Source organism: Talpa occidentalis, unplaced genomic scaffold (genome assembly GCF_014898055.3).
Source record: "Talpa occidentalis isolate TD23 unplaced genomic scaffold, MPIMG_talOcc4v2.1 talOcc4.6, whole genome shotgun sequence".
Lineage (NCBI taxonomy): Eukaryota > Metazoa > Chordata > Mammalia > Eulipotyphla > Talpidae > Talpa > Talpa occidentalis.
In genome coordinates this window covers 7,264,341-7,773,658 of record NW_023604972.1, presented here as the reverse complement: position 1 = coordinate 7,773,658, position 509,318 = coordinate 7,264,341, and the positions used below count along the sequence as shown (strand labels likewise).

Sequence of the window (509,318 nt, the reverse complement as noted above, 5' to 3'; positions counted from 1 at the left end):
AGAAGGCAGTGGATTCTGAGAACAAGATGTCAGTCTCACAAAGGACTGCAGTGAAGGAAAGTCCCAAAATGACTGCTGTGCCACGTAAGTAGGGTGGGGATTTCAGGAAGTCAGTCTCTGGGCAGTGTAGAGAAACATTTGAGCACTTGGAAAAATGTAGAAAGGAGTGAGAAAAATGTTGGGACAATAGGTAAAAAGAAAAAAGTATGTGGGAAAATAACTAGGTTAATGATAAAATGAGGAAATTAATAAAAGTACAGCAAATAACACATTTTTGAATCAGCATCACTATATCACAAAAATAAATCTGAAATTTTATTCCTTAAAATTAATTATTTTCATGTAAATTTAACATTCAGGTTTCACAGGTTTGACATGAAAAATGTAGTTTCAAATGTAATATTTTCAGCAAATAGATTGTTTCTTCAGGGATCATACTTTGCAATTGCAATAGATGCTGAACTTCAGTAAGATGTGCCCTTTTGTTCATTGTATTCACTAGATAGGAATATCATTCAATAACTTGTTTTGTAAAAATAACTCAATTTTTTTTTTACAAAAATAGTGCATAGTCTATAGCAGTAATTTCAACAAGCTTCTCATTTAAATTTTAGCCACTATAGACTCACTAGCATAAAGAATCATCTACTTCTTCAAAAATAAAACTCAACTCATATTGTGTTTCATCTTCCATGCTATTTTTGTTATTAAGATATGGTTATATTTGGTGACATGTCCATAATATTCCTCTATAATGCTTCATTTTTTTTTTCTGAGAGTTACTATTGAGGCTTTGCCTTTATGTTTTGTTGATATATATATATTATGTAATCTCAGAATCAATTTTGATTTGATTGCAAATGATTGTGCATGGTGATACTTTTTTTACTGTTATCAAATCTATTGAGTCAACTATACCAGGCCAATTGATCTGTCTGTCCTTTCTGTCCTTTTTTTTTTTTTAAGTAAGGGATAAACGTATCTACAGTAAAATACAAAAAGTACATTCACTAATTTTAAGTGTACATGATGGTTTTTCAGATAGGTATACACCCATATCAAGTTTTATACACTAAGCTTAGAGTATACTAGTACCTGTCCCTAGTTTATACCTCCCTCAAAATAACAACTTTTATTTTTTTCCCCACTCTTCTAAAGGTCAGTTTGTTTTTACTTGTTCTCAACTTCATGTGAATGGGATCCTACAGTTTGTAGTGTTTTGTGCTTGACTTCTTTCATCAGTGTAATTATCTGTGATTTATCCAGGATATCTGCGTGTACTGAGAGCTCATTTTTTATTGCTGTAGACTGTTCCACCATGTGAATATGCTGTAATTCATTTGTAATTCAGTTTATCTGTTGATCGTATTTGAGTTCTTTAGAAGCCATTTATTATTTACTGTTTATTGAGGTAATGTTTCTTATAATACTATTATATATATATTCATACATATATGAATGGTTAGGGATAAAGGTTCACACCTCTGCAAATGTATGTTATCATACCATACCCACTACCAAGCCCCCAAAATCCTTCACTGTAGTCCATTGGACCCTCTCCTGCCTTTGCTCCCACTCTCCCCTCTGGTATACTGCCTCTGTTCTACAGCCAGATTTCAAAGGTTCATTTGTTTTGTTTTTGTGTGTTCCTTTACTTTGTTTTTTTTTTTTTAAATTAGAAGCCATAGTTCTAGCTTTCACATTTAAGTATGCAATTCACCTCAAATTAGCTACATGTATAATATTAGGTAGTATAGAAATTTTCTTTATTAAAGTATTCCTATTACTACTGACATTTTGAAATTTGAAATACTGAAAACAGTATTTTAGGTATCTCATTTTTATCTAGTACTTGCTCCTTTTTTTCATACTCTTTACAGCCTTTATTTTTTCCAGATCATAAGTGATTTATAGATGTCTTTAATACATATCTTTGGGGTTTGTCCTTTTCATGAGATATGAGGTAACAAAGTTGACAATCTGTTTTGGGGTTGTCCTCAAAAGACTTAAGAATTCCCAAATTGGACTTTTCCCTGAGTATAGCCCAACACAAACTTAAATGCATCTCTAGCAGTTAGTGCCTTTTAAAGACAAGTACTTTTGAGCACTTTTAGTCCATGACATATATTTGCATTATTATGGTATCAAGTGTTTACTGTTGGATCTGATGAAAATAAGGCTAAGAAACATGGCAAACATGTGGTACAGGAAAGCCATTCCCTTCCTTACTCACTGCGTGAAATGAGTCAGAAGACTGTGCTGCTTTGTATGCTCATATAGGAACAGACTCAGTTGAACCAGTGACTAGAAACAGGTGGAAGGGTGACTTCACTTCTGAATATTCTACCATGAGAAAAATGAAGAGTTTACCTGTTTCAAAATATACTTTTAGAAAATGCAGGATTTTATGGTGAGCTTATGAGAATTGATGGGTATCAGGGAAGATAAAACTTTACTGAATTTTAACACAAAGCATTTTATTCCTACATGTCATGTTTCGTGGTATTATGATAACATACTGTCATCTCAGCACAAATTTTGCTGTTTTCTGACAAAGGGTTTTGTTTTTATTTGCCTCCTGTGGAAGTGAAATAGAAGACCCATACCAGGCTACCTTTGCTGAAACTGGTACTAGTTAATGTGTTTGTCAGGATTATAATAAAAGCACAGCACCCATTTAAGCTATGTGTTCTTTTATTGCATTCTTCACTTGAAAAGGGATATTTGGCAGAAAACTAGCTCTTAAAAATAAAATAAGACCAACGCTATGCAGAAATGCAGAGCCGTAAAAGCATATTTTAGGGACATACAAACTGAAAGATGAGCAGAAGTGAGTCAGGCAACATAATGAAAATAGCCTTCTAGGTAAAGGGGTGAAGTGAAATGCTCAAGAATGGCCTTTGTTTTTTGATGCATAGAAGTGTATTAACAAAAGTAACAATAGATTTACTTATGCTACTTAGCTGATTGGGAGGAAAAATTACTAAGCATAAAAAAAAGCACCTTCATAAATTTCCTATTGAATAAAATCACCTAAGGCAGCACAGAGATTATCAGTGTGGTGAAGGACCTGTTGAGACAACTGTTTAAGTCATCTGGAAAGACAGAAGTCTGGATTCCATCCTCTGTATATGAGCATAAATCCCAGCTAGATCAAAAGTAAACATTAAAAAAAAAAGAAGGCCTGAAAGTGCTAGGAGAAACTAATTTTGGATGAGCAAGGACTTTCTAAACATGGCGCAAAAACTAAGAAATATAAAAGATCAATAGATTTGCTTAAATAAGTTCAAAATGTTTATAGAGCAGAAGAAATTTAAAATAAGTTACCAGCTGGGGAATTCCATCTGCCATGTAGATGGTCAACAAAATGCTAAAAGACCCTGCAAAGAGGGCCTCCCCGGTGGCGCAGCGGTTGAACACTGGGCTGCGAAGCTGCAAGCGGCCTCTGCAGCACCGGTTCGATCCCCGGCTGCTCTCCAGCCACCGGGGGAGGGTCCCACATGGCGCGCAGACCTCTCCTGCCGCCCGCTGCTCTCCTCTCCTCAGCAGTGTACTTCAGTCCTTCTGCTTGCTCTGCTGCCGGCTCTGGCTCTGGCGAATTCTCTCACCCTCCCGCGCTTCTGACTGTACCCAGTGCTTGTATAAATAAATAATAAATAAATCTTTAAAAAAAAAAAAAAAGACCCTGCAAAGAAAGACCTCCTATTTGAGAAGAAAGAAGCCAGACAAAAACAATACACAGAACGTGTCATGCCAATGATGAATCAGTTCATGGAAAGGTGTTCGAACAGCTCTATTCATCAGCAAACAAACATTTCGCCTATTAAATTGGAAGATATCTGAAGATAAATGGCAGCTAGTTTGGACAAGGGTATGGAAAAAACATCTTTGTGTATTATTAACAAGTATAAATTGGTGTAACTTCTGAAAAACAATAAAAACTTGCCTCCTCTTTGAAACTGGCTTATTCTAGGATGTATTGCCATGAAATAAATGTGCATCGGTGCAAAGATTCTTGTGCCATGTTGTGTAGGAAATAATCCTAACACAGTGGTCACCTCCAAACACAGTATCGAACAGGCTGTCCCAAATGTCATGGACAGAAAACTTCACGCACAAATTAAGGTGATCAAATTGCACGGCTTATTGGATCACTTTCAAATACAAGTCAGTTAAAAAGTATGAAAGCGTTTAAGACATTTGGAATAGGGTGCCAGGGAGGTGCTGAATCTTATGCTGTCATTGCAGTTGTCCTGTCTGCTGCTTCAGTCTCTTCTGATGGTGCCGTCATGAGGCTCACAGTTGAAACAGAGAAAGGGAGCTCAGTACATGCTTGCTTTGTCAGAGGTGTGCAGCCTGCTTAATGACCTCCTGAGAGCCATGTTTGTTTATGTGTCTGTGGAAGAGCATGCATGTGGCTAGGATGAATGGCATTTTAAGGAAGCTGTTGCTGTTTTTGTAAAGGTGGCATCATCTTTATCTTACAACCTGGCCTTTATATCTTTTTTGTTGTAACACTCTTGTATGTTCACTGTTTTAACACATTCCATCCTCTCTTTATCATGTCTTACTATTTGTATACTATCTGCTCTAACACAGCTAAGAAGTCTATCCCATGAGCTATTTATTTACCCATTTTAGCATGAGTTTCATATATCCTTTGTTTTTTCCCATCCTCCAAAATACAGTATGTATGAGAATATGTATATTCTCATAATACAGCAAATATAAATATGAAACATTTTGTTTAAAATATAAAAAGATAATATTTTGGTCGAGGGTAGGATATATTGTTAATGAATATAATGGAATACAGGCTGTTAAGAATGGAAAATTCGGGGCCTCCACAGTGGTGCAGCGAGTTGAGCGCAGCGCTGTGAGGCTGTCCTCAGCCTCTGCAGTGCGGGTTCGATTCCCCGCTGGCCAGGGAGATACCCGCATGGCACAGCAGACTGTCTCGCCCACTGCTCCCCTCAGCACTACTTTCGATCCATCTGCCTATTCTGCTCCCTGCTCTGTCTCTGGTGAAATAAATAAATCTTTAAAAAAAAATGGAAAATTTGATTTATATTGACAAAGGAAAGGAAGATGTCCATTTTATATTGAGTGAATAAGATTCAAAAATCTTATAGTATCCCACTTATGTTTTTAAAATTTACATGATACTTTCCAGTTGTGTGCAGAGAGATGTGTAGAAGGATCTTCTCCAAAATAATAGTGATTTTCTCTGAGTATGGGACTTGAGTGGTTTTTGCTTTCTTTTCTTTTTTTTAAGATTTATTTATTTTTATACAAGAACCAGGGTACAGGCCAGATGTGCAGGAGGGTGAGAGGATTCACCAGAGACTAAGAGGGGAAGAGAGCAGGCAGACTGATGAAATACACTGCTGAGGGGAGCAGCAGGCGAGACAGGAGAGGTCTGTTTTGCCATGTGGGATTCTCACCTGCTGGCCAGGATCGAACCCACGGTGCAGAGGCTGCAGACAGCTTCACAGTGTGGTGCCCAACTGCCTGTGCCACCAGGGAAGCCTGGTTTTTACTTTCTTATACTTACTTTTATTATTATTTCAACTGTGATGTGGGGGAGGACAATCCTACAGGAAGCTTGTATTTTTATAAAAATGCAAAGGAAACAAAATCAAGAAAAGTTTTCAAAAATTCAAATAGCCAGCATTGTGCTTTGGAGAGAATAGCCTTTGAAGTCAAATAGACCCAGATCCACTTGCCAGCTATAAAAATTTGGGTACTTTGCCCCCCTTAGCTTCATTTCCCTAGTCTGTGGAATGAGGGTCATAAGGACCTTTGTGGAGGTGAGAACATTTGAAAGGGCTTAGCATAGCACCAACAACATCTCAGTGGTCTACTAAATGTTCTTCCACCCCTGGAAACCATACATTGCTTAATCCTCCCCTGTCCATTGTTTCATTCCTGATAGCTTGAAAGGAACTGTAATTCAGAGAATTCCGGCACCTGCCCAGGTCAGCTGGTGGGACCTTATTAAATGCAGTAACTGTTGTCCCACAAACTCTGATAAGGGAATCTGACTTTCCCACTGTCTTCCATTAAAAGTTGACAGTATAATATATCTTGCTGGAAAATTTTATGGCCTCTGGGCCTAATAAAATCATATTTAAATCACTGGAAGTTGGGGGTAGACTGCAGCGTTAGGAAACGTTGGTGTCTGTGTGATCTAGAGCACTGGTTCTCAATCCTGTTCATATCCAGTCTCCCCTTGTTTATAATGTTCATGCAGCTATCTTGAAATTCATAAAGAATTTTTAAAAATTCATGCATGCATTTTAAAAACCAGTGTAATTTCTTGATGGTAATAGAAGAAATGAAAGAAATAAATGTATTTCAGGAGGGAGATGCTCTGGTCAAATGGGCTGTGTGACATAAGGTGATAGATGTGTGCGTGTGGACTCATCCTGACGTGGCAGTCACAAAAGTGCTGTGTGGACAACCAGACAGCATGAGTATAACCCACTGATGAGATGATTTTTTAAAATGGTGAACAACTTTTGGTAGTTTTGCACCAAGAGCCTAATTTCCCCCAGTTTGCATGGTAACTCCTGTAAAGTTTAGTCTGTATTAAGATCCTGCAGAAAATGTAATTAAGCAGTTTGGCATTGGGGGGGGGTGGTGTTTAAAATGTGGACCAAAGGTTTAGTCTGGGGAGCTTAGAGAAGAGTCCAGAATCTCCATCAGTCTCCTTGCAGTGACTCTGAGGCAGGCATCTGTTTTCTACATGAATGGGGGAGGGGTAATTGTGCTGAAGATGACAAACCAGGCCCCCACACACCCAGGCTGGCCATTCCTATGTAGTGTCATGTACTGAGGCAGATGTAAGGAACTTAGCATAGGATATCTGTTTCAGACACAACTCTATAATGTTTAAGTTGCACAACAAGATACAACTTTTCTAGATTTATTTCTCATCTATGAATATGGGTATTGTTGCCCACAGTGTGGAGGGTTGGGGCTGTGGTTTCTGAGATCTTTGAAGCTTTCTTGCTTTGTTTATCAGGGTTAAAACTTGCTACAAGGCAGTTGTAGAATGAAGTATATCAACATGCAAATTGCTTATTATGATAATGCTGCTATTCACGATTTAGGAAAAGCTGATCCATATGGTCACTTAGGCCGAAGGCCACTGTCTGAAACCAGAGAGAACAAACCACAAAGAAATCTGGCTGGCTAACCTCTTCACTCACCAAACTAAAAGATAAGCCGGTAACCCTAAAACTGGCCCGGATTCTGGCTCCAGACTCCGCGGTTATCAGGAGTGTGAACACGGACACGTCGCTTCACGGGGCTCGGTTTGCTGAGACTTCGGTTCCATCTGGTCCAGCGCCCCCTTCCCACGCCCGCCCATCCTTTCTATGACTTTCTCTGCGCCTCCCCTGCTCGCTGCACGGCACGTTTCTCGCTCTCTGGCCCCAGATTCCGTCTCCAGCCCCTCAGCCTTCACTCCTTCCTATTGTTCGGCGTCTCCCGCAATCCTCCCGCAACGTCCCGGCTCCTCCCCAAGATGGGAGAAAGTGGGGGCGTGGGGGGGTTCCCATTTGCAGTCCGGGCGAGGGTGCATGCTAGATGCCCCGAACCCCGGCACCCTCTGGCGTCCCAGCGACTGGCGCTCACCCCAGGCTGCGCTCTGGGATCCCGCCCTTCACCCCCGCCCTCGGGGCCCCGCTTGAGGCGCGGACTTAGCGCGAGGGACAAGGTGCCAGGTTCCCGGCCACTGGTTCCCCCGAGCCAATAGCCAGGGGCCGCTCCCCAGGCGCGCACGCCGGCGGCCCAGGCCCGAGGAAGGCTGCCCGGCCTCCTCGGCCTGGGATGCCCACCGCGGGCGGGGTCGGTCGCCGCGGAGCCCGGAGCCTGGCGCCTCCCACGTGTCCGAGAGCGCCGCGCCCGGCCGGCGCGAAGCTGTCCACGGCCGGCGCTCCCCGCGCGAGCTCTCCGGTGGCCGGCGACACCGCACGCGCGGGGCGCGGCGCGCAGGGCCCGGGAGGCACGTGCGAGCGGCGGGCGCCTCGCCGCAGGGTGCGGGTGCCCGCGGAGCGCGGGCGGCGGGAGGCGCCCCGGCCGGGCAGGGGCCGCGCGGCGGTGCGGACGGGGGACTGCAGTGCCCGAGACGGCCCCGCGCGCGCACGCACGTGCCCCGCGGGCGGCGCGGACCCCGGCGAGAGCCCTGGAGGGCTGCGCGCGTTCCGCGATGGCTTCTGCCCTCAACAGCAAGATCCACGCGCCCGGGACTTGCCCGGGCTCCAAAGCCGATGCCCGCGGCGGCGCGGACTGGAGAACCGACTGCGATCCCGAGATGCACGTGAAAATGTGCAAGAAGATCGCCCAGCTCACCAAGGTAGGAGGAAGGGCGAGGGCTGCGCGCCGGCCAGCTGGGCGCCCGGGGCTGCCCAGGGAGCGCGGGCGTGCCTGGGGAGGCCCAGACCGAATCCCGGCAGAAACTTTGAGGCCAGCCTGGAAGGTCGCCGCCCTCAGACGTGGTGACTTGACCTTCCGGAGGCACCTGCCCAGAGAGGGGGCCAGGAGCCTGCCCAGGAAACTCCTGCAGCCTGCGCTGCGCAGGTGGCCGGGGTGGCCGGGGCTCCCACGGTGGGAATGTGGGGGGACCAGGATCGGTGATGGGGTGTGCGCGCGCGTGTGTGCGCGCGTGTGTGTGCGTGTGCGTGTGTCTTTGCTGGCTGTGCTCAAGTGATCGTGCCTGGAATGTTTTGATTTCATTCATCGCTGTAGGGCGGTCATGTGGGCTCTGTTTAAACACTTGATTCATTTATTCGTTCAACAAATATTTGAGCGGTTCGTTGAGTGCCAGCGGCTTGCGTGGCACCGTACTAGACCTGGAAGGCAGCCCAGGGGACTTACTATCAAATTGCATGTGGATGTATGTAGGAGTTTAAACCTGGAAAAGCACCATTCACTATTTGATTATGGAATTACGAAGGCCCTGGGGAGGTCAGCCAGCTTCTCCCTACCCTCATTCCAGCGCATAGATTGAATCTCCCCAGACCAGCGAGAAAATGCCCCCCACGCCCTCTGTCAACCCTCTGCCACTTCCCCTTCGTGGGCCTTGTCCATGAAAACAGCACCCCTCCCTCTCTGTCCTGTATACACCTCCCCAATGGGTGAATTTAGCTGTTTGCCTTGGGATTTCCTTTTGCTCTGGAGATAAACTTCTGTCACCACACCTGCTGTCATGGAAGGTCAGATGCAGGCTCTGTCCTATAGTGCTTGGGACAAATCATCTTCCTCACTACCCAGCCCCTCCCCCCAACCAGGACCACAGGCAGTTTCCCCCTGACTGTTTTGCCAGAAGGAAGAAGCATAGAGGGCTGAAATTGCCCTTCCTATGAACTTCTTTTTCTTTGTCTAGGAACCTATCTCCAGTAGTCTCTTGAGTCAAGGATAGGGAAAAAAGGGGAATTGGGGATACCCTTTGGAGGGTGTGGCATGCGGGACTGGCATCACTGAGCTAATCGACATTCATGGAGTGACACCCATCCAAAAAGGTACCCATTCAAGGTGCTGAGCACAGTATAAAGGCATCTTCTCTACCTGCAAAGAATCTAAAATACTTTTGGAGACATGGGGTTTGAAATATGCAGACAAACCCAAAAGACACTGCTGTGTAATCTAAATTGGGTGTTTTAAATTATGAAATAAAATAGAAATAGAAGCAAAGGAAGGCATTCTGGGCAGGTTCTTATGGAAGGGACAAACCTTGAATTCAGTTTGAATGTATGGAGTGCCTACTATGTGCCAATTGCGGTGCTCAATCTTGATGGCACAAAACTGAATAAGACGTGGCCATGCACCCTGTGAAGTGACAAACCCAGTGACAGCTCATCTCCTTAAATGTGGTAAGTGGTCCACTCGTTCATCTTCATGACATACCTCTAATAGGCCAAGCATTGAAGATATGTGGTAGTGAAGAAAGCAGGTATGATCTGAAGCACGGTAGGAGTTTTCTCAAAGCATATTCTGCATTGGAAATCACAATTAATTCTTACGTGGTGCTCTCTTTACCATGTTCCATGCTAGTTGCTGAAATTAGGCATTTTTGAGATTGATAAACCACCTTTCTTTTGGCTTTTGCATGACATATTTTTCATCTCTTTGTGTTTAATCTTTGCTAAGGTTTTGTTTTTTGTTTCTCTGACAGGTGAATGTAATCCTTGTGTATTTATTGTGAATACTAATACATTTCGGCCTTTTTTTTTCAATCCCATTTTATATTTTTTCATTTGCTACCATTATTCATTCTTTTTCTTCCTGCTTGCCTCCTATTAGATTAGCAAAATGATCAATGTTTCTTCATTTTCCACTGCTGGCTTGAAAGCTTTAGGCTTTATTTCTGTTCTTCTCAAAATTGTCTTTTATTTTGACACATGCTTTTTTATGACATAATTTGTCTAAGAAAGTTATCATGTAATTCTTTAACCCTACACACTTCGCACACTCTACCCATTTAACAGCTCCTGGCCCCATCTTATCATTATGTGCAGTCTTTTTTTTTAAATCACTTCTGTAGTCAAAAATTTAAGTTTACTGACATTTCTTTAATTCTGCTACTATTTTTTCCCATGAATCCAGAGTCTTCCTATTGGGTTTGTTTTCCTTCTAGCTTAAGTTCATCCTTTAATGATTATTTCTGTAGGGCTCTTGGTGGTAGAGGGAATTCTGTGTGTCTCTGTAGTTGAAAATGTCTTTATTTGGTCTTCGCTGTTGGGTGATCACTTAATTGGTTATAAATTTCTAGTGGACAGCCTCATCATGTTACAGGATGACAGTACTCCACTGACTGCTGACACTAATTGTTGCTGGTACAAATTCTACCAATCTCATCATACTAGATAATCTGCCTTGAGAGCATTTCAGATTTAGATTTGTTTATCTTTGATATTCATCAGAGCCCTCCAGTTGTTTGTATACTTTCTATGGAGAACTCATACTCTCTTTCATTCTGGAAAATTGTCAGTGATTTTTCCCTTCATTCTGCCATGGCCTGCATCCTTTTCTTAAACAGACTTCCATACCCTAAATGTTATTAAAAATGTTTTTTTACCCTCTGAATTACATCTGAGTGATTTCTTTAATCTGTCTTTTTATTTGCCTGTCCTCTAAAGAGTTTATCAGTCCCAGCTATTAAGTTTTAGAATTTCAGTAGTTTTATATTTAATTCAAAAATTGCAGTTATTCTTTCCTTTCTGTCTGACTTTGAGAATTTAATTTTTACAGTTTGATTGAAGTAGAAATTATATGTCATAAATTACACCTGTTTTAAGAATACAAATCAATACTTTTTGGTAAAGTTATAAAGCTGCCAAGCCACTAAGTATAATCATAGAACATTTCCACCAACCCAAAAATATTCACCCTTCATGTCCATTTACAGCCCACCCCACTCTGGGTTGCCATTAATCTTTTTGTCTCTATAAGTTTGTCTTTTCTGGACATTTCATACCAGTGAGATACTATAATATGTGCAATTTCCATCTACCTTTTTTTCACTTAGTTGTTAAATCTTAGCATGATATTTTTACGTTTTTTCATGTTGCAACATGTATCATTCCTTCATCCCTTTTTATTGACAAGTAGTATCCCATTGTGTGGATGTGGCACATTCTGCTTCTCTGTTCAGCAGTTGATAAACACTTGGTCTATTTCCACTTAGGAGCTATTATGAATAATGTGCTACATTACGTTCTTGTGCAAGTCTTTGTATGGACACAAAGTTTCATTACTCTTGGGTAGATACCTAGGCATGGAATTGCTAGGTTGTGTGGTAAATTTATGTTTAACTTTTTAAGAAACTGCCAAACCACTTTCCAAAGTCACCACACCATCTTACATTGTCCAGAAAATCTAGTTACACCCCCAGGCACCTGCTTCTCAAACCACAGAGACGGATGTTTTTTTCCTTCCTCCACCATGGGTGCACTTTCCGATCTGTCCTCTTGCTGTTTCCTCTCCAACATGTCTTCATCTCTGAAGTTGAATCCTACTTATCGTCTTTCAAGTCTCACATCCCCCAAGAAAAGCCTTTGAAGAGCTTCTATTATTAATCATGTATTAATTGTGCATTAGTTATTATTCATCTTTCTGCTTTTCCCATGTGAGGGGGAATGTATGTATTAGTTGATGAGGCTGAGAGTAAGAACTGGGTCTACAGAGCTTCTCTTGTTCCTTCCTTGCTTCTGGCTCAGGGAGTGACTGAGCACACACTCGACTATAGATTTTGCAGGGTGCAGTGCTGTGAGGAACAGCTTCTTGACCCAGCCTTGTGACCAGGTGGGTAAATACTGGGGAATCCAGCTTGCCAGGGGGTATAAGCATATTCTCCAGTGTTACTCTTATTGGTAACATAGTATTTTGGTATCAAAAAAAGTTTGACACCTTGATTTTATATTCCTATTACTTCAGTGGAGAGGAAGGATTTTTTTTCTTATTAGACTTGCCTAAGACCCAATACAAAGAATTTAGGATAAGTCCAATATTGAGACTTTGGTGAGGTGTTATGGTAACAAATATTTCCATCATTTGAGAGAGTATCTTTAGCTGCAAGTGGATAAGCTTTGAGTGGAAGTGAAATGTTTATCTGTAGATCCTTCCCTCCTACTGTGAACATATTGCAAAATTTCCTGAGAAAGCTTCCCACTCTGGTCTGGTCTAGCAGGCAAAAAGATACAGCGATTTTCACAGACTTAAGAATAAACTTCATCTTGTTGCTTATACAGGAATTCTGCTGCCTTGATGTACAGCCAGTCTTTTCATACCCAGTGATGAAAAGGAGCCAGATAAAGAACATCTAACAATGGGTACCTAGATTTTGCATCTCTGCAGCACATTCTTTATAAAGGAGGGAGGTAAACCCTGCTTGGTCTTCCTCCAGCATCAGCCTCTCTTTAGGACAGGACAGCTTAGAACTGGAAGCCTCTCCTGTCAAGAATGATTACATTCTTAATGCCAGTGATTCACCATTCCTACCTGTGTAAACTAAATCCAAACTTGTGTTTATTGGAAAGCTCTCATGTTTATGCTAATAAGTACAGGTGCAAATGAAATAGGGTTCCAAAGTGAAGAGGCTAGGAGAGCTCACAAAGTTTGGGGATGGACCTGGACTACTCTTCCTGCTGCTTCTGACATGGCTAGTATCAGCTGACATGCCATCCACTCCAAGGGACCAACTTTCCTTATCTGTAGTTGGAAAAAATACCTTTGTTGTCCTTGGTGATTTGTTGTGACTTTTCCATGGCTTAAGGAATGTAAGTTTAAGCCTGGGCAGGGCAGAGCAAAAGCTTGTCAGATGTCAGTTTCCCACCCCCTGATGAACTGGAGGAGCTGGAGGGAGTGCAGAGGGACAGGACCGCTGTCCAGTTGTCAAAACCAGCCTCATGGAGCAGAGCCAGGCCTCCTCCGGGGCCAGGAAGCCAGGCCAGGATCCTAAGGCAGGAGGGGCGGGGCCTGTCCCTTGGGCGTCCTCAGGAACAGGCTGCCACTTGAGCCCTGTGTTTTCGTGGCTTGAAGGTATGGACATTTTATTGCACCCTCTGACTCCCTGAGTGTCTCCAAAAATATCCTGCTTGCCGGAGCTTGTCTGGGGACAGACGTTTATGCAGTCATATACCAATTTGTTTTAGGATTCTGGATTTGAAACTGCAGATCTGTTTTAACAAGCCCGCTCTGTTAGCATTGTTTTAATTTAATGATGCAATTCATGGTGTAAAAGAGGGCCATCTCCAAAAATCCTTTTTGTCATTAAAAATGTTGGAAGTGCACTGTAAGTTGGGTGTCTTTGAGCCCTCCTAAGATGCCTCCTCTGGCGTAATCATTCCAGTGTCTGCCACTGTCCTTTGCCCCTAATCTTCCTCCAAGCCTTTCTCCACACAGCAGCCTCAGTGAACTTCAACCCGAATTAAACCTCCATCCTCTGCTCATGGGAACCTATAAGGTGGCAGCCACTTTGGTAAACAGTCTGGCAGTTCCTCCAGCAGCAAACAGAGTCATCATAGGACACATCAGCCCAAGAGGGGTGACGCAGACTCCCCCACAAACATTAGCACTCAGTGTGCATAGCCATGTGATTCAGAAAAGCTAAAAACTACAAACACACTAAACGTCCCTCAGTTGAGGACTCGATCAATGAAGTATGATCCAATGCACAATGGGAGGCGGTGGTTAAGGGGTGAGGGGGGCTTTTGGAGGAGAGGAAAGTATAGAAATATTAAAAAGTCAATTATAGTGATGATTAGACAATTCTGTGGGCATGCTGAACACCATGGATACACTTATATGATTTAAGTGTGCAAATTGTATGATATGAGAATTAAATGTCTATAAACTTGTTAACAGTAAAACAAATAAACCAAATTGGGCCTTTCCTTATTTCAATCCAGTTCTGAAGCGAATCTTGGTGACTTTACCCCCTAAAGAAATTATCAACCCAGCTCCATTTCTATCTCCACCTTAGTCCAAGCCACCTCATCCCTGGCCCCTTAGCTGCTGCTGTGGCCTCCTTGTGGTCCACCCTTGGCCCCTGTCACAGTGGCCAGAAGTGTCTTTTAACAGATAAGCCAGAGCTTGTCATTCTCCTGTTTGTGAGCCACGACTGGCTTCCCATTTCACCTGGAATAAAATGTGTTCACCTAGAGTAAGTGCTTTGTCAAGGTCACTTGAGGTTGAGCTTGGAAGAGCCTGGTGGAGTAATGAAATGAGCAATAAATGGCTTTGCGAAGGAGGGCACCGCTGGTTAACCGCAAGGCTTCGTTTTTGCTGAGCAGATACACAGAGTTAGGACTAGAGCTGAAGTGCTCCAGGCAGTACAGGAAAGATTCATCTTCCCACAGCAGTTTTCCTGTTTCTCCTTGTGTTGCCTTCAGTTTCCCTAACAAGTAAGGACCCCTCAGGCTTGCAGGGGTGGCCAAGGCAGCAGGCTTAGTTTCCCCTTGCCTCTGGTCTGGATTTGCACTCTACTGAAGACGTCATGATGATGAGGAACACCCAGGCATTTGTAGGTGATTGAAGTGTAAGGAGCATGCTCTGCGGAGGCTGGGGGTGGGTGAGCTCTTGACATTCCCAAGGCCAGGTTTGTCTAGATCACCATTTTAGTAAAGGCAAACCAGTTCCACGAAAGCAAAGAAGAACCTGTTTCTGACTTTTGTTCTCTCCTGCAGGGCTTCTGCCCTTGAGCAGCATGCCCCTCAAACATCTGCTTTTCCTTGTGCTTGCAAACTCACTAATGGCATTTTCCCAGCGACCCAGAAATAGAAAATTACATTAAAAGGCTTATCATTAAACACAATACAGGTCTTTATGTGGAAGAAGGATGGCCTCTGAATAAGAGTCCATTAGGGCTGCAGGCCTGGAAAAAATGGGTCAGCTTTCTTTTAAGAGAGAAATTAATCCAGCAAGCAAGAGCCAGCAATACTGCCGACATTCATCCTGCAAAGCTTTTCCTCTTCAGGTTGCCAAAGTGCTTCTGTCCAGACTTGCTATTCCTGTCCTCAGCCCCCTGGAGCAAGGCCTATTTGTCCGGAGCAAGCCTATCAAATTATCTGGAGACAGCCTAAATAAATAGAAGGGAGCAGATTAAAAGTGAGTATAGGGCTGTGTGTGTGCAGTTGGGTGTGTGTGCGCACATGTTCAGTCTGAAGATGATCTATCCCAGGCCTCAGGAAAGAAGAGCTACACTCTTCCCTTTGGTGAATTCTTGTGTCATTTTCACAGACATGGCTCATAGCAGGGCCCATGAGATGTTGTCCCCCAAAAAGACCGATACAGAGAAGCTTGTTTCCAGTGTAGGAGGTGAGTGCTCAGAAGGACTGTCCAGTGTCCAGTCTCCTCGTTGTGAGTGACCCCACACACTGGTGCCCAGGGCATGGTGGGCTTTTGGTAGCTGTGCTTGGCAGTCAAGGGAAGAACCAGCACTGAGCCACTGTCCCCCTGGGAAGAGGACATTCCCACATGGAAGATGTAAGGAGTGTGTAAGGCGTTCAAGGAAGGAGCTGTCTTACAGGCAATATGTTGTACAGTTGTGTCAGTTTGGATGTTTGCACTATCGTTCAGCAAATACTCAGTCCTGTCCCCCAGATGATGCCATGTACAGAGACGACTTCCTCATCCCGTTCAAGGCGGGCTTCCCCTGAGACTTGCTCCAGTGTGTGCAGGGTAAGCTGTGAACCTGGGCAGAGGCCCTCGATGTGCTTGTGCCATGTGGCGGCCCTGAGGGAAGCATGTGCCAAGCGCCCCTGCCCCCAGCCTGGCCTAAAGGGAGCATGAGAACTGAACTCACAGTCTGAGCCCAGCCAAGACTGAAACCTGAAATCTGAAATGTCAGCAGATGCACTCAGCTCAGTTCGGCCTAGAACAGCTCAACCACAGTTCACCTCATGCGAATAATTGCTTCTTGTCCTAAGACACTAGGCTCTGGGGTGGTTGCTCTGCATCCTTCCTGTGGGCTGTCCTTGTCTGAAACAGTCAAGCTGGAGCTGATGAAGGATAGCTGGGTTGAAGAGTCCATTTTAGCAAGTATCACTCAGAGGAGAAAGTCTTTTTGTTCATCTACTCATCTATTTGGTGTGAGCTGATTCTGGTCCGGGTTCTTCAGCTCACTAGAGGAGATAGGTCGAGATCCTTGTGGAATAGGTGTCCTAGTAGGTTTCCAGGGAGAATATGCTGAGTGAGAGAGGAAAGCTGTTGACAGCAAACCTTGGGGATTGCCAGCCTGTGAAAGAGAGCCCGAGAAAGAGCTTCAGAGAGGTCCATGGGCACAGGTGAAGGTGGCCATCAGGAGAGCTCCCAAGAGGGAGTGTTGACATGTGGTGGGGTGTGAAAAGAGGGAAGGTGATCACTGTCACCGGTCACTGGTGGCCTGGGTGTCTTATAGGGATGGCTCTCCTGGGTGAGGAGAGCCCAGTACAGAGAGTTGGATGTTGGCATCTGTTTGAGTCAGCCCAGGCTGCCATAACAAAATACCATAGACAGAGGCCCTCGAACAATACCAGTTCATTTCCTCCCAGTTCTGGAGTTTGGGGGTGGTGGGGTGGGGGGTGGGGAGGGGGACAATATCAAGGTGTTGGCTGGCTTGGTTGTGGTCAGGGCCTATTCCTGGCTTGCAGACAGTGTCCTCTCCCTGTGTCCTCACTGGGCCTTTCTGCTGTAACATGTGGAAAGATCCCTAGAGTTTCTACTGCTTATTTGTTTTCACCTACTCTCACACTGTCATTTATTTTATCAAGACCACACTGATGAACACAGCATGGCCAGGTCTTTGCTCTTTACGCAACGTTGCAGTGAACATGAGCTGTGTGGAGATTTCTGGACCTATAAACATAGAGCTTCCATATGATCCAGCAATTCCACTCCTAGGTATTTACCCAAAGGACACAGAAACAGTAATTCCAAAGGGCACCTGCACGCCTATGTTTATAGCAGCACTCTTTACAATAGCTAACCTATGGAAACAACCCAGATGCCCAAAAATAGATGACTGGATCAAGAAGATGTGGTGCATATACACCATGGAATATTACTAAGCATTCAAAAAAGATAAACACATGCAGTTTGCAGCAACATGGATGGAGCTGGAAGGGATCATGCTCAGCCAAATAAGCCAGAAAGAAAAAGAAAAATACCGGATGGTCTCACTCATAGCAGGAATTTAGAAAACCTAAATAAGAGACCAGGAAAAAGACTAATCAATGCAAAGTAATAATCAAAATCAACAAGCAACTATAAACAAGAGACACACTATGGGGCGGGGCGGGGGAGGGGGAGGAATTAAGGAGGGACAGGGAGGGGAAGAACTAGAGTCAAAATAAGGGGGGGTGCAATTGTATGGGGAATATAACCAAAATGAAAATGTATACATTGTAGTACAAAGATGAAAAATGTTGTAAAAATTACATAAAATAAAATATTTAAAAAAAAATTTCTCCTGCTTATTTGGCAATGGATATCCAAATCAACTAGAATTGATTAATTTTTTCTGACCTGGTAGATGGAAGTGATATATAGATATATTTTTTAATGTGTCAGGTTGCTTTTTACTTAATCATGCTTCACAGAAAGTATAACAAGGCAATAGCTAACAACTGCTGAAAGCTAACTTTTAATGTCTTCCTCTCCTTATAAAGGCGCAATCCTATTGGATCAGGGACCCTCCCTATGACCTCAGTTGACCTTAGCGACCTCCTAAGGGCCTCCTAAAGGGGTTCAGGGCTTCAACATAAATGTGGGGAGGGGCACCAATTCAGTCCACAACAGCATCAGAAGACCGGGTTCTGGTTCCAGCCTTACTACTTGCCTAGGTCTCCCTTGGAACTGCCCCCGTGAACTCACAGGGGTTCCCACTGCACTCAAGTCAGATTTCCTTCCAATCTGGAGGAACAGGAGAGGATGCCTACTCAGACTCATACTACCCCAAGGAAAAATAAACTGAATTTAAAATGCATTGTCTTTCTGCCTGGGGGATGTTCTCAATTCCTGATCCTCCTTTTCCCAGTTATCTTGTATTCCCATTTGTATTAAGCTTATTTGACTGTCTTACCTATTAAATCAGGTTAACTATCTAAGAGAGAGAGAAATTGAAATCAAACAGCGCCATGGGTGTGCCAGGCCCGGCTGCTGTGGGAAGGACTAGTGTGCAGAAAACCCCGGGCAGCATGTGGCTGTCACTCAAGCTGTCTCCCGCTGAGTGCCATCAAACAACCTCCCAGAATCTTATTTATCACCCCTTATACCTCGCCATGGGAGCACCCTCACTTACGCAATAAAAATGACATGTCACCCTTCAGCTGATGCTTCCGCACGCACTAGGGGTCAAAACTATCTCTTCCTCTCACTTTGGAAAAATTGCACCTGTCATATTTCTGAAACAGATACAAAAGCATGGACCCTGGAAAAACCCAGGTGTCTAAATTATCTTCACGGCAACAGACAGCATCTTGGCTGTGGCTACAGGGAGATAGGCACTTAGCTTCTGGGTTGGTTGATTCTAGGATGCAGGAGCCCAAGCTGAAAACAATCATGTGAAATATTATCCAATTGCACTGCCATTCGTTGCCAGGATTGGATGAGTGGTCAATGGTGGCAAAACTGATACTGCGATTTATCGTGAGATTGCTGCCACTGAAAACATAGACGCCGAGTCCCTTTTAAGTGGCTTGTTTTTGAAAACAATTTATAATTACATTAGTAGTGACAAAAGGAGCCAATTTTAGCACCTTACTACACTCCTTGTGCTAGAAGTGACCTGGAGATAATTTAGTCTTTCCCCCAGTTTGCAAACTGGAGGTGAGCAGAACCCAAAGGCTTCTGTGAGGTCACAAGCTGGTTCATAGCAGGGCAGGGCTCTTTGGGAGGGAGAAAGAGGCCATTAATTTTGATTTCAGTGTGAGGTTGGAGATATTCTGAGCCACCCAAGTCAAAATATCATGGAGACAGTTGGCCATTTTTAATGGTTTTTTTAAGAGTGAGGTCAGAGTTTGACTTACAGATTTGAGCCACTGTCATTTGAGCATCTATAAATTTCTGCATCTAGATTATTTATTATAAATAAACTGGGGCTTATTTCTTCTTCTTTTTTATTGAGGCAGCATTAATTTACAATACTTTAGAGATTCCAAGATTGTATTTTCTCACCGCATCACCACCAAATGTCATTCATCCTCCACCACCAACCTTCTACCCATTTGCTCCTCCTCTGTCCCTCTGGTAACCACCATTCTGTTGTCCGTGTCTAAAGGTTTGTTTTTGTTTCCTTTATAGTCCACAAAAGAGTGAAACCAAACAGTATTTGTCTTTTTCCTTCTGACATTTCATTGAACAGAATTCCCTCAAAGTCCATCCATGTTGTTGCAAGTGGCAAGATTTCATCTTTTTTATGGCTGAGTAGTACTCCATTGTGTATGTGTATCAATTCTGCTTAATCCATTCCTCTGTTGTTGGGCACTTGAGCTATTTCCATACTTGGCTATTGTGAGAAGTGCTGCAGTGAACATGGGGGTGCTTATGTATTTTTGAGTTAGTGTTTTCATATTCTTCAGCGAATACACAGAGGTGGGATTACTGGATCATATAGTAGTTCTATCTTTCATTTTTTGAGAAACCACCGTACTTTTTTTCCCTAATGGCTGCACCAGGGTGAGTGTTGTTGATCATCTCACTCACACATATTTCAAGTATGTGCTGCAGAGGCTGGAAAGCTTAAAATCATATTTCTCAGAATTCCTTGCAGCTGAATTTTCTTTTTTTTTAAGATTTTTTTATTTATTCATACAAGAGCTGGGGTACAGGCCAGAGATGTGGAGGGTGAGAGGATTCACCAGAGATAGAGCAGGGAACAGAACAGGCAGACTGACCGAAATACACTGCAGAGGGGGGCAGTGGGTGAGTCAGGAGAGATCTGCTGCGCCATGTGGGTCACCTCACCTCCTTGGCAGGGGAGCAAACTCATGCTGCAGAGGCTGCAGATAGCTTCATAGGTTGAGTCTCAACCTCTTGCACCACCAGGGAGGCGCCTGAATTTTATTTTTTGTGTGTGTGTGTGTAGAAGAACTGGGGTATAGGCCAGAGGTGGGGGTGGGGAGTGAAAGGATTCACCCAAGACAGAGTGGGGAGCAGAACAGGCAGATTTACTGGAACACACTGCTAAGGCGAACAGTGGGTGAAATAGGAGAGGTCTGCTGTACTATATGTGGGTTAGCTCCCTGGCCGGGGATCAACTCAGGCTGTGGCAGTGATAACGCTGAGACTTAACTCCTAGGCCAGCAGAGAGGCCCTGAATTTCCTTCTTTAAAAAAATTGTGGCATAATTGATTTTTGCATGTGGTTCATTTGGGTTAAACCAATTAGGAGCTCTCAAGCAAGATATTTGTTGTAACAACTTTTTGCTGTGAAAATGTTTAAGCACGTATAACATTAGAGAGAATCTTGAAATGTATTCCCCTTGTTCTGCCTCAAAAATGATCAATGTATGCTAATCTTATTTCAGTTAGAGCCATAGCTACTTCCTGCATCTGGATTATTTTAAAGCAATCTCAGAAGTGCTCAAATATTTCAGAGTGTATGCTGAAAGATAAGTATTATTTTATAGCATGTCCATAATAGCATTATCACACTGAAAAAAATGCACAGTAAATCCTTAACACCACGAAATAGCTGGTCCGTGTTCATATTTAACCCAGGTTTTCTTCCAGTACTCATAATGTTTTGTACTTTTGTCACGTAATGTTTTTACAATTTTCTCTTCAAATGAGGATGTAATTAAGGGTTTATATATTGCAATTGGTTGATAGGTCTTTTAAGTTCCCTTAATCTGTAGTGTTATATAAACACACACACACATATAAACACACACACACGCACACACATCTTTACCAGTTTAAGAAACTGGGGTATTTGTCCTGTGGTTTCGATTGGATTCTGCTGATTGCCCCCTTACAATGCTTTTTAACATGTTCCTCTGTCATCGTATTTCCTATGAGTTGGTAGTTTTGTCTAGAAGACTGCACCAATTCAGACTCAATCATTTGGTAAGAAAATGTCCTAGGAAGTGTTGTGAAGTTCCATTAGGAGGTGCATACTGGCTGGCTGATTTCCTCTTTTTGCGGTATTAATAATTTATAAATTCTATTATTTCATCTTGGTGTCACAGTTAAAATTCTACTAAGAAAAACTATTCATCACTGATCTTGTTTTCTGGTGGTACAGTTCACAGTGGAAAAGCAAAACAAATGCTTACTATATATCTTGATTATCTACATTAAAAAATTAAGGTTTTTTTCCCCTGACACCCCCCAGAGATGACCAATGTGCTTTTTTTTTTTTTTGGGAGGAGCACATCACTATAAATTTATGGATTTAATATGTTTCAATCCATTGCCAGTATTGTTCATATTGATGTGCATCTTTGATATTCAAGTGTTGGCTCCATGGTCCTTTGAAATGACCCCTATAACCTTTGACAGCTTCTCTCCTTTTTCCTTCCTTGCTATAAGAAAATATTTTAGGGCCATCTTCAACCCTTCCTGCTGCAAATCTGGGATCAGCCATTGACCCAAGCAGCCTTATTTCTTATTAGTAGGAAATGGTGTTTGGAGACACTGCTTGCCGAGGGTATCGATTGAGATGAGATTGTTCATCCTTCCCCTTTTTCAGCAGCTTATTTTTTAATAATCAGGAAAGCTAGTGAATTATATATTTTAATCCTAGTCAATTTTTAAAGACTTGCAGAGTGACAACCTCTCTCAGCAACCCATTCCAGCATTTAATAATCTTTTTTTTGCTGAATTACTTGATTGTGGAAATTATTCACAATAGCAGAACTGATCTAAGTAAGAATGTGGAAAAATGGCCTTATAGATATTCGAAAAGTAGTGTATCACCTTTCAGTACATTTTACTTTTTCATTTGAGTAAAAAATACGTACTGAGAGTTTTAAGACTGCTTTCATAAAAACCTGGTCTTAGAAGCTATTTATTCCTGAAACATGTTCAAGATAATTTTTATGCTAATACAGGTTTAGGAATAACTTGACATGACTCCTGACAGATTAGGAGACAAATGGATTCTGATGGGCATGGAGGGGACCATGTGGAGTATAGGGGATCCACAGGGGGAGCCCCAATGTGGTGAGAAGGGGAGGATAAAATGGTAGGAGGAAGCTGCACCAAAAGCTCAGCTATCAAATTGAAGGGGCATCTCAGTATTGCTAACTGAAGCCCATACAAGCAAGATAGAACCCTGTGAGCAGAGGAAGAAATCGCTGCTACTTTCAGGGACAAAGCTGAGGTTAGGAGAGGAATTCAGGTGTCACTGCAGGCACACCCCAGTGGAAACAGCTGCATTGCTTTCATCTCATTGTCTTTCATCTTAACAAGGACAGTTTTCTTGCATTCAGTATAAGCCAAGTTTTTGGTTTTTTGTTCCCCCTCTCAGTAATGACGGTTGATTTGTGAGTACAGCCATTTATCAATTTGGGAATTCGTTATCATTCTTATTTACATACCTGTCTTGTAGAAAATATTTTTCTCTTTTTCTTTAAATAACATTTGCAAATTTGGTGTAGCAAACTGTTGGGACACCTGGCTGTCCTCCTGAGGTCTAATTTTGGGGTGCTTGTCTACCACACAGCCCATGAAATGGAGCCACACCTAATAAGAGTTTTGGCTTGCTGAGATCTCCACAGTTTCCTTCCACTTTAAGAACACGGCTCTGTGAACAGAGCAACGAACCGAAGGATTGTTGTTATTCTTGTGTTCATCTACCAAGTTTCCCCCACCATCATCTGTAACATTCACTCGCCCAGCCAGCCACCCTTTCCAGGACTTTTCCCATCATTCAGCCTCTTTAACTGAAAGATAAAATGACATTTATGAATAGTTGTCAAGTGTATTATCCTATGTCTTCTACATCTGTGATCGATGCTGACTGGCTACTCTGGGAGTCAAGGTTCATGGGATTAAAATAAGACCATAGGAAGTAAATCAACAATTTTTTTTTTTTTTTACTTTTGCTATAGTGAACTTTTATTTTTTTTTTTATTATTTGCTGTCAGCATTCTTTTTTTTTTAAATAATAAATTTTATTTTATATTCCCCCATACAATTGCAAACGCCCCATTCTGACCCCAATCCCTCCCCTCCCGGCCCCCACCCCCCAAAAAGTGTCTCTGGTTCATAGTTTTTTGTTGATTTTGATTTTCACTTTCTTATAGTTATTCATTTTCCTGGTCCCTTATTTAAGTTTTCTAGATTCCTGCTATGAGTGAGACCATCCGGTATTTTTCTTTTTCTTTCTGGCTTATTTCGCTGAGCATGATCCCTTCCAGCGCCATCCATGTTGCTGCAAATTGCCTGTGTTTATCTTTTTTGAATGCTGAGTAATATTCCATGGTGTATATGTACCACATCTTCTTGATCCAGTCATCTATTTTTGGGCATTTGGGTTGTTTCCAAAGCTTAGCTATTGTAAACAGTGCTGCTATAAACATAGGGGTGCAGGTGCTCTTTGGAATGGATGTTTCTGTGCCCTTTGGGTAAATACCTAGGAGTGGAATTGCTGGATCATATGGAAGCTCTATGTTTAGTAGGTCCAGAAATCTCCACACAGCTCTCCATAGTGGTTGGACCAGTTTGCACTCCCACCAACAGTGTAGAAGAGTTCCTTTTTCTCCACAACCTCGCCAACATTTGCTGTTGCTAGTTTTTTTAATATGTGCCATTCTCACTGGTGTAAGATGGTATCTCATGGTAGTTTTGTAAATCAACAATTTTTACCAACAGACTTATAAAGATTAAGGAAGCAGAAACACAGTCATGGTGAAGTTGTGGTGAAGCAACAGGATTTAAGCTGGAGACCATCTGCAATGGTCCCTCTGTCCTCAAAAGCAGTTTGACAATATGATGGCTCTTAAACATGGTCATGTACCTTCCTTCTCTTCTGAGAATCCATCCTAAGGGAACAATCTGAAATATGAAAAGAGCACTAATGCAAACCTTTATTCTAAGCAGCATTATTTGTAGGAAAACATTGGAAATAACTTGAACTTCCAACAATAAGTATATGTAGTAATAAAATATGATTGCAGTACATGATGAAATTTTATGTCTACATTAACCATTTATGTAGATATTTATGAAGAAAAAACCACTTCTAATGGCAAATATAAAAGTGAGAAAATGAAATTGAATACATACCATGAACACAATTTTTTAAATAAATACCTTAAAATATTTACATATAAAAGCAACGTGGCAGGAAGCAGACCAGAATGCTGATGTGTCTGTTTCTTCATACTTGTGCGGATACAGGTGATATTATTCGTCTTTTGATGTTTTGTAAGATACGTAATCATGCTTATTTAAGCTCAATATGTTCACGACAACAAATGCAGAATCTATCATTTATGCTGACCTTTCAATTTTTAGATGTGTTTCTGTTGAGGCTTCTTTCTTTTCTCATCTCTTGCTTCCTGTTTTCTTACCTTAGGGGAACCTGAATTAGAGTCCATATTATGTATAAGTCTTATAGATGCACATCAAATGCACATGGACCCCCTAAAATTATAGGATATATGTACTCTCTTTTTAAATAAAGGACATTTTGGCCTCCCTGGTGGCGCAGGGATTAAAGTCTCAGTGCTATCAAGCTGTCACCATTCACTATGGTAAGAGTTGGATTCCCAGCCAGGGAGCTGACACACATGGCGCAGGAGACCTCTCCCGTCTCACCTGCTGCTCCCCTCAGCAGTGTATTTCAGTAGATCTGCCTTTTCTGTTCCCCACTCTGTCTCTGGTGAATCCTCATCTCCCTCAACTCTGGCCTACACCCCAGCTCTTGTATGCATAAATAAATAAAAATAAATCTTTAAAAAATAATAAAATAAAATACAGGACATTTTAATTAGGAGAAGTTTTTTAAACTGTGGTTCTTTTGATTTATTTTTTACTTTGATAATGTATTACTTTTACAATGAAAATAAAATGATTTTTAAAATATTCCCTGAGCCATAAATATCTATATGAGTTTCATGCATGTGTACATAATATTCATTTTGTGCTTGCTTTGTGGTGTGGTCTGTTGAATATATACACATTGGTTTAGGATTCATCAGCCATTTCTCATGAGCACCTGTGTTGTGCCTGGCACTGTGCAAGGTACAGCTTCTGAAGGGGACACTTTCTGAGTAATGCATGGCTCAATGGTTTAGCAAATATTCATCAGGTGTGTTGTTGTGCCAGTGTCATAGGGTGTAATTACACGAGCCGAGATGGCACAGCTGCTGCACACAGACGCTGTCGCCTATTGGGACCATTATCGTCGATGCAGTCTGCCTGAAACTTCTTTAACCATGACTCTAGAGAAGAGAGCAAGACATCAGCACTTTTTATGACTTAGGAGTAGGTTCTGCTACATGGAGCAGAAAAATCCAAACAAATTAGAAGTTTTTCCTGTAGTGCATAAAAGAGGACCAGAGGCACACGGTTGCAGGTTGGTTTGGAAGCCAGGCAAGCTGTAGACCTCATCCTCAGGACAACTGTCGGAGAGGAGAGGGGTGAAAATGGGGCTTTCCCTCCCATTTAAGGAAACTTCCAGGAAGCCCACCTAATGCTCTTGCTAACCCATCATGAAGTAGATCTTAGCCATGTAGCCACAACCAGCTGCAAGAGAGTCTGGAAGAGAAAGTATGTTAGTAGGCTACCTGCTAAAACTTGAGATTCTTGGAATAAACTAAGCAGGACACCAGTGGTGCACTGGTTAGCCACCAGTGCCACGCCAAAGAGGGGACTCCAGGTACAGAGAGGATGCAAAGATCATCACTGTTCCAGCCACCAGGAGTGGGGGGTCTAAGCCCTTCTGCCCCCTGTGTCTTGGTTTTGAAGTCATCAAGGAAAACGCAGTGCACTGCATGGGACACTTCACCCACGATGAGAAGAGGAAGAGCGGTGAGCTTGTCCCCACCACTAGTGAGGGAATGCCCAGCTGCCCGTAGAGGGAAGTTGTGCAGCTGAAGGACTCCTCCCCACCCTGCAGTGTCTGAAATGCTGGAAGCTGGCGCTGTGCCTGAGGGCTGATCAGAGGCTGATCAGAGCAAAGGCACACACATTATGCCAGGGAACGCTATTCCCACACCAGGCCGTAGACCCCATACAGCCTGTGGGCTCTTGGGCTCTACGTAAGAAAGTGTTTAGGACCAAAGCTGTATATTTTTTTAAGTACCCCCCCTCCCCACCAACATCCTCTATACCACATTGGCCCTTCCTTCCCCTCCCCCTTCCTCTTTAACTCAGAAACCTTACCTTGTTTATGAGTGTCTGCCAGGTTATAATTATTTTGCTTTGTCACTTCATCTGTTATGAATCCCTGTTTTACTCATCTATATGAAAACATCCCGTATTTGTCTTTGTCATTCTTACTTTAGTACACATCATTCTCTCCAATTCCCGCCATTTTGCTGTAAATGGTGACATTGCATGGCTCCTTAGAGCTGAACAGTATGAATGTACTACATCTTCTTGACCCAGTCCTCTGTTGTTGGGCAATTGACTTGCTTCTCTGTCTTAGCTATTGCAAATAATGCTGCAATAAACATCACCGAGCATTGAATTTTTGAGTCGATGGTTTCATGTTCTTCAGATCAATGCCAAGGCCAATCTAATGTAACTGGATTTGAGGTCAAAAGATTCTGCTTGTGAGTTTGCCTTTCCCAACACAAATAGGCATCTCCACCTCAGTCCATGGTATGGTGTGTTAAGGGGACCAACAAGGCATGGGTAGATATTATGGGGGAGCAGAGAGGGATGGGATAAATTTCCCCTAACCTCTTTAAGAAAAAAAAAAGGAAGTAGATTAAAAAAAAAATCACATCTCTTTCCAGATCTTCACACAGGAAGAAAGAACTTGTAGAGGGTAGCTAAGGGGAGAGGGCTTGCAATTTCTCTGTCTGGAGGGAGGACTTCCGTGCACTGTGGTCAAGGAAGGGAGGTAGGAATAGGGCAGAGACACACCAGGAAATCAACAGAGGGAAGAAGCCACCCTCCCCAGGTGGGCCAAATGGTGTGACTACTTGAGGGCTAGTTCTGCCCAGGAAGTTCAGCCTGCCTGCCTTAACCCAGCGGATGGCGTCTTAGGCTCGGGACTCTGTGTTACAATAGAGAGAATTAAGATTTTAAAGTCAGACACATTTGGGTTCATGGCACAGTAGCATATCAATATTATATAAGTACAAAAACGAAGTCAGCCATGGTTGGGAAGATGTGGCAAAGATGGCCCAAGGGCCATAAATGGATCATTCCGTTTTGCTAAGGTGTGGTTTAGACAAGAGTATCTAGCTTGAATCATACTATTTATCTGAGGATAGGGCAGAACATGCAATAAGTGGATTAAAAAATGTTTCAAGAGATTTCCCTGCCACCCCCACCCTCCACAACAACAGAGGAAATGAAGTTCCATTTGGAATGGGGGAGCCAATGTATTTCTTCTGTGTTGTGAGGTTTGCCTTGCAAAGCTATGTTGTAAAAATGTGAACATTCATTGTTTTGTTGCCTATATGGAACAAATGGGTGTGCATGTCTATCTAGATGGGCACACGGCACCTGCTTTCAGAATTTAAGTTGGGAAAATCATCATCTAAGTAGGTGAACCCAAAGAACTGCTAGTTCTGCTTTTGAGTTCGTACGACTTCCCTGGTGTGCTGGTGATAAAGTTGGATGCTCCCAACTTTTTACTTTTCTGTTAAAATAGTTCTGTTAAATATTACCTGTAAGTGGTGTTCAGATTTCTTTTTCTTTTTTATTAAGGTATAATTGACATATAACATATTAGTTTCAGCTGCACAACATAGTAACTCGATATGTGTAGATTTTTTTCTTAGAATTTTATTTATTTTTTAATTTTTTAATTTTATATATATTTTATATCATTCATTCTTCATTTTTGTACAATGTATGCATTTTCCTCTTGGTTTATAGTCCCAGAAATTCCCACCACCCATTCACCAGTGAACCATCACCATGGTCCCTTGTGCGCTTCCCACCCCTGTTTTGATCCTACTCCTTTCTTTTTTTGATACTGCTTTTATTCACAAAAGACATCCCACTCGCTCACATGAATATCTGCTGACCGGCTGGCTGAGGAAGGGGGCTACCCTTTGCTTTGCTTTCCAAAAAGCTGTATACAAGACATTCAACATTTGAAGGACAAAATGGTCCCTTCCTAGGTGCCCCGTGTTATGTAGCGGTGACACGCCCTAGCAGGCAGGCAGGTGTGTGAGTGTGGGAGGAGGAGCTCTAATTAAGAGCCTTCCACAGGTTCCGCCCTCGCCCTCCAGTCTAAATTGCTTGGGGAGACATTTGGGTTTTCAGTTGCTCAGAAGCTTATGCCTGGCGGCTCCATGCCATGTGCAACCAGGTGCCTAGCAACAGCTCTCTGGTGGGTGATGGGGAGATTTAATTAGCGTCTTGGACTCCATCAAGAAATCCATTTGGAGCCCATTTGCTTGCAGGAGTCCAGCCTTATTCAAGACCTGTTCAGTCCATTTCCATAAAGGAAGGGGCGGCAGCTACCGTGCCTCTGCCCTCCCACGTGTCTCAGCACTCCAATTTAGGACTTCCTTCTTAGATGGAGCTACTCCCCTATTCTGACTTGGTGTCAGGAAGGTTGGGCTGCCTTCTGCACACAAGGGGGTGACTAGGGCAGTGGTGTTGGCCTGTGCCTGCTCTGGCATTCCAGGATTGATTCTTCCAGAGTGGGGTGGTGTGGGGTAGATGAAGATGGTCAGGCATTTACTCCGCTGGCCTTTGTGGCTACCACCTGCGGCCTTGATTGTGCCAGTGCAGGAAGCGCTTGGAAACGTGGGCTTGGGGCACACACACCTGATTGTGGACACCTGGAGTATGGTGTGGGCACACATATGTGCATGCCTGGGCCTGGAGACTGAGGCTATAAGGGTGGCATCACACAGAGAACGGCTATGACAGCAGAAGGGCTATGACAGGACACGAGCGACGGCTGAGAGAGAAAGCGAGCACGAGAGAAGGCCAGAGACAGCCCAAAGAGAAAAGCATACAGATTTGTGGCCTCCTGGCCCCCAGCCCTCTGCCTGCCCTGCACCTGGTTGCCGCACTACAGTTGGCATAGAATGATCATTAAAGCCTGAAAAAGCCACTGAGGACTCTGGACTCTCCTTTACCTGTCTGCTCGAATTGAGAGAGAACCTGCCCCGTGCCTGCTATTTTGGCACAACAGGTGGCCTGGACACCCCCTCAGTCATGGAAGCTGGTGAGTCCCTGCAGCCTCATGCTCGGCCAGCGGCCCTGCCACTCACCCTTGCTGGTAGCTGTGGAGCCCTTCTCTGCTCTAGCTCCAGCCTATGCCCCTCCCTAAGCTCATCTTCTGCCTCCTGCAGTCCCCTCGCTGCCCCCTTCTATCAGGACTTCAAAGCTTATAGGAAAAGAATAGAGAGGGTGATAGGGTTCTGCGGAGAAGGATCTAGTAGGATAGACAGATGAAAGATTTCTTATAAGGAATTAGCTCACGCGATTGTCCTACAATCTGTGGTCTGTAAACTGGAGACCCATGAGAGCTGGGGGTGAAAATCCTAGTCCTAGTCTGGAGAGATATTTCATTCATTCAACAAATTTGAGTGCTGAGGCCCAGTGGAACTCATGCCCTACTCCTCTGAGGATAGAAAATGCTGTCTCAGCTCAACGCTCAAAGAGAGTACATTCTCCCTGGCCAGGCCTTTTGTTCTGTTCAGTTTTTAATGGATTGTGTGAAACCCACCCACGTTGGGGCAGGCAATCTGTTCCACTCAGCCTACCAGTTGCAGTGTTACTCTTATCCAGAAATAGTTTAACAGACACACCCAGAATAATGTTTAACCACATATTCAGGCACCCATAGCCCAGTCAAATTGACAAAGAGTTGTATTCCCCATTACTCTAGAGAGGCAGAATCTTAGAAGAAAATCTTCCTGCCTGACACATGAACCACAGTTCCCCCAAAGTATGCATCCATCTTATTTCAGAGTCTGAGTTCTCAAGCAATTGAATGTTAAAAATGCAGATCCTGGCCTCCCCTGAGACCTGTGACGGGGTGATCTCTGGGGTAAGGCGAGGGAGTCTGCAAGATCGCCATGTGCCGTGTAAACAAGATAAAGCCCAAACTCCTTAACACAGCTGCCAAACACTGTCTGACCTCTGCCTACTTGGCCAGTGCTGGGTCATGCTGCCTGCCCCTTCCTGGCCACACCCCTCCCCTGGCTCTGGCCAGGAGGACTCCCTTAGATGTCCCCTTGTAGTCTACTTTATTCCATGCTCTGCTATTTCCTGCTCCTCATACTCTCCCCCATCTGTATTCTCCTCCCCTTTCTGTCTACCTAGCTGACTTTGCTCATCTTTCCAAACCCAACTTAAGTATCCTTTGTCCTTTGATGCTTTTTGTAGGGGGCAGGACTAGGGCACGGTGCAGGTTTTCTGATCCCATGCAGACCGGGTAAAGGAGGAGTCAGAGTCCTCAGTAGTTTTGCAGGTGTTTTATTTGGGGGTTCACCAGGCATATGGCAGGTAGGGGTGCAGGCCTCCCAGCCCCCAGCAAGTCTTCACTCTATCTGGGCTCTCTAGCGTTCGTTCTGCTGCTTCTCGGCTTCTCTTTCGGGTTCTGCTGCTGCTGGCTGGGACTGCTGGCGTCCCCCCGTGACACCGCCCCTAAAAAGCACAGTCCTAACTCAGCTGAATCCCATCCACCCATGCCCACACCCTATTCCAGGCGCCCGCCATCAGGCATGCATTCAGGACAAGGATCCATCATCTATCCTGATGGCGGAAGGGCAGAAAAGCCCGACATTTTCCTTACCCTACACTTTTCTGTTAGGATAAAAAGATATTTCAGTCATTCAAATATTCCCAGAGTCCTTTCCACATGTCAGGCACTATTCTGGGCTCTATTATAGATATAACTGATAAAAAAAAAAAAACCTACCTGCATATAGCTCAAAATACAAATAAGCAAAAAGCTCTCCATGTTAATGTTAAATTTATAACATGTCAGATAAAAGCGACATGGAGAAACACAGGCAGGGAAAGATATGGCCACAACAAGGATTTCTGGGTAATCAGGGAAGTTCATTAGTGAAAGAATGACCACCTGTTTTGGTGGCTAAGGCTGAAAGCATGATTGGAGAAGGCTCAGGGGAGGAGAGATGAGAAATTAGTGGCAATGGATATAAACACAGTGCTTGAGGAATTTGCAATAAAGGAGTATAGAAATTGGAGGTGAGATCAAAAGAAGGTTTTTATTAATGATAAAAATTAAAGTACATTGAAATGTTGATGAAGTTGATCCAATAATGATGAGGCAGGAAAGAAAAGGGATGAACAATGAGTTCATTCCCTCCCTTGTGCTTTTCTTTATGCCTGGCATAAAGAAAAGACTTCTAGCAAAGCACATTAAATACCCATAAATGTATTAATGTTGGCATACTCGCCTCTCTCTCTCTGTATTAGTTAGGCTTTCCTGCAATAGTGCTGTATAACAAACAACTCTCAAACCTCAGTGGCCTGCAGGGACAGTGGTTCATTTCTTTTTTTTTTTAATTTTTATTTTTTTATAATAAATTTTATTTTTATATTCCCCATACAATTTCAACCCCCCCATTTTGACCCCAATCCCTCCCCTCCCTCCACCCACCCCCCCCAAAAGTGTCTCTGAGGTTGGCTGCTCTCTGCTGGGCTTGGATGAGCCAGGCTAACTCCAGGGGTTGGGCTGGGGTCCACATATCTCTCATTCTAGCACCTGAGGTTACCCTGCATGTTCTTTTTCATTGTAGATGATGAAAGCACAATAGGGCAAGTCTAACACATGGACGCATGTATGGCCTCTGTTTGTAACAAGTCCACTCACATGCCATTGGCCATAGCAAGTCACACACCTATGCCTAAAAGGGAAGAAGAGTTAATGCTGTGCATAGATGAGGAGGTACACAGCGAGGAAGGGAAAATAATATGGACAAATAATGTGACCTGCCACATTCTGCTGGCCCTTCAACAGAATGATCTTATTTGTTTGATTTTTCCTGTGCCTAACACTGCAGTAAATGCTGCAAAAATAACTGAATGAATGTTGCCAGCTGCTTTTTTTTTTTTTAAACAAAACTCATAGTTCTATGTCTTTTAATTTTGGATCTGGAAGGATTTGGGCTTCATTCCCTGCATCTGTGCTTTTTTTAGCATTATTTTTTAACATTATTTTAGCATAATCTTATAGGCAATAATATTAATAATGGTAAAAATAATAACAGATGGCATTTCCTAAGTGTTTGTGCCAGGAATATTGTTCAGGGTTTTAGGTTCATGATGTCATTTTTCTCTCCAAACAAATCTATGTGGTAATTACTGCTCTCTCCATGCCAGACATTAGGTGACTGAGAATCAGAGAGGCTCAATAACTTACCCAAGGTCACACAGCTAGAAAGAGGTGGAGCTACAATTTAAATCCAGGCCAGCAGGGTCTGGTGCCTCTTCTAAACAGCATACTGTAGCATCCCTACATGACCCAATGTCAGTTTTTCCGTCTGTAAGATAGGTGTGAACTCCACTTTGTTGTTAGGCAAATTGTGATTTTCAAGTAATTGAAAAATAGTATACAAATCACCTGGTCCAGTGAAGTTATACCCTGGGCACTCAACAAGTATTACTTTTTTCCTTTCCCATTTCACTTCTGATTCCTGCTCCTAGACTTGATGCAAACTTTCCTCTGAATCTGATCTGATGCTCATAATGCATTAATTATAGATTTGTTATACCTACAATAATCAACCTCAACAACCCTAACAGGCCCCCTGCTGAAATTTTCTCCAAAGTCAAACCATTAGCAGTGGATCTCTAAAGCTCTTGGGAAGACTTCGAACTTGGTCATATTTCATTTGGCTGTGAATTATTCATGTCCCTTGATGGTTTCTGAAGTCAGCCTCCTCCCAAGGAGGTGGATTTATAAATGAGGCTTGGGCCAGTCACTCTGATGTGTCTGTTTAGTAGGTGACAAGCAAAAGAAAGCAAGTGTCAATCAGTGGTAGGAGGTGTTGCCAAGTGCGCGCCAAGACACGAAACCCAGAAGACGGTGGGTCTGCTCAAAATTTCAGCAATTTCAGACACGGGGGAAGGAGAACAGACTGTGTCTCCAAAAACAAGGGATGTGTCCTTTTGATGGAATAGGCTGAGAGGAGAGAAGGAAGAAAAAGCTAATGAAGACCCCTTAAGTGCCAGACACCCAAGAGATGTGATCCTATTTAATCCTCAAAAGAACAAAAGCTGGGTTGTTTGTCTTTCTTTTTTTTTTTTTACAGAAAAACAAGGTTGCAAGAAGTATAATAATTGAATAACTTTTTTTTTTTAAGATTTATTTATTTATTTATTTATTTATTTATTTATTTATTTATTTATTTATTTATTTATACAAGCACTGGGTACAGTCAGAAGTGTGGAGGGTAAGAGAACTCACCAGAGCCAGAGCAGGGAACAGAATAGGCAGACTGATGAAATACACTGCTGAGGGGAGCAGTGGGTGTGGCAGGAGAGGTCTGTCATGCCATGTCGGACCCTCGCGGGCAGCCAGGGATCGAACCGGCACTGCAGAGGCTGCGGGCAGCTTCGCAGCCCAGCGCTCAACCGCTGCGCCACCAGGGGAGGCCCTGAACAACTTTTAAAAGAGAAGATTTGGAAAGTGTATTGCTCAAACAATTAGGTTTGTCTGCGAGTGACAGAATTAGGTTTGTCTGGCTGGCATGGCCTTCCACCTTGCCGGAGACCTGGGTCCTCTGATCTCTTGTCCTGCCACCCCAAAGTTAGCTTGGGGCTAATTTCACCCAATTAATTTTGTCCAAAATAGAACTCTGATTTTCTTCCAAAGACCTGTCTGCTTACAGATTTTCCCATTCAGTGAACATTTTCCTGTTGCTCAGGCCAGAATATCATTTTGATTCCTCAGCTACCCACCATGCTCCTGCCTTCCTTCACTCTCTTCTTCACAGGGCAACACGTGTCCCTGTCTTGTTCCTGAAGTGATGGAGAAATATTCAGTCTTTCACCTGTAATGTGCTGTTGTCCCCAGATGCCCTTGATCCGTTTGAGGAAGTTCCCTTCTCTGTCCAGTGTGGTGCATGTTTTTTTCACGGAGTGTTGGATTTCGTCAACTGCTTCTCCTGTGTCTTCGGAGACAATCGTGTGGCTTTTGTCCTTGATTCTAGTCATGTGGTCTGTTACAATGACTGATGTTCAGGTGTTAAGTCAACGTTGCATGCCTGGAGTAAATCCTACTCTGTCATGGTGTAAAATCCTATTACTATAGAGCTGAATTCTATTTTCAAGCTTTTTACTGTTTTAAATTTTTGCATCCCCAAGTGTTCTTTCTAAATAAGTTAGAGCGTTAAGCACTGACTGGGTTTCCAAGGCACTCTAGGGATCCCGGCCAGGAATGCTATCTCAGATACCCTCCCCGGGGCTTTACACAGTATCACCACCTCGCTCTGCTCACACCACTTCCTTGCTCCCTTACTGGTGTGTCCTGGGGGCAATTTCTAGTACCTCACTTCACACAAATATTCTCAGGTGCCGTTTGTGGGGATCAGCGTGGTCACCACCGTGGAGGAGAAACCTCTCTGGTCCGGTTGCCCTCACCCACACCCACTCTCCTCGCACTGACTGAGCTCTGTGCATTTCCTTGCAGGTGATTTATGCACTGAACACCCGCCAGGACGAGGCCGAGGCCAGCATGGAGGCCCTGAGGGAGGCCCACCAGGAGGAGCTCCAGATGGCCGTGGCAGAGACCCAGGCCCGGCTCCTGCAGGAACAGGGCCGTGCAGATGAGGAGGCCCTGCGGGAGCGCATCCAGGCCCTGGAGAGCGCCTTGGAGCTGCAGAAGAGGCTCACCCAGGAGGCACTCGCCCAGTCAGCCTCATGCAGGCTGGAGACCAAAGAAAGGGAGCTGAGGGTGGAGGCCGAGCATGCGGAGCGGGTTTTGACCCTCTCCAAGGAGATGCTGGAGCTCAAAGCCGACTACGAGAAGAGGCTCCGCCACCTGACTAGCCATGAGGCGCCCCAGTGGGGCCGGCTCTCCCAGGAGAGCCCTGATCCAAAGGGAGAGCCGGGCCGCGGCCCCGAGATGCGGGAGGTCCTGCTGGAGGTGGAGCGACTGCGGGCCGAGAACCAGCAGCTGAGCAAGGACTACGCCAGGAAGGCCGAGGAGCTGCAGGCCAACTACGAGAGGGAGAACGAGGCCATCCGGCAGGCCATGCAGCGGTCTGTGAGCGAGGCCCTGTGGCAGTGGCAGGAGAAGGAGACCGACCTCCGCAAGAACTTCCAGGTGCAGGAGTCGGCCCTGCAGGCCCAGGTCAGGAAGCTGGAAGGTGACCTGGAGCACAGAGGGCGCAAGATAAGTGACCTGAAAAAGTACGCCCAGAAGCTGAAGGAAAGAATTCAGGTAAAGCAAGATCTCCTACCTTTCTTTCCTTTTAAACTGATTTTCTTCTTTGAGGTCATTGATGTTGGTTTACAGCACTGTGTAGATGATTCAGAAGTCCAGGTTCACACATCTTCAGATGTTTATTACCTCACCACACCCACCAGCAAGGTACCCATAGTCTTCCTCATTTGGGGCACTAACCTGGTCCCTTGTCGTGAACACCTTATTATGTGTCGGGCACTGTCTGAAACACTTCCTTCTGCCAAAGCAAATGTTTTTATCCCCACTGTGTTCAACTACATTCAGCAATTATTTCTGAAAACCAGCTGTGTAGGCAGGAACCCTGGTGAGTTGGGCGTGGAAAGCTTAGACACTTACAGTTTACAGATGACAAGACAGGATGAAACTGAGAGGCATGAGAACCTGCCTAGCTGGACTCGCAGCTATGTTTTTGAATTCAATTCAACCGCTTTCTAAAGCCCCTGCCCATTCTGTATTAACTTGCCTGTGTTAGAATGCCTGGGAGTATGTGGCGAGTCAGACCATTAACCCATCAGTTATGTGATCCCACAGGCCCACAAAGCCCCATCTCTAAAAGTAGCAGCAGCTGATATCTCTCATGCTCCCTGAGCATTTTTTCTGAACCAGGCATTTTATTCGTTTCATCTTCACTAGAGAAAGGTTAAATAACTTGCCCAAGGTCACACAGCCCATCACAGCATGAGGAAGGCTTTAATGTACATCTCGCCATGGAGTTCTAGAGAAACGGGGTTATGCTGTGCAAGTCCCCACCTTTCAGATCTGAAGTCTGTGCACTTGGGAAGTCTGTTCAGAACTGAAACTGGAGAAACAAGTCACTTCCTGTCTGTTTAGGACCTGGATGTGCAACTCAAGGAGGCTCGGCAGGAGAACTCGGAGTTGAAAAGCACTGCCAAAAAACTTGGGGAGAAGCTGGCAGTGGCCAAGGACAGACTGATGCTGCAGGAGTGTCACGTAATGCAGAAAACTGGTGAGATGCCCTGTCTCTGGCTTCTTACAGAGGAAAAGGTGGCTTCTAGGTGGACAGCGGAGTGGAGGGCTTGCTGCTGTCCACCATCCCCCAACCACAAGGGCAGAGTAGGAGGCTTGGGATGTTAGATTTGACCTGCCTGTTGGGCGAGTCCAATGCCTGCAGGACCCAGGTAGCTGCCACAGGCCAGATCTGTGAAGGCATGATACACAGGACGTCTTGCCCTCAAAGACTTTGCCCCCATGCTGGCCACAGCACCTAACGTTCTCAGCACCTGCTTCTCCCCCACACTCAGATAGCACTTTGTTCTTTTTTTTGTGTAGTACTAACTATTGAGAAGGTGGCATCTTTTAAACACCATAATTTCAAATAAATATCCAGCATCATATTTAATTATGGAACCCTAGAGGCACTCCCATGAAAGTCAGAAATAAAATAGAGAAGTGTGCCTGAGTATGACTATTAAACATAGCTCAGAAAATGCTTAACCAAGTCATTTTATTTATTTCCTTATTATTTCCCTTGACATAATGTTAGTAACACTGCATATGATTTGGGTATAGTTTCACACCTCTTCAGAGGTATATTACCACAGCACGATCACCAGCGAAGCCCCGATAATCTTTGACTACAGTCCATAGGGCACCTTCCTTCCTTGTTCCCAGCCCCTACTCTGCCCCTCTGGTAATCTCAAGTCTGCAGTCAAATTTATAGTGTTTGTTTCATTTTGGTTTTGTCTGTTCCTTTGATTTATTTTTTATGTTCCACACATGAATGAAATCATCTGTTATTTGTCTTTCTCCTCAGTCATTTCACTTATGATAACCCCCTACAGGTCCACCCATGTTGTCAAAGATGGCAAAATTTCATCTTTTTATAGCTGTGTAGTATTCCTTTGTGTATCTATACTACATCTGCTTAATCCAGTCATTCATTGATATATTCTTTTAACAACATTTCGTAGTAACACTAGTGGACCTTCCCTATAATTTTGTGGCATAGATGTTGCCAGAATCACCTCACTGGTGAAGCAATGAGGCTGACAAAGGTTGAGTGGCTAGCTTAAGGCCAGCCAAGCAACTAGTTGGTGAGAGAGCCAGTATTTGCATCTGAGAACATCTGATTTTAAAGTGTCCTCTAGGAGGCTCCCTTATTGGAAAGTTCTTGAATACCTACAGTGTGACCAGCTTGATATTGGGAGGTACAACGTGGACTTATGCCTCCAGGAACCTCATGGGACAGTGACCTTATAGCCCAGGGCACACTTTGTCATCATAGATGTGAACCAGGTAGCAGGGACTGAAGCATTCAGAAAAGTAGAAATCACTATGGGATGGAAAAGTGTGGAGAAGAGAGGTTGTAGTTGAAACCAAAAGTGTGTGGAGGGTGTAGAGCACTGGTCTCAGAAGTAGGACATGAGTATCTCAGGGAATAAGGGAAGAAAATGAGCAGTTCTAGTTATATTCATTTTTTGTCTTATCCTTTAAATTCCTATCATATTTCCTATTGAATGTGTACATGTCAAGGGACATGTTCAATATTTTTAGAATACAGAAAGGTTATATTTGAAGATTGGAAGGAAGAGAAGTTCAGCTATTTAAAATCAGGTCATTACTGGAGCAAAGATGGGCACCTTGACCATGCTTGAACACCTGTGGGAGCAAGATTACATGGAAAGGTGGTGGGTAAAATAGTGGAATTGCAAAATAGGGACCAAATTGCGGGAAGCCGCAGACACCAGGCAAAGGCCAAGGGCCTTCCAAATGATGTTGGAGCTTATGCTTGCAGATAACATGAAGACGGAGCTCATTTCCGAGAATAAAGTCCTGGGAGAAGGAAATGACTTGGAAGCTGGTAGTCTTCATCCTCAGCAGGATCAGACCTTTCCCAAGGAGTGTCCATGCATGAAAGGAGGCACAGAAACACAGGTAGTGTCTGACCCAGCCCTGGGGTGGAGAAGTCACGGGGGGCTTTCCTGGAAAGAGCTTCAGGTGGAGACCAATCCCCAAGCAGATGGATCGACTTGGAACCTGCAGGTCCCACGCTTTCAGGGGTGGATATGCAGGAGTGAAGTTTTAGCCAACACCCTGCCAACTTCACATCATTTGAAACTAGGGGGCTGAGACTATAGCAGAATGTTCCCATCTTTTTGTCGCTGGCTCCTGGAAAATTGGAAACTTGCTTAGAATCTCCCCGCCCCCACCCCGCCCCCAATATGTTTCCAGTCCAAACAAAGCATTCTTTACAGACCTCTCTGGTATGGGTTGAAATAGCTGATCCTGTAACGATGAATACATGTCTCCAAAGAGCCCTTTCTCCATCCTGGCTCAAGTGAAGTCTTCCATGAATATCAAATATACAGTCTTGTAAATGTTATCATAATTTGTGATCCGTGTAGCAAAATCAGGTTATAAACACTAAAACGTAAACTTTGTACCAAAAAGAATGGTGATTCTCTGCTCCTCACCTCCCCCCACCCCAGCAGTTTTCAAGGTCCGTTTTCTTTTTGTAGACCCAAAAAGAGGCAAGTGTCGAGAAGGAATATATGAAGCAACAATATGAAGAAGATCTTCGCAAAATCAAAATCCAGACAGAGGAGGAGAAGAAACATCTCAAAGAGCAGCTAGTGAAGCGCCTGGAAGACTTGGTCAAGAAACACACGGTGGAAATGAAATCGGTTCGCTCCTCGGTAGAGGCTGAAAGGAAAAAGCTGCAGAAGGTGAGAAGCCCCTTTGCGGGGCACTGCTGGGTTTCATTTTCCTTCCTCCACCCCCTTCCTTTTGTCTTTTATTCTCCTTTCCTTTCTCAAGCTCTGAGTGTGCTCCTGCTGGGTATAGATATCAGCTGGTTCACTGACCAGGAGGAGTTCAGGTCTTTGTGGGGGAAACCAGGACTCCTAAGACAGTTGTGAGTCATTAAGGCCGGGAGTCATTGATGCGGGTGGAATTGTGTCATGGCATCATTTAACGTAGGGAAATTCAACACTTTCTGGATTCAGATCCCAGTGCAGCCGCCCTCAGCTTGGTGGCCACAGCCAGGCCTTTAACCTGGGCAGTGCAGTGGGGAATTCCGTGGGCCTCAGCCTCCTCACTTATAACACCCCTGGCATCTGTGAGCCCAGGACCTGCTGCCACCACCACCCTGGGCCCTCCTCATTGCCTCCAGAACTGCACTATTGTGGTAGCTACTAGACACATGGTTATTTACATTTACTTTAATTGCAATTAGATAAAATTTAACTGTAAACCAATGGTAAATCAATTAAAAATTATTTTAAAAGAAATTAAATAAAACTGGAAGTTCAGCTCCTCAGTGGACCTAGCCACATTTCAAGTGTTCCATAGCCTTGTATGTGGCTAGTGGCTACCAGCTTGGATAACACAGTGCTGAGTGTGCATAGCACAGTGCTCCGTTATATTATAGAACATGTTTCTCGACATGGAAAGTTTCCTTGGTGAGCACTTCTCTGGAATGATTGGCTCTGCTGCCCCTGGAGACTGCATTTGGCAGTCTGACTTGTTTGTACTTTTTACTAGATTTTGATTCGAAATCTGGGGTGGATGCATCTGAGTGGTGAGGCTTTGGTCACATGGCCATGCCCGAATTGCAAGGGAGTGTGGGAAGATCAGTCTGACATTTTCAGGCTCCTGGTGGAGGAAGGTGCGCTGAGGTAGCAGATGGACGATCTTCCAATTTTGTAAGCAGAACAGTGAGGAGCAACCCAGTCAATGGATGGACTTGACCATAGAAGGTGGAGCTTTCCGAGTCCCACTCCCTGAAGGGAGGGGCTGATGGCTAAAAGGGACAGAGCTGCGTTTGGATTTCTTCTGATGAAAGCTGACAACCTCTTATGTGTTTTCTTCTGTGTGTAATGTGACGTTTTGTTCTCTGAATGCTTTCTTTATCACTGATTTTTACAATTTGATTACGATATGCCACAATGCAATTTTCTTTGTCTTTCTGCTTGGAATTCATTAGAATTCTTGGTTCTGTGGTTTTATAGTTTTTATCCAGTTTGGAAATTTAAATCCATCCTCTCTCCTGCCACCCCCTCTTCTATGTTTTTCCACAACATTCTATTTTCAGCCTCTTGTCGCTGTGTTTCAGTTTGAGTAGTTCTGTTGCTGTGTCTTCAAGTGCACTCATTGTTTTCATCATCCAGTCTTATAAGTCCCATTTTTTTCATTTCCAATATCATAATTTTCAGCTTTACAAATTCCATTTGATGCTCAATGCAGTTTCCCTTCCTCATCTCATTATGTTACATTTTCCTTGAAATTTTTGTGCATATTTTTAAAAGATTTATCTTTATTTATTTATGCATACAAGAACTGGGGTGTAGGCCAGAAGTGCAAAGGGGTGAGAGAACTCACCAGAGACAGAGTGGGGAACAGAACAGGCAGATCTACTGAAATACACTGCTGAGGGAAGCAGCGGGGAGACAGGAGAGGTCTGCTGCACCATGTGGTTCAGCTCGCTGGCTGGGGATGGAGCTCATGCTGCAGTGGCTGGTCATAGCTTGATAGTGCTGAAACTTCAACCCTTGCGCCACCAGGGAGGCCCTGATATTTCTAATTGCTCTTTTACCAGTCTCATCTCCTCTCATTTTAGGATATTTTTCTGTTGACTGGTTCTCTCCAGGCTATGAGTCACATTTTTTGATTAGATGCTGGGCATTACGATGTTAATTTATTGAAAGTCTAGGTGGTGTTATTATTATCCTGTTATGAGTGCTGAATTTGGTTTTGGCAAGCAATTAAATTACTTGAAGCCAGCTTCATCCTTTCTAGTCTTTTTATGGTGGTAAAATGTAAATAGCATAAAAGTCTTCTCCAGACTTATTTTTGAGCTTGGTTAGAATGAGTTTTGAAGAGCACTTGCTCTTGTGCCACTGTAGTCCTGGTACCCAAAGGTCACCCCTCATGGAGTCTAACAGCCCATGTATTGAGTGCTTTTGGAGCTAGTTTCTCTGAGGGACATGTTAGGCTTTGTGCCGGTTGAATCATTTGCTGCATCATGAATTTTACCATAAATACATTCCAAATAGCAATGTTTCTTCTTGAAAAAGTTAATGTGTTTTCCTTTAAAACACCACTGAAATCTCTATTTGGTGATTTTCTGTGGTTGCTCATTTGTTCTTCCTGTCACAGTGGGTCATTCTGTGTCTTTTCTTAAATTAACTGTAACTGTGAACAACCTAGACACGGAAGCATAAGACAGGTGTGGGTCCTGCTTTCACACTTGCCTTTGGTGTTCCTTCATGTGAAATGGATGCAATAAAGCCTTTTTCCCTGACTTAAGTGAGAATAAAGTTCATGAAATTACTTTGAATTCTATAAATTAATGCCCCATGGAATGCCCCTTAGGTATAGGATTTATATATTTGAAAGCATCCGTCTCCTTCTTTAGCCTCATGTTCTTCGAGGTTTTTTTCCTCTTGCATTAGAAGAATAAGAACTTCCTGTTGAATCCTCAAGGGTACTGTGGACTTAGCTGGACTTAGGCATGCTTCCTTCTAGTCTGTGTTCTCCAGGTGACCCAGAATTATGTTTTCTGACAGTAAGCCACATTATTTTGTACCTAAAGGGAGTCTCCCTACTGCCAAACTTACTGATGAAATATGTTATTTCCATCTGTGGGGAAATTATTGCCCTGTAGCTCCTTTGTCAAGGAAACAGCTAAAGCTGTGATTGATTATATGAACCCTAGTAAATTAGGCTGTGTGGAATCAGAAATAGTTCTTGCTTTATGTTAAAAATAATTCTTGCAGGGGAATTTCCACTGCATTGTTTCAGTGAACATGTCTTGGCAGAGGTAGTGAGTGTCTGTATCAGGAAGCAAGTTAAGCAAAACCTTTGTTCAATAAGTGGCTCAGTAAATGAGAAGCTAATTAATGAAGTAAAAATATCAGGATATTTGCTGAGGGTATGGTTGTGTTTCTAATGGCTGTTTAAGTTATTTATACTTGTTTGGAACAAAAGGGTGGTTTATGTATCATCTATAGAAATGAACTCCACAGATCAACCAACCCTCATAGACACTATGTGCTAAGTGTCAAGGTCATGTGGTCCTGACGATCTAATCACTTTTCTTTTCTTCCCATTTAAATGGCTGACCCTAAAGGAAAATGCTAATGGCCACCCCAGGGCCCCTGACCTGGACTGGACTTGGCTCCACAGATAGTGTAAAAATGTCATCCAGGTGATCAATGGTTATGTCTTTGGGGATGCCGAAGTCAGAAACCCAAGAATCGCACGTGACTTCTCTCTTACCCCTTGCATTCAATCAGTTATCAAGGCCATTGATTCTTCTGCAGTGGCCCTGACATGTCTCCTCTTTCCTCTTTCCTCAGAGGTACCACATTGACCCAGGCACCCACCATTTCTTGATCGACTGTATGGTGATCTTGTGACTGGTCTCATATCATCCATTTCCTCGCTTGACCTAATTCTTTCTCCATTCCAGACAATCTTCTGAAAACTCAACCTTAGTTTCAAACTCTCCAAAGAGCCCCTCTCATCTTCACAATGTACTTCAAATTCATTAGTGTGGTTTATAAGACCTTATATGGTCAGAGCCTGTTCGTGTCTCCTGCCTACCCCCCACCTCTCCCCTAATGGCCCTTCAGCCTTTAGTGAAGGACTATGCAGGAAGCAGCCCCATCACTTTAACTAGAGTAAGGATGCTGTTGAGAGAATCACAGGAGAAGTGTAGTTCTCCTTTTAATGTTTTCCTGTGTTTGAGAATGTAGTTGACTTTTGACTTACGGGACACTGAGAACTTCTGCAGTAATGAATTGTCTCCTTTTTCTTTTGATACTACAAAAGAAGTCAGGAGCTCCCCTTCTGCCCCCCATCATAAATCAGACACCCTGGTGTGAATTTAACTTGTTTCCTTTTGACTTTCTACATCTCAGTTATATTCTCTTACAGTATTTTATGACTCTTTGAAGCTCCTTTGAAACTCTTGGGGAGTGAGACAGGAGTTGAGAGGTCAGTGTCCTGCCATGTGGCTGACTCTTCCTTTGTCACTTAGGAGGTGGAAGCACAGTTGGAGGAAGTGAAGAAGAAATCAGAAAATGAAATAAAACAGCTGGAAGAAGAGAAATCAGCCCTAAATGTGAAACTTCAGAATTCTCTGCTTGAGGTAGGTTCCGACTAAATACAATGCTTAGGAGAGGTGGCTCTGGGCCCTGGCAGCTTCTGATCTGCTGTGATGCCTGGCTCTTGGGACACTGCCCTGACCTGGTCACAGCTAGCATCCTGAGATGAGGGAAAAGGACTTTGGCTCGACAGGAAGGGGGGCTTCTCGGGGGGGCACAGATTTAGCGGCAAGTAGCAGAGCCTGGTTTCTAGAAATTTATAAAAGAGAGCCTGCTGATGTTGATTGTGGTGCTAATTGATATTGGTCCTGGTAAACCTGCGATTCCCGCTCTCTTTCTTGCTTTGATTTTTATTTCTTTGAGTAATAGCCCAAGTAATTTACCTTTTATTATTGACATAACATTGCGTTGTAGCATATGAGTTTCAGAAGTTCATTGTTGAAAATCAGCACGTGTACGTACATTCAGGTCACCACTCAGAGTCCAGCTCTGCCCTTCACAACCTTGTCCTGATGGCCCCCTCCCCATGCCCTTCCCCTCTCTTAGGTCCCCTTCTGTCCTTCTTCCTTCCCCTTGAGTCCTTACTGAACTTAAGATACTGTCTAAGCAGTTTACATGTATTAACTCTTTTCCTTTACGTATTCTATCTCTGCTTTACAAATGAGAAACTTGAGGCACAGAGAAGGTAATTACCTCCTCAAGGTCACACAGGTAACAAGTAGCAGATCTGGGATTCAAACCCAGGTAATAGGACTTTAACCATTCCCACCTCTAAGCCCCCACTAATACCCACTGGGGTACAGTTTACTACTCATTGGTGAACCAGCATCATTCAGAACCTGAGTGTTTACAGTTGGCAAAGCACGACCCAGAGGCTGACCTTGGACCAAGTGCCTCAGATCTGCTCTTCATCCTCCACTTCTTCCCAGTAATGGTGTCATTATTGAGCCACCCGCTTACCACAGCCAGGAATGGAAGAATCACCCTGACCATATCCGCCTCCCCTGCTCTCCCGTGTTCACCGCAAGTCCCTGCCCTGCCCACCAATACATTCTGTCTGTTGTGAAATCTGGTGGGTCCTGACACCTAAACCTCTCTGCCCGCCCACCCCCCTCCTTGTTACACCATTGCTTTGGTCAAGACAATAGGAATGATTCTCCTGGACTTTTAAAAGGTTGTTTATTGATATTACATAAACGACCACACAGGACTCACTCGAATATTTCATAAGCCTTAGCAAGATGCAGTAAAAGGAGTGCCATAATCCTTAGATACTTCTTCCTCCAATATTCATCATGTCAAATAGAAAGCACATTCTGATGGCCTCGCTATTCTGTGAAATCTAAAGTCTTGCAAGAGCCTTCCTTGTCCTTTATCTCCTGCCTCCACATTCTCCCCAGGCCAGCTAATTCCAGAACTACCATTCTGAAACCAAGTCTGCTCCAGGCTCTACTCCTCCCTAAAATCTTGGATCTACTCATGATTCACAATGTGGCTCAATCTGACCCCCCAGAACTTCCCCCCTGGACTCTGCCCCGTTCTGTCCACTGCTTCATGCTGGGCTCCCCTCCCCGACATGGAACCACTTCCAGCACATCTGCTAGTCCTGTTGTCTGGAGTGTTCTTTCTTGCCTTTGCCTCTGACCGACTCCTAGTCACCCTTCAAAACCCTTAAGGCTTCCCTGGACTTCCCTGAGCTGAGCTGATTGCTGAAAATTCTTTGCAGTAGTGCCTTACAGGGGTTAATACCATAGAACGCTGAAATCGGTGCCTGGCACATTCATGTTGCTCTTATCATAGTGTCTGTACTCACCTGAATGTCGCTATGGTTACCATCATCTGTCTCCCCACTACCTCCAACATGAGCTTCTTGAAGGCAGGGACCGTCTTTTATTATCTTACTACCCACCCCCCACTGCACCCTTCCCTCTTCCTTCCCACCTAGCCTGGTACCTGAGAAAACCAGGTTTTTACAAAGATTTCTCAACAATGTCTCCATTACCCTTATGGTTATTGGCATTGTTCTTTTCAGAGTCGAAGGCAAGGAAGTTTGTCTGTTTAACTGATGCTCTATAATTAGTTGACTGATGGTCACCATCCTCAGTAAGGCATTACAAGTTAATAGTTCTCCTAGCCTCCCTTCTCTCATATTATCTATGAGATTATTCTTAAATATTTAATTCTTAAATATTGTCTCTTTTTAAACAACTAACTTAAAAAAAAAAAAAAAGGAAACAGAACGGGCTTCCAGGGATGGTAGGAAACCAGCAGATGCCACCCTCCAGAGCTCGTGTCAATACCTGCATGTAAATAATTGAAGGGGAGTGTAACCCTGCCCGGTGTCGCCTTGTGCAGCGACCAAGCAAACAGCTAATTAGAAATGGCCTAAGTGGGTTTGGAGTTTGTCTCAGGAGGCGCTCTCCCCAGAACTAATTGACTCAGGAGAATGAGTCCCCAGGTTGGTGACCACAGCCTTTATTTCATGCTTAGTGGTTCTTTTCTTCTCTTTCAGGTTTTAAGGCTGGAAGAATTTATCCAGCAAAATAAGGCACACTCCCCAGGAGGCAAGGAAAGACCCCAGGAACCAGACCGCCAATGCTGCAGTGTGTTAGAGACCCAGGTAACCCCTGGCTTCTTTCTGCATTGATTAAGGGAAATTTCTTTTCTCTCTTTCAGCACTTTGGTGTCTCCAATGGCATTAATGAGCTCTTTTATTACCCCCTTCAGAGCTGCCAAATGCCTGGGGAAAAAAATCCACATGTGCAAAAACCGTAAAGAAAATAGTTCTGAGTAAGTTATCCCTGTGGCCTGAAAAAGAACAAGGCTGTGTCTCGTCCACTCTGAGAGCAAACGTGGCTGGCAAATAAAGGGGCTCTCAGCTAAAGAGGGCCCCCCTCCTCCCGCTGACCTCTGCAGCCCTAACATCAGTTACTCTCAACCTAGCCCGCCCCAGGACACTGCCCCAAAGGAGGCTGCCCCGGCACAGAAGCTCATCCCATTTGTCCTAGGATTGCTATCATGAGTGCGTGCCCTGAACCTCAGAAATGTATCGTCTCCCAGTTTGGAGGCTGGAAGCCAAAGTCAAGGTGTTGGCAGATTGGGCCCCTCTGTAGGCTCTGAGGGAGAAACTGTTTCCTGCCTCTCTTCTAACTCCCTGGGCCTGCTGGACTCCTTGGAGTTCTGTGCCTTAGAGAGAGGTACAGACCCTTCTGCACAGGGTTCCAGAAGGAAGCTTATGAGTATCAGTTCCATTTGCACATTATTCATTCATTCCACAGTAGTTTCTGGAGTCCCTCCATGTGCCCGCCTCTGAGTTAGATGCTAAAGAGAAAAAACATGCATTAAAAAAAATAGCTTATCAACAATGAGGACACTTAGCCACAGAGGTGAATGTCTGGTGCTGTTTTCTAGTATGCAGCTATCCTGCGCTTTATAGGTATAGATGGATCATTGAAATTAAGTTTTCTTTTCAAATAGATAATCCACATACATGGCACAGAATTCAAAAGGTAGATAAAGGTATGCAGCAAAAAGCATGCGCTCTCCCCAAGTTCCCTGTCTATAAGTTCTGTTTTGTCTTTTCTTGTACATCCTTTCAGAACTGCACCGTGCATATGCACACATAACCATGCATGTGTTTTGTTTTTTTTTTCCACGAATGATAACAAACTGTCTCCTGAACTCTGCTTTTCTTCAGTTTTTAGCTTGGAGATTGGAACACATCAGCACGCCTCCTTATCAACTTCATTTTTTAAAAAGGACCATCATCTGGTATTCTCTTGTGCAGAACAACTGTAATACACTTAACCTTTCCCTTCTCACCAATATTTAAATTGTTTCTAATTTTTCATTGTCATGATAATTCATCAGCAGGCAGCACTGTACAATGGAGTTCTGTCTCTGTCGTAGTTAAGCGAACCCGCCCATGAACTAGGTGACTGGGTTCTTACTGACAATCTTGGGCAAATGCTTTAAAGTCTCTTTGCTTGAACTTTCTCATCTGCAAAGTGGGGGTGATGCCACCCCCATCTCTGAGGGTTTTTGAGATGATTAAATGAATTAATATGTGCGTGGGTCTGAAACAGCACCCGGCACGTGAAATGCTCAATAGGGACTAACTTATGATTGTAGAATTTGCTGGACCCCAGGGCGTGCGTGTGTTTGACTTGGTTAGATATGCCACATTGCCTCTCCCTAAATTATCCCAAAGTCTAATCCCAAGGGCAGTAGCTGTGAATGCCAGTTTCTCCCAACTTTGCCAACACACTGAGTTACAAAACTTTCTGAGTATGGCCAATCAGAGAAAATTTATATTGCAGTTCAAATATTTTTCACAAATCAATTATGTGGCAGCCAAATGGGTCAAAGTTTTGCCAGCGCCCTAGAGACATGAGACCTAGAGAAGGCCCTGGGCTGGTCTGGGTGACGTGTGGGCAGCACACCCAGGGTGGTCTCGCCTGCAGCAGCACAGGATGCTGTGGGGGACAGAGGTGATGTGGAGGGTGTTTTGCTGGGCCTGGAGGATTCCATGGCTGATCTGGGGTTGGAAATAGGGACACTAGAACAGGGGGCTAAATGACAACTTCCTCAAAGATGATTTTGCTGAATCCCAGAGTCTAAAATGTATATTTGTTTAAGACTTAGGAGTTTTCCTTTAGGCCCTTAGCTGTTCTGACAAAGTGTGTCAGTGAGTCGAGAGAGCTATAAATAATAGCGCATATTGAGACTTCACTTTCCTGAACATGAAGAGAGGGCGTTGCCCAGGCTGGGTGGGGCTCCTTCCCCACCCACCAAAGTGAGCTAGGACTATAAGGAACCTTTTGTTCTGGCCTCTTCTATCCAGTGTCCTTGATTCTCTTAGATTAATAGTTTTATTCAGTGGTTTCCAGAAAGTCATTTCCGTTTTGGTTGTTCTGAAGGGAAACTATTTGCTGAAAGACTTGTCCAGTGCCTGTATCACGGTTACCTGGGAGCAGAGAAGGGGTTTCCACAGATTCCCTGCCTGCACCCCTTTCCGCAGAAAGAGGGGAGTCTTTTGTGGTGTTATTATTCAAATCATTTCACCCTGACAAGTGTTCGCGTCCTGTGACTGTACTGGACTCAAGTGGGGGACATATATCTAGGCCAGCAAGAGCCTGTTATGGCACATGCTATCCTGGTGGCAGAATGTTCTCAGACAGCCAATAAGTGAGTGGAGGTTTCTGCCCAAGGGAGCCCCGGAAGTCACAGAGCAGGCATCACCTGCCTGGATACTGAAAGTTGAACTTGACTTTACCAGGAAGGGGCGTGGCTGGGGAAGGAGTAGGGTAAAGGTCCCAGGGCAAAATCCCTGAGGCTGGTAGGAAGAAGGACCAGGGCTCCGAAGTGCTCCCAGCCCTGGAGGAGTCCCTGGCTCCTGGGGGTCCTGCATGGTTGGCTGGGCAGCATCACCCTGAACCAAGCCTGGAGGATCATCTGAATCCTGGGCATCCGCAGATGAATGGCCACTAAGTCCTCCAACAACCATGATGGCCCACGTATCCCCTGCCCCAGGGCAGCTGCCCCATCTCGTGTGATTTGAGGGGTCCGGTTCCATCTGACATTGAACAAGGCAGGCTGCCCTGGACATCCACATGTGGAGAGCTAAGAGTCAGGCTGAGATTTGTGGGAGCCCTGGAAGACAGCAGAGAGCAGGGAAGCAGCTCCTGTCTGGGGTGAGGACATAGATCCTGCCCCAGCTTTATGCCAGACCTGCCCGGGGAACCTCAGGCAAGTCTGAAACCTCTCTAAGATCAGATTCCCCGTTATTCCTGTGTGCCAAGAACTTAGTGCTTTACACAGCCCCACCACCCCACCAGCAAGTGTTATTATTATCCACCTTTTACACAATAGGGAAATAAGGCCCAGAGAGCAACAGCAGTGCCCACTCGCTGCACCATGATACTAAACTGCTTCCCTTCCCGTAGTAAAAGGGGAGTGGTAACCCCTACCCTCTGCACCCCAGAGACTTGTGATGAGTGGAAGAAAGCATATAAAGGCACGTTCCAAAATGAAGAGTCTATAAATGTAAGGTGACCTTACAGTATCTATTACAATAATCATTTCCCCAAAACCCCATTGCATTAGATGATCTATTTTGAGATGTAAATAATTCTACCTTTGAAAGATTGTCAAACATTGAACTTGAGAATGACTTTGAGTATTCCCTTCCAGGCAATTTCCTGGGTGTGTGTGTTCCTTTAAAATAGAAATAATCCAGAAGAAAGTCAATGCCTGGAAGACGAATGATGAAGACCTGATGTGAACACTGGTTTAAAATAACCGGCTGTTTGTTTGAAAGGAGCTGGGAAGACACTTTTGCCGCGGATGGTGACAGGAGAGCCCAACTATTTATTTTTCTGTGTACATGTTAAATCCAGGCTACATTAGCACTAGAGAATGTGGGCAGAGCCCACGCAGGTGCCTGCTGGGGAAGCCAAGAGTGTGAATTAGGGGTTGGTAACCAGTGAAAAAACACCCAGAGTGGCCCAGGATTGCTCCGGTGAGGAGCTCACTGAGTACCAAACACAACCAGAAAAGGCAGCACCAGGAGAGGCTACTTCACTGAAATTTAGAGGAGACAGCAGAATTTAAACAAGTGTGGGGGAACTTGAAGGTGCTCTTGAGGTCAACTGTTGATCTCCGAGGTCAAGTGCATTTGTGAAGTATTCAAATTGCATCCTTACTCCTTTTGAATGATGTCCTTTGATCCAAAACACCTCCACAAAGATGCAGAAGAGAGAGGCGAATGTTTAAGCCTTTTACATGATCTGGTGGGTCCCACTGCTGAGTCATAAGTTTGTTGAAATTAAGAACTATGTCCTGCTCATCTTCATCCTTCCAGCATCTGCCCTACCTGCACCCAGCAGAGGTTTGGCTCTTTTTCTATGAATTGATAGTACATTGCAACTGAGTAAAGGGAACAGTGGGCCCCACGTCAAGTCTTGGTGGTTAAAGCTTAAGTTCAGAACTTTCAAAATTAGCCATGGCTAGAGAGTGATTTAGCATGACACGGGTGTCCTTCTCCAATTACTTGTCATGCTCTGCTTTGGTTTCATCACCTTTAAAATAAGGGGGAGTATTCATTTCCTTTTTGGGGATGGTGTTCTGCTCCTGTCTCTAGTGTTCAAACAAGTGAAAAGCAACTAAAGGATTACTGAGTTCATCCTGCTGTTGATTTGGGAAACAGCATTCATTTCTTGGGTTGATTCTGAATGTGTGTTTTGCAGGTACTTTTCAGCAGCATGCTTGTACAACGTGGCTTTCACACACCCAGTTAGGTTTAGCTGCTGGAGCTGAACGTTGTGCCCACATGGCACAGCCAAGGGCCAATGTGGTCCCATGGAATGACCATGATGGGAATCAGTCCATCCAGCAGTCCAGCCTCCCTGTATCCATGTGACCTGGGACTAGTCACGACTTCTCCAATCTCAGATCCTCACGTGTACTAACACACCTCCCGGCTGCATGAAGTCATAGGGGTCCATGAGTTGTGTATGGAAATAGACAAATGTGATATGACTTGAGCTAGTGTGGTTATCTGGGTGTGTCAGCTTTCAAATTTTCTATTTTCTCCTATTTCTGGACTCCTGCCCAGGATGCCTTTAAATATAGCCGTGGTCGATAAGTTGGTCCAGAAATTACATCCTGCACATTCCCTTTCATGGTCTGCACAGTGGCTCAGAGTACATTTGAAATTCTTTTTCATCTCTATAATAACTGTCTGAGATTTTTGTTCATTATTCATGTTGCTGCAAGTTCCTTCTCCCTTTTCCTTGATCAGACTTACCAGTAGTTTGACATTTCTTTTCAAAAGTCAGCTTTCAGATCTGTGGATCAGATCTATATTTCTCTCTCATTAATTTTATCTTTCTTATCCCTTCCCTCTTACTTTGGGTTTCCTTTCTGATTTCTTTTCTAGGTTCTTGAATGTTTTCTAATTAATACACTTAAGACTTCGTATTTCCCTTCTAGGTGAATGTCTTTAACTGTACCCCAGCGTTTTGAAGTTTATTTTCCTTTTAAACCTATTTTCATGATGCTTCTTAACTTTATTTTTATGTAGAATAACAGTATTCTAGAATAGCATCATGCTGAACTGTGTTGAAATTTGCTTCGTGGTCTGCTGCGGGGTCAAGTTTTTTTGTTTTTTTGTTTGTTTGTTTTTAATGAACCCAATGCAATGGAGAAAAGGATATATTCTCAGTTTGGTCATTAAAAGTCATTATATTTTAATCCCAGTTCTATGATCTATTCACTGTATGGCCTTGGACAGGTTACATATTCTCTCCTGTCTCAGATTCATCATCTCTAAAATGGGAAGAAGGTCCTCACCTCATGGAATTCAAGGCTGACATACACTAAGCACCATGTAAATATCAGCAGAGATTTGCATTCTTTTTTAGCTTTTAAGTTTAACTCGTTAATCTTGTTATTCAAATCTTCCTATCCTAGCTCATTTTGTCCACTAGATGTATCAGTTTCTGAGAGGTGTATGTTAAAACTCCCTACTGTAGCTATAAATTTGCCCATTTCTTCCTACAGTCCCAAACACTTTGCTTGATGTTTTCAAGGTCTATTGTTAGATGCCTACAGCTTCATTATTAGAGCATTTTAGCAAATGATTCCTTTTACAAGACTGAATATCCATGTTGAGATTAGCCAGTTCATATACACTGTGATTACTGGTATCACTAGAATTATTTTTTTCAACCATATTTTGTGCTTTCTGTGTACCAAAATTTCTTTGTAACCAGTTTTCAAAATGAAAACTGGACCTATTTAACTTTATCATAATTTAGCTATTTATGCTGTAGTATTATGCTATTCTGATTTCTTGTTGCCCCACATTCACTGTGCAATCTCCCCTTATATGTAACAGGGATGTATTCATACCAGCTATTTCTCAAAGTTGTTTTGCTGAAACTATGACATTTGTTTCTGGGCTTCCCAGGAATTGGAGCTCTCTGACACATTTTTAATTGCCCCCCCCCCAAATACTTGAAAGTAGGGTAGGCAAAGAAAAGTTTTTGTTTTTTGTAAGTGCCAGGTCTTGCAACCATTTCGTGGAAAACCCAGGTTGCAAATGATCATTATTTAATGAGATTTACCAATAAACAAATCTGTACCTAACCTGTCTAATTACACTGTTTTCCATAGACAGTGGTTACCATGACAAGTAGAAAAATCTAAGTAAGAAAATCTTTCCCACCTTTATAACTCCGTGGGAAGAAGGATAACATGGACAATCCCAATCTGAAGAAAGTTCTGAAGTCTGGATATTGACTCATGGTGTCCATATTCTCCTCCCACAACACCTCCTTCCTTAACACTGCTAGTCATTCAGCAAGCTCCATGGGCTTTGACTGTATGTAGTGAGATGCAAAAGACTTGCCACCTGTAGGGGGTTATTATAATAATAATAGTAATAATAATATCAATTACACAACTTGACCAACGGCTGTTTGCTGGCACTATTCTCTGATTCCCATGCCAGGCCCTGGGAGCAGACACAACAAGGGCCCCTCTCTGTGGACTGTACATCATAGTGTGTCGTGGGTGGCTCAGCATCCAGACCCCTGCATGGGGTTGCTGATTGCTTGTCCCATTACCCAACACTCACTGATAGTGTATCCCGACACGAATCACTCGCTCTCCCCCTACTTTAATCTCATCATCTGTGCAGGATTCTCAGTTGACTGGAAAACAGGAAACAAAGACCAGGGTGATGGTCTCCTCAGGCGGGAACTGTGCAGGCACTGCGCCATCACAGCTCTCTCTGCCCCAGGCCTGTGAGCTGTGCACAGCAGTGGGTTGTGGGGGCCTCTTTCTCCTCCAGTCTGTGGTTCGGATAAGCCATGCATTGATTCGGTGACTGTACTGAACCTCATTTGCAACTCATGTTTGCAACTTTGTTTTTGTCTTAGGATCCATGCATGAAGCTGCGTAAACCTTCTGAGACCTTAGCCCGAGAAGAATGCCAAGAGAAGGTGGCCGCGGAAGGAGCCAGCAGTGACGAGGAGGAGAGGTACCGAAGGACGTGCCAACTGCTAAGTGTGCCAGCAACGAATGAGGGCTCAGATTTGGAAGGATCGCTCATTCTGTTCTCATGCATCCATCCCTGCCCCTTGCATCACGCACAGAGAGGAAGCAGGACATTTCTTATGTCTTTTGGTGCAGCAAGAAGCTTTAGATGAACTCTTGTTTAATTGTCACACCAACCCAGACAGGCTGTTTTATAAGTTCTTAATCTCAAACTGAAAAGTGTCAGTAGACTTGCCTGGGCTGGCCCAAAACCTCTGCTCTCTCCTCCTCTAAGTGTTCTTTAGCTAGGAGACCCGAGGGAGCTTTATCACCCAGGGGTCCTCTGTCCCTGTCACCAAGGAGTCTGTATTTGCTGGTGTAACCAACATTCTCAAAGTGCTAGTGATTTTGAGTTCACAAGGCAACTCCCTTTGTTTTTAGCAATGCCAAGCTCTGCTGTGCCCCTATGAGATTGGCTTCTGGCTGAGGTCAGGTGCTGTTGCGTGACCCCAAATTACAGGTGTACTTCAAGTCTATTCCACATTCCTTGTCATCATTCTGGGGCCAAGGCTGAAGAATTAACTCCTGTATAGGGCATGTTGTTGTCATGGTAAAGGAACGAGCTCATAGGGCCAACACCAATGCCTTTGAAGCCCACACTCAGGGTACACTCTCTGAGAAACAGAGAGGTTAAGTAACTTGCCCAGGGTCACAATGCAAGTAGAGCACAGAATTTGGATGATAATCGCTTTTTGCTGCATCTCAACTTCGGGCAGCTGTTCTTATGCGCAGAATGAAAGTCCACAGGTTTCTACCCTTACCGGGTCACTCAATCCTTTAATAATCATCACTAATAAGAACTGAACTTCTACTTCAGGCCATCATAGAGTAACTGGTACCAGACTCTCCCACTTTCTTTAGACAATTATGAAACTGGGCAAAATAGATTGGGAAACGTTTTTGAGTATGGGCCATTATGCAGAGACTATTTGAACTACACTATCAACTAATTTAACCTAATTGACAGAGACAATATGCTGAAAAACTGCAAAATTTTTTTTCTTTCAAGGCACATAGGACATCCACCAATGTAGACAATATAAAAAGCCACAGAACAAATGATGATCCATTTCAAAGATTGGAATATATTCCAAAATATATGCATTTTTCAGAGGATGTTCCTTGATAGCAAAGAATTAAAATAGAAATAATAACAGGAAGCTACCAAGAAAATCCTCAAATATTTGGAAATTATCAGTCTACATCTAAATACTAAACCATAAGACAAAAAATAAAATCACCATGGAAACAAACTATTTCAAATTTGATGATAATAAATATGTGACATATCAAAATTGGAGGGATAGGACTAAAGAAGGCAATTTATAACTTTAAATACTAGCATATAAAAATGTTCTAAGATCCATTATCCAGTCTCTGTAGAGGTGCCCACCCCATTCCTTTTTCTGTCACCCAGATAACCACTTACCACCCCAGTCTAAACCAATTGCTTTTGAACTTCTCAGCTGGTTCAAAAGTTCAGAGCTGAGTCCCCTCCCAAGACATTTGTCAGCATCTGTTGCACAGCACAGAAACTATTGGGACTTTAGACCAGCGTCATCTTGTTCCTGCTACACATGTAAAGGCCTATTAATAACCCTCCTATTTATACTTGGGGGCAGCCAGTGACAGTTATGAGCAAGCTTTGAAAGGTGCCAAGCACTGTATTCAAGAAAAGCATTATTGTTTCATTATTATTTTTTTCACATGCAGGAAGATTTACAAAATTAGATCAGAGAGACCTCTTTTTTGGAGCTCCCAAATAAGGAACTCTGAGCTCTCGATCTGACAGCACATCACTTATTAAGCTCCCACTGGAATAGCTCTCGGTAGTTCCACCTGCATCCTGATCTCATCCAAGTGCAGCAACACAGAGTTAGTATGTTGAGGGGGAAGTTTCTTGCCCTACCAACCGCCACTGAGCTCCTTTCTCTTGCCCAGCTATTTCGGTGGTGGTGTGTCCAGTCTAGGGTCCTATGTAATTGTGTCCTTTGTGTCTTCAAAGGAGCCAAGAGCCCCTCCAGGAGGGTGGTGAACGGCCACCTGCACAGGGCTCTGTGCTGGAGGAGAAGACACCAGAAAGCCAGTGTCTGCAGGAGGAATGGCAGAGCCAGAAAGCCCGACTGCAAGCCCAGGTAGCAGGCCCCTTGGTGGGAAGGTGCCCAAACGCAGCGGGAGCACCTGTGCCTTCCTCCTATCCCCCACCCCTTCCCTCCTCCCCCAAAACGCAGGGCCTGATTTACATCGAGCCAGGAAGGGCCTTCCGGGGCTGGCCAGGTGACACTCTTCTGTTTGTTCATTCATTCAACACCCGCTGCGCCTCAGGACCACCTGCGCTGACCCAGGAGCTCTTCCAAGTGCCTGGGCTACTCTAGTGAGCAAACCAGACTAAAGACCCCCATTGAAGTGCTTAAGTCTAACAGAGAAGGGGGGAACAGAGTGTGCATGCTAGAGAGAGAGGTGAGCAAAGCACGTAGTGCCTGAGATGACAAGGGCTTCAGAAAAGAAGATTCAGAGCAAGGTAAAGGGGCTGGAGGGGTCTGGTGATGGGAATAGTCTCATACTACATGGACTTGTGGGCCAAGGTTCGGCAAGAAAGCAAAAGCTTGAGCAAGCACCTGAAGGAGGCGAGCGAAGCCGCCAGATAGGTCTCTGGAAGGCCTTCTGCTGACCACTCTGGGACAGTTTGCGTCCCAGCCCATCTTCCTCTCTCAACTGGCATCAATGGCTCTAACTGAGAGCCCCCCACTCCCACCCATCCCAGGAGACCCACTGTCCCCAGTTCTTAGAGTTTACAGTTTCCATCCCCTTCAGAGTTACCACAGACAGAGGAGGCTCAGCTGGATTGAGGAGACATTCAGAGCATTCATTTATTTTTATTTTCTAAATTGTATTTTTTTTTTAAATAAGGGAATGTTGGTTTTCAACTCTGTATGTGATTTTGGGGTCTCTTCAGTTGTGTGTTACCACACCAGGCGCACCACTGGCCCCCTCCTCCTTCCCCACAATGCATTTATTTTTAAAGAGGAGGCCAGAGGGGCCGGCCTGACCTGAGGGCCCCGGCAGGTCTCGCAGATGCAGCAGGCCCTGGAGCAGTGCGCCAGCCACTACCAGAAGGATCTGCAGGAGCTCAGGGAGCTCTCAGAGCAGGAGAGGGAGACGCTGAGGTGCGAGCTCCAGGAGACCGTTCAGCAGAACCAGGCGGCCAAGGTGCAGCTGGAGGCCTCCCACCAGCGAGCCCTGCACCTGCTCGAGAAGGCCCAGCAGCAGGAGCTCAGGGTGAGGCCGTGCTTCTCAAGTCCACTCCCTATCGAGCACCAGCCATGCAGGTTTTCTAGTCCATCATCTCCAACCCCCACAAGAGCCCCACCAGGTCATAAGTAGCCATTTTTATCCATTATCATCCAAATGAGTAAAGAGGCTCTGGAGACCCAGTAACTTGCTCAGGGCCACCCGCAAGGACTCAGACAGGTTTGTTGGGCTTTTTGTGCTGCTGCTTCCGACCTGCCCTGGGGATGGTGTGGCCTCAGCTGTCTGCTCTGCCCCTGCGACCTCACTGACCTCCCAGCCCCAGGACTGCCTCCCCACAGCCTCTGGGGGGACCCTACCCACTCCAGCCTTCAGCCCTGTATGTTCTGACTATCAAAAGTTGGTAGTGGTGGCATTAATTATCCCTGCATCTTTCCTGTGTGACCTTGGGAAGGTGCATTCATTTCTCCCTGCCTCAACGTCCTCATCTGAAGAGTGGGACTCTATTTTCTGCGTTGGGGAAAATCCTGACTGTATTATTTCTCTATTGCTCCTGTAACAAATTACCCTGATGACATAACACAGCCCAGATATATGATCAGACAGACCTGGAGGCCAGAGTCCTGAAGCCAAGGCGTGGGAGGTGGCTTCGCCCTAAGGGCTCTAGGGGAGAATTGGCTTCTGGCCATTTCTGGCTGCTAGAGGCCACTCACACCCCTTGACTCCTGGTGCCTTCCTGCATATCAAAGTACTGGGGGCATCTGCTGTGCGTGCTTGACATATAACATTCCCTCTGTTAATGGATGTCGGAGTGAAAGAGGGACTGGGTGAAGGAGCATGTACATGAACCCAGGGCAGAGACTCAGGCCAGGACCCTCGTCAACCAGGGGCTGGAAAAATCCGTGGGTGCCCCCTCCCACCATTTCTGCCATGCTCTGCACACCAGGCCTGGACTCTTCACAGGCATTCCCCCTGCCTCTCTAGTCCTGGGTCAGATGTAAGACTCCTGCGTGTGTTAAAATGGGAGCCAGCCAGTCAGTGTCTGTCAGTCTGACTCTTGCTCTCTCTTTCCCCCACCTCCTCGCACCAAATTCCCCATAATTGGCAGGAAGTAGGTTTACATGACACAAAATATCTGCCGTGGTCAGGTCATCGCTGTCATGCCTAACGGGTGGGAGAGCATTCCCTGTAGCGGGATAAGCTCTCCACAGCGGAGAGGGTGTGCCCAACAGGGCCCCAGCACAGAGGAGGAGCTTGCCAGAGGGGCCAGGCCTCCCCTTCTGAGCCCTTTCTCTTGCCTCGGCCTCCACTCCTGCCCACAGGCCACAGAGGAACGCTTGAAGAAGGAATCCAGCCTCAGCCTGCAGATGCAGCACCAGGCGCATCAGCGGCAGCTCCAGGCCCTGGAGGAAAAGGCCCAGCAAGAGCTGCAGGGGGAGCTGGAGAGGATGCAAGCTCAGCAGGCTCTGCTGCTCGGTAGCCAGGGTAGCACGTAGGGGGGAGGGTTGAGGGAGGGGGGAGTCAGAAGGCTAGAGGCACACAGGCCAGTTGACTGCCCGGGCTCAGCCCCCAGCCAGCTGTGAGACTAGAGTGGGCATTTTCAGCCTCATTTACAGTTGCCACGATGGTCCCTATCTCCTCAGGCTTGTGTGGGTTTGATATTAAGTGTTACCCGCCCGGCACTGGTAACTGAGCCGAGTGACAGTAGCTCCAGTACTCACTGACTGGGTGACCTGGGGCAAGTTGCTTAACTGCTCTGTGCCTCAGCTCCTCGTCTGTAAATAATGGAAATCATCATGGCATCCACTTGTTAGGCTGTTATTAGATGAATATTTGGGAAGTGTTGAGAACAGAGCCAGGGTGCGGGGACAGCTCTGCAGTGTTCCCCGTGACTGCAGAATACCCCAGCATTGCATGGCTGCTGGAGGAGCCTTCTTCCATGCAGAGATCACCTCTCGCCCTCATTTTCTCCTTTACTTAACATCTTCCATTTTATTCTTAAGTGCAAGGCAAATGCCTGTCCTATTTTATGCTTAGTGTTAAAAAGCCATGTTGGTCTAATTGAGGCATATTCAGGCAGTGCTGCTCTTCAGAGAAGTCTGGGGAAAGGCAGTTGCTTGGCCTCCATGGAGGGTGGCTCTGCCTGCTGCCTGCCTGAGTTTCCGTTAGACAGTGTATCTTACTGACTGCTCATTTCTGGAGGAGTGATGTGGGGAGCAGTAAGGAGAGAGTTCCACAGATTGCCTGGTTAGCAGCCACCCTGGAAGGGAGGGGATCCCGTGGAAAATGCTAAAGTTAGCAGCATCTAAGGAAGACATGTTACATGACATAAGTCCCAGGCTGTGCCATGGATCCCAGGTACAAGACCCCTCACTTCAGATCAGACTGGACACCCCTGGTGATTCCAGCACCCCAGGGGACAGATGTCCTTGTCACCCCTTCCCTGGCCCCTGGGATCCCACAGCAGCCTGGTGTTTTTATGGACAGAACAATCAGGAGAGACCCTGGGGGCACAGTCCTAGGAAGCGGGGCTCTGTGGACTCTGTAATGGTGGCAAATCATAGGCTACGTGCAGATTTTCGAAAGTTGTGACAGAAAAATATCAAATTTACTAGCACTTAAAAATATTTCCATTTGAAAATTTATCAGCTCACTGGCGAGCATCTCCTCTATCAGAGGCTTCTATGGAAACAGCCTCCGAGGGGTCAGCACAGTTAGTGTTCAGCACCGACAGTCTTCATTAAAGTGTCCCACTGAGGCTTTTCCGACTCCACAATGACGTGCAAGTGTTCCGAGACGCTTAAAGCAGGCAGGCCAAGCTGCATGTTCAGTGGGTTAGGCGTATTCAGTGCCATTTTGGCTTACAATGGGATGGCGTGATGTGGCTATAACCCCATTATAAGCTGAGGAAGACCCGTCCATGGTATAGTTGTTACTGTCATCTTGAGTCTGGGGACCCTGATCTGAAGCTCCAGCCCACCCCAGAGACTGCCATCCTACAGGACACGTCAGCCTTGCCCCTGTCCCGACCTCCCGCCCTCTCGCTTCCAGAGTCCCTCCAGAAGGAGCTGTCAGAGCAGCGGGCAGCCTGCAGTGAGCACCAGAAAGACTTGGAGGCGCTGAGAGCTCTGGGCAGCTTGGGCAGGCGGCAGGCCACTGCCCCGTGTCCAGGGGACAGGGAGGACCACGCCATCACCGCAGAGGTCAGCACCCCTGTCTGCTACCTCCATGCCCACCAGAGCAGCCTCAGGGCTCTGGGCACTCCGTCCTTCCTGTCTGGAATTGGGGTGGGGGTCCCTTCTTCCACAGACCTGAGGACTAGAGGGTGAAGCCAGGGAGGGTGGGGTGCATGAGAGATTGGTCCGCCAGGCGCCAGGCCTCCCCTCCCCTGGCTGGAGGAAGCCCTGCGCCCTCTGGGAGGACCAGCAAGGCCTCCGTGGTTACCTGCACAGAGAAATGCCAGGGTGCAAGGGGGATGAGAGGTGAAAGGGCCCCCAAAGTGTGGGTGTCTGATATGGTCATGGCTGCAGGGAAGCGCTGCCCTCTGATACTGTTCTCCTCTCTGTACCCGAGACAGAGCGGGCGGTGGTAATCCCTCACTCCTGATAATCAGGGTGCCCTTAGGACCGCGCCTTCCTGCTCTTGCTCTCCAAATTATTCCTGTGTGTGCGCCCCGTATGCTGGAGGGAGCCCCTGGTCGTGCAACCCCAGGCAGGAAGCACGTGGCGGGGCCCGGGCCACCGAGGCGCCAGCGCAAAGGCCTGTCCTCCCCGCGCCCCCCCATGGCGGGCACCGGAGCGCGCTGTGGGCGCATCTGAGCCGCGGCCTGCTGAGCTTGGATTTTTGTGTTTCTAGCTGAACCGCTGGCATTCAAGCAAATTCCCCTTAGCCAGCTGCATTCGCGGGGTGCAGCTCAGCCCCGCGCTGGGCACTGTGGGGCTGGACACAGGAGGAGGCGGTTCCTTTTGGCCCAGCGGCCGGTCTCGTGAAGGACCCAGCACCGAAAGGGTCCCGCGCTCCTCGGTGCAAGGGGCTGCACGGAGGAGACGAGGTTCTGGGGTGTCAGGAAGACGGGACTTAAGGCTTCCCCCGAAGTGGCCGGCCAGGCCTCCCTCGGGAAGCAGGGGTGTCCTGTGGAGAGGACAACCCCCCAGAGAGGCGCGCCAGGGCGAAGGCGCCGCTGCGTGAAAACAGGGGCCGCGCTCGGCTGGCTTTGCCGGGAGCCTCAGCCCCGGCTCCCCGCGCCGCGGCGCTTCCTCGGGGCCACACCCGGCCGGCTCTCCGCGCAGGGGCTCGCGCGGCTCCCCAGGCTCCCCAAAAGCCTCTCGGGCGCACAGCAGCAGCCCTGATGCTGCTAAGCCGTCGTGGCCTCGGACAACATCTCGCCCCGGTACTTTCTTGCCAGGATGGGGACGGCCCGGGCCAGGCGGGGTCCCCGATGAGCGCGGCTGAGCAGGGGCGCAGCGAGGGCGGCGGCCTCGGGGAGGAGAACACGCAGCTCAAGGACGCGGTGCAGCGCCTGCGGGCGGAGCTGGACGCGCTGCAGCAGGGCGCGCTGCCGCCCGGCGACCCGCGCAGGTGGGTGTGCGCCACCCCCACCCGCGCCCCCATCTGCCTGCTCCTCTTCTGCCTGGGGCGGGCCTGAGGTCTAAAATTGGCCCCCACTGGGATCTTCCCAAGGAGAAGACTCCCCGCGCACTCCGGCTTTCCACGGGTGCCACCGTGGCGGGGGAGATCCCCAGGGCGCACGGGGTTCTCGGTTTCCAGGCTGCAGGGGAGCCGCCCTGCACAGTGGCGGGAATCCCAGCTCCCTGCAAACCAGGGCGTTTACAGCATTGGGCCTAACCAAACCAAAAGTATGCTGAAAACCTGTCTGCGCGAGGAATGCCATGGAATGTTCCAGGCAGTGCTACCCACTTTACTATCTGTGCGTTGGCCCTGATCTGGAGCTCACTCTCCCCCAGCCCCACCCCCCATCCAGGCTGCTGGCGGTTGCCTTCGGGTGGGGGCCATGAGGTGTGAGCGAGGGCTTAGCATGGCCCCTGACATGGAGCAGGCGCTGGTAAATGGTGGTGGGCACTCTTACCTGATGTGGGTTGGGCAGCCGGGTTTTGTCCTGAATTTGCCACCGACCCCGCCCCCACACCATCCTTTTGGCACGGGAAGGTTTATCACTACAAATTTAATTTCATTAAGGTATAGGACTTTTCAGGTTGTCTGTTTCTTCTTGAGGGAGCTTTAGTCATTTGTATCTTTCAAGGAATTTTCCCATTTCATCTCAGTGGTGGAGTGCCCAGCCCCCAGCATAGAGTTACACAAAGTGGATTAGACCCCAGTCTCGTCTGGAGCCCAACCTTGTGCCCACCTGGCCAAGGTGGAGCACCTCAAGTCAGTTACTGGCTCAGACAGGTCACTGGAACAAGGAGGGGCCCCTAACCATCTGGGGTTACAGCTCTCTCCAAGTGAGGAAAGCCATGGTCCTCTGCCAGGGGGCTGTAGTGACACAAATATGCGCATGTCCTTTCTGAGGGTGCCAGGCCCCTGACACTGGTTTGTGGGTCCCTGGTGTCCTACCTCTAGGTTAAGAAAAATGACAGCTGGTGGTTGCAGATAGATTGTTCTGAGCGAGGGTTAGCATGACTCGGTCTTGTGGTAACCCTATAGGGAGGCGCTGTTGTCACCTCCACTTAACAGATGAAGAAACTGGGCCAGGTGTAACTTACCTGAGGCCGCGCAGCTAGGAAGCCATGGAGGGGCCTGGCTGTAAGCATGTCTCTCTCACCCCCCACCCTGTGCCACCGGCTTTTCCACCCTGGACTGTCATCTCACCGCTCATAGAACCCGGCTTTTCAGTAGTTCTGACACAGATCCTGGTCTCCAGGGTCCCCATCTGCCCCAGGTGAGAGATTTTTCAGGGACCCCACCCCCCGCCCCGCAGAGCTGTTCTGCACTTCCAGAGGCTGCTCTTCATGTTCAAATTTACCCTCTGTGGAATGTGGGGTGGAAGGTGCTGAGAAAGGGTCCCACAAGCTAAATTTATCCTGAACCCTGCAACTCAGAGACCCAGGTCTACCTCCCATACGGTCCTGACCTCACATTCACCACTTCTCCCCACTCATAGCTCCCAAACTGCGTTACCCAGCAGATGGGGGAGCCCCAGTGCCCAAGATGTTCAGCTCCGAGAGCTGAACAAGCTGCTGTGCTTCTGTCCACCTGCAGGCCGCTGGAGGAGGACCAGCGGGCCCGGGAAGTGGAGCTGCTGCGTCAGGAGCACCGGAAGGAGATGCAGGCCATGGTGGCAGATTTCAGCACCGCTCAAGCCCGCCTCCAGGCCCGGCTGGCCGCCCTGGAAACCGAGTAAGTGGGGCCGGGCTGGAAGGAACTGGTGGTGCCATTTCATTAGAGCAACACACCATCCTAGTGCCCCCAGAGCCTCCAGTTTTAAAACCAGTCAGTGTTCCTGATGCCAAGAATCACCTGAGTCTCCAGGCAAACTGGGAGGCCAGCCTCTCAATAAGTCTGCATTGCCTTGTGTGCTGGGCAGTGGGAATCCAAGGGCTGAGCCCAGGCTCTTGGTTTGACTCTCACACTAGGAAGAAACCTGCAGGATCAGCTACTTTTTATGAGCATTTGCTCTATTCCAATAGGCATTGCCTCTTTTAATCTTCACTGCAGTCCTTCAAGGTGGAAATTATTATTCCCCTGACAGATAAAGAAATTGAGGGCCCAGCCTGCTTGTCTGCATGTGTGCATTTATTCACTCAACAAATTTTTATTGAGTGTCTACTCTGTGCCCTGCACTGTTTTAGGCTCTGGAGTTACAGCAGGGAGCCAAACACAGACGGTGTCCTCCTACAGCTCACAAAGTTTACACGCGGATTTAGAAATAAGCAAACAATAAGTGTTCGCCTTCAAATTAGCTGATGAAAGTGTTAGAAGAAAAACAGGACCTGTTTCTAGAGAGTGGCAAGAGTGGGCAAAGAGGCCTTTTCAAGAGGGTGTTTTTTTTTTTAATTAATTAATTTATTTATACAAGCACTGGGTACAGTCAGAAGCATGGGAGGGTGAGAGAATTCACCAGAGCCAGAGCCGGGAGCAGAACAGACTAACTGACGGAAGTACACTGCTGAGGGGAGCAGTGGGCGCTGCAGGAGAGGTCTACATGCCATGTGGGACCCTCACCCGGTGGCTGGGGATCAAACCGGTGTGCAGAGGCTACGGGTAGCTTCGCAGCCCAGCGCTCAACCACTGTGCCACCGGGAAAGCCCTTCAAGAGGGTGTTTAAGCCCAAGGAGGAGAGGGAAGGAGAAAGGCACCTGGAGGAACAGCATTCCTAGCAGACTGCACAGCACATGCAAAGGCCCTGGGGCCCACTTTACATGGCCAAGTAGCCAGAAGGCCCGTGTGGCGAGGGGAGTGAGTGAAAGGTGAGTGGCAGGATTTGAGCTTGGTGGGTTAGCTGGGAGGGATGACAGAGACCCTGCACTGTAGAGGAGGTAGTTTGGGTGTGTTCTGAGTGCAAGGGGCGCCAGTGCCAAGCTCTGAGCAGGAGTGACGTGGTCTGACCTGCCTTTTAACAGGGCCACTTCTGACTGCAGAGAAAAGAGATTGGGGCTTCAGGGAGGAGGTGAATGTAGGAATCCAGGTTCAGGCAGGTGAGGTCATTTGCCCTAAGTCAAACAGCACTAAGTGAATTTAAACCATTTGCATTCTTAAAAATGGCTTGCTACTGTCTACAGTACAAAGAAAATTATCCAAAATCTGGAGTAAAAGGTTTCCCTGGCTACCATTTAATGGGCATATATCACATACCACGTGTCAGGGACTGAACCCTCACAACCACCAAGTTTTATGCACATTTTAAAGAAGAGGAAACTGAGGGTCCCGGGTGAAATGCTATGTCCAAGGTCACATAGCTCAAAAAAAGCAGATAGGGTTAGAGCTCAAGTCAAGGACTACAAAACCATGGCCTCAATGGCATTCAGTGGGTCCTCTGCAGCCCTAGCTTTCCCTCTGCACCAGAGTGAGTTCTTGCTGGCTTCCTGGGGAAAAGGCCTGCGGGAAGCAGTTCCCCTGGGCCTCCACCTGAGGACTTACCATGCCATTTGCTGGAATGGCCAGCAGATGGCGCAAGAGCCCCGTGGGCCTTCTGGAAACCTGGGGGCTTTGGAAGGATGGTCACTTGAGCGACATCCTGCTTCGTGAGGCGCCTCTGAGCACAGCATCTGTGCTCAGAGCAGGCTCAGGCCGAGAGTTGGGGTCCTGGCTTTCCCCACAGCTCTGCAACCAGCTAACTCCAGGGGAGGCTCTGTGCAGGTGCAGTGTGCCTTGCTTTCCCCTCGGGTGAACAGAGAGGAGTAGCTGGCCAGGCTTTGCACGCCGCAGCGTCCCCTCTGCATCTTCTCCCTCCTCGCTGAGCAATGCAGCAAAGGGCTAACATCATGTCTGCTTGTGCTTGAAACAGACTGAAAGATTCCGGGGACAAGCCAGGGAGGGCGGTGTCCCGGCCGGAGGACGTGCAGCTCATAGGCCGCCTGCAGACCCTCTTGAAGGAGAGAGAGGAGATCATCAAGCAGCTCACGGTGAGGTGGTCCAGGCAGCAGGCAGAATCCTTGGGAGGGGCGTTCACCTTGCACCTGGAGAAAGTTTAACCCTGATGACCATAGAACTCCGTAGGAAAGATCCCTGGGATGTTTTCTGTTAAATCCAAAACAAAAACAAAAACCATGCTAAAAATATTTAACACAGGAAAATAGAAGGCTGAAAAGTCACACTCCCAACCCTGCAGCGTTTGCCCCCTGTTGCTGAAGGTGGTTATTGTTGTTATTATTTTGAAATTTGGGAAAATCCAGTTACTTGCCTGGTGTTTGAATTTAGGAAAATCAACCAAACCTATTATTTTTTACTCATCTTCCTTCTGTCAAAATGACCAGTTTTCCAGTTAGCAAAGCCACCTTCGAGTTCCCCAAAGAGAAAAGGTCTCACTCTCTGATTCTGTATCCGGCAGATTCCAATGTCCAGGGGTCCTGCCCAGGGGTCCTGTCCTGGGAAGGTGCCTCGCCCTATCAGTTCTGTCATTCCCACAGCCCGCTGCACCCTCATCTCACGGCTGCCTCCAACCTCAGTCTTTGCTTTAGACTCAAATGCAGCCTCCTTGTCTCCCCATCTTTTTACTCTTTCAGTGAGGGGCGGGCTCACTTGCTGAGGGGGCTGTTGTCACTGTGGTCATGGGGGTGGGGAGGTTGTTTTTTTAAAAGAATCATCTCTTTGAGATGGATATCAGTGCTTTTACAACAAAATTATAGGATAACTGGACTTTGCTTACCAGTATGTCAGGAGAGAAAACTGGAGAATGGCACATGCAATGAAGGTGCCAAGTAGCCAGGCCCTGGGGTTTGGGCTTTGCCCTTAACTTGAACAAAGACTCCTGGAGGCTCCTCTCTGATGCTGAGAGGACCTGGCTCTCTAACTTCTGAGTCGTTCCAAATAAGCCGGCCCCTTCCTTTTCCAGAGGACAGTAGGTGCCCCCATCGTCAGCGTGGGGGGAGCCTGATTCCCATGATCACGCACATTCCTGGGCCTCCCTCCGGCCTCTCCCTCCAGCCCGGGGCCATGAGCTCAGAGGCTTGTCTGGCTTTCTCAGGAGGAGAGGAGACTTCACTGTGCAGCCTTCCCCGGCGCCGTGTCCCACCGGAATCGCTCCTTCTCTTTCAATCCTCACCCGGGGTACCTGACCCCCTCCATGAAGGTAACCGTTCTGCTGGCTTCCCGCGCCTCCCTGCCCTGTTTTCCCACCAGGAGCTGCCGCAGCGGCGGGGCTTGGGCTGGTGTAAATTCCGAGGGGTGCCTGTTGGAAAGTCTGGGCCACAGAAATCACCGCAAGTATCGAACAGTGTTTCTATCTGACTAAGTGAACTATGTGTATTTTATTTTTTTTTGGGGGGGGGGTTTGTATTCCCAAATTTTCCATCAATAAGGGTGTCACTGTGAGTAACAGCTGGGGGGTGGGGAGGAGAGGGGCAAGAGCAGAAACCTCCCATTTCTTAACTTTATTTCCTTACTTATTTTTGGGATTTGTTATGGCTTGCATCCACATCTCTCATCTGCTAGCGCAAAATCCTACAAATGCTACAAGAAATTAGTACTTTTTTACACCTAACCTGACCTGGGCTGATGTGAGTTTTTCATGTGTAGCTTTTATATCTCCCTCTTACTGTGACAAAGTGCTTCATTCCAGAAATAGTAACGTATTTGAGGACAAGCCGACTCAGCTGGGATATTGTAACACCTTCTAAAATCTAAAAAAAAAAAAATTGAATTTACAAAGAAACCTCTGTCTCCACAAGTGTTTCGTTAGCAATTGGGAGCCTGTGCATTTTTCAGAAACGCAAAATAAATGAGAGGAACGCATGCTTTTACCAGCACTATGTCAATCGTTTTATTTATTTTATGAATAAAATTGCCCCCTCTCCCGGTCAGTTTTGGTTGGGAGGCCTCACTTGCTTTTTTTCTTTTCTGGTAAGAGTATGTTCTGTTATATAAGAAATTGTCCAAATGCCCTCCAAAGTGGCTCCACCATTTTGTGTCCCCACCAGCGGTGACTGAGCTCCTGTTGCTCCTCCTCTCGAGTTATTTGGGGTGTCAGCGTTTGGGGTTTGGCACTTGAATAGGTGTGTGGTGGTGTCTTGTTATGTTAACTTACATTTCCCTAATGACGTGATGTGGGGAATCTTTCCATGAGGCTGTTTGCCATCTGTAGCTCCCCTTGGTGAGATGTCTGTTCGGGTCTTTTGTCCAATTCTACTTTTTATTTATCTTTTTACTGTATGAATGCTTTGATGTTTCTATATATTGTCTCCAATCTCTTATAGCTTGTTAACTTATCTTTTACATCTCCTAAGGTGAAATGCCTGGTTGCATCTTTCTAGGAATTGAGGGAGCAATACCCATCTTACCCACTTCACAGGGTTGATGCAAGACTCAAGCTGTAGCCCTCTGAACATCTTTAGTGCTGGGCACATGCACACATACACATACACACGCGCCTGCGCACATGCACGCGCGCACACGCACACACCCCACTCACCAAGTCCCACCTCTAGAGTGATTCTGGAATGCTCTTTTCTGCCTGCACTTTCCTTAGCCTGAGTCTTGCAGTAATGCCTCTGTGGAGTGGCATTCACAGGCCTTTCTTGTATAACGCACAGAAAAAGAAGATGGAGGAGGTGCCCAGCCGGGTGGTGAGTGTGCCAAACCTGGCCTCCTATGCCAAGAACTTCCTGAGCGGTGACCTGAGCACAAGGATCAACGCTCCCCCCATAACCAAGTCACCCAGCCTGGACCCAGGCCCCAGCTGTGGCCGGCCGTACAAGCCCAGCCAGTCTCTCGATGTGAGAGCTGCCACAAGGTAGGGGCAGAAGCTGGGCTTCCTTTCCCCATATACTGGAGGGAAATTCAGATTTCATCTTGGCTTTTGTGCAGATACAAGAAGTTTCAACACAAGCCCTGCCTTGGACAAATTACAGTCTGTTTGAAAGGGAAGATTGTGTAAGAGAGGGAAATATGCCTTCTTTGAGAGAGGTATTCTTTCTGACACCCAATTATAGAAAGTCTTTTTTCCAGGGTGATGAGACCAGGGCCTCTTAGTGGACCACGTCAGTGTGGGTCACAGATGGACTCTCAGTACCTGTGACAGCCTGGGGTCTGGATTTAAATCCGCCTCCTTAGCTGTGTGACGTTGGGCAGCTCACGTGACCTCTCTGAGTCTGTTTCCTCACCTTTAAAATGAAAATAAGAGCCTCCCTGGTGGCACAGGGATTAAAGTCTCAGTACTGTCAAGCTATCCCCAGGCACTGTGGCATGAGTTTGATGCCCAGCCAGGGAGCTGACCCACATGGCTCAGCAGACCTCTCCTGTCTCCCTACTGCTCCTCTCAGCAGCGTATTTCAGCAGATCCGCCTGTACTGCTCCCTACTCTGTCTCTGGTGAGTCCTCTCCCCACCCCCATACCTCTGGCCTACACCCCAGTTCTTGTATGCATAAATAAGTAAAAAAAAAAAAATCTTTAAAAAATAATGAAATCAAATGAAGATAAAACACCACCTACCTCATCAGACTGAAACTAAAGAAATTAACTAATGGGATTTGATTAGCACGGGACCTAGCACAGCAGGGTTAGCATACTTCCACCAGCAAGGTCATTGCTATGGTTTATCATATCATCGCGGGATTGTCAGGCCTTTTACCCTGTGGGTCTGGTGGATCATGCGTGTGGTGAACTAAACCACCATATTTCTTCCAAAACCATCTCTGCACTCTTGTCTTCCAGAAGCATGTGCTTGTCCTCTGTTCATGCTCTCTCCTATCTAGTCTTCCTTGCAGAGCAGATTTTCAACTCTGGGCTGTGAGGTTTGCGTTTCAGAAAGGGTCTCTTTGAAAATGTTCCTTTTCCAATGGCCCCGCCTGCCCATGGTCACAGTGGGGATAGGTGGAGGGATGCAGGCCTTCCCAAGTGGAGTGGATGGGCCCTTTGCTTTACAGCTATGGAAACGGAGGCTTCGACCCCCCATGCACCTCCTCTGTTAACCAGCAAAGCCTCATTATTCCACATACCTGTTGAAAGCCGTGTCCCACCATTTCCTAGAAAGTTTCACAAATATAGAGACCACTCAGCCAGGCGTCTGCCATATGTTGTCGCCGTTTCTTCTTCTCAGCCTATCAGGCGAATGTCACAGCCTCAAGGAGAAGCTCAGTCAACTCAGATAATGTTTGAAGAAGCAAAAATCCCCATGCTGAGCTGCTGAACCATGCAATTCTTTTAGAGTTTATTGTTTAACTTGCACCTGAAACAAATAGTAAATGTTGCAAAATATGCCTTCCTCACTGGTCTTCCATGAAACAGTGGGTACCTTGTTTTCAAAACTGGAATTGGAAGTTCCCTCCAACCCCCACCCTTCATAGCAGGCGCACACTCAGGTCTCCTGAAGAGTAAAGGAGCCATTTTCTTTCCATGAAGAGATGGTTGTGTTTTGAGTTGTTTATGGAATGGTTTTCAAAACCATTTAAGAAATCTGCTTGTTTGCTTTTAGGCCACAAGATGGTGAAACAGCCCAATCTAAAGAAGGCCAGCAGAAACAGGGCTCGGCCCCTCAGGAGTGGTTCACCAAGTACTTTTCCTTCTAAACTCAACCTTGGGATACTTGTCCAAGAGGACATTTGAAGGAAATTTCTTCGAAAGCATCTGATTGAGGGAATGGACATAAAACACCAATCAACCAAATAACTTGCTTGTAGTGTGATTCATATGTGATGGCTAAAACAAGTTTCTGGTGCTAACATTTCATACTCTTTCATCGTGACAGAGTTCCTTAAGGAAAATTCTTGACATTAAGATAAGCCAGTGTTACCTGAAAGCACCCATGGGGAAGTGGTCATGTCACTGGGGGCCGATGCATTGTATTTCTAGTGTCTGTAAGGCTGTGTCCACTTTGTGAGATACCAGACTATGACTTCTTGGTCTTCCTTTAAAAGTGGTTTCATGTTTCCTTAGGATAATCATCTCCACTTGAAAAGTTGTTTCTGTGTAAATGATATAATTCCAAAATGTACATCTAACCTCAATAGGAAGATGAAAACAAAGTTCAAAGTAACCAGGAAAGGTTCGGTTCTGTTAATAACCGAGCCCTGCCCTGTCAAACATCTCAATTTCAGTGACTAGTTCAACTCGCTCAGCTGTGAAGGCTTCTAGACTAGCTGTTCTTTGGAGTCAAAGATCTACTAAACCTCTTACTCTGGGTGTGGACTGTTTCCTCTGTGTGGCATGGCCCAGTACGTCCTATAGACGCGCAGCAGGTGGCCGGAGCTGGAGATGCTGGAGGTGCTGGCTGCTGTCAGCTCACACCTGCCTGGCCGAGTGGCAGGCCCTGTGCTATTAAGACTCAATACAACTTTATCGGGCAAAATGTGTTCTCAATCCTTTGGTGCTGGCCCGGCAGGTGGCCCCTAAACAGTTTATTCTATGCACTGTCAAATCTCTGCTCTTTGAATAAAACCTCAAACAACTGGGCAATAAAGATGATCGTGACTTGTATTATTTTTCCATAGAAAGGTGAAATGAGTTGAAGACAGATCTTGGAATGAAAGTTCACATGAACTTCAATCATCTCATCTTCAAATAAAAAGTAGCTGTTTAAGACTTACATCACTCAAGAGAAATGCAGTCACAACTCAAGCTCACAATTTAAAGGTAAATTTACTGTTCAATCAAAACACGTGGCCTGAATAATTTTTTAAATGGAAATACTATCAGACACCTCACATGCCATAGTATTTTTCAACAGCAAATATTTTTGTAGTTGTCTCTTTTCAGGCCTAGGGGAGCTTTGCAGGATTGTTTTTAATAAGGTTATAAATCAGTAATTCTGCTTTTGTTCACTGAAACATCTCCCCCACACTGCAGCTCGCGATGACTAGCTATTTGAGGATTTGGTGGGCAGTGGGTTGCTTTCGAGGGTCTAAGAAAGTAGAGCTTCACTCAAGATGGACACACGCTAAAAGTGGGGCCAATTCTGAGCTGGAGTGGGGGGTCCTCAATAAATGTCGCCTAGGAGGTGGGCAGTCTAGAGGGAGAATGAAGTGGTGCCGGCCAACAGAAGGATGTGTAGTATTTGGGGGTGGCACAGTACTTTTTTCTGTGCTTAGAATTATGAAATGGTTTCACTTTGTCTTACTTTGCCATGGCTTCGGAGCACCTTTGTCCAAGGTTGGTATTTTGGGACTGTGCATTCAGCAGAATGACCTGGCTGGATGTCAGTGGCAGGTCTCCCCTCCCACTCGGGGGGAAACAGCTGTGTGACATAAATGGGCGAGGGGGCAAGAGTGCGGAGGCACGCTCAGACTACTGTGCAGGGCCATGGCTGCGAGGAGGCCAGGGCAGATCTGGGAAACAGGCTGAGACGAGATACTTGGAGAGTCTCAAGGCAGCAGACAGGAGCTCCGGGGCAGACTGCCCACTAGGCGACCCTGAGCTCCGCAGAAGTGGCCCCCCACATCCCACTGTGCAGTCACTTAGGAGGCCTCCATGGGAGCTGCTGTGTGGGAAGGTGGGAGCTTTGGGCCCTGCGCTCCTCACAGTGGTGCTCTGGAAGGGAGTCCCCTCCAGACACACAGACCCAAACCTGCAGGAATGTCAAGCTGGAGGTGGGCGAGAAGAAAAGGAAGGGAGCTGTATGGAGAGTAAGTTCAAGTAATGATGTGTCTTTTCCCTTTGGCCACAGCGCTGGGCTGAGTCACAGACTCAGGGTGGGCGGAGGGACAGACGGAGGGTGGAATGGCGCAGCTCCAGAGTGAATGTGGAGCAGGGCAGCGTCACAGCCCCAGCGCCGAGGGCCAGGCTGGATGTGGGAGATGAACTCCTGTGAGCTGCCGGGAATGAGCCTCTAGATAGATGGGTGATGGGGGGGGGGGGAGGGTGAAGTGACCCAAGGGGGTGTGAGTCCTAGAGGTGACCGTGCTGGACCCAGGACACTTGTGGAAAGCTCATGCTACCAGGGTAGGCACTTCAGCAGCTGAGCAGAAGGAAAAAAGCTGTCTGGCGGGTGCGGGGGCTTAGCACACCAGGAGTGGGAAGATCCTGGGGACCCAGCGGGTGGCCTCTCATTTTCTCAGTAAAGGTCCTGAGATGGCAGCTCAATGTTTTCTATGTTCATCAACCAGCGAGATGTCATTAAAAGGAAAAAGATTCTAACAGACAAGGTTGAAAAACTGCTATTTATTTGACAGAAAACTTGTGATTTTAATAAAGATATAGCAATAAATGACAAAGGCATTGATTCAAAATACTTTCACGAAGCACCAAATAGAGTAGTTCTGTCTTTTCACCAAGAAGCCCTTTATTAAAGACTGCCTGAAACTTAATCAGTTTTGGCTTTTAATCAAGAAATCTGAAGCTTCCTATCAAAGTTTCTAATTATCACATTATGATAACCAGGTTAACAACCCTGAAGTCATATAATTTGAATAAAAACAATTTTTAAGTTTGCTTAACCTGTACATGCTGACTATGGCGATTTGCTGCCCTCACGCTATGTACATACACAAATAGAAACGAGTGCTAAGTGTCCCACAGAAAAGGGTGCGGCCCCCATATCTGCAGTGGGGAATATTGCCTAATTCTCACGAGGGGCACACAGGCAGGGAGAACCAAGCAGGGTTGTAGAAGGGACAGGAAGTCTCAGTCCCGTGTTTTGGGGCTTGGCAGAGAGGGCACTGGAGGCTCAGGGAGCAGGCAGCACCCCTGCCATTCAGGAACATGAGAGGACATCAGTGTGTGTGTGAGGGGCCTTCGGGGCTGAAGACAAAGCGCGACACAGCAGTGCTGCCTGTCAGAAGACACGGGGGTGATGGCAGTGGGTACGGGGTATAATCTAAGAGACTAAGCAACAGGAAAAGGGAAACCCCAACTGGGGTGAGCCAGACACAAGAACGGCCTGTGTTTCCTGACAGAAGCTCAGGAAGAACCCATTGGCCTGCAGAGCCAACAGGCGAGTAAAATGCCCCCCCAACAAGCACTGTGTAGAGGTAAGTCACTGAGGGTCACCCTAAAGCCCACCCCCTGGATCAACACCAGCCAACAATAAGAACCTTCCCCGTGGAAAGTTCTGATCCCAAAAAAGCAAAATGAAAATGACAGAAGCAAACTCAGCAAGATCTGACCCCTTACTCTGCACCCCACGTCATGCTGTGAGAGCACTGTCTGCCTGTTACGTAAAAGGATTCATTACTGAAGAACGTGCCAAAATCCAGCCACTCCCACTACACTTGCCTCCCCCCGCAACAAAATAAATAAAACTTGTCCCAAAGTAAATAAACTTCCCCTAAACACAAATAAGCACCAACTCTTTAAGGATACTGCTGCACTATTCTACACTATTCTAATCCTCTTCTGACATATTTACAAGAGGTCCTCATTCGGAGAGCTCTGGAAGCACTACAAACACTGCTGCATTAGATTCCTCCTCTTGAGGTAGTTCAAAGTTCTGAAACAGCAAATTTATGTCTTTCCCCTATACCGAGGGACGCCATGAAAGGCCTTCAGCCACCATCCTCCGATTCTCTGATCAGATCAAACAAATTGTTTTCTCAGATCATACAACCGAATATAACAACTGGAAACACAAACAGAAATTAAAAGTCATACAAAAATTAAAAAAACTTAAAAGCAAACAAATCAAAATGCATAAAAAAGGAATTCCTAAGCACAACGCATGGAGTCTCAACTTTGCCAAAGATAAAAAAAGTACATGGTTTTACCGAAGCTACTACAGGAATCTTATAAAGTTCTCTAAAGATAACAGCTTATAAAAATAGGGGGAAAATTTCAGGGGAGCGTAAATCTAACACCCTCTGGCTAGGCTGCGCTCTCCCACAGGCCACGTCCACCAGAGGCGGGAGCAGCGGCAGGGCTGGCTCCTTGGCCGACTCTACAGGCCGGGGCCCCTCAGGACTCAGGTCTGCTTCATGGGCGCAGGGATGTTAGCAGACGCCTGCTCCAGGTAGGCCAGGGAGCCCTGTGGGATTTCCGTGGGCTTTTTGTGCTGCACGCTGAGGTCCTCCAGCACCTGCTGCCAGTGCCTCAGCTTCGTCAGGTGCTTCTGAACCAGCGCGTCCTTCCGCTGTAATTCATTCCTTAGCTCTGACACGTCCTAAAGATGGAAGCGATAGAGTCAGGGCAAACTCATGAAAAGAGAATACAGTTCCTGATTAGCTGTGAGCAGTAAGAAGCAAATGCAAAGCAGACTCAATTATAACCTCCCAGAGCCCTGTTCTCTGCTGGGCGCCACAATTCAAATAACCCAAATCAACTCTTCCAGAGGAAGGTGCCCTGACTGGGCTTCTATTTTTAATGACTTTTCTTTCATTAAGTAACACAAATTACAAAATGCAAAAGGGCCAAAGAGCAGCCAACAGGAAATGAGTCCCATTCCCACACCCCAGGGGCGGCTAAGACTCTACAACAGCGAGAATCTGGAATGTTAAGTCAATAGCCGTTTAAAAGAATCCACTACTACTATTACTTCAGATTTTGAGGAGTTAAAATCTCATCCTCAGGAGCCGTTTCACAAAAACCAGCATTAACATTCTTTATTAGAAGCTGGCTTTGAACACACCTATGTCGCTCAAGTATTTCTAATCAGGCCTGGAGTGACAGGATGACCTGGAAGAGCACCGTGTTCTTACCATTCTCGGCAGCTGGTATCAGTGAATAAAGAATATCTCTGATTAACGTATCAGTCTCCGGGGGTTGTCACTTCAGCAACTACCAGAAAACTGGCTCAGCGCAGTATTTCTCACAGAGTGTCACTTCCTTTCCCTCCTTCACAGGGAGGGGCAGGCCCTGCCCACCATGAAGCACCATTAAAACCTGGCAAACTCTCACCCTCCCAAACAACTCAGTCAACGAAATCCTGAGTAGAGTTTCATAGAGTCTGGGACAGCACATTTACTTTGATTCCTTGATAAATCTGACAGCGTGCTTCCCGGGCGTAAGGCACTGGCGACGGTTTCAGTTTAAACTTGCCTCCTCATCTCCATCGATGCCCTTCCAGCCTTTTCAAGCAGTAAGACTTTTAAATGAAAATCTCCCACAAAAGGCAGTGGATGAAACAAGTCGAGCAGAGCCGCGGTGGTGAAACCCTGCTTCCAACATTAACGCCCGAGCCGTAAACCCCGCCAGAACTACGGGGGAGGGGTGTCTCATTTAAAGCAGAGATGGAAACCTACAACATTTGCTCTTCCTGAAAGATGAGGAGGAAACCAAGTCCGTACCTCTTTGATAACTTGCTCTGGTTTTTGGACAGATAACTGCAATCTTTTTTGTAGGAAAAAACATTCTGTCTGTCGTGCAATATCCAGAAATTTCTGGATACACTGGTCAACACCTACCCAAAAAAAAAAAAAAAAAAAAATCAGATTGTTAGATTAAGAAAAACACTGCACACATCTAGCCCCTTGTAGGTGAACAGACCACATTTCCAAACAGCACTGTCGCGCACACACACCCCAGGCTTTGAATTCTGGGCCAAGCAATACTGACCCCCAACATCAGGTGTTGCCAACATTAAAAAGGAGTTCATTCACGTGTTTACCACATGAATGAGATACAAAAGCTCCAATACAACCCAGAGGCCAGGAGTCCTCCTGAAGACAACACAGAGGGCCAGAGGTTAGCATCGTGACACAGGGCATTTAAAATATGGGACAAAGCGATGAGACGCACTCATGATATCTGGAAAGAGAACTTGAGAGAAAAGGGGGGAACACAAAGACTTTTTTGTAATACTGTTCAAAAATTACTAAAAACTTACTTTGTTTTTTAAAACCAGTCTTCTTTGGAGCCATAGGAAAAACTATGAAGTGGTGGGTTCTGAGTGACCCAAGATGTCAATACATGGAACAAAGAACTGGAAGTACACAGAGATGATCTACATAAATCTCATGCCCCCAATGTTCTCTTGGATATAAGCAGGAATTAATTACATCTAGTATAAAATCACTCCTCAGGAACCTTGCGAATACAAGGACACTGTCTAAAAAAAGGAATTCTTACCAGTTCGAATTTCTTCCTGATCCGTGCCATTGACATAGTCCTGACTCACCAGAGAGGCAAAGCAAGCCTGTGTGATCAAAACATCACAAAAGGAAAAAAAAGTCATTCACAAGTCAACCCTTACTTCAGACTAAAGTAGTATCTTCAAGACACTCAATGAGTTGATAACAACTAGGTTTGCCCCTGAGATGTCATCATGCCAATGAACAAGCATGGTATGCCGGGTCTATAGGCCCCCGAAAGGAGAGCCAGCACCCCCACTGGCCGCTCTCCTACCACTTGCTTCCTTTCTACATGGGGCTGGGTCCCTGTTCCACTCGCCCCCTGTGATGCTCAAATGCCAATCATCACCCATTCAGGACTCAGGCATCCCCTTAGAGGCCATCCCCATCTACCTTTTTCATCATAGCACCCCTCCTGCTCTCTCTCCACCCCAACCCCAGGTTTAATGTTTTTCAGATGGCTAACTGACATCATTCCATTCGGTCAGTCCCTTATCCACTGGCCCCTACTAGCAGGTGGGGATTTTTGCCCTTATTGTTCACTGTACCCTAGTGTAGGAATATGCTTGGCACAAAGCAGGCACTCAATAAATACATGTTAGTGACTGGACAAGGCACAGGCAGGTCTAAAAGAAAGCTCCAGACACATAAGCCAATGTGTCAGGGAGTTCTCGGTACCTGCAACTTTCAGGAAATGCACAGACCAATGGCTGGGCAGTGGGGCCAGAAAAAAACCAAGTGGTGGCTGGGAGAACTGGGGTTGGATCTTAAGCTCCTGTGGCCAGAGTGAGAGGAGATGGGCCTGAGGCAGAGACCTGAACAGCAGGGCTGGGAGTAAACAGCATGGACTCATCCCAAGAGCCACAGGCCAGGACTTGTACCCACCGGCCTTCAGCAAGCACTCAAGCCTGAGAGCCACCTCCCTGCAAGCGGGAGGCCACCACCCTCATGCTTACCCACACCTTCCCTTTATGGTTTAAGCACCACCCCAAAGTCTCCCAGATACAACAGATTTCTCTGTCTTTTAAATCAGTTATCTCCAAACTTCTGAACGCACATTCCATCACTAGAAGTATTTCTGCAGCCTCAGTAACACATCCATTTACAAACCACATTCAGGTGCCACTCCCCGATTATATATAGTGTAAAACTTCTACGGCTAGGATTTAAAAAGTGGAAAAGATAACTCCAATTTTCGGTTAGAGACCACAGCAAGTCCACGCAGCAGTTATTTTTACCTCGCTTTTGTCTACTACCGCTCCCCATCTTCCTTCCACAGGGTAACTCCGTGGGCAGAACTCAGGAACTTGGGTCCTCCCTGCCTCCCGGGTCCCCAGTTTCCCCCTTCCTCAGCACCTACCACCTACAACTTTGAAATGTCCATTTCAACCCCAAGAATCCTACTACTTTAGGGCCGCTTAAGGGGACGCTCAGCGGAAAGGATTCGGGAAGAGGACACAGTGCCAGACACACGTGGGTGCGGGGCAGGGTGCCCAGGGGTGGCAGGGTGCCCTGGGGCCCGGGACAGCGGGCGGGGCAACAGGTGGGGGGGTATAACCGAGGGGCCAGAGATCGAGGCCAGGTGACTCCAGAAACATCAAGTTTACGCGTCTCCGGTAACTGACCCGCGTAGACTACCGGCCTCCCCCGTTTGCTGCAGAAACTAAAGCAAATGCTTTCTGTCCGATTAGCCCGACCGCCCCGCCCCGGGCAGCAGAGCGGAGCGCGAGCATCTCGGCCGGAGACAAACTGAGCATGCGCAGCCTGCGCTGCCGGAAGGCGGCCACCCCTCCCGTCTCATCTTACCTCGAAAGAGGACTCTAATTCGTCCACCAAGGTACTATTTGAAGTTCTCGGGACGCCTGGCGTGGCGTGAAGAAGGGAAGCCTGGCCCGGAAGTCCCGGCGGGGGCTGCGGAGGTCCCGGCGGCTGCCCCGAGAACATCCCGCCCAGCGGAGCCGCCATGACAGAAATGGCGCCCGAAGCGGCTCACTGCGCCTGCGCGGGTGGGGGGGGCGCGGCTGGCGCCTCGTCTCACGTGACTGAGCCGGTCACGTGACGCGCGGGCGCCGCGGAAACCGGGGGGCTTCTGCCTCAGTTTCCCGCTCTCCTGGCGCGCCGACGTCCAGGCTTTCCGGGCTGTTTTTCTTGAGAACGGAAGCTTTTGACCCAATTCGGTACAGTTGTGTGGAAGGGGAACCGGTAACCGCGGCGGAGCCGCTCTCGGGAGGCGGGACGCCCTGGGCTTCCCCTAAGCGTTTGGGGTGAACGTGGCCGAGACGCCTTCTCCGGGCTCGGTTGACGGCTCGTGGAGGGGGACACCCGTTTATTCCAGACGTTTAAGGGCTGACGGGGGCAGGTACGTGGAGAGAGCGGGCACACGCGGGCGGGGTTCACCCTGCATTCTCTGGGGAGACGTAAGTGCCAAAAACAACCAGCACAGCGGTGCGGGCTGGCATGCGGCTCCGCCACAGAGGAACTCGCGCCGCTCGTCTTAATAACTTGCTCTGCCGCTGCCTGTTTTTCTTTTCAGAAGCTAAATGCGCTTGTTCATTGTATTTAAGTTCACAGCTGTCAACCAGCATGAATTGAGCCCCCCTCCCCCCATGGCACAGGTGCTGTGTGATGATCTGGGGTTTATAGCCAACGCCATCTCTGCCCTCTTGGGGTTTTCTGTTGTTTTTATGGGAGAAAGACAGACACATAAATATGTATAACATCATGTAGCATCAGTGCTAGGGAGGAAAATGAAGACGGGTAGGAGAGGACTCGTGATGGACTTGGTAAAGGACAATCCCAAGAGATAAGGACAGGAGTGATGAGTGAAAACTGGGGAGACTTTCAACATAGAGGAGCCCCGAAGAAGAAAAAAACAGCCAGATCATTTGGGCCAGAATCAGTGAAGCAGGGCCTTTCTGTTGCCAGCCAGCTCTCAGATCCAAGGTGATCTTCCCAGCCTCCGTCTAAATTAGACCCACACTCCCAGGCATTTCAACCCCTTTTGGTTTTTTTTCCGCATAGTATTTACATATCTGCAGTTACTTTATTCCTTTGTTCTTTTCTTCATTGACTAAATGGCCTTATACATACGCCCTCTCATGTACCAGCTGAAATGCAAGCTCCGTGGTATCAGGACCTTCCCCTTCTCCTGTATTCCCAGCACTGTGCTTGGCATAAAATAGACCTAATAAATATTTGTTGATTGAATGAACAAAAATAGAATGTGAGGAGGGAAGGAACTCTATTCCAGCACTCTTCAAACTTGTTTGAGACTCAAGCAACTTTACACTCATAAAATGTTATGGAAAAAATCCAAATATTTTTGTTTTATGTGGGTTATGTTTGCGAAGTCTTACCCCTTAAAACGGAGTAGGTAAAATACTTACCTAAGTTAAAATGGAGAATTAGCTTAAAAATAATAAACCCAGTACATTACATATTTTAAGATATAAATGTTTCACAAAGTCAAAAATAAATTGTAAGAGTGCCATCTTTTTTGCAAATCCCTTTAATATCTGGATGATTATAAGACTGTTTCTCACGCCTACCCAACTACAAGTAAGTTGCCTGAGAACATGTCAGTAGCATATCCTGGATTCAATTCAGAATAGAGTACAGATAAGCTTTTGGATTTGCTGAAAACACATTTCCTCATTTACAAAAGAACACTGCTCAGAAAGATCAGTAATGACATAATGTATTATAGAGACTAATAGAGTGCCTGGCACAGAATGGGTGATGTGGAGAAAAAAACGGGAGTAACATGATATAATTTGTTTAAAAATGATTTCTCTACTGGTAAAGATAACGAGTCACCCAAGTAGAAGCAGCACCAGTAAGGCAGTAACTGAGTACATAAGGAGGGCGATCTTTTTGTAGTTTGGCACTGAAGAAGGGGACAGAGGTGGTGAAATGTGGTTGGATAAACCCCATCATTTACTTAGGAAAAAAGTCAACTGCTTGGGAATGTGTAGTGGCAACGGTTCTGACTTTTCTGAAGCAAGAGTTTGGGCTAACATTTCTATAGGATTGTGATAAAAGGGAAGAGCTTACAGTTCAAGGGCAGTGAAGCTGCGGCAGGCCAGGGGGCCAGCCATACAGTGTGGTGGGCTGCAGAGAAAGCGCCCCAAGGCAGTGATCAGGCCAGTGTTGTTTACAGGACAAAGCAGCAAGTGATAAGGGACCACTCAACCCTAGAGTGTAAATTCTTTAAGGCCAGGAGCTACGTCTTGTTTGCTTTGCTATTACAACCACTTCCTACAATGCCTGCCTCAGGCTTGGCCAGAAATAACTGTTTGCTGAATCAATAAATCCTTTACTCCCAATACTAACATTTCCCCTTTCTGTGAGCTTGCAGGCCATAAGGGCCTTTTCTGGACTTACTCCACTGCCATTTTAAAATCTCTAACTGCCGAACATTCCCAAGACTTCCTCTAGTTCATTTTCCATTCCAGTGTCTCCTTTCTCAGCCGCTCATTCAGTATTGACTCTCACCCGTGGTTTGGGTTCTGTGCTGTGAGCAGAGATATAGATGAGAGATGTGGTTCCTGCCCTCTTGCACAAGCAAAAGCTTATTTAAACAGTGGTTTCTTGTGCCCAAGGTGATGTGTGGGGTTGCAGAAGTTGGGAAGTTGGGTTTTGCAGATTATTCATCTGGGTTCTGACCGTTGTGCTACCTTCATCAAGTACAATAGCAATTTTTGTCTTTCAGTTTCAGGTTCCTTATCTCTACCGTGTCAGAAACTGTTTCCTGTATCCTGTTCTCTTCTCTCGGGTTGACAGAGGCCCCCAGCTATCTTAATCTGAATTTCCCCAAATCCTTGCAGTAACCATGGCTAACTCTGGCTGATGATATAAACACAAGTGTTAAATGGGGCTTCACTGAATGCTCTCCAAAGCGTGTTAACTGCAGCTGCATTCCTATTGCCCTGCTTTCTTCCCTCACCTTTGTAGATCGCAACCCCACCAGCCACGGTGAGGGAGTCTGGGTTTCTGATGCCGTGAGGCTTCCCTTGGACGTTTTATTGCCCACTTTGGCCACCCTATAACAGTGTTGAGTTCTGAATCACGGCTGCTTTGGATTTGCTTCTCTCCACAGCCAGGCCTATTCCTCGTGGATACAGAGGCAGATGCCACCGTCTGCCTGGGAGCGTGGGCCTGAGGGTCAGCCAAGGGCTTGTGTAGTACCTGGCAGCCAGAGACATGTGCAGTGACACTATCAAATTTCAACCCAATTAGATAAGCCCAAGAGTCCAGGGTTCTGCTGCGCCTTTGTTCCTCACATTCTAGAGAAAACAAGAGTTCTATTCTTTCATCTGTGAAAGGCCTTTGATAGAAAGCCTTCTATCAAATCCCTCCTTGGCCCTCTGAGTTACCCGGAAGAAGCCGAAATGTTTGTATTTTCCTCGCCAGCTGCCAGTTCCACCTGATTCCTTCTTTTCTGAGGAAGTAGCTTCTGAACTACCCAGGAGAACCAGTTTCACTCACTATTCCAGCTGCTTTGTTTTAACCCCAATAAAATGAATATGCATGGCAGTATTTATTTCCTCCCTGTATGCTAGTTTAGACACATATCCTTTTGGGTGTCAAATTATTAAAAACAACCCTAAAAAACAGCTTTTTCTGTCAAGTATTTTCAAAGTCTTAAAAAAGGCACAAAGCCTCTTCAGGGGTAATTTGACTCTCCTGATACAAAAGTAAAATGATAAGAAGAACTTTGTTCTCAATCTGCACAAATGGGATTTTGTTGATTATAGTCCCAGGTGAAGCAAGCAGTGTTTACCCTCTGCCAATCCCTTTTACGGTCTTGTTTCTTCTGTATTTCACATAAATCCCCTATCAAGTCACAGGAGGAAAGAAAACATTAGTGTAACTGAGGAGGCTGGGCTTGGAGGTGAACTGCCTGGGTTACAAGCTCTGCTCCCCACTTACTAGGTGGGGGATGTAGCTGACGTGTCACTAACCCTCTTTGCACCTCATTTTCCTGTAATGTGGGGAATGCTTAGCACATCTGGATATTATGAGATTTCAATCACTGCACTTAGTTTCTGGCAGAGGTGAGTGCACAGGAGTTGCACTGTTACTCAATCATGGAACCCCCAAAGTGATTATTAACACTGAGAAAACACCGGTGTCACCGAACCCTGATTTAATTACTTAGTTCACACAACACAGTCAAAAGAGACATGTTATACTAGTCACTGGATTTACAGTGATATGTAAGTAAATACCAAAGAGCAAGAAAAGTTGGATTTATTGTTTCTGAAATTACATAGTAACTTTGTTTTTCTCATGTTCTTAGCATCACAAACATGAAATAAAATTTTGTTCTTCAATTAAAAACATACTCTGAAAAGTGACTAGGTGGTTTTTTAAAAAATCAGTCATCCCATAGACTATCTTAAAAAGCTTTGCCAAGCAGGATATTAGCTTTACCTTTATAAATCTCTGCATAAAATGAAAAAAAAAAAAATCAAGGAATAAAAATGTCATTTTGTTCTACATTTTAAAATATCACCCTTCTTTGTTTCTTTTAAAAGATTTCATCCATTTAAAACTATTTTGAGGTTCAACTGTCCGATTTAAGACAGAAGGAAGGAATTTTCCAGCAACCGAGCTAAGCACTGTTCTGGCTGAGGCGCATCAGGAACTCCACCAGCGTCCTGGTAGGCCTGCCCGTCATGCCTTTCCGCAGATACGGGACCTCGTCCTTGTTGGTCATCACCCCAGCGATGTCTAAATGCGCCCACTTAGGGTGAGTCACAAATTCCTTCAGGAACGCTGCGGCTGTACATGCTCCTGCAGATCTGAAGAGAAAGGTTAAGCTTATTATTTAGCTGCAGGGAAATGTGCGCCTGACTTAGGAAGATCCCCCCCCATTCCTGCAGAGCAGGCTCTAAAGACCGAGAGCAAAAGTCAAGCTTTTGAGGCCTACTAAGAAGCTACATTGGAAATCATTCTCAGTGTATTTCTTTTCAGACATAGTTAGTTCAATATCACAGTTTTCTCTGTTACTTAAGTGTCATATCATCCATTTCTTTTCCTCACCATTTGCTTAGAACCACCTTAATTTTGAAAACATACAACATCTTGACAACCAGTTGGGAAATACCTTTAAAATTAAATTCATTAGAAATCAGTGCTCATAAGTACAACATCAAAAAGAAAATGGTTAAATCTTTTGTAAGAGGATAAAATTGAAAATGGTCATTTTGGCAACCAAATAGGATTATAAAAAGATGTACTGCTGCACTTACCTATACTTCCCTATGTTATTAACATCAGCAAGCTGGCAGTCTATAACCTGCCTGGTATAATGTTCAAAGAGAGGCATCCTCCAGACGCGGTCCCCTGTTTCAACGCTGGCCTAAAGCAGAAATAGGTACGATAGTTTTGAGATTGAACTAAATTCACAATCATTCACCCAGTGGTTCCTTCACCATCATTTACGGAACTTCTGCTGAGCACCAATGTAGTATCTGGGACCTTGACAGATAGCCTAGGTCCACAGGAAAACACCCACACACAGACTTTGTTTTTATACACCAGTCAAAGGTAACACCCAAAGTGAAAAGACCAGGAAGGAGCAGCAAAAGCAGCTGTTTTGAAACATGAGTAAACAGCAGGAGAATCAGCTGCGGCTGAAAGTGGATACCTGAAAGTGGACACTGAAGACTGGTTACTTAACTAATGCGCAGGCTCACGTCACTTTGACTTTTTTTAATGAGGTTTAAATTAAAATCAGAATGCTGTGGGTGCTCTGATAGAGGGAATGGGGTACGTGGCAGCCCAGCCTGCAGGAGACCATGGGGTCGGGAAGGTGGAGCACTCCCCAACTGTGAGATGTCAGAGGTGAAGGGGAGCAGTTTGGGGGGGGGAAGACGTTTAGGGCCTTAAACCATCGGTCTGCCTGGAGGCGGCCGCTTTCAGCCTCAGAAAATTCAAAGCACCCCGAATTGAGTTTACTGCATTTTCATTCAAAGACAAATCTATAACAACGTAAAAATCACATCAACACAGAAGTTAAAGAAATTCACTGTTCCAAGGCTAGAATGATGTAATCATCAATTCTTTGTGATTTGGGTCCTAGATATTATTCCTACCTCAAAGAGTTTTTCCCACAGCCAGGGTGAATTGGTGAAGACCCCGGTGGCAGCAGACCCCAAAGCTATGTCCATGGCACCTGCAAGACACAATCCCTCAGGTAAGGGTCAGGCTCTTCCGGCAGGCAGGCGAGTGGGCTGGTTCTCTGCCGCTTGCGGTGAAACTGTAGCTCCTAACCAGATCCTGCGTCTCCCTCATTTTCAAACAGTGATGGGCTGAGGAAATCTTTACTGTATATATTTAATATATTTCTGTGTTTCAAAATGTGAAAGTGGAAACTACCAGATACCTCATTTTTAATAATCTCATTTTTGGTATTTCCTTCCAGAATTTTTCTAATCTTTTTGAAAAAACAGAGAGGCATCAATTTACTAATATTTGTACACTGAAGCTTCTCTAATTTTTTGATATTTTTCATCGCATCTCAAAGTTTACACTGCAAGACTTTGATACCTTTTTTTAAAAAACATGTTCAAGAAATAACAAGTTTTGGTGAGGACGTGAGAAGCCCTTAGATGCTGTGGGAGGAAATGTACATTAGTGTGGTCACCATGGAAAACAATATGGATGTTCCTCAAAAAATTAAAAATAGAACTACCATGTGATTCAGCGATTCCGCTTCTGGATATTTATTAATATTCAGAGGAAACAAAAACACTAACTCAGAAATACACCTGCACCCTGGTGATCACTGTTTACAATAGCCGGGACACAGAAATCACCTAAATGCTCACTGATGGACAAATGGATAAAGTATGGGACACATATGCACACGTGCACACAGACACACCAAAGGAATACTATTCACTCACAAAAAAGGAGATCTTGCCATTTGTGACAACATGGATGAACCTGGAGGATGTTACGCTAGTGAATTAAGATAGACTAAGACAGACAACAATATGACCTTGCTTACAGTTGGGACCTAAAATGAACACGCAAAAACCAAACCAAACTTTTGGAGAAAACAGATTGGTGGATGCCAGATGTGGGGGCTGTGAGGTGGGCAAAATGGGTGAATTGGGGGGGTCAAAAGGTACAGACTCCCAGCTATAACAGAAGCCATGTAAGACGTGGGATGTCATAGATAGCATGAGACTCTACTTAGTAATACTGTGCTGTGTAACTGCTCTCTATAGTTACACGAGAGTAGATCTTAGCAGATCTATCACAAGAAAAGAATAATTTGTAGCTCAGTGTGAGGATTGGATGTCACCTAGACTTAGAGGTCATATATTATTACTGACCGTTGGTCATATGTCTGTATTATTGGTATGTATATATGTATATTATTGGTCATGTATATATTATTTCACAATATATACAAATATGGGAACATTGTATTTACACCTGGAAAAATAAAATGTTAATTATATCTCAGTTTTGAAAGGTCTGTTAAATCATATTTACTTGTTTCATTTTCATTTCCTCCTCCAACAAAGTTGTGTCCCATTGACTAATTTCTCTTTTAAGATGAGTTAACCTATCTTTTAAAATCATGTTAAAAAGCCAGATTTCCAGGTTCTCTAGAGCAGGCCTTCCCAAGGGTCAGCAATTCAGGGGGAGCAGGGTGGCCTGCTCTGGGTGCGGCCTGGCTCCGGCCGTTTCATTTGTTGAGTGCTTGACCCAGCTGAAGGTGCAAGGTCCGGGGCAGGGATCATGTCCAGTTCCTAGAGGTATGCAGTAGGCCCTTGAGCAATATTACTCTAGGGCCTATTTTCATTATAGATCATTTGCTTAAAGTTACAGTATCAAAAAACATCTCGATGATACGGAGTGGTATCACAGTACTACGGCACTCAGATGGAAAACTGGAGGAGGCACCACTCAAATGGAAATTCCGTACTTTTCACAAGGTGACACTTGCGACCTGCCACCCAAGGCTCATAAGCTCATCCCGCATCCTTCCCTGTGGCTTTGCACGAACTGCCTGTTAAAACCCAGAACCTAGTGCAGCACTACAGGCACTCTCTCTGCGGACCTGTGCTTTTAACAGTCCGTGTGCAATTCCCTATCCTTCCATCCAGGGGATTACAGTTAGCCATACAGGGTGGCACCCCATAGAATAACCCCCCACTCTCGCAGGTTTATGGATAAATTCTGCACATCCCTCAGATTTAAGCTTACAGCTGGCACTTCATTTTGTTAATGTCAGTTAATCTCATCGCCACACATGATGTCGCAGTGAGGACTGGCCCTTTCTATCACTTCACAGGAAGAACTTGTAAACAGTTGACAGGTTAGGACAAACGATGATTTCGAACTGGCGACCTGATCCCTGTGTGACGTCTGGACCCCTGGGGGGCTGTACGGGTTATTCGTTCCTTCAGATTTGTGCTCTGATTAGCTCTGAAAACTACGCTCCCTTCCTCCACCACCATCCGCCATCTGGTCTGCGGAATGGTCGTAAACACTCGACTGTGGACTATTTCAAATATACCCAAAAGCAAAGAGAGTAACAGGATGAACGCACATGTACCCCCCTCTACAGAGCCAAGGTTACTAACTGGTGGGCAAATCTGTTTCACTGACACCCCCATACCCAAGGGGTGATGTTGAAGCCAGTTGCAGAGCTTGTCACATGCAGCCTGACACCCACACCCTGACACACCCACAAGACGCGACAACCACCAGCCACGCTGCTGCCAGCCTTCCTGGCCCTTCTCCAGGACATCCAGGCCGGGACCCTTTCAGGGAACAAACACAATCTTATCGCCCGGGCTCACCTTCCCCCACTCTTCAGAAGCTTCCTGCTGCATTTGGCTCAAGACAGAACCCCAGAGAAACATGCCAAGGTCGGCTGGAACCTGGCGCCTGCCACCCTGTCACTCTTGGGAGTCCCTGCCAGGGCCCCAAGTGCCCGTCTCGCTCCTGTCCCCTGCTGCCCCCTCACTGGGGCGCCCCTCACCCCCTCCTTCCAGGGAGGCCACCTGTGCAGACTCAGCTCCAGTGACACTTTTCAGACCCCGCGCCCACAGCCGTGGAATCCTCCACTGTGCAAGCTCTCCGGGGCCCTGAGCCCTGCTGCTCCGCACTGGCCAGTGGCGCCACCTCTGCAGGCCCGGCCCCAGCACTCACTGGGCACTGCCGGATGCCAGGCCCTGGGACCTGTCACTGCTCTGTCCAGGACCCTCATACTTCCCTTTCCAAGTCAGTGGCTTCTTCCTGACTTATCACTTGCCTTCCAGACAGTCCCGTCGGCCCCACCAGAGTCTTGTTTTGGTGTTTATGTGTCGCACAGAAACCGCGAGCACCAACCTCAAACAAGACTCTATCTTCTCTGAAGAGAACGGAAGTGGCAGACGAAGTGTCCATGTGCTGCAGCGGGCACCCTGGTTTGAAAGATGACCCGGTGTCTAGGAAACCATCTGCACCTAACCGCGGGACGCGCAGGACGACGGGCAGCAGACACCCATGCGCCTCTGTCCTGAAGGGCTTCCAGAGCCATGACGCCGAGCGGCTGGCCTGTCAACATGACCAGACCTGCTCAGTCTCGAAGAAACGTCCAGGGAAGGTGCTGCTGTCCCCACTGCGACACCCCAAGTCACAACCACGCGTGCCTCTAGGAAAGCAGTCCCGTGGCTGAACGGCCGTGCCCCTCGCAAGCTGGTGACCCTGTAGGACAGGCCTACGCGGCGTCTGCCAGGCCAGGCACGTCTCCTGGCCGCCTCTCACTGCCTCACACAGCCCGCCTGCCCCCCTTCACAGAGGAGACAGCCAAGGCCTTGTTCAAAGCCACGTGCTATGAAGCAGCAGGATGAGTTTTCCAAGCAGGTTTTCTCTCTCCCACCCTCCCGCGGGCCGTGAATGAGCAGCAGCCTTGATCCTGAGGGCCCAGCCGCGGGCAGGCTCACCCTCAGCTTCGTGGGCGCGCCTTCCTACATGCTCAGTCTCCACGCCTGGGGAAAAAGGGGGTCGGGGCTGGGAGTCCTCATTCACAGAAGGGTGATCACCACCTGCCTCTCCATTGTCCCCCCAAACACCCGCCCCAGCACCTCTGTGCTCAGCTTCCAGTGATGACTCGACTGGAGACGAGATGATGGAGGCGCTGTGATCCGGCTTAGACGGAGCTCGGAAACGGGACTTCGCGAGCGAACCCGAGATCTATTGTCAGACGCACAAAAGGAAACACGAGCCCATTTCTGCAACAACGGAAGCTCACGTAACCAGGGAGGAATTAAGACCCGAGGATAAAAAATGATCAGATTTTTCATTTTTAAAAGCGGCAGAGAGAGAATGGAGGCCGAGAAAGAGCACTGTGGGTGGGAGGCGAGGCCCAGCGGGTGTGCAGGAAGGCCGAGCTGTTGGCAGCCCTGCGGGTGGCCCCTCACCTGACCGAGCCGGGGTCTGCCTTTCTTCCGCCCTCACCTGCCGCAGGTTTCCCAGAAACTCCCCCAACCTCACAAGTGTGAGAGGCAAAGAGCCGTGTCCCACATCGCTGATGCTCAGGGGGGTCAGGGGACTTGCCCAAGGCTGCCGAGCTGCCAGGCGGCACTGTGGGCGTCACCCCGGACTGGCCCCGCAGCTGACGCCAGTTCCCTGGGTCTTGCTCCACTGCCCCCACCCACCTCAAGTAAGGGCGAGAGAAAAGCTCAGGAGACCCAGTGGGCACCAGACACGTGATGCATGAAAGCCACTGCTCCGGGGACTCGCACCCACCTCAGGTCAGCCCCCAACAGCAAACCTCGCAGCCAACGCCTTTGCTCATTTCTAGCTGTGCCTCTGGTGGGCAGGTCTAACTCACTTGTTACTACCATTTTTAAAAGTTACAGCCTGGAATGTCTTCAAAGAAACCTCATACTCAAAACGGCTCACGAGCGCAGCACAGTCACTGGTGAAAGACGTCCGGATGGCAGGGAGCGAGCCAAACCCCAGCCAACAATGCCCGGGTTTGTGTGCCCCCCCACGCCCGCCCGCGCCTCTGTGCGGACAGAAGCAGGGCGAGCTGGTGCCCACCTGTCAGGGTGGCGGCGTTGATGATGAGCTTCGGGTTGAAGGTGTGCGCGTAACACAGCGCGTCGGCCAGGATGAGCCGCCCCTCGGCGTCGGTGTTGTCCACCTGCAGGGAGGAGCGACAGGAGGGTCACAGGAGGCGAGGGCCGTATGGGCACCAGCACCCACGCGCCGTGGAGGGTGGCAGCCACAGTGCAGTTCAGCAGGTGTCAGAGGATGCTGCTGCCCACCTGAAACCCACCATGGTCTAGACCATGTCACTTGGGGAAAAACATCAAAACTAAATGAAAGCGAAAAAGGAGTAGTGTGGCGTTTGACATCGCGTAACAAACACCTACTTATCCGGCCCCACCCTGAACTATGGGAACAGGTTCTCAGATTCCCGCCTCCTGCCTGTCACGAAGGGCGACTCCCACACACTGAGGCCACCGACACAGACACTGCTGGTCATGGGCCGGCTGTGGAAGGCGACGCTACGTGCGCACGGTTATACCTGAACTGGACTGGGAATAGGTTCAAACTGCAGAGCAAAAGATTTAAAGATCCCTGTACCAGGGCAGGTGCCAATGCTGATGATTTGGGGGCTGAAATAAATAGAAAATGTCTGGCCCATTTTACCAACAAGGGGAAATATTTCAAGGTTGCTGAGACCAAAGAGGCTACTTTAAGGAAGTCACAGCTAAGTGGTAGCCTGGACCTCCAGACGAGACCACTCACAGCTCTACAGCTGACACCCAAGCAGTGGCCCGGCCGACCGCGGTGGGCTGTGCATGCACCTGCCTCCGTGGAGAGCCACTGTCACCCCGGGAGTGCAGAGCCTACACTCAGGACAGGGTTTTCCACCTGATCCCTAGACAGGTGTACACAGAAGCTCTTCCTGCTTCTCCACCAAGCCCTGCAGGGCTGGCTGCAAGTTCATGGTGACTAGTGCATGGGATACAGGAAGGCGGAATAATCAGGTAGGAAAGGCATTTTTAAAATGCCCATGAAGAAAGAATTCTTGACTTTGCATGCAATTCAAGTTCCAATGAAACAGCGCCTCCCAGGGACGGGGTCCACCGGCACCCATTCGAGGGGGCTCCTTGAGGAGAGAGCAGGGCTGTGCCTCCCAGGACAAACCTGTATGGTCTTCCCATTCCTGGCTCTCACGACGTCCCCAGGCTTGTTGGCCTTACCGCTGGGCATATTTTCACAAAGAGGGGCCAAACCTTTGGAAAAGAAATGAAGGCATGAGGAACGGTCCAAATATACCACCCGGGACAGCCCAGCGGTGGCCCCCAGCAGTGGACGGTCTCAGACGCACTGCCCAGTAGCCTCCTTCCCAGCAGTGTGGTCTGATCCTATTGCTGCACCTCAGAGGTTCGGACATGGATCCAGATCGTGGAACCTCACATGATAGTCCTGGACCTCCAAAACTGTCAGTGTTATGGGGGCGTGGAAGGGGTGAGGGAAGGACAGGACTCCAGATTACAGGAAACTACAGAGACAGGGCAAGCGCATGCACATGGGATCCAGACTGGCTGCTGGACTTGAAAAATAGAAGTAAGTGTGTGTGTGCCTGAGCACACACATAAAATGACCATGCTTCCAGGTATTTGGGAGATTACTGTATCCATCCTTGGAAATGATAATGGAAATTTTATTACAATAGGATATCCCTGATATTTAGGAAACGGGCTAAAGTATTTGTATTGGGGGGACCTGTCATGAAGTCTGAAACTTATTTCCAAATAGTTCAGCAAAAAATGACTGTGAGGGCCTCCCCTGGTGGCGCAGCGGGTGAGCGCTGGGCTGCGAGGCTGCCCGCGGCCTCTGTAGCGCCAGTTAGTTCCCCAGCCACCGGCGAGGGTCCCACAAAAAAAAAAAAAAATGACTGTGAGTAAAGGGGTGAGGGGGAGTGTCAGGCAGACCTGCCCGCTAGTCTACCTGCCTGAGCAGCGGACGTGACAGGGGGCAAGAGCACTTAACCTCAGCCCAGCCCCCAAACGTGGCAACTGCCCAGCATTGTGTCTGACATCCTGTTCTCCACAGAGCAGAGCACTGCGTGCACTGAGTGTCCCTGCATCCCATACCCTACAGGGTGTCATGGCATTTCATCAGCACATCCCTCTGAGGCTGTCTCTAAAGGAGCCAGCACACCCCCACCCTGACGACTCAGCACTTTTCCTTGGAGCAAACCACACGCTTGCCAAGTGCTCTGGCTGTGAACCACTGATGGCAGAAGGGAAATAAGGCAATTCTAGTTGCAGCCCTGGATTGCAAAATACACAACTCCGTCAGTTCAGATAAGAAGGGGCTATGTCAGCTGGACAGCTTCTGCTTGACGACAAGTGACTTAAAACAATTTCTTGGTCTTTTTAGCTGAGAGGAAAACAGGCCTGTGGTCTCCGTTCTACCACTGGGATGGCTTCCAGGAGCTCCCAAGACACGCCCCCGCCCCTCACCTATGACGTTAATGGGCAGGTTGAGCTTGGCGGCGGACACAATGGCCGAGCATATGGTGGCAGCTCCTCCCATGTCGGCCCTCATGAGGTCCATGTTCGCAGCAGCCTTGATGGAGATGCCGCCGCTGGGGGAGAGGACGAGGCGCAGTGTTAATCACAGCAAATCTCCAGAACCTTGCTCTTACCTACATCAGGGGTTATGAGGGCACCACCCGCCTGGCTAAGAAAAATCAAATCTCTAAACGGAGAATGTGAAACACTTCCACATTGTGAAAGAGGATATCACAGGCTTCCTAAAAGACAAGGAATAAGTTTTTTTCCCTGAGTTCTCACTCACCACAAGAACACCGGATGACCAATGGTACCCAGAACTACAGATTATTCACTGGCTCCGAATAGGGAAAGAAATACACTCTCGGCCCAAGAAATCCAGGGGTAAGCCCAGAGGCAAAGAGAGCTGGTGCACGAGCCGTTCCTTCTATTCACTCGCCACATCTATCTCAAGGCCACGTCTGCTCTTCCCAGGACTACACAGATGACCTCTTGAACAAACACATTTAAAAAATGCTAAACATCATCAGCCATTAGAGAAATGCAAATGAACCCTTGAAGAGATGCCATTATATACTCGTGGGAGTGTTACAATTAGAAAGAGTGACAATAGCGAATGCTGGGCAGGGTGGAGAGCAACTGGAGGCCTTGCACGCTGGTGGTGGGGATAGAAAACGGTGCCACTCCTTCAGGAAAATCTGGTAGCTTATTAAAGTTAAATATGCAGTTACTGTATAACTTAGTCTCTTCTAGGTATTTACCCAAGAGGAAGATAAATCTGTGTCCACACAAAGACTTATAGATGCTCTTGGTTTAAAAAAAACAAAAGACCTCACTTGTTTTATCTAAGCTAGTTCTTGCGTCAGGTCATCCTTTGAAAGTCTCATGATACATCAGCATCCCTGAAACTAGAGTTCAGGAGCAAATGCCTCCTTCCAGAAAGACTGACCTGTCATTTTCCCCACTCAGCTTCACCTTGGTTGAACCAGAGATAGTTTCCAATTCTAAGGGATACTTGTGATTTTATAAGGCACATGGGGGCTAGGCAGGTCAGCTGTTCACAAAATAAAGTCATCTGAAGTAAGCAAAGGGGCGATCACAAGAGCCCTCCCGAGGGGAATCCTTAATATCCACATAGGAGAATGAAGGGTACAGGGTGGAAAGACTTCAGGACGTTTTAAAGACAGACTTCGTGTGACTTCTGACTGTCAGTTACGGGGCTCTGACCACAGTACTCAACCCTCGAGTCATGGTCATCAGCCCAGCCGCTCAGGGAGCTAGCGGATGCCAGAGGACCTGTGAGGCTCCAGTGCACAAGGAGTATTGTGGCAACTTAATACAGTTAAAAGTAATCTACGAGATTTGACCGAACACCAAGTTTTGGAAGCAAACTACACACCAGACAATACATGTGCCCACAAAGCATCACCAACTACAGAGCGCAGCGCTGCAAGGTACCTGTCAAAGGTGATCCCCTTCCCAACAAACACCAGGGGCGGCTCACTGGCGTTGGCGCTGCCTCGGTAGTGAATTTCCAGGAAGACTGGAGGCTCTTCGGATCCCTTGGCCACACTTAGGAACGACCCCATCTCCTGTTCCTCGATCCAAGACTTGGGCCTAGCGTGCAGAGGATGGGGCAGAAAGCAAATGCACTTTATTTCAAAATAACTGAGAAAGCAGCTCACATGTGAGTAAACAGTATTTACATACAAACTCTTTAAAATATGAATGTATGTTAGCAGTTCAATTATGCGCTATTTCCTTTCTGTGTTTCCTTGGACCCTTCAGTTCATTTCGAGCCTCCTTCCTCTATTAAAAGAGGTCAGTGATACCTCCATCAAAGGATGAGCTACAGAACCACCAAGAGAATGTGTGCCTGGAATAAAATACAGTGTCAGGAAATAGGCCAATAAGTAATTGTTACCTGATTTGCCCCCTGACCTATTCACATGCTTGCAAAGTTTTCAAGATGACACTAGCAAGGCTCTGAGATGGTAATAGGCAAGGAATCCCCTGCGATATTTTTGGTATTTCTAACGCATGCACGCACGCACGCACACACCCTACCCCCACCCCCCAGTCAGCCAACAAAGAAAACAGCCAACAACACTCCACTGGCTAGACTAACATATCCTATGATTTTGCCTTTTTAGAGCACTGGAATTCTATCTTCTCGGTGTGGCTATCCTGGTTCTCAGATTTCAGTTGCCGTGTGCGACGTCTTAAGTGGGAAAACCAGTCATTACTTAATAAACACGGGCTCAGTGGGGGTAGCACAAATGGGTGAGGTCCTCAGTGCCAACAGAAAACAGATGCTGCATCTTGTTCTCCTAGGCTGGGGGTCTTAGGGGCTTGGTATTGATTTCTCCCCACAGTAACTAGGCCAGGAGAGAAATCTGACAGATGCCCCAGCAATGACCAGGTCTGAGGGTCTCCTGCCCCCCGCTGCCGCCCAGGCACATGTGACATCTGTCAGCTGGGCTGAGCCATGGAGACTCGACCGCCGGCTTCACAGGGAAAAGGACATAAAGAGGAAGGTATGACGATTTAAAAAAAAAATCACTTCAAAAGAAGGCTAGTTGTGGAGTGTGGGTGTTTTTAATGACAACCTCAGTACCTGCTGTTTTCTTAAGGCCCTGCTCGTCTAAGCCCTGTCTGTGTCCCTGCCGCCCACCCACGCGAGAGGTGTGGTGTGGCTGCCTCGGCCCACAGGCGACACCCAGCCCGGCTGACCTGCTGGCCTCAGGCTCACGTCCCTCTGCTCCCACACAAGCCCTGCACTTTCCCAGCCGTCACTGCCTGTGCTCTGCACCCACTCTCACGTCTCTAAACTCAGCAAACTTCCAGATGCGGGACTCCACTCTGCCCCGACTCTCCCCCAGCTCTGCTCCGGGGCACTTCCCTGCCTGTTCTGCCACCATCCCTCTCTGCCCAGTTCCAGGTGCAGGCACGTAGCCAGCCGCACAGCCAGTATTTGTTGGTGACCCAAAGTAGCGCAGGTGTCTCCTCCCCCAAAAAACAAGCAAGGGTCTTTGTCAAGACACCTTTAAAGAAAGGACACGCTGCTGCAGATTCCCTACGTACTAATCATCCCCCAGATTCTACCAGCCTCTGCTGATTTAATTATAACCCCCAAATGCTCTGGCATGCCTTGCTTTTAGGGTGATAGGAGATGCCCACATGGGGGAACCTGAGGAACAGGCTTTTAGGTTCAACAGCCTTGCTGCCGACGGCCCCTCTGGGCAGCCTGGGGTACCAGCTGGTGTCCACTCAGGAACCCATAAGGTGGAAATTCTCACGCCCTGCCCAGTTAGGCATGCTGTGCTCTTCATGTGTGTCAAAGAGAGAAGACAGGAAGAACTGCCAAAAAACCCATGTCAGTTGCTCAAAAAGTTAAAGGGAATTACCCTTTGAGACAACAGCCCAACTCCTAGGTCACACCCGAGAGTGATGAGAACAGTGTCCACACACACACTTGTGTCCTGATTCCCACAGCAGCAAGAATGAACAGAGACAACCCACACGTCCCTCAGTGGACGGCAGGGGAGAGAGGGAAGGAGTGGGGCGCAGGAATCTCAGGGTAACAGAATGTTCTCGAACTGGCAGCGGGATGGGAGCCAGACGGCGTGAAGATACAGACATCACTGAGCTGCACTGACATGGGTACTGCAGTAGTCGTGCGTGCGCACACACAGGCATGCTGCATGTGACAGAACATGCCCGCGCAAGGCAAGGGGAGATGCGCATGGACAGAACCTTGAACTGAGCCTGTGTGGTCGCATGTGGACAACCTCGCCTCTCTGGTCTTGGGTCGCTCCTCTAAATAATGAGGAAGCTGGATTCTAGAACCTGGGGCTGCTCTGGCAGGTGTCACCTGCGCGGCTAGACCATCAGTCAGAATTACCTGACGTGCACCTCTGTCTTGCTACTAGCGCTTTTGAGATTCTTCTCGATAATTGCAGCAAACTTGGTTGGCGTCATCTCGTTGGCCGGAGTCTCCATCAGCTGGCGGGCCAAGTTCTGCCCAGAAGCAAAGAGGACGCCCTTCTGCCAGGCCTCCTGGTCCCCACTGGGGAGAAAGCACAAGGGAAAGTCAGACCAAGTCTCGAGACACTATGCTGGGCAGTGGGGTGGGCTTTTACCTCGTGAAAGATAAAAGGGGGGCTGCTGGGGGAAGCAGGGGCACGGAGGCGTTGCTGCATTCTGTGAATGGGACCCAGGGTAATGGCACCCAGAAGGAGCAATCCGGCTCGCTAGGCTGGGCGGGAGGAGACTCGGGCAAGCACACCCCTCAGAAGCCTCATCTGAGCGAAGGGTGGGACGGACAGATCTACTGCAGATGGCAGAGGCTTCCAGGGAAGAGCACGTTGGTTCTCTGGCACTGCATGAGCCACACAGCCCTGGGTTGGCCGGAGGGCCTCCGGGCTCTGCCTGGGTCGGGACTCTGCCTCTCAGCCTTCTGAGGGCAAGGAGCTGCTTGACAGGAAGAAGGCTGTGGTCAATGTCGCCACCCCATGTGGCCAGTGGCACACACGTGGGCAGCAAGAGCTGCGTGAAATGACAGTCAGGGTTTACCAGGAGCCCACCAGGCTGTCTCTGGGTCACAAAAGCCCGACGAAGCCGGGGTTATGACTACTAACAGATGAAACCAGAGACTTTATCACTTCACTGAGAGTGCCCCGCCTCTAAGTGGGGGAGCTGGAGCCAGATGGATGGGTAGCAGAGCTTCCTAGCCGCTGGCCATCAGGTGTGCCCAGCATCACACTGTGTGTCCAGACAGCAGGGACCTGTCTCCCAGCAGCCAGGTGGGGCTGGCCTATGGCCGGCGCTCACAACTTGCTGAAGGACAACTCGCCCAGCTAGACTCAGGGACCAGCCTGGTACCCTTCATCGGTGCCTCACTGGCCTTGAGCAGATGCTGGTTCCAGAGAACAAGGTCTGTGGGGACCTGCCTGCCATCTCCCTCCCACCCTTTCTTTGGGGAGCCAGCTTGGTTGGGATTCCTAGTCGTCAGCAAACACAGAGGGGTCTTGGGGGAAAGTCTTGGGGGAAGCAAGTACATGAAGCAAGCCAGGAGCAGAAGGTGGTTTTGTGGGGACAGTGATCATGCTCTTCAAACAGCTGGAGGAGTTGCAGACAAGCCAGGTGGCGAGGCCCCATGCAGAAAAGCAAGCTGCTCGTCTCCAGAAGGCCCTGTGGTCCCAATGCAGGGGACCACACCCCAATCTTGCTTTAGTGAGCTCACCTTCCATGGAGCTTGGCTGACACGGCCATCTTCTTTTTCTGCTTGAGATCGTCATATTCATAGAGGCCAAGCACCGCTCCCTCTGCAGCCGCCTGAGCATCGCCACATGGGTCCACCTCCACGGTCGAGAGCTCCAGGTCCTGCACCTGCCTGCACCCCGCTGCAAGGGCGAACACACCAGAAACACAGTCAGTCAGAGGTAGAGGGTTGGGTGGCTGCTAAGGGAAGTGGGCCCAAATCCCAGCCTGGCCAGCCGGACGCTTGACCTTTCTGAGCCTCCATGTCCTGCTGTGTAAACTAAGGGTGTGCACACACCTCCCAGGTAGAGGGGCGGAACTGGCTCAGCTCTGAGGAGCGTGGGCCCCAGTAGGGGGTGGCAATTACCAGTGTTACTTCTGAGACAAAGAATTTCCTGAAGAAGCCTCCCAATCCTCAAGCGCTTGCCAGATTAAAAACAACCAAGAAATTATACCTAAATTATCTCTAAGGAGCTGAGCACAGTCCATTATTAATACAGCATTTTATTAAGACTAGGTCAGCAAAACCTCCCCAATAAAAGTTATGAAATAATCACTCGACATGAAATTTAACGAGCATATTCAAGTTTTCCACAGGCCAAAGATCACTACGCTAATTATTGCTCCTATCACTCTCTATCACTGACTGGGCAGTTTTCCAAAGCATCTCTGACCACAGTCTCCGTGGCAAAGGCCTCTAGCTGCTCAGCTCTCAGGGGACTCAATTGACATCACCTCAACCTTCAAACCATCCAATGACAAAGCGGGCCAGGCATACACTCTGGTATCTAGTGACAGACAAGCACCCCTACCTTGTGTCCTCCTTCTCTGACTTGTAAATATGATGCCTCCATGTCATTTGAAAGTTGGGCAGCACCGGGATTTGCATTGCAAAAGGGCAGAAAAATCCACCTGCCAGAACTTTCTGGCAGAACAGAGCTCTAAGGTCAGTAATGCAAGAGTGAAGAAATGCTTCTGAGATCTCCGGACACACGTGAAAGAAAGGTCAGAACCCATATTCCTTACCTCTCCCTGTAAGGCAAGCTGAGGGTGGGAGGGCAAGGAGCTTGTTCTGGGTGCCTGATATCTGTGCGGTCGGGCGGTGGGCAGTGACGGGAGAGGACGGAAAAGGGCCGAAAGGTCACCTTAGAGTGGGTCCTGAAGAATCCTGACCCATATTAAACTTTAAGAGAGCAATCACCTGCTACCGCCACCCGGATGTTCTCTTTGCCTTCGTGCCAATTTTCCTGGTCGTCCACTCCAGCTTCCTTTTTGCCGAGGCCGACCACCACCACACTGGGGAAGTCCTGTTCCATAAACACACAAAATCACTCAGTTGATGTTTTTAAAGCATTCAGTGCCAGCTGGAAGTGGACATGGGCACTCGGGCACACAAGTATTCTAAGCTCAAGGCAGGCCAAAAGTCACTGTGATGTTTTGTTTTGTTCTGAAGCCCTAATCTTGGCAAAGTCTTAAACTTGTGTGATCAAAGGTAGAGTGAGGGTAATCCTGTAAACAACTCTCCCATGTAAGACGGGGCACACTGATGGCAGCACAGCAAAGCAGGCCTGTAGAGCCAGGAGATGCAGTGATGTCTGACAGCAATTTGCCTCTTTACAATCTTAAACAACCTTGTGGCTTAATGACTGGGTAATACAGTGAGTGATGACTGGACCCAGAATTTTCTGCACGACTATGCAGCACAGTACTTGGCATGTCACAGGGGCTCACTGAGGGGCTTGCCAAATAAACCTTATCTTCATCTCATACCTCATGCAGCCCATAAAAGGTCCGGGTTTTGCCAGCCTTCAGAGGTGGTCCAGATCTGAAACAAGAGGAAACAGTTGTTTTTAACAGTAAGTTTGAAAGAAACAAAAAGCAGATAAAACTAAATCAAAGAAACCCTAGAAATCTGAATGCAGACCTGAGGTTGGGGGAGGCGGGAGAGAGGGGAGGAAGTAAGGAAGGGGGGAGGTGGGCCAATGGGCTGTAGCGGAGGATTATGGGGACCAGGATGGTGGGGGTGGTGTGGTGACAGACATCTGAAGAAGTCAGCCTATACCCCTAAATCATGCGTAGTGTTATACACCAACTTACCTGAATTAAAAAAATGACACATCAAAAAAAAAACAAAAAAAAAACACCTGGGGAAAAAAACCCCAAAACCCACAAACCATAATTGGGCTTGCTCTGCTTCCTCGAGGGGAAATTCACTTCCCCTTACCATCATTATAATATAGGCTACCTGCCTCTGTGAACCTGCTGCATTTGTGTTTTGACCAAGATGCAGAACTGTCTCACAACAGATTTTCAGATGCTGCTGGTACTTCTAATTCTAGCTCAGGAACTCTTCCACAAATTTCCAGGGTAGATCGAATACAAATTTACTGGAAAGTGACACCATGGATGGTAATGTCTGGCCAGCTGAGCACTGGATGAAGGCTGACCTCAATCTCAGATCTTTCCAAAACATCAACCAAAGGGGCTGACTTGAGGGCAGTGTGCTCAGCTTGCAGTGTGGGGGCTGGTCCACAGATGGGGTGCTGAGCAAATGCCAAACAAACAGGGCTGCCCCAATGACAGCTGGGACCTGGATGCCGCGGTGCTGCAGCTGATAGTTATCGTGAGGAAGGCCAGGCTGTTCTGTACTCTAACACGGCTGCTTTTGCCTGAAGGACTTAATTAAGGCACTCGAGAAGGCTGTCTCCTTCCTGGTGAAGGACTGGTAATAAGAGGGGCTGCAAATTCTGTTATCCAGTGATTCCATAATTACTATCATTATTAGACTCTATTAGATTTGAATAGGGTAGCTACAATCCAAATAATATGTAGTTGCAGAAGCTTATGTTACCCATGAGGCCAGCAGTTCAACTCTGGGCTCTCCAAAGCTCCCCAACCTTCTCTAGACTCACTAATCGATGAATGGTGAGGATCTCAGACCCCACACAGATTTTCTAGATTGGAACCTGAGTGATTCTCAAGAACTATAAAATATGAGAACCCCCTGAAGCTGGCAGTGGAAGCAGCAGCACCCCCAAGCTTTCTGAACTAGTCCAGAGTCCACTGGAGTTTCAGGAGGTAGAGAAGCTGGTGGGAAGGCAAGAGGGTAGGCTGAGTATGGGGAGAAAGGCACTTGAACTGGAAGATGGGCTGGAGAAATCTGGTATTTTCCAGATCCCTCTGGTTCAGTCTCTCACAAAATGAGATTTGGTTGAAATGGCCGGACTTCTCGGAACTGGAGCCCCACCCACACAGAAACACAGGGGACCAAAGGGCATTCCACACGCATACTTTCACTTCCATTGAGAAGGTCCTGGCCCGTGCACTTCACACATTTTTATCTACCAACAATAAAGCAGAGAAAAACATTCTCTTTCAGGGCATTTGAAAAAGCTGGAACCCACAGGTGAATACTTACATGTTCAAAACCTGCCTCAGCTTCCCAGACACCAATTTATCAAAATTCTCTCCTGCGCTTGTAAACTGTGGCGCAGCATCTTCTTTTTCTTTGCTGTAGATTCCTAAAACAAGGCCCTGAGAACAAGTGGAAATGGTGATCATAATTAGACTAGGTCCTTCAGGGGTCCCCAAATTCCAGAAGGCTCAAACAATTCCATTTAAACCCTGCCCCCTCAGGTCCCCCCAAAGATAGAAGAACCAGTCAGAAAGGGAGCAGGTGCTGGGCCGTCAGGACACCCGCCCCCGGCCTGCAGCTTCAGACTCCTGCGGAAGCAAGTCTGCATCGCTGCCTGCGCTGGCCGCTCACCTCCCTCCCAAGAAAGGGCGTCCTTCACTTTCAAATAAAGAAGAGCAGAAAGCTGTCTTGTTTAAGGAAACAAATCCACCGGTAACCAGGGTAGAGCTGGAAGGGGTTCAGAGCATGCCGCTCCAAAACATATTCATCGCCTGGAGCTTCAGCCAAAGGAGAACAGGAGATGCAGGACCTCCCTCTCCCCCACGGCGGGACATGAAATGAATGTCCCAGGAGGAAGATGCGCTTCTCACCAGAGAGGCTGGAGTCGGCGCTGAAGTGAACCTGGACAAAGCTACCTACCGACACAGCCTCTATCTGTGAGTTTCCCCCACGTACTTCCTAGACAGCAGCCCCCCAACTCACTACCCCTAGTCGAGGCCCCTTTGTCTTGCCACATCCCGGCGACGGCTCATTCTGTCTCAGAAGGCATCTAAAAGGCTTCTCTGGGTCTTGGGTGCCCTTCCAACCCTTGGATTCCCTGAGGATTCCCACAGGCGCGGCCTTGCTGGGTCCACCTGTCTTGGCGGCCTGCAGGGCCAGGCCCAGCCACAGCACCTCGGGGCGCGGAGTTAGTCGTCCCTGCCCAGCCCGCCCGCCGCAAATCTCGGGGATCCCAGGCTGCCAGCCCAGGGGGGCCAGGGTGGCCCCTGCAGTGAGAATGAGGCGTCTGCCCCGCGGCCGGGGAGCAGAGGCGCAGGCCCGCGGGGGCGGGGTCCCCTGCGCCGGGGTCAGCACGGACCCCGGGATCGCCGCGGGCCCGGGCCCGGCCCTTAGACTTCAGGGGCGCTCTCTGCCTCGGGGCGACTCTGCCGGACGGAGAAGCACGCGCTCTCTCCCCTGGCGAAGGAAAGTGAAACCCGGGAGCAGCCGGATGCGGCCGCCCCGGCGCCGAGCGGGTTCCCGGGGGCCCGGCCCCGCGACGCCCCGGCTCCCCGCGCGGCTGCAGGGGGCCCGGGCGGGGCTGGTGCCCCGACCCCCCGAGGGCGCAGAGGGGCGCGCCGGGGCCGGCCGCCTCGCCGGGGGCCCGCCCTTCTGGAACGTTCCCAGCCGGGCCGGCCGCCTCTGGCCCCCGGTGACCCCGCCGTGCCCGGCCGCTCGAGGGGCGCAGAACCTCCTCAGCGCCCCGCGGGGCTCCGCGAAGCCTCCGGAGACTCCGACTTCTCGGGAACCCCCGGCTCCGCCCCGGGACCCGCGCGCCCCGCAGCCGGCGAGGGGGGACCCCTCTCCCGCGGGCGCCCCGGCCCGAGGCGCGACCCGGGGAGCGGGGGGACCTCGCGCGCCCCCGACCCCCGGCTGCGGCCCGCGGGAGCCCGAGGAGGGGCGGCCTGCCGGGGACCCCCGGGCCGGGCCCCCCACGGCGGGGAGCGCCGCGGCCGACCCCCACCCCGCGCAGAGGCGGGGACCCGCCGCCCCGACCGCCCCGGCCCCGGCGGCCCGGGGGAGCCGCGAACCCCACCTTCGTCATGTCGGCGGCGGCGCGACCCTGTCCCCCGAGAAGCCTCGAGCACAGACGCTGGACGGCGACTCGCGCGGCGGCCGGAAGAGGCGGCGGGAGCATCTTGTCAGCTCGGCCGGCGCCGCCCTCCCGCGAGCACGTGGCGCCTGCGGGGCGCGCCGGGGGCGGGGCTAGCGGGGGGCGCCGGGGGCGGGGCCAGCGGGGGCGCGCGCGCCGGGGCGGGGCTAGCGGGTGGTGGGCGCGCGCCCGGGAGGCGGGGCCAGTGCCGAGGATCCGGGTGGGCAGGCGCCGGGGGCGGGGTTTCTTGGTACGGGCCGGCGTGCGCGCAGACGTGCTCGGGCGCGGGCGAGCGAGCGTGCGCCTGGTGGGCGGGGCGGACGCTTGGGGGCGGGGCGCCAGCGCAGTGGGCAGCCCTAGGTTGGAGCTCCGGGGCGTGCCGGGCGCAGAGGGACGCTCTCATTGGAGAGGGCTGGGAAGGGGCGGAGTCCAGGTTAGAGGGGCGGGGAGGGGCGTGGCTCCAGGACCTGCGGGCGTCGGCACCGCGTCCTGTCTCCAGGGCCAGGCGGTCAAGGTCGCTGGACACGTGGCCTTAAGGTAGAGGTCAAACTGGGGCGTGAAGCCGCTGTCACTGAGTTATTTTTATTCCTGTCCGTATTTTGAATTTTTTGGGGTACCTTCCATCAGGAGCTTTACGACTAGTGCTCAATGTTTTATTATTTCTTATTTTAAAAAAGCGTTTAAAAATTTTGTTTTTTGGTTTGGATTATGGTTATGGTTCCATGCAGCTCTCAGAACCTGGGGAGCACAAGGAGGGATACCAGAACCATCTGTATTGTTGTACCAGAGTCTGATCCTAATTCTAGTGGGGCGGGAGGGGGGTGAGGGATGGAGGGGCGTGGGGATGCATGCAGGGCGCGCTGAAGCAAGTGTGTGTGCAACGCGTCCACTTGGGTGGGAGGCACAGGAGAGAATCTGCTGCACTGCAAGGGTGGACACTGCAGAGATACGGCTGTCCTCCCTTGAAGGCCGGGCGAGGTGGGCATGGTAGATGCACTTTGCCTTCCTCCTTCAGGTAGCTAAAACTATTTGCATCATAAGTTTGGAAAACCCACTAAAATTCTTCTGTATTGCCTTCAAATACAGAAATCTTTTCATTTTATAACTGCTTTCCAAGGAGCTCAGGCTGCCTTTTACACACTGAAAAATGCTAAACCTGTTCCCCTACCTGTGTGTGGAGGGGAGGACCCCTGAGCTCCAGAGGGAACCATGGCAGGGGTGTACGTTATACTTGTCACTACCCCTGTTCAGTGAGTCTGTTCCCTTCATTTCATTGTCCAGACAGTGATAACTCTCATCCCAACATACTCTCATTTACTTTTCTCTTTGTTTCCAGGACCACACCATTTACATTTTTATATGGCTAAGGGATAAGTGAGAAATTTCACAACCGCCAAATAATATTTGAATACTTGGAATGTAAAATTCAATCATCATTCAAAACATAAGTTTTGAAAATGCTTACTGTGTTTTTCTGTTAGAAACTGTGGGAGTAAGACATAACCTAGATATATCCAGCAAAATATGATTGTAAGGAGATTAGAATAGACGTTCTTACAGTTGTATTTGCGTGTGCTCAGGTTCCTCCTGCCTCCTTTGCTTGACCGAGACTTTAGTGTGATGTCATGTCCTCCAGAAAACATTTGCTGACACTGCTCATCTATGTTACGTGCCCTCCCTTTGTTTCCAAAGCAGTTGACATGCTAATTACCTGTATTCTCATTGTCCTTTCTGCCCACACATCCTTGGAGCCATGGCCTTCATCTAGATGTCCAGTGCTGTAGATTTAGAGTCTAGACTGTGGCTGATACATTTATAAGATGTTCATAAAATGTTTGAATGAATGCATGATCAAGGTCTAATGGATGCAGCATTGATAGTTAAAGAACATGATAGCACCCATTTGTGGCCTTCGGATAAAAGACAAAGACAGTAAAAGAGCTTGAAATGAGCCGTGGAATAAGGATATAGATGACTGAGGAGGAAACCAGGATGTGGCGTGTATGGGAGGGTATTGGCTTGGCTTGGCATAGAGGGATCAGGCCTGGCTAAAATAAAAGGTGGTTATAAAAGGGAATGACGCTGGATTAAAGAGGATCTTGAAAGACTGGGAGAGTTTATAATTGATGTGGGAATCCACATGGACTCAGTGATGTTTTCTCTAGAAGTTAGGGGAAGTAAAAGCTGTGTTTTAGTATGGTTAATAAAGATAGGACTCAAGGGTGGGGAAAGACTGAGCAGAGTAGGGAAAGTTGTGTTTCAATAGAAAACTGCGTTGTCTGGAGAGACTATGGAGAGAAGGGGAAATTTTCCTTCTATGCTTCTAGGTTCTTTGACTGGACTAATAATTAATATGACTTGAAACAGATTAATGGAGGTCAAGCAAATTTATTTGGGGACCCCACAGAGATATATGAGGTCCAAAGACTGTAGGTGAAAGAAAATGTATATGCTTACTTGAGCCAAGAAATGGGATAGAGGCCTGGGGCTTCAAAGGGGAGAAGACAATAGGAAGAGCAGATGCTCAATAATTAGTATTTTCCCCCTCATTTTGGACAAAACCTATCTAAATTCATCTTTATATTTAATAGAGAGGCAAAAGTTTCTTCTGAGTCTTCAGGTTGATTGCCTTTAGTTAAAAATAATCCATATGCCAAAGAGGCATCCTGGGGAGACCTGTTCTGAACCCTTCTTCATTCTTCCAGTCACTCACTTAACATATTTATTGAGCATCAACTAAGTGCCAAGCACTGTCCTAGGCACTTGGGATCTGTCAGTGAAGAAAAGAGACAAAGGTCCTTGCTTCTGTGTAGCTTATATTCTAGTGGGGGCAGGGGAGGCCAACAATAAGCAAAATGAATAAATTATCTAGTATATTACAAGATGATAAATGCTCTAAAATTAAAGAAAATTCAGAGCAGGGCAAAGGAAGTGGATGCAATCAGTGACGAATAGGTCATTGTGTTCAATAGTGCAGTCACAGTAGTCCTCATTGAGAAAATGACATTTATTTTTTTTTAAAAGAAGGCCCGTTTATTTTATTTTTTAAACATTTATTTATTTATTTATACAAGCACTGGGTACAGTCAGAAGCGCGGGAGGGTGAGAGAATTCACCAGAGCCAGAGCAGGGAGCAGAGCAGGCAGAAGGACCGAAGTACACTGCTGAGGGGAGCAGCAGGCGGCAGGAGAGGTCTGCGCGCCATGCGGGACCTTCTGCCGGTGGCTGGGGAGCAGCCGGGGATCGAACTGGCGCTGCAGAGGTTGAGGGCAGCTTCGCAACCCAGCGCTCAACCGCTGCGCCACCGGGGAGGCCCGAGAAAATGACATTTAAGCACAATCATGAAGGAGGTGAGGGTATGAGTCGTGCAGATATCAGGGTACAAAGCTTGCTGGAACAGAGAATAGCCAGTGCAAAGGCCCTGTGGCAAGAGTCTGCTAGCATATTTGAGGAACAGTGCAAAGGCCAGCATGGCTGGAATGGAGCAAGCAGGCATGAGAGCAGGTGATGAGATCACAGAAGGTGGTGGTGGGGGACAGGGACAGCTGGCCATATGGACCCACGGGCTACTTTAGGGCATATGACTTTTATTCTGAGTGTGTTGGGAGCCATTGGAGGATGTTGAGCGTATCTCCAATGATCTAACTCAGAAATATTGTTCTGACCTCTGGGGTAAAGGAGGTAAGATTGGATACAGAGAGACCGGTTAGTCCACTTGCAATAATGCAAGGAAGAGTTGATAATGGATCAGATTAGGGTCCTAGAGTGGTGGTGTTGAGAATTTGTCAGATCCTGAATATATATATTTTTAAAGATTTATTTATTTATGCATACAAGAATGGGGGTACAGGCCAGAGGTGCGGGTGGTGAGAGGATTCACCAGAGACAGAGTGGGGAGCAGAGCAGGCAGTCTGACTGAAATACACTGCTGAGGGGAGCAGCGGGCAAGACAGGAGAGGTCTGCTGTGCCATGTGGGTTACTTCCTGCCCGAGGATGGAATTTGTGCTGCAGTGGCTGCAGTTAGCTTCATAGGTTGCGTCTTAACCCCTTGCGCCACCAGGGAGGCCCCTGAATATATTTTTAAGATGAATTACCAGAACTTCTTTGTGGACTGGAGGTTGGGTGGGAGAGAAAAAGGGGTCAACTGTGACTCCAATCCATGGCCCATGAAGCTCCACAGGAGTTGCCATCAGTGAGGATGGGAATTAGGGTGCTATCAACTAGGGAATGAGGGTGGAGCAGGTTCACAGGAGTGTGAGACATCTGGCAGCACCCGGAGCACTGTTCACCCAGAGATAGGAGGAGGCTGAATCACCCACAGCAGGGCATGAGGTCACTGAGTCATTTCTAGACCACAAACAACCTGTTAAGAAACAAACAAGGAGCTGTCTTGCTTTGGCCTTTGTGTTGTAGCTGGGCTTGCATTCTGACTGATTTACACAGATAACGATGAACAAAGTTTTGCTCCTTGTTTGTCTTTGATTTCTCTGCTCTATTTCAAGCTAGTTGATTGTTTGACTCTTCTTATTGGTTCTCATTTTCACTTGGGTTTGCTTTTTGATTTTCTAAAGTGGATAAATTCTTGTGGGATATAGTGGAAGTCCAAATTCAGTTAATAAAGTAAATAAATGATGCCAAAGCATTAGTTTCCTTTGGGGTTGCTACAGGTTGAGAAACCATCAGAGGGACTGCTCTCATGGGGGGTGGAGTGGTCTACCCCCACCCTCCCTAAAGTGTGTACCTCTCTATTACAAACAAACAAAAAAATAGCCCACAGAAGAGGGAAGCATCATGAGAAATGTTGGGTTTTCATTTGAGGGTCTTATATAGTTTCATAAGAATAAGTCAATATATTTCACTGCATATAGAAATCAAGGTTGAGGGAATTGAAATTAATTGGTGTCATATTCCTGACTCTAGTTTGTTAGTGTTTTAGAGTCTTTTACCAGGTTGGGCTCCATAAATTTTGGTGCCCAGTGCAGAATGAAAGTGTGGACATCTTGTTCAAGAGTAAGAATTACAGGATGGTGATAACAGAGAAGTAAGTCTGGGGCCTGTATAAGTGTGGGATCCCAGATCGCCACGTGTCGCATGCCCAAGAACCTGGCCTTGGCCACTAGCAGAAATTGATGTGCTGAGTGCTTCCAGGATGGACAACCTCTGTAGGTTGCTCTGGCAGTTGGCCCCTGTGCTCAGCTTCATGACATTCCTGGTGAAAGTCACCAAAATCCAAGGATGCGGGAGCTTGAATACTGATTAAGGACTCAAGAGTTTCGTGAATGGACACAATGATGGAGACCCTTTCATTGTGTTTACCAAGAAGTAAATCCAATATCCAGAAGCTGCCTGTTGCTTCCGATCATTCCTCTGCGTTACTTTGACTAGGAAAACAGAGGGGCTGCAACCAACTTTAGCACAAGCCACGCTGACCCCTGGCTGGCGGGACAACACGCAGGCGCACTGGACAATTAGGATGACCCAGGGTGAGTTCTTGACTTCACAGGCTGACAATCCACTGCCTGTAACACACACCAGCAAATAAAACTGATAGGATTTTAGGAGCCATACATCATTTTAGTAGCTCTTACATCAGAAGAATAATTATAATGTGTATGCTACTTATAAAGCACACAATAAACAGTGAACCCAGTACTTAAATTAGAAATCACCAGTTCTGTGGAAGCTACCGATGCACTTCCTCTTCCTGTTCCATCCTGTTTTATAAAAGGGTGTTTATATTGGATGTAACTCTCTGTGATGTTATTCCCTTAATATTGTATTTCTAAGATGCACCTGCATTGTTCTGTGTCTGTCCATACAACACAATATATAATATTCCCCTTTGTGACTCTTAATATGTGACTCTAACATTGTATAACTCGATGGTAAATTATTTACCCAATCTCCCATCCGTGACATTTGGATTGCCTTTATTTTCTATTACAAGCAGTGGCACTGTGGGGGGAAAAAAAATTCAATATGTCTCTTGATTCACATGCTCAAAAATTCTTGTAGGAAGAATACTAGGGATAAAATTGATGGACTATCGGCCTGGCCACTTGCTGTCACCATGCAATCAAATGGACCTTTGGTGCAACAAAAGGCAAAAAATTATTTTAAATAACGAGGGAGGGGAAGAGCTAGCTGCAGGGCAGGAGAGGGAGGTCAGTTATAGACTGATTCTGGTAAAGAGATGCTGCAGCTATTGGGACCAGCAAGCCCTCCGTCTACTAAAGCAAGTTGGAATTTGCAGCAATTTCTGGAGTTGATAGGACAATTGCTTGGCTCTCCAGCAGAACAGTAATAAGGAGATAGAAATATTTCTGAAATAGGTAGCGAAAGGCACTTTAGTTCCTAGGGAATTAAATTGTTGGAAGCCAAAGTGACTGATTTAATGTTTGAGAAATTCAGTTATTCTGTAAAGTTTTTTTTCCCATTTAAATATGACATTTGGATTTATAATCTCACCATCAGCAGAGGGAATTTGAAAGTGAAAAGAAGCTGAAAGATTATATTGAACTGCTTATTTTCTCTTATCCTAGTGTGGAACATTCTCGATTTTTTTTTTAATAATTTGAGTTTTATCTTTGCTTTAGTCCAATAGGTCATTTTAGCTCAGCATAAATTTGGTGAAAATATTTTAGACATTTAAGAACTTAATCCCTAAGTATGACCCATGGCTAGTACAGTTTTTAGGTGTTAAAATCAATTTTGATTACTCTTTGAGACAGTTCAAGAGAGTTTGAAAGTTCAGCGTTTGTTACTGTTGTTTAAATCAATGCAGTTGCACTGGACATTTTAAATACTGAGTAAATTTATTGTTGTGTGAAGATCCGAGTTTAATGTGCTAAAATATTGCACATAAAACTTTGAAATTTATGTTTTAAGAAAATAGTCTGAGAAGACATATTCCAATTAGAATATCATGTGCAAATCATGACAAATTTATCTTTTGAATGAGCTAATTAAAAATGACTATATATTAAGACTCTACTATGAATAAATAGTAGCTGAAAAGTTGCTTAATGTAGATTTTTAAACACTGTCCTCATTTCCCACCTCCTTTTGGTCTGTGACTTTCTTATTTCTGCTATCAAAAATTTTAATTTCCTAGAGCTTATTCTTTTCTCATCACTGTGATGTTTAGTCATTTTTCTGTAGAGCTGAAAGGCACTTCCCCAGAAGTTTAATTCTGCGCTTTAATTGTCTCTGCTTCCTCCAGGTTCTTTTCTTTCTTTCTTTCTTTTTTTTTTTTTTTTTTTTTTTTGAGGCTGCTTGATGTTGGTGGATTTCCTCACATACCTGGTGATCTCTGGGAGTCTAATCATATTTAAAAATAAGGCACTAAGGGCTCAGGGGAGCTTCTTTGGGTTCAGCTAGTGGCCATCCACTGAGAGGCTTGGAAGATCTAGTCATTTTCCCTGGGACACCCCCGGCTGTCAAGGTCTGCCCTTTACCCCAGAGCAATCCATCCATTGCCCATCTGCCTTTCAGTAGCCTGACTGGTCATTTTGGGGGGAGAGAATCAGAAGGGTGTGTTGTGAATCTTGTAATCCAGTCTGTAGATTTTCACATAATTTCCCTATCTCGGGTAGATGCCTCCCCTGCATCCCTGTTTGACCTCCCCCGCAAATCTGGAACAGCCTCTGATTCAACCTGTTTTGAGATATAATCCAGTCTCCTGTGAAATAGGGGACGATGGATTTATGGCAGGATGGAGAACAGAACATGGAAAGGTTTCCTGAGATATTATTTTATGTTTCTGTTGATGTTCTTCATTTCCGTGCAATCTGGCCTCATGATTGCCCTGTCAATGAAGAATTAAGGGGATGATTCTTGGGCCTCCCTGATGGTGCAAGGGGTTAAGACGCAACCTATGAAGCTGTCCGCAGCCACTGCAGCACGAGTTCAATCCCTGGCCAAAGAGCTACCCACACGGCGCAGCAGACCTCTCCTGACTCGCCCACTGCTCCCCTCAGCAGTGTATTTCAGTCATTCTGCCTGTTCTGCTCCCCACTCTGCCTCTGGTGAGTCCTCTCACCCTCCACACCTTGGCCTGCACCCCAGCTCTTGTATGCATACAATAAATCTTTTTTTTTTTGAAAAAGAGGATGATTCTCAATGTAACTCCATCACAGACTGAATAATTCACTAGTCCTCAGACCACTAGGATGCATTTCGCTATCCATGTTTATTCAGTTAGTCAGCAAATAGTCACTGAGTGTCTACCCGTGTCAGGCACAGTTCTAGGTGCCACAAGACAGAGCAGTGAACCTGACAGGCAGGAGCCTCCTGTGTTACGTGAGCTGGTTTGCTTAATAGATATTTTGAGGAGCTACACCATGGCAGGAATGAGCGAGGCTCTGGAGATATAAGATAAATGAGAGACACAATCTGTCTTCACTCATCATGCAGGGATGAAGAAAGATGCCAAAGCAGTGCCCAGCATTGTGATGAGTAAGGGCCATGATGGAAAGTCCACGGTGCTCCAAGAACACAAAAAGAGACTCTCTGTGGGTAAGGAAATAAGAATAAGACACTTGTGGGTCAGGAAAGTTCTCCCAGTGAAGTGAATGTTCAGATCTGACCTCTGAGCATCTTACAGGAGAGGAGGTGGGTGAAGGGCTCATGAGAAGGCGAGAGGATGTGCTGGCCACTCAGAGCCCTGAAAGGTGGGAGCAGCTGCAGTGTAGACAGTGAGGGGAAGATATAGCTGGGTGGAAAGCAGGGTCCAGGGCTTGGAGGCTTTCGCTGAACACTGGGAGAGCGGATGGCAGCGCGTGTTACATGGTAACTGAAGGAACCAGAGAAGCAGAGAACTGCCAAGCCATTCAAGGTAGAGTCAGGATGACTTGCAGACTGGATTTGAAGAGTGAGAAAAAGTGGCATTTAAAGACGATTCTCCAGGGCCTCCCCGGTGGCGCAGCGGTTGAGCGCTGGGTTGCAAAGCTGCCCCCAGCCTCTGCGGTGCCGGTTCGATCCCCGGCTGCTCCCCGGCCACCGGAGGAGGGTCCCACATGGCGCGCAGACCTCTCCTGCCGCCCGCTGCTCCCCTCAGCAGTGTCCTTCGGTCCTTCTGCCTGCTCTGCTCCCCGCTCTGGCTCTGGTGAATTCTCTCACCCTCCTGCACTTCTGACTGTACCCAGTGCTTGTATAAACAAAACAAACAAACAAATAAATAAATAAATAAAACATGCCTCTATTAAAAAAAAAAAAAGTAAGTACTTAACTATTGAGGTTCTGTATATTTTCTATGGCAACACCCACAAACTCAGGTACCTAAGTAATTCCCAATTGTCAACTTTAAACTATCAATGGGGGGAAATTAAAACACACACACAGAGGAATGTGTCCCTTCTTTCTTTCCTCCCTCCCAGTAGATTCTGATTTCATTTTTAAAGCTCACCAACGAATTTTGACCATAAGCCAGGTTTTCAAGCTATTGAGATGATTCCCACTCAGCCATCCATCCATCCACCCACCCACCCGCGCCCCCGTCTATCTTGCTTTCTTTGTTTCAGAAAAGATTTAAGGTATTGACTTAATAAATACAGTCACTTAAGACACTAAGTAAATAAATCAATAAAAATATCAATTATAGTTTAATATTTATGTGCTTTCTCATAGTTTTATATTTGTCAGGCTTGTATTGTAATGATAATTTAAAATTTTACATTATATATTATATATAAAATAGTATTATATATTTTGTATCTTTAATAATGGTAATTTTATCAAACTTCTATAAGTGAACCAATATGGATAAAAAATAGACCCACTCAGGAGTGTCCTATATTTTATTTTATATTCAGTGATTTATCAGTTAACCAAAGGTCTGTATTTTCAGAACTCTCTGCTCCCCAAGAAGACTAGACAGAAAAGGTTTTATGACGATGGCTTATAGACTCTTGGTAAGATATAAGACCTTTAATGTTCTAGTAGTTTCTCATCCTGCCGCACTCCCTGAGAAATGATAGCCATAATATCTAGCCAGCAGTAACACAGAATGTAATAAGGGCTTTCCTGCTTCCGTTGGAAGTTGACATGGGAACTTAGCTACTAGAGTCATAGATGGAGCATGAGCTGGAGGAACCATTCCAGGTCCACTGTCCAACCAGCATCACACCCCAGGACACACCGTGGTTATTGCTGGTCGGGTGGTTCCGCCTAGTGGTGAACAGCAGCCATAACCACTTTGGGAAGTACTTCGTCTTCAAGTCTCCATGATTCCAGCTCCAAGTAGGACATCACGGATGACTTTGACTGCAGTTATTACAACCTATGCTTTTGTGATAATACCGTGTAATTTTAATGCTAAAACCATTAGCACATGATTTGAACAATCAAAGCAACAATATCGACAACAGTCGACTCGTTACCACTCTAATTTCTTTCAAATGAAACAACTTAGCTCTGATTTATAATACTCTTAGTGTTAGGAACTCTCACAGGGATGCATATGGTTGTTATAGTTGTAATTCAGACCCTATCACATTAGGCAGCCTTATGAGCCAATCTATTTCAGTTTCCAGAAATGGCAAATGGCCACTGTGGGGTTATAGCCTTTGGTGACAAAACAAAAAGCAAGGCTTTGGGGCATAGTTCACTACCAGATCCAAGATTTGGTCAGTGGTTCATGCCTAGAAAACAGTTTGTCAATTTGAGACTAATTGCTTTTGAACAGTGAGCTCAGCGATGTTTCTGAATCATTGTCTGCTGTCCCAGAAAAGGCAAATGTAATCATAATTTTTTATTAAAATGACCTGCCTTTATACCATTTTCAAAGGTGTTCGCATATACTGTGTTACCGTCATTTCACCCCTCAATAACTCGCTGAGATAGCCAGGGAAGGGATTATTATTCTTCCCCGCTCCCCCTTTCTTCACAGTTGAGGAAACTGAGGCTCAGAGACAGCACAGTCACACTGCCCCAGAAATGGGACGAGAGTCACGGATGTCTGCACTTTGTGACATGCCTCAGATTCACATCCATTATCAGCTGTGCATTTTCCTTTGGGCGTTGTGCCCACAGACTCTCAGATGTATGTAACTCACCCCCGACTGTCCCTCTGGATTTGTGTTACAGCTGGGGGCAGAGCTGTCACCGGGGCATCCAGTGAGAAATCTGGGAAGCCTCCTGGTACTTCTTCGTCTGTCTCCACTTGCAACCAGCGACTCTTGCAGATCTTTCTGGTGCTCCCCCCACATCTGGGCCACCCTTGCATTGTTTCCCGAGGGCTGCCATACAAAGAGACAGGGAGCTTACGCACCAGTTTTATGTCTCACGGTTCTAGAAGGTGGAAGTCTGAGATGGAGGGGGAGGTGGGCAGGGTGGGTTTCTTCTGAGGCCCGTCTCTGGGTGGTTGTCTTCTCCTTGTCTCCTTACATGGCCTTTCCTCTGTATCTGTCTCTTAAATCTCTTCTCAAAAGGACATTAGAGTATTGCTTTAGGACCCTCCTAATGATCTCATGTGAGATGAGTCACCTCTTTAAATACCCATCTCCAAATATCCTGGCTCTTGGAGGGGGGTCAGGATTTCAACAGCAGGAATTTCTGGGGGTGGTGGGGGGTTTCACAATTCAGTCCGTAACAACCCTGTTATGTTTCTGAGCTGCCTGAGAGCCGCCTACCTTCTGCTCTTCACCCGGCAACACGTTCCCATCTGTGTCCTCTGTTCCAATTCATTGTCCAAGGGACCCCAGTCTGGCCTGCAAGATCCCCTGCTTCTTCTTCTTCTGTCAAGCCGAGGTTGCTCACCAGACAAAGGAGATGCTCCTGGCCCTGGCCTCATTTTTCTCTGTGCTTCTGTATCTTGCACTTGACCCCACTGATGCCAGAACGCATTCTGGCCAGGCCTGCTGTTTCACGCCTCTGCCTTTGCCTAGGCTTGTGCCCTCACCCAACTATTGTCTCCCCTGCCGACCTCTTCTTCATTCTTCAAATGGCCAGTGAGTGGAAGCCTCTCCTGACTCCTGCGGGCTGGTCCCGTCTGGCCCCCAGAGCCGCCTGTGAGCCTGCGTGCATCTCAGGCCACGGTGAGACTGGGTCTAGGATGATTGACACCATTTGCTAAGGAAGTGATGGTCTAGGACTAATGCTGGGGACTCGTCACCCCAATAAGCACCTCCCCTGTACCTCAGGAGGAGTCTGCAGCCCCAGACCAGGTGGCTTTCACCATCTGGGGGAAGGTAATGCTTCTTTCAGTTTTACATAAACAACTCAATTTCTTACCATTTACATCTGGCCGTGTATGTACTTCTAGGTTTACCTGCATTTAACTGAGGGTGGCATTAACTTTACGGAGTTACCTTCCCTTTTTGTCACTCTTTTCACGTCTCCCAAAACAGATGCAGGCCCTGTCTCCAGGCCTAGGAGAGGATGGTGGCAGTGGGGAAGCCCAAGGGCCAGCCCATGGCTTTGTGGCACTCTGGGTACTAGGGTGAGTCAGGCCCGGTCAACCTGGTCAAGGCTTCCATCCAGGAAGCAGCTGGCTTGCATGGTTTAGCCAACTCCAGCTTCACAGGAGTAGTTCCTTTAACCCCATCTAATCTTTACAATATTATCGTACAAACACTCCCATTCTGGCAACTTTATCAGAAGCCTTACCCTCACTCCAGCATGTGATACTGTGAGTGATTTTATTTACAAGCCCCAACTCCACCCATGCAAAGCTGTGTCAGGAATCGACTTTGTCCATCCCCAAACTCATGTTTGAATCAAAGAGAGTGTTTGTGTTCCTGTTTCTGTTTGCAAACAGCCTCAACAATATCCTATTCATCTTTGTGGATTCAGCACCCAACGCTGGATGCATTGTAATGCTCCCCAAATGTCTACTGAAAATCAAGTTAAAATGGAATCATGGGAGGATAGGGCAGAGACATCCAAGTAGATATTGAAAATATTCAAGGAGAGAAGCTTTTGTTAACCGGGTAGGGAGTGGAGGTCAAAGTGTTACTGGCTGGCTTACTGCCGAGGTGCAAAGCAGAATATGATGATGCCAGGGTTTGAAAAGTTTCATTGCAATTTGATGGCAAGGACTCTGGAGATAAACTCACATCTGCCTCCTGTTGTTATTGGCACCGATTGTGTAAGCAGAATCTTCTTTAAGGCTGGCATGAGCTGGACATTACAGCAACTGGTGGGAATGTCTGAAATGTCAGGTCTGGAAATTTCCACTGTCAGGGATGTTGTGAGATCCCATATTAATACAGCCATTGAAGTTATAAAGGTGATACCACATGGAAGTAAAAAAAGATAGGGTGGATGTATTTTTTTAAAGATTTATTTTATTTATACAAGAACTGGGGTACAGGCCAGAGGTACAGGAGGGTGAGAGAATTCACCAGAGACAGAGCGGAAAACAGTACAGGTAGAAGGACCGAAATACACTGCTGAGGGGAGCAGCGGGCGAGACAGGAGAGGTCTGCCATGCCATGTGGGTATCTCCCTGGCCAGCTGGGAATCAAACCTGCACAGCAGAGGCTGCGGACAGCTTCACGGTGCTGCACTCAACCTGCTGCGCCACCAGACAGGATAGGGTGGATATTTTTATGTAAAAAAAAAAAGAATGAAAATAAGTACTTGATGTAATACATTGTGTGGGATGGGGACACAGCGATGGCAAACAGTTACTATGTTGGACTCTTGGGTTACAACATGGAATAACCTTGAAACATTAAAATAAATGAAAGAAACCAGCCCCAAAGGACTGCATGCTGTATAATTCCATTTATATGAAATAGCCTGAGCAGGTAAATCCACAAAACAGAAGGTAGATTAATGTTCCTTTGGCCTGGACTGGGAGGGTGAAGGGAGCTATGGATAATAGGTGTGCGTTTCCTTTTGGGGTAGTGGACATGTCCTAAATCGTGGTGATGAGTGCACCATCGTGTGGGTCCACCAAAAACCATTGAATCATACACTTAAAGTGACAGAAGTTTGTGATATATAAATTCATTCTCTGTAAGCTGTTTAAAGTGTTGGGGTTTGGGGGGAAGAGGATTCTTTTTTAGATTATCTTATTATATCACAATGTGATTCACTACATCATCTTTTCCAGAAATAATACAAAATTTACTGTCACTCAATAAAAATCTGGATTTTTATTACAAGAAAATCCCAGAGAATATGTTTCTGATAAAGTCTAGAATTAAAGACTTACAAAATTAAGTCAAGTCAGCTTTTCGTGAAGTGCTTGACAACGGAGGATGACATGTGACATGTGCTTGTTCTTTTAGCAAATACCACGTGCTCTGCTGATGCCATTTCTCTCTCCTGTTGATTTGTCAAGAATGAGGGTGGTAACTGGAGTTCCCAGGCCTTTGCAGGTGACCTGGAGCCACATTCTAATCTCATCGGGTAGTCACAGTCTTCCCAGCCCTCTCTGTAATCTCATACCTGTGCCCCCCGACAGCACGGGCTCGTCCTGGAACGCCCTGCTCCAGCCCTACTTCCTTCACCACTGGAAAAAGTCTGCTCATCTTTCAACGTGCAGATCCAATGTCAACTCCAGGACACTGTGTTTGGTACAGTATCCCATCCTGAAGAATTAATTTCTCCCCCAGTCCGGTACGCATTTATGATTAGAACATGTGATCACATTCCCTTGTGACTGCACAGCAAGCATCAGATCAGCAAAGTGGGCCCTTCCAGCCATGGGCCATCTGCCAGCGATGGGACACTAAAGGGTATGGCAGGGAGGTGTAAAATTCTGGTTCCAGACTTCCTTGATTTAATTGCTGACTTTGGCCGGACACCCAACCAATCTCAATGCTTTGGTTTCTTCAGCCATAAAACGGGAATAAATTACTCCTGACAATCTGGGTTTGAATCGAGGAATAAGTAAATATATGGAAAACTCTGAGAATTGCACGTAGGTACCACTTAAAAAAAAAAGGTAGTCGTTTTCATTCTTAGTGTCGGTGCTGTTGTCCGATTCCTTTGTTTTGTGGAAAGAGTAGGTGTTTCTGGAGGGCGGGGCATGATCACACCCTTCTTTGTATTCCCCCAACTAGTGCGGGGACTCGGCCAGCTTTTATAAACCTTGCTGGTAGTGTGCCTGCCTCAGGATACAAAGGCTGCTGATGTTAAACCTCATTCCAACCCTGCGAGGTCACTGTGACCCCCATTTTACAGAAGAGGGCCCTGAAAGGAGACAGGACGTGAACTGTCCGGTGTCACACACTGCTGGCAGGGGGCAGAGCCTCCAACTCCAAGGTCAGGGACCGGACGGGGCGGCAGGGATGCCAGGAATTCGGCACAGCTGACCCTCCTAGCCAGGACACCCTCCTTCCTCTGAACACTTCTTTTTTTTTTCCTGCCAAGAACATGGACATTCTGGAATATGAAACCTGCAAAACTCAAAACACTAGATCTGCATTCGTGTTGCAGAGCTGATTAAGGAAAGGGTGGGAGAAGACGAAGCCGTTTAATACAGGATGTCCTCGGCCGTGACCGTGGCCTCTTCTATTTTGGTGTGAATCTCCGGGAGGGGAATCTGACTGATGGCCACCACCACCAGGTTGGCGGCGTGGGCCGAGGCGCTGGCCACGCAGATCCAGAACGACTCTTCGTACTGCTCTTCCACCACCACCAGGCGGAAGAGCTTCTCCTGGAAGTTGGCGACCCGCTCGGTCAGGTCGTGCCACTTCACCGCGGCCACGAAGCTGGCGATGGCCAGAGCCACGGCGCCACCTGCAACCCAAAAGGCCAAACGCGCTCAGCTTCTGCTTGCAGCGCCGATGGCCGCACGCCAGTCGTGCCAAGTGGCGTTTCTCTGCTGCAGGCAGCCAGCTCTCGGCCGGTGTAACCGATTCTGGGGAAGACCCAGATGTTCATGTGCTTGCAAGAGCAGAAGGTGTGTGGGAGGAAGAATCAAGGTCCTCTGAGATCGGGGCTGACTCTCCATCCCTCTCAGGTACCCGCTTACCTCCTGCCGTGCTTTCCAGCCACTCAGGCCACATCCAATCTCTGGATATGTTAGGGTCTGTGTGTGGACCCCGAGGGCTCCCTGGGGCGACGTAAGATGCCCTCCCCGTGCAGACTGGCGGGGGCTCCATCTTACACTAGCCTCCATCCGTCCGTGTTTAAGGACAAGAAGGGAAGAGAAGAGAAGGAAGGTGGGAGAGGAGGAAAGGAGAGAAGGGGAAATTGGAAGATCCCCAGACGTCCGTGCTCCCCGCCTTTGCTGAGACTTTGGCTTCCTAGTTATCTCTCTCCTCCTGTCTCTGTCTCTGTGTCTCTCCCTCGCTCTCTCTCCTCTCCCCGTTCATCTTTCTGCTTCTCTGCAGCTTTACCATTTATGAAAATGATGAATCCTTTAAAAAGAATTAGAATAATAAAAATAATTACATCTTCACTGAAGAGAATGTGGACACCACAGAGAATCATGAAGATGAAAACAAATGTATTTTATCTCAACAGGAGAGAGACACGCCTGCAGCATTTTAGCGTCTTTCTTTACGTCCCGTGCTTTTGAGCAAAATTCGTCTCGCTGCTCTTGCTGTGTCAGACTTGCCTTTTCCCTCCCTCGGCCCTGCTTCCCTGGTGCCACAGGCTGACGCCGCGCCCTGTACATCGGGGCGGAACACTTTGTCCTGGCAACACCCCTAATGCAATTAAATTCCGAATGACATTTCTGGATACCAGATGGCTTCTGACTTCTCTGCAGCATAAGGCATGTGTGGACACCTTGTACGGCACCTTCCTGCTCCTCCCCCGCTCTCGCCTTCGCATAAACCCCTCCTGAATGGTGGCACTTAAGGAAGTCCCTATTTCTATGCCTTTTGATACTAACGTTTTGCAAAAATGCCTTTTTAAAATACGCTCCTCGGCGGAGTCTGCGTGGAGGAGCCGCCCTCCAAGGAAGGACGGCGACAGAGATGAGCATTGGGTTCAAAGGAGGATTCAGCGTTTTGCACCTGCCAGTCACTGTGACGACTCAAGCGGAGGGAAATATGGCCCCTGAGGTCTAGCTGCGGCTGAGGCACACGGGAGCAGTGATTCCAAGGAAGCCCACGGTCTGCAAACCTGGTACCTTTGTCATCACTGACTTGTGGCCATTACGTTCTATCACACAGTAGGGCAACACTACCTGCTCTGTACGTGATGGTCTGTAAGGTGAAGGCTCTGCGGGGGTGAGGGTGGAGGTGAAGCCTTGACTGTTTGACCTGGGTTTCCTGAGACAGCCCTCACTTGTTGGGATTTTGCTGTTTTCATTACAGATGATTTTTTAAGTACATAAAAACATGTGAATTAGTTCCTCTGCATCAATATTCACACACACACACACACACACACACACACACACCTGCTTCTATCTTGGAAGATAGGTCTTGGTCATAAATGACCCGGGGGTGAGGGGAAAGACCAGGGCTTCGTCTCGGTCGTACCTGGGTGGGAATCCCACCTCCACAGCTCATGGCTGTGTGACCTTGGGGGACCTTAGGACGTCTCTGAGCCTCAGGGGCTTCATCTGTAAACATGGGGCTAATTGGACCTCGTAGGGAGGTTGTGCAAATTAGATGAAGTCCCAGGTCCCTTCTCTTCTGTCAGGTGTGAAGGTCCCCACACCTGGCAGCAGCAGCTCCTCACCTCCTCCCTGCCCCATCTCCTCACCCCCAGGCCCTGTCTTCTTGCCTGAGCTGTCACCCTGTCCTCTCGGCCGCTCTCAGCCCTAAGCTGTTCAGACTCTTTAGCAACTTGATTATTTATTATGACAGAGTTTCTGCATCTTTTAGTAAAGAAGATATTTGGGCCCACCTAGAAACATTATACTCCTGGGGAAGGCCGACTGGGTAGGGGCTTTCTACTCTTCACCCCTTCTGCCCAGCGAGTCCATTACTCAGCCTGGTGGGGTGTGCACACGCATCCCCCTCCCGGCCCCTTCCTTACCTGCAAGGATGTTCCAGAGGCAGATGCCCCCGGGGCCGTTGACCGCCCTGTACGGGACCTGGATCATGTTGAGAATGGCAAAGCCCATGCTGACCAGAGCCAGGGCCAAGGCCAAGAAGAGGAGCAGCAGCGTGGTCACGTGCAGGCCTGCGTTGAGCTCCCTCACCAGGTGTGGGAAGACTGCAGAGAGGAGACAGCCCTAGTTAGCACCAGAGCTCCGTTCAAGTTCCTCAAGCCCATATGTGCTTCCCAGGAGGGTCTTCATGGGGGGGGGGTGAGAGCAAAGAGCAGTGGACTCCTGGTCCCCAGATTGCCTCTATCCCCCCATCAGGAGCCAGGATTCACAGCGCTGTTGGTTCCACCTGCTTTTCCATGCCATTCCCCTCTGGAGCCTTTGCCAGCTTACCAGTCTCCTTTTGTTCACAGGCCGGTGTCTTCCAAGCCTGAGAACTAGATCCTTTTCCTTTGAAGTGTCCTTTCCACTCAACAGTTTCCAGACGCTCCACGCTTACATCTTACTTCTGACTCAATTTACTTTCTTGTGTTTCCACTTATATTTATGTCTACATGATTATCTCATCAGCATCGGAAACTGTGCCCTGGCAAATGAGCTACTTCCTGAGGGATTTTTCTTTTAAGCCTCCTCTTCCCTTTGCGTCCTTTCTGCTGTAGGACCAAGCTCTTGGTCCCTTTTTATTCCAAGCCTGGGAGTTTGTCTCTTGGTTCATCGTCCCCTTTCTTGCCAATGCAGGACACACGACTAGCACAGTGATGCTCAGCAGACACCCCAATAGACAAGTCCCCTGTGTGAGCAGCGGGAGAAAGAGACTTTGCTAACATGCCCTGTGGGTGAGGGTGCAGGACAAGGCACTGTCAAGCCTTGGGGTGGGGGAGTGGATGTTAATTCATACGCCCTCTATCCAAGTTTCACTTCTAGGAGCAGCACTCCTGCATGTGCTTAAAGCTGTATCTATTGGGTATTCATTATAGTAGCAAAGTATGGGAGAAAGCCATATTATGAATCAATATGAGACTTTCAATAAATTAAGTGCAACCACATAATGAAAAATATATGAAGAACTAATCATATCCTCATATTGAGATGAACCCTTTCAGGTTTTGCTGGGGAAGTTGTCAATCATGAATTCCAGAAGGAGCAATGTGGGGTGGACAGTGGGAACTTGGGGGTCAGACTGACCTGGGCTGGGGGTCTGGCACTCAGGGCTTTGTGACCTTGGGCAAAGTTGCTTAACCCCTCTGAGCCTCAGTTTTCTCTTCCTGTCTGGCAGGGTGGTAGAGGGCTAGCCAATCACAGGTCACATGTCTGGCCTCTTGAAAATGAACTTAACTGTTACTCATGCATCTGATATTTTGAGCACCTACTATGTGTCAGACATTGTTCTCAGGGCTTGGGGCTCATTGGTGAATAGAACTGATGTGTGCCCTCAGTATGCTACCCACCAAGGGGGCAGAGACAGATTATAACTAATACGCATAGCAGATAAGTAAGGGCGTATGGAGCAGGCGGTTAGCATGTGCTGTCTTACCATGGGCTATTTTTATTGTCTCCCCTAAGCTCTGTTTTGCTTATTCAAGTCTTTGGAGTGTGGCTGCTCCTGATGGGGTCCATCCCTCCTGCAGGCTTTGCAACTTTGTTACTTGTCCTTGTTAATTACCCACAACTATTTAGGAAATTGTACCTTTTTCTGGCAGTTTTGAAACAGTCTCAAACTTCAGAAAAATCTCAAGGATGGTACAAAGGAATGTTTTTTCCTTGGGAGTCATCTGAGAGTAAATTTTCCCTTCATCCCGAGTATGTTAGGATCGAGTTCCTCTGAAAGGGACATCCTCTTGCCGGACGCAATGCAGCCACAAAGTCATTACCTGAACATGGTGCCGGATTGCCATCGCGTCCCAATGCCCTGTTCGGTTTCCCCCAATTACCTTAGTCACCGCCCACGTGACAAACAGAACCGCTTCAGAAACAAAGACTGCAGAGCGGGCTCATGGTCACCTTATAATATGGCCTTTACTTTATTTCTTTGTGTGTGTTCAGCTTTTTGTGTATGTTATTTTTAAAATGTATAATTTTTTATACATGTAACTTGTTTACAGCACTACATATGAGTTAGGAGAAGTTCACACCTCATCAGATGCTGTGCTTTTAATAGAGCTATTTTTCTAACATCACCCTGACCAGTTTAATTTCTTGGCACATATAAATATCTCTAGAGACTTTTATCCCCCCTGAATATACATATCAAATATTTTTCTTTCATGTATATAAACAATTCTCAATTGTATGATTATATTTGTCAACGGTGCAGCTTTCAGTCTTTATATACTTAAAAAGATCCTTAACCCAGCCAGGTTTCTGAAAACTCCACTTCTTAAATATAGACATCCAATAATGGATCCTTCATCCCCTTGCATTTGCATGATGCAGATTAATTATGATTTCACAGGACACTGTTCTCACCAGCCCCCTAATTGCTTGGTTCTAAGGGCTTGCAGATCATTGCTTTGTTTTTTATTCCCCAGAAGATCCTTCATCAACTGGGCTTGGATTCCTGCCTGGTGTTTGCTTGAAAAGCAGCTCAGAAGTGACATGAACTTGAGCCGCTCACGCTCCAGGACAGTGTCCAGCACCTGCCTAGGTCTGCCGGCAGAAGACGGCTTTGGACTGGGTGGTCTGCTCCCAGGGTCCGGGGGCAGAGCCCTTTGCTCTTCCTTAGCGGAGTGGCTTTCATATAAACAGCATCACCATGCTCCCTGCAGGCTCATTTCTGCAGGGGTCTGCACAGACACACCGCACTGGCTGAGGATGCCCGGTCCTGTGCTGGCTCCAAGGTCTGGCTCTGCTGTTTCCTGGCTGGGTGACCCCGGGCAAGGTAACCACTCCAAGCCTTAGTGTCATCGTCTGCAAAATGGGATCGTTCCTGACTTCTCTACACATCTGTTATGAGGCTTTAAAGAGACAAGCTGTATAAAGCACTTGCCAGAATGTCTGGCACAGGGAAGCGCTTGTTACTTTAATAGTTGTCAGTGAGAGGTAAACAACAAAGCAATACCATCCCTATTTCTAAGGTTTCTTTGGGACTTTACAGGAAAAAAGACTGCCTTGGCTCACTGTGGTCTTTGACATTATGCCCCAGATCGAAGCAGTGGAATTCCACATTTAGACGCAAGCACTCATACACACTGAACAAAAGTGTTTCAAGCAGCTTTCACGTCTCAAATATACTCACTCGAGAATTGGGACCGGCGGCCCCCGAGCCCACACTGTCGCACCTTACACCCTCGAAAGAGCCCGTAGTAAATGTCCCCAATGAATTTGACCAGCTCTGGGTCCGTGGCGTTGACTAGGTCCGCTCCAGTCTGACACAGGATCTTCCCGCTCAGCCAGTGGGGCACTGCCAGGGCAGTGATGAGCAGGACGAAGGAGGAGAAGCTCAGGAGGGATGCCAGCCCAAACCACGTCTTTTTGAGCCATCCACGCATCCTCGGGGCCACAGGTCATGCCCCAGGTATGTGGGCAGATGCGGGGATCCTTGACATCTTCTGGATGTACCGCACCCCTCTGCTCCAGGGCCAGCTCTTCCAAACCCACCCTTTCAGGATTTCCAGTGCAGCCCCTGGTCCCGCCTAGCACCTCCCCACGGTCTGTGTTTACTACAACCACATCCGGAAGTCTCTGCAGAGGCGGGCTTCACCTGCCTTGAGTGTTGGGAGTGTGTTACTGCGGGAAGTAACCCTATATCTCCCACTGGACTAATGTTTCAGCAGAGGGTTTAATTGTTCCTCCTTTCAAGTATGTAAATAACCCTGGTGTGGACCTCTTCACCATGAGAAGCCGTGAAGGCAGCTCAACAAGGTAGATCTGGCCATAAAGAGGCTCTAACCCGTTTCCAAAAACACATCTGGTAGAAGGAAAACAAAAATGGAATGATTAGCACTTGAGTATTATCAACAATGCACTGTATCACATGTCGATCTTGGATGCGGGCCTGGCCATTTCTTGCTCTTAAAATGTCATTGCTGCCATAATCCCCAGAACCGCTATAAATACCATGAAGTGACCTCTGTTTTCAAGGCTTCTAATTGAAATGTGTCAACGAGGTTTTATAATTCCTGGATTTATCACTGGATGAATCTGCTGTGGGTAAAATTACAACATGAGCTAATTTGTGGCGCTTGGGGTGGCCTGGACCCCAGTCCATTCCTCTCCCTCTACCTTTTGTGTCATCTGAGATGGGACAGAAAAGTGTTTTTCTAATGTGTGTGCAAATAATTATCAGACTGCTGGGGGATTTACCTCTTCTATTGGTGAAGATCTGTCTTTTTCTTTAATTTGTAAGCACTCAGACTGAAATATTCCCTGTTTTCTACCTTATTCCATGGCTTTTTAATTTTTGACTTTTACTCTATTAAAACCAGGGAGTATTTATTTATTTATTTATTTTAAAGATTGATTTATTTATACAAGAACGGAGTACAGGCCAGATGCGTGGGAGGGTGAGAGAATTCGCCAGAGACAGAGTGGGGAGCAGAACAGGCAGACGGACGGAAGACACTGCTGAGGGGAGCAGCGGGCACGACAGGAGAGGTCTGCTGCGCCATGTGGGAATCTCCCTGGCCGGCCAGGAATCGAACCCGCGCTGCAGAGGCTGCAGACAGCTTCACAGTGCGGCGCTCAACCGCCTGCACCACCAGGGAGGCCCAGACTTTTACTCTATCACTGAATGTTAATGTCACGTGAGGTAGCTTTGGGGAACAAAATTGGGCAGAGGAGGCACAGCAAAGCCTTAGTTGATGACGTGTTTTTCTGTAAATAGCAAAGTACAATGAACAGACTTAGAAGAGGACTTGGCACCTTGATAATCGATCAATGTTATCCTTACTTTAACATCAAGCTTGCTTTGAGAAGGCAGGATGTGTTATACCTGAGCCATATTTCTGCCCCAAATGATTGAGTTAGGCCAAACTTTGGTGTTGTAGGGGTTAAGCCCCGATTTCTAGAAAAATCCTATGAGGAGCAAATGATTCCTAACAAGTCCTTGTTGTGCTACGTGGAGGTGGGTGTGGTTAAGCAGATTTCTAATTATTAGAGCCCAGGGCTGAAATCACTCTAGTTCTGGGCAAGTGGCTTCTCTGGCCTCAGTTTCCTAATCTGTCCCAGGATTGTTGTGTCAAGTAGCACCTGGGAAACAGCACCTGCCGGTCACTTGGCACTGCGTATGGCACTCAGAGGGCACAGGATAAATGGTCTTCTCCCCATCCAGCCTTCTAGCAAGTCTGTTCATGAAGCTTAGGATAATAAAACATGCTGCAGGCTGCGTCCAGTTCAGTGGTGACGGCTGTCTGCGTGCCTTATCTGCCATGAGTTTATTGAGCAAACTCTGGTGTCTGATGTACACGGGGCTCTGTGATTGGGTGCCAGGCAACACAAAGATATGTGATAAGGGATCCTGCTGTTGGGAAGGGTACAATAATGGTAGGAGCCTGATTCTCAACCAAGGATGATTTTGCCCCCCATGGGACACTGGGCCACATTTGGGGATATTTTTGATTGTGATGACTGAAGGCACAGGGGCTGCTACTGGCATCTAAGAGGCAGGGACCAGAGATGCTGCAGGCGCCCTCCAAGGCTGGGACAGCTCTTCCCCCGCATCTCTGTACAAACATAAGGGGCACAGGCCCTACATCCGAGCTAATTACAAGAGAGAAAAATGCCAGACTCTGCCATCTGGAAGCTTAAATGTGAATTTGTGGACCTTTGGCCTTTGGACATTTGGTCTGATGAGGGCTCCCCTAGAAAGGCCCCAGAACAGCGTTTCAGGACTTTACATGGTTAAAATCGGGTGCCCACCAGGCCAGAGAGGTTATATTTTTTTCTTAGAAATCTCGCAATCATTTTCCATGGTATTTTTTTTTTTTTGGTTTGTTTTATGCATATATTTAAACATTTAAGATATAGTATGCTACAATTTTGGTATCACGGTTTTGGCAAGTTTTTATTTTCAAATAGGCCCTCAAATGTATATTTAAATATCCCCAACTTCCAAGTGGGAAGCATGGGGCGCTCACACTCTCTCATCGGCCCAGCGCGCTGCAATGGAAGCCCTGGGGAACTCAGCTGACCTCACTGCGCTCTTACTGGCGGCCACGCCGCTCCAGGCAGCAGTGTCTTAAACATCCTTTCCAAGGCTCTGACAGGAGGTGTTCCCAGGTGACCGGCGAGTAGACTTGGGTAACACAGCTGTTAGGGCACCCAGCTTGGGGGGTGGGGGCAGCAGCCACCGCGCCTCAGAGCGCAGCTGACCAAGAACAGAAGCGTCAAGCTCCTGTGGCCCCTCCGGGCGCAGGCCCCGCGCGCACCCGCTCCTCGCCCCTCCCCGCCCCAGCCCGCGGGGCGCCCCGCACCCCGCGCCCGGGCCTCTCCAGCCCCCGCCCCGCCCCGGGGGGTGGCCGCGCCGGCCGAGGGGGCCGCGCGCTAGGCGGCAGCAGCGGGCGCGGCGCGGCCCGGGGACGCGGCGGGTCCCTCTCGGCGGGGCGCGGGGCGGGGCGCGGGGCGGGCGCGGGGCGGGGCGGGGCGCGGGGCGGGGCGGGCGCGGGGCGGGGCGGGCGCGGGGCGGGCGCGGGGCGGGGCGGGGCGCGGGGCGGGGCGGGCGCGGGGCGGGGCGGGCGCGGGGCGGGGCGCGGGGCGGGCGCGGGGCGGGCGCGGGGCGGGCGCGGGGCGGGGCGGGGCGCGGGGCGCCCGGCGGGGTCGGGCAACGGGCTGGCTGGGGCGCGGGGCGGGCTGGGGCACCGGGTGGGCTGGGGCGCGGGGCGGGGCGGGGCGGGGCGGGGCGCGGGGGACGGGGCGGGGCGGGGCGCGGGGCGGGGCTGGTGCTGGGGCGCGGGCGCGGGCTGGGGCGCGGGCTGGGGCGCGGCGGAGCGGCATGGCGGCGGGCGCGGGCGAGGCGCGCCGGGTGCTGGTGTACGGCGGCCGGGGCGCGCTGGGCTCGCGCTGCGTGCAGGCGTTCCGGGCCCGCGACTGGGTAATCGCGGGCGGGCGCGGGGGGCATCGGGGCGCAGGGGGGCGAGGGGGCTGCAGGGAGCGGGGTGCCCGGGCTGCAGCCCCAGGCGCGCGCGGGTGCGGGGTCTCTGCGCAAGGAGGGGGTGCGGGGGGTGCCCCAGGGCCTCGCCGGCCGGGGTGTCCGGCGTGACTCGGGAGAACGTTCCCGAGGGCGAGGGCCGGGCGAGGAGAGGCGGGGTGGGACAGTGTGCACCCCGCAGGGGAGGTGGAGGTTGGGGGGCTGATCCGGTAACGGGGGGTGAACGGCCCCGCGTCGGGGTCGTGGCGTGGAGGTGACCCGGCTCGCGGGTACGGGCGCGGCGCCCTCCCTTTAGCCCGCGCTGGGCTTGGGATTTTGGAGGCGGGTCCCCGAAATGCGGGTGCCCCCTGCTTCCCGGGGACGGCCTCCGCGGCCTCCGCAGAGCCAGGGGTCTCCCCGGGGGTGCTGCGGGGTCTCGCCCGCGGGGAGCCGCGACCCGGCCGCCCGGCTGGACTCGGCCGGTGCTGGCTGGAGGCTCCGCCCCGCGCCTTCCTGAGGCACAGCCCGCGGGGGGCCCTGGGGGCTCCCCCGGCTCAGACGCCCCGCAGCAGCCCGAGCTGGGACGCCAGCGACCGGGCCACAGAGTCTCGGGACTCGGTTCTGGCTCGGAACGCGGCGTGGGGATTGTGCTTTCTAAACGCGTGGCCCCTCCTGCCGCCCACCTGCTTCAACCTGAGGAGTCGGGTTTAGGGGTTCGTCCTGGTGTGGCATGGATGGGGTGCAGCGGGACAGTGAGGGCCCAGGGCTAGGGCGCGCTGCGCCTACCTGCTCCTAGTTCCTCTTCCCGATCACCTTTCTAAAAAATCAAATTTTTTAGTTGAAGACACTCTGTTAGCAGCAGGTGAGTTCCAGGGGTGCCTCATTCTAGTCCCACGTCTGTACCCACTACAGTAAGCTCAGGCCGAGTCAGGCCTGCCCTTCGCCCTCCTGTGCCTGAGTTTATTTTTGCCAAATAACTTTAATGCAGTGGATCCTGTTGGTGTCTGCATTTTGTGGGCGAACAGGCTGTGCTTTGCCCTGGTGGAGGCACCCTCTAGGCTAGGGGGTGGTGCCACCTTTGTCTCGGTGCCCCCTGTGGCTGGTGATGGGTAGGAGAGCTCCTGAATGGATGCACTGTTCCTCAAGCTTGGGCTGGAGAGTGTAAACTGTAGGCCTTGGGTCCTGGTGTTTTGTGATTTCAAAGCCTTGCTTCCCCCCAGTTCATGCTCACACTGGCCCTGTGCATTGTCAACCCCCTTGGGGGGGTGGTGAGCGTCTGCTGATGTGGGGGTGAGTAGCCAGGACTCAAACCCAGGCTTCTCTGAGTTCTAAACCCGCAGTGCTCTAGGGCAGGGGTCCAAAAGCTGCAGGCCCCCTCCCTGGGTGGTGAGAATCCAGCCTCCCTCCAGTTTTGTACAACACAGGGGTAAGGATGGCCTTACATTTTTAAATGGTTGAAAAGAAATGCGTAGAATATTTGGCGACATGGGAAACATGCGGGAAATAAGTTGCTTTAGGCTTACCCACGACCCGGGGCTGCTCTCCTGCACTCGTAGGGTTGAATAGTGGCGACTGGGCCCGCAACCACTAAGGCTGAAATGTTTATTTCTGACGCTTTGCAGAAAGTCTGTAGACCCCGGCCCAAGAGGTCCCAGAAGTTCAGGGTTTGGTATTTTTTTCTTAATGTGTAAACAAATTGCTTTAAATTTTATTTTTATTTATGCATACAAGAACTGGGGTATAGGCCAGAGATGTGGGGGGTGAGAGGGTTCACCAGAGACAGAGTGGGGAGCAGAACAGGCAGACTGACTGAAGTACACTGCTGAGGGGAGCAGCGGGGAGACAGGAGAGGTCTGCTGCACCTTGTGGGTAGCCCCCTGGCCGGGGATTGAACTCAGGCCGCAGTGGCTGGCCATAGCTTGATAGTGCTGAGACTTTAACCCCTGCGCCACAAGGGAGGCCCTGTAAAAATTTTTTTTTTGGTGTTTCTCCCTTTTTTATTCACCACTGATGGGATTCGGTGAATAGGGCCCTTGGGTCCCCTCTGAGAAACATTTTGGCCGAGGGGACAAAATGTTTGCATAGACACGGGCAGGCAAAGGCTGCATTTTAAAAGGTCAGGTTCCTTAAAGAAGATGCGTGCATAGACACAGGCGGGCAGGTTTGGCACAGGAGCTGCGTTTTGCCAGAGCCACACGTGTTCTTACAGAATGTTCCTTTGGGGGAGTCCATTCCCTTGCGGAATTTTACCCCTTGAAGCTCTATCACTTCTGACGTCTGCTCGCTTTATCTGTAAGGACTGGTGTCTCTGCAGTGCCCGGCTGTTCCCCGTGTCCACGACCGGCTGCCTACTTAGCAGATTTAGTGACTCATTAATCATTTCTAGCCCCCACCCCCTCCAGTTTCTGGGGTAGTGCAGCCTCTCCTGAGTTTCCTAGTCTAACCTTCCATCACCACCACCCCTTCAGTCCTCTCGACCCTTTCTCCCTCACGCCTCCCTTTGTTTAAATTTTATATATTTGTTTGCATCGTTGTTCATTTTTGTGCAAAGTCCGCTTTCTCATCTCGGTTATAGTCCCCGTGAAATCCCCACCGCCCATTCCCCCGGGTCCCATCACCATAGTCCCGTGTGTTCTCCCCACCCCTATTTTGATCCCACTCCCTTCTCCCCCCCTGCAGAATGTCTCGGTTTATAGTTGCTCATTGATTTTGATTTTCACTTTATTATCATAACCGCCACCCCTTGGCCTCAGAACTCCCACCTCATGTATTAGTGCCTGCTGGTATCGGTCCGTATTTGCTTTGTCAAATGCAGATGTGCAGTATTTGGCTTTGTCGCTCTGTTTTACTACACATCACCACCCCCAATTCCCTCCTTGGCTGTAAATGCCACACTTCATCTTTCCTAATGGCTGGACGGTGTTTCACAGTGTAGACACATCTCCTTGATCCAGTTGCTTATCCACGGCCACTGAGATGCTGCCGTGTCCCAGTTCTTGTGAAAAGGGTTGCCATCAACTCTGCACAGGGACTGGTCATTAGAGGTTAGCGTGGAGAGTGAAGGGAGGTGATTGGGACCAACTGGGCTGGACTGGGGGCCAGTAGGGACTGGCTGGGCACACCCACCCTGCGAGCATGAGAGATCAGTCAGTTCTTTCTCTAGTGGGTTTCCATTTCTGTCTCTATTTCTCCCCTTTTTGGGAATGCATCTTTAAAGGTTTAACAACTTACTGTCTCTTGACCAAAATGTCTCTCCTCCGCTCCAGTGGGTGGCCAGCATTGACGTGGTGGAGAATGATGAGGCCAGTGCCAGCGTCGTCGTTAAAATGACAGACTCGTTTACGGAGCAGGCGGACCAGGTAATCGCAGCAAAGGCCCGGCGAGCGTGTGGGGGGCACATCCCTGAGACATCCGGGGCGCTGACCCAACTTGCGCCTGCTGGGATCTGGCTCTAGGCCACAGAGCATGACTTAAGAATGAAGCAGGGGGCAGCCGGGCACCCAGGGTGTTAGAACAGAAATAGGAAATGACTCAGGAGTGGGCGGCATCCCATCAGCTAGTAGGAAGGAGAATAGGAAAGGTTTCTGAAGGCAAGACAAGGAAGCCATAAGCAGAAAGTCAGGTGCGGGGAACCCACCTTTGGGACTGGAAGGGGTCTGCGGGGCAGGCTTCTCATGCTCCTGTGGGGGAGGGAGAGGATGACTTCATGGGTCAGAAAATTCCACACCCACCAGTTAAGGCTGCATTCCTGGGGCAGGTTGTAGTGGCAGCGATTAGGCAGTGTGTCTTGGACTTAGCACGAGCGATTCCATCTTGAGCCTGTTGTCTCTTTTCAACAAGGGTAAAAGGAAGATCCCAAAAAGAAAAGTCTGCGTTTGGTGAGATATTCAGGAGGAGAGGCCCAGGGAAGTCCAGGAACTTCTTAGAAGGAAAGCTTTGCTGCGGGGTGTAGGAAAAGGAAAGATTGGTTGCCACTGCCAAAGTCGTCTCCTTGAAGGAGTAACTTGAGGCCTCAGAAATTGCTGCAGAGAGAGGCCAGGGCTGAAATGTCACTTCTGGGAGGGAGGCAGGGCCTTAAGTCATGAAGACTGATTTTAATCAAGCAGTGAGGAGGCCTCTTCAGCAATTCTAGAAAAATAAGGAAAGGGTCTGGTCCACGGGCAGAATTGCCTGTCTCATCGAACCTTTATTTTAATAAGTTGTTAACAAAAGCACATGTATATATTTTCAGTGCTTAAAAGACATTTCAAGCCAACAGAAGCAGAGAAAAGTAAAGTGAACTCCCCGCTTTGTACTCAGGATTTACCAACATGTTGCCATTGACAATGTATTTTTTTATTGCTTTTTAAATTTTAATTTTAAAATTTTTCTTGGAGCTGCAGCTCAAGGGGCTCGGGGGTTGGGGAGAGAGTAGCACTGACTATCTCAGATTATGATCACGTCGTTTGTGAAGAAAGTCTGGAAAGACATAGACAGGAAGGGGGGCTGTGGGCCCTGCAGCGCTCACTGGTTATTTTTCATCTTTTCTTTATTCATTGTTTATTTCAGGACACTTAGGTCCCCACCCTTCAGCATGTTCACAAGAAGACTAGATTTAGATTGCTCGAGCAAAATCGCGGGGAAGGCAGTTGGCTTCACAGTCCAAAATGCTCATCCTGGAGCGGGGTGAATCCGATGGCCAGTGTTCATTGCCAGCTCTAGGCTGACTTCAAAGCGAGTGAAAAAACCGAGGTGCCTGTTTAGGGCTAACTGACCGTGTGCATTTCTGACCCTTGCCTTGAAGGTGACCGCGGAGGTGGGGAAGCTCCTGGGCGAGGAGAAGGTGGACGCCATCCTTTGTGTGGCCGGAGGATGGGCCGGTGGCAATGCCAAGTCCAAATGTGAGTCCTTTTCTGAGTTAATCATTCATTCCCGTCTGCTCTCTGCCCAGGTGGGAGGCCTGCCAGAGTCCCCGGGGCAGCTCTGTGAGGTGAGGACGAACAGCATCTCTTTTAACAGGCGAAGGGAAAACATCCCATAGAGGGAATAGGGAGGGGGCTGTGGGGTTTGGCGGGTGAAGAAGAGGCAGAAGGAAAGCAGCCATTGTTTCTGCCCCGATCGTCAGGCCTCAGGCCTGGGAGTTGGGGCATGGGGCACTGGAGAGGTACAAAGGAGGCACGCGTGAGTGTTTATGAAAGGGGGGGTTAAACAAACTTTTTAGAAAGTTCATTTTTCAATTTTATCAGGAATACTTCGCGCATACAGACAGGCCGATGAACAGTTCAGCGAACACCCCACACCCTCCAGCCAGCTCCGAAGTTACCATTTGCCATCCCTGCCTTCTCTCCCCTTTCCTGCCCGTCTGTACTGACCCTGTGTTTCTTGGTTAACCATTTGAAATGAACTTGATGCTTCATAATATTTCAGGGCATCTCTCCAGAGCATAACCCCATTCTGTGACACGATCGCCGTTTGGCGATGGTCGTACCTAAGAAAATGAACAGTAACTCCGTGGCAGTAGTATCCAGCCTGTATTTAAATAACCCCAGCTCAGTCCATACCTTTTACACTTTTTTCCCCCTGAACCTATACCAGTCAGGGTTCATGCACTGCATTTTATTGTTGTCTTTAGTCTCTTCCTCTAGATTATTTTTTTTCTTGCAAGGCTTGGTGAGTCCAGATTAATTTTTATGTTCACTATATACATTCTGAATTTGCCTTACTCTTTATTGTTTAACAGATTCTTTTTTTTTTTAATGATTTATTTATTTATACAAGAATTGGGGTATAGGCCAGATGCACGGGAGGGTGAGAGGATTCGCCAGAGACAGAGTAGGGAACAGAACAGGCAGACTGATGAAATACACTGCTGAGGGGACCAGTGGGCACAACAGGCGAGGTCTGCCATGCCATGTGGGACCCTCGCCAGCTGGCCGGGATTGAACCTGTGCTGCAGAGGCTGCAGACAGCTTCACAGTGTGGCAGTCAACTGCCTGCGCCACCAGGGGAGGCGCTTAACGGGTTCTTTTAACCCCAGTATTAAATTCACAGTAACTGGTAAATGCCAGTTGCTGTGAACTGGAATTTAGGATGGAGACTTCTTCCAGTCATGTTGACTCTGCAGGAGGTGGGAGTTCTCCCTGAGCCGGGGGCATCTTCTATCATATTGCACTGGGGCTCCCGCCGGGTCAGGTCCCTGCCCGTCTGGGGTGCTGGCTCCCTGGTGCTGGGTGAGGACGACTGCCCGCTCACTTCCATTGTGATGGTCCGTTTTTCTGTTTTCCGTTGTAAGTGATCCGTGGGCAGGTGCTCTGGCCTTGTGTGTGATCATTCTGTTCCCAAACACCTGGAGAACCCCAAATTCCCAAGACCTAATGGTTCTGAGCCTTTTGGATAACCTCTCCCAAGTCAGGTTACCCCTTGGGGGTTGGAACACAGTGGCTTTCTGTCATTCTATGCTGATCATCCAAAGAAATTGATTTTCTGAACCACAGTGAAACGTGATACTGATATTTGGTGGGGTGATCAGATTCGCTAACCCCTTTTGTGTGTCTGGGGGACAGAAGTGACAGGCGTGGATCCAACAAATTATTTCCTAGTCCTTTTTATCAGGGACAGGCAATGCCTTGCTTACCAGCTGCTGAAGACCCCCCGTCCTGTATCAGGAGGGCCTCTGTGGGTTCTGGGTGCAGCTTCGTTGGCTCTCCTCTGTCCGTTTGGGAGAACCTACCTAGACACCCACATTCTTTTCATAGACTGACTGCCCTTTGTAAACAGAACCTGAATTAAGAGCCAGTCCAGCATTGCCGTCAACCCCTCCTCGTTGGTTGGCTGAAATTTCACCAGTTTACAAGTGAGGGGCTGAGACTGGTGGTCACAGGGTCTGGATTCGAACCTGCATCTCCGCCACAAGCCATGGACTCTGGGCTCTTGGTACCAGAACTTGTAGATGAAGGACTGGGAGGGGGGCAGCCTCGCATCCTGGCTGGTGTCGGGCCTGCTCAGGGGCTGAGCTCGCCTTCGGGTTTTTGGCCGCCACATCGAGTCTGTGCCGCTTTCTTCTCAGCGCTCTTTAAGAACTGTGACCTGATGTGGAAGCAGAGCATGTGGACGTCCACCATCTCCAGCCACCTGGCCACCAAGCACCTCAAGGACGGAGGCCTCCTGACCTTGGCTGGGGCCAAGGCTGCCCTGGACGGGACTCCTGGTAAGCCCTCTCCCCGTCTGTGAAATGGGGTGCTCGCAGGGGGCACCTGCCTGGGAGGAGGCGGGCTGAGGAAGTCCCTCCCCTCAGTGGCGCTTTCCAGCTGGGTGAACTCTACTTCCTTGAAGGCCTGGATCTTTTCAGGGAGGGGCTGCTGGCCCCTCATTTGCTTGCCCTGAGCCATGTTGCTGTGCTGGTGTATTAGTCTGTGACTCACCAGGGGACAGTTGGTCGTAGATCTTAATTAATAAACATGTGTTATCTGTAAATTGTGTTCATATGTGCCAGGGAAGCAGCTGGCCCCGGAAAGAATGTGGGTATAGGATGAGAGGTCTGGGGTGGATGCTTCACCTGGTTGTGTGTGGTTTTGAGCCCATTTGATCTCTGGGACCTAATTTCTAACGCAGTTTCTGTAATGGTCAGTAGTGGCGTGAACAGCCCCTCGAAGGGCAGCTGTAGGCACTGGAGGCGTTGCCCGGTACGTGGTGCCCAGCACGTGGTAAGTCTTACAGTCTCCTGTTCCAGCCACGCGTGTTCTGGTCTAATCCTGGGTAGACGTCATAGTTCTCTTTTTCACTCGACAGCTAAGGAAACTAAAACTTAGAGATGTTAAGTAACTTACTGCTTATGCAGTTAGTAAGTTGCAAACTTATTTTTTGCCAAAGCCCTGATTAATTCCAAACCGTGTGCTTCTCCTGCCACATCACGCAGGCCCATTCTGCAGTTTTTGCTGCCTGCGTTCATTCGCTGGGGCAGCCGGAGCAGAGCGCCATGGGCTGGGGGCTTCAACCACCGAAATGTGTTTTCTCACCATCCTGGAGGCTGGGAGTGAGAGCAGGGTGTTGGCAGGGCTGGTTTCTTTCTGAGGCCTCTCTCCTGGGCTGGCTGGTGGCATCTACCCTGTATCTCCTTCCACGGCCTTCACTCTGTGTCCCAATCGTCTCTCCTTGTAAGGACACCAGTCGTATTGAATTAAGGCCACGCAGATGACCTCACATTAACTCTTTCACTTCTTCAAAAGCCCTGTCTCCCCACACAGGTCCAGCCTCAGGTACTTGTGGTTGGGACTTCAACATATAAATATGGGGGGGACCCAATTCGATCTATAGAATCCCCTGGGGGATAAGCCTGTGGGTGGGCGTGGGTATCTTCACAGGGAGGCAGGAAGTACCTACCATCGGTACCTTCTAAATGAAACTTTCCCTAAAAAATAACGGGAGCTTTTGGGGACCTCTTTTGTAAGTGGTAGAGACCTTGCACATCTTTTTGAATTTTAATGTAACTCACCAAACTGTGAGACACTTAGAAATTAACAATTTCTTGCCACTCGCTTTATACTTCTCAGCGCATTTGATCTTATAAGGCCGTGGCTATTACGATCATTAAGGCTGTGGAAATGAGAGCTGTTAGTTCTGCCAAGACCTGATTTTCATTAAAGATGACATCGAACAGTGGCACCAGGAGGGAAACAGAGAAATGAGTAACAGCATGACATTTGAAAAAGAAAAGCTGGCACTGCAGACTGATTTTTCTAAAGGACAAAACACTTGCCTCCTTCTCTTTGGTTTGTAAATATTTTCTTTGTGGCTTTGGATTGTGGTTAAGATTGCAGGCTCTGGCACCACGCAGGTTGGTCTTGTGGTTTTGCCACTTATGATGTGATATTTGGCAAGTTACTTAACATTTTTCTTTGTCATTTGTAAAATGGTGCTAAATAAGAGTACAGCTCTAGTCTAGTGGTTGTGACTTGTCAGCATCTTCATGGATGTAAATGATTTAGGAAGAAATGATAGAAAAGAATCTCCTTGGCTGTATTTGACCTGGTTTGGGTCATAGGGACATCCTCAATGCAACCTCTGGCTGGACTGAAAGGATGAACGTGTCCACCGCAGTGGACATTGACAAGATGAGCTCAGGAGAACTAAAAAATAAGGCCAGGAGGTGGTAGAAAATGACGGTGGCAAACAAACCCCAGAAGGGTTTTTTTAAGGAGGAAAAGGTCAGGTATAGGAGCTGTTTCTGCTAAATCAACTGAGAAAAGAATGTAAAATAAATGTTCATTTGATTTAGCAACATAATGATGACTTAGGAGCTTGGCAAAGAAGTTTTACTGTGTGGTGGGTCAGAGAAAAGAGCAGAGTACCCCAGTTAAAAACTAAAGGGGGAGTGGCAGATATACAGACTCGGGTGATCATCAGGAAGAAGTAGATACCTGGATGGTAATTTAAAAAAGATAGCGTAGGCCTCGACAGTGTGAGCTGTTACTGGGATTCACTCCAGGCTGACTTTGGTTCAGCCACTTTTACTGTAGATAACATTGTTCATATTTATTTATTTTTTTAAAGATTTATTTATTTATACACACAAGAGCTGGGGTATAGGCCAGAGGTGCAGAAGGGTGAGAGGATTCACCAGAGACAGAGTGGGGAGTAAAACAAGTAGATCTACTGAAATACACTGCTGAGGGGAGCAGCGGGCGAGACAGGAGAGGTCTGCTGCGCCATGTGGTTTGCTCCCTGCCGGGGGATCGAACTCGTGCTGCAGTGGCTGCGGACAGCCTCGTAGGTTGTGTCTTAATCCCTTGCACCACCAGGAAGGCCCATGTTTGTTCATCTTTAAACTCTTGGTTAATGTGCTAAACTTCCTAGAATCAGACATCTTCTAACTTGGCTTCCGACCCCAGAAAAACCTGAGGAAATCTGTGTGTGGTTTGATAGTAAATGAAGAACTGTAGGAACTATATGTTTGAAAGGTTAGATTGGCCTTCAAACCCAACCAGGGTTGTTCAAAAATGAAGTTTGCTTTTTAAAAATCTTTTTGGTTATGGTTAGACTAAATCTGTGGACGTGATTATATTGTCACTTTTTTTTTTAACCACTGTTTATTGAGACAAAGTTGGTTTACATGATTGAGTTTGTTTTAGGGGCTTAAAGGTTCAAACCTCTACACCCTGCCCAGAAATCCTCTGTCATGTTCCATGGAGACCCCCTGTGCACCAACACGTGACCTTCCAGGTGTTGGGGTTCAAGTTTTGCAGCCAGATGTCATGTCATGTTATTGGTTTGGTTTTTTTCCAACCCTGTGTTTTGTTTCTCTCTGTTGCTTGTGTGCAAGAAACCAAGAGATACTGACAATCCCGCCTCCCCTTCCCCTGGGTTCTGACTGCATCTGTAGGCGTCAACCAGACGACACACATTTTGTTTACCATTCAAGGATCGAGCCGTGTTTGGAAACCAGTCTGTCGCGGCGACATCAGTCATTTTATAATTGGGAGCAAAGTCTCGTTATCATTGTGAAATGCGGTTTCTTCTCTCCTGCACATGTTCCCCTTACCGACCCTGTGTGGGAATTTGCAGAGTGAAACCATCAGGGGTGCCGGTAGCTGTTGCGTCACAGATTCCCGCTGGCATGTTATGGTAATGTTGGGAGTGTGCCGGGTCGGGCTGGATGAATGAGACTCATATGCCGGCTTGTTGGATCTCGTGTCCCCGACGACCTCCTGGCCCCAATGACACGGAGCGGACACGGAGCGGACGGATGGCGAAATGTGCTTCTTGTGCATCTGGATGACATTCTGAGACCTTGACCCTCTTTTGTAACCTGTGGTTGCAGCGAAGCAACCTGATGATTGGTTCCTGGGCTGGGCTGTGACCCTCCACCTCCCCCGAGACCTTGGATGTGGCCGTTATACTTTAAACAGCTGTGTGTGGGGTTTTGCAGGAGGCTGCTGACCTCTGGGAGGAATGATCTTCTCTGGAGGCGAGGAGGTGTTTACAGCCATTGACCCTTCTTTGTGGCTGCGGCCTAATTGCAGGCACACCTGACCACTCAGTGAGTTTCCCATGTCAGTGGGGAGGCAGGCAGCGTGTGGACAGGTCAGGATGGTGCCCAGGCCGTGCTTTCAACACGCACCCTTCCCTCTGGTTCAGTTACCCTCCGCCAATTTGTAAGAAGGAAAAGCATAGCTAAAGGAATAGACTTCTTTTTTTTTCTATTCATTCATTCATTCATTCATTCATTCATACAAGCACTGGGTACAGTCAGAAGCATGGGAGGGTGAGAGAATTCACCAGAGCCAGAGGGGGAGCAGAGCAGGCAGACTGACAAAGTACACTGCTGAGGGGAGCAGCGGGCATGACAGGAGAGGACTGCCGCTCCATGTGGGACCCTCACCGGCGGCCGGGGATTGAACTGGCGCTGCAGAGGCTGTGGGCAGCTTTGCCGCCCAGCGCTCAGCCACTGCGCCACCAGGGGAGGCCCAGGAATAGACTTCTTTTTGAAGGCAGCTCACTCCGAGGGGCCAGGCTTAGTAGGTCAAGCCCTTGGTCCACTTGGTCACTTTCTCACCAGAGGTCCCCATAAAGGAGGTGCCCCATCACCCCTGATTCACAGGTGAGAAGACTGAGCCTTCCCAACACCTCGGGCCACTTGCGAAGGCCGCACGGCTCGTACGGGTGAGCGGGTTGGCTGGCAGGAGGACCTGATGGGTTGACTCAGTCCTGGGGTGCGTGTGAACACGGCGACCGCGCTAGGTCAAGGGCTCAACAGGTGCACTGGTGGAGTGATGGGGCAGCTGGGGGTGGGGGTGATTCCACCTGTGGGGGAGCCCTGTGGAGGGAGCTGATTCCAGCAGGGCCTGGGAAGGGAGGAATTTGATAAATAGAAATGGAGGGCAGGACCTGACAGCAATGCCTCGTTTTGTGTGTAAGCAATTTCATTCGTCGGTTCTTTCACTGGAAAACTGACCGGGGCGGAGTCAGCGGTCACGTGGAGTCCAAAGAAATGCAGGGGCTGGAGAGGGCCCTGCCTGCTCCGACCCCATCCCTTCAGCGCCCCGGACCCCAGGCCCAACCATGGTTGGGGCTTCTGCATGTCCTCCTGGGAGTTGTCTGTTCTCACGGGCGCCCACACTCACGGGCGCCCACACTCACGGCTCACTCACTTCGTCTCTGCGGCACCGCCCAGTAGGTCTGCATAGACTCCGCTGCAGGCTACTTAGCACCTGAGGCCGGTACCCGTGTGGGCTAGTGCCGGGTGCCAGGAGCAGGTGCACTTGAAACGTCACGTCCCTTCTTCCTCCCCATCGATGTCCGTCCTTCCCTCCCGCCCCGCCCCTGCCGTGGTGTCCTCCGGACACCCCAGTGGCGGCCGTGGTTGCTGACCAGCCCCCTCTTCCAGGGATGATCGGCTACGGCATGGCCAAGGGCGCCGTCCACCAGCTCTGCCAGAGCCTCGCGGGGAAGAACAGCGGCATGCCAGTCGGGGCCGCCGCCGTGGCCGTGCTTCCGTAAGTGGGGGGCTGCCCCGGGGACCCCACCTCTGCCCCGTCGCCCGGGGCCCGCGTCCCAGAGTCGCTCTCCACCTGGGACTCGGGTGTGCCCTCGCCGTGGTTTGGAAATTCTCTGAAGGCCGTGGAGGATCTGGATCCGGGTGGGGTGTTGGCTCGCTCTTGTCCTCCCATGCCTCCATCACCCCGTCCACCCCATCCGCCCCTCCCTCCAACACCCCACCCCTCCCTGCTCTGAATCCCATGGGTTTTACCATCTGTGGATCTGTTGTCTTTCCAGTCATCAGTAGAGTCAGGGTGGAAGGGGGGGCCTGGAGACGGGGCCCCGTTTCTTTTGTAACGAGGGGCTGACCGCTGTCAGCTGTGTCGGCGGGAGCTGCTTGGGTCTGGAGCACCCCCTGGGGAGGACCCCTGTCTCTTGCCGAGGGGACACACGCCAGGGGCCTGGGCTGTCAGTTCTTGCACGCTCTGTGCCCGGGTCCCGCAGCTCCTTGCACTGATGCCCGAGGCTTGCTGGTTCTCGGGAGAGTCCTCCTTCCCGAATTCTCCGTTCTCTCGCTGAGAGTTACAAGGTGTCATGGCAAACAGCCACAGAAGGAGAATGAAGCTTTTTCCTAGCGAAAGGAATATTATTATTACCCTCTCAAAATCCTGAGAAGTGGATCTGCCACCGCAGGAAGGATGTAGACAGCAAAGCTGGTACTTATAAAGAGACCATATTTGTAAAAACATGGATGTGACTCTTTCATCTCGTCCCTGTCTGCCTAACTGGGCATCACCAAGTGCCCATTGGGCAGGCTCAGTGGGGTCGTTGTAAATGTGGGCTCTGTCTGGCCTTGATCATCCCCCTGTGAGCTCCCTGGCGGGGCTCCCTGGGTACCGGGGGGTCTGTGCCTTTCCCGGGCCAGGGGGACAGGCAGCGGCCCTTATAAGCGGAGACATTCCTGACACAAGCTTGTCTCTCGTGTCCATCTCAGAGTCACCCTGGACACCCCTATGAACAGGAAGTCAATGCCCGAGGCCGATTTCAGCTCCTGGACGCCCCTGGAGTTCCTGGTGGAGTAAGTATTACTGTGATGCTGGTGACGGAGCCGCTTCAGCCCGTTCTCCTGGCTACCGGCCCTGTGGGCCAGTGTGGGGCCGGTGGAGGGGACCACGCCTCGGTGCCTATGCAGGTTGACGGTGCCCAATGAGTCCCGGCTTCCCCACATGCCAGCGCCCCACTTGAGCATGCTCGGCTGCCCCAGACCTTGGTTTTCCCATCTGTGTGGAGTCCACAGTCACTGTCAGGAGGCTCAAACATGTGCGGTGTGCCAGGCACTTGGCACAGAGGCCCATGCGAGAGCCCAGGAACCTCAGCTCCTGTCAGCATCGTTATCGCTGTGAAGGGAGCAGCTGGGGGAGGGAGTTACAGCTGCTGGAGGTGGGACATCCTCGCTTTCAGGCAGGAAGCGCCTGCGTTCCCGAAATTCCACCCATGTGAATGTGAGCGGCGTTGGGAAGTTCCCTGGAGAACATGTGGGCTTCCCCACTCTTGTGTTGGCCTGGAGCTCAGTTCCCCGCACCGCTCTGAGCACCCGCTGCGGCCCAGGGCTGGAATGTCCAGGTGATGGGCCAGTCTCAGGCCCATCCCTCCCCCAGCAGGTGGCGACCTCGGCCAGCTTGGCGGGCTGTCTGGGTGAGATGTTTGTGAAGTTTGGGGTGTACTGGCCTGAGGTTACTTTCTCTTTGGATCAAGCACTTGAGTAACACTTGAACTTAACAGTGCTAAGCACCATCCCAAGCACGTCATAGCCAGCTCTCAGGTGATGCTTTAACAGGACTGGGAGGAGCTGAATTCAGGGCGGGGAGCCTGGAGACAAGTGTCACAGCAGGACCCCACCCCTGACCAGCAGTGCAGCTGCAGAGCCTGAGGGCTGACCGTGCCGGTCACTGCGATCAGTGTTGGGGCCCGTGCTGAACACTGGATTGGCAGAAAAGAAAGAGAAGGACATTGTGGCTGTTGGAGCTGTGTTTGCATTTCTCATGTTCTCAGGGGGCCTTTGCAACGCTGCTTGTATTCACATGGTTCGGATGCCAGGAACAGACCAGTCCTGCCAACGACCCGTGAGAGTGTGGATCTAATTCCTGGGTTCTAGAAAGAATATTTGAGCTCACGTTTTGAACGAGTGCCCGGCCACAGCCCACAGAGGGTGGGTTGGGACAGTGTGCCTGTACCAGAAATCCTGCCCACGTGATTTGCGAATCACGTGACACATTGGCACAAGTTTGCTTTGAAACGTCTGTGAGCACGTGACCTTCTTGTCCATCGGTGGTTCAGATCATTTGTCTCACCCGCCAGAACTGCTGAGGCGGTGGATTGCCTGTGTAGGTGAACAGGCACCCACACCCCCCGCAGAGCTCTCCCTTGGGTCCTACCAGCACCCCCACAGAGGAGGTCAGGCCTTAGTACAGAGGGAGTTTGAGCAATGCCCGGACCGGTTTCCTGAGCTCGGATAACTTCCCTTGTTCACCCTCAGGGTCGGGACTGGAGTGACCTGACAGGTCAGCTCTGCTCTGGCAGACTCAGCGGGGCGCTAAGGAACATCCCAGGAGCTTGTGAGTGCTTCCCAGGAAGATTCCAGCTGGGGGTTCTCAGGCCTAGTCCCCCAGCGAGGAACGGCTCCCAGGCTGCAGGGCAGCGCCGAGTCCCAGCCCCTAGACCACCACGGGCTGGTGTCTCACGAAGCCGCAGCAGCAACTTCGCAGCCGCTCAGGGGAGCAAGCGAGAAGAGGCAAATTTGTTTAGAGAAAGAAAAAGTTTATTAAGGAGAAAAGGAACAGAAATAAAATGAGACTCTCAGGCTGGTGACCCAGGCCAGGGAGGCCAAGGAAGCCGTTGTGGGCCTGTGTCTAGGGGATTTAGATTTTACCTCCCCTGTCCAAGGTCTTATTTTCTCAAGTTTTACGGTTTTTGTTTAATCCTCCTGGACTTTCTGACCTCATCTCTGGAGTATGTTTTGATTAGCACTTCTTAGAATTTACTGTCCTTATCTCAGAACCCTATTTAACTCTCCCAAAGCCTCTGCCCGTACTTCCCTGGAGCTGCCTAATTAACCCTCACTTGCCCTGGGGCTCGGAAGGGCCTGTGTCCTCAGCTGTCAAGCATTAACCTGTGGCTTCAAGCCCTTGTTGCTGCCTGGAGAAGCTGCCCCTGACTCCCCCAAAACAGGCACAGTTGTTAGGGTCCCTGCTGCTGCACTTAACAGACTTGATTGAAAGTCTGTTTTTCTATCTTTTCCCACTGCTTGGCACACCCCTCGTGCTCTGTAAATGTTCACTTAAAAAGTGAATTTCTTCTCTCAAGTTTCGGGCATGGCGACGTACAGTAGAAAGTAGAAAGTACTCCGAACTCATCTATCTCAGAATTAACTAAAATCCTTTCAAAAATCAATTAGAATCATACCACACCGCATTCCAACAATGCAGCAACATGCAAAATGAAGCTGCGAGCTCCCTGAACCCTGACACTCAGGAATGAGAATGGGGGAGCATGTAAGCCGTGGGGAGCACATAAACCATTGGGACCTGCCTGGTGTCACAGCTGCCTCCATCTCGCTCAGCTCTTGAGGCTCTGTATGGCTATAGGTGTGTAACGGGGCAGGAATGACCACAGTGCAGGTTTTCTGATCCCATGCAGACCGGGTAAAGGAGGAGTCAGAGTCCTCAGTGGTTTTTTGCAGGTCTTTTATTGGGGTTCACCAGGCATATGGCAGGCAGGGGTGCTGGGGGGCCGGGAGGCTGGCAGGTCTCCCAGCCCCCAGCAAATCCTCACTATCTGGGCTCTCCGGCCTTCTCTCGGCTTCTGCTTCTCTTGCTTCTCTCTCGGCTTCTCTTTCGGCTTCTGCTGCCACTGGGTGATGGGGTGGCCTGGCGGGCTAGGTGGCCTCGTCACCTGCCTCTGGGCCTAGCCTCGTCCCTGTGCCGAGTCCACGTACCCCCTGCGGTTGCCAGCCAAGTTGGGGGGGGCTGTGTGGCTGGGCGTTTCTGGCCTGGAGAGCTGGAACTTTGCACATGACATACGGGGTTGTTCCTGCTACAACTGCCCCCCAGCCCTGTCGATCACTATGGTTGCTGCTGGCGTCCCCATGACGTCGCCCTTAAAAGTCCAGTCTCTCAGCCCAGGTGTACCCACTCCAGGTGCCCGCCACCAGGCATGCATTCAGGACCACAGGGTTCCCTCATCTATGCTGATGGCGGGAGGGCAGAAAAGCCTGATACCTTTTACCTTACCCTACAAGGTGTCATGACTTTTGGTTCCTTAAATGATAAGCTTTTGTTCTTTGTTCTAGAACTTTCCATGACTGGATCACACAGAAAAACCGGCCGAGCTCAGGAAGCCTAATCCAGGTGGTCACCACCGGTGGGAAGACCGAGCTTACCCCTGCATACTTTTAAAGCTTCATCTCAGTACTTTTGAGGGACCTGCCAGAAAAGTTGTTAATTTTCATGGGCGTGGCTGCATCCGGCTGTGTTTTCTGTCATCCTGCGTGTGGCACAGGTAGTTCCGTTGTTCTCTTACCCGGTGTGCATTTGCTTTCCTAGGACTGTGTGCAATGTTTATGTAAAGTAGAAACACCTGAGGGTGGGGGCCTGCAGGCCAGCCTGTGAATCTGTGTGGGCTCCCAAGCTCCGGGGACCCCTGGGCCGGCCCTTTCACACCCACGTCTTGTCGAATTGCTTTCGAGACTTTGTCCCTGACAGTGGCTGCCATCTCGGGCTATGGTGCCAGGGCATCTGGGGCCTGGCCTTATGTTTGAATGTTATATGTCACTGACGTAGTAGTTTTGCAGCCTCAGATTAAACTGCCTTAAAACTCCTTTTGTGGTGTATAAGCAACCCGCCCCCCCCCGGGCCCTGTGACCTGTCCCTCTTCTGCGCAGTTGCCAAGTGTCAAGAACACTACTTGTGATTATTTGGAGTTTTTCTTCCTAATAAACGCACTTCATTTATTGTGTTGTCTCGTGGTCTGCTGTGTTGCTGCATGGGGCATGCACACTCTGAGCTCACAGCAGCCAGCACTGGCCAAGCAGCGGCCCCTTCTAGAAGCCTGGGGTGCCTTCCTGGGCCCCACCCTGAGTTTTACGTCTTAATATTCCAAAGCCTCAGTATTAGTGGCCACTTTGGCTGCCACTTCCTACATGAACCATTTCAAGGATTTCTGCAAAGCGAACCCAGGTAAGGATCTGATGACTGTGTCTATCTGAGGTTTCCCACGCAGGGAAGAGAATCGAGAGGGTTGTTAGACTCTGTTTTAGTGACATCACATATCTCAGAGTTGATATTCTTCAAAGTAACCGATTTTTCTGGAGGCAGCAGTTCTACAACACCCTGTTTCTACAAAGCATTTTTTTCAGGGCGCAACCTCTTCACGGAACAGATCAGCTTCGTCCTGATTCTCGGCTTGTACCCCCTTGTTGGGATCAGGGCAAGAGGCACCTGCTGAATTGCTGGTTTTGGCTAACAACACCCTCCTGCACACTGGCTGGGGGGGACCCACTGCAGACACCTGGTGATGATGGGGAGGGCGCATTGGCCGCCCTTGGGGAGTGGGAGGTTCTTTGGAGGAGCCTGTGGGTAAACTTCATCTGATGCACTTCTCTGAGATGCACTGATGCATCTGCTTCTCCCAGGGCATCTCGTAAGACCAACCAGCTGCCCTTGTTCCCAAGCTGTGACCAGTCCAGGAACCCAGGGTAGACTTTGCTCTTTTTTCCAGCTTCACTTCCCCACCAACCCCCCAATCACTGTTCCCCCTAGATCACTTCTCAACCGAAAGGAAAATGTTAGCACGATGAACTTTTTTTTTCGTTTAAGGAGCTCCTGTTATGGGATTTTTATTTCTCTAGGCTTACTGAGATGCAATGCACATACCACACAATTCATTTAATTTAGTATAGTCACGGGACTGTGCCAACTTTTCAAGACACAGCTGTTTAAAAATCCCAGGCAACGGAAAGTTGAAGTGATGTGATGGGGCAGCTGGGCCATGCCCGGCCCTCCCCTGGCCCCCTATGGCCAGGGGAGCATCTCCATGGCCTGGAAGACGGGTTGGTGGGAGGGTTCTGCTTCTGCTTCTAGGGCTCTGTAGAAGAATATTGGGGTTGAGTCCACATCCCCCCCCCCCGAGTCAATTTCCACTGTAATAATTTGTCACTTAGAATTAAAATAAACACCACTCTGCACATCCTAGGGAGAGAGAGAAGAGGAAAACGTTTTGTGTTGGTAAAAGGAAGCACATCCTACTCAGCCAGATAAATCTGTCAGGACTCGGGGCCAGGGAGTATGGGTAGAAACCTAATGCAGTTCTAGAAAGTTCTTAGCACTGAGAGAGCCCTTGTGTGACCTGGAGAATATTCCTAAGTTAGGCAAGTCTTTTCTGATCGCTGCCTCAGTTTCCTGGATATACAATTTGCTCTGTTTTCAGGCGGAATTTCCTATTAATTTTTGCAAGTTATTTTACCTCTGGTAAAAGTAATTTGGAAATCTGAAGAATAAAAATTAAAATGTTCTGTATGCACAGTTTCCCCATCTCATCTTCCAAACTCTAGTCTCGAGAGCCACATGGAAGGGCTGGCAGTGTAGGAAGTCCCAGTCTCCTGGAAGCAGGAGAGGGGCAAACATCTGAGTCTGCACACCCTCCCTGGTGAGCGCGGCCTTGCAGCAGCTGGCTGTGGCTGCCAGTGTAGTGTCAGGGAAAGCTCAAGCGAGGAGTTCTTGGAAGGTCCACTTGGTGGCGCTGTCAGCGTGGTGGAAGGGCCCTGACTCAGCTGCTGGTCAGTGCTGCTTCAGTGATTTTAGAAAACGATGCTCTCAACCACGCCTGGCTCCTTCAAAACACAGATCCCACAGTGACAGCTGGACATCTTGCATCTGGATATTTAATGCACAACACGGTGACTGAGCACAAATACGTATCATACAGTTAAACGTGGCTAAGGGAGTCGACCTAAAGCATTCTCGCCACCAAAAAGAAATGATAGTGATGTGACTTTATAGGTGGAGTCAGGTTACAATATGCAAATGCATCAAAAGACACTTTATACACCCAAAATTTGACAATGTTACATATCAATTACATTTCAATCAAATCCCATAAAACCAAAACATGATGACTGCCTGTGTCACCCATGGGCCTGTAAATGTCACAGAAACACCCAAAGTCAGGATGTCCAGGATGTCCAGGATGTCACTTCAGTTCTCTTCTTCCTCCAACTTGAATTATTCATCAAAATTATCTAGGGGGCTTGTAAAAACTGGTTTCCTGGACCCACTACAATGCTGAACCAGCGGAGGGCCTGGTATTGCTTGTCTCTTGCTGTATAACAAATCACCCCAACCTAGTGGTTTAAAACAACCACTCTTACTATCTTTCATACTGTCTGTGGGGCAGGAATGTGGCTGTATCTGTCATTATGCTTTAGGGTCTCCCGTGAGCCTGTTGGATGTCAGTAGCTCTGAGGTAGAACACGAAGAGTTGACTGCTAGCAGCTAACAGGAGTTGGGGGCATATCCCTCTGTAAGACGCTTCTTGTTGGTAGTGGGTGTCATCATTGCACCGGTCTCACAGAGGAAGGGTGAGCTTAGCGAGGTTAGGTGACTTGCTCAGAGCCACACAGCTGGGGAGAAAAGTCAGGATTTTGAACTCAGGAGGGATTCCTGGCTTCTTAGCAGCTGCCTTATTGGCAACTGTGAGAGCATGTTATCACTGGAGCATGCGGTGTGAGCTGGGGAGTGCAGATTCTGGGGCATGAAGGATCTCTGTCCAGTGATTTTGATCTTACAGGCAATGGGAAACTTCTGGAAACTTAGAACATTTTCTCATCATGAGCCAAGGTCCCTTCTGTATATTGATAGTGTCGAGAATACAAGCAGCTTGAAGAATGTCCACAAGGGGGCAAGCGTTGGCAAGAGATGGCGCGCTGGTGTTGAAAAGCCAGGTGGAGCTTGTTCAATTTTCCTTTCAGGGGCCTCTGCTTGGTTCCCTGAGCAGATCTGCGATCGATGATAAGTCACCTCCAGCACTGGAGACTTGCTGCTATTCCTTTTGCCTTTTCCTCCCCCCTTGCCTGCCTGTCTCCTCTCCTCTCTGCATTCCTCTTGTTTACTTTCTTCCAGAAGTGGAAAGTTAGTTGCTTCGAGCACTATTTACTATAGCCAAGCTATGGAAACCACCCAAATGCCCAAAAATAGATGACTGGATCAGGAAGATGTGGTCCATGTACACCATGGAATATTACTCAGCAATCAAAAAAGAAAACTCATGCCATTGGCAGCAACATGGATGGAGCCGGAAGGGATCATGCTCAGCAAAATCAGCCAGAAAGAAAAAGAAAAATACCGGATGGTCTCACTCATAGCAGGAATATAGAAAACCTAAATAAGGGACCAGGAAAAAGACTAATTATAGTAAAGTAAAAATTAAAATCAATAAGCAACTATAAACTAGAGACACACTACAGGGTGGATCAAAATCAGAGGGGTGGGAATTGTGTGGGGACTATAACCAAGATGAAAATGCAAACATTGTGCAAATATTAAAAATGATGTAAAAATATATAAAATTAAAAAATAATAATAATAAAAATAGTTGCTTTGTAAAGAACACCAAGCTTGCAGCATCCTAGAGGTCGGGTTCACACACATACAACACACACTCACGCGCACCCCTGCCCAGTCCACGACCAAAAGACAAGCGCAGTTTCTCCATGTGTCTCTGCTCCATGCGCGTCCTCCAGGTCTTCCTTCTGGCTCCATTCTGCTTCCTCCTTCCTCAGTCTCCTCTGCAGCTTCTTCTCTCCCTGCTCAGCTCCACCCTCCTTTTGGGTGGGGCAGGAAACCTGGAACCTGCCCCTTTCCTGGGGACCCCCCTGTTACAGGAAGACTAAGGACCAGGGGTCTTGAGGTGACCATTCTAAGGCCAGCAAGGGGGAACCAAGCGTGGCTGATCGCCCATCCTGAGACATGGGGTGTCCAACCAGCTCTGCAAATCACAGTGTGTTGTTCGGGGAGACGGTCCTGGCTGCTCTCCAGACTGTTGTTGTCTCTAGACAGTGGTGGGTATCCATGAATGAAGGGTCCACAAATAAGGAAAATATTGAAAATCAATCAAAATATCAGTCACCTGTCTATATCTCAATCAATCAATCATCTATCTAAGCTTCCATCTACCATGTATCTATTAATCTTCCACCTATATATCCACCTATCTAGTCTTCCACCCATCATGTATCTATTTAATCTTTCATCTTTCTAATTTGTTGTCAATCATCCACATATCATCTGTCTATTTCTGGCAGAATTTCTCAGAGCCTCTAACTTATGCCTGGGGATTCTCCAAGAGGGGCCTGAAGTGGGCAGCTTTTCCCCAGGGGTCACCATCCAGGTGAAACTGTGGGGGCACCAGCAGGTCCAGGGTGAGCTGTGCGTGAATGCGTAAGCTAGGGAAGTTCTTGGGTGCTGTGTTCAGGAATTCCAAGAGGGGAAAGAGCATCCCTCATCACCAGTAATGGTCAAATTGAAAAGTATTCATGAAATGCTTACTCTGCTAACCACTTCCATCTATTAAGTACCTACTGTGTGCCAAGCATGATGCGAGATACCTTCTCATTCCATCTTTCGAGTCAACATGGATGGACAGATACAATCAGCCAGCTGGGAGGGCATTGTGGGCTGTCTCTAGAGAGGGCATCTTCACAAAGCATTGGGTGGCCAGATAAAGACTGGCCCTAGTCCTAACGGCAAGGACCAGCAACCAGCTGACCCCTCAAGCCGCCGAAACACCAGCGGTTATGGCAAGCAGGGTGTCATCCGTGTTCCACCCTGCTGGCCTGTGGCTCTTTTCAGAGTGCAGCCTTTCCCTGAAGGCCAATCTCCCCCTCAGTGCGGGAATCTGTGCCGTGTATATTGTCCTCTGCAAGCAAGCAGCCAGGTTAAATTCTAATGAAATGTTTCCATTGTTATTAGAAACATAACAGCTTAGTGTTGGCGTCAAATTGACATTTATCAGCAGACGTTGTTGGGGGCTGTCTAATACAACTGAATAACATCGCCCCAGAAGCCCGCCTTGACATTCGTTCAGGATGAAACGAAGAAAATTAATACGGTGAGGATGTAAATGAGGGTGGCAGCCCAAGAAAGGGACTGTGCTGTACCTGCTTCTTTCTCTGGGCGCCTCCACCCAGGCGCTGAGAGCAGAGGGGGCATGTCCTGGCCTGGAGCCGCAGTGCAATGGTGTGCCTGGCTGACAGTGTGGGGACAGGTGTTCTGTCTTAGGGTGCACAGCTTCCCTAAGCCGGACTCTGGGCAGGGAAGCCTAGAGCCTTTCCTGAGGGGCAGAGAGATCAACTCTGAACTCTCAAGGGAGAACAGGCACTTCCAAGAGGACGAGCTAATGGGGTTGTCCTCAGGATACAGCCGTCAGGGGGCGCACAAGGTGGCATGGGGTCAGGGCCTTTCCTGGCTACAGGTGGAGTCTCCCTTGCACCCTGCTTGCACTGCTGACTCAGTCGCTGCCTTCCAGGCTCTCAGATCCCTCAAGAATGGGGGGCACCCCTGTTGAATGTGCCTGTGAAGTGGACAGCAGAGTTCCAGATCTTTCCATTTCTATCCATGGGATCTTGGACCTGTGATATCACACCTGTCATTCTCAGGTACCTCATCTGTCCAAGGGGACCAGGGACACCCGCCTCATAGGCTCCAAGTGAGGATGGAATGAGGAGCCATGTTAGATCCAGCACGGCCCCCGCACCCACAGAGCTGCCTTCAGGGGCTGCCGGTCTCCTTTCTCCAGAAACTCCCCTCCTGGATGAAAGAACGACTTGGATTGGATCAGTGAGAAGAGGTATTGCCACTTGTCAGCATCCGGATGGACGTGGAGGGCATGATGCCGTGTGAAATCAGTCAGATGGAGAAGGACAAACACCAGATGATTTCACTCATAGGTGGACATAAAGAAAAAAAGCCACGAATAAACACAACAACCTGGAGACACAGAACAGCTTGGTGGTAAGAGGGAAGCAAAGAAGGGGCAGTGGGTGAAGTGGATAAAGGCGTGGTGGACGGAAACCAGACTTGGTGGAGCCCACGACGTGAGAATTCAGTCGCAGGTAATGAACTTCTGCTCGAGGCTGAGGACTAGCTGCGGCGGAATCATCTTTCCCATGACAAAAATATACAAGTTGGGAAAATTACAAAAATAGATTCTTGAAGGCACCCGTAGAGTAAGTGAAATGGTCAGGCTTTTACACCGCTGGCTTCTGTGGCTGCCACCTGCGGCCTTGAAGGCAGGAGGCGCTTGGGAGCGTGGGCCCGCGCGCCTGATGGTGGACACCTGGAGCAGGGTGGGGGCACGTCTAAGTGGGCACACGTGAGCCTGGAGGCCGAGGCTGTCATGGTGGCGTCACACAAAACGGCTGCAGCAGAGAGAGTTTCAAGGGGTTAAGACCTCGAGAGCATGCCGGAGAGAGCCCAAAGAGAACCAGGAAAGATTCGCCAGGGGCTGGGGGTTGCCAGCCTGCTGGTCACCTGCCCCTGCTGCCCTGTGCTTGCTGGCACTGCAGCATCAGAAAACAACCAGGGCGCCAGTGAATTTTGATGTATCCGATTTCTCGATCCAGGTAGCGGTTACTCAGATGCAGCCTTGTGCAGACTGATTGGGAGGTAAACTCACGAGCTTTTCTGTGCTCTGTTTTAGTCAGGACATTTGCAAGCAAGGCGGATGGCTGTTAGAAGGACGGAGTGTCACCCTGGAAGGAGTCTGTGAGTCCAGAGATCATCTGGACTTCCTTTTTTTGTTTTTAAATGCCCGCCTCTAACCCTGCGCCCCACACAATTGTATATACGCAGCAGATCTCTACGGAATCTCATTCAATGGCAGAGTCTGCTCTTTCCTGGTGTTTCTTGAAATTCTATCTCCTCTCCTTTGTTTTTCTTCCCAGAAACCACTGGAGTCTCAATTTCTTCCTCTATTGTTCATGGTAAGTTCATTATTTTGGCAGAAATTTTAATCTTACCTCTTGTCCCTGGGAGGCATCAGTAATCAGTTTGACTGTAAAGAGATGTAATTTCTCCAATGCTGTGATTAAAATGTCAAACTTGGGGTCTGGGTTTCCCCAACACAGCGGTGGACCCTGTGTGATGTGCTGAGGGCACAATGCCACTTTTTTTTTTGCACCTTTAGTTGTCTATTTTGCCCCAAAATATATTTACACTTTAAAAATATCAAAGTACTCTTCCATTATAACATTATATATGTTCAGGTGTCCACCGCTGAGAATCAGCAGGTGTGGGGACGATCAAGTTCACCACTAAGAGTCCAGGTCTGTACTTCCCACTATTGACCAGGGCCCTGATTCCCCCGACTCTACTTCCTTCCAGTAAATAGGAGTTGTTCTTATAGATCAAGCATTTATTTTAATTTTATCTAGTTCATCTGTTTGCTTTCTCTGTATACTACATGTGAATGAAACCATACCTTGTTCGTCTTTCTCCATCTCACCAGGGTGAGGTGGTATCCGCTGTGGTTTTGATGTGCATGTCTCTGATGACAAGTGTGATTTTTTCATGTGCCTGTTGGCCATTTATGTGTCTTTGGAGAAGTGCCTATTTTCCTCTTCTGCCCATTTTTGGGGAAGATTTATTTTGTGCATGCAAGAACTGGGGTACAGGCCAGAGGTGCAGGGGGGGCGAGAGGATTCACCAGAGACAGAGTGGGGAACAGAACAGGCAGATTGAATGAAATACACTGCTGAGGGGAGCAGTGGGGAGACAGGAGAGGTCTGCTGCGCCATGTGGGTAATTCCCTGGCTAGGGATCGAACTTCTGCTGCAGAGACTGCGGACAGCTTCACAGCACTGTGCTTAACCCCTTGTGCCACCAGGGAGCCCTCCTCTGCCCATTTTTTGATTGTGTTGTTTTCTTTCTGTTCAGTTGTGTAAGCTCTTTGTAGATTTTTGATATCAGTCCTTGTCATATGTATGGGGTGCAAATATTTTCTCCCATTCTGGGGGGGGGGGTCTCCTTCATTTTGGTCATTGTCAGTTTAACTGAGCAGAAGCTTCTCAGTTTGATGTGGTCCAGCTGTCTACATTCTCCTTTGCTTTCCTGATGCTGAGGACAAATCTGCAAAGGTATTCCTGAAGTTTATGTCATGGAGTGTTTTGCCTGTGCTTTCTGCTATGTAGTTTATGGTTTCAGGTCTTACATCTGTGTCTTTAGTCAATTTTGAGTTGATTTTTGGGTCCTCACCAATGTAAACCTTTAGAAAGGTTTAAAACAGGATAGTATTCCATGCTATCAGTAAGAGATCTTTAAGAGTCTACCAGGCAAATCATGCTGTCGTACATTGGGAGGATCTAGGGTTGAAGCAGGAGGTGAAGAGAGGAGAAGCAATGAATTTTGATAAGCTGCATCAGAATTGCTGTATAAAATAATGCCTGCTTATTTTTTTCTGGGTTTTAAATTAGTCTGGAAACCTTTCTGCATTCCAGTCTTCTCAGATAAACTCTGTTTTCTTTGCCTGTCTCAAAAGAGTCTCCCTGAAGATCAGTGTTTTCAAAATGCCTTGAGAATCACTAAGTGTCTGCGCCCAAACTACCTTTGCCAGCCAGGAACCAGAGCAGTAAGATGTCCAGTAGCCATTCTTCTCCTTCAAGTGCACAAATGTGTGCCAGTAGTTGTGTTACGGGGCAGGGAGAGGGGCACCCCAGAACTCCAAACTTGCCCACTCTAAATAGGTTCTGCCATCTGCTGCATCAAGACAAAACATACTCCAGTGCATAAGACCTTTTAAAAGAAAGGAACTTTAATACAATTAGTGTGCAATACAGAAAAGGGGAAGAACCAAGTTTCCAAATCAAGCACCCTAGGTTACCCATCCCCTCGTGGGTAAAAGTTCAGCCAAACAGGGTTGGCCCAAAGCAGGGCCACTGAGGCCTCAAAGCCTACTACAATTTTAAGGCACCTGCTGGTGGGGACCCATAGAAAAGGGTCAGAAATGTCCACACATGTCTGGATGGAAAAGAAAAATATCAAAAGCAAGATAAAAGCGGCCACTGTCACCTCCCCACGGGTCTCTCACCAACATCTGTGTCAACCAGTCCAGGACCAAAAACCAAGTGCAGCTTCTTCACATGTCTCTCTGCTCCACTTGCCTCCTCCAGGTCTCCTTCTGGCTCCATCCTGCTTCCTTCCTTCTCCAGTCTCTCTCCAGCTTCTTTTCCTCCCTGCTCAGCTCCACCCTCCCTCAGGTAGGGCAGGGAACCTGGAAACTCCCCTTTTCCTGGGGACCACCCTGTTACAGGGGGCTGACACATAAAGTCCTGTGCTCAGCTCTGGGGCCTGCAGGAGAGTGACTTGAACCCCCAGTTCAGCAGGAAAGCAACCTGCAGAGGTAACTGCAAGTTTCCCGGGGGGAGTAATTTAATAGGATCATTAAAAAAAAAAAGCCAGGGTCGTGAGGAGGACAATGCTCATCCTACTTGGGGAGAGGCTTGGGGAGACTATATGTTTGAGTTAGTACCTGAAAGTTGAGAAAGATCTTCCTGGTTTTCTGTGAGATGTGAGAAAAAGCCAGTGTTTGTTGGGCTACAATTCAAGAAGGTTAAAAACTAAGCCTCCACACCTTGCCCAGGAGGCAGGTTGGGGAGGCTGGAATAGATAAGGGAATTGACAAGGTTGCCATGGGGACAAGGTCCTAAGACCCACCACCAGCCCAGCTCCAGGAATGCAGCTGGGCCAGGACAAGTTTCTGTTGTCAGAGACCAGCACCCAAGACCAGACATCCCAGCAGGTACCTGGAGCAAACTGGTGCCCCAAGGTTAGAAGGCCTGCAGAAACAGCATAAAAGAGAACCTCAAATCCTTTGGTCAGAAACTTTTCCAGTCTCACCCACAGCTTCTCTTAGCAGTTTAATTGAATAAATCTGTCTTTTCTGTTCTCCACTCAGTCTCTGGTGAATTCTTTCACCCCCACGCCTCTGGCCTCACCCCGAGATACTACCCAGGACAGTGTTGTTATCTCCAGCCTTTCAGATTTTTATTTCTATGCTGTGGAAACACCAAATCAGGAACTGTGTAATTTGGGCGTTTTTAAAGCCTTTGTAACCAGAGATCTGGGCTAATGGGGAAATAGTTATAATGTTGTCACTGAGAGCAAGAACTTATTGATGTATTTTGCTAAATTGCTTTTATTAATGATTTATCAAACCTTTTTGCTTCCTGCACTAAAAAACAACAACAACAAAAAAAAAAACCCCAAAACTTGCTACAGAAATTAACCCACACATGCACACACCCAGTTCTTGGCCTCTGGCAGTCTTCCTAAACTGAGTGTGTTTTCCAGATGTGTTTGTTGATTTGCAAATTGGAGGATTCAACAACAATGGGTATGTTATCGGAGGGGGAGGGCTGGAGTCTGAGAACAAATCTTCCATGATACACAAAGATCAGGGTTTCTTAAACTGCGGTTGTAGAACTTTATTTTTGGAAATACAAATAACTGTAATAAAAGATTTTATGTGCTGTGTTTTTATTCAATGTGCCAGGTATCAATTGATTACCTCTCAGCTGCAAATTCACCCTTGGGTGCTGGCTTCATGATGGCACCTTAAGTCCTTCTCCTTATAGCAAGCATATTAAAAGCATATTAAGTGTTATCAGTAGAAGGCGCTGGAGGGAATTTGCAGCACTGGGGATTCAAGTGGGGGCCAGACTGTTGTTTCTTTTTACTTTTGATGCCCCCTTGCATGCCCCAGCTGCATGACCAGAGCATGCACTTCACATTTCTGGCCCAGCCTGGTAATCACATTTTGCTGGTCCTGTTTTTGTGCATTCAGACTTTGGACTGTCTGGACAGCCTCATTGCCCCTGAAAATTGTTGCAACCCACCCCCTCCCGCCAACTCAGTGGCTCTGGAGGGGTGTTTCCTCCTTACCTGGAGACTGGACCAGCTGTAGCCAGGAGAATCCAAGCATCTTTGAGGTGGTTCAAGGGATTGTGTCCATGCCTGTCCCCTGAACCCAGTCGGGGGAAGGGTGTGCTTCCTTGCCCCTAACTCATTCAAAGTTCTCTTTACATTTTTAAGCAGCAGGTTTTTAAAGAACATTGTTTGTTCAGCTCCATTTAGTTAGAATGTTGGTGAGAAAAAAAAGAACCGATTGCTGGTGGGGACCACTGTCTGTGTAGAGTTTGAACAAGTTCTTGTCATCTGCAGGGTTTTTCTCCCGCATCTTAAAGATGTGCACTTAGGTGTACTGGCATGTTTCAATTTTTTTTCAGCAGGAGTGTGAGTGTATGTGTGTGTTTGGTAGCTGTCCACCAAAGTTGTACTTTTGTTGTAGAGCAACCCCGATATTAATGAAACTGGTGGTGATATTTAATGGAAGAAGGCTACTCAAATTCAAGGCCGGAAGGAAACTGAAAGAACTCAGGCTAGGGATGAAACTGTATAGGCTCATGGTTGAGGCCATATTTGAGTCAAAACGCACCCACAAGGGCTGTATGCACAGGGAAAAAAACAGACTTTTCAGGACTAGAGACAAATATTATACTGCTAGTCCTGCGGAACTAGTGCGCTTATGGTGACCAACGCAAGGAATGTTACTTTGGGCTGGTCAACCGCGGGTGTAATGTGGAAACCATGCTGGGCGCCAAACTGTTGTAGAGCAACCCCGATACAAAACGGGGTGCCTGACTGTGGGTCCTCACCCGCGCGCTTAAAAGGACTTATCAATGCTCTGCTGCAGGCACACGTGAAAGGTTCATAAAAGGTTTATTTACAAGGGAAGGGGAAATGAGGACATGTACAGCTCTGGGAGAAAAGTGGGAGACAAAGTTTTAAGTGAGTCCTACCCGATCCGCCGATCAGGAATCCCAAAATGGCGCTCTCAGAGTTCGCCGCCAGCCAAGAGCGGTGAAGCCAGGAGGCGAGCGATCGCGAGCCAGAGAGAGAGCCCCAGGCCCACGTGTTTGGTTTTTTATATCCAACCTGGCTGCCCAACTCCACCCTCAGGTCCCAGCCACCCTCCCTTGGTGGTGATGGGATTTGTCTTTCCCAGAGTCTGGATGGCTTTAGTCTGGAGTGGGGGTGGAGTCCACAAAGCCTGTATGGGATTATCTTAGGACATCACTTCCCCCTAACAATTTCAGCTTGTATAACTCACCCTTCCAGTTGGGTGAGAAGCACATGCAGGAACAGAATTTTGACTTTAGCTCTTGGTTAAATTTCAAAGTCACCCTGCCATGATGACTATGCTGTCATACCCTTTTCTGACATAGAATAAACTACATCTCAACTTCAAGCACATCAAGCAGGAGGCTTGCAGAGGAGCAGAAGATCTTGCTACTTTTTCTGGTCTAGGGTGACTGTGGATTTGAATCTTTGATGCCTTTGTTTCTGCTGTGCATGTGGGTGCCAGGCGGAAGAACTGTGGCTTGTGGCACGGTCCAGGGAACCATGAGGCCTGTAGGTCAGGTATCTGCAGCACTTGGAGAAGATACATCTGTAACAGAACAATCTGAATGTTCTGGCTATACAAGCTTTGGGTGGGAAAATCTATGATTTATTTCATTATTAGGCAATACTTTTTTGCAGTGATATTTATTTTGACAGCATGAGTTAAAAAAATAAGGGGATGTTCAACGAAAAATTAGAGAATAGTTTCTACTTTTCAAAAATGTGGATGGTGAAATTAACTTGGAGGAGATACTTACTGACATTTGTCATCCCCTATGGGGGCCATGATGTGATCATTGAGCCCATGGAAACCGCCGACACAATCTTCTGGAGTCCCAGAACCGCCTTCAAATGTTAGTGGTTAGAAGATTGTGGCCAATAATGAAGTATTAATATGTGTAGCAGATGTGGGAGCTTTTGAGAATCACTCTGTGAAGCGTGACTCTTCATTTAGATCAAGTGACTGCTCCTCTAAATTAACTTTGCTTCTTTTCTGTACCAAGTTTTCTTGTGAGTATAAAAAGTAATATGATTGATGTTAATGTGTTGACTTCATTAAGAAGACTTTCTGTACAGTTAAATGGAGCTAGTTCATATATCCATGTCCTGAGATACTGCAAATAGAAAATTAGTTACTTTCTATAATGTTTTGCATTTTCTACCTTATTGTTAGAAAAAAAATAAGTTTGGAAATTCATCCCTTGGTAGGTGGAAATCTGATGTTATTGTAAAAAGTTCAACATAGAAGATAAAATTATTTTACTATAATCATACACACACAATTTTGGATTCAACACATTGTCAAGATAAAACAATATTTTAATATATTGTGAAAGCTATGGAGCAAAATTGTGGTTGGAATTGGTGGCCTTATACACACAGTTCACAAATGTATCCAAGTAAGTTGTGATATTCTATTAATTAAAATAGAGCTTTTCATGTCAAATTTTATACACTCTTTATAATATATATGTAGTTTGAATAATTGAGCTACATTTGTGTGTAAATTGAGCTACATTTGTGTGTGTGTGTGTGTGTGTGTGTGTGTGTGTGGTCATGCTGATGTTGAATTTAAAGAAGACCCTTCACCATGCCAGAACAAACTTTTTTCCCTAGCTGCCTGCTAATAATTAGATACTCAAATCTATGGATAAGAGTCAATCAAAGTTTTTACCAATTTCATATTTATTAAACACAAAATGCAATTGGGAAAAATAGTGCAGACTATTGTATGAAAACATTAAACATGATAAAACCATTAATTCTTTAGAAAATACTTTTGACATTGTGCTACAGACAGATATGGTTAAGAAATTGATTGAAGTACTTGCTATATGAGGAATAATTATCCTGTTTGTTATTTTTAATGTTTGGACAATCAGCATAAAGAAAATTCCCTCCTATTACTCTAATAATTGCGATAATTTTTTTTTTAGAAAAAAAGTATTTTGGAAGCATTTCTTGAATAGAATGATTTTACAGGCCTATCCACTTAACAAAACCATGTAAATACATATTTCAAATTATATTGTTATAAAAGTCTTTGACTCTGAAAAAATGCCTCAATTGAAGGAGTAAATTACACAGTCATTCTAGAGATGGAAGTGAGCAGTCTGAGTGGAAATCCACCAGCGGAGAGTTGGAGAGAGGGTCTCTCTCCCAAGCAGAAATTTAGAAGGTGGAATAGACATGGGGAGACAAATGCAGTGTACCCCAGTTCCAGATCGGATTCAGGCTCTCTGACTCAACCCCTGACGCTTCATTTCCATCCTCTTCCCTCTTTTAGGGTCCAATGTTCCCTTCCCCTGGCTCTCAGTTTGTCAACCTCTTAGGGCTGCTCCTCAGAGCACAGCTTCCTTTAAAGCTCTGACAGCAGCCAAGAGATTTCTTCTCTAAACATTTCTAAACGCCGAAACAAGCCTTCTCAATCCATGGCCAAACAAATCCACAACCTTAAATCATCATTCTCAGCAACATCAGTAAAAACGGAGCAGAGGCAGAAGCTTTCAAACAAAGCCTAAGGAAAAACAAGAGGAACTACTTAAAATATAACCCCACTTCTACCCTGTGGGGTTCCCCCCCTCCCCAGTAGGTTGTAGTTGCCAAAGCAAAGCAGTCACTCCATTAATTATAAAGTAAGAAAAAAAAGGGGTATTGATTTTAAGCAGTTCCATTCTACTTGTTCAGTATTAATTGAAAGTTATTCCTCTGATACCACTTAAAAGAAATCTTCTGAGGCACTATAGAAAATAATGCTTAAAATATTTATTCAAGGTTAACTGAATTCAGAATTGAGCTTCCATAAACAAGAGATTTAAAAATCTGAACTGGATTTAATGCAAGTGACAGAATGGCTTCGGAGTTCTCTTAGATTTCATGCTCAAGCGCTCATCCACTGATGTGCATGCTGTGGCGGGCGGTGGGGGACAGGGATTATATGTCTGAACAGTTCCAGGGTAAATGAGCTGCCCCCTTCCCAGAAATGCCCCCTGGTGACATCATCCACTCACTCACCAACTCCTGATCACAGGATCTTGGTAGGACCAATCTAGGTATAATATTATATATATATTATATATATATATAAAATTGGCTTGGTCTTTCTTGTTCCTAAATATATGCATATAAATATAAATATATAAAATATATTTATATATAAATATATATAAAATATAAATATATATAAAAACATAAATATATATGAATGATAACATTACATATCATATAGAACATACATATATACCTGCATATGTACCATGCCAGTATATATGTAGATGTAGGTGTAATAGCGCCATTGAGTTTGAACTGTGCAGATCTACTTATATGTGGGTCTGTTTTTCAATAAACTGCCTTGGCTTGCTTCTCCCGTCTCCCCTTCCACCTCTCCCCCACCACCCCCTGGCACCCCGAGACAGCAAGACCACCTTCTGTGCTTCCTCCTCCTCAGCCTCCTCAGGGTGAGGACCACAAAGACAATGGTGACCACTTCCGCTTAATGAACAGTGAATACGAAATATGTGTTCACTGTTTACATTGTCGCTAAGGCTCCTGGTCCACAGCAGGCTGTCAGTAGTGACATTTTGGGGAGTCAAGAGTTACGGACAGATTTTCGACTGCAAGGGTCATGCCCCCAAGACCTTTCAGGGTCTTGTTTGTACTCTGATCTGGGTGTAATAATATTTTTGGCTAATGCTTACATGACTCTGACTCTAGGGCTGTACTGCTCTGATGCTTAGGTAAATGAGCTCATTGAATCCTCGCTACGGCGCATAAGGAAGAACCACCCATCATCACCTCCACTCTTCAGAAGATGAAACTTAGATGTGAAGAAAGAAAAATAAGCTGCTCAAGGCAAGACATAAGGTAAGTGGCTCAGCCAAGATTTGGACCCCAGCAAGTTTGATTTAGGATCCATGCTCTTAGCTGTTACTTTTACTGTAGCGATTAAAAATCCATTTTCCACTCTTTGGTTATTATAAAATGGTTTCGTTGAAAATGTCTGCTCCCATACTCTAGAACAAGAACCTAATGGAGTCAGTAGAATGATTTTCTACAATAAATATGATGATGTGGACTTTCGATATTTATTATAAATTCCCTTTTCAAAGAATTACAAAGGATTGACAAAAGCCTTTATTCAGAAATGGCTAAATTTCTGCTCAGGTCGATTCTGGATTATGTTGTTTATGTTTTTTAGTGGAGTAAATATATTTAGGAATAAGAAAGATGGAGCCAAGATCCACCAGTCATTTCCTTACTCACAGAGTAAGTCTATCTGTGCCAACTTCGCAAGGCTGTTGTGAGTTAAAGGGGCTATCACTTTTGACCCTAGGCATGTTCTAAAATTTATTTTTTGTTGGAATTTAGTGCCCAACTTAGTGTCTTTTATATCACAGGGTTATAGTAAATATCAATTGAGTGATGGACGAAAGTGCTGGGAACATACTGGATTTTGCTGGCTCTGCAAACACTTCCATATCTTAACTTCTTAAAAAACCATGGTATGTCCCAATCAAATATTACAGTAGGTTGCAGCCAGGTGGCTGTTGAGATGCAGTTGTCATTGCCTGTAAGACTGTGAACTGGGCTGCTGTTCCGGGAACACTCAAGGTGTGAGTACATGTCCTGGTTGCTATTTGAAGACCTGCCTTTGATACCTTCCAGTAAGAGAAGCTTCTGCATTCAGACTTACAGAATGGGTGCAACAGTTTGTAACAACACCCACCCAGACATCAGCACAGCACTCTGGCCAGCAGTGCTAGATTATCAGTGCATGTGACGGCCCAGCGGCTGATCTCACATTATCCAGGTGGAATCAAAGTTGAGCAGAGTTGAACAGCTGAATGTAAGCACTTTACATAATACCTGGGTAACTTACTCCATGCACACTTTCTTTTTGTGTATGCAAAGAATGATGCACATGCTTCATGGGGTCTGGAATGTTCTTTCACATAAAAAGGTGAGTGAAAGAAGACATCACGGTGTAATGGGGTTTCCCTTTCTTAGTGTCTCATGCATTAAAGCCGCGTAAGATGGGGCGTCTTAGAGTGATGCCCAGTGAGACTTGTGAACATGGTGGTCTGGGCTTAGTAAATCAGAACCACTCACTACTATTTATCTAATCATTAGATTATGGATTTTGAGGCCAGATCCTAGAGAATGTATACTCTCTACGTATAGCACATTAGCATATTTTCCTGTCAGAAATTTAATTTTTCTTAAAAAATGTTTTTTTTTTTTTTTTTGCTGGGGTCTTAGAAGTCTGGCTCACCTCCTCCACATGAAGCTTGGGAGCTGCTTGGGAGCCTGCAGGGCAGCTTCGGTGGAGTGGCCTCCCCTCTGGGGTGGTTGTTCCTTCAATGTGCAGCTTTAGGAGGGAGGTACGTGGAGTGCTGAGGAGGGAGGAGACCCAGGTGAGGGATGTGACAAGCACACACCAACATTAAGCCAGGCTTTCTAAGGCATCTGCCAGCTTAACCCCTGTGACCACCTCGCGGAATAGGAACTCTCATTTTACAGAGGAGGCACAGAGAGTGTGTCCTCAGGGCTGAGCTCCAAACGGCCGCCATCTGGCTCCGCATCCTGTGGTCCAAGCCCACCCTTCTGCCTGTCTAGCCAGACAGTGGCCACTCAAGAGATAGTCCTTGTCATTGTCATTCATTGTCTGGAATCTCCCATTTATTATTTGGAAGTGATCGCACTGATCCAAGCCCCCATGGGCACCGTGATGAATAAAAAGATCTAAACGGAGCTTATGCACAGCTGGTCCCAATCTTACCTTGGATCTGGGCTAGGACAGCGCATGTGGCCATTTACATTTAGAGGGACTAAAATCAACTGCAGTTTCTCAACTGCCCTAGTTCTATCTCAAGGGCTCAGGGGCCACTTCCATCATCACAGAATGTTCTCTGGGATGGCGCTGGCTGAGGTTCTTACTGTTTCTCACCTGCCTTGCCCTCTCCCAAGTGACTTCCAGCTTGGCTGATGTGCCTTCTTGTTCATTCAGCAACTGTGTCGTGGGCAGCTCCGTGTACCAGACACCGGGGGAGGCACAGAGAGCAGAGTCGGACATGGGCCGCCTTCGTGGACTTCCTCCAGCCTCGAGAACATTCTTGCAGACCATACATGACTGACTTCCCCAGGACCTGCGTTAGCATATATCCAAGTTGTCCCTCTTCTTGGCAACCTCCAGGAGGTCCCCTTCCGGACAGTCACCTCTTTGCTCCTTAGCGCGGCACAAGATCCTCTAAGATCTGTTGCTGCTTCAACCTCCAGCCCCGCGCCTTCTCTCTTCCAGAACTCCTGGTTTGTGGAATGTGATCCTTCTTTCTGTGTTCTGGCTGGTTCTACAGGCTTGCTCTCCTGGACACTGAGAGCCTAGGTCGTGGTGTCATCTCCAGGGACCTCCCTGGCCATGCAGTGCCTCTTTGTCCTGGCTCACTGCACTCTACAGCTCAGTCTAGCAGGCACTAGCCCTTGCATGTTGGCTGGACTCCCCAACACACCTTTCTTCTCTGCTCTGTGGTCCCCTGTGCCAGCCAGTACTGTGGGGCTTTCCATGCTAACAGTTGGACCAATATTTGAATATCACGCTGCTGAACTCATGGGGGTCAAGGAACTGAAATCTCCTCTGTGAGAGGTCAGCTTTACAGAGGAGACAGTCCGCGGACCCACTGACAAGATAGAGGTGACACGCACAGTGGTAGCAGGAACACGAGGCAGGGGAGAAGAGCAGGGTTGGGAGGTTGCCTCAGTGGGGGCGAGCGCTCACAGAAGACCATCCAAACACTGTCTGTCCCATGAGACTTTCCATAGATGCATAAATAAATGCATAATTGCAGCCAACATTTGTGGAGCTCATGTTATGGGCCCAGCCCTGTGCTCGGTGGCTTAACATGCTGTCTATTTATTCTACACGACGAGCTGTGACGTGTGGGGGCTGAGTCCATTTTACACTTGAGGAAACTGAGGCTTACGTCACTTGCCTCAAGGGTTACTTGCCGTGACCCTCACTGATAAGGGCTGGAGCAGCAGTTGAATCCAGAACTCTCTGACTCTTAGGCTTAGTCTTCATCTCATCATGTCGAAGTCCTGCCCACTAGGAACGCACTAGGGTTTTGCAGAATGAGTGAGTTTCTCCCGTGGACGAGAGTGATGGGCATTCAAGGAAAAAGTGACAGTATTTTAGAGATGAGCCTCAGAGAGGTTCATTAATTCAGCCAAGGCCACACTGCAGGGATTGAGAGTCCCAGCAGACTTCAGAGCACTCATTAATGCCAAGGCTGGAGATGATGAGAAATGGAAAAAGTTGTCTTAAAAACTCCTTCTGCTCTCCCACTTGCTATGTAAAAATGAAAGGACTATTGATTGGCCGGGCGAGTGCACAGTTAGTAATGAGATTCCCTCGGAAAAGCCTTTAAAGTCTCCATAATTAATTTATTTGGGAGGCGAAACACACAGTGCACGTGAAATGAGTTCAAATTATCAGCAGGCCGCCTCAGGATCACCGCCCCAGGCTGCGCGGCCTGCGGTGGGGCGCCGGATGCAGGTCGACAGGCCGCCCCCCCATCGCCCTCGGAATCATATTCTCAGGATCAATTATTGATCAGGATCCGAGCCGCCCTTCCTTTCTCAGCCGCAGCAGCTCAGCTCTGCTCTGCTTCCTGCCCTCCTTCTGGTCCTGCGGGCTGAGGGTCAGGGTTGGGGGGCTATTAATCTCTCTGAATAGCACCCCCTTGTTCCATCTTGCTTCTGGAGTATATCTGGTGGAAACGTGATGGCAGGAAACCTCGCCTCGGCGGAACCCCTTATCACACGACAGGCTGACCTGGCTTAGAGATGGGGGCAAAGTCATCTCTGCTGATAAAGTCAGAACAGTGTCCTTGAGGGGGGAGTGTTGACGTGAGGGGTCTTTCTGGGGAGATGGGAATGTCTGCCTTGGTCTGGCCGGTTTGCTCCTAGTGCAGCTAAGGTTTGTGCTTTTGATTGTAAATTCTGCTTTAAAAATGACAGAGGAATTGAATGATGTGTTATGGCGTGTCTTGTTTTCTTCTAGAATAGAAAGGTCCATCATCATCATCATCATCATCATCATCATCATCATTAAAATAAGGCTGGTCCTGAACACATATTTTATACTGGCAATTATTCTGCTTTTTAATTAATTTTTTAAAATAAGATACACTTTTTTTGATGGATTTTGAATTTCTTTTTCTTATTGCGGTAACATTGGTTTCCAACACTGTGTGTAACTGGAGGGACTAGGGTCACACCTGCAGATGTGCCACGATGCCCACACCAGAGCACCCTAAGCCCTTGAGCACAGACCCTTGTGCTCCCTTCCCCCTTTGTCCCCATGGCACCCCCCCTCCCCCTCTAGGTTCCCCCATTCTACAGTTAAGACAAGATTTTTAAAGAGGAATTTTAGGTTTATGGCAGAATTGGGAGGAAAGTAGATGGGTTTTCCAGAAACTCCCCCACCCCAACTTGCCCCTTGAGAGGGGTGCTTTTGCTGTACCCCTCCTTTTGCTGCCCTACTCCTGATCCCCAGAGGGCACAGCTCACAGAGTGGGGTTCACCCTGGGTGCTGTCCAGTCTGTGGATGTGGACAAATGTGTGCAGACAGGTCTCCATCATCATGGTGTCCTCCAGAGCTTCCTTCACTGCCCCCTAAATTCTCTGTGCTCTGCCCATTTCATCACCCCCAATTCCAAGCATTTTTTAATGTCAGATCCTCATGAAATTCTATGATGTGGGTTTTATTATTAAACCCATTTCACTGACATCATGCAGAGAGAAAGGAAGCAGTGATGGCCAGAGCCAGGGCTCTGGGGACCCCCCTCTGTGGCTGGCCTGGGGCGCCAACAGGGTTTGGCTCTGTTGATTCTGCTTGTGCCAGGGGACAGTTAGCATCTCCTTGACTTCCAACAGCAGACAGTGGAGCTGGGTGTTGAAGGGAAGAGGACAGCTCCATCCCAGGGGGAACTGATTGAGGGGTTGGAGAGGTAGGGGTTCCGTGCCTCATAACCTCAAACACCATGCAGGTGGCAGGGCCTCCTGGGCCCCTGGGTTCAGGATACCCAGACCACAGCCTTGACCCAGTCCGGGCCAAGTCCAAGCCTGGAGGCCCGCAAGAGAGGGAGCAGAATTATCCAGCTTCCATGGGGCCACGCTGGTTGGACCAGTGGACTTTGCAAGAGCCTCTGTGAGGCAGTGAGGACCCAAGACTGCTCCCCAGTTCCCCTGCTACAGCTTTGAGCCCCCTATATGTCCAAGAGAGGGTACGCCCATCATCAAAAGCCTGGAATTAGGACCTTCATCCCCTCTGAGATGTAAAATACAAGCACATGTTATCTGAGCATCCCAGAGAAAGGAAGATGGGTTATGACTTTATAAAATATTTCCCCAAGTGCCGTCACTCATCTCGCCAACAACCTGGTGACAGAAGGATTTCTCATTTGGCAGGTAGAGAAGGAAAGCTTACCTGGTGGCTGTGATGGAGGCAGATTTGAAATCCAGGAGGCCTGATTATAAATCCAGTGCTGGCTTTCTTCTTCCTCTGTGTCAAGGGGGCAGACAATCACCCAAAGGTCCCGCAAGAAGCCACTGGGATACAGTGCTAACTCCAAGGCAGGTTATCACAAGCTCATGTAACAGAAAGGCTCAAGGACTGAGTTGAGAGGCTGGAATAAGGTGGTTGAGCGTAGAAATGTAAAGCACACAGTGGTAAGCGAGAGGACTGGGGTGGGTAGTTCCTGCATTTAGGGTCGGGTGTCAGTAGGGAGGATGAGACTCTCCAAACCCTGGTTCATGCAGAACTCTTATGTCCTGTCTCTTTTGCTTACCGGACTTCCCTGCTGATGGGGAGGTCGCCAGGACCAGAGATGAGGTTGAAGAAGGACCTTGACAAGGGTCAGTCCTATGTGCTTGCTCTGTCTGCAATCGCAGCACAATGGCAGCCCAGAGCTGTAACTCACCGATTACCAGAGCAGCCCCCGAGCATTGGCAGAGGACGCGTGAGACCAGAGTGGGAATCCCCAGGGGGCAGCTCACTGAAGACCTCATGAATATTGAGTGTCTCCTGTATCTGGAATGTATAACGATTATTTGGAAGCTCAGGAGCCACATGTGTATGTAGTGAGTCAAGTATTTGATAGCTCTTGGTCTTTCCGCCTCTGCCCATGTTCAGCCCACACGCTCTACTTACTTCACCTGTGCTAACACGTCTCCAGCTCAAAACTCACTCATTTGCGTTTACTTAATAAGCCTCATGAATTCTGCTGTCTCAAAGGCTCTTTTCTTCTGTACATAGTTTCATTTATTCAACTTGTTTGTGGATCTGATTTTCTCTTGAGCCATTGAATATCTTAAACAATAGAATAAACACATCCCAGAGGTGTGGGGAGTCCACAAGAGGCTTTGTGGATAAGTTGGGTCACTTTGGACAAATGGGTGCACAGAAGCAGTCAGATGCAAGGTGTGAGTGCCAAGCTTTGGAGTTGGACCTGGACCTGAACCCAAGTCACACACTTGACTGCTGGGGCAGGTTCCTATCCTGGTTGACCGTCAGTTAAAAAGGGCCTAACGCCACCTACCTTCTAGCATTATTTGAACATTTAATAAGAAACTGTATTAAGCACAAACCCTAGTACGCAGCAAATGCTCTGTAAGTGTTGTTTAAGATCTGGATGAAAGATTCTCCTCCCTATGCCTTGCTAATTCCACAATGACTTTCCCATACAGCTGGGTTCAGTTACTCAAGGTCATTCTCCCAATCAGAGAATGTGCTAGAAGGGTTTATATTTGCCTGCTGTGTCTTCACGGTGCACCAGGGTGGAGGCACAGGGGTTGAGGGACACACTTTACCTATTTGGGAGCAGGAAGAAGGCTCTGAAAAGGCTCCTTGGAGTAGCTGAGTTGAAATTTGTAGGGTGAGTGGGCATTAGCTAATTAAAGCTGGGAGGGGGAAGGTGGAAAGGACTTTTTCAGGCAGGAGCAGCAGGTTTGAAGGCAAGAGCAAGGTTGGGATCCACTGAGAACCTGGAGGGAATCCATGCTGATCCCAGGGACCGGGACCATGGATGAGTCTTCTGGCCTCATGGACTGCTTGTCTTGAACTTGTTTATCAAAGGGCCAAAGATGGATCTAGAGCTGGAAATATTCCATTTGCCATTGTTCCAGTATGAGAAGGAAGAACCGTAGTGAAATGAGGAAATGGATGAGGAGGTGTGAGAAATGCTTGTGAGCATGGGAAGTTAGCTTTTTTTTTTTTTTTTTTTAAATGTGTGAGATGGTTTTGGCCTCGATGCCAGGAAGGTGACAGGAACAGAGGCTCTGGGATGTCTCTTCCAGGACTTGTGCTTAATATGCATGAGGCTGAAATGACCGTGCGTTCTCAATACTGGCAGTGGAGGAATTTAAAAAGCAGCTTCTTTTTTTCTCCCCCAAGGGAGACTATAAAGGTGGAAGATTTAGCTTCAGTCAAATTCATTCTGATTTCTTCCTGTTGGAATATATCTTTGGCTCTCTGGTCAACTGCCATAGGAAGTGGCCTTGGGAGTAGAGGGTGGGGGTTATTTTAATGTAAATAGAAATTTAAAAAATCCTTCCAGGAAGCAGCCCTCCGACAAACTCTCTGACAGGTCTGAGATTTTATTGTATTAAGTGGTTCTTCCTGGGAAAAATGCAAGTGAGTCTGGCTACCTCTTACCCCTACAGAAGCTTTCTCCAGGAAGGGACACATGAAACTTCATTAGGGAAAGCAGAAGTCCCTGCATGAACTACTTTAATAAAGCTTTTATTCCATTAGCCATTTGCTAATTTAATAAAGATCGCATCTCCTCTGTGGCTGATACTCAGAAATCTGAGAAGTCAATTCCGGAAATGTTCAGCAGAGTTTAAAAGAAAACTGGAGCTGTACACCCCAATTTCTAGAGAGGGAGATGCCTGGCCCCAGTTCTGAAGGATAAGGCCACAGAGGCCAAGAGAACAACGGACTCAGAGAGATTGGCTTGGGCTGGCATCCTGACTTGACACTTTTGGGTTATGTGACTTTACCCTCCTGAGTCTTAGTTTCTTTATCTGTAAAATGGGTATAGCCAACACTCACTAACATTCACATTCTCGTGCAAACATCACCACTCTCCCATTCCAGAACTAACACTGTAGTCATTAAGCACTAGCTCCCCTCAACCAACTGCCAACCACCCTCTACTTTCTGTCTATGAATTTGACTATTCTAGATCTCAAAAAAGTGGAGCCAGACAATATTCCTTCTTTGTATCTGGCTTAATTCATTTAGCACAATGTTTTCAAGGCTCATCTATGTTGTGGTATGTTGTAGTATGGATCAGAACTGTCTTCCTTTTAAAGTAAAAATATTCATAGTAATTTTAATAATGTTCAATAATATTCATATATACACATGTGCGGATATATACATGTCACGTTTTGTTTTTGCATTTTTATTGATCACTGTATTGCTTCACCTTTTGGTTGTTATGAATCATGTTGCTGTGAGCATTGGTGTATAATATCTGTTTGAACCTTAACTTTCAATTCTCTCCAGCTTATACCCAGAAGTAGAAGAGCTGGATCATATTGTAATTCTGTTTTTTTTTTTTTTTTTTTTGTGATTCTGCTGTCAACTTATAATTTTTCACCTTTATTGCATTTCAGTATATGTTCTTTAAAATTTCATGTAATCCTATATACATGCCAATACTAACATTTAGAATGCAAATTTCTTTTTTTTTTTTAATAATAAATTTTATTTTTATATTCCCCCATACAATTGCAAACGCCCCATTCTGACCCCAATCCTTCCCCTCCCGCCCCCCACCCCCCAAAAAGTGTCTCTGGTTCATAGTTTTTTGTTGATTTTGATTTTCACTTTCTTATATTCATTTTCCTGGTCCCTTATTTAAGTTTTCTAGATTCCTGCTATGAGTGAGACCATCCGGTATTTTTCTTTTTCTTTTTGGCTTATTTCGCTGAGCATGATCCCTTCCAGCGCCATCCATGTTGCTGCAAACTGCATGTGTTTATCTTTTTTGAATGCTGAGTAATATTCCATGGTGTATATGTACCACATCTTCTTGATCCAGTCATCTATTTTTGGGCATTTGGGTTGTTTCTAAAGCTCAGCTATTGTAAACAGTGCTGCTATAAACATAGGGGTGCAGGTGCTCTTTGGAATTGATGTTTCTGTTTCCTTTGGGTAAATACCTAGGAGTGGAATTGCTGGATCATATGGAAGCTCTATGTTTAGTAGGTCCAGAAATCTCCACACAGCTCTCCATAGTGGTTGGACCAGTTTGCACTCCCACCAACAGTGCAGGAGAGTTCCTTTTTCTCCACACCCTCGCCAACATTTGTTGTTGCTAGTTTTTTTAATATGTGCCATTCTCACTGGTGTGAGATGGTATCTCATGGTAGTTTTGATTTGCATTTCCCTGATTACAAGTGATGTTGAACATTTTTTCATATGTCTGTTGGCCATTTGCATTTCCTCTTCAGAGAAGTTTCTTTTTAGCTCTTCTGCCCATTTTTTGACTGGATTATTTTCTTTGTTGTTGCTGAGTCTCATCAGCTCTTTGCAGATTTTTGTGATCAGTCCTTTATCATTAGTGTTGAGGACCATGTTCTCTCATCCCCCAGCTCTCTCCTTTAGCCATTGTCTGATTTACAGGTCATTTATATAGTTTTATTCTCCATGACAATGGTGCTGTTCTCCCTGTTATTTTGTGGTCACAGTGGGGCTAACTGGTCCTCCAGGTGGTGCCAGTAGTTTTGTTGGAACCCAGCGGCCTAAGGCCTCTTAATGGCAGCCACCTCTGAGCTGTTGAGCGAGAGATCAGCAGGGCCAGAGCAGAAGTGGCCTCTCTTCTTAACTGATGATCGAGAGCAATGATTTTTTCCCTAAGACATCTCCCCATTAGAGTGCTTAAGGAAGTTCAATTGCAACTACTTGCAATTCACTGATTGATTTGAAATTAATGAAAAAAATTGCTCAGTGCAGACATCCTCTATAAAGAGCGGGCAGTGGAGGAAACCATAGACTCTTGGACGACTGGATCTGGAAGGATCTTGGGGCTGCCATTTAGGTCAGTGTTGTTCAAACGTTTTTAGCTGTTGGATTTTTGAAACAACCTAGGTGCAGTCCATCTCATGACCAATCTTAAGAAATAAACAAAAATTTAAAAGGCCTTCTGCTTGAACTTATCTCCTGCTGAGAAACCCTCTATTGCTTCCACGTCTTCACACGGAGGTCCAGAGAATGGAACTGACGCCTTCAAAGTTGCCCAGCTTGTGACAGGGGTGTGAGGTCAGGCTCCTGTTTCCCAGGGAGATATGAGTCAGAGAGAAGGGAGAAGCATATTTTGCACAAGAGTTGAGGTATCATTAGCAGTAGTTGAGAAAAGCCAAGCCATTCATACAACATTAACAGGTATTTATTGAGCCCTGATTGGTTTCTATCCAATGACAACTTTGCTTAATAAAACTAAAAAATATTCTTGGTAAGTTGTCATGGGAAAACTTTGCCTTTCATTTCCTATATTGGTCAGGTTAAGATGAGTGATGTTGCACTAGTAAAACACTCCCAGGTCTCAGTTTATTTCTTAATAAATCAAATTTATTTCTTGCTCACACTAGTCCATTGAACTTGTGGACAACTTTCCAGAATAAAGAGTCACTGCTGTGGCGCCTCCAGCTCATGACGAAGCCTCTGATTCCCTTAAGCTCACCCCAGCAGGGGAGAGGACACTGGGTGGCGTGGGGGGGTGGTGTGCCTGCACTCAACATGTCAGTGCTGGCTTGTCACAGGAGCCCATCTACCTGCAGAGAGTAAAGACCCATAATCCTTTTATGCCTGGAAGAAGAAGCCTGGGTATGAGGCGCACTTGAACTCTTTCTCTCTCTCCCTTGTTCCTTCCCTCCCATGTGTCTTCAGCACTGGCTCAAGAGCTAGGCAATACGTCTTGAACATGACTCCCAGAGACTTCTGGGTAACTGAACTTTGTTTTAATTCCACAGCTCTCAATTCAAGAAAGTGCAACATCTGGACCAGTTTGCTTAAGCCAGGGAGGCTGAAGGTGATTAATAATGGTGCTGATGTTTGACACCACAGTCTGGTGCCATGTTCTCAATCATACTGTATTTTGCACAGAGTTAAGATGGATGAGGTGCACTGCTCCAGGTGCTGTGTTCTCCAGGAGACACCCAGAACAGCCCTCGGTGGAGGCAGGGACAGCTGAGCTACCAGCAAGTCAGACTTCCTTAGCAGTTGCTCAGCTTAGCAGGAATTCAAACTGCGTGGAAGAGCTCTCAGGAAACAGGATTCCTTTGTAAGGTTCGGTCTCCTGTGTATGGTTCCTACTCAGTTATGCATTTTTTTGTTGTTTTAAAGTGATCTCTTCTCAGATTGGTCTGGACTATTCTTCATCTGATAGAAGCGGATCTACCCCTCTATTGCTGGGATGCTTTCATTCCTGGAGGGTCTTCTGTGGACACCAAAGGAAGCAATAGCGGCCCAAACAATACTGCTCTAGATGCCTCAGTGGCTCTTCCGTCCATGGCTGGTCACCATTAGGTGGCACAGACATAAGGAACCCTGACACTTTACTTCTTTTTTAAGGAAAATGTTGGCAGAATAAAAAAAAAAAAAAGTTAAAGATAGAACTTCTGCAATCAGACCGAGGTTTCGGTTGTGGTTTGGCCACTCAGTGTGTGATTTTGGGGACACAGCTCTTTGAGCCTTGATTTTCTCTCTGATGAGTTAGGAAAAATAACAATTCTGATCTCTTAGAATAGCAGAGAGAATGCAGGGAATTGATGCATCAAATGCACTGAGCATAGCACATGGCGGTTAGTAAGTGCCCACTTCACCCTGGTTATCATTAATAAAACCTGCTGATGCAGTTCACACAGGAGATAGAAGTTGACCTGTGTAGTTGTTTAATAAAACCTGGGAAGATGAACCAGGAGTTAATACACAGCATTTATTCATCAGTTTGAATCTGTCAAAACCTGGGAGAAATCAAAATGGGATTTTCAGTGGTGATAAAAAGTTAGACAATGCTGTCCCATAACATAAAGCAGGTTACAAACCACATCCCACAGAGAATGTGGCTGCCAGGGGAGTTTGATGTGGATGACGTGTGTCTTGGATTAAACTTGAACTAGCTGTTAACAGTTAAGAAGCTCAAGATTTTGTATAAAAATTAGCACCTCCTTTTGGGCTTATATCAGGTCTGCTCTACTGTTTCACGCTACCTGCCTGGGGAAGGTAGAACAAAGGTAGACGTTCAAGCCTCATTCTGGGAGCCTGTGGGTATGTTACGAGCATGGCAAAGGGAAATTAAGTTGTAGAGGGATATTTTTTTAAAGATTTATTTATGCATATAAGAGCTGGGGTACAGGCCAGAGGTGGGGGCGGTGAGAGGATTCACCAGAGACAGAGTGGGGAGCAGAACAGCAGATTGACTGAAATGCACTGCTGAGGAGAGCAGCGGGGAGACAGGAGAGGTCTGCCGCACCATGTGGGTCACCTGGCTTGGGATCTAACTCCTTCTGCAGTAGCTGCAGATAGTTTCATAGTGCTGATGCTTAAGCCCTGGCTCCACCAGGGAGGCCACAAAGTTGTAAAGGGATTAAAGTTGCGATGCACCTGGCCTTAAAATACAACATTCCTCCTGGATCGTCTGGCTGGGTCCACGGTAGCCCCGATGGTCATTGTCAGCTTGGAGAGGGAGGTAGAGAGGAAAGTTGTGGGTATGGCAGAAGGACTGGAGATATGCAATGGTTCTGACTTCAAAGATGGAGTAAGAATTGGTAAAGGCATACAGGCTAAAAGCTGGAAAAAGAACAATGATCAGATTCTCTGTCCTTGGACTCCTGGAGAGGAAGGCAGCTGGACAAACACCTGGATTTGGGTGGGACTCATGACCTCCAGGACTGTGAGATGATACGTTGGTCTTCTTTCAAGTCATTAAGCTTGTGGTCACTCATTACAGCTGCAAAGAGAATGAATACACTGCTGAAACCCTACAGGGGAGAATTATTTTTGCCTGTTCTTAATCTTCATGTTTTGTACATAATTCTTTTGAGGGTTTTTGTAATCCTGGCAACGTCACAAAGCCTGAAAGAGTTACAGAAGCTTCTGGTTTCTCTCCTGGAAAACATCTGTCAATAGGAATAACCGCCATCTTCCATGTCAGGCAGATGCATCTGCATCTGTAAAGGACTTTCAACTACACCAGGGACCAGCACTTTCCATGTTAAAATATTAAGAGATAATAATTACCATGAGATGGATGTATTTCCCGCTGTTGGGATTTTAGTACTGGGTTTTCTTGTGGTTTGAAGGAGTTCAGCATTTGCACAGACAGTGCCTCAGTTGGGTGGCTAATTTCAGTTAGGAGGGCAAGACTCTGAGAAGGTATGGTCCCACATTTCCGTGTGTAAATGATCTTGGGCAGCCTTAGAAAGAACAGGCAGAAACAGAATGCTGTCCCAGAGACCCTGGAGCAAGGGGCAGGTGTCACTGAAGCAGGCACACTTGGGCCCCAGATGTGCCTTAGGAGTGGGAGGGATGTGAGCGCTGTGAGCAGAGCTGCAGCCAGAGCATCTTTGGAAGTTTAGGGAGAGGCCCTTCCTGGGGGGATGAATACCCAGCAGGCATGTGTCTGGGGAGGAGAATGGTGAGGGTTTCAGCACTGCCCTTCCCCTCCAGAAAGTCTTTGGGTAAATTGATGGAATGGACATGGTGGCCTGCCTGCTGGGGTTTGCAGAGGGCTGGAACAGAACCAAAAAGAGGAGGAAATTTGAAAGTACTGTCTGCCTAGCTGTGTGGGGGGTCTGCCTAGCTGCTCATGTCACTCTTGAGTCTCAGGCCTCAGACCCAGACTGGAATCTTCACCATTAACTGTCCAGCTCTCAGGCCTTTGAACTTCAACACTAACTTTTCAGCCTGCAGATCAAGGGGCTTCTCAGTCTCCATAATCACATATGCCAGACCCTTAAATAAATTTCTAGAGCATCCATCCATCCATCCATCCATCCATCCATCCATCCATCCATCCATCCATCCTATTGGTGTGGCTTCTCTGGTGAGCTCTCATACAGCAGGGGACGGTGGCTATGGTGGCTTAAGGAATGGAGAATGAATGTTTTCACTGCACATGTTGCTTAAGCTATAGGCTTGGGTTTAGTGAAAATGTCCTTAAAACATGCCTTAGAGCAGCGGTGGTGAGAATGACACTGATGGAAGTAAATCCCTCTGTGGGATGGTACTCTTGGTTTATACTTAAATCTAACCTTAAACTTGAAAAAATAGTGTTGTTGATGCCCTCTAAGAGTTAATGAAATTGTGACATACTCCACAATCTACCCTTCTGGATGTCCCATTCCATCTCCTGTTCTTGCGAGTTTGTGAGTTGTGTGTCCTCATCTCTTGTGGGATGGTGGTGAGCGGCCCTGGCCCTTGGAGAAGGGCAGATGGGAAGGTGGGGACAGATGGGCCTGACTCTGAACTTCTTCTCCATCTGCCCTCCATGGTGCCTTCTCACCACAAGCCCCTGCCTGGTAACTGAGTCTTAACACAGCAGTTCGGAGGATGGTAATGTTTAGAGAGTTCCTCTGAGCAGAGTCTCACTAAATAATTTCCTCCCTTTTGTTGCTAAGACTGAAAACTTGGACACACTGAGACCCTTCCAATACAGAACCTTCTACTCTCTATTGATTGCTACCAAATCCAGATGTTTAAAATTCACTCCCAAGTGTAACATTTGCCACTTCAAGGAATGTTGATAATTTGTTTTCTATTTCTAAAGCATGTGACTTTAAGACTCCTCTCTCTCCAGCATTTGCATTCTGCAACCAAACTTTTGTCGGACACAGTCCTATCCCTCCCTTCAGTGTGACAAATTTGGAATACATTTTTCTGGACACATATATACCCCAGCATGATCTCCCAGTGAAATCTTAAAGCCAGCTTGACTGAGGAGGCCGGCTTAGTAACTTGGAAATTGCTTGAGCGGTGGTTTTCCGAGGTTTATTACATAAGCCCAGGTTCAAGTGTGACTTGCTGGGAGGGAGTCAGGGGAAGATGCACACACAATGGCTACTTGAGCCGAGCCCCTGACCCATGTGTGCACCTGCCCTTCTTCTTCGTGGCTGGTAATTCACCAAGTAGAAGTAAGAAGATGTGGGTCTTGGTGCTGCCTAAACAAAACATAAGCAAAGAGAGGGAACGTCTGATAATAATTGCTTTTCTCAGAGGCAGAATTTACCTGAAGTCACTAGGCAGAGGGGTTTTTAGCTCCCAGAAAGGATGCTGTTGAAATGAGATTTGGAAAGTGAATCCACTGGCAGGGCTTAATGCATCGGATTTATGCAAGCTGTCAGCTTCTGAGCAATATAATTATTGTCATTTTTCTGCTTTGAGCTACTGCCTCTGGTTTCTGGGAATAGGGCTAAAATATTTCCCACTTGGTGACATTTATTATCACCCCACCTCATAGCAAGGCTCACATTTACTCTTCCATTCCCCCAACCTCCTCTGCATGCCACATTTAAAAAGAGACTCTCCCAGCCCTATTTCTAATTGTTAACACAATTAAGAATCAGGCCAAAAAGATTCATTTTTACAATAATGTACTGAGGTACATAGTCATGCCTTGGGCAGTTGAGAAATCGCCGGCAGTTCCAGATTCCAGTAAGCATCTGAGCTGAAACAAATGGGAGTCCTGGAGTGTGAGGTCTGCCTTGTGGTGGAGAGGTCTGTGGAGAGACCTGACGATGCTGTGATTCAGGAATTCATCAGGGTGAGGGGTGGATATTGACCTAAGAAGACTGATTTATTCAGATGAAGTTCTCATTTTCACACGTGTGTGCTCATATATGTGTGAGTATGCATCAAACCTCCCTCTCTGATCTTCTGTCCTGCTTTGACTCTGGTTCAGAATTGGTGGCTGGTTGGCATTTGTTTACTCTTTTTTAAACTACAAATTGAGGAGTCTTGATTTGGAGCGTGCGGGTGAATAACAGTTGGATCCCTTTCATCCCTCAGTGTTGGTCTTGATGGCCCTCTACCAGCATCACCATCCTCCTCAACATCATTATCATCATTGTCATCAACTTCATCATTCTGGTCCTCATCACCATCATTATAATCACTATCACTGTCACCATCATCATAGTGATTCTTCTTGTTACCAGCATCATCATCACAGAGACCTTCATCACCTTTGTTATCATCATCATCACCATCATCATCATTATAGTGTTCCTTGTCATCACCATAGTGCTCCTTGTTGTCATCATTATCACCATCACCATCATCATGGTGGCTCTTATCACCATCATTATCATCATCACCACCACCATCACCATCACAGTGTTCCTCATCACCATTATCATCATCACCCATCATCACCATTGTAGTGTTTCTTGTCATCATCATAGTGCTCCTTGTTGTCATCATCATCACCATCATCATCATCATGGTGGCCCTTATCACTATCATTATCATCATCACCATTGTCATCATCACAGTGGTCCTCAACACCATCATTATCATCATCACCATCACCATCATTATAGTGTTCCTTGTCATCATCATAGTGCTCCTTGTTGTCATCATCATCACCATCCCATCATCACAGTGGCCCTCAACACCATCATTATAATCATCACCACCATGAGAACATTCCTCACCATGATCATCATCAGGGTGTTCCTTATTATCATTATGCCCATTATTTATAACATTTTCAAGTCTTTTCTGTCTAATGCTTGTTAGATACTTTAAATGTATAATCTTTCTTAACTCTGACAATAACACTGCAAATTAGATATTATTCCCACTTGGAAGAGAGGCACCTACCTCTGGGAGTGAGGAAGCACCTTATAAGAGGTCACAAAGACATCAAGTGACTGGCCAGGGGATTTAAGCTTCTGTTTGAAACTGTTTGACATCAAAGCCTATATCCTCACTATCATACCATGATGCTCCTTCTCTTACAGACCTAACTAACCATTTTCCTAAATAGAAGTTTTGACATGCCCCACATCAATGGAATACGTAAAGTCAGATTAAAAAAAACAGACAAAATATTTGAAAGTAAACAGCTGAGAAGAAACAATGGGTCCCTCCCCCTCAGCTCATCACAAGTGTCGAGTGTTTAGTTTAATTAGGGCACTTGAAGCCAATGGAATTCAAATGTTTTAGAACTTGACCTTACTGTTTGGTTGTGCATTGTTTTTACCCTTTGCAGGTCCCCTGCAAGCCCCTTCAAATGATATGTTTGTGCTGACTTTTCCTTGTTTGCAGTGGAGCAGTCCCTTGCATAACAGTTTTATGCACAGTTTTATTTCTTCACTTCAAAGAAGAGAGAAGTGGGGGCGATTTTCAGCTCATTGGACTTCATAAGAATCAATGATCAGGAATATGAAAACTACCTTTAAAATTCAACAGTTAGGCAGGATTGATGAGCAGTAGAGCACTGGTGGGCAATGGGTATATTTGGGGGAGGGCTGGAAGCCTGGAGGATTGTGGAGGGAGGTTGACTCCATTGTAGGAAAAAAATATAATTTTTGTGGCTCATAAAATTTTTCTATGAGCTCTTTCCTGCTGAACTCTATCATTGTTTCCTGACAAATTCAGGAGGCTGGCCTGTGCTCATTCATTTACTTTATAACAGAAACTCTAGATTAAGGTATAAAGAAACAGTTGTTCTGGTGATAGGCTGAAAAGAGAAGGGGAGATTTGATCAGATATATGGTTGGGGAAACATGTGGACTGTCATTTGTCATGGTTTTAATTTTATTTTAAAAATTGCAAGGGAGGTGGGCGGAGCAACATGGCGGCGAGGAGACGCTGCGAGTAAGATCTCCCATTAAAAAAAGTTAATAGGGAGGAAAAGCGGCAGGTCCCAGTGAGAAGTGGGACACGGAAGATAAACAGACGACTCCAGCAAACTGCCCGAAGAAGAAAGTTGCCATAAAAGAGGACCAGAAGGGAGGGAAGCGCAGAACCCTGCTCCCCTCCCCCGCCCACAAAGTCGGCACTCTCCGACTGGCAGAGAGGAGGAAACAACAAACCAAAACGGCCAACAAGAAAAACGGACACAGCAAGCGGGACTGTGCGTGGAAAGGAACTATTGCAGCCACCACACCCCGTGAACGGGAGCTGAGGCGAACCCTGCAGGATCCGCCGCGGAGGTGAGCTCCAGGCGCCATTAAAGAGAGCCCCGCCCAGGAGGAGACCAGCCCCAGCACACAGCCCCGGCCGCCCGGCTGCTTGAAACTGACAGATGACTCCTGGAAGAACCAGAGGGGAACAGAGAAGCCCACCCAAGATGCCGGCCAGTCCCAACAACACAGTATCCCAACGCATACGGCAAATTAGAAAACAGACAGTAGGGAGGAGAAGAACCACACGCAACCTAGCAACTCTCCAGAGAAAAAGCACACCACAAAAAGAAAGCCAGCCCCCAGATTGCAAAGACAATAACTTGGAAGAATTTCTGAGCCTTCCAGAAAGAGAATTTAAAATTGCCGTGATTAAAAAACTGACAGAAGTCATAAAGGAAAACAATGATAAGGGAAAAATAATCAATGATCAGAAGAATGCAATTGAGTCCCTAGAGAGGGAAAACAATGGTCAGAAGAAAGAAATTGAGTCCCTAAAGAGGGAAGTAAAAGAAATGCAGGAGATCAAAGAATTAATGGAAGAACTAAAGAATTCTGGGAAAAGCAATGAAAGCAGAATAGATGAAATGGAAGAACGAATAAGTAATCTTGAAGACACAGAAATAAAAAGAACCAAAACAGAAAAGGAAAGAGAAGTACGAAGGAAAAAGAACGAAGAAAGACTTCGGGAACTATCTGACTCCATGAGGAAAGGAAATATAAGAGTTATAGGAATACCAGAAGGAGAGGAGAGAGATGTAGGAACAGAGAAAATATTCAAAGAGATAATTGAAGAGAACTTCCCAAATGTGAAGAAGGAGCTGAAAATTGATATACAAGAAGCAAGAAGAACACCAAACTTCCACGACGAAAGGAAAAATACAGCAAGACACATAATAGTAAAGCTCCCAAGAATCCAGGACAAGGAAAAAATAATGAAGCTGGCAAGAGGGAAGAAACAGATAACATTCAAAGGAAAACCAATCAGGCTGACATCAGACTTCTCCGAAGAAACACTACGGGCAAGGAGAGAGTGGAGGGACATAGTCAACAGACTCCAAGAAAACAGATGCCAACCAAGAATACTCTATCCCGCAAAGCTCTCCTTCCTCTTTGAAGAAAGAATATGGACCTTCCCAGACAAACAGAAACTCCGGAATTTCATTGCAACTAAACCCCCACTCCAAAAAATACTACAAGGAGTCCTAAAGCCAGAACCTCAGAGGGACGAATAACAATGAAAGAAGGCCAAAAAAAAAAAAAAAGTTATTAAAAGAATAAATAAATAAAATCAAAGGAAAGACAAACACAATGGCAAATACAGATGTTAACATATCAATATTAACTCTAAATGTAAATGGACTAAACTCTTCAATAAAAAGACACAGAGTGGCAGCCTGGATTAAGAAACAAAACCCAACCTTTTGCTGTCTCCAGGAAACACATTTAGCTACAAAAGATAAAAATAGGCTCAAAGTTAAAGGATGGAAAACAATCCTACAAGCAAATGGACCAAAAAAGAAAGCAGGAACAGCTATACTTATATCAGATAAAACAGATTTCAAACTCAAAAAGATAAAAAGAGACCCCAATGGTCACTACATTATGATCAAGGGGACAATACTTCAAGAAGAAATAACACTCATTAACATATACTCACCAAACGAAGGAGCACCAAAATATATCAGACAACTGTTGTCCTCTCTGAAAACAGACATCAGAGAAAACACATACGTAGTGGGAGACTTCAACACACCACTATCAACAATGGATAGATCAACAAGACAAAAAATAAGTAAAGAAACCAAAGCTCTAAATAAGGACCTAGAGCAATTAGGCTTAACAGACATCTATAGAACACTAAACCCCAAAAAAACGGAGTACACATTTTTCTCAAGCGCACACGGATCATTCTCCAGGATCGATCACATACTGGGGCACAAGACAAACATCAACAGATACACCAAGATTGAAATCATATCAACCATCTTTTCTGACCATGAAGGCATCAAACTAGAAATAAACCATAAAAAGAAGGCAAGGAACTTTCCTACCTCATGGAGATTAAAAACCACACTACTGGAAGACCATTGGACTAATGAGGAGATCAAAGAAGAAATTAAAAAATTTTTTGAATTGAACGACAAGGAGGACACTAATATCCTAAATGTATGGGATGCAGCAAAAGCAGTAATAAGAGGAAAATATATAGCAATAGAAGCTCACATCAAGAAACAAGAAAGAACGCAAAGAAACAACCTCATCTCGAAGCTCAAAGATCTAGAAAAAGAACAACAAAAAAACCCCAAAACCAGTAGAAGAAAAGAAATAATAAAAACCAAAGCAGAAATAAATGAAATTGAAACTAAAAAAACAATCCAAAAGATCAATGAAACCAAGAGCTGGTTTTTTGAAAAAATCAATAAAATAGACAAACCCCTAGCCAGGCTCACAAAGGAAAAAAGGGAGAAAGCACAAATAAACAGGATCATCAATGAAAGAGGAGAAATCACAACGGACACAGCAGAAATCAAAAGAATAATCAGTAACTACTATGAACAGTTATATGGAAACAAGTTTAACAATCTAGAGGAGATGGACAAATTCCTACAACTCTACAATCACCCAAAGCTAGATAAAGAAGAAATAGAACACCTAAACAGACCAATTACAATTAGCGAAATTGAAATGGTAATCAAAAACCTCCCCAAAAACAAAAGCCCAGGACCTGATGGATTTACAAATGAATTCTACCAAACATTCAGAGACGAATTAGTGCCTATCCTTCACAAACTCTTCCAAAAAATTGAGAAGGAAGGGACAATACCAAACACGTTTTATGAAGCCAACATTACACTAATACCAAAACCGAACAAGGACAACACAAAAAAGGAAAACTACAGGCCAATCTCCCTAATGAACACTGATGCAAAAATCCTCAATAAAATTTTAGCTATCAGAATCCAACAATGTATCCATAAGATAATTCACCACGACCAAGTTGGATTCATTCCAGGGGCACAAGGATGGTTTAACATCCGAAAATCAATCAACGTTATCCAACACATCAACAAAAAGAAATATAAAAACCATATGATAATATCAATAGATGCTGAGAAAGCTTTCGACAAAGTGCAACACCCATTCATGATAAAAGCCCTTGAAATTCTGGGGATACAAGGAACATACCTCAACATCATAAAGGCCATCTATGACAAGCCAACAGCCAGTATCATTCTCAATGGTGAAAAGCTGAAAGCAATTCCATTAAGATCTGGAACAAGACAAGGATGTCCACTCTCACCATTGCTTTTCAATATAATACTGGAAGTCCTAGCCAGGGCAATAAGACAAGAGAAAGACATCCAAGGAATCCAAATAGGAAAAGAAGAAGTCAAACTATCACTATTTGCAGACGATATGATATTATACATAGAGAACCCCAAAAACTCCACAGAAAAGCTAATTCAACTCATCAATCAGTTCAGTAAAGTGGCAGGATACAAAATCAACACGCAAAAGTCAGTAGCCTTCCTATACACAAACAATAAATCTGAAGAAGAAGAAATCAAAAAGACCATCCCTTTTGTTATTGAAACAAAAAAAATCAAATATTTGGGAATAAATCTAACAAAAGAGGTAAAGGACCTATACAAAGAAAACTATAAAACACTGTTAAAAGAAATAGAAGAAGACACAAAGAAATGGAGAGACATCCCCTGCTCATGGATTGGAAGAATAAACATTATTAAAATGGCCATCCTACCAAAAGCAATATACAGATTCAATGCTATTCCAATCAAAATTTCAATGTCATTCTTCAAAGAAATAGAACAATTATTGATGAAATTCATATGGAATCACCAAAAACCCCGAATAGCCAAAGCTCTCCTGAAAAAAAAAGAAGGGAATGGAGGCATCAGACTCCCAGACTTCAAACTATACTACAAAGCCATAATCATCAAAACTGCATGGTATTGGAACAAGAACAGACATACAGACCAATGGAATCGAATAGAAAATCCAGAAATAAACCCACAGATTTATGGTCAACTAATCTTTGACAAAGGAGCAAAGAATATGCATTGGAGCAAAGAAAGTTTGTTCAATAAATGGTGCTGGGAAAACTGGGTCGCTACATGCAAAAGAATGAAGCTTGACCACCACCTCACACCATACACAAAAATCAACTCAAAATGGATTAAAGAACTAGACATAAGACCTGAAACCATAAAATATATAGAAGGAAATATAGGCGAAACACTACGTGATTTGCACATCAAAGACATCTTTACAGACACATCACCCAAAGCAGTGATAGTGAAGGCAAAGATAAACAGCTGGGACTACATCAAATTAAAGAGCTTTTGCACAGCAAAAGAGACAATAACAAAAACAAAGAGAAACCCCACCAACTGGGAGAACATTTTTGCACCCAACACTAATGATAAAGGACTGATCACAAAAATCTGCAAAGAGCTGATGAGACTCAACAACAACAAAGAAAATAATCCAGTCAAAAAATGGGCAGAAGAGCTTAAAAGAAACTTCTCTGAAGAGGAAATGCAAATGGCCAACAGGCATATGAAAAAATGTTCAACATCACTTGTCATCAGGGAAATGCAAATCAAAACTACCATGAGATACCATCTTACACCAGTGAGAATGGCACATATTAAAAAAACTAGCAACAACAAATGTTGGCGAGGGTGTGGAGAAAAAGGAACTCTTCTGCACTGTTGGTGGGAGTGCAAACTGGTCCAACCACTGTGGAAAGCTGTATGGAGATTTCTGGACCTACTAAACATAGAGCTTCCATATGATCCAGCAATTCCACTCCTAGGTATTTACCCAAAGGACACAGAAACATCAATTCCAAAGAACACCTGCACCCCTATGTTTATAGCAGCACTGTTTACAATAGCTAAGCTTTGGAAACAACCCAAATGCCCAAAAGTAGATGACTGGATCAAGAAGATGTGGTACATATATACCATGGAATATTACTCAGCATTCAAAAAAGATAAACACATGCAATTTGCAGCAACATGGATGGCGCTGGAAGGGATCATGCTCAGCGAAATAAGCCAAAAAGAAAAAGAAAAATACCGGATGGTCTCACTCATAGCAGGAATCTAGAAAACTTAAATAAGGGACCAGGAAAATGAATAACTATAAGAAAGTGAAAATCAAAATCAACAAAAAACTATGAACCAGAGACACTTTTAGGGGGGCGGGGGTGGGAGGGGAGGGATTGGGGTCAGAATGGGGGGGCTGCAATTGTATGGGGAATATAACAATAAAATTTATTAAAAAAAAAAAATAAAATAAAAATTGCAAGGGAATACTATGCTTTCTCTTAAATATGGGAATCATTTTATCATAGGAGAGAGGATTTTAAAAAATCGAAGCTGGAACATGAGCTAGTGAGGGTCTCTTAGTTCTAGTGAAATCTGGGAAATATGTTTTCTAAACAAAGAGAGCTCTTTCCCCATCTACTAAATTGCCAGTTTATTATAAAAAGAATTAACTCAAGAACAGCCAGATGCCTGCAGGATATGCAATCAGAGGTCAAGGCCTGAGGAAGGTTCGCTGCTCCCCAAACCATCCTTTTGGGTTTTCAAGGAGGCTTCATTATACAGTAGATGATTGATGAAATCATTGCCTTTGACCATGGATTCACCTTCAGGCGCTTTCCCCTTCCTGGAGGTTGGGCAGCAGATTCTAAGTTCTAACCTCTGGATCGAAGGCTGGTTCTCCTGGCCATCAGTCCCCATCCTTAACTGTGCTCCGAAAGTCACCTCAGTCACACGACAAAAGACACCTTTGGATTCTCATCACTTAGGGAAAGCTTTAGGGTTTTAGGAGCTCTGTGCCAGGAACAGGGACAAAGACCAGGAAGACATTTCCTATTACACATCACAGTGTCACCTTAGGTATCACGGAGTGAATAGGGGAAGGAGTAGATAACACCCTGGGGGATTCCCACAGGTTATTTCAGCCCCCGTGGAATGTCCATGCACATCTGCCACCAGCTGGACGCTGTGCTCAATTTGCTCCATTGTTTGTGGAGGGTTGTTTCTATGCTGTGTGGTCTTTTCAAAGCTTAAAATGATCCAGAGCACTAAAAATCTCCTCAACAGCCCCAGAATGACTGGTGACCGGAAACCCGGGGACATGGAGGTCTGGAAAGATAGCTTGGACCAAGGCCAAGCTCTGCTTGGATGCTTGGGGCCTGGGGTCTGTGCAGCAGGTCTTGTGCAGTTCCATCTGCACAAGCGTCATGGCCCCTCAGGGCGCCTGGACTCCTGGAAGCTTCATGTGACTGCCCTTCCCCTTGGCTGGATCTTCCTCATCTTGGTCCCAGAAACTTTACATTCCCTGCTCATTCCTCTCAGGCAATTGCTGTCAGTTTACTGAAGTGATCGGGCCTCATTTTCCTCATGTCACCCAGCACCTAGCGCCGGGCCTGGCATATGGCGGCAGCTGGTAAATATTTGTTGAATTGTGTGTGAAATAATCAATTCCCCCCTTTACCTTCCTGAGACCTAAGTAACCATTATATCAGTCCACAAATATTTATTTAGCAGTGTATTAGTTCCCTTGGGTTGCCGTAGTGAAATACCACGAACTGAGTGACTCAAACAACAGAACTTTATTTTCTCGTAGTTCTGGGGGCTACAGATCCAAGAACAAAGTGAGAGCTGGTTTGGTTCCTTCTTAGGCCTTTCTTCCCGGCATGTGGGTGCTTCTGGCCGTCATGGTGGGTGAGGCCCTGTCCTCATGACCTCATTTTAACTTATCTCTTTAAAGGTCCTGTCTCCTAATGTCATGTTTGGAGGCATGGTGGTTTTGGGACTTCAATGTATGAACGTTGAGGGGATGCAATTCAGCCTATAACCAGCACCAGCTGTATGTCAGGGCCAGTGCACGCTCCAAAGGTAAAAAGAAAAAGTGATTTCCAAAACTCTTGATAGAAGCTATGGCATGAATGACTGAGCATTCAGGACCCACCAGGGCAGTCAGGAAGGATGCCCGTTGTCCATAGTTGGGGTACATGCCCTTGGGTACGCTGGCCTGGAGGTGGCCCAGGTACAACACTGCATCGTTACGGCTGAGCCTCGTGCCGCCTGGAGTCCAGTGGAAACTAAGGATGAAGCTGTGCCCTCCGGGTGGGGAGTGTCAGAGGCGGGCTCAGGCAGCTGGGGTATAATGGATGGCTCGACTTCTTGAGTTTGTGGGAAGGGCAGGGTAGGCAGTCACTCCCTGAGAAAATGCTTTCACCCGGGGCCTGTGTTTTCATCCCCAAGTCCTCTTACACTGGCACATCCCTGGAGGGATGGGATTTAAATCTTGTTTCTTCCTGCCCATAATTCCCTAAGACTCTTACCCCTTCTGTCTTCCTGCTGAAGACCCAGAGATAATACTGACATGATGAAACGCAGGGCTGTGCTATGGTTTGCAGAATGGTGTGGGATGTTGATAATGAAATGGAAATGTCTGCGTAGCAAAAGGTAGATGGAGGGAAGGGAAGGAGCACTGCAGGACTACAGTATTGCAGACTTAAGATACCGTCTGTTAGGAAGTATCAGGGGGAGCTTATTAATCCTAATAACCGCTAACACTTATTAGGCCTCTTCTCTGCAGCCCACCAACACTTAACAAGCACATGACGCATGTTGTGAGCTAGTCTAGACATTGGGAAGAGCAGCAAACAGCAGAGCAGGTGGCTTCTTTGGGTGTTTGCAATCGAGTGAGCTGATCTCTATCATGGCAGATGTTCTGGAACTGGCCAGGCCCTCTATGAGCACCAAGGCCCTCGTTCCTCCAGCTGGTGGCCAGGCCTGGCAGGTGCTGGCTCACAGGAATTGTCTACTGTAGGGTCCTGCCTTACTGTGGGTTATTCTCATTTTGAGGAACAGCCTGCCCCCAATGACTGATGAAGGATACAAAATACCAAACTTTTGCCTCAATTTCGAAGAACTCTGCAGGGCTGTCCCAGCTCCAGATCTCTCTGTGGGCTCAGCCGAGGCCTGTACTGTGACTTTATTGTTGTGCAATGCATCCCCTCATCCAGTCCTGGGCCCATCATCCCTACAACCACTGCTTTTGGCAGCACCCCAAAACACATTCTGTGCACAATCTCTCTCTTAGAGTCTTCAATGGTGTAGCGTAAATGAAGATGCTCAGGCTTTTACACCCCTGGCCTCTGTGGCTATCACCTGCAGTGTGGATGTTGCTAATGCAGGAGGTGCTTGGGAGCGTGGGCGTGGAGCACGCATGCCTGATGGTGGACACCTGGAGTATGGTGTGGGCGTGCTTAAGTGTGTGCTCCTTAGCCTGGAGGCTAAGGCTAAAAGGGCAGCGTTGCAGAGGAGGGCCATGGCGGAACAGCTATGGTGCAATGGCTGCGGCAGAGAACAGCAATGTGAAGATGAGTGGTGGCTGCCAGAGGCAGAGACCACGAGAGACCCCAAAAAGAAAGAGAAAAGTGTACAGATTCTCCCTGAGCTGGGAGACCTGCCAGCCTCCTGGACCCCCCACCGCCCTGCCTTGCCAGCCTGTGGGCTGGCCCCGCAATAATTGGTGTAGAAAGAGCATTAAAGCCCGAGAAAGCCACCGAGGGCACCCAGGACTCTCCTTTACCCACCTGCCTGAATTGTTGGAGAACCTGTCTGTGCTTGCTGCCACAGCAGATGGAATAACTGACCTTGGACATATATGGAAAAAAAAACCCAACCACAACTTAGAATTATACCCACTAACTTGCTCCCCATTAGCAAGTTAAGACTTGAGGAGGTTGAGTAACTTGCTTCAGATCAGAGCTAAAAGTGATGAAGTTGAACCTGGACCCTTTCTGACTATTACTCTTAAAAAAGGCACATACTTTTACAGACTGCTCTACCCTCTCCTGCAGGGGCCAAGGAGGCTGGCCCTTGAGGGCTGAGCATGACTTAGGTGAGCTGGGCTTTGCGGATGATTCCTTCCAGCTCCCAAGAGTTAACCTGGATGCACTCATGGCCTGGGTAAGAATCAAGTCATTTACTATTGATCCTAAAAAAACCACTGCTCTTTTTCCTTAAGCATCTCTGTAAATGTAGCCTATTGATTGCAGAGAGACAATCTAAGCCAATTTAAAAAAAAACTATGAAAATATGGATTTTGTTAAAAACTTGAATCTATAAACCCATTTTGATTTCCATTGTTGTGCTGTAGCTGGTGAGTCTCATCAAAAGAAACCAAATGTTAACACAGTGCAGGAAGATTGATATTATTCACATATTTTATCTACTTCAGGCTGAATTCTCTTACTAAACCACCGAGGGGTTCGTACATCCCATTGTGAGCGGGCGTGTGTGTGTGTGTGTGTGTGTGTGTGTGTGTGAGCGCGCGCGTGTGTGAATGCACGCATGCGTGCAGTCATTCAATAGTCAACAACATAATTTTCTATTTTCACTTGAGTTCACACTAAACCTGGCAGGTAAATTTTAATATCCCTGCTGCACAGGTGAGATGGAGATTTGGTGGGACGAAAATGCCCCAGGTCGCACAGTTAGAGAAAGGCTGGAAATCCAGGGCCTCTGCCTCCCACCTCCTAAGGGTGCTGGCCCCTGCTGAACAAGCACCTGCCAGCTAGTCTGAAATGCTAGCTGATGTCCATCCTGAGCCTGAGCCACAGACAGGAGTTTCTGCTCAGTTATCTCAACCGGAAAACCCAAACACCTGCCAATCTCACACCTTCCTGTTTGCATCTGTTTCCTCCTCCCTCTATCCCATACTCCATTTACCCTGATACCAAAATATTTATCAGACCTTGTTGCTATGTCCAGGTCATCATTGTCTGTCCCTAGACTGATATTGAATCGACTGTTCGCTGGTGGGTGTAGTGTTAGGTGTCCTTATCTCCCTCTGTATTCAAGGAGTCAGGTGTGGGGTCTGGACTCAGACTGCTTGGATTTGAAGAATTGTGTTTTTGCTGGAAACAGGCTGTGACTCTTTGAGCAAGTGATTAGCCTCCCTTGTCTCAAGTTCCTCATTTGTTAAATGGGGAAAATAATAGTAACAACCTTATTGGAATGGAGACAACCATGAAATACATATGTAATGTCCTTTGAGCAATGCCTGGGATACAGTCAGCACTCTAGAAATGCTGGAAATTTTTGTCATTCTTCTTCCTTTTGGACATTAGAGCAATCTTTCTAAATCATAAATCCAATCAGATTACTCTCCTGTTTATAAACCTCCAATGACTTCCAAATGTACAAAATAGGATTCCAAGCCTTTTTCTGAAGTTCAAAAATAGCTATTATCATTTATTGTATTTCTACTCTATGTTGCAGACAAGTCACATGTGCTTTGTCATTCTTTCAAAGATAGATGGAATTGCTGTTTTCCCTACAATGCTTTACCCTCTATGCAAGCCCATTTGCAAAGTGACATTTTGGTTCTGTGCCCTAAGAGGTAGAATCTGTTTCACAAAACGTCGTGTCAGAGAAGGCCTGGAGATTTGCTTTGGCGAATAGATTGTGGCAGAAGCCAAGGATAGCAGCTTAAGCCTTGATCTCTTGTGGTCAAACTTCCCCTCTCTTTCTTGGGGGGAATTGCCAATAGGTGATTAAGTCCCAGTTGACCGACCGGAGGATGAGAGATCCTGTGGTGCAGAAACAAACTGAGTCGGTGGCTGGCCATGGATATCGAGTGAGCACAGCCAAGACCACAGAAATGGCCAGCTGAGCTCAACCAGCAGGGACAACTTGCAGGCTCAGGGACTAAATAAATAAATAACTGTTGTTTTCAGTCACAGTGTGTTTTGCAGGGAAAGCTACCAGATAAAGGTAGTTCCAAATTTTTGCTATTACAATTATACTTCCTGGGTCACCATAGTCCACATAGCTTTATGTCAAGAGGTGAGCATTTCTGTAGGATGGATTTGATAGTGAGTCCAAGTGTACCATATCTTTCAATTTGTGTACCTGAAATTGCCAAGTTTTCACCAACAATTTTTTACCAATTCACTTATAATCTATGCGAATCCATTTTTTCCCCACATTATTGTGGGTGCTGTACTTTACAAATTAAAAAAATTTCCTATTCTAATGGCTGGAAAAATATCTCCCTTTTCTTTTTCTTTTCCAGATTATAAAACAAGCATATTCAATATATTCATGGGTCATTGTTATTTTTTCTATAGACTGTTTTTGTTTGTTTGGTTTAGTTTTTATGATCTACCTGGGAGTTTCTGAGTTGTGAATATAACCCAGATATATTTTTTGTGATTAATGAGACACTTAGAATTATTTTTATTTTATGTGTTCTTAGTTTTCTTTTTCTTTATTGAATTTATAATTTTTTTCCAGAATTTTCCCTTCTGTAGTTTGTTGCAACACACATATACTATTCATATTTTCCTAATAAGTCCTTCTAATTGTTTAAACATTTAAAAATCAATGTCTAGAATGATTTTCAATATGCTATACCTGACCCTTTGCTTATCTGAACTTACTGTAGGCCTGTGGTTCTCTATCCCCTGCATTTTCTGGAGCATTAATATTTCTGAAAAATAAACTATGGACCTATACAATGTTATCAAAATTTATTCTGTTAAATAAGACCATTAAAAAAAAAAAAACACCTTACCTGTAACCTGTCATCTCTCATTGCCACTATTTGAAAACAAATAGGTTATATGAAGGCCAGCAAACCAAGGAGGATAATGTGAAAAAAGTACTTCAAGTTGGCTTTATAGAAAGTGTTGTCCTTGTTCCTAGTTGATGATGGTTTTGTCAGACTCCATACAGCCTGATACTGAAACGAGGACTGAACTCTGCAAATCATTGACTCACAGGTGATTTTTTTCATCTGCATTTTCCCTCCTCCACTTCCCACATTTCTTGAATATTCCAAACGCTCTTCCTTCCTTTCTGCTTTTCTTCCTTTCCCTGCTCCCTCTCTGGTCCTTTTGGTTAATTCTTTTTCCCCCTATCTATGTATTTCCAAACATTTCTTCTCTCTTCCTGGAATGTCTCTCTCTGTGCTGCTACACAGAGGGGGCAGCTTAGGAGGGACAGATTTTTGAAGAATTTACATAATTCAAAATCAGCTTAATTAAAGATTAACTTTCTCCCAGGTCTGACAGAGAGTGATTTCTGATGGTGGGAATTTCTGTTTAGCAGCCTAAGTGGTGGTAGTATAAACACCATCTACAATTCACTTGGCCTCGGAGCACTGAATATAAACAATTCCTGATGAATTAAACAATGGTTTGGAAATGGCATAATTTTGAATTTTGTGCATAAATTGGGACTTTATTAATATTTTTATATCACATACTTTCAAATTAATTCAATGTTGTATAATATGCAATTGCCCTTCATTATCCTCCTTCTCTGATTTCTCATTAGTGCTTGATTAGATCTCTGATATAATTGTAATAGTTGCAACAGGAACCTTCAACTCATTCTCCCCAAGAGAACCAAGGCTGCTCTGATTGGCTGGCGCTGAGCCCTGGATTGGGTAAAGTCAATACTTAACCAGTGAGAGTACGTTTGGTGCCCAAGAGGGAGCATAACCTTATAGCCAGTTTTCCAAGAACAGCCCTGGTCAATTATTATGCATCAGCCACCTAGCGGTCACCCCCGCTCAGGACCCATGAGCTCTGCTCACACCTTTTCCAGGTGGCAACCTTCCCTACACAGGGTCACCTCCTCCTTTGGTTCTGCTTTGGTCCCTGTGCTTAAGAGGATGAATTAGGGTTCTTCCGCTCCCAAGGAACCTGCCAGCCTAAGATTCAGCACAAGAGATCTGTTGGCATCTTCAAAAACGTTGAGTCTGTTCATATATCCCCAACCAAGATCACTTAAGCTTGAGATGATAGCCATTTCCAGTTGCTGTCCCTTCTGTCAATGATACTGTGCTGTGTTTCCTCCTGCACTGTACTCTGCAAAGCGGGGGAGGGTGGCATTAGCATGGATTAGCCAATAGCCCCTTCTAAGGAGTTATCTCAGTCTCTGCTGGTTGGTCGGTCAGGGTCAGGTGAGGCAATTTAGCTCTTTCCCGCCCTCCCAGGTGATGTTCCAGGAACTCAGGGTTTGACTTATTTACAGGCAGGCTTGGAGGCGCGACATCTCTGTCTGATTAAATGAAACTGCTTCTCTGCTAAACTATTCCCTCCAAATAGACAAGTCTTCCTTCTGGCTAAATGAGATCTCTTCCTTACTGTATGTTAAGGATAGTTTTTTCTTCTCCACGTGCATTGAGCCCATCTAGCAAATGTCACTTATTATGCATTTTCTGGTACCTGGAGGCAGATGTCGTTACTCTCAAATTCTGTTTCTCTGGATTAAAAAGCGACATTATGTGTTCAGTATTTCCCCATTATGATTCTGTGATCCAACAATTGAATCATTTCATTTTTCCTGGGAACTTCTCCAGTTTATTCTTATCCCTCTTTAGATGTGGAGGCCAAAAATGCCAGCCAAGTGTTGGGAAGGATTCCTCACCGGCACGCCACTCCTTACCTCACAGCTCGGCTGCCATCTTCATCCCAGACCTGCCCCTGACACCTTGAGCCGGGTCTGGTGCTGGCAGGTCCCTAGCCCTTTGGTCGCCCTCGACCCGCTTGTATCTGTGGGTTTTCTTTGTTTCATTTATAGGCTAATATCTTCTACTTCAAGCCTATTTAGGTGCATTTTTTGATTTTGGGGTTTGTCAAATTCAAAGTCAACTTGAAAAATTATATTGTGGGATTTTAACAAGTCTGCCTTTATCTTCGTATGCTATGTTGATGCTACTACAGTGAAGATTTCTGTGGTCACGAAAGCTTTGTCAGACAGTGCTGGTCTGGAAGCTTTTCCAGTTTTTGAAGAATGGTTTGGTGGAGGAAAGCAGTCATTGGGAATTCTCAAATTAGACTGGAGTAGCTCTGATTCCAGAGCTAATGGACTTCAGAGAACTTATGTCTGTGTTTTCTTACTAAAAAAGTTCTGCCTTGATGCATTCTTAATAGATAATAGAGACTATGTTCCCCTACTTGTTAATTCAAGGCATACATATGTAAATTCAAGGCATACATCTACTAGGAGGTGGTTGTGACAATATTAAGCTTATATAATTAAAAATTAAAATCAAATTAAAAAAATGGGGTTTGCAGTGTTTCTGGTCTTATCCCAGCTATATTTTCAATAGAAATTTTGACTTTCTGAAAAGATCTTTCAGATCCAAATTTTCTTTCCTCCTTCCAATTCATTGAACCAGACTGATGATTGGGGGGCACTACAGCCCCCCCCAAAGTGAGCTTCCATTGTTTGCAGCTGTCTCCTTGGCCAGTTTCCTTCTCGCTGGTGTCTTATCTCTTCTTACTTTCATCTGGCCTCTCTCGGTGGGCTCCAGAGTGAACTGCTTTCACCCTAGGACTTGCATTATTAGACTCTTTATATCTGTTGTTTTCTCATTAGTTAAATATCCCTACCTTTTGTGTATATTTTTGAATGCCTATGCCTCCTTAATACAGTTCTAGGCACACATCATTTACACACAGTGCAGGTATGTGCTGTGCCCACCTGTTTCTTTAGTGATGAGGAATTGTAACAGGGTGGTCTCCAGGAAAGGAGGAGGTTCCCTGCCCCACCCAAGGAAGGGTGGAGCTGAGCAGGAAGAGGAGAAGCAGAGGAAGAGACGGAGGAAGGAAGCAGGATGGAGCAAGGTGACTTGGAGGAGGCACATGGAGCCTAGAGACACGTGAAGAAACTGCGCTTGTCTTTTGGTCGTGGACGGGGTGACACAGATGTGGGTGAGACCCGTGGGGAGGTGACAATGGCAGCTTTTATCTTGATGTTGATTTTGCTCTTTTCCTTCTGGGATTGTCTGGTTGTTTCTGACCCTTTTCTGTGGGTCCCCACTGGAAGATGCTTTAGACTTGTGGCAGGCTTTGGGGCCTTGTTCTGGGCCAATCCCATATGGATGGACTTTTACCCACGAGGGGACGGGTAACTTTGGGTGCTTCATTTAGAAACTAGACTCTTTGCATTTCCTGTATTGTTTCCTAGTTTAATTAAAGTTCCTTCCCATTAAAGTCTCCTATGTTTTGTGTTGATGCGGCGGATGGCAGAACCCATTTAGAATAGGCAGGTTTGCGGGGTTTGGGCTGCCCCTTTCCCTGTCCTATAACAGATTTTGCGCTTATGGTAGCCAGTGCCATAGGGAAGCCCAATTTCCCATGGGCTGACTAACCACGGATGGCTCTGTCCTAAATCACGTTGGACGCCAAAATCTGTTATAGGACAGGGAAAGGGGCAGCCCAAACCCCGCAAACCTGCCTATTCTAAATGGGTTCTGCCATCCGCCGCATCAACACAAAACATAGGAGACTTTAATGGGAAGGAACTTTAATTAAACTAGGAAACAATACAGGAAATGCAAAGAGTCTAGTTTCTAAATGAAGCACCCAAAGTTACCCGTCCCCTCGTGGGTAAAAGTCCATCCATATGGGATTGGCCCAGAACAAGGCCCCAAAGCCTGCCACAAGTCTAAAGCATCTTCCAGTGGGGACCCACAGAAAAGGGTCACAAACAACCAGACAAGCCCGGAAGGAAAAGAGCAAAATCAACATCAAGATAAAAGCTGCCATTGTCACCTCCCCACGGGTCTCACCCACATCTGTGTCACCCCGTCCACGACCAAAAGACAAGCGCAGTTTCTTCACGTGTCTCTAGGCTCCATGTGCCTCCTCCAAGTCACCTTGCTCCATCCTGCTTCCTTCCTCCGTCTCTTCCTCTGCTTCTCCTCTTCCTGCTCAGCTCCACCCTTCCTTGGGTGGGGCAGGGAACCTCCTCCTTTCCTGGAGACCACCCTGTTACAGAATCAGTCTGAGAGCAAAGGCGGCCTGTTGCCCTTAGCTTGCTCTGGCTTCTGCAACCCCAGCTTCCACTGAGCCTCTTTCTTCTGGTTGGAGTATTTACATTTTTGCCCTTCCCAAACAAATGCTACGGACAGCCCTGCCGGAGTCCCTGTGGATTCCAGCCCTAGAAAATGGTCTCTTGACTAGCAAACCTAAGAAAGTAGCTGCAACTGTCCCACTTCTTTTTAAGAAAGGGGGGAGTTGGACACCCTTTCTGGCTTCCGTTAGCTCCAGCAGCCCATTGATTCCATGTTGGAAAACCTGGCTTGTATTCAACCACATGATTTTTCTTTGTGTTTACTCAGTTGTAAAACAGATTTTTCACCATTTATTCAAAGCTTTAAAGAACCCAAAAGATATTGCTGATAAGTTTACCTATAATTTTAATTTTGGGGCAAACCTATCACATCCCCTCCTGTTCAGGTTCTCCCTGCTTCCAGAACACTGTGCGCCATGTGCAAAGAATGGTGTTTTACCAACTCTCTGCTCCTGGTGTCAGTCCTGAATCCTGTTGCTTGTACTCATGTCATTCTAGGAGGGACTGGCTCTGTCCACACCCTGCTTCAGTTTTTGCTTCTGTCTTTGTCTGTTTTTTTCAAGGTCTCAGCTACTTGGATCTCTTGATAAGGGCCTGCACCTGCTTTTGGGAGGCTTGGTAAGGTCTTTCTTGAGAATGAATCGCCCAAATCTTCATACCCTTTTACCTACTTGAGCATTATTCTCACCTCATTTTCCTTTGTCCTTGAGATGATGTCCAGTATTTTCTTCAGCCTCTCACCTTAATTTTAATTTATTTTTTTCAGGATCATTTAATTTATGAGCTGGGAGAGACCTCAGAGGTCACCTAGTTCAGCTCTTTCATTTTCTAAAAGCATGAACATAATGGAAATCACTCATTTCATGTTGCAGAGTCAAATAAAAGAGCTGACCTTGGGCTTTAGGTCTCTTGATTTTCCTTCTGGTTGCCCTTTCATTTAGACACATTCCCAAAATTTTGTTGCTCCCCAAAAGATTCTGTGGTCAAATAATTTAGGCAACCATGGGTTAACCAAATTTAAATTGGTTTCTTTGCTCTAAGAGTGTTTTGAACATTTAAGATGGTTGAAATTAATAGGAAATTCAAGAGTGGGTGAGGACATACAATATTCAATAATCCCTAAATTATTTGAAAACACAGTTCTACATTCACCGAGAATGATGTTGGATGGCATTCCTTAGAAGACTTGGGAAATATGACACTGTCATGTCTCCAAGATCAGATGTCCTTGAATATTTTCACAGGTAATCAAGTACTTGCCAAATATATATTTATTCTTTTATCCACAAAAATTCTTTTCAGTAATGGACTTGATTCTTGAATTGTTGATTCTTTACTCAGTGGGATCAAAGGCTGGAGGTTAAAAAAGGGTGGTCTCATTTAGCTTCCCACAGGCCCTACTCCCCTTTGGGGACTATGAATAGGATATTTTGCATCCTGTTTTGTATTTAAATTGGGTTCCTATTTGTCAAACCTTTAGATTTGCCTTATAAATGTCAAGGTTAAATGGAGGTGAAACCAAACCATTCTAGGAAAGCCAAGAAGAAAATGCTCATATTTAATCCAAGTCTGTTCTTGGGGTATGTAGTATTCTCTGACCACTAGCACTCAAACACCATCATCAGCACACCAGCATCCAACTATCCATGTGCATTAGCCAAATTAGATGTGTTGATTAAAGATACAAGTTATATGATATGTTTATATATCAAAATAAGATGGTTTTAGTTTCACAGGAACATTGCTTTGCACGTGTGATTTCTCTTTCTCGCTCTCTCTCTCCGTGCCCCCGCCCCCACCATGTGATTGAGAGAGAAAGAAAAAGAGATGTGATAAGTTGCCAGAAAATCTCTATTTTGCATTTTTTTTTTTAAAAGCAGTCTCTGGCAAAAATCTATTTTCCCCTATCTGTCATGGTATTACAGGGAGATTATTAAAAAAAAATTAGTGTGACTATCATGTGAAATTCCTCATAAGTGTGAAATCTGTTAAGAAATCAAATAAATTAAACATTACACTAGCCAAGTGGGACATGGTAGTGTACTGACGAGTATTATAAATCTTCAACTTCTATGTCACTCGTAACAGAAAGTATGATTCTAGCTGGAACCATGTCACTTCAAGGAACAGTCTCATTTAGTGAGGAGGCGTCTTTAATGGAACTAATAAATTGTTTATCACCTTTCAAAGCACACCTGCATGTGAGTGATCACTGGGTAGAGGAAGGAGTTATAATGGACTTGGTGAGATAACTGAATTATGTTTTATCTTCCTAAGATTCATAGAACAGGGTGGAAGAAGGTGCAAGATTATCTGTATTGGAAGAAAATAATAATGAGAGTGAAGAATTATACTGAGTGTTTAGATGCAGCGATTGCAGCCTGTGCCCCTTAATCTCATCACCACGTCCTCATGAGCTGTCCAAATCCGGCTCTCTGAGCTCACACTTCATCAGATATTCACCTTGGGCATTGAGAGGCAGAAGGGATCTTCCCGGATCCCCACAACCTTTTCTTTTTAATTACATGCTATGGAAGAGATTAATAAAGTCCCTAAACATGTAGCCCTGAAATTCCCTGGTATTTCCTCTAAGGAAGGATGCGTATACAATAATTAGTTTTCTTGAAACTTCTGCCTAATTTCATCAAACTGAGGACATGGTGGGTGGAAAATGAGCTGTTGTTCTAGTTCCACTGAGGAAGAAAGAGGCCTTGGCTGAAGCTCTGCCCTTACAGGATGGATCAGAAGTTTGAGGTGTTGAGGGGAGAAATCAACAACTGTACAAAAATGAACAGTGATGTAAGAAAATGAAAAAGTTTAACAACAAAAAAAGAAGTTTAAGGTGTTAACACTTGAGCAAATGCCTCTCTTATCACCAATGGAGTTTCTCTAATTTTTGGACCGGATGGAAAAGTTTTGTCATCTGAAGTATTTCTAGTGTTGGTTAGCTTGCCACTTTGACATCACAATGAGTGATAAGTGCAAGAGGATTTATTATTTTTTTATTTACCTACTTATTCAAATCTTTTAGTAATTATTTAACTTTTCATCTACTTGGGATTTATCTTCCTAATTGAACTGCAATTTTTTTTTTAATTAGTTCTTCCAATCCAACCCATAGTAGTGACACTCGCAGATAGCAGGTATCAGCGTCATTGTTTATTCAACATTCTTTAATTTTTGTTCACTCAACAAATATTTGTGCACATTGAACATGTACTGTATGCCAGGGAGAGGGAAGCTGGTGACATGGCACAGACTTCTTCAAGGATCGCACTTGTCTGGGGTGGCGGGGGAGCAAGCAAATACATTGTCATGACAGAGAAGGTGAAGTGGTGTGACATGCTGCTCCTGGGATGCATACAGCAGAGTGCCACCTAATTCAGACTGGAAGGCTTCCTGGAGGCATTGAGGTGAGAGATATTGTAGGGAAGAAGTCTCTGTTCTGAACAGCCGCATAGCAGGTGCACAGTCAATGTAACAAAACGTGGGGAGTTTATGAAATTGAAGGGGGCCTAGTGAGGGTGGACCTCACAGGGTGAGGAGATAGAGTAATGTGGGACATGTGTGGAAGAATCAGCTCATAAAGATGTTAGTACTTTCATCTGCACCTATACTCTCTGTCACCTATCTGGTCAGTTAGTCAATCCACAAACATTTAGCCTCTTTGATATAGTAGAATCATCATGATAACAAATGCTGACATAGCACCGAATAGTTATAAGCAGATGGATCAAGTCATTTAATATTCACTACCCAAAACAGTTGTTACCCCATCTTTCAACTAGGGAAACTGAGGAACAGAATAGTTAAGTAAACACCTGAAAAGTGACAGTGACGAAATGGAATCCAAACCCTCACTTTTGGCCTCTACCATCTGCCTACTTAACACCACTGGTAATTCCTTCTGACAATCAGTGATCATCGATGCCTCCTGCGCACATCTCAGCTGTGCCCCTGGCAGCTTGTTGGATGATGATGAATGAGAGGGCTGGAAGTTTCTCTTCTCCCTAGGGCAGGCACGCTAGGAGACCAGGCATGCAGGAGCCGCTTGTAAACAGAAGCAGTGACATCCGTTCCGACGATGGACTCCCAGCATCGGTCTCAGTCGCTGGAGAATCTGTAAGGTTTCTATTGTTTATCTCTTGGAGTCATTTGTGTTTTGATACTGACTTCAAATGAATTTTCGTTCACATTATCATGTTTCAATAAGTCTGAAGAGGAAAGGGACTTGGGAGGAAAGGATTTGTATTTAATTTAGTAGCAAAGGCACAAGGTTTACCTTGGGATCTTTTTCTCCTTGGAGGGTTGTGTGATCCTTTTTAGTAAAGGAGGTATCAGTCCACTCTGCTTCCTTCCAGTTTTTAAGCATTCTGTCTGTCAAAAAGCATACATTTGGAAAAATGTCCATCTCTTTGAAGTAAGCTAAGACATTCATGACTTTAGAATGGGAAGAATAATTCCCATTATTAAGTGGGAACAAATGTGAAAGATAGCAATATGGACAAGCTCCCAGTTTCATCAGTGTGAGGAATAGATTTTCTATCGTTAGATATTATGATACTGACAAGGAAAGTCACCCGAATCTTGTCTGGTGGAGAAGCATCTTGGGAGGTGATGTTGGCAGTTTTGGAAGGTAGGAATCTTTACTTGATGTTTAAGTTACAAAATGAGTGTGTGTAAATAAAAAGTAAATTCTAAACTGACCTCACTGATTTGTTTTCATCTTCCCTTGAGAATTTTATTTCATATATGTCTTCACCTCGGTTTGCTTTGCTGGAAGCTTTTCTTTCTTTGAGACGGAGCCAGTAGTTAGCACTATATATTCTAAGCGTGTTCTCAGATCCTCTGATATGATGTAAATCTCACTTCTAAGAGAAGTGATTTTTAACAAGTCAGGGTGCAGAATTTCTTTTTAGAGAATTGGCTAAGCAGGCAGCCATTTTAAAAGTGATCATTTTTTCCTTTGGGGATAAAATGTCACTTACAATTTCCAAAGTATTTTTACAAACAAGATTGCTGATTGTACTTCAGCATAGGCTTCTGAAATGCCAATGGCTGACATGGAACTCAGGGGTAGTGAAAAGAAACACAGAAGCCCCGTAATTTAGCCAATTTCTTTCAAGGCTTGAGAGCCATTTCCTGATGTTTGGGCATCTTTGCTGCTATTAGTGAGAGGAGCTGGCTGCCTCCAGTGAGTGCATGCTAGCCTGGAGGCATGTGGACTGAATGGAGCCTCTTTCCAGGCTGTAGAAATCCCTAACTCAGGACTAGTTCAGTGTGTTGCCAAAAGGGGGCCCTTGGATATGTCCTACAACTTCTCCAACTTCAGTTTTCTCATCTGTAGCATGAGGCCAACAACGGTGGCAGGCTGCCAGTGAGTGACAACTTTGTGTCGTCCTCTCTCTGCATGTGGGAGGAAATGTGGGTTCCTTCCAGCCAGCAGAATACAGCAAAGGTGGTGAGGGGTCAGGTCCTCGATTAGGCTCCACCAGTCTTGACAGGTTGCAAGGAGCTTCCCTTTCTGACTTTGAAGCTGTGAGCTGCCATGTTATGGGAAATCCCGTGGAAAGGGTACTCAGATTGAATGTGTGTGTCCCCCCAAATTCTTTTTTTCCTCTGATATCCACAGGGTTGTGCTACATTTTTTTTTTAATTGAGGTAACATTGGCTTATGTTATTGTTGGTGTTTGGGGAGTGTAGGATCCCTTCCCTCAGGTATCGCAATTGCAGGGCACCCACCTCCAAATCACCCACAGTCCTCCACCACGGTCTGTCGTGCTCCCTTCTCGCTTTATTCTCATCCCCCCACACCTCCCCTCTGGATGCTTCAGTTGTATAGTCAGCTTTCAAGGGTTGTTTTTTTAAGTTTATCTTCAATGAACCCCTAGTTTGGTTTCTTTATAATCCACATATAAGTGAAACTATCTGGTCTTTATCTTTTTCCTCGTAGCTTATTTCATGCAGCATAATCCCTCCCAGCTCCATCCATGTTGCTGCAAATGGCATGAATTTATCTTTTTTGATCACTGATTAATCGTCCCTCCCAGTTCATGTGTTAAAACCTAATTCCCAAGGCGATGGTATTTGGAGGTGGGGCCTTTGGGAGGTGATTAGGTTATGGGAGTGGGGCCCTCATGAGTGGGAGTAGTATCCTCATAAGAGAGGTCTCAGGGAGCTCCCTTGACTGGCTCCTGGGTGAAGACACAGCAAGAGCATGAAAAGATGGCCACCTGTGAGCCAGGATGTGGTTGTGTCTCACAAGATACAAGGTCTGCTGGGCCTTGATCTTGCACTCCCAAGACTGCAGAACTGTGAGAATAAGTGTTTGTGTGTAGATCACCAGGCCCTGGTAGTTTGTCAGCACAGTCTGAACAGACCGTGTCAGAGGGCCACGTGCGAAGGAACCACAGACAACCTCTAGGAGCCGATAGCCAGAAAACAGGGGCCTCAGAAACAGACACAGGATGCGAACACTGTCAACAAGCTTGCAAGTGGGTTCTGCCTCTGTTGAGCCTCCAGAGGACAATGCAGTGGTGACACCTTGGTGGTGGTCTTAGAATAGGAGCAGATGACAGCCAAGCTGTTTCCAGACTCCTGACTCAGTGAAACTGTGAGCTAATACATGTGAGCTTTATTTTTAATATATATGATTTTTATTTTATTTGAAAGTTCGTTAGAAACTTGCATATTGTGGTAAACACATATGATAGGAAATTACTGCCTCAGCCATCTTAAGTTGAGGAGTGGATATCATTTTGTCGTGCAACCAATCTCCAGAACGTTTTCATTTTCAAAACTGAAAATGCTACACCGATTAAGCAACCACTCACCCACGCCCCCTCACCACAGCCCCTGGCATCCACCATTCTACTTTCTGTGAACTTGACTGTGCTAGTCATAAAAGCAGATCCCTAGAGTCCTCTCGAAGCCCTCAGAATCACTCTTCCCGGGGGCAGAGTCCAGGCAGCTGTAGTTTCAACAGCAACAGCAACTGCTGTCTCCTGCTGCTTGCAGTGAAAGGGATGGACCTAGAGGCTGTCACGCCTTAGTGAAAAGTCAGATGGAGAGAAGACAAACACTGCGTGATCGCACTCAAATGTGGTACACAGAGAAAACAAACAAATGGAAAAACCAAATAAGACATAAACAAACTTATTTATTATTTTTAAGGGAAAGAAAGAGAGTAATGGTCTTTATTTTTTTTAAAGATTTATTTATTTATGCATACAAGAACTGGGGTATAGGCCAGAGGTGTGGGGGGTAAGAGGACTCGCCAGAGACAGAGTGGGGAGCAGAACAGGCGGATTGCCTGAAATCTACTGCTGAGAGGAGTAGCGGGGAGGCAGGAGAGGTCTGCTGTGCCATGAGGGTCAGCTCCCTGGCCCGGGGTCGAGCTCATGCTGCAGTGGCTGTGACTATCTTCATGGTGCTGAGACTTAACCCCTTGTGCCACCAGGGAAGGCCAGAAGAAACTTTTAGACTACAAGACCAAACAGTTACCAGAAGGAAGGGTGGGTAAGGCACCAAGACGAAGCCTTGGGAAGAGATGCCTCTATCTGCTTTTCTGGGCAAAGTCTTTGTTATGTCAAGGAGGAAAACCAGAATATTGTTTACAGAAAATAAAATCTCCTGTTGGGTCACTGAATATGTCTACCTCTTCCTGCCTGGAGGGTCCCCCAAGCAAGTGTTCCTGTCAGCTCTGTTTCACAGCTAGGAAGTGTTGCTTTGAGCTTGAATTCATGGGAATCTCCAGCCCTGAAGATCCAGGATGGAGCAGAAAGCCACAATCTCTGAAAAACAGTTTTGAAGAATCTTCCTTGATGTGAGGGGCTTCCTCCTTCTGTGCTTGCTAGTACTTTCAAGTTCAAATTGTGAACCATGAACTTCATAGAGCTCTTTCTCCTGCTCTCTCTTTTGTATTCATCTTCAACTGCTGTGCTCTTGTCTCTGTCTTCGAGGGAAGCTGGCAGAGGAAAAGGCAGTGTGGGGTAGCTGAACATGCACACATTTGGTGTCAGACACCCCTGTGGCTCCGCCATTTCCCAGCTGAGTGACCCCAGGGCCAGTTGCTCTCTAAACCCCCATCTTGCCATGAGGAACCATAGACACCTGCTCTTTGAGGTAGTTTGTATTCGGAGGATCAGTGAAAATTAGATGTAAGATGATGAGTCGTGTGCCCAGAACACAACCAAACTCAATGAATGCCAGTTCCTTCTAGTGGGGAGTCCCTGTAACAGCGATGGTCAATTTTTATAGACTATTTGGAATCTTTATGAAGTGTCTCTCCAGCAATTTATATACATTTATTTCATTTTATCTTCACAATCACCCTCTGGTTTAGGAGATCAAATTTCATCTCTACGAAGCCTTTATTAACAATTTAATCTAAGGTTATCCCACCTACTCATTATGATATCCCATGTCCATTATATATCTTCTTTGTAGCATTTACTACTGGAATTACACTATTTATCGTCTGTCTCTATTTGCTAAAATATAAGCTCAAAGAGGAAAAAAATCTTTGTTTTCATTTCAATGATACGTCTAGTGCCTGTCATGTAAGTGATAATCAATAAATGTTTTTGGATGAAGGAGGTAATAGTGATTACTATTTTCATTTTGCAACAAAGGGAAATATAAACTGTATGTTAAGTGAATGGTCCAAGGTTAAGAGCTAGTAAGAGGTGCAGAAAACCTGAGCTGGAATTTGGATTGTTGGACTCTGGAATCTGTGTACCTCATCACCACCCCAGCTGGTGTTGGGTCCAGTGGTGAAGTTTTTTTTTTTTAGAGAGAAACTATTCAAAATGTGGATTTTTTTTTAAAGTCTTTGTTAAGCTACACTATGGGTCCAGCATTGTCTTAAGGGATAGGATATTTAGGAAAGAAGCTTGATTCAATGATCTTTGTTTTGAAAGATGTTTATATCCTGGGATCTCCCTGGTGACCTAGGGGTTGAGTCTCAATGCTATCACCTCTGCTTCCTGAGTTTGATCCCCAGCCAGAGAGCTGACCCACATATGGCACAGCAGACCTCACCTGTCTCACCACCTCTGTCCTACACCCCAGTTCTTCTACACAAAAATAAATAACAATCGTACAATAAAAGAATAATTCTTTAAAAAAAAATTTATATCCTTACTGGGAAGTTGGGTACACACCATGAGGTAGAGAGAAGAATAAGCTTGCTAAAGTGCTCACAAGTTGAAGAGGAGAGTATGTGACTGTATTTCACTGGAGATGGGACAATGGTAGGCCCCAAACTGGAAACTGTCCTTATTTCCAAGTTTTCTTCATTTCATTGTGTATTTACTTAAGCAACATGAAATATTAATTGGCAAGCAATATAATTATTTTGTACCTTAATATACAGGAGGACTAAGTGATGGGGCCAGTGGACTCTCAAGGAGGTCATGGTTTGATGTAGGCAAGGTTAGTTATGTCGATGTAGGCAAGGTTAGTTATAAAGGCTTATGTTATGTTAGTATAGTTGTAAAGATTTCCCTAGGGCATCAGGTCTACCACAGAGAGGAGAGTTAGGATTGGCTGGTAGCTGTGGGCACCATTTGATGAATGACCATTTCTGTTAATTAGAGACTTCTGGTTTTGGTCTCCGGGTCCGTGGTTTCCCAGTGGACATGACTTTACACCCCTCCAAGGGACATTTGGCAGTGCCTGGAGACAATGTGGTTGTCAGGTTTTGGGAGGCACTAACTGGCATCAAGCACCACAGGGTTGTGGTCAAATGTCCTACATAACAAAGAGAGCTTCCCACAACAAGGCATTTTCTGGCCCCAAATGTCAATAGTGCTGAGAACGAGAAATCTGCTTTTAGAAAAGGAGGTGGCCTGCTGATAACTAGCTGGTAATAGAATTGTACCCTTGGGATACTGCTGAGTCAGCCTTTCATAAAAGTACAAGTCATATCATTGAAAAGGTCAATGGGAGTCCATGAAACTTTTATAATATTTGGCTACATTGTTTTGCCTGCTGGATGATATTTGCTTGATGAATTAAATATTTGTATACATATTAGAATTTGGTGTCAACACTTGCTTTCATTACAACCCAGCAATGAGACTGTGAGACTAATCATCATCCTTACACATGCCAACATTTTGGTGGCCAGTGTTATCAACTGAAAGAAACCGAGGAGTTGGACACCACCAAACTGACATAAGTTGTTTGCCACGTCCTTAAACTCACTTGCCCCCTCTCCTTCCCTTCTCAGCCGAATTTCTAAAAAGAGTAATGATGTTCTCTTATCTGCATGTCTACCATTTCCAGTTATTCCTCAACCCACTGAAATTTGATTTCTGCCACCATCAAACCAAAGGACTATATTTGTCAAGGTCACCCATGTGTTTTAAACTGCCAAACTCAACGGGTGCTTTTCAGCCCTCTTAGGAGTTATTTCTTCATGCAACTCTCCCTCCCATCAACTTCCATTACAAATCCCTTTCCCTGAACCTCCTACATCTCAAAATATTGCTCCTTGGTTTCTTTCAAATCCTGTACTCACATATTTCTTAGAGTAATATTCTAGAACCCCTGCTGTTTTCATCCTGCACATTCTCCCTGGATGAGCTAATATATTTCTTTTGGCTTTTATCAACTACTCCCAGCTGATGAATCCAAAATCATGTTTTTCTAAGACTCAGATTTGCATGCCTAATACCAGCTGAATGTCTCTGCCAGGATGCCCCACGGGTAGTTCAGGAACACTTGTTTAAATCAACCTTCCCACCAATATCTGTTCTTACTCTTGGGTTGACCCAGGAAATTGCTGCACCAGGCATGCCATCACAGAAGACAGAAACTTGACCACTTCCTGTCCTCTTCTAGTCAGATCAAATCACTAAGTCCTCATATTCAGCTCTTCTCGTCCATCCTACTGCAACAGCTCTGGTCCACACACCCAGCAGTTCTCACTCTGTGCTGTTGCAGATGTCTAGTCTCTCACCAAGTCTTACTCCCCATACAGCCACCAGTTGTGCAGTCACATGGCCATGCCACTCGCGCTAATCTTTTTTTTTTAAGATTTATTTATTTATGCATGCAAGAGCCGGGTGTAGGCCAGAGGTGCAGGGGGTAAGAGGATTCACCAGAGATAGAGTAGGAAACAGAACAGGTGGATTGACTGAAGTACACTGCTGAGGGGAGCAGCGGGCAAGACAGGAGAGGTCTGCTGCGCCATGTGGGTTGCTCCCTGGCTGGCTGGGAATCGAACTCATGCTGCAGTGGCTGTGGATCACTTCATAGGTTGCATCTTAACCCTTGGCCAAAGGGGAGGCCCCACTCACTCTAATCTTAAAGCCCTGTCCTAACCCACCTCCTTTTCTAAAAGCAGATTTCTCGTTCTCAGCACTATTGACATTTGGGGCCAGAAAATGCCTTGTTGTGGGAAGCTCTCTTTGTCATGTAGGCCATTTGACCACAACCCTGTGGTGCTTAATGCCAGTTAGTGCCTCCCAAGGCATGACAACCATATTGTCTCCAGGCACTGCCAAATGTCCCTTGGACAGACGTAAAGCCATGTCTGCTGGGAAACCACAGACCTGGAGACCAAAACCAGAAGTCTCTAATTAGCAAAAAAGGTCCTTCATCTCCCCCAGGTGGTCCTCTGACTCTGTACCTTTTATTCACGCCTCAGTGTCACCTAGAAATGAACTCTATATCAGAGAAGATAGTGGAGCACTCGAGAAAATGAGGTGAAATTAAATGTTTTCAATAATGCCAGTAATGCTGTCTCACAACTAAACTAGACTAAGCCATACGGAAGCACTTTTCCACCCAAATGAAAATGGCAGCTCAATATTAATGGCTTCCAAGCTGGGAAACAATGCTTTGTGGGTTTTATGGCATTTGGAAGCTGGGGCGTAGTTGTATCAGCAGAGTCATTTAGGCGGGTGCATGTGGGACAGGATTCAGCCAAATGCCTCCAGCAAGCCACAATAACTGTTCAGAAATATGGATTAAAGTGTGGATTTTATTATATCCGATAATTTCCCAAAGCTTGGTGTCTGAAGCCATGACACTCAATGGGGGTTTCAGAGGTTGTGGAGTTGTAGAGCACCAGCAGGACGCCAGGCTTTTGGAATCATCTTGCCACTTCCTTGACTTTCAAAGCTCTATGATTTTCCCCTTTTTTTTTATCCCATTTCTATGATACTCTTCCTCCTCTTTCCATCAGAAAAACTCTTATTCAACATTAGGGTCCATCTCCCCTGTTTCTTCTGAGCTTTTTCCAAGTTGGAATTTATCTATTAAGGTTTCTGTCCCTTCTACTAGCTCAAGGGCCAGAATATATATATTTTTGGAGGGGGAGTGTCAGAAAATAATTTAGCTTATCATTTTACCAGGTCTTGGTCACACTCAACTGTCCACCGTAGTGTGCAAGCAGCCACAGAGAATACATGAGTGAACACAACTCTTTTCCAAGAAAACTTTCTCTATGGACACAGAAATTTGAATTTCATATTATTTTCATGGGTCATAAAACATTCTTCTTTTGATTTTTTTAACCACTTAAGAATATAAAAATCATTCCTCACTTATAGGTCACACAAAAATGGGCCAGATTTACCTTAAAGGCAGTAGTTTGCAGGGTTAGCAAGCTACTGCTGTGTAACAAATTGCCACTAACATAGCAGCTAAAAATGACACACATTTATTATTTCACAGTTCCTGTGGGTCAGGAACTCAGGTGACCTTTTAGCAGGGTCCTCTACCCAGAGTCTTAAAAGGTAACCATCAAGATGTCCATCAGGTGGTGTTTTCATCTGGAGTTTGACAAGGGAAAAACACGCTTCGGGGTTCATTTTGGTTGTGGACTGAATTTATTTCCCGTGACTGTATGACTGAGGACCCTGACTTCTGCTGCCAGCTCCAGTTCTGTGCCATGTGAGTTTCCTCAACATGGCTGTGTGCTTCCTCTGGTCAGCAAGAGGCGTATCACACACTGTAACCTATTCCTAGGGAGTAACACCCAAACACCTCTCTTGTGCTACACTGATTAGAAACAGATCACAGATCCTGTCTGCACTGCTGGAGAGGAGAGACACAAGTTCATAATACCGGGTGGTTGGAATTGTAGGAATCGTACCCCACAGTTCATAATACCAGGTGGTTGGGGAGAGGTAGGGCGTGGATCACCTTACGGTCTCACTATACACCAACCATTGCCCTAGATGATGAGCTGGGGACACAGGAGCCATGGAAATGGCTGTGATTCACTTTGGTATATTCTGCATTTCTCCTAGGGTCTAGCACAGAATGGGCACTCAATAAATCTGTATTGAATAAAGATATGAATAGTTGCTTCCGTGCAACCAAAATAGTAGGATGGTGTCCTTGTAATTCTCCAGTAAAATAACCATAACATTGCAGTCCTTCCTGATTCAAGGCTGTTGATAAAACTAAGACACATTTCTGGGAAATGGTTTTAAGCAGAAGGTGAAATTTGGCCCACAACTTTGGCTTTGGGTTCATAGCTAGATTAAGTTCATGAGATATCAAGAGAATGTTCCATGTGGTGAATAATGAGCTTTTTAAAATGTGTTTTAGTCAATCAGCATAAAAGCAGAATTGAAATAGGGGAATCCATTTTAAAGCTTAGATAGGGTGCTGGGATAATAAAAATTTCCGGAAACAATTTTCCAAGATACAATAAACGTAGCTTTCCTGGTGTTTATTTTCTTGAATGAATGTAGCTAAAAACAAGGCAAATTGTTATTAAAGTAGAGGCTACAAACTTTCAAGCAACATAAGGAAGGAAGAGAGACCTAGAATGTGAAGTCAAAGGCGAAAAAAAAAATACAGTAGGTGTTGACGGAGAGAACATGATGGAGCAAAAGCTAGCAAACTTTCTGACTTTCCCTAAAACCTCAATTACTGAGAATTTTGGAATCGAAACACATGGAACCACAGTCTGAACACCTGCTTCATCTGTCAGCTTTTATCAAACACCTATGTCTATTGCCATCTATTGCAATTTTTGTTGTGTTATCCATCTAATTGCCTGTCTATTTCTTCAGTATCTGTTTTATGGTTCAGCTGATTTTTTTTTTCCCATTGAGAGAAGGATTTGGGGTAAGAGTTCCATATTAAGTGGTTTGTTTTGTATCCTGAGAAGAACAGATGGTTTCTCTAAATACACATCTGGTTGTAGACTATAAAAGCTCTAGCTGGATTCAGTCAATGTGAAGCAAGACTTCCCATTTTGTTTTTGGGAAATATCTTCTTTTATTAAGATGAAGAAAAATCTTCATTTAATAAAAAAGTTATAAAGGCAGAGCCTGAATTTTTATATTCAAGTAGCCCCGTGGTTTCTGCTTTGACAGGATTTGCTTTGTTGGGCTGCCATATTTCCTGTTCTACCCTATGCCATATTCCCCAAGAGGTGGAGAGGGTGGCAACCATGTGGCAGAGGTGGAAGTTCAGATTATAGCTTGGCTTCTGAACTTGAACTCCTAATTTCGCTAGATGTGTTTCCATAAAAGTTCTTTGAGATGACAGAATTAGATCATATATAAACTCTTGTATTCAAGGTTTATCACTCAAATGAAAAAAAATTGGTTTGTTCAGGTGATAATTACATTTGCTGATTATGAAAACTCTTAATTTATCATTTTTGTTACATTTTGATCTTAATCAAGTACATGTACAACTAAAATTATGTTTTGTTAATGAAATTCATAAAGGAAAAATACCTTTGCTATGATACATTTCTAACTCACTTTCTCCTAACTAAACACACAAAAGCAAGGATATTTTTAATGAGAGTGTTGATAAAAATGTTGTTGCTCAGGTTGCAATAGCAAAATACCATAGACTGGGTGGCTTTATTATAGAGATTTATTTCTAACAGTTTTAGAGTCTGAAAAGTCTGAGATAAGATGACAACATGGTCCATTTCTGCTAACTGTTCTCTTCCTGGTTTGTAAGACAAACTCCTTTTCACCGTGTCCTCACAAAAAGAGTAGGGTTGTGAGGGAAGAGGGAGAGAGCCACAAAGCTCTCTGGTATATCTCTTCTTAAAAGGGCACTAATCCCATCATGAGGTCCCCATCCCCATGACTTTATTCAGTCCTAACACCTCCCAAAGGCGCCATCTCCACACATCACCATATTGGGAGGTGGGAGCTCCAATGTATGAATTTAGAGAATTGCAATTTATAATACCACTGACCCCTTCCCCATCATTCAGCGTCCATATTCCTGGCTATTTCCTCCAGGAAGCCTTCCTACTTTCTCCAGGGGACTAAAGGCTTAGCAACTGCCCTTTCATTTGAAATCACTGAAACACAGAGGGCTTTTAGCACCTAATATATCATGTTTGAACCCCCCTATACATCCTGCCTCTCCTTCAACCAAGGCCTGTGTTTGATTTATTATTGTTACCCTAACTTCTGTCACACAATGATGAGTTCTCAATGTTGGTAGACCTAAAGACACAACTGGTAAACAACATCAATGGAGAAATCATAATACAATCTGCTCAGTGCAGTGATAGAAGCAGGTTCAAGGTGCAGTGGGGAGAGCTCATTAATTCCATCACCTGGGGAAGAGAAGATGCTTTCTTGGATGCTGTGATGTCTGCCATGGGCTTTGGAGGTTGTTTAGAAACTGATCTATCAGATGTTGGTATGGGGGTGTGTAAGAATCAGATCGCCATTCTAGTAATTTGCATGGTACTGAGAAACTACAAAGATATGTAACAATCCCTGCCTTTGGGAGCTGCATTTTAATCAGGTAAACTGGGAGTAAACTGAATCAGAAAGCAAGGCTGCTAGAAGCTCCATGTGGAATCATTTGCTATTTGCTGATAAGAGAACCAGTAATACACAGTGGTTTGCAACAGAGAAACAAATGTATCTGCAAAATGAGTAGTGAGAGTTTTACCCTGTCTCTCCTCCAGCCTGCATAAGGTTTAGGACAAACTAGCCACTAAGGGAAAATGAAAGAGTAGACTCTATGGGTAGGATCCTGTATGGTGTGGTTTGGGAGGAGTACTCTGTCCATAAAGCACTGATGGTGATTATGTCTTCACCACCCATCCTGGTCACTGGGCTTGCTGTTTGCACCATCAGTCCAGGGAGACACATGAGACGTAGTATCTCAGAACACTCAGAACAACCGTGTGAGGAGAACACCATCCAGAGAAAATGCTCACGATCTGTGTGAGACATTGCAGTTCAGCTAAGGCTAAGGGATTTGGCATCTCTGCCCCCAACATTCTTGACTCCTGCTCCTCTTTCAGGCCTCTGCTTAAATGGGATTCCTTGGAGAGGCTGATTCTCACACTTGTCCAGATCCCTCTCCCCGGGGTTCTCTCTTAGCTTTGTGCTTGTGCTTTGTATTAGTTTTCAGTTGCTGGTAACACATTGTCACAAATTTGCTTAAAGAAACACACATTTCCTAGCTCCTAGTTCCTGTGGGCCAGATCAGGTTTCCCAGTAGAACTGGTATTTACTAAATGCAAAGTGAGCGTTTGTTGGATGAATAAATGCCTTGCGCTGCCAGCCCTCAGGTGGGTCTCTCAGCGAACATGAACGTGGACCGAGAAGACGAGCTTTTGTATAGAAAGGACCATGGTGCTGCCTGATGACAGCCTTGGGACTCTGTTCTTACCAAGATTAAGTTCAAATGTGAAGTTCTTGGCCGAGTGTCACTCCCTGAAGTACGAAGAACTGACTTTCATGTTCACTGATTGATTGAATGAATTTTCCCTTAGCTTTATGTTCTAGTTGTCCCCATCCTTGTGGAAAGAGCTCACACTTTCCCTTGCAGAATTTGAAAATGCTGTTGTTTACATCCGCTCATAAACTGTTGGCCTTGGGAGACTGGAAAACCAGTTAGGATTTAATAATGTGGGAAATATCAGATGGAGTGCGTTTGGACCTTCTTTCCAATGGTACCTCTGTGACCTGAAGGGAATTTCTTGCCCTCTCTGGACCCCAATGTCCTTATTTTATTCTATTTTATTAAGATTTATTTATTTACTTTATACAAGAACCGGGGTACAGGCCAGATGCACAGGAGGTTGAGAGGATTCACCAGAGACAGAGTGGGGAACAGAACAGGCAGACTGATGAAATACACTGCTGAGGGGAGCAGTGGGTGTGGCAGGAGAGGTCTGTCGCACCATGTGGGACCCTCGCCGGCAGCCAGGGATCGAACCAGCACTGCAGAGGCTGTGGGCAGCTTCACAGTTGCTGCGCTCAACTGCCTGTGCCACCAAGGGAGGCCCCAATGTCCTTATTTTAAATGTCCTCCTACTAAGCAGAACTGTGGTGGTCTTCAAGGGAGATGAGGTGTATGAAGCTGCTGATGTTCTCTAGACAGTTCAAAATGGTAGTTACTTTTATTTCTCAGCATAGTCTATAGAGGGGTAAAATAACATGAGAATAATGAGAAATGACATTGCAGAGAAGGCACACCTATAACCACCACTGCCCAGCTCTGGGTTACAAAGAAACATATCCTACAGGAAAGGATGAAGTGGAAACACCTGCCATCCTGACACTGGATGTTCCAGAGAGGAATCTCCGTCAATGGTGAGTTTCCTCGTGCTCTGCCCCAACCGATGAAGGATGGAACTGGATGGGGGGAGCTAGAGGGGGTTTGGAGAAGAATGCATGGAGCAGAGAGACATGGAGGAAGGCCCACCTTGCTTCTCAGCTTTGGACTCACACTGGGGATTTGGGAGACATGGAAGGAGACACACGAGTAGAGCCACATGGTGAGAGACCCATGGGGAGGTGGAGAATGGCGCTTTATCTTGATTTGTACTTTGATTTTGCTCCTGTAGTCCCAAGTTTGCCTGGTATCTTCTGCCCCTTACTTGTGCTTCCCCACCATAAATTGCCTTAGACTTGTGGCAAGTTTTCAGGACTAGTGACCTGCTTTAGACCGACCCTATTGGGCTGGGCATTTACCCACCAGGGGGTGGGTAATTCTGGGTGTTTCATTGGGAAAGTATTATCCTTTCTTCTCTATGCACACAATCCCTATCAGAGTTCTTACCTGCACTAAGAGTTTGCTTTTTTTTTAATGTAACAGAGGGCACAACCCATTGTGAGCATGCAAGTTTGGGGTACAGGAGTGCCCCTCAATCTTCCCACTAACATGGGGTGTGAGGGTTCATCATCCTAATGTCAATGTGTCACCTTGATACTAAAGCAATTCTTGGCTTGGCTGAACTCTTATTCCAGTACTCACCATGGTTTTCCAGAAGCAAGTGGGAAGGTACTCTTTAGCAGAAATCATAGCAGACTGAAGGAGGATACCATTGGCATGATTTTTGCTTTCTCAAGCAGCTTGGAGCCATGGCAGGTTAAAGTTTGAAACATGGCAGGTTAAAGTTTGAAACATGAGCTTGTGTTTTCTTCTTGGTTTCTTTCTCTGGATCAAGACGATGACTGAGACTTCAGCTTCCTGTGTTTCCAGGGAAATGTGCTTCGGCATTGACCTAAGGAACCATGCAATTTTGGCCTTGTTTTTGGGCGGTTTCATGGGGATAGGAGTGAGAAGTGAGTGCCATTGGGTGGGGGGAGGCCAGAGTCTGAGATAAGAAGTAGACAAGAAGTAGTCCTGTGCCCTCACAGTCCCTGGGACAGGAGGTGGCAGTGAGGGTCACAGAGGTCACACTCAGACCCAACCAGGGGTCTCAGATCCAAGCCTGATGTGGAAGCAGGTGCTCTTCATTCGATGCTCACCTCTCCAACCCCAGCCTCTGTGCGTTCCTTTGCCTTAGGTGTTTCTCTAAAGTCTTGGTGTCTGCTCTGTCTCCACAGCAGGTCACAGGTGCTCATGGCCAACATCTCTGGGGGCAGGTCCTAGTGACTCTAGGGAGCAGGGTATAGACACCCTAGCTCCCGCAGGGTCGATCTGAGGAGTGTATTTTGCAATGCTCCCCATCATTATCTCACGGGATTAAGCCCCATTTGCCCAATGTCTTCCTTCCCTGCCTCCCTCCCTCTCTTCCCCACCAGGGGAGCCTGCACCTCCTAAATAAATTATCTGCTCTCAAGTCCTTGCCCTTGTCTCAAGGTCTGCTTCTGGAGAACTCAAAACAAAAGCACGAGGGAAACAATGGAGGGTTCCTCCCCCTAGGGAACACAGCCAGGACATTGAACACATCAGTAGCCATCAGTGTAGACCAGACCAGAGTAGACCTCCTGCATTTTCTGCTGTGAGAGACATCTGTGCCTTCACATGTCTCATGGTGGGTGGAATTTAGTCGAGAGGTAAGGATTCCACTTCAGAGAATGTCAGGAAAAATTGTGGAAGACCACAATAGGCAAAGATGACTGCCTTGCCTGTCATTGACCTTGAGTTGTTTCTTTTTCACAGCTCTGTAAATTATGGAAACCTGATGCTAGCGAGGATTATTGTCTGCAGAAATGCAAATTAATTGTGTCTGGTGGGATGCAGTTGATGATTGCTATATGGACAGGTTCATTTTGTATTCTTTTGAAAATTCACATTGGCATTCCTTATCTACCTAAATAGGTGTGGTTTTTTGAACTTCTTTAAATTGATTGCAACACCTTATGGGTGCTTTTGTTATTTAATGAATTATATAATATTTTTGGACACCTGTTCATTTTGTATTTGTATGAAAGTCATGATTATACCTCCCAAAAAAATGTATCCTTTAGCATAGCTAGGATTAAATTCTCTCCAGTCTGGCAGTGGGGGTAGAATCATGTGTAAGGAGCTTAGTATTTGTGGTTACCCCCTCCAGGTCATGCCTTTGGATTAGGGAGAGGATACACCAGCTTTTACATATTTTGCCCATTAGGATTCCTTTTGTGGAAACCTATTGGATGTATCACAAGTTTTGAGAGAGAGAGATGAATGTGCATATTTTAGACAAGGATAATCTTTGCAGTTGAACAGATGCAAAGGGAATGTGGAGATAGGAATTCTCTACCCATTTGAGTGTGCCCAAAACAGGTTATTTTTTCTAAATCATTTCTCCATGTTATAACTTACAAATGTTCATTTTCCTAAGAGGTAATGCATTAACATGGTAAAAAATCAAAAAGGCACACAAGTTTAAAGAGCAAAGGCAAGCAGTTAAATAAGTGACAGTTTTTTTTTTTATTTCAGAAATTCACAGTTTTGTTTGATCATCACATGGATGTGCTTGTTTGAGAATAACTGTATGCATTTGTCTCCTACACTATTAGATGTTCTAGAAAGGTTGAGTGTGGCATCTTTGTCTCTTCACACCACCTGGCAGAGTCCTCCTACACAGGAGCCTCAGCTACCCTGTCTGACAAGCATGGCCAACCTCTTCATTGAGAGTTTATTACTTTACCTTTGTTAAAAACTAAGTGAATTAGTGAAAAGCAGCAGGCCCTGTTAGCTGATTGGAAAGAAAAAGAAGTTGTTTTAATTTTATTGCAGTTTAGACAATTAACAATAAATTTTTGGTTTTGGTCAAGGTTTAATAGTTGAATAACTTATTCAGTAGTAGGTTAAGTTCCACATTCTGACGATAAAAACAAATCTAATTCTAGGTTCAACTAATTACTTGTCGATGCTTTAAAAATGTAATGTGCTTATATAAATGCTTAACAACTACAATGTGGTGTTGTTTTTGGTTCTGTTTTCTGATCGGTAGGGATTCCAATTTTCCTTTTGACTAACTGGGTAAAATAAAGTAATAACATTAATTTTTATTATAGGATGTTAACTACCTGATGAAATGGCATGATGCTTAAACTAAAAAGGGTGTATATAGGTTGGATTTTCCCCAATTCTTGTGGCTGTGTGAAGGCAATTAAAGTGTTTACCAGATTCTGGGGCTTGAGTTTTAATCTAGAATACTCATAACTCACCTGCATTTCTAATTTTTTTAATCCAAATAGCTTCACCTTAAATTGCCAAGTTTTCTTTAATTGCATCTTACAGTGCTTTCCTCTAGATAGTGACATCAGCGTTAAATGTTGTTGAAGATAATTTATTCATCAAAAGAGAGCTCCAAAGTTACACCGTTAGCGCTGCACATAAGCATAGATTTCTTTAATGTGAACTTTTGTGTAAATCCTCATAGATTCAGAAATTCCAACAAACCTGAGCATTGAAGTTTGTTAGGGCATCTGTAAGAACAGAGGATTAACATGGCCTATAATTATCAAAAATTTGGAAACCACCTAAATGGCCAGCAATAGAGAAATCATTAAATAGTTTATCTTGAAGTCACAATGTCGATGTGCTTTTATGGTTTAACATGAAAAGTCGTGTGCTATGTCTTGTTTTATCAAATCGAACAGCCTTTAAAATAGTTATGTTGGGGCATTGCTTTGTCAAAATATACATGTACATATGTGTTGTTATGCTAGGAAACGTCTGGAAGGAGGTTCATCAATATGTTAACATTAGTTATCTCTTTGTTGTGGAATTCTGGGTGATTTAGAAGTTTAACAATTTACATTTTTCTTATCTGCATTTTCCAGTCACTTTATAATGAATAAAAATGAATGATTTGATTCGAATAACAAAAGGAAAGTGGTTATACTAACATTGCAGTAACTTGTTCATAAATGAAGGGAAAATCCCTTTTGTCCTAGAGAACAATTTCATAAGTGGTGCTGGGGAAGCAGATGGTGTGAGTGGGAAGTGAGGAAATTGAGAGTCGGTGGAACTGCCTGGAACTGAAGGAATGAAAAGAAACTGCAGCAGCTAGAGGGGCAGTGTGGGGAAGATGATAAGAGGGGGTGACTGACTGACTTATGCACTTATGCCTGACTACCCCTATTGGTCTGGAAGCCTCATTGGCCTCCTTTATCTGGATAAATCTCCCTAGTGAGACAGGTTCCCAGCTGGCTGGGTGCCGGCAGGTTGTCAGCCTGCTCGGGTATATTGCCAAATTTGATGAAATGTAAAAATGTATTTTTGCTACAACTGCATCTACCATGACAAGATCTACAAGGTGTTTGTGTGTGTGTGAGGTGTGTGTGACATTCTAAACAAATCTAAACAAGTCCCAGTCCCTTGTCACTTCTGCATTTTTTAATCTTATGCAGCAACATTTCACATGCTAGCCTTGAATTGAGAGCTGCAGGGACAGGTTCTAGCCTTGTCATTTATTAGCCTTGTTATAATTTGGGGCAAATCCTGTCAACAGGAACTAACTTCAGTTACATTCACTGTGAAATGAGCAAGATATAAGTAAAAATGCCTATTGTGAAGAGTAGTTTGAGATTTTAACAATGTATGTGAAACTGCATAGGAACACCCCCCCCCACCCCACAACTCTGTCAAATGTTTGTGGAGCACCTTGTACATGGTAGGTGATGTTAGGTTTGTGCCAAGGGCTAAAATTGATGTGCCCCACAGTTACGATGCTCATATCTGGTCTATTGGGTGTCCAGGACTGTTCTAACTAGCATCTCCCCCATCACATTATACAATAAAATCTGCAGACTTGTCTCTACTCGTGTGTTTTGAAGTTTAAGTCATTGACTTGATGAGACAGGTCACGATGTATACATTGATTAGACACTGAGTCTGGGAAATGGATTCCATGAGGGTTTGGGAGTGAATTCCACAGTGATTTTTAAAGAGTGAGGACTTTCATCATTGGCAGGTGGCATTTTAATGACCTAGACATCTTCCTGTCTGCCTGGAAGAGATGATTTGTGAGTTGGCTATGACCTGGGAAGGGCTAATGTTCCTATTGCTTCACACACTGGATGAAGAATGCTGTTCAGTGATGACATGTGGTTCCAGTCACCACGGCCATCCTTAGGAATCTTGCCCTTGCTAGCTTCTCTCTGCCTTCCTAGTTGTCCGAGGAGGAAGGTAGGTGCAAGAAGAATTTAGTAGGCATCAGGTTATGATCCCGTTCTCCAAAGCTTCCATTACAAACAACAGTGGGAGCCTCTGAAGGCAGCTGCTCGTTCTGAAGGGTGGAAGGTGACCTGCAGATTCCACAATGAGAAAGACACATGGAATCTAGAAATGCCTGTTAAAGGCCAGTTAAGAAGCAGAGGGCTTTGAATTAGGATGTGTTGAGGCTCAGCAAGCAAGAAGCAACATTGTGGATGCGGGGGAAGGGTGGGAAGCTTGCTTGAAACACAGTAGGTGAGGGGGTGGGCAAGGAGAGAGGCTGTCCAGTCTAAAGTCCCCTGTCTTGGGTTCCTGGAGGACTCAGAGATTTTTATTTTCTCACTGTCTTTCATTTCAGGGCTGTGACTCTTTTTGGCTGTGAAAGCGCTGTTCTTTGCTGAGGGCTGCTGTAATCTATGGATGTGAACTTGGCTGGTGGGAGCACAATGGCCATGGTGGGTCCACAGAGTGGCAAAGACTAAAAGCCCCTTCCCCAGGGGCCGCAGAGCCAATAGCCTGGGGTGGATCAGGCGAAGACTTGCCCTTCTGCCACAGCTGACCTGACCAGGCTGGATGGTTAGAAGCGGCCTTGTGGCTGGTGTCTGGGGCCTGTCCTCAGCTCCCAGTGCTGGTTCCCCATGTGCAGAGAGCTCTGCTGGATGGTTCTCACCCCAAAGTTGCAAAACTCAGTTGCTACAGCCTGTCTCTCGTTCTCACAGACTCAAATTCTCAGGTTCCCCAAATGTAAACTCTGGGGCCCAATTTGTTGATCGCTTCATTTTCCCCAATGGATAAAAGAATATAGTTCTGTGCAGAACAGACAGCCTCCTTCCACTCAGCTCCTTTCTTTCACTGATTCCTTCTAGGAAAATGTGTGTGAATTCCTTTCGCCCCCAGGGTCCTCATGGGATGCTGACTGGAACCTGAGTCAACAGGTTGGGATGAAGAGAATTGATAGCAGATCGATTCTGTGAAGGAAGGACAGATTCACCCCCTGGGGTTGCACAGAGGCGCAGGCCATATACATCAAGGAGATGTTTGAACTGTGGCTCCAGGCAGAGAGAGCAGGATAAGGACATAAAGGGTTGACTGGCCCAGCTGCATCTCCCAAAACCAGCCCAGAGGGGCCTAGTGTCCCATTCTGAATTTATTTAAAATTCAACCAACTCTTCCCATTCTCAACTTGTTTTCGTTTATTTATTCATTTTTCTAAATTTATTTATTTTCTTACATGGTTGTTGATTTCCGGACAGTATTTGATTTCCTCCTCAGGTGCAGTCCCGGTAGCTCCCCTGCCACCCGCAGCACCCTGGGTCCAACTCCACAGTCCCCTCTGCTCCTCCTTCCCCTCTTTTGACCTCTCTCCCTCCCCCTCCCATGCTGGATGCCTCAGAGCTATGGTCAGCTTGCAAGCTTTGTCTTTTTTCTTGACCTTTTGTTTGGTTTCTCTTTATTCCACTTATAAGTGAAATCATCCGATATTTATCTTTTTCCTTCTGACTTCTCCCAATTTGTTTTTAATTCTATCATTTTGCTGTTGAGGTGACATCGGTTTACAACACGGTGCACGGTTCTGAGGTACAGGTCACCCCTCCTCTGATGTATGTTACCAACACCTGGTCCCCTATGGCTGCTGAGCCCCCTCCCACCTCCGTGGCCCCCCATCGCACCCCCACTGAAAGCCTCAGTGATGACGTCAGATTTGTAAGGTTTGCTTTGGTTTAGGTGAGAGGGTGTTAATATTACAAAATAAAAAAGTTGGGGAGATTTTATTTTGAAATATTTTCAGCCTCTCCCATTCACATTTTTTAAACACTGAATCATTTGCAAAAAAGTTACAGGCCCCATGACCCTTGGCCTGGTGTGCAGGCAGGTCTTCCAAGCATAAGGCCGTTCTTTTATACTCTACATTGGCACACTGGTTATTGTTGTTTTTTTTTTTTTTTTCCTGCTTTTGAGGAGCTTATTATTTTTGAAACATTTCAGGATTTTAAAAGCAATAAGAATAAAGCAAATCAAAGTAAATCATTCAAATTATAAGCAAATTTGAAGGGAGGGGACTGAAGTGTTAAAAGTAAATAAAATAGAGGAACTCTAGATGCACAACAAACAACAAAATAATCCCTTCATTTATGAAATGCTGTCATTGGCTTTGAGAGAAAGGATCTGAAATGCAAATTATTTTTATGTGGTATGAGCTGGAATTCAACTTGCCTCTTGACCCCAGAAGGACCACTGGAAGTGGCTGAGGCAGGTGGGCCCAGGTTTTATTCCGCTGGCCAGGGGAGAGGACAGTTTTAAGTAGGTTACGACATGCCCTAAAATGTACTTTGGAAAGATGGTCCTGCATCATGGGGAGGCTGGGTGGAGAGGCTGTGGAGGGGGTATAGGGGCTGCGGGGTGGCAGGAGGGAAGGTAACAAGGCCTTGAACCAAGCCAAGCGCATTGGTGAGGAAGGATGTTACAGTTCCGAATCAGAGGAAACCAGCCGTCTGCTGCAGGCCCTCTGACCTTCTGGAAAGTTACTGAATTGTGTCAAAATTACAAAAATAAACCCTGGACTCCTCAATGGTGCTTTTCTACATGATGGAGAAAACTGCTAATATTGCTTCTTGGGCTCTTATTTTCACATAGACATATTCCTAATAATAAAAAGTCCCTGTGGTGTCCAGGCATATGGAATCTCTTCATTTGGGTGGCCTTCCCAGTATTCTTGAAATCTAATGCATATTTTGTGGGGTGGCAGTGAGTGACGAGTTAAAAAGTAGGTTTATTAGCTACCTTCCTACAATGAGAAAATAATTTAGGGCAGGATTAGAGGTCGGCTTTTTTTTAAAACCATGTGCTATGCCCCCAAAGATTCCATTTGTATGGCCAGCATACCTGCACATTTATTCACTTAACTCCAAAGTTTCAGTTGACGAAATCTATAAGAAATGCCTTGAGGACCAAGAGCAACCTTAAAGATAACATAAGTATGATTTTGAGCTTGAAAATGTGCGGTAGGCAGACAAGAAAAGATCCTCCTTCTTTAATTAACGCTGCTCTCAATTAGCAATTCCTCTCATTATCAGCGTATTGAGTGTGCATGGAAAATGTGGGAAACGTGTCTGCTCATTACACGCTCACCGATTCTGTATTCAGGGGTCCATGCTGCATGGAACCTGCCCGGGAGAGTGGGGAGGTGAAGCCTGGAATGGGGTGACCTTGGAACTTGCAGGAACTTGGGAGTGGGCTGGGGTGGGGGTGTGGCTGAGAGGCACTTGGGGCTCAGGAAGTAGAAGCAGGGCTCAGACAGATGTCCAGGTGCAGGAACCACACGAGGTCATGGTCTGTGACCAGAGGCCTCCAGGGCCCAGTGGGAGAGACGGAGCAGTCAAGTCAAGAAAAGAAGCTCGTGTATTTCTAGCGGGACGCTGGCTTCTCCTGAGTGCAGTGGGGCCAAGGGGGTGACACATATTAGACTTTTATGGGATTTTTCTAAATCAAATAATAGCATAAACAGGCCACTTTCTCTCAAATATAGCATCCTATGTGCGTTCCCAATCCATTTCACAGTGACCCCTTTGTTTTAGTTTCCTGGAACTGATGTAACTAGTTACACAAACTTGGGAGTGCCACACAACAGAAATTTGTTCTCTTCCAACCCTGGAGGCCAGAAGTCTGAAATCAAAGTGTTGGCAGGTAGGTGAGGCCGAGAGAGAGCGGGGTGCCATCTGGGAGGCGCTGTGGATCCTCTGGCAGGGTCTGAGGCCGGGGTTGGAGGGGGGGGGGGTAAGGAGAGCAGGGGTGGGGGGTTGGCAGGGCATGAGGACCCTGGTGTGGCCGTGGCTGGGGGCTGGGGTTTTGCTTTGAGAGCAAATGGGAAATGGATGAAGTGCCTGGGAAACCACAAACTGCTCTAAGAATGTGAAGAGCGTTAATATCTTCTGGCGTGTGCTGGACATTTGTTCTCAATGTAAGAAATTACATTTGCTGGAAATGTGTTTTTGGCACTAGCAGGAAATATGAGTGCTTTGGTATTGTTAAAATTACCTTTTCTAATCAATCTGACATTAAGATTGAGGAAAAAAACATCCGAGAGAAAGGACTAGAAATGAGTTACTTCTCCTGGAGGAGAGACAATTCCGGAAGGTGGCTGGGCAGCTGGGTGGTGTGGCTTAGTCCAGACAGCACAGAGCACCAGGGCCGAGGCTGGCGAGGTGGTGGAGGCTCCAGAGATGGCCAAGCCATGGCAGAGGGTCAAAGACAAGGAGCGCTGGGCCCCACATAGGCAGCTGGGGTGACTGTGGAGAGTCAGCCAGCCCCCTCCTTGGATGGGGACAAAGTGGGAGAGGATGCAGCTGATCCCCAGTCTCCTGTGTGCAGAGACCAGGGCTTCCATGGTTTACGGTCATGTCTGTCCATCCACACAGCCCAACTGGGGCACTAGGAGTTCACCTTTTCTAGAACCTTCTTCTGTCTCCTCCCTAAGTTTTGTTGATTCTACCTCTGTTCTCTTGCCCCCATTCCCTGCCTCTATTGGACGATGCTGCTCTTCATCCTCCCATGGATGAGATTCTCTTTTCCTAAGTGGTCCTCACCTTGCCAGTTGCTATCTGCCTCCAATCTACTCTCCGTATAGCTCCTTATAGTGGCCTTTCAAAAACATGGGTCTAATCCTGGCTCTCCAGCTTAGGCTCTACCCCAGAGCCTGTTCTCTCTCTCTCCCAGCTCCCACCTTGATTCCCAGAGCCATCCACACACCACTGACACCAACCGGTGCCCGGGGAGTCTGCCCTTCATGCAGCTGTGCTGTTACCCTGCCATCCTCTCTGTCATCTTCTTCACAGCTCAGCTGTTCCCCCCACAGCAACCTGTGCCCAGTCAAATCCATGGTCATTATCAAGGTGCTAATCATCACGTGATGGGCAATCACTGCACCTACAAGGTGCTACAGTAATCACCCATCTGTGGTCCACCTCCCCTGCCAGTGGTGGGTCACTCAAAGAGCAAGCTCCTGGCCGTCACCTCATCATCTTCTGTGCCCAGCCAAGTGCCTAGCCTACGAAGGTGGCCCAGACAGCATCAGATGAGCACAGGTGCATATTTACTTTCCAGACAGGGGCTTTTATAGTTGCAAGTTTTAGATATGACCATGTGAGAATGTCAAGGTCTAAGGCACACTGGGGGAGACCTCTGCCTTCCTGGCATCGTGCTTTGTGTTGCTTCTTCAGTTCTAGTATTTAGGGCTGTGCTGTTCCTTTCAGGAGCCACTGGTCACGTGTGGCCACGGAGGCCTTGAAATGTGGTCAGTCTGAAACACAGCCAGTGTTTAGGGATGAAACCTGCATTTTGTTGAAGTTCTGGTAGGAGAGAGACTGTAGAATATCTCTCTAATAATCATGTTGACTTCACATTCTTAAGATGATAAGATGGTCTATTGGGTTAAATCAAATCTGTTAATAAAATTAATTTTACCTGATTCTCTGTCCTTTTAAAAACATGGCTGCTGGAAAATTTAAAGGTACCTCCATGGCTTATATTATATTCCTACTGGATATGACTATTGAGAGTTAGTCCCGGTAAGAGCAAATATTTAAATTGTTCCAGTAACATTTTTTTCCCTCCACTGGTTGTTAATGTTTTCTGCTCATTGTGAAGCATTTTGAAAGTATAATGAGCTTGCAATATAAAGTATGATGCAAATCTTCAGTGAGACAGGCAGATACACATTTGGGGGATATTTTCTTCCATTATCCTTTCTTACATAAAACAAAACTGAAATGTTTCTGTGTGTGTTGTTGAGCTTCTCCCACTTATAATTATGTTGTGAGTACTTTACCATGTGATTAGGAGTGTTAAAAGAATGATGATGGGGACAGAGTATACTGGAGGAGTTCAGAGTACCACCTATCTTTCCTCTCCTCTGAGTTTCTGAGAGGGGAGTTGGGAGGCTTCACCTGGGAATTCACAGCCAGTGATGGATGGAGGCCTGCTTTACTAAGTGATGCTCAGCAGGTTCCCCAAACCTGTCTTTCATTGCCTGGGGAAAGATGGATTGGAGAACATAGCTTAGGCCTAAATCTGAATGTGGAGACCTGGGTGTGTGTGTGTGTGTGTGTGTGTGTGTGTGTGTGTGTGTGTGTGAGAGAGAGAGAGAGAGAGAGAGAAGAGAGAAATGCTTTTATTTTTTCCCTGCCTTGTGCTCATATTAAAAACAATTGTTCAATTCCAAAGAGCACCTGCACCCCTATGTTTATAGCAGCACTGTTTACAATAGCTAAGCTTTGGAAACAACCCAAATGCCCAAAAATAGATGACTGGATCAAGAAGATGTGGTACATATACACCATGGAATATTACTCAGCATTCAAAAAAGATAAACTCATGCAATTTGCAGCAACATGGATGGTGCTGGAAGGGATCATGCTCAGCGAAATAAGCCAGAAAGAAAAAGAAAAACACTGGATGGTCTCACTCACAGCAGGAATCTAGAAAAATAAGGGACCAGGAAAATGAATAACTATAAGAAAGTGAAAATCAAAATCAACAACAACTATGAACCAGAGACACTCTATGGGGGGTGGGGGGCGGGAAGGGGAGGGCTTGGGGTCAAAATAAGGGGGTTGCAATTGTATGGGGAATATAAAAATAAAATTAAAAAAAAATAAAAACAATTGTTACTGAGGTGACATGGTTTCCGGTACTGTATGTGATTCAGAAGTATAAGGTGCACATCACCATCCCCACCACCCAGAGTCCTCCGCACAGTCCGTGATGCCCTCTCCCCACTGTGTTTTCTCCCTCCCCCTCTTGTAGCCCCAACTCCACAATTAGATATCTAGGGTTTGTTATGGTTTGGCTTTGTCTGTTTTCGTTCTCTATATTCCACATGTAAGTGACACCATCTGACTTTCTCGTTCTGACTTATTTCACTTATCACCCCCTCCAGTTCCTTTGTGTTATCACAAATGGCAAGGATTTATCTTTTTTTTTCTTTTCTTTTTTTTAGCTGAGTAGTATTCCACTGTGTATAGACCACATCTTCTAATCCACTCCTCTGCCCTTGGGCACTTAGGCTATTTCCATAACATGACTGGTATACATCGTGCTATAATGAACACAGGAGTGCAGACATCCCTTCAAATTAACGTTTTTGCTTCCTTTGGGTAGATACCTAGGTATGGGGTTGCTGGATCATAGGGTGAATCTAATTTGAATATTTTGAGAACCCACCATACTGTTTTCCAGTCTGGACCAGGCTACATTCCCACCAACAGTGTATGAGGCTTCCTTCTTCTCCACATCTTTGTCAACACTTGTTTCTGGCCATTCTCACAGGTGAGAGGTGGTAGCTCGTTGTGGTTTTGATTTGCAGAGAAATGCATTTGTATGACTTCCCCACACAAGGATGCAAGGCGAGGGGATGATGGAACTTCCCCTTTGGGTTATGATGCAGGTAGAGAAACAGAGACATAATTCTACACCCAAACATATTCCACAGAGGACTAGTTCACACTCAGTTGCTGCAAAGTGTCATAAATCCATTTGATTGTTCAAATGGTCATGCGGTTCTGGGGGGTATTGGTTGCCTTTGAAGGTCCTAGGTAGGTGAGAACCACAGTCCCCTCCCCTGTAACCTTGCTACCAGGTGGCATGTCACTCTGAATTCTGCTGCCCCTGCAAACATTTATTAGTGAACAGGACCCACATCCAACACATAAGTCTGACCTTGTAATCTTGGTGAGCTCTAATCTCTAACCCTCAACACTCTTATAAACACCTTGCCAGAAAGATTTACTGCTAGCATGTAGCAATATTCCACATGGAGGTAGGATTAGCCAGGTTTCCAGTTGGATCCAAATCTCTGTGAATTGGTGCCATGTAGAATTAAAGTAAGACCAAGCCGGGTTCCACTGAATCGGACTGTTGGTCTACTAGATTTTTATATTCCTTCTATGTCGAAATACCTGTGTGGTATTTTGAGCCAATCTGCATGTTTGGACACTATTCATTTGAACAGTGAGAAATTATTTCAGATATCATTTATGCTGAATGAATGAGCCCTGTCTTAGATGAAGAATTTGATATTTGAAGTGATTGTCACAGAGTTTCTGGAATTAGGACTTCTAATTAGGATCTTTCAAATGTTAATGAACACTCCTGGGTGTGTATTTCTGAAAAGGGTTTTCTAAATGTTAACTAACCTACCCTATGGGGTAGATTAAAATTAATTTAAGGACACCAACACACACACACATTATGCTTCCTATATTGTGCTTTAAAATAAATTATAGACATTGTAATCTAAAAAGCCTGAAAATTTTGGAGGATTGTATAATCCCAAACTCACTTTTCAAAGTCTTCAAAATTGACAAATTGGTCTAGTAACATTGTGCACACAAGTTTATTAATGAGTTTCTGGTTCAACTGTAGATCTGTTGTCAAAATAAAATAAGTTGAGCTGGAGAAGGGGGATGCATGAACTATTTTCTATGTTTTTCTTTCCTTAGCCCAATTTGAGTAAATAATTTTAAGCACACAAAATAAAACAAAGCTACCCCACAAAGAAAAATGGATCCACAATGGTAGAAACACAAAACCTGAAGTCCAGCCTGTCTCTTCCTGGGAGAATTCACTTTGCTGGTTCTCTCTGTGGTCATCTTGACCCTGTGTGTCTTTCTGAGGACATGCGGGGCGAGCTGGCTGCTCTTTGCTTCTGCAAACACAGCTCGATCTGGGATTCCTGGAGTTAGAGTGGGCATTTTCTTTTATGAACTGAGTAATTAGTCCATCTGGTTCTTGTCTCAGAAAGGTGCTGGGATTGGAGAATTAGTCTCAATACTTCTTTCAGATGCCTGTTGTGGGAGCCCAGAGTGGAGTTACGCAAGTACTTTGTAAACTGGAAAGAGGTATTTCTTTTCCATTTTGATGACAACTAATAGCTTCATAAACCCTGCTTTGCAAAACCTGGCTGCTTGGGTGCATTTTATGAAGCGGCAATATGTCTCTTCAGACCCTCACATTTTTAAGGTCTATGTTTCAGTCAATCAATAAGTATGTACTGAACACTCCTTGGCCATCATGGACACGGTGCCAGCACCAGCCACTGCCCTGGAGGCTCATGAATAGGCTTGGAGTAACAATGAGTTGGAGAAATACAGCTCACACTGATAAATGTGGAGACAGGAGGCTTGTGGTCACATGTCCGTTTGCTATTTGGTTTAGAATGTTAGAGAAAGTCTATTCTGGAGGCCAGATGAGTGGGCAATGTACCCCAAGGGGTTCGTTTTCATTTGAAATATTTTTTTGAAATGCTGGAAGAAGCTTTATTCCACCTTCCCTTCCTGTTTCTTGGGAGTTGATGCTAAGTAGACATCTGGGATGTATTTGGGACTAGTTCCATTTTCATTTTCTCGAGTTTTCTGTGACATTTCTCCATGGGGTTGAAAGCGATGGGTGTGTTGGTCCTTTGATTTATGTTTGTGACCTCCCTCCCCCCAACCACCAGCTCAGGCATTTGATTTCCTGTGCAAACAGTGATTCCTGCGGACAGAACCTTTGGCCTTAATCTGTGACAATCAGCTTTAAGCCATTTTCCTCTCTGTTGTTGGTACTTGAGGAGTCTTTTGGTCATTTAGTGACAGATTTTGACCCAGCTGAAATCCCTGTTTATGTCCAGAAAGAAGTGCAACGTAAGTTGCAGAAAGCTTGGAAAATTTGCTGAGTAGATGTTCAGGTGATGCCTTGATGATCTGGGAAAGGAGAGGGGCAGGTGAATGTGTGTGCACAAGTAAGTGTGTGCATGTGTGTGTGTGAACACAAGTGTGTATGGTGAGTGAATATATGTGTGTGCATGCATGCATGCATGTGTGTATGTGTGTGTGCATGTGTGTTTTGCAACATAGCGCTAGGAAAGCAGGAGTGAGCTTGAGGAACTCTCTCCTCTTTGGAGTCTCCCTGTGCCTTAACTATTGTACATTTGATATTCACTGATGAAACTCAATCAAGATAAAGCCATATGGTCAATGGTGATTTTTAAGCTTTTTTTTATTCTTCTTATTAAAAACAAAACAAAACAGGGCCTCCCTGGTGGTGCAGCGTGTTGAGCACAGCGTTGTGAAGCTGTCTGCAGCCTTTGAAGCGCTGGTTCAATCCCCAGCCAGCAGGGAGAAACCCAATGGCGTGGCAAACTTCTCCTATCCCACCCACTGTTCCCCTTAGCAGTGTCTGCGGTCCATCTGCCTGTTCTGCTCCCCGCTCTGTCTCTGGTGAATTCTCTCACCCTCCCACGCCTCTGACCTGTACCCCAGTTCTTGTATAAATAAATAAATCTTAAAAAAAATTTAAAAAAACAAAACAAATAACTCCCAAGAGAAGAAAGCAGCAGACCACCTAAGGACATTTGCAGGACATTGACGTCTCACAGGCTCTTCACCAGCCTCTTGGTTCTCTCTCTCCTCACCCATATCCAGCTGACTGGTGGGAGAGTGTGGGTGGGAAGGCCAGTCCCCCTGGAAGGGTTGGATTAGGACCTCCCTGCTGGCACAGGGGTTAAAGACAGAGCTATCAAGTCATCGGCAGCCACTGCAGCACTAGTTCGATCCCTGGCAGGCCTGGGAGCAACCCACATGGTGCAGCAGACCTCTCCTGTCTCCCTCTGCTCCCCTCAGCAGTGTACTTTGGTCAATCTGCCTGTTCTGCTCCCCGCTCTGTCTCTGATGAATCCTCTCACCACCCGCACCTCTGGGCTATACCCCAGTTCTTTTATGCATAAATAAATAAATGTTAAAAAAAAAGCAAACAAGTATTTCTAAAAAAAGGGTTGGATAAGCTTTATTCAATATGCAGAGTAAGCCTCATCCAATAGGTGTCCCTTGGATGAAAACGGGTGGTGACACCCCAAGTTCCTCCCTGGAGGGCTATTTCCACAGCTTCAAGAATGCAGGAAAGCCCTGGCAGTGATGTGTATCCTTTTTCCAAATTGAAGAAATAATCACTTCTCCCCACCCTTGATGACCCAGAAGAAGGTAGTTTGGGGGTATCATCAGGTGTAGGTTTATCTGTGGACGTGTCCTCCCTGATCTGAAAATCTCATCTTTACCCCCAGAATAGAGATGAGGTAACCCCCTTCATGTCTGTCCCTGGAAGTCTCCCCCTCTCTATGACTCCCCAGATTCCTCAGTGCTGGATAAATATCCTTGGTCCGCTCCATTATTCTTTAGAATTTACAACCCTGTAAATTTTCCATACGTATGTTATTAAATTGATTTTTCCCTTGCTAAGCTGGCTGATGCTGTTTTGATTACTTGTCTAGCCCGAGAGCACAGAGGGTGGGGGCTTTCCCTGCGCCCCAACAGGGAAGTTTCATCAGAAAGAGAGTCAGCTGGCACCACCTGTGTGCCCAGGTTTGCCTTTCCAAGTCTCCTGCAGCATCCTCTGGAAAGTTCTTGGTGTCTGCTCACACTCATCACCACCACATGAGCCCAGAAGAAGCTGGGCTTTTCTAAACAGGGCATGAAATTACCCTGGGTCCCCTCCTGTCTCTGCCACCACAGAGCTCAAGAGCAGCCATTCTCGGACAGCCTCTGGGGCCCCACTCCCAGCAGACTCCGGCTCCCAGAGGGTAGGGACCTTGTCTCATATCCTGTGAGAACAGGCTCTTACATAGTAGGCCCTCAATAACTGTTAGTTGAATGAACCCCAAATTTATGAAGTCTGTCCTTTATGTAGGGGGCAGGAAAAAAACATTCAGTGACAATCACGGTGTGTCAGCTTCCCCGGGTTGTCTTTTAATAGTAAGGGATAGAGGAGGAGCAGTTGCTCTTGACAAATGTGACTCTGAGGGGTCTCAGGAAGGGTAACACCACCGAATGTGGGGCTCTGGTTCACAAGCTGGAAGGAGGCCAGAAGTGGGGCGGGTCCAGGAGAGGTGGGGTGAGGTGGGGGGAGCAGAGTACGGAGCATGTGGCCTGAGAAAATGCATCCATCTTTTGGGCCATAGTGTCAATATCTGGAAAATAAATAATCCAACATGATACTATAGCTAATGCTTCTGTATAATACATAGAAAAGTTAAGGGAATAAATCCCAAGAATTTTTACAAGGAGAAAATATATTTCCTTCTTCATTTTTTCTTTCCTTTCATTATATCTATGAGAAGGTGGATGTTATGTTATTGTGGGAATCAACTCACAAAATGGAGAAAGCACACCATGAGGTTGTGTGCCTGAATTTACCCAGAGACAGATGCCAATTATTCCTTCATAAAACTGGAAAAAATTATTTTATTTTCAGATTAGAAATGAATGCAACCTCATGGTAAAACTAAAACAAACATAAATAACAAAGTAAATCGATGTTAATCTTCCCATTTAATCATAACTCCTGTGAGCATTCATTATTCTTTTGCTGCTTGTTTACAGTTCTCTAAATTTGGCTTAAAATATTTGCTCACAATAATGGGTACCAGTTCTGCTTTTTTACTTATTTCCATTTAAAATCCTCCCTCTCCCACTTAGTATCATTAAAAATACGTTAAAAACATTTTTAATGATTATGTAATCTTCCATTTTATGGTTACATCATAAACCCTATTGTTGTACAGTTTGCTTTCAGTTTATTTTTTAAATAAGTTAAGATGGTGATAATCCTTGTGTATAAACTCCTGCCTATATTCTTTGACTGTTTTATTGGTTGTTAGAAGTGGATTGTGGGATGCCAGGGTAGGAATCTTTTGCAGACTCCCAAAACATTGCTACGTTGCTTTTCTGAAGGGTTGGGACAATTTACGTGGAGTGTTTCTCTACTGAGCACCTTGGAACAGCGCAGGATTTGCTAGCTCTGGGGGAACTATCTTTGGCAAGATTTGGACAGAGATTCACGCTTTGCAAACGAGACTGATTTTAGGTTTCTCTTGCTTTCTGCATTAACTGACCTCTGTTTTCTTGCACTCATTTCAGTAACAGCTTTGGGAAAATTCCACACTGTCTCCATGGTGTGCAGAGCCCACAGCAAAGGCAATTCTGTTCATGCTTGGGACAGAGCTGCCAAGAGGGGCGTAGTGTTCAGCCAGGGCTCCAGCTCCTGATGGCAGGACCTAGAGAGATTGCTTGGAGGTTCTAGTTATTGTTTTAAGGAGGGTGGGACTTGGTTACAACAATACCATGTTATCATAATTAGACACAAATCACTTGAGTGTGTGTTAGACACCCCGTGGCCATTTTGCTTGAAAGAAGGTCCCTCTGAGGCCCTTTCCTGCATCAACACTCCCTGATTCTATAGGCAGGCTATTGTTCCAGTTCATGGATGGATAAATCAAGGTCTGTATAGGTTAAAGCCACACAGAAAGTTGGTTTTAAGATTTAGTAGCTGTCTGGTCTTGGGCAAGTTGGCTAATTTGCCTGAGTCTCAATTGTCCCGTGTCTACTAAGGAATACTAATGCCCACTTCTGGAGGGCTGTTATGGGGTGGGGGCCCCGAACCATCGCTTTACTCCAGGCTTTGGGAGTAAGCATCGCATCCAAATGTTGAGTTTCTCCCTTCTCCCAGCTGCCCCCACACTCAGCAGGACTGAATGTCACACTCCTTGGTCAGTGCAGGCACAGAGAAAAATAGGGATTGTGTGCCCGGGGTATACACCTACCTGGTGGAACTTGGTCTTTGGACATGCAGCCCATTACAGAAGATGTTCTGTAATAATGATTAGTATAATAGTATTTTGTGGCCTGGGCTAAAACCTTCCTTCTCTTTCCATTAAGGAACTGAACTGGGGTCCCTAGACTCCCTTGAAGTCATGTTACTTCCCAACTCAACCCTAACATGCTGTGTGATCTTTGGGACAGCTCTTTCCCTCTTTGGACCTCTGACTTCTGTAAAACGAGGTGGTTGGGTCAGGTGACATTTATAGTCCCTCCAGCGCCACAGTTTAAATTCCACGAGGATTTGGGAGTAAAAAACTTCTTATATTTCTTTTTCTGCAGGGGAAAAAAAAAAAAAAAAAACCTCACCCCAACAAGCCTCATTATTTTAAGTTGGCCACTTGGGGTCGCCAGCGATCCAAGAGACTGGTTGGCAAAGCACTAAAATGTGTGGCGCTTCAGCAAAGAGATTCTGGGGGTGTTGCATGAAATTTCCTTTTTGTCTCTCCCAAAAGCTCCAAAATTCTCTGGAAGACTTGATCTCATCATTAATGTTGAGTGGACCATAAGCTCGTGCCAGAGCGAGCGTTCCCAGCCCAATGCCCGACCCACAGGAAAAGAAGAAGAAAAAAAAAAAAAGCAAAGGCAGAAGCTCTCCTGGGTGGAAGCGGCTCTGCTCTTTGACTCCACCTGAGCTCGCCACCTATTGTGGCCTTGCCATGCCTCGGCTTGGGAAGGAGGTTCTGCAAAGCGAAACTGCGTGCACAAAACGAGCCTTCGAGGATGGAGCCAACCTTTGTCCGAGAGAGTCTGGAGCTGGAAAAGCAGAGCCAAAGGGGAGCCTTCCCCCAGTGGAGCTGCTGGGTCTCTCTGGGCAGCTGGGGGTGGGGGCGCTTGCTGGAGGTTGAGGCTGGGGAAGGCTTGGCAGGCCCTGCAGAGAGCAGGGAGGGGCCACTGGGCAAGAAATAAATAAGCTAAAGCAAGAATGCCAAAGCCTCAGTATCTGCCCACACCGGGCAGCGGCCCTGCAGGCCGAGCTCGGGCCTCCCGCGCCCTCTGTGCAGACCTGGCTGAACCTCGCCGGCCTCTGGCCTGGCGCACCAGGGGCCCAGTGCTGCGCAGACGAGGTACCTCGATGGAGACACATCTCCAACTCCCGCTGCCCCTTTTCAGGGACATAAATTACTGTTAATTCTATTTCTGCTCCCCCACCCCAGCCCCTTCCTCTCTTAATAGTTTTAGAGCCAGTAATTGCTGAGAAAGGGTGTAAGGACCCTGCTTCGCCGGCTGAGAAGCAGCCAAGTGTTCCCTCATCCTGCTCCTCCCTGCAGCAGAAGTTAAATATTTATGTACCACAGGTGCCCTTCCTGGCCGCCCGCAATACCCTTTTGTAGTTGTGCTGTTAGGGAACAGTGCAAGAGCTTCGATTTCTATAGAACTGGAAAGGGAAGGGCTTGTTTGCTTGCTTGTCTCCCTCTCCAAGCCCTGGGGGTGGGGGGGTGCACAGCAGGCTGGGCAGCCCAGGAGACCCCAGAGGGGTGTGCTGTCTCCTTGCTCAGGCATCCTCTTTTTAGGGGTGTGCTTTCTCCTTGCTCAGACATCCTCTTTTGGGGGGTGCACAGCCCCCAATGGCATTGGTGTAAGTCAAGCTAGTGTGAGGCATGTGCCCCAAGCTGGAGTTGGTGGAGGCTGGGCTTAAAGACCAGGTAAAGTCATTTATTAGCTGTTGACTGGTCTCTTGGAGTCCCAACAAGGTTCTTGGTAACAAGGGAGGATCTTTCCCTCAGAGGGTGGTTGGGAGATTAAACAGTGTATGAAAAGTGACTTAGTGGGGCTTTGTTTACGAAAGCTAGGAGGTAGCAGCAACCTGAGCTCCCACCGAGAATCAGGCAAAGGAGTCATGTCATCAGACTGGAACTCGACTCCGTTAACAGGCAGGATGAGAGGCCACTGTTGCAGCAACATGGATGGAGCTGGGGTGGATCACGTGAGGTGAAGCAAACCAGAAAGATCAAGACAAATATTTGGTGATTTTTGGGAAACAAAGTGGATCAACTGAGAAAGCAAAATAATTTATATAGTGGACATTAATATTAATAACTAAGTGAGATTCCGGAGGCTAAGAGGCATGGGGGGAATAAAGAGGTGGAGAGAATGGCCCAGGGATAGTGGTGAGAAAATAATAAAATAAAATGAAAGTTACTAAAATTTTAAAAAATCCATAAAAAGTGACCTAGGTCTGATGTGACCTCAGCAGATGCCAGTTCTTTTCCCTGTGACCCCAGGGACAGTTGTCTTCAGGGGCTGGCGGCTCATAGAGCTACTTGCATGCTAGGTGCTCTGGTGTAAGACACACATCGAAGTTCAAAGGCTTCATACAGAAAAAGGAACTTATTTTATTATTATTTTTTGACTGCACAGAACTCTAACTAAACACAATACTTAAAAAAAAATCAAAATATATTTTGGATTTAGACAGTACAAACAAGGACAAGTATTACAGTCACTGGAAAAGAAGGAAATAAGAATAACTTCATAAATTGAATAACTTGAATTTATGTTATTCAAGTTATTCATTGAATAACTTGGGAAAAGAATAACTTTCATTGAATAACTTGGGGTCACAGGGAAAAGAACTGGCATCTGCTGAGGTCACATCAGACCTAGGTCACTTTTTATGGATTTTTTAAAATTTTAGTAACTTTCATTTTATTTTATTATTTTCTCACCACTATCCCTGGGCCATTCTCTCCACCTCTTTATTCCCCCCATGCCTCTTAGCCTCCGGAATCTCACTTAGTCATTAATATTAATGTCCACTATATAAATTATTTTGCTTTCTCAGTTGATCCACTTTGTTTCCCCAAAATCACCAAATATTTGTCTTGATCTTTCTCGTTTGCTTCACCTCATAAGTTATTCAAGTTATTCATAAATTGAATAACTTCATAATGTGAATAACTTCACATTAAGGATGCTGAACCATCCCCTTAGTATAATTGCCTGATGTTCTGATAAATTTATACATACAAATTTACCTCATATATGTATCTAAATATATCTAGATAGATAGATAAAAATTTCAGAGAAAGATAGTACCTAATTTTTTCCTTTTTATTTTTTTCAGCTACCCCCACCTGTATTTTGGGAGCTACTGTTGCTTATAGATCCTTCTGACCTGAAAATAAGGATGATATTTGAAATGTAAAATTTTATCTTTCCTTTGTGCTTTGGGCCCTTTTTTCTTAATTTATTTTTTACTCCACCCCCCCCCATTCCTTCAATCCCCTAGTCTTTTCCCTCACCCTCCCTCCTAACCTCAGAGCCGACAGGATATAGGAAAAAGAATCTAAAGTATCTCAATCATCTTTTATACTGATTGCATGTTGAAATAATATGTTGCACAGATTGGGTTAAATAATGCATTTTTATAGCTAATTCCAACCATTTCATTTTACTTTTTAAAGCCGTGGCTATTAGAATCTAAAATTCCACATGTAGCTTGTATTTGTGGCTCATATAATATCTCTATTGTACTGTTCTGCTCCAGACTCTCCTGCATCCATCCCTCTATACAAGTTCTTTCCTCCCTTTAAGGTCTAACTCAAGCTTTTCTGTCTTCATGAGGCCTTTTGATTGATCTGTTCCTTCTCTGAAATCTCCTGGAGGTGTTGTTGTTGGACAAAGTCACAAAAGTACATTTGCAAGCAGAATTTGAGCAGGTAAAGCACAAAAAACAAAGTGTTTAGCCCAGTGCTTGGTGGATTGTAAACACAGATATTATGATTTATATTTTTCTCATCATCATCACGGAAGCCTGGCTACCTAGTTCACTGGTTATATCCTGTCTTGGATCCATCTTCACTTCTTTCGTGTGTGTTTAGCCACCTTGAATATAATGTCTTAGAGGACAGACCTCATCACCTCTTGCTCCTGGGTCTGTTCTTCCCTCACTGTAGTCCACATTGCTCAGGGTCAAGGGTAGAGCCTGTTGACTGTCTGATTTGGCATATTAGAATCATTCGTTATTTTTTCCCTTCATTCTGCAGACATTTCTTCTTCCTGAAAAGTTTTCTCTCCCTCCCTTTCTTCATTGAACTAATTTTATATGCTGAAAAAGAGCTGGGCTCAACGCACGAGACACTCACCATGTGCTGACCTGCTCTGAATGGTTCACATCTGTTGGGTGCTCTGAGACCTTCCAACTGCCCTGTCAGGTGAATATCACCATCGCCCCATTATAGTGAGGAAACTGAGGCACAGAGAGGTTAAATGACTCATGCAGCCATACGTGGTGGTGGCAGGAATCAAACCCAGGTGGTCTGGCCCCTGAATTACCAGGTACAGTGTCATTCTCACCAAACCCCTTCCTGAGCACTGATTCCCCAGTGCTTAGCCCTTTGCCCCTCCTGGGCCGGCGTGTGTATCTACCATAGACCTTATCAGCCGTGATTGGGGTTCCTGGTTTATTTGTCAGTTCCCTTCCAGGACCTGAAATCTCCCAAGAGCTCAGTACCTGATGCTTGGCTAGCCTGCTGTGAGTCCGCCTGTCAGGAGGATGGCTCAGGCAGCAGGTGTTGGTTTTTTAAGAATCCAAAGAGTTAGGACTAGCAGAAGGTTTCCATTTTCTGTGTTCTTAAGAAACAAACAAAAAACCTCTAAAAAACACCACTTATAGACATCTCTAGCCATCTTATTTGTTTTATTTATCTGATTAAAAAAATTTTTTTTTCTTCTTGCCCAGAGTGAAGATGGAATTCACTCTTCTACTCCAGGGCCTGGAGCAGAGTGTCTACTCAGTAAGTGTTTGTTGAATGCATAAATGAATGAAGTCATTTACAGGGTGTCTGCCGATGTGCCAGGCACTGTGGGAATGCATGGTTCTTGCCTCCACAGTGTTTAAAAGAGTACGGTGAGGTGGGGGTGCTGGGGAGTACAGGGCAAGGGGCAGTAGCAGTGTGGAGGTGGGGACCGGATGGGCTGTTTGGAGAACCAATGGAAAAAGATTTACTGTGTGGGGCCAGGGGAGTCCAGAAAGGATTTCTGTAAGAAGTGCCAGTTTGCGGAGACCCAAAAAATAAATGGGGGGTAGTTCAGTGGAGGCAGAAAGGTATGAGCCATAGGGAGAGGGGAGGGTTTCTGGAGACAGGGCAGGAGATGTGGGTAAGATGTGGTGATTTGGTTGTTTGGGGCAAAGAATGGAAAAAAGAGTGATGAGAAAAGAGTCAGGACCACTCGTTGTCCAAACGCTCTGTAAGGTAAATGCAGATGCTCAGGCTTTTATGCCATTGGCCTGTGTGGCTGCCACTTGCGGCCTTGAATGCAGGAGGCGCTAGGGAGTGTGGGCGCAGGGCACGCGTGCCTCATGGTGGACACGTGGAGCATGGTGTGGGTAGGCGTAAATGTGTGCACTGAGCCTAGAGAGTGAGGCTATAAGGTAGCGTCACTCAGAGAGAGAAGCCCCTATGGTGCGGCCATGAGAGGAAGACACCACAGAGACCAGCAGAGAAAGCCCAGAGGAAAGAGCATATGGAGATTCGCAGGGGGCCCAAGTTGCTGTCTCCCTGCTGCCTTGTTTCCCCCGCTCACCATTAAAAAACCTGTGGGGATGATACCAAGGGCTCCAAGTTTCTCTTTTAAGCTTGCAGATCCAATGGTGAACGTGCCTGGCCTGGCATGGTTGCAAAACACCCTCTAATGTTGCACCGTCTTTCAGACGCTGTCTTCTCCGCCCCCAGCCTTCTCGCTCATCTTTGTCAGCCTTGCTTCTTCCTGGCCTGAAGGGTTCCAGGAGAATCACTGCATCAGCAGAGTTTGGTGGGAACTGCTGCGCTCCCAGCTGCCGTATTATCACAACTCTACATTGTTCCCACAATCTATGCTTTTCCACCTGCTTTTGCGTGAGTTCTCATTCGATCCTTTGAGTCCTCTTGATTCTCAGCCTAGATCAGTCCCTACCCCTTCCCCATCTTCTGTGCTTGGTTCTACACAAGTGCTTGGACTGCTAAGGAATTTGCATCTCTCTCTCTGTCTTACAAGTGCCACCATTGGGGATCTCTTGGAAACAAAGCAGACCTGTGGGATATGACAGTCAAAAAGAGGAGCGTTGCCTGGAGGGGAAGTTTGGGGGAGCTCAGGAGTGTCAAACAGTTCCCCAAGTCCCCCAGGGCAGTGAAGACCATTTTATTGCGATCTGAACCCAGTCTCCAGTACACTAGCTATTTTGGAGTGAAAAAAAAAAAAAAAAAAAAAGGATAAAGAAAAAGGCAATGAATGAGCAAGAGAAAGGTATTTTCCTCCCTTTCCCAGCAGAACTGAGATCTCAAACCCCCAAATTGAAACAAATGAGTTAATTACATTTCCATTAAACTTTGTTTACACTTGCTGGATTCAGAACTTCAGCAATGCAGTCTCCTAAGACCCCTTTGTTATGAAAGGAATCTGAATTCAAGATGACAACTGATTTGTGGGGTTTTAGCCAGAGGAAGAGAAGCAAGGTAAACAAACCCCGGACACTGCTATTCTGTGTGTAAAAAAAATTATATTCTGATTCCTGTTTCTATTCGGCTGTTGGGCAAAACAAATGCACAATTAAGGACTTCACCCTTGACAGTTTAGCTCTCCTTTGTTTTTTCTTTTAACACAAATAGAAAATTTCCCATTTTTCTATAGTAATATTAAGATACCCTGCTACACTGAATCAACCAGCAGGTTTTGAAAATAAGCATAACAAACCATATAAAAATAAGAAAATCCACTTTTAGGGTTTTAGATTCATGCCGTTTAATTGTTCCTCTATTTCCATGATAAGGTGAGACTGGTCCTGTGTCACCGGAGGGTCTGTGTCCTGCTGTTTCTTTCCCATCCTCATTTACAATGATTATGTTATCAGGCAAGCCAGGCAAAAGGGTGGAGCAACTATAATTTCAAAGCAGGATTAGGTTGAAATAACGAGGTCACCAAGTTGTGGTTACCAAGGCAACGTCACATCTAAGAATATGGGATGCTTCTAGGAGATGAGGCAAAGCCTGGAGTCTTTTTTCCCCTCTTTGCACAAAAATCACTTGCTTCCTAGATAAAAATTGCTTATTAATTGCTTTTAAACATATGTTTTAAAAAAAATTTAGGCACCGGTTTTTAAAATATAACGTTGATGTAAAGTTTTAATTATTATTACCATTATTATTTTTAACCAGTAATAAATGTCAGAATAATTGATTGGACCCTGGTTTCTTTTCTCTCCCTTTTTAGATTCCTGTTTGCCTTCTTCTCCCCTTTTTTTCTTTTCTCCTTTTTTTCTTTTTCCCCTCTCTTGTTCCATCTCTTCCTTTCCCTTTTAATATTGCAAGGAAAAGACATGGAGCAAAAAGAGAAAATTGAAAGTTAGGGACTCAGGTCAGATTTTGAGATTACAAAATTGCAATAGTGATGAAAACTGTAACCTACATCCAGAATACTCATTTCCCCCCCTGAAAAATACTGAACTGCAGAGAGAATAACCTTGGTCTTCATCGTTTTTTCTTAAAATTTCAATCTACCTTTAAAATAGTGGACCGTGGAGGCAAAGCCAGGAAGAGGGAGAAGACCCAGCCCAGCTTCTGATCAGTAGCAGCTGTTAGTCTCAACCAGTCCCATCAATTAACCTCTTTTTCCTCTGAATTCACTTCTGTCGAGTTTTCACTTCATCGTGGCTCCTAGTTTCTTCATAAACCTTAGAAATAAGTTTATTTAAATATGGACTGGTGTTGATGAAGCAAGGGTTCTACCTCGGTCTTTTTTCTTTTTTCTTTTCTTTTATTTTATATACTTCTTACATCATTTTTCATTTTTGACAATGTATGAATTTTCATTATGGTTATATTCCCCATCCAATTCCCACCCTCCTTATTTTGACCCTATCCCTCCTCTCCTCTCTCCCTCCCCCCACACCCGTAGTGTGTCCCTGGTTTATAGTTGCTTGTTGATTTTTATTTTTTCTTTATTATAATTAGTCTTTTTCCTGGTCCTTTATTTATGTTTTCTAAATTTCTGCTATGAGTGGTATGTATACATAATGGAATATTACTCAGCAGTCAAAAAAGATAAACTCATGCAATTTGCAGCAACATGGATGGAGCTGGAAGGGATCATGCTCAGCGAAATAAGCCAGAAGGAAAAAGAAAATTATCAGTCTGTTTTCTCTTAAGGAGCATCGCTGTCCGAGCCTGGAGTCACCAGACATGTGTGGTGTGGTTGGAACCGTGGTCGGCTTCCTTGGCGTTTCAACACGGCTGCTCCTTGAGCAGTGTTAACTGTTCACCTTTTGCCCCGGCTTTGCATGAGGAATATGAAGTATGTGAGCTCGCAGAACCGGGTTTCTGCACCAAGTGTCCACCTGCCGCTTGCCTCTGCCCCAGGATTCTCACCGCCTCATCCCCTCTCAGCTCTGAACCCAGGGGCCTGGGAGACTTATGTGAGAGCTGAGTGCTGGATTGAGTTTGTACACCCTGTGACTGACAGGTAAAGCCACCTCTCTGACTTCCTCCCCTAGGCTGAGGATGCAATCATGGACATGCAGAAGGAGCTCAGAACGTGTATGTGAAAGTGATCTCCACCCTCCTAGTGTGGCTTCTCCATTAGCTGCCCCCTGGTATCTTCCTAACCTCTAAATCAGATGGTGGCATTTTCCTGCTGCTTCTAGTGCAATAGTGTCACCCCAGAGCTCCTGCCCAAGAAGGTGACTTTACTTGGAAATAGGTCTTTGCAGATGTCATCAAGGTCAGATAAAGACAGTCTGATAAAGGAGATCCCTTAAGCCTACCCAGCCTGTGTCCTTAAATAAGAGGGGCATTTGCACAGAGACACTGTGACACAGTGAGCAGAAGGTCATGTGATAACAGAGCAGAGTTTGGAGTGACGTGTCTGCAAACCAAGGAATGCTGAAGCCGGTTGGCGACCACCACCGAAGTCAGGGAGTGACAGGGAAGGACCCTTCCCTTGAGGGTCTAGCCCTGCAGATATGTGGGTTCCGGACTTCTGGCCTCCAGAGCGATGGGTGAGAGAATAAATCCCTGTGTGGCTGTAGCAGTTTGTTCCGTAGCCCCAGGAAACAAATATGCCCCCTCAGAATTCCTCTTGACCTTAGAGTGTGGTTGGTGATGCTTTACCTTCAGGATCCTGGGTCATGTGACTGAGGGTCTCTCCCGCATCCCCAACCTTTTCATACCTGGACAGCAGTCCCCACTTATCCGTGGGTTCAGTCACCTCGTCCAAATATATTCCACGCGGTAAGTTATTTTGGAAAGAGAGACAGAGACTGCACTGAGGTGGAAGGCTGGTCTTCCCTGCTATGCTCATGGGGTCAGGACCTGTCTTTGATCTGCTGACAGTGCCTTTCTATTCAGTGAGTGAATGACTGAGCACATGACTGGCATGTGGTTAAAACTGTCAGATTTACTTAGACATTCTAATTCTGCAGGCAGGGTTAGAGATACATTAGTTTCTAGTTCAAGTTTGAACTGATTGCCATTCACTGAAATGGATAGGGATTTTTATTGTTTCATGAAATATAGCCCCAAAGTTTCTCCTCCCTCTATTTTATTGTCTACTTTGAATTCAAATTAAAAATTCATAATGCTCATGATAAAAATGAAACCATTTCAATGAAAGGTAAGTTTTCCTTCCATCTTAGAACCAGGTCTCCTGCTGCCTTCCCTGTAAAAAAAAAAAAAAAATCATTACGAGTATCTTGGGTAACCCACTAGAAATATTCTAGTGTACTCCGCATTTTATACACACGTTCTGCAGTTTGCTTTATTCCCTTGAAATGGATCTTAGAATGCACTTCATATTGACACATTCTTTCCATAAATCATTATTTTTAATTGGGGTAACATTGGTTTACTGTAGGATTTAGGGGTGTGGGTTCACACCTCTTCAGGTATATGCTACCTCACATACCCACCACTGAGGCCCTCAAGTCTTCTTTCTTTAATTTTTATTGGTTGCAATATATTTAATTAGCCCTCGCATGTTGGAGGTTTACATGGTTTCCTGCTTTTGCATATTATAAATAATGCCACAGTAAAACTCCTTGTACAGGAATCCTTGTGGGAGCAGAGCTGGGGGGCCTTGGGGGGGGCTGTTGTGCCCTTAAAGACAGTCTATGGTCAGACTCTAACCCCACCACAAATGTATGTCGCCAAGTGGCTTTGTTGCAGAAAGACAATAATTTTGATTTAATAAAATCTTTAAGGTATTGATAAAGTATAAATAGTGGGTGAAAAAAGCTATTTAATGGGCTATTACAGGCAACACTTTATTTTGTCTTAGAACTGCCTATTTCTTTTCTTAACTGGGATCAATAGAAAGAAAAAAATGACTTTTGGACAAATTCTGAATTGCTCTCTAATTTTTTTCCTTTTGTCAACCATATGGTTAGTTTTGGCATTGGCTAGATCTTTAGTGAAGCATATTAGGTAAAAAACAGAAGTACTGGCTCAAAATCATTTTGCATTTTAAAAACCTAAACACAAGCAAACTCTTACTTGAATTTCAGGAAGATGTAGGCAATCACCGTGAGTTTATCGTGCTCGTCAGGAGGACATGTGTTAATATCCGGAGGCAACGATGTCCAGAACCAACTCCACAAACTCAGTTTTATGGGCCCCACCCAAACCCCAGACCAGAGAGATCCCAGGCACTAAGGACTGCAAATCCCATAAAGCCTTCACCACTGAGGGGTGGATGGGGGGGAACTAAGTGTGCAGTTAAGCAGCCAGGCTTGGTATCTAGCAAGAGACACGTGGGCCTGGGGGTGGTTGGTTTTTCACCAGCCTTCAGCCAGCTCTTGGGGTCCCAGCTCAGAGGAACTGGTAGGATGCATTTACCAATTTCTCTCTCTCTCTTTCTCCCTGGGTTATTCCTCACTCCACTTCCCTTTTTTTTGTAAATAAACCCTTTATTAACCTTTTTTGTGTGTGCCTGCAGTTGAGTCTCATTATAATAAATCCCTTTTAAGCGCGCAGGTGAGGACCCCTTTTAAGCGCGCAGTGTGAAAACCCCATTTCACATTGGGGTTTGCCCTGTAACATTAAGATCCTTTAAAAAATGAGACTAACAGAATTGGAAAGTTGACACAACTCAGATTCTTGTAAAATAACAACATGATTTTGAAGGCTCTAGATATTTATAAGTCAGAGGACAAAAGGGCTTAGAAGCTAAAAAATTAAGACATGTTGCAGTCTTCTTACAGATTGGGGGAAAAGTTCATATTAAAAATAGCTAGTTTTAAGCATCAGGAATGCCAGGAATTTAATTCAATAGTCATTTATTAAGGACATGTGGTGTGTGTAGTTTTAAAGAGTCTAAGAGTATGAGAGAGAAGACTTTAAACTGGAAGGAACTGGAATTTGTAATCCAAGATAACCATTTCTAAGGAACACTGATTTATTATTTAGAATTTCCCATGGAAAAGAGTGGGAACAGAAATGACCAGAAATAATTTTACCTTAAATATATATTTAATGTTTTACCCAATAATTCTAGTTTGGGAAATTTATCCTAAATGAGACAAATACATATGTGTGTGTAAACATTATAAACATTAAATATAAACATTATATTTAAATATATATAAACATTAAATATAAACATTAAATCTTACAAATAATGTAATATAAAATAAATATGAAAATAATAAGATTTTTTATATATATATATGAGGGAGAGGAGAGGGGATAGGGAACCAAGTATTTATTTTCAGCTTTTTTTTTGAAACTCAGGGACAGTCAACTTTTCCTTGACCTTGTAATGGAGAATGTTTTGCAGGTGTTTAAAAATGGTTAATTTCCCTCTCCAAAAGAGAAATTTATTTTTTTTTTAATAATAAATTTTATTGTTATATTCCCCATACAATTGCAGCCCCCCCATTCTGACCCCAATCCCTCCCCCCCCCCCTGCCCCCCTAAAAGTGTCTCTGGTTCATAGTTTTTTGTTGATTTTGATTTTCACTTTCTTATATTCATTTTCCTGGTCCCTTATTTAAGTTTTCTAGATTCCTGTTATGAGTGAGACCATCCGGTATTTTTCTTTTTCTCAAAAGAGAAATTTAATCGTTGCTATTTGGGAAGGCATCTAGTGTGGAGAAGCCAGACTACTGAACACCCTGCAATGTCTGGTGTAGTCCCCTGCAAACAAGAATTATCTGAGCTGCAATGTCAAGGGTACTGTAGCTGAGGACCCCTGGCTTAGGGTGATGACAATGGAGGAGGAAAGTAGATGAATCAAATAGGAGGTGGAATTGACTGAGTGATAGATTGGATGCTGGAGAAGGAGTATGACTCTTAGGTGGCTGATTTGATGCCAGTGTTAAGGCCAGGAACGCTGACATGGTTGCCTATTGGGGGACGGTCAGGAAACTTTCCAACAATACAAGGGAATATCTACATGAAAACATTCAGGCAAAAGTTACATATGATAATGCAAAACATAAAGAAACAATGACTCATGAAAAGAGACTAGAAGGAGGGACTTAATGTCAAAATGTTTGCTTTTTGGGGGGTACAAACTTGTGCCTGGAAGATGAATAAATTCTGGTGATCAGGTGCAGAATGTGGAGATTAAAGTCAATAATATTGTATTATATAATTTGAAGTTGCTAAGAGACTAGATTTTAAACGTTCTCACCATAGAAGTGATAATTGTATGACCTGAGAGCGGTGTTAACTAACATTACAGTGGTAATCAAATTGCAATATACAAATGCATCAAATCAACATGTGCAACACCCTAAACTTACAAGATGTTTTATGTCAGTTATATCACAATTTTAAAAAATAAATAAAAGGAAATAGAGGACATGCCTCTCAAAGATCAGGAAACAAAATGAAAACAAAACAAAGAAATATTTGATTTTGAGTGGTGGAACTGATAACTTTTAAAAAGCCTATATCACTTGTTAAATATCAAGCATATATTAACTTTCATATTCCTTATTTCAAGGTGATTTGCAGTACTCAGATTAGGTTAAAATAATGTGTCTGTGTGTCTCTGTGTGTGTGTGTGTGTATTCATGTAGTTTAATCTTTAGGCCTCCATAAGCCTAGAGGAATCCCATTCATGTGAAAACTTGACTGTACTGAAGTTGATATAAGCTAACACCAACCCTATCTTTAGTACGGATCTGTATTCTATGTGTGTATCATAGCAACCATACAATGATAACAAGTGATGCTTTGGGTGCCAGTAGGGATACTCAGCTGAGATTTGCATGTGGTGGAATTATATTTCCTCATTCCCAAATGTTTGAATGAGACCATGTGATACTGTGGCCAATGAGTTTTGAGTGGAGGTGTGACAGATCACTGACATTCTAGAATATTTAAGGGCTGGTACAAAGCCTTTCTGGCTCTCTTTTTTCTGACTTGGCAACCAGCAAGATGGCGTCTGTTCTCAGCCTGGGCCCTTGGGGAACTTGATGGCCAGAATCCCTTGCTGATCCTTTCAGTACATAACGAGAAGAAATTAATCTTAATTGTTTGAAGCTAGTGAATCATAGAGGTTTGTTAATACAGCACATCTTGCCTTATCCTCCAAATATTTTTTGAACTCTTGTGATATCCTAGGAACTTAGAAAGTACTTGCATTTGTTATCATGTTTTCATAACAACTCTTTGGGGTAAGTATGACTATTATCTTTATTTTATTTTTTTTATGGTTGCATAGTTTATTACTTTTTCTTTTTAACAGTTTTCTGATAAGAAAATCCCTCCGAATTGAAGGCTCCCAACAAAGGAAGAAAAGATTAGGTGAAAAAACTGACATTTAGAGAAGATGGGGTCTGTGCTAGTCCTGTGCCAGTTGCTTGAGTTAAACCTATTATGCTTCCTTCCTTTCTCCTGTCCCTCATTCCCCTCTTTTGTCCTTCCTTCCCCCATGCCCTTTTCCTCTTACATCTCATTGGCAACCATTCAATATATATTTTTTGGGGGTGCACATCTTAATTTGTGATGTAGAGCAAGTAATTTGTCCAAAGTGACAGTGAAAAAACTGGAACCAGCCGTGGATGTCTGGGTGCAGGAAGCTGCTGCGACTTTCTACTGGATATTGTGCAAGGTCTTTAGGTCTAAAAAGTTAAGAATGAAAAATAACTTTTGTCTTTGATGATATTTCCAGTGCCTTTGGGAAGAACAAGGTATGTATTCGTGAAAATTTAACACATGAGATTAGACACAAGGCATCATGTAAATAGCAAAAGCGAGGCACCATCAACATGCACCTTGACAGGGTGATGCAGAGGAGAGAGAGCTCAGGGAATTCTGAGCTTCGAGAAAGGAAGAGAACTTCATCCAGATGGGAGCTAAGCTTGGTCAGGGAGAAAGGGAGTGTGGAGGAGATTTGAGAAGGCAAATATTTTAGTTGAGATGCCTTTACTTAAGCCGTAAACACCGTTCCTTCTCATCATCATTGGTGGTGAATTAGGTTGTCCTTTGTTTTGGTCTTATTGGTGAAAAGGAAGGAAGATGCTCACCCGATGAATTTCTCTTGAGTTTCTAGCTGTTGGGAAGACCTCAGGGCTGTGGCAAAGGTCCAGCGCAGTACCTAAGTGTTTTTCTGTGCTTGTAGCTGCAGCATGAGGCCTTTGTTCTTCACCAGCAAACATAAACCCAAGAATGACTTGATCAGAATTTTCCAGCTATTGACACCCCCAGAATTACAAGGGTTCCCAGATGGAAATTCAGAAATCTTTGGTGAGCAGCTTTTTTGTACTTATGGAAGCCTTCTTTGGTGCAAGAAGTGAGGCAGCCACAGAGGGAAAATAATGGGTTCTGGGCCTTCCCCAGAATACCCTGACCCTAATTGTTCTAGTTTTTGTTTCAGTGAGGGTGTTCTATAGTCATTTCATCGTCTACTCATTAGTAAAATAGCCCATTTTATTTGTAACCTATTTGAATGTTTGTTTGTTGACTATACTTGGTTTGGCTAATTTAGGCATAGAACAAGACATCGGTTGGAAAAGAACACACACACACACACACACACACACACACACACACACACACTTGGCCTAAAAGACCATTTCAGCTGAATGTGTCTTGTCTAGAACATCCTACTTTAGTTGAACACAGTTCATCACCCAGACTCAGTGCCCAACAGCATTGGTTCATCATAATTTTCCTTTCGAATCTATTTACATGTAATAATAGTATGAATGACCCAACTTTAATTTCTATTCAAATTCCATTGCCTGTATCAGTGGTGTAGACAGGACCCAAGTCTGGAGCCTGCTTCTTACTGAAGATTCTCAGGGAGGTGTGGCCTCTGCCTCGGGGTGAGCATTGCCTTCTTCGCTTCTCTAATAAAATTGATTTTCCTCCAGATGAATTCCCTGTGCTTACTCAGAGGCTTACAGATGGAAATTGTAGTTTGAAGGGAAAACATGTCATGTATTGCTGGTGGAAGACAGCTCACTGGTTGTGATGCTTTTTAACCAAGGGAAGTTTTGTTAAAGAGACAACCAGCTTGGGCAAAATTTCAAGTTAGAAAAGGGATTGTACTGTGTGATGGAGCTTCTGGTGGGTCACTGTCCTAAAGAGAGCCAAGTTCTCTGTCCTCTTGGCCTCTTCTATCTCCTTTCTTGCCCCTTCTTTTCAGACCTTGGGTCCCAGTTCAGATGTGGGAGCAGGGATGATGGGCCTGACTAAATCCAAACAACGTAAACATTCATTCAAAATCAAGTGGAAGAAATAAGAGAGGCGCTATTAGAACAAATAAGTTCAGCAAAGTGTCAAAAAGATATACCATGTCAATAGCTTTTTAATTATGCCAGTAATAAGCTCTATCAATAAACATTCTCTATAGTTGCACCTACAGTAGGAAAACAGTCTTAATTAGTGAGAAGACATTTTTGTTAATTTGACTGCACCTGATATATGTATTTAAAAACAGCAGTGTCTCTAAGAAAAATTTAATAATTTTGCATTAATGGCCGGTCACTGGGTGTTTTAAATAATTCCACAAATAAGTGCGGACCCTTTCTTTATGAACTTTGTGACATGACATTATTATGTTACTGCAGAATAGATTAAAAGCAGCACCTAATTTCTGTTCAGCCACAATTAGAGGTGAGGTCACAGCCTGGTTCATTAATCTTTCTGATAAGAAGTAAACTTGTTTTTCCTAAACTGTTGTGAGATTGATACTGTGTCTTCTGCTGAGTTTGGTTTATTTGGCGTGTAACTGTCTGGGCTTGTGGGCGCTGTACTTGATTTGTCACCTCAGGATAAGATAATTTGGGATCTTTCACATTTCTGAATTATGTCGTGCCTAAGCAGTTGAACCAGCCACAAATCAGATGTGCCTGCTGCGGGGCTCTGAGGGGCGCCGCTGGGCAATGGCGTGAGCAGCACATGGGTTTATTAACAGACACGTTTGATTCCAGAGGTTAAAGCTTTTGTGCTCAAGACAGATGACATTGCACATGAGCTGCATCCTGTATGGAGCCACAGAGCCGCCGCCAAGTGGGCCACCTTGGGTGCTTGGTCTCTGAGCTGCTGGGCTGCAAGGGGATGACATGCCCCCATCCTTGGAAGGCCAGCCCCCAGCTTTCTAGAGTTGGGATCGTTGTTTGAGTAGGGGTGTGTGTGTGTGTGTGTGTGTGTGTGTGTGTGTTTTTCACTTTCCTGTTGCTTGTGTGAGTCCAAGTTGTGTGTTTTTGATTTGGGATAAAAAATTAGGAGCACTACCAGTCCATGCAGCTGGGGTCCTGGTCAGCATGTTAAGTGTCTTGGTGTCCACCTCTGAGCACTTTCCAGGCAAAGAACAGCAGTGAAAATGACCAGCATTGCAAGTATGAGCTTAGTGCATCCTCCCATAGGGCGAGGTGAGTAGGATTACTCTCACTGTTTTGGAGACCAGGACACTGACTCAGAGTAACTGGCCCAAGTTAAGACTTAAGACGGGAGCCTCAACAAAAGTCCTTTCAAGTCAAATCAAAACCTAAGCAGACTTCTTAGTGTGTGGGTCCAGGAGGTCCCCTCAGTGGGGCGTCATATGGAGTGACACATTCTAGGACTCAGCAAGACAAATGAAGGGTTCTGGTCCTGATACTCATGGCTGAGACTTCTGGTCTCTTTCTCCACAGTGGTGCCAGGCATTCTCTCTCACTGGGTTTTGCTAGCTCTGGGCTCCCTAAGAGCTGCTATTCCACCCCATCTCTCTCCTCCTCCTCTCCTGCAGTATATATTCTGTTAAAGGGCCATTGGCCTCGGAAGATGGTCTCATAGATCTTGCTCTTCACTTGGTCTGCATTTTCTCCTGTAATGGTGGGCGCCTACTGGTGTTTTTCCTGAGACAAGATGGCTGCCGACCGACTACAACCGGAGGAGAGCTCATGGCTGCGCCTGAGCCACTGAAGCTATGACACACCCTGTGTCATAAAGAAGCAGCTCCTTGTCCCTGTTTGTCTCCCTCCTTGCTTTTGGCACCTTCAACACAACTAAAGTGCATTTGCCACCCATCTCTGTGCTGGAGGGTTGCCCCACTGTCGTTGCTCTTTCTCAGTGGTAAGAAGCATGTTTCTCGCTCACATTTTCACCCCTCTCAAGGTGGCATGCAGCTTGCAATCAATGATGCACGGGTTTAAATAGTAACTTTTTTTTCCTTTGGAGACACATAAAATAATAGTGTATCATAAAATTGATGTTGACTTCCATTCATTGAAGTGGGACGGTGTGTGTTTGAGGAACTGGGGGAAAAAAATCTCTTTTCAAACCTGTATTTGTGGAATGCCGATTAGATGCCAGACCTTTGTCAAATGTTGGGGATACTTACAAGAACAAGGCGTGACCCCTGCCCTGCAGGAGTTCACAGCCTCCAATTTGAGCAAATTACAGGTTTAAGAAATAACAGGTTTTAGGACCTGGATGCATTCATGCAAATGGGTTTTGTAAAGTTTATAACAATTTATCAGTTAAAGGTATTATTATTACTTCCAGAGTTGGAGAATATCAAAAATGCCTTTGGAATCAGTTAGGACTGTCACTCTCCAAGGCTGTCAGTGCGCTTCCTTGAAGGAACGTTTTCTGACAGCAATCTGACAGAAGTCGTGTCCTTGGAGCTTTTACACTTAGAGTTTCTCTCAGTCTAGTGAGGAATCCTTTATCTTAATTAGGTTTAAATATATCTTCTTTTGACCCTAATCAACCTCTAGTATAGAGCTGTGAATTTCTTAGACTTTTTTTTTTGGGTCTTCTTTTGTCTGGTTTTTCTTAGCCCAGCAATAGCCCCTTCAGAAAGTGAATACGTGGGATGTAGATGTGAGAGAAACTCACCTGAATGGAATGTGCCCCTGAGCCTTCCCCTCAAAGTCTTATGTCCTGGCTACGCTGAGTGTGGGCCATGGACCAGCATGCCTGGGAGCTCATGGATTCAGGCTCCACCTCAAACCCACTGAGTAGAATCTACACGCGAGTCAGAGGTCATGTATGCACACACTGAAGTTTGAAAACCGCAGCCTAACATCATTGTCACGTTTGATTTTAACAGCTATCCAGGGAAACAGACACTGAGAAAGGGCAAGTGACTCGCTGAATACCACGGAGTTGAAAAGTCAAGGAGTCAGGATTCAAATCAGGTTTCTCCTGACCCAACTTATACCTTTCTTTTTCTTTTTTTTATTGAGGTAACATTGGTTACAACACCGTATATGACAGAGAGGTGTAGTTCATACCTCCTGAGATGTATGTCACCAGAGTCCTGCACCACAGTCCACTGGACCCAAATGTTACCTTTCTAAGCAGATCCTTCCGTGTGCTACAGTGAAGCATAACCTATCACTCTTTATCATTTTTGTCCAACCCTCTATGTAACATAGAATTTAATACAATCAGACTGTGAACAAAGGAACTGACAAAACTAACCCTGACACCTTCTAGAAATCTGACTGCAGAATTGAGGTCAAGAGAGGGGGATGGAAGACGGGGGTGGGGACTAGGAAAACTCCACACAGCAGGTGTAATGGTTATCATGGTTCAGCTGCGCTTTATCCCAGGATGCTGATGGTGGGAAGGATGGGGGTGATGGTAAAGGCTTACTGAAGACCAGGATATTGACATTGTCTCCCAGGATCCTCTTCCTCACCTTGTCTAGTGTCACCACAAATATTTTTATGAGCAATAACTTTAACATTGCAAGGTGCTAGCTAAAAACAAAGATTTCAGGTCTGTTGCACCAGATTATCAAGTCAGAATGTCTGAAATTATATCCCAAGGATCTGCCTTTTAATAAGCTTGTTAAAATATCATAACTACCAACGCCATGCTTCTGATCTCTGGATGGCTGAGATGCCACCTCTTGTCTTCTTACTCTGTTCTGAGTGGACAGGGAGAGAACAGTCAGCCTCCAGCATCACCAATTTCATCTTCTGATTCTGATGTTTGATCTGATCATTTCAGACCATGGAAAAGTGGTCTTTATTCACTCGCTGCAAAGCATCTTCTTTTTTTTGCAGATCCGGCAACAAAGAATTCAAGTTACTAAACATAGTGTTGTACTTGTTATCCATGTGGCTTTAATTAAGTTTTAACTAATTCCCTTTATCTTGTCATAGTTATTATGACCTTCCAAGTCACATCACATTAGTATATGACAACAGCTCCGTGGCAGGTCTGGCCAAGGAACAAAGTCATTATGACCTGTCTTGCTAAATTAAAGTGGGAACCCTGATCAACTTGCATTTTGTTACTTCTTTGATAATTTATGCAAAAGGTGAGCAAAGGTGAAAAGAAGACAACACATCTCAGCCTGTTGTCTCTGCCGCAAACACAGCGTATGGAAGCACTGTCGACTTTTAAAATTTACCTACATCACAGGAGATGTAAAACAGGTGATATGTTTTGGGGATACCACCAGTACCATCTGAATCGATTCTTCCACCCCCAACTTTTAGAAGGCTCCGAGTCTCCCAAGGACCACATTTTCCTGATGTCAAGTTGGCACACGTCATCAGATCATGGGATATTTTCTGATTTGTGAATGTGTTTAAAACAATGGCCTTTCAAGGTAAACAATTGAAATCAGGTGAAATATCCTATGGCTATTTATTGAAAAGAATTAAATAAAATCTCACCTGGGAAAAGCTGGGAAAAGAGTCAACACAGGTAAGAGCTGCACAGGTAAAGAAGACAAGGTAGGTGGCAAGGACAGGGTATGTTCCCGTGGTGGCTGCAAACAAATGCTGACTCCTCGGGATATGTTGAATGCACGCACCTTCGAAGCCTCTTGCTGTGCAAACTCTCAGATTACCTTACAGGACAGGGCTGCTAAGCCTCATTAAATCCTTCTGCTGATAGATATTTTGGCACTTACTCACCAAGTGGCCTGTGTGTGCGGTTTAATAGATCCTTATTTTTCCAAATATGGTTCTCATCGATTAATCTTTCTGTATAGTGATCTTTCACTGGGCACCGACCTTGGGCAGGACACCACGCTAAGTCCTATCTCCCAAGCAAATTTAATTCCAGTAGTAAGTCTGGGAGCTAAGTAGGATTACTGCCCTATACATGATGCAGCTACTGTGTTTTGGAGTTTCAGAGGCTTGCTCAGTTTGTCAGTGGTCAAGTTAGGGTTTGAACTTAGTTCTCTGACTTCTAAGCCCATAGAGTCTGGCCCAGGCTACTGCTCTTCCATGACCTGCAAGAGTGACTAGTCCCTGGCCACTGTCAGCGTCCATATTCATCCCTATTACACTTTTCTAGCCACTTTGCCTTTCGCTCCCCAGCAGGATTCTATTTTCTGGTCCCTGCACTAGGTCACCTACAACTCCTCACTATTGCGTTCTATGGCTCATCTATTTTCTTTATCACAACAAACATCACCCCTGATTGGTACTATACAGTACTATACATTTAATGCTTCTATTTTCCACTAGATGTGAAGCTTTAGGAGGGCAAGAGCTGTGTCTCTATTGTTGACAATTCTCCCTAGTATGTCTCCTGCTGCATGGGAGGTGAATGATTTGGATATTTAATGAATATTGACTAAGCAAGTGAATGAGTGCTGTTTTTAAGATTGTCACTGACTTGAGATGACTCCATATATTCATGACACCTTGTCTGTCTCTCCTCCCTTTTCTGTCCACCAGAGAATGTAGCAAGTGGAAGAGCCATGGTTTGGGTGCACATATCCTTTCCTTCACCCAATACTGTTTAACAGTGTAAAGAAAGCTTCTGGCATCTATCAAAGATCAGATGGCTTTTCTCTTGCTTCTTATTTTCCACCCCTAACACTAATTTTTAACTGGGCTGTAGCACCATCGCTAGAAAGCACCACCCTTGAATGTCCTGCTTACTCAGCTGAAAGCAGCAGCTGTTCCAATAAGCATTTTGATGTTCAGCACCTGAGATTGGCTCCCTCCTTCCAGCAAGACTGCAAGCTCAACAGAATGTAGGAAAGCATGAAAGAGTTTCTTAGGCTGCTGCTCTTAATGCAGCAGAGAAAGCAACATGGGCTGAGGGAAGATATTTGCATTCTGGGCAAGCACTGGCTCCTATGTGGACAACTTCAGCCCCACATCTTTTGATGGGGTCTTGGGAATTAGGAATGATTTGTTTATCAAAAAATGAGGAAAATACTTCTAAGATGTCTAATAGATGATTTTGTTTTATCCCTAATATCTGCCATAAGCAGGATACTGATAAATGTGGCTTTCCCTCCAACAAAGCCCTGATTGGGGAGTTTGCCTACTTCTGTGGTGTAAATACTCTTGCTGCAGCAGATTTCAAGCCATCAACATGATGTGGTTAAATGCAGAGTAGATAGAGGATACATAGGACTGGTTCCCATAAGCCGGTATAAGCAGATCTAGCGTTTCAAGTCTGTCTCCATGCTACAGGCCTCTACATGGGAAGAGTTCAGGGGCAGAACCAGGTCTGAGATTTCTCATGGGAGATGCTTGTATGTAGTGAGACAAAGGGTCATGTCAGACCTGTGGGAGGCAGACAACGCCCATGAGCTGGAGGAAACCCATCTGGTCGACAGGAGTCAGGTGAGGGTCTCAGACCCAAAAAGTTAGCACCAGAGGTAGAGAGATTTTGAGAAGAACTGGTTCACCTTGGCCATGAAACTCTCCATGCTTCAGTTACTTTAGCTATAAAATAAGGCTTATAATAGTTCTCACCTTAAAAGTGTTTTTGGACAATGCATTATTATAATGGTCCATTATAATGGACCACTTTAATGGTCCATTATAATGAGCAAGGGCTCACTGTATAGAGCTATTAAATTAGATGGACAACCTGAGTGGGTGGGGCTTCCTGGGGAGTGTCTCAAACACCGCCTGGCAGAAGGTCTCTGCGGAGCAGTGGTCGTAAAGGGTTAGGTCAGAGTAACTGGTGGTGAATTGGTAACATATACTTTGCTCATCTTCCAAACTGTCAGAGAAAAACACACACACAAATAAACAGGCTTGAGGTGAAGGGTGCGTTGTGGGGCATGGGACTAAAGACTGGTTTCAGCTCCACTTAGGAAATCCTGAGTGGATGGTCGACATCTTTGTCCTTTGGTTAGAGTTTTTTGGGAGAATGGAAGGGGTTTTCTTTGTCATCTATTGTTCTCTGTTCTGCCCTTCTGCCAGCATTCTAAGACAACACCCCCAAAAATCCATCTGATGTTTTATTATGTTATTTATTTATTTCATTTATCTCCAGGAGCTGAGGTGAGCTGGAGAGAGGCTGAGGTACCTGGTGCGGGAGTCGTGGATTAAAGCATCAAGGAGTGAAAATGAGAGTTAACGGTGAGTCCTGAGCTCAAGGGAGAGGCCAAGCCGCAGAAGTCCCCAGTCCCCTGCCCACCTCCCCGCTGGTGAACTGGTGTGCTTATGCTGGGCAGCACAGATGTGGGGGGTGGTCTGGTTGTTGAGAGGACCCTGGACAAAAGGTCCCAGCAGTTTTAGGGACCTAGGGATAGAGGAGTGTGTGTAGCCGCGGAGAGAAAAAAATACTGGGTACTGAGTCAGGATGGAAAAACTGTCTTCAAGATTTTCCTACTTTCCCCCAAAAGGAGGCGTTGGCAGGGGAGGCTGAAGACGTCAGCCCGAGGTCTCAGAAAAGGAGACTGAGGAATGAGCACAGGCCTGAGGAATGCAAGTATGTGACAAGCATCGCGGCCAAGGGGCTCGTGCCCCTAACTGCAACCCCCTTGGGAGCGCGCAAGGCACTGGCCATCCCAGGCCGGTCCTTTGGGTCCAGCCTTTGTGGTTGCTTATGGCTGGTCCTGAAAAATCTCACATCGGTTTTTAACTTGCAGCCACAATCTTCGTTTTTATTTTGTATCCACTGTCTCTCTCTCTAGGAGGACGCTGGTCGCCCTGCTGCAGAGCACAGTGCCGGGCACACAGTAGGTGTCTATGAGCCTGAGTTGGGTAACTGAGCGGCGCTGGGGCACGGGGCATGCCATGCTTAGCCCCCAGAGCCATTTATTCTCTCTGGGGAACTGTGCTTGGGAGCCAGTCCTTGGGGTTCCCTCCGGAGGCGGCCATCCATGCTTTGAGTGAGTGGGTCTGTTCTGGGTGGGGTTTGGAAAGGAGGGACTCGGAAAATGCCATTTGGTTCATAAACTTGACGTCAGGCTCACCCACACTCCCTGGGGCCATCTGTCTTGGTATCTCCCACCTCCCCAGCGGGACGCTGGGAGCCATATCTGCTGGCTCGGCTCCCCGCTCCCCACTGGCTCCAAATGGGAGGAAAAAAGAGAGGGTGGTATTTTGGGACCCAAATCCTGAATCTCATTTCGTGCACTCCTTTTCCGGGCATGGGCATTTCATTGCCTTGGGCTTGTGGGTTTTTTTTCCTCCAAGTCATTTTTCACTCTTTCGTCCTCATCACTGCTCCACAGCTGCCACTGAACTTCCAGCTTCCGGTTGTTGAATGGGCTCGAGGCTATATTCAAGTTTCAACAAAAGCACAAAGAAAGATTTGCAAATAAATGACAGTCATCAGAGTATTTCAGGACACCTGGATCCACACATCCTGTGAACCTTGTCCCCACCCTTGCCTGCAGGGGGAGGGGCGCCATTGTTGGGGCCTGTGGCCAACTGGAGACAATAAAGGAAAACCTGCAGTCACCGAATCTGAGCATCAGGGAAGCCCTTAAATTCCACCTGGAGCCAAAGGCAAAATCCATCTCTTGCGTAGATGAGGCGATTGCTTAGGAAAACTCCTCCCGGGCCCTTCAGCTGAAGGCAAGTTCCCGCCCCCTTCGCCCACACTGGCTCAGGAAAGGTCAGGGCAGCAGAGACTCCAGCAGACCCGCATGCAATAAAAGGAGGCAGAATTTTTTTTTTTAAATCCCATCAGTTTAATAACAATAAAAAACTTCAAAAAAGGAAAACTGAGGCGGCAGAAAGAGGCCCTGGCCAGGGGTGCAGGGAGCGCTGCTTGTGCAGAGGCCTGGCTGCACGGCTCCCCGGCATTGCTGCTGCTATGAGGTTGAGGGACAGTCATTGTCCTGTGAAAGTCACTCTTCACTGGGGTCGAGGACTCTTGCTTCGGGGGCATGGCCAGCCTCTGAACCTGTGGATTTTATCCGAGCAGGTAGGAGATGAAGGCCTCAGTGGGTTCGGGACAGCCAACTGTTATAGAGCAACCCCGATATTGAACGGGTTCCTGGCTGTGGGTCCTCACCCGCGCGCTTTAAAGGGACTTATGAATACTCTACTACAGACACAAGCAAAAGGGTTAATAAAAGGTTTATTTACAAGAGAAAAGGAAATAAGGAAAATGTACAACTCAGGGAGAAAATAGGGAAATAAAGTCTTTAATGCGTCCTACCCGATCCGACGACCTGGAAACCCAAAGGCACTCTCAGAGCTGGCCGGACGCTGCTAGCTGGTGGAGAGCCAAAATGGGGGACCCCCCCAAAGCCCACGTGTCTGCCTTTTGTAACCACCTGGCTGCTTAACCCCACCCTCAGGTCCTAGCCACCTTCCCTTGGGTGGTGATGGGATTTGGAGTTCCCAGTGTCTTTGGCTTCGACCTGGGGTGGGGGTGGAGTCCACAAAGCCTGTATGGAATTTGCTTTGGGACAGCCTTTTCCCCCTAACACAACCAACAGCTCCTTGGCTGGCTCTGGACCGGTTAGCCAATGAGCTGGGCTCAGCTTGGAGGGCTGCGGCAGAGGTGTCTTGGGGACCCACCAGCGGGGGCCTGGAAGCACCTTCCCCCCTCCCCATCCATACGCAGGCCCTTTGTCCCCTACGACCGCCTTAAGGTTGAATAACCAGTTGCAGTCCAGACAAGAAACTCTGAGCCGTCTAAGAAGGTAGTGTCGGGGTGATGGAGGAACCTGCATGCCTGCTGGCTGCTGAGGCCGCGGGACCAGCCACTAGGCTGGAAGGTGCACCCTGCACCAGGACCAGAAAACCTATTTCTATGGGGTTGATGTGTCTCATTTTTAATTTAACGTTTTTTGCTCTGCTCTGTAAATGCCCTCCAGAACCTCAGCAAAAATCTGCCACACACACTTGTCTTATAGGGGGCACTGGGGGGTGCGGGAGGGGTGTGTGTGGATAAATGCAGTGGGACACACATGGGGTGAAGTGTCCAGGAAGGAGGGGCGGGTGGTCGCAGAAGCCAGAGGGTCCTCCCCGCACAGGATACACACAAGTGGTGATGCTTCAGGGTGAACTGACTTGGAGACCTACATGGAAGGAAACTGCTCCCACTTCAGTTATAAGAGAGGGCGCCCCTTGGTTCTGTCTGTGCAAACCCCATACATTTGAGGAAAGGCTTTCTTTTTGAAAGTATCATTTTTTATGGCAGTCATATTGGTTCGTAAACTTCTATCGGTTTTCAGGTGGACAGCCTATGATGCTTACATCTGTGGATGGTCCCTTTGCCCCCAGAATGCTGGTTTTCATTCATCACCATAATGTTGACCCCTTGATGTGATTTACCCACCCCCTCCTCTTTCCCCTCTGGAAACCTCTATTTTGTTCTTATAGTCTAAGAGCTTATTTTGTGTAGTTTGATTCATTTGTTTTCCTTCTTTGTCTAGCACTTATGAGTGAAACCATAAGATGTTTGTCTTTCTCTGTCTGACTTTCTTCACCAGCCATGCTTCCCTCAGTGTCTGGCCATGTTGTTGTAAATGGCAGAGTTTCCTTTTTCCTTCCAGTTGACTATTATTCAAACGTGTATTTACACCTCACGCCGTTGTCCACTCATCTGTCATAGACACTTAGGTTGTTTCCAGTTCTTGGCTATTGTGAACAATGCTGCAAGGGGCATACAGCTCTTTGCATTAGTGCTTCATTGTGTTTTTATAGTCTATGGGATAGTTGGATCAGATGGTATTTCTATTCTTGATATTTTGATGATTCTCCATGTACTGTTTTCAGGGAAATGCTTTCTTGATTGCCATCCAAATCACTGATGCAGAGTAACCACCAACCTGGAAGAAGAGCCTGTTCTACTGGGTCTAACATGGGAACTGCCATTAGAGACCCAGCCACGTGCCCATCTTGTGTCTTGGCAATAGACTCGTGACAAAGTGTCCAAACTCTGCGGCCATCAGCCCACACTTCCATATCCCCGGAAGGACATTTGATGTGCTCTGTCAGCTGTCTCTGGACATCAGATGTCCCCTATCTGATGGGCTCTCCTTACATTCTCAACTAGGAGCACATTCAAAATGGGAATAAATCAATCAGATATGGCCGATTTTTCATAAACAGGCTGCTTCCCTTTGGCTGTGCTTGGTGTGCTGAATTATCACACACCTGTTTTCTAATAGATTTCTCATCTGTCAGGGCTAGAAGCGATGCAGTGATAGATCATCTAATCCTACAACCTCATTTTGTGAAAGACCCTGAGCCTCGACTTGGCCAAGGTCACACAGCTGGTACAAAGTAGGGGATTGAATTTAGCTTGTAATAAACATCTCCTTTCCCAATCTTCTACTACATGCTTTTGGGGGTTGGGGAAGATGTGCATGTGCTTTGTAATTCAGCTGAGGTTTTACTTTTAGCTTTTAAATGTCCATATACTCTTATGTCAACCAGAGGCTGACCTCTCTGAGCACAGGTACTTTGTTATCTGTTCCGGAGGCCAGGCTTGCTGCCAAACATCTCCCCACCCACAGAACTGGGCCCCATGACAAAGCATTATCCAGTCCCCAAATCCTCTAAGAGCAAGTCTATTATCTCTAGCATGTTCCTTCTTTGTACCCTGCACCAAATAACTTTGCAGAGAACATTCAGTGCAGTCCTATGTATCTATATTCAGCTGAAATTCACTAGCTTTTACTTCAAATGACTATATTCTTGCATTCTGCAGTGATGAAATATATTGTTTCAGACTCATGTTTCTACAAACACCTGCAAGAAGGCTGGAGAGGTACTGAGGCAGGGGCACGTGTGGGTCCAAGGTCTGGAGAGGAGAGACCTGTGACCTGAGCTCCCTACTGGGGGCAGTTCTCCCCCTCACCCCCAAAGGGTTAGCGAAGAGGCTGAGAAGTGAGTGGGGCTGTGCAGTTTCAGTGTGGGGACTCTGGTTTGCAATCCTGTGGGCTACAGCCTAGGACTGTGGTTCTCAATGGGGACACTTGTCCCACTGAATGAAAGGATATACACTTCTGATTCAGAAGAGCAAACTGTCAAAGAAGAATATATATATATATATATTTTTAAAGATTTATTTATTTATTTATTTATACAAGCACTGGGTACAGTCAGAAGCGCGGGAGGGTGAGAGAATTCACCAGAGCCAGAGCGGGGAGCAGAGCAGGCAGAAGGACCGAGGTACACTGCTGAGGGGAGCAGTGGGTGGCAGGAGAAGTCTGCGTGCCATGTGGGACCCTCCTCTGGTGGCCGGGTAGCAGCCGGGGATCAAACTGGTGCTGCAGTGGCTGCGGGCAGCTTCGCAACCCAGTGCTCAACCGCTGCACCACCGGGGAGGCCCAGAAGAATATTTCTAATGCTAACATTATACTGAGTACTTCTGCCTAAGTCCTTTGCATGTGCTTTGCCATGTAACCCTTGAGGTTGGCCCCATTACTTTCATCTTCCTCTAGAAGAGGGAGCCTTGGCACCCTTACTCAATTCACATGACTAGTACATGGCAGAATGAAGACAGCTCAGCCAGGCCTTCTGGTTCTAGGACTCATTCTTATAAACGAAGGTATTAAGACTAGCCTGAGTTTTATGGTCTTTCATCAAGAGTTTCAACACTTACTGTTCTTATACTCTTTTTTTAAAAAATAACAATGGGCATTGATTTTGCTAATCAGTCTATAAAGCACCTGGGTAGCTCAGGAGGGGGCTAGGCTGGTCTTGGCTGGACCCACATATGGCTCTGTAGTCAGCAAGAAGTTCACTCAGGACTGGCTGGTCTAGTGTTGTGTCAACTTGGACACTTCTTGTCTGGTTCATGTAGCTCTTCAACTGAGCAGACTCATCCAGTCTTGTTCTAGTAGAGCAGGCTGGGATCCAAGAAAGAGTGTAGAAGCATCCATTGCCTCTTGCGGCCCAGTCTCAGAGTAGGTATATCTTTACTTCTGCTGCATTTTATTAGCTGAAGCAAGTTACAAGGCCAGTCTGGATTCAAGGGTGTGGACAGATATGCCATTGTTTAGAGGAACTGCTAAAATTTCACAGCACAAGGAAAATTCTCACACACAGAGATGAAAAATCAAGGTCTTTAAGACAACTGATCTACCATGCCTGACTCTTGGCATAAAATACTTGGTTCTGTGAGTAAATCACAAGAATTTAGTAAAAGGTGAGTGGAATCTGGGAGGATCACTGTGATTGTTAAGTTGTAGCAAACTGCGGGGGGAGGGTCTTGCTCCTTGTGTACTGGTCCCTGTGTCATGATTAGCCACATTTACACAGAGGATTTTTGGGTTGTAAGCAACAGAAATGGACTCTTCTTGCCTTAAGCAATAAGAAACTTTGCAGAAAGGGCACTGGACAATTAACTGACCAGTGGTTTGGAGAAGCAGACTCAGGAACCAAGGCATTTCTGGAGGGGGTTGGGGGATGGAGTAGCAAGAAGAGGGCAACAGCTTTACTTGGAAATTATATTAGGATGCTTGAGTTCTGACCGTTTTCATGTAATTGATTACTTTTGTCTCTTGATTCAAAGTTCAAGTTCTAGCATATTATTAGCCCAACTTGAGTCAGATGCCCTCTTCATGGTGTGGGGAACACAGGGCATTCCAAAGGACATTCCCACCAGGTATATTCCATGGAAAAGTAGTACCCAGAAGGTAACATGGGCAAAATGATCTCAGGAAGCTGAAACAGATGCTGAACTGTGAGCAGAGCCTACATCCACTGCATTATTTAAAACAAAAAAAAAACCTCCCAAGTAGCTCTACTATGATTAGTGGTTTTTCAGGAAGGAAATTTAATAGTGGAAGAGTGTGTATATAGAGTCAAGATGACTGTGAAGAATTACAATAAGGTAAAGTAATTTTCTGTGAGTTGTGGGACCAGGGTTGGTTCCTTTTTTCTTCTTTTGTTTACTTCCTATAGTGTGCATTTATTACTTTTTTAATAAAACATAAACTTTATCTCTTACCACAACTGGAATGAGAGAGGAGAGTCCTTTTGGATAATCTGAGGACATAATCACTAATTATTTCATATTAATAACAGGAGCATATGTTCCTCTCAAAATGCAACAACTGTCTTATATAGTAAGTGCTAAACAGAACCAAATAACCAAAAAAAAAAAAAAAAAAAGCCACTTAATGTGGAAAGAACTGGTGTTGGTGGGTTGGGCGCTGAGGGAAGCGATTCCCCACATACACCCCCACCTCCTCCCGCCTCCCACCCCACCGGAGCAATTCTTTTGCATTTGCACTTTGATATTTGTTTCGCCAATAAGGTGTTTCATTATTTCTCCCCCATAAAGAGTTGTTATGAGATGTGAGTGAAGACTCTGGTTTGCCCAGATGGTCTCAGTGAAAACAGCCTTTCTGTGCCGCTGGCAGGCTCATGAGGTTGATAAGGATCTGTGGGAAGAAGGACTCTTTTTTCAGAGTTTGGAAAAAGGAAAAAAGTCACATGCCTGCAGGGATGATAGAACACATTCTTTCCTAATCAGAGGGTCACACACCTCTGTGCTGTCTGGGGAAAACCCTCCTCTAATTCCACGCCTAAGGCGAGGTCATCAGCTCCAGCATCTTCTCCTAACTTCTGCCAGTTTCCATGATCAAATTTCTCTGCTCCCTGGGACTGGCTGAAAAAGAAGTTATGAGCTCTCTCCATCATTTGCAGTCTCCTAGGCCCTTCGTTCTGTGAAGTTTTCCCATTTTTGGTCTTTATTCCCCTTTCCTTCAATGTGTCTCCTCCTCCCTCCACAAGCTTTGCCTCTCTGGGGAGTTCTGTCTGGGCCTCTGGGCCTTTTGCTTTCTACTTAGTTCTCAGAACCCATTCTGGTATTCTATTTTCGTCCAACCATGCATCTGACCGCGGTTTAGGCGGGGAAGTTTCATCTGTCCCTGCGCCCGAGGCTTCTGGTTCCTGCCTGTGTGCTTTCCTGGAAGGGCGGACATTTTCTGTTTCCCGTGATGCCCCAGGAGAACCTGGCCCAGAGCTTGGCTTGTGCTTTTTCCCTCTTCTGCCAACAGGCCCTTCTTCAAAACCCGCCCTAGACAGGATGGGACAGTGAAAAAAAAGTGTGTGCGACCTTGACATCTCCTTTTCCACAAGCAGGTTCCTTATGCTTTGCTAACCACAGGTGAGGACTCAAATTAAATGGATTTGTGGGTTCGGGTAGGAGTGGGGAAGAGGTTCTAGTCAGCACCCCCAGTTGCTCCTTGGGTGCCCTTTATTGCTCTTTGTGGCTGTTCTCATTCTTTACCCATCTGTATGACTGCCCGGATCGCACCCTCCAGCCAGGGGGCTCCAGCAGGCAGAGGCTTGGTCTCCCAGGCCTTCCTGCCCAGTAAGTGCTGAACACACATGTGGGCTGAAGACTTTATTCTCCTGAAGAGGCCACCCACTGAATGGGAGCTTGGATCCTCGGTGGTCCTGTTACTAGGTAAAGGGATAGAACCCGGCTCTCTGTTCTGGGTTGGTGTACTCCCTGCTACAACTATAAACAAACAGAGCTTTGGTGCAGCAAAACAGGAGAACAATTTATTTTAACAGTAGAGGGAGAACTCTAGGAGAGAGGGTGCATGTCCAGTTACTGAACGTGGTGAGCTGAAGCTGCATGGTGAGCAGGGTGCTGCCTACATCCTCCCTCCCTGGGACCACCCCCCCTTCAATTCCCCTCAGCATCTCCAGTGTAGCATTGGTGACCTGATGGATATCCCACCAGCCAGACCAGTGCCTACCCAAGTGCTTCCCATAGTCATTAAAACACGGACAGGTGCATTTTCACCAAGTTCTCAGGTGCTGATGATACTGTTGGTCAGGGACTGTCTGCACTTGGTGAACCACTGTGCTCATACTTCCTCCAGAGAAATCACCTAAAACCAGGGAATGCACATGCTTTGAGCATGACCATGGCTCCCTACTGCCTTCAGGAGAAAGTTCAAACTACTCAGTATGGGCAGCAGCTTGCCTGCCTCTGCAGCCCCATCCTGCCTGGTGGGTTAGATCTTTGCAGGGGTTGATAGAGCAGCTCTTGGCCCTCCTCTCCCCCTCCAAGACGGCTGTATCCCACCTCTTTCACACTGCTGAGAAGATAGCAAGCTGTTGTCATCGTTGGGTCACAGTTCTGCCTGCAGAGCTTCTGTTGGTGGCGGGGCCTAAATTGTTCCTGCCAGTCCCCTTGTGTGACCCCAGTGCTGCCATTGCTGCTACTATGGGGAGAATGTCCTCTTTGGTCTCACGCTCCCCCACTAGCCCTCTCTCTTTGACTGGATCCTCACCCTTTGGATCTCTAACTTCTTTACAAGTGCAATGGGGCCATTTGAGACAGAGGAAATGTCAGCTTTCCAGTGGGCAACCTCCTTTTGGGGATGCCTGCTAATGAGGCTATTGATCCACCCAGTAATCTTGTCTAGGTAGGATCCACAGCTCTGCAGCCTGTGTCCCAGCTCTTGCCAGGATTGCTCCCTGCTAATTGCCCAAGTGCTATGTCATTGTCTGTGCATGCTCTTTTGCTGCCAAACCAGTGGAAGAAAATACAGAATTGGGAGCATGGACTTGTTAGCAGGTGACTGAGGGGTACTCAGGAACCCAAGGTGTTTAGGTGTGCATGCTCTAAAAGGACTTTGGCCATCTGTGTACAGAAAGGCAAAGGAATCATACTTAGTGTGATAGATTTTTTTAATAGAATTGGTGTGGCAAGAGAGAGAAAAGGGTATTCCTAATAAAACGGAAAATTACTCATCTTTTTGTGGGCAAATGCAAGGCCAAACAGAATTGGCCCAAAGCAGGGCTGCTGAGGACTGAAAGTGTGACACAAATTTAAGTTACCTTCTGGCAGGGAACCATAAGAAAGGGTTAGGCTGGTCCCAGGGAAATGGGACAGAGAAGAGACACAAGAATGAAAATCAAAATATTAAGGTAACAACCGCTATTGTGTCTGCCAAGGACAGCCTCCCCACTTGTCTAACCCATGCAGCTCTCCTAATTATCTCTTCCAACTATGTAGGGCCAGGAAGGGACACGGGGCAGGATGTCTATGATCCAAGCAGATGTGGTAAAGGAGGAGTCCTGGAGCCCTCAGTGGCTTTTCAGGCACTTATTGGTATTTACCAGGTACACAGCAGGCAGGGGTACTGGGGAGCTGGCAGGCTGGCAGGCCTCCCAGCCCCAGCAAGTCTTCACTCATTCTGGGCAATCCGGCCTTCTCTCGTGGCCTTGTTCTCTGCTGCTTTCGTGGTTTTCTGCTCTTCCACTGGCGTCCCTGTGACACCACCCTTATAAGCCCAGTCTTAGCCCACGTGAATCCTATGTACATCTGCCCACACCCTATTCCAGGGGCCCACCATCAGGTGTGCATTCAGGACTGCAAGGATCCATCATCAATCCTAATGGCAGGAGGGCAGAAAAGCCTGATCCTTTTTCATTTACCCAACTATCTCTCCATGTCTCTCTTCCATGTGTCTCCCCATGTCCCTGAATGTTATTGGAAACTGAAAAGCAAGAACGCTGGGCTTGCCTGCCTCCTGTGCTACACAGGCCCTCCAGGCTGCTCAACTCTGTCCCTGGCTCCCCTACTGAGGAAGTCAGGTTCATGGCACACTGGGACTTATTGTTCAAGGCCATTGCATATGAGTGGGGGGCAAGGAAAATGGCACCTCCCCTTCATGAGGCGTATCTATAACAGACTCATGGTGCATTAGAAGAAACTGCACTTGCAGTGGTATTTCCTGATTTGCCTTTGCTCTTAAAATCCAGGTAAATATTCTACACTTTGGAGTGGAACTAAAATTCCCAAAGAAATCTGGGGTCCTTCACAGATTAGGTAACCCAGCACCCCTCCCAATCAGTGGGCATATCCTTGAGTTTTTCCCCAGAGGCCGTGTTTCTTCTTCCATGGCGTAAGAACTTTGGAATATGTGAACTCCAAGAACTTGTCCTTAAAAGTCCTGAATCCTATCATTATGGGAATGCAGGCTGTTCTTAATTAACCTTGACCTTGTTCTCTCTGTAGCCTCAGGCTAAGCCTGTGCCTTGAGCTCAAAATTGCTGGATGCTTTACAGTTGGGTGAGAGGGCGGGGCCAGGGAATCTAAGTAAAATCAATCTGGATTCAACAAATGTTTCTTCAGCTCCTACCATGCACCACTCCCTGTGCTAAATTCACCTACAAACCTCTGATTCTTCCTTGAAGCCTGGTTTGCACCTATGTGGCCACATAGAAACATAAATAAAGAAATTAAACAGGTAACTAGACTCCATTTGTCTTCATGCCCCTCAGTAACCAGTCGCTTTCTTTATTATATTTTAATTGAATTTGTCTATTTTAGTTTCTTGGACCTTGGTTTTTTTCTCCGAGTCCACAATTTAAACATTGGCTTTTAGGTTAAATACATTTTACAAGATGGTATCTTATTTAAAAATCTCAATATGACACAAGAAAGAGGCCCAATAACAGGGAACCCTGAATCTACTCTCACAGGCTCAACTCCAGTCCATTATAAAGCCAGCTGTGTGCTGCCTGATTCCACTCCCCAGGGGCAGAGATGAGCACCTGCATTATTTGGTAGCTCAAGGCTGGGCAGAGGGTCAAATGCTCAGTGTAGTCCTGTTGAATTTAGGGGTTCTTTCTTTTTCTATCAAAGCATCTCCTGGAGAATAGAACAGTGAAGCAATCAGGTGCAAATGTAAATGAAGCAAAAAAAAAAAAAAAAAAAAAAAAGGTAAGACAGAATATTCTTCCACCCTGCTCCCTACTTGCTTCCAAGACTCTAAGGCTGGTTTCCTCCCTGCCTCTCCATTCCACCCACAGCTTTGCTGCCCCTCCCACCATGGATTTGGTGGGGGGTGCTGCCCCGTGTTACCTGCCCTGACTCAGTTTGTGGGCCAGGCATCTATGTGAATCTCTGCTTTTAAAATCATAGATGCTTCAGGTTTGAAGAAAGCCCATGACCTTGGAATTCTTGTTTGCAACTTTTGGATTCCAGTGGCAGCTGACTCCGGGAATTCAGGAGTGAGTTGTTCAGCAGTATTTAACCTTAAAAAAGGACAGCTGTTTGAGCGATTTAGTCTCTGCTTATTAAACATTGCCCCAATTTAACAGAGGAGCCCGTATTCTAAACCTTACTCTATTATCACTCTCAGTCTCTGGTATAGGGCGTAATGGGGAAAGTGGGCTTGCAATGAGTATATTGTTTTGTAGTTCAGTGCATGGTGCCTAGTGAGTACTTAACAAATGCTCCTTCTCCTGTCTGGCTGCAAAGGTATCAACATAAAGTGTGATCTTTCTACGGAATTTCTGAAACAGCCCATGACTACATCCATGCATGTGGGTGGAAGAAAACTGCATCATTTTCACTTATTTTGGGCTGAAATTTCATATGTCCTTCAACAATGAATGTAATGCCATGGCAGTATTAGCAACCCCTGTGACTTTGCCACTAGAAATCCTTTTATATTCTGTTGCAGTTGTGCAGATATCCTGAGATATCACTTATGCTTATTTACTACTTCAGTTAGACCATGACTTACTATTTCAGGCATCAGTAAAGACGCTCATACATTATTTAATTTCAAATTTGTGTATTTTTAATGACTTGGTAACCATATTTTAATATAATGGGTTTCTTTTGTGACCCTATGCATTTTATCATATGTAGTTAACAACACTATTCTGAGGGTTCTGTAGGATTCACCAAATGACCAAGAGTCCTTAGGACAAAGATTAGGACCTTATAATGAGGATATTTCTTTACTTTTCACATGACATATTTTCTTGTTCTGTCTCTTCTTTAATTTGCTTAGAATATTTGAAAATATCTCTTATTGTGAAAGCAGTGCATGCACATAAAAAGTTTCAGGAATAGACATGTATACATGTCTCTCTATATTCATAGCCAGTATCTCGGTGAACTCTGAGAAATTATTGTTTTCTTATGTATGAACTTTGGTTTTTAACACAATTGTAATGGAATGGTAAATTTCAATTTTGCAACAAACATACCTCAAACATTTTTTTTGAACTAGTGGAATACTATGATTTATCTTAGCTTGAGCTTTTGGGCACCTCTCCAACCCCACCCATTAACAAGGCTATGGCTTATGTTGTTGTTTATGCGTTCTGAATTACAACTCATCGGTACCTTTTGAAACAAGGTAAGTACACTGTCCTTGAGATATATCTTGCTGCCTTTAGAACAGTCTCTTCTTGTTTTATCTGTAGTTTTGGTTCTTGCATATTTAGCTTTCAATAATGCATTCATCATCTTGATAGCATGGAGTCTGGGGAGAATTATAGTGGAGATTTGAACCCATAATACTTTAGCAGGAGGGGTTGTTAGTTCTGTTGATACATAGTCTGATCCCTTGTCAGATAACCAGGTTCCAGGCAGCTGACATGGTAGGACCTTAGGTCAGTCATTGAAGAGGCAGTAAGGTCTCTCTCTGCTAACTGCTACATGAAACCTGGGGATAGAGGTGAAGAACAGCATTTCACGAGGATGACAAATCAAAATTCGACAAACTACCGGCATGGTTGGCCCATTCCTGAGAAGTTAGGCCCAGACGCAGGGGAGGAAAAATTATGTATTTTTGAATTCTAAGACTTTTGCTTAAATCCATGCACTCATTTAGTGACTCTAAGAGGCCTGTACTTTATGAAGTTCAGTTTCCACATCTATGAAAGTAGAGTAATACCCATCTTTTAGAGCTGGTTGTATGGATCCAATTCAATAAATAAAAGTAATGGATTGCTGTTTTATGATTAATTATTAATGGATTGGTTAATAATATGAACAGATGTGTTGCATGAAATGATACAAACTAATCAAATAGCCCCCCTTTTTCCATAGCAACTTCCCACTTCCCCTCTCCATCCCCAGTGGTTAGTTGCTTCTTTTTTTCTATGTTCTCAGGGTGCTTGTTCATGTCTGTTGTAGCACTTGCCACACCGGATTATTATTTCTGGCCTATGTATTTGTCTCCCTCTACCTCACTCTGAGGATCAGTGTGTGTTTCATTCATCTCTCTTTCTTTAACACATAGCACAGTACATAGTAGATGCTTAATAAACGAATGAATGATGAGACAAAGTAATAATGCATTTTGCTGCTTGGCAGAAGAAGGAAGTTGTGCACATGCTACTCCTCCCTTGGGCAGACACAGGAGGCTTAAAGAGACTGATTGGAGCTGTAGAGGGAATCCAGGAAAGACTTCTTGGAGGGGGCAGAATTTGAGTCTTGAATGTCATTTGCTTATGAACTGAGCTATTCAGTTATCTAGCTACAAGTTTGGCCTATGTGTCTTTTTAGAGGAGCCTAAACTTGCATCTAAATTCTATGTGCATGATAATTCAGCACACATGGCTTTGTCTAGTGAAATGAGTCCCAAGAGAGCACTGATAGAATTGCTATTTGCTATTAGGAATCAATGCACCTTCTAAGCTTTTTGTGGTTTCACAAATGCCATCATTGAAAAACCCAGTTCTGTTCTTCTGACATGAACTCTAAAACTCTATTAATTAGGGTAAAGGTTGGTTTGCTATAACAAAGATATCCCCAAATACCACAACTTAAAGGAAATAAGTTTCTAGTAATCTCATGTAACATTCTCAGTTTCAGGTGGTCATTCATGGATCCAGGTTCTTTTATTTCATGTTATTGCTCTGACCTTTCTTAGGATTTTGTTCTCCTATGCATGGTCCCCCTATGACACAGCTCCTGGGAAGGGAAAGAGAGGACCTCCAGGACAATGACCTGCAGATTTTACAACACTTCTGCACATCATTGCTTTCACATCCCATTGTTCTAAACTCAGCCATACACTTAGCAGGCAAAGTAGCTGTAAGGGAGCCTGGGAATTGTAGTTATAACCTGGCAATCAAACAGCTTCCTTTCTATTCCTATGGAAGAAGGAAGAAATGGATTCTGGGGTTTAGTCATCAGTGTTTGCAAAGAATTGTTTGCAAAACAATCAGCCATTTACAAGTATATATAAGGAATTTGGACAAAAATTTGACCAATCCTTATTTTAGGCTTAAGCAATATATGTTTCAAATCATGTCGATTCCACTGGGCTGTAAGCAAATGGCAAATGACTTCTCCAGTCCCTCTACAGGTGGGAAGGTTCCATCTTGGCCTTTGAAGGCCCACTAGGACCTCTGCTTTTTCCTCTCCTCTTTCACACAACCTCTTGGCCATTTTAATCCTTTTGCTCCTTTCTTTAAAGTTTCTGCTTCTTCCCAGTGGCTTAAATGTATGTTTTAGTCATTCTCTCTGACCCGCTGCTGGGAAGGGGTGTGGGGCAGATGGAGTGGTTTCGTTTCCTATACTGGAAACAGGGAAAGGGAAGGAAGGAGTCTTTACCAAGGTCAGGGCAGAGGACTTAAAGGCATTTAACCTCTTGCACTGTGAGTGCCAGCTCCTGCTATAAAGTGTACTTAACACATTTGTGAATCTTCCTCCTCTCTGAGCCTCAAGGCACAGGCCTTTCTCATAGATTCTGTCTCTGGGTATAGCAGAGAAAAGCTGATGGCAAGAAAAGAGAAATACCCACTCTTCCACAATGGAAGACTTGATGAGTGAGTGAATGGGTTTGCCAGTGGATAAATGGAATTTTTGCTTTGCATCTACTTCTTGTGGGGTTTCCAGTCTAGTGAGGAAGAGAGTCCTTGAATTGACCATTCTGAGTGGACTGAATTTTAGGAGGGTAGAAAGAAGCATGAAGGATTTTGGCATCCATAATGGACTGGCAAGTGGGATGAGGTCCAGTTCGTGTTTTAAAGTGAGGCTTTGGTGGTGAACTTGTAGCATATACAGGGTTGATTTACAAAGATGCCCACGTGAGAAAGACATGGAAAAAAAACCTAAAAAAATATAAAATGAGGATTCAGGCTAAGATTTAAATGACATGAAACAGTTAACCAGATGAGTGAGGGCAGTGGAGGACGGGCAGGGAAGAAGACCATCCTAGAAGACCTAGGAACAGAGAAAAGCAATGGGAGCCCAGAGATGTTCACTGTGACGGGAGAGCAGGAAATGATGGGGTGATGGCACCCCGGCCATGTAATCCTCCCCAAGGAGTTTAAACTGAGTCTGAGGGCAAGAGGAAACGATTGAGGAATTTTAAGTAGGCAAGTGATATGAATAGATTTGCACTTAAAAAGAAATCCATCTGGAGTCAGAGTGAGGAATAAATTGGTGGAGGGGAGAGGAAGGGGCAGACCCGGAGACCATGGGTGTGACCTCAGAGTGAGGCTGGCCTTGCGTGATGGGGGTGGAGGGAAGGTGGGGAGCAGAGGTCCCCAGGTCCCTTGGAGAGCACACATGGGAGGCGCAGGAGATGAAAGCCTTTTGCCCAGGGAGTCACGTCTACAGAGAGGTGGACTCTTAAGCCCCAGCCTCTAGCCTGCGCGTTCCTTGTTAACCAGCAGCCGGTGAGAACAAGTCTTACATCGACTGGTGACAGTGGATTGTTACACATGATGAGACACCGGGCTCTGAGGAGTTCCAAACTAAAATAGCTGGAAGTGGCTGAGAGGACCCAGAAAGCCCACGTCTGTCTCCTCCAGCAGTGCCTGCGGCCAGGCCCGGGTGTGGAGCTGCTCGTGCCATGTGCTATGTGCAAGGATTTGTGGGTACCTCTCCCCAAGTTACACAGCACAGTTCTACCTTCATCTCTGAAGGTAGCAGATGAAGGATGATGGAAAGGGGAGAGGATTGGCCACCCCACCGTAATCGGAAATGGGTCATCGTGGGGTTTGGAGAGTGGACAGGATCCAGTAAAGAAAAAAGAGGACTAGGGGAATGTGACAAAGAGGTAGGAGTAGGAAAAATCTCACCCTGAGTCCAGAGACTGAGGACCTTCCTGTTCCTCACTGTCCCCCATGATCCATCATTTTTGTAGAGTAGAAAGGGCAGGTCTTGGAACCCAGGCAGTCCAGGATGTGAGTCTAGCCTTATTAATGACAATGAGCTTTTCAGCCACTTATATGAACTTTCTGAGTCTCAGATTCTCTATCTGTAAAATGGGTATAATGACACCCACATTAGTAGTTTGAGGTAGATTGACAAAGAACATCTATGGAAAGAGCTAATTGAGTTATGTAATGCTGAATGCACTGAGGTCCCTCATTTCCAGGCTGATCACTTAACTTACCATCCAATGGGACACTCATAGGGGTTCAATGGAATGTGTAACGATTATGCTAGGAGCACAGACACAAACTGTATCTGCCCCAGCACATGGTGACCTATGGGAAGCTGCTCATCTCCTCTCTGTCACTGGAAGCCACTAAAATCACTGCTTCTTGAACTCAGCTTGAGCCCATTATTTCTGCTCTTGAATTGTCACAGCTGCTTATTATTTCAGACCATCATTCATGCAGGAAAATAGTGCCAGTTTGGTGCTAAGTGCAAGGGAGGCTGAGGTTAAGGAGAAGCAGTCCATGGTACTGCTGGAGGAGCTCAGGGTGTGACGGAGGAGTCTGGAAGTCACTACAGCACGATTGTGGCAGTCCTAGCGATGGCAGTTGTCTGTAGGTGGGGCACTGATGCCAGGGGCTCTGGGATGGAAGCTCCCTTGAGATCTCATACATTACCTTCCTTTGGCAAGCAAGGATACTGGAACCCAGAGAAATAAACCACCTTGATTAAAGTCACCCAGCTAATAGAGGCTTCACATGGGAGACCAGGGCCCCAAAGGTTCATCCTGATGCATGACGCCCAGAATGTTGGTGACACATCGGCTCTGCCCAGCTCTCTTCCATCTTGTCCTCCACCGGGCTTAGCTCAGGCTGTCCTTCTTTATTCCCCACCTCTCATGCCTTCCCCTCTTCTATGCATTTGGTTAGGCACCACAGGTAATGCAGACACAAGTCAAAAGGAGATGGATGAATAAATAACAAAAAAAAAATGATAAAAAAGCAGAAATAAGAAATTGCGTGTTCGGCTTAAAACCAAGGTGATCAGCTCTGATGGAGGTGCTTGGAGAAGGTTCCTTTGGAAGCTGATCCAAGACACTTACTAGAAACTTCTTCCAAAGGTGAAGAAATGGGAAGGGCACTTCAGAACTGGCATGAACAAAAGCACAGAAAATGAAAAATGTGTTTCCTATTTCTGTGATGATTGTCAGGGAGAGAGCAGGCAGACAGACTTACCTTAGGCGAGGCATAACGAGCTCAATTGGCTGTAGAGGGTCACAAATGCTTTTTGGAAGTGACTTTTCTAAATAGCAATAACGAATAACAATAATGGCGACAACAAAAACAATTCAGTGCATGTTACAAGCCAGACAGACTGGAGACCATGTTGTTTCGATGTCGATAGCATGACAAATATTTGACTTGGAGGTTATGGCTCCATCTTACAGAGGAGGCAACATATGCTCACAGAAGCTACCTGTTCATCCAAGTTCACCCGGGTGATAAATGACACACAGATGAGCTGTCTGAATCCAGGCCCCTTTGCAGTAGACAGAGGCCTTGGGGAAGTGTGGGGTGAGGCGTGGGCCAGGGCTTCGTCTGCAGAGTGACCTTGGACATGTCAGCTCTCCTCCCTGAAATTCAATTTCTTCATCTCTTAGGCAGCTAGAATCATTGTGTATTCTGGGAGTGATATTAAAAATATTCAGCCCCTGGCCTGGCACTGACCTTCAGGATTGACGTGGCCATAAACCACTGGGTGGCTGTGCCGAGGCCCTGTGCTGGCCCCCACATCGGGCCTCAGTGAGAATGAAGGGAGCTGGTACTTGTAAATCATTAGCACAGTGCTTAGCACCTTGTAATCGCCCAATAAATCTCGGTCAGTTGGAGAGTTTAGGGCAGGACAAGAGTAGAGTTTGGAAGGGAGAGGTCAGGTGGGAAGGCCATGGGGACGGGTTCTGCAGAGACTGACACCCGGGACGCAGCTCTGTACAGGGACAGGAAGTTAGGATTTGGGGTCCAGCCAACCCAGGTTTGAATGTCTGCTTTCTGCTTGGCGCCTCATTTGTGCTGTGACCCTAGACGTATTCTCAGCGTTTGAGGTGAGAGTCTGTATATAACGACAAGATGAGGAAAACCTTCCTTGCAGCGTGACTGTAAAGACCACATGTGATGGACTGAATGTGTCCCCCTCCCCCCACCAAATCCATATATGAAAAGCCTAACGCCCCAACGTGACAGTATTGGGAGGTGACCTCTTTGGGAGGTAATTATGTCACCAGAGACCCTTATAATCCCCTCTGAATGGGATGATAAGAAGAGACAGGAGAGCTTGCTCTCTCCTCTCCCCCTTCCACCATGTGAGGTTACGTCGAGAAGACAGACACCTGCCATCCAGGAACAGGACACTCATCAAATATCAGATCTGATGGCCCCCTGAGCTTGGACTCCCAGCCTCCAAAACTATGAGAGATTAAAGTTGCTTAAGCTCCCCAGCCCTAGGTCCTTTGGTAATAGCAGCCCAAGCTAAGATACCATATTGGTGATACCAAGGAAGGGCCAGCCTTGATGCATTCATACATTTTCCTGCAAGGTGATCCTCTCGCTCATTTGCAAGGGCTTTGATTTGATGACGATCTTCATTTTTCTCTTCCCCGTCATGGCTGCAAAGTTATTTCCCAAGTGGAGTTTGAAAATATCTTGATGTATCATATTAAAGCCATCATTGTGGTATTAAATATCTTTCTTTCCTTTGTTTATTGTGCCCAAGATGTTGGGTGTTCTGCTGGCATTTTCCATGTGTTATTATAAATTGGCACAGGTTTAGACCCAGGCAATGCATGTGGGGTTTACTAATTTGTTTGCTACTTAAAATGGTGCAGAGAAGTAATAAAAACAAAGATCATTTGGTGGAATTAAGCTTGTGCTGCTTTTTTCCAGAGCTGCTGGTTGCCTAGCAAGGTGTGGGTGGGATATGTATGCTGGGCAACCGGGATGGCAAAAGCTGGAGATGGAGACAGATTCTAGTGGAGGAGGTGAGGGAAGGTAGGCAACTGATCTTGGCTGAGTGGGGCCTTGGAAGTGAGGGATTTCAGTGGGAACCCAGGCTTTGGTCTTGGATCCAGGTACCTTAATGGGTCTGAGTCACTCAGTATAAACATAGCAAGAGAGAGGTGGGGGGCAGGGAGGGAGGAAGGGGCAGAGTGGGGGAAATGCACTTGCTCAGTGTTGCAAAGTACGTCTACAGTTCAACATCAAGTTTCAGCATCCCAGGCAAAGAATCTGTGCCTTCCAAGAAGAAATTGGAACTGGCATAATCAACTTCAGATTTGAAACTGTCTTTCAGTCTCCAAAGCCCAAGTTCTAGGCTTCATTTTCGGAACTATTTCATGCTTTATCATTTTGGCATGTTTATTCATGAGTTCCCTTAGTAAGGATGCCTTCATCTTTGCATGTCTAAATCTTAACAGTCCAAACCAGCTCAATGCTATCTTCCCCAAAAACAAAAAAACAAAACAAAACAAAAAAGCCTCAGCCCTTTATCTCTTTAAGCATTTGTTAATCTTGATTTTTTTGTTTGAGTACCTGAATTAGCTACCATGCTAAATTATAAACTCCCAGGTAAACTCAGCTGTGTATCTTCCATAGCACTTAGGAGGGTGTAAGGTTCGTGCTAGGTGTTCTATGTGAGTTGGTCGGAATTCTTGGCTGAATTCTTGCAGAAAGAGAGGGTGTTTGTTGAAAAGATTCAGAAAACAAAGACTTGCAACAAGGCAGTAGCTCAGAAGGCACTGAGAATCTGGAGAAGGAGAGTTAAGATGTAGTCCATAATAGTATTTGTTTATAAAGCTTTCCTAAACTTCTCATTCTTGTATTTTGGAGGAGGGAATGATGCCTGTGCAGGGTGATTCTATCTGCTTTAATATTTATTTTGTCACCGCTGAGGCAAAGTGGATCTCTATGCTATGATGTCTGAATAACAAAGGCCTTCGTAGTTATTGGCATCTTTTTGTGGTTGTTGGAAACTCTCGTCCTTGGGATACTTTGGCACAGAGTAGGCAGAAGAGGAAAAAAGGACCAGCCCAAGAAATTTTTACCATGATTTTCTTCAACATTTTTCCCCCCTTGATTTATTAAAATGTGAGCAAGATAATTAGAATTCTTAGCAAAAGCCAAAGCCACAATTTAGAGTGAAAAAAAGTACATTTGGACTCAAACTAAACCTGGATGAAATAGCTACAGAAAGGGAAAGAAAATCAAAAGACAAGATAGGTTGTTGGTGTGTATATTGAGAATAATAAATTCCAGATGCATTGTTGAGGGGTAGGCACTAACTCATGGGTTTATTTAATGAAAACACTTTGTTTTTGGAGCTGTCCCCCTGATTTTGCACATGCACATTCCTACAAGCCTGTATGTGTTAACCTCCAATGGCGGAAGATAGAGACGAATTCATGTTATGGGTGACTTAGTGGGGTTCTCTGGATCTCCATTTCAGAGAAATTAAAATAGCATCAAATGTCTAACCACACCTTCATTTTACTCACAGTCCTCAACAATATATTACTAGTGATCTTTTGTTTGTTACTTTTCATTGTTTCCTCTCATAATTAATCACATGTCTGGTGACCCATGCTAAGTCATTAAAGCATGAATTGAAGTAAATCTTTTCTGCTTTGAGTATGCTTTAAGATTTCCATTTTAATTTTGACATAAACCTCGTAAACAAATTGCAATCAAAATTAAGATATGTTGTCCTTATTTTTTAATAAAATGGGGAGAAATTTAAAAAATTAAAAGTATTGACACAAAGTTGACAAAATGTAATAAAAGAGATGTTTTTGAAATAAGCAATCTCCCCAGAATCCCAGTCTGTAAAATATACAGAAATGGAGGTTAAAAAGAGGAGAGGAATACAGGATCTCAGAGGCATTTTCTGGGTCTCTTAAAACCCTTTTTGAAGATATTTACAATATTATATTCACACTAATACATAAACACCCTCTTGTCATCCAAGGTGGTGATATTGTCAGAAGGGAACTTGGCGAGGGTTACTATACGTAGGTCAGAGTTTTTGTTTGTCTGCTCTCTGAGTGAGGAAATGCCTTCTTGGGCATCAAAGGCAGTTGCTGGTTATAAATCAGAGACATCCTGCAGGGGAGGAGAGGGGAAAGGGATCAAAACCAGGGTGGGAAGAGCACAAGGGACTGTGGTGATCGTGCACAGGTGAATTGGTGGTGGAAATTCTATGTCGACTGCACCTGACAAAAGAAAGCAAACGTTGTAAGAAAATAAATTAATTAATTAAAAGAAAAGGCAGTTGTTGATGTCAGCGTGTGGTGTATGAAGATGCAGGCTGTCTGTAGGTAGACATTTTAGAAGTGGCTGACTGCATTTCACTGGTCTAGAACCTTCTGTCTGGATGCCACCCTGTTGCAACTCTGTTCTCTCTCCTCTGACAGATGTCCTGCCAACTGCTCTCTCTGGGCTCCCTCCTTCCACTCGCTTGGCTCTGAGGCCCTTTCCTTTGTCCTGTCTCTCTGCGCTCCCCACTGACACTCTTCATAGGGATGACAGGATGGATTATTAAGACACTTGAGATTCTTCAGGCTGGAGCAGAAGGCGACCTGTCAGACTTTGAGCACCAGCCTTGTGGATGATATCAGTGTGAGGGCTGCTGCCTCGGCAGGGCCTCAAGTCTTTACTCTGTTCACTATTAGTGCTCATATTGGTTAGCTTTTAGGACACACACACTGAACGCTGACACCTGCTAAGTGTCAAGGACTGTCCCCCTTCACCTCCTCATTTGAAAGCCTGTGCAACGATGCCTGCACCAGGAACCCTTCCTCCTTCGTCGTGTAAAATGAGGCTGGTGCTTCCCATGGAACTGCGCATGGGCATTTATTACAATCAAGCCCCTTGGGGGTGTCTCTTTCCTTGCATCGCCCTTCCTGAGGATGGGGCTCCCGTGATCATCTTTGTCTGGCTTAGCACAGTGGATTTGCACATATGACGTCTGGTAAGTACTGGAGGAAGGAAGGAAAGGAACTGGTGTGGGTGGACATGCCTCCAAGGGTCCCCGTGACTCACTCCCTGGGTGTTCCCTCCCCAACGTGCGTAACCTGTGGCTTGCTGGCCAACAATGGAATATGATAAAGATGACCTGGCAGCTACTCATATTGCTGTCTAAGCAGATAGGGCTGAGAGAGGCTTCTGCTGGCTTTCAGGATGCAGTCTGCAAGGAGCAGGGGGAGGGAGCCTCTGGGAGCCGAGTGGCCCCTTAGGGCCCAGTGGACTGTGGTGGAGGACTCTGGGTGCCATGTTGCAGGGTGTGTGTGGTTGCACAAGTCTGCGGAGATGTGATCCTATAGCACTGAGACCTATGCAGTGTTGTAAACTGTGACCTCAATAAAAAAATTCAAAAAGGAAAAACAATTTAAAAAAAGGAGGGAAGAAGTAAATTGCTAATATCCAGAAATATTAGAAAAAATTCTAATGATCAGTAGTAAATTGTAAGGATTTACTACTGTTAGTAAATTGTTAGGATTTAATGAGAGTTTAGTAAGGTACTCGGTACAAGATTAATATTAAAGAGATAGTATCTGCCTATGTACTAGTAATAGAAAAATGAATATAAGGTGATACATAAAAAAGCATAAAATATAAGGTATTTAGTAAAAAATGAAAGTTATATGATCTGAAGAGAAAGCAGAGTATAAATATAAGGTATTTAGGAAAAAATTAAAAAATAAAACCTTTTTGGAGAGACTTATAAAAGTTTATTGAGAGGCTTTTAAGAGTCCTGATAAGCCAAAATGTGGATCATGTTCAAAAAAGAAAGGGTGGCCCCTGACTGATGGTGTGCAAGAAAGCATAGACCCGAGTCAGATACCCACTGGGACATGAGTTCTTGTGACAGCCCACGTCCCCCCAGTCAAGCCTCCAGATGTGGGTGTAGCTCAGTGGATGACATGGTTGCAGCCTCACAAGACCCTGAATGGAGATGCAAGGGAACCACGCCTGGACTTCTGCCCCACGGCAACTGTGGGATGAGGATGTCTGTTATTTTAAGCTGCAATTTAGTGGTAACAACTTTTGCAGCATGTTGAGTAGCAGGATGTTGAGTAGGACTTTTTCCTGTGATTGCAGAATAGGCAACTAGGATCCTGAGTAGAGAGCAAAGAGGCAGGATTTCCTTCATTGAAAGAGAGCTGCCAACATTGCCCTGAAGGGGCTAGAGAGACGCTCACCATAGTCATTCCCCATTACACTGGATCTTACTTAATAGAGCTGCTTCTTGAGTAGAAGAGAACAGAATGGCAGCGAATTGGGAAAGCTGAGGAGGCAGCCATGAGGGAATCACCACTCTCATTATTTGGCAGACCCAAGACTGTGATTTTCCTGGAGGAGCGAGGATGCCGCAGAAGGTAGAGGGCGATACACCCCAACTGGTTACTAAACAGGGAGACCGCAGCATCAGTGGAGTTGAGTGGAGGGGCCAATCCAAGCTTCCCGTGGAAGGGAGCTGTGCTTTGGGGGAGACTTCAAAGAGCCCTGGAGGAAACTTTATAGAGTGAGTACCCTATAAAGGACATTGTGGTCCAAAGAGAGGATCCAAGGAGAGGACGGACTCAGTTCCATCAAGTTGAGCAGGAGGCCTCTTTTCCCCCACCTCTTCTCTATTATCAGCTCTCAGGGAGCAGAGTGCCCTGTCTTGGGGGCAAAAAGAGAGGAAGTGAAAAATAAGACCAAATGCCCTTCTGCTCAAATTTTCTCAAACCATGTATCCAGCCCATGGCACAGAGGAAGTTACCTCTGTATCAGAGATGAAATTGAAGTTTCAAGTAGAAAAGGCTTTTAATTACTGAAAGTAGCCGTGAAGTCATATATTCTACCCAAGTCTCATCAAAGGATGGAAGAGAGGGACTCGACAGAGTGTGGCTGAAAGCAGCGATTGGAAAAGAGTGTGATGGTTTCATGTGTACGAGCCTGATGACTTAAGGCTCCCTCATACATTTAGGATTTGTCTTCAATGAGCTCCACGTGAGGATGGGAGATACAGTAAAGGCGGAAATAGCTGAACATGTACTAGAAAGGGTGAGAATAAATGTAGCATAGCAAATGTTTTGGGAATTCAGAGGCTCGATGGACTTTTCTGATTGGGAGGTAAAGGAGCCATCACGTGTGTTCATAAATTTTCTTTAGTGTCGTCGCCACAGTTATGATTCGTGTTTGATGCAAAAAGTTCTCCATGGCTAACATCCCAGACTCATAAAAAAGGTTGGACTATCTTTGTTTCATTTATTTTATATTTTGATGGATTTTTACGTGATTAGACTCTGCACAATTGACTGAGTATCAAGTGAAAAACCCCTGAGTTATGCTCTGATTTTTCCTCCACTGTTAAGAAATGGCCATTTTAAGAAACAGTTTAAACCGTCTTTTCTCGCTGCTTGTCCTCTCAAATGAAACCTTAGTGAGGATGGAAAAAGTAAAATTAAGTATGTTCTTGGTATTATAAAATCATAATGAACTCAATCTCTTTCTAATAGTTACATTTCAATACCGGGTCCTGGACAATAAGGAAATAGAAGTCAACATATCATGGAAAGATGGAATTGATGAGATCATTAGGGTTTATTTAACACAACATAAGTAAAACAGTGACAGTGGAAATTGAAAGGAGGGGATGGAGTTTTTAGTTCACCAGTATTTGGCTGTGTTGGATGATGGGGGTGGGTGGGTAAGGGATAAGGTGAAATCGGGAAGACACTGAGGGTCTGCCGTGGACATCTGGGTGGAGAGTGGTGTCATCACAGAAATTACTGGAGATAAAACAATATTTAGAAGAAAATGATGCATTCACTTTGTTACCTCTAAAGGTTTGCTGAGATCATGAAAGATGTGTTCTTCGAGCTCAGTGGCTGTCTTCCAAGGTTATGCCATTGAAGTGGTGATGTCTTGGTCTCGGTGAATTTTTCTGCTTGTCAAGTTGCATCTTGAACTACCACAAAGAGTGAAAGGCAGAATGTGTGTGCGTGTGGACACATTCATCCAAGCGTTCATTATTGCACGCCTACTATGTATCAGGCACTGTTCTGGTGCTGGGAATAACCTGATGGACTGATGGCCAAGGTCCTCCCCTCGTGGACCTTACATTGATTGGTGTTAGGTCATCAGACAATAAATAAAGAAGTGAACAAGAGCAATAGCAGGCTAGCCTTCTGTTTACATTCCATACAGAGATGAGAAGGTCCATTGCACTTGCATGAGCCTGGAGTATTTTGGACTGGGGGATGCAATCGCTGTTTCTGCTTGTCTTTTATAGCCTCTCCTTCCCTGAGCTTTGTCTTCCTCCTCAGACTCATAGTCATAACGTCAGTTTTCTTTGGGTGTTTACTATCTGGTCATCGAGGGAATGTTACCCTTCTTCCACACCAAGTTATCAATCATGGATGACTCTTCCTTCTTGCCAGTGACTATTTTCAGTAAAGGAAGGCCTGGCCAATGAAATCAGAAAGCTGTCTATTGGGGAACTTCTGGTAAAGGTTGTTCTTCCTAATGAAAATAAATGTCTGGGAGAAAATGCCTATCTACTTTACTTCCTCACACCACTGCACCCTCCTGTGATGTCATGTGAGGTCTGAACATTTGCAGTCACTCTGTGACTCCAATGGAGCAAGAGGATGGCAGGGTGGAAAGCACCTGGGTTATGGATGAAGCCCTTATGCAGCTGGACTGTCCAGCCTCAGAATGATCTTTTCTCTACACAAAATTGTGTGAATCATGAAAGCTTTGCTTGAGCTGTTTCTGTTACTTGATGCTGACTATACACTAACAGATCCATGGGGTCAGGGAAGCATTTATTGGGAAGATGGCTTTCAAGCTGGCATGGGAATGTCATGAGTGACCAACTTGTGGACAGAGCTAAGGTGAGAGAACATTCCAGGCAGCAGGGACAGCAAATACAGAGGCCCTGAGGTGGGAGCAGTCCTGATGTGCCTGAAGAAAAGAAAGACATCACTAAGATGGCTTGGTGAGGGGGAGGTGCACAAAGGGAGATATGGTCAGAGAGGTAGGACATTGCCTACGAATAATAAATAATTGGATATTTTCCCCAGTTATTTATTGGTGTGGTAAATGGAATTACCTTGGATTCAACCTGAATGCAGCGGAGCCCTGGAGGGATGGGCTGTGTCTTCCGTGCTCCCTGCCCAATGCCAGCATACAGCTGGACCCAGCTCTAGCTTACAGGCTTGCAGTTTGGTCAAAATAACTGCAGTAATGGAAAGATCACTTGAAAGTGAATATTTTTCTCTAATACTCCACAGGAAAGAGGTAAGATCTTCTCCTTGACAACAAGCAAAAGGGTTTCTCTCATCACTCTTATCAGACTCAAATTCAGAAACCAAGTTTACAGGTAAAGAGAGTCAAGAGCATGTGCAAAACCACAGAGATGATGACTCTTAATTAGCTGCATCAAATGACTCTTGGCATTCCTAATTTTCACCTTTTTGTAACAATTCAATTCATTCCAAGGTTTTACCAGAGTAGACAGGCATGAAATGAATTCTCCACGGTAGGTTACCAAACTGCAGGCTTTGAAATGGCTGGAAGAAATCACGTGAGTTGTGGCGCCTGCTTTTCCCTAAACTCTCTGAATTCTGTCAACATCAATTCTGTGAAATATGGGGGCTGCATTCTTGGGGAGAAATGAGGAGTTTTGTTTTCTCAAAGCCTTATCTGTGTTCTTCTCTTCCCATACCCTGCTCTCCCAAGGAGACTGTAGTGTGGGTGAGAACTAAGATCAGTACACCTGGGTGATGTGCTGATCTGCAGGTATGAGAAGATAATGCTGTGGGGATTTTAGTTGACTGTGTTTTCTGTAAACCACCAGTGTGGCGGGGTGCCGGCTTGTGCCTCCTAAATAAAGGGGCAAACTTGAGTTCTTGCCTTGGCACCTTGTTGACAGTTTCTCCCTGGACTTTATCCTTGCTGTACTGTGGATACCAGAAGCTCTCTGAACTTACTTCCTCTTTTATTTTTAATGCTTTTTTAAATTTGTTTTTGTATGGAAGAGCTGGGGTGTAGGCTAGAGGTGTGGGGGTGAGAGGATTCATGAGAGGCGGAGTGGGGAGCAGAACAGGTGGATCTACTGAAATACACTGCTGAGGGGAGCAGCGGGCAAGTCAGGAGAGGTCTGCTGAGCCATGTGGGCCAGCTCCCTGGCTGGGAATCGAACTCAGGCTGCAGTGGTAAATGCACTGAGACTTAACCCCTAAGCCACAGGGAGGTGTATATGTTTTAGGGGTACAGGTTCATGCCTCTGCTAGTGTATGTAAACATACCATGCCCACCACCAAAGCACCCATGGGCCCCCACTATGGCCTCTTACCCCCCCTCTCCCCTCTGCACCTCACCCCTATGTCTGGTAGCCTCAGTTCTGCTGGCAGAATCCAAGGGTTTGTTTTGGCTTGGTTTTGTCTGTTCCTTTGCTTCAAAACAGCTCTAAATGATAAGTTGGTTTCCAGAAAATCATGGCCAAGGTGAAACGAGCCATTCCAGTGCACACAAAATCCAGACAAAGATCCTCAGCGGCTGCCTGTAGCGGGGCACGTGGGATACACATTCTGAATTCTTGTTATCGGCAAAAGAAAAAGTCTCCATGTGTTAAGAGATATAAATTGATTGTTTTTACAAGATAAGTACTCTTCCCCCAAATCAGTATGGACAGACTTGACTTATTCTATACATTGATTTTTTTCCCCATGAATTTCACATTCTGTGAAGGAACACTTGAAGAAAATAGACATCTGAAAAGCCTATGCTCTCTTTATCAATGTTTTTCAAAATGTGAGTTTTGACTCTTTGTGGGTCATGAAATAAATTTACCGAGTTGGAAAAAGGATTGAAAATGAAATAGAATAAAACAGAATAGAAAATATCAGTATGCATTGTAGGTTGCAAAGGTTTTTCATAAAACTTTATTTATTATACATGTATGTGTGTGGCATATGTGTACATGGGATAGAAAACACTTCTAGCTCTGATAAAAAATTTCTCTTGCCTTGTACATCTGGCAAAATCTTTGAAGGCATGAGTCCTAAAATAATGCTCCTTCATGTTTTGTGGATGAATGTATTTATGAATGATGTCAAGAAAGTGATTTAAATAAATGCTGGGTTTAAATAACAATGCAATTTTTTGGCTCCAAGGTATGAATTAAGATGCTATACAATGTTTTAAAGGAGAACTTTGGAGTTTTATTTTAGAGAACATCAAAGACAAAAATATATAGGTTACATATAATCATTAAAAATAATTAACATTAAGGGAGGCCTTTTTCTCCCCAATGTAGCATTTACTAGAGAATGAAATTCCCAGTTTGACATTTACTAAATCTCAGAGATGAGAAAAATGTGGCCTGAGGTTGACAACATTGCAAAATGCTGAACTGCAAGAGAATAATTAAGAACATGGATTCATAACTGATCCCAGACAAATTGGAGGTTCCAATGATTTACAAAAAGATGATCTATAACTGTGAGTTAATGATTAATTCATTGCAATATGTCCTTAGGATCAGGGAAGACATCATTCAGGCCATGACAGAAATAGACAAATCAAAATATAAAAATGAAGGGGAAAAGGAAGTCTGCTCTCAGCTCAAAGTCCAAAATCTCATCACTCAGAAGCCAAAATGGCAGCTGGAAGTGCATTGTCGTGGTGAACCAGATGTCAAGCCTGGTGTGACATACGAAAAATGTCCATGTTTCAAAAATATGTTTCAATAACTGTGTCCTTAAACAACTTCCAAATATCGGTTTTATTAGGTGAATTAAAACAAAACATTCAAAGCTCACATGGATCATTTTTATGATTCTCTGCTTTAACCAACTTGCTGCGTGTGGTTAACACTGGTCTGGATGGTTTGCATTGGTGGCCTTCTGAGTCTTTGGCTTCCAAAGGCCATTACTTACCTTCCTTTTTGTGCTTAATGCTAAGGCCTCGGGTGGGTGACTGGGCAGTTTCTGGGTCCAGAACTTCACGTCAGATCTTTGCTCTTCTAATACCCACAAATGAGAACTCATGTATGTAACCCAGTTCCTCCCACGCAGGGTTCTCCCGTCACAAGGATGGGGCTGGGTAATCCCTCCACTGCAGTGAATTAAATCGCGGGTCAGGTAAGGGCAGCCCCAGCAGCAATCCTGTGCGCTGTCCACTCAGTCTGTGCCTGCTTTCCACGGTGATGTCTTAAACTTACCATAGGGTAGTTAGTACTGTCTTTGATAATTTCAAAACGTTTTTCCAGCAGAAGTTTCAGATTGCCCCTCATGGAATAAAAATCATTCTCCCTGCTCTCAGAATCTTTAGGCGCTTTCTCAGAATAGTAACAGTTAAAAATTATAACTTCGACTTATATTTTGTTGGCATTTTGTAATCGTGAAATCTGATGTGAGTGACGTAATAGGCCTCGTTTTCCAGGTTTCCTGGTGCAGGATTACAAGGCGCAGAGAGGTCAATTTTCTCACCCAGGATCCCCAGCTCCTGGATGGGCAGAGAGGACTGAGCCGGGCATGGCTACTTCCAGCCACTGCAGTCGTGTGCGCAGACCTCTGTGCGAGTGGAGTTGGTAGCGCCTGGGGGCAGCAGCCTTCCCTGGGAACTTGGAAACTGGTCCAGCTTGGAGGAATCTCATTATCACTTTTTGAAGCTTTACCCTGACTGCATTTTAAGTTGTATAATTTTTCTGGATCTGGATCTCGGATGGATGCTGATTTTTGGCAAGTGCTGTATCTCTTTCGGGTGGAATTTTCCTTATAACGTGATTCAACCTGTATGAGAAAAAAAAAAAAAAACTAGAGGAAAAAGCAAAAAAACCTTTAAATAAAAGGCATTTACGGACTCTCCTGCTGTTTCACTTATAAAAACAATAGCAATGATTCAATAAGTTCATTATCTGATTTCTTCAAGTTCTGAAGATTTATGCCATCTGGACCCCTTCACTGGCCCCCATTCAGTTTTTCCATGAAGCCCCTGGCTGCTTTTTTAGAACAGCAGAAGTGCTTTTTGAGCCTTCTCTTACTGTCCATATATGTTACGATTCCAGATATTAAAATATATATCCATCAAAAAGGATTTCAGTAGCTTGGAAATTTGCAGCTTTAGTCATGTTTGCTACTTTTTTGTCTTGGAGATTTTTAAATCCCATCCAAGCTTTCTATACTGTTGGCTGGGACTAAATTATTCTGTATTTTTCCTGCATTATTTGCTTTCCCCAGCCTTTCCAGATTTACAAAGCTTAATTTTGTTCCTTTTCCCATTTTATTAGACTCACATTTGCCCTTAAAAGAGCCAAAATTTCATCTATAAAGAACTTGGTGGCTTCTTTCTAGAATTTATGGTTTTAGGAGAATAGCAAACTGATTTAATAAAATGGAAGTTCCTTTTTGAAAGTGTTTTTTTTTTCCTATTGTCCATTCCTGTTCCCATTTTCCATATATATGTATATATATGTACATGCATATGTCTCTGTACAATAACATGTATATGTCTCTATAATAATATGTATATGTCTCTAAGTAGTAATCTGTACATAGTCAAAATGCAGCACAAACCAAGGTGGACTTGGTTTGACTCTTACTCATTTAGTGCATCTTCAGGGCCCTAGGACAGAGATTCTAAGATGAAGTTTTCCATGCCTTTCCCATACTTTAGGGTGGTCTGCATTTTTTCTCATGTTCTAGAATAATCCCTCCCATATGGATGTGTTGGGGAGTAGAGATGGAAGGTCAGGGTCAAGACAAACATTAGGAGGAAGGAGTAGGAGAATAAGAGTATTTCTCTTCTTACACAAAGAAGCTAATGAGAAGCACTTTGTTGTACCTAAAGTGCAGAAGAATGGCAGAGCCTAAAGTTAAAAACCACGATTTTCTAGAATTAAGCTCCCCAATTCTCAGGGACAGGCAATTATGGACACTAAATCATTCGGGGCTCATATACCTTCCACTATAACTTAAGAATTAATACCTGTCCTGAAAACACAGTCATCTTTTCAGGCAGATGACCTAGCGAGGAATTTTCCTACAATGGTAGAAATGAGTTATTCTTTTTGTACATACAGTGCCTTTGAACACGCTTCATTTGTTTGGGGAATTCTACACTGCAGAATTCAGTCCTCCTAAGGTAGACATCAAAGCCCCTTTCCCAGTCACGCTTCAGTACATCTGCATATCAAGAGTCTATTGAAGGTCACCTGTCAATTGGAAGCTAGAGATACCAAAATGGGGAGGCCCACAGCATCCACCTGCAAGGATGGCCAGAAGTGCCCAGGGTCTAGGGTGGAGTCAGCAGTGGAGGTCAGTGTTGCAAACTACCCTGCTCTTTCTCTGCAGGTTGACAGCTATAGCAGGTTCACAAAGTGATCTGGGATTATCCCTGGGGGTGTGGTCTTTTACTTGGTCGGAGCTGCTCACACCAGCCTCGTAGAATCATTGCAAGGATGAAACGATAATGGAAGTGGAAGCAACTTGCACTGAGTCCTTCCAATTGCAGCGGATGTCAGTTACTGCTCTTCCTTTCCCTACAGAGAGTTTCTTTTCTCACTGCTGTTAGTAGTGTCTTGGAATTGATGAATTCTGAGCTAACCAGGCAAAATTTGGCCAGTCGTAAGTCCCAGTGTGAGGGGAACACAAAGGTGGCTGTTAAACCCAACCTGTGGGTGTAGGATATGATGACGGGAAGAGGCAGGGCAGGGTTCTGGGCAGAGGGGGCTGCAGGAGGAAAGGTGGAGGTTCCAGACCCTTTCACCACAGAAGCAAGAGAAGGGGTGCAATCATTCAGCCCGAAGCGTTGGGGTGGTTTGCCCTTCTGGTCTTCCCATCTGTTTGGGTGTTGTATAAACTTAATCATTGACATGGAAAGTTGTTCTCAGTATGTGGTTAAGAGATGAAAGCAGACGACAGAGCAGTTAATACCCCATGGAACCCTTTTTATGTAGTTTATAACTGTGTATGCATGTGTGAATATCTGTATACATCTATTATATAGGTGCACACATCGCAAATCAGGAAGAGGTGACATCAGTTTTCACAATATTTAACTTAGGCTGTTAAATCACAGGGGATAGAAGTGTGTTAAAACATCTTTGAAAAAAATCCTTTCAATTGTCTGTGTTTACTGATTTTTCTTTCATGAATATTATTCATGTCATAAAAATAAAAGGCAAAAAACAGAAAAATATTGTGCCACTAAATCGTCCTCAAACACATGACAATTTATTTCACCAGTTGTCTATTCTTAGGTGGTTTTCACCCCCTCCCCCTAGTATAAAAATTGTTGACATTCATCAAGTAGAGTTTTGTTGGTTTATTTATTTTACTTAGAAACACAGAGTGACTTAGTTTGACTCTTTAATTTTGTGCTTGTCGTTCTTTTTAAATATATTTTTAAAGAGAAAATTCTTGATAGTCTGTCTTTTCTATCTCTTTGTAAAATGTCCTTGAATTTCCAGAATAGATGAAGCTCTAAGGTGAATCAGAAACATGAAATGCGACATACCCCACTGCAAATGGACCCCAACTGCTCTAAGTTCCAGCTTTCTCCTCAAGGAAAGAGAGCACTTAAACACTACAGGTGAAATGCCCAAGCTGGAAAGGCCCTTTCAAATAATCAGACATTTTACATTTTCTCACTTGATCATCAAAACCAAACCAAACTAAACCAGAATGAATATTTCTTTGCTACACATTCATTTTGCCAACACATTCCATTATATTAAAAATGAAAAGACCTTAAAATACCCTAACAGATAGCAAAGCCTTAGAGAGCAAGTTTACATGCAGGGCTGGAGATATTCATTAAAATTGTAATTAGACTCACGATTAAATTCGTTCACAGTAGAAACTTTGCTTGTAAGTGTTGCTACAGGAAGAAACCTCCAGTCTGAAAATTAGTTCAGCGGTCTGAGCGATTTTAATTATGCAGAGTTGATTATCACCAGAGAAGGAAACCTTTATTGCAGCAACAGAATGAAGATCTTTTCTCCCCCTTTCTTGGTTTCCTGAGCTAATATGAAGTTCATATTTTGATAACCAAATGTTTCTCTAGGCAAAGAAAATGTGAGAAAATTTGCACAAACTCACCCAGCAGGAGAGCAGAAGTTATTAAATGGTCACCCATAGATAAGACTGGCCGTGTCTTTTTTCATTGTATACTGGTCATCATTGGGTCAAGGGCAAGGCAAAGGGACACAAGTGGCATTAATTTAACATCTACTAGGTGGCATTCCTTATGACAGGTAGATTCTTTTTTCTGGGTCTCCTGGTATTCTGTATCCATTTTATGGATGAGGAAACTGGCATTCATGGAGGTCAGGTGACCTGCTGGCATGGGGTCCATCTGACCAGAAAGCCTGCCTCTTTTCATTTCATCATCAGGAAGAATTTCCAAGAGCAGGCACTTTCAAGTTGCTCTTCCTCACTCAAGTCCATGCTCTTCACACATTGTGTGTCTTCTCTTGTGTCTTTCTAGCTCTCTTGGCAAATGCTCGCAGCCCTACTCTACAAATCAAGGTAGGTTGAAGACAAGGCTACGCATCTGACTCTCCTTTGATCAACAGCTCAGATACCATAGCATGCCCAGCACAGGGAAAGGGGCTGGACACGCAGTTGGGGCAATCTGATTCCTGCTCCTAGATCTCCTGTTACCTGCATGATCGGGAAGTTGCTTTTCTCTCTGGAGTTGCATTTCTCATCTAAAATTAGTGGGAGGTGGGCTTGAAGATGCTGTGTGCTCGTACAGCAGTCGTATTCCAGGACTTGCTGTTGCTGTCATTGGACTTTCAAAGTCACAAGACAGGCGTCTTTCGGGAACCCTCAACCTCCTTCCCCTCCATAACCCAAAGCCATGCCGAACACTTAGATTTTTAAAAATAATTATGATCAATGCCAGCCAGTAGAGAGAAGGGTATATTGAACTTTCCTAGACCCATCACACAGATTGAACAATAGCTTACCTTTTCCCACATTGGTTGTGTATGTCTTTGTGTTGAAATTTTAAGTTCATTATAAAGATTTTTCACTCCTAAATACTTCAACAAATTTCATTTTCCTGTATGTCATATAATTTCACTCCTGATACAATGAATACTAATTTCTTCAAATTATCCAATAACCTGTTCATGCTCAAATTTCTCCAGTTGCCTGCAAAATATCACAGCGAGCTTGAGACAAGCAGGATCCCACTGGTGTCTGCTGATGCCTTTGGTGGTTGTGTCTCTTCATTCCCTTCTAATCATGCAGTTACCTCCATTTTTTTTGTGTGTGTGTGTGTGTGTGATAACATTGACTTAATGAGGTTTTCAAAGAAACTGGGGCTAGTTCTACCAACTTTCCATGAGCTCATCTTGACAGAGGCATGGCCTGGGTCCAGAGGTTTGGCTCCTTGGCATCTTGTGTTCAGTCTCATACCAGGTTTTTCCTTAACTGGACTTAATTTGGATTTGAGAAGAGAGTTTCTTCGCATTGCTGGATTAAGGATTCCTTCTCAATCAGCCATGGCTTCTGAGGGAAACAAAAGCAAATCTGGTTCCTACAACTAGAAAGATTTTCTTCCTCTCTTGAAAGCAAGTGTTTCACTAGGAAACAGGCAAAGCATTGCATTTAGAATATCTCAGAAGTGTACATTTCAACAAGGATTACACTGTTGATAAAGAATTAGCTTTCCCAAGAACAGCTTCATTCCTCAAATTGTATCTTTAATTTCAGACTTACCAATTGCAGGTGCATTAGCAACAATCTTAATGGACTTAGGCTAAGATGGACGGTCACTGCTGCCTTTCTGTTAGCTGGAAGATGTTGTCTTATGAGTTGTGAGCATCTTGCTACACTTTGCAACCAAAGTTCAAATGATGTGAGAATTTATAGACAACCAGGGCTTGAGTGTGTAATCCACGGTGATGAGCATTCCAACAGTGTAGGGCAGCCATGGAGCAAGTGGGGAGAAAACAGTGTCCATCCAGTAGAGGCCTTTACTTAATCAGTGAGAGGTAAGCAAGGCAGGTAAGACTTATTTCTGATGTATCTGGACTTCAGACTTCCAGATCTTCTGTGGAATACCTGAAATACTCCCTGACCATCAGATATAAATTAAGAAGCTTTAGTACTTCTGTAGGGCAAGTGAATTACTGGCCAGGCTTTTTACACCACTAGCCTCTATGGCTATCACCTGAGGTCTTGATTGTGCTAATGCTGGGAGCATGGGCATGGGGCATGTGTGCCTGGTTGTGGACCCCTGGCGTGTGGGTGTACGCGCATGTGTAAGTGTGCACACCTGAGCCTAGAGGCTAGGGGTGGAAGGGCGGCATCACATGGACAGCTACTACAGGATGGCGAGAAGAAGTGTTACTACAGAAGAGGTGAGGCCAAGAGAGAACACCAGAGAGTTCAGAGAAAGAGCATACATATTCGCTGAGGGGCCCAGTTGCTGCCAGCCTCGCAGCCCCCCTGCCTTGCCAGCCTACAGGTTCGCCACTGCAACTTTGATAAAACCAAGGGTTCTTGGCAGGGGTGCCCCATGAACTGGGCTTGGTGAGTTCTCTGAGATGATGTAACTGGGGTCTGGCAGATCCTATTTCCAAGTCCAACCTTGCTGTCCCTTCTAAAGTTCAGGTGTCTCGTCTGTGTGTTAATGGAGTGCCATGTGGGCCAACATCGACATCCAGTGATGTGTTTGTATATCTCATGAATTCATGTTCCTATCCCACTAGGAATCATCTGGCGTGAGGAATTTTGACCCAAGGAGAATGAGAGCAGAGGCTTTTGCAGGTGCCAAGTGTGGGAGGGAAAGCTGAGGGCTCTAGGGAGTCTCCTTCAGCTTTGAGGCACATCATCTGGAGTTGCTGGTGCTCAGAAGCTGAAAGGGCTGCTTTCCTCATCACACTGAAAGTTTACCTTTGTGCCTGGGGGTCAGAGCGCGGCCCTTGTGGGCTGACCTACACGGACTTCCCCACACGTCTGCACAGAGCTCAGTGTGGCCCTGGTAGAGCGGGGATGGCAGAACACGAGGCCTATTTTGACTCTCTAAGAGCTCATGCCTTGGGATCCCCACAGAGAGAGGCTTGGCAGGAATACCAGTTTCCCCCAGAGAGAACCAGGGACTGAAATAAGGCGCCAACTTCATGGGTTTTCATGGCAACCGACCCCGTGGGGTGTCAGAGCTTGACAAGGATGGCTGTGAGTGTAGATGAGCCACCCCAGCTCCCCAGAGATCCGGTAGCAAGGGTGCAGGGGACCCTTAGGGCTAACATTACAAGTGCTATTGTTGGTTTGAGTCTATTTGCATACAGATACGTTGGATGTTCTTCCTGGAGATAGATTCATAGGCATTTGGCCTAATGCAAAAAATTGCCTTGGGGAGGAAATGAAATAAGGAAAGCATCTAACACAATACTTGGCACAAAGCAGCAGCGGGACAATCGTTAGCTCCTCCATGTTTTATTTTTATCCCCATCTCCATGGAGACATATAAAATCTGCTTTTGAGGGTGAACTCCTTGGGTAAGTGTTACCATTGTTATGTTCATTGGTTTATTTATTTTGCTGACTTTTCCATACAAAAAAAACCATTTTCTTAATGCCCTTTTGATTCCTTCCCACTGTTCTTAGAAACAATGGCAATAACAACTAAACATGGGTGGCCTTCCATAAAATTCCATAACTCTGAAATGGAACTGGTAAAATAAATGTGTCCAATTTAAAGCCGTAAATACACTCCCATATTCTTGTTAATGCCACTTCGCCAGCCTGACTGACTTTCTCTTCTCGTCATGCAAGAAGCTAAGGTAATTTAGAGACACTCATGCTCTCTTTGTCACGCTGTTGACAAAAGGCTCAGAGAAAAAAGTATAATGCACCTTTGTTGAAAATAAACACAAAAAAACCCTTAAGACATGCAAAGCAAGGTCTACAGTTGGGTGCAAAATTTTCAGCCTGAATAAATCACATCTGTTCATTCCTTAGTGCCAAAGAAAAACCAGGCTATTGAATGGGGTGATTCTTTCTACCTGTATTTCCCAAAAAAGGCTTTGGTGATCTTAGGAATCAGTACCCTCTGCCACGCAGTCAGGCAGAAATTGCCCAGTGAATATTAATTGCGGGAAAGGATAATTTCTTATAGGTCTGAGCCCATTTAGTTGGAATGATACAATTGAGCCCCTGAGTGCACTGAGCAAGTGCAGTAACTTCTGTATTCTGGTGAGAACGCTCTAACTTACAATCTCTCCTGTCCCCTCCCATCCCGGGGAAGCTCCTGTACTTTCAAGGCAAATTCCATCCTGTCTCACCCCCTGCAATGGAGCAAAGCACACATTTCCCATGATGCTTCTGCCTCGACATTTACTTCTGTGAGGACGCCTGTTGGACATTTCTAGATTTTTATTTTCCTGTCTCTCTCTGGAGCGAGCTTGAAGGGGCCCTTATTTCTCTATCATTCTATCCCCAGAGCTGATCTCAGTTCCTGCCTGCAGAGACATGTTCAATAAATGTTTGCTGAAGTAATTCATAGACTCTCAGCTTCCAAAGCAAACATGTGTGCTCATTCTAGTAAATGGGAGTAGTGAGGCAGATAAAACCTTAACATTTAGTGGAGGGGTTGGGGGTTGGCACAGGATCACACAGTGAGCAAGCAGGGGCCAGAATCCAGAAGTTCTAGACAGTCCAAGGGTATGACTCTATGGATGTTAGTAGTTCCTTTAAGGAAAAAAAAAAAAGGATTGCATTTCCGAGTGGTTGGTCAGTTTTCTTCTTTGTAAAACTTATTTTGTAGATTCCAAGACTAGATATGGTGATCAGTATTTCCCAGGCAAGTTTCCCCGTTACCTGGAACCTTTACCTGGTACTCCCCCCAAAACACACTTTGTTGTTTTCTTAAGATTTATTTATGCATACAAGAACTGGGGTGTAGATCAGAGGTGCAGGGGTTGGAGGATTCACCAGAGACAGAGTGGGGAGTAGAACAGGCGGATCTACTAAAATCCACTGCTGAGGGGAGCAGTGGGTGAGACAGGGAGACAGGACAGGTCTGCCGCGTCATGTGGGTCAGCTCCCTGGTCTGCCAGGATTGAACTCGTGCTGCAGAGGCTGTGGATAGCTTCATAGTGCTGTGCTTAACCCCTGCGCCACCAGGGAGTCCCCCAAAAACACACTTTGGAGAAATAGTTGTGGTAGGCGGCATACTGCCCCTCCCAGATATTCAAGTCACAATCCGCAGAAGCTTAAGCTATGTCATGTTACAGGACAGACAGGGACAAGGTATCACATAGAATTAAGGATGTTCTTTCCAACTGGCCAGGGAGATTCCCACATGGCGAAAACTGTGTGAGACTTCTGACCTACACCCAGAACTGTAAGGCAATGGACTTGTGTTGTTTCAAGCTACCAAGTTTGTGGTAATTTGTTACAGCAGCTCTAATAATTTAATACAATGGTTCTTATGTCTCCAACTGTACATCTACTGGGCTCCCACATAATTCTGGGCATGCTTTATATTCAGGACTATATTATTTGCATTCATGTCTTCATAGTGAGCTGAAATGGTTCTCCTTATTCGTGTACAGTGATTACTAAAAATCACATTTTCTCCCAGCTGTATAATGCTTGCAGAATCCCATTCTTTAGAAGCAAGACACTGGGACCAGCCTGCATTCTTTTTCTTTTTTTTCCCAACTTATTTGATTGTTTATTACTTCTAGTAAGGTCCTTTTATCAGAATTTTTCCAGGTTCTAGTTTCTTTTTTTTTTTTTTAATTTTCTTTTTGTATATTTTTTACATGATTTTTTAAAAAGGATTTATTTTATTTATACAAGAACTGGGATACAGGCCAGATGTGCGGGAGGGTGAGAGGATTCACCAGAGACAGACTGGGGAACAGAACAGGCAGACTGACTGAAATACACTGCTGAGGGGATGAGCGGGTGAGACAGGAGAGGTCTGCCGCGCCATGTGGGTGGCTCTGCGGCCTGAAGGGATCGAACCGGCACTGCAGAGGCTGTGGACAGCTTCACAGTGCTGCGCTCAACTGCCTGTGCCACCGGGGTAGGCCCTTTTTTACATCATTGTTCATTTTTAAAAACTTACCAATGAGTTTGAAAGCAGTGTTGATTTCAGTTATGTTATATGTTCCTAGGATTTATTTCTCTCTTAATTGGAAGTTTGTATCTTTTGTCCACCGTCATCCAATTCCCTCATGCCTCATACTTCCAGAGTATTCTTATACATGTATTTATGGTTATAACCTCTAGTTCTTACTAAAGAATCCTTGATAAATTATATAAGAATTCCCTAACTCATAGTAATCTACCATTTTATACAATAATAGCAACTGAAAACCACAGTCAGTTTAAGACAGTGCTGACACCCATGGATGAAGATAGTTCCTTTCAAATTCTAGGTCCTTTCAAATTATAAGACTTTTAATTATTTAATTAAGTTCTTTTAGGGGGAAAAAACCTTAAAAAATGTGCACTGTGGTGACAGGGTGAAATAATAAATTCAAGTTTTCAGCAAACTAAAAACATTGCCATTTCTAGTTTATAAAAAGAAATAATTGTGACCCTTAATAATTCAAAGTTACTAAAAATTATTTCCTCATTATACATGAAAATGAAATGTAATGTAATTTTACCTCTTATGGAAGACTTAGAGTTGAAGTTCAGATAAAGACTGAGTAGTTTTTCAATATGTTTGTCTCAAGCAATATTTAGGACATACCTATGCTAAAATTATTCAGTGTTTATTTAAAATATAATTTAACTAGGTGACTTACATTTAAAATTTTTATTTTTCATTGTGATAAAAACATAACAAAATTTATCATCAACCATTTTTAAGTGTACAATTCAGAACACTTAATACACAGAAATATATTCACACTGTTATGCAACTAATCTCTAATTTTTTCATCTTGTAGAACAAATTGTGCATCTATTAACTGAAAAGTCTCTTTCTTCTCCTCCTTGGTCTTGGCAATCACTGTTTTATTTCTGTTTCTATGAATTTGACTGCACTTGGTGCCTGCACATTGGAACCATACAGTGTGTGTCACTGATTTATTTTACTTAATATAATGTCTTCAAGTTTCATTCATACTGTAGCTTGTCAGACTTTCCTTCTTTTTAAGGCAGAATAGTATCGCCTGGTGTGTATTACCACATTCTGTTTATCTGCTATCCATTGATGGATACTTGAGTTGCTTCTATCACTGATCTATTGTATTGGGTTGTTGGAAAAAGTCATGGTGAATTTTTTCTTTGAAAAACATAGAAAAAAAGGTGTCATGACTTTTCCAACAACCCAATAAATAGTGCTGCTATACACATGGATGTTACAAATCTCATAGAGATACTGCTTTTACTTCTTTTGCATTTATATCTAAAAGTGCTTCTGCTATATCATATGTTTTAATTTTTTGAGACCCTCCATACTGGTTTACATAGTGGCTTCGTCATTTCACATTCTTACCAACAATTTCTAAGGATTCCTGTTTCTCCATATTTGCCAGCACACTGTATTTGTCTTTAGATGTCATGCAAGTGGGTTTTAGGTGATATCACTTTGTGCTTTTATTTGCATTTCCCTAATAATTAGTGATGCTAAGCATCCTATTAATTTTTGTATGTCATCTTGGAAGATATGTCTATTAAAATCCTTTCTCATTTTTGAATTGGGTTTTTTTCTTTTGTTGTTGAGTTTTAAGAGTTCATTGTATATTTTGGAAATTAGGCCTTGACCAAAATGATCTGGAAGATACCCTCAAGCATTTGCTCCTTTCTGCGGGTTGTCTTTTCGCCTTATTGATTGATTCCTTTTATGCATAGACATTTCAAATTTTAATGTAGTCCAGTTTTCTATGATTACTTTTGTGGTCCATGATTTGGTGTCATTTCCAAGAAATTCTTTCCAAGTTCATTTTTGTGAATCTTTTCTTCCATGTTTTTTTCTAAGAGTTCTGAAGTTTCAGTCCATCTTGAGTTTTGTTTGTTTGTTTGTTTTGTATATAGTTTGAGTCCATTTTCATTTTTTTTTAAGTCTTTTTAAAAAGATTATTTATTTATGCATATAAGAATGGGGGTGTAGGCCAGAGTTGCAGGGGGTGAGAGGACTCACCAGAGACCAAGTGGGGTACAGAACAGGTGGATCTACTGAAATGCACTGCTGAGGGGAGCAGCAGGTAAGACAGGAGAGGTCTGCTGTGCCATGTGGGTAGCTCCTTTGTTGGGAACTGAACTCAGGCTATGGCAGTGTTAGCCCTGAGACTAACCCCTAGGCCCCCGGGGAGGTCCATTTTCATACTCTCGCATGGGGTATTTAGTTTTCTCAGCACCATTTGTTGAAGGGACTTTTCTCTCCCTGTTGAGAAGTCTTATCTGTTGTGTTGAAATCATTTGATTGTATATATCAAAATTTATGTCTGAACTCTCTTCCATTCCATTGTCCTATATATGTCTTTATGTCAGTTCCACATTTTTTTATACTGTAGACTTGTAATGAGTTTTGAAATCAAGAAGTGTGAGACCTCTAACTTTGTTCTTCTTTTTCAAGGTTGTTTTACCTATTTGGAGTTCCTTGAGATGCCATAAGAATTCTACCAGGGCACTTTCTACTTCTGAAAAAGATTTTCCATTTCTACAAAAAATGCTACTGGGAATTGACAGTTATTGCATCAATTTGTAGACAGCTTGGTGTAGTATTGGCATGTTAACAACATTAAATGTTTTCATTTATTTGTGTCATCTTTAATTTCATATACCAATGTTTTGCAGTTTTTAATACAAGTCTTTCATCTCCTTGGTGAATTTTACTCCTTGAATGTATTCTATTTAATGCTATTGTAAATGGAATTATTTTCTCAATTTCCTTCTCAGGTTATTCATGGTTTGCAAATAGAAACACAACTGATTTTTGTATGTTAATTTTTATGCAGAAGTTTTTTTGGTGTAGAATCATTAAGGTTTTCTGCACGTAAGTTCATGTCATCTGCAAACAGGGACAATTTTACTTTTCTTTCTTTATAATTTTGATGACTTTTGTTCCTTTTTCCTGCCTAACTCCTCTGGCTCAGATTTCTAGTACTATGTTCAATAGATGTAGCAAGACAGGATTCCTTGTCTTGTTTCTGATCTTAGGGAAAACTTTCACCCTTGAGCATGTGGGCTGTGGATTTTCCTGCTTCTAGTTTGTTGAATTTATTTTTTATTATTTTTATTATTTAATTTAATTTATTTATTATTTTATTATCATGAATTTTTCTTTCTTTTTTTTAGTTTTATTATTTTTTGTCAGATGCTTTTTCTGCATCAATTGAAATGATCATATGTTTTCCCTCTTCGTTCTGTTAATGTGGTGTATTACATTGATTGATTTTCATATGTTGAACCATTTTTGCATTCCAAGAGTAAATCCCATTTGGTCATGGTGCATGATCCTTCTAATGTGTTGTCGAATTTTATTCACTAGTGTTTTGTTGAGTAGTTTTGCATTAATATTCATCAGGGAGAGTGTCTATGTATTTTTTTCCTTGTAATGTTTGTCTGGTTTTAGTGCCAGGTTAATGCTGGCCTCGTAAACAAGTGTTTTCCTGACCTCAACTTCTTTTTTTGAAAAAAAATTTGTATAGGTTGGTGTTAATTCTTCCTTCTATTTTTTGTAGAATTTACTGATGAAACTATCTGGTCCTGAAATTTTATTGGTTGGGAGGTACTTGGGTATTGGTTCAATCTCATTATTATTTATAGATCTGTTTAGATGTTCTACTTCTTCATGAATCAGTCTAGTAGGTTGTGTGTAAGACTTTATCATTTTCTCTAGGTTACTGAATTCGTTACTGTATAATTGTTCATGTATTTGTTTAATCCTTTTTATTTCTATAAAGTTTGTGGAAAGGTCCCCCTTTTCATTTCCAATTTGAGAAATTCTCTCTTCTTTTTCTTAATCTAGCTAAAGGTTTGACAGTTTTGTTCATATTTTCAAAGACTGGTTTCCTTGATTTTTTTCTTTCTTTTTTTTTTTTTTAGATTTCTACTTCATTTATTTCCAGACTAAACTTTATTATTTCCTTCTTTCTGCTAGTTTTGGTTTAGTTTGTCTTTCTCTTTCTAGTTCCTTAACGTATACAGTTAGGTTATTGATCTGACATCGTCCTTCTATTTTAATGTATGTGTTTACAGTTATAAATTTCCACCTTAAGCACAAGCTTGTGCACCTTACATTTTTATTTGCTAAATATGGCAGCACTACAAAGGATTGTGACTTCTGTGTACTTCTTATTTTGCCTTCTCACTCTCTCACTCTGGGGATACCAGCTGCTTTGCTGTCAGCTGCTCTCTACAAGTCAAACAAGAACTAAGGAAGATCTCAGGCCAACAATGAACAAGGAACTGACTCCTGTTAAGCTCTTGAATGAACTTAAAAGTGGATGGACTCCAAGTTGAGTTTTAGCAGAAACCAGATCATACCTTGACTCCTGCCTTCTGAGAGATCAAAACCAGAGTAGTTAGCTTAGCCATGTTTGGGTTACTGAACTACAGAAATAACTGGATAACTAATGTAACTTTAAGCCACTAAATCTGAAGGTAATTTGCTCTGCAGCAATAAGTGACTAACACAGTATCCTAAACTTTTCCTTAGGTGCACAAGTCTACATAACTTTACTTCTGTGTATAATTTTCACAACCTTGAAGATATTACCTTAACCATATTCAATATGTTGGTTACTCAGGGACATGAATCAGAGTCTGGCATAAAATTAGATCAATTAAATAACTGACTAAATACAATAAAAATGCCTTACAAGTAGGCATTTTATTGGTAATAAAATATATTTATAAGAATCTTATTGGAACTACTAGAGTAGGTATTCCTGCAATTTCAACAGAAATTCATCACACAATATTTATGGTGTTTGTTTACTGTGCTTGTCTCAAATTAATGAAATTAATAAAGGACATATAAAATCATTCTTAAATCCTTGCAGGTATTGATTAAATAAATTATAATGTATTTATTAATCAGTGGAAGACTGTAATCATTCAACATGGAAATATATCCATAAACATGGAATTTTGTTCACTACAAAATATTAGGTGAAAAAAAAGTGAATTCAAATTTTGCTATTATAAATAATACTGTGATAAACATATTTGTAGCAAAATATTTGTATGTATCTAAGGTTGTATTAGTCTGAGTTCTTCAAAGAAATGGAACCAACACAATATAAATATATATGTGTGTGTATATATATATATCCAACATAACATATAAATTTATTTTTTTCTCCCGTGACTTTGCAAATTCAGAAGCCCAGGATCTGCAGGAGGCAAGCTGGAGGAGAGCTGGGAGAGTGAATGATACAATTCTAGCCCAAGTCCAGAGCCTTGAGGACCAGAATAGCCAACATGGTCATTCTAACTCAAGTCTGAGTGGAAGGCAGAAGACTGATGTGCCAGTCAAGGACAGTCAGGTAGGGAGAAGGAATTCTTTTTTACTCAGTCTTCTATTCTATTCAGGCCTTCAACAGATTAGGTGAGGCTGACTCACATTGGGGAGGACAATCTTCTTTACTCAGGCTACAAATTCCACGGCTGTTCTCATCCAGATCACCCTCAGAGACACACCATAAATAATGTGTAACCCAATATCTGGGACTCCCTTCACCCAGTCAAGGTGACACGAAAAATTAGCCATCACAATGATTTTTATTTAGAATGAATTCCTGGAAGTAAATGGCTGGGTCCAGTAGATGCCACTTTTTAAGGGCTATGTCTTGGTTTAATCCATTTCTGGCCATTCTGGGTGACCGAGATAATGGATGTCACCCCTCCCCAATGTCTGCTGGAAGCCCTGCATGCTGGCAATACAGGTCTCATCAGGAGGGGACTCATCAATCCTCTCGCCTTCACCCTCCCTACTTGCCTCTGGAAGGGCTAAGTCTCTGTCATTCTGCTTCCCTGCTAAATCTATCGTTAGGCGGTACTTTTTTTTTTTGAACATTATATCACTGACAGCTTCTGTGTCAAATATGTGTTTACCAGACACAATCTTTGCTTAAAAATCCACTGGTTTTTTGAGTGTATGGTTAACAGAACCCAGCTATTTATATTCAGAGGGAGACTCACCTGACTTTATCTATAACTTAATTACCATAAAGCCCTATGTGTAGTCTACAGAGCTGCATAAATTAATAATGCTGTAATTGTGGGGTTCACTTACCCGAGATCCTGACTGCCCTTCTCTGGAGAACCAGGTTAGCAAACAGGCTTTGAATGAATAAATACTCTCATGGTGGACTTTTTTCTCCCTGAAGCATGGGCACCCCTCCCCCTGTTTTATGTCCCCTTCACTCTCCTTGGGGCAGTCTGGCATTCTTATAGCTACTGTTTCTCCTCTGGGTGGCTATTGAAATATCCCTCTAATATTTCTCCATTATAATGCGAGCCGTCAATAGCACAATGCCGGGTGCGCCTGCCTTTCCAGGACGGAGCACAGAGCTATTCCATTACCCTGGCGTCCATCAGGACAATAAGCTACAAATCTTTTTCAGTGCAGAGCCAGACGTGGCTGCCTTTGGGCTAGAAGCAGGAGCGGCTGAATGTTTCCCTAGTGTGGGGAGAAATCAAACGCGAGAATTCTGGTTTCTTCTGCATGTGTTCTTTTAAGGAGAGGCAGCGATCAGAAGCCAGCAAAGTTTTCTTTGGTTAAACGATGCAGCCAGGGAGATTGCACCAGTCCATTAGGGACAAGACTCCAATATGTGCTTAATTTTCTTTGGAGGATTTACTAATGATTGGTGGGAGCCGGCTCTTATTTATTACTTACTCTTCTTAATAATGAAAGAGAGACCTATGTTGGGTGTGCAGCCTGCTGATAAACTCACTTGGAGCAATGACTGGCAACCATGGATATTTTGCATCTTGTGCTATTGGGGGTGGGGAAGGTGAAATGGGAGGGGGGAAGTTCCTGAAGTCTATTAAGAAATTTGCAGGCTTTTAAAGCCAGTACCACTTGGCCTCCAAGGTTTATGCTGATAGTGAAATGTGTGAGGTGTTAAGTGTTTTATTATTTTTTGAAGAATTTTGAATATATTTTACCACAACAGGAATGTCAAAATAAATTCCAGATGGATTAAAGAGTTAAATATTTAAAAACCTAAACTGTTAGAAAATCTAGAAGAAAATAGATGTGAATATTTATCAAAACTTCTATGGGGAAGGGTTTTCTGAGCTTAGAATTACTGGAATAAATTACTGAGGATGTGATTGATAGATCTGACTCCATACAAATTTAAAACTTGTATACATCCAAAAAAATCACCAAAGTCAAAGAAGCAATAAAAAAAAATCTACAGATAATGATGTAGGAAATTCTGCAAAGGATAACTCTTTAATAAACATAGCTCATATAAATTCAATAATGCAAATACCCGGTCCCCCATCAATATAGGGAGAAAGGACATAAAAAGGCAAAAGAAAAATATGAAAAATAACTGGTAAATTTTAACTTTACTAAGTATCCAAATAAATGTAAATGCTCTTCTCCCCTTTCAAAACTGCCCAATCAAATGACCTGAGTTTGAAATGAAATAATATCTAATGATGATAATAAGAGTATAGAAAAATGACAACACCTATGTATTGATAGGAGAAATTTCACAGATAATATCCATGTTAAAAAGAAAATGAATCCTCACGATAAAAACATGTATTGAAAAGCATTGGAAGGTTGATTTTATACAATGGGCATTTAAAGGATTAAGAAAATATTCTTAAGTAAAATATTTTCTTTGATAGTTTTCTAGTGTTTTCTAAATTCTCCATAGTAATTTTTTTTAATCCCAAGTCTCACCAACGTCTGCTGCCTAGTACCATGAAGCCCTCAGCCAGCTCCCTGCCTAATGCTAGTTAGTTCTAATTCCATTCTTGGATTCGAAGCCCTGAACCCTGCTACCCATGGTACAATAATAGCTCCCTTTCCTATCGTTAGCATGTCAGTCTTTTCTGACAAATTAAAGTCCTTCCTTTTTGTCTTTGACCAATAATCTCTCCTTAAAACTGAGTGTTTTACCCATAAACCTACATTTAACCCTAGTTTATGTTTTACAACTTTTGAAACTTTACTGCTAATACTTGTTCTCTCTGTGCCTCAGTTTCCCCATCCTCAGTAATGATATCATCCTCAGTAATGATAACTCTAAAGTGTTGTGAGAATTAATGAGAAAATATAAGAAAAAGCCTTATAAGTCTTGATGTATTGTGTCAGTATCACTATTGTTCTAATAATTATTTGTTTATTCCATCTAAATTCAAATATCTGAATTATGGCCTCAAAAGTACCTCAATATTTTCTATCCAGTTCTTCCATGAGTCTTATTATACCCAGTCATCCTAGACTGGAGGACAACTTGACTGTGGTTCTTATTTGAGAGTAGAAGAGTGTGTCAGTGCTGCAGCTTTGGGGAGAGTGTGGTAGAATGCTCTGTGTCCGCGGTTATGGGTGAAGCAGATGGTGGGGGATGGGAGCACGAGTAAAGTAGAATGATCATTCCTGTGCTCTAGGAAGGAAGAAATATTGGGCAAAACTATAGGGAACCAAAACAGATACTGTGCAAAATCAAGGACTCTAAATTATTAAGGGGAAAAGCCCATGTTGCCTGTTCTAAGGATTCCTGGCCAATCTGTGAGCATCAAAGCAAAGTAATCAAACACTCAAAAGTTTCTTATACAGCGAGAGATTCAAAGGGGGTAGAGAGAGGGGAGAAGAGGAATAGAGAGTAAAGAAGGATTTCAAACTACAGACTTCAGCTCAGACTCTGAAATCACCCACCCCCTCATGGGCATCCATTCCATCAGCTGGGCAGGCCCCAAAGTGGAGTGGCCAAGGCCCAAAGCAGTTCTGCCAGGAGACAAACCCAAGAAATCTCCTGGCAAGAAGCACAAGCAAGAGGTTGTGTAGGACCCAAAGAGCTGGGCAGAGGAGAGAGCTAAAGTGTAAAATGTACCACCCAAATTGAATCCACATGTTCCAGATGGTGGCTGCCATAGTCTCTCAGAGTGGAACTGTTATAGGACAGGGAGAGGGGCAGCCCAAACCCCGCAAACCTGCCTATTCTAAATGGGTTCTGCCATCCGCCGCATCAACACAAAACATAGGAGACTTTAAGGGGAAGGAACTTTAATAAAACTAGGAAACAATACAGGTAAGGCAAAGAGTCTAGTTTCTAAATGAAGCACCCAAAGTTACCCGTCCCCTCGTGGGTAAAAGTCCATCCAAATGGGATTGGCCCAGAGCAAGGCCCCAAAGCCTGCTACAAGTCTAAAGCATCTTCCAGTGGGGACCCACAGAAAAGGGTCAGAAACAACCAGACAAGCCCGGAAGGAAAAGAGCAAAATCAACATCAAGATAAAAACTGCCATTGTCACCTCCCCATGGGTCTCACCCACATCTGTGTCACCCAGTCCACAACCCAAAGACAAGCGCAGTTTCTTCACATGTCTCTAGGCTCCATGCGCCTCCTCCAGGTCTCCTGGCTCCATCCTGCTTCCTTCCTTAGTCTCTTCTGCAGCTTTTCCTCTTCCTGCTCAGCTTCACCCTCCCTTGGGTGGGGCAGGGAACCTGGAACCTCCCCCTTTCCTGGGGACCACCCTGTTACAATCCCCCCTTTTAGTTTTTATTCCACCATATCTATGGTGGCACAGATCTCAGGGTGTAGTCTTAGGAGACAGTCTTTTTTTAGGGTTACAATGTGTGTAAGAGAAGTAACAATTAGTCAGCAGCATTGTCCATGAATGTCCAGTATGACAGTACCCCTCTCCCTGTCCTATAACAGAACCATCCCTGCTTACCAAAGAACTAAAGCCAGAAAAGTGAAGAAAGACCAGGAGAAGTGTCTGCTGTTTTCATTGCTCCTGCCCTGTTCAACACAACCAACTGCCCCTTCCTCCCAAAGTCCCCAGCCAGGAAGGCCAGTTCACGGCATGGAGTTGTAATGCTAGGTGCCCGAGAGGTTGGAGGTGTAGGGGTAGGGTGGGGAAGGTGAAAGGGGGTAGGACCTGTTCAGGACATCGTTTATGGACTCAGAGTTTGCTCCTCACTCTCCTTCCAACAGGAGGTTTGAGAGCTCTTTGCTTCTCAGTCACCTAATTTGTCCTGAGCTGGTAATGACCTTGATGCAGATGGTCAGTCCATCTCTTCTTAGAGTGATAGATTGATGAATTGCTCTTTTCTGAGTGCCCCAACAACAGAAGAAATCATCCCAAACCTCTCTGGGTTATTCTAGGTTGGCAAATAATCAAATAAACATCAAACAGATTGATTAGAGAAAAAATTAAAAAGAAGTTTTAATTATAACAGTATACCTTCTGTAGACATGGGAGAGATCCAGTGTGAGGAATAATTTTTCATTTGACTTCAGATGCCATCTTAAGTAGCTTAGCTAACACAAGGGCGCTTGGGGAAGTAAGGAGACCTTTAGTTAAGGAGTTTACTGGGGAAGGCACAGCAAACAAAAGGTATGCAGATTTAGTTCTGCCTTTTCCATTGGAAAGAAAAAAAGGAGATTAAGTTTTCCTAGGAGAGGCCTTTACCTATAAATATCAAAGCAATGTCCACCCAGCCTTCAGAGACCCTCCCTGAAATCAAGCCTTTGCAAAAAAGACATTTTGGGGTGACAGATTTTTGCTCCCCTATATGACCAAGATGTACTAGGCAATTCCCTGATACCAGGAGCCCTTCCAGGTGCTGAGGTCAGAGACCAGAAGAGGAAGACTCACCAGTAGGCAGATTGTTGAGAGCAACATGGCGTATGTTAGACTATGTGTATGGTCAAGTGTGCCAGAGAGCAAGTTTCCAAGTCTGTCTTGGACATGGGGGAGAGTGGGGGACAGAGGCAGGATGGGGGTGACTTTATAGATGGAGAAGCCCTTGGAATTGGGATTTCACAGGTGCAGAGTTTTTTTCCTGACGGTTGGGAGAGTTAGAAAAATTCTCTGCAGGGGGAAAATTTTGTGCAAAGTCTTAGTGTTGTATAGAATTATAGCATAGGGTGATGATGACTCAAGATTCTGGAATGCAGTGATGGAGACAGTGTGGAGGCAGAGGGTGAGGTTGGCAAGGGCTTGGCATGGGAGACCATGATTGTCATGATAAGAACAGGCAAATCTATAATTTATGGTCCAGAAAATTTTTATCACTCACTGATGCACATTTTTCAGATCTGGACCTCAAACTATTTGTGGTGCTAGTCCTCCTGTGTGGAGGGAGTGGATATCCATTCCTCTTAAATCCCATTTCCTGCTTGTATGGAGAAGCCCCTGTCTTTTCTTTTTCCACATGCACATTTCTTTTTCACACTGTCAGTCATCTTCACTTTGCAGGCAGAAGTTTATCATTCCCTAGAAGAAGTATGTAAGAGGTCATTTTCAGGTTGGCATCCCAAGGTGGTTTTAGAACTCAGCTGCCAAGGACAAAAAGCTTGTGCCCCAAATTCCTTCAAAATACCTCTATGGACGCATAGTCTCCAATGGGATGATACCTGGAGATGGAACCTTTGGGAAGTAATCAGGTCATAATGTTAGAGCCCTTGTGCATGGGATTAGTATCCTTAGAAGAGACATGGCAAGAGATTGCTACCTCTGCCTTGTGAGGATGCAGCATGAGGACAGGACAGCCATCTGCAAGCCAGGAAGACAATGCTTATCAGAACCCTGATCTCAGACTTCCAGCCTAGGAGAAATAATGTCTGCTGTTTAAGACATCAGTGGTGTCTTCAGCAGAGGAAGAGATCAGCTCGCTTTGACCCTGATCTACAGTTCTTTCCTCTGCAACCCACAGTTACGTCATGCCGTGCACTGAGTTATGACATTCTAGTTTGGTGCTTACCTGGTCTGGCTTTTCTTTTGAAGGACAATTTGTTTGATGTCTCCTTTGTAATTTGTCCTTTATGATGATTGTCAAGGTGACAAATAATTGCTGGTTTAGAGTCTAGGTTACCTTTTATTTTATTTATTTTTTTAAAGATTTATTTATTTATTTATACAAGCACTGGGTACAGTCAGAAGCGCGGGAGGGTGAGAGAATTCACCAGAGCCAGAGCGGGGAGCAGAGCAGGCAGAAGGACCGAAGTACACTGCTGAGGGGAGCAGCGGGCGGCAGGAGAGGTCTGTGCGCCATGTGGAACCCTCACCCTGTGGCCAGGGATCGAACCGGCGCTGCAGAGGCTGCGGGCAGCTTTGCAACCTAGCGCTCAAGCGCTGCGCCACCGGGGAGGCCCCTAGGTTACCTTTTAGATCATTCCTATACCTATGAGCTTGAGTCAATTTCATTCTTAACCAATGATGTCTTCAATATGCAATAGAATCGTGATTCTCATTTTGGGATAATTACTTTATAGTTTCCAGTTATATTTTATCAGTTAAAGAGAAGACTTTTTTTTTGATATAATGAGAACAAACGGTTGAAGAAATGCTCCCAAACTATTAATATGGATGCTAAATTTTCCTTTCCTTTAACCAAGAAAAGGAGAGTGTAGGAAGAAAGCCTGTGTAATACTTGCAATAGGACACATAACCTAAAGACCATTATTTACATAAAATGCTGCTTTTTGCCCAGTATTTTAATGAACATTGAATTAATAAATAGTAAAGTTAAAAAGGAAAGTGAAAAGCACTAATCTATGAACAGATTTTAAACACCTTAATCATAGCATTTTCTCCCCAGTTATTTTATTTTTCTCTGTCCACCAAAATTTCCCTAGCCTTTGGAAAAGGAATTGGTCCCACAATATTTTGCAACAGGCACATATGAACTATCCTTAAACATATTTCAGGTAATCTATAAATAGCTCAGTAGCACAACGCTGCTGCTGGGAGACAGTAAAGCAAGACAAACTCCTGAGATCAAAAAACCTGTCAGAATATTTCAGGAGAAGAAGTTGGATCTGTTTAGGTTGAGTGATCTGTCACATTGGGTCTGCCTGTTGGGCTTGCTAGTCTGGCTGCTGGTGCCTTTGGAGATATTTCTCTGTGAAAAATGGAGAGTGGGAGCTTAGTTCTGCCACCTACCAGCCACGTGACCTTGGGCATGGAATTTTTCTATGAGCCCTGGTTTTCTCATATGGCAAACCTCAAAAGACTGCTGCAGAGTCTAAACGAGATACCATGGAGACGCACAGCGTGTGCCCAGCAGGTGGGAGAAGCTGAATAGATGGATCCAGTGAGGCTTGGGACCTGGGGGTTGGTGGGGGGAGCTGGTTTTCAGGTTCATGTGCCCTGTGTACAAATCCTGTTCCCCACCCCATGAGGGGTGAGTTCAAGCAAGTTACTTAACATTTCCAAGACTCAGTTTCCTCATTTATAAAGTGGTGGTAACAAGTGATAAGATGATGATAAAGGTTTGACATTGTTTATTAAACAAAGATTTATTAGTATTGTCAACTAGGCAGTGTTCTGGGCACGGGGGCTAAATACTCCATAAGATTTTCCCTTTTAGCTGTTTTGAGGAAATAACTAACCAATCCAAGTAGAGATATTGCTGAAATACTATACTTTTTCAGCAACATACACTATATGAAGTACATTATATCATTCAGTGGTAAATAAGTATTTCATAATAGAAACATTAAATATTGATTTAGCCGAAATTGTGATGTAACATCTGCGTTGGGAGGTTGGGGATGGAAAGTGTGTATTGGGTGTGTGTGTGTCTCTGTGTATGTGTATGTGAGTGTGTGTGCGTTATTTACAAAGGTAAAAGATCCTTCTTCTGAAATAGGAAATTGTGGGAAAAACTGAAAGCAGCCAATCCATATAGGTTCCTTCTTCCATAGGTAGAGAATTTTAGCTGGTAGTGAGGTTGCCCAGAATAAACACCAGAGTTCCCAGCCTCACTTGTGGAGTTGTGACTCCATGTTCTGGGCAATGGGATAGAAATGGAATGGAATTGATATCTATATCTATCTATCTATCTATCTATCTATCTATCTATCTATCTATCTATCTATCTATCTATCTTATCTATCTGTAAATATATTCTGAGTTTTGTCCTCATGGGGAAGAAACACGTTTGTCCCTTCCCTTTCCCCTGATCCTGCTGGATGAGATGTGGTCATGGTGAAGGTCCTCTTCTGCCATTTATTTTTTATCTACTTTTAAAGTTTATTAGTTATTTGAGGTGACATATTTTATATCACCATACCTGATGCTCAGCATTTTATAAGAGAAATAAGCTTTCAATTGAATGCTCTGCCCCTTCAGTCTCCATAATGATATCCAAATCAATATCCTGATCAGAAAACAAAGGATAATGTCTGAGGTTGAGCAGTCAGAAATGAGTGCTCTAAGGTTGTTATTTAGAAATTTCAAATCAAATCCTAGAAGAAATAGTTAAAGGATTTGAAAGATCTGGTCACTAGGAATTCTGAATTTATAGGGCGGGTGGAGTAGGGAACCATCATTTTGAATTGTGCATGAGCACTAACACAAGTTAATACTACATTTAAATGAAGTCTTTCACACACACATATGCACACGCAATTTATAATTTGTGATTGCCGCCCCCTTCGATGAAATCTATTTCCACACAGAAACTTGTGATTTAATATATTTTAAAAAACAACACTTAGCTACCAGGAGCCTCATTTGAAACTATCTGACAAAAGTTTGATCGATGACATCACTCTTATATTTGTAATCTCATAGCTTAAATATAAGACTAGAGAGTGACTTCAAAACAGCCAAATTATTACATGTCAAGAAATTTGAAAAGAAGTGTTTCAATGAGATTGGGGGGGTCACGGCTGCAGGGGTAAATGAAGAAATGACTCTTAAGGACATCGTTTTTTGAGCTACAAACCTGTCTTCTAGATGTGTGACTGTGATTTAAGAAAAATATATATGACCCACTTGGGACATGGACTGAAAAATGTCGCACTAGCCTTAGCAATGTTCTAGGAGATGAGAATGTTAACCAGACTATTGGCTCATGTGACGCTTTGAAAGCCCCACAGCCTAACAGATCCAGAATTTTTCTGTGAGTGTCTAGATAAGCAGGACATTTAGGAGTTTAGAAATGATAGAGGCAATGTGGACGCATGGATGAGTACTTGTGTCAGAGGAAGCGAACCTGACAGTCCTGCAATATTAGCTTTGGAAATGTCCCAAAGGTCATTTCTTGCAACTAACACTTTTTGTGGGCAAAATGAGGCCCAGTGGCTATCGTTAACCATGCAGGTTCACTGTGAGGCTCCAAGGCCCTTCTCTAAGACAAAGGAAATGAACCTGAGAGGCCACAGAGGGAGGGGACATAGCAGAGAAAGAGGACAAGGCCACGCTTGTCTCACCCCGGAGCAAGCCCTTGGTCCTTGTGTCAGGCCTGTCTGAGGCAGGGCTGCCGGGTGGGAGGAGTAGAAGAAGGAATTGGCTGAGAGATTGAAGTCTTGATTTTATAAAGATTGGATCAAAATGAGCCCCACAGAGCTCAGTGACGTTGCTCTGGTCTGAAACCAGTCCACAAGAACCAAGGAATGCTGGAAATGTGGCCCGAGGGAAGGCAAAATAATGAGGTCTAACCAGGAGTGTTGATCTCACTGATGGAACAAAATAAAACCATTGCCTAATTGTAGCTCAGTGAGTTAAACCTGTTCGACAAGTTCTATTTGTCTACACCCCCTCTCACTTATAGCTGGGTCTCTTGGAGAACAGTGGGTGAGGGATCCTGGCTCTCATGGAGATAAGAGAGAGTAGTAGAGAAAGTTGAATTCTGCTTGCTAGTGTTGAGTTTGAGGGACTCATGGACTAGCTAATGTAAATGATGATTAGAAAATATATTATGACTTTTGGGGGAGGGGGTAAGTTAAGGAGAAAGACCTGGGATGAAGATAAAATTTTGAGAGACATTCGATTGTTGATGGTAACAGAAATAATAGAAGGTGATGACACTTCCTAGGGAGAGGTGAGCACAGAAGGGTCTTTAAATATCTGAAAGAGAGATCAGGGTTACTCTGCTTTGGTATTAGAAGGCAGATGTGGGCAATGAAAGGAAACTTTATAGGAGACAAATCTTTTTTGGTAATATAACGTGACCTGAATTTAAATGGGAGCTGACATTTTAAAAAGAATATTAGGAAAAGTGGTTCATGGGCAAATATCCACCTAGCCTAGTTCTCCCAGAGAGTTTAGGGCTACATAAATGTTTCATTGAAAAAGTATTGAATTTTTATCATGTGCCAGATACTATGCTGGGATTTGGCCACACGATTTGAATCAGGCAATTAGCTTGGAATCAAGTGTGGGAAACAGACATATAAAAAGATACTTATAATGCAACCAGCTGCACTTGGCATAGCACACACCATTCTATAAGATAGTCATTGCCATGAATATAATATTAATGCATTCTATTTATTTATTCATATATCTCATCGCAAACACAATTAAGAATCTCATTCTTCTCAGATACAATTTATGAGCCCAGTGAGAAAACGTTGTAAAGAAAACACATTGTTGTCCATAACTGATATTGGGTTTTAAAAGACAGAAGTAGAATTAGGTCATGGGATTCTGTTCTGCTTCTGTGAGTGCAGAGAGAACACAGGTGCCTATGTTCAAGACAATTTGTTAAATTAAAAAAGAGAAGGAAGAATTGATGCTGAGATATGCCTAGAGGTTAAACACACCTAACTACTTGTCCTCTATTTGTGTCAATATTTAGAAAATAATTGGTTTTCATGTGATGCCTGCATGTTTATTGGTTAAAAGACTGGGAGAAACCACTTCCAAGTGGATCTGGGAATCCTACGTTGGGTTTTATGTAACTTGTTTGAATTTAGTGTGTGGATAATGATAGCTATCTGGAAATAGGACATCAGAGACTTGCGCTTCCCACCAAGACCTGTGTGTATGGTGTGGAAGGAAGAGGTGAGGTCATGGGAGGTAATATGGGATAGAAACAACCAGAGGGTTGGCTGTTTTTAAGACAGGAAAGGAGGAAGGAGTAGATATGAAGTACCATGATTACAGGTTAGTAGTTCCTAGAAAATCAGAAATACTTGGGTCTCATTAACAGAAGTATGGCATGTAGATCAAAGGAGGTGACACCCCCCTGGTATTGTGATCTGTGAATCTGTGTTCCACGCAACAGTGTGTATAATTCTGGATGGCACAGCTGAAGAGTACAGCCAAGGAGGAACACAGCGATAAATTTAGTCATATAGATGAACCAATATGGAATATGTGCATGAGCATCCACCCTCTGCACGTACTCACGTGTGCCCATGCAAGCCCTCACATTATGCACAGTTCAGCAATGCTATAAGGCAGGTGTCAGTGATAAAGAAAAATATCTTTTGAGCATGGTTGAAAAAGCTGAGAGTAGTGCAGAGGCTTCAGAGCAGGAAAGATTGGAATCACGGAGACCAGCAGGAGCCCGTGACCATTTCAGAAAAAGGTGACTCGTTCCTGGATCATTGCAGCAGGACCAGGAGAAGGTGATGCCTTTGAGACAGCCCTGAGACTTGCTTTTGAATATTATGTAGCATTTTGTCATCTGCAGTAGAAGAAAGAGCCTGGAACAGAAATTTGGGAAATAAATACAGATTCTGATTTGTTTCTACCCCACCAGGCAAGATGTGCACCTTTACAAACATGGTGAGCCTCAGTTTCCCCATCTGCAAAATGGGGCAGCCAGGGCAGATGACAGTGAAGTTCCTTCAAATACAACAGTTGACATGTTCTTATTGTCATCCCAGGATGCGCAGAGTATAATGATATCATCATTCATGTGTTCAAGACATATTTGAGACTGATGAGAAGATGGAAGGTATGCTGTAATTAACAAACGTTGCCCTTCCTTCAGAGGGGAGGATTAGGTCCTGGTGCCCAGAACAAGTTTATTGTCTTCCCTGCTGGAGAGGAGATTTTCACCTTCCTTCATAATCTCCCAGGAACTAGTCCCATTAAGCATGATTAAAAACAGGTCTTATCTGGAGTTGAAGGTGGTGCTTGAGATGAAAATCCTAGGTACAATGAACTAAAATTTCCTTTAAGGAGAAAAGAACCCCCAAAACACCGGCCCTGCTCTAGCAACTGGTCTGTATTCAAAAAGCTGTATAAAGAATCATCATTTATCTTCATCCTGGTAATTTGTCTTTCATGAAAGAATTTTGGGGTGTGTGCTTTTATCACTCTTTGGAAGTTAATAGTTTTGACAAATTCTCAAAATATGTTTCTAATTCCATTCTGCTCCTCTTGCAGCCCAGTAATTCTCACATTATTTCTGGAAGATTAGCAGACACACAGTTGTAGTGACATAATTAGTATTCAGAGGAGATAATAATGTCAAGGGATTTTGTTGTTCTTACACCCTAAATGAAAATATAAGGAGAGAAAAAGTTAGATTTGTGATCATTTCTTGGCATATATTGGGTGTTTGTTAATTTTTTTAATGCCATAAGTGAGATTGTTTAAAGCAAATATGTTGGGTAAGTCACTTCGAAGAGAGTAGATCTGGTTTTATTTGCTTAAGCCATTGCTTCTTATTTGCTAGAAGAAAGCATTGCTCTTCCTGCAGAATTCTCTTTCTGCTGTGAAATGGTTAATACTGAGAAATGTTTCAGGCAATAAAACACTGACTGGAAGCTTTCCGACAATACTTTCCTTCCTGATCTTTTTTTATGACTAATTGAAATGAAAGCCTGGGGAGCTTAATGTTAAGGAAACACTGTGTACTCTGTGTGATTCTGTGAAGGGGGTGTCTATGTGTTGGGGAGCTCTCTGCTCTAGAATTTTAAGTTAGAGACCTAACCGAGGAATCAATATTTCAATTAGATGCTGTAGTGGGTCTGGGATTACTGTTACTGTAGCTGGAAGATTGCTCAGTCTATTCTTGGGAGGGGTCATTACTGTGAGCTGGTTTTTATTTTCTTTTTAATCATAGCTCTCAGAGTCTGCTTTGTCTGCATTTGAGCCACTGATGTGACCAACTAGCAAAGAACAAAACATGTAAATGACAATACTTTTCGAAAGATTGCTATCGGAGTCCTTTGCAGGTGCCATTCAAGAGAAAGTGACCATTATCTCCTGTTTTGTAGTCTTAGGAGCAGTGATTCTTTGAATTGGGAGGAGCAGTTCTCAAATGGTGCTAGTTCTTCAAAGTCAGATGTGTTGACATATGTGTTCACATGGTAATGATCAAAAAGTGGGGGCGATTGATAAGATATCAATAAAAAGCAACCACTTGTTTATGAAGACACAGATAAACAGACAAGTGGAAGATAATGACAGATAAAAATTTGGCTGTAGAGATATTTTCTAAATCAAAATTAATAGGTGGTCCTGATAAGAGGTCTCTGAAAAGTGGCATAAATACAGGCACCAAAATTAAGGCAATTTGAGATGCTATTGACCCCATGCCGGTGGTCCTGAAGCCTCCAGAGTTTGGCAAGAGCCACTGAGACTCACCTGAGAAGAGCTACCTCTCCTCCCTACAGGTGGGTTGGTTCCTGGAGCTCTCTGGACCAGCTCCCATCCATACTGCATCACCTGTTTCCAAACTCTGTCAAAAGGATCTTACCTTCCTCCTCTATTACTATCAATTTAATTGTGTGCATTAATTATTGTAATGTGGATTCCCCCCCCCATATATTCATGTTATGAATATAAGCATCTGACTTGAGTCATAAGTAAAACCTTCCTGCTTCTGAAGGGTAGCACTCTAGATATCCCTACCTAAGAAAACATTCAGGTAGTGCTTCCGCAATCATCTGGAGGTGTGGTCAGTGGGGAGGTGGGTGGGCCCCTGCATCCCACCCTCAATTTCACCAATCAGATCTATTTAGATATTTAGTTTTATGTAAAATTGATTTTGTTACTTACAAACTATGAGTGAAAAATGATGGCTGCTAGTTCAACCTCCTTGGGTGTCTGATTTCTACTGAACCACTGCTAGGTTAGCACATTTATGGCTTTTTCATTTTATGTTTAAAAATCACCGTCAGCAGCCACCTCTCAAAATGCTTTGCTTCTCAGTATTTGAAAAATTGTGCCAAGATGTTCCCACCTGCCTTTGGAAACATATCCTCCATCAGAAACCAAGTTTATCACCAAATGTTATTTCACAATATTATCAAGAATAGTTCTTATTAGTGATACCATCCTGGGGACACATGGAATGTCTTTCTCTCTTCTGGTTTGTCCAAAAGAGGCTCAGTAATATCATGAAATTATCCTTCCTAAAGGGCTGTGTGTCTTTGTTTCTCTCAGTGATTGCAGCCTTCTTATCTTAAAGGTGCATCATATAATATAGAAAATGACTGTGGCAGTGATGTCCAGAAGGAGTTATTCTTATCCAATAATCTTCTATTTCCAAGTGTCTGCTCTACAAGTACTAGTATCACACCAGTACAGTGAAGCAAAGAGATCTTGGCTAAGGTATAGAGAAGCACGTATTTATGTATGTTTTTCCTATCAGTTTGTTGAAAGCAAGGGTCACATTTTATTCACAGATCTACCCCAGCCCCCACCCTCCAGCATGGCTAGCTCACAAAAGATACTTAACAACTGCCGTTTGTTAATCTGGTATCAGAACACCTGTGTTTGAGTAGCTTCCAAGTCTTTTACTCCATTTGACCTTCAACAAAGCATTTCTGTCTTCTGAGCTTCCACTTCCTCAAATGTAATTTAGTAGGAATAAGAATATTATCTCAGGTTGTTGCAAGAATCGAATGAAAGACCGTGAAACACTATCAAAAGCTCGAGTGAAGAAATAAACAGATTATTTGAAGGAGTCACAGTCTCAGCAGTTATCAAGACATTTAAAATTTTGTCTTTGATTCAAATTGAATCAAAGGGAGCAAGGCAGGTGATATTCAGAATTCAGCCGCTCTTGCTCTGTAGAGGTACCTCCCATTTTGGGTGTAGATCTGGTGGGATGCAGACCTCATAGATACTATGTGAAACATGAAATCTGGAAGATTCTTATCATGGCCACTAGAAACCTAGAGTATGAATACATAACATTAGTTGTCCCCATATGAGTGCAGCCTGTGACTTTGGTTTTATGATTTTGAGAAAAGAAACAAAGAGCTTTTCTAGATAGCGAAGTGTATAGAATATCCACAGTCACAAACAAAACCCAACTGAAAGTAAAGTGAATCCAGGGAGGTGGGAATGTTGACAAAAGATCAGAAAGTAGATGTAGAGCCCTACTCCTAATCTAAAGCCCTGTATCTAATGTCTGACTCATCTCTGAATTGTCCAGTTATGTTTTATGCTCTTTGTAATCAAAGTACCTTAGTTGGTATACCCCTAACTGTTACCCTCACCCTCAAGTTCAATAGATCTAAGTTTCTATGTATATGAAAAGCTTGTAGATAAGAGGAATGGTTTAGAAGGCAGATCATATTAATTGTGGTCTATTGGAATATTCAGGAAAACCAATTCTAAAAAATCCACTATAATTTGAATAGGACAAAAAAGTATAAAAGCAACATGGCTTTTATGAAAATTATTGTGAACTAAAGCAGCACATCAGAGGAAGTACAGGTGTTGGAAAACGACTTAGCACTGGATTCAACAGAATATTTTAGGCATAGTGCTTGGGGGCCATGACACTGTAGCAGCCCAAGAAATTACTCTAATTTATCTTAAAATCTAATTTATCTTAAAATTTGAGAATGAGTATAATCCATCTTGGCTTGTGTTCAGTTTATAAGAATACAGTCATAGAATATAATTTAAAATATTTTTACAGAGGAAGGGGCCCCTGAAAGTCAGAATGTTGCTGTGTTCACTATCAATATCAGTTATTTTAGAGCCTTTTTCTAAATATAAACAAGAAGACAAGCATCACCAAATATTTGAAAAAAAAAAAAAAAAAAAACCAAAAACAAACAACATGAAATAGCAAACCAATGTGGAATAAAAAAAATAGAAAGGAAAATTTCAAGGAAATAGAGTTAATGGGAATTGTTAAAAGGAATATAAAATCTTGCAAAATTTCTAACTAGTATTTTCAAAGAGCATTTCATGTATATAAAAAGATTCTCTCAAAGTTAATAATGATTGAGCATTTTACTTACAGCCTTTTCTCTTTATAGTCTTTTCTAGAACTTACCTTAATTATTCCTCAAAAATCTATGGACCAGGTACCATGGGTTCCATTTTACAGCAAAGAAAACTAAGTCACAGAATTTAAATAATTTGCCCAGCGGTCACATAGATTGTAAGTAGCAGAGACTGAATTTGAAGTAGTTTTTGAGAATTTCATAATAGAGTACTGAAATAAGAGACTCCATAGGTGGGCCTGAAAATAAAAATGATGATATACATGGCTGAAGACCATGAAAGACCGAGTAGAGGAATTCCAGAATGAATGGAAAAGGACAGTAATACAAAACATTTAAGGTTGAAATTAAGAAACACAGGGACTAGAGAAAACACAGTCAAGAGTAATTTGACAGGAAGAAAAGGGAAGGCAGAACATTGCACTCATAGAAAAAAGACTCCCTGGGCTGGAGGGAGACATCCACTTTTGATAGAAAAGTCCTCCTTTGAGAAAGTCACCTGCCCTAGACCAATAATGGTGAAATTTTGGAGCATCAAGGACATGGAAGAGGGGTGATAAGCTTCCTGAAAGAAAAGTAAGGGCTGTTGATTCTGTATTTAAATGTAATTTCCATTGTGAGAGTGTGAGTGAGTGTGTGTGTTTGTGTGTGTGTGTGTGTGTATTTATTTTAAGGAATGGGAGGTCCAAATTTTTCAGGGGAAGGTGGCAGTCTGGAGACCCAGGGAAGACTTGCAGTTTGAGTCCAAAGGTCATCTGCTGACAGAATTACTTCTTACTTTTTGTCCTCAGTCCTTCAACTGATTAGAAGAGGCCCAAATATTAGGGAGGGCAATTAACATGAATAATATTAATCTCATTCAAAAAACACCTTCATAGAAACATTCAGAATTATGTTTGACCAGTAATCTGGACACCTTTGTCTAACAAGCTAACCTGAGAAATTAACCATCAGACGGGGTTGACTTGTCATTAAAAATAATAACCAAAGAAACTTCAACTTTTTATTATTTTTAAAAGAGTTATTTATTTATGCATACAAGAACTGGGGTACAGGTCAGTGGTGCAGGGGGTGAGAGGATTCACCAGAAACAGAGTGGGGAGCAGAACAGGTGGATTGACTGAAATACACTGCTGAGGGGAGCAGCGGGCAAGACAGGAGAGGTCTGCTGCACCATGTGGGTTAGCTCCCTGGCCAGCCTGGGATTGAACTCGTGTTGCAGAGGCTGCGGATAGCTTCACAGTGCTGTGCTTAATCCCTTGTGCCACCAGAGAGGCCCCTCTAGATCATGCATGTAGAAAAGTTTAAGGATCCAGCCCTCTTCACTTTCTTCTCAGCAGCTTATTTTGAAACAAATCCCAGGCATTGCATTTCATTGGTAAATATTCCATCACCTATCTCCAAAAGATAAGGATACATTGAAAAGGAAAACATCCTTGTAACATCAGAATCCAGTTACTTCAATAAGGCATTCAAAAAAAGAAACATCCTTAACTTTAAATATCAACATTTCCTAATGTCATTAAATATTTAATCACTGTTTAAATCAACGTTCTGATGTCAAATGTATTTTTTATTTTATAGTTTGTTTAAATAAGAACTGTATTTTGCAGTTGGTTTCATGTCTCCTAAGTTTTCATTTACCACTTCCTTTTTCTCCCTTTTAATTTGTGTAAGAAAGAGGGTTGTTTTCTGTTTAGTTTCCCACTATGGCATTTTGCTGATTATCCTCCTGTGTATCATTTCCTTTGTCTCCTGGGTTTCCTGTGAATTGGTAATTTGACTTTTTTAGAAGTTTAATCAAATTCAGGAACAAGTTTTAGGTAAAAATACTCAGTGAATGACGTGTCTTTCTATGGAGATACTAATGTCTGCTTCTCATTTTGTGATGTGAAGGAGCCATTGATGGTCAGTGTCATTCCTTAGGGTTGTAAAAATGGTGATTTTCACCTCATTCTTCATTGCCTAGCTGAAATATTTCTAAAAACAGAAGTGTCCCTTCACCAACTTTTTGGTTATCCTTAAGTAGAATCTGTATCAAAAGACAAAATACAGGCGTCTTTCTCTTTTAATTATTAATGGTTAAGAGTAAACGGTCTGTCCCCTATCTACTTCCAATGATGATGAACCAAAGTGCCTGTGCTTATTTATTTTGGTTTTGCTTTTAAGCATTACTATGAACTGATAGATATTGATATGTTTCAATCCATTGCATTTAGTACTCTTATTCGTGTTCGAATAATTTCATATTTGGCCAATTTGAGCCTCTTCGAGCCCTTTTAATAGGACACTAATGATCTTCTCCTTTGACAACAAATTCAATCTTGTCCTTCAGATTTTTTCTCAGACCATAAATGAGGGATTTCTCCAGGCATCCTTGGTTCCTACTAGTGGGACATGGTATTGAGATACTATTCCCTCCCTACTGTCTAACCTCTATTTTTAAAAACACTCTTTCTGATATTTCCAACTCTCCTCTCTACTTTGTCACTTACCCTTTATGTTGCATATGATGTTTATATTCCATATATATTTTTGTTTTATGTAGACCTCTCATCTTAAAGATGCATGCTAAATTGGATGAATGCTTAAAAATATATTGTGAGAAAGTATAACTGCAAGTGACATATCTCTCTAAAATATCACTGTGTTGTGATAATTCAGATATTATCAGAAATAAAAGGCCTCCTAAATTTACCACCTATATATCTTTTTTGAGGAAATGCAACAAAACAATGAAACAAGTTTAAAATATTGTATGGTAAACACCATTAGTTTAATAGCCATTCCCCCTTCTTGATTGCTAATAGAATTCAGACCTTTATCCATGAGTCAGGAAGGCATGTAGACAGAGGAGATGGCCCCTTGCCAGCCACAGGGATGCCGTATGTTTAGACTAAGTCAACCATAGTGCTTTCATTCTCTTTGCCAGTAACAGGAAAGGATTGTGTTGAAATGCTTCTGGAAAGGGTTTTCCTGGAGTCTTATAGAAGGAGACATGCTCACTGTCTCAGATACAATTGATCTGTAAATGACACTGGGAAACACTGTCGTTATTTTGAAACCATAGAGGAACTCATTGGTGAGCGGAGCCTGGCAGAACAGGAGGATGGAGAACATTGGCACCTTGGTATGGCAGAGCAACTACATTCACCACCCCTGGAAGGGAATCTGTGGAGGCTTTGAGTTATGAGCTATGAAATGTCCCACTCTGCAAACCACTTGGGGTGGAAGTTCTCTTCCTGGTGGTGGAAAGCATCTTTTTTTTTTATAGTAATTTTTTTTTTTTAAAGATTTATTTATTTATTTATACGGCAGGAGAGGTCTGCGCGCCATGTGGGACCCTCCTCTGGTGACCAGGGAGCAGCCGGGGATCGAACTGGCGCTGCAGAGGCTGCGGGCAGCTTCGCAATCCAGCGCTCAACCGCTGCGTCACCGGGGAGGCCCGGAAAGCATCTTGATTGATGCAGAAACTCCATGGAAGGGAGCCTGAACACAAGAAAACTGATGAGCAAATGACCCAGCTGAACTCATAATTAGGCTTAAATAATTGTTATTAATGAGACTGACATTAAATGGAAAGGAACCTAGAACATAAATATACTGTAGCAGAAAAAAAAAAAAGAACAAATTGGGAAGAAGTAAAATTCCAGAGTTTTAAACAAAACCTGGGGAAAATGGTGGTGCAGAGGACAAATACATCTGTACTAAAGATGTGCCCACTGATGTGGACAAGGCAGAGTCTATATCAGCAGTTCTCAAACCCAGATGTACCTCAGCGTTACAAGGTACAGATGTTGGTACTTAAGTGCTGACACATTCAGGCTCTACCTCAGAGGAAGAGAAACTTCTGGCTGTGATGTTTGCCTATTATGCATTTTTAAACACTTGTTTTTTAAAACAAGATGAACAAATGTACATCAGGGAAAACACAACAAAGGAAAGTAGAGTAACGATATTAATATCGTTCAAAATAGACTTGAGACCAACAGTCCAGAATGAGACCTAGAGGGCTCCTTTATTTTCATGCAGCAGAGAACTGTTCTACAATATTTGGAGTGTGACAATTTTTATTAACTTAAATTCCTTTACTACTTGCTTTAATCCCATTCATCTGATTGACAAGAAGACCAGTGAACTCCAGTAGGGAACTGGGTGCCTTTGTTATCTTCCCTGAGAATCTTGGGAGACTGAATGGCCATCCTACTTTGACTAAAAAGCCAGAAGAGTCCACTCCCTGTACCTCCTCTCTGCAGTTACTTCTCGTTGCTGGGCAATAAGCAGTGCCCCTCACTGACCTGCTAAAATACTGGACCACACCGGGGCCAGCTCTCTCTCTTCACACTGCTGCTGCATCTCACTGGCCCAGTGGGCAGCACATAAGCCTTGTGGTGTTTTGGTTTTTTTGAAAGAAAGCCTCTACTTACTCAGGACTCCTCTTGATCCTTTCATACCTATTCCTCACTCTGCTGAATTTCTTTGCCTGATATGAAACTCAAACAGCAATACTCTTTAGAGCTTAGAATTCATCATGGGAGAACCTATTTTGTTGTATAAACAACCACCCCAAATCTTATTGGCTTAAGCCAACAACTGTTTGTTATTGCTCATGAGTCAATGTATGGGGTGGCTCTGCTGGATCAGACCAGGATAGGCTGATCTTGGCTCGGCTTGTGGTCAGCTGGGGTCTACGATGACCTCAGCTGGAAGATCTGGCTTTCCTCCCTGTTGTTCCTTATCCTCTGACAGACTATTTGAGCTTGTCCATATCGTGTTGACAGGAATCTAGAATCAAGAAGGGATGTGTGCAAGGGCTCTTGAGCTTCGGCTTGGTATAAACTTATCATGAGATATTCCATGGTGATGAATCCAGATTCAACTCAGGTGATGAATCCAGATTCAAAAGGTAGAGAAAATGGATCCCTCTTCTTGGTAGGGCAATCTGCAAGATCTCATTGTAAAGAAATTTGGTACAGGAGGGGTGGTCAGTTTCCATCTCTGAAAGCATCAACATTTGATTCCATCCTGTTTTTTGCACCAGGGTCACCACATTTATTTGCACAGTTGCTATTACACAATTCTAGGGGACAGGATTCACAGTGTAATTTTATTCCACAAGGAACGATCCTATCATTATTTCTTAAGTTGCCCTTCTGATACCTGATGAGAACTGTCCATTTAATGTGTGCATGCACACACACACACGCACATAGACACACACTCTCACAGTACCCAAGGGCAGCTCAGTCTACTATAAAATTGGTTCCTGGAACACGAAAACAAAGCCTGCTATTCTAAAATTCAGCTGACAACCCTAACATATTATAGGCTTAAATACACTGATTCTCTTTAACTTCAGCAATTTTACACAATGGTATTAAACTTGCTTAGGCAACAGAAAACTTACCCTGTTGATCCTTTAGAATAAATATTTATAAGTTCCATTTTCAGAAAGAAAATTTTTAAATGTCTGTTGGCTGGTATTATCTATAGCTAAATGTATTCTGCAGGTAGTTTCACATTAACATTTCCAACAAATAATTCCCAGGCTTAAATATACATTTCTGGTGAAGCTGTGAGATCATTCATATAAATGAAGAGCCTTGCCTTTGTTGCCTCACTTTCTTATTTCAGTGAAAAGGGGGACTTTCATTAGGGCAGAGTTTTCATTTTGAAAAAAATTATTCCATTAAGGTTGTTGCATTGCTGGGAGAGTAGATGAGTATCTATTTCTGTACATTAAGATCCAAATTCCATGTAAGCTGCCTCCTTGAAACTAACGATGCTATTAATAGGCTCCTCCACTGTTGCTGTTCAGGGTGGTAAGTAGGAGTGAGGCTGTGTCTTTAATTTACTGGGGAATGGAGCACCTTTATACAACTATTATTTCTGGAAGTAACCTTTACCTTTCTGAATGATCTATTTGTGCAATAGGATGGATGTTACAGGTTTGAGTTACCAGAGGTTAGAAATCACTCATTTCTGTAATATCTCTGGCAGGCTGGTTGCAAAAGCATTTATTTTGGTTCTTTAATGACCTGAACTTGAGGATTTGTTAATAATCTCAATTTTTTAAACCACATTTACATGGACTAAATCTCATGGAATATATTTATAGCAAAAACTTGTTAATTTGGTCATATTCATCAGGGATCTGTGGTTATTTGGACAAGGTCTAGGAGGAAATTCATTCTTTAGTGATACCTGAAAGATGGATTAAAAAACCATAAAATGGTTTGAACCCAATTTCAAGGAGAATGTACGTGTCCTAAAGAACATAATCTTCTCATAAGTCCTTAGAAACACCTATTTGCCTCCCAACAACATCATCAAAGTTCATCTCTCCTGAAGCTGGTGTTGGGGTGTGCTAATTATGAAGCATCCTTGCCTTTTTAATGAGGAAAGCCTTGATATGCTTGAAAGAAATAAACCCTCAGCTCTGTAAAAATATTATATAATGTGGGCCACCGCTGAACAATAGTTTATGCATGAAGGTCAACTCAGGGAAAAAGAAAATGTTTGCAAGCTATGTTTAATTACTTTCTTTTTATTCAAAATAGGAGAAGGTCAATGAGAAAATTAATATTGCTTTGCAGTCTCTGAAATATTAATATTAGGGGATCGTGAGAAGTAGCAGCAGGATGGGGGGGGTCTATTTCCTGTGGTTTATGTTTTGAGACCTTTTCAGAGTTTCCCAAGGAGTGTTCATGTGCAGTGCATCCTTTCGTGCTCCAGGAATATCCCGAATCTCCTCTGTGCTTACGGAAGGCACAGAGAAGCTCTTACCTGCCCGGTCACACACAGAGGTGGCCGTGGTGCTGGGGTGGCAAGGACCCCTTTCACCTCGGGTGATGCCAGCCCTGAGACCTGGCACCATGCCAGAGGATACCACTGGCATGAAGATGCTGAGAGGATGCCTCACTTGCATGCTATGAGACCCCTACCTCCCGTTCCCCCAAGCCTGAACCTGGTCCAACTCTACCTGTGAATTCGGCTGAGGCCAGAGCAGCCTTTAACTTTCTGAGCTTCACTGTTCTCGTTCCCAAAGGAGAGGCTTAGACTTGATCAGTATTTCCAAAATGTCAGCCCTCCAAATACATCTGTCCAATTTTGACCTTGGCTAAGGTCCATCAGCATCTTCTGCTTGTTATTTCTCTGTGATCCAGTGGATTCTGCCTTCCTAACTCTATTATTGAAAGGAAACCTACTTCTACCTTGCATGGAAAACCAGCTCATTTTCCATGGAAGAAAACAAACAATATCTACTGTGAAGCAATCAAATGATAACCCATCCTCATACCTGCCTGGCCTGCGCAGCGCCCTGAGTGGAGCTGTTAACTTTCTGTAAAAGTCAGCAGGTGTTGGACAGTTGAGAGAGATAGCCTATGGGGAGAACTTCTCCTTGACACCAGCAATTAATGGAAGGGAATTGGAATGGGTCTACCTCTTGCCCTTTGAGATCCAAAGTCCTTAATTTTATATTTGGGCAGCACCCAGACCTCTTCTTTAGCAATCTGTACTTTCAGAAACATTGGCAGGGGAATGGCTGTCCTCATGGCAAGAGTCTGTCATTGATGTGACTTTAAAGATCTGACTAGTAAGGAATCCAGCAGGCCTCAGTGGCCATGGCCTCTATTCTTTACGGCTGTCGCCCTTCCTCCTGCTGTTGTGGAAGCTCTGGGGGCATTAGCTGAGCTTCAGGGGGAACACAGACCAGCTGTCGCCTCTTCTCCCAGTTCCCCTCATGTGCTCGGTGATGGTTATTGAGTCACCACTTGGATTTTAATTCTCTAAGCTAAACGCTCAGGCCCTTAACTCTCTCCTCTTCCATCCCATTTCCTAGATGATCTCTCTGGCTCTCTGATTTCCAACACATTCCACATGCATCTTTTAGTTTCTTGTATTCTTCCTGTCTCAGGCCAGGGTGTAAGAATTTTCTGGAGAATGGATATCTAACGCGTGTGTTACAATTTTTTTTAAAGATTTATTTATTTTATTTATTTTATTTATTTATGCATATAAGAACTGGGGCAGAGGTGGGGGTGGGAGTTGAGAGGATTCACCAAAGTCAGAGATTTAACCCTTGTGCCACTAGGGAGGCCCTATCCCCTGTCGTCTTGTGAAGCACTGTCCCTAAGAGAAACACTGAGCTTCCCTCAACAGCGACCCTCCTGGGTTTGTTTGCAGTCTTTTGCTCCCAGCTCCTTTTCTCAATCTCTAGGCCAGAGGGCTGGAAGGCTGCCCAGATCCTGGATGTGTGACTGGAGGTTCTGTCCAGTGTGGTGCTCGTCCAGGTGAGCATTCTGGGCTGGCAGCGCTACATCACCGGGGAAGCTGGTTACAGGTGCACATTCTAGACCCCACTATGACAAATGAGTGAGAAACCCCAAGAGCAGGCCCTCAACTCTGAATCGATCTGTGTTTAACAAGCTCTCCAGTTGATGCTCAGGTCCAATCAAGTTGGAAGTTTAGCTGGTCCCACATGATCATTTAAACCTTTTTTATAGGGCTCTGACTTAAAAAAAGTAGACATTTTTGCATAATAATAGAAATTTCTAGCTTCCCTTAAAAAATTCTGTACTCTACCTCTCCTGGAATCCATCCTGTCATTGTTTCCCCATCAGCCCTGGCCTGTGATAGTCTGAGCAAGGAGACCTAGTATCAGCTGGCTTCTTGTTTTTTCAAATCATGCACACATTTTTTTTTTCCCAGTAGTGGAGAGAGCATGAATGTAGACTACGTCGAAGCCTATATTGCTATCAGAAGTCGTCACACTGAAGTTACACCCAGAGGTTCATTTGACTCATGAGAAATAAAAGCAGTTTCTCAGTGGAAGTGGTTTGTCTGGCTTCAACCTCTTTGTTGCTTTCCTAGCCCTATGAACAGTTGCATATATGATTCCGACTCTAGAGCTAGATTTTTAAGACGTGTTTGTCTTCCAGCTGTAACCCTCTTCTTTGGTCTTATATATCACATTTGTGTCCTTGGTTCCTGCTACCTGTCCAAATTCTTGGTCCTGGTTTCTCGCAGCTCACACTGGCCCTTCCTCTCCAGCGGTTGCATGGTGACAGCCCCTGGTCACCTTCCAATTTATTTACAACCAGTCTGCTTTGGGCCTAGTGTATCTGTAGGTTCAGATCGCACTATGCCATGGGGACTGGAGTGAAAGCCTGGATTTGGGAGACAGAGAGTGGACTCTGATTTTGGACTCTGGACTTAGTGCCTAGTTATGAACATTTCCGAGAAATACCCGGAAAGGCCCCATAACAGTGTGTGGCACATACTAAACACCAAATAAATGGTATTTGCAAATAAAAGTTTGGTACTTGTTTATGTGGTAGTAATGATAACTTTGTATTTAGCACCTATGATAGGCTAATGCTGTGCTAAATCGACATTTAAGTACAGAGATGAAGTGAGGGCGTCAGGCACGAAGGGTCTTGTGATAAAGGGGTCTTCATAGTGCCCTGGACTGTGGTAGGGAAAGACAGTTTTTGAAAGACACTGGATAACTTTCACATTGGAAGTGAATTTTGAAGCAGAGAAGGAAGAGCTCAGAAGGACTCCCTATGTATAAATGCTCAATGACAAGAGAATATGATGTATTCTATGGATATTCTAAAATAATGGTTGCTTCCATTTTCCTAGAGTATCAGGCAGGAGTCGAGAACGAGAACACAAGAGATCAGAAGTGTAGAGTGAGAAGCATAAACAATTTTCCAAACTTGAAGTGTAAATGCAGACTTTATCTTGAGTCAGATTGGGATTTTGGAATGGCCAGTTGACACCTGTATCACCCAGGGAAGCTTCCAATAAATCATGCTTCCGTGACAATATGAGGAAGACATAGATAAAAGAAAAGAATGAGAGAAATTTCCATGCAGAAAGATGGACAAAATTGTTTAAAGGACTAAAGGGTCAGGTTTGGAAAACAGACAGAACTTACTCCTCAGGCATTTCAGCACGTCCAGGTTTTGCTGCGTTAGACTTTCAGCCATGTCAATACAAAGTTTGTGATCAAAACTAACAATTACCGGAGGGGAGCATTGTTGCCTTGGCAACACTGACAAAGATCCAGTGAAGGATTCTGGGTAGCGGGTGAGGCAGCAGGTAAATTACCATTTAATCTACTTGCAGCCGGTAAGTTAACGCCACAGAAAAGCCTAGTTTGGCTTTTCCTGACTCGGAAGTACTTTAATTTGCTTCTCTCGGCAACATTTACTCCTGAGCTTTTTTCTGGGTTGGCCCTTCTGAGGCAGATGTGTGATTCCCTGGGCTTTGGCAGGCAGACCAGAGAAGACATCTTGCCAGCCCCACCTCCCCATTACTAGGGGAGTAGGACTCGTGAGGCAAACAGAGGAAGATGCAGACCATGCAAGAGAAAGAGACAAGGTCAGCCTGCAGGTGGTGTGGGTTCTGGCCCAAACACACAAGGCCGTGGTCATGGCCAAGTCCGTTGTTATTCTTGTATTATCATTTGGTTCTTGGCTTTATCATTCATGTGGCTAGAACAGTACTTCTTCTCCATCATACAGTTTTAAGGATCAAATGATGTGGGAAAGATATTTTGAAACTACGCAGTGTTCTGCAACAGATAAGGGTGACTATTTAAAGTGTTTCTAGTACCCAGGCTAGGTGAGTGATGTTTGAATTGAGGTGAGGGAGGGTAAAAGGACTGACACAGGGACAAGTCTCGATAGAAGGTGATAGGAGGGAAAGCAACACCTGGGAAAGGTCATGTGAAGATACAGCCAGAAGGGAGCCACCCACGGCTGAAGGAGAGAAGCTTCGCTAGACACCTGCCTGGCTAGCACCTTGGTCAGCACTTCTAGCCTGAACTGTGAGAAAATAGATGTCTTGTTCAAGCCACCCAGTGTGTGTTAATTTGCTATGGCAGCCCACACAGACTAGTGCAATGGTAATGAATTTGAGGGCAACGTTTGCTCTTCATTCATTTTTGTACAATCAGGTGGTGGCAGATAGCAGATGATAAGTAAGTAATTCTTGAATGGATGAATGAATGTAGCACACCCAAGTCTCACTGGCACTTGAAAAGAGGCTAGGAGCTCACTGTGTGCTCTGGGTGGTGACTGTCACCATTGAGATCCAGCGTGGCAACTAGAGGGAATTTACTGAGGGCATAGAGAGAGTCGTGTACAATCAGCCACATGCATAGCAGGCAGGAACAGGTGTCCTGTTGGCCTGGAATAGATATCAGGGAAGCCCACTATCAGAGGAGCCTGGGGCAGGTGTGATAGTTCCCTGAAACATTCTTGGAACTCCATCCTCTACTGGGTAAGTCCAAGCTTTCAGTGTGGTAAACGAGGACACAACCTACTCTCTCCACCCTTGGTCATCCTCTGGTTGCCTCAGCAGGTATTCCTTAATGTTTGCCTTCCAAAGGCAAGGAGGGATCATGTCTTCATTTTTGTTTTCCCTGGTGCCTCGAAGGCCTGCTAAATTGTTGGTGCTCAATGAGTATTTATCTAATGAATGGGACAGGATCTAAGTAGGTGGGCCCTCCACCCGTGACACTCGCCTATAAGGAGTGTTTCTCAGTGGCTGAGAGGATTTCAGAAGAGGCCTCCTTTGTGGGGTCCTGTGTTGGTTGTATATGGCTGCTGCTGTCACCAATTTCCAGACACTTGGTGTCATTTATTGTCTTAAGCAAGCCCTTCCTTTCCTCTTTTGGCTCCAGGTAGCTCTGCTTGTTCCCTAGTTTGTAGCTGCATCGCTTTACTCTGCTTCTCCAGGGCCTTCTGCTAGTGGTGTCCTTGGTTCTCTCTGTGTCTCCTCCTCTTTTCTCTTATAAGGATGCTTGCCTTTGGATTTCAGGACTACCCTCTATTCCAACGTGATCTGTTGCCAAATCTGTAATTTAAGGACTTCCCCCAAGTCCCTTTATTTAAATAGTTACATCTACAGGTTTTGTGTGACTGTATCTTTCAGGCTACCACTCCTGAACTCATACAGCTCTGAGACAGAGCACACCACCAGGGAATAAACAAGAGGAGCCGTGGGTACGAGTTGGATCTAGCATAGACGCTTAGTCTCATGGCTCAGAAAGGGGTAGGAAGCAAAATAAAACCAGCAGCTTAGCTTGATCTGTACTACATCCGTGAGTTGCTGGCACTGCTTCAGACTGGAGCAGAAGGACAGAACCCACAGAAAAGACGTGAGGACTAAGTCGTCCTGCTCTGGAGTTTGGAAGACGACAAATCAGGAGAAATTTCCTCTTCCTAGTACATGAAAAACTAGTTTGTAAAACCAGAGAGTGATATTATATCCCTTTTAAGGGGGTTGGAGGGAAATACACATTCCCACATTCTGAGAGGGTACTGGTGAGGGTTCTCCAGAGAAACAGAAGCCACAGTCATATTTATCTATATAATCAGGGGAGTTAATGGGGTATATCTCAGACCAAAGGCTGGAAAAGATGAGACAAGATGTCCCAGTTCAATTAGTGAGACAGGGAAAGATGAATGCTAAATTCCTCCTTCCTCCACATGTTGTTCTATTCGGGTCCTTAATGGATGGATAATGCCCACACACATCGTGTAGGGCGATCTGGTTTACTGAGTCCCTGATTCCAATGTTGATCTCATCCAAACACCATCACAGACACACCCAGGAATTATGTCTAATCTGGGCACGCCTCGCCAGTCAACTTAACACATCACAGATGGTGAGGATGAATTTGGCCCAACATTTTAGACTCCAAAAGTTTTAAAGAATTGTACATACCCCTTTGATCAAGGAATTCCTTTAAGTAAAGCAAGGATTTAGTCACAATTGGAAAAAATGATATAACTGATATAACTGAAATAACTGATATTTTCAACAAGAAATGATTACTTGAAGAATGGTGGTTACTCATATGATAGAAAAACGTATCGCTGTAAAAGAAAGAATGGTGGTGTCAGGCCATCAATCCGACCGGAAGTGATTATATACCATGCGGGGAAAACACAGATTATGAGGTGTAGCTCAAGGATTTAGCACCAAATAAACTTTAAATTATATATATTGCAAAAAAGACAGGAAAGTATGCACTCACATTCACATGTGAATCTGGTGAGGGTTGATGATCTCTATGTGGTGCAATTATGAGTAATTCTTTTTTAAAAAATTATTACTCTTGGTCTTCCTACCATGAATATATATTACTTATCTGATAAAAAGTTTACCTTAAACTATGAAAAGAGGTCTTATAGAGTTAATGTTTTCTAGATGATGTGTATTACTTGCAGCTACTATATTTATCTGGGGCCTATTGATCTCTGACCTAATTTGCATGGTAATGTTGAAGAATAGCATTTATTCTTACATTAGTAGGAAGCAAGAACAGAGAAGTGGGTTTGTTGAAACATTTATAAGGCACTGGCTTGAGGATTCTAAAACTCATCTTGCTCTTCCAGAGCGTTTGCTGCTGAACCTTTTGAACTCTCCACTGGAAATATAACTGCTCACTTTTGTTTTCTTGAATTGATGGGATGCTGGATGGAAAGAGAAGGGGTTTGTGAAAGCTCTTGGTATTGGAGGGCAGGGGGCTCATTGTGTGCCAAGGGATTGTTGGAAATGTGTGGTTCTGGACACTCCCTCCCGTGGAGGTCAGATTGGTTTGGGGGTGAGGAGGTGACCTACAGGGAATAGGACTCAGAGTTCATCAGTTCAACCTGAGAGACCCCACTTGTGTCAGTGGCAAGTTTGAGGCTCTGCTGTTCAAGAAGGGACAGGAAGCCTCTGATCGAGTTTAGTACCCTTATTTTAGAGATGTGGATGAGAGCAGGATTCATTTACCAACTGCTTTCCATGATTTCCACAAGGCTAGATCACTGGTAAGATCACCTGTTAGTTACCCAAACAATAAAACAAAGATATGAAATCGCTCATTCACTCAAAGAATGGGTGCATAGTCAGTGAGATTCCTTGCAGATCAAATTCATTTAATTCTCTTCCCCTGAAATTCCTTTGCTCCATTTCCACCCCCTTGCCTCCATGCTACTGCCCTAATTTTGACTTTTATTAGCAATTCTCTTTATTCCTTAGCCAGTCTAACCCATTCCAATCCATCGTGCAGACTGCCAAGAATAGTCTTTGTAAACTTGATTCCTGTTGACAGCTCCCCAGTGCACATGTGTGATAGGATGGAGAAGACACCCCCAGCCCCTACAGTGGTATTCACAACTCTTTAGGATCTGACCTGGAGTCACCTCTCCAGGTGAACCATTTAGTGTGATCCGATGGCTCACCTGTCCTTCTCGACTTGCGGTTCCCTATTCAACAGGTGAGCTCACCTCTCCATTTTCCTGTTCACTCTTCAATCTGCTGAGATTTTTTTATCTCCACCCACTTGTCTTTCAAGGTTCACATCTCATGTTCCTTCCTTTCCTAAACCTTTTTTTGACATCTTCTCTTCAAGTAAGTTGACCTTTTTTTCTTTTTTAAAACAAATCCTGTAAGGAACATATAACTATGGCTTGTAAATTCTTACTGTCGGTCTCCTAGGGACTGAAAATAGGTTCTTTTAGCACAGGGGCACATTTTATTTAACTTTGTATTTCTTCCACCCAGCACAGGACTTTGCACACAGTAGGCACTCAGTTAACGTGAGTTAAATTAATTGAGGTCAAGTGGATTGAATCGTCCAGTATCACACAATCCACAAGTTTGGATTACTGAGACCAATGTTGTTCTCACCTCCTTCCTGCCTCTCCCCAATTTTTTTTATAGCTGCTGGAACTCTCTTCCAAACACACAAAACTTGATGATCAGACATCTACTCTCTTCTCCTGTGACACTGGTTTTCAATGTATTTGAAAACAAAACCCAAACTCCTTGTGTGTTAGGAATATTCTTACCTAAACTTTTGCCAGTCAAATAGTTGTTCGTACATGGTTGGACACATTCATGAGCTATTGGAGAAACTGTAGATGGCAATTTGTACATAGCTAGATTTCTTTCCTTAATTGGACTGCCTGGCCCTGTGTGACTTGCTCCTGGTGACTTCTTCAGTTTCATCCTGGCCACGCCACACTTGCTGGCCACTTTCCTATTGCTCAGGTCTTCTATATCCCTCACAGCAAACTCGGCCCCATTTCACAGCCTTTTGATTTGGGTTTTCTTCTGGTGGGAAGGGTTCTCCCCCAGTTCCAGCATGAGACACTCTAATAAATTAGGGCTAAGCACAAATGTTCTAAGAAAATTTCCCAATAAACCCATCCCAGCTCCAATCACCTACTTTTCTTTATTTCGGATCCACCTATCATTGTTTTCAAACATGTTGTTTATCGATTCATTCTCTTGCATATGGTCTAGTTTCTGTGCACCAGAATAGAGTAACAGCAGCCCAGCATAGCTGCGTCAGTTCAGTTCCTGCTACATGGTGTGCGTTGTTTCAAGTGCTCTCCTGTGTCTTTACTCACTTCATCTTTACAAAAGCCCAGAGGAAAGAATTCTTTTAACCATGTTTTAAAGATGAAGAGACTAAGCCACAGAGAAGCTTGGTCATTTGCCCAAAATCTGACAACTGGTAAGAGGTTATGTGAAGATTTGAACCCAACTAGTCAGCTCAAAGTCAGTCTCCTTAATCACTATGCTGTGAGGCTTGACGTGGAGATGCAGATCATATAGATTCTATTCATTGCTCTATCCTTCATCCTAAAGTATTATGGATGTTCTTATGACCTAGAAAATGAATGAATAAATATAGTCTTAAATGTGCAGCCACGCCTTGCTTTACTCGACATGGCAGCCACCTTTCACTGGAATGAATTACGAAGAGGCAAAGTCAGATGCTTTTTGGTTTAAGTAAATTACTTTCATTCTGATTCTTTCAGCTAAACTTTTCTAGACACCAGCTTAAGATACCATACCCAAAACAACAACAAAGACCTTTGTTTAAGCTAGTGTAATGGCGGGAAGGTTCACTGTGTGGGTGGAAAGACATAAAACTTCACTTGCTATGGTCCATAAAGTATCCAGAATAATTCTACGCATAGTCATTAAAGAACTCTATAAAAGGCACTGAATATTGAGACCACTCAAGCAATCTGATTGCTTAATTAAATCTCTAGAAATGCTCAATATGTGCCAATTGAAACTGTATCACCCATAAAAAAAGAGCTACGTGTCTTTTTTTTTCTTTTCATTTTTAGTTTATAATAGCAATAACGACCTTGGCTCTGGGCATTTCCTGAAGATTAATGACTGGCGAGACTTAACGGCCCTCAGCTGCCCCTCCGGTAGACTATCAACTCCTCCCAACTTGTCATTCATCCCTTGAAAAGTACCCCAGTCTTACTCTGGTTTGCTTGGCAATGTCAGTGTTTGCCAAAGCAAACTCTGGTGTATGAGTGGTGATTTGTGGATTCGTGACAACTTTGTGACAATATTGACATCTTTGATGAAAAGAGGTTCCCAACCAACCTCACAGGTGAACTTTCATACACTCGGAGTATACCCAGGAGCTTGCTTCCCCCACTTCCCGTGTCAATGTGAGCACTTCCAGGGGCTTACCAGGGATTTCTCTGCTGGCGAGGTTTTATTCTCTTGTCTTCTGCAAGAGACTTTCTTAAGTCTATCTGTGAACCTGAACATGACTCAGTATCATGGAAGGAGCTTCTTTTGAAATCAGAGATGGTTATGACCACAGCTAAGGAAATAATCTTCTGAATATATTGCAAGCACAAATATGGTCATCGCCTCTCCCCCATCCCTATGGGGCTGCCTCTCTTCCAGAGGACCCTGCAACTTGTACAATTTTATATCTACTTCCTTGCTTCCTGATTGCCGAAAAAGATTTACCCATGAAACAAAACCATTCTCCTGTCCCAGAATGTCCATGTGGCAAATCCTTAGCTGCTATCATAGTTCCCACCTGCCTACTGACAAGTCACAGCTTTGGAAGCCTTATTATTCATGTGTCTTGATGAAGAACTTTGTCTACAGTAATAATGATATGAGCACAGGGTATTTGTACAGTGCTTTAGAATTATGATTGCTCTCTAAGGGCACAAGATCAATCTCGATTTGTAAAGAGGGTTCGAGAGGTAAAAGGACTTGTCCAAGATCAAATATCCTATAAGTAGGAGGGGTGTTCCAGACTTCCTGACTTCAAATTCAATCTCTTTCTCAGTCCTTTCAATTTCCCATCTTTCTTAGAAAGCTTGTCATTCACTTTTTTATCCCATAAATAGTTTCTTTCTACATGTATTAGAGCAGGGGATGGGCCCTTAAACAATCACAATTGCTATATTCAGTGAGTGTTAGCTCTGGGCACATATTTCACATACATCATTTCATTTTCTCTTTCCCACTTGATGAGGCAGGACCTGCTACTGTTTCACAGAGGAGGAGACCAGTTCTCAGAGGTCATGTGTCCTTTTGCATGCATGTCTGGTAGATAAGACTCCAAACCCGTGTGTGTCTGGCTTTGTGCTCTGCCTGACACTCAAGGGTCCTTGTTCTCTGTGGGACTTTTATGGTTCAATAATTTCTTCTGTCGTACAACATTGAATATGGCTGTTCAGTGAACCAAGAATAAAAGCTTTGAGAGTTCTAGACAAATAATTCCACTGACCAAATGGGTGGCCAGTGAGTGGTGATGTGGGTGTGGGCCTTGAACATGACAGAAATACTCTGATACTCTGACAAATATCTTCATATGTTAACTATCCCAAGTCTGACTTCAAGTGATATCTCCAAGGAAGAGGTGAGTGGGTGTCACGTCACTGGATATATGTCTGTAAATAGGCTTAAATCTTAGGGGCATATTTTATAGCTTCACAATACTATCAGGGACCAGAGAAATCATTTACTTCATCCCTGCCATTTTGGATAGTAAGGAAACTAAAATCCAGGAAGGTTAGATGAGTTGTTGAGCAAACGTTAGGTCCATTTTGTTTTCCTGAGATGCGTCCTTGGTGGGTCACATATCTGCTCCATGCCAGGCTTTATCACAGAGACTGGAGGACAAGTGTGGACCCAGGGCCTGCCCTCAGAGAACTGAACGTGGGGCAGGAGATTCAGATCTTGATTCTGGCAACAGACTGCTTTGGCAGCTAAGCTCTTGCCTCCCATTATCCTGAATCCTTGCCTACAGGTGCAATCATGTTTGTGCTATACAGAAGAGAGAATGCCAGACACCCACCCACCCACCCACCCACCACACACACACACACACACCCCACCCCCACCCCCAACTACCAGTCAGGGTTTTCTCCTTTTAACCTGATGAATCAAGGTGGGAAAAAAGCCAGATGTTAACATGCCTGTCACATAATTCTAGGCTAAAATCAGCTTTAGGCACCCCCATCCCACTGTCTCCCTCCTTTCTTCCGAGCTTGACTCTAGTGCCAATCTTCTGCACAGGGATAAGAAAGGAAAGGGGTCAGTACTTCTTTTGAAGGCCCCACCTCCTCCTCCTCCCTCCTCTGCCTGTCTCATCTCTTTCTGTTTCATTCCTTGGCAGTCCCACTGGGCCATTTTGTACTTCAGGTGTCCTTGATAGAGATCAGAGCTCCCCCTTAAGGTTAAAGTGAGAAAGGCGGGGATATGGTCAAAAGTACATACCAGCAGGGATTGAAGAAAATCTTGAGAAATAAGATTGCTCCTGCCGTTTTCAGGTTGTTCATTTATATGATGTTATTACATAGCCTCAGGAGAAAACAGAAACACACCCAAACAAAAACAAAATAAAAAAAAAATAGCACCAAGGAACTCCAGAGTCCATGGAAATTTATTTTCTTAGGGAAGCTTTCTCCTGTAGCTCCATGCTATAGAACTTGATTTGCTATCAATATTTAAAATGAAAATAAAGTAGTTCTTAAAAAATGAAGATCACTTAAAACATAGTGCTACTTGAATGTCAAGAAGCCATTATGTTTAATAGCATTTTTTAAACTATTAAAGTTGAGTGGTTACTTTTTATTTTGCATTTAGTCACTCATGGGAGACATTTATTTAGTCTTATATGCTACAAATAGTGATGCTGTTAGTAGAGAGATTCTCATTTTGAATAATGGTCTCATTTATATAATATCTCTTAGTATAATATATTCAGATCTTACTGAGGAATGAAAATGTACAAACTTAAAGCTATAGAATTGTGAATTCAAGAAATGTGATAATTAATTTGAGTTGGTCAAATGGTGGAGATATATCGAACCATCTTTGGGGGACTGGGCAAAAGGAATACAAAGAAAAAGACTTTCAACATTTTTTGTCCATAAGTTTAGGGTCCCACGCCACCAGCGCACTTCCATGCCTAATTCTAAAAGCACAAGAACTTAAAAATAAAAGGGCATATTTACGAGGTAATGTTTTTACTCCTAAATGTTAGTTTTATGAGCATTTTTTAAATTGCCATCCTACTTTTACATGGACAGACTGACAATCTCTTTCGAAAGAAAGACTTACTGATTTGTAAAAATTGTACAGCTTCACTTTAAATTTTCAGTCTCCTCTCAGATGCCTGGACCCCTCTTGATGTGAGATCTAAACCAGAGAAAATGACTAATTCTGGACAAAAATGACAATACCTTTTGTATCTCCATTTTTTCCTGCGTACAAATAAAAAATGTGGATTGTGCTGAGAACATGGTAGGGAGAATAGATGGGATGGCACCAGGAGTGGAAACATGTAGTCCTGAAGACAGCATCTGCTCCAAGAGCATTTGATATAAACAGGATGTTATTCTAGATCGTTCGAGTCATGGTTCTCAAGTGAGTGATAACCTTCCGTGGAAATACCAACCATTTACTGGGTGCCTACTGTATATCATGCATTATGTTCCATATGTACCAACTTTATCAATTATGATTCTTTTGGGTGTAAGTGACAGAAAATCAAGTAAGTTGTGAATCAGCCCAGAATGCAAACAATATCCCCAAGAGTCAGTTTCTCTCCATTTCTCATCTTCTCGCTCTCGGTGTTGTTAGAGGGAATCCTGTAATTAGAGCAGAGTTTTTCAGACTCAGCGTGACTGACATCTGGGCGCAGAATGTTCGTGGTAGTGGAAAGCCATCCTGTGCATTGCAGGATGTTTAATGACACTTCTGGTCTCTATCCAGAAGTGAAGAGTGAACCCCCTACCTACCCTTAGAACTAGCTACCACAACCAAGAATATTCCAGACAGTGCTAAATGTCCCCTGTGGGAGACAACACCCCCTCTTCCATGAGAACTGCTAGGATAAATGAAGACAGCTGTCAGCTACTCCCGAACCCATAGCTCTCCAGATTCAGACCTAATAGGAAAAGCATTTCAGTCTAAGCATTCACAGGGAGATCATTCTGTGCTGCACCCTTCTTGGACCTGCACTACGGGCTGGCCTTGAGCAGACCCCTTGAAGTCACCCTGTAGATATCTCTGATTGCTAGGCCCACGTCATATGCTCCACCCTGGGAATGGGGGTGGGGGGTGGGGAATAAAGCTGGATTCACACCACCTGGAGGAGAGTTGGGTGAGGAAAGAATTCTCCAATGACAACGAAAGACATCACTTGAAAGGAGGTGTGTACATTGGGTGAAGCAAAGAGCCAACATCTCTTGCAGAAAACCTTTCTCTGAGGCACAGAGAGAATAAGCAAATTGCCCACGGTCACACAGTGACCAGAGTGGGGGGATTCACAATCGTTCATTATCACAATCGTTTTATTACAAAATAAGTGGGTAATGAATAAAATAGAACATAACATAGAAAATGCCTGTTCTTCTGCCATACTAGAATTGTCAAAAGCTAACAAATGCCTTCCTGAGGCTCACTCATTTGTCACTGCCTGAGGGGAGAAGGTTGGCATGTCTTTCACTTGCCTGACTTACACATTAAAACATATTTCTCCCCGATTACAGTATCATAAGTGGTCAAACAATGTATTTAAGCTAATGCTATGTTTGTATTAGCACCTACTTCTGGTTCATTATGAGTTAAATAGGATTTTTTATGAACTTAGGAAACCAGCCACAATAGATGAAACTGTTCCTACTGGAATGTGCATCCTGAATGCCAAACCATCAGCCCCCCAGTGAACTTCTGGAACACATTTCCTTTCTAAGTGTGGCTGCCTGGGCCTTGGAACGACTCTGTACTTTCAGGTTATTCATTTGTTCCAGGAGACTTGAAGTATTTGTTCAAAGTTTCAACCTTCTGGTTGAATTTCTAATAATAATGAAATCTACACAAGTTCCTGTGTTACAGACCAGAAATGACCCGAATCTGAGAATATATGAAGCAATGGAAACTTGTACACGGAGCTTGAGAGATTTACCTGTCACAAACCATCTATAGTCCCATTTTTAATCAAAGGTCTATGTTAATCATATCTGGACAGGTTATGAGTCACTATATCTTAAGAGATTTCAACTCAATATTGAGCTCAAAGTTGATTTACTTACATTAGGTAGAAAGAAACATGATTGTTTTTACTGGGGAGATGCATTTACTTCATTTTAAAGCTGCCCAAAACCAGAGCTCTCTGCTCTCTCTGGGGATGTTATCTTGGGGACCCTGGTGCTTGTTGTAAAATTTTCTTACCTGACTCCCACCAATATCTTCAGCCATTTCACAAACTCCCTTCCGATAGGCTGCCATTTTATATCACTGCTATCTAGTCTTCATCTTTTCAGCTACTCGTTTGCATAGCATGGTGTTAATTATTGGGGGGTATCCCATGGCTTAAATTTTGCGAACATTTAGCCCACTCATGGGGGCTCTGGTAAGCTCTTCTCTTTAAGATATAATGTGAGGATATCTGTTTAAAACAAGGTGAAGAGCATGGCTGCACTAATTTTTACTTTTACAAACTGGTACCTTAGACAACACATTCATATCAAGAGCATTCACGAATTGTAGAAAACAGCTGCACCGAATCTTGAGAGAAATAGCTTTGACTTTCTATAATTTTTGCACTGTTTAAGGACTGCACCGAAGGAATTTGAAATCAAGATGATTGACATCACTAAGCTTTTTTTTATGCTGCACACATGGTCTTTTTTAAAAAGAGTACTCTGAGCGCAAAACATAATTGCTCTCTGCTTCTGCAAAGGTTTCCCTTCAATAGAATTGCATTTTTGTGATATAACTGATTAAAATAAATTAAATGAGCCACTCACTTATTCTTCCAGTTTGCAAACTTTGAAATTTTTAACAGGGTTTTTATGCAGACATACATTGTGCAACTCTACATACTATTTAGTAAAGTGTATTAAGTGCACTTTGGAATCCTAGATAACAATGTCCTTCTATAAAGAGAAAAGATGAAAAAATGTCTAGCCCAGGGACCCGCAGGCCTCAGCTCTTTGGACATCAGGCAGATGAGATTTCAAGGTGACCAGCTCTTTCAGCTCTGTCTCGTTCCTCTCCAAGATGGCAACCACCATGGGGGAAATTGTATAGTCCTTCCACTTTCTACATCATTATTTGGTAAATGTTGATGAAGGAGAAGCAAAGTTCTTGAGCTGGGCTAGTTTCTGTCTCTTCTACTGTCACTAGATTTACTCTTTCAACAGAAAAAAGATTGTGTCTATATGTATACGTATACACATGTATGCATACGTGTAAACTTACACATAGATAGACATAGACATAGACACAGCATTATATTACATTATGTCTATGTGTGTATATATTACAAAGATAAGCTTGTTTGAAGACTCCTTATAAAGAAATCACAACCAGGCTTTCTTGTGATTTATGTCACTTATGAACACATGTATTATTTTAGTGGTAAATCGATGTCACTTGCACTCCAGAAAATACATCTGAGTTTATAAAAATGTTGCAAAATAATAGGTACTTGGCTTAACATAACTTATTGAGTAGCTGGGAGTTGTTTAAAAAAAAATTTGATGCATTGATCAATCGAAGACTGCAGAACGGCTATAAAACCAAAATGGGAAGGAAGAGAGAGAATAGAAATCAGAGTGGAAGAGAGAGTAACCAAAGAAATATCAGAAATAATCTCATTTTCAGTTCTATTTCTAAATTAGACCCTGTCTCACTGTGTCTGTTGTCACCAGGTGTCACAAACCTTAAATATGTACGTTATCGTTTTTTATTTCTCTGAGAAATTTTGGGGGAGTTAAGGAGAACAAGCTAGTCAAGTCTTTAAATATTCCGATCAGGTTTCCTCCAGGGTCTTGCTGCTGGAAGAATGTCTTCTGGGTAAATTTCCACTCTCTCAGCGGGGAGTGTTTTGCATGAACCGACTCCCAGGAGAAAATGTTATTCCATAGAACAAAGCCCAGGCAGTGACTCATATGAAACTGACCAAGATGGGGGAGGGGCAGCATTGACCTGGAGGGAGGGGCAGGGTTGAGGACACAATTTACTTTCTAAAAACTGACTCTGGCTTTCTGGGAAATGAAAAACCTCTGGAGTCTCTGTTTTCCAGTGGTACTTTTATATAAAAAGTATTTGCAATGTGTCATAAGGATTTTCTAGGATGAAATGAAGATTCTCAGTCAAAGGAAGAAAACCAAGACTCTTTTCCGTAGGAAAAGTAAGGAAACGGTCTTTCTCACCTACAGCTGTTAGTCATATCAGCTATAATTGATGGGCTGGACATGGCTAATTTAATAAAGCCATTTACTGCTCACCACCAGAAACCAGACTTGAAAAGATCCTGATTTTAAAGGGGAGCCATTTCTTGCCTGTGTTTGCAATATGCACTATGTTGCCACCTGAAGATGGATTCTTCTCAGTAGAACAACTTGAATCTCAATCACCTTTCTTTTCTACAAAGGTTAGAGATGCACAGACTATCACTGCCCTGAGGTGATGGCGTTGCTCGAAGGCTGCTTCTTGATAAAACGATACAGTTCTGCAATTTGATCCTTTTAATTATCTTTTTTTATTATTACAACATGCACAGGGTCCTAACCTTCCGAGGATTTATTGATAAGGGCGTCTTCCACTTGTACCGCCTCATTTTATGCCTGTTTTTATAATGGTTTCTAACTAATAAAATGTTATCTTATTCATTTTGTTTATGTGTAATAAATCAGAAGCCTGCTCCTTCTTCTGCCATGCAGATACGGGTGTACGGGTGGAGAGATTGTTTCTGTGTGTTAAAGCGATGACGTCTTCTGCATATAAATAGAAATTAGTACAAGAGCATTTCATTAAGGAAAGTATTGCTGTTTCTGCATGACCTAGGGAAAATTAATATTCTCAATACAAAATCACGTGACTTGGGTTTTTTTTGCCTCTTTCCAGCAAACGAAGCTGTGAAAAGATGTCTGGAATGAAGCCTAGATTTCTTCTCTGTTCCTATAAGCAATATTATTTCTTTGCGGTAGGAAATAGATAGGATGGAAAACATAGTGTGTGCAGTTTTTTAGTATTAGACCCTGGATGTTAAATTAATTCAACAGATATTTGGTAAACCCTTGGTATGTGTTAAGAGACCGTGATAGGTACGAGGGTGAGTAAGTGACATGGTCCCTGGCCCTGCTGAGCTTATATTTTAAGGGAAAATAGCTATCGAATGAAAGATTGCATCAATGAATGTTTAATTTAAATTGTGATTAAAGTTGGGAAGGAAAGGCTTAGAGGCTGAGAGAGTACATCACATTAGAATCCATGCCCTCCTTACTTTCCAGGGGCTGGGTCTCTCCCCCAGGCCCATCCCACCTGGGAGAAGACTGGGGCGGAGGACCACCTGTGTGACAGTCGCCCAACGCCCTGGATGGAGATGCCAGGGAACTGCAGCTCCACTCACTACGGTGCTGATGGAGTGGGGAGAGGGTCAGGTTTAAAGTGGGGTTCTCACGGGCAGCTACTGTTCTTGCACGCATTGAAAGGCGTACCAGAAACAAGGCATGGCATGGCTAAGGCAAGGAACCATGTTTTCAGAGAAGCATGAAGACTTCTGGAGGTGAGGACATGAGGTACAGAGTCACTGGAGGTGAGCCTGGAAACGCAGGCTGAATGTGGCAGGGAGGAGGTTGTATGCATCACCAAGGCATTTGGTGGAGCTGTAGGGATCCACTGCAGGATTCTGAAGAGGAGGGGTAAGAGTGGACAGTCAGTGGCCACAGGGTATCTCTCTCCCCTGCCTAGTGCTCCATCATGATAGTACCCCGATTTTCATTTCAGGTGTAAAAGGAAAGTGGACCTACCTCTGGGTGCAGGCTTGATCTTGTTAAGGTTATTCACTACCCTCCTTACGTTTCCCCAGATCTGGTTGGGTTGGTCTCTTTGGCCAAAGCCAGTCAACTTACATTTTCACTTTGGTTATCAGATTTGTTTAGGAAGGGCACAGGACCCATTCCTGCCAATTCGATGCAAAGAGGGTTCTCTAGAGGAATTCTGGGAAAGACCTTTCCTCTCAAGACATTGAAGAGGATGCCCTCTCTTTCTATGACCTTTATTTCTGTATGCAAATGTAAAGCCCTGATTGCTAGAGCAAGTCTGTGCCCTGAAAGGAAGTCAACTACAAGACGAAACACTCACCCCAAGTTGGGTGCAGGCTGCCTGGGTTTGTATCTTAACTGTGTCCCCTATTGTATGTGGTCCTAGACCAAGTACCTCTCCGAGCTACAGTGTCCACAATGGAGATGATAATGCTACCTAGGTTTTGAGAGCACTTGCATCTTGGCATTCTTAATAAATAGTCATCTTTATGCATTTGTCAGCTGTTAACTGAGCGCCCACTGTGGGCCAAGCACTGTGACGCACTGGTGCTAGAGTGTGCACAAGAGAGAACTGGCTCTTGCCCAGGAGAGATTTGCAAAGTGACTCATCTTGCATTTGTCTCTTACAAGTATTTCATATCCACATTGTCGTTAGGGCTTGACTCACTGTGGAATCTGTCCTGTGATGCCTATGATGGTGGCAGCTATATAGCGAACACTCATGTATGAATGTTTGAAGGAAATGCCAAAATAAATATTCATCATGTACCTGACAAAGGCAAGTCCTGAGCAGACCACTGTGGCGATGTTCATAGAGACAGTGTGGTTTGGTGGTTAGGGACACACGTATTGCCTTCAGAACAGGCTTCCTTTGAATGTTTATGAGCTGTGTGGCCTGGGGTGATTACACTTTCCTTGCCCCTAGCATGAGCCTAATAACCCATGTCTCATTAGGGGTGCTATGAGGGATTAAGTGAGATGAAGGAGATTATAGATCCTGTGCATTGCCCGGAAGGGAAGTAGTTGCTCAATAAATTCTAGTTTTTTGGGTATTTTAATTTACATGACACCCGTTTTGTATTCATTGGGGCATTTTATTTTAATAGGTGTCACGGGCTTCTGCCATTTGGGTTGCCCAAATCCTGACCACTTCGCTGTTGGAGCAAATATCCACAGAGAGGACAAGTATTTTCAGTCTCACCAGCTCATAACTAGATGTGGTGCCAGAAAGTGAATGTGACAGGATTTTTATTCATGAGGAAATGATAAAAGAGACAGGGCTAGTCAGACATTATTTACCGCTACCACCATGCTAGAATTGGAGTTTATTAGTAGAGGGGTGAGTGAGCAGGGCAAACGAACCCCAGAGTGTGGTGGGGGTAGGACACCTGGCCTGTGGGAGTAGGGTAGGATCCTGACTATGCATACTCTTCTCTTCCTAAGCCTGTTCTCTCTAGGCTTCATATGCTCCTTTGAACAGCCTACTCCCCTCCTCTAAATTTCTCTCCTATTTATATTAGCCAGAGTTGACTTTGGTTGTTTGCTAAAAATGGCACTGGTAGAACAACAACTATTAGATATAGAACAACAAATAAACAAGAAAGTTATGTTTTATACTTCTATGCAATTGATGGACTACCTCATGAGCTACTGAAGGTTATTTGTGTTATTAAAAAGTAGACATGAAAAAAAAATCAATATATACTCCTTTCTCTTACTCTTCCTAAACCATTCAAAACCAGCTATCCAGCTGTGAGGCTACCATAAAAAACCTTTATTTTATCTTTCTTGAGCTTGGCTAAAGTCCAGACTTGACACTGCTCGGATAATGCTATTTTCAACGTGTTGTGCTAGTTCATGACGTTCTTCACTGTATGTGTAACTCAAGAAAATGTCGACTGTAAGCCAACCCATGAAGTCAACCCTTTAAATCTCAAACCTGTCCCGACACTTTGCTTTCTCTTGTTTATGGCGTCATCTCTGTGATAGATACTGTCTGGAAATGGTGACCTTTTATCAACAATATTTAGAGGATTTGTAGTTAAAGCATTTATTTTCTATCCTGAAGATAGTTTTAATAGGATGCGCTATAAAGATAAACCTGGAGTTTAGAGACTGTCTTCCATGTTGATGTTTTCAGGGAAGATGGATCTTTCGTCATCACAGTATCTCGGTGTGCTAAATGATATACAAGAAAAATAAGAACAGAGATGAGCTTATGGACAGACATTTGAGGGAATTTAGAGGTTATATAGAGCAATCAAAAGAGCCTTTGTCATGCATGCTGGTTTTCATCAATGGATGGGTTTGCTTGGAGTTCTGTCAAGGAGACTTAGGAAGTTGCATCCAAATTCAGTGGCAAGAATGTTGTGATTGATGACAATGTCCATCCTAGGAACTGAAGTGGAGAAGGGGGGCCCACCTGCCAATTACTTGGACTCTCATCTAGTCTAATCCCTTCATCTCACTGGTGAAGAACAGAAGCCCAGAAGGGGGCTGGGACTTTCCATGAGCTTGGGGTGTTCTTTTTCTCAGATCAATGCTATTCCTCAATGATTTTTCATAGATTTGGTTTCTAGTTCCATGTCCACACTTTCCTACATTCCAGTTTGTTGTGAGAGGATGGTAGGGCATCCTGAAAGACATTGGCTGTGGAGTCAAGAAGTAGCTGGATTTGAGTTCTAGGTCATCTCTCCCCTTGAATCTCTGAAACTTTTCTTCCCCACCCTAAAACAACATAGGTCATTGTTTCACTCCCATTGGGTTGTAAAGGTCATGTATGCATTTCACAAATATTTCTTGTGATGCATTGAACACAGAAAAGGAATAAAACAGGCAAAACCCTTTGCCCTCATGAAACTAACTTCCTAATGGGTTAAATGAGATTTTATGTGTATGTACATTCATGTATGTCCATGGATGTCCGACACATAACAATACCCAGTATCAGTAGCTCCCTTCCACCCTCGCTAGTCTTTAACTCTACCTATGAATGGCTCATTGCTGGTGTTTAGGAGTAGCCACAGACCTCTGTTGCCCTCTCTGTAAATGGTGGGTCCAGCCAGGGCTGCCCTCTCCTGCATATACATGCATGCATTAGACATTGATTTCTTTGTCTCTTCTTCTGCTGATTTCCTCTCTCCTCTCCTCCCTTCCCTGCCCCCCAGCCCACACCACACACATACAGCAAGGAGGGAATGAAGGATAAAGCCTGTCAGCTCTCAGAAAACAACTTCTCTCTTCTCTCTCCCTCCCTCTGCCCCTCTCCCTCTCTCTTGCTTGCAGAGGGAGGACGGACTCTAAAATCTAGCTGCTCGCATCTCCTTGTTGAGCTTTAATGGGATTCTATTCGGAACAGAAGTAAGAGTAGCAGCCTCCCACACACCCATGCCTGTCTTGTAGTTGTGATTTGTGCACCTCCTTTCAATTCCCATCTTGTAAACTTTAGGAAAATCAAAAGTAGCTGTTCATCAAGAAAAGACTGGGTAGTTTGCAAATGGATTCAGTTCTTGCTGGAAAAAAATAAGCCTAAATACAATGAATTAAAATGTTTAAAGATTTCAGCGGATGATTCCTAGAATCTGGAGAAATATATATTTATAGAATTCAGTCTGGGGAATATGACCCAGAATTGCTCCTGGTAATATGACCCAGAATCTGTCTCCTTCCCCCTTAAATTTGATTATTTCCCCCAGGTGGCCCACATGCTTACAACATAACCAAGAGCTAGATGCCAAGGGAAGGTTTTGGTTCCCTCTCTTTCCTGCTTGGTTTTGGGTGTGCCATGGAAAACAGCGCCTGTGGAAAATTCTCTTGCGTTCTGTTACCTACAGTTCCCAGTACAAGAGAAGCCAATTGGAAAAATTAGGTTTCTGTTCCAGAGATATGTATAGAGTTTTGTTTTCTCTAGTGCAAAGATAATGACGCTTGTGGTAAGTAAGAGTTAGCTGAGGTATCCTGGGCCAGGAGAATTTGGGGGCAGGCATGATAAGAAGTCTGGGAGCTGCTTCCACATTTGCTTTTCACTCCCCAGTTGTGTAAGCAAAGAAAATAGCAGGGGAGATCTCTTTAACACACCCCATATCTTGCATAGGCAGGAAAATTAATAAGCTCTCAAAGTGTTTCACTTCCACCAGCATATTTTGAACCCTGGAGTGACCTTGAGAAAGAAATTGAGCAGAATTATTTTCCTTATTTTGTATCCGAGAAAATGAGGCACAGCAGAACAGGGTATGATGGGGCAAGACTGGAACCCACATCTGCAGCTACATCAGATTTCTTTTAATCTCTACCTACTGCTGCTGGTCATATTTGTACAGAGGCCAGGAAGCCCTCAAGTTCTTCTTAGAGTTGATCGAGTAGCCAGACCCTATCTTGGGTATTTGCCATCCAAATGAAGGCCTTAAAATCTGCAGGGTGTGTAGTGCTGTTACCTACAGTTCGCAAATCTGGTGTATCTACCACTCTCCTCCCCCCAATGAGAAAGGGCATTTGAGCTTTAAGCTACATACTGAGCAAAGAGTCACAAGACCAACCAGGGTCTTCCATTCTCTAACTGCCAATCTCATGCCAGCTGACTATGTGGAGCTATAGCTCATCACTTAGAAAGCTGGGATTAAATTGTTTACCTCGTGGGTTGTTGTGATAACTAAGGAAGAAAATTAATGTGAAAATGCTTTGCAAAGGATAAAGTACTGCATAAATGTAATTTATTCATGTATTACAAAGCAGTTACTGTGAGTGAAACCCTGTTTCAAAAGCTTTACAAATATTAGCTCAGTAATCTTCACACTAACCCTATGAGGTAAGTTTTATAATAATAATGCGAATTTTACAGATAGAGAAACTGCTTGTTTGTGTCACTCAACTGGCTATGGTTGATCTGGAATATGAGCCCAGGCAATGGGCACCAGACAGAGTCTACTTCCTTAGTGACTGCTCAGTTGCTGCCGGTGATAAGTGATATTATAGCTAGAGATGTGACTAGGTTGGTGTCAGATCTAAAAGACACAAAAGATCTTACATTTTTCTCTTAAAAACAAAAGCCTGTGAAAAATGAAATGAGATTAAGCAAAGAATGGGCCAAGGAATGTTGAAGATAAAAGCAGAAATTAATAAATTAGAAAAGGAAAAGGTACAGACATGATACTTTTAAGAGCTGATGCTTTGTAAAGAGCCAGAGAGAAGAAGATAACTTTCTGAAGTTTAATGAAGAACAAGCATAAGTGGAAGCACAAGCACAAACACTAGGATGAAAAAAGATAGGATCACAGATAAGGAGGAAGCAGGAAATGTTTAAGAGTGCATTATCTACAATGCTAGATAGAGTAAGACGAGTGAAAACAATGTTCTGAGGTCATTTTCTCAGTTAATTTTGGTTACATATATTTTCCTAGAAAATTGATCTACATATAATTTTTCACATCTTGGTGTAAAAATCCAGTGTAATTGTTAACTGCAAAACTTAAAGGTACTTCTCTGAATGTGAATATATCCGCTATCATTACCATATTTCAACCTTGATTTGGCAATAAGATAAGGTAAAGTAATGAAATAGAATTTTCAGAGGAGACAAAACTATTTGTGATGATGCTGTTAACACTGCGAGAATCTCAAGCTAAGAACCGAATTAATAAGAATTGAGCAAGATAGCAGATTCTAAAATAAAGACCCAAAATGTAGGCTTCCTGAATGTTAACAATGGTTAATTTTGAGAAGACATGGAAAAATACACTCCATTCAAAATATCAGATAATTATAAATAAAAACAAAATGTACAATGTTTACTGCTAAACTCCAAAACCAACGAGTAAAAAGGGTTAACACTTTCCTTCATTTTGGTGACCATAGAAAATCACCACTCAGCTCTTCCTCAGCTCTTTAATACATGGTGCCTACCACCGCCATGTTCGACTCCAGGACAATCCACCACACAAAGCCCACACCCCTAGGGCTGCTCCCAGCCAATCATCTGGCGAGAATGAATGCTGAAATGGTGCACCGCCATTTTCATTAGATGCTGGAATGCTATGAAGTACAATCCTTACACTGAGGTACCCCACCTGTCAGAATAACCCTGTCTCAGAGCTCCACAGCAGTAAAGGGCTCTTTTCTATTCATTCCCTTCCCTCCAAGCTCTCCAATTTTCATCTTCTTCTTCCTCTCTTTGTCTTCTTCTCTCTCTCTCCCCTCTCCCCTCTGTCCCTCTGCCTATCTCTCTGTCTCTCTCTCAATACGTGTCAAGCATCCATTGGTGCCTGAATATAGATCTAACTTTTCCTGCCCTGTCTTTTATCTCTCACAGGCTCACCCCAACCTCATCCCATAACTCTCTTATGAGTCTGATGCTGGTGGCATCTGTTCCAAGGAGAACCTGAATGGAAACCATCAATAATGATATTTCATATTCCCTTTCCCAACTTACCTTTTTTTCTATTTAACTCTTACTACTATTTACTACACTATGCTATTGTACTTGTTTAGCTTGTTTGTTGTCTTTCTCTTCTCTGGCCAGAATGGAAGTTCCATGAGGGCAAGGGATTCTGCTTATTATTATTGTTGTTGTTTTATTTTTATTATTATTATTGTATCCCCAGTACCTAGATTCATTTTTGACTGATAGTAAGTGCTCAATAAATATTTGTTGAGCAAATTAATGAAGGGAAGGACAACAAATGAGTGTTCAATAATGATCCTGGAAAAGAAGAAAATTCCAGTGGAATTATGAAAAATTCAATTTGATAAAAACAAATATTTAAAAAACAAGCAAGAAGAATGCCCCCACCCCTTCTCCCAATTAAAAAGAAGCAATGTGTGAGGTGTGATATTCAGGAGTATACATACAGAAATAAAGCAGCCTGGTGACAATTTGGATAGAGACAGATTGGTGAATAAAACAGAAGTCCAGTATTTTTGCAAACTTGATATATAGGTGAAGAGGCATCTAAAATCTGTGAGAGGTCTGGGTTATCCAATAAGTGATGTTAAGAAGTGAAGAGATCTAATAAGTGATATTAGGAACATCAGTCACTTGGGGAAAAAATAGGTCCGTACTTTATGCCATATACAACTCATATACCATATGGATCAAAAATTTAAATGTAAAAACAAGATTCATAAAGTACTAGAAAATTTGTGAATATGTTCAGGGCATGAAGGAGATATAACATAGGACTAGAGGAAAAACCATAAAGAAAAATACTAGTAGATTTGATAACATGAAAAACAAAACAACCAGTCCACATTAAAAAATATAATTAAGTGGGAATATTTTCAATCAAATTAATGGTTCAAAAAAAATACAAGCAGTGCATATTTTTATAAAGATTAATTTTTAAGGAATGTATCATTGTTTTACTAATATCAATATTCATATACTTCACAAATGGAGGGATTTTTAAGAAATTGATAAAAATGATCAAAACAGGAAATACAAGTAAATTTTATAATTATGAAAATATCTTTAACTTATAAAATTGCAATTAAAAACCATAGGTTGCCATTTTCACCTTTAAAAATACATGGATTATTATATAAAGTAAAGAAGTCATCTATTCTTCATGCCATTGATAATTTTGTCAACAGTATTTTTGTAGGATAATTCAGCATTACATTTAAAAAATATTTGTATTTTACATATTCTACATATCTTATGAACTATGACTTTCCTTTTTATGATAGCACCTTAAGGACAAGCCATAAATATTAGCTAGAATTATCTAAAATTATGTTCCTTACAATATTTCTTACATATTGGAAGTAATCTGAATATTCAACAATAGGAACTAGTTGAGTACATGATGACATACAACTCAATATTTCAGTGATTTTTTTTTAGAATAATGTTTAATGTCAGGAGAATGCTGAAGATAGTATTATTTGGAATGAACTAGATTATGCTATAGTAACAGCCCCAAAGTTTTCAGAGTCCTATGCAGAGACCCATACAGACTTGGGTCAGCAAGACCCATACAGACTTGGGTCCTCCATATGCTGGTTTAGCATTTCAGGGTATTTCTATCTTGTGGTACCTCCATGTCACTACAAAGAAAGAGCAGTTCAGCTAGTCACATTGGAAAATTAAATGCTTCTACCCCAAAGTGACATGAATCATTTCAGCTGACATTTTTGTTGCCAAAGTCAATGGCTCTAAGGACAGAAAATTAAGTCATCATGTGGGCCTGGAAGTAGAGAGAAATTAGATATTATTTAGTTTTAGTATTGCTTACCATGGCCATGTATTGTTAATATTTTAAAATGGCAAGACAATTTTGTAAGAATTGTATGTGCATGTAGAGATCGATAGATGTAAACAGATACATATATGCATATAAGGAGTCAACAGAGAACATCTCAGGTAGTGAGACTTGATGATTTAAATTTTCTCCATTTTTCTTATCTTTGTTTTCTAAGTTTTCTACAATCTTATTGTAAGAAATCAAGGTCTAACAGTAGAAAAAGCAGTAACAAAAATTTGTGGGATATGTTTTCTTTCCCTCAGTAAATATACATAAAATGTCTCCAACTGTTTGAAACCCAAATTTTATGAGTAAGAAAGTAAAATTCTTTCAATTTTTCCTTTTTCCTTTTTTGATTATTCCTATCTCTGTACTACTTTACTGAGATCCTTAAGCGGAAGAAATTGTTAAACTTTGTTTGAGATGATTGTCTTTAATTTCCATCCCATTCCAATAAGATGGTGCTCAACTCGCGTGATTGAATTATGATTACAATAGCATTATTCCTCTGAAGAAGACACAATGCAAGGACAGATGCAGTTAAGTGTATTCTGATGGCATGTGAGCAATTGTCACTAAAGAGATTTAAGATGTGACCTTTTCTCTTTTATTCTCAGTCACAAGTGTTCTTAAAAAGGAAAAAAAAAGAACTTTGTGCATTTTGATTATCGTAACTCCTGACCCCATTTTGCTTAACAAAGAATTTTGAAGTTTCAAATGTCAGCCTGGTTCCTACATCATTTTTGCCTCTTAGAATTCATTCGATGAGGGTGAACATCCTGCTTGGCTGAAGTGCGCCCATAAGCCTCTGACTCCAACTGAGCAGAAGCTGCTGGCCGTTTCCTCAAGCTTAAGGACGACTCTGCACTCTGTAAGCCTTGTGTTTACTGTTTGATATTGAGATTAAGGTGGTGGATCTGCCCTAGAACCATCTCTCTGGCTTAGGTACAGATCAGTTTACACACAGGATTGCTTACGTGTGGAAAGCTGACCCTTCAGTGAGATATTTGAATTTCTACTTGTTCTGATGAGGTCCTCATTTGAAAGCTGAGAAGGATGGCTCTATGGTCAAGAAGCTTGCGTCTTAGCTGCTCCTGGAGAAAGCTGCTAATCGTCAATGGGCACATCTTGGAGATATTGCCACTGATAAAGTGAATAGTGCAATATAGAGTCACATGGATTTTTTTGTTTCCCAATGCATGTAGAGTTATATTTATGATATACTTTAGTCTACCAAATGTGTAATAGTTATGCCTAAGAAACTATGTTCATGTGTTAATTAAAAATATTTTGTTTCTGAATAATGCTAAGCATCACTTGAGCCTTCAGCAAATCATAATCTTTTTGCTGGTGGGGGGCTTGCTTGGATGGGGATGGCTGCTGATGGAGTGGGTGGTGCTGCTGAAGATTGGGGTGACAGTATCTTAAAATAAGACAAGCAATGAAGCTGGACACATCAATTGATTCTTCCTTTTATCAAAGTTTTCTCTGTAGCACGCAATGCTATGTGAGAGCATTTTACGCACAGTGAAACTTCTTTCAAAATTGGAGTCATTCCTCTCAACCCTTTTCCCAGCTTTGCCAGCTGAATTTATGTCATACTCTTTAATTCTTTGTTGTCATTTCAACAGTGTTCATGGCGTCTTCACCGGGAGCAGACTCCGTCTTAAGCTACCACTTTCTTCCCATAAGAATCAGCTCCTCCTCTCTTAAAGTTTGATCATGAGATGGTAGCAATTCAATCGCATCCTCACGTGCCACTTCTGATTCTCCTTCTCTTGCTGTTTCCACCACATGTGCAGTGACTTCCAAACCAACGATAATAGTAACATCAAATATCACTGCTCACAGATCACCGTAACAGATACAGTAATAATGAAAAAGTCTGAGATATTTCAAGATTTCCTAAAATGGGACACAGAGACACAAAGTGGGTGCCTACTGTTGGAATAATGGCACCCCGGCCTTGTTCAGTGTAGAGTCTCCACAACCCTTCAATTTGTTAAAAAAAAAAAAAAAAACCACAAAATTCATTATCTTTGAAGCTCAATAGAGCAAAACACAGTGAAACAAGGGATGCCTGTACTGTGAATCCTGACTTTATTAATTTTGTCTTTAAAATAAACAGGCTATTTAGCTTACCCAGGCAATGTCTGCTGTCAGGCCATCAGAATGAGCCAGCTGTTTCCATTTATCAATATGAAGCCATGAAAGAAGAGAAACAAACAAACTCCCATAACCAGAAAAGTGAGATTTACCAAAGTCTGTGTTCCAGTTCTAGAAGCAACAGAATGGTGGCTCTTAGGTCAGGGAACAAGACTCCTTGTCCAATAAGCTGAGACCCTGGATCAGTGTGAAGTACACAGTCCTATCAGCTGATACTCTCTCCCTCCCCTAGGGATAACGAGAGACAGTTTTCAGTGAATTATCTGGTGAGTCACTGTACAGAGGCATCTATTGAGAAGTCTCTAGAGGTTGCTGTGGAAGGTATAGTGTCCATTAATCCCCAACTCTCATTCCATTCCTGGTACATGGGGTATTGCATTCTCCGCACCATTGAGTCAAGTAAGCCATGTGGTTAGTTCTTTGCTTATTGGCTTGGCTAATGCAAGTGGGTTGTGCTTCTAAGAAAGAGTTTTCTTTATACTTTGCCTCTCATCCTTCTTCAGTTTCATCTATCCTGTGTTCCTGCCATCCTGAACGTTGCTCAGTTACTCCAGAGCCAGGATTTTCCCACTGCCAGACTTCATGAATACTTTTTCCCTGGCCTGGAAAATCCCATTTTCCCCTGACATAGTCACTAGACTTTTATTCATATTTAAACTTTCATTTAGACAACACAGTTTGGGGAAGTTTTTCCTGGCTTTGCAGGCTTGGAAAGGAACTTCTGTTTTCCTCCAGAGCTCCCCTAAGTATCCTAATTCATTGTTTATTTGCCTCATGACAGAGGTTAAGCCCCCCAGAGAGGTTGAGGTCCTGGACCTTACAGAGGACCTGACACATAGTCAGTGCTCCACAATTATTTCTTAACAGCGTGAATGAACATCTTCTGCTCTGGATCTTCATATTCAGCTTGAATTTTCATATCCACTCTCTCTCTTTATCTAAACACTGCTTTCTAAAGATCTCTTTAGTTCTGCCTAACTCTCACCTTTGCCCTCACTACCTCCTCCCCCCATCTTCCAGTTCATTCTGGCATGGACAGTCAGGGTCATGATGGGACAGAGTCTGACACTTACAGAGCAATGGGCTGTAGCAGCATCAGCATAATGTGGGAGCTTATTAGAAATGAGATGTACCAGGCCCCACCCCAGTTCCCGCTCAGTTAAACCTTACATGTAACCAGGTCCACAGATATTGGGCTGGAAAAGTGCTGCAACCTGACCCGTCACTCTATGCTCTAAACATCAGTTTCCTTTTATTCAAAAATGAGAAAAACATCGGCCAGTTCACTGAGTTAAGGCAAGGATCAAATAAGACAACTCTTAGACCAGTGGAGATGGCTGTTGTTACTACACCTGTCCTATTCCAGGTGAAGACAGTATCCGTTCCACCCCAGGTAATCGACTCACACTCCATTTCCATGTTCAAAGTCCTAGAGAACCCAGCTTTCAGTTGTAACTTCTGTACTTTCTGTTCCTTCCAGAAGGGCCTCTTCTCCTCATCAAATCTTCGACTGGTCATCACACTTATGGGATGGACCAGTTTTTAATGCACACATTAACATTTCTGGAACATCCTCATTATCCACTAAGTTGTCTGTTTCTTAACTATGGAGCATGTCTCCAAGCTACTCTGTCTCTTGCAACTAACACAATGCAGTGTCTTAAAAGAACTTGAATATATTCTGGTTGGGATGTTGTGGACACTGCTTTCTCCTAAGAGTTACTACTAGAGAGGGGCCATTTTGTTGCTCTCATATTCCCAGCCTGATGTCATGTTGTGGTTTCCAAACTTTGATTTCCAAGCAGTGGAACCCTTTGGCAATGCAGTAAGACAGAACTCCAGCTGGTATATGCATCAGGGCTTAGCTGCTCTGACTAAGACAGGGGAGGAGCCCAGAATGTTCCATTTTCTGACTTTCCATCCTTATTCACAGTGACAGGAGTCCAGGAGTCAAAAGGACTGGGTGGAGTCTTCCTCAAAGACTCCAGCCTTGGTAGGTAAAGATTTTGGTCACTTTAACCCTGCTGACTCTTAAGCTACTGTTAGGGGGAAAAGGCTGTCCTAAAGCTAATCCCATACAGGCTTTGTGGACGCCACCCCCACCCCAGGCCAAAGCCAAAGACACCGGGAACTCCAAATCCCATCCCCACCCAAGGGAAGGTGGCTGGGACCTGAGGGTGGGGTTCAGCAGCCAGGTTGGTATAAAGCCAGACACGTGGGCTTTGAAGGGGTTCCCCCATTTTGGCTCCCCGCCAGCTTGAAGCGTCCACCCAGCTCGGAGAGTGCCCTTGGGTTTCCAGGTCGGCGGATCGGGTAGGACGCATGAAAGACTTTATTTCCCTATTTTCTCCCTGAGTTGTCCATTTTCCTTATTTCCTTTTCCCTTGTAAATAAACCTTTTATGAACCTTTTGTGTGTGTCTGTAGTGGAGTATTCATAAGTCCCTTGTAAGCGCGCGGGTGAGGACCCACAGCCAGGAACCCGTTCAATATCGGGGCTGCTCTATAACAGCTGGCACCCAACGTGACATCCTTTTCCCCCTAACACTACCTCATCTACAAAACAGAAAATGTTTGAAGAAATGGAACTGATGAGACACTATTAAAATGTTGGCATTCACGCTGATGCTTTTCTTTCTTAAACTGCTGTGTCCTTTGTCCTCATATGTGTTTGATATGAGAAGGGTCCAGGTACTGGACCTCGTAAGTGAGAGAAAGAAAAAAAAATTGACATTGTCTTGATTAATTTAGTGTCCTTGGGCAGGCAGGGTGAAAAAGAACTGACTTAAAAGTATAGCAAAGGGGAAAGGCGTGGATTGGGGATATGATTTCTTGAGTGATGAGAATTGGCCCATAAACCTTCCTTCTCTTTCCTCTGCCCGATCCTCTACCACATCCTTCTTCATCTCTCTATATGATATTCCCCACCCCAAGGGAAGTGCTGATGACCAACAGAGGATCATGTTCCTTGAATATTTCTCAATGATTCCATTTCAGCTGCTTTAATGTATACAGAAATCTCAAAAACAGGTGTTAACCTCATCGACTGAAAACCTATATCTAGGGTAGTGATAAAGATGAAACTGAGTACACAAGAATGCTTTGCAAAATGCCCAATGTGTGACTCATGCTGTCTCCTTCCCGGCCCCCTCGTGAGATCTGTTATTATTGCAGTTTATCTGCCATAGAAGGAGAATTTCATTGTGGTGAACAGCACATAGCAAGATGGCGGAGTTTTATAAATGGTGACGAGCCATGTGGGTGTAAGTTACCAAAAAGGGCTCTTCTGAAGGTCTGAATTGGCTTTTTCAATCTCATGTGGTTCACCAGGGCCTCTCAGGTTGAGTCCTGAATAATGTGTAAGCTAACACCCCCACCATCAACTCCAGGGAGACTTGGAAGTAAGGGCTCCTTAATGGTGGCCCTAGAACCTTCTCTGCCTTTTGCTTTCCTGCACACTCACAGAGCACAGAAGCATGTCTTATTAGATGTCAGAGAGTTGCATGGCACAATATTCCTGACTCAAAACTGTCAGCTGAAAAGAGGACTGAAGTCTTGGGGTAGTAACTGGAAAATACATTGAATAAAAAGTGAAGGATACAGTTGGAAGACCTAGAGAATGATTCTCTGAGCGGGAAGACTTCTGTACTTCTCACCCATCATCCTTATTAAAAAATGAATTAATCAGACCTCTTGGTGTTCTCAGTGAGGTCATTGCTGAGACTAGTAGGAGTGGAGCTGGCCCAGGGTTTTCCTGAGTCAGGCAAAGAGGGATGGTAGGGAAGGACTAACTTTGCATTGGATGAAAGATCATTTAAGATCTTGAAATAAAAATGGACAAAGAAAATGAAAGAACAGTTCAGAGAAGAGGAAATTTAAACAGTCACACACTAGAAAGGGTTCATCTGGTCTCATGTAGCCCACATAGCAGAGGGCATAAAGTGGTTGGACTGTAAGCCTCTGGTCTGAGCAGGCGGATAGAACATTCCCTCCTGTTTCTGGGGAATGCCCCTGAGAGACACATTTCTACACATTTCAGATTCATCTGCAAGTTCCCTTTCCTACCTTCTTTCTTTGGAGATGGCATTACTCTCTTCTGGGAAGTCCCATCGTTGGAGACCAGTTTGCCACTTGGAATTCTCCTGTGGTAGATAAACTGCACTAATAACAGATCTCACGAGGGGGCCGGGGAGGAGGCAGCACGAGTCTCACCCGGGGCATTTTGCAAAGCATTCTTGTGTTGCTCAGTTTCATCTTCATCACGACCCTAGATACAGGTTTTCTCCTCTCTCCTGCCTCTCCGCCTTCCCCTCCTTCTGCTCCTGTGTCTTCTCCTCCTTTTTTCTCTCTTCCATGTTCCCTCTTCCTCCAGGTTCATCTTCTAGAGGTAAGTAAACTGACACCTGGAGAAATCAAGTAGCTCGTCTAAGGTTATAGACCAGGAATTGCTTGGGCTGAGCGTCAAAACCAGGTGGCTGACTTCGATCCCACATGACTCCTTACCTTCCTTCCTTCTTACCTGAACTCAGCTCCCAATCGCTGTAGAACGTCTATTGACATTTGATGATATGTTACATCTCCCTTGTAGGTCAGTGATTCAGGGGTCAAATACATATGAAAAAATATAAACTCAAACAGATTTCTACTTCACAAGGCTTCCTGGATTTTTAAGCTGCAAAATGGCTTTCTTACAGGAGGGGTGATTGGGAGACAGATCTCAAACTTCCTAGACCCCAAATCCTTCAGCTGACATTTTTTGGTTCTGCATCCCCAACAGCCAGAGGGCTACTGTTGTGTAGGACTCAACTGGGGAGGGCACTTGACCTAAATAGCAGCTGGACCTGAGAGGATACGTCCCCAGTGGCTGGAGGCTGAGTTTTCTCCTACACATCAGGTCTCGTGGGGATGCAGAGTTGGGGGGCCTGCTTCCAGACAATTGCTCTTTGATCTGCATGGAAATAAAAGCCCTCTTCTTTTGAGGCTAATGACATCCATCCATGCCACTCTTTACTACCTCTCATTGCTTTTATTTGCTTAACTCCTGACCTTTTCCTGTCTTCACTGAAGACTTGGCAATTGCAGAGCTGTTTTCCTCTCCACCCCAATTCCTTCAATTGTCATGGGCAAAATTTAGGGCGATGAACCACCCAACAGTCAAATCTCAAAGCTTCCTTTTCCCTATAACTCCCATGACCTTCCTCCCCTTCATCCACCTACACCCATGATTATTGTCGGGAACCCTCCACCAGGAAGAATGTAAACTTCTGTATCCCACACTGGTCTAAATTCCCTGCCTTCCACTCCCTTCTTTACAATGCTTTCCACACTCCCAACCATCCTGCTTTCCATGGCACCTCATCCTCTTTCCAGTGCTCCTTTCAGTCCACCCCTGGCCCCCCAGTCTAGATCCCACGATGCATACCTGTCTGTTGCTGGCCTCTTCAAACTCTCACCCATTTATATATTTACTAGATTTTATCATCCTGCTTGGTGGTCCTTCCCTGCCTGCTACCTAAGGTCCTCTTTTTAATTCTAGTAAACTCTACTACTTGGAAGAGAGAAGGGAGATGATCTTTCCAAGTCTCTGTCTGAACTGGGGTTCTTTTGCACCTCCTCTTTCCTTGCACCTCCTTTTTCACTTACACAAGTGAAAACAGTTGATGCTCATCTTTCTTTTCTCCTTTTCATCCATTATTTCCTTCCTGGCTTATCAGGGATCAAGCCCTGTTATTTGTGGTACCCTCAGGGGCAATCTGTTTCAGGAGTAAATGTTTATTATACATTTCTGTCGGCATCAGAATACCATAGATTAGCATTTTCAGGCTTTCTGTCTTCTTTAGCAGGCTTCATATTTTCAGCATCACTTTTCATTACGTTGTCAATGGTTGAGCCCTTCCCTTCCACAAAGATCCGTACTGCAGAACAATTTCTTTTCCTCCTAACACCTTTTGTTGCAAACCAATTTAGGCCAAATTAGGTTTCTCCTGATTTAATTAAAATTCCTGCTGTTCAGAAGACATTTTGTGATATTCAGCCAGCATACCCAGCAGTGATCCGTGTGTGTGTGTGTGTGTGTGTGTGAGTGTGTGTGTGTAGGGTGCTTTCATGGTGTACACCTTCTAGGTGCTACACTCTTGACCTAGCAAAAATCTTGTAGGGTTCTTCCAGATCTGATATTTCAGTGCAGCAATATACCTGCTCACGATTTTATAAAGATTATCATCTGTATAAAAGATTAGTTGAGCAAGGCTAATCCTTTACTATGGAAAGAAAAGTCAACAGGTGACTAGGCAGAAATACAACAGCTGGGTTCACATGAAGTTTTAGTATCCATGTGAGATTCTCCTTCATAAGAACGAGAGGTAACCCTACCCAGGTAGACTAAGAAGGCATCTCATATCTAGGCCTGGCCTAGATTTCTTTCTCTGCTATTTTCCTTCCTCTAGTTGATCTGTGTGCCCCGTACTATCTTGTGCCACTGATTTTATTCTCAGCCATTACTCTGTAACTAACCACTCTTCACTTTATGCAAAGTCTTTATCAATTAATTTTACTGCAGTTTTGATTGCTTTTAATAAGCTCTGTAAAATTCTGTGTGTGTGTGTGTGTGTGTGCGTGCATGTGCGTATTGCTAACTCTGGAGTGGCTTTTGTTTGCTTGCTTGGTCTTGCCACCTTCTTTATAACCTGAATGCTGAATCCTCCCTGAGTTCACTGTCATGGGTGGGGTGGGGGCTGAGGCAGGTGGGCATCCAGCCTCATTTGTTAAATAGGGGAGCTCTTTGAGATGTGAGATTGAGATGGACCCCCAATGTTTTTCAGAGCCAGGAACGACACTTGCTCAGTGGTGGTGCTGTAGCAGATGCTGTCAGAGCCCCGCCCAGGTACCCCTCCTCAGCCTGCCTGTACCTGCATCTCTGTGCCTGGGAATGTTTCCTGCTTCTCCCAAGTGTAACCGTCGAATGTGAAGAGGGCATAACCATCCAGAATGGAACAGCCCCCAAGCAACCCTCAATCAATGACTCTTGGGTGCAGCCCTTAAACACCCCAGTTCCCCTACTTCTTGAGCAGGATCTTTATAAGGAATGTGTTTTGCCTCATTTTCCAGAGTTTTCCCTGTGGTGAATCTCCATCACCCCCCCAGGGCAGTTGTCTAAATAGCACACTCTTTATTGCCCGCCTCCTCTTTCCTGTACAATTGCCCCAGTCGCCTTACTGGGGTTCCCAGCACACCCCAAATGAATGGTCTCACCTTGGTCTCAGGGTCTGCTTCAGCATTGGCCAAAATGAAAGCAAGCAGTTGTCTGAGCAGCAGCCAGTCCACACAGCCCGTTCACCCAGGTAACGCGCTCGACTGTGAGTTACACATGTTGAGCACTTTGTGTCTCCCCCAATTTGTTTATTGTGATGAAACACACGATCACAACCACTTCTGAGAGTACAGTCAACACAGTCTCATGTTGTACAGCCATCCCCACATCTATCTCTGGAGTTCTTTTCTTTTTACAAAACTGAAACTCTGTACCATCAAGAGACACTTACCATGACCTCCTCCCCCGACCCCCGCCTCGGACACCCCCCATTCTACTTTTACATCTCTCCCTTCCTCCCACCCCATCCTCTGGTAACTGCCTTTCTACTCTGTTATTGAGTCCAGCCTTTTATAAAATACCCCCCATACATGTGAGATCAGCTCTTAGACATCAACGATTTAAGTTCTCTGCAAAGTAACCCCCAAAACACGTCTGCCCAAGGGAGGATTACATTTCTCTAGGGGGTTCAGGGTCTGTGCACCTCTCTTAAGTGGGTTTCTCAAGCTCTGGAAGACATGACTATTCCTAGAATAACAAATAGTGGGTTTAATCCTTAGTAGAAAAAGGGAATCAAGAAAATTATTTCCAAAGATAAGAGATTATGAGAGGATAGTAGCAGAGTGGACTTTGAAATGTGGTTGATGAATGTGTTATAGATTTGAAACAACTTATTGAATTATATTCTAAGCAGCCTACAAGTAACCGTGTTTAGCATGATTAAGTTGGTGCTCAGTCGTCTTGAGGAAGGTACTCGAATGCTTCCTGCTCATAGAAAAAGTCTTCAAATATAATATATCTCGGCATGCACACATTCACTGATCCACTCTGCCCAACATATCATCAGGCACCTACCATGAGGTAATACTGAGTTAAGTAGTGGACACAGAGGGCCTCCCTGGTGGCGCAAGGGGTTAAGCACCACACTGTGAGGCTGTCTGTAGCTTCTGCAGCACGAGTTTGATCCCTGGCCAGCCAGGGCGCAACCCAAATGGCACAGCAGACCTCTCCTGTCTCTCCCGCTGCTCCCCTAGCAGTGTATTTTGGTCAGTCTGCCTGTTCTGCTCCCCACTCTGTCTTTGGTGAGTCCTCTCACCCCCTGCACCTCTGGCCTTTACCCCAGCTCTTGTATGCATAAATAAATAAATCTTACAAAAAAGATATTAAAAAAATAGAAGTGGGCACAGAGAAATGAAATATGGGATTCCCTTCCTTTAAGTAGCTGGAGTCAAATGTAATGCACCATAAGGGAATGATTACCACCGAGGGTGCAAAGATGTAAGAGGCAAATAAAGACAGAAGGGGGATCCCTTTATACCTTATGGGTATAAAGTAGGGGGCTCCCCAGACCTGTGGTGGTCAAGCATGGTCTTGAGGCCACATGGGGAGTGACAGGAACAAGAGGAGGCAGGAGAGGCACATTGTGGGCTGGTGTGGTGAGACCTGCAGGCGCCTCTGGTGCCCCTGTCTGCTTTGAGCCTGCACTCGCGGGGTGTTGCTGCACCGTGGCTGAGGCTGGAGAGTTGGCCAAGGAGATTTGCGTGAGCTACTCAAGTGTGCGTGTTTATGTGGTAATTCATTATGTGGGCATAGATGAAAAGTTTCAAACTTGGGATATATGGAGAGTTTTATGAAACGATCATATGCTGTAGAGCGATCATTTTTCATGTTGCTTTAAATGGAAGTGTAATTGACATACAACATATTCATTTCATTTGTACAACATAATGAATTGATATTTGTAGACAGTGCTAAGTGATTGCTCCATGCTTCTAGTTACCAGCTATCACCTTCTGTAGTTATAAAATGATTTTTTCTTGTAGAGCATGGTGAATATAGTTGTTCTGTATTACATATTTAAAAGTTGCCCAGAGAGTAAATCTTAAAAGCCTCCATCACAGAACATTTCTCAAGTTTGAAGTTTATTCATAAGGCTGGATGCAGTAACAGAGGCTAAAGTCTTCTCTCCTACCATGTGGGAAAGCTCAGATTTCCAGGCGATAGGAAACGTAATTCTACAAAGAAAGGCAGAACCCCATCTCCAGCCACACTTCATCTTGCTCCTTCCTCCCTGTCTAGTTCCTTTGATCTTGTTGCACTTGCTATTCCTTCTGGCTGGAATATTCTTCCTTGGCAGGATAAACACGCCTTATTTATTCAGAACTGTCAGCAAGGTCCCTATGAAGCACTAGCCAGCACCCCGTCCTACCTCCTCCTCTATCCTCTTGCCCCCCTTCATTTTCTTCCTTGCGATTACCGCTACTTGACATCATACATTGGTGTGCTTGTCTGTTAGTCTCCTGTATCCCCCAATAAGATGTGAGCCCCACGAGGGGGGCAGGACTTGGGTTTCTCACTGCTTTATCTTTAGAACTTCTGCTGCTGCCTGACCCTGTTCTATAACCACCAAATAAACACATGAAATAACCTTATGTTCTTCTCCAGCCCAGAAACATGTAACTGATGGACCTGACAATTCTGGCAAAACATGTTGTCATAATGTCACGATTGTTCCCTGGATTAAGCTGGATCTCTACTGCTATGTTCACAAAAGTTCACTAGCAATTTCCATAATAAACCCATTTTTCACGGACACATGCCCTTTGCTTAGTCTTGTGGGCTGGTTGCAATAAGCATAATTAAAGCAATAAATAAAAATGTCACTAACCACACAGGACCCAGAATTCACTCCTAAGGGGATTCCATGGGTTTTGACCCCTGTTTCACTAAATACATATTTAAATGGAGGGAGGACAGAGCTCATGAATAATGAATGAGTGGGTATGTGGCCACTGGCCACTGGCCCCCACAAGTCAAGGCCACGACTTTTCTGAAGTGCCTTAACTTTTGCTCTATAAGGTGATGCCCATAGTGTTGTTTCTAGAGGCCAGTGATTTACAACTTGATCCTCTTTTATGGTTCATGTACAGCCACAGAACTGGCTCATCTCCCCAATGATGGTCTGGCAGTGGGGGGTTAGAAAACAATTTTCCCCAGAACTCTCGCACTTCTGCGCACCGTGAAGTAGAGATGTTGACAGCCTTTTGTTCTGAACTATCTCTCACAGCATGTTTTCTAGCAAATGGTCTTGGAGGATAAAGATAATATTTCCTTGTGGGGCAAAGGTTGGCAGGTATGCTTGTATCTCATTATAAAAGATGTGATTTCCTGATCTTGTGGTTCTTCTAGAATGCAACCCACTGTGAGTTCAGCTGTTCCCTGGACCTCTTTATGTTGTCTGGGGAAATGGAGGCTTGGAGAATTGTACAAAAAAGGATGACATTTCTGCCATTGCTGTCACTGTCTTGCTCTGACTCAGGGCTTTGCGTCTTTTGCCAACATCCATGAAACTGTTGGGGCTCACCCGTATACTTGCAAACACTGTAAAATACCACAGTCCTAAGAACTGGTATTTGGTACATTATTGCTGACTAGGCAGGATCTGTAAGATCAAAAAGACAAAGGTTGGTGACCAAGAGGATAATGCCTGAAAACCACATCTCAGGAAGAACAGTTGAGGAGGCCCAAAGAGTTCAGTCTAGAGAACAAGAGGACAAGCGAGGACATGGTGCTGGGCTTGTACTCTCTGAAGAGTAATGCAGAAATAAAAATACTCTCTAGCTGGACTGCTGCCAAGAACACAGTCCAAATTAATATGAGGAAGACATATTGAAGCAGATTTCAGTCAATGGATAAGGAGATGTGACCTTACCTGCAAGGAGCAGCAAGTTAAGCACGTAGATGGATAGGATTTTCTAGTAAAGCTCTAAATTATTTGGTTCAGATTCTACTTAGACATGTTCAGTGGGCTCTGTCCATGGATCACTTGTTCATGAATTTGGAAGGTGTCGAAACATATTTCTGAGATCAGGGCAAACTCTGATTTATGGGCATAAAAGTCTTCTGGATTTGCCTTCGAAACTCTAGTTGTACCAAGAATAGTTCTGAGGTTCTGCATCTCAGACTTTGACACCTGCCCAGGCCAGGACTTTGACAAAACAAGAGGGGGCTTGGTCATGGGTGGGTCACGGGTGGTTAAATCTAAACCAGGCTGGTGGAGGGCAGCAGGAGCCATCTCCTCCCACCTTCATTAGTTTGGGTCTTTCCAGTTCTTCTGAATTATGGGTGTTGGGTGCATCCTCCAGTGAGTATGGAGAACATTTGAAGACAGGGTGCTGGAACAATTCTGAAAGGGAAAGGCCTTGGTTGCTAGGAAACCAATGTGTGCCATTAACCACACCTATAAGGCCTCTCCAGATGAAGTCCTTTCTCCTTAGAAAGGAATTTCTAATTTCTCTCTTCAACTGCCACTGCCTACATATTTAATTTCCTTTTGGGGGTGCAGCAGCCATCTGGCCCACTAACAAAGGGTTTCTAACTGATTATGCAAAGTGTTCAGAGCTAAAACTTCGCCAGATGTGACTCCTTTTTTTTTTTCTTCACCCCTCCTTTGAAATCAGAAAAAAAATATCGGGCAGGTTTTTACTTTCTTTGGGGCAAAGAGCAAATAACATGGCAAGAGGAACTTTTAGAGTTTCTATGCATTTCTTTCTCTAGATGATTATCATTCCAGCAAAGAACTGGGCTAGAAGGAAAAGAAGGTGTTTCCTCCTAGTAAGTCACAATCATGTTGTAGAGAGGAGATGGCAGCAGGAAATTCAGGTGGCTGCGGTTGGGCTGAGTTAGCCTTTAGGGTGCTGTGGGTGCCTGGTGGGTGCTCAGTACAGATTTGGAACAGAAAACAAATATCTGTTGAATTAGAACTTACAAGAGCCAATCTCCCTTTGTACATACTATGTGCTTCTAATGAAATATCAAAGCCCTACAGCCACAGCTCAGCGACATGAAGAGGAGTTGCTTAGGAGGACAGCTGTGGGCTCACACCCCACAAACCATCACCAGGAACTCAACTGAATCTCAAGAAATGTTCTGAGTTGAATTTTATCACCCACCCCTCAAATTCATATGTTGAAAACTGAATTCCTAGTGTCTTAGAATGTAACTTTCTTGCTACAATATCTTTGAACAGGTGATTGGGCAGAAAACACAAATTCAAAGACATAAATGTACCCCCATGTTTATTGCAGCACTATTTATAACAGCCAACATATGGAAACAACCTAAGTTCCCAGTGACAGATGACTGGATAAAGAAAATGTGGTCTAGATACATAATGGAATACTAGTCAGATACAAAAGGAAAGATGAGGGACCTCCCTGGTGGCGCAAGGGGTTAAGTCTCAGCACTATGAAGATATCCGCAGCCACTGCAACAGGAGTTCAATCCCAGGCCAGGGAGCTGACCCACATGGCCAAGCAGACCTCTCCTGTCTCGCCCACTGTTCCCCTCAGCAGTGTATTTCAGTAGATCCACCTGTTCTGCTCCCCATTCTGTCTCTGGTGAGTCCTCTTACCTCTCTGCATCTCTGGCCTACACCCCAGTTCTTGTATGCATAAATAAATAGAAATGAATCTTAAAAAAATAACTAAAAATAAAAAGTGATTGAGTTAAAATGAGCCCATTTGGGTAGGGCCCTAATTAGGCAATGGATATTCATTATCTCACCATTCTAGAGGCTAGACATCCAAGAACAAGGTGCTGGTAGGGTTGGTGTTGTGGGTGTTGTGGGAGGTGTGGGAGGGAGAGAGGGAGGGGGGAGAGAGATAGAGAGAGAGAGAGCTGCAAAAACTACAGGAAAAAAAGAGAAAATGCATGCAAAATATAGAAAGAGAACCCCATCTAGAAGAAAACATAACCCAAGGAACAGAAGGTAATTTCCTACCAGTGTTTCTGTTATTGAGCAACCTAGAAAGTGTGCAAAGTCAATAATAACAAGAGCTCAAAGATGAACCAATAAAGTAATAAATAAAGAACATGATGAAAAGGGACATTGTAGCCCCAGGGAAGAAAAATGGTAGAATAAAATACTTTCATTACAGAAATAAAAAATAAAACTAAAAAAGGAAGGAAGGGAACAGACATCACTAAAATTCAATAACTGAAAATAACACAGTGCAAACAGATTCAAAAGAGCGAAGAAAGCAATCAAATTTGTGCCAGTAGAAAGGGATGGCAGAAAAAGATGAATCTGACATTCATTTGTTCATTTAACAAATATTTAAAGCATATTATGAAGGTGTCTGTCTTTTGTGTGTTTATAGACAAGTTACAGATAAACAAGTTGGTATGTCCGACAGTGATAGGTGTAAGGAGAAACATAAAACAAAGGTAAACATAAAACAAAGGTGATTTGAGGGTGTGGGTTGGAGGGTCTGTTATTTTCTGTTTGGTGGTCAGAGGGTAACCCTGGAGGTAAGACTGGGTGAAGCAGAGAGGCTGCCCAAGGCAGGGAACAAACAGCATAAGGCTGCTTGGGCCAGAGCATGTTTGCTGTGTCTGGGGAGGGGAGAGGGTCACTCTGTGGCTGGCATGGAGTCAGCAGGAGGCTGGAGGTAAGCAGATGGGACCAGAGAAATGGCAGGAGCCAGCTTTGCTTAGCACCTCTTGTAGGCCACTGTGGGGGCGGGGCATGCATTCCATAGCCTGTTTTGAGCTGGGGAGGGACAGACTCCCTCTGGCTGATTTTCTGGGGACAGACTGCTGTGAGGTGAGAGTAGAAGCAGAGAGACCAGTTCAAGGTCTACACAGTAATTGAAGCTGGAGATGATGGAGGGTGGACAAGAGTAGAAGGGGGATTGGTACCAATGGTTAGATTCTGAATATACTAATGGCAGGGATGATAGGATTTGCAGAAAGATCAGATATAGAATAAGAAAGCAAGTGTGAGCATCTGAGGATTATGCCACGATTTTCGGCCTGAACATCTGGAAGTCTAAAATTCCCATTTTTGAGATTGGGAGAACTGTGGTAGGAGAGATTTGTAACGGGAATCAGTTTATTTTTGGATATGCTAGACTTGCCTTTCAATTCAAGAGAGGGCATAGGAGAGGAATGGCTCTCTAATTCTAGAATTCCAAAGAGAGGTCTGCTTAAAGCTAGAAATGTCTGCATCGTCCGTTCATAGTTGAAATCCTTGAGGTGGAACACACAACAAATAGAACAGAAAAATTATCCAAGGATATAATGAAATAAAAAATCCATGACTCTGCAGATTAACAAAACTTGCTCTGCTTCAAGAAATTGATGCGGAGCACCTAAGCAGAAAGAGCATGCAATGCTGAGACATTTCCTGGTACAGATGCTGAAGTTCAAGGATAAAGAATGAGCTCTTCAGGCATCCAGGAAGAATAAGTAAGTCACAGAGGAAGGAGACAGAAAGCTGACCGCAGCATTATTCAGTAGTCAAAGGTAATAGACCACTGTCTACATTTTTGGTAGGAAAGCGTGATTCAAGAATATCAGATATAACTAGGATATTGTTCAAGAATAGGGCAACAAGCAGATATTCTAAATAACTCTCATTACTCAGGAAATATTGCACCCCTGAGCTCTTACTGGAAAAAAAAATTACTTGAAAATGAAATCAGGTCACTTAAGAGATGAATCAAAACCCAGAAGTCGGGAATGGAGGATGTGGTAAATGTGACCGTTGAGTCAATTTATATATAGACCTGATAGTAAATAATGTTAGGAATTATTCTGACAAAGCAGAATGTGAATACTACAAACCTCAGTGTAAAAAATGATGCTCTAACTAACAAAAATCAGGAGGTGGTAGGAGGGGTGGTGGGAGGAAATGGAAGAGTGCTAATAGCTTCATTGTTTGTGGGAGTCAATCAATGCTGCCTGACATTGAACCTTGTCTTTTAAAAACACCTAATGCTTCTAATTATGATCTTCATAATCTTGTTTCTTAACATCAGAGTACTTTCAAATATCTATTATGGTGAAAATCCATTTCAAGATTAGCAATTCCATTTCATTTTAATTTCTTTGTTTTGGAAATTCAAATAAAATTAAAGGCGTTTTATGAAAAATAGTGCTTATATCATCATTTAATTTTAGAATCTATCATCTGTTACTTACCTAGTATCTACCTACCTATCATCTGTAAACATGCAGAACAATATTCATCTAAAAGATCTAAAAGTATTGATGGAGGGCCTCCCTGGTGGCGCAGCGGTTGAGCGCTGGGTTGCAAAGCTGCCCGCGGCCTCTGCGGCGTCGGTTCGATCCCCGGCTGCTCCCCGGCCACCGGAGGAGGGTCCCACATGGCGCGTAGACCTCTCCTGCCGCCTGCTGCTCCCTCAGCAGTGTCCTCGTTCTGTTCCCTGCTCTGGCTCTGGTGAATTCTCTCACCCTCCCGCACTTCTGACTGTACCCAGGGCATGTATAAACAAAAACCAAACAAACAAATAAATAAATAAATAAAACATGCCTCTATTAAAAAAAAATATGTAAGTATTGATGGTTAGTTTGGGATGAAATAATTTGTGGCAATATTTTATAGTGTGTGTGTGTTTGTGTGCATGTGTGTGCTTTTCTGCATGGCTTGAATGCATAGTGAACACAAATTATCTTTACAAGAATATACCATACTTTTTTTTTTTTTTTAAGTAGCCATGAGAGATTTGCTTGAGACTCCTGGAATAAATGAGAACAGAGATTCCTCCATCATTGATCAAAGAAGGCTTCCTGGAGGAGGGGCTTTAAGCAGAATTTACTAATAGGAAGGGGTGGGATGGGCTAAAAGGAAGGAAAAATGTATGAAGTTATGAAATCATAAGAAAGGCTCAGGCACTGGTAACTGTTATTCGGGAAGTATTAAAAGATTCCCTTGTATGCACGCCCTGTTCTCCACCACCAAGCTACGTCCTCACTTCTCTTTTCCCTCTGGTAACCACCATTTTGTTGACAAGAGTCTGCGGATTTGTTTTTGCTTTTGTTGTTTGTTTGAATGCTTTTGCTTTTCTTTATATTCCATAAATGAGACTACTATCTTACAACATATAATCAAATTAATTCAAAATGGATTAAAGAATTGAATGTAAGACCTGAAACTATAAAACACATAGAAGAAAACACAGGTGATAAGCTCTATGACGCCGATCTCAGTGATGTCTTTGTGAGTTGTTTCCAACAGCAAGAGAAATAACAGAGAACATAATCACCTGGGACTAAATCAAACTAAAAAGCATCTGCATAATGAAAGAAGCCTTTGTTAAAAATGAAAAAATAACCTGAAAGAGAGAAGATATTTGCAAACCACATGTTGGACAAGGGATTAATATCCAAAATATATAAGCATCTCATGCAACTAAAAACCAAAAAGACATGTAACTTGGTTAAAAAATGGGCAGAGCATCTAAATAGGCATCTCAGCAAAGAAGAAGATGGTTGGTGAGCCAACACAAGAAAAGATGCTCCACACTTTGTTTCCCCATTTTAGCAATTACTGCAGTGGCTGTGATTTCCTGTGTGTTGAATTCCCTGTGGAAAGGAACAACATCCTAGCCTCTGTGTTCTTGACACAGGGTACCCAGCACAAACTACTGCTCAAAAGCTGCCTTTTGGATGAGTAGAGAGAGAGCAATTCCTTCAGAGGGACCCAGGATTCATGCCTAAGGACCAGCAAGGACCAGTATGAATCCAACTATTTAAAGACTTTTGTGGGGGACTCTTGGATCCAGCCTGATGTCCACTCCTGTGTCCTCATGCCCCCAAAAAGATCACCTACAAGCATGGCCAGAGTGTGGGGAACAGAGAGAGCACACAGGCTAGAGGTGGAATGAGTTAACTTCCTTCGAATGCTCCCCAAAACGAGTGTGGGGAAATGCCTTCGGGACCTTCGCATTTAAAACACTGAGGTACAAACTAATTTCTTAAAACTAGTCCTCATACTTCGAGATGCTGCTTTGTGAAGCTAACTGGAGCCTGGGGTGTTTTGACTCTGTCCCTGAAATGAGTCATTCATAAACCCGATATTGGCTCGAAGATTTGCATCATGTAGAATCCACAAAGCCCACCGCCCTGCTTCCATGAAACAACTTATCCAATTGAGGGGGGTGGAGGGGCAGCTCAGAAGTTAAGCAACCTGCCTGAGATCACACAGAAGACAAGCTGCACTGGGCTGCAGATAATTGACTGATTCCCAATTTAGAGCTCTTTCAAGTGCAACACAACAAATCCCAGAGTGAAAACTGTTGTGCGCCAGCCAGAGAGAAGGAGCTATGTGTCCCCACGGCGGCATTTTCAGGGTGGCTTGGAACGGTGTTGTTCCCCTCAAAGACAGCGCTATCAAAACTTTGAAAAAATTCAACTTCATGGAACTCTACAAGAAATGGCCATTTGGCCAATGGCCTCTGAATTGAGCTAATTGAATCTGCGGGAGGCATTGCCTGGAGCCTGCAGGACGGCAGTCTGACATAATCCCTCATCTGTTCAAGGAATAAAGGGAAAAGCAAAGTTGCCCCTTATCTCAGAATCCCCCTTATTTGGAGGGTTTTGACTAGACCTTCATGTTAATTAAATTGTTTCTAAGGCCTAATGTATTATATGTAATGTTTGCTTTCTAATGACCACCAGATGTTTTTTCAATGCTAATGAGGGGTGTATAATGACTCCCAGATTCCTAGTAGAAGCTGTAGAAGTCAGCACGCTGTCAACCAAATGGATCTCTGGGCAGATGAAGCACTCCCCAGGGCCACCCGCCAACCCAGGGCTCTGGCTGCAATGGGACAGGAGATCAGCCACACTTGCCGTGTTCGAGTTCCATGCACAGCAGCGAGGGCGTGTTCAGAGGACCCTGACCTTAACACCAGCACCCAGTAGGTACCATATGGAACTTGTCTGTTGAATTCTAAAAGGATGTCATGTCGGAGTGTACAAATCCAGGTTTGCACACTTTGAATGAAGATGAAAATCTCTTTGAATTATTTGAAAAGTGATGTCATTTTTAAACTTTATTACTAAAGTCGTATCTCTGCAGAAAACTAGAGAAGCAAGGAGAAAAAAAAGGTCATTTACAAAAAGAAATGAAAGAAAGACATAGAGTCAAAAGAGACAAAAAGGCAAAAAAATAGATCAACTTGCCGAAATCTGGTTTGACTGAAATAAGTTTGTCCAAGACACATTTGCCAATTCACATGGGTCTCTAAAATTCAATCCCTTTTGTAGCCTCTTTGTCCTTCTATCTCTTTGACATTTAAGTTAAGTGCCTTAACTAAAAGGTACTTCTAACTTCAGAGAAATTCTGTCTTATAGTCATATATCTAATTAGGATTTATCAAAATTGCAATGAGAAGCATCTGAAAGAAAGATAATTTTGTCAAACTACTCTCGGATACTTAGAGAACTGGTCCTTGGGAAAATTGATTTAGGTGAAGTGGCTGTTACCAAGCCTATGATGACCATTTTCCATATTCAGTGTCTGACTACCCAGTCTGTTTGACATGGATAGAATATAGTAGGCGTCTATATCTGCATGTTTTTCTGTGTCTGTCTACACATATATAGATAGATAGATATGCACACACATCCACATATATGCATATGCTATGTTCAAAATATATCTTACCTTTATATTAGATATAGCTTATATATATTGCATACAATGTATTCAATAACATATATATATATTTTTAAAGATTTATTTATTTATATAAGAACCGGGGTACAGGCCAGATGCACGGGAGGGTAAGAGGATTCACAAGAGACAGAGCAGGGAGCAGAACAGGCAAACTGACTGAAATACACTGCTGAGGGGAGCAGCGGGCGAGACAGGAGAGGTCTGCTGCACCATGTGGGATTCTCGCAGGCCGGCTGGGATCGAACCTGAGCTGCAAAAGTTGCAGACAGCTTCACAATGCAGCACTCTACTGCCTGCGCCACCAGGGAGGCCCCCAATAACATATATATTTATACTTAAGCAAGGATGAGATTTTTATGTAAAATCTACTCAGTTAGTAGAAACTATATTATCACCAAAAATTCTCTTATAACATTATTTAAATACCTGAATAGTATGTGAGTCCACTGATAGGCTATCTTTAGACATTGCAATGATTTGCAGAATTCTCCTATTATGAACAATCCAATCTATCACTTGCTTACTTTTCTCCCCTTACCAATATATCTGAGACATCTATTCCTGAAAGTATGTGAGGGGATTCTTTTGAACAATCACATAAAATTCTATGGAATGGGTGTGCCATAATCTTTTAAAACTATTTTTATTCCATAGGGCAAAACGTGTGTGTAGATGTATAATATTTTCTTCAGATTAAATTCCTAGAGGTGGTATGCATGTTTGTCAAACTTTTCAATATATATAATTCCAAATCCCTCTCCAGAAAAATTGCACCAATTTCTATTCCAGCAGTGGGATATGATAATGGCAATTTACCTGCACTGCCTCCACCTCTGAGTTGTTCTTTCTCTATTTTCCATTTAGTTCCAAAAACAACATATGCTCATATTAAAACAGCAAAACAAAACAATCTGATAGTACAAATTTATTGACAGCAAAAAAGACAAAGGGCCCTTCCTTGTCCATCTCTCTCCCCCTGGCCTGCTGTCCAATCTCCCTACCTAGGGTCTCTCTGTTAACCTGCTCTTATGTATTTATATCCCATAAACTTGATCCTAAGTGGAATCATATGCTAGCTACATTCTATTTCTTGCTTTCCTTTTTTCCCTAATAATATATCTCAGGCATGTTTCCATGATAGTATGTATAGAAGATTCTTCTGCACAATCATATGGATATGCCATAACATTTTAAAACTGTTCATTATTAATGCACATTTTCAAGTGAACCACATAAGGAACAGAAACATTCTACGGCCCAGGGATATGTTGGAGGGTAGTGTTTTGAGAGCACATGGAGTACACCCCTTTACACACACACACATACACATACACTCTCTCTCTCTCTCAATCTCTCTGTCCCCATCATTGCTGCCGCAGAGCTCTCAAACTTAAGGAAGTTTGTTAAAACAGATTGTTGAGCCCCATCCTAGAGTTTCTGGTGCCATAGGCTGGAGTGGAGCTTGAGAATTTGCATTGCTAACAACTCCCAGGTGATGCTGGTGTTGCTTGTCAGGAAGCCACACCTTCAGAGCCTCTGGTCTATTATAATGGCTTTCTTGCAAATATTAGAGTCAACAGGTAAACTTTAAAAACTAGCAATTCTAGAATCATGGCTCCCCAATATTTTGTTTCAGTTCATCTAGAATGGAGCTTAGGTGTGGGTACTTTTAAAAATATTCCTGGGTATCCTGACATACATCCAAATCAGCTATTGGCTTGGCTTCTATCAGGCAATAAGCAAGACAAACTTGGAACCATTGCATAATATCTAGTCAACTGGTGTCACTTTACTGCTTCACCCAAATGTCCATCTTCTTTCATGCTACTGGTTAATATGTGCAAAAAGTAATGCATTTTTGGAAAGTTAAGCTCTGTGCTCTCAGAAAAATCAGATCTCTATGTCCCATCTCTAGAAGAAAGTGTTAAATGCATTTGGATGAATCTGATTGGCTGGGACCACGCACTGCTGTGAGCTATCAGGCCTAGAAGTTTGGGTGTAGTTTCTTAAATCTCCCTTATGAATATCAGGATTGTTTCTACAGACTGAGGGGGTGAATGTGGAGTGCAAGGAACTGGGCACTGAGTGATTTTTCTTTGTCCTAAGATGAAAAAACACAGAAATGTCAAAACTGTCAGCTCTGACATTCTTGGATTCTAGGTTGAGTTTCTAATCATGAATGTAGCTACTGGTTCTTGAGCTCCCACCCTGTACTGATCCCTGATCTAAGGCCTGTGCAAGCATCATGTACCTGATCTGTGTCTCTACGTTGATTTGTTGATTTTGGCCCAACATCCGCCTAGGGCCCCATCACAGTAGCAGAGCTGGGCATTGCCAGTTTGCATTAGCAGCAGTTCATTGAGTTCAGGGTGCTGAATTTAGTGTGAGACCATGGTCAAATATTTCTCTTGGCATGTTTGACTATGTGGGTGCACACTTAGAGTAGGCAGAATATTGGATGTAACCAGTATTGCCCTTTTGCTAGACTTAATGAAAAAAGAGTAGGGAAGGAAATCAAGGGAATATGCAAGGGGAGAATCTAATTGTGCACATGTGTACCTAGCTTGGCGAGCCCATGTATGAGTGTGAAGGAGACTAGAGACAGAATCTGTGGATTGAGGGTTACCGTGGTGCTGAAGAGTTGTTGGAGGTAGAGTACTAGGAAGAAAGATCTGGCAAGTTTGAAAAGGGGTGTGGCTAAGAATGGGATGGAGATATTGTGATTATGGAGAGAGTCCAATTATTGGTAAGGACAGGGTCTAAGATATGTAACCATTGACATTAGAGTGGGGGAATTGGATGAGGCATTCGTTTGGGGGAATTTATCATCAAAGAAGCAAGAAACTCTCTCAGCCAACTCCCTTCAATGTTAGTCTTCAAATTCTAGCATGCACCACTATCTCCTGAAGGGGACCCTACTCTTGCCTCTCCTCCTAGAAACTGGTATTCTCAACATGTTGCCATTGGTTCTGATGCTGTTCTTCCACACTTTGACAATTGCTGATCCACAGCTAGTGAAATCACAAAGAATTATGTCCATTGTAGAATCTTAACTGTCAGGGAATCCATTAATGGGACTCTGCCAGAAAATATTTTTATTAGTAATTAGGGAGAAATATGATGTAGGACAATGGGCTCAAACTTCATGGAGTATCACAGTTATCTGGGGAGCCTGTGGGGAAAAAAAATTCATAGAAAATTCTGGAGATTCTGAAGCCAGAGATTTAAAGTGAGATTCAGAAATATGTATTTTCACAAATGCCAGAAGTATTTCTGAGTCAAGTGGTCAGAGGAACACATTTCAGAAAGAGTTAAGTATGCAGTTTAGGGGTTGACTTGGGACGGGTTTATCAACCTCTCTGAGATGTAGATTTCTTGTCTGTAAATTGGAAATGTGCAATTTGCCTATAAGATTGTTGGGAGGATTAGATGGTACACTGTGAAAACCCTTTACAAACATTTACTGTTCACTGTTTAATTCTTTTAAATATAACTAATTATTATTTTGTTGGCATAAAGTTCTCATTCTATCCATGAATCAGTTTTATAGGCAGAAAGGGTGAGAAGAAAAGGAATCAGCATTTGTCATTTCCCTACTATGTCCAAGGAACTGTCATAGGTATTTTGCTAATGTTTTTAGGTTTATTCTCACAGCAAACAATTTTCAGTTAAGGAATCTCTTGGGGTTTGTGGTGGGAGTAACAAATAAGGCTATTCGTTCTTTTGAGTTTTTAACCAATTGAGAAATAAATGCAGAAGTCACACAAGAATCTGATGCCTTAATAGTGGTAAACTTGGACAAGAAGCAGAAGCAAACTTGTGAATTTGCACTATTATCACACACACACACACAATGCCTGCACATCTTGTGCCAGTTATTACAGTATTGTCTCTTGGTTCCTTTTATGCTTAATCCTGTGATGCTGGGGCTGGGACTCTCTATTTCTGCTTTAGTTAATTGCTCCTTGCTGGGATCTGCTGAGAGAGAGAGAGAGGGAGAGAGAGAGGGAGAGAGAGAGAGAGAGAGAGAGAGAGAGAGAGAGAAGAAGGCAAGGAGGGAAGGCACACCTGTCCTTCAGCTTGCTGCCTCTTCCTGGTCCCAGCCTGCCTTCTCCATCCTGTAGTGGGGCCTTCCTATGGCAATAGCTGCATCTTGCTTGTTACTTGTTCAGCACCTGCAGAACTAGTCTCATCCCTTCCCCTCCTTCTGTCCCCTCCCCACCAATACCACGGGCTTAGCAGACTCCCTCCCCAGAGGCTGGGTCTCAGCGACAAGGGTCCTCCTCCAACTTTTAAGTTTTGCTAATTCCTGCCTCTCCCTCCTGCTCCCTGGCTCTATGGGTGGTAGTTGCTTCTGGCAGTTACTATCTCCAAGATACTCTTGAGTTCTTTTTTATCCTTTCGGTTTCCTAGGTAACACTTTATACCTAGTTAACAATTCTTTATATTAAATTCCCTCTTTTAAATTAACTGGCATGATTTCTGCCCCCTGAATGTCTGGCATACATACAGAGCAGAAGAAATAAACAACTGCAGACCTCTTGCCTCCTCCCCCACTTCCAGGGTCAAAGCTTGTTGGATCGCTCACCACATGGGGGAAGGGGAATGTGTGTGCATGGGCAGGTTGACCCCTTATTCCACAGAGGGAGGGGGAACCATGAAGGGACAGACTTCCCATAGCCAGGTCTCTGTTGAGGACACTACTGATGGGTTAGGTCATTCTTCCACTGAGGCATCGTCATAAATTCTGAAGTCTTGCTCAAACTGTTTCACCTCCATCTGTCACCACCCCATCATCTGTGCCTTTTTTCTCCTGCCCCCACCCCATTATCACCATTATGCAGACTCAATTATTTGTGACCATAGGATTCAATATGTCCCTGCAAAGTTGACTTACTTTGTTTCCCTCTTTGGAGCCCTTCACCCTACTCCCTCAGCTAATTCAACAAAATTTGGCATCCCATAGAATCTCTGGTTCGTGTGTCTTTTGCTTCTCACTGGAAAGTATTGATAATTTCTTTGGGGGCAAAAACATTTTATTTATCTGTGTTTATCTGTGTATCTCTGTAGCGCAGGAGTTCTTAACCGGGGGTTGAAGTTCATGGGGTGGGGAATTTGAATGGAAACAGAATGCATCATTATTTCCACTAACCTCTAACAGAAATTTAGCATGTCCTTCAATCATGAATGTAGACAACAGGCACAATAGAACCACAGTACTTGAGATTTTGCCACCAACAGAAATCCTGGATGATTTTATATCACATTGCAGGTTATTGCAGACATCTCAAAATATCTTAGGTTCAGCACTGCTCTGAAACTATGGTACTTATTAGACTTGCTGCTAAATTGTGTTATGATGTTTAAATAAAGAAATACATATATTACTGTGTCACAGTTTTTTAAAAGTATTTTGAAAACTGCATTTCAATATAATTGGTTTCTTTTGTAATCCTGTATTTTTATTTTATGCTTTTAAATACATAAGACTAAGAATGGGATCCACAGACTTCACCAAGCTGACAAAGGAGTCCTATCTTCATGTCTGTCTAAGTGCCTTTTTCAAGTTCAGTGAACAAGATATATGGTGAGCAAAAAAATTGGATTAAATAATTTCTGCTTTCAGAAAGAGAATTTATTTGATCCAACATAATATAATGCTTGCATAAGAGAAATAATTTAGCAAATATTTAAATTCATTATCACTATATATAAAAAATATGAGTGAATTAAAGAGTTAAAGACATATTAAAATTAAATTAATTAGATTTATCTATTTGTCATATCTGCTACATGCCATAGTCCTGAACAATAGGATACAGAAACAACTAGAAGCAAACTCCTGGTCACAACTGGTGTCAGAATGATTGGACATCCATATAATGGACCTCAATACATATCTTGTACCACATACAATAATTAACCAAAAATGTATGGAACTCAAAAGTAAATCCTAAGCATACTTTTTCAAAGGTAGAAAACCTTCATAACCTCAGGTTAGGCAGCTATTTTTAGCCATAACACCGAAACAATCCATTAAAACATTGATAAATTGGAGTAAATAAAAAATAAGAACTTCAGTTTAACAGATAACATGAGAATGACGGAAATACCACTGGAAGAAAATATTTGCAAAACATATATCTGACAAACCCAATTAAAAATGGCCAAATAATTTAAATAGATACCTCACCAAAGCATAAACAGATGGCAAATATGCTTACAAAAAGATGCTCAGCATAATTTGTCATTAGGTAAGTGGGACATTAAACCACAAGAAGATATCCCCCCTCGCCTATTAGAACCACACAAAACAAACACTGACAATCAATATTACCAAGTGCTGGCAAGGAGATGGAGCAACTAGAACTCTCAGATGTTGCTTGAGACCTTGCAGAATAGACAGCAATTCTGTAAAACAATTTGGCACTTTCTTATATAGTTAAACACATAATAAATTTATGACTTAAGCAAACCACTCCTAGTATTTACCTAAGAGAAGTGAGAGAATATGTTTGCAAAATGCTGTGTATGCCAATATTCATAATAACTTTGTTGGTCATATCCAAAAACTGAAAAAAAAAAAATCCTAAATGTACTTAAACTCATGAGTGAATAAGCAAACTATGTTATAATCCAGACAATGTACTATTTCTTTATCTTAAAGGAACAAATGACTTATACATGCATGTGTTATGCTAAGTGAAAGGAGTCATAAAGGTTATAGACAATATGATTCCATTTTTATGATCTTTGGGAACAGTTAAAAAAATAGAGAGAGATATAGAAAACCTGTCAGTGGTTGTCAGAGACTGGGGCAAGCATAGGGGCTGTCTGTAAAGGGGCCCAGGGGGGTGTTTGGGGGAGATGGAACAGTTTTATATCTTGCTTGTGGTAGTGGTTACTAGACTAGTGTAGGATAAAATTCAGAAATCTACACTAAAAAAGGTAAATTTTACTTAAACAATAAATGAAAAAGAAGGCAAGAAACAAAACCAAATTTCCAGTTCTTGTGAAGAAAACAGATTTAAAAATACACTAATAGATTGAAGTTGGTTGATGGTAAGGACCATGAAAAAGATTAGCAGGACTGGATGGAAACTTAGGGACATGTAGCTTTGCAGAGGCGGCTCAGGGAGTTCTCTGGTCATGCGGGTATAGAGCAGGGACTTGAGCAGAGGTGATTGTATTTTTAAATTGCAGAAAGAGGAAACCTCTGCAGGTTTAATAAATGCAAGGCTTTTCTAAATTCCATGATGGCAGGCAAATAAAAAAGATAGATTTTTGTTTCTGGTGTTTAAAACAATTCTGGAAAATCAACCCTTTAAAATGTAGACAATAATATCTGAAGCAATTGGAGCAGAGCCATATGCATTAATGGGTGAACCTAATCTCAGCAGAACCTCAGTGACCATGAGAAGAAGTGGATGGGGCCTGCAGGGAAAGATGAGTAGCAAGAAGGGGTCATTGGGAGGTCCCTCCTGCACCCATCCCAGGGACCTGCCACGTCCCTACTCCTCCAGATACAAGGCCCTCCCTCAGAGCCTCAACCCTCTTCTCTCTCTGATTGGAGTTTGGGAGGTTAAATGAGTAATTTCTCTTTGCAGGTGCTGTGATCAGGTGTTCTCATTCTATATATAAAACTCGGGTGCTCATGTGCAGATATCCAGAAAGCACAATTAATCCCAAGCATCCCTTCCCACAGAGATATCCCAAAATAAAATCTCCGGCACATCTAAAGTGGCTTAACTGTTTCCTTGACTTAATGGCTGAATTTAAGTTTATGAAGGTTTTTATGAGGAGGACACTGAGCTTTATATCCCAGGTTCAGGGGCAGCTGAGTAAGATGATAGGAGCTCCAATTAAAGCTGGCGAGTTTTGACTGGACAAAAAGAACTTCTTAACTCACTGAGAGATGAAATATAAGAACTGGCTCTACAGATCAGTTAGGAGCATTCTCTCTCTAGAGATGTGGAAAGGGAAAATATATGGCAATGGTCTCATAGGCATTTATTGGTTATATATGTGGTACAGCACCGGGTACATAGTAGATAAACCTGCTTGAAAAGGAAATGAACAATTGAATGGTCTAGTGAAATCATGATGTAGCAGACACAAACAGTAATCCCATCTGATGATTCTCTGAAGGATTTGCATTTGCATTGTAGGTCACAATAAAGCTGCAGAACAATCATGAAAACTTAGGGCTATAGAACAGTAGACATTTAATTCTGCTCATGTATTCGTGGGGTAGCTCTGAGGCTTGACTGATGCTGACTGGGTCCTTAGCTGGATGACTGGACGACCTCCGCTCTGCTCCATGAGGTCCTTCAGCAGCCAGCTGCCTAGTCCATGCGTGTTCTCAGGGGTCCGAGAGAGCAGACGTGAGCAGGAGCCTCATCTCTTCTGCCACATTCTACTGACCAAAGACTGGCCCAGATCCAAGGTGTAGGGAAATAGACCAACTCATATTGCCGAGCTTGCATGGGGTAGGAGGTGAGGGAGAAGGAGAGGGAAAAAAGAATTGGGGACAGTTTTTGCAATTACTGAATAACCACTTTTTACTAATAAAGGACAAACAAAAACATGACCATTATGGGACTTTTAAACACAATGGAGTATAATGAGGACACAACAGCATTAAAAGGAAAACTCAAAGAGGAGATGATAGAGGCTGTGCCATTGAAGATAAATCTGTTTTGTAAAGTAGAAGAGTGATAGCCATTTCAGGCAGAGGAATAATCAAGGACATAGACATGCAGATTGGGAAAATCATAACTCAGCTGGGGGTGTAGAGAAAGGGGTCGAGATGACACCATAGAGCAGAAGTGGTGGGAAGAGTGGTCAGTGAGATGAGCTGGTGCATAGAAATATCTGGTTTATTTACATCTACTTGTTGGTGGTCTCTCTTCCTTCCTCCCCATGGAGGCAGGGCCTCGATTTCCCCAGCACATAGAGCCCTGGCCTGCACATAGTAGCACTCAACCATATTTGTTGATTGAATAATGAAAATGGGCTTGTTGGCCTTGTGAGAGTAACTGGACTTTAACCCAGGGCTATTGGGAGGAGACTTGCTTTGCTGATAAGCAGGTGAAGGTCGTGATAAGATTTGAGTTTTAGGCAGATGCATCTGATGCCAGAAGAAGGATGGAGAAAAGAATCAGGGCAGTGGTGCAGGAAACTGGCTCAGAGCTCCATCAAAGAAGAGGCAGCAGATCTGTGCTTTCTGGGACAGGAGAGGCCCTGAGAGTGGAAGGGACAGCACAGGGGCCTTTGAATTGCAGGGCATTTGAGGAACTGCTGATCTGCTCAAGAATTCACAGAGAAATTCAGCGAGAACTGTTGATGGAGGTTTTCCCCTTTGTTGAATACTTATCATTCAACACTTGTTATTCATCTGGCATGATCTAGAAACTGCTGCAATACACAATTTTTATTCATCGATCTGTGCAGACTTTTATGTGAGTATGTATTTTCTCAATGTCAATACCATGCCTTAGAAGCTGAGTGCGCAGCATCGAAACCTTGGAGTCAGGAGATCTCCATTCAAATTCTGGCTTTTCTCTTCATTAGCTATGAGAGGCTGAGTAGTGAGGTACATGCACTCCTGAGCTTCATCCTCCTTATGAATGATCAGGGTTAATTGATCACATCCTGTCTACTTCAGAGGCTCATGACAAAATCACATCAAATAATGTAAGGAAGAGACTGGTATTTCTTAAATATCAGATACTCTGCTGAGCATATGACAGGCATATTCTCATTTCACCTTTATAACCACATACAGTATAAGACACTCTACAAACAAACAGTATTACAGTGGTCTACCCGATTTACAGATTTCATAACTGAGGCTTAGAGCTGAGTCAAACCTAGTGCTGCTTCATAAACTATAAAGTGCTATTAAAAAAGAAAGGGTCAGGGCCTCCCCGGTGGCGCAGCGGTTGAGCGCTGGGTTGCGAAGCTACCCGCAGCCTCTGCAGTGCCGGTTCGATCCCCGGCTGCTCCCCGGCCACCGGAGGAGGGTCCCACATGGCGCGCAGACCTCTCCTGCCGCCTGCTGCTCCCCTCCGCAGTGCACTTCGGTCCTTCTGCCTGCTCTGCTCCCCGCTCTGGCGAATTCTCTCACCCTCCCGCGCTTCTGACTGTACCCAGTGCTTGTATAAACAAAACAAACAAATAAATAAATAAATAAATAAAACATGCCTCTATTAAAAAAAAAAAAAAAGAAAGGGTCAATTATGCCTACTACCTTCACTTTAGGGGGGACATATGAGCAACTTTCAATATGGACCCCACCTTCTGCGATTTGAGCAACTCTGCCAATACCTGCAGAAAACAAAACCAAAAGCAACAGGCAAAGCAATAATCTGGGCAGGGCCAATGTCCAGTCTTGGAGAAAGTCAGAGAAGGAAAGTGTGAGTTCAGGAAGGACAGCTGTAAGCAACCGCTGTAGAGACATCTATCTGCAGAGAGCTAGATCCCCCAAAAGTCCCCCATCATGTGCAACCTTGAAATACTCGGGCTTGGCTGGAGTCTGGTCTGCACCTTCTCCCTATGCCTCCTCTAAATTGTCTGCAGCATGAAGGAAAGAGTCCTGCTTGGGTGTTCTCCCCATATGAGGAATACTCCATCAGGGTCTGGGGCTGCTTCTTGCCCTCAGAGAGAACTGCTAAGCACTCACACTGTCTTTCCTGGTGTATTAGTCAGGCTTCTCTGAGAAACAGTAGGAGGGATAGATTCTGTCTAAATAGATGTCTACCATTGTGTGGGTGGATGGATGGATGGATGGATGGATGGATGGATGGATGGACGGATGGATGGATGAATGGATGCTCTAAGGTTTGGCGAGTGTGATTGTGAAGTCTAGCTAATCTAACTCTGCAGGTGGGTCAGCCGATCCAGGAGAGCACATATGTTGCAGGTTAAGTGTAAAGGCTGTTTGCTGGTAGAATTTTTTTCTCTTAGTTGGGGAATGCCAATCTATTTTTTTCTATTCAGGTCCTCAACTGACAGGGTGAGATTTATCAATTTTATGGAGAACAATCTGCTTTACCCAAAGTCCACCCAAAACATCCAGAATAATGTTTGATCAGTTATCTGGGCACCATGACCCAACCAAGTTGACATATAAAATTAACCATCACACCTGGCTTCTGACTCAGAATTTATAGTTGTCACAGCTAAGTTACTGAAAGACCATTAAATACTGGGCTTGGTGCCAGGTTAAAGCTGGGCTAAGAATCATCATCAATTCTTTAGTCAACTCTTTAGCTGGGAACATCAACATCAGTGGCCCTTCTTGGCTTTCTAATGTGTTCTCACCATCGCTTCTGGTGTGTCCTATGCAAACAGTGCTGACCTGACAAGATGCTGTGTCAACTGGCTCTGTGACCTGACCTGGGTCTCCCTCTCAAGTCCCTTCACATCCTGCGCAGAGATTGTCTAAAGCGTGAGTCTTCCAGGGCACATCCCCTGTTACAATCCTCCAAGAGGACCCTATTATACCTTAGAAAATTCACCATTATCCTGTCTCCTGCTTCAGCCCCCTCACTGGCCTCGTTCTCCACCCAGCACCATAGGAAACCCCATGCAGACAGTGCCACATCTTTGCTTGCGTCCTTCCCTCTGCCTCGGCTGACTCTGATTACTTGGCAGGAAACTCTCCCTCCTCCCCCTGCCCTTGTTTCAGACCCAACTTAGTTTCCTTCTTCTGCAACATTTTCAGATTTCCCCAGTTATTCTTCCTTAACATGCGATAGACTAGGGCCTCCCTGGTGGTGCAGCAAGTTGAGCGCAATGCTATAAAGCTGCCCGCAGCTTCTGTAGCATGGGTTCAATTCCTGGTCGGCCAGGGAGATACTCATATGGTGCGGCAGACCTCTCCTGTCTCGCCTGCTGCTCCCCTCAGCGGTGTTTTCAATCCTTCCGCTTGTTCTGCTCTCCACTCTGTCTCTGGTGAATTCTCTCACCCTCCCACGCCTCTTGCCTGTACCCCAGCTCTTGTATAAATAAATAAATCTTTAAAAAAAAAGTGGGAAAAATACAATAGACTGGCCTTCCCTTTGTAGAATCCATGCCACTTTTTTGCATTTATTCATTTGTTTATGTGTCTCACCTGTGACTGAGGATTACACTTGGCACATAAATGAATGCTAGTTTACTCAGTGCAGAATGGATGCATGGGTGAATGGGCGGGAATAAATGGTGTCTGAGGCTATATCACTTGCAGGGACAGGGTTGCAATTTGAGCCTGCATTTCTCCAGTGAAAAAGCCACTGAAGTTTGCTTTCAGACAATGACCCTGGAACGGCAGTGTACAGATGGTGCCAGGCCAACTAGATCTGTAGCTCAAGGCAGGGGTGTGGCAAAAACGACAGATAAAACATCCAGATCCAGTCAATCAAACCTCACGGTGGACTGAACTGGAAAGAATGGGGATTGGGCTGCCTGGTCTGGGAGAAACCCCATGTGGAGTTGTACTCTGGGAGCCTGTCCAGGAAGACACCCAGGCTCGCATGGATGTAGTGCACAGAGGTTCTGCAACTTAATTTAAGATAAAAAGAAAAATTAGAAACAGTCTGCATTTTTGTCAAAAGGGACAATGGTAGCCGAATGAATTATGCTATATTTATACTCTGCAATACTAGGGAGATATTGCAAAAGAACAAGAAAGAAGTAACGTGAAAGGATTTCTGAACCACATTTTTAATTAAGAAAGGCAGGTCATGGGAGAGAATGTTTGCTATGATCTCGTTTATGTTAAGACAAAAAAAATATTCAACCTGTGGGCAGCTACTATTTACATAAGTATGTAAGTGCATAAACGTATTGATAACGTGGCAAAAATATACCCCATGCTGTGAACAGTAGTTGCCTCTGCCATTTGAGAATAAAGTGATTTAAATTGCTTCCTTTGCAGGCATGGAGGAATATTTTGGGGTGACAGAAATGTCATGACTGGAGTGAGGTGATAGTTGCATAACTGAATATGTTTATTTTAAAATATTGAACTGTACACTTAACATGAGTACATTTTATGTTTTATAAATCATAGCTCAACAAAACAGTGTTTAAAACAAGCTTCTAGGTGATTTTGATAGTCATCTATTTGGGGAACCCCAACTGTAGAATGCTTTTCCCAGGCTTTCTCCAGACTACCCAATCCCATCTTCCTTCCTTAAATGAGGATGTGTTCATCCTTTATTAGCAAAGTGATAATGAACTCAAGAACACTTAATAAAAATCAAAAGGTCATAAACGTTTCTATAGAATTTCTATTACTTTGCAAACTATGGTTTAGTGAAGTGAAAATACATCAGAATTAGCATCCCTCGGGGAATCCTCTATTCAGTTCAGTATCTTGTCCTTCCTTCGGTCTCACCGTGGAGCCTCTGGCTAACCCGTGTTCTCAAAAAGCCCTGCCTTTAGGGATGCAGTTTGAAATGTGGAATTTAAACATGCCTACCTTGCAGGCTGGGTTAAGTAAAAGGAAATAATAGTTTAAAATTATTCATAGGAATCTACGGGAATCCTCATCCCTGCTGTGTCCCCCACCCAGGAAGGCTGATTCTGGGACACCAACATTTCGATCAGAGTGACCCTTGGTCCAGAGGCTTTGGAGGTTGGCTGAAGCCTGAGGTCGGGCTGCCTAATAGCTTTAACCGCCAAGAGCCACCTTCCCACTGAGCCCGGGAGAGCAGCGCCCAGTGGCCTTGAAGGTGCTTAACTACAAGAGAATCGATCCACTGCCCTATCCGGGGAGCTTGGGAGGGGTGGAGAGTCCTTTGGGCTGCTGTCTCCAGGTGGCTCAGGATAGTGCTCCCCATGTCTTTCCTGGGGGCTGAACAATCTGTCAGTCTGCATGTGGTCTGTCTCAGCACCTACTACTCCTGTTCTTCCTCTTTGCATGGAGAATTCCTCCTTCTTGCCTGAGACTGAGTGAGGCTCAGACCTCACAGGTGAAGCAGCCTGACTCACCCCGCCTGAGAAGTGGCCCGTGAACTCCCAAGAAGACTCTCCCCGCCCCAAGCTGCTCTTCACGCCTGCACCCCGTCCCTTGAATCACACTGGGCACATGGCGTCCTGATTCCTGCCCACCTATTTGAGCAGGGAGGACTATTTTGTTTTTAGCCCTCACTTCCATTTGAGAGGTGAGGAAATCTCGTGAGGTTGATCACTTGGTGAAGAAGTGAGTTGGAACTGATGGTGGATGGTCTGGGGCCAGCACAAAATCTCTAAGCCCTGCACTGTTCAGCTTGCCATCATCATGTGTTCCCTCTTCCTTCCTAGTTTTTCCTACTAACACAATTCTTTAAGAGTCTTCTATCTGTTTGTGAGGACAAACTAGGTCACTGCCTCATCTTACCAATTTAGCTTAAAGCCAATGATTCTAGAACCTCCACCATAGTGGATTCTTTTCTGCTCACTCTATCCCCCTGTGATTTGCATGACAGAACAAGCCAGCATCTCACATTTCTTGTGCTTTAACTTTAGAGAGCTAAATTGCTCTGCAGTGGAGAGAGGCATAAAATAGAAGAGAAGGTGGTAAAAGGAAGATAACTCCAACACCTGACCTAGTTTTCTTTGGATGTCAGAAACAGGTATGACTTCAGAAATACAAAGTATGACTTGAGGGACCGTGGAAGCTGCAGCCATTCTGGTACAATTTTTCTGAGAGAAAATATTTTCTTTATCTTGAACATGAATTTTTTTTTTCTTTAAATGCAAATGTCCATGATGAAGAAAAGCCCCTGGCTCCTTGTGAATGAGTTTGTTTCTGGTATAAAGAAAGACTCCGAGATACAAGACTTTGGTTTCCAAATCTGTCCTGGGTTTCCCTGAGCTTCGGATTCTTTATTTTTAAGATGCTTCCTTGGGTGACGGAGACAATAATACACTGTGTGGACGAAGTTCCAGCCCACACACTAGCTATTATGCAGTTATTATTGTGAGCAGGAATAATAGTACATCCCGTGACCTTAGTCTTGGCCTTACATGTAACCTCACCTTCATAAGTCATTGAAATTTATTTAGGGAGGATCTTCCCTTATTCATAGGGTTCTTGTGAGGCTTAAATAACATTGAATTAAGATGTCTTTGATGAGCTAAGTTGCTGGTAAATGTGATGGATCCTGAGTCCTGTACGAATCTTCATTCTGAAGATATTTCTTTTATTTATTTATTATTTAAATTTTATTTTTATATTCCCCTTACAATTACAACCCCCTTATTTTGACCCCAAGCCCTCCTTTCCCCACCCCCATAGAGTGTCTCTGATTCATAGTTGTTTGTTGATTTTGATATTTTCTTTCTTATAGTTATTCTTTTTTCTGGTCCCTTATTTAAGTTTTCTAGATTCCTGCTATGAGTGAGACCATCTGGTATTTTTCTTTTTCTTTCTGGCTTATTTTGCTGAGCATGATCCCTTCCAGCGCCATCCATGTTGCTGCAAATTGCATGTGTTTATCTTTTTTGAATGCTGAGTAATATTCCATGGTGTATATGCACCACATCTTCTTGATCCAGTCATCTATTTTTGGGCATTTGGGTTGTTTCCAAAGCTTAGCTATTGTAAACAGTGCTGCTATAAACATAGGGGTGCAGGTGCTCTTTGGAATGGATGTTTCTGTGTCCTTTGGGTAAATACCTAGGAGTGGAATTGCTGGATCATATGGAAGCTCTGTGTTTAGTAGGTGAAGATATTTCTTGAGCAGAAAACCTGCCATTGTCAGATTATCCCACCTGTGGTGTTACTATATCCCAGGGCGGTGGTATTTGGAAGTGGGGAATTGGTGGGTGGTAAGTTCATGCAGGTGGGCCCCTCATGAGTGGGATTAGTTCCCTTATGAAAAAAGGCCCTAAGGTGTTCCCTCCCTCCTACCTTGTGAGGACACAGTGAGAAGAGATTGACCTATGAGCCTGGAAGCCTCAGCAGATTTCCACATCTCACTGGCACTTTGATCTTGGCCTTTCAGCTTCATAAAACTGTGAGAAATAAGCATTTCTTGCTTAAGCCACCCAGTCCTTGGTATTCTGCAATAGCAGCCTGTGCAAAGACACAGACAGTATCTGGAGTCTGAGAGTGAAGAAGACTAGAAGAGCTAGAATCTGTTCCTAGGCCGTGATGTATTATAGGGCAACGTTATAATCACCAACATGTAGCTGGTATTTCTTTTCCCTTTAATGTAAAATTTCCATGCTATTGTCTATTGACTTCTCTTCTCTGGGCTGTGAAGGGAGGAAGGTAGCATTTCTCTATCAATGGCACTCTGAGCTTCTGGTCTGAGCTGACTGTTCTCCTCAGGTTGGGAGACTCTGGGGCTGGCAGATTGGCTCTGGCTGTTTTGATGGTGGGTGTGCCAAGGAAGACCATGTCTCTCTGCAGGCAGCCCGGGACAGTACAGTGACAATGGAGAGAACAAGGACAGAGACAGGGGTTCTCTCCATTCCTCAAATAGCAAATGTCCCCGAAAGTTTAGAACAGATCATCTTAGGAAGGTCAGTTTCCTGATGGCCTTGCTTTGACTTTCATGCTAAAATCATCCCAAAGTAGCTTTTCAAAACACATAGATCTGATGACAGTGTTATCTTCTCGAAAACCATCCATGGAATCCCTAGAAATAAGGTTCAAATTTCCTCAAATAGTGTTTCCTGATGCCAGATCACCTCTTTGGGTTTCTTGGCCATTCTTCATGTCTTATCCTTCTAATCTGGTTCCTGAATCAATCACCATTTCCCAAACCATCAGTGTGGCTTCCTGCCCCATGATGCTGCCCCCTCCTGAAATGGCCATCCCCATTCCTGTGGGCCTGGCAACTGTCATTTGACACATCTTCTGAAGCTCAGCACACGCCAGCCCGGGGTTGCCAGTCTCGGTCATCTGATATCTTTATCTCTCCAGGCTGACTTGTCAGCTATGCAGACAAGCCTTTAAAGCAGGTGTGAATTTAAGTTTAATATTAATTTACAGTTTGTATGCTTCTGCCTCTAAAAAAAGCATTTAAGTGGCAACTGTGTATTTTTGTCTATTAAAACTCACATGTACCCACATCCCCACCTCCCTGCTGGCAGGGCAGGGTTGCCGCTGTTGGCCATCATCCCAACAAATATTTCAAGCATCATTATTTTATTTTCTGGCTCTTGTGCTGCACCGACAGTTCTGACCATTTTCCTCGTAGCAGCATGGTGAAGACTGAAAGATTCTCTCCCCATATGTGTTTCCCAGCCTTGATTTTTTGGTTTTAGTTTCATAGGAGGAATCATACACTGCTGTGTGTCCTTTAGTATGAAAATGCATCATAGGAACTGAGCAGCTGGGAGGCTGGAGAGAAGGTTCTCCGAGGCAGGAGGAAGGAGGCGGAGGGGCATTAATGCAGGAGGCACCCACGGTGTTGATGTTTTTCATGCCAAATTCTTGCAGTGCTCACAGACCAGTAGGAAGCAGGGGGATAAAGAGTCCTGGGCACAAGCAGAAATAACATGTGGCCATATATCTCTCGGTCCAGGGTAGAAGGGCAGGCACGTTTGCAAAGGAGCTGATTTCTGCCAACTAAGCATGCAGAAACCTGGGACACAGCAGCTGCTTCCAGCTCTACTGAGCTGAGACTCTACTTTGTGACTTCAGCTTCCAGCTTGGATACGTTCTGTGGATTTCCAGGGAATATTTCCCCCAATCTTTACCGAGCCTTCCCTTTAGCATGTGTTTCTTTGGTAATACTTTGTGATTCCTACCCAGTGGTTATTTTGTTGAATTGATAAACAATAGTATTGCAATTTGCATTAGAATCTTTATTCAGAGAATCGTCTTATCATGTTTCCATGCCAACAAACTCCAAGAGGCAGCCACCATTCCTGCTTCCCTTCTTCCTTCCCTCTGTCCTTTCAGCTTCTGTTTCTTCTTTCCAGCCAAAAGTTTCATGCTATGTTCAATTTTATGCATCAAGGTAAATTGCAATAAACAGAGACACAACCAATAAAGAAAATGAAATGGTTTGGGGAAGTTAGTTCTTCAATCCGATGCTGGCCTTTCCTTTTTTTTGTTTCTTTTTTTTTTAATATTTACTTGCAAAAATAATTTCCTGAGGGTGATTTTTGTCCAGACCTTGGGTATACGATGACAAGGATGTTAGAGCACTTTCAGCTGAAGGTGTTACTTTTCTTGTTGGGAGGGGAGACAGCATCTGTGTGGAGGTGAGGGAGAAGGTGTCAGTGGAGGTGAAAGCAGCAGGTTACATGGCCCTTGTTCAAACTCGAGTGGATTATAATCATTTTAAGGGCACGGTTCATTTTCTTAAGTCTTTATATCCCTACTCGCCTACCTGATTTTGCTCAACACACTTCCTTTCACATCGCAAGCTCTTAATAAATATTTGCAGAATTGAATTAAAAGGCAAGCTAAGAACCCCCTCATCACTTTCCCACAATGCTTTCTGCTCCCTCACCCCATCCACTTGCACTGGAATGACTGAGCTGGGCTTTCAGGACATCAAGTGCAGAGGGACTATGCAATGAATTTGGTGGTAGGTGAAAAAAACTTAATTCAGATTGCTCTGAGAGGGAAAAAAAGTGTGTTAGTTGGGGGTGGGGGGTGGGCAATGGGTGGGGAGAAGGTTACTTTCTCAAAGACCTGTAAAGTCCAGGGAGAGAAATTATCCCAAGAACCCAAGCAATGATATCAAGGTATAGATACTTGGCCTCTTGAGGTCCACTTCTGTCTGGATGGGATTCCTTTCCCCTTACATCTAAATAGTAGAGCAAGTGTTTCCCCATCAAACAGTTCCAGAAAAACACGCTGGGCTGAATCTTCTTGACTGGCTGGCCATATGCCCAGTTCTGCACCAGTGTCTCAGGCTACTGTGAGTCAGTTCTGATCACTCTAATGGGCCAAACCTGAGGCTTGATTCTGGCTGGAAGGCAAAAGAGTCAAGGATTAAAATGGGAGAATGGAGGCTTTTTAAGGAAAATGGGGTTGCTGGAGGAGAAAAATTGAAGATGGAAACTAAGCAGGAAAAATTGAAACAATGTCCACCGTGTCCTCTTCTCTCCCCTCCCCCACACGGCCGTTGTTTGATGAAACTATTGAATCTTGAGTTATTCAGGCCATCAAAAAAAGGGGAAGAAAAACCTATCAACTCGCCTAGAATAAATTGGCTCCTCCTCTACATTTGATGACAACAAATGAACTTCAGAGTGGCATTTCTTTGCATGTGGCCAGTTGTAAGTGGTTGGCAGTTAAGCCCCAGTGTTGTAATGTCTGACTTAGAAAGTCCATTTTCATCCTCTCTGGTTCATCCATTCCCAAAGATATTTATGAGCACTTAGAACTGCAGCTTCCGGGCACTGCGAGAAAACATCGCCATCACCGACATTAGGATTTTAATGCCAATAAATGGGAAAGGAAGCATAAATGATAATAAGCTGGGGAAAACCATCATCGCCTCCCCATTTCCTGCCTGTCCGCCAAGCTCTTCTCTCTTTGGAAAGGTAGCGGGGGACGCATATTTAAATTGGCCCGACTGTCCACACGGTCACTGCCAGGGCCTCTGTCCTTGTGCACTTTCTCTGACCACTCGTTGGTCTCCAGGCCTCGCGTCCCAGCCTTGTCCTCCCCTGGCCTCAGCCCAGCCTCAGCTCTATAGCTGGAGTGGCCTTTTAGAAAGCACAGCACAGCCCCCAAAGCACACCCTCAAATCTTGTCGTTTCTGTGGCCCCCACAGCTAACTCCATGACATTATTCCTCATCCTCCCATCTTTTGCCTCCCCACTTGATTCTCTCATGTATTTTCATATCCTCAAGATGCTTCCCCTTAACGTTTTCCTTTGATTCACTTACTCTGTTTTTTTTTTTTTTTTTAAACTCTTACCTTTGTTCTAAGCAACAATCTCCATTAAATTTCAGTTTCCACAAGCTGGTGTTCCCCCATTCCCATTTGAACATAAGGGAAAATTAAAATAAGTAAATAGTGATGTTTCAGAAATGATCTGCTGTGCCACTAAGTACACACGTGATCTTCTGGGGGACGCTAGCCCTCAGGTGTGAATCCAAAGAGTGCATGAGTCAGGCTCTTCTTGATCCGAGTCCTGTGTACCTGTCTAGCCCTGTCTCCATTTGGTTGGTTCTCCAGATTCCCTCAGTGCTTTTGCACATGCTGTTCCCTGCCTGGAATAACATCCTCCCACTTCCTTTTTTACTGGACAGGCCAGCCTCACTCTACAGTACTGACCCTTTGGTGAGTCACTGCAAAGTGACTAATAATCTCAATGACAGTTGATCAATCTGTAAGCTGGTGTTGTTGCCTGTGTCTGTGGATCCTGCCTGCTCTAGCGTGAACCCCCTCCAGGTGTGAGCAACCTGACTCATCCCTGTATCATGGTGCCCACCACCAGGATGCCCTCGGGAAGGGTTGCTGTACTGGTAGTGATCACCTGCTCCATTCCTTCTTTCCCAATAACCATGGGATCACTTTCCCTTTCAAGAGCTGCAGCAGCAGGTATTGGCAGATGGTCCAACGTGCATTTCAGGGGTCCAGCATGTCAAGGGTCTTGTTTGACAGCATTTCCAAACCTGGCTGACAGTGAATGAAATAATGCTAATCGAGGACTCACTTTCAGTTAAAGATGCAGTTTCCAGAGTCTACTGATGACTTAAGTGAGCACTTACTGTACTACATGCACCCAGGAAGCTACTTCTACATGAATTCTACAAAGCTATGCTTCCTGCTTTTTTTTTCTAGTCAGTTATGACACACAAAGTGTTCTTACACACAATATTCTACCTCAGAGAAACCCAAGGTTATTATCCACAATTTCCTAAATTCGAATCATAATGCTATTCCATTCTCTCTCACACAAGACAGCAAATGTCAAGTAGTCGTGATTTGACTTATTACCAGAGAAACAAAGCTGAATCCACTCTAAGCTGTTATTTCAAGAAAACCATTTGCAAATTTTAAAAAATATTGGGTTACAGTAAAAAAGAATCATATGTGAAACAGCTCACAACAGAGTCAGTTTGAAAACTCCAAGAAAACAGGGAATTTGTATGTGATTTTTCTTTCCCAAAAAATTCACTTGCACAACCCTAGTACATGGACACCATGCTGGAAACCTTGCAGAAGCGTCATACATATTTTAAGTAAAATTTTCACCTATGTATTTCTAACTTTGAGTGAAATTACTGTGTGTGGGGTGAGGAGGTAGAGGAGGGAAATTGCTTAGTTAGAAGCCATGAGCCCAAAACCTATTCTATAGTCTGAATAAGCCACTTGCACAAACACAACTGCATTTCAAATGCCCGTAGATGTTAAATTCATAGTAGGTGTCACTTTGAATTTTCTCAACCAGTAAACACTAACAAGACAACTTTTGTGAGCATGCCATAAGATTATACATAATTTTTTATCACTTTAGTATATCTGATCCCTTCAATAGGAGTCCATAAGACTAAAATCTTTGGGAAAATTTAGAAGTTCATTTTCTGGACTTCAATTTTCATTTGACTGTGTTTCTGTAATGAACAGAAATTGTTTTAAGAATTCTTTTCTTTTAGATGTGTATATACACAATGGAATATTATTCAGCAATCAAAAAAGATAAACTCATGCCATTCGCAGCAACATGGATGGAGCTAGAAGGAGTTATGCTCAGTGAAATAAGCCAGAAGGAAAAAGAAAAATATCAGATGGTTTCACTTATAGCAGGAATACAGGGGAACCCAATAAGACATCAGTGTAAAAAAATAATAACAGTACAAAACTCAACAAAGCAAAAACAGACAATTATAAATCAGAGACAAACTGCAGGGGAGGAGCCAGGAGAGGGATCAGAGGGAGGGAGGGAGGAGCACAGGGGACTGTGGTGATGGTGCACGGGTGCCTTGGGGAAGGAAATTCTATGGAAACTCAATCTGAGGGGGTGGGGGAAGCAAATGTCTAAAAATAAAAAAAAAAATTAAAATTTTTTTAAAAATTGGAAAAAAAAAGAATTTTTTTTCTTTTGACTATAGAAAGGTTTCCCTTCACCCCCTTACAAGACAGATCTTGCTCCTAGAAAGTTTGGGGTCACTCTTCTAACCACATCTTCTTAGCTTATTGCTTTTCTTCCTTTACTGAGCCCCTGTCAGACCCTCCCTCACCCACAGAATCCCGATGCTTCAATTACCCTTTCTTTTCTCTCAGCCTCAGCCCCGATGCCTCTTTTTCTTTTTCACCAAAGTGGGTGGTGATGAGAGAAAGAGAAGGATGAGACATCCAAGTCGGCAGAAAAGGCAGGTCCAATACTCTCGGTGATGACTTTGCCTGAGATTTTGCGCTTGGATTGTGAGGGGCCTCCGATGAGAGAGGAGAGGCTGTTCTGAGCTCCTCATTTCACTCTTATCTGCCATTTTCCTTGCCCTTAAAATGTTTACTGATATCATAGTTTACCCCAAACCTCTGCCAATGATACATATGTTGGAGCCTTAGGCATTTTTTTCAATGATAAAAGCTTGCTCAGGCAGAAATAGCAAAAGCTCCAACTCTGCGATATCCAATTGTTAGGGAGAGAGGTTGTCCTGAATAAACTCCAGGCCAAAGAGAGCCAAGACACCAAGAACTACAAATCCCATAATGCCGTCATCACCGAAGGGAAGCTTGAAGGTTGCTGGTACCTGAGGGTGGAGTTAAACAGCCAGGTTTGGTATAAAACCAGACCTGTGGGCCTGGGAGGGGGGCGCATCTTGGGTTTTCACCAGCTCTCAGCTGCTATTGGGATTCCAGCTCCGTGGAACTGGTAGGACACATTCACGAATTTATTTCCCTCTCTTTCTCCCTGAGTTATTCATTTCTCCTTTTCCCCTTCTTAAGTGTGTGGGTGAGGACCCAGTCAGGCAATCCATTTCATATCAGGGTTGCCCTGTAACACAAGGAGGGATCCCGAAATAGCTTAAGGTCACCAGTCACTATCCCACAGTTGTGAATTGCCCCAGAGGGCTCATCGCCTCTGAAGTGTTCAACTTGCCCTGAGCAGAAGTTTGGTGCTTAAGATTTGTGAGCCAAAGATGGGGATTCTGGCAAAAAAAAAAAAAAAAAAAAAAAGCTACACATCTTAAAGTCAAGTCCCATGGCAGGCCCAAGTCAGTATTAAATGACATAAGAAAAGAAAGCAAGCAAAATAATGGGCTTTGGGTTGAGATATTCAGCATCTTATCCCGTTAAACAACCCTAGTTCCAGGATGCGCTTTTGGTGTGTGAAAAACTGGCCAGAAATGATCCTCAAAATGTCTTACTGAGTCTTCAAATTAAAAATATGGACTTTAAAACCTAGCCTGAGTCTTCACCAGCTCAGTTTCTTTTACAAGTTGCAACAAAGCTATTATTTTTAAGATGATCATTAAAATCAGAAGTCCACTTATAAAGAGAAGATCAAATATTAAAGGAAATATAGACCCCGCAATATCAGAATTTTACAACTTAATCATAATAACGCTGGTACCATTCCATCCCTGTTTCTGATTTATGCTTCCTACAAATAAAGATTGGTAAATTGAAAGTTTTTATTTGGCATTTATTGTGCATTTTGGAGGATTTGTAAATCTGGTTCTTGATTTGTTGACATTATGGCTGCCTTGTAGGACTTGTAAATCAGTTTTCTGATGTGGCAAATCAATTATGTTTTAGAGATGAAGCTCAGTGGCTAAATGAAGTGGAGAAGGAAAGCAGCATAAATACAGTGGGTGTTAGACAGGAGGGTGTCAGCACAGCCCCCAGGACTGCCCTACCTGCTTCCAGAGAGCCTGAAGGATTTTTCACTTTCCACGACTGTGATTACAGATCTCAGATTATGGGGTGACAAGCTGGGGTCTCAGGACTAAGATAAAGTCCTTAGACACATTCCGTATAGCTAATAAAATATTTAATTTTTTTTTGCATTATTGTCATCACTGGTAGAAATCAAATAGAAATTCAAGTAAACTTGTAATTCCTTGAAAAATAATCAGTGTTCTTGAGTCATACTAAGATTGGTTGCTTATAAATTTTCTATTCAAATTAACTGGGTGTCCTGGACTATATCTGATCAGCCTAGGATGGTAAGCAGAATTCTCATGCCCCGCCCCCCCATGATTTCCACACTCCTGGCATATATGTTCTCCTCTTGGGTGTGTGCAAGGCTGAACATAATGAATTTCACCCTGGTGATTATGTTCTATGACATAGGTGAAGGGGTCTTACAAAGGAATTGAAGGTTCCAAATGGGTTGACTTTTAAATTCATGATAAAGGGGAATGTTCTGGCTTGGTGTGGCTTCATTGAGTGGGCCTTTGGAAGAGATTGTCCATTCTTGAAAGAAAATTTCTGGAGTGTGAGAGATTCTTCTGCTGATGTTGAGGAAATAGACCGCCATGTGTGAGTGTCTGTTTGGGGGGTTATCCCCAGCCAAGAGCTAGGAAGATGCTGTGATCCCAGGTGCATAGCCTCAAAAAAATGAATGAATTCTTCCCATAGCCAGTGAGTTTGGAATTGGATTTGAGCCTCAGGTAAAATGTAATCTCATATACACCTTGGTTTAGAACTCAGTTGATCCACTCCGATCTCCTGACCCCCTGAAATCACAAAATGACAAATTTGGGGTGTTTTATTCCATAATGTATTACACAGCAATAGAAAACAAATATATCCATCAAAGTCTGAATATCTTGGTGTTGATATGGAAAAACTTTAAATACGTTTTGGTAACTATAGAGAAACTGACAAACCTCTAATCAATGGAACAACATTATTTTCATTCTTAACTAGGTTACTTTTCTTCTCAATGTCCTCATATGCTGGCTTCCAGTCAAACCATGTTTCTGTCAGTGAAGATCCATATAAACACATATGTGGCCATGTAGGAGTGACTTGGATGTCATCAGCTCCTTCATGACTGCTTTTGATCATGGCCTCTTTCCCAACCTCCCTGTACTTGCGAGTGCCAACACATTTTCCAACTTAAATTCCTAGTAACAACAATCAAATGGGACCAATAGTTCCCTATTTCTGAAGAGTTTTTGCATCAGCACACACTATAATGTCTGAGAACCAGAGGTTGAGAGAGAAACAGTTGTGGTTATCTACTGCAGTGTAACAAATCTGCAATTTCTCAGGGTTCACTGGATTCAGCTCATCTCTGTTCATGAGGCATCAGCTGAGATGGTTCAAATAAAGTTGGAGAATTCACTTCCAAGGTGGCTGACCTATGTTCCTAGCAAATAATGCTGACTATTGAGGCTGCTGATCAGGGCCTTGATTTTGTTCCTGCATGGTTATCTCCACAGAGTTACCTGTGCTTCTCCATAGCATAGAGACTAGTATTCCAGAACACTGAAACAGATTCCCAATCATGTAAAGCTTAGTTCTGAAATTTGATCTAGCACCACTTCCTCTGTCTTCCTTTGGTTAAAAAAATCACACAGTCAAGGAGAGAAGATATCAATCTCCTCCCTTTATAAGTGGGTGACAGAATTTGCTGCCATATATTTCTACCCCAGTATATAAATCATCAGCCTACTACTTGACTATGCTTGGGTCAAGTGATGATGTCTGGCCAAGTCATTAGAGTAGAAGAACCCTATCAGTTGTGCTTGAACCTATCATTAACTCAAATTGCTTTTGGCTACTCTTGGACTTTTTAGTTATGTGGACCAATAAATTATCTTGTTGTGCATAAGCTACTCTGAGATTGGTTCTGTCTTTAACAATCAAGAGCCCTTAAATACATTTATCTAGATGAGGAAGAGAAGAGACTACTCTCTCCAACATATATGCTAATATTCCAGTGACCTTTAACACTTATATTCAGCCAAATGCCAGGTTCGATTATATTTCAAGCATTGTTCTCAATGTTTTAGATGATACACACTTTGGTAAATAACTGTGTTAAGTCAGGTTTCCTAGAAGCAAAGCTTGTTGGAGAATACATGTGTAAGTGGTTTATTGAGGGAGTTCTCTCAGGAGACCCCTGTAAGGGAGTGAGGAAAGATGGAGCAGGAAGTAAAAGACACCAAGCAAGGTCAAGTCTAACTTCAGACTTATTCTGGGTGAGGGAGTTTAGGAATATAATTGCACAGCAGAATTTGTCCAATTTTGAGACAGGAGGCTCTTCATTATCTCATTCAATCATTGGCTACTGGCACTCCATGAGTGATAAACTCCAAAGTAGTTCAGTTTGCCCAAGGGCAACCTTCCAGCGAAGTTGGCAAGTGCAAACCATAGCAGCAATGCCTGCAGCATCTGGGGCGTGGGCACAGCTGACCTGTAAACAGGATTCCCTGGGACCTGGTGAGGCACCAATGGCATCTGCTACAAGTATAGTCCTTGCCTTATGGGTACCTGCAGTTTGGAAAATATTGGCAATAGTAACAGCTTAACCATTTTTTAAAAAAGACTGCTTAGGAATTGCTTCGTAGGCAAGAGATGGAGAAGAAAGGACTAAAATTTTGAGTCAAAAAATTGTAAGACATTGGGTCTAGGTATCAATGTCTCTAATACATTTTGTCTAATGTATCTCTGTGTTTCTTATTTCTGTCACTTTTTTCTATCTGTTCTAAGAAAGGTAGTAGGCTTTGATTGGAAAAGTTTTGGTGAACTTACTGATTTGGACCTTCAAGAATAAGGACTTTGATGGATAAAGAAGGAATAGAAAGAAGTATATATTTAGTTAAAGTAGACATTTAGTGAAAGAGATCACTGGTATCGGGGTACAAGTAGCATTGAGTCATAAAAATCCAGGACAAGGAACAATGGGTGACTGGATGTCTATTTAGTAAGTGATCTTGAAATGCCAGTTGTGAAGCAAAGTTAAATTTTCTTTCTTCATAAGAAATATAAGAAGGTAATTTATCTTTAAGATCTGTTTCTAGTGTACATAGAAGTGGGCTGATTATAATCCCTGGTTCATGCTCATGGTCCACGGCCCATAGTCTGTGCACCGTTGGTCATGAGTGGGTCTCTATCAATTAATTATTTTTTACCCCAGTTCCTTTTTCTCACCTGGTTTGCACCTCCCAAGAATAGTACAATGGTAGGGTGTTCAAATAATACATAAATGTAGTTCATTAATTTTCACTGTTGTATGAAAGTGCATTTTGTGACCATACCAGAGTTTATTCATTATCTCAGCAGTGGACATTTGAATCATTTCCAATTTTTTTGCTATTTTGAATAATATCACTAAGAACATTCTTGTACATATCTCCTGGTACACAATGAAAGAGTTTCTCTTGGGTATATGCCAAGAAGGGGAATTGTTGGTTGGAGAGGTATGCAAATATTTTTCCTTATAAAGGAATGCCAAATTACTTTGTCAAGTTGTACCAGTTTTTATTCTTAACAACTATGTGTAAGAATTCCCTTTGAGCCACATCTCCAAAATTTGGCATTGTTCAAAGTTCATTTTTTTTAATCCAATACAAGTTTGCCCTCAAAACTGATTGTCAATCAAGTTGGTATAAATGATATTTTTATCTTGATTTACATTTTCTCAATTACTATGGAGATAGAGCATTTCTTTGTATTATTTTTAGCCAATTGTATTTCTGTTTCTATTTCATCCCTCATTTATACATTTTAAATCCATTTTTTCATTTGAGCATTTTGTCTTTTTTATTGTGCATATAAAGAAGATCTTCATATATTCTTTATTCTAGTCATTTGTCAATTAATTGTGTTGCAATTATACTCTTCTAGTTGATAATTTTTTGTTTTTCTTTATTTCTCTGATGGCTGACTTAAAACATAAGTTTCCTCCCAAGTTTTTTATGATAATTACACATTTATTTGAAAAGAGAAACATTTTTATAAAAGATCTCTGCTAATGAATTTAATATAACTTTCATTTAAAAATATGTATGCATGTGTGTATATTTATTTGGAAGAATATATATGTAAATTTAAATATTTATTATCAAAAAAATGAATATGAAATCTCTTCAAGTTTTTTATCAATATTATGCAATTTACTTTTTGGAAAACAATAAAGAGATCATTGAAATTTCAAGAAAGTTAGAAATCTCAGAAAGAAAAATTATACTTTCTATTCCCCCAAAAGATGATTCTAACACATCCACCAAGGGAAATAATTAACTACATCTAAGCTTTTACATAGTGCTGCCAAGGGGAATTCACTTCAAATCTAAACGTATGTAATTAAAAAATATTTAGCTCCAAAAACTTTAAAAATAACATTTGTTAATGTTAGAACTACCATTACTGATTCAAAGAAGCCAAACTTCAGTACCAGGTTTTTATGTTGGACAACACAAAAGAGATTACACCCTCTTCATGGGCTCCTCTGTGATAAGACCCAGTAGAACTTCACCCAGAACCAGACACACAGCTCATTATATAAGTTGGGAAGCTTATTACTACCTTGAAGAAGCAAATGGACACCAGTGGGCTCAGGATTTTTGTATCATCACTTAGAAGTATGATATGGAAATTTCTGAGGCTGATTGCCACCCTAAGTCACACCTCTTGGTCTTGGGGTAGAGTATATCAAACACCACTGTAGTAAAAATCAGAATATATTGAGTTCATCATATGTTAAACTTTAAATAGTAATCTTCATTGATTTTGTTGCTAGAAGAATGGTAGTCACATGATAAGAAAAGACCATGTAGGCGTGACAAATTTGATTTGTTTCTTCCTATATGATAAAAACTATTGTTTGCATCAGCCAGCAAACTTTTTAAAATGGCTCATTTGGACCTTATGATAACCTGTGAAGCCACGAGACAGGATTCATTAGTTCCAGAGAAATAATCAAGTCTCAGAAGCTGAACGTTCTGAACAACACGCAGTGTGCATGTGATGGAGCCAGGATCAACATCCCACATAATATTTCTTCATTTTCAGTGTTTTTTTCTATTGCAAAATGGAACCTAGAAAATATGGCCACTCAGTAATAAGTGCCAGGGATATCTGTGTTTCCATTTCTTAGATGTAGCTGAGAACTTAATCAGTATTACAAGAGAAAATGCATTCCATTTTGAAATAATTAAATCAGCTCCTCTCTTCCAGGGAAGAAAGGAAAACAACAATTTACTACTCAAAGAAACCCACTGAATGTGGAGGAAAATGAAAGCCAAGGAGCCAGTTGGTAAATCCCTAAAGAGTAACACAGCTGTCAAAATGCAGACTCATCAGGGGAAAAGAACGTAGGACTCCTGCAGGACTCTACCTTAAGTAAGCATGCAGCTTTGTACGTGGTGCTTTCGATTGAGGGATAAGTGGAGTGATGGGAAAGGCAGTGCTACCAGATTAGGTTTGGGGTATCTGGTTTCATGGGGGAGGTTGAGAATGGGGTGAGGGAGGAATGTAAACTTCAAAGATTTATGATTGGTTGAATCACAGGGAATACATAAGGGAGTGATAAATTATAGACTTTAATATAGAAAGTAAAGACATTGAAAAATATGAGGAGGGTCCTTATTGCAATAGATTTGATGTGGTTTATAAACAAAATCAACTAAATAAGGGTTATTTATTCATTTAATGAATAAACATAAATCCAGTGTTAGATGCTTTGATTAGGAAATATTGAGTTAAAATTTAAAAAACTGCTAATGAATATTCAATGCTATTAGCCAAATTCAGTTCATACTATTGGAAAGGAGCATTTCTGGGGGCAGACCCAGATTACCAGTGGGGACGAAATCAAAGTGTATCAGATTTCAACCTATCTAGATATAGAGTGACCAATTTAATGGCTTTAATTTCTGAGTCTTCGGGAATTCCACTGGATGCTGTGACATTTCCTCCATGTAACAAAATATTTTCAATATAAAAATTTAAGGATCACAGTATATTCAAGAAAAATAAAATAAGGCCCAGTAATTTTAGACCTAGTTCAGATACAAAAGCATCAGGAAAACATTTCTGAATGTGAATCCTCTTGAAGAAATTATTGGAATATGATTTTTAGCAAAAAAAAAAAGTTAGTCCATAACAAAGAAATCTATAAAAAGAAACTGATAGTATTATAGTCACAAGTAGAACATGAGTAGCATATAAACTGAGTATTTTAGCTATAAGAATAGAGTATATATGCTATAAATACCAGTAATGTAGAATGAATGCAAATTGTGATATTTATTTGTAAGAGAGAAGTGTAAGAAAAAGATGAAGGAAGAATAAGTATATGTATTCTTTTATTCTTGATAAATTGGAGTAGAAATATGGCATTTAAAGATGATAATTCATTGAAAATTACATGATCAGCTAAATAGAGAATGGGGCACGGGAACCTATGGACATGTATCAATTTTGTCATTATTAAATGGAAATTCTATCGAAACTGCTAAAGAAACATTGATTTAAATGTGTTATTTTGCTATGATTATAAAGAAACTATCTAGAAGAAATATATAAAACTTTGGAATGATTAAAACAAACACAACACAGACTATACACTGAAATTTTTTTAATATTAAAGATAATTTACATAAATATAAAATATATCATGATGCTAACATTTAGGCTAAGCATATCTAACATGTCACTAATTGTAAATGGGCTAAAGACCATTCCTTGAAAAATACAGTTGAATTATAAAGCAAAATCCAATTGTGTTCTGAGAAAACAGACACATTTAAAACAAAAAAATGGTTGGAAATAAAAGAATTAGAGAAGGCATACCAGGTCAAAAAAGAAAAAGAAGTGAATAAAATAAAAACAGAAAGTAATTAAGCAAAAACAAATATTTAAATAATAATTAAAAGCTGAGATTTTAAGGGAGGCTACAATAAATAGATAAATTCAATTGGGTAACCTAATCAAGGAAAACAGAAAAAAACATACATACAAATTATGTTGAAAAAGGTCACTAACAACAGACAGAAAAATTAAAAGAATTATGAACTATTTTAGTTAATATGCAAATAAACTAGAAAAGGGGGTAAAGCAAATATAATGAATGATTACCTAGGAAACCTTATTACTAAAACTGATCCAAGAAGAAATAGAAATTTAAGACAAACTACCATAAGATGCAGTTGTGTAAATTACATATATAAGCATAAACTTTTTTGTTTAAAGATGTATTTATTTATGCATACAAGAGCTGGGGTGTAGGCCCAAGGTGCTAGGGGATGTATGTGTAAGAGGATTCACCAGAGACAGAGTGGGGTGCAGAACAGGCAGATCTACTGAAATACGCTGCTGAGGGTAGCAGCATGGTAGACAGGAGAGATCTGCTGCGCATGTGGCTCAGCTCGCTGGTCAGGGTTTGAGCTCAGGCTACAGTGGCTACCGATAGCTTCATAGTGCTGAGACTTAACCACTTTCACCACCACCAAGGCCCCACAAACATAAACTTTTAAGAACAAGGGTGGTTTCTGGTCTTTTTGGATCTCAAAACAAATAATTTTGTCACTCTCTTTATAAAAAAGATACAAGTTTTTGAAACAAAAATGTTAGCTAAGTGAACGTTTATTTGAAATGAAAAAAGAGAAAAGGACAAGTTAGAAACACAAACATTAAGCCCAAATGCAAATATTATAAAACTCAGGTAAATAACATATTTTTATTTATTAGCTTATTGATGATACCTTTTTCTTCTATAATTCTTGGTTACATACTTTCTGATCTATTCATTTAAAAATGATTTTGAGCAGCATTCTCTTCAGAAAGGCAAGAAAAACAATTCAGTTTTCCCTCTAGCAAGATTGACATTTGTTTTTTGAATATGGTCTTTTTTCAACTTATTTCAGCCCCACAGCTCGTTACTGATAATAGAAAATCATTTTAGGATTGCTGGCAAATTTGGGAAAACCACCACTAAATTTCTTTCACATATGATATATGTGTTTTCAGGTATTTTAAGTTTTCCTGTGCAATGTTTAATCTTAAATAAGGTTTGAGCTGATGCTACTCATTACTTAGAGCAATTCAAATTGCTATTATGTTGCACTAAGCTGCATAATTGTGTAATCAAATTACTCGTTAGCTACATGTGCTGCCATATTGACAAATATGTGTGTTTTGTCACTGAAATCCTTGTTTATTGAGACTCAGTTTTGGGTGGTAATTTGGCACTATCATTTGTCTAGAAACTCCCAACCTTGCTAAGGTTTTAGCTATTGTTAGTCCTCCTACAGATTTGTGCCTAACCTGTGAGAATCTGATAAATTCTACTTAGAACAATTTGATTTTTTTTTAAGGGTGGCACTTTCTTAGATGTATATATTCTATTACTAAGTATTTATTTTCAAGGAAAAATCAACAAATAAATTTTGACTAGATGTGGATTGAAAACATGTTTCTTGTTTATAGAATTATGTGTAATAATTAGAAGATTAGCTTCCACAGATTAGCTCCTGGCTCCATACACTTTGTTTGTTTATTTATTTATTTATTTAATCTGTCTATTTATTTATTTAGTGTGGGAGGGTATAAGCCAGAGTGCAATGGGTGAGAGGATTCACTAGAGACAGAGTGGGGAGCAGAACAGGTCGATCTACTGAAATACACTGCTGAGGGGAGCAGGGGGTGAGACAGGAGAGGTCTGCTGCCCCATATGTGCGTTAGCAACCTGGACGGGGATCATACTCAGGCCATAGAGGTGATAGTGCTGAAGTTTAATCTCTAGGCCACCAGGGAGGCCCTGGCACCATACACTTTAATCTTAGTTTCAAACTAAGATGCTTCCAAACTGGGTACCATGAAAAAATTCTTATCTCGGTATCATTTCTGACATTGTACTTTTTGTTGTGATGCCAGGTCAGTAACCATAGTATGAAATGGAGGTACTTTGAAAGCCATTCCTACATACTGTGTGGGCTAACAGCATACAATAATGCATTGAAGTGACTGAAGATCATTGTGTGTGTGTGTGTGTGTGCGTGTAGTCCATTAAAGTCAAATGTATGTGGCACTTCACTTTCCTATTTCTGGTTAAGTTCTCCAAAAGCAATGCTGGGAGGCAGTTTGGGTTTAAGATATTCATTAAGAAGCAACATCTGTGGTAAGAAGGAGAGGAAGCAGGCAACACAGAGCTTGTGATGCTGGGAGACTTAGAGACAGCGCAGCTTGTCAGAGGCTTGCTCTGTGTTGGTCTGAAATGCCTGGGCCTCTGTCCCCACCACACTCAGTCACCAGAGGAGAGGGCAGCCCTCAGGTAAGATGGCTCTCCACAGCTGCAGTGGACCCTGAAGCTACTTACTGCTATAAACTGTCTCCTCCCTTCACCTCCTTCAGTTGAGAAGTGAGTCCTTTCTTGAAAGGGGGTTTGGGTGACACCTCTCCAAGTCTCCCACATTCCTCTTAGTGGGATTCCCAAAAATATCTGCAGCCCCTCCAACATCATCTGACAAAAACAGAAGAGTAACAAAAATTAGCATGGAAAGAGACATTGACCTGACCCAACTGTGATTTAAAGCATCTTACTTTGCAGATCTGACAAAGCATATAACCATGGGGACAAATTTCCAGGGCCCTTCCATGATTTTGTTATGGGACCATGCAAGGGGCCCCAAAGCTTGAATTTTACTGTTGTATATTACGCTTGTGGAATAGTCTATTATCCGCAAAGCAGCCACTTGGATGGTTTCACAGAATAATTCCACCAAACCTGTAAGGAAGAGGTTAATCCAGTGCTACTTATGCTGAGCTGGAGCATAGACATATAAAGCAGTGTTTGACATTCTCTTTTTATGAGATTAATATGATACTGAAACCCAAACCCTACATAGAAGGAAAAAAACTAAAATTTAGACCACATAATTTATATATGTTGAAAATTGCAACCAAATAAATTGTACTCCCCCATAGTACTTTACTCTGTGATATGCAGCTATTTAATTATATAATTTAAATATACCTTACTCTCAAAATCAACAACTTGCTTAATGGGAAAAAATAGTCTATGTCTCATCAAATTTAATTCCAAAAGGATTTTTCATAGAATCTATATAATTTGAGTATAGCATTAACATGGCAATTAAACAAGCAAGTAGAGTCAAGAAAACATTGGTGGGGAAGAGAGTAGTATGGGGAATCTAGGTTTTCCAGGTATTAAAACATATTATACATCTAAACTAATTAAAGCAGTGTAGTATTGCTACATGAAATGGACAAATCACTGAACTACCCCAGGAATTCTAGGACCTAAACCCAATACATCTGAGAACTTAAAATATGAAAAAAGATTAAAACAAAGACTGCTCAAGAAGTAAAGTAGGAAAAAAAATATGATTGACTTCTGACCTCACCTCATACATAAAATGAACTCCATATTTTTTAAAGATCCAATACAAATTGAAACCATAAAATACTAGAAGAAAATCTGGAAGAATTCTTTAAAAATAAACTCAGAGAGAGGAAGTCATTTCTTATCATAACACAAAAACAATATGAAAACTTTATAAATTTAATCACATAAATGTAGAAATAGAATTCTGCAAAGAAAAAAAATAAAGTCAAAAGACAAAGCACAAAATAAAAGAAAATATTTGCAACTCACATTGCAAATAGAGAGTCTCTTCTGTAGAGATTTATAAATCAATAAGGAAAAGATAATCTAAAAGAAAAATAGATAAAAGATTTCAATAGAATGTTATTGAAGGACAAAGTTCTGACAGTCAGAAATGCAAATGGTTCTTATATATGTAAAAGTACAATCAGTTTAATTAAAAAATAAATGCAAATTAACACTGCTGTAAGATACCATTTCCTACCTATTACATTAGTGAATTTAAGAACATGGTTTACCAACATTCTATGTGGACAGAATGTGTTGGCACATCTTCCTTTGGGGGCAATTTGGCAGTATTCAACTCACTTTACTCATGAATGTTCACCTCCTTTAATCTGGAAATTCTACTTCTAGGAGTTTATCCTCTTAATGCAAATTTGATTGGACCAAATGAAAGTGTTATTTAGATTGGCCAGAAATGATTTACTGCCTGTAATTTTATGTAATTGAAAGTGATCAAAATAATAAGTATTTAAAAATAGCATGGGAATAACCTACAAGTATATCAACAGGGAACTATATAAATAAATTATCCTTTCAGTAAAAGACGAAGCAGGTATTTTTTAATTAAGTATTTTCATTCATAATTATATAGCATTACTTCATGCATAGTGTTCAGTTAGTAAAATAACATGCATCATATACCACTCTGTGAGTAGAACTATTAAAAAGAATATATTAAAATATGTTTTCCTCTATGTGTAAAAAGTGTCCCTGGAATGACATGATGAAGCAGGGTCCTATATCTCTGAGTCCTACACAGTGTTGTAAACCAATGTTTACAAAATCATTACATCATTTGTTTTGGGGAAAAAAACCACATGACTGAGGGCAGAGACACAGAAGGGCTCTTGTAACTTTTGCAGAAAAACTAAACAAAATAACTTCTGCTATAAGCCTCAGTAATAAGTGAATTAATTATTTCATTAGATGGGGAATTATTGAGTAATTCACTCTATGTTTGACCTAGATCAAGTTGTTGGGTGGTAACATGAGCAATATCGACAAATTCCCTGCTCTCTGCTGATAACATGCTGGTAGGTGGAGAAGGACAATAAACAAATACTCGTAGACACTTTGCAAGTGTATAAAGAGGTGATAAGTACCACTCTGGAAAACAGAGCAAAGTTGCCAACAGGAAATACAAAGGAGGATCAGAAATGATCCGCCTAGTTAGGCAGCCTGGGAGCAGAGCCTCCAGGAGGTGAGGGAGTCAGGAGGATCCATGGGTGGTGGTAGGGGAGGTGCTGGGAGGGTGGTGATATTTCCAGACAGAAGGAAAAGCACCAGCTTCTGGCATGTGTGAGGACCAGCAAGCAGACCAGAGAGGCTGCAGTCAGGGCAACTGAGGCGCGCTGGAGCCCTGGGCAGAAGGTCAGTGGGGCCAAATCGTGTTGCCAGATTAAGACAGTGTCATAGTACTTTACTCTGTGTATTCAGTAGATTTCAAATAGGTTTTCACAGTAGATTTCTACACAGTTTGTAGAAAAAAATTTCAACTAACAAAGAGATCCTTGATGTTATTCACCTCTTCTGGATACGCGTTGTGGCTCTTTGTAGATCTGGGACTCTTAGCTGCGCAAATATCATGAAGCCTTTTAGAGATCCTAAGTGTTTCCTGGCTAAGGATCTTGACCTTCTCAAATCCGCTGTGAGCCTCCTCACACTCGCCTGATGAGGTTTGTTAACTCAATGTCCCAGGTCTCTCCCTTGCTGAGCATAGAAATGTCTTATCTTTCTTATCTATGTGAGTTGAGGTCCTTCCTCTGTTATTAAAACACAAGGCAAATATTGCAGAGGTTTTGGATTAAACTCATGCATAAAGGAAAACGTCCAAAATTTCTTGTTAAGGAAGGCACTGCGATGGGTCCAGGGTCCTCCTCCTGCAATGTGCTCCCTGCGAGCGGCCAAGACTTCGTGTTTTAACTGAATAGAGTTCACAGCAGGCTAGATGGGCTCGGTGTAAGATTGAACTTTCTAACAGAAGTCCTTACCATAGGACACAGTGCTTGAAAGAGTAGAGAATATCCAAAAAAGAATCTGAGAGACCCCTTTCCAGAGATGTTGAAGAAAGAACGCCTGAGTAGGCAGAAGCTGGGTTTCAATAGCATTGGGTCTTTCCCAACTCTGCGATGCTACGAATGTGTTGCTCTAAAAGTCTACCTTTGCTCTCACATTCTGTATTTGGAGTTTCGTCCCTTTGATCTGTCTGGTAGGCATGGCTGTAACGCATGGGAATGCTCTACTTTCAACAAATGAGGAGTTTGACTCAAGTTGATCAAAGGAAGAAACTTTGTTGCTTGTATGGCCTTGGATGCATTCAAACTTCTGTTGAAATTAGTATTAGGATTCCTTCTCTTGACCTTCAACCATGAACGCAGTGACTCACACTACAATGGTCAGCTCATTATCGAATTTGTTCTTAAAGTCCAAAGTGTAGCAGTAGGTTCTATAAGGCTCCATATAATTTATCCATGGCCACAATTATGCCATAGGGTGAACAACTGCTCATTCTCTATGGCAGATGAAAATAAATGGCTACTTGGCTTGTGAGCCTTTAGGGCTCTCCTGATGTAGGTTGTGGTCAACTGATGTCCTCTAGGTTTGCTCTTACATCTGCAGATAGTTGAGCGATATCGCTCTGCTCATCTGGTCTGGGCTTCCTGTAAGTGTGGAGCTTGACTGACTGTTCAGGCTGATCTTGGGTAGCCTCTTGAGGGATGAAGGAGGCAGGTCAGCTTTTGCTTTGTGTGTCTTTTCCTCCAGGGAGTTAGCCAGGCTTGTTCTCCTTACAGTTTTGTAGATGCAAGAATAGGTAGAAATGGTCAAAGTCTCCAAAGGTCCAAGCTCAGAACTGGAGCATGATTTCTGCTGCTTTCTATTGTCCCCATCAAGTTCCAAGGTCACCTCTTTAATAGAAGAATGGCAAGATCAAATGGCAAGGGCATGGGCACAGTGAGGCATGAGGAAAGGAGTCATTATTATAATCCATCTACCAGGGGCTCCAAATAAGCATCATGAAATTAAACTCTAGTGGGTTATTTCCTGTCTACCCACACCAGCTAGCTATCATCCCTGGTAATAAGTCTGGAACAAGGTAGAAAGAACTATTTTCCTTTGTCCCAAGTGAGAGCTCTGGTCTTTCCAGGGGCTCTGTATCAGCTAGAGTGGGTCTCAATTCAGTGGACCCTCTGGAACATTGGGCAGAAGACTGAGAAAACCCAATCTTCTCCTCGCCTACATCCTTCACGTCAAGGTCATAGGATATCCTGACTTGTGTATTATTTTATTCCTTGTGTTTTGTTAATGTCATATTTTAATTAGTAGAACAATCTCCAAGCTTTGTAATTGCCTGTCACTTCGTAAGTGCTCAATAAGTGGTTATTATCCATTGCAGATATTTAGAAATAGGTGCTATATTTTGGAAGAGATCCAAAGGTTTTCAATAGAGGACAAATAGGCCCTTCTCATAAGCCTGCCTGACCCATTAAGTGTAGTCTCCCAGGAGAGCAATAGAGTGCCAGGACAGGTGCTTACTCCCTTGCCAAAGTTGCCTATTAAGGAACATCCCCCAGCAGCTAGCTGTGAGAGCTGTACTTAGGCACTTGTTATTGTTCATTTTACTCAAATTTCACACTGCTACTAACTTAATTCATTGTCATCTTCTTATGGGACTTCTTTAAAAACAGGAAGAGAGAGCATGAAACAAACAAGAACTTCTAGGTTTTTTCGGCCACTGGGTGTTCATTTATAAGTGGTCTCCTACATATTTTGTGCTCTCACACAGCTGGTGACAGATGGCTTGTTACAGCCAAAGCCAACCTTACTAAATTAAGATTTGGAGGGTTGCCACAAGAGGCTAGTTAAACCTGTCACTAACTCTTCATTTAATATTTTAATAGGTGTTTCTGAGTTAGGACCCATTTTTCTGGATTTGCCTTTCTCTCAGCATAGGAAGACACAAGTTAGGCTTCATCATGCTATTTTTTCTCATCTTGTCTCAAACACTCAGAGAACCAAGCTTTGAAAAGGGCAAATGAGCCCAGAAAAGAAGTTTATGTAAAAGCACAGGTAAGAACACATTAAAGTGCAGAGAGATAGCATTGGGTACTGCCAACGCATATAACAAAAGCATGCTACTAACTCATCCAAATAGCAGCAAGTCCTTTCCCTCAATATGTAGCCAAGGATAAAGGGCTAGAAGTGACCCTCGTAGGGGTGCAGTTGGGGGTCCTCTCACTGTAAGAATGGCGGTGTTCATCTGGTTTCCTTTCAGGGTAATGAAGACAATTCCAGTATATGGAGCTCCTACTCTATGTTGTATCTCCTACCAGTGATGTCATTTGTTCCTGGTAAGAAGTTTGTGAGCTCTGCCAGGTTGTGGTTACTGGCCCCAATATGAAAAGAGGAAATCGAGACTCACACAGGGGAAGTGATTGGCACAAGATCATGTGCACACGCATGAGGCAGAGCAGTCTTGAACTCCAGTGCCAGATCTCAAGGCCCATGGTGCAAGTCTCCACTATAAAGATGGGGGATTCACTCTGCACAGGGAATCGAGAGTGGAAGAGGCTCTTTATATTTATGTTGATGGCATATGTTCCTTCAAGTGCATACAACTGTAAGTTGTAGTTCCTTATAGCCTATTACTGGATGGGAGAGGGAGGGTAAAAGCACACTAATGAATTCTCTCTAATGTCACCTGTCCTGTACCAGTTAGAAAGCTGTGTGAATATGGCAACAAGCTGAGCAATTCCTTCCTATTCCTCCCAAGTGCCTTGTTAAGAACTTGCTATTTGCCAGCAAACATACTAAGCACTTTTTACAGGGGGATCCTATTTCCATTTTCACAACAACCCTTTTGGTAATTATTGGCACCCTCAATTTTGCACAGTTTTAAATTGAGACCCAGTTTCAGAGATGTGAAATAACTTGCTCAAGGACACACAGCTAGTAAGAGAACACGCTGGCACAGAATTCACTTCTATCTGACACCTAACCCCTTGTTTTGATTTTTCTCGTTTTCACTAATATCTGATGCAGCTAAAATGTGTATCTTGATCTTGTGTTGTCTGATAACAAAAGCACTGAGGCCCAATATCGGAAAATGTATCTCCTTTATCAGGATTGCAAAGACCGGGCATGGAGATCCTGGTCAACGAGAGAGCATTCTGGCTAGAACGCTGGCCCAATGCGATCTTGAGTGTGGGTAGCTGCTAGCCTTTTTGTTAATTAGGAAAAAACTACCCTGGGTGGAAAGATAAGTAAACATGCTTTTTCTTCTGAGTTGATGTCAGCCTGGGCCATGTGTCAATCTGATAGAGTATTTTAATCCTGACTCATTCCCTAAGACAGGTATATTCAGGCAGTACTAACTGCATCACTGTGCATGGAAACCTTTCCTAGATAGGGTTGAGAGATGAAAGCAAAGAACTTTTGTAGTATGCAGATTAAAACTAATAAAAAGTAATGAGATTTCTATGACATCAAAGTGAAAATTAACATAACATAACATTAATGCCTTGCACATACTAAGTGCTAGATCAGGATTTGTTAACTAAATAAATCCCAAACTGGGTCAGTTTTTCAGCTTCCTTCTTTATGATGTTTATAGGATCACTAAGGATAATTTGCCATTTTTCGGTTGGTAACTATTCAGAGTTCACTCTTGAGAGCACAAAGATTTTATATACAACTTTTCCACTGCTGTTAACTTTTCTTCATTATATATTGCTCCATCATCTAATTGTTTTTCCTTTTTCTACTGTTCTTACAATTTATCAATCTGTGGCCATTTAGATGTCAGATGGCCATATATAACAGTCATCTGATAAGACTCTCTCTATAAGACTTCTTTTTTGGGAGATAAGAAAAGAACATCTGATAGTGTCTGATGTTGCTGGGAAAAAGTGTTTGCTTCTTCCAGTGTCTAGAATCTAAATATCTAAGCACCACAAATCTGTTAGCAAAGTCCTTCCTTTTCAGTCAGCAGCCTCCTGAGTGACCCTGGTTTCCCTGCAAGCCAGTAACTGCTCCTGCTTTAAACTTCACCCCTCTGCATCCATAGGGTCTCATCAGACCCCTTTCCTATCCCACGTCACCCTCAGTTCTCTACTAAACCACTGCAAGCATCTCCCAACAGATCTTTTCCCACCAAATCACATTTTTAAAATCTACTTCCTCAACTGCCAAAAGGTGCTTTTGAGAATTAAAATCTTACCATAAAATTATTAACTGCCTCCCCATTGCCTTAGGGGGAGCAAAACACGCTGCTTAATAAAGCACTTAAAGGTCTCTCTGTGCGCTGGCCCCAGCCTAACTTCACGACCTTGTCACTGTCTGGCCCCGTGGAGAGTCTAACCCAACCTGATGTCTCTTTGTTGTTTCAGTCCTTCATGTCTGTGCCAACACAAAAATTTCTTGGAGTATGCACATCCTTCTATTACCTAAATGATGATCTACTCTTCCTTTAAGAAAAAGATGTGAGTGTTTTCTCCAGCTGATGATGATTCCTTAGTCCCTCCACTACGCAAAATATCCCGCCCCCCTCTCTGTTAAAGATGAAATTTATGCCTGGGTTGTGTCTACATGTTCTCTGTTATTATGCTAAGAGTGTGTAGGGATCAGAAAGGATCACAGGGATCAAAGGATATTTTTTCCTTTCTTTCCTGATCTAGGGAAACTGAGACCCCTAGGCCTTGACATTTTTGGAATAGGCAGTGATCTTGGCGTCAAGCCAATCCAGGCTGGAATGTGGCTATGAGATGATTAGAGTGACAATCTGGGTCCGCAGAGCCTATACTGGCTATAGGGCAATCACTTTTATCTATGGGGGGATTAGAATTTAGAAACTGAAACACAAAGTTGGACTCTGAAGCAAGGTGTAGAAGATAGGCAGAGAGAAGAGACGCAAATCAAGCCATAATGATGGATGCCATCCAAGGGCCACCAGTGAGCTCCTCTGCTGATGAGATATGATGGGGCCAAAGTATCTTTTGATTCTGAAAGGGCACACATCTTTCAGATTCTGTTCTGTGTCCAAAAAAAAGATCTGTCTTCTTGTGGTGCCTGGGCAAATACTGAGATTTGTGGTCTTAAAAAAAATTGCACATGGGCCCCCCTGGAAGTGCAGTGGGTTGAGTGCCACGCTGTGAAGCTATCCGCAGCCTCTGCAGTGCTGGTGAGATTCCCACATGGTGTGGCAGCTATCTCTCCCACTGCTCCACTCAGCAGTATTTTCAGTTCTTCTGCTGTTCTACTCCCCGCTCTGTCTCTGGTGAATCCTCTCACCCTCCCGCGCCTCTGGCCCGTACCCCAGTGCTTGTATAAATAAAATAAATCTTAAAAAAAGGTTGCACATGTACCTTTTTAAGTCTTTGCTTTCTCAAGCAACACTAAGCTGAATTCTGTCTTTCTAATCAAAAAGTTAAATGGAACATCTACATTGAATATTAAGGAGGTGGAAGGGGAAAGGGGAAAAAAGCATTAGGGGAAATGATGGAGGAAGCAATGTTAAAGTTGACATAAAATGTAGCATTATTGTTTGGAGTGATTCTCTGATCATCTGCTGTATATCCAAGAACAAGGTAATAAACATTTATTTAGCGCTAACCATGTATTGGGCACTTTCCATAGTTTATTACATTCAATTTAATCTTCTTAACAACGTTGTGGAGGGTATCATCTCGTACATATAAGGAAATTTCATGGAAGTTAAATAACTTGGCATTGGATCTCCTTGGAAGGAGTTTCACTCCAATCTATGGCCAAGGCTTAGGCCTGTCATCTACACAGCAGGTGAGAATTAATGACTCTGGTTAGTGATGGGGTCTGTGGGATTGATTGAGTGATCCTTTTTGGAACTTTGGATATATAAGCGGACAGTGGGTTTCAAGTGAATTTCATCTGTCCAGTGATATTCTTGGCAAGAATGCCAGGGAATGAAGAGCAGGGAGAAGGGAAAGAGTTCTTCTGCAAGAGTTTCAGAAGAGCAATGGCTTAGCAGACAGACACACAGGATTGGGAACATGTAGGAACATCTAGTCTGCCCATGAGCTGGTCGTGTGACCTTTGGCTGGTCATGGAGACTGCAACTATATGTCTCTTCTCTGTATTCTCCATACATCCTGCATCTGCTTGATCCTACTCATGATTCAGGTGTGGCTCAAAAGTCACCTCCTCCAGGAAGTCTTCCCTGGCTCCCAAATCTAGGTAAAATTTCCCTCTTAGGTGTCTCCTAATACTCAGCTGTTCCATCCAATTTGATATGATGTCCTATAATTCATCTCTTTCCCTTATTAGACACTGGACAAGGGAACTTATTTTGCCCTAAGTACCTTTGGTCTCAGTGTGTCTGGCACACAGTAGGTATTCCATAAATAATTGTGTAATGAATTATGAATAACCAACCATGGAGCTCTAAATAGTAAGTGAAGCCAGAACTCAGGAGCCACCCAACAAAAGGAGCAGAAACAGTGGCCATTGTTGATTGGTGGTCACGGGGCCCCAGGTGTCACTTCTATGCGCTCCCCAGAGGTGGGTGTCATCATCCACATTTGACAGGCTAACAGTTGAGCATGTCTTACCAGCTGACCAAACCAAGCAGCATCAGAGCTGGCATTCAGGACATGCTTCTTGGATTGCAACTCGTGCTTGGATCCAGAGACTCAAGAGGGGGTGCCTGAGACCCTCCTGGGGGCCAGAAGGCCAGAAGGGTCACAATAGGCTGGGGCCAGAGTGGGTCTGGCTTAAAGGTCCCCACTGGGGCAGTGCTTGGGACAGAACTGGCCTTTTGGGAAGGCTCTTCAGCACCTGGAAAGTACATCCTTAAGGAGTGATTCTGTTGGTCATCTTCTGGCATCTGGAGTGCAACCAGCACAGCTTCTTGCAGTTGCTCAATTACCCAGAAGAGCCAATGGCTCTCTGCAATTACCCACGAAGAGCCAACCGACTGGGGCTTGCTTCTGGCTAGTGTGCAGGGCGCGTCTGTGCCCCCTTCACGGCCTCTTCCTTCCCTCAGGCGGGCTGAGTTCCCCTCATGGCGATCATAATTATAAACACATGTTACTCTTAGCCACCAACGAACTTGGACCTTTAGTTTTAAAGGGGAGAAAGAAAAGGTCATCTGGAATACCTTTTCAGTGAAGGGGCAGTTTCTGTGGACAGAGAAGCGGCTGTCAAACTCGTTCTCGGAGCAGGTTTGCATACTGAGCACCAGCGCCAACCAGGTGGCCGCGCCAGCCACCACTGCGCTCAGCAGAACAGTGGTTTATGGCTTAACGTGATGGTCACGGATTCGAATCTCAGAGCTTGTTTGCTTGTAAAAATGGTGATGGGGATCCAGAAACTCCAAAAAGCATCCGACAGGAATGATTTTAAAAATTCGGACGTTTGGGTAAACATGCTGACTTATTTACTCATCAAAAGCCTCCTTTTTCCTAGTCCTCTCCTCTGAAGAGGGGAGCCTCCAGGGCCAGCTGTGCAAGTCTTGGTTTGGTTGACCCTGGCCTCTGTGTGGGATGGGTACCGGGCTGGGTTTTTCTCAATCTGGCATCACTTCTGAGCATGGAGGAAGGTGGAGACCAATTTTCCCCAACCATCTTCCCATTTGCCATGAGAGGCACTTGCACAAGATTTGGAAAGCTGACGAGCAGAGGCCTCCGCTCCAGGGCCGTGGTTGGAGTAGATGTGTCTTTGCGGTGAGATTCACAGAGCCCTCTGACAAATTCCTGACGACTTTAATTGGGGCTTTAAAAGGGGCTTCGCACGATTTCTGTGACTTTCAGTGATGGTTTCTCTCGCCTTTACTTTCCCAGCTCTTCTCATGAGGTGGGTACAGTTGTACCCCCAATTCTGCTACTGGAATGCAGGGAGAGCCTCAGTCTCACTCGACCCTTGGTTTAACAGAGCAATTTTTTCAGAAATGGCCCTGGCTTTTCCTTTCACTTGCTTCTTAGAGACCGCCAGATTGTTGGCAGCTGGAAAGTGTTTTTTTAAGATCCTGTAGGCTGACAGTTCTTAAAAGTTTAGATTTCATTGACAACATTTTAAAAGGTTGTGGGACTGACATGGAAGTTGCAATTTTTCTTTGCCAATAATATTTTCAGGTTTTCCAAGTTCACTATCACAATCATTTTGAAAAGATGGGGCATTTGACATCCTTCTGCAAAGCTGACTGTGATATCCATAAAAGGGACAGTTCTTCAACCTGAATACGTTGAAGCTGATGAAAAGTTTGCTACAACTTTTTATTTTTTTCACTTGGTTGCAGGCAGAGCTAAGTTGAAGTTTCCCTCTTACAGATAAGAAAATTGAAGTCCAGAGCTTATTAGAGGCAGAGCTAAGACCCAGACCCAAGCTCCTCAACTCTCATCTAGAATCTCTCACCCTTAGCGATGCCCATATTCTGGGCTAATCCTTTTTTTGTTGGGGGTGCAGGGGTGGGGGCTGTCCTGTGCAATGTTGGGTGTTCAGCAGCTTCCTTGGTCTTCGCCCATAGATACCAGTAATGTCCTCTAGTATGATGACAAAAATATCTCCAGGCCCTGCCAGCTGTCCCATCTGAGAACCACCACTCTGGTCTCAGAGACCCTCTTCTATACTAAGCTATTTGTGAATTCATTTTCACTTTTTCCACCTTTACTACCAATGACCCAACGAGAAAAGAAGCAAATTTTAATAAAATCAATTCTCTTTTAACTGGAAATAAAAGGAGAAGGCTTTATGGGATATGACAGAGCAAGAGCCAGGTGGATAGACATGCTGGCTATCTGGGATTTTGGGGTGGGATGGGGGTGCCTCCCCAATTCTCACCATACCAACTGTTAGAGGCATTAGCTTCGTAAGAATAGCCTCTTTACTGCACATCGTGAGCTATACACTTTGAAGATATGATCTCATTTTATTCCTCCCAACAAGTCTGCAAGATAGATATTTTAAGCTCCGTTTTTGTGGAGGTAAAAGACATATTGTTCTTTATAAATTGCAAAGTTCATGCCAAATACTTCTAATGATATGACCATGAAAACATATGCATATTCCTTGTGAAAATCAGCAGACATTTTCATTAGAACACATTGGCAAATGTGCCATGCCAAGGCAGGATGGCATCAAGACCTTTGAAGGTAGGTGACGCCTCCAGGTGCTCTGCCCTGGGGTAAGGCAGGCTGCCAGGGTGACGGGGTGCCTATAAGTAGGGAGGTAACCGTGTTAGGTGGGTTCTCCTTGGGAATGAGTAGACTCTACGACTTGCTTCTAGCACTTGGGAACTGGCAAAGGTGACCAGGTCATACTCCCACTCATGACTTCGCATAGGACCCCATCTTAGCAGACAGCATGAAGGGCTCTCCAGTGGCTTTGATGAGGCAAATGTCCACAATGTAAGAGGGCCTGGGGGCGGGAGGCAGCAGCCTACAAGGACCTTCCCACATCACTCCATATTGGCAGATCCTCTTCTTGGACTCACTTGGAAGTTTCCAGGCTCAGTGTTTGTCCAGAGCTTGGGCACAGGAGGTGCCCATCCCTACTCAGCACCCAGCAGAGCTCGGGGAGAGTCAAATTGGAAACCAGGTTTCTCACCACCCTCCTTTCCTCAATATCCTTTCCCCACGTGAAGGGGTGGGGGGAAGGACCCTGTTCTCTTAATCTTCTGCTTTACCACTCACTTTCTGTGGCATGGCTCTCCCTTCTGTCGCTGGGGAGAAAATGGCTCCATGTAAACATTTAGCAGCTACTGAAACCAAGGCTCAGAATAGTGAAGAGATTTTCCTATGGTCATACTCTGTGAGCAGAAGCCGAGCACCATCTTGGATTCTAGTCCAGCTTAATCCGGCCTAGACCCACTTATGACCAATCTACACACAGTATGGGGACCTGTGGGCAGTGGGCATCCAGAGGTGCCCGGGGGCTTGTCCGGTGTTTGCACATACAGAAGGGCACTACAAACATTGTCACCCCATCCCAAATCAGTGTTAGTAATGGGTCTTGACTCAGTGTTGAGAGGGGGCTGGGACAAATTCAAAGTGACGCTCAGACGTTGGTGTCAGTTCCAGTACTTAAAAGCACATGGTGAAAAATTGCTCCAAAGCTGTTTAAAATGTGTGTTCAGTCAAAGTGGTTCCTTATGCCCTAGTGCACAGCTGCAGAGGGAAGCCAGAGGGGGCCAGACACCCCAGGAGGGGCACAGAGCCCTGCTGTTTCTAGACTTGAGAAAAAGACAAGGTTGAGGGTGTCTGTGACCATCCTTTCACTTGGTCTGCTTGGTGCTGTAGCAGCTGTGAACAGGCTAACAGGAAACACGCTTGGGAAGAGCAGAATTCTTGCAAAAGAAAAAAGATGATGACTCCCGAGAAGCCTGGAATGCCTCGGACCCGAGGGAAGGCCTCCGGTGAAGACTGCTGACAGCCACACGTGGCCTCCAGGGCCATGGCCTTGGAACATCACCGAAGGCTGCATGAACAAATTGCAGGCCTATGAGCTTGTGCTTCCTGTTCTTCCTTGTGGCCTGAAGAGAACGCGGCCTCCATCCAGCCAAGGACGCGGCTCTGAGGGTGAGTGAAGACAGCAGATTAATGCAGAAAAGGCACTTAGGAAAGTGGGACTTCATTTCAGAGAATGATGAGATGTCAGCAGAAGGGCCCTCAGACTCTGGAGTTGAGGATCTGCTCACAGGCTGAATCTTGAGTGGTGTCACTGATGATTTCTGAGATCATGGCGGTGAAGGTGGATTTGGGCTCTGAGCCTCAGTGCTGTGATGGATTAATGATGTCTGTCCAAGGATCACCTGGACCATGTACACCCTTAGTCCTCTTGACAAGTGAGTGAACTAGGACCTAAAAAAAAATGAAAAGTGATGTTTCCAAGACTCATATCCCCGTGGCAAGACCTGTCCCATATGTTGGTCAGTTGTCCACTCTTATCCAGGCTTCCTCCTTCCACTTAACAAATATTTATTGAACATCTATTTTGGACAGGTGTTGTTACGTTTCAGGCTTGAACGCAAATATGGTTTCGCTGATCATGTTTTGCAAAGCAATGTTCTTGATCATGAGACAGATGTGTTTTGATTTCCTGGCCAGTGGCATTGAATATTTGCTATGTAGCAGCAACTGTCTTAACACTTTGTGAATCTGAAATGACATAACATACTACACCAAGGACTCTGGAGCCAAACTTCCTGGTTCTCATGTTGAGTTTGAGTGACTTAATCCTCTGCCCTGCTGATTGTTCAAAGCCCTTGTGTGTCTGTCTTCTCTTTTCTAGAATGGGAAGAATAACAACAGAGTTTAGCTCATAGTGTTGTTGCAAGATTAAATGAGTTAATTCATCCAAATACTTAAGATAGTGGCTGGCATAAAGCATAGGTGTGCTCATAAATATAAATTATTTTTTTAAAGATTTATTTACTCATACAAGAGCTGGGGTGCAGGTCAGAGGTGTGGGGGCGGTGAGGGGATTCACCAGAGACAGACTGGGGAGCAGAACACATGGATCTACTGAAATACACTGCTGGGGGGAGCAGCAGTTGAGACAGGAGAGGTCTGCTGCACTGTGTGGGTCAGTTCCCTGGTCAGCAGGGGACTGAACTCATGCCATGCTGCTGTGGCTGCGGATAGCTTCACAGTGCTGTGACTTAACACCTTGCACTACCAGGGAGGCCCCAATATCAATTATTATCATTTTAAAATCTAATATTCATAATAGCTCTGTAAGGTGAGTGTGATTAGTGTTCCATTTATGGAACAAATTATCTGTGATAGGATCATGCCTCTGTCAGTGATTATGTGATCTAGGGTCTCTGTGTCTCTCCTGTAAAATAGGATGGTAATAGAACATACCAGTGTTTTTATAATGATTAAGCAAAATAATGTATCAAAGTATTTAGAACAAAGTAATTGCCATCATCATCACCTTCTCTGTAGCTGTCATCATCAAATCATTACATCACCACCATGACGTCATGTCACCATTATAACATGTATAAAAGTTAAGAATGATAGAGAGTGGCTTGAAATCTGAACATTCAAAGATCTTTGCTTGAGTCTGCATGGTGAATGGATACCGTTGTCTTGTACATATTAATTAGCTTTAGCTGATATATCTTAAAATCACCTCATTTTCAAGATAATAGCCAAACCTCTGATTTCCCTCCTCTTTCCTACATGCCTGAAATCTGTTACTTCACTAGGGAGCCTTATCTCAGGAAATAGACCATCTCAAGGGTGTCATATCACCCTGCTTATGCTGATATCTCTCATCCTGGAGCTCTGATCCACCCTCAACTCTGATCAGGTTTATTCTCTTTCTTAACTCCCCTCACTGCCCTAATCCATTGCATCCTCTAGTCCAAGTACATTACTGCTCATCAGACAATGGTGATAGATTTCTAAGGTTGCTCTGTTTACCGATTCTTAGCCTCCTTCAACACTCTCCTGCTTCAGCCAAAATCAACCAATTAATTCAGTTAACCAGCAATGATGTTGACAGTGAGGAGGAGGAGTAGAATGTGTGGTGACAGTGGTGGTGGTGATGATCATGGGGTTGGAAGTCATGATGGTAATAATGAAAATTTAATTATTAAAGTGAAAATGTAATTATTTCAGGTCCTTCTTGTCTGCTCACCCTACTCTAAACACATATGGAAAACCTAAACACTGGAAGCCATTCCAAGGTTGTTGTAGGAAGGCCACATTCTTTATCGTGAACAGTGGGAAGGAAGGCTCTGTAGTCAGTGTTACCCTGGGGCTCGCTGGCCCTTCTTTCCACTATTACCATGTTCTTTGTCTGGGACATTACATTGGCAGCTCCCTGCTAACCCTATCTGCCAGGCTAACTCTTATTCATCCTTCAGCTCTCAGTAAAGCAGATACAAATCTTAATCAAAGGACAACACTTGGTATAAGAAATGGAACATTATTTTAAAATAAGATTTTCCATCACAGCTTACCAGGGAGATAAGAAATCCCATTTTTGTTCTTTTTAAATTTTTTGGTGAACAGAAGTTAGGCAGTGCCCAGGGTCTCTGATCTTTGGAAATTCAGGATCACTCCCGGTCCAGACCCCGAAAGTCCACTTCCCTGTGCCACATTTTGCATGAGGCTCAGTGCCAAGGTCAGGCATCTTCAGAGCTGGTGCCAGGCCCTGTGTTTCCCATGGAGAGCAGGACTTGGCACTTCCTCCCTCCTGCAAAATGAGCAGTGCTGCCTTCCAGCGCTGGTGCAGCCCTTTCTCCCAGAGCGAGTTATTTCTGTTGCTACCTCTTTAAGTCCTTCTCTTGGGTTCCAATTCCTCTGGGATGATCTGGGCCTTTGGGAACCCAGTGAAAGCCTGGGGCAGATGAATTCTTAGAACTATCACTTGAAAAGAATAAAAGGATTCCTTGCCATTTCTGAGTCGAAGATCCTCAGGCAGTCTGATGAAACTCATGGGCCCCCTTCTCCAAATAAGGTTTTCCAGTTCATGAAACACTTTGATACACAATTCTACTGAACCAAGTTATCAAAATATTTATTAAATTGCCATTCCTTATTATGTATACTACTTTATTAACTCGTTAAATAGGAGGGTTTGTGTCCAATATAGCAACTTAATGATTTCAAAGTAGTGATAAGTGTGAATACTATTTCAAAGCCTCTGCAACAACTTTAATATGACTGTATTTTTGACCATGTTCATGAATTGAAAGAAAGGTGAAATTTTAGGGAGAGGACAGTGGAAATGAATCATGTTTTTGCTACCCAAGTTCAAGTCCCCTCTGATCTGTGAAGGTCAGATGGAGAATTCCTTCCTCCTGACAGACTTCTCCCATCCAGCTCATTTGTCTCTAAGCAACTTCTTTTCTGCATCTTTCCTTTCGTAGTTTGCAATTACTCCTTGACTTGTATTATTATTTGACCGTACTATAGACTATAAATGTACTGAGTGCAGAGTACAGTTTTATTACAGTTATATTTTTAATGAGCCCAGTCCCTGGTATTTGAACAAATGGGTTCTTAATAAATACTTGATGAATTAAAAAAATAGGTATGAATATGAGTCAATTTCTATAGTACGTGACTTGGAGAGTGAATTGTGACTATTTTACTGATCTAAAATATGTGGTTCTTCCCAGCAATCTGGTAGCTCCCTCAGGAGGGAAGCATGAAGTCTGGTCTGGTGAGAGGACAGGGAATTCAGGGGAACCAGTGACCTCACAACCGAGGGAGAAGTGTGACATGGTGCTGGGGGCTGTGGAGATACCGACCGCCCAGTTGTAGCAGTTCATCATGTTGTGTTGTTTGAGCAAAAGATCTTGGAATGATTTTGGATTCATGTCATTCATGATACTTTCTACAGCTAGTAATAGTATGTTGAGCACCAAGTGACTTAAAGAGCAAGATAAGTTGCCTATCTTTGCACAGGGCTAGGAAATTCTAAGAATGGTTTAGTAGCTCAGCAGTGTCACCAGAGTTCATACTCTTTTTGTCTTTATAATTGGCCAGCCTGGGTGGATCAGCAATGCCCCCTCCGAAGGAGATATGTGTGGTGTCTGCAGCAGTGTCACACACCATTGAGTCCAACACCAGGAAGAGAGAAAAGTCCTCTGAAATTACATCAGAGAACTGGGTGTCACCACCACTTTGAGACTAGTCTTTGACAAATGGGAGGAGATATGTTGATTGCTTTAGACCAATTTCAAGCCATCCCTTTGGACAGATTCTCAACTAGCATCTGAAGTGATGCGTGTTTCCTATCAATGTTGAACAATTAATGGCTTCCCACTGATTGGGAATCCACTAGAATATGGTTTCCACTCATTCCGTCCTCTCTAGCTTTCTTAGCATGATTATTATCTTATGCACACTTATCAGCTCTCCATCCATTATTCATTTAATGGTCTGTCTCTTCCACTAGACTATAAGCTCGATGAAGACACACAGTTCATTTTGTATTCCCATTGCCTCTTCTGTGCATGCTTCACAGTGAGGCGTCAGTAAATATTTTGTTGAATAAGTGAATAAACAAGTGACTGTTACATGCTTGGCACTCATGTGTGATCAAGTGCCGCTGCCTCATTGCAATCCCTCAAACGTGGATGATGTCTCAAAGGCAGTTTGATGGCACTGCCAGAATTCTTGGCTTATAACTGTGTGTATAAAACATTCCACCCACCACCGTAAGGGAAATCCAGCACAGGCTGTGTTTCTAAGACTCTAGTAAAAATGCGTAAAGGTTAAGCTCTGTGCTAAAACCGCTGACATTTGAAAAGCCTCAATGAGAAAGCAAAGTGGTTGTGAGAAGCATTCATTTAAGTTTTTATGCTGGAAGTGTGAGCACCCACAGTAATGACTCTTAAAAAACCATCTAGACTTGCTGGGAGTTTGTATAGGAGTTGGTGGTGGAAATGCTATTCATTAAAATAACAGCACACATATGCGAGGTCCTTTCAACTGAAGGTCGGAGGAGCATGGCAAATGGAGGGTCAGGTTAATTATCAATGTGCCATAAACAATGCTCTTTGTTGGGTAAACTCACTTTGCACTGGAATACAGTCAGAGCTGATTGTCTTAACATGGCTTCGAGAACAATCTCAGATTGTACCATTCTGCAGGAAACCTCCTTCTCTGACTCCTGTGGTAGGAATTTTTCTTTCCCTACATGCAAGTGTTAATGCGTGCCTCCCCACAGCTGAAGCTTGTGTTTACATTCCAGCAGCCCCGTCCCCCCTGGCATCCCCAAATTTAGTTCTTGCTCCTTATAATCCAGCTTCCAACATCAGCAAGATCTTAGCTGAAAAAGCAAAGTTGACCAAGTCGTTTCTCTTTTAAAACCAGCAAGGGCTTTCTGGTGGCTTTCTTGCTTTCTTGCTTTCTTTTTTAAAGATTTATTTATTTATACAAGAACCGTGTACGGGCCAGAAGCGCGGGAGGGTGAGAGAATTCACCAGAGACAGAGCAGGGAACAGAACAGGCAGACAGACCGAAGACACTGCTGAGGGGAGCAGCGGGCGACACAGGAGAGGTCTGCCGCGCCATGTGGGTTGCTCCCTGGCTGGCCGGGAATCGAACCCGCGCTGTAGAGGCTGTGGACAGCTTCACAGTGCTACACTCAACCCGCTGCACCACCTGGGAGACCCTCCCTGGTGGCTTTCTGATAAGGCCCCAGCTCCTGCAAGTTTATTCTCCATTTGCTTCCCACTGTGGGGCCGCAGAGCAGACAACATTGACCATGAGCTGGGAGTCCTGAAATTGGTTGGTGGTTGTGGCAGGATTCTTTCTATTTCTGTACTTGTCCAAAATTTCCCCAGAGAAAAATGACAGTACCTGGGTCTTAGCTGAGACTTGAGTTTGAGTTCCGTGGGTGAAGGTTGATAGGAGGTGCTATGGCCTGAAGTAGCAGTGGTTACAAAGCCCGGACAGTCACACGAGAATCAGTACGAGCTCATGCGTCGACAGAGCACAGATCTGAAAGGCAGTTTGCGTTTCCTTGACAACCCTAACTTTTTCAGGGCACAGCACTAATGCCTTCTGAATTTTCCCAGATTGATTCTCTCAATTTATCTAACTCAACCAGTATCACAATTATATTTTGGTACATGTTACAAAGACTGAAAATTATGCTGAATGACATTGGCCTGTTGGTGATGATAGAGGTTAGGGGAGGCTGGAGTCTGACATGGGAATTCCAGGGTCAGAGTGTGGAAAAGAAACAGGCTAAGAGACCCATGGAATTTTCTGCCTGAAATTTCTTAGCAGCGGCCATTTTCTAGCCATAAAGAACAGAGAGAGGTAGAGGGCGTCTAAAATGAGGCAACTGTCAGCTCCAGCTGCCTGCTGCGTTGCAAACCTCAGTGCAGGTCTTCATTAAAAAAAAAAAAAGAAAGAAAGAAATCTCAAGGAGGAAAAAAAAAAACCCAGATTCAGTCCATTTCCTTCCTTTGCTTTTCTTCCTACCTACCTTTCAGTGAAAACGATCTGCCCATGAAATGTTTTCACAAAGGAACCTAAAATGATCAATGATCTGTTCGATTTAAGTTTCCTCGTGTACATGTTGCACACACACTGGGGTCCCCACCCTACAAAGTGAGCTATGGAAATATAATGGCCATCTGGCAAAACACCAAGTAACAAAACTGGTTTAAAATTAATTCTACTCAAATATACATTAGTATTCTTCGTTCTTATCTTTTTTGCTGCCAAAAAGAACAAAAGAGAGGCGTTCACTGATGTGCTTATATGGAATAGCAATTTTTCAAGCATTTTGTATTGAACTTCAATCTTATTTTTCATCTCTCTGTGTCACAATAAGCAAGGAGAGATGGACCCCATGCATCTCTGGGCAGACGAAGCCCATGATGAATCACCAGGAGGGTTTGCTCTGCAGATCTTTCTGCGCAACGGGAAGCGTGGTCTGAACTGCTTTCTCAGGGGTGCTGAGGTTGTATGAGATTTTCATTCTTCCTGCTGTGAGCTCTCTGACAGAGGGGCATGAAGAGATGTGTAGAAATTGCTAGAGTTGTCTTCCATTTCTCCAAGAAGTGGATGCAGCCTGCTGCCCAGGCTACCAAACATCTCCACTCCAGCTTGCTCCATCCTCAGCTTTGAAGAGTGCCAGCCCCATGGCTTCAAAATGAAAGCCTCGACCAGCTGTAGCCTCAGCAGCTACTTCTTTTTTTGGTTCTAACCTCTGTGCAGATTTCTCTGAACTTGGAGTAATCTCTGCATCCCTGATTGTCCCCGTCCCATCGTATGTTTGGGCTCCCATCAGCCATTTTTTGGTGGTGCTTGTGCAAATCACAATCATTTTGTTTTTGAGCATTTCTCTCTTTTTTAAAAAGATTTCTTTATTTATGCACACAAGAACTGGGGTACAGGCCAGAGGTGCGAGGAGTGAGAGGATTCACCAGAGACACAGTGGGGAGCAGAACAGGCGGATCTACTGAAATACACTGTGAGGGGAGCAGTGGGGAGACAGGAGAGGTCTGCTGTGCCATGTGGGTCAGCTCCCTGGCTTGGGATGGAACTGGTGCTGCAGTGGCTGTGGATAACTCCATAGTGCTGTGACTTACCCCCTTGCGCCACCAAGGAGGCCCCTGTTTTTGAGCATTTCTTGCCTGATGTCTCTGAATACAGTTGCTTCTGCCTGACACACTCCTCACATCTCTCTTTGTGAACTTCCTCCACTCCCCTCTACTCCGAGCCTCCATCATCTTCTCACCCATATGGTCCGGCTTTTCCCTCCTTGCCACCCTGGCGCATGTGACTTTCAGCTCTTTATCCCTTGACCGTGTTTGCGCATAACCACGGCAATTCACTTGGCCCAGTGGGAATGGAATGTGGGTGTGGGTGGGCTCTTGCACCCCCAGGGCTCATCAAATGGCACTGATGGTATTTAGCAGCATCTTCGAGGGCTGTGCACGGTATCGCTGCTATTTCTACCTCTCGGGACAGAAACTCCTTGAGAGTCGTCATAGGCTTTGTTTTGGAGCCCAGCACGTGTTCCAGGAAAGGCACAGGCCCGCTGGTCAGCCCTGCAAAGTAGGTGGGTAATGAGGTTCTACCTCAGAGAAACTGGTTCTCCATTCCTTCACTGTGCTCGAATTTTAGTTCATATAAATGGGAGCCTTTATAGTCGTAAGAAAAAGAAAGAGGGAAGGATGGATGACAGATAGTAGAGCTCTTGGTTTGTGGAGGGGCAGGGCGATCGCAGAAAATGGTAGAAAAAGCGAGAGAGGGATTCTGAGGCGGGGCCGTCTCTTGGCTCCCTGCCGATGGTGTGACCTGGGGGGCACCCTGGGCGGCTCCGTGCTGGCTCCAGCGCCAGGAACCCAGAAGCGCTCTCGCGTCTCTTGCAGTTCTCAGAGCCAAGCTGGCTTGCATGTGGGTGGCTTATAAAGTGAGCAGTAAAGCCAAATGCAGTTGTAACTAGTACTGTGGAACGTTTCCTAAGCACCAGCTCCTGTTGTTTTTATTCTCGCAGGAACTTAGGAAATTGGTAATGCTGTATGCCTGTGTTAAAGATGAGGAGACTGAAGCAGGGGAACTTCACTCTTAATTACTATGAACTAATGACTTACTTTGAAAACAGGCCAATCCAGAGGCTTCCAAACTGGCGGTGGAGCCTTCAGACACCACCGTGAGGAAGGGGCCAGATGTTCCAAGAGCCCCAGTGGATGCCTGAAACCTGGGATAATACTGAACCCTATGTTTTCCCCTGTACACACCTATGGTAAAGTTTAATTTATAAACTCAGCATAGTAAGTGAGGGACTAACAATAGCTCATAATAAAATAGAACAATTAGAAAATATGCTCTAATGAAAGTTGTGTGAATGTAGGCTTGCTCTCCCCCTCTCTAAGGATACCTCCTTGCTGGGCCTCCCCTGGTGGCGCAGCGGTTGAGCGCTGGGCTGTGAGGCTGCCCGCAGCCTCTGCAGCGCTGGTTCGTTCCCCGGCTGCCGGAGAGGGTCCCACAAAACAAACAAACAAACAAAAAAACCCTCCTTGCTCAGAGTATTTTTGGATTGTGGTTGACCTGGAAAAAGAAACCTGGTTTAAAGGTGGGATGCCTGTTGTAGGGTAAATAAAGCATCAGGCTTTTCTGTCCTCCCGCCATTAGGATGAATAATGGATCCTCGCGGTCCTGAGCGCATGCCTGACAGCGGGCACCTGGAGCAGGGTGTGGGCATGCAAAGATGGGATTCACCTGGGCTGAGAGACTGGGCTTCTAACGGCGGCGGCGTGGGGACGCCAGCAGAACGAACAAAACAGCCGACTTGCTGGGGCTGGGAGGCCTGCCAGCCTCCCAGCCCCCCAGCATCCCTGTCTGCCAGCCTCCTGGCCCCCCAGGGCCCCTGCCTGCTGTGTACCTGGTAAATCCCAACAAAAGCCTGAAAAACCACTGAGGGCTCCAGGACTACCTCCTCCTTCACCCCGTCTGCATAGAATCATAGAAAACCTGCTCTGTGCTATTCCTGCCCCTCACAACTGGATAGTCAATCCTGGAATAACACATATTTAGGGGCACTGAACCCCATCCCTAGTTCCACCCCATACAGCTGAAAATCTATATATAGCGTTTTTTTAAGATTTAGTTTTATTTATTTATGCATACAAGAACTGGAGTCTAGGCCAAAGGTGGGGGTGGGGGTGGGGGTGGGGGTGAGAGGATTCACCAGAGACAGAGCGGGGAGCAGAACAGGCAGACTGACCGAAGTACACTGCTGAGGGGAGCAGCGGGCGAGACAGGAGAGATCTGCTGCGCCATGTGGGTAGCTCTCTGGCCTGTTGGGGATTGAACTCAGGTCAGGCAGTGGTAGTGCTGAGACTTAACCCCTCAGCCACCAGAGAGGCCCCCATATATAACTTTTGATTCTCCAAAACATGACTACTAATAGTCTGCTGTTGACTGGCTGCCTTACTGATAACAGTTGAGAAACACATGTTAGATATGCTACAATACAGTACAATGTAATACAATATAGTAAGCTTGAGGAAAGAAAATGTTTTTAAGGAAATCATAAGGAAGAGAAAATGAATTTACGGTTCTATATTGTACTTATAGATGCCATAAATTCACAAGGGCCTGCTTACAAGGATATTTGTATGTAAGTGGATCCACAGAGTTCAGACCTATATGTTCAAGAGTCAACTGTTTTTATATTTATTTGTTTATTTTTATTGAGTTAACATTAGTTTACATGGTTATTTGTAGTTTAGAGGTATAGGATCTCCCTCTTCAGGTGTTGCTACTATGTCACACCTACCACCAAAGCACCCACAATCCATCCCCATAGTCCATTGTTCTTGCCCTTCCCTCTCCCCCTCCCCCTCTGGTAGCCCCAGTTCCATAATTAACTTTCTCTGGATTGTTGTTAACTTGACTTTTTGTAACTCTTTGCTTTTTCTTCTATATTCCATGTATAAATGACACCATCTGGGGTTTGTCTTCTGCTTTATGTGGTTTAACATAATCCCTTCCAGTTCCATCCATGTTGCCACAAATGGCAAGAGTTTGTCCTTTTGATAGCTGAGTAATATTCCATTGTGTGCATATACCACAATGAGGGTGAGGGTGAGGACTCACTGGTTATCACACATAATACCCAGGGGAAGGCAATACAGTTGGCTGGAAACCTTGTGTGGTTTCTTATACAGTGAAACATATTCCCCTCTGACCCAGCAATGTCCTGTGTACTTAGCCTAGAGAAATAAAATCCATGGATACAAAACCTGTAGATAGTCCCCAACTTAGGATTTTTCAACTTTATGATGCTGTGAAAGGGATGGCATTTAGTAGAAACCGTACTTAATTTTTTTTTAATAGAGGCATGTTTTATTTATTTATTTGTTTGTTTATTTACACAAGCACTGGGTACAGTCAGAAGTGCAGGAGGGTGAGAGAATTCACCAGAGCCAGAGTGGGGAACAGAACAGGCAGAAGGACTGAAGTACACTGCTGAGGGGAGCAGCAGGCGGCAGGAGAGGTCTGCGCGCCATGTGGGACCCTCCTCCGGTGGCCGGGGAGCAGCCGGGGATGGAACCGGCGCCGCAGAGGCTGCGGGCAGCTTCGCAACCCAGCGCTCAACCGCTGCGCCACCGGGGAGGCCCCGTACTTAAATTTTTACTTTGAATCTTTTCCCCCGGCAATCATGCGCTGCAGGATGTGGTCGTGAGGGTCCATCACCAAAGCTGCACAGCCAGTCACTGCCTTGCCAGTGTTTCCAACTTACAGTATTTTCAACTTACCCTGGGTTTATCTAGACAGAATCCTATTATAATTTGAAGGTGATCACAACACAGATATTATTTCCTTGTAGCTTTACTGGTAATAGCCAAACACTCAAAATAATACAGATGTCCTCCAATGAGCGAAAGGATAAACAAAGGTTTGTACGTACATATTTATTTATTTAAAAATCACAGTTCTCTGATGGCTTAAGATCCATCAATCTAGTTATGAAAAATAACTAGATTTTCTAAAACAAGACAAGAGCGAGGAGAATGACATTCTTCTACATTTTGCTAAATCTCTTTAACAACTGGCTTGATAGAAGACAGCTGGATTATCGGAGCGGCTTCTGCATTCAATCAGTTGTGACTTTGTGTGGCACATCATCTCTGGAACACTCCACTGTCCACTCACGAGAGTGTGAGACTGAAAAAGACTGATAGAATATTAGCCATATTACAGAAGGTCTTTGGGCCTTACTGACCCTCTGACAGGGTCTTGGGAAGACTCAGGGGTCGCTAGTCATACACTGTGGTTGCCTGGTTGTAGGGGCAGGATTGGACACAGTGCAGGTTTTCTGATCCCATGCAGACCGGGTAAAGGAGGAGTCAGAGTCCTCAGTGGTTTTTTGCAGGTCTTTTATTGGGGTTCACCAGGCGTATGGCAGGCAGGGGTGCTGGCTGGGGAGGCCTGCCAGCCTCCCAGCCCCCAGCAAGTCTTCACTCTATCTGGGCTCTCTGGCGTTCGTTCTGCTGCTTCTCGGCTTCTCTTTCCGCTTCTACTTCGGCTTCTCTTTTGGCTTCTACTGGCGTCCCGTGATACCGCCCTTAAAAGCACAGTCTTAGCGCAGGTGTACCCACTTCCGGTGCCCGCCATCAGGCATGCATTCAGGATCACAGGGTCCCCTCATCTATCCTGATCGCGGGAGGGCAGAAAAGCCTGATATTTTTCCTTACCCTACACTGGTCTAGGTTAAGGCAGGTCCCAGAGTATTTCCAGCACTCTGTGTCTTTATTGAACTCTGCCCAACTCACTGCTGTTTCCCATAGCTTAACGCGACAGTCAGTACTTAGAAAGAAGCTAATACACAGGACCAAGAGAACAAGGAATGATTGAAGGAAATATTTGTTCTGGATTTTTCACTCTTTTGTCTGTAAAGCCTGTAGGTGATTACAGTTTTTAAAGTTTGGAGAGAAAAGTTGAGCCTCAAGACATGTGCCTCTATAAGATGTTGGATGGTGGGGGCGGGGCAGGAATTGTGGAAAGATCTGAGGAGCCAAGGCAAGCGATTTGCATTCATCCTGCTCCATTGACATCTCCCGCCCCTTGTCTCCTGCCATCCCTGATTTTTATGTTCCTTGTCAGGACACAGGAGTACATTCAGGATATATAGCATATGTTGCAAGGTCCAGGAGGGCGTCTTTACAGGACGAGGCACAGCCAGGATCAATTAAGTAACAAGGAAGGTAGAAAATATAGCTGCAGCTGGAACAAATCAGTTAGAAAGGCACGCGGGTTGCAACCCATAAAAGGTTAGCAGACAACTGGCTGAGGGGCTGTGAGTGGAGCTCCAGGCTCCGTGGAGCTGGAAGGAGCGAGGGGTCAAGCATCCTGGATCTTGGTCTCCAATCAAGCCTACGGTGGATGGTGAAGGCTTTACAAGTGGGGGGCCGGGTTGTCCCCCAGTTACATTTCTCATCTGGTTTCTTCTCTGTTGATTCCTGGCCTCCCCCAGCCCCATGTGAGTTATTGCACGAGAGTGACAGGCTGGTTTTATGGGTGGGAGGTGGCGTCATTTACTAAATTTCAATGAGTGAGAGGAGCTGGATCTGTGTATGAATTGGGGGACTTCTTGGAAGGAGGAGCAGAGTAGCAACGATGCCTAAAGAAAAGCAAACCTCATACTTCAACTCCCCACATGTATTATAACAAGAGATCAGATTTCAGGTTAAAATACCACAATGGCCATTTTCTTGGAAAATTGATTAGCAATCTGCTCTTTGTTAGTTCAGGACCAAGGGATCCTCATTTTTTAAACTGACTCATTTCCCCATCCTGTTATTCTCAGAACAATTATTATACATATATACATACATACATACATACATAAATATTTGTGTGTATATATATTTCTGTTTTTAAGGACAAGAGTCTAAATAAATCTGTAGGAATGTTTTCTGAGTGTCCTTACAACATAAGCACAAATTTCTGTTTTGATCAGAGTTGAGGATGAGATCAGGGAAGGAGACCCAAATTCAAAGGAAGGATTTTAATTGAAAATAGAGGTGTCAATGTGATCCCGTTGACCACATTCATAAAAGCTTATCCTTTCTTTCAATAAATAGTTATTGAATAATTGTGCTGAGCTAGGCTCAGAGGCTATAGAAATTAAGAAGGAGCCTGTAGGTTAGATGGAGTCATTTCTATGCTAGGAAATAAGATCGCACACAGTAGGACCACAAGGAGGAAGGTGTCACTTCTGCCAGGTGACTTCCCAGAAGGTGGGGACTTAGAGGAGGTCGCTGGCTTACAATGTGCTTACACACACAGGGTATAATTTTTAGAATCTCAAATACCCTTGATAACCTGTTAATATTACACTCTTGACAGATGCAGAGAGATTATGCCTTGTGTTCAAATTCAGTAAGCTCTTAAGAGGTGAAGGTGGGGCTCAGATTCAGATCTTCCAGCTGTAGAACTTTCCCTAACTTTCTGTTGGGGTGAGACTTTAAGAGATCATGCATGTGAAAGCACCCTGTTAAATTGTATATAAAAACTGGGCACTGTCATCATGGAAGCATTGTCTGTGAAGTGATAATTGTAGTGAAGATTAAAAGAGTATAATCCTTGTCTGTTTTTACACTTTTGAGCAAATGTAAACATAAGTGTGTGCCTTGCAATTCAATATTTATTCAGTTGGTGTTTAGTGTGTCCTATTTTGTACCTTGGGGATTTTAAAAGATAGGAGGACCCTAAGCAATTACCCCAGTTCAGCTGTGCTTGGGGAAGAGCACAGCATGCAGGGGTAAAGAGGACGACCTTGGAAAAAAACCTAAAGAGAAAGCGTGCAGGCAAGAGAGGCACAGCTTCCTGGGAGAAGCTGTTGGTTCCATTTGGGACATGGGGGAACTGGAGGTGCCGAGGAAGCCTTTGGAAGGAAAGGCTGAGGATGAGGTTGATGACAGAACATCAGAGCCGGAGCAGCGTGGGTCAATGGAAGACGGAAGAGGAGGCATCTCCTCAAGGAAAGAACAATTGTCTGAATGGGGTGGTGTGAAACATGAGGGCCAAGCAGAATGTGGTCTGGGAGTCGTGTCTGAATCTGGTGGGCACTGGGGTCTCCTCTCTGATTAATTTTTGCTAGAGAAATAGAGGCACCATAGGTAGCATGCCGCTGAAACTTCAGTCTTCCATTTGAGCCTGGAAGGTTTGCCAAAAGCCTGGAACCAAAGCAACAGCAACTCTGGATTAGAAATGAAGGAATGTGAGTGTGTGTGTGTGTGTGTGTGTGTGTGTGTGAGAGAGAGAGAGAGAGAGAGAGAGAGGAGAGAGACCAGAAGCAAGCTGAAGTCACTCTGTTATACTCCTGGCTGGGAGTCCAGAGCAGGGAAAGCTCCTTCTACTCTTCTTTCCAAAAATCTTTGACAATAAGGAAATGGAACATTTAACTCTCAAATAAAGACGTCCTTCCACCATGTCGCAGTTACTTTGGAGCATAAATATGATCCTCCACTGGGAAGTTCCATCACCTTCCAGAGGGATACCTTGTACGTGAATGTGTATTAACTGACCTGAAGCCCCAGGAAGAAATGCTCTGTTCTTCCCTCTTTTTTTCTCAGAGTAGGTTAAAGAGATGAACAGAGCCCCAGTTGGTCCTGGAATGGGGAGGTGGGCTGCAGAGTAGCCATCGTTCCTATAAACTGAAACTGACGTGCACTGGGAGGGAAGGGAGAGGAAGCAGATCCAAAGCATGAAAGAGAAGAACACCCTCCTTTGTCAAGAGCAAGTTGTGCAAAGGCCTGAGCATGACCTTGGCTATTCAACTGCCCAAGGAGGCCTCAGAGAGGAGCTCTGGCGCAGTGAGGGCAAGCTGCTCACCCAACATTTCTTGAGTGTGCGTTAAAACTAGTTTCTACCTCAACCTCCAGAATCTGCTCTCCCGGGTGGGGTGTAGGAAGCTGTTTATTTTAGCAAGTTCCCCAAGAATTTCCTTCTAACCAGAAATCTGTGATTACCCTATAGCCCTCAGGATCCTTTGGATCCTGTTTCAATTCTTTAAAAAATGTAAAGTCTCGAGTCTCTTAAAACATATTGAGTCTCATAATGGTTCTATGGGTGCACTGACCAGACAAACAAGGGTGGCCAGGCAGGATGTAAAAGCATCAGGGACTGTTTTCAATGGGAGCATCGTGGCTTAGGGGCAGTAATGGTATTGGAGTGATTGGGGCCATCCTGGAGGAGCAGAGATAGAGAAGAATTGATTTTTTTTTGTGGAAAATGAGAGACAAAAAGCCGGGTTAGGTATTTGGACCACACAAAGCATTCTCGTGAGGAGGCTGAACAAGCCCCTGTAACTTCCTTTGTATGTCCTTTCTCCTCTGGGCAGGTGGGAAGTGAGCCCCTGGGCATCCACTGGAGGCTGTGAATGGGGGCAGATAATTCTCAGCTACAGTCCATACCTGCCCCATGTCTCCATCAAAGAATTTTCAAATCAGAAAGGATCTTAGCTTAGGCAATTGGCGCCCTTCATCGGGCAGGGGAGGATCCCAGGATGGGACGTGACTGACTCTAAACCAGGAGAGAGAGGATTGAATCCTCCCCAGCCAGGGAGCTGTCAGTCTCCTGTTTGCTTTCTCCAGCTTTCCAGACCTGAGGGCATATTCACTTTGAGGCATTGTATGAATTAATTTTGTTTCTAAAATAGGAGTGGTAAATAACAATGACTGGGGGCATTCCTGCATTTTATGTGCTCGACATTTATGGGAGGATTTACAGTCAGGAGTGGCAGGGACACGTGGGGAGGCAGGGACAGTGGATTTGCCATGGCAACGGAAGTGCGCTGGTGACCGCTTCCTGGTGTCTCCGAGGCCCCAGAGCCCCTTGTCCCGGGGCCTCTCAGAAGATGGAGGGTGTCCTTCTACTTGCAAGCTTGGCTCTTTCTTCTCCACATCCTTCCTCTTCAGTCTGCCAAGTCCCTTCCACCCCCCATCCCTGCATCTAGGCCCCCAAGACTCCTGAAGGCCTCTCTCCTTGGCTGACTGGTTGTGAGTGGCTGGGGTGCCCACGGAAAGGGAGCCTCACTGAGCCGGTGTATTAGTGTCCTGGATGCCAAAAATCGAGTCCCACAAACTGAGTGGCTGCATCGACAGAAGCTGCTCTCTCTCAGTTCTGGAGGGTAGAAGTCTGAAAGCAAAGGACCCGCTCACTCTCCAGACTACCCAGGATCCTGCCCAGCCTCCGGGGTCTCCTGGAGCAGTGGAGGGTCCCTTCTGTTCCCCCAGCTGGCCTGCCTGATCTGCATACAGCATCTCCCTTTACAAAGGCACAGTCAGAATGCCTTAGGGCCCACCCTCATCCAGTAGGGCCTCATATTCATTGGCGTAATTACATCTGCAAGAACCCTATTTTGAAGTAAGGTCCCATTCTCTGATGTCTGTTTTTTTTTTTTGTAGTCAGTGGATTTGGAGAGCGGGGTCCTTGGGGTCACTCTGGGAAATGTTTCACGAGAGCTCCTGTTTCAGCGACACGCGGCCTAGTTTCCCAGGAGAGTTTCTCCACGAGACAGAGACGGTGGTGATGTTTAAAAGAGCAGGTTTATTAGGAAAAGGGACAGAAGAGTAAAGGACACTTGCAAAGACACCAGCGGGCAGAAATAGCTGCCCTACAAGGGACAGGTTTGCTGAGAGAGGCCTGCATGAGGTCCATCTGCAGAGGTCCCACGCGGGCGGCCTGGAGGAGAGCGGCCTCTGCCGAGGGAGGTCAGTGAGGAGAAGTCCCGGCAGGTACAGGGCACGGGCAGGCAGGAGGCTGCTGCCTTGCGGAGGGAGGGAGCTGGTGAACAGAAGCACCTGCCTGGGCACAGGTGGGCGGAAGGACTGTTGTTCCTTTGTGGGGGCAGCATTAGGATTTATCATCTTCTTTCAATAGGGAGGAGCTCATCTTTGTGGATGAGTGGTTTGTTCCTTAATCTCCGTATCCTCACCTGCAGGCCTGTGCTCCTGACACTCCCTCCAGCCTCTGATCCCTGCCTGGGTCTTGTATCTAGGTGCTGGTGCCTCAAGTTCTTAGTTTCTATGGCTGGATAAATGGCTGTGCCAATCGCTTCTACCCCCACCTCCATGTGTGCCTCTTGTGATGCCTCCTTTAAGTTTTCTATTCTTGTCCTCCATCATTTTCCAGTTCCCGATGGAGATAAGTTTAGGGGGACGTGATTCTACCCAGTGCACTAGGGTTTCAGCAAGGCTTTGGAGTGAGTTCCACAGACAGGCACATGCCCCCCTGTCTTGTAGCTCTCGAATTTCCCAGCAGGAGTGGGGTTTAGCCCCAGAGCCCTCAGGCTCAGTTTTCAGCCATCCCCTCTAAGCTCAGGTTCTTTGGTTTCTTACCAACCAAACGCTGCCACCTGCACGTGGAGTGACCTGCACCTTCTCGCCCCCCGATGAGTCCATCCCCAACATACTTTCCTTGTCCTCCTACTCCCCCACCTCCCTGCATCATGTAACCTACATGCCAAACAAACTGCGTGGCCTCCCCAGGTGTCTGCTGCGAATCCTCTTTTCTGTTCAGAAACCCCCTGGCGTCTGACTCAACTTCCCTGCAGCCTCCCCCTTGCCTTGCATCCGCGAGCGTGCTGCCGGCTCCACTGGCTGCCCTCCTGCGCTGATGGGCTGTGCTTCTGCCAGACCAGGTGCCCCATCTTCTCCCAGCCTGCCCCGCACACTCTGTCCCTGGAGGGGTCCCGCCAAGCCTGCCTGAGGTCTGCAGCCCCTTCTTCCTCCTCTGCTTGCTGTTTCAGGGACCACTTGGAGGAAGATGCCTGTAGGTAAGGGAAGGTCAGAGCACCTCTCACCCTCCCCCAACTCCACGCAAGAGAAAACCACCTGCAGAGAGGATGGGTCAGGCTCTAGAGTGTTACCCAAACCACATTACTGGAGGGTAGCGTTTTAACAGAAGAATATAAATAAACCTAAACAGGGGAAGTGCCTCTCCTTCTTCTCCCTCCCCTCTTCTCATTCTTCGTCTCTCCCTTTCTCTCCATTAAATGAAATAAAATGGTGCCCAGACCCTCCTTCTTATGATGTAACCCCCTTCCCTTCTCTTCTCACTGTCTCGCTGCCACCTTAGAACATTCAGCAGAAACCAGAGGGAAGCCTCCATGGCAGGAATCCATGAAGGCCTCTTTATCCAAGCTGGAAATCTTCCTGATTCTGCACCATGTAACTCAGATCACCAGGGACAGAGGCTCCACCTGGGGTGGGCACACTGGGGCAGAGAATGTGGGTATCCCATGTCATCTGCTCTCTTTCTTCCTTGGCAAGAGCTCTCCTAATGTGGAGCTGGGCCCATGGCTGCCTGAGTACAGATTTTATCTGCAACCTCCCTTGCAGCTGGATGGGGCCTGCAGGTCAGTTCTGACAATGGCATGGAAGCAGCAGTGAGGCATGCCCATCTGGGAAGTGTCATCAGAGGGAAGGCATGTGTCTTCTCATGTTCTCCTTACGGCGGCTTGGACTTCAGGTGTGATGACTGAGCTTGAGCAACCACTTTTAGACCATGAGGAAGGGAAGGGCATCCAAGATCTCAATACAATCCTTTTCTGCTCACATTCCAGAAAAAAAAAAAAATCCCTCATACCTATACTCTCTGTTATGTCACCCCACTTCATTTTTTTTTTTTCTTCATACCATTCTCTGAAGTTCTCTTGTTTACCTATTGGCCTACTTATGTTGTTTGTCTCTGCCTATTAAGATGTAAAGTTCCATGACAGGAGGACCCAGTACATAGAAGGTACTCAGTAAAGGTGGACTAAATGAAGAAATAACTCCCTTTACTATCAGGCATGGAGCATAATGAGTAAGCCCACTTCATGTTCTTATCCTTATCAAGCATGGAATATCTTAATCCCTCACAAGGACACAGCACTCTGGACTGTGTCCTTTACACTGGACTTTCGTATCCATTTTCTTATCGAAGGCTCTCAGCCTTCCAGGCAGGCAGGTAACACTATCCATACTTTGTCGGGAAGACCTCAGAATCACATATCTGGCTGGTGGAACTGAGGTGCCTTGACCCGAAGCCGCTCCCTCCATTATACTCCCTCCTTCACTGGTGAGGGGCCCTCCCTGTCCATTACAGAGTCTCCACCTTCTAGCCTTGTACATGAGGAAATGACTCAACTCACCGGTCAACCAGGCTCCAGGTTAGATATTGATTCAATTTATGGCCACTACGCCTTAAGTTGCACTTAGGAGTAACTGGAAAGATCATATCTTGCTCCTGCCTCTTAGCTTTTCCCCAACAGATCCTTGGCCTAGTTCCAGATTCTTCTGGACTTTGGAAGCTCCCTGGTTCCATTGTACTTGGAAGACTGGTTTTGGCAGTGGCTTGGGAGCTGGCCCCTGAGATCCTACACTAAGGGAGAAATCTAGTGAGAGGCAAACAGGAGACAATGATGATGACTTCTGTGCAACTAGTTGTCATTTACACAGTCTCTTTAGAAGAGTTCTTCCTTAGATGATGGCATGGATCCCTGCTGGGCATGAGCATAAGACAAACATCCAAAAATCACAGTGATGCAGAGTTTTGAAGAATTAGACACAGCGTGAATAGCCAACAATATGGGAATGGTTAAATACAAGAAAGTACATGAGATCCATGGAATGTTCCCAACATAGAATGTTACTTAATCTTTATGAACATTGGATAGAAATATCTAGTAGCGATCCAGAAAAACACGAATCACCAAGAAATATTAAGTGCAAAAACAGGATGCAAAATTGTATGCATACTCTTAATGGCTATAATATAGAGGGAAAACAATAGCTACAGAAAGTATACAAAGAAAAATATCTTCAGTTGTATGAGAATAATAGTGACTGTTACAGTGAAGGATGATGAGTGGCTCTTTCCATGTTTTCCTAATTTTCCTGCAATGCAACATTTCTTTTTCCTTTAAAACTTTGTTCAAATATTGTATTTTAATGCTTGATAATTAGACACAGTTATAAAACATACAATCAAAAAAGAAAAACTTAAAAATTACAGGTATCCCCATTGCTGGTAATTATTGGAGTGTAATCTCCCCATTTCTTCTACATGCACGTGCATCTACATTTTTATAAGAAAAAATAAACTCATAGTGTATCTATAATTTATAGTCAAAATTTTACTCACTGATACTTTGTGAACAAGTCAATATTCTTCTACAATATTTTAAATTCTGCAAAGTGCCATTCATTTAATTTATCTCCTATTATATGTTTAGATTACTTCCAATGTTTTGATGATATGAATTACAGTGGTTAATATTCTTTCCCCGTTAATCTGTCTCATATATTATTAATTATGTAGATACAGTTTTTAAGGTGGGATTTTTTAATTGCTAAAGTAAGCACATGGGCCTCCCCTGGTGGTGCAGGCAGTTGAGTGCCATGCTGTGAAGCTGTCTGCAGCCTCTGCAGCACTGGTTTGATCCCAGCTGGCTGGCGAGGGTCCCACATGATGCAACAGACCTCTCCTGTCTCACCCGCTGCTCCCCTCCGCAGTGTATTTCATCAGTCTGCCTGTTCTGTTCCCTGCTCTGTCTCTGGTGAATCCTCTCGCCCTCCTGCAGATCTGGCCTATATCCCGGTTCTTGTATAAATAAATAAATCTTTAAAAAAATAATAAAAAAATAAAGTAAGCACATTCTGAAATTTCTCTCTCTACATATATACACATGAAGATATGTATGTGTCTGTATGTATATGCCAAGTTATATTTATGTTAGTTATATAGGAGAGAGCCTATTTCCGCAATCTGGCCAAATTTGGGTCATGATGTCTTTGCAACTTGTTCATGTAATAGCCATAAAAAGGTATGGTAACTTGGTGTCTTTCTTTTGTGTTTTTTAAAAACCCGTGTCAAGTAGTTTAAGAAAAGGAGGCAGGCAAGGGGAGGGAGAGATTGGTAGCTCAGGTGACTGCAAAGTGCCAGGAGTAGGCCTTGCTTTAAGTAAGTCTCGAGTCAGGTTCAAAAGCATTGCTGGGACTCATTTCTGGACATGGCTGCTTCTGAGTTGTCTATTTTCTCTGTGTGGTGGATCTCAACAGCAGAGCCAAAGACAGAGAATAAAATAAAAGAGTAATAAAACCCTGATAATCAAGGCTCCTTAGCCCTGGGTGAACCCCTGCAGGACTTGTGGCCAACAAGGAACAAGCCAGTTCTCCAGCAGGGTCTCTGCACATGCGCCTCCCTGGAATCTTCTAGGCTCAATAGCAGACGGGAAGCTTCCTCAGTCAAAGCAGGGTCTGGCTGCCAGCCAGAAGCTGGTAGATGTTGGGTGGCTAAATGTAAAATAATGCTGTCAAAGGGAGTCACCATTTAGAAAGATAACATCAAAGCCCTCATCAGATCATATCTGTGTGTTCTTAAAAACATCTACAATTTCAAATTGCTCATGGGATAAAATCTTCAAGGGCTACAGGGCCCCAAATGGTTGTTTTTGTCCCCCTGGCTCTTTTGTTTTCAGCTTCACCTCAACAAAACTGCTCTTTGATCTGGAATAAGCCTTAATCTCCCTGAACCTCAATTCTCTCTTCTGTAAAAAGGGGTTATTAACCCTCCTCTAATCTAACTGACAGAAAGGAGCAGTGTGTCATACAAAGCAAGCCCATGTAGGATGAGACCCGAAACTTCTCATGTTTGAGTAGCTGTTTTCTCCCATCTCCAAAAAGTGGATTCACAGAAAAAGCATTTGGCCATGATTTGTTGGAATGACCTCTAAAGAAATTCCTTGTGTGCCTTTGGGAAGGGGACCTACTTATTTGACATCTATTTTCCCTCTCTATGAAAAAACAAAGCTAGGAATTTCAGTGTAACGAATAAAACCCTGTGCAAGCCAAGGTGGGTTCTCAGCTCATGTTCTCCGTGAGATCCTCGTTGACATGAGGATCACCTGAGCCATGAGGGACACTTTCTTAAGATTCTCTCCAGAGCTGTGCATGGAGGAAAAGGCTGCACGTGTGTACACTCGCCTCATATCTGGGCTCCTATGAGCTCCATGTGCTCTCCCCACGCTCCACTTCAGAGAGAGTGTAACTGAAACTTACTGGTGTCCTACTGTTGCGGGGAAAGGATGACCTGAACCCACTCCATAAACACAGGTTTTATGGACCCCACCCCCACTCCAGACCAAAGAGATTCCAGGCACCAAGGACTACAAATCCCATCATGTCATCACCACTGAGGGGCGGATGGGGGGGAACTAAGTGTGCAGTTAAGCAGCCAGGCTTGGTATCTAGCAAGAGACACTTGGGCCTGGGGGTAGTTGGTTTTTCACTGGCCTTCAGCCAGCTCTTGGGGTCCCAGCTCAGAGGAACTGGTAGGACCCATTCATCAATTTCTCTCTCTCTCTTTCTCCCTGGGTTATTCCTCACTCCACTTCCCCTTTTTGTAAATAAACCCTTTATCACCCTTTTTGTGTGTGCCTGCCATTGAGCCTCATTATAAGTCCCTTTCAAGTGCACGGGTGAGGACCCACACTCAGGCCACCCCGTTTCACATTGGGGTTGCCCTGTAACACTAGTGCATCCTCTCCAGGTGAGTATATGCTCGTGTTCTGTTTCTCTTTGCAGGAGACTGTCTCTCCTCCAAGCTGGGCCTAGTCCCTTGCACATAACCTCAGATAGCTGATTGTTAGCGGATCTGCAGGAATTTGCAGTTTGTTCGGCATCTTTTGTGCTGTGGGTAGAGCAATGTTCTTCCTAAGTTTCTCTAGCCCTGAGCATAATGATGAGGTCTGCTCTAAGTTTGAACTTGGATCATTGCATGAGTATATGAGGCCGACACTGTAAGCACCACCTTCTAAACATGAGAGACTGGCTTGGAATGAATGTCAGTCCCACACTCCTCGGAAAGAGCAGGACTGGAACTGGAACCCAAACCTGGAAACCATGTGCAAATGTCCTAGATAAGTCTTTCAGGAATGGAATGTTCTTTTGCATGTTTAGAGGACAGTTTAAACAGGAATGAGGCTGAACGGAAGAGTCAGGGGCTGTTCATAGAAGACCTTGAATGCAAGGGGAGGAGGGACTTTAGGCTGTAGTCAGTCAAAGATCAGACTAAAGTGTGACTTAGCATCAAGGAAGAATGAGATGTTTCTTGAAGAATTTGGCCTTCTGAGTGTGAAGTGTGAAGGATGAATCCAAAAGGTTGAGATTGCAAGACCTTGAGTGGAGGTGGAGTATTAAGTGAAACCGTTTGAACAGGAGGGTTGAAAGGACTTGAAGTGAGACTGGAGATCAGGAGTGGGACTCTGTGCAGTCTGTTTTTGAGAATATTGAGACTGACATGAAATGAATTTATTCAGAATTATGAGGAGGACCTTGTTTATTAGAATGAGTGATTAATGAGTTTGGTTTAAAACAGACTGAGCAGCAGGTGTCCAGCCCACAGAAGGAAGTCTGGCAGTCCCGGGGAGCCCACAGCTCTGGGCTTGTGGGCACCTCTCTGATGTGTGAGGTTCCTCCATGGACTGAGGCATCACCAAGCAGGGGCTCCAGCTTGGGGAATCAACAACTGATCTGGAAATTTTCAGGAGTTTTAATGCAACTTACATGAAAAACAAGTCCTTTCTTTCCGTCTCGGGATGGAGTTGATCATGCAGTGACAATTTGAAATTTATGATTCAGACGTTTAACATGTTCCAAGGAGAATATTATCATTTGAAAACCTTGTAAAGAAAAGTGTGTCTGTACCAAGAAGTGACACTATCTACCTTTTGTAAAGAGACCCCAATCATTTACATTTTCACTTTTGCTTTTCATCCTGTGTTAAGTAATTCTGACATTTTCTTCAAATGCAAATTATAGTTCTGAAAATTTCTTAAAAATGAGGTTTTGTTTTTCCAAAAGAGAGGGGGTGGAGGAAAGAGAGAGGACGGGATAGAGAATTTTCTTTCATGGGACAACTCTGGCCATCTCCTGGGTCTAACTAACTTCCATCCATCAGTCTGGTAGTCTGGTTTTAAAAATAAAAAAAGATACTAATTTCATCTGATTTTGCTTTCTGGCAATGCAACTTCTCTCAGAAAATAGCTCTTGAATCTTAAATGACTGAGGAGCTAGCAGTTCAGCTAAACGTTCAGAGTATTCGATTTTAACATATAAAGCCTTAACCTTAGGGTTGGGAGGCTCTCCAAGGCCCTTCAAGGTCACCAGATATAGAGGCTCTTCTCCATCAGTTGAATTTCCATTAAACCTCTCCACCAATTAGGTATTCAGCCAGACCTACATAGCTCCAATGGCTGGTAGAAAAGATGTCTTTAGAGTAAGATAATCAAATTAAATTTCAATTACATTTGAAAGTTTCTAACCACTGACCCTCGTTAGTTACCATAGCCTTATCCCAGTTAAGAGAGGCAGTAGAGTAGCTGGCCATGCATCGGCTTAGCAGATGGACGCATTTGTTCACCTGATGCAAGAATCATATTCTGAGCATCATTTACATCATTTGGGAGCTTGTGAGAAATGTAGGATATTAGGCTCCACCCCAGACCTACTGAGCCATAATCTGTATTTTAATATGATCCCCACACATTAGCATTTGAGCAGCATAGCTGAAAGAACTATGTTAATTAACCACACATTCAATTCTTCTCTGAAAATTGAGATAGCTGGGCTTAATCATCTTTAAAAGTTCCTTTCACCTACATAACACTAATGTTATAAACATACTTTATAAAAATCTATTATCAGAACATTTTTAATAGGGGAAACTGCTAACAACCTAGATTTAAGTCAAAAAGGAAATTTTAAATACACTACTATTTAGTGATTCAATTAAACTACTTTTAAAAAGATCATCACAAAAATTACTGTAAAGTGGAAAATTCTGGAGGGAACGTCAAGAAAATTTCAAGATGTAAAATTCTATGATTGTATTTAATACACAGGAAAAAATTAGAAAAATGACACTATATAAAAAATATCTATAGTGGTAATACATAGGTGACATGACTAGGTGTAATTTAGTCTCTCCTTCCCGCCCTAAATATCTTAAGTGTATGTGATTTTAATTGTAGGGGAAAAACAAGCACTTTTATTTTTTTTATCAGTAAGCGTTGAAAAAAGAATACTTGAAAATATCAGGTTTTTCAGAGATGAAAAGAATTCATTTTTTAATGAATATATCATACCTACTCTTTCTCTACAAAGTATGTCCTTCAGCTATTGTCTTTCAAGGCCTAATTCAAGTCCCACTTCTTCCATCCATCTACCTTTCTTATATGCTCTGAGGTCATGGATCTTATTTGAATCAACTCGGGATCCTCTTCCTGACAAAGAAACAGACTCGGATTATGTACACAGTAAATATGAAATGAAGTAAAGGAAGGAAGAAGCAAATGGGAGAGGGAGGGAGAGAGTAAGTAGAAGACAGAAGAACAAAAGGGTGAAAGCACACAGCAAGCCCCAATGTTTATTGAACCCCAGCTCCTTCGGAATCCTGCTAAATATTTCTGAGCCAGGTCTGGTATTAATACTAAATGTCCTTGCATTATTTGCTATAGTGTCATGGACATGCTTCTCTAAGAGATTTCAAGTACCATAAGAAGAGGAAAACATACTGCTTTAAAAAATGTGTTTGGGTTATTCTTTTCTGAAGCAATTCAGTTTGGGTGACATACTGTTTATTCTAGTCATGTTGAAATAGAATAAGACCTTGGAATGACAATGATGTGTGAGAGCACAGGTGGAGCCACAGGTGCTCTAATTGGCTTTTTAAAGTTAGGAACATACCTAAGTATCTTGATGGAACTGAAAGATGAATTACACAAATCCACAATTATATCAGGAGATTTCAACATTCATCTCTCAATGATTAATAGAACTAGCCAGAAATTTAATACAGATATAGAAGACTTGAACAACACTAGTATTTGACCTAATTGACCTTTATAGAACACTCCACTGATAATGGCAACATTTACACTCTTTTCAAGTATACATGGAATATTTACCAAAATAGAGTATACTCTGCCATAAAAGTCTTAATAACCTGGATTAAATTCATATAAAACATTATCTCTGAACATAATAGAAATGTATCAGAAAAACCCTTAAATAATTAGGTACTAAGTAGCACACTCAAGGCTCAAAGGGGAAATCAAAAGAGAAATTAGATAGCATTTTAAACTGAACGATAGTGAAGATGCCACAGATCAAAAATTGTGAGATGTTGCTAAAACAGTACTCAAATGAAAATTTTCATCAATAAACACCTATATAAGGCAGTTTCGAATCCTCCCTCCAAAAGAAAATAAAAAGAGAAGGGCACATGAAACTCCAAGTGAGAAGAAAGGAAATAGTAGATTAGTATGAAAAGAAACAAAATGGGAAAAGAAAAACAATTTTAAAATCAATGCATTAAAAATCTAACCTTTTTTTCTAGAAGAGAAGTAACGGATATGGGAGAAAAAGGGAGAAAGAAACCAGTTGAAAGGTGTAGCAACAGATTCTATGGATATTAAAGTGATATTAAGGGAATATCATAACTTTATACCAATTAATTCAAAAATATAGATAAAGTGGGCAAATTTCTTAATAGACATAAACTACCAACAATGAGTAGGACAGATAAATAACCTGAATAACTTTTTATTTGTTAATGAATTTAAATTTGTATTTAATAGCCTTCCCAAGGAGAAGATGACAGTCAGTGGTTATCAAATTCTACCAAAGATTCAAGGGAGAAATAATTCCAATTCCACCTAACCTGATTCCATAGTCATAAGTCATAAAAAGAATCTACAGAAAGTGAAGCAACACTGGTAAGACAAGCTATAAAAAGAGAAATTATTAGTAAATCACATCTATGATAAAGTGTTTAGATCCAGAATATATAAATAAGTGCCAAAACTCAATAAGAAAGCAAGCCTTCCCTTTTCAAATAGGAAAATATATTTAAAATAGACTTCACAAAAAAAGATATAGGGACAAAAAGTACATGAAAGGAGGTTCAATCTTATTAGTCAACAGAGACACAAAAATTAAAATTACAGTGAGATATCACTTCAGATTTATTAAAATGACTGAAATCAAATGCTCATCATAAGAATGAGCATATTGAGTTTTGGAAGAGATGGGGTTCTCATATACTGCTGGTGGGGATGCACTAGTACAACCACTTTGGAAAACAGCTCAGTCATTGCTGTTACAAACAAACAAGCGATAACTAAACACCTACTTTATGTCCATCTACTCACAGGAATTCAACAAGAGAGGGGTTGGAAAAATAAATATTTTCAGTTTTGCAAGTTACAGCACTTTATACTCTGCCATTGTAAAACAGCAGTAAGCAAATGAGTAAATGCATGAGCATGGCTGTTTTTGTGGGAACTACAAAGCAGCCATTTAGCAGACTGCTACAAATGTCCAAAACCTGTATATGAATGCTCAGTACAATTTTATTTGTAGTTGCCAAAAAACTGCAAACCCAAATTTCCAGCAGTGAATTAATGGTTAAATAGACTGTGGTATGTCCATACAATGGAGTAATACTCAGAAGTAAAATTCACAAGTTACTGATACAGGCAATATCATGAATCTCTAAATAATTATTCTTTATGAAAGAAGTCATGCCTTTCCCTATTCTTCTTCCTCTCCCAAAGAGTACATATCATATGATTCCATTTATATGTTAGATTCCAAGAAATGCAATCTAATCTACAGTGAGTGAAAGTGGGTCAGTGGTTGCAGGCAGTAGGGAGTGGGGGTGGGACTGGAGAAAAGTATTATAAAAGTGTACAAGGAAACTTTGAGGGTGATCCCTGGACTGTGGTGTTGGTTTCATGAATGTAGACACCAAAAATTTGTCAGATTTTATACTTTCAATATGTTCAATTAATTGTATATCAACTATACTTCAATAAAGTGAAAAAAATATAACAAAACATAAGCCTAGCAGTGGAGAGTCAATTTAAATTGACCTCAGAAAGACATGCCAGTGAACCAAAGCTGGGACCTTGAAGCCTCAGATTTTGTTTCTCCAACCCTGACTTATCTCTGCAGTTGGGCTTCTCTCTGAGACTAGTTTATCCAAAGCCTTAATCTGCTTTCTGGAATAATACAGAACAGGTATCACAGGGAGACCAAGTGATGTCGTAGAAGAGACATGCACTTTGGAAACAGACAGACCTAAGTGCAAAGCAGATCCACCACTTCCTTGCTTTTTTATTCTGGGCAAGATCAAAAGCTCAGTTTTTGAGAAAATGGGGAAATTGCTTATTTTGCATTGTTGTTGTAAGGACTGAAGAGAAAAGTGGAAAAGCATAAAAATTGCTTGGTGTACCCCCCAAACATTAATTCTCTCTCTTGTTTCTTCTTCACATATCACATATATTCATCAGGGTTCTCCAATGAAACCAAACCAATATGATGTATTGAGAGAGCCAGATGTTGAGAGATTGGTAAGTTTGAGATCTGCAGGGCAGGCCTCAGACTACAGATCCAGGAAAGAGAAAATGTGGTATCCTTGCAGTCTGCAGTCAGAACTCCTTTTTTTCCCAGGGGCAATCCCTCTTTTCTCCCAATGCCATCAACTGATTGGGTGTGACCCACCGATGTTATGAAGGGCCATCTACTTTCCTCAAAGTCTACTGATTTAAATGTTTATCACATCTAAAACATACCTCACAGCAGCATTTAGACTGGAGATTGATCAAATATGTACATCATAGCCTCACCCAACTGACACATGAAATTAACCATCACACCAACACCTCAAACAACATTTAAAGAGGAGAATTTGGAGGGCTGATTTCTTCTCTCTCAAAGCTGAGTACTTTGTTTTCAACTTCTCCTTCCCACTCCACAGACTTCTGTATCCTCTTTTGCTTTTAGTCCTCAGCTATCTCAGGCCTTTCTTTCCAGTGACTTAGACATTCCACCCCTACCTCCACTTCCATGATATTAGATCCAAATTCCCACCTTTATGCACTTCATTTCCTCTACATCTTGAAGTGCTCTTGCTCTTAAGAGTTCAACCAACTGCCCCATATAAAGAGCTGGAGCTTGCAGCGAAGTACCTACATATTTCTAGGACACAAAATTCCTTCCCTTCCATCAGGGCTCGACAATTCTATGAGATCTGCAAAAATGCAGGATGAGCCCTGGGCTTCAGCTAAGGCCCTATGCCGTAAGTCAGACTGTATCAGAGCAAAACAATTTTAATTCCTTCACAATAAGGATTAATCTTAGCCGGTAAGCCTGAGCCTGAGCTGGGAATGTAAATGTCTAAGAAGAGGTAAACAGGTTGCAATTCCATTGCTTCTAAACATGCAGCTGCCTGAGGGGTTCTGATTTATTTATTTTTTTTAATGGAGTGTGAGGTCATAAACCCTTCCTGCCGGCTGGCTGGCAGGCGGGCACATTTTTAGAGGTGCATCAAGCTGCAGCAAGCGCAGGTCTCAGGAAGCTGGCTGAGTCCCCATAATTAAAACCATGCTCAGCCAATGCTCCTGATTTCAGGGGTCACATCTGATTTCATCTAAAGCATTCTTTTTGGTCCCCTCTTAGCCCAGTCTTGACTTTGGAGCATTCACATCATTAGCAGAGTGGAGGGTGGGAGGAAGTGGGGGTTGGGGTGGCAGGCAGAGGAATGTGAGTTGTACACGGAATTCAGAATTGGGTTTTGTTTGTAATTTGATTCTGATTGGACAACTGCAACTCAGTACTGGTCAGTGTCCACTGTGGTGGTGTGGTGTTTGTGTCATCGTCAGTTTTCTCTTTTTCTGAAAGACTGAACATGAGTTATTTAATATGCATGAGCTCTTTACTATTAAATGAACAATTTAATACATGTTGTCATTTGAGCCTCATCTCCCATTCCGATCTTTTTCTAGTGGAAAACATATCTTCATTATCCTTCACTTTGGCCAATACACATTTCTAAATGTCAGCAGCTTGTTTCTCTTAACCTGTAGGTATCATTTGTTGAAATTGGACTTGGCCTTTACCTAAATATTTGACTCTACCTAGCACCACTTTCATTTTGGATTACTGCATTCAGCACCTGAAGTGTCTTCATGGTATATGAGCTCTTGCGCTATTCAAAACTCAGAGCCTCGGTCCAAAATGACTTTGCAAATCTAGGCCACCTTTTGCAGATCTGGAAGGCATCAAGATTAAGTATCTAATCTGATTAGGAATAAAAGGTACTCAAGGCTCGCTAGTGTGGAACAGGCTAGCCATCACCCTTGCTGCCAACCCCTGCTTACATCCTGGTAATCTGGCAGGTTTCTTCAGAGCAGCCTCTCAGTTTAGTGTATTGCATTCTCTTTTACACTGTCACCTGCACTTTATCAACAACTTAGAAAAGAGTAACTTGAGTGTCCCATTTTAGTGAATTAATACTTACTGAGCACCTACAGTGTGCTAGCAACACGTAGCATCCTTCCTCTCTGTGCCTGCCTCAGTTTCTCATCTGGAAAATGAGCCCCAGCCAGTGTGTACCAGCAGTGGCTCCCCAAAGGACAAAGGACAAAGGGAGGGAATAAGAACAAGAGAAGCCCCTATTGTATTCGTGTTCCTGGTGTAAAGGATCGCACCCCATTTCCGATGGTGAACAGTTAACCTGACCCTGGAGCTCAGTGCTCCTCCTCCTGTCAGCCAGGCCCCCCGGCTCCCCACAGCCATCTCTGCTCCCCGCTGTCTACAGACATTCCCCACATACATCAGGAGCATCTTTTTGTGGAGTAAATGAACACCCTGGATTTGGGGCATCCACTAAAGGCTGTGAGCAAACACACTTGACCTGCACACTTGGGGGCTTCGCTGCAGGGTGAGCGTGGGCCCCTCCTGTGCTGTGGGCCCTGCACTGGAGAGCTTTGGCAGCTCCCCGCCCCTTCTCGTGGCCCCAGGCAAAAGCGTGGTCTGTGGCTTCCAGCCTTGACTTGCGGTTTCCTGGAGTTACAACCTTAAACCAAGCTCTTGAAAGAAGCGACACGAAAAGTAATGATCCTCAAAGCGAACGCATTGTAACAGCAAAGAAGAAATTTAATTAGCCACCATAATAGAATCATTTAGCCTTCTTCTTTCATGCCTCCTTGTAAAAATAAGTGCACTGACTAGAAACTGTGGGCACCTCTGCCTTCCCCCCTTTGACTCTGACTAAGATGGGGGGGGAGATTTGAAGGGGGGAGGGAGAATGTGTTTGTAAAACTATCCTATTGTTATACCTGATTCTTTTAATAATGGTGATCGTAGTGATATTTGGTCAATGACTCCTGAAGCAGAGAAGGGGAGAGTTGTCCAGACATAGCAACAAAGTACACACCTATGGGAACTAACTCTCCGGGCTCCCTGATGCCAGCCAGTCCCTTCAGGTAAGGCAGCTTCCCCTCTGTGGAGTCCCAGAGTCCTGGGGGAGAGGGCAGGGGTGAGTCTGACTGGGAGTGACCAGAATTTCTATATTCAAGGGACTTGGGGGAGGTGACAGGGAGCTATGACCCAGGGTTGTGTCTTTTCTTAAAGCCTGTGTGATTTCAGTGGCCTGGCAGGGGCTGATGGACATGAATGAGAACCACCAGGTCCTCATTCTCCCAGAAACCGCGATTTTGATGGCTGCTCTCTCCTTCACAGATGCCACCATTTTGATGGCTGCTCTCTCTTTCCACAGATGCCCATGGACCACCCGCCGGGGCTTCCTTTCCCTTTGGGGCTGCATTTGATGTCTGTGATAGGCCGGGTGGCTGGCACTAGAGACACAAAGCCGTCAGCAGTTATGACTTGGGGAAGTTTTTTAACCAAACTGAGACCCAGCTTCCTCGCCCTGGAACTGGGGGCACTGCCGTCCTGACCTCAAACTGTTGGACAGTTAAATGATGAATGGGAAGTCCTTAGCACTAAAGTTTTTCATTGAGAAATACTGAGATAATGTGTGGATAAAATGCAGGGCAGAACTCTGAAATCAGCACGACACAGGCGATCCTGTTTGAAAGGAGTTTTCAAGAGTAAGAGGATAGCCAAATACCCTACTCTTGAGCTGGGGCTTTGGCTGTATATGAGAATGGGGAGCTTCTGGAGGGGATGTTGCTCTGTGTCCCACAGTCACCCTCAGGCAGAAAGATTTATGCCCCTGGCAGTGGGGAGGCTGTCAGAGCTCCTAGCTACCTGTCTCCCTAACCCAGACTCCTCTTCCCTGGGCACCTACACCCTAAGACTGAGTGATGCAGGGTCACAAAGGCCCAGCCTCTTACCCCAATTTGGGACAACTCTGATGAGCTCCCCAACTTTAGCACTCCTATTGGGTTGAGTAAGCCTTGTTAGACTGTACCTGTGACATAATATGAAATATATATTTGGCCTCTGTCCTCCCCACCAAGTTGCCTGGCTTCCTAAACCCTTGGTATCTCTGGAATGGTAGTCTTGGGGTATTGCTGGTGTGATGATGTGTGGCTGGAGCTCTTGTGTCTGGGTCCAGTGGCCTAGAAATCAACCATGAGGAGATGGTTGGAATTTTCAACAGCCTGTCTGGCCTCCAGTGTGGGGAGAGGGACCGAGACTGAATTAATCATCAATATCAATAATTTAATCAATCATGCCTGAGTAACGAAGCCTCTATAACCATCCTGAGCAAGAGAGCATCTGGGATAATGAACACAGGTTGGTGCTGGAGAGGTGGTGCATCTGGAAGGCTGTAGTGCCCCTTAGCACACACTTGCCTGTGCATTAATTCCACCTGGTTGTTCTCAAATTGTCACTGTTTATAATAAAGCAGTAATTTAGCAAATAGTCTCTTTCCCTGAGTTCCATCTGGTGTTCTAGCAAATTCTCAAACTTTAGGAAGTGGCCTTGGGAATCTCCAACTTATAATCAGTTGGTCAGAAACACAAGGGACAGCCTGGACTTGAAGTTGGCATCTGAAGTGAGATGAGAGGGTCAGGCTTGTTGGACTGAGCCCTTAACCTGTAGGACTGAGCCCTTAACCTGTAGGGTCTCTGTTAACCCCAGGTAGATAGTGTAAGAGCTGAATCAAATTGCAGGGCACCCGGCTGGGATCAGAGAATTGCTTGGTGTAGAAACCACACACATTTGATGACCAGAAGTGAAATGGCATGAGCAGTGCAATAGAAGAAAAACAGAGTGTTTTCCTTAGAGGATGGAGCCTTCAGAGAGGGGCAAGCATGTTCCCTTTGGGCACCACAGCCTTCCTTTCCTGCTGCCTCTCCTTCAAGACTTCTCCCACAAACTTCCTGCTCACTCGCTGTCCCTTCAGAGCCATTTCCCAGGAAACCCTAGGATCATGGTGTTCAAGACAGGGAGTCATGGGAACCGGCGCAGGAGGGATGAAAAAGTCAGGTACAGTTTCTCATGACGACTAAATGTGTCTGGGGTGAGGAAGAACATTGTTAAGAGGCCGATTTTCCCTGTCTCCTCTGAAGATGTTGCTGCCATGTTATGGAGAGACAGAAGGTGTCCATTTCTCCACTGACCTCAGAACACTGAGGAGCTTCAACTGCACAAAAGAAGGGGGGCTCCAGAACATATTTCCTTCAGTAGCCGCCCCCCACCTCAATTTCTTGCAGAGATAGCTTAACTGCATGAGGTCAACCAGACCTCTGGGCACATTATCTAGAGACCTGCCCTCTGCATTGCAAGCCAGGAGCCAGAGGGGCTTCTTCCTTCCCCTTGCTGCCTTTTCTTTTGCTTGTGCCAACAGCTATTAAATATATCCCAACCATTGCATTGTGAAGATATTTCTGCATGAGCAGAACTAATTACTCTATTTTAAAATTATTGAAGTAACGTTATGTTTACCAGATCTGATCTGACAGATCTCATTGGGGATTGGCATAAAAACACAGAGGCAAAACATCTTTCATGATCTGAGGCCAGCTGACCTCCCCCCAACCTCATTTCTACCCCCTCCAGCCCCAGTCCCCCCTGTACCCCGTGTTCACAGCCCTGAAGGATTTTGCCCTTTCTCAGACTTCTACACAAAATGCCTTTTACCAGAAGGATGTCATGAAGCTAATTCAAGAAGATATTTCTTTAGGGGGAGCCTTTCCTGATATCCTCAGAAGGAGCTATTCTTCTCTGTCATAACTCCTAAATAAAGATACAATCTTCTGTTTTTCTTGTCCCTATAGGGACAGAGAGGAACGTTCCCTTTACCCCCTTATTTGAGCAAATTAACATTCATGACATATTTGTAGGCAAAAATAGCAAATTGAGTGACTTACGTGTGGGGAATCTACACAGAGATAGTCTAAAGTAAATGGGCCAAAATGAGGGTGTGTATCCTGAGCTAAGGTGTGAGAGGGATCTGGGACTTCAAAGAGAGAGGAGGGGCCTCACATGACGAGAAAAGGGGACTCATGATGAAAACCAGATGCGCTGTAATTAGATGTTTGTCCTGAATGTGTTTCTCTGATGAAAAATAAAAGTTATTCCTGGTAAAAATCTAAGTTCTGGGTAATATCCCCAATTTTCATTCTTCTAGATTAATTGAGTAGTAAAAGGATTCTCGTGAACTCACAGGGCCTCAGTGGACCTCAACTCAAAATATTTTATCTGCATTCCAAAGTAACAGGTTTGAGGAAGTCCTGCTCTGGACATCTTGTGGAGGTCTGTTCTGAATACCTGGGGAGGCCTAACCTTCATCTCCCATTAAGCTGTGAATTGTTAAAAATTATATTTGAATCATTTTTGGCGTCCTTGGTGCCTGGCATGTAAGACACAAATCGAGAAGGTATTTGTGTACCTATCTATGTGTATGTAGTTGCTTGTTTGTTTTTCCAAATGGAAGGCTAAAAAGGTAAGGGTCTCTGTCATCTGTTTCCTGCATTGAAAACTTATGTTGTGAAAATCAACATATTATCAACTCTTCTAGAATCGTAAGTGGTTTCTTTTCAGAGCAGAGACGAGACAACTGTAAAGAGAAGTGGGGTTGATAATAGGCTGGAGTAAGAAGCGTCTAGATTTGAATCCTACCTCGATCATTTGCTATTTGCACAGCTGTGAATGGTTTAGTCTCCTTCAGTCCTTTCTTCTTTGGTGAAGGGGGATGATAAGAGTGCTTATCTCACAAGCTGTTCTGAAATGTGATGAGATCAGGCAGGGAAAGCACCTAGTACAGTGCCTGGCAGGCGGTGTTATCTGTGGAGAGAAAAGAAACAGAAGAGGAAAATTAGTCACAGCTAAGGTTTGACCAGGACATTTTTGCCCTTCTTTCCCCCAAAAAGTAAACATTAGAATTGCTTTCAGTTTTTCGTTTATGTTAAACTGTCAGAGTTTAAGAATTTTGAAATGTATTGTTCAGATGTTTGGAGTAATCACTAGAAAAACCTTTTTGTGTGGCCCAGCACTCATCTGTCTACATGAAGGAGACTGAGGTGCGAGGCATGGAGAGCCTGTTGCTAGGAAGGAGCACTCTGGGAGGATGGGATCTTGATCCTTGAGTAATGGAAGATGTAATTCAGAATAGCAGGACCCTGAAGGGAACCACAGCTGGGCAGGGAACAAGGAACCGATCTCTGCAAAGTAGAGAAAATTTGCCAAGTAGAAAGAGGTCTAAGGTTTCACAGGACTGTGTAGACCCTGAGCCAGGGACTTGATAGGGTGCTAGCCCCCTGCCAACCAGCAGTGTGACTTTGGGGAAGCTGTTTTGTCTTCCAAGCCCATTTTCTCATCTATCGAATAGGCATGCAAATTCCTGCATCTTGTGTCCCACTCAGAATGCCATGAAGGTCTGGGGTTCATCATCCCTACCCTGCTGCTCCTCTCAGGTATCTTGACCTTCGTGTTGCCTTTCCAGAGGTGAACCAGACTGGTAAGGGACAGGGAGTAATCGAAATTGAAAAGTAAATTCAAAACCTCCTATCTTGGGTTTCCTTCAACGTTTGCACATTTGCTCTGAAGTTTAAAAAAATGGTTTTTAAAACATAAACCTTAAGTTTAAAAATTAGTATATTTCATTGTATATTATTTTTATCACAAAAATATTTTACTATCTTGTATTCTTCATCTTAGTTCCCAGCTTTCCCCTTTTGTGTGTGTGTGTGTGTGTGTGTGTGTGTGTGCAGGGTAGGGGTAGAGGGGTGATGTGCCCCTGCCAATTTTTTATGGAACAAGGAAGAATATCTTTACATTTAATTAACTACCTCATTTATTCTTGGCTGACACTTTATGAAATATGTATGGCAACCCTGTTTATAGATGAAATAAGGAAGAATCAAGAATGCAGGTAAGCTGCCTCCCCCGCAAAGCCAGGAGGCGCCAGAACCAGAACCCAGAGTCAGGGTACACTTGGATGGACCAGAACCCATCCAAGTGTACCCTGACTCTCAAGTTCAGGCTAGGAAAGGACCTGAACTCCGTGGCAGTCTGTTCCCAGAGCCTGACAGTCGACGAGAAGGAAGACGCCGCAGGCTGATCTGGCAGTGAGCTGGGTGAGACCAACGCAGTGGCCACGTGACCCTTAAGTGATGACAAGAGCAGGTAGAGCTGCATCTAGAGCAGGTAGAGCTGGATTTCCCTGTCAACCAGGAAAGAAAGTGATGGTCAGGCGTCTTGACAAGCCCTCCTGGCTGGTTATTTCTTATCTGTGTACTTTCGCTAAGAACTCAGACTGGACCCCCAAAGTTGTAATATCTGAAGGACCCCTTGGCCCTTTCAGCACCACTGAGCCACTGCAAGTGTTCACATGGTGGAAAGTGTGGAAGGCCCTTTATTCTTGACTTTTGTTTGTGAAATTATTCTTAATTTTTATTTGTGAAATCCTCTCTCTTGGATCCAAACTTGCTGATTTCTATCTTTCCCCGACCCCAAACAAACAGCACGAGGAAGTGAGGACCCATCCCTGGTGCAGGTGTGGCAGAGAATGTTTTCACAGTAAACAAACCCATCTTTTCTTAGAGATGTCCATTGTCTTATAGCACAGGCCTTTGGGGAAGAGATCTTAGATTTCTGCATGTCAAGGCTGACCCCAAACATGCAAGCTGTGGTTTGGGAGGGTCACTCCAGATGGATTTCATGCTTCCTTTTCATCTTTTCCTCTTCTCCCAACTGCCCTTCAAAGTGCTCACTTTCCCTAGAAAGTAAACTGTTTTCCGTAGTTGCTTACAAACTATTTCCCTTCCTGATTTTCAGGGAATCAGATGTCAGGGTTTCCTAACTTGATTTGTTTAGCTCTGTTGGGGGGCATTTATGGATGCTTTAGTTAAGGTTGCTGTCAGTGTTGCCAAGCAAGTTTCAGAAAAGTCTTCCCTTGTCACGGCACATCTGCTCACCAAGAAGACAGGCAATGAGTTTCCTATTTTCTCAAATATGAGAAAGAGTCATTAAATGAGCCTTAGAAGAAGAAAAATGAGTCCCCAAGGTCCCTGTGCATGACTGCAACTGGAAAACACAAGATTTCATTAATGGTTTTTAAAAGAAACCTATTGGTATAACATTTTCAAATATTCTTGATGCCTGATCTGAAAAGGTCAACTACACTTCAAAACTTGGCTTTCCGGCCAGTGAAATCAAAGTATTCCTGGCAGAATAAATTATTTTTCACTAAAATGGACATAGGTGACCCTTTTTAACAGGATTGCCTCCAAGCATAACCAGAAGCAGAGGGTCTTCATTTGGGCTTTAGAGAGGACTCTGAAGGCTCAAGCAAACATGTGCAATGGATACGTGTACAATTAACATTTTCTTAGAGATGAAGTCTATGCTTTTCATCTGATTTTTATAAGGAAGTTATGGCCCTGAATGTTTTACTTTATGTGATCTAATGTGGCATTGAGAAGAACTGTTTAGAATGAAGTTGACCTGTGTCATATTGATTAGACCTAGGGAAGGGCCTCATTTCTGATCTGCCTTCAGTTCGATTCAGTCAGTCAGTCAGTCAACAAACATCCAGCCAGAGCTTGCTCAGGGAAAGGTCTGAGATTTGTTTCTTTCCTTTAGGAAGTGCAATCATAAATGCAATTGTTAACCGCAGATTACCCGGCCCCTTTCAAGTCTCTGGCTGCAGGCTTGAAGTCTGGCGCTTCCCAGCTCCCCCCGGGGAGACTCCATGCTGTGTGATGAAGTGTTCATTAGCTGATTTGTGAAAAGCACTTTGAAGATCTGAAGAACCAGGGTGCTAGGATGTATCATCAACCTCCTTCAACTTTCTTTGTCTCTCTTTTTCCAAAATACAGACCTTGCCCCGAAGTCCTCATTATCAATAAGTGGTCCACCTGAATAGGGGTGTTTGCTTTTTCCTGAAGAGGGGAGATCGTGTTTAGAGCAGCTCAGAGCAGACACTTCCCCTTTTGAGTGCCATGGCAGCTTTGACAGAGATGCTGGAAACAAGTTAAAGCCTAGAGTGCTGGTGATAAATTAACTCACTGGATCTGCATGCTGGGTGCCCCTGAACATTTTGGAGGCCAGCTACCAGCAGTGTGATCTGCATGAAGCCTCCACAGGAGATAAAAGAACCAGAATTTACAATCCGCAGGGGCGATAAGGTAAAGAAGCTCGCAGATAACTACAGTATAAATCAAGATATGTCCTGAGCTGTCTGAATGATTCAAAGAACAGGAAAGGGTTTGGAGATTGGGACTATCTGACTTCATGTGAAACCCAGAGGATCTACAAGGAAAGTGCCTCCAGAAAGAGTAACAACAGAGTAGGAGCAACATTCACTGAGTCCTCCCTCTGTGCTTTCTGGGCTAAATTCTATCCATGCAGCTTCTCGCTTAATGGAGCTTGACTGATAGGCAGGACTGGTGGCTGTAGCTGGGGATGGCCGTGCTCAAGGCCAAGGACAAGATAAGAGCCAAAGATCCCCAAGTGAAGGCTTCTCTGTGAATGCTTCCACCTGCCTTTCACCCCTCTTTTCTTGATTCTTTGCATATGAATGTGGATTATTTTTTGTTGTTTTTAGCAGCATCTACTTATCCAACAAACATGTGCCCAAAGCGTCATCATCTCAGTGTTCATCATCCAGTGTAATGATGACAAGGACCATGTGGGGTGTATCGGTGGCCTCAGAGTGTCTGTGTGGAATGGGGGTGAAGTGCCTATCTGTTGTGAAGGGCTGTTGGGGGCTAGTTTGGAGGAGGTATGGCCCATCAAGCACATATTTCATTGACCTGTATTTGCCTGAGTTAGCTCCTGGACCAGAGAAAGGACATTAGTGGGACATTTGGCAAAATTTAATTAAGGTCTGTGAATTCGTCAATAAGATTGGATCAATTTGATATTCTGACTTTGTTGTATTATCATTATCAAGACATTAATATTTGGGGAAGCTGAGTGAAGAGAACAAGGCAACTGAAAGTACTAATTTTTTTGCAACTTTTAAATGTCTGAAATTATCTCAAAATGAAGAGTTAAAAATTAGAATAAAGATGTTTCTGTGAATTGGAATAACTAGAATAGAAGTCTGTATTGAGAATGTGGGGAGGGAATTGAGACAAAGGCCTACTCCCTCCCCTTTGCTTTGTTGTTGCTGAATGCATGTTGAAACCACAAGCCTAGGCTCCAGAAGGCTCCAGAAGTTTCCAGAAAGGGAATTGAGAATCTGTAATTGGACAGCCTCCTCCAGGAAACCCTTCTGAAGCAGTGAGTTTGGGGATCAGCATCCTCTCATTTGTGCCTCAAATTCCCTTGGCAGACAAAGAACAAGCGGGCTTGTGTTCTCATGGTTTTGCCTGCCTTCTGCGTGCACCCGGGGTCCCAGCTCAGACAGCATTACTGGCAGGATGTATTGACCAATTAATCTCTCTTTCTATGTTCTCCCTCTACTCATTTCCCCTATAAATAATCCTAGCCTGGCAACTCTACTACTCCTTTAACTACCTAGAAGAATCAAAGTTGGGATATAACCAGAATTTTGATTTTTATCAGAAATAAGCATTCTATCAGGAAACCTATCAATGTGCAGGGTGAACCTCTAATTACAGAGCATCTGGTTTTAGTCATATGTGCTCCCCTCCCCTTGTCATGTGAACCCCCTCCTGTCTCCCATCCCATACCTTAGCTCAGGCGATAGACTTCCTTTTACCTTCCTCCTGCCCCTGTGTTTATGTGCGGCCCCAGAACTATGAAATTAAATTTCTTTTCCTTCTCCTCCTAATAGGTCTGATGTTAATTTGATTGTTCACCAGCCCCAGGAGAACTCAGAAGAATAAGGTGATATTTCTTCTCCTCTCCAGTAGCATGTCCCACTATAATTCTCCCCCCTTTTCAGCATCTCCTTTAGAAACCTCCAACATGAGGCCCTTATCCTCTGGCTGATGAGCAATACCCCTGTTGCTGCTGTGTTCAGTGGCTCAGGAAACCTTCTCCTGTCTTTCACTCCACCACTTCAAAACTTACTAATACTGTGTCCCTTTCGCTCCGCTTTATCCTAGCACTGAACAATGAGTGCTAAAGGTACATAGTTCATGACTTGGGGAGTGCAGTAATGTCATAATAAAGCCAAAGCTGGAGCTCAGGACTCCTCATCAGAAACCAGAGAGTTTCATACTCGCCATCCCAGTCCATCTGGGTCCCCAGAACGCTATCTTTCAGCCCCTGTATTCTCCTGGCTGCAATAGCTGAGCCCTTTGACAACTATTTACAAGTTCAAATGTGCTCTGGGTTCTGGTTTCAGCCCAGAAGACTTTGGGGACACATAGTCCACTCCACTTGGAGACCTTTTTTTTTTTCTTTTTGTGTTTCTTTTCCTTAAACCAGTGGAGCATTTTGAAGGGACAGAATGCCAGCAGGAGCCTGGACCTCAAACCTTTACATTTATTTTGCTCTCAGTTATGTTTTGAGGAATTGGAGAAAATGCCAATTCCTGTACCGCAATGCAACATATTGTGATAGATGCTTCTTCTGAGATCCCATATGCTTCATATTGCCATGGAAAAAAGCACTGGCATAGCAAGAATTTTTTTCTGTAAATTTCCCCAGAGATTAAATTGGATTTCTGTTGGTTGCTTTTACAGCAACATTGCCTCAGCAAGGGGAGGGGCAGGGGGAGAGAGAGAAAGAGAGAGCACATTAACAAATGGAGTGAGTTTTAATGCACACTTGCTTGAAGATGGCAGTCTAGAGAGCATGGCCCCAGAATGTTCTTGGTTCTGCTTGTAGGAGCTAATACTTAAAGAACTAGACTTGGAATAATGGAGAAGCAGAAATTGGGGAGATGGAAGTCACAATTTCTGACTTGGCCACTCACCAAACTCTGGATCTGGGACAAGCATATCAATTAGGTTTTGTTATTCAAACAAAATTTAGTAATTCAAACAAAAAATAAATGTAAGTAACATTAGTTTATAATACCATATAAATTTTTGGTGTATAACCTTGTAAATCAACATCTGTCTATAAATTATGCTCACCACCAAAGTCTAGTTTTCCATCCATCACCGTACAGTTGACCTCATTTACTACATTTATCCACCCCGCCCACCCTACCCTTCTGGTAAGCACCCCTGTTTTTAAGTTCTCATATTCTGATCTTGGCTGGCTCTGTTGGAGCTGAGTGGTTCAAGGTAACCTCACTCATGGGTCTCGTGATTGTGTTATAGTGAAATCTCAATAAAAAGGGGAGGTTCTGTGTTATCTGGCCAACTTAATAATGGGTGGAGCTGAGGGGTAGAGAGAATACTTGGAAAGAGACTGGAGGGGGAGACACATTGAGCAGACATGGAGAGACACTTGGAAGAAATGTGGGTGGGAGACCTGTGGGGAGGCTGACAATGGCAGCTGTTACCTTGACTTGTACTCTGAATTTTGCTCTTTTCACTTCAGATTTCCCAGGTCCCTTCTGCTCCTTTCCGATGGCTCCCTGCTGGATGGTGCCTTGTGGCAGGCTTTTGGGCCTCAGCGTCTCTGCTTTGAGCCAACCCTGTTTGGCTGGGCCTTTACCCATGAGGGGATGGATAACTTTGGGTGTTTTATTGGAAAACCGTTATTCCTATCTTTTCTCTCTATGCTCACTATGCTATTCAAGTTCTTTCACAGTAAGCATATGCTTTGTCTTTATATGGCAGATGGCAGAACTCATATAGAGCGTGCAACTTTGAGGAGTGTGCCCCAGAATATTCCTCATTCTGCATGCTAACAGTTGGACCGGTGTCCTGTGGGGTGACTGGGTGACTTGACCATGTGCTCTCATTTGCCGGCAGACTAGCCCAGTTGGTCTCCATTGTGGTGGTTGGTGTTGGCAGGAAGATTGCCAAACCTCTGTTGGCATCATAGTTACTCCTACTGTCAAAGCAAGTCACACATCTACACCCACATTCAAGGGTCAAAGATAGACCTTTTTTCCCTATTGATGGAAAGTGTTGCAAAGTCATCACGTGCAAAGGGACAGCATAGATATAGTCTACTCTCAGAGCCTGAGTTTCCTCAAAGTAAAATGAGTGAAGACTGGATACCTAACAGTTCATTTACCACATGCAAACTCTTGATCTGCTGAGCTGCCAGCTCTAACCTGCTGCTCCCTACTTTTCCCCCCGTTCTTTCTAATCAGTGCCAACAAGCCTAAAGCAGAAACCTGGTAGTCATCCCTTATCCTCTTTTTCCTTATCATTGCTATCACTTTACATCTAATCCCTCTGCAAGAAAGATCTGTGGATTCTAATTCTGAAAATATTTTGAACCTGTCCACTTATTTCTCTGCTTCTCAGCTGGACTGATCTTTCTTTTCTTTTATTTTTTGTAAGATTTTTATTTATTTATACAAGCAATGGGTACAGTCAGAAGCGCAGGAGGGTGAGAGAATTTGCCAGAGCTGGGAACAGAGCAGGCAGACTGACGAAGATACACTGCTGAGGGGAGCAGCGAGCAGCAGGAGAGGTCTGCGCGCCATGTGGGACCCTCGCCTGGCGGCCGGGGATCGAACCTGCACTGCAGAGGCTGCGGACAGCTTTGCAGCCCAGCACTCAACCGCTGCGTCACCAGGGGAGGCCCCTGGACTGATCTTTTTTGAAACACTTTTCCTGTAGATATTCATGTGTCTCTTTCTAGTCTTGGCTCAAAGTTGCATTCTGAGTGTGACTCTGGACCATCAGATGTTAATTCCAATTGCACTCCACCTTGTATTTCAAATCCTTTCTTACCTCCCCTACCCTTTGTACTTACCATTGTGTCACTGTGTTATCTTCTAGATTTATCTTTCAAGCTTATATGTTTAGATCTGTAATCCATCCCAAATTAGTATGGTTATATTATGAGTTAAGAATCTGGGCCTTTTTTTCTGAATGGATATCTATTAGCTCCAAGGCCATTTGCTATTTGCATGTTGATGAAAATCATTGGCCCTATAAAATAATCTATTTCTGAACTGGATCCTATTCCACTGATTGATTTGTCTATGCTTATGCAGATAGCATACTCCTGATGACTATACTATGACTCTAGCTCTAACCTCCTTCAGTTATATTCTAAAAAGGTTGATTTGGTTATTCTAAGTCCCTCACATTTCCATTTAAATGCTGGATATACCTTGAAAATTTGTATTTTAAAAACCTACTAAGATTATAATTTGAATTTTATTGAATTGGGAGGAACTAATATCTTAACAATATTAAATATTTTGATCTCTATAAAGGGTATATCTTTTTCATTTATTTAGGCCTTTTTAAATTTCTCTCTGTATATTTGTTTTGAGAGGGAATGCTTGCCTAATTTTGGTTAAATTTATTTCCCAACTTAATAAATTAATTTCCAAACTTCTGCAGTATTGTAAATAGAATAAAAGTGTTATTGTTTTCCAGTTGTTTGCTGAGAATACATAGAAATACAGTCAGTTATTCAATGTTGACCTTGTTTTTGAATCCTAAGATCTTGCTAAATTCACTTATTAGTTGTTAGCGTTTTTTTGAGAGGGAGGGATTGATTCCTTAGGATACACATATAAACAATCATGTTGCTTGTGAATAGGAAAGTTTTGCTCATTATGCATTTCTTTTTCTTATGTTATTGAATTGGCCAGGAGCTCTAATATAATCTTGAATGTTGAATAGAAGTGATGACTATGATAATCTTGCTTGCTCCTGATTGTATGGAAACATGTTTTAATATTTTACTCTGAAGTATGATGTTGGAGTTTTTTAAATCATTACCTTTTATCACATTGAGGGATTTCTCCTCAGATAACAATTTTCCAAGAATTGTTACTATAAATGAATGCAGATTTTTTGTATTGTATGCATAGTTGAGTTGAGTGCGTAATTTTCCTTTTTTGGTCTATTATGTATTGTGAATTGCTTTGATTTTTAAATGTTGAAATAAACTTTTATTACCCCCCCCCCTTAGTCATATGTGTTATTCTTTTAATAGACTGCATGTTTTATTTTCCAAGTATTTGCAATGATGTTCAGAGAGGATGTTGATATTTTTTTTTTCTTGTAAAGTCTTTGCCAGGTTTTGGTATTAGAATAATGTTATCATAGCATAATTTGGTGAGTGACTGATCCTCTTCTTCTTGCTTGAATGAGTTTGTATAGAACTGTTATTATTTCTTATTTAAAGAATCATAATTTATCTTCTTTTATAGAATCCACCATTTTCTGGGTATTTCAGTATGGAAAGCTTTTACAAAACAAATTCAATTACTTTAATAAATATGAATCTATTCAGATTTTACAGTTCATTTTTTGTCAGTTTTAAGTTGTATATTTTAAGATATTCATCTATTGCATTTGTTGACAATATCCTATTCCAAATGTTCCTTTTTATTTTCATGTGTATAGGATCTTGAGTGATATCTTCTCTTCCACAACAGATTATTAATTTATATTGTTTCTTTGTTACCAGTATTCAGGGAATTTATCAAATTTTGTAATCTTTTAAAAACTAAATTGCATTGATTTTGTTAAATTTTTTATGTTCTCTATCCCTTGTTTATTTTCTATTTCATTCATTTATATTGTTATTCTTTCATTCTTTTTTTCCTAAGAGTTTAATTTGGACCTTTTTATCCAGTTATTTAAGATTAGAAACTAGTTAATTTAAGTCTTTTATTTCTTATAAAAGAACTTCGGATATAATTTTCTGCAAATTGCTTCCCATAATTTTCATGTTATTTTCTTAAACTTCAGTTCAAAATATTTTCTAATTTCACTTATTTATTCTTTGACTCTGGGATCATTAAAAAATATCATTTAATTTCCACTATGAGGGGACTTTTCTCTATGCCTTATTCACCTTTAAGCACAGTATTTGTAATTTTTAAGATGCTCTTTATCAAGTTCCCTTCTATTGTTTTTTTCTCAGTGAGTTATCATGTGTAAGTGTGAACTCTGTCTACTATTTTTCTGCATCAACTGATAGGATTATGTGATTTTTCTCCTTTAGCCTGTTAATATGCTAGATTACATTGATTGATATTCAAATATTGAGCCAGTCTTTTATTGCTGGAATAAATACCACTTGGTAATGTGTATAATTCTTTTTATATATTGTTAAATTCTATTTACTAATATTTTGTTTAAAAATTTTGCCTGCATTCAGGAATATTGATCTGTGGGTCTCTACATTTTGTACTGTCTTTCTCTGGTTTTAGCAATACTAAATTTACAAAATAAAAGTTTTTTTTTCCCCTTCTATGTCTGAAAGACATTGTGTAGGACTAATGTTCATTCTTTAAATATTTGGAAAAGTTTTACAGTAAAACTAGAATTGGAGACTTCTCTTTTTTTGGTAGTTTTTAAATTAAAGCTCAATTTCCTTAATAGGAATGGGGATATAAAAATATTTCATATTGGGTGAATTGTGGTAATTTGTATTTTTTTTAATAGAGGCATGTTATTTATTTATTTGTTTGTTTGTTTGTTTGTTTTGTTTATATAAGCACTGGGTACAGTCAGAAGCGCAGGAGGGTGAGAGAATCCACCAGAGCCAGAGCGGGGAGCAGAGCAGGCAGAAGGACCGAAGGACACTGCTGAGGGGAGCAGCGGGCGGCAGGAGAGGTCTGTGCGCCATGTAGGACCCTCCTCCGGTGGCCGGGGAGCAGCCGGGGATCGAACCAGGGCCGCGGAGGCCGCGGGCAGCTTCGCAACCTAGCGCTCAACCGCTGCGCCACCGGGGAGGCCCGGTAATTTGTATTTTTCAAGGAATTGGTCCATTTTATCTGCCAAGAGTTATTTGTAAATTCTCGTATCCTTTTGATATCTAAAAGTCTATAATAACTCTTGTTTTATCCAACTAACATGGGTAATTTGTGTCTTTTTAAAAAATGTGTCAGTCTCGCTGGAGTTTTGTTGATTATATTAATCTTTGCAGAGAACAATTTCTTTGTTTCATTGACTTATTTTGCTATTTTCAGTTCCAATCACGCCCACTCTTCATTATTTTTTTCTTCTATTTTCTTTGGATTTATACTGCCTCCCCTTTTCTAATTTCTTAAAATGGGCGCTTGAATTATTAATTTTTAGCTTTTCTAATATCTAAATTCAGTGCTATAAATCACCCATTCAGTGCTGCTTTAACTGTATCTCACAAATTTTGATGGTGTTGTGTTTTTATTTTCACTTCATTTTATATATTTAAAAAATTACCATTAAAACTTGGATTGACCCATGGATTATTTAGAAGTTATTGAGTTCCTGATTATTTGAAGCTTTTCCTAAACTTAGTTCTAGTTTGATTGCATTGTAGGTGGAGAATACAGTCTTTCTGATTACAGCTCTTTTAAAATTTTTGAGATTTCTTTTGTGACTCATGGACAGTATTGGTAAATATTTTCTGTGAATGAAAACAGAGTGATATTCAGCCATTTTTTGGTAAATGTTGAGTAGAGGTATTGTTTGATAGTGTTATTGAATTTTATATCTTTGATGATTTTCTAGCCAGTTGTTTTATCATTTATTGGGAAATGAGTGTTGAAGTCTTCAACTATTGATGTTCATTTGTCTATTTCATAAACAGTCTCTTGTCTTTCTATACTATAGCTACTCACATAGCTTATCTTTTTTATTTTTATTTTAGCACATGTTTTATAGCATTTCAACATGTCAGTAGATATAAATTATAAGTAGATATGAATTAAGAGTGCATGTTAGGGCCTCCCTGGTGGCGCAGCGGTTGAGCGCTGGGTTGCGAAGCTGCCCGCAGCCTCTGCAGCACCGGTTCGATCCCCGCTGCTCCCCGGTCACCGGAGGAGGGTCCCACATGGCGCGCAGACCTCTCCTGCCGCCCGCTGCTCCCCTCAGCAGTGTACTTCGGCCCTTCTGCCTGCTCTGCTCCCCGCTCTGGCTCTGGTGAATTCTCTCACCCTCCTGCGCTTCTGACTGTACCCAGTGCTTGTATAAATAAATAAAATAAAATCTTTAAAAAAAAAAATAAATAAATAAATAAACTTTAAAAAAAAAAAAAAGAGTGCATGTTAGAAATATTTTTCTTACAAGGATGTATGATCAAGAATTTGAAGAAACTCTAAATTCTGAAATTGTGGCAGGAGCCTTGTGAGACATGTTACAGTATTTTATCCTGACGATATTGGTGCATATTAGAAGACCTTAAATAAAATGCTGGAGTAATCAATTAGATAATTTAGATAGATCACTCTTGTTATAGAGTAGAAGACTGGTGTTAAGATAACCATTTACAGCTAGTGAAGTTTTGATTACATCAACATTTCCTCATAAATATATACTGGTATAGGTCACATAAGTGTTTACAATGGCATATGAAAGTTATAAACATCATAGCAAAACATTTCATTGCTAGTTGATTTTTGCCATCTTCTCTTCTAGCATGAGTCCTTTTTCATTTTAGAAATCTTTAATATCCTCCAAGGACCATGTTTATCTTAATCTCTTGGCTTCTCTTTTATCTTAACTACATACTAATTTTACTTCATCCATCTTACCCTCTGGTTGCCTTAGTCAAACTCTAGATTTAGTGACAGCCTTGACTTCAAATATCTGTCTCTAACCATATCCTGTTCTTGCAACACACTTATTTCCATGATCTCAATGTAGCAATTATTTCATAAAGATCCCAATTCCATTGACCCTATCATTTTCTCACTATCAATGACCCCTCCTCCTCCTTCTACCCATCTCCCACATGATTCAGGATGTCCTAAATCAATCATGATAATTCATTAATTCCCCCTGCCAGTAATTGTTTTAGGGGTAAGGATGTGCCAGAATTGATCCATGAAACATAATGGAAGGCCTGTATGGCATGTTTTGAGACTTAAGAAAGAGAACTTGTGAAGGAAAAAAATGGTTCTGTTTGTCTTCTGTGCATGTATATGGATATCTGAATCTCTAGCACTAACTTAAAACCATAAAGGAGCTATCATATGAATTCTAACATGTGGAAAATGAAGACCTGAGTTATTGGAAAAACATGGGTTCAAGAGGGTGATCAAGAGGGATCATCCCTGATCCCTCTTCTACCACTGAACGTTTTATGATATAAGAAGATATTTTTAATCCAATTGAGTCAGTTTCTTTCACTCTTTTCACTCTCTGTGTGTGTGTGTGTGTGTGTGTGTGTGTGTGTGTGTGTGTGACTGTATATACACAAACCAGTAGTGTCCTTTCATGGACCTTCTGAATGTGCCCATTCAGGCAGGTAAGAGAGCTGCCTTCATGTCATTTTTAGAGCCAGTCTCCATCCCCACCATCTTTGGAATCTCCTCTATCCCATCTTACCCATTTTCCAGCCTTCCCATGGTTACTTGTACTTTCCAAAGATGATGGCAACAATATTCTTCTCCCATATGTTCTTTCAGAATCTTGCTATTCTCCCATCAAGTGTATGTCTCTCCCTCTTGAAATGTTTTGACTGGTTGATGAATAGAGTATGGTAAAAGTAACACTGTGACTTCCGAACTAGATCACAAAAAATAACTCAGTTCCTGTCTTTCTTCTGGAATATTCTCTCCTGAAGACGTCAGTCACTATGGCAGCAGCCCAGCAGTCCTGAGACTGACATGTTCTGAAGAAGTTCCTAGCCCCTTGGGAGATAGTATGTGGCAGATCCCAGATTAAGAAAAAGAATCTCAGGCCATTTCCTCCTCTTCCAAGTCTAGCTAATGACAACTTCATCAAAGACTCAGATTCAGAGATAAGCAGCCAAGCCCTCTTTGAATTTCTGACCCACAAAAATCATGAGATAGTAAAATCCTCATTATTGTTTAAATCACTAGATTTGGAGTGAACTGTTGTACAGTCAATAGATGACCAATAAAGGTACTCTCATAGGAATTGTGAAATGTGAAAATGTAAATTTTCTTCTAATGTCTGGCCTGCCTTGTAAATGGATGGAATTGACATGCTGTATTTCAGGACAGAATGTAGCTGAGTAGAGAGAAGGAGGAGGACAATTCAGACAGAACAGCAGTTACCTCTGCTGGAAAGCACGTCTCTACCTCTTTGCTCACTTCCTTTCATCCTCAGGACTCCACTGAACTGTTACCTCCTCAGAGAGGCCTTCCCTGAACCCTCTATCTGAATCTGTAAAACTATCTTTTTGTGCTGTCTTTATCACTGCACCCAAATTGATGGCTGCACTCCCTGCATTTATCAATCTGAAATTCTATCTTTATTAGTTTGCTTGCTTGTTTATTGCCTTTCTTCTTGCTGTAAATCAAGAAAGGTAGAACAATGCCATTTTTCTTTACCCTTGTCTGCCCAACATCTGACCCAACCACCCAGTTAGTGCTTAGTAAAGATTTTGGAATGAATAAGTAAGAGAATTCATAGAATTGTATGGGGTCCTTACAACAGTCACATGTCCCCACTTTCCTGTCTCAGTGTGGAGAGGTCTGTGGCTTTCATTAGATCCTAAGATGGATCCATAGAGCCCACTGTATTAACATCTACTCGCTGGGGGCAGGATGTGGAAGGGGATACACAAAGGGTCAGGAAAGGACATTCTTGGGAAATGAAGATGAGCTATCCCTTGATAGAGGTAGAGGTTACACTGGTATGCACATTTGTAAAACTCACCAAACTGCATTTAAAATCTGCATTTTATCAAATTAACATTTAATTTAATAATATTAATGGGAACTCCATTGAATTTGCTTCATCATTTTCTTTTTCAAGCTAAAATGAAGAAAAGGGCTCTGAACAAATTCCACATCAGTATTAAGCCCCAAGTCAGCTCCAGTCTTCAGTGTGAAGCGTTTAGAAACAGTCTCAGGACTGAATTCATTTCAGAAACTGTTCTTATTCTCTTATTCTCTCTCCCCCTAAACCCTCTTGCTATTTTTTTTTATCTTCCCACACATAAGAGAAGCCAGCTCACAACTCTTAAAATCTTGATGAACGCACACTAAATCTAAATAATTTCTGCTGTGAAATTATAATTGATGTCAGAAAAAGCAATATGAGATCAAAACTATGGGAAGGAATGTGGTTTTTGACACCAGTGAGAAGTTAGGGCTCCATCTTCCTTTCTGCAAAAGGAAGGCATGAAGCAATTAACAGAGCTTGCAGAAGCTAGATGTGGACTTTTTTGGGTTATTTCACAATATTGAGAGTCTGGGAAGACCTGTGTGGGCACAGCAGGTTGTAAATACATCTGGAACTTGAAAACTGAAAATCCAAAATGCCAAAAAGTGAAAGGCACAGGTTTTTCATAACAGGAATAATGACATTATCTGTTTTCTGGAGGAGTGAGGTCTGGAGTTTTGATGATTTTCATTCATTTTACAAGTACTTGTAAAGACCTCCTTTGTGTCAGGGACACTCATGGTTGTGGGGGTTCATGATAAACACAGACTGGAACCTGCCATTGAGGAATTTCCAATGTAGTAAGAGAAAATGTAAATTTGTGGTGGTGCCGGTGAGAAGGGAGTCTGCAGGTGGGAGTGTGCAGGTGGAGGTCTGCGGTGGTGAAAGTCAGGTGAGATTTTTCCCTGGTCATAAAACTTTAGCTGGGTTGTGGGAATCTGATTTGATTGGCATCTTGTTTGACTCTACCCTCTTTTAGGCTTTTTTAAAGATTTATTTTATTTATTTATGCATACAAGAACTGGGAAATAGTCCAGAGGTGCAGGGGGTGAGAAGATTCATCAGAGACAGAGTGGGGAACAGAACAGGCAGATTGACTGAAGTACGCTGCTGAGGGGAGCAGCGGGTGAGACATCAGAGGTCTGCTGAGCCATGTGGGTCAGCTCCCTGGCCAGGGATCGAACCCATGCCACAGTGGCTGCTGATGGCTTGATAGTGCTGAGACTTAATCCCTAGCACCACCAGAGAGATCCTCCTCTAAGCTTTTGTACATACATTCCCTTTACTCAATCTTCTCGGTTAGTATGTTGGGAAAGAGGTAATACACTCCGAAAGGAGAAACCTGAGGCTTGGGAAGGGGAAAAAAGCAGTTGTCCAAGTAACAGAGGACTAAAGCTCCCCATTCTGAGCAGCAACGGATTCCGTTTACCACACAGATTTTTCAGGGGCTGAGCACGCATTAATCCAAAGTGAAATGGATGCTCTGAACAGCCAAAGGTTTAGGTAAAGGCCATGTCCAATTTTGACAGATGATACCTACAGATTACAAAAAATAATCTGCAGCTATCTGGAAATACGAGTTGGCCAAAGCAAATAATAATGAATAAGTCATGCAAAAGCTCTAACAGCTTTACAATTCAATTTGTTCCAATCCACGCACATCCAGCGCCTTCCCACTCGGTAAGGACTCCTTGCATGTGCTCGTAGCAAGAGAAAGACTTGGGTGTGCCAAGGAGGGCGCTGCGGCCCCGTGGGCAGCATTCTCTGTGTGAATCAGCTCATCAGTGTCTGCATGTACTAAGACTTGTGCGGTCTGTTTTAGCGTGTGAAGCCCTAAAACATTGCCATGGGATTCTTTCTGCTCACAGGCAGTAAGTGGGACGATCAGACTCTGACATTGTCAAAACAAAGCTGGTATTCTCTTCTCCATGGGTAGACCATAGCAGAGATGGGAAAATATAACCCCAGAAAATCTCTTGCCCTAACGCTCTTTGTTTAAATTTTCTGCTGGCTGCTTTTCAATGCTTCTATTATAGAAATTCAAGAAGTTTGTCTGCTGTGCCAGTTGAGGAGAGAGAGTTGTGATTAATTTAACACAGGCCTTTCATCAATTTCTTCTCTGAAGGGGGGCCGTGTGAAGGCTCAAACACATAGAGAAGGATTGTCTACCTGGTCTTAGAAATTTGGTTGGCTACAACACACGATACCCCTTTTCTCGCGTACTCTTGGTCAGCTCCCAGCTCAGGATACAGAATCATCTGCACAGTGTAAAGACTTGCCTCCGGCAGAGGGCAGAACCTGGCCCAGTGACATTTGCATTCAGCATGGCATTGCATTTCTGAGGGAATAAACAGTGTATCTTCTTTTGCCCCTTTTTCCCCCTTGTTTTCTTCAATTTAATTCTCTTTGAGATCCAAGAAAACAAAGAAAACAAAATAAGAAAAAGAAATATTCCATAAATTTGGAAGAATTTATTTAATTATTTATTTATTTAAAGATTTATTTATTTATGCATATAAGAGCTGGGGTACAGGCCAGAGATGCAGGGGGTGAGAGGATTCACCAGAGACAGAGTGGGGAGCAGAACAGGCAGACAGACTGAAATGCACGGCTGAGGGGAGCAGCGGGTGAGACAGGAGAGGTCTGCTGCGCCATGTGGGTAGCTCCCTGGCTGGCTGGGGATTGAACTTGTGCTTCAGAGGCTGTGGATTGTTTCACAGTGTGGTGCTTAAGCCCTTGTGCCACGAGGGAGGCCCAGTTTTGGAAGAATTTAGAGGAATTTCTTCTTTTTTTTTGATTTGTCAGTCTTTTATATAAGTGTTAATTTGGGAGGTACAACTTCACCTGCCCTATGAGCCCAGGCTTCACTCACCCTCCACCAAACCGCCCTTCCTACCCACCTCCTCCCCCCGTCCCCCAGTCCCTCTGGTATTGAGTACATATTTCATATTGAGTCTAAAAATTTTTTTTGCTGTGCTTTTGCAGTTTGTTTTACGTGCCTCGATCACATCAAATTGGACTCTGCCTTTTGATCTGAAACTGTTCTTTCCACACTAACAAAGTCAAGGTTTTGAGTAGTATTTCCTTTTATTTATTTATTTATTTATTTATTAATAATAAATTTTATTTTTATATTTCCCATACAATTGCAACCCCCCCATTCTGACCCCAATCCCTCCCCCCCTCCGCCCCCATAGAGTGTCTCTGGTTCATAGTTGTTTGTTGATTTTGATTTTCACTTTCTTATAGTTATTCATTTTCCTGGTCCCTTATTTAAGTTTTCTAGATTCCTGCTATGAGTGAGACCATCCGGTATTTTGCTTTTTCTTTCTGGTTTATTTTGCTGAGCATGATCCCTTCCAGCACCATCCATGTTGCTGCATATTGCATGTGTTTATCAAAGTCAAGGTTTTGAACATGACGTGGCCAAATAAACTCATCAGGACAGAGTCTTCAGGTCCACAGCCTGGAGGGGAGTCAAAGCACCTTCTCAGTAGTCCCCTCTGGGGACACCTCTTTCTTTTGGGAAATTGCTAGAACCCTTCCATGCAAATCAAGGTAATGGATGTTCTTGAGGATAAACACATGAGTAAGAAAAGTCTTCTAGCTTAGGAAGGATCTAGAGGTCAAAACATAGTTGCAGGCCACTCGTTTCTACTCAGGACAGAATGATATCCAAGCCAAGTAGTCTGTGCTCTAGGGGCATCGAGTAAGGTGTAATTGACTTGTCTGGAGAAAAGGGGAAGCTAGGAATTCTTCATGGAAGAAGAAGCACTGAACTATAAAAATCTGTGATGGGGCTTCCCTGGTGACACAAGGGGTTGAGTGCAGCTCTGTGAAGCTGTCCACAGCCTCTGCAGTGTGGGTTTGACTCCCAGCTGGCCAGGGAGATACCCACATGGGCAACAGACCTCTCCTGTCTTGCCTGCTGCTCCCCTCAGCAGTGTTTTTGGTCCATATGCCTGTTCTGCTACCCACTCTGTCTCTGGTGAATTCGCTCACCCTCCCACACCTCTGGCCTTTACCCCAGTTCTTGTATAAGTAAATAAATCTTTTAAAAAATCTGTGATGGACCTCCCTGGTGGCGCAGTGGGTTGAACGCGGTGCTGTGAAGCTGTCCGCAGCCTCTGCCGCATGGTTTCGATTCCCGGCTGGCCAGGGAGATTCCCCCATGGTGTGGCAGACCCCTCCTGTTGTGCCCGCTGCTCCCCTCAGCAGTGTATTTCAAATTGTCTGCCTGTTCTGCTCCCCACTCTTTCTCTGGTGAATCCTCTCACCCTCCCGTGCCTCTGGCCTGTACCCCAGTTCTTGTATAAAAAAATAAATAAATCTAAAATAAATAAATACATAAATTGCTCTTTAAAAACAAAATCTGTAATGTTTGATGGGTAACCCTTTAAGTGGTAGGACATAGCATAGAGTAAGTGCTCATTAAATATACACATCAACTATTCCTTGCCTAAGCTCCTGCCACACATACCGGTCAACATCCAATATCACAAATGAGATTGTAGCCTCTACCCCCTTTTCTTGATCCAAAGTGAAATGGATGCACTGGTGTTGCGTAGTCTTACCTTCTATATTCTACATCCCTTAAGTTACCGTAAAGTGTGTCCTTGTATCCTTGCAGCTGGCATTCTGCCTGGGGCACATCAGGTATTCCAGTGATCTTGTTTCTGTAGTTATGTTATTTAGAAGTTCATGAGCAGCATCTGTAATAAGTCTCTTCAGCCCCTTTCAATATTTAATGCAAAGTTGCTTCATACAGTTGGCACATAATAAATGTTGCTGATATGACACTGATGGGTGGGGAGAAAAGAAGTCTACCTTCCTTGAGAATCTGCGCTGTGTCTCTCTGGGCTAAGTTAATTACACAGATAATTAAAGTTAAAAGAAACTTGCTGTTTTCATTTGCACTGAACTACCAGGAGTCTAGGTCTTCAACGATCAAAGTCTCTAGCTGATGATTTAACTCTTCTGTCTTCCCAACCTTTCCTGACAAAGCCAGAGGACTGAGCAGCTGTCCTGCAGAGCTGAACAGAGCTAGAGATAAAATAATGGACAAGCATCAGCTTTAAGAGAGAGAAAGAAAGAGAATAGAGATGTCATTTTTATCTTTAGAAAAATGATCACCCCACTTACTGCATTTTGCTAAATGACAGGTAGATACCTATTAAGATAATGATCAAAAAGCTGAAATGAGATTGCAGAGTGAGGTCAAGAGCAGACTGCGGGAGACAGGGATTTGGTATTTGGAAAGATAAAGGATGGTGTCCACTCCCACCTTCGCCATTTATCTCTTAGGATGAGGTCTTTTCTTGTTGTCCTTGTTAGGGAAACCCTGGGAGGGAAGGAAGGTGTTAGAGATTGCCAGGCATTCCAGAAGGAAAGATTCACGTGGAGCCTACAGAAGTGTGAGTAATGGAAAGTGATGGATGAGAGCTGGAGAAGATTCTGGGACCCCAGTGGCCTGTAGCCACAGGTTGGTAGAGATGGGCCAGGGCCTCGTCCAGAGGCTGCGGGCACTTGTCCCACACAGCCACCACACAAGGCAGACACTGAGCTACACATTTGCAACTAAGGTATTTATTAAAAATTTATAGCATTCCTACACCTGCATAGTTTAAGTGCATGTGCGCATATGTAAATACTCTTGTACTAAATTTAAAATTACAATGGGAATTTGTAGGAAATGCACTGAAAAATATCAAATAACTGCTATGCAAAATAAAGTTATATCATTCTTGACGAAAGCAACAGGTCTTATTACTTCTTCCTCTTTCAAATAAGAATCACTACGATGAAAAAGCACAGGTATCTCATCCAGCACCATTAAATGCTGCTGAGCATCCTAAGTGTTGCTTTTTGAATAATTTTTCATTTCAAACTTATTGAAACAAGTTTTGCACAATAAACCACATGCATTTCATGAGCAATTCGATGAGTTTTGGACAATGGCACAGCCCAAGAAACTACCAGCACCACAGTCCTGCATCAGAACCTGCCCATCACCTCGACCGGGTGCCTCCAGCTCCTGCAGAGTTCATTACTCCCTCCGGCCCTGGCCGCCCCCGAATTGCTTTCTGTCATACTGGATTGGTTTACATTCATATAAATGGAATCATACGTGCATCTGGCTTCTGTCACTCAGCACTCTGCCTTTGAGACTCATTCATGGTGCCGAGTGTGTCAAAGATTCAGTCACACTGTTGGGTGTGTCCGTGGCCCATTCTTTCTTATTGCTGAGTATTACATGGATTACACAATTGTTGGCTTAACCATTCACCTGTCAGTGGAGACTGCCCTGCCCCCACCAGGTTTTGACCGCTGTGAATGAGTTGTTACAACTGTTTGCATATGAGTTATTGGGCAGAGCTATGCATTTCTAATACTCAGGAGCACAGTGGCTGTTATGTCACTTTGAAAGGTGACAAAACTCATCTGAGAAAGAATGTGTAACTAGCCCAAGTTCTCAAATAAGTGACAAGACTGGGGTTGAGCTCCATGTGGTTTAGCCCCAAAGTCAGGCCCTTTTCTGGAACGGGACGTGAACTGGTGTTACTGGCTGCAAGTGCAGGTGCTGCAGAACCAAGAGAGGCTGTGAGTCCGAGTGAGTGTTAGTTGCTGAGTCGACTTCGGAAAGCACTTGTTGAATTTGACCATGTGCTCAGCAGGGCCACACGCTGGTATCCTGCCAGGGGCAGGGGTATACGCTGGTATCCTGCCAGGGGCCTTCTCTGCCAGTGGGATCAGCAGGCAAAGTCCTGGTGGTTCTGGATTATGAGTGAGCAAAGCTCAAGTTCAGGCTGAACGTGAATGTGTGAAGGAAACCCAAGATGTCTGTGCTGCTCAAAAGGGTGAGCAAGGAGGTGGGGAGAATGAGACTGGGGACGGAGGGGGACTTTCAGGAGGCTGACTCAGACACCTGGGGGCAGACAGGTAGGTGAACAACAGCTGCCAAAGGGAGGGCAGAGGTGTGGCGCCCTCCTGCCCCCACCCACAGGTGGCGCTGTCGGGCAATAGCTGCATCAGTGCGCAGAGAACTGACAATGGCATTGATTGGGCCTGCAGGCCCAGTGTATTTTGTTACTACTGAGAAAATAAATTTTACAGAGGAAAAAAGCTAAGGCATGAAGAGTAACTTCTCTTGGCTCCAGCAAGTTAGAAATGTGCACCTTAAGGTTGAAATGCTGGAATGACCATCGCAGGCTGCACAGATCCTGCTCAACCTGGGCTCTGTAGAGCCCGCAGTGGAGACTCCTGTGTGGCCTCAGACACTGAAGGAAGGGATTTGGCCTCTCTCCTGGGACTCAGGGGAGCTGTAGTGGGGTGTAAGCAGGGGTGGCCATGTCAGTTCTGTAAAGATCCTTACAACTGTAGTGGAGGATGAGTGTGAAAGGAAAATACTGTGGTAGCAAGAGTGGGAATGGAGCTCAAGGGAAGGGCTTTTGGTGCACTATTGAAGGAAGCACTTGCTCTCTGGGGAATGCAAGGGACAATAGCACAATAGCTAAAGCAGCTAAGAGAAGGGATCCCCAAAAAGGCAATAGGATTATAGGACCTCAAGGCAGGGCAGGATGAGGGAGAATGTTCAGGCCTCAGGTCATGTAGGATTTCAGTCTGGAGGTTGCACTGAGCTTGTATTTAACTCCTGGCTCCTTCCCTCACCCTCCTGTACATCTGATGCAGGTCACGAGATATCATATATATCTATATCTATATAGATGTAGATACCTATGATTGCATACGAATGGAGAAAACAGACTAGAAAAATGACTGAAAAAGAAGCCCCTAGCCTGAGATTACAGCAGGGTTCTTTACACTGTGCAGTGCTGTGGAGTTTCTAGTCTGCACAGACATTTCTTCATATTCTCTGAGCTCGACAGTGCTTGGTTGTTAAGAAACTGGGCTAAGCAGGAGGCATTGGGCCATGTGATTTCAAGAGTCCTGGTGAGTCCTGCGTGAAAGGCCACCTCTGAAGCTGCCCCTAGTCTTCATTGTCCATTGTTTTGTGGGCAGGAAGGGCCCCTTAGGAGCCCCTGTTAAAATGCGAGCCCTCGGGTATGGAAGACAGTGAACATCACACAGCTGTAACAAAAGATGAACTCTTGCCTTTTGTGACAATATGGATGGAACCGGAGAAAGATGATGCGAAGCGAAATAAACCAGGAAGAGAAAAACAAACAGTGGATCATTTCACTCATGTGCAGAATATAAAGAAACAAAGCAAAGGAACGGACAAACTTACACCAAAACAGACACCTGCAGCCTTGACTGTCGGACCGAGAGAAGGGAAGGGTGGAAGCAATGGGTGGGGGTGACAAATTGGGGGTGAGCTTTTGAGCTGGGCGTGGTGCTGGTAACATACATTTAAGGAGGCATGGACCTGTCCCCCTAAATCATATTCAATGCTGTAAAGCAATCAATAAAACATAATTTAATAAAAATAAATAAAATGCATGCCTCCAGCTGACAGGTTCCCCAATGACAGTCTTTGCTTTTATGTCTCCCCCTATGGGGCCCCCATTTCTTCCCTGGGTCACCATACAGCCCAGGTGGCGATCTGGCTTCTCAAGAATGCTGGCTGAGCTTCCAGATTCAATGGGAATCCAGGCTTCTCTCTGCATTTCCAGAAAAGAAGGAAGCGATTCAAACCAGATCCCCAAGATTAAGGGGTTTTATCTTTTTTCTGACACTTAAAGCTGAAACCAGACCTTATATAACAAAGCAGAGATGTTCATACAAGAACAATAGCTGTTCCAAAAATGTTCATGGAGCTGGGTGGACAAAGGCATTATTAACAGTTGGCATTAGAATCTGTCTTAGGGGGAACTTGATTTATTTAGGGAAAATCCTTGGATTAACCTCTTGGGGAAGAAAGCCTGAGGGCAGGGATGAGCAGAAATAACTAGGGAGTGTGAAACTGACGTGTATTCAAAAGTGGAAGGAGAATTTGAGAGGTGATCGAAGAGAGAGGGAAGTTGATACGGTGGGAAGTTGGGGTTTATAGTTAACAATTAACAATGGTCATGGCTCCTGAGGACTTAGTATGTGCTCCCCGTAGACTTGCATCACAGTCCAGTGGGTAGGGATGCTGTCGATCACTCCAGCACAGGCGTGGAGTCTTGGCCAAGGAGGTGAAAGAACTACTCGAAGCTCAGTGTCAATGGGAAAAACAGAATGTAACAAGAAAATGTCCGCTAACGAAATGTAATGTGTGTGCTACACATTCTAACACCCTGAGCCTCTCCCCAGCAGTGAGTAAAAGGATCCTGTCTCCAGAGTGGACTGTCCAAGAGTGGATGAGAACTAGGACTTTTAACATCTCAGACCCAAGGATTCTTTGTCAGATGGGAACTGGAGACCTGGGTGGCTGCGGTGTGAGCCCAAGTACTGGGGTCAGAGCCAAGACCCGACTCCAAGTATTCTTGCTCTTGGTCTCTAGAGCTCTGACTTCTTGGGAAAGCTGTGAATTTAAGTACATGTTTCATTTGGATTCCATCTAAAGTTCTACACCACATTCCTTAGCTAACACCACCGTGCTTGCAGCCTTGTTCACTTGGCTCAAAGCAGTGCAGGCAGCTCAGCTGGTCTGAAATCTTGGACCTGAAAAGCAAAACCTGCTATTCTTTTTTGTTCTAAGAGTAAGAAAGAAACAGACAAATGGATAATATGGCAGGTGGAGGAAATACTAAGAGAGTAAAGTAACCGTAAGGGGAAGGGTCGGGGGTGGAGGCACCATGTTGGATCACTTAGGCAGAGAACACTGCCACATGATGTGCCTCTTGAACAGAGTTTGGAAGGAGTGGGGAGCCCCACAGTGCTCTGGGATACAAGAGTCCACGCAGCAGGTGTCCCGAGTGCAAATTTCCTGAAACAGGAATGTCCCGCTGTGCAGGTACCTTGTTTATTTTGGTTCAGTTCTATATAAACTTAGCTCACAGGTCAGTTTCTGGGCACATAGTAGGTGTTCAATAAATATTTGTTGGATGAGTGATTGAGATGAATGACAATAGCATAGGTTTAACTCAAGGAAGTCCTGAGAGAGCAGAAAAAGGGCATTGACAAAATTTTTTTTGTCAATTTTTGTAAAGAGCCAGGTAGTAAAATATTTGAAGTCTTCCAGGCTCTACTGTCTCCCTCACATCTGTTCAACTCTGCCCAACTAGAGCCAGAGCACCAAAGCAGCCATGGACGGTGTGTCCATGAATGATAATTCTGGGTTCCAATAAAACTTTATTGATACCAGTAGGTACTGGGCTCCACTTGACCCAGGGACTGTGGTTTGCGGGTCCCTGGTCTAGAGAACAGAACACAGTCAGGGGATGTGAGGACTCTGTATGTCAAGGCTACTTTGATGTCAGAGGGAAGAGTCGAGGTGACCCTCACTTTCCTCTACTATAGTTAAATTAAGTTAACATAATTCTCCAAGGAACACTGGGCAGAAAATCAAATTTAAAGGGAGAATAAGGACACCTAGACAGATATTAAGAGGGTCTAGGTGTCAGGAAATAGGACTGTGTGGAGACACAGATTTGAAGGCAGTCTCCACACAACTGGAACTTGAAGTCTGGGGCCAAAGCACTGCCCAGGAGACCCGTGGCTAGAAGAGAAGAGATCTAGAAAGATCAAGAGATCGCCAATAATAGGTCCTTAAGGGAGAGTGAGATTAACTTGAGGACACAGAAAGAAGTTTGCGGTCGACAGAGTCAGCTTTTCCTTGTGGCAGAGTCAAGCAGAGCAGGTGGGTGTGGGCAGATATATCGCAAGGTAAGGCAAGAATTGAAGGGACATGTACCTAAAGGCCTCACTCTCATAAAGCTGGAGGCCAGTCTCTTTCTTGTGGGGTGTGGGGCCAGAGGGCTCTCCTCCTGCAGGTTTGTCTCTGATACTCCAGCAGGGAACAAAGGGGAGGGGTTCCCAGTGGACTGTGGTGGGGGACCATGGGTGCAGCAGTGTCTGAGAAAATGGGAACATGCACCCCTCCACCATACACAGTGTCATAAACCAATGCTACCGCAATTTAAAACATACAGTGAAAAAAAAAGGAAGATTTAAAAAAATTAAAAATATAAACTCCACTTCTTATAAAAACACCAGTCAGATTGCATTAAGGCCAGTCCTTGTGGGCTAATTTTCCTTCATTATCGCTTTAAATCTCTATCTCCAAACATACAGGTCTGGGGGTTAGAACTTCCACATACGAATTTGGGGTGGGGAGTACAATGAGCCAACAGGGAGACGCTCCTTCATGCAGACACCTTTCTAAGCAGTGGAAAAGGGGGCAGGTCAGCATCATCAGGATAAATGACAATAAGGGAGGGGGCGGAGCTTGCGTTCTTGGACGTCTCCTTGAGTGAGCCCAGAGGAGGACTCGCTGCTTCCAGTTCTGTGAGCAGTAAGCTCTGTGGGGGCTGCAGCTTTCTTGCCTTCTTCCCCTCCTGTACGTTCTTGAGGGACTGCGAGTCCACCCCTCTCTGCTTCCTGATAAACCCCTATCCTTGCATTTTCTTCATTGTGTAGTGATTATTTTTTTATGTGTCTGCTCACCTCTAGACCATGAGCTTGCCCAGGATATAACGTTGTCAAGTCCACCCAGCCGGCCCAGAGCCTAATGCGGTGCCTGACATGTAGAAGATGCTCAATAAATGTTTGATGAACAAATGAATAAAACTGGAGCGAATTCTTCTCTGCAGGCTTTGCAGTCGGGGGCCTGTGGGATCAGGCTATGGGTGAGACAGAATTTTAATAAGCAGTGGAAAATTCAAGAATCAGAGACATCTAAAGGCTGCTCGGCTGACTTCCCTGCCATCAGCTGCAGGGTTTCTGAAAAGCAAAGATGGATAAAAAAAATTGTGAGCTGGTTAAAATAAAATCTGAAGAGTGAACATTTTATTTTAGTTTTTAATTGTGAGACTTTCTGTGAGAATCATGGGAAGATCCCTCTGCATACCCCCAAGCCGAAGCCTGAAACTATGACTTGTCATGTCTTTGATCATAAAAGGATAATATAGTGGGTGTGGGGGAGCAGGCAAGATTGGGATACCAGGGCGTATGATGAAACTATAACTTACTGTGTTTTTACTTACAAATATAGCTCATTGTTCAATATGTTACATACATGATCCTATGTAATCCTCCCACCAACATGCAAGTCTCAATTTCAACCCTGAGAAAACTGCTCAGAGGGTTTGACTAACTGGTTCCAGGACCCACAGCTCAAAGGCTCAGAGCCCAGACCCATACAGGCTCCCCTGACTGTAGTGCCCTCCTCCTTGGCCTCTCTCCTTAGATACTCATTCTCCTATGATGCCTCAGTTGCCTTCTCTCATCCCTTGCGTCTTGCCTGACCATGATTCTCCTCCTGCACTATTATTGCACCTGAGCTGGGCTGTGAGATTGTACATTTAAGTGAGGTTCTGGGGACTCATGATTTCCGAGTCCAAAAGAAAAAACCAATAAATCTTGAGACACAGAAGTGGAGCTTTGTGAGAATTTTCATTTGTTTGTTTCCAGTTTTTAGCTGTATAAAGCTTGGTATTCAGTATGAAAGAAAATACCAAGTTAATCAATTCTCAAGAAAGCACATTGCCAAATTTGGCTCTATGGAAATCAGTATGTGGCTCTTTTCCACAGGTGAGGTCCCTGTCTTAGTCAGCTAGAGCTGCTGTAATAAAATGCCTTAGATGGGGTGGTTTAAGCAGCAGACATTTCTTCTCCATATTCTGGACTGAAGTCCAAGATCAATGTGCTGGCCCATCTGGTTCCTGGTGAAGAGCCCTTTTGCAGATGTGGCCTTCTTGCTGTGTTCTCACATGATAGAGAGGGTTGTGATTGCTCTTCCCTTTCTTATAAGGGCACTAATCCCATCATAAGGGCCCCACCCTCATGACCTCATTTAAACCTAATTACCTCCCAGAGGTTTTGCCTCCAAATAACATCACAATAAGGGTCCGGACTTTAACATAAGAAACAGTCAGTCTGTAACAGTCCCCTTGTCTGATTTCAATCAGTTAATTAACCTGGGTCTTTGCTTACTATAAAAGGAAATCTGTGCTGATTCACAGAAATCTCATCAAGGAGAGCAGGAGGGCAGTCCTAGCTGGATCTATGCCTGAGACTGAAAATTATTTTGATGGGTTTGTGATCTGATAGGACAAAACACCTAAGATTTTGGTACTTCAATTTCATTAAAGATTTTGATTCCAAGGTTAATACCTAACTCTTCTTCACAACCTGCCTTATATTCATCCTACCACAGAAGCATCTTTCTCATCTTTCTTCTACCATATCATTTGTGTTGCAAGGTAAAAAAATAAATATTTGATAGAAGAGACTCATTTACCCAAGCTTAGGATGCTTAAAGTGATTTCTCTTCTTGATATGCGTTCTGGCATCCTAGTGAATGTAATCATCAGGGATGTTTATGTCTACGAAGGTCAGAGCCCCTTTCTATAAAAATAGACCCAACACTGTCATCCCATATGTATGTCCATGTGTAATGTCACCAAAAATTTTAATAACTCACTTTATTGCACTATTTTCTTTATTGTGGTAGTCTGGAATCAAACCATACTATCTCCAAGTTCTGCCTGCAAGAGCAGTTCTTTTATTTAATATTTGTTCTTTATTTACAAATGCATATAAAAACTGGGGTGTAAGCTAGAGGTGCAAGGGGTGAGAGGATTCACCAGAGACAGAGTGGGGACCAGAACAGGTGGATCTACTGAAATACACTGCTGAGGGGAGCAGTGGGGAGACAGGAGAGGTCTGCTGCACCATGTGGGTCAGCTACCTGGCCGGGGATCGAACTCGTGCTGCAGTGGCTGGTGATAGCTTACTAGCACTAAGACTTTAACCCCTGAGCCACCAGGGAGGCTCACAAGTGTAATTCTTATTTGAAATGCAAGGTGATTTTCTGCACAGAGATGGGGGGAAAAGATGGTTTGTTCATGTGGCAATTGTTTTTCACTAGTCTGAAAATTTTGCTTCATCCACAGAGACTCACTCCCTAGGCCCCACCCTCAAAAGCGTGTGATCTGCACAACTTGGACAAATCCAATATGACACTTGTCATGAAGGGTTAACCTTAGTCAGGAAACCAAGAGAGCATTGAATGCACAAGATAGAATTGCATTACTTTATAAGGCTTAAATAGCATCACACATGAAGTTAGGAACAAGCCACGGAGCTCTCTGCCAAGATACTAGGATCAGACATACTTTGGAATTCAGAACTGTTGAAATTTCAGAAAGGTGAGTCAGTGTATATGTTGAATATATTACATGACACACACAGCAGAAGCAATGGAGAGACACCTGGTATTCCAACCTCTGTTTCTGCAGGAAATGATGTTAATTATCACACTAAGTGAGATAAAGACCATGTACAACAGTTAGGTTTGCAGCAAAATGAGTTTTGAAGAAAGATTCCAATTTCCAGAGTATTTGGGATTTCAGAATTCCAGAGAATGGATTGTGAAGCTGTAGTATACAATTTGAAGAAGGTATAGGCTCTATAATCTCATTTTCAGGCCATCAGCCTCCCTTCAGAAAAAAATCCTTTGGCGAAAAATCTTGAAAGGGACTCTCCCTAACTTTCTCTATCACCACACCCTTCAAATCAATGCTTAGGAATCTGTGCACTTTAGATTGTCTCAGGGAATTCCCTTCCATACTCCCCATCCAAAATTCATCAGTTTGAAATTGTGGGGATTTTCAGTAGGGGGGCGTGGGAGGAATGCTTTGTTTTGTTTTTCTCCTGCTAATCTGATATCAATGTGATTGCTCCACCAGACCAAGAAGAATGTAGAGAGGCAGAAGGGAAATCTTTTCAGCACCTCTGCAACATTAACAAATGAACAGCCAGATGAAGGATGATTGAGTGAGATCAGAAAGGTTGAAAACACAGGCGCCTCTGTTTCTGTGGAGTTTGGGGTACACCCCCTTCCCAGCATATTGAATCCAAAATTCTAGTCTTCTAATCACAAGTTTGCAACCAGCCCCCTTTCTCAGGTCATCCTCAGAGCTGCATCATTAACATAACAAAAGACATCCTTCTAGCTCCTATTTCTGAAAAAAATTCTAAGTGTTATTGTTGTCAGAAACTCCTGTGGACTGCAATATACATGTGGTAGATATTCATAATGGAATATGACTCGATTATATTAGAAAAGGAATCTTGCCATTTGCAGCAACATGGATGGAACTGGAGGGGGTGATGCTAAATGAAATAAATCAGAAGGAAAAAGACAAATCCTGGATGATTTCAGCCATATATGGAATATAAAGAAAGAAAACAAAGGAACAAACAAAACTAAGCCAAAACAAAACTAGAAATATGACCAAGGACTGGTTAATCAGAGGGGACTGGGGAAAAGGGGGACTATGGACTATGGTGCAGGGTTTCTGATGCTTGGTGCAGGACATGTGTGGTAACATGCATCTGAAGAGGTGTGACGCTCTACCCTACATCATATACAATGTAAACCAATGTTACTGCAATAAAAATGATGCAACTGGGCCTCCCCAGTGGCGCAGCGGTTGAGCGCTGGGTTGAGAAGCTGCCCGCTGCCTCTGCAGCTCTGGTTCGATCCCCGGCCACCGGCGAGGGTCCCACATGGCGTGCAGACCTCTCCTGCCGCCCGCTGCTCCCCTCAGCAGTGTATTTCATCAGTCTGCCTGCTCTGCTCCCCTCTCTGGCTCTGGTGAATTCTCTCACCCTCCCGCGCTTCTGACTGTACCCAGTGCTTGTATAAGTAAATAAATAAATCTTTAAAAAAATAATAAAATAAAAAAATAAAAATGATGCAACTTTTAAAAATTGAGATATTCTGCAAATATCAACTACACACTCAATTTAGAGAACTTTTAAATTTGTATTTTATATTGATTAAATGTTAGACCAATAGTATGGATAAATCAGGTTAAGTAAAATGTATTAAAATTAATTTTATGGGTTTTATTTTACATATTCTTATGCGGCTATTAAATCGCTACAAATTAAAAAGAAATGCACAAGATAGAATTGCATTACTTTATATTATTGTTAATAATTCCCAATTTTAAAGATGTAATTTGCTTTATTATATGATATTTGAGTTGGGCAACATCCCATCTAGGGCTGCCTTGTTTTATTTTATTATTATTTTTTGCCTATAGTTCTTTATTCTTCTTAAAAAAGTCATGCAAGTTCACTGAAAGTCAGGTACAAAAACAACAGAAAGAGGTTTTTTTTTTTTTAAAGATTTATTTATTGTGCATACAAGAACTGGGGTATAGGCCAGAGGTGTAGGCGGTGAGAGGATTCACCAGAGACAGAGTGGGGAGCAGAACAGGCTGATTAACTGAAATACACTGCTGAGGGGAGCAGCAGGGAGACAGGAGAGGTCTGCTGTGCGGGTTGGTATCTCCCTGGCCGGGGATCAAACTCATGCTGCAGTGGCTGCTGATAGCGTCACAGTGCTGTGACTTAACCCCTTGCGCCACCAGGGAGGCCCCCCAAGAAAGCATTTTGGGCTCCTGATCACCCAAGGACAATGTCAACAACTTCTAAATATCTTTCTGGGTTTTTATTTTTCTAAGCATTTAACATTTTTTTTTTTTTTAGCAACGTGGATAAAATACAACACAATTTTGAAACGAAAGACAACATAAAAGAGTAACAGTTTATGTTATATATTTTCAGGAAACAGAAATCAAGAACACAGACATTATTTTCCATCATTAATACTTTCAGTTGGGGGGTGAGGCTTTTTTTTTTTTTTATTCTGCATGTTGTTTAGAATTTGAGCTAATGCTTGTGCTTGAGAGTATATATGCAGCCCTAAAGGGCCCACTGCCCAAACTCAGCATGGGGCTGCTTTTCCTTGAGGATGACAAGGTCTTTGGCTTCCTCTTTAAAATGTGTCATGCTAACTAGAGAAAGAAAGACTATCATACGATATTAGACCTAGAAAGAAACATAGAAATGAGTTGAATGGGCAACCTGCTTAACAAACACTCCACAGCTGGTGCATGCCCTGCCCTGGGTCCTGTGCAGGAGTTTAAATCCTAGATACTCCAGGGGCCTCCTCCCTGGTGGCCGGGGGTTAAGACGCAACCTATGAAGCTGTCTGCAGCCACTGCAACACGAGTTCGATCCCCAACCAGGGAGCTACTCACATGGCGAAGTGGACCTCTCCTGACTCACCCGCTGCTCCCCTCAACAGTGTATTTCAGTAGGTCTGCCTGTTCTGTTTCCCACTCTGTCTCTGGTGGGAGAGGTGGTAGGGAAGTGGGGAGGACAGGACAGGAGAAACTTGGAGATACTCACCTTCATTCTGCCTTTAAAATAATCATCATCAAGTGTGAGTAGCTATAAAGACACTCTTTTGTAACTGAAGCCTGAACCTTGAGCAGAAGGGGCATGATCCTGCGGGGCCATGGCCCTCAGGGGTGTGGTGCTCCATGGGGTGTGATCCTCCAGGGGCATGATCCTCGAGGGGTGTGATGCTCCATGGCTATGGTCCTCCAGGGGCATGGTGCTCCAGGAGCTATGGTCCTCCAGGGGTGTAGTGCTCCAGGGCTATGATCCTCCAGGGGCATGATTTTCCAGGGGCTATGTTCCTCCAGGGGTTTGGTGCTCCAGAGTTATGGTCCCCCAGGGGCATGGTCCCCCAGGGCTATGAGCCTCCAGAGGCATGGTGCTCCAGAACTGGCTCAGGGGAGAATGAGCAGCAGAGTAACAGGGATTCCAGGAATCTCTGTGGAGGACCTGAGAACATCCATAAGACACTTGCCTTGAGAAGACAGCCTTCCTACCCAAATATGGTGAACATTTTATGAAATTAAAGGGAAATGTAAAAGGAATTGTCATTGTGTGAGCAGTGATGTGTACATTTCCTCACTAGTGCATGAACTCTGGGGTTTCATATCCACATGTTGCTTAGAAGCTGTAGAAAATACAATAAAATTTGGTTTAAACCTGATTACTGATGGAATAGACATGCAGTATTAACACCGATATGTGTGGCTGGAGGAAACATTACCTACCCTTGTGTGGCTTCAAACACACATGCACACACCCACGTCCCCACATACACATGCATACTCATGCACACACAAACATATGGCCCCATACTTATGCACAGGCACACACACAAACATCCCATGCATGTGTGCACACACATGTGCAAGTGCTTGTACACACATGCACACACACACACAGCATCGTCTACATTCCCCAGTGACCTGATAAATCAGGCAATGGGTGAGAAGTTCATGATCTATGATTTGCGAAACACACGATCTGCTTAATGTGTTGAAAATCCTTTAGCTATAAGATCCAGCAACTCATTCCTAGTTTTTTTAAAGTGCTGCTACCAGAAAAGAGAAGCTGTGTCTGTAACTAGTCCTGTCTTCCATCCTATTTCCTGTTAGATTTCAGGAAATCTTAAAGGGTCTCTTAATTTGGAGGATTCAAAGCACGGGAGCCTCTTGAAGATGGTGATATATAACCTTAATTTACTTAAAAGAAAACCCTAATAGGGTCCAATAATTTGTGGACTGATACTAATTTTTATGCAACATCGAGATGGTGATTCATCCTTCTCCCCAGGGAAGTTCTGGGGGAAGGTGCCATGCCCCTCTGAATCACAAATGGAATTAGTTTGCCGGCTGGAATGATATTTCTGAAAGGAAAAAAATATCCCACCCCATCTCTTTACCACCTTTACTGTTGTTCGGAGCAGCTTGCTTGGGGATTCCAGAAGAATGGAGAAAAGAATTTGGGATTTAAATATAGTTTGAGATCAGTGAAAGGAGAAAAAGGAATCTAAGTCTCAACTTCTGTTTGTTAAAGAGTTGGGGGAAAGCAATAAACAGGGGAAAGAAAGCAGTGCCCTCCACATTTAGACAGTTAAACCGATTGTCTACCCTTTGCAGGACTTAACCCACTAGGGCCTTCAGAAATTCCCTTCCTGTGTTTTCTTGACATATTTGGAGTGGGTTTTATGCTGTGCAAATGGAGACTTGATGGGAACACCCCAAAATGGAAAAACAAAAAAACCCAAGTCAGGCAGCATTAGCAGTGATTCAAACTTGCTCAAATCCATTCTGAAATGAATATAGGAAAACATTTCCTTTCCTCTGCTAGAACGAATCAGCAGACAAACCCACTTCCTCCTCTACCAAGAAGGAAGAAAGCCTGTTAACACATTTCCGGTCCTTTCCAGAGGGTGCCAGGAACCCAGGCCCACGATGTGATTGCTCGGCCCTGTTGTGTTAAATGCCCCACGTGCCTGGATGGCTGCCCGTCTGTGGGAGACGTGCACACACATCTCATCTGCCAGTACAAAGCTTCCCCGTGCCCTGCCCCCAGGAGGCCCTGAGCTCCTGGCAGAATCTCAGCTTCTCTGAATAAGATGGAAATTTATTAGGAGGAAATTATTCTGGTGTCTTCAGAAATACAACATTCCTGATAAAAATCTTGCTCCTGACAGCAGACTAACAAGATACATTTGTTAGTGGGTTCTGTTCCCGGGAATCCACTGTGGAAGATTTGCCTTTTTATGGCACTGTTTGAGGGAGATGCGTGCAGTGACAGGCAGGATTCAGGTTTTTCATTTTGCAAACATTTGAGTTGATATTACATGCCATGTGCTCGGCTGAATGCACTCTACGTGCCCTAGACTCCGTGGAGAGGGTGGGAAGCATGTTTAGCTTGTCACAACCTTTTGCTAAGCATGTACTAAGTGCCAGGAATCAGGTTATTCATAGGGTGGCCTGGTATCCGGAACAAGACTTAATTTCCTTATCGTCTGGACAAGTCATTTCATCTCTTGATCTCCATTTCATGTCTCTAAAATGGGTACTGGAATAGCCATCCAAGTGTGTTTGTGTTGGGGGGTGTGTGTTAAATGAGCTATGGAAAGCTTTTACACCATGCCTGGTATGGATCAGGTGCACAAAAGAATAATTACTATTTTAACTTTTTTTATTAAGATACAACTCTGGCTTTCAAAGAGCTCGCAGCCTGACAGAGAGAAAACCAGGTCATTTCAGATCCTGGTGATCAGCCCACTGGCCTTTGCATGGCTACCCCTATATTCCCAGGTCCTATAGAAGCGCCTCAGCCCTCGACTCATAGCAGCCTGTGAGAAAGCTGAGTGCTTATTTATTTCAGAAACTGCCAACTCAATTTTCTGATTTCCTTTATGTGGGATATTAGAAGCAGCAATTCAGAAAGGCTGACACCTGCTAGAAGCAGACAGAGGGCAGCAGTGAGGAGGTGCCAGTTGGTGGGCACTCAGGAAGGAGACAAAACAAGGATAACAATCTGGCCAGAGGAGGGCCTTCCTGGTGGCTTAGGGGTTAAGTCTCACTCAGTCTATCACTGCTGTGGCCTGAGTTCAATCCCTGGCCGGGGAGCTTACCCACATGGTGCAGCAGACCTCTCCTGTCTCACCCTCTGCTCCCCTCAGCAGTGTATTTCAGTAGATCCACCTGTCCTGTTCCCCACTCTGTCTCTGGTGAATCCTCTTACCCCCTGCACCTCTGGCCTACACCCCAGCTCTTCTATGCAAAAAAAAAATATATATATATATTTATATATATATATGTATGTATATATATGGCCAGAGTATTCAGACACCATAGAAGTTCTGGGGAAAACAGAAATAAGTAAATGGCCCTATATTACATCTCAATGTATGAAAGATGCTTGAACATCAAATACTAATCCATACAGTCTCGGTTACAACAGAAAACAAACATCCAAATCTGTGCAAAGTGGTACATTAACAAGACCGGCAGTACATGATACTGTGAAGAAAAACTGAGAGCAAAATGATAAAATGCTGATGTTTGGTACTTTTAAAGGATACTTCAATATTTGGACAATTTACTGCTATGCTTTGCTCATTATCCACTCTGTCGGGTACATAATATTTCACTGTATTTAAGTCAGAAGTAGATCACCCATTTAAGCGGAGTGTAGCATGGTGCATAATTGTGAGGAAGAAAGATCATGTGGGTTGTTGTCTACCAGATTATAGTTAATAGAACCTGCTCAGTACTTTTTTTGTACATTGCAAACATAGTTACTGAATTTCTTAGGAGCACATATTAGTTTCTGTTGTGACATTCACGCGGGTTCTGGAAGTCAGAAGTCAGAAATCAGAGTTGGGGAGTGTGTCGAGTTGTTGGCTGCGCTGTTTTCTCCTCAGGACTCTGAGAAGAGAGTGTTTCTGGCCTTTTCAGCTCCTGGTGACTTCTGCATTCCTTAGAGGAGGGCCCTTCCTCTCTCTTCAAAACCAGCAGCTCAGCATTGTCAACTCTCTATTTCTTCTGCTGCTTCCATCCTCACACTGTTTCTCCTCTGCTGTGTGAAATTCCCTCAGCCACCCACTGAAATGCACACATGTAACTAATTTAAGACACCCTGCATAATCCACAGTAATCTCCCCCTAATTTAATCATATTTGCAAAGTTCCTTTGCCATGTGAAGTTATAGTCACAGGCTCCAGGCATGAGGAGTTGAGTATATTGGGAACCATCACTCAACCAGGCACAGATCATAAGTCATGGTTGTGTGGGAGGGGGTCACACTTTTCTGCACCTCATCTTCCAAGTACCACTTTGATCTCACTCTGCACCTCCACCCCACCCCCCGCCTCCAGCTAAGGAGTCCAAGGAACTTGGTGATTGATAACCACCAAGGAAGAAGGCACCTTGTCTCAGCACCTCCCGCCAAGCAGCCTTAGCCTTCGGCAGATCCCCAAGACTGGCATGGGGAAGCTGGAATCCAAGTGTCTGCAAATGTCCTCTGCCTTGAGCTTCACTATGAATAATGTTATTCAATGTTGATATTCTTATATCAATGTTGATATCTTATATCAACATTGATATGCTTATATCAATGTTGATATTCTTATGTCAATGTTAATATTTCTTACTCAATGATGATATTCAATGATGATATTCATCTCTGTTGTGGCTTCCTTCACATTTGCTATCGGACTCAGGTAGAAAAAAGGGGTGCTTTTCTAAGCATACCCCACAGTCACGATGCTTGTTATTAAAAAGGACATAATGCATATTTTATAATGTAGACCTCATGATACTTCCCCTTAGACATAACATCTCTGAATACTTTGAAATATATCACTGGAATACTTAAATATATTTAACAATTATGTGCACAGTGTCTATATCCTTTTCTGCTCAATATGTCCATACACATGGGTCTATTTCATTCTTTTTCAATAAAGGCATCCTATTGTGCAAATATACCTTTATTTACAAAACTAATCTCCTCATCTATTAGGTTGTGCCTGAGTTTTTCTATTATAAATAATGACACAAGAGTTTGCTCTCTTAGAAATTTGTCTAATTGCTTAACTTTTCTAAAAAACAGTTTTCTCAACTGTAAAATGGGGATAATAGCAGTATTTTTCTCAAAGTGCTTCTTAGAAACTAAAAGAGATAATGAATGTAAAATGATTCTCAGAATGACTGGTAGATAAATCAATAAGAATTAACTACTGTTTCAGTGAAACTAAACATTATCCACATAACCTTTATTGATTCCTTTGAATACTTTTTAAAAAGTGAAATTACTATATCAAAGAGTATGCACATTAAAAGTTTTGGTTCATATTGCCAACTCTTCTTCCAGTATTTGAAATTGTTTCCATGATAGGTCATCAATACTGGATAATTTTTAATCTTTGAAAATGTTATTAGATAAAGACATATCACTTTGCTTTTTTCCATTTAGTTGGCATTTCTTGTATGACCATCTCATTTCATTATTAGGACTTATATTTTTCAAATGTATCTCTTTTCTTATTTATTTCTAGAAGCTCTTTATATATTAAAATGCTCTTATGCCTAGTAGTTTACCTATTTTTACAAGTGTTTTTAACACTTTTTTTAGACCTCAAATTTATATTTTCATTGTAAAGCTTTAACACTTTACAGTGACATATCCCTAGAAAAGCTATAGAAATAATAATAGTCTGAAAGATATTTTAAATGCTAATAAATAATTTAAGTAAATTTTGAGTTATTATACCTTCGAAAGTGAATGACTATGGTTTTTTCCCATTCATAAAAGATAAAATCTAAGCTAATGGATAGATTTTAATTTTTTAAGTTATTTTCTTTAATTCACTGACTTACTGGCTAGTGAGAACTAACAAACAGCACAACAAATGAAGAATTGGAAACACATAATAAAGATAAATTTTGGAAACTCCCATGCTTAGGTTGACAATAACTCTTTTTCATGAATATATGTCCTTGTCGCAGTGATTTTATTTTGAGTATTTGTATTGAATAATGTCTGTATCCATTTATGTAGATCCTTTTAACTCATATCTTTTTAAAAGTGATTAATGTATACATTTAGCATGCTAATTTCATGCAATTAACACTCATGGAAAGAACACATATTCTGAACTGCTCTCCATTTCTAATAGTTTTTTTTTACCGTGTAATAGATTGATTTGAGCACTACATTTCCCAATATTTCCAGTCACAATTAGCCTTTCCCTCTGTCCTCTCATTGAATCGGTGGCTTTTCCCCTACATCATGTAATTTTATCATCTTCTGTCATACATCAGGGTCACTGTGTACAAGAGTTTTCATTGGGTGAACCGAAGATTGGGTGAGCTGTGTGACTCACTGAAGTCACTTAACTAAACTTGTCTCAGGTTGCTTATCTGTGAAATACAAAGCTCAGATAGAAGAGACACAAGCCAGTGGTGTCACTGGTCCTGGTAAAGCTGAAGGCTGTGGAGTGGCTTTTTGGAGTGGAGGATGCACTTGGTCATGCACTGGCATAGGGAGAGGTGGCACCGTGGATTGCCAAGGTTTGCCCAGAGGAAACACGGCATGATGGGGCTGGCTGTGGTGTCCCTTCCGTGGGCTAGAATGGCTCTAGGGTTCTTTCTAGATAGACCGTTCTACATTTTCATATGTTCTGTTTATTACTCTCTCGATTCCTTCCCATTTTTGGGAACATACTGAGCATATAACATTATTCAAATTTTGTCGTAGCTTTTTTCCCTCCATACTATTTTGAAACTCAAAGGGATTTTCAGCCTATGGAAACTTGCCCATTTAAAGTCAGTGACACCAGATGGTCCCCAACCACATATATAATTACTTCTGACTTGAGTTAACAAAACCAAGCAATGAACTCGTGAAAAGGTATTGTGAGACATTTGTGATTTTGACAATTTGAAAATGACTTTTATTTTTTAGCAAATAAATAACTGGTATTTCATCAATAAATAGGAATATAATTTTATTACAGAATCTTTTAAAATGCACACATGTAAAAGAATAATATTTTTAAAAGACCGTTATTCCACCATCCCAAGTAACTGCTATTCAACGTTCATAATGCCATTTCAAACTTTTTTCTATTGTTAAATGTTACAATATAGAATACAATGTGGTATTTTAAATAAAAACAGAATCACAGCCTCAATTTCATAATCATTTCCCCCCTAACGATGTATAATGGACATTATTCTTCCATTCTCTGTCAAGAAGCATGTGTCTATTAAGTCACTTTAAGCTTATTACATGACATGAGGCTATCTTGGGGCTTTGAGAAAGGCACAGTCTTTCTTACCTCGGTTCTGAACTATTTGAGAAATAAGCAACACCTTCATCCTCGACCGAGCTGATATTGGGCACAGCAGCTAGCAGCTGAAGACTGATCAACTTCCTAACACCAAACCCCAAATTACACAGAATCTCATGCCCAGCTCCAGGCAGTGCTCGATACACAGTCCTGCCCCTGTAGAGAGGGGTCCCTATGGAGAAGGCCCCCCATGGACATCTCATTCCCAAGACACTAAGGGAGGGAGGGATTGGCTAAGAATGCCCACCTTCTCCTTTCCAAGCTTATCAGTAAGAAGAGTCACCCTCCTGTGGAAGAAGGGGCAGGGTAGAGGGGATAGAGATTATACTAATCAAGTCCCTCCACATCAGCAATGGGGACGAAGGTCCTCAGGTATAGATGGGCTTTGACTGTATAATCAGGTCTGGTGGGACACATGATCATTCTTTATATCACAGATTCTCGTCTGGACATTTCATTGTCCCACAGGCAGAGACAGGGATGCACATTGTGGTTCCATGTGTTATCTGGGATCACACAACTAGTGTTGGACTTGCACTTTGTTTTTTTTTTTAATATTTATTTTATTTATGCATACAAAACGGATCTAGGCCAGAGGTGGGGGTGTGAGAGGACTCACCAGAGACAGAGTGGGGAGCAGAACAGACAGAGCTACTGAAATATACCTCTGAGGGGAGCAGCGGGTGAGCCAGGAGACGTCTGCTCTGCCATGTGGAGAGCTCCCTGGCCAGGTATCGAACTCGTGCTGCAGTGGCTGCAGATAGTTTCATAGTGCTGAGACAACCCCTTGTACCACCAGGGAGGCCCCTGGACTGGCCACTTTGAATTCAGCTTCTATGTCCTGCATCCAAAAGCCCACATCTGCAAGGCAACCCGGAGACTGTCCAGGCCAGAGCTTCAGGAAGCTATGAGAGAGGCTTGGTGGCAAAGATGGGACTTGCTGGATCTTCATTGTAGACTCAGAATAAGCTGAAGATCTCCCAAGGGGCTGTAAAACAAGCATGTGATGGTCTGGTGCAGGCAAGCGTGTAAATGTAGCAGGTGCCGGATTCCAGCAGGACGGAACTAGGAGGCAGGACTCCACCAGGACAGCCCTGTGTGTACACAGCCAGCCTGCAGCATCCAGGTCTGTCCTGAAAGCATTTCTCTAAATAATAGCTCTGCCTCCATTCAACTGAGAGGGACCACGCCTTGCGCTCACTGCCTAGCAGATGACAAGAGAAATTACACACGTGTGTCTTAGAGCCCAAATCCCAGAGGCTTTTTATGGGAGACTTTGTCAAAAAGTCAGGACAGCAGCACCCGGGCATCTGCGGGGAGGCTCAGGTGGCAGGGCCGGCAGCTCTGTGGCCCCGTCTGATGTGAAGATGGATCTGTTGTTGACAGCGCGCCTCCGCAGCGCCACTCCGCACTAGCCCATCCCTCCCGTCTTCTGGTTTCTGTCCTAGTTATCTGCAGGGTGTAAGTGGTTTTTTCCCTCTCTCCCCTTCTTCGTGTGTCAAAATCCTACCCTCACTCTGACTCGAGAGCTAGCCACAGTCTTACTTTTTTTGTTGAATGTGCGCTGTGTTTTATTTAGCTGGGGTGTGCTAAGATGCTGCAGCTACCTCTTTGCCCAAGTGTCACTTGGCTGGATTGTTTGGGAGTGAGTCTCGATGCCATGCTCGTGGTTTCATTCAGGGACAAAAATAAATACTGTCCAAAAGAAGGTGGAAGCAGATGAGTTTAGAAGGGCAGTGTGAGCTCACCTCCAGGAGAGACCATGGGTGGGCACCATGGAGAGGGGAGAGGGCCGCAGGGGTGCAGATGAGAGGAGCCCATTCACTCACCAGGGCTGCCCTCCTCTACCCTGCAGGCAGCATGTGCTGAGGTGGTAGGAGGCTCTGATTCAGAATTGCTTCATAGATAGAGAAGGGAGGGCCTCCCTGGTGGCGCAAGGGGTTAAGCACCACAGTATGAAGCAATCTGCAGCCTCTGCTGCACGAGTTTGATCCCTGACCAGCCAGGGAGCTACCCACATGGCGAGGCAGACCTCTCCTGTCTCGCCCGCTGCTCCCCCCGGCAGTGTATTTCAGTCAGTCTGCCTGTTCTGCTCCCCACTCTGTCTCTGGTGAATCCTCTCACCCCCACCCCCTGCATCTCTGGCCTGTACCCCAGCTCTTGTATGCATAAATAAATAAATCTTTAAAAAAATAGAGAAGGGAACATATCATTTTCTCTGTTGGCAAAAGGCTTATAAATGAGCCATGTATATATACAGCTATAAAGGAAACAGTGTTAGGAAGGACACATGCCTTTTAGGACATGTTTGCGGTCTCCTCTCTCTGCAGAAGCCTGAACAGTCTAGAACAGTGTCCTTTGAACAATATGGTCTCAGTAGAAATGCTTATTGGCTGAGTGCAGTTTACACTGTGGAGCTGAAACTTATCACATATTTTTTTTAAGATGTGGTTGATATTAAAGTTAAATATAGAAATGAGATATTGCAGAAACTCAGGAATTTCTCTTGAGTCTCAAAATTAAACAAATGTTTATCCATTTTGCTTACTTAAATGACTTTCTCAAAGTGTATTTTATAATATGCTGGTTTCCAGGATCTTACAGGTTGTGTTTTATAATCATATGAGTTTAGCTGATATTCATACCTTTTCTTATATATTCAGTATATGTATTAGCATATCAAAGACCACAACAGCCCCTAGAATAAGTAAATCCATTTAACCTCACTTAAGTGTTCCCAACATCATTCCTCTTTCAGAAAAGTAATGTTAACTTACATATATAGAGCAAGCTTTGTGAAGCATGAATTAAATACAACAAATCCAGAAAAAGGAACGACACATTAAGTAGCTATTGTTACAGTAACGTTTAGTTATCATAAAGTAGGATTACCTTTTCCCCTTTAAATATTTAAATATTTCTTTTACTTGATTTTAATTTGGTTAAAATTTTAGCAGCAATATTTGCAATTCTATTTTTAAGTTTTCAAAAATTTGTCAATACTCTTTTACAGTTATTTTCCTGCTTTTATATTATACTTTCGATCTGAGGACATCAAGCTGTTTTCAAAGATATATTGCTTCCTTCTCTGGAAAAGTACTATGAGACAGTGCTGAAGTCTGAGAACTTAAATGCATAGATATTCATGGATTTCTTCTAAGATGGAAAATTGTTATATAGCCAGCCCTTTGTATCCATGGGTTCAAATCATTGGATTTAACCAACAGCACATTGAAAATGGGTACTATGGAGTTAGACTACCATGTCTCCGCGGCCTCTGCGGCGCCGGTTCGATCCCCGGCTGCTCCCCGGCCACCGGAGGAGGGTCCCACATGGCGCGCAGACCTCTCCTGCCGCCCGCTGCTCCCCTCAGCAGTGTACTTCGGTCCTTCTGCCTGCTCTGCTCCCTGCTCTGGCTCTGGTGAATTCTCTCACCCTCCCGCGCTTCTGACTGTACCCAGTGCTTGTATAAACAAAAAACAAACAAACAAATAAATAAATCATAAATAAAAATACATGCCTCTTTAAAATAAAAATAAAAAAAAAATAAAAAAAAAAAAGACTACCATGTCTCATCTATAGTGAACATATACAGGCTTTTGGGGGGTCATTGGTTCCTAAACAGTACAGTACAACTACTTCATGTTTCCTCCCAGGGCATAGCGTTTTGCTGGGCATAGCAGACATCAACACATGACATTAGTTAATGAGTTATCCTCTGAACAGAGATGTGGAGACTGATGCTGGGTGTTTTTAAGTGAAATCTGATTACATTGCTGTATTATTACAAGCATTGTAACTATTCATAACCTATATTTATTATCAGGACTGGAATATGCTTCTTTTTTTTTTTTAAAGATTTATTTATTTATTTATACAAGCACTGGGCACAGTCAGAAGCATGGGAGGGTGAGAGAATTCACCAGAGCCAGAGCGGGGAGCAGAACAGGCAGAAGGACCGAAGTACACTGCTGAGGGGAGCAGCGGGCAGCAGGAGAGGTCTGCGTGCCATGTGGGACCCTCTTCCGGTGGCCGGGGAGCAGCCAGGGATCGAACTGGCACCGCAGAGGCTGCGGGCAGCTTCGCAACCCAGTGCTCAACCGCTGCGCCACCGGGGAGGCCCTAGACTGGAATATGCTTCTAATAACTCATTGCAGATGGAGAAGGAGGTTAAGGAGACTTGCCCAAGGTCTTACCACCAGGCAGCGATGGGTTCAAAAATCTGACCCTAGGCAGACTAACTGCAGACTGCACATATTCAGCAAACGTCCATGTCCCCAGAATACTGTGGTTCTGATAATCAGATCTGGCTTGGACTATGTTATCAGAGGGTCTCTGGGCTTTATTTTTGTCTTCTGAGTATATAGTCACTTTGCAATATTAAGAAATAGGCATTGTTCACACATCTTCTGCTGGGGGCTTTACAGAAGCCTAGAAAATAAGGCTTAAGTTCTGACTATCTTCATTCAACATCATTTCGTGAGCACCTACTATGTACCCAGCTCTATGCCAGTTGTGTGACAGACAGAGATGATCAAAACCAGGCATTGGCCTCAGGAGCTTGTCTACTGAGAGGGGAGACAGTCAGGCAAATAAAAAACTGTAGTTCAGTGTGATTAATACAATCACAGATTCATATTCAAGATAAAGAAGTGGCCCTAAGGGACTGAATTCTTTCAATCTGGGAAAAGGGAGCGAGAGGAAAAGCTTCTGGTTGTTGAGTTGTGAAAGATGAAAGAGCTCTTATCAGTGGGGAAGGACAGACTTGTGAAATAGTACAGTGTTTTCTTTTCCTTTTGTTATTTAATTCTAAGCAGTTTAGTAATATCAAAACAGAACAAAGAGGGCAGAGAACAGCCAGAGGAAACCACTGGAGCCAGAAAATAGCGGGATGTCAATATCATCCTATGGAGCCTGGCTATAGATACTAAAGGATTTAATGAAGAGGAGAGACATAAAGGCTTCCTGCTTTAGAAAGATCAAGTGGCATCCTCCTATATAGAGTGTGTGAAGTTTATATTACATGTTCATAAGTATACTTTTGTGTGCATGCATTTTATCTGGTTACTTACATATGTACATATGCATGTACTTCTTTTTTTTTTTTTTAAAGTTTTTTTTTTTTTTTGGGGGGGGTAAGATTTATTTATTTATTTATACAATCACTGGGTACAGTCGGAAGCATGGGAGGGTGAGAGAATTCACCAGAGCCAGAGCAGGGAGCAGAGCAGGCAGAAGGACCGAAGTACACTGCTGAGGGGAGCAGCGGGCGGCAGGAGAGGTCTGCGCGCCATGTGGGACCCTCCTCTGGTGGCCGGGGAGCTGCCGGGGATCGAACCGGTGCTGCAGAGGCTGCGGGCAGCTTCGCAACCCAGTACTCAACCGCTGCGCCACCAGGGAGGCCCTATGCATGTACTTCTATTCAGTTGAATTGTAAAATATTGCCATTTTTATAGATCAACAGTTGTCAGATATCACAACTTCAAGGAGTGTGACCTATACTTACTTTATGGTGCAGCAGAACAGATTGTGAGGACAAAAACTTGAATTTGAATCTCATCTTAGTTTGAGTTCCCTAGTGCCGACTCTGACACAGGACTCAAGGTCAATGAGTTTACTTGGCAGGTGAAGGACACAAGAATTTGCAGGTGAAGGATACAAGAATTGCAAAGTGACACAGTGAAGGGAAGACAGCCAACAAAGGGGATATTATCAAACCATCTACCAGGTTACGAGGGAGGACAGTAAAAGCTAAATCTCACTGGGCATATGTGGTAATCAGCATAGGTGTGTGTCTTAGAGAACCGGGGTATTTATACATCGATTCCCACCAGTAGCTGGTGGAGGGATGTCCCTTGGGATTACTAATTTCAGTCATTTCTTGCTAAGACACAGATAGTGGCCTTCCGAGCTTCAGAGAAACTCCCCCCATGGACATGATAATGGCTACATTAAAATGGTGATGCTGATGGACATGGTCATCCATCTCTACTTATCAGATAAACGACCTTGACCTAGTCCCTTAATTTCTTGAGGATAATTATTCTTATGAGCAAAATGGGGACAATACCTACTTCATTTGACTTTTTTAGACTAATTTGTGTCACCCCAAATTCATATGTTGAATTCCCAAGCACCGGTCCCTCGAAATGTGATTGTATATAAAGACTGGGTTTTTAAAGAATAATTCAGTTTAAGTGAAGTCATATGGGTAGGACTTAACTCCATATGATTGGTGTCCTTATGAGAAGAGGATATTAGGACACAGCCACACACAGAGGGAAGACCACGTGAGGACACAGGAATACGACGGTAACTCAAGGAGCAATCAATCAATGCAATGGCACTTTATTTTTGAACTTCTAGTGCTCACCCTCAGCCTGTGGTACTTCGTTAAGATAGTCCTAAAAATGCATATACCTGGGGAGGACTCACACATTTTACTAAATGAATATTTAGAGGGTAGTATATTTCCAGTGCATCAACATCAAAATAGCCATCTCAAAATGTCAAAACAACTTCTCATCTAGACCTTCTCGCTATTGAACTTTCATTCCAATTCTCAGAGAAGTCCAACAGGTAAGTAGTATAAACTGAGAACTTGAACTCAACTGAATTGAGTTGAGCAGTAACATTCCCATTCACTCTATTCTTTGCAGTCAAATACAGCCTGCTATGGCTACCAACATCTCTGCTTCTACATCCAAGGAGGATGTGAGAGGCGGGTCACTTGTGTGACCTATTGAGAAAGCAAGTCTGTATCCATGGTGTCACACTAAGGATTCTGGGTGGTGATCCTAGTGAGAGGAGTTAAGATCTCAGGCATGGGGTGGCTCTGCATTGATGCCTAAGCTAATGGAGTTTCAGATTTCTCTGGGTGATCACAGAGAGTCCTGAATCACAGGTTCACATCTGGCAAAAGGAAAAACAAAAACCAAGAAGATGCATCTTCTGACCCTGTAATACCTCCCCTGGTAATGTCAAAATCCCACTGCTAGCTATATATTTCTTTGTATTCAGTGTTTTTCTCTTTTTTTCTTAAAATTGAAGTATAATCAAGTAGGGCAAAATGTATAGATCTTAAGTGTATAATTTGATGAGTTTTGGAAAGTGTTTAACCACCTATGTAATCAATAGCCCATTTATCTACCCCTGATGGCCATTGTTTTCATATCTATACCTCCAGATCAATTTTGCCTGATTTTGAAATTCTTATCAAAACCATACAGAGTGTATTCTTTTGTGTCTGGCTCTTTCACTTATCAGTGTTTCTGAGATTCGTTCATGTTGGTGCCTGTAACAGTGATTTGTTCTTTTTTAGTGCTGAGTAATATTCCATCGCATACTATGCCACCTTTTCTTTATCTGTTTTCTTGTTGATGGGCATTTGTTTGTTTTATATTTTTGCTCTTATGAGTAAAGTTGTGTAAGTCTTTTTGCATAAGTACTTTTGTAGACAAAGGTTTTCATATCCTTTGAGAAAGTTCCTGGAAATGATGCTTGGCAGTTGGCAAAAGAAGATATATAAATGCGGGCCTCCCCGGTGGCGCAGCGGTTGAGCGCTGGGTTGCGAAGCTGCCCGCAGCCTCTGCAGCGCCGGTTCGATCCCCAGCTGCTCCCCGGCCACCGGAGGAGGGTCCCATATGGTGGCAGACCTCTCCTGCCGCCCGCTGCTCCCCTCAGCAGTGTGCTTCAGTCCTTCTGCCTGCTCTGCTCCCCGCTCTGGCTCTGGAGAATTCTCTCACCCTCCCGCGCTTCTGACTGTACCCAGTGCTTGTATAATTAAATAAATGAATAAAAAATGAATGAATGAATAAATAAATAATTAAATCTTTAAGAAAAAAAAAAAAAAAAGAAGATATATAAATGCCCATAAAGAGATATAAGATGTTCCACATCATTAGTCATAAAAGAGAGACAAATTAAAATCACAATGAGATACCACTGCATTTCACTGGGATGTCTACAATTGGCAATTATTCTCTTTGAAAAGGTAAATGAATCTGGAAAGAGTATTCTTTCAAGTTTTAAATGTTTTTGTCGGAAAAGTTTGAAACACACAAAAGTAGAAAGAATAGTGGAATGAACTGCCTTCTATACATCCCACAGTGTCAACAACTGTCAACATTTTTCTAAAATTACCCTGTGTCATTTTTCAACAACAACCAATTCTCCAATTTTCCAGCGACAACTGGGAACCCTAAAATGCAATTCAATTCTAACAAAAGCCACCTGGATTTAACACAGACCCCAAAAGTCAAGGACACAGTTTCACAAGCCAGTGCCCACTTTCATATGCCAGCACGGTGGTTTTGGAGAGTTCCTTGCATTTCTGCCTAGTCAACTACAAATTGAGAGATTCCATATTACATGATTCACTAGGACTGAACTCGAGAAAGTGCCTTACTCACAATTACAGCTTTATTATAATGGCTACAGCTCGGCGACCAGCCAGTGGGAGAGGAATGATGTGGAGTGCCCGTGCCCTCTCCAGGTGTGGGATCTGCAATATGTTCACTAACCGGGAAGCATCTCTGAAATGCATTGTTCAGTTGTTTTATATGGGATTCCATTATATACACATGTTTGGTTAAATCATTGATGAGTTATAAAAAGCAGGCCTATCACCCAGGAAATTCCAAGAGGGATTCCCAGACCAAAATCAGGGAACAAAAGTATGTTTTTTATTATACCACTTGCCCCAACTACACCTTATTTGTATGCTTATCAATTTTCCTATTTATTTTGCTGTACCATTTCAAAGAAAACCCTTTATATCACATTGTTTTAGTCTTAAACAAGGTATTTTATGTAACCAAAAATACTACCTTTATATCTAATAATGAAAACAGTAGTGTCCTACTAGACACTTTCTAAACGGAGTTTCAGATTTCCCTGGGTGATCAAAGAGAGTCCTGAATCATAAGTTCACGTCTGGCAAAAGGAAAAACAAAAACCAAGAAGATGCATCTTGCCACCCTGCTATACCTCCCTTAGTAATGTCAAAATCCCACTGCTAACTACATATTTCTCTATATTCAGTGTTTTTCTCTCTTTTTCTTAAAATTGAAGTATAATCAAGTAGGGCAAAATATATAGATCTTAAGTGTATAATTTGATGAGTTTTGGAAAGTGTTTACAACTATGTAATCAATAGCCCATTTTCTACCCTGACGGCCATTGTTTTCATTTCTATACCTAATCATCTCAAACACATCTTTGTATTAGTTTGACGCGTTGCATTTCATTGTAGTAGATTTTGAAGACTCCTTTATTCTAGAAGCATCTCCATTCTACACTCATTCCTCATTCCCATTGACTTTCACAAGAGGCCAGTCCAGGGCCTCCCCGGTGGCGCAGCGCTTGAGCGCTGGGTTGCGAAGCTGCCTGCAGCCTCTGCAGCGCTGGTTCGATCCCCGGCTGCTCCCCGGCCACCGGAGGAGGGTCCCACATGGCGCGCAGACCTCTCCTGCCGCCCGCTGCTCCCCTCAGCGCTGTACTTCGGTCCTTCTGCCTGCTCTGCTCTGGTGAATTCTCTCACCCTCCCACACTTCTGACTGTACCCAGTGCTTGTATAAATAAAATAAATAAATCTTAAAAAAAAAAAAAAAGAGGCCAGTCCAGCTCCCCGAAGAACCCACATTATGACTGCTTCCTCAGAGTCTCATTTCACTTGTTCCTACTCCTCTGTCCTTCCTTTAAACAAGAAGTTAGATCTTAAAAGGCTGGGGTTCATGTTCATCATCTTTAAAGCAACAGTCCTTCATGGGTGGTGTCATTTATTTTGAAAAGCATTTTTTTTTTTTTGCCCAGGGAACGGCAAAGTAAACACCATATGTCATCGTGTCCCCATTAAAGGGCTTGCAACCTCATGGGGGGAGAAAGTCATAGAGGCCACTCAATGTGATACTGTTGGGCCATGGAGGATGGCGAGGGCATGAATTCTGATGGCACATCAGGGCTGCCTGGGTTCTGGAGGGATGGGTGGGGCTTGCCAGTCAAAGAGGAGAGTGGGGTGGCTGCCCAGTGAGGCCCGGCTTGTCTAGAGGAGGAGACACCTCAATGTCCCAGAACAGGCCGTGTGAGGCCTTTCATGCCAAGTCAAGGAGTTTGGCATTGATCTCTGAGGGGTGGCCAGCCTGGGGAGGCAGCTTTTCAGCCTGTAACTTCTTAGCACCTTAGTGTGAAAGATGTTCCTGGAGTCACTGCCCCTGCCTAAAGCCTTATTAGCACACGGCCCCAGACAAAAGGTGACATTGGGCATTTTACATGCCTAGTGCCTTATTCACTCTGCCCTTCGCCCCATGAAGGGGCCTTCATAACCTCGGAAACTGTTCAGGTTCCTCTCCCCTATCCTACAGTGAGGCTGTAGACCCTTAGGGGCAACCCACTGATTATTTTCTTAATAACGTTTTCTTTTCTCTAGTTTATTGTAAGAATGCAATATATAATACATGCAGCATGAACGATATGTGTGCATCGACTATGTCATATGACTGTCAATAGCAGGCTATTAGTAGTTAAGTTTTGGGGAAGCAAAACATTCATGTGGATTTGCTGCTGTGTGAAGAGTGGGCCCAGCCCTGATGCTGCATCTTGTCTCTCCTTCCTGTCTTTGTTTTTGCCAGTGTCTTTGGGATCCATTTCTAGAAGTGGGGTTGTTAAATTTGCATGTATAATTTTGTTAGATATTGCCAAATTCACCATTATGTTTTTCCATCAGCCATATATCGAAGTGTGGACTTGCTTACAGTGTTGTCTAAAGGTTTTTGCCAAACTAATCAGAAAGTTTGGGTTTGGATTTGTTAATTGATGAGAAATAACATCTCAATCTGAAGCAAATTTCTTTTATTACAAATGAAATTGAACAAATATTCACATGATTAATAGTCATTTCAATTTATTTTTCTGTGAACCATTTGGCAGTCCATTTGCTATAAAACTGTTAATTTTCTATAAAATTTTTAAAAGGTTAACATTTCTTGAAGTTCTCTGTATGTTGGAGATATTTGCTGATACAACTTGCTGTTATGTAAGGTGCTAATATTTTTCCTAGCTTATTTAACTCTTGTTCCTTTTTATATGGTATATCTTTCCATGCAAATTTTTTCTTTTCAGAGTTTTATTTTCTTATAGATCTTTCAGATTTTGAATAATAATTGGGGAGATTTTTATCACCCTTAAGTTTACAGCAAAATTCATTCAAATTTTAATCTAGCACTTGTATATTTTCATTTTTTCACACTTATATCTCTTATTCATTTGGAATTTATCCTGGTATATGGTGTGAGAAAGATACATTTTTATCTTTTTTTCATGTGACTATCCAGTTATGCCATATTATTTATCAAAAACTCCATCTTTTCTCCACTAACTTAAGAAGACCCCTTTGCCATCAACTAAATTTGCGGTTGTAATTGTCTCTATTTCTTTGTTTGCTCTTCAGTTTCATTAGTTTGCCTGTCTATTCATGCACCAGTTGCACATTTCATATTTACAAAAGCTTTCGGAATGTCTTTTAATATTTAATAGGGCTAGGCTCCTTCCTACTTCCTCTCTTCCAGGCTTTTTCTGGCTATTATTGCTTGTTTATTTTTTTAAATGAATTTTGTAATTCACTAAGCCAGATTGACAAAAAAAATCTGGTGATTTTTTTAATTGGAATTGCATTACATTTATAAGTCAATTTAGGGAAAATTGACACATTGATGCTGTTTAATTATTCTGTCCAGGAACACAATATGATTTCCTTTTGTTTCCATCAATTTTGGGGTCTTGCAGCTTTAAAAAAATGTTAACACATAAAATATATAAAATTGGAGTCTATTAATATGCTAGTTATTCAATGAAATAATATTTTATTTTATTATGTTAGTTAATATTAATTGCCTATATAACCTTAACACCAAAACCAGATTTTCTGGTTTTATAAACTAAAATCAGGAGTAAGAAGAGTAAAATTGATTGCTACACAACATTTTGTTGGAAGTATTAGTCATTGTAAATTTTATATAGCGATGGATTTCATAGCATCTTTGTATGGGGATGATGGACATCATTCTTCTTTTTATATGTCAATGAAATAGACATAAATCTCATTTTATTGTTTTCTTTTTACATAAGTGTGCAAAAACTGTAAATGGATTTTGACAAATGCCCTCTCTGAAACTTTGGAAACAATGATATGATCTTTCTCTTTCAGTTATTAATATGATAAATAATATAACTACAACTTCTGATATTGAACCATTTTTGCATTCCTCAAGAAATGAACACACGGTTTTAATGTATACTTTTAACTGATTGTTATGCTAATATTTCATTAAAGGTTTTTGCATAAATATTCATTGGTATAAATAGTCTATGTAGTTATCTTTTTGGGGTATAATTTTATCAAATTTTAATACCCATGTTATAAATTCATTTTAGCAAATATACTTAAAAATTTTTTTTAATCATTGCATATTGTTTTTTTAAATGATTTTATTTATTTATTTTTGTGTGGAAGAACTGGAGTGTAGGCCAGAGGAGCAGGGGGTAAGAGGATTCACCAGACACAGAGTGGGGGACAGAACAGGCGGATCTACTGAAATACACTGCTGAGGGGAGCAGCAGCCAAGAAAGGAGAGGTCTACTGCACCATATACGGGTCAGCTCGCTGGCCGGTTATGGAACTCGGGCCATCTCGGTGGGCCTTCAAGGTGGTAGCACTGAGACTTAACCCCTAGGCCACCAAGGAGGCCCTAGAACTTTGTTATATTTAATCCTTAGTGCCACTGGAATTGAAAAATGCCAGCTCCTTGAGAAGCCCGATTACCGTTGCAATGAACTAAGATCCCCTGTGCACAGGAAGGCAGATGGCACCCCAGTTAATGCATAAGAGGCTTTGACTTTTAATAAGGCTGACGCTGCAGACAGCCACGTGTCAGACTCTCAGCACTCTTGTTCTCCTTCCAGAAGGTGGAGAAGCACATGGTAAAGGCTGGGTAGAAATGGTAATCTGATAAGCAGGGGACAGGACCCTGAAGAAAATCATGAGTCTGAAATAAGAATCAACACAAGAGACGTGGCCAGAGGATGAACACTTGAGCCAGGGCTGTCCTGGCAATGCCAGTGTGCAAATAAATGGTGCTTCAGACTCCTTGAGGTTTAGATGTCTCACATTTGCCCATAGAAGAAGAAAAGAAGAGGAAAATAAGGGAGTGAACACAGAGTATTTACTGAGCATGAAGCTCTGTGCTAAGGGCTTTTCTTGTTTGGTATCACTTAATTTAAATGGAGAACTTATAATAAAGACAGTTGTAAGGTTTTGAGTAGCTAAGTCTCTTTCGAAAATTCATTTTCTAATTCATAGTATAGGAAGTAACAGAGAAAAACTGAAAAGGAACCGATATTTGGTAACAGAGTTCACCTTTCAATATTACATAAGGATTTTTTTTTTCATTTCTTAAACTACAGGAGTAGTAGATATTAGTAGTAGAAAATTTAGAAAGCAAATGAGAAAAAAGGAAATGAAAATAATCTGAAACTCCACAATTTAAGGATATAAGCTTTAAATATTTCCTTCCAGAACTTTTCCTATACAAATTAATTCATATAAATGTGCATATATGAATACACGTATGTAGGCATATATATGCACATATGTTTTAGCAAAAAGTGGGAACATGTTAAACATAATATTGTGTTAACTTTTGTTTTTGTAGCTTGATGATGCAGGGAGAATTTTGAAGTTTTTGAGATTCTGCTTTTTAAATTTTAATAACAGAATTTTCCTTTAAATTTGATGTGACGATGGGCATTTTTCTTTGGACCCTGGTGGCTGGCCTCCATCACTTATTGCTTCTTAAGGGCTTGTGCATATTTTATAAGCAGAGCAAAAGGATTGAAAAAGGGTGGGTACAGCAGTACCTGGCAGATGTGGGCAGTCAATAAATGTTTGCTAATTGAAATAAAGAATGCATGATGAACTATTATTTTAAAAATTTTAAATCATTACATCCTTTTAGCAAGTTATGAGGGATGCAAGTTCCTGAGGGCAGGGCCATTGCTAAGAAAGGATAATTATGCTATTGTTTCAGTGCAACTGGCTCCACCATTGAAATGATAAAGGAATTCAATAGGTCTGTGTGATGAGGTAAATTTTAGTGCCCTCTTTATGTGTCTCTGCATCTCCAAATCTTACTCAACTGCAACCTCATGGTAGAAAAGCAGGCAAAAATAATACACAGGCAAGTTCAGAATAGAAAAATATAGAAATAAGCGATTAATGTGGAAGTACTTAATCTCATTCATATTCAAAGAAATGGTAGTTTTGACAAATACCTAAATGTAAAACTATTGTACGTGTGTGGTCTTTTTTTTTTTAATTTTTAATTTACTTTTGTGTGGAAGACTAGGGTGTAGCCAGTGGTGTGGCGGGTGAGAGGACTCACCAGAGACAGAGTGGGGAGCAGAACAGGCAGATTTACTGAAATACACTGCTGAGGGGAGCAGCAGGTGAGACAGGAGAGGTCTGCTGTGCCATATGTGGGTCAGCTCTCTGGCCGGGGATCCAACTCATGTTGTGGCGTTGATAGTGCTGAGACTTAACCCCTGGGCCACCAAGGAGGCTCCACCTAAGTTTTGGTAGATGCTTGCTGACAAACTGCTTTCCAGAAGGGCAGTCCTCATTTCACACTCTTCTCCTTGATAATGACCAGAATCTCTCCCCATCCAGGCCAGCTTTGGAGCTTCTTTGTTCATTAATCTAATTGAAAAAAAATTCTATTTTGACTGAAATTTTCTTGATCATAAGTGAGCCTGAATGCTTGACCACATTCTCCCTGGCCATCTGTGTAATGTGCATTGTGTGATTTGTTTGTGGATTTCTACAGTCCATTTCTACAGCACTGTTTTCATTTTATTATTGATTAATAGCATTTCTAAAAATACTAAGGTTATTAATCTTGCTCATTTATTTTGGAAATAGACTCATGAAGTGTTTCACTTTTCTTTTACCTGGATTTACTGTGTCAGTTGGTGTTTTGGTTACTGCATTTGTCTCTCTTTTCTTTATTGACATCTGGGCCTTATGCTCCATTTTGAATATCTTTTTTATTGGGGTTTTCTCCTCGTTCAAATATTATAAGAATATTGTCTGTTAAGCATCATCTCTGTATTTTTTTAATGTAGTTCTTTACTGTCTGGAATTTATTTTTACTTATGGAGTGAATCCAGAATCTTTAGCCACTTGTTCTCTCAAAGGTATACTATGCAGTGGAAAGAACACCGCAGTTAATTAATCCTTAAAAAAATTATTTAGGGGGCCTCCCCTGGTGGTGCAGCGGTTGAGCGCTGGGCTGTGAGAGGCTGCCCGCAGCCTCTGCAGCGTCGGTTCGTTCCCCAGCCACCGGCGAGGGTCCCACTGAAAAAAAAAAATTATTTAGGTGACATGGGTTTCAAACATTACACAGGTTTTAGGTACACAGAATTCAAATTTGATATGTGTATTATTAAGCTGTAATAATGTTGTAATAATAATTATTATGCTGTAATAATAATTTGCCAGTAAAAATCTAATTTCCATTGACCCCCATAGATTTGATCCTCTTTACCCAATTTCCCATTCCCTTTCCTCTCTACCTCTTGTAAGCCTGTTTTGTTCTTACAATCAAAGAGTCACAGTTGGTTAATCCTGTGTGCCATGGATGTTGGATGGAAGGGGGGCAGACTCAATTCTTAAATAAATTCAATTCCTCAATTCCCCTTTCTCTGTGCCAGGCACTAGGTAAGTGCTGGGGATACACCACAGCAGTGCTCATGTGTGGAGCTTCCATGCAAGCTGCAAAAGAGGCAAATGCAAAGACAAGTAAAATGTTAAGAGTACCAGGAACAACTAATAAAATATGGCACCGTGAGGAAGATGACGATTCTCTGTATTCTGAAGAGGTGGTGTTTCCTGAGACATGATGATGAGCAGAAGTGAGCCATGCAGAATCTGGGGCAAGAGAACTCCCAAGAGTGAAAACCAAGGCAAAGATGGTAAGGGTTGCACTGGTTTGGCATATTTGAAGTCAGAATCAAGGTAGAAGCTTTGTGAGGAGGAAAGAGATGGATACAGTCAGAAAGGTAAGGAGTGTCTAGAATGCTTTGCCTTGTAGAGCCTGTTAAATAGTTGGTTTTTATTTTAAGGGGTGGGGAGATATTGGAAGATTTTATTTTATTTTATTATTTTTATTATTATTTTATTTTATAAAATTGCTACATC

The 509,318-nt window shown here is 44.1% G+C and overlaps 5 protein-coding genes and 2 long non-coding RNA genes across 8 annotated transcripts; 4 read left to right on the top strand and 3 right to left on the bottom strand.

The window, feature by feature from the left end:
- Positions 1-8,215: 8,215 nt before the first annotated feature.
- FAM184B (family with sequence similarity 184 member B) lies at positions 8,216-71,525 on the top strand. The gene is made up of 18 exons (XM_037530548.2): positions 8,216-8,362; positions 35,242-35,994; positions 36,850-36,985; positions 38,774-38,913; positions 39,498-39,704; positions 44,021-44,131; positions 46,600-46,707; positions 54,032-54,132; positions 56,194-56,323; positions 57,255-57,467; positions 58,760-58,913; positions 60,489-60,640; positions 61,843-62,015; positions 63,657-63,794; positions 65,902-66,019; positions 67,081-67,185; positions 68,645-68,844; positions 70,526-71,525. Exons 1-18 carry the CDS (start codon positions 8,216-8,218, stop codon positions 70,617-70,619), a joined length of 3,180 nt encoding a protein of 1,059 aa, XP_037386445.1. The 3' UTR covers positions 70,620-71,525.
- A 1,644-nt stretch (positions 71,526-73,169) lies between these two features.
- On the bottom strand, positions 73,170-79,021 carry MED28 (mediator complex subunit 28). The gene is made up of 4 exons (XM_037530051.2): positions 78,852-79,021; positions 77,044-77,110; positions 76,263-76,375; positions 73,170-75,139 (listed from the first exon to the last, which is right to left on the bottom strand). The coding sequence occupies exons 1-4, from the start codon at positions 79,008-79,010 to the stop codon at positions 74,942-74,944; spliced, it is 537 nt and encodes a 178-aa protein (XP_037385948.1). The 5' UTR covers positions 79,011-79,021; the 3' UTR covers positions 73,170-74,941.
- Positions 79,022-83,150: 4,129 nt separating this feature from the next.
- Positions 83,151-103,183, bottom strand: LAP3 (leucine aminopeptidase 3). Its single transcript, XM_037529144.2, has 13 exons — positions 103,069-103,183; positions 101,277-101,392; positions 99,629-99,683; positions 99,060-99,165; positions 97,842-98,001; positions 96,501-96,665; positions 94,055-94,213; positions 92,546-92,670; positions 91,221-91,309; positions 90,105-90,207; positions 85,148-85,227; positions 84,302-84,411; positions 83,151-83,851 (listed from the first exon to the last, which is right to left on the bottom strand). The coding sequence occupies exons 1-13, from the start codon at positions 103,168-103,170 to the stop codon at positions 83,662-83,664; spliced, it is 1,560 nt and encodes a 519-aa protein (XP_037385041.1). The 5' UTR covers positions 103,171-103,183; the 3' UTR covers positions 83,151-83,661.
- A 15,362-nt stretch (positions 103,184-118,545) lies between these two features.
- Positions 118,546-124,519, bottom strand: CLRN2 (clarin 2). Its single transcript, XM_037530364.2, has 3 exons — positions 124,267-124,519; positions 121,019-121,198; positions 118,546-118,819 (listed from the first exon to the last, which is right to left on the bottom strand). Exons 1-3 carry the CDS (start codon positions 124,517-124,519, stop codon positions 118,554-118,556), a joined length of 699 nt encoding a protein of 232 aa, XP_037386261.1. The 3' UTR covers positions 118,546-118,553.
- A 3,440-nt stretch (positions 124,520-127,959) lies between these two features.
- QDPR (quinoid dihydropteridine reductase) lies at positions 127,960-145,556 on the top strand. Its single transcript, XM_037529794.2, has 7 exons — positions 127,960-128,058; positions 131,361-131,453; positions 132,878-132,974; positions 135,140-135,280; positions 140,456-140,564; positions 141,542-141,625; positions 144,896-145,556. Exons 1-7 carry the CDS (start codon positions 127,960-127,962, stop codon positions 144,999-145,001), a joined length of 729 nt encoding a protein of 242 aa, XP_037385691.1. The 3' UTR covers positions 145,002-145,556.
- A 99,808-nt stretch (positions 145,557-245,364) lies between these two features.
- Positions 245,365-256,280, top strand: LOC119261113 (uncharacterized). The gene is made up of 5 exons (XR_005128922.2): positions 245,365-245,809; positions 254,838-254,923; positions 255,190-255,275; positions 255,481-255,525; positions 256,024-256,280. It is a non-coding gene; the product is annotated as an uncharacterized LOC119261113 (long non-coding RNA).
- A 262-nt stretch (positions 256,281-256,542) lies between these two features.
- On the top strand, positions 256,543-509,087 carry LOC129144780 (uncharacterized). 2 transcript variants are annotated; one of them, XR_008549368.1, is made up of 4 exons: positions 256,543-256,721; positions 300,003-300,166; positions 400,125-400,289; positions 508,832-509,087. It is a non-coding gene; the product is annotated as an uncharacterized LOC129144780 (long non-coding RNA). The 2 variants fall into 2 exon arrangements; XR_008549367.1 differs by lacking the exon at positions 508,832-509,087 and adding an exon at positions 458,598-458,734.
- Positions 509,088-509,318: the final 231 nt, after the last annotated feature.

Excerpts from the sequence above, each read along its gene's own strand:
- FAM184B (XM_037530548.2), top strand. The coding sequence starts at position 8,216 with ATGGCTTCTGCCCTCAACAGCAAGATCCACGCGCCCGGGACTTGCCCG. Across the intron at positions 62,016-63,656 it reads CCGCCCGGCGACCCGCGCAG|GCCGCTGGAGGAGGACCAGC; the intron begins GTGGGTGTGCGC and ends GTCCACCTGCAG. Across the intron at positions 68,845-70,525 it reads GATGTGAGAGCTGCCACAAG|GCCACAAGATGGTGAAACAG; the intron begins GTAGGGGCAGAA and ends GTTTGCTTTTAG.
- MED28 (XM_037530051.2), bottom strand. The coding sequence starts at position 79,010 with ATGGCGGCTCCGCTGGGCGGGATGTTCTCGGGGCAGCCGCCGGGACCT. Across the intron at positions 76,376-77,043 it reads TCAGGAAGAAATTCGAACTG|GTGTTGACCAGTGTATCCAG; the intron begins GTAAGAATTCCT and ends TTTTTTGGGTAG. Across the intron at positions 75,140-76,262 it reads CAGAGCAAGTTATCAAAGAG|GACGTGTCAGAGCTAAGGAA; the intron begins GTACGGACTTGG and ends TTCCATCTTTAG.
- LAP3 (XM_037529144.2), bottom strand. The coding sequence starts at position 103,170 with ATGCTCCCGCCGCCTCTTCCGGCCGCCGCGCGAGTCGCCGTCCAGCGT. Across the intron at positions 96,666-97,841 it reads TCAGCCAAGCTCCATGGAAG|TGGGGACCAGGAGGCCTGGC; the intron begins GTGAGCTCACTA and ends CTTTCTCCCCAG. Across the intron at positions 85,228-90,104 it reads CAACGCCGCCACCCTGACAG|GTGCCATGGACATAGCTTTG; the intron begins GTGGGCACCAGC and ends TGTGTCTTGCAG.
- CLRN2 (XM_037530364.2), bottom strand. The coding sequence starts at position 124,519 with ATGCGTGGATGGCTCAAAAAGACGTGGTTTGGGCTGGCATCCCTCCTG. Across the intron at positions 121,199-124,266 it reads CCGCCGGTCCCAATTCTCGA|TCTTCCCACACCTGGTGAGG; the intron begins GTGAGTATATTT and ends TCCTCTCTGCAG. Across the intron at positions 118,820-121,018 it reads CCTCTGGAACATCCTTGCAG|GTGGCGCCGTGGCTCTGGCC; the intron begins GTAAGGAAGGGG and ends TTTGGGTTGCAG.
- QDPR (XM_037529794.2), top strand. The coding sequence starts at position 127,960 with ATGGCGGCGGGCGCGGGCGAGGCGCGCCGGGTGCTGGTGTACGGCGGC. Across the intron at positions 128,059-131,360 it reads CGTTCCGGGCCCGCGACTGG|TGGGTGGCCAGCATTGACGT; the intron begins GTAATCGCGGGC and ends CCTCCGCTCCAG. Across the intron at positions 131,454-132,877 it reads TTACGGAGCAGGCGGACCAG|GTGACCGCGGAGGTGGGGAA; the intron begins GTAATCGCAGCA and ends CTTGCCTTGAAG.